At 46.3% G+C, this 576,716-nt stretch overlaps 4 protein-coding genes across 37 annotated transcripts; 2 read left to right on the forward strand and 2 right to left on the reverse strand.

Moving 5' to 3' along the window:
* Window positions 1-4,632: 4,632 nt before the first annotated feature.
* On the forward strand, window positions 4,633-50,730 carry VWA2 (von Willebrand factor A domain containing 2). The gene is made up of 14 exons (XM_043597606.1): window positions 4,633-5,097; window positions 13,254-13,315; window positions 16,976-17,050; window positions 18,374-18,507; window positions 23,908-24,017; window positions 33,340-33,534; window positions 37,802-37,935; window positions 38,537-38,669; window positions 41,010-41,065; window positions 43,828-43,935; window positions 45,222-45,794; window positions 46,989-47,540; window positions 48,249-48,374; window positions 49,209-50,730. The coding sequence occupies exons 2-14, from the start codon at window positions 13,264-13,266 to the stop codon at window positions 49,295-49,297; spliced, it is 2,337 nt and encodes a 778-aa protein (XP_043453541.1). The 5' UTR covers window positions 4,633-5,097; window positions 13,254-13,263; the 3' UTR covers window positions 49,298-50,730.
* A 672-nt stretch (window positions 50,731-51,402) lies between these two features.
* AFAP1L2 (actin filament associated protein 1 like 2) lies at window positions 51,403-149,215 on the reverse strand. 8 transcript variants are annotated; one of them, XM_043597609.1, is made up of 20 exons: window positions 149,110-149,215; window positions 90,854-90,982; window positions 84,464-84,538; window positions 82,806-82,900; window positions 76,290-76,380; window positions 73,351-73,434; window positions 70,342-70,547; window positions 69,027-69,206; window positions 66,050-66,139; window positions 64,290-64,374; window positions 63,644-63,748; window positions 61,200-61,411; window positions 59,468-59,613; window positions 58,764-58,875; window positions 57,898-58,134; window positions 57,641-57,815; window positions 57,227-57,382; window positions 54,777-54,958; window positions 54,528-54,650; window positions 51,403-53,656 (listed from the first exon to the last, which is right to left on the reverse strand). In XM_043597609.1, the coding sequence occupies exons 1-20, from the start codon at window positions 149,123-149,125 to the stop codon at window positions 53,630-53,632; spliced, it is 2,526 nt and encodes an 841-aa protein (XP_043453544.1). In that variant the 5' UTR covers window positions 149,126-149,215; the 3' UTR covers window positions 51,403-53,629. The 8 variants fall into 8 exon arrangements, with proteins under 8 accessions (XP_043453544.1, XP_043453542.1, XP_043453543.1 ...); XM_043597607.1 differs by having other exon boundaries at window positions 54,765-54,958; XM_043597608.1 differs by having other exon boundaries at window positions 54,765-54,958; window positions 57,641-57,812; window positions 149,110-149,214.
* Window positions 149,216-172,865: 23,650 nt separating this feature from the next.
* On the reverse strand, window positions 172,866-473,364 carry ABLIM1 (actin binding LIM protein 1). 27 transcript variants are annotated; one of them, XM_043597630.1, is made up of 25 exons: window positions 473,113-473,319; window positions 312,022-312,156; window positions 294,258-294,441; window positions 290,237-290,346; window positions 271,110-271,236; window positions 269,348-269,441; window positions 225,067-225,154; window positions 221,614-221,672; window positions 219,074-219,157; window positions 209,332-209,409; window positions 208,452-208,607; window positions 205,180-205,215; window positions 204,146-204,275; window positions 201,804-201,911; window positions 193,662-193,766; window positions 191,859-191,906; window positions 188,809-188,955; window positions 186,584-186,675; window positions 185,254-185,359; window positions 182,807-182,871; window positions 182,122-182,182; window positions 181,035-181,042; window positions 179,939-180,013; window positions 178,937-179,017; window positions 172,866-177,843 (listed from the first exon to the last, which is right to left on the reverse strand). In XM_043597630.1, the coding sequence occupies exons 1-25, from the start codon at window positions 473,123-473,125 to the stop codon at window positions 177,730-177,732; spliced, it is 2,304 nt and encodes a 767-aa protein (XP_043453565.1). In that variant the 5' UTR covers window positions 473,126-473,319; the 3' UTR covers window positions 172,866-177,729. The 27 variants fall into 27 exon arrangements, with proteins under 27 accessions (XP_043453565.1, XP_043453557.1, XP_043453577.1 ...); XM_043597622.1 differs by lacking the exon at window positions 473,113-473,319 and adding an exon at window positions 388,984-389,685; XM_043597642.1 differs by lacking the exon at window positions 473,113-473,319 and adding an exon at window positions 388,166-388,243.
* A 54,054-nt stretch (window positions 473,365-527,418) lies between these two features.
* FHIP2A (FHF complex subunit HOOK interacting protein 2A) lies at window positions 527,419-565,739 on the forward strand. The gene is made up of 17 exons (XM_043597645.1): window positions 527,419-527,805; window positions 534,656-534,734; window positions 540,014-540,183; window positions 541,911-542,015; window positions 542,458-542,580; window positions 548,154-548,453; window positions 548,666-548,862; window positions 550,144-550,258; window positions 550,821-550,897; window positions 550,984-551,176; window positions 551,647-551,816; window positions 552,211-552,354; window positions 553,224-553,314; window positions 556,555-556,698; window positions 561,182-561,322; window positions 562,221-562,324; window positions 562,422-565,739. Exons 1-17 carry the CDS (start codon window positions 527,761-527,763, stop codon window positions 562,525-562,527), a joined length of 2,304 nt encoding a protein of 767 aa, XP_043453580.1. The 5' UTR covers window positions 527,419-527,760; the 3' UTR covers window positions 562,528-565,739.
* The last annotated feature ends 10,977 nt before the right edge of the window (window positions 565,740-576,716 follow it).

The raw sequence follows: 576,716 nt of genomic DNA on the forward strand, positions 1-576,716 counted from the left end.
ACTTATTTTGCTTAGCATTATACACTCTAGTTCCATCCACGTTGTTGCAAATGGCAGGATTGCATTCTTTTTGATCAGCGAGTAATATTCCTGTGTGTGTGTGTGTGTGTAATCTATATACCACATCTTCTTTATCCATTCATCAGTCTATGGACATTTGGGCTCTTGCCATAATTTGGCTATCGCTGATAGTGCTGTGTAAACATTGGAGTGAATTTGCCCCTTTGAATCAGCATTCGTGTATCCTTTGGATAAATTCCTAGTGCAATTGCTGGGTCTAGCAATAGCTAGCAATAGCAATAGCTCTATCTTTAATTGACCTACTTTAACATTATTAATTCACATTCAAGTATATACTGACCTCCATTTACATTCCTGAGATTGAAATAAATGCTGTGTTTATTATTCATCAGCACCATGTGCAATCTATCACATTTGGTGTTCAGTTTCCCTCAAAATATGTACTTCAGTTAGATAAGCACAACATTGCTGAAACCATGTAACCAAACAAATTATTCCTTGGCAGAGGACGTGTAAATACTGTGATGAAAGTGTGTCTGTGGAGGTACATTCGATACACCTTTTCTTTTGGTAGAATTCTTTTGTTGGGGCAACTAGAAATGTAAAAGTCTCAAAACTGAGTGAAGGTGATTACTTTTCTGAACTTGAGCTCTCTTATTAGATAGTAAATGCTCCAGAAAACCAATAGGCGAGGATCCTTATCTGTAGGGCCCTAAATAGCCAGATTCCAGGAGAGGAATTAAGTAAATGTGAGGCTTAGTGCTGGGAGGCTGCTAGCCCGGAGCAGTAGACCCTTAGTGTAACCGGTGGGCTCACCACTGACACAACTCCCACCCGGACTTGGTAAATTGAGCCCTTTGGGGGTGGCCAGAGAGGAACGCCTGGGCTATTCACCAGCTGCCGGTGGACCTGTAGCTGGCCATGTGCCCAAGCAGTGTGTACTCATTAAGCACACAGGATTCTCAAGGATGTTTTTGCTTTGTTTTTCCAGATAAAAGGAATTGGAGGGCAGCCTGTGGTTCCACACAGACAGTTAAGAGTTGTAGGTTGATTTTGCTTGCTGGATTAAAGTGAAGTTCAGTTACAAGTAAGACTACTGCCCACCTGCACAGGCTGGGAGCGGTAGAGGCTCACCCAGAGAACGGACACGTTTTTCTGCAGCCCTGAACGTTTGTTGGTCAAGTTCCTGTTTAGACACTGCAGTCCATCTTCCCTGGGAAGCTTCTCTAACCTTGGCAGTAGCTTTCAGATAACCCAGAATTGGTTTCATTGAAGGCTTTAGCTGCCCAGCCTTGGCCATTTTCCTGTGCTTCCCTTTTTACCTTGAGACTCTGAGGTGATGCCATTTTTAAAACCTAGTAGTGATAGGAAGCCTTCCAGGAAGTGAGACAGACCGTGGGGCTAATTCTAAGAAGCCCATCCCCAAGGGTGTGCCCAGATTCCTCTCGAAATGCATTCAGTGAACACATAAGGCATTCGTGTGTGAAACGGGAGATACAAAATTTGGAAGTCCTGGCAGTTTTAAGGAGGAGAGTGCTTACACAGTCTTGGGTGTGGGTCGCATGACTGACGTTACCCAGGCCCTTGCCTTTGGAGACATAATGTGTTTCCTTGATTGAGCCAGAAAGCATCACATTTCCCAGAAACAAATCCAGTAACCTTGTGTGTAATTCTCACTGTCTTAATGGAGTTGGGTTGTATGTTTTAAACCTTAGAGCCATTGGTGTCTACCCCAAGCCCAAGGGTCTCTAGCTTTGAGATGCAGTATTTCTGTTCCTCATGTCCTGCCACCACTACTTTGTTCTCTCTTCTTGCCCTCTGTGCCATGGTTTTGCTGCCTGTGGAGCCCTGCAGAATCAGGCCCTTAATTTCTTCTAGGATGATTTCTTGGCCATTGAATACGCACTGTTTCCTGATCTTTCACTTCTCGAGAGGGTTTTGGGAAGTCCATGTTGGCGGCTCTGTAACCTATTTTCCTTTGGGGCTTTTCATGCGTGTTTCACCTTGCTTTCATCATTTGGGGGTCCAAATAATGGGAGTGGGTGCAAAAAACTGGGGGCTTCCCCAGATCTGAGAACGGTTGTACTCCTGAGCCTTTCATTTCATAGGCCAGAAAACTGAGCAGTCAAAAATTAAGCATCTTTTCTCTGTCACAAGTCCAGTAGGTAGGGGAGCTGAATGGGGAATCCCAGATTTCCCTCATTTCCAAAGCAGTGGTCATTCCACACTGGGTGTCTCCCACTCTGTATCACTGAGTGCTCAGGTCCCCTGTTGTCTCTGCGTGAAATGCACAGTCGCCTCCATGCCTTGTGTGTTCACCACCGAGACCCGCTGTACGGGGCAATTCACATTTTCAAGGGGCACTTACTGTGTAGAGTTAGCAAGCATCGGGGCTGCAATGATGAGCAAGGCAAGTCCTTGGAAGCAAGGGGCTCACAGAGTCTTTGGGATGATGGTCCTTCAAAGTGACTTGAAATTTTCCACAGATCTTCATAAAGGAGGAGTTGCCCAGCTTTTTGTGTAAAAAACCTCCAGCCCTGCTAGTCTCCCACTCACCACTCTCCGTAGCCTGGGCCACTTGCATTTGCCTCCCTCCCCCCGGCCGCCATGCACATCTGATAGATCTGATAGGCATCTGGGACAGACTGACTTATACTTTGATTTGAAGGAGTTTGAAAGAACTTGTATCTCCACCAGTATTTATAGTTGTAGCCTTTTACTTCTTGATCGTGGAATGAACATGTGAACTCCCCCCCTCCCCCAACCCCCCAGTTAAAGCCGCCAAACTGTCAGGAACATCCAGAATTGAAATTTGACTTCTCACAGGTAAACTGATTAGCCAAAGGTGTGCTGGTAGATGCCAGCTTAGCAACGAATCACAAGTCGGGGAGAGGGCCGTCAGCTGTTAAATTTCCACTTTTGCCAGGACATAGTCTGCCCTTCTCAAACCTCTTCTGTCTGGAGAGACACAGGCCACTCACCACAGGTGGCTACTGGACACTTAAAATGTGGCCAGACCAAATTGAGATGTGCCATAAATGTATAATACACAATTTTGAAGACAGCATAAAATATCTCTATTTTACATTGATTACACAAGATATTTGGGATCTACTGGGCTAATACTAAGCTCACCTGTTTCTTTCCACTTTTTAAATGTGGTAACTGGAACGTTTAAAATGACCTATTTGGCTTGCATTACATGTTTTTGAGACAATTCCCCTCCCCACCCCTCCTTCCGCCAAGCATTTAGACCTGTGGCCAGTTTCCCCTGCATGGGTGCTCCTGCATGGCTTATCCTGCTCTGGTGTGGCTCCGTTTTAATGTAAAACAGGCAACCAAAAAAAGGTGCTCAATAAATGTTATTGGAAGGAGTTAAGTGAGAAACGGGTCCTTCTTTTCCCCACTTCTGTGAAGTTTGCAACATTTACTGACCATGGGTCCCTTTCACTAGAAGCTACAGATTTTGAGAGGGTTGGAAACCAACTGAGAACCAAAGGGCAATGCTTTAAAAAATTTGTTAGAAAGGAAAAGCGTTAAAAAAAAAAGTTATTAGTCTATCAGACTGACATTTACAAGAATAATGGGAAGAGGGGCATGGAAAAGAGGAAACAGGTTGATCTTCCTGGAGGTCAGTTTGACAATACACATCAAAAGCCTTAACCTGCCTATACCCAAGAGTCTAGAAATTTGCCTTCTTGCAGTTTACTCCAAGGAAGTGATTGGGCCAAAGCACAAATACCTAATTTCATGATTAACAGTTAATGTTTACAACAGCAGGTTAACTACATTGGAATATTAAGTAGTGGCTAAAAACATGTTCAAGAAGAGAAATAGAAAAGCTGGGTATGTCACAGTATGTAGGGACCGAACTAAAAAGAATGTAAATTTTTATGTAAGTGGAAGGATGTTGAAAGAACGTAACACCATAACGTTAACAGTGATTATCTCTGGATGGTGGGACAGGTGTTTTTCTGCAAGGTCCTTACTGGCATTTTCTTATTTTGCAACGAGCACACGTTGGGCAATGACACTTTATTGATGCCTTATGAAAACCATAGATGATACAGTAATAGTCAACATCTATTGAGTGTTACTATGTGTAGGCATTATGCCATTTTGCTTTCTGGCATCCGAGTTTTAAAAATCAGGCACCTTCTAGACTTAATCGAGGACGCTGGCCAAAAAGGCCCGCTTATTACCTCCCAGCCGCAGTAACTGCAGACAGGTAAATGGCAACTGCCATGCCAAATAGAAGCGATGCCAAAGTCAACATCTTCGCGCGGGTCTGAGCACTAAACCCTGCGGAGTCGGCAGCGGATGGCACAGCCCTGCTACACCGATCAGAGGCTGGGAGACCCGCGCAGAAGTAAGTACTTCTGTTGACTTGCCGCTTCTTGGCCGACGCCGTGTTAAAAAACGCGAGAAGCGATGCGGGCCCAGGTCCCAGAAGCGTCCGATGCACCTCCCTGGGCCCGCGCCGCGCTCGCCGCCTCCCGTCGGCGAGAACTACAGGTGCCCCACGTGGCTCCCACCCAGGGCGCCCTCCCGCGGGCCTGCAGCGCCCCCTGGCCCGAGCCGAGCCCGCGGGCCCTCTCGGCAGCCTCGGCGCGCGCGTCCCGCCGTGCGCTCCCGCCGCCCTCGTCCCGGTGAGTCAGAGCCGGAGCTGTCTCCGCGCCCCGGGCCCCCGCCAGCGGCCTCGGGAGGGGAGCAGGTTACTTGTCCGCGCTCCGGGGGTGGGGACGCTCGGCCCCCAGCCGTCCCTCCCAGCGGCACGGATCCCGTGCGGTCCCGCGTGGACGCGGCGGCCGAGCGGCGTTGCGGGCTTTGTTCGGCTTTGTCTGAGCCGCACCTGAACTCGGCCGCGAGGCCCGCGCGCTTCTCGGGGAAGCCGGAGTCACCTGGCGCACCTGGACGAGCGCACCTGGCGCACGCTTCCCCCGGGCTCCCTGCAGACGGCCCGGCCCGGGGAGACCCAGCCAGCGCATCGGGACGGGGAGCGTGGCGGGCCCGGGAGGGGCCTCTCTTTTGGGACTCCGGCACGGGGTCGCAGAGCCAAGGGGGCGCGGAGCACAGGTAAGGGGACAGGGGCTAGGTGGCAGTGGGTGGAGAAGGGAACCGTGTATTAAACTCGACCTGTTGGTTGGCACAGGCACAGTCTGTTAATCTGGAGACTGCGGAAGGGGACTTGCCTTTTGAGTAAACGTTTGGGGGATGTGCCCAAGCCCCCCTTCCCGCGCCCCTCTTTTTCAGGGCCTACGCGGTGTTAAGGTGACTCCTGTGCAGTTTTCCCAGCAGCGAGAGTGCCACGGCGAAGCCTCTGCAGGCAGAGCCCTAGCAGGGCCCTTGGCCCAGAGACTGGCCCCTGGGCGATGGGAAGGCTAGGGGATTTGTCCTTGTGACTTCTCATACTGGGATTTCTCCCCGGCCGCCCCCCCCCCTCCGCCCCCCTTTCCTGCATTTCTCCTTCCTGGGGCTGCGCCCTTGGCCACCTGCTGGGAGAGTAAATGGAGGGTCTCGGAACTGCACCTTTGAAACTTGCCAGGTGGCCTCGGTTTAGGAGCAGGGTGGGCACCCTGGCAGAGAAGAAGGGAGGAGGGCACCTGGCCCCCCGTGGAATCTATGGCTCTCCAGCCAAGAGCGGCCGTTGGGTGGGAGCACCTGCTGTGTGTCTGGTGTCTTGGAACTGAATAATCAGAACCTGTACAATTGGCAAATTATGAGGTTCTTTAACACACAAAAACCCCAGAACCTTTCAATGTTTTATAATTTCAGGTGTAAAAATTCAATGTCTGTTTGGCTTCCATTGTGACATTATATTAAGAAATGTGCATTTGTTGAGAAGAGAAAAGATCCTTCCTTCCTTCCTTCCTTCCTTCCTTCCTTCCTTCCTTCCTTCCTTTCTTTCTTTCCTCCGTCCGTCTGTCTCTCCGTCCTAGAGGTACCACTGCAATTGGCAAAGGCCTGGGGAGTTAATTTGTAAATGCTGCTGGCTTTCAGCAACCTGCAGCCATTCCCTTCTTGCTGCTGATGGGGGTGCAAGGCTCTGCGGGCTGCTCTTCACCGAGGGTGCAGCCCTTGCTGTTTGTAGAAATTCGACCCCAAACTGTCTCTTGATGGTGTAAGAATTTTCCAGACTAGGTCCCCCGACAAACCCTGGGGAAGAGAGCGGGGCTCCTTTCCTTTATCACATCTGTCTGATTGACTGAAAACCATCAGTGACATATTTCCCCTTACATTTAGTTTTTGGTTTACCCTCCAGAGCTTGCAATAGCTGTTTCCTTCCCCTCAGTTTGCTCAGATGTCCAGGTTCTTACAGATAAGGAAACCGAGACCTAGAGAGGTGAAAGACGACCCGAGAGCGAATGGGAGAGCCCCCCAGGAACCCAGACTGCTAGGCTTTTGATGAGCTGCATAAATGGGCCAGTCATTAATTGGCAAGTGCTGACATCAGGGATAAACTGGTGAGATTACAAAGCCTTTTGTCCCATCTTGTGTGTACCTTACAGAGTCTTTTCATTGTATCCCCAACACCTGACAGGGTGCTGGACACAGGGCAGATGCTTGAATAAATGAAATTGCGTGTAATTATAACATTGGAGGGGTCAGCATCATTGTGAGGTGTTTTAGAACAGTGGTCCGTAGATTTTGTACTTTTGCCCTTCACAGATCAGTTTTTTTTAGTTTTCATCAGGAGCAATGCAGCAAAATTATCAACTTTTAATCTCATCCCACAAGGGTTTTTTTTGTTGTTTTGTTTGTTTGTTTGTTTGCAAATAACACAAAACCCTGCCATTATCCACAAGGCTAATGGTATCAGCATCACCCCAGGCCAGCTCCCTGGGCCAGTGGAATGCGCTTGGAGTCCCTTCCTTAAGTTTACCCTTTCATCATGTAAACAGCTCCAGACTGCTTCCTCTCCCACCCACAGAATTGCCTGCTGGCCTGCCCTCAATATGATTCCTGTCCTGGATCCCTCATTTCCTTTCCTGGTCCTGAGTCCCTTCTCTTCAACCGGGTCTCCCTGCTCTCCATTTAAGAGACATTGCCTTGGGGCCCCTGGGTGGCGCAGTCGGTTAAGCGTCGGACTTCAGCCAGGTCACGATCTCGTGGTCCGTGAGTTCAAGCCCTGCAACGGGCTCTGGGCTGATGGCTCAGAGCCTGGAGCCTGTTTCCGATTCTGTGTCTCCCTCTCTCTCTGCCCCTCCCCCGTTCATGCTCTGTCTCTCTCTGTCCCAAAAATAAATAAACGTTGAAAAAAAAATTAAAAAAAAAAAAGACGTTGCCTTCACCCAGGGCACTTTTGCATTGTGATCCCATGTGATCCCGGCATCTACCTTTTTAGGTAAATAGGCTGGGTGATGCCACCCCCATTTTTGAGGGAAGGAAATTGAAAGACTGAACTGAAGGAAGTTACTGAAAGGCTCAAGGCTCAGGCTTCCCGGCGTCTGACTGTGCTCGTTCTGTATTACTTCACTCTTCTTGTCACGGCCCAGCTGTCCTCATCAGAAGACCTGGGCTTGACTCCACTCTTGTTGGAGCTCTTTGACTTTGGGTCCCAGCTTCTGCAAGACCACTTTCTCATGTAGAAAAATGGAAATGATCATGTCTACCCTACGGCATTATGGGTGTTATATGAAATTAACCTATGAAATGTAATGACAACCTTTAACGTTGTACATTTAGGGACGATCACACACGATTCCCCTGGATCTTTACAACGCTGGCCTGAGTTCGTGAAACTAAGATTCACCCCAATTGGACGAATGAATGACCCTGAGACAGGGAACGTCACCCAGGTGGTTAGAAGCAGAACTAGCATGGAATTCTGTCTCTGGACTTCTGGTCCTATGTGCATTCTCTTATGCCTCTGCTTCCCAGAGTCCAATGAACTTGGGTCCTGTACAGATTAAATGAAGGATTTTCAAATAACCATCAAAGCAAACATCTCTTGGCTGTAAGTGTCTCTTCGCAGGTGCGGCGAGAGTGGGAAGCCTTGAGATCCATGCCCATCTGATCAGGGAATCTGTACAGCACATTGTTCATCCCTTGGTGCTGACTTCAGCTTCTCAGACCTTCGGGTTCTAACGATCTGCGATTCTTTGAGAGGGAGCGTGACTTTCCCCCAGCAGTGTTTAAAATGGTCTCTCTGCTGTGTCAAACTAGAAGCATGTGGCCCACTTCTCTGGACCCCCTGAGCCTGACAAAATGTTGTATCAAAAGAACAAGGAAGGCAACTGCTACGGTGGAAGACAGCGAGGGCTTTCTGGCTCGACACTTTTACCTCCGGTTTTAAAGTCTTCCTGTTCAGGTGCTGCCCGTTCTTGTAAAGGGCTCAGATTTCCATCCCACTGATGGAGAGGAGGCTGCCAAGGGCTAACCTAATATTTGGGGTGGGAAGTGCGTTTTGTGAGGAGGCAGAAGTGGTTTCCTTTTTCACCCCGAACTCATTTCATTTCCCATCCTAGAGGAGAAGGCAGAGCATTGTCCTGCAAAACTGCCCTCAGCCATCGCCAGCCTGGTCCTTCTTTTCCCAAAGTAGCCTTGTTTTGGCCTTCGTTTCTTCCCGCGGCATGGAAAGTGTAATCCCTGGTTTGTGCTGAGTTTTGCGGAGCCCTGCGACAAACTGCACTTACCCACTGTCCTTTTAGCGGTGCCAGTGCTGCGTGGAACCAGGATTTGAACGCAGCAGTCAGATGGGAAGATGGGGGCGGGGGGAGGTGGTGGTGGTGAAGAGTGGATGTGTGAGAGCCCCAGGAGCCAGGAATGACGTGGGATTAGCGTGGGTAATGGAACAGAAAAAGAACAAATGACGAGTGGGGCGTTTTGCAACGGAAAGGGCTTGACGAGGCATACCTGGGTACCTGCACGCGATGATCTGTTTCTGCCCCTGGGACGCAAACCACTCCTGACTGCTTTGCACAAGAATGCAGAGAGTTCTGGAAATCTCCTCACGTGTGCCGAAGGTGGGAGCTGCTGGCAGGTGGTAGCTTGTGGAAAACTGCCAAAGGGCAGGATTCAGCTGGCAGATTTTTAATTATGCCTCTCTTCCCCTACCTTACTCCCCCAGGATCAGGAAGGGGATGGGTTGAGCAGATCGCTGGGAGGCCAGAAGGGAGTCTGATCCCCTTATTAGCTGTGTAACCTGCGGCAAAAACAACTTCTCTGTGCCTCAGTTTTCTCATCTGTCAAATGGGGACAATGCTCTCGGTGACTGGCTGCAAGGCTTAGGGGGAGAGAAGATACAGAAGGATGGCCCCCGGTGCCAGGCACCCAGCAGATGCTCACTGGATGGTAGCAGCTGCTGGGTTTTTACTATGCAATTCATCCTTTCTTAAAAAGATTTTAGGTGTTGGGCTGTACTTAGAATTCGAATTAGTACTGCAAGCAGTTGTGATGGGGGCAGGGGGGCGGGAAACTGAACGTTTGAGATGACGGGTGGGAGACAGCAGGGTGCTGTTAATAACCGCACCCACACCCAAGCAGCGTTTATTTCGTTTATCTTGGCATAAGAAGGAATGCAGCGAGTGTAGTGAGCGCAAAGATCCTTCCAGAAGTAGGCGTAGCGGTGCTTACTGACCCGGCAGGCACGCATCTCGCCTACTGTGTGCCAGACAAGTGCAGGCGGCTGGGGCTCCGGCAGAGACGAAGCCGGAGTCCCTGCGGCCTTTGCCACCGGGCAGGTGAGTCGATCACACCAGCGGGCAGTTTGAGTGCGGGCTGTGCCGCGGGCGCAGGGGAGGGAGGTGCCGCTGGGGTCCCAGAGCCAGCACCTTCTGGTCCAGATGCCTCTCAGGAGGCATTTGACTTCTTGCCTTGATTTGCAGATCGCCAACGTAAATTTTGCCCGAATGAGCAGAAGCTTGGGAGACTCTGAAAAGCATTCACCGGGGCATGTAGAGGCACAGAAGGAAGAGAGCGGGAGGAGGTTGCTTGGGTCTGTCTCCTGGCAGCGGGAGGGGCCCCGTGTTTCCTGAGTGCCTTTCTGTGCGCGCGGGAACCTTCTGTATGTACTTCCTTCCCCCAGGTCCTCGCGGCAGCCTGGGGAGGCCGCTGGAATCCTGGTTTGGGAAAGACATCAACAGGCCCGAGCCTCAGAGTCCTGCACGTGCCCAGGGTCGGAAGCCGTGACCCTGGAAAATCAGCCTGAGCCTGACTGGTTTGCATCCCAGGGGCAGCTCTGCCCTGGCCCTGGTCCACTTGGCCTGGCCTGGCTCCCAGGCGGCAGGCGAGAACTTGCCCTTCGTCTGTCGTCGGGAGTGAGAGGAAAGGAAGGCCTGTCTTGTTGGCAGGTGCCAGGCTGGAAGCCAGTGGGGATGGCCTTGGCCGCGCTGGCCTGCACCCTCTCTGTCCGTCTCTCCCTCCTCTGTGTGTCCAGGAAGGTCCTGACCCTCTCACTCTTGTAAGATTCGCTCTCCGCTGGCCACTTGGATTAGGTGCAGACGTGAGCCTCACGGTCATCTGAGGCACAAAGACTCTCAGCTGGTTGGGACACTTGATCCCCTTTGTTTCAGACGTGTTTGAAATCCGAGGAGCTGAATATTCAGTAGAGTAAGGTCTGACCATCACGGGTCCGTGACAGAGAGATTTAAAACCAAAAGACACCTTAGCAGCATCTGGTCCAGCCTCCTTGTTTTGTAGACGAGGGACCATGGCATCGGATGAGAAGTGGGGCTCCTGGACTCACGATGCGGGCTGTGTGCCACCAGGGGGCAGGTGTAGCCCCTACCTGCCCTAGTCACCCGCCTCTATGCCATCTCAGCTTGTGCGGTGGCTCGAGGGCCCTGACTCACCTCCGCTCCAGAAGCAGCCTGGTTAGATGCAAGCATCTAACTGGATTAGGGGCCAGAGACCTGAACTGTGCGGCTGTCTGGGACGGCCCCCTCCCCGCTTCTGAGCTTCTGTGACCCCTTCCTTCATCTCTCAGGTGTGTCCGGCTCATTCACTGTGAGTTTCCCCTTTCACAAGTTGTGTCCCTCTTGTTCGCTGGAGTCTGCTCTTCAAGAGTAGGAACGCAGACCTGAGCCATAGGTGCTGTCCCCTAAAGCAGTCCCCGCTGTTTGTTCAGATTCCCTACAGTTCCAAGTAAGGTCCGGCAGTAGCACCTATAGGAACGTGAGTTGGGTTACATTTAAACTTAAATATGAAAAATTATCTTTCTTGGGGAGCTTCAGTTTTCAAGGCAGCCCTTGCTCTCGGCCCCCTCAAACTCCTCTGACAGTCAAGTCAAGTCAAGTCGTTTTGTTGCCTCAGCTGGGAGATGTGTCTTTTTCTTTTTTTTTAATGTTTATTTTGGAGAGACTGTGGGCAGGGGAGGGGCAGAGAGTGAGGGAGACACAGAATCCGAAGCAGGCTCCAGGCCCTGAGCTGTCAGCACAGAGCCCAGTGCGGGGCTCGAACTCACGAGCCACGAGATGGTCACCTGAGCCAAAACCAAGAGTCAGATGCTTAACCGACCAAGCGTCCCAAGGGGATGTGTTTGTAATGCCCCAGTAGAGACAGTGGAGTGCCTCTGACAGGAGAATTCATTGTCGCGTGCGTTAAGTTACAGGCATTTTGGTGAGCAGCTAAACATAACCGGGAAGCTTCTGCCATGCGTTTTGGAGAACTGACATCTGCCAGTGGAGATGTGGATGTCCGAGGACCCAAGATACATACACAAAAACTTGGCGCTCCTGCCTTGTTCTCCACGTTCTTAGACGCGGGAGAGCAGTGTTTGCCCAAGAGATCACAGGGACATTCTGAGTTGGGTGCACCAGGTGGAAATGAGTTTCTCCACCCTCGGCTGCACCCCTGCGTACCGCACACGGTGACCGGCCACCTCTCCCTCCGCTCTCTTCTCTAGAACCCGGGGGGACCCTGCCGTGCTTCCCTTCCTGTATCTCTGCCTGGGATTTTCTCTTTGGAATGGTCTCCTGAGTGAGAGTCCAGGATTGTTTGTTTAACAGGAGGAAACTTCGGGAAGGCCTACGTGTGGTCCCACTCTTTCATGTCTTCTTTTTATTTTATTTATTTTATTTTTATTTTTATTTTTTTAATAATTTTTTTAACGTTTATTTATTTTTTGAGACAGAGAGAGACAGAGCATGAACGGGTGAGGGTCAGAGAGAGAGGGAGACACAGAATCTGAAACAGGCTCCAGGCTCTGAGCAGTCAGCACAGAGCCCGACGCGGGGCTCGAACTCACGGACCGTGAGATCGTGACCTGAGCCGAAGTCGGACGCTCAACTGACTGAGCCACCCAGGCGCCCCTCATGTCTTCTTTTTAAATAGGCAGGTTTGAGGCTGAGAAACCGTAGGGTGAGACCTTGGTTGTATTGGATCCCAAAAGGCAAGAAAACAGAATTTCTGGAGCTTATTGTTCAGATGTTCTTAGATTTTTGCCCGCTAAATTATACTGGGGGTGGAGGGGAGTCTAAATTTCATTCTGTATGATCCCTTTCAGTACAGTGGCTAAAATGTAAGACTGTGTAGATTTTACATCGTTATCTTTGTGGTTAAAAAGGATAAGGATCCATTTCTTGGGCCCCACAGCTAAAATCAGAAGTCTACCTCATGTATGTGCTTTTATAGCAGCAGAGTTATAGTCTATCGTTCTTATTAAAAGCTCTCACTTCCCACCCTTTCCTCCCTTAAAGATCGTTGTCAAGCCCCATGGAACCGAATGTTACCTGTACTCTAAGCATTACTAGGCATTTTTTGAAAAACCCTTTTGTGACTTCTTCAGCCATGTTACTTTTTATGGAGTAGGAAGTGCAGACGTTGTGATCTTGCTAGAAGGCTTCAGGACATTAGGACGTTGGAAATCCTATCTTGAGTCTCTGAGTCTAACTCGTCATGAGAAATGGGGGCAATGAGATGGAGGGGACTTTACTCAAGGTCACGTGGCGGGACAGGGGCCAGGCCAAGCTGGGACCCGGGACTCTTATTTGTGGACAGAGCATGCCTTCCCGGAGTCTGTGAAGGAGCGGGGGAGCGAGGGGGGGGTTGGGGGCAGGCGTCTGGGGAAGATGCTAGCCTGTCCTTTGAAAGCAAAGTCATTGGAGTAGTCTCGCGTGACTTTTGAGGAAATTTGGGTCTTTTTTTTGACTAATACAGTCATCGTGGCGAGGAAGAGCCTCAAGGTCATAGTTGTACCTGGAAAAGGCTGAGCAGCTGTCGTCTTGTTTCAGGATGACTTGGGGGGTGCACAGAGCTAACTGCTGATACCTTTTTCTTACCCTGCCCCATAGTTACATCAACATGCCTTCCTTCCCGTTGCTGGAGGCCATCTTCATTTTCCTGCTTTCTGGAGGTAAGCTTTTTGGTCAGGGGTGAGGTGTGGAGGGGTTTGATTTGCCTCATATCCTGTCAATTTTAACTTCGGGAGGTCTCTCGAAGGCAACTGAGTCTGTCCACTCCACGGCCACCTGCCTAGCATGAGCCCTATTATCTTGTGCTTGGACCACTGTTCTAACCAAAGCAGCCCAGCCTGTGTGCGGTCACCCTGGGTCCACCTGGTTCTGCTCCAGCCGATGCAAATCTGACTGCCTGGACCCCTCTCCACTCCTCCCCACCTTCTCTCTGCCTAAAATTAAACAAACAACTTTTTAAAGATTTATTTATTTTTGAGTGAGAGAGAGACAGAGCATGAGCAGGGGAGGGGCAGAGAGAGAGAGAGAGGGAGACACAGAATCTGAAGCAGGCTCCAGGCTCTGAGCTGCCAGCACAGAGCCTGACGTGGGGCTTGAACTCATGAACCGCGAGATCAAAGTCGGATGCTCAAGCGACTGAGCCACCCAGGTGCCCCAGTCTGCCTAAAATTTCTCAATGATACCCCGTTGCTCTTCAGAGACCCTGCTTGATCTGACCGCATGCCACTTCCAGTCCCCTCTTGTACCTTCTCCCTCCTTGCCACAGCCCTTCCAATCCTGCCCAGCACCCTTGCTCCCTCCCTGCCTACGCGCGCTCAGTGATAGTGGCCCCTCTGGCTAGATCACCCCCTCACCGAGCACTGCCACCCTGGCAAACTCCTACTCGTCTTTCAGCACCCGGCACAATTCCTCCGGGGCCCCCAGATCAGGTCTGTTCCCCCTGGAAAACCTGTAGCCATGGGTACGTCTGCTCTGTAGCACGGAACACCGAGACGAGTTTACTTCCGGGTGAATTTTTAAAACCTTAGAGCCCACCTTCTGTACCAGAGATCTGCTCCATCAGAGAGAGGTTCTGCGTGTTGTTTATTTACCACTGTGTCATCTGGATGCCCAGCACCGGGCTTGGCACATACAGGTGCCCCAGAAGTGGATTCAGGAGTGAATAACGGAGCAAATCAACTTTATTTTTACTTCCCACTTTGTCCCTCCAAGTTCTAGCCTCATTACTAAGAGGTGGTAGAAAGGTGTCAGAACGTCTTACTTGTCCTTCAAGTAAGGACAAATGGGCAGGGTGTCCAGCCATCCGAGTCTAGCTTGGGATCCCCTCGTGGCCTCTGAGATTCTGTCTGGCAGTCCCCCCCCATGCCTGTGTTTTGGGGTGTGTGTTGATTGCTGGCACGAGCCACCTGTTGGCCCGGAGTCTGGGGAGGTAAGAGAGGCTGGAAGAAGGCGGGTGGTTGCTCAGCTCCCCCAGCCCCCCTTCTCCAAGCCACATGGGTTTTCGGTGTAACTAGTGGCTTCAAGGTCGAGGGACTGGGCAGCAATGAGATGCGTTTGGGTTCAGGGTGGGAATAAGGTCCGTGGAGGCTCAGGGTCCAGGTTCGGCTCTAGCTCATTGCAGAGCTGCGCTTCCTGTGGCCCTGTCCAGTTGACAGAGAACTCGATCTGACCTTCCCCGGGTTGTACAGACGAGGTGGGGGAGGCCCCATGATCCTCGTGACTTGCCCGGGGTCACACAGCCGTTGCCCAGGGACAAACACCCGTCCCTTGACTCCTGGGCCGGCCACACCGCTCTGGGCTCCTCTGGGGGAGCGGAACGCACAGGAATCATCTCTGTAAGCCTCGGCTGTCTTATTTGAAAGGTGAAGGGGTTTGACGGGACCAGTGATTCTCAATCCTGCCCACTCCTTGGCTGGAGATTAAAGTTCTGGAGCCCGGGCGGGTGGCCGGCAGAGGCCGGGCCGCTTTGGTCCAAACGGGAAGCCACAGTCACACATTCATTGGCTCCCTGTTCCAGGGGGAGACTCTGCACGGAGTCCCGAGGTGACTTCCCCGGGGAGCAATGGGGAGGTCACCCGAGGCACGAGGAGGGCTCACTTGATGCCTGGCACCTGCCGTGACAGCTGAGCACACGGTACAGAAAGACACATCGGCTGAGTGACATCTGTAGTGACTAGTCTCTGGTCGTGGAGCTCTTCCTCCTTCCCCTCAGGGGGAGGCTGCTGGCCTGTCTCCAGCTGGAGAATTTGCTGGTGAGACTTTTACAAAGGAACAGTATTTTTCGGTTCTTTGTAGGGCCTTGGAGGTTCCTTGGCTCCCGGGCCCTTGGCAGTAATTCATAGACTTACTCGGGAAACCTGAGTGCGAACCCACTGTGTGCAGAGAGCCGGGCTAGGCTTTGTGGAGGATGGATGGGAAAGTTCCCGCCCTCGGGGGGGGGGGGCTTCCAGGGGAGCTGGGCCGATGGGAGCAACACTGCGTTATGGGGAAGGGGGCAGTGAGTTGGCAGTTGGCAAGATTTTGGCGAGAGCTCTGTCAACAAGACTGTCTTTGTAGTTTGTCTTGTTTCCGCTCCTGGTGGCAAAACTGTCCTAGACCTCATCAGAGGTACTTGCGTGACGGCTCTTGACTACGGAGGAACTGCTGGTCCAGCATTCTGGCCCAGAACCAGCCTCCTTGTGAGTAGAGATTGAGGGACGGGCGTGTCAGGTGAGCAGAGACCCTCTGCTGGAAGGTTAGGTGGGGAGAGCTAGGAACTACGTTAGAGAGAGAGAAAATCCCAAGCAGACTCCTTGCTGTCAGCGCAGAGCCCAACATGGGGCTTGAACTCCCATACCGTGAGGTCATGACCTGAGCTGAAATCAAGAGTTGGACGTTTAACCGACCGAGCCACCCAGGTGCCCCAAAGTTTGTTTTAAATTGCTATTGATTGCTTATATACCATCATTCCAATTTTACTAGATATCGTACAAAAGAACGAAAGACGTATTCATGAACTTCCTACCCCAAAACTTCTTGGCTCTTTTTCATGTGAATTGCATTGAACAAATTTATCAGTTTACTCCCAGCCCTGTCCCTATGGATATGTGTTCTCTCCAGCCTTCCTCTCCATCACAACCGTGAAAGGAGAGCCTTGATGTACCTTTTCCCTTGTCTAAAAGTGGTTTTCCTTTGGATCCCTTCCCAGGTGCGATACCATAGGGGCAAAGGCTGTAAGCAGGTTGACGACTCTTCATTCATTTGGCCAAGTTGTTTTCTAAAAGGGTTGGACCAGTTTCCAGGAACACCCCTGGAAGAGTGTTTCCTGATTGGGTCTTTCCCCAGTTACATTTAAATTTAGAGGCTGATCATTTAAATTGCACCGTTGAACGGGTATCTCATTATTTGGGTTAAAACATTTCGTCACCTGTTTAAACATTTTCCCTTGTGCTTGTCCACGAATCGAATTGTATTTCTTCTGTGAATTGTGTGTTTATATCCAGGGTTAATTTTTATGGCAAGGCGTTGTGCCCCAGAGGGGCACCCAGTTATTATACCTAACTAAGGGGCAAAACTCATCAGATTCACAGGCTCTCTGTATCCCCCTCTATGTACATTTTTAATTTTTGTCTTCGGGATACCCAAATTTAAATACAAAGGTTCCTGATTGGAGTATTTGGAGGGGTTTCTTTATGTTGTCCCTCTGGTAATTTTTTGAGATACAACATCATTGATTTCCTCCACATTCCAGTTTTCTCTCTTATTACCTCTCATTTCTGGTCACATATGTGGACTCTAAGACTCCTCCCCGTAATGGCTCTTTCTGGTGTCTTCTTTCCTAGTACGCCCATCTCATCCTCTTCAGGAAGTCCACGTAAGCAGGGAGACCATTGGGAAGATTTCAGCCGCCAGCAAAAGTAAGCCTTTGTGTCATTCAACCCTCCAGGCCCCCCATTTCATCCTCTGCGTGATGGACCCAAGGGAAACTATGTTATTCTAGAATGCTCCTGTCCCATTCCCATCTTCCTTTCACGCTGTAGCCAGGGCCATTTTCCCCAAACAGGCCTGAGCAGGTCTCCCACGGGGGTGAACACCCTTGGTTAATCCTTGTGGCTGAATTCCTTGGTCTTGCCTGGAAGTCCCACGTGACCACCATCCCCCCAGCAACCTCACCTCCCGCCATGTTCCTTCCTCTTCCACCCTTTCCAGCATTCGCTCCACGTGCTCACGCCCCACCAGCCCACTCCCAGAGGCCCCGAATGCCCCTTCCCTCCCTCTCTGGTGAAGTCCCCTGCAGTCGCCACCTTCTGGGTGGCGCCTTCTCGCCGGTGCTTCTCTGACCGCCACTGTCCTGCATCCTCGAGCTGAGGTGGAGGGATGCGGCCTCTGCAAGCTAGACAGCCTGCGTTTGCTTCCCAGCCCCCTCACTTGCTGGTACTTTGGCCTTCGGGAAGTTACTGAATCGTCCTGTGCCTTTCTCTCCTCATCTCTCCACTGGGAGTAAAAACCGCGCATCTGTTTAGGGGTGGGGTGTGGAGCTAGGGAGCTGAGAGCTAGAGGCCACGGGGTTTCTTTTTTGAGGTGATGGAAAAGGTGCTAAATTCGACTGTGGCAACGATGGGACGTATCTGTGAATATACTAAAAGCCACTGGATTATAAACTTTCAGCGGGTGAATTGAATGGTTTGTGAATAGTGCCTCAGTTAAACTGTTAAGTAAAAAAAATAGCAATCTATCTTAGGGTGGTTATAAGAATTAAATAAGTTAGCACATGTGAAGCGTTGGAGGCAGTGGATGGGTGGTGTACAGGAAAGACACTGTCAGTGCTGTTCTCACTTGAACTCTGGGGTAATGTGACCTCATGTGCCAGGGTCTGAACTAGGTTGTGGCCCCCGAGGGCCGGGGCCGAGGCTCTTCAGTATCCCTCGCTGGCCCTGCGGGCCCTCCCCTCCTATGGCTCAGTTAGTGTTGTTGAATTAGACATTTCCAGTTATTACGAAGACTGTGGGCTTCGTGCTCGTGGGCGAGGCCTGGGTGGGGGAGCAGACTTCCTGCTCCAGAGGAGGGCTGCCTCTGGCCGGGACCTTCTCCTGCGTCGTTTCTGCCCAGGTGCTGACAGGAGCAGCCTGATCCACCCCAAGGTTGTTTCTGCCTCTGCTCTGGTTCAGGAGGGAGACCCTCTTGGGACCAGATGGCGGGGAAGCCAGTTGTCACACATCATGTCCTGCTCTCCCCCCCAGTGATACGGTGCTCAGCTGCTGTGGACGTCCTATTTCTGATAGATGGCTCCTACAGTGTCGGGAAGGGGAGCTTTGAAAGGTCCAAACACTTTGCCGTCACGGTCTGCGACGCTCTGGACATCGGTCCCGAGAGGGTGAGTGCAGGTCTCGTCATCTCTGTATTTCGACATCTTTGGTGGCAAGTGACCGAGATCCAGTTCTAAGCAGAAGGGCACATGTACCCGCTAGTGGAACAGGAAGACCAAGGGGAGGGGGGTGGCTCCTCGTTCTAGGCATGGTAGAATTTTGTGTTCCTTGGTTGGCTTCCTTCCCAAGCAAGCTTTCCTTATGTGGCGGACTCGCCCTACCTTGTCCTTCAAGATAGGGAACCCAGTAAAAAGAAGGTGGTTTTCTTTCCCTGGACACCTGGCGGGATGGCTCCCATCAGGCAGGCGTGGATCACGTAACAATCCCTTGACCGATCCCAGTAGTCAGAGGGGAGAGATTCTCTGGCCCCCTGTGAGTCACGTGCCGATTCGCCTTGTTGGCTTCCCACTCACGAGAGAGGTGTCTGTAGAACAGTGGGAAAGGGACAGCGTGCTGGCAGACAAAAGCTATGCCTCAGAAGACGAGCGTCTCAATAGGAAGTGCAGTACCCTCTCTGTTCACTTGCGAGGAACTGCTCCTGCCTGAGTGAATCCAGCCAGTTTCTTCATTCCTGGTCCTCCCTGGCTCCGGAGAGCAGCTCTGAAATAGCAGCAGGGTGCACTGGCCACGGCTCTTGCTGCTAAAAGGGGCATCTTGGGACAACCCAACGGAGAAATGGGCAACGAACACAGACAGCCCTTAGGCATAGGAAAAGGCGCCCCGCCTCACTCACGGTAACAGCAAATGTCCCGCTGAAATACCATTTTCACTTACTGGCTTAGCAAAAATGCGGTTCGGTGACATGCCCCATTGGCAGATCCGTAGAAACGGGTGCGCGCACTGATGGTGGGAGCGTAACCCGGCGCAGCCTCTCGGAAGGGCATCTGACAGCATCTGTCGGAATGACAGGACCTGGACCCTTTGACCCAGGAATTCTACTCCATGAGATTTATTCCACAGATACTCCCACAAATGCAAAGTAATGCACACACACAGTGATTCCCTGCAGTGTTGTTTACGTTCGTGAAAGATTTCAGGTAATCCACATACCCACTCACAGGGGACGGGTAAATCCAATATGGCGCATTCCTAAAGGACACGCTGGGCAGCTGCAGAAAGTGAATGGGGAAGGTCTCTTAGACGGAAGGGCACCAAAACAGACGCGAGTAAAAAGTAAGGTGCGAATGGTATGTATAGTGTGTTACTTTTTATGAAAAATAAAGGGAGGTAAATAGAGTAGGTTTGTACTTGGAGAGATTTGTAAAGAGGCTGAGGGCAGTGGTGTGCCGTTGAGGGGGAGGGTGGGAACTGAACCGATGGGGTGCCTCCACGGGGAGACTCATCGATACAGATTTTTTTTTTTATGCATGATGGATTTTGAACCATGGGAACCTACTCAAAAATCAAAATTTAACAAGGGCATTTTGGTCTGAAAAGCGATACTTAACTTGAACTAGAGACTACTTACAAACAGGTTACAGAAGGAAGTGGTTTTCCAAGATGACATTCCTGGGTTAATCCTAGAAAAACCTCTGGGATTTAAGAGCAAAAGTGGCTTTTAATGAAAGCCAGATTTTCTCCAGAATGGCAGGTACTTTTGAGAGGGGGCGCACATTGTCCTGGACCACAGGCAGCCTTGCAGGGCGGTCTGGAGACACCGTGACAGACACCATTCCATCCGGGCACGAGCAGTCCAGAAGTTGCAACCACTGGGTCAACCCATCGCGGGTCCTCCGAGGGCCAGGACCACGGGCTGCTGAGTCTCCGCTCTCCTCCACACAGGGCCCTCCTTTTCAAAGGAAGGGATTCCCCATGAAGTTTCATTAGTTATTCGTGGAGAGAGAACCGTCAACAGCGAACCCTTGTTGACGTTGGCACTGATGTAGAGTGTCCAAACTTTCTCATAGCAAGACTCGCTGAGCTAAGGGGTTGGGGGGGGGGGGCGGTCTGTTTCAGCGAGCAAGGGGGCATCAGGACCTCAAGCCGCTCAGACTTGTTGGAATGGTGCCACCGGGGATTGGCATGAAGGGCCATTTCAGGTGGCTCCGTCTCCGTCTGGTTTGTGCTTCAGGTTTTGTGCTTTGGCTGCTGCATTTCTGTGACTCCTTGTATCTCTGCGCTCGGGGGATTTGATTGGCACCATATTCTACTTTTCTGCAACTTAAGTTTTCTTTCTTTCTTTTTTTTTTTTTAATGTTTGTTTATTTTTGAGACAGAGACAGAGCATGAGCAGGGGAGGGTCAGAGAGAGAGGGAGACACAGAGTCTGAAACAGGCCCCAGGCTCTGAGCTGTCAGCACAGAGCCCGATGCGGGGCTTGAACTCACGGACCATGAGATCGTGACCTGAGGCGAAGTGGGACGCTTAACCGACTGAGCCACCCAGGCGCCCCTGCAACTTAAGTTTTCAAGTTGCTATAAATTAAGTTGCTTTCTGTGCGCGCTCTGTGGGGTGAGGTGGATTGAAAGTGTCTGAAGTCTTTCTCCCGACAATTAGAAGCTGAGAAGTTCACTTCCTGGCTCTGATACAATGATTGCAGCAGGGTGATTACGGTGCGGTGAGAAATGTGGGCAGGCTCGCTTCGGAGCACACAGTAAACCGAAGATAAAAGGCAACTCCTTTGCTCCCAAACCGCCAATTAAATTAAATGCCTTAACCACTGACTCAAGCTGTTTCCATCCTGTTTTGTTTTGAAGTTATGTCCTTCCTGTTTAATTCAAGCAAATACGCTCAGCTGTTGGTCTCAAGGGAATTGTTGTTTTTTAAGTAACCCTTTCGCAGCGTTCAAGGAGAACACATTCAATGCCTAGTGTCCCTCCTGCTCACATGTTTTCCATCTGCCCGGTTTCCCTACCTGTTTTCTCAAGCATCCTTCCAGAATCCCCTCACGCAAACACAAGCGGTATGAAGCCTACCATGCATGTGGTATACGCTGTTCTATCCCTTGCCTTTTTTCTTCATATTGTCTTGGAAGTCTTTTTGTATCTAGGTAGATAGGTAACATAGGCGTTAATACAGGTATATATTATATTTTATGGCTTATTAATGTTCCATTGTGAGGATATACTGAGGTTTAATTAACCAATCCCCTATTGATGGACATTTGATATTACAAACATACCGGGCCACCTGGGTGGCTCAGTTGGTGGAGCGTCCGACTTCGGCTCGGGTCATGATTTATTTCATGGTTCGTGGGTTCGAGCCCCGCGTCTGTGCTGACACCTCAGAGCCTGGAGCCTGCTGTGGATTCTATGTCTCCCTCTCTGTCTGCTCCTCCCCTGCTCGTGCTGTCTGTCTTTCAAAAAAAATAAATGTTAAAAAAATACATATATATGTATACTGTTAAATATATATATATATACACATATACTGTTATATACATATATGTATACTGTTATATATGTATGTATACTGTGAGCTTGTAAATACATCATTTCACACATATGGAAGTATGTCTGTAGGATATATTCCCAGGAGCCCTATGCAACCGTATTTTCACTAAATATTGATAAATTGGTCTCCATAGGTGCTGTAGCACCTACATTCTTACCAGCGGTGTTTGAGAACTTGGTAGTTTCCCTTGCAAACATTGCATTTAGATTTCTGCTACATTTCAGTGTGGTACAGTGAAGCATCTTTTCTCATATTAAAGAGCCCTTTGTGTTTCCTGTGTGATATCTGTTCATACCCTTTGCCAGTTTTTCTATTGTATTGTTGGTCTTTTATGCATCAGTTCCTAGGTCAGTTCCCTACATATTGGGAAAACTGACCTCGTGCCTCTGACTTGAGTTGCAAACAACTTTTCCGTTTGTCTGCATTTTTTTATTGCGTTGTGGTATGTTTTGCCCTGTAGACGTTTTCTTTATGTGGCCAGATTTATCACCCTTTCCCTTTATGGTTTCTGGGTTTCAAGGCAAAGTAAGGTCGTTTTCCACTTGGAAGTTATGAAGAAATTCTTTCCAGGTTTCTTCTAGAACTTCCACGGTTACATTTTTTCACGTGTAAATCTTGAATCCATTTGTGATCGATCCTTTTCTCATTTGTAGGTGGCTGTTCAGTGGTCTCAATGTCACTTACTAGACCAGCTTTTCCCCACTAGCTGGAGGTGCCACCTTGATCACACGCTGACCTCAAGGGAGATTTCGAAAGGGTTGTTCCTCAGAATCTCAAGCTTCTCTTCTGCCCCATTTTCCAGGGTCCCTCTCCCACACATGCTCACCCAAGACCTAAATCTCTTCCTACTGAAGATGCTCATCCTCAGAACCTCCTGTTGAGGGAAAGTCCATTGGGCTCTGGTCATCGGGAGCAGGTGCCACTGGGCTGGTGGGGCCGAGCCCTTTGATGGTCTCCAAAGCACTGAGCCTGTTAAGGGATCAGCGGTGCAGGAATTCAAGTAGTGAGTAAAAGAGCGGTCTCATCGCGTCAATATGAATCACATGGCCTATTTGCAATCTTGGCCGGAATTGGGGTTGGTTGATAGTGACTGGGAATGCAGGTTTGGAGAGCCAGTGATTATGTACAGGGCTTGGGCTTTCAGGAGGAAACCCAAATGTTTATAGCCTTTTCTGCTCGAGACAAGCTAGGGTCCAAAGGGCCCGGAAAGTGACTTGATTCAGTTTCCCTTCTCCAGTTTTGCAAGGCGTTGGGTCTTCTCATGTGGCCTCTGAATTCGGATGATGCAGCGTCTGTTTGGAATCACCCGCGGCCCCGACCCCTTCCGCCGTGGGGGAACGTCATCTCAGGTTAAGATGCTGATTGTCCCCCCGGCGTGACCCTGGTGTGGAGAGCCGGCCTTCCCCGCGCTTGGCAAGAGCAGGCCCGGAAGGACTGACCCGCGCCAACCAAGGATGCGCGGGTGGTGGCTGTGGTTGGGGGTGAGCCGCCCGTGCAGGCGGCCGTGCTTGCCTTCCGCGGCTCCCCTGCTCTCGCCGGCAGCATCCTGCTCAAGGTCCGTGCTGGCTGCTGAGAAGGCCGGCAGTGCCGCTGAGGCTTAGTGAGGGTCCTGGCACGAAGTGCAGTGGCCCCGCTCTCTTTTTCACTAGCCCCGGGCCGGATCTGTGTCTCTCTACGTTTTAAACGGTACCTGGGAGGCCGTTGGAAGTGTGACCAGAGACCCTACCCTCAAGGTGCTCACAGCCCAGCCGGGAGGGCTGGCCAGAATGTGGGGCGAGAAGGTGCCGTTGGTGGTTGTCAGTGCCGCGCATAGGCACTTGGTTTTCTCCAGGCCCTCCTCCTGGTCTTTGGGCCTTTCTCTGAGGGACACTGGAGGGAGCCCCGGCTCTGGTATTTGTTGCGTGGGCAGGAGGCAGGGTCATTAACCTTTCTCGTCCCTTCGTTTCCCTTAGGAATGTTTGTGACTTGACCTCGCTCTCAGCACCCTCCCCCCGGGCCCTCTGTCTCCTACTGCAGGTCAGAGTGGGAGCACTGCAGTTCGGTTCCGTCCCTCGTCTGGAATTCCCCTTGGATTCGTTTTCGTCCCCACGGGAAGTGAAGGCAAACATGAAGAGCATGGTTTTCAAGTACGTATGATCCAATTACCGCCGTGCTTCGGATGGAGCCAGCTGCTCTCAAGATCGCTCCCTTGAAGGGCGTGATTGGCCTGAGAGAGGGCTGCGGTCCGGCTTCCGGACCCCCAGCTGCATCCGGTGGGTAGTGAGAATTCCCTTCTCAAGACCGCTCCTCTTATTACGTAACCGCGTCTCCAGTGGGAGCTCACGCCGACTTACGGTATCTTTGCCGCCGTAGCATGGAGCTGTCCGTTACCTGGGACAGAGAGGGCTAGTGACGGTTGAGGTGGGTCAGGAGCGTGAGGGGTGGGGGTGGGGGTGGGGGAAGAACACTGGGTCTTTTTCCCAGTTCTGTCCCTGCAGCCGGGATGGCTCCCCACACGTCTTGGAGCCTCGTTTGTGTCTCCTAGAAAGTGTCCCCCTGTTACTAAGAATGCTTTAGAAAGGACGAATAGCTGTTTGTGTGCTCATATACACCCTATAAATGTATGTGGTAGGGTCACATCTTTACTCACATTACGAGTCAGCTGACGTGTGTGTATACGCATATAGGTATATGTAAATACACACGTATACTGTGTATCAGTATTTTAAACGTCCGTGTGTTATATACACGTGCAAGTGCACGCACCCACACGTTTACAAACACTCACAGAAGAGCACCTTTACTTGCCGCTTGCCACTCTGCTGTCTGTTGTCTGCCGCCCCTTGAGCAGGTGTCCACTGAAGTCCTGCCGGGGTCCTTGGTCCCAGCCGCTGACAGCCACCAACTCCGGTTGCCAGGGAGGGCCCCGGACTCTGCAGTCTTTCCCAGTCACAGGCCTCCGTGCCTCCGGTGCCCTCCAGAAGCCCGTGTCCCGCGCACTGGGCACAGCAGGACCTCTGGGGGCCCTACGGCCCCCAAGCACCCCCAGTGACTTCTTCTCAGGCTGTTTGTCCCGGTCCAGGGATACCCCGACCAGAGTGAGAGGCAAGTCAGATACAAGAAGGCACAGAGGGAAGCCGAGCACCTTGAAGTGTTTGTTAAACACGACAGTAGTGTGCGCTGGCCTTGCCTCGTTCCCTCGGACCGTCCACCCTTGAGGCCTCCGAGAATGGTTTCCTAGAGAGGACAGTCGCAGCCTCTCACTCCCGTGTCTGCGGCCCAGACGCCCAGAGCAGCACTTGTCAAAGTGAGCTCTTTGGTCAGAAGGCCTGGGTCGGAGTTGCCTGTAAGGAGTGTGTCGTCAATGCTGGTGCCTCAGTTCCCTCCCAGACCTGCTGAATCCCTCTGTGGGCTTAGGGCACGTAGATACTAGATACTAAGGATTTGCACTTTTGAAAGGTCTCTCCCACTGCCCTGGGATGATGATGATTGCTTTTTTTATTTCATATTTTTAAAATTTATTTTGAGAGAGAGTGAGCACGAGCAGGGGAGGAATATATATATATACGTGTTATATATATGTGTGTATATATATATACGTGTTATATATATATGTGTATATATATACACACGTGTCATATATATATGTATATATATGTGTGTTATATATATGTATATACATACATATACATACACATATATATACACATCTATATATGTATACATGTGTATGTATATATATATGTATATATATATATATAGAGAGAGAGAGAGAGAGAGAGAGAGAATATTCTAAGCAGGCTCCACACTGTCAGCACAGAGCCCAGTGAGGGGTTTGAACTCACAAACTGTGAGATCATGATCCGATCTGAAATCAAGAGTCTGACGCTTAACTGACTGAGCCACTCAGGTGCCCCCCCCTCTCTTTTTGAGAGAACAAGTGTGCAAGCAGGGGAGGGGCAGAGAGAGAGGGAGAGAGAAGCTTAAGCAGGCTCCATGCCCAGCTGGGAGACTGATGCAGGGATCTGTCTCATGACTGTGAGATCATGACCTGAGCTGAAATCAAGAGTCAGATGCTTAACCGACTGAGCCACCCAGACACCCCCTGCCATGTGCTTATTCTACACACTAAGTTTTTTTTTTTTTTTTAAAAAACACCTTTATTGACATATAATTTTTTTTTAATTTTTTTTTTAACGTTTATTTATTTTTGAGACAGAGAGAGACAGAGCATGAACGGGGGAAGGTCAGAGAGAGAGGGAGACACAGAATCTGAAACAGGGTCCAGGCTCTGAGCGGTCAGCACAGAGCCCGACGCGGGGCTCGAACTCACATACCGCGAGATCGTGACCTGAGCTGAAGTCGGACGCTTAACCGACTGAGCCACCCAGGCGCCCCTATTGACATGTAATTTAAATGCCATGAAGTTCACACATTCAGCGTGTGCAATTCAGTGACTTCGAGTGTATTTTCCAGAGTTAGGCCACTATTACTATAATTTTAGAACGTTTTCGTCACCCCAGCAAGAAACCTTGTAAATAGACATCTCTCCAGAGAAGAGGTATAAATGGCCCTCAAACACTTGGAAAGATGCTCAGTGTCATTAGTCACTAAGGAAATGCAAATCAGAACCGTAATGAGCTGCCACTTTACATTCACCAGGAAGGCTAAAATAGACGACACCCAGTAGCAAGTGTCGGCAGGGGCACGAAGACATTGGACCCCTCGTGCGCTGCTGGTAGGATTGTGAAATGGTGCAGCGCCTTTGGGAACAATCTGGCAGCTAAACACGGGTTTACCACGTGACCCAGTGACTTGGACAGAATTGAAAATGTATGCCTCCAGAAACACGTGGACATTAATGTTCATGGCGGCATTATTTGTAGCAGCCCCGAAATGGAAACAACACAAAAGCCCCGTGAATGAATAGCTGAACCAAAGGCGGTATATCCGAACCGTGGAAGATTATTCCTTTTCAGTCAGGAAAAGGAAGGATGATGTGATTCATGCTACAACATGGATGAACCTTGAAAACGTGATAAGCCAGACACAGAAGGCCACATGTTGTAGGATTCCTCCATTTATGTGAACTGTCTGGAATAGGCAAATCTGTGGAGACAAAAAGCAGATCAGTCCCTGCCGGGGGCTGTGGGCAGAAGGAATAGGGAGGGACTCCTAATGGGTGTAGGGCTTCTTTTGGGGGCGATGAAATGTTTTGAGCTTAGTGGGGATGGTTGCACAATTCTGTGAATATCCTGAACACCAGGGTGATTTTACTTTAAGAGGGTGATTTTGGGGGCGCCTTATTGGCTCAGTTAAGCATCCAACTTCAGCTCAGGTCATGATCCCATGGGTCACGGGTTCAAGCCCCGCATCCAGCTCTGTGCTGACAGCTCAGAGCCTGGAGCCTGCTTCGGATTCTATGTTTCCCTTTCTTTCTGCCCTTCCCTCACTCATGCTCTGTTTGTCCCTTTCTCTCTCTCTCTCTCTCTCTCAAAAATAAACGTTAAACACTTTTTTCTTAAGTTAAACAAAATAAATAAAAGGGTGATTTTGGGGGAGCCTGGGTGGGTGGCTCAGTTGACTGACTCTTACGCATCTGACTCTCGATTTCAGCTCAGGACATGTTCTTGCAGTTTAGTGAGTTTGAGCCCTACATTGGGCTCCACACTGACAGTACAGAACCTGCTTGGGATTCTCTCTCCCTCCCTCCCTCTCTGCGCCAACCCCCCACCAACTCACCCCTGCTCTTTCTCTCTCAAATAGATAAACTTAAAAAATATTAAAAATTTTTTTTCAACGTTTTTTATTTATTTTTGGGACAGAGAGAGACAGAGCATGAACGGGGGAGGGGCAGAGAGAGGGAGACACAGAATCGGAAACAGGCTCCGGGCTTCGAGCCATCAGCCCAGAGCCCGATGCGGGGCTCGAGCTCACGGACCGCGAGATCATGACCTGAGCTGAAGTCGGACGCTTAACCGACTGTGCCACCCAGGCGCCCCTAAAAAATATTTGAAAAGGGAGAATTATATGGTATAAGAATTCATATACCATAAAATTACCATATCATTATTGATAAAACATTTTATTCCCAAAACATCTTTGTACCCATTAGATGCATGCTAACGTTTGCAGAAGAAAAACTGGCCTCTTGGTTTCAGTTCAGGACTGAATGTCAGCAATTGTTTGGGTAACTCTGCCTTGACGATTTGGTCCCGCTCTGTTCTGAAAACACTGAGCAAATTGCAGCAGACTGGCTCAAAAAGGCACTCTGGGGATCATCTAGTATCTATTTCAACCCCTCACTTTACGGAGGAGACCACTGAGGCTGAGAAGGAGCAGGGGACTTGGCCAGGACCGCAGAGTCCTGCTACTTGTCCAGTAGGCAACCCCCGCCACCGCCCAGCTGTCCTTCTCCACCTCTTTCCACCCTCCCCTCCCCACCCCCCAAAGTGTTTGTTGAGCCTCTCCTCAGCTGTGTTGGAAGGCATGACTAAGGGCTTGGGAGGATTAGTCACAACGTAGGAAGTCCAGAGACTCCGTAAGGATATGCCAGATGAGGACACTGCGGGTGGAGAAAGAAGCCTCTTTATGTGTCTGATCTTCTTAGCCGTGTGTGGTTAGCATCGTGTGTCCTAGGATGACTACAAGAGGCGGCAAACAAGGCAAGGAGGCACTAAGTAATTTTTTGGCCGCAGTTGCAGGGTCACTGAGGACGCTAAACATTAAGACGTTATTATTAATCAGTACGGAGGAATGTTGGCCCGAGTGGGAGTGATAACCTCCCGAGGGCTCTCTACCCTTTTTCTGCAGTGAAATTTTAAGTGCTGGGCTGATTGGGACAGCTCTACCCAGAACTCCAAATGCTTGCCTTTTCAGACCGAGGCGATCGGTCCCCTCTAAGTGTGTTTTGAGGTGGCCAGGGAACTGCCCTTGCTGCCACTTTGCATTAAGAAGTTAAAAAAAAAACGATACAGTTAAGAACCTTCCAGTTTTGCACCCCATGATAGCATAAAATCAGATGAAGCATGGCCAGCAAAATCTGTTCCAAATGCGCAGAGCTCCTGGCCAGCTGGCTGTGCAGGCTCCCGCGGTCATTTCATTAATCTCACGGTCACGCGACTCTTGAGTTTTCTGATTGCTTTGGACCCCATCTGTAGCTTTATCAGAGTTTTACTGTATTTAGATTGCTCTCCAGAAATAGCACTCACCGCTCACTGTACCTTAGCACAATGCTAGCTGTGGCATCTTTCAAACCACATTAACATTTCAACATCGCTTTTAGAATAGTTGTAATTACGAAGCATTTTGCTCTTTTTTAACTTAACTTGGTGAGCATTTTTGCATAAAGCTGCATTATTTTTCATGCGGATCCTTTCTAATGGCTCTATGATAACTCAATGAATCGAACTATCATAGTATATTAAATCACTCCTTTAAAGGGACACATTTACATTGATTCCAAGGTTTTTGTCTATTGGTTTAAAAAAAAGAAAGAAACCTCTGTAATCAACATTCCTCTACCTACAGTGAGTTTTCTTTTTTTAATGTTTATTTATTTATTTTGAGCAAGAGCGTGTGTGCATGCAAGAGAAGGAGGGGCAGAGAGAGGGAGAGAGAATCCCAAGCAGGCTCCATGCTATCAGCTCAGAGCCCGGCGTGGGGCTTGATCCCTCGAACCGTGGGACCGTGACCTGAGCCAAAAATCAAGAGTTGGGCGCTTAACCTACTGAGCCCCCCAGGTGCCCCTACAGTGAGTTTTCTGATAAATTACTTTTCAGAATCTGTTTCGTGGGCCACCTGCTTCAGAATCACTGGGGCAGGGGAGGCTGGCTTAAAATGCAGATTCTCGGCCTGGTCGCACACCCACCAGTTTGGAGTCTCTGGATGATGGGATCTGAGAATCTCCATTTTCCCACCTCCCAAGGGATTTTTATGCTCATTGGAATTTGAGACTAACTCAAAAGAAAAACTTCTTGGAACAGACTGCTAGTTAATCATGGTAACTACCACTGATGGGGTGCTCACTGGCTCCTAGGAGGCACTGGGTTTAGCATTTACTAATACTGTTACTTCCCCTACTTTAACAAGGAAGGAAAGTGAGTCTCATTACCTTTTCCAATTTACTTGGCTAATAAATTTCAGGACTATATTTGAGCCCCACCGACTCTGGAGCCCACGTTCCTTATCCACTTGAGTATTCCAATGGCCAAATGTTTAGATTCCAGACCCGCCCCCACCAAAAAAAGTCCAAGCATTGCAGTCACAGCCCCCCTAAGACCGTAGTCAGTCTGCGAACCTTCACTTGCAACCTGGGTTAGTCCTGTTTGAGAGAAATTAGAAGAATCTTGGTGAGACTCTGGCCTCCGACCTCCCTTGTCTAGAGCCAGACCCTGAGCTCAGGACAGACTCTCAGATAGAAATGCTCCACAGAGTGAGGAACATGGAGGTGGTGGGGTTTTTCCTCATTTCCCGGAGTCCAGAAGTCTTTGGGAATCTCACCTGACTGGTAGAGTATTCCAGTGGGAAAAGTGGGTTAGGGAGCAAAAGTGGAGAGGACAGACAGCACAGGCATTTGTGTGTTGAGGGACAGGAAGGACAGACACCCCACAGGCCAGGGGAGTTGGGAGCCCAGACTCCCACGTCTTGGACATTTGATTTATCTCTAACCACAGCCATGGGCATACTGCCAGGGGCATGAAAGCCCAGGGAGTTTCATGGTCAGTGGGGCACCTTGGCTTTTGGTGAGCAGAAGGGTATTGTGACCATTTAGGTAGAACGGTATACTGCAGGGATCAGCAGACTTTTTCAGTGAAGATCTATAGAGGCCAGGCTTTGCTGGCCATAGGGTCTTTGCATAGATAGTACATAAACGAATGGGCATGGCTGTTTCCCACTATAACTTTATCTACAAAAAATTACAGGCTGTAATTTGCCAACCCCTGGAGAAGGAAGACCATTGGCTTTGGAATCAGCCTGACTGGGTTTAAACTCCAGTTCTGACCCCCCACTAGCTGGTTGAGAGGCAGGTGACTTGGATGGCTGTATAACATTTTGGCTAAGAACTTGGCCTCTGGAAGTGGAGGGTCCAGGGTTCAGGTCCTGCCTCCACTACTCCTGAGCTGTGTAACCTTAGATAGGGCCTTTCCCTGAACTCCCCTATCTCAGCTGTGGTGAGAATTATTTGAGCTTAGTACCTTTACACACACATACACACACACACACACACACACACACACACACACACACAGAGCACAGTGGTGCTTGGCAGATAGGTGCTCTGGAAATCTTAGCAGTTAGTATTACTATTCTCTGGGCTGGAGTTTCCCCATCTAATAAATGAGGATAATATTAGCACCTTTTATCATAGTTGTAGGGATTATATTTAGTAACGGGTAGGGGAAGTATTGGCATGAAGTGAAAACTCTGTACTAATATCATCCTTTAGGAATGGGAAGTCATTTGCCCTTCTAGGAGCCTTAGAGGATGGCTCTTTGTAGACGGAAGAGCTTTGGCAAAGGTAGGAGTCTTCTCAGAAATCAAAATCCTCTTGGTTATCTTCAGTATCTGATAATGTGACCCAGCACAGTGTGAGAAGAGTGGGGGGCACTCGGTGTTCATTGATGTTCTGCTCCCTTTGGATAAGCCCCTTGCCCAAGCCAGGCTCTGCTCGCCAGCCCAGGACGTGGCTGGTGGTGTTCCCCAGTGCCTTTGCTTACACTTCTTCCCCTGATTGGAGTGGTCTCTTCTTTTCCTAATCCACTGACTCACTAAGACCCCATCAGATGCTTGCCATGCTGAAGCCTGTCCCTGACGGCTCCTCCCCACAATGAACCCCTCCTCAGAACTCTTGCTATTGTCATCCTTTCGTTGGCAATTGTTATTGCTTATAGGTCCTGTTTCTTCAGCTAGACTGACAGTTCTTGGGGGACGGGATCATGTTATGCTTCCTGGTCTCACTCTCATTTTCTTCCACTTAGAGTGCCCATAAGAAACACCAGTGGGCTGAAAACAGTAGCTTTTTAATTGATGCAGATGCTGATTATGGAAGACCAGGAGTCTTAATTCTAGGAGTCTTAATTCTAGGAGTTATGCACTCTTGTTGACATTCGTTAACTTAATGGAGCCTCATAGAATTGCCCTTCAAGAGCTCTCTTAGGACAGAAAGCAGTAAAAGTGAAGAATATTCTGGGCCTGGTCCATAAATCCTTCCAAGCACACTCCTCCTTGCTCTTCCCTCACCTCTCTGCTGAGTGGAGAGGTCCTTGAGGACAGAGAGGAAGGGGAGCACAAAAGGAAAGGAGCCCGGATCTCTGAGTAGCTGCTTGGAGGAGAGCAAACCAGGAGAGATGCTTGGGCAGGAGGGCCATGTCAGGCTTGCATGAGAAGTGAGCGTTTTGAGTGGCGAGTTAAAGAAGTGTGTACGCATTCACCCACGCAGATACGTGGGCACACACACACAGAGTGCCCGAGCCTCTTGCCAGTTGGGTGTTTGCACCTTAGGAGAGTCACTGTAGGGCCCTCTGAGAGACAGGTATGGTTGCCTTAATTGACACTGTAACGTAAGAATAAATGTGCCCCCCCCCCCAATCTACAGGGCTTTCTCTGTGTGTGCGGTTAATAACCGTGGTGATTCCATCAGGCTCGACATTGTGGCTCATGTCCGATGTGTTGCTACCCACTGAAAGGTTTGGCCTAAGACCCATTACAGGGAATCGTTGTCTGCCTGTTTGACTCTGAAGGCTGACAGCCCTCCCTCTGAGGACGCTTGCATGAGCCTCCTATTGTAGGATTTAATAGAGATTCTGTGCTGGGATTCCAAGCGCAGCAGACAGTGTCTGTAACTAGGCTGTGACGAGATGGGACCACCGTAACGTCCCCCGATCTGGAAGCAGTCCCACAGTTCAGCCTTCCGGCACCTAACCCTGGACTGGAAGTGAGCCAGGAAGGCCTGATCACAGACCCGACCATCATTAGACCCTTGGACCAAAGACCTGTCCTTCACAGTTAGAGAGTCACACGATTTTCCGAAGCTCAGTTATCTGCTTGCCCACCCCTACGGGATGCTGAGCCATAACAAGAAGAGAATGATACAGATGGGGAGAGGTGGGAGGTGGGTGTTAGACACACAGAAAGTGAAGGTCATCGGCCCCTGAGCTGTCACTGGAGGCAGAGGGGTACGGGAAGAGAGTCCAGAAACCTACACAAAGAATGACATTATTGCATAATACGGCAGAGACGTCCAGGGTGAAACTTCCGTCCGCAGGAAGAGTTAATTACTACTCTTTGTTGTGGTTCGGATGGTGAGAAGGTGCATGTCCCATGCTGGACTTGTCACTCTGAGCTACTGCTGGGAGAAAGCGGCTGTCACTAAGCACAGAGGAGCCCGTTGTTTCAGGTCGTCATTCCCAATTCATGCAGGCAGATGACTGACTGTCGTCTTTGTCTCCTCCTCCTGTGTGCACCCAGAGGAGGACGCACAGAGACAGGCCTCGCTCTGAAATACCTTCTGCGCAAAGGGTTCCCTGGGGGCAGAAATGCCTCTGTGCCCCAGATCCTCATCGTCGTCACTGACGGGAGGTCCCAAGGGCACGTGGTGCCGCCAGCCAAGCAGCTCAAGGAAAGAGGTGTCACCGTATTTGCCGTCGGGGTCCGGTTTCCCAGGTAAGAGCCTCGGTCGCTCTGGGTCACCCTGGAGACTGTGGAGACACAGTAAGAGAGGGGATTTGGCCAAACCACTCTGGTCCTTCCAGGCTCGCTCTCCTCCTCGCTTTGTATGTGGTGCCAGAACGCACGGAGCTCCAAGTCTGGGAGCGTGCGTTGTCTTTAGCTGAGTCTGAGTCCTTGGTTGTAAGCGCCAGAAACTTGACCCCAGTTGACTTGGGCAGAAATGGAAATTCACAGACTCATCTGATTGTACTGGGTGGGTCAGGGGTCCCTTGGGGTGAGCAGGAGCCAGGCACTTGAACGCCATGAAGATTCTTTCTTTCCTCTCGCCTCTGCTCTTCTCTGAGCCTGGTCCTCAAAGGAACCCGGGACTGTGGCTGCAGGTGGCGCCCAGCTCCACCCTGGGGAGAGAAGACTCATGTTCCCGGTTTCAAGTGGAATAATCCAAGAAAGGGTTCTCCTTAGCCTGAGTCACAGACCCACTCCTGAGGCCAGGAAGTGGGGGTCTCTGAGGGGCCGCTCCCTCCTCAGACACTGGAATGTGCTTTCCTGGAAAAGAGAGGAGCACAGGTCTTCCCTGCTCAACCCTAAAATTGGGGGTGCCCTTGCGGGCCCCTCGTTATTGTGGGTAGTAAGTGAAAGGACTCTCTGGGTACCATGCCTGTACACAGAAATCCCATTTTCTATTATTTTTTAAGTATATGTATTCACATTTTGAGAGAGCGCGAGAGAGGCACGCACACGTCAGTGGGGGAGGGGCAGAGGGAGCAAGGGAATCGCAAGCAGGCTTCACACCGAGAGCACAGAGCCCGACTCAGGGCTCAGTCCCATGAACTATGAGACCGTGACTTGGGCCAAAATCAAGAGTTGGACACTCAGCCGACTGAGCCACCCAGGAGCCCCTCTATTAAGTTTTAGTACAGGTGTTATTCTAAGTTCTCCGAATAGAGAGACGGTACAAAGCGCCTGCCTTCACGGAGCTTCCGTTCTAGGAGAGGCACTAGGCAATAAACAAGTGAGTGAATGAATAAGTAATGCTGTTTCGGGTGGAAATAAAACGCAGAGAAGGAAAAGGAAGGTGGTAGGAGGTGAACAAGAGTGATGAGGCGCAGGGGACCCAGCTGTTTTAGATCAGGGGGGTCTGTTGGGAGTTGATTTTTGAGCAGAAACTTGAGGGAAGCAAGTAAGCCTTCCAAATAGCAGGGAAAAGAGTAGGCAAGACAGATGCCGAGCACAGAGGGCCTGAGCCAGCTTAGTGTGCTATAGAACGGAAAGACAGCCTGGCGGTGTGTGTGGAACCCAGCAAACAAGGGGTGAATTACAAGAAATGGGGTAGAAGAGGCAGGTAGGAGTCAGGTCTCTAGACCTGCGGGTCACAGTAAAGCCTTCAGAGAGTATTGTGAGTAGCTTGGGAAGGTTTGGTGGCTTTGAGCCGGGAAATGCCACGTGTTGACTAGCTGTTTTAGAAGACCACACTGGCTGCCAGGTAGAGAAGAGACTGGGGGGTTGAGGTGCAAGGAGAAGGGGTAGGGCAGGGCAGGGAATCTAGTTAGGTGACCTTTGGAGTGCTCACAAGAGAGAGGGAGGGAGGGAGGGAGAGAGAGCCTGGTGGCTTATAGCGGGTAAGTGCTGGGACCTCGCTAAGGGATGGGTAGTTCTGAAGGCAGGGCAGTGGAGTGGCTGGTGAGCTGCGCATGGGAACAACCCAGGATTTTGGCCTGAGCCCCAGAGCGAAAGGCGGGGCTACTTACCGAGGTGGGGAAGGCTGGGGAGGAGCAAGGGGAGCGGAGTCCTCTTTCAGATCAAGTTTGGGGCGCATATTGGACCTCTGAGCAGAGAAGCTGAGCCAGCGGCGGGACGTAGGAGTCTGGGCCACAGGAGAGAGGACGGACAGAGATTGAACTCCAGGGTGGCATTTATAGCCTGAAGATCACCTAGCGAGTGGGTGCGGCGAGGGAAGAGCACCGAGGACCAGCGTGCGCAGTACCAGGGGCGGGGGGGGGGGGGCGGGGGCGGGTGCTATCCCGGGCCGGGCTGCCACCAGCAGCATCCCGTTGTGGTTGTCATTGCCAGTGAGTGAGTATTTAACACACACCGCCTCACCGGGGGCTCTTTTTGTGTCCTCACGCATGAGAGAGGAGACAAGGGTGTTGCTTCCTGGCCCGCTGCCCGCCCTCCTCCCGCACGGTGCCGAATCCAGTACCTTGCATGTCTCACTTGCCCAAAGGTTTGCCAGTGAGGATGCTGCCTACCAGGTGGTGGCAATACATAGCCCGTTCCGGGACTTTCTTCTCCAGCTGCCAGCTGGAGCAGTGCTTCTCAGACTGTCCGTGGTGGGGGTCCAGTCTGTTTTGTTTTGCTTTGAATCCATCATGGACGGATACTTCAGAGGAAGACAAAAAAAAAAAAAAAAAGAAAGAAAAGAATTACTTGCAAAGTGAAATAAAAAGCAAAGACAGAATAGAAGCCCAAAAGTTTATTACTTGATCCAGCAGGCATAAATGACACTGTCAGGTTCCTGTATAATAGCTTCTAGGTGTTTATTGTCAGTGTCTATGCTTGTCTGGTTCTGGATGAGGGTGGAACGGTTTGGGGGCCTACACCAGCCCCCGCACTTTAAGCACCCCTCACTTAGAGGGATCAAGAGGTCATTGGTCAGGAGAGGAGACATTGCTCCGCCCCGCATGTCCTGGGCTGCAGCCACAGGAACCCTCTGAGGACGCCCGTGGGTTCCCAGGCCCTTCTGACCCCTCCTCTCGCTGCTGGTAAAAGGCCAGGTCACTACTGACCGGTGGTTCTCAAAGTGTGCTCCCTGGACCAGCGGTATCAGCATCACATGAGAGCTTGTGAGGAATGCACACATTCGGGCCCACCCCGATGAACCCAGAACTCTGGGGTGAGGCACCTTGGCCAGTGGTTTTCCGTGGCCCCCGGGTGATTCTGATGTCTACTGACGTTGGAGAACCGCCACCGTGGGCAGTGTGAGGCTCTGAGTGCGATGAAAAAGCTGATGCCGGTTCCGACTCCTTCCTCTTCTTAGTATTCACTGGGCCCCTTCTCTGCTGGTTCTCGGCCCTGGCTTTTGTGAAAATCTGCTGCTGGGCTGGGAGAGTGGAGGGAGGGGCCCGGCCTCGCTGCCCTCTGAATGCTACTGTTGAGGCCCCAACTCGGAAGCCCCCTTGTGTGTGTCAGGTGCTGTCCGAGGTACTGGGCGGAATGTCTAGTTTACACGGTTCCAGAGGAGAATGGAGAGTTTTATACCCGTGAACTTGGGAGATAAATGAAGTTGTTGCCATACTGCCAGACCTTGGTCTGTCTTGATGAATTTTTTGATGGGAAATATTCTAAATACATTCCTGACTACCCCGTCTCCTTAAAAAGGTTTCTCGGGGCACCTGGGTGGCTCAGTCAGTTAAGCGTCCGACTTCGGCTCAGGTCACGGTCTCACGGTTCCTGGGTTCGAGCCCGGCATTGGATTCGGTGCTGACAGCTCAGAGCCTGGAGCCTGCTTCAGATTCTGTTTCTCCCTCTCTGTCTCTGCCCTTCCCCTGCTCGCACTCTGTCTCTCTCTCTCTCTGTCTCAAAAAATAAAAAAGTAAAAAAAAAAAAAAAAAAGGCTTCTCAACATCGTTTAACGCTTTCTTCATCCCACATAACATTTTGGGGCTGGGCCCTAACCGCAGTGCCCCCTGGCTGCTGACGTGTGCTGGCCCCTTCCTCTGCATAACCTCACGTTGCTGACCCTTGAGTTCTTATGTCCACTGTTTATCATCCTTCAGTGTTTTCTTTCTACCGCTAGCTTCCCTTGCTCGTTCTTCTCTTGCCATCACCCAGAATCACTTTCCCTCATTTCCTTTCTGGTTAAATGTTTCTCATCAGCTGTGGGGGATAACACCAGACAACCAAGTCTGTTAAGACCATGTCTCAAATGAGAGCCGATGGTTCTGCGGGTTTGGCTTGCCTTGGAGAAGTTTGTGAATCCTGGCACGCGTGCCCGAACGCCCTTGGGGCCTTTCTGCGCTTCACTTCTGGACCTTACCTCACCCACCGGGGATGCAGGTGAGGTCCAGAAGTGAACCACAGAAAGAACCTGCATCCCCGGTGGGTGAGGTTGCAGCTAGGTGGCCTTTGGAGCAGTGCGGTCGTACTGCTTGTCCACAGGGAGCCCCTGGTGTAGGAGATGGGTGGACAGGAAGGTGGTGGAGGGGGGTGGGGCAGTCAGCTGCTTGTAACTTCTCTGCTGGGGGCTGGGGACGGGGGACAGGTGGGAGGAGCTGCACGCACTGGCCAGCGAGCCGAGGGAGCAGCACGTGCTGATGGCTGAGCAGGTGGAGGACGCCACCAATGGCCTTTTAAGCACCCTCAGCAAGTCTGACATCTGCACCGTCGTCTCTCCAGGTAAGGCCTTCCAGGCTGAGAAGGTGTGGCCCCGCCCAGGTAGAAGCAGGGTGGGGACGGTTCCCCGAGGCAAGAGGTCAGGAGGCTCCCCAGGGAGAGGGGAGGGCAAGAGGAGCGGGGTCTCGCAGCTTCAGCTCTGGGGTGCTCTGCTCGGGCTACCTCCCTGCGTCGAGCCCTGTGGTTTCTCAGCTCGGAACCCCGAGCTTGTCGCTGAGGGGTAGAGGGGCCCCAGGTATGGGCCCCAGACCTGGTGGGGCCCCCTGTGCCTGTCCCCTCCTCAGGAGGAAGAGCCAAGTGAGCTCCCCAGGCACGGTCAGCACGGGGCCACTTCAGCTGGGGTGAGGTCTCTGCATTGCTAGTTGTCATCATCAGGCTCCACCCGGGAGCCAGAATAAAAGGCGCGCATGTGCACAAGATGCGAGAGCTGTGGGCAGGGGGGATGCTCAGAGACTGGCTGCCCGGCCAGCAGGTAGAGCAGGGCCCCTCCCCTGACGTGCTCGGCTGGGTAAGAGGCAGAAGTAGCAGGGCTGAGGGTGGTGGGACCGCAGGCGGGGGAGGGAGATAACCCTGTCTTCTCCGTCACTGTGCCCTGTGGACACAGACTGCCAGGTCCAGCCTCATCCCTGTGAGCGCAAGACGCTGGAGACGGTCAGGGAGCTTATGGGCAGTGCCCTGTGCTGGAGAGGATCGCGGGGGACCGATGCCGTGCTGGTGGCACTCTGTCCCTTCTCCAGGTTTGTCCACGTGGTCTGGGGTCAGCGCCCGAGGGCCTGCCTGGGTAGAGACGGAGACCCCCACAGCTGGGTGCACACGTGCTCCAGGGAGAACAGCTGTTTGGAAGGGCCTTGGCCACGGAGCATGACAGGGATCAGAGGAGACCTGGGAGGGAGACAGGGACAGAGCTGTGGGGTCACAGGAAAGGTCACAGCTACACAGCGTCAGAATCTTGTAGACCCACGGCCCAGTCGTGCGTGGTGAGTGAGGGTGACAGGGCCACAGCCATTCTGGAAGGCTAATAAGGGAGCCAAAGCCAGTCCTCTAGGGCAGTGGTCTGGACTTGGGGTGGCGGTCTGGTAATTTGATTCCTCTGAATACCAGTCTCTGTCCTTACGGGGCCGAGTGGGGTGGGAGGCTTAAGGTCTTAGATAAATTCCAGTTGTGGAGGCCGTGGGGGATGATGCAGTGTTCGTCAGAACTGGAGCTCAGGTGTTCTAGAATACCTGCTGCCTGGAGGTCAACCATTCTTTCGAAGATTCCTAGGCTAGGCTACCTGCGGTACAGCATCTGGTCGGCAGCTGGTGATCCCGTCCTCTTGCCTTCTCTGGAAAGCCAGGGGTCATATTTGAACCAGCTGCGTCTTTGGCCTTGGCCTGCCCCTCAGTGATGAGCTCAGAAGACACCCAGCAGTGAAATGGACCGGCTGCGAAGCCGTGAGCCATCACGCTGGGCTGGGGGCGAGTCCAAAGACCGTGTAGGCAGGGAAGGGCTGTGGCCTGCACGTGGGTCAGAGAAAAGAGGGCCTCATGCCTTGGCAGAGGCCACTAGAGGCCCTCTTCAGAACCCGAGCTTTCGAGTGAAAGAAGGCAGTTCTTTGTTTCCCCACTGGACTCGTTCTAAAAGCTCACTCTGAACCGAGCGGGGTGCAGTGCGGAGAGAGGCATGGCCGCCACCTCCAGGAAGCTCGTGGTCCAGAGGAGGCATTGGACAGTGACCACCGGCAGGTGTCTCAGGTGCCAGGACGGGGCCTGTCCTCCCTGGGATGTCATGGAGAAGGGGCTGCTGGACCAGTCTTGAAAGAAACGGGAACCCAGTGATGCCACACAGAGGCATTCAGAGCTGGGAGCCCCAGGAGAAGCTGGTGGGTAGAGGACACCCCGTGGCTTTGTGCTCAGATCCTGGAGTCAGGCTGCTGGGCTGTTAATTCCCAAGTGACCACTGGTGAGCTCGGAACCTCCCCCTCCCTTTTCCTACATGTGAAAGGGGGAGGATAATAATACCCACCCCATAGGGCTGTGGAGAGTCGGCAATGAGTTGATATGTGGAGTGCACTAATCCTGGAGGCTTTTAGAATTGTCTGCGCGTGTAGTAAGCTCTTCGCCAATTCCCCGATTCAAGAAACCCGGAGGGCCTCCTCTGTGCCTAGCACTGTCCCAGGTCCTGGGCAATCAGCGTGAGTGTCTCAGAAACCAGTCTGCCCTCACGAGCAGTGGCAGAAGTGCCTCCGGTGGCAGGAGGCAATAGTAGATGAAACGAATGCATAGAATAAACTGATAGGTAGCGATTAGTGCTACAGAGAAAGGAACGACAGGACGGGTGGGCGTGGGGAGGTGGTGGTTGGGGCAGCGTTGGCAGAGTGGGCAGGAAGGGCCTTGCATAGAGTCCAGGCCCGAGGGAGCTCAGGAAGGAGCCGTGAGCGATGTGCAGATCCAGGCAAAGCCCTGTGGCCAGTCTCTGCTCCAACGACACGGGATTCCCAGCTCGGGCTGGGAGGAGTCCACAGAACTTTCTGGGCTAGGAATTGTGGTCTTAGGAAGTCACTAGGAGTACATGTGGACAGGGAGGAGATTTCTCTTTAATGAGCTGGCGGCTTGGCGAACTTTTGATTTCAGCAACTCCTTGTGTTTTGCTCCAGGGAAGGCTGTGCCCTAGAGGTGAGCCCAATTAGCCTGCCCCTGTGGTGGGAGGCCTGGGGGAATCACACAGCCAGAATCCGGTTGCCCAATTCCCGCTGTTTCCCCGCCCTCCCCTCCAGCGCTGCATTGTGCCGGCCCCAGAAAGTAACCCGTAATAGAAAGCTCTGCCGATAGTTCAGAGTTCTGAGCACAGATGTTTCCAAATTCTGACATGATCGCCAACTTACATTTTTTAAAAACTATTTCCGGGTAGCTTGGAACTTTCCCTATCCTATCCATATGCAGATAAAAGTTGGGGTAGAATCAAGACAGAAAGACGTCTTTCTTGACCCGTATCTGCATTGGAATCTCATACCGGCTTTTAGCGGTTCAAATTACCTTCCAGGTTTCTGCTTTCGTGTTAAACTTTTGCTCTCTGCCATTTGTTCCCTTGGGTGACAGCTGGAAGAGAGTGGTCCTAACCCACCCTGCCACCTGCTACAGGACAACCTGCCCAGGTACAGTCTGCGTCTTGGATTTTCTAGCTCTTTCTGGGCCCTGGGACTAGGCTGGCATCTAAAGATGTGTTTGCACGCCTGGGGCAGAGGGTGGGGTTGGAACCAGCTCCCAGGCAGGGCGACCGGCATTTCAGAGGTGGAGGCGGATGCTCATGCTGGACTCATTCCTCCTTTGCTCAGTGGCGTTTTTTCACTAAGAATGAAGACTTTGGAGTTACCTTCCTTAACCCGTGCCCCTTGCAGGACAAGAGGCAGAGAAGGGCGTGCCTTGAGCACCGGCTTTGCAGAGAGGGAAGCTCACGTCCAGCACCAAACTCCAGGCCAGACACTTAAGCCTCAGTTTCCTCCTCTACAAAACAGATTGTCCCACGTCTGGAATCCCTGTCTCCCTGCTCTGTATGATAGGGGGTATCATAAACGGGTTTCTAGTGAAGACTCGGTAGATAAATGCCCACGGAAGTGCTTCGTCAGCCACAAGGCCCCAAAGCAAACAGGCGGACTCACTAATACCATTAGGCATTGTTCAGCCTGGCTCCCCAGTGGGTCTTCCTGCTCCTTCCCCGGGGGTCTAGCGCACCCCACTGACCTGGGAGCATAGAAATGGCATTCATGTGTTGGCATCAGTCATTTATGGGTTTGCTACCCCTGACTGAGGCAAGGAGCCCGTCTCCTGGAGGCAGAGCTAGCTGCACTTTCTGCCCTGAGTTTGGCGACCCCCTTGACATCCTGTTTTAAAGTTCCCAAGTTGCATACTTGTGAAACACAGAAGAGGCTGAAAGTAGGGTGGTTTCTTCCTCAGACATTAAGGTTTGAGGGGTGCCTGGGTGGCTCAGTCGGTTAAGCTCAGTCTTGATTTCGGCTCAGGTCATGATCTCACGGTTCTTGAGATCAAGTCTCGCGTCGAGTCCTGCTTGGGATTCTCTGTCCCCCTCTCTCTTTGCCTGTCCCCCGCTCACGCGTGCGCGCGCACACGCACGTGCTCGCTGTCTTTCTGCACCCCCCTCCAAAAACAAAAAAGGAAATTGAAGTTTGAGCCTAAAGCTTTGGAAAGAGAGTGACCCAGGTTTGAGTCCCAGCTCTACCCCTTTCCAGCTATCTGAACTGCACGTGACCTCTAGTCATTGAACTTCAGTTTCCCCATCTGAAATGAGGGGACCTTGACAAAACCTACCTCATCGGGGGGTGTCCGTGAAGCGAGATCATGCACGCGTGGTGCTTAACACAGTACCTGGCACATAGCAGCTGCTCCATTAAAGGCCCCATGTTCATGCGCCCCCAGTTGTTCCCATGATACACAGGCTGACAGAATAGCAGGCCTGGGTGCCCGGAGTTGGCCTCAAAAAATTCTACCTCCAATAAGCATACGCTTTAATTATAGTGATGTGACCACCACATTTCCTACATTTTTATGTAGAAAGGACAGAAATCACCAATTCCCATGGTAACCACACTCAGCTGCTTAGTAAGTCCTTTGCATATCATGATACGTGAATTCATAAAGATCTTGTCTGTTCTAACTCTGGGAGGGAGGTCGTGTGGTATCATCTGCATTTTACAGTAATTGATAAGGGAATTGAAAGGAGCTCAGATATTGACCATAGGGTATCATAGGTAGGACACTTCAGAGCGGGCCCCATTCTGTCACGGGCTGTGGTTTCCTGTATAAAGTAGCCCCTTTGGAAGAGACACTGCCCCTAATTTGGACCTGACCTCCCAAAGCCAATGCTGTGTTAACATGTTATGGAGCGTTGGCTTCACGCCAGGCTTTGTGCCAAGACTTTGCGTGGATTAGTTTGCGTGATCGTCACAATAACTCTGTGGAGGGGCTAATTAAGGTGCCCATGCAGGTGGAGGAGGCCACATTCATGGGCCCCAGGCACCAAAGGCTCACCATCTTGCAGTGGCAGCCCGGAGAGGCCGTTAAGAACAGCCCCATAGAACTTCAGGAAATGGCACGCCACGGTGCCGCCTGAGTCTTACGGACACCCGCATGGCTGCCATGATGCTACTGAGATTTCCATCCTCGCCGAGCTCCGATCCAACACCAGTTAATCACTGCAGCCCCCGGGAGCTCCTCCAGGTCTCCTCGGCAGGCGGGGGCTATGAAGCCATGTTGTGCAGTCGGCTAAGGCTGCCATGAACAAATATCACAGACCGGATGCCTGAAGCAACAGAAATGCACTTGCTCGTGGTTCTGGAGACTGGGAGTCCAAGATGAAGGGGGCGGCAGGTTCTGTTTCTTCTGGGGTCTCTCTGCTCCGTTTGCAGATGGCTGTCTCCTCATTGTCCTCACGTGGCCTCCCTCTGCGCGAGGCTGGTGTCTCTTCCTCCTCCTATGCGCCAGACTGGATTAGGGCCCACCCTATGACCTCATTTGGCCTTAATTTCCTCTTTAAAGGCCCTTTCCAAATACAGTCACATCCTAAGGACCTGAGGGCTGGGACTTGCGCATATGAATTTGGAGGAAGACAATTCAGTCCCTAACAGTCCAGGGTTGAGCCTGTAATTCACACAGGGCCTCAGGGAGCCCATCACTGAGTGCCCTTGACATCGGCCACCCGGCCCCTGCTTTACGTGCCTCACTCGCTTTCTGTCCCCTCTTTGCCACAGACTTCGTGGCTAGTTTCCTAGTGGTCCCAAGGGAAGAAGGGAGCTGGGCCCTGGTGGGGTGCAGGGTGGTCTGCCAGATTCACACCTCTGGCCAAACCCCTTCAAGCCTCTGAGCTGACGTGCTAGGCTCTTAATGGGCCTCTCTCCGATAGGCGCCTGTGACTCGCAGCCCTGCCAGAATGGAGGCACGTGTGTTCCAGAAGGACTGGACAGGTACCACTGCCTCTGCCCACCAGCCTTCGGAGGGGAGGCTAACTGCGGTACGTATGCATGGGACTTCTGAGACTGACCGTTGGGGAGCCGTGGAACCTGGGCTCCCCCTACCAACCTCCCACCCCGCTAGCTACTAGGTAGAAACTGGCCCTTGAGTTTTAGAGCCACCTACTTTGCAGGCACACCGCCGATCTGTTGTTTCGTGTGATACAGCCTCTGAGTGCTCCACGAATAAATAACTCAGGTGGTGATACCCTGGGTAGGACAGCGGCCCCTGGCATATTATCTTTAGAATGGCCACTGCTTGCTCTTTGAGCATTGCTGAGTTCAGGTGCAGGCTGACGCCAGTCCGACTCTCAGTCCTGGTTGTGGGCAGTCTCTTCTCCCTTCTCATAGGAACAGGAGCAAAGGGCCTAACCCCTGGTATGAGATGAAAATTATAGTAGGCTTTACCCTGCAGGGTTGCTGGGCATTTTAAATGAGGTAGATGGAAAGTGCCTTGTAACAAGGCTTGACACACAGTAGGAGCTTATTAAACAAAAACTTTAAAAATATATATATATATTTATTATATATAAAAAATATATATTATATATTATAATAATATATTGATAATATATTTATTATATAGTATATTATTATTAATTATACAAATATAATATATAATTATATATCAATTATATTAATATATTTATATATTATATATTGATATATATTGTATATTATATAATGTTATATAATATATAATGTTATATAATATATATTATATAGTGTTGTTATATAATATATATTATATAATGTTATTATATATGTATTATATATATATTTTATTTATTGTAAAAAATAATAACTTAAAAAACGTAGTGTTGGGTCAACTGGAGATCTCTATGGAAGAACACAATCTTGACCCCCTACCTTCTAAGAGACACAGAAATCAGTTCCGGATGGATCGTAGATCTAAACGTAAAAGACAAAGCAGTGAAGTTTCTGGAAGAAAACGTGGCATATCTTCCTGATTTGAGGTAGACAAAGATTTCTCACAGGGACACAAGAAGCACTAACCATAATGGAAGAAAGTTCTAAGTTACAGTTTAAGTTTTAAAAAGTGGCCAGACGGAGACCCGTAGTGAGAGCCAGGAGGGAGAGCCGTGTCCGGGCCGGTGTAACTCTGTGCCATGCGCCCCAGCCCGTGTCGCCTGCTTCTCTGCCCCGTCTCCCTCCTGGGAGGGAGGTGTCTCCTGCCTGGTGTAGTGGCTGGGCATCTCGGGTGGGACAGCGACCTCCATGCTCCAGGGGGTCATAGCGTGACTGATGGCTGCTGTGATCCCGGCAGCCCCGAAGCTGAGCCCGGAATGCAGAATCGACGTCCTCTTCCTGCTGGCCAGCTCAGCGGGCACCACCCTGGAGGGCTTCCTGCGGGCCAAGGCCTTCGTGAAGCGGTTTGTGCAGGCCTCACTGGGCGAGGACTCCCGGGCCCGCGTGGGTGTGGCCCGCTACAGCGGGGAGCTGATGGTGGCCGTGCCCGTGGGCGAGTACCAGGACGTGCCGGACCTGCTCAGGAGCCTGGATGGCATCCCCTTCGGCGGAGGCGCCACCCTAACGGGCGGTGCCTTGCGGCAGGCGGCTGAGCGCGGCTTCGGGAGCGCCGCCAGGACGGGCCAGGACCGTCCCCGCAGAGTGGTGGTCCTGCTCACCGAGTCACCCTCCCAGGATGACGTGGCCGGCCCGGCGCGTCGTGCGAGGGCCCGAGAGCTGCTCCTGCTGGGAGTGGGCACCGAGGCCGTGCGGGCAGAGCTGGAGGAGATCACAGGCAGCCCAGAGCGCGTCCTGGTCTACGCCGGCCCACATGACCTGCTCCGCCAAACCCGTGAGCTGCAGGGGAAGCTGTGCAGCCGGCCGCCGCCAGGTGAGGTCCCAGGACTCCACGGTGCTTCCTCTTACGAGGCGTTAAAACAGGGTGCATTTGTCATAGTTAATGAATCCACAAATATATTATTATTTACTAAGGTCTATACTTTGTTCAGATCTTAGTCTCTACCTAGTGGCCTTTTTTTGTTCCAAGGATTCTGTCCAGGACCCTGCGTTGTAGTTGCCCATCATGCCTTCCTAGGCTTCCCCGGGCCGCCAGTTTCTCAGATATTCCTTGTGCTGGCGTGGTGTTTAAAAACCGATAAATTCGATCCACTGGCTCCCCTCTGCACTTGGCAGAAAACCCAGACTCCTTCCGCTGGCTTCTGAGAGCTCCCTGTGTCTGGTTCCTGAGATCTGTCTGCAGCCCCAGCACGGTGCGGGGTGGGGGTGGGGGGGTCCAGCCACTCGGGGCCTCCCCCTGCCTCAGGACCCCACCCACCCCTCAGCTCACACTTACTCCTCACAGAGAGGCCCTGACGTCTCCCGATCTGCTTTTGTGCTCCTGCTGGTCCCTCTCACAGTACCCTGGCTTGGGCCCCCAAGCCTGCTCACGTAATTTGTAATTCTGTGTGGGTCTCCTGTCTGTCACCCCACAGACAGCCCCTTGAGGCGGGGCGTGGGCCCATCTTGTCCACTTGGTACAGTCAGCGCCTCGAGTCCAGTTCATGGCACACGGAGGGTGCCCAGGAAGGGAATGGATGAGGGTGCGGGCGAGTTGCTGTCCCAGAGGGTCCCCGGAGCCCAGTGGCTTACAGCCGATTTAGACATTTCTTCCCCTCACAGTTAGGAGGTGAGTGTGGCCTCAGCCAGCAGGGTGGCTTGGCTCTCTTGTGCCACCTCTGGGCCTGAGGTCCTTGTGTCTCAGCCAGCAGGAGGTGGGGAGAAGGGAAGTAGGAGGGAAGCAGCTTCCTCTCGAGGACAGGGTTTGGAGACCGCACGGTCGTTTCCGACCACATCCCATGAGACAGGAGTGGCCGTCTGCCTCAGCTCTCTCTGCCGGGGAGTCTGGGAATGCGGTCTAGCCTGGCATTCGTGTGTCCTCACGTTCGAGGAGTGAGCGGAGGGTGGCGGCTGCAGCGGGCCGACTGGCTGGCCCAACCCAGGGCGGCCCCCCTTTCTGGCCTGGTGCCGAGGAGGGGGCTCCGCTGGGCAGGGCCTGGCCGGGGGCTCACGCTGCTTGTCCCCGCAGGCTGCCAGGCACGGTCCCTGGACCTGGTCTTCGCGTTGGATGCCTCGGCCTCCGTGGGGCCCGAGAACTTCGCCCGGATGCAGAGTTTCGTGAGGAGTTGCGCGCTCCGGTTTGACGTGAACCCCGACGTGACGCAGGTCGGCCTGGTGGTTTACGGCGGCCAGGTCCGCGTGGCCTTCGGGCTGGACACCCACGCCACCCGCGCCGCGGTGCTGCGGGCCGTGAGCCAGGCCCCCTACCTGGGCGGGGTGGGCTCGGCGGGCACAGCCTTGCTGCACATCCATGACAGGGTGATGACGGTCCAGAGGGGCGCCCGGCCTGGTGTCCCCAAGGCTGTGGTGGTGCTCACAGGCGGGCTGGGGGCGGAGGACGCGGCTGTCCCCGTCCGGAAGCTGAGGAACAATGGCGTCTCTGTCCTGGTGGTGGGCGTGGGGCCCGTGCTGAGGGAGGCGCTGCGGAGGCTCGCGGGTCCCCGGGACTCCCTGCTCCACGTGGCAACCTACGCAGACCTGAGGCACCACCAGGACGCGCTCATCCAGTGGATATGTGGAGGTGAGCGGGGGAGTCCACACCCTTCATTGTTGCTTCCGGGGTGGGGCTGGGGGCACTCAGCCTGCGCCCTTGGGTGCGTCATCGCCAGGATGGCAGCGCCCCCCAGCTGCCCCCGCGCGTTCCGTGCGCTGGCTTCTCTGCTAAATCCCCGCTCGCGTGAAACCCTGCCCCAGGCGCAGCTGACCCAATCTGACATTTAAGGTGCAGAGAATTTGAGTAACAAAAAAAAAAATCCCTCTCTCCCGACTTGAGAGGTTTTGTACCTCGTTTGAACAGAAGGCATCCCTAGGATACCCGCAGACGCCCCCAGGAATCTGAGGGCCCGGGTTGACACCGACCTCGGTAGTGAATGACAGAGCTGGGAACAAACGTGGCCAGGCCAGCCTGACCCCAGGGCCTCCTTTTGCCAGTGACCTCCTTCCTGCTGTTTTAAAAGTGTGTCCGTGATAATAATGATAAACACTGCTATGTGCACAGCATGTTTGAGAGAGAGAGAGAGAGAGTGTCAGTCTCCATATGCAGCAGGGAAGGAAGGCTGTGTGGATGCCGGGTCTGTGACCTAGCCAAGCAGTGTGGGGCACCAACCACGTGCCAACCTCCAAGCTGCTGCTCTACTCCAGGGGCCTCACCTCTGTTCTGGGCTTCCTTGGAGTCGAGGGCCTTGGGGCTGACCTGGGCTGGGCCTGCTGGGCACGTTCTCCCTTCTAGAAGCCAAGCGGCCCGTCAACCTCTGCAAACCCAGCCCGTGCATGCACGAGGGCACCTGCATCCTGCAGAACGGGAGCTACCGTTGTGAGTGCCAGGACGGCTGGCAGGGCCCCCACTGTGGGAAACGTAAGTGGGGCTCTCGCTCTGCACGTGGGAGCTGGGGGTGGCCCTCAGACCTGCTGAGCCCCAGGGACTCCGCCGAAGGCAGGTTCTAGGGCGTGCGCTCAACAGAAGGACTCCCGCAGCCGTTTGTCGTTCCCGCGCGAGACATTGAGCGGGGCCGCCTGCACCCTGGGCGCGGTTCTAGGTGCGGGGAATATGGCAGTAAACAAGCAGTCCTGTCCTGCCGGAGCGCCCATGCCAGCGGGGGAGACGGACAGGGAGCAGGTGCAACATGCAGCGTGTGGGTGCTGAGCATATCCTGGGAGGGAGGTCTCCCCGGGGGGCCTGGGCCGGGAGCGCAGTGGAGGCAGGGTGTCTGGGAGACAGAGGACGCAGGCACAGATGCGGGTTGGTGGGGACAGGGTGGGGGGTGGAGGCTCCCATTCTCAGCGAAATGGGAGGAACAGCCGTCAGCAGAGAGGACAGGAGGGGGCACTGGCAGTTTGAGGAGAGCTCGGTAACTGTCCAGGAGAGAAGGCCTCAACCAGACGGAGAGTAATGTTGGGCAGCCTTACGGGCCCACTGTGGCTCCTGCTCTTGAATTTCAAGTTAGGGGAGCCAGCGACCAGAAGATGCCCCTGGGAGCTTTGGGTTTTCGGCCACCGGCCGAGCAAGGCTGTCTGAGGCCGGGGAGTGGACCTGAAGGGCGCCGACAGGGCCTCTGATCTGGCACATGGGCTTGGGCTCGGGCTCGGGCTCTGGAGGAAGGGAGAGCCTCGCAGGGCCCCACAGGCTGCCATTTGGCTGAAAAGATGACTCAGACACTCCTCCTGTTCTCAAGGTTCATTTCTCTCCCAGGGTCCTTGAGAGGAGATGCCCCCAAGGCCCGTGGCTCCCACCGAGACCCCTCCCAGCAACTGCCCAGGTCTGAGCACCCCGGACGCTGAAACTGCCGTGGCATCCGTGGAGCATCCTGCCTCCGGCTCCACGCAGATCCCTCCCGCCCACGTGCCTCCGCCACAAAGAGCTGTCCCGGCTGCAGACCGTGCTGCTTGGGGACACAGCGACACCTGACTCCACCACTAATGCTGATGTTGAGAAGTCTTCACATGTAAGTATTTGCTTGCTGTGCCTGGCTGTGCCCCGGTGAGCTCGTGTCGTCGGCCGCCTTTCCCCTGAGGAGAAACAAAGGAGCGTGGAGACTCCTGATGGCCTGTTTGAAGCAACCTTGGCCCTCACCTTGGCCCTCACCAGATGCTAAATAGGATGTCGTTGGGAACAGTAATAGGAGGAGGCGCGGACTAGAGTGGTGTTTGGACCACTGAAGCCACGGCATTTCGAGATGGAAAAAGTGTGGACCTTTTCACACCTCTTTTCCCAAAGATTTCCTAGTGCGTTTGCTTTCGGTTCGACAAGGGGCTTGTGTGGCATTTGTGACTTCTTCTGGTTTCTGGATCTGTGTGTGGCAAAGACCTAAAAAAGGCTCGGGACTGGAATGTGACCACTAACCAACTTGTTTGACTATGGGGGAGGGGCCAGGTGAAGATGTCCCAGGTCCTGGGCTACATTCCCTTTGGGGGGGGCTTCCTCGAGAGATTACGTAGGGGGGCTACTTGGGGGGTGTTTATTGCTTGCTTTTTTTTTCTTAGGACAAAGAGGATTGGAATTCTTAAACAAATACAGCATAAAGAAACCTAGAGGGTGTTGGCGTTTTTTAAGCATCGATCTTATGTTATCTAAGTGGCTTTGCTTCTCGCTAAAGGAATGTCTCAAGATATGATGTTGGTTACTTAACAGGACCCGTGTGGCAAAAAGGCTTTTTAGTTGGAGTGTTTTCTGGCAAACCAGGTACTTACCCCTGCAGTGTTTAGGAATCAGTCCTTCCCCTTGGTTGTGGTCCTTTCGCTTTGGGTTTTCAGTAGAAACCTTTGTGGAGCTGTGACCTACATCCAGATATCCAGATACTTCGTCTTTTCTTTTTAATGTAAATAATGTAAATGTTTTACATGCAAATATTCAAGGCTGCTTTGACCTAAAGTACTTGAAGAGGCCACCTGAGGGTATCCTTAGACATTTCAAATGAAAGGTCCAGCGTACCAAGCACCTTCATGACAGTCATTTGTGTTCAAGGATATTTTCACTCCTGTTACTACTTTAGCCTGGGCAGGTGACATCAGAGCAGGGATGTCCACCTGGCAGGTGCTGATGGGTGATGTCTGAGAACTTACATGAACCCACAGTCTTTAACAGCAAGTTTAATCATTTTACAGTGTAGGTTCTTTGGGTCAGGGCTGATATTTGGACATCCCATTTGAATTGCTTTGACTTAAAAAAAAAAAACAACCCAGACTTACACATTAAAACACTGCTTCTATTTTTAGATCCCAGACCTTGAGCCTTTTTTTTTTTATTCCTTTTCTAGGGAAGGTACCACTGAATAGTTCAACCCTCTCAGCATCCCAATAGTGGCAGAGAGAATTCCTATCTTATTGCCTAACCAGCCAAGACTTTTTCTTTCTTTTAAAAGAAACTGGCCTTTTTTAACTAGATTTTTTTTTTAATTTAATGTTTATTCATTTTGAGAGACAGACAGACACACACACACACACACACACACACACACACACACAGTGAGCAGGGGAGGGGAAGAGAGGGAGACACAGAATCTGAAGCAGGCTCCAGGCTCTGAGCTGCCAGCACAGAGCCCGACGTGGGGCTTGAACTCACAAGCTGTGAGATCATGATGTGAGCTGAAGTCAGACACTTAACCTCCTGAGCCACTCAGGCATCCCTAACTAACTAGAATTTAAATAAAAACTTGAAACTAGTGGCTCAGTTGGTTAAATGTCCGACTTTAGCTCAGGTCATGACCTTGCAGTTCCTGGGTTCGAACCCTGCATTGGGCTCTGTGCTGACAGCTCAGAGCCTGGCTCACTGCCTCAGATTCTGTGTCTCCCTCCCTCTCTGCCCCTCCCCCTGCTCACCCTCTGTCTCTTAAAAATAGAACATTAAAAAAGAAAAATCTTCTCCTTGGAAAAATTAAAACAGTGCAAATAGGTCATAAATTATTTTCTGAATGATCCTCATTGCAGCCACCTTGCTAGATGCTCTACCCCTGTTGTTAATTTGCTTTTCTAGAAAGGTATTTGTAAGTAATCAGTCTTATTTCTTCCTTTTGATATTTGTGCTAGTACTTTCTCATGTCATTTTGCATTGTCTAGGGACCTCCAGAATAATGTTTTAAAAAGTAGTGGTATCTGTTTCTGGACCCGAAGCGATCTCCCATCATGATATGTTATTTTTGTGGATTACTTTATCAGGTTAGGAATACTTCTTTCTATTCCTGGATTACGAAGAGTGTTTATTAGGAGTATTGAGATTTGTGGTATACTCTTCTGTTTCCTTTGAGATGATGTTCGTTTTCACATTTAATCTGTTCATATCATAAATGGCCCATTAGTATAGTTTTAATCGTTGAATCACTGTTGCTTCCGTGGATAAACATGACCAGGTCACGCTGCATGATTCTTTAAACACTGTTGAATTTCACTTGCCAATATTCGGGTTTTTTTTCATTTTTGTCCCCAAAAATGAGATTTGGTTTTTCTTTGGTGATTTGTGTTGGATTTTTGGTATCAGAACTACGCTAAAACTTTATAAAACGGAAAAGACATACTCCTGAAACTTAAGGGCCTTTTACGTTGTCTTTTTATTAGTGATTTCAACGAGCCAGATTTTGTCCTTTTTGAAATAAGCGCATTCACGCATGGAACTTTTCGCTCCTTAGGCAACCTTCCAAGTATCGGCCCGTTTCTTTGCCCCAAGAATGATTTAGGAGTGTGTTTAACTTCCGGGCGTATTGATTTTCAGTCATGTATCTGCAGAAACCGATCACACAGGTTTCCTTTGCGTTCTGTACAGTTACACTGTGAAAATCCTTTTCAGCCTTACTGACGCTGGGATCACACTGCCACCAGTTTTTACTGGACGTATTTTCAAGTCTAGTAGGTAAATAACCAAGACGTTGCCCCCTTGAGGCAGAAGTCACCAGGCACTGCCCCAAATAATTCCGTGAAATAACAAGGAAAAACCCAAAATACAATTAACATTTTATTAAAAAAAAAAAAAATCGAACTCATCACTTGGTAAAGGGCACCAAGCGTATATAGCACAAAGAAAATAAATGCCCTGGGATTAGAAAGACCGTAGAAATCAAAAGAATTTTAGTTCTCAGGAACCAGTGTTAGAGAACTCTGATTGATAACCGCCCCCCACCCCGCCCCCAAAACGAGGCAGAAACGACAGATGAAATGTTTCAATCGGTGTTAACAACAGACACATCAGAAGAGAAGACACAGAAGAACAGCACTGCCAATTTTAAGAGGAGAGAGAATCACCCCGAAACAAAATTCGCCACCTTCTTCACGGAAGGGGCCTGGACATTACGCAGAACTTAAATAACTTTTCCCTTAAAAATGGCCTGGCCACAGGACGGAATCTGTAAACGCTGGGTCATCTTTTCTCCTATGGTAACGTAAAAAGTCCGATCTCAAAAAGATACTTTCAAATCTCAAAAAGACACTTTTCGCTGTTCTAAATTACAGGATTTTAAACATTTTTCCCCCTATATAATACAGCATCACTTAAAATTTTATTTAAAAGCAATTGATTCAGGCCTGCTTGAGGCTGGAAAAAAAAAAAGTCCTGAACTTAGTGGGGACCTCACCTCCGCTTGGTCCCAAGTATTCTCCCCTGTTCCTGTCTTTTCAAAACATGTCATGGATGGCTTTACACAGGTGATATCGAGGCTGTTTTAAAACCATGGAAGACTGAGTAGGACTTGCTAATGTTGAAGAGCCTTGGATGAGAGGTGACAGTCCAGAGTGCAGGTCTTCTCGGTCACCAAAGCCACACGACCAGTGGGTCAGGGTCCTGCTACCTTGATTTCTTTCCCACCAAAGTCTCACCATCAGAAGCTTTTCGCTACTTACAAAGCTTGATACAGCAGTTGATGAAAACTTCAAAGAAGAGACACAGAATACACCTGAATACAACAATGGATTGTTTCCACCCAGTAGACTTAGGTCTCCAGAGAAGCTCTCTTTTTGTTGTTATATATTATTTCCTTTGGCTCTGAAGACGGACAGAGCCTCCTCTTAGCCAGTGCTCTCCACCTGTAGTACCATAGTCCTTTTTTCTTCTGAACAAAGACTTTAATGAAGCAGGATTGTCACCAAGGTCCACGATGGCAGGAAAAGTCTTTAGATGAAACTTGTTTCCTAACTTGTTCCTTTCTTCTCCCATTCCTAGGGTGGCAAATACCAGCACCACCACCCGCCCCCCCGCCAAAGAAGAGAGTTAGCTAACATTGTTCTGTGTATATGGAGGTTGCTACGGAGGGTAAGAAGTATTTTTTTTGAAGCTTAGAGGCATTGGAGACGGTAATTGTCTGTTCACAGTTTGGGGCACACGTTAAGAGATTCGGAGACTGTGGCACAGCGGAGCATGCTGGGAGTGAGGGAGCAGAGCCTCACATGCTCATGTGGATTTAGGAGTTAGTCATCGGTGCATGTGCCCCCGAATCTCTCTGGTAGGTAATCAGGACAGAAATAAGGAACTGAGTTTGCCACCAACAAAGGCAGCTCGGGGCATGGTCTTTGGTAGGCGGAAGAGACTGCTAACACTTTAGCCCTCAGGGAGAAACCCAGCAAGGGCACTCTGTCCTTGCTTACACCTTACCAAGCCCTTGGCCACCAGCTGGCTGGGGGGCTTTAGGCAAATCCTACCACCTGTCCCTTCAGTTTTAGTGGCAGAAGGCCTTTAAGAATCACTGACTTTCTGACTTGGAAACTCGCCCGTCACAGCTTGTCTCTGAACTCAGGCTATCACCCTGGCATCTACTGGGTAACCAACGGGTGGACAGTTGCAGGATCAAGGGTCCTCAGGCTGTGACCGGTAAGAGCGTTTGGACCAAGTGCCCACGCCTTTCTGGTTGCTCAGGGCCGAAGACGGAGCCAAAGGCACAAGGAAGCCTCAGCCCCTGCGTGAGAGCCGAGGGCTCAGAGCTGGCGCCCAAAGCGGGGACGTGCTACCCTAGGCAGACGAGGGACCCCGCCTTAGTGACAGTTCTGCCGTCCACAGTGGCCCCGCAGGAGGCTGGGTGTGACCGCCGCTTACCTTCGCTTTCTGGAGGACGGTGCCTTTGCCCGTGACCATGACCGAAAGAGGCCTGTTCTTGAGCGCGGTGGCAGAGTTGACCGGGGTGCAGTCTGGGGCAGGGGTGGGGGTGGCAGCCTTGGGCTGTGGTGGCGAGAGGAGAGCGAGGCCTGAGCCAAGGGCGGGGCACGTGACCCGCCTCCCCCAGCCCCGGCCCCGGAGGTCGTGCAGGCGGCCAAGAGGAACCCTGCCGCTCACCCGGGGGCTCACGTTCTCCAGGTGGGTGGTGTCCACAGTGGTGCCCAGTGTCACGGGCCCGGCCTCTGCCTTCTTCAGGTTGTCCTTCACCTCCACGATGTTGAGCTCGAGGTCCACACGCCTGCTCTCCTCGACCCTGCACTCCTCGTCGATTTCCTTCAGCTTCTGCTCCAGGCTGGCCAGGACTCCCTTGTCTGCAGAGAATTTATCCGGCTTCAGGGGACAGAACCCCGGTGGATGTGGCCCACAGTTCTGGCTCCACCGCTCAGGGTCGGGGCCTGCGTGAGCATTCCGCAGAGGCTGGGGAAAGCTCTGGGGGGCAGAGAGCTCTGCCTTCATAACAGGGCATAAGTCAGAGGCCAAGGTCCCTTCTGGTAGGTTCTTAGCAGGTATCAAAACTGAGGGCCCCTATTGTTATAGCAACTGCCCAGGGAGGGAGAGAGCAGCTTTATTACTGACTCTTGGAGGATGCCTGTGCTGTTCCCACCTGCCCCACGCAGTCCCCTCAATCCTGCTGGCACTCAGGGCTTCTCTAAGCCGAACGGAGTGGTGGTCCTCAGCCCTGCTACTTTCTCAATCCTGTTTTATTGTCACCCTAGAGTTCTCAGATTGGTGCGGTAGCACCAAGAAATGCTGGCCTAGGAGCTCACCGCCAGGGGGAACAATGGTGCCATGTGTGTTCAATAGAGAGTCCTGAGCCAGCAGCCACTGGAATAACTTGGCCCTGTTTCCAAGTCTAGGGTAAGCGGCCACCTGTCAGCCCTTGTCAGAGGACAAGCAGGGCCCACTTGTTTAAGGAAAAATTCACGGGGAAAAAGCTGACAAAATGTTAAAGATGTTTTTGGAACCGGAGTCCTTGTTAGCAGTCAGTATCGCTACTTTGAGAATTACTTTCTTCAGGTCTGTGACTTACTAGCCTAAGATCTTCAGGGCTTACTTGCCAGGAGAATACAGTAAAAGTTTTCTCCCACCCAGAAAATCCCCCTAGAAGAGAAAGGGCGGGGGATCCCCGGTTCTGCACCCCCAGCCCGGCTTGCTCTCCAGATTTACAGGGACTGTGGCCGGTGTGCCTCTGGTCACGCTTGTTAGCGCACGTCCCAGCTCCGTAGGAAAGCCAGCTGTCTCCTTACCCCTGTGCGCTGGCAGCCAAGACCACTGGACCTTTGAAACCAGTAGTGCAAATTGATAGATTAGGGGCTGCCTAGGGATGGGAGGGTTGGGGGGAGATAGGGAGTGACTGCTAATGGGTGTGGGTGGTAAAAATGTACAGATCTGTACAGATACTAAAAATCACTGACTTGTACACTGTAAATGGGTCCACTGTATGATCTGCGAATTGTAGCTCAGTAACGCTATTCTAGAACAAAGACAGTGGATGACTTTGGTGGAGGAGGGTCATGGGGGCACAATCACATGCTAAGCTTCCCGGGAGTCTCTGGGTTTGTCCCCAGACCTGCTCAGGCCAGTTGTGTTGGTTGGTGCAAGTCTGCAATTTAAATAGCAGATAAGCACAAAGATAGACTCTATGAAAATGACGTAAGTGCTTTGGAAAGGTCCTATAAAAGGCAAGTTTCTAGGAAATGACTGGTGGGAGGAGGATCTAGAAAATCATCTACAAGGAGATTTCCTGGCAAGTGTCTTAAGTGTGTGTTCACTGTAAGGAAACGAAGTCTGGGGCGCCTGGGTGGCTAAGCGTCTGACTCAGGTAACGATCTCACGGTTTCTGAGTTCACGCCCCACATCGGGTTCCGCCCGCTCAGCCCAGCGCCTGCTTCCCAATCCTCTGTCTCCTTCCCCTGCTCGCCGGCTCTTTCTCTCAAAAAATGGAATAAAGAACTAAAGAGATCAAGCCTGGACATGATGGATGCCGCGGTGCAGCTGTGGTTAACACAGGAAAGGTGACCCGGGACTCCCGTTGGCTGGCCTACACCTCAGCCAGAGGCTTTGGCACTCCATTACAAGAGGGAACTTTTTTAAAAGGCTATTCCTGAGAGCGAGACGGAGCACAAGCGGGGAGGGGCAGAGAGAGAGGGAGACACAGAATCCGAAACAGGCTCCAGGCTCTGAGCTGTCAGCACAGAGCCCGACGCGGGGCTCGAACTCAAAAACTGTGAGATCATGACATAGAGCCGGTCACTTAACTGACTGATCCACCTGGGCACCCCAAGACAGAATGTGCTTTCAGTGAAAATAAAACATGGCGGCCTAAATATGTACTTTTAGAGATTTCCTCCTCCCACCGGTTTTTTTTCCACTACCTCCTGGTCCTGTTGACGGCAGATCAGAGGGTCTCTGTACAGCATAGCAACATTTCAGACAGGATGGGGGAAGGACCTGGCAGGGGAGCACCCACCTGCACCAAACACCGATGCGGCGAAGGCTCACGGGCCCGCAGGCCCGGTGCACAGATCCAGATTCTTCCCCCGGGAAGCCCACACCCCTCCACCTGGGAGGCCCCTTACCTGTGCATTTTAACAGGGTCTCTCTCAGCTCCCGTTTCTCTTTCCGGAGCTGAGCCAGGTGCCCCCGGATTTCTTCCTTCTTCTTCTCGAGCCTCTCCTTCTCCTCTGTGTACCGCTTCACCTCGGCTTCTGTCCTATTCTTGCCCAGTTTGATCTCTACAGACCCACAGAGGAGAACCCCCAGGTCAGCCAGGCTGGGACACAAGGGCCAGCCCAACCCACTGTGCAGGCTCAGACACAACCCGGCCTGGCAGGGACAGACAAGAAAATTGGGCCCACGCTTTCTTTGCTGTGTGACTTTGGGCAAGTCCCTTCACCTCTCTGAACCTCTGCTTCCTCGTGTGAAAGGGAAGGAACTGGACTAACTTCTGCAAGCCACTTCCAGAACATTCCACACTAATCTAGCACAGGCACCTGCAGTGGTCACCCTCAGCCTGTCCTTCACAGGCGGGCTGGCCCCCGCCGGGGGGACGGCCGTAGTGTCGGGGCAGCTCGATGGGAAGGAGATCTTCTGCTGTTCGGTCTGGATTTTGACTGTCGTGAGTCTCCCGGAAGGCTCTTCAGACTCCGGACTCTCCTGCCGCGTCTGCTTTGGGAGAAGGCGAACACGGCTCAGCCGGCCCAGGGGCCGCGAAGGCGAGGCCGGCCCACCTGCTAGAGGACAGCCTTACCTGCAGCTTGGGGTTCTCTGGGGGCTCTACGAGGGGCTCATCTGGGGCAGGGCCCGGGTCTGCAGGGAGAGCCTCGGCTGGGGGGTCCAGGTGGGATGGCACTGGGGAGTGGGCCCGGGTCTGTGCACTGCTGGGGCTGTGCAGAAAGGACTTGACAGGCGTGAGGTCCAGGTATACTCGGTCCGGCGGGGGCTCGCTCAGAGCGTCTGTCACAGGGGCGGCTTCGAGCGTTTCCACCTGCAGAGGAGAGACAGGTGGCTTTCACCACGGCCTCTGCTCCCCGGGCTGCGGAGGGGGCACCGGACCCGCCTCCTGTCCCTGCCCCGCGCTGAGTTCACAGAGACCAGCCTCCTGGGGAAGTTTCCACTGAGCTGGACTTATAAGGCCAGGGTTTGAGCCCTGGATTTGCTGTTCAGGAGGTGGGAGACCCAGGACATAGTACTTACTGCTCCTGAATCTCCTTTCTGTAGAGAAAGGGACTAGCGGTGCCTCTGACCAGGCGGTTAGGATTCAGTGAGAGAATCCGCAGAAGCCCTTAGCACAGCACAGAGTTCAATGCCCAGGAACTGGAACCTGCTGTCACTATGACTGTTCACCATCAGTGTGGGCCTCGGTGGTTAATGGTGTCGCTGCTCCTGATCCCGACGCCACACCTCCCACCCCTCATACTGACCGGCGTGGTTGACCAGCTATGTTCGCTGGACCAGTCCCCAAGCCAGGTACGCTGCACAAAAGATGGCCTTATTGCACTAGGTTCCTGCACACTGCAGGTGACTGGGAACCTGCCAGTCTTAGGGACAACCTGCCGATCTCTGGCACTGAGGTTTGGTGGGAGGAGGAGGGGAGAGCCCAGCCTGTGTCCTTACCATGGCCGTCAGCTCCGACACTTCCACGTCGTCATACAGCATCTCCTGGCGGTCCTGGCTGGGCAGGCCATCGATGTAAGTGTTTGGCTCTGAGAACTTCCTCTGCATCAGTCTGGGAGAGCCGGCAAGATACAGCAAGGGGGAGATCAGGGCAGGGTGGCCCAAAGCCACCCGTCTCAAAGGTCCTACGACAGCAGCCCAGGCCAGCTACGTCCCCCTCTCGGTACCCAGGAAAACGGATCCCGTTGCAGCGGCTGGGCCGGCTCCCGCCAGAGCCACCTCGGCATCCTGACCCGGGACCGCTTCTCCCTGAGCCCAGTCTGCTTGTCTGGAAAGCAGAAGAACGAACCCTGCTTATTGCGGAGCGAGCCTATCCCAGCAGGGGAGCCAGGACGAAGTGCTGAATCCACAACAAGGAAAGGGGACGGTCAGGAGAGGCTCCGACTCTGCCCCGAGGAGCTGGAGAGCGTCCATCCAGGCCGAGGGCACGTGGCTGCCCCCGGCCCAAGGCCTGGCTCAGCTCCTAGCTCTCAGCTGCTCCCGGGGCCCGGGGCTTCCTGCTACTGGACAGAACGGGGCTGACCCTGAGTCCTCAGCTGCCGCCCTGCGCGGCGGAACGGGCCACCGGAGGCCAGTCTGGGCCCCAGTCTTGAAGCGTGGCTGGGAATGGGAGAGCGTGAAGCAGAAGACCCCTTAATACTCACAGCAGAGAGGTTTTGGCCGCACTCACGATACAGGACACCCTGTCGGCATCCACGTAGTCGTAGGTGAATTCCTCCGGGTCTGTCTTGGAGCCTGACTCAGAGAGCAGGAGGCCTAGCCAGTGGCCCATTTCCTCGGAAGACTTGGCCTGGTGGGAGGCCGAGAGGCACGTGAGCAGCGCTGGAGTGTGTCGTCCGGTGCCCAGCCCTCCCGGCCCCGATGCCCGGCCGGGCAGGGCCCCGGAGAGAGCCTGGGGCCATGCTCCCTCACTGCCACTAGCTTCTCTCATCTCGGTGAGTCCAAATAACATTTCCTGCCACTGGGGATAATGCCACCTCAGTGACGCCGTGGACATTTGTCCCGAGTATCAGATGTGATTCACACACGTGTATTTCTAGAAGGCCAAGGAGCCCGGAGAGGACGATTAACACCATATGCATTTAAGGTCGACACCTCTATTTTATCAACAATCACAGGGCAGTTTGTCAACCTAATCCACACATACAAGACTGAATCCCTAAGACATAACAAAATTCGAATTTCATTTCCAGTTTTACTACAGTCTTCCAAGAAAGGTTCTCTTAAATACCTTTCTTTATACCAGGTCAGCTGGCTCTAATAAATAACTAAATAAATCCCGGTGAAGTTGGAGCCTGTTTTTTTTTTTTTTTCCCCCCCAGGGGACAATGCATTCTAATCAAATATGTACACTGGGTATCTTTTAAAATGCCAACATTGCTTCCTGCCTTCCCCTTCCGTCCTTCCCCGACCCAGAAGCTGGAGGGGGCATCTTGAAATCCGAATCTGAGCCCGCCACCCTCCCTTGAACCCTTTTGTTCAGGGCCTCCCTTTGTATGCCAGTGGTTGTACCTCTGAGGGTCAACCGTCCCTCCCTCCCAGCCTCCCAACCCCGGCCTCCCCCCCACATGCAGGCTTCTGCACACATCACAGTACCCCCCACCACGGCTTTCCAGCAACTGTAAGTAATCCACTGGGTAATTCGTTGAATAACACCCCAGTCTCACGCTAGAATCCAAGTTCTGTGACAGCCTGTCTTGTTCACGATATAACTGTACTGAGTAGATAATCGTCAACAGGACAGACGGGTGGATACAGACACGCTTGTCCCTGGGAAACAACCTGCGGAGGTTTTAGCCACCAGAGGGCAGTATTGGAGCACAATCGGGATGAAGACCCCGGCGTAAAGGACTAGGTGACCAGGGGTGAACCACGGGATGTTTCTTTGCGTGTTAAGAAGTCTGGCTGGACCTGCCCCTGCTCAGTGCAAGGCATGAGGTCACCTCTTATTTTTGTAAATGTACAGCACATCACACAGAGGGTGGGGAGTGGAAGAAAAGGTATCACAAACCTCATTCTCGCCCCAGATAAGCCCTAACAATCGTCCCCTCTATGCACGGGGCCCCATCTGGTGATACACAAACCAAACCCACTGCGAATCCCCAGAAGGTTTTTCAAGCAGCTCAGGGAGTTATAAATACTCCTCCTGCCCTCAGGGCAGGAAGTAACTCATTGTCCCTTTCCTATAACACAACCACTCTGAGGTCAGAAAGGGAGTAGACAATTTTTTTTTTTAAGCGCAAAGAAGTAAAATGCAAGGGAGTAAAAATAACACAGGGCTAGGCTGCATCTCCGAACAGGATGACGGTCCGCAGAGCGCAGCGAACAGCCCGGAGCCCCGCGCCCCGTCGCCCGCCCCCCGCAGGCCAGTGGTACCTCGAGCTTGGCCAGCTCCTCGCCGTGGTGCAGGATGCGGAAGCAGTAGAGGTGGTCGGGGCTCGGGTCTGGGACCACCTCACAGCCCAGCAGGCTGACGGGCTGCTGGGCCACCTTGCTCCGGTTCCGGTCCAGGTAGAAGTGCAGGTGACTGTCCCTGACGGAGCACCAGCGGGACTTCCACTGGCTGTTGACCAGCACGTTCAGGTAGCCTGCCGGAGGGGACAAGGGTGTCCGTAGCTGCCACCACCTCTGGGCCTCCTAGAAGCTCCCCCAGAATCTCAGTTCCAAGACCTGTCGTGCTTCGCAATAGGTCTGTCCCGAGGGCAGCGAGCTGTGTCGTTGACTAGAGCAGGCGGGCGGTGCGGGTGTACAGGACGAGGCCCCCTCACCCTCCTACCCCCACTGGCAGCCGCCTTCTTCACCACCTCTGGTCACTTAGGCCACGTGCAGGAAGGTCCCCGGCCAGGGCCGCCTCGCTGCAGGTGCCGTCACGCGCTGACCTCCACAGCCCCGGTTCCGTCACCATCCCCGACGGACAACCTTTCCATCACTGGGCCTCGGCTGCCAAGTCCTCCTCCCTTCTGCCGGCGCCCTCTCATCCTCCCCAGTGCGGCTGGCCTTGCTGGGCCCTGCCCCGGTCCTGCACTCCCTGCGAGGCCTTCCTTCAGAACCCCTGGATCCCAGAGCAGTGAAACCTGTTTCCGCGTCAGCCTCCCCAAGCGGACCCTGGGCTTCTCAAGGGCACAAACTCTGCCACCTTCACCTCCAGCGCCCAGGGCGCGTGCCCTGTGGCCTCCCCACCAGGGAGCCCCTCTCTCCGTGGGCCAGCAGAGGTGGCCAGCGCTGGGGTGCATCGGTCATGCAATCCTTTATTATTCTCAAATGGTTGCAAGTATTGGGTTCCGCTTCCCGAGGACACGCCTTCCCCTGCCTTCCACTTGGACATATACGGAGCTGACACCATGGGCCAAGCACGGCCTTGTCCCCGGGGCTACAGAGATGAGTAAAATCCAGTCCTCAGGACCCCCTGCACAGCCCGTGGACCTCTCTCTGGGCTGCTCACCTTCCCAGAGGGACTGGCTTACAAAGCGGATGCCTCCTCCATTCTAGAGGATGGGAAGCTGTTGTGAGCCCTAACTGGGCTGAACTAAGCCACGCAGCAGGTCACGGAGCCTGGCCACCTTCTGGCCCACCCAGTGCGGGGCATACAGTGGGGATCATGAGTCCCTCAAGGCCATGCGGACATAGCCACAAGGACAACTGCAAAGTAGAGGAATCCAAGGCCAAGCCCTAGGAATTCTGGCTCATCCAGGCGGTGCCCCCACTTGTCTGTCACAGTTCTCTGGACCACAGAGAACTCTGGGTCAAGAGAGCAGGGAGCCCAGATGCCACATCTTGAGGAAGAGAACAGCTATGTGCTCTGGCACCCTTCCCTAGCCACAGGGGACAGGGGCATGCTTCCCTGCTGAAGGGACTTCCAGCAATAATCCAGTCACATCTCCCAGTGGCTCAGTGACACCAGGCTTTTGTGCCAAACACTGTGCCCCCTGAGGCTGCAGGGGCTGGCAGAGCTGGGCCACTACCCGGTGCCCTGGCCAGAGAAACAAGAGGCTCCAAAGGTGAGGGCCCCTCTGCTGATTTCCTGCCCCACCCGTCTACTCCGCCAGCCTCAAAAACCACAACTCAACTGGGACTCAGGAAAGGAGCCCAGGGCCGGGACATGGGTTCCAGGAGGAAGAAGAAAAGGCCTAAAGGCGGATCATAATGGCCTTCAGGCTCCGGAGTGATCGCAAGGAGTCCCAGGTTGGGAGCCAGGACAGAGGCTCACCCAGGATGTTTTCTGGGACAGGCCTCAGTTTCCTCAAGGCTGAGAGGGGAGGAGAGATGACGTCTATGACCCTAGCAGCGCCCATAACATCCTCTGTACCTTTCTGTCTCTCCCTTAATGGGTCTCACTGTCCCCATCTCAGAATCCTTGCTCGTGCCCAAGGATGCCACCTCACCCTGTTTAGCTCCTGCCCGACCTTCAGGGCTCGGGCCTGATCTTGGAGTGGGAGAGGTTCTTTCCCTGAGTCCTTACAGCTATGACAAGGACACAGCGTGTGGTTTAGGGGTACGAAGCCACCATCACTCCTGCGCCGTGAGTCGTCAGGGCTGTGTCCTCCCCCTGCCTGGTCCCCTTCCCCTAGCCCTGCTTGGCACGCTCCTTCAATACTGATCAAATAAAAAGAGCACTGGGGAGACAGCAATCAATTACCAGCACTTCTGCAAAGGACCCAGCACTGCAGCAAAGACAGAGTCTGGTCAGGCATAAGGAACGGCCTGCAGCAAAGGTAAACAGAAGCCAGGAGCGACAGGTTCGCCATCGCCCAGAAACGTTTAAAGCAAGACCGAAAATCTCTGCCTGTGCCGTGACAGTGGTCTTCGGCTACGGTTCTTACTGGATGTCTCGAGGGACCTGTCCGGAGGCTCCAGCGAGGTAGACTTCTTCCGGCCCAGATTCATTAGGTTGCTCAGTTTGAGGCCAGTAGAACATTTCTTCTTGACTGTCAAGATGAGAGAGAAACCCATCAGCACGGCACACAGCCCACCGAGGCGTCCCGATGAAAGACAGAAAGAAGACCAGACCCGTTCCCACTCCCTCTGCCCCTCCCTGCGCTCGGGCACACACGTGTTTGCACGCACACGCGCGCCTGCCCCCCAAACCAGGATGCACGGCCCAAAGTCAGGTGCCCCTAGAATCACACATTCACGAGGGTCCCCCCCCAGCTCCTCTCACAGAACGTGTCAGCCCTCGAGAATCTCCATGGACTCTTGGCTCAGAGAGATTGGGTCCGGGGTTAGCAAACGAGAAGAGATACAAGAATATTCTAACCCCAGCAAATTCATAAAACGTGACCTCAACGAGGTCATCTCTCTCTTTTTCCTGGATTTGTCAGCTGTGTTATTTCCAGGCAGTGTATAAGTTGGAGGCACGTTGGCAGCAGCTGTCCAAACCCGTTAGGGTTGAGCCACACAGCCACGTCTCACGGCGTGGGGTCCCATCCCCCCTCCCAGGCCTCAGCTGAGGGCCACAAGCATTGGTACCATCTTTGGCCTCTGGGACCTCAGGGTGGCCATCTACGGAGCTCCCATATTCCGGGGCCGACCCGTACTTCTCCGTTACATCTGGCTGTGGAAAAGAGGGAGACAGGTGAGCCATCTTGTCTGGGAACGGTTACCTCAGGGATCACGGTTTAAGGGAAACTAATAGATAGCTTTTGGGTGTCGCCTAGAGGTTCCTGTGGAGTCTGGGTCACCGATGGGACACTGGCCACACTTCCCTTGGGCCTTCTGGGGGACATGCCTTCACCTTCCCTTTCGCTGCCCCATCCCAGAGACCCTCCTCTACTTCAAGGCCACCACACATTCAAGTTTACAAGTTCTCAAAATGCTATTCGACCTGATGCAACAGCGGCCCCGTAGCCAGCGTGAAGGGCAGGTGGCCAGCTCTGGGGCATCAGAGTTGACGTCCCAGCAGAAGCCTGCTGTCAGGCTGGGAACTATCCAGACAGGAGCGTGAGCAAGGCTTTTAAGAACTGACTGTGCAGGGGCGTCCGGGTGCCTCAGTCCGTTGAGCGTCCGACTTCGGCTCAGGTCATGATCTCGTGGTTCGTGAGTTCAAGCCCCACATCGGGCCCTGTGCTGACAGTGTGGAGCCTGCTTGGGATTCTCTCTCTCTCTCTCTCTCTCTCTCCCCCTCCCTCCCTCCCTCCCTCCCTCCCTCCCTCCCTCTCTGCTCTTCCCCTACTCACTCTCTCACTCTCAAAAAAACTAAAAAAAAAAAAAAAAAGAAGAAGGGACTGTGCCACTAACACATCACTAACACATCAGGCTTCAGGGAAGGGCCAGCTTGCCTGCACAAGTTCAGACCATGATTTGAACCCTGGCTGGAACGCTCTCCATCCAGGCCTGGTGCTTGACTTACAAGCCTCTCTGGGCCCTGCGGTGCACGTGTTTCAAGAGGGATAACATCCCCATCTACAGCCCTGGGGCTGCTAGGGGACTAGAGACTTTCCAGAAGGGTGTGCTGGCCGCCGCTGCTGTTAGAATGTGAAGCACTCAGAATATTCCAACCAAGCTTCTCCCAGAGAACCACTTCCTCCAGACCCCTGGGTAACAAGCTGAGGGTCTCCCAACCAAGGGGACTGGCCTCAGGCGGTGGCTCGAGGACTGACATGCGTGACCGGGTTACTCCATGAGGAATGGCCGGTGCCTTCCCGATGAACGGAGCGCCTCCTCCCTACTCGAGCCATCCGCATACCCTCTGCCCTCTCCCCTGCCGGGGCAGGGCTGCCCAGGGTGAGACCCAACGACGCCGCTCTGTGCACACCCGGGCTCCGGGGCACCTACCTGCAGATTCTTGGGGACATGTAATGGGAAGCCTCAGGCGACGGCCCTCCCCTCGGCCAGCGCTTGGCCCTTAAACTGGGGCCCCACCGCTCCATGCGAATGAGCAACAGAGCCCCTCTGGCTGGAATCAACCCAGGACGGTTCTCCCAGCCCGGAAGCTCTGCTGAAAGTAAGTGCAAAACAAGGGCCTCATACCACGAATTTCCCTGATTAAGAATGGAGGGCACGCTGACCTTTGTTCCAGTCGGCTTCCTGCGCCCAAGCAAGAAAACATTTCGGGTTTGTATCAACTTCCTCAGTTTTCCTGCCAACCTGGGAACCACTGCCCTTATCCCAGCATCGTACGTTTCCCACTCATGGGGCTGAGGTGCGAAAGCAAAGGTCTGTTTCATGCTTGTAACGTTCGCGGAGGAGAAACAGGACGGCACTCTCCTCCAGGCAGGACAGAGGCTTACTTTCGGGCCGCTCAGGCGCTGGGCGTCTGGGGTGTACTGATTTCCCTCGGGCGCTCCTTCTGCAGGCAGGCCACTCACCTCCTGGATGACCTGAAGGAAGAGAAAGCCGTCAGCGGAGTCGCCCGCTGGCCGGTCCTCACAGCCAGACGGCAGCTGGAGCCCCTGGAGGGGGAGCGGCTGGAGGCGACAGGCGACGCACAATTTCCAAGGGACGGAGACCCTGCCTCTCACCCCTGGCACCTGGCCCGTGACCGGGCAGCCTGCGGTGGGGGCGGCCCGTTCCATGGGCCCGCTCCCCTGCAGACACCCCCCCACCCATGTTCCGCTGGTGGCCGCTTTACCGCAAAGCCTAAAGATGGCCCAAGCCACCAGCTCTCAGCTCTGCCAGCCCCCTCCCTGCCCTCATCCTGGGCAGGATGGGCCGTTCGGCCGCGGGTCTGATGAAGAAGTGCACTTGTCAGCCGCCCCCCACCCCCGGCTTTTCGGGAGCCACGGAGCTTGCTGCGGAGAGCCTCCACGCTGCTCAGGAAGCAGGCCTGCCAACGGCCTTGGTCCGGCACTGGCTGTCCATCGAGACTCACCTGTCACAGTCCACCCCCCCGGAAGGAGCCTTTTAACTGGGGACGAGGGGGGGTGCTGGGCTGGGGGCACCAGGGTCAGAGGCGGCTCTGGCCACTCTCAGAACCGCTGTTCTGAGCCCGGAGCCACCTGGGGGATTTCCAGAGGGTCAGAGCCCCGGGCAGCCACCAACAGCCCTCTGGGCTCAGCAAGAGTACGTTCAGAGACCCTCCCTTTTCGGTGGCCGCTTAGAGCAGTTTATAGAGACAAGTTCAAAATGCGAAAAGCCGAAGAACAAAAGGAAGAAGGGCGGTGGGGACGGGGGAATACACAGCACTTCTCGCCTCTCCCATGGACGCCAGTTCGGGCCGCTGGTCCACACGGCGGACCAAACGTGCAACGTGGTGTCGTGGGAAGAGGGCAGCACCGGAATCGGCCCGCCAGCTGCGTGATCACGGGCCGAAGCTTCAGTCACCACGTCTGTGGGATGGGACGACACCGACACCACCGGGCGGCTGTGAGGACTCGGTAAAGGACTCGGCACAGGCCAGGCACGTTCATTACCATCCTCATTAGCTGGGGGCTGGATATGCGGACCCCTTCGCAGGGGAAGCACGCTAAGCCTGGAGTCCAGGCTCGAGGGCTTCTCTGGGGGAGCCCTGCCTTGTGCTTTCCTTTTCTGGGGTTCTCATCCCATATCCGCATTTCCCGTTCACCGCCACCTACTGTCCCTACAGCCAGGCCCATCTCTGTGCTCACCTGACCAGGGAGGAGAAGGGCCTCTGTGAAGGCCCACAGAGAGGCTGTGCCTTCTGAAAGTATTCTTGTCTTTGAAACCACCGGCAGGGGTCTCAAGATGAGGGCATGAGAGTTGGGAAGGGAGGCTGGGGTCAGAGGAAGAGCAGGTGAGTGTGAGCAGTCAGAGGAATAGCACTGGGAGCAGGAGTAGCGTGTGTGTGTGTGTGTGTGTGTGTGCACGCGCGCATGTGTGTACATGCATGCAAGTGTGTGTGTGTGTGTGTATCTGCAAGTGTGTGTGCATGTAAGTATTTGTATGTACATGTGTGGATGGGGTAGAGGGCAGCTATGGTGAGTGCCCCTACACTGGACATGCATCAGTGTGGCCGTGATAGAGGAGGTGGGGAGGGAAGGAAAGAGGAAGGGAGGGAGGGAGGAAGGGGAGAAGGGGGGAAGGAGGGAAAGATGGAAGGAAGAAAGGAAGGAAGGGGAGAAGAAGGGAAAGGAAGGGGGAGGAAGGGGTGAGTAAGGGGGGAAGGAGGGAAAGAGGGAGGGAAGGAAGGAGAGGGAAAGGGTAAGGAGGGAGGTAGGGGGAAGAGGGGAAGGAAGGAAGGGGGAAAGGAGGGGGAAGGAGGGAAGGAAGTGGTGAAGGAAGGGGGAAGGAAGGGAGGGAGGAAGGAAGTTTGGAAGGAGGGGGGAAGAAGGGAAGGGAAGGGGGAAGGAGGGAAGGAAAGAAGGAGGGAAGGGGGAAGGAGGGAAGGAGGGAAGGAAGGAAGGAGGGAAGGGGGAAGGAGGGAAGGAGGGAAGGAAGGAAGGAGGAAGGAAGGAAGGAAGGAAGGAAGGAAGGAGGAAGGGAAGGGGGAAGGAAGGGAAGGGAAGGGAAGGGAAGGGAAGGGAAGGGAAGGGAGGAAGGGAGGAAGGAAGGAGGGAAGGGAGGGAGGGAGGGAGGGACAGACCTCTCTGGCTCTGGTCTCACCAGGGGTCCTGCTGGGTCTGGAGATCCCTCTGCAGCTGTGGGCCCCTTCTTGGTGCAAACCTCATACCTTCTGGAATTGTCATGCTTATTTTTCATATGGGGCAAACCAGGTTTCATCATCACTGGGAGCTGTACCGTGTATCTGTAGGCAGAACTGACCAAGGCCATTTGTGATGGTAGAATACAGGGCTGCGGTCACACAGCACCAGGTTTGAGACCAAATCCTGCCACTCACTGGCCAGGTGACCTCGACTGGTCATCTCCTCCCTCTGAGCCTTAATCACCACCCCTGCAAAATGGCAGTATTAACATCGCCCAGCGCCCCCCGCCCCCCACCCCCAGTGTGGTTAGGTGGGTTAAGTTTGCCAAGAGCACATGGCCCATGGTAAGTGCTTTACACGTGGTTGTGCTGTCGATTCTTCCTTAATAAGGAGGCTCGTGGTGCCTCTCTACAGGCCAAAAGGCAAACGAGTGTCCCCAGGGGCCCAGCTCCAGGCCCGGCAGCAGGGTGCCGTGATCCCTTCATTCTGAATGATGGCTACCACCTGGAACACGGAAGCCCTGGGAGTTTGAAGGACTGTAGATCCTTTACCCTTGACAATGGCCATCCCTTGTAGAAAAAGTCAGGGAGGCAGAACTGAGGAGCCCCCGGGGAGCCCGCAGGGGAGCAGGCCCGTGTCCCCCCCAGCCCAGTGCCACCCTCACCCTGAGCCACTGCTCTGCTTGGTCCCTGCTCTGCAGGCCGAGCACGATCACGTCGGCGTTCATGGGCGTGATCTTTAGCTTGTGCTCCTTCTTCCGCACTTGCTTCTCCTTGTGGATGACGCTGCTGCCCACCAAGTTCACATCCAGCTGCGGGCTGTGGTCCTTGGAGGATTTGTAGCACTAGAAGGGAAGAGAGACGCTCGGAGGCTTTGCCAGGCCTGGCGGGGTTCCACAGTGGAGGGGCCGCGGGCACAGCAGGACCCCCGGGACCTGGGCGCTCCCCAGCAAAACCAAAGGTGCGGACCCGTGGCCTCGAATGTCAGCAGCTCTTGTTCTCGGCACCAGAGCGACCAGGCTGATTGTCTCCCCTCCCGCACCCCTCCTCCTCGCCAGTCTCGCCCAGGGATGCCCCAGACCCCGCTTATCCATGCTGCTCGAAGGTCCCGGTAGGCCTCAGGTTGCTCCTAAAAACATCCTCTGTAGCCAACTCTCAGACTTCTGGCTGGACTCACTCACTTCCCCGCCTGTCTACATTTCTTGCTTAGCGCCCTCAGGAAGGGGGCCGTAGGGAACCGGGACTAAGCTTCGTATCTGCTTAGTTCAGAAAATGGTGTGTTTAGTGAAAAAACACGGGGACTTGCTTCCCCTCCCAAAATACTTGGCCCCTCAATTTGTCACAGGTATAAAGGGAGTCCTCACGGGGCTGCTGGACAGGCTTACCAGAAAGAACATCTGCACAGAATCGGGCATGTTGTGAGTGGTGAATTAAGGGCACTTATAATGATTCCAAGGAACTGCCAATTAGGACATAAAACTGTGAATTTTAATTTGGAATCACAGGAAACAGGGCTGTGGTCAGAGTAACAGCTTCTGATTTCTTTAGGGGTTTTGTCTTATAATCAGTACTTCAAAATACCGTGACTTCTGAGACGATGCCTCTCATCCTAGTGCTGCACAGGCGAGTGCAGTAGCCAGAACTGGGGCTGGGGGAGTCCTGACCGTGCAGCAGGGTGGGGTCAGGATGTGAGGAAGGAGCCCTCAGGCCGAGGGGACAAGATTCCTGGAAACCGTCTACGGGATGGGACTGGGGGCAGGGAGTGGTAACCCCAGCCCCCTCTGAATGACAGATGAAGGCTACTAGACCCTTTTAGTTGAGATAAGGCACTTGCGTTCACGCAAAGTTCTGCACACGATTTTGGGTCAGGAAGCGGAGAAAGCCTCCAGACATAAAAGGCTCTGACCGCCTAGTGCCGGGGTCCATCTCCCCAACTCCCCCAAAGAGAAAAGACCGGAACACAATGAGAGACCCACTGACCAGGAGCCTGGTGTCCTTGACGACGCACAGCTGCTTGGCCCACTGTCCCAGCCACTTCTTGCGCCACAGGAAGGCACAGATGCGGGCGTCGCGCATCAGCTCGATGCCGGCCTCAGGCGACGGCCACTGATAGGGGGCCGACTTGCCCTTGCTGTTTTCCTCTTCGTCGTAGGACTCGTAGGAGCTGCTCACTGCCTCTCCGTCCTCTGCAAGGAAGAGCCACGGGGTCACGGACCCATCGGGCAGGGGCCATTCCAAACGTGCTCCGTCCAGGAGGGAGGGCAGCAGGCAGGGGCGGCCAGCAGCCTCCAGGCCGCAATGCACCTGCCTCTCTGTGCCCTTGAACCAGCCTGACAGCCACCAACCACAGACCTGGGCAGGCCTGGCCCCCAGATGTCTTCAGTGAAGCTTCCTGGATGCTGCTTCTGGCCACAGACACGTAACTAAAACCAGGAGTCTCTCCCTTTTCCTCCTCAAATCTGTCACCCCAGGCTCCGCAGAAACCTCCGACAAGACACTGCCCACAGGCGACTGTTCATGCTTCACAAGGCCAGTGCCCCCCCCCCTCCGCCCCCCGGGGCCTGTTTCTTCACCTAAAGGAAGAAGCAGGGGGTGAGTCTAGCAACAGGCATTCTATGGGCCGCAGGAAGGGCTCACCATCTGAGCCCAGGCTGGGCACGTGCTGAGCCTCCCACAGCCGCCTGCCCAGCAGGGCCTGCTCTGTCCCTGGTCTTGTCCTGGGAGTGGGGGGCTGGGGGAGGTGGGCTATAGCTTGTTAGGGTGAAAGAAACCGCAGTCGGAAATGGCCCTGTGGGGAAGGCCGGCCGGCCCCCTCAGTCACAGCCCTTTCCCAAACCCACTTCCGGCCTCCCCTGACTCTGCTCGCTCTCCCGCGCCCACTGCACACCTCCCTGCACAGACGGCCCCTTCTGCTGGCTTCCATTCCTACCCCTCCTCCGCCTCTGGCGACCGGCCCACCTCACGCGTGTGTTCCGTTCAAGAGAATCCCCAAGCTCACCAAGCACAAACTGTTCAATTCTGTACATGCTCCACGTGCCTCAGTTTCTGTCCTCCCCCCGGACCCTGCGAGAGTTGCTCCGTTCTCTAGGCCTCGCTGCGCCATTCAAGATCAACAAACACTAGGTGAAGGACAAAGTCAGTAAAACCCCAAAAAGCAGGACACGGAGGAAAGAGAATCTCAGGATCTCTGGTGCACTCCCTGCCTCGGCACGCAAATCCTGTCTGTTGGAATCTCGGTGCTGCGCTGGCCTCTGCTTGATTTCCCCCCTGGATGGGGAGCTCACTATCTTATGAGCACTGGATACCTCGTTCTATTACTGGGTAGCGATAACAGAAAGTCAGGCCGCTATCTACTCCCCCGGGACTTCTCCAGACATGCTCTGGCCCTTTGAGTCGCAGTGAATACACCTCCTCTACCCTCCCCCTGATCCCCTTTGGAAAAAAGTCGGCCTGTGGGCCCATAGCCTTCCCTTCTGCAGAAGCCGCTTCTACCATCTGCATAGCCGGGGTCCTACGTACTAGGAAAACAGCACCACCTCTGAATTAAATCATAGAAAAACGGAATGAGGCCACGGCCAGAGTTATTCCAGCTCCAATGCCAATGAAAATGTGCTTTACTATTCCTAAAAACAACGCCGTCGGTATTTTAACACCAGCTTTCTTTAAAAGCAGCGTGGTACTACTCCCTTTCACATCGTCATAAAAACGTGGCACAGTTCACAATTTCACACCTATTAAAGAAGCAAAGAGTGAAAGCCGTGGCGCAGCCAACGGGAGAGCCGAACTCTCCCACTGCCGGTAGGAACGTACAGGAACGCGGGCCTCTCCGAAGACTACCCGGCAGCTTGTTGTTTTGTTTCGAGAGCCGTGAAAACACCCGTGCCCTTTGACCCCCACAATCCCAGTCCTGGGAGTTGATCCTAGGAAACTAGTTTTTTTTTTTTTTAAATAAAGAAGTGGAGGGTAGGGGAGGCTACGTGCATCAGATATTAAATCCAGGACCATTTACAGTCAGCAGAAGGAGAGCAGGGAGGTGGGGAAGCATGACTGCATCCACTCTGGAGCATGCTCTGTGACAATCATCAAGGAGAACTCTGAAGGCAGTCCCTAGCCCAGTAAATAGGATCTAAGTAAGAAGGCCCAATTAAACTGATATGTCCGAGCTTTTATACCCACAGCTCGGTACTGAAAGGCAACAGGGAGAACTCAAGATAGCTGATTTCACCAGGTGGGAGGAGCAGGGTGATTTTACTTGAAAAAAAAAAAATGTCCTCATGGTCACTGCGGTATTATCTGTACAATAAGTGAAGTAAGAACGATACGATGTCACTGGGATGCCTCTTTCAGTAGCAAAACTTAATAGAGGGAGGCCACCGAGTTTAGCACGAAGAAGTGGGCCGAACCCCCTCACTGGTTGTGCTTCTGGGGTCCCCCAGGTGTTCCGTAGAAAATTCTAACACCTGTCCATCCACTCCGGGGCGGTCTGCGGGAGCTGAGAACAAACAGCAAATCGCAGTAGCTCAAACTACCTGCAGCCGCACCGGGGGAGCTTGGGGCAAATGCACTGTAACTTCATTTATCTCTAAGAGCGATCATAACACGGCCGTGAACGTGGGGCAGTCTTAAAGCAGGTACTTGGCTTCCAGGGGTCACGGGACGAACAGGAGTGACAGGCAGGATGCTCGGACGATTCCATCCCATTTCTGCACCCCTGGGTGGACTGCACCCCAGCATGTGCTGCTGGAGGTTTTGGGGAACGGAGGGCAGAACCACCACGCGGCGTTCTGGTCCTTCGCCCACGCATGCGGATGCCAGCTGTGGAAGGCCGAGTAAGTCTCTCCTTCCGGAAGGACGACACATGCCGTGCACATGCAGGACCCACGCACAAGGCCCATGCGCAGGGCCACCCTCGGGGCATGCATCCTATTCCCTGAGAGCCAGGCAGCAGGCACCAAGTCACTGGCATTCAGCTCTGGGGACAGGCAGTACCCAAGGTGATCGTGGCGTAAATGACTCCGTCGGGCACCTGGACCCATCTGGGGATTCCAGTGGGCGAGAATCCACCACAGTGACCTGTATGAGATCCAGAAGCACAGAGAAAGGCAAGGTGGAGAGACACAAGCTGAAGAGAGGGACAGACCCAAGCGCGGAGGGTGACACAGAGAGACCCAGTTGTCCACCACAAGCCAGTACTTCCCCACTGGAGGGGTGGGTTCTCAGGAGAGGCCCTAGCCCGACCCAGGACATCTTTCCTCAGCACCTTCTCATCCAGAGATGACCACGTAAGTACTCGTCACCAGTGGGAGGTGCGTAGAAGGCCCCTCTGGCTGGTACTTTTAAGAAGCACGTAGGAATCCTCTGCTGTCTCTTTGCAGAGGATTCTGTGGCCTTAGAGGGTGGCTCAGCCCACACTGGAAGGCGGCTAAACTACCTGGTGAGCAGTGATCCCCACATAGGACGGTTCACGAGAAACAGACGTGTACTGTGTCACCATAACCTGGAAGGGAGGTTATCTGCTCCAGCAGCTGCCAGGTCCCCCACACGAGACATTACAGGCCAAGTAGCTGATGTCTCGGGCAAGGAGGCCTGACCCTCGTATCTCCTGCACAGGCCATCAGGGCGCTTACTAAGCTGTTACTCGGAGAGAGGGACCTGCCCCATCAGAGCCGGGTGGGGACAGTGCTGATGAAGCAGGACAAGAGCCCAAGCAACCGCTCTCTCGAAGGAAGTCTGCAAAATGGCTGGTGGCCAATGAACCAGGGCAGGGGGCAGGGGGCAGGGGGCCAGAGGTCGCTCCTCCCGGTGTGACCAGCACGTGTCACCGCTCAAACAGGTGCAGGGGACAACAAGCAGGAAGTGAGGGCAGACCGGCTTTCATATGCCGGTGACGCCCTCCCTTCGCGGCCCGTGTGACCAGTTCTCCCCAGGTCATCCCGGTCCTTGTCCCGGCACGAGAGGACAGGCCGTCGGCATTCTTCCTGCGCACCTTGCTGTGTTCACGCCGTCCCCACAGGGACGCCCCGGTCCCGGCTAAGACCAACCTGAATTCACAGTCGAGAGACAAACCCCGACAAGCTTGAGCCCACTTGTTGATGACGAGGTGTGTGTCTGCCCCACAGACAGGCCCGCGGGAGCGTCTGGGAGGCAGGCCCCGGCTGGCACGGGCCACACCCCGGAGAGCCAGGCTTGCGAGGCTCAGAGGTGCTCGTCACGGTGAGTCACAGCTTCCTCCTTCCACACGCATGAGGATGGCCGCGCCGCACCGTCGGCTTTCCTCTGGAATCACAGCCCCGCCGGAGACGTGGCAACACCCCACACGCTCAGCGGGTTCAAGCTAAGTGATGCCCGCCCACAAACCAGGAGAATAAAATAACCTCCATCCAAACAGGCCCTCACCTCCCACACAGTTCCTGGGACCGGAGGCAGTAGGTAAAGTGTGGAGAAGGATCCGACGCGGCTCCAAGGGACCCGTCCCATGTGATCTCTGGTCCTGTTCCTTACGGAGCCGACAACACCCCTCTCCAGCCAAGTTCATTCCCACCACCAGGGACCCTTGCCTCTTGCATCTGCAAACTGCTTTGTGCTCTCAAAGACCTTTCACTTATCAAGGAAAGGAGCAGATTGAAGAGGGGGGAGCGAGAGGGCCAGAGTCCAGCTGCTCAAGTGAGTAGGCCCGTGATACTCTTCCTTCTGGAACTTTTGGGACCTTTCTGTGCTAGCGAATCCCTACGCCAAAGCACTTTTTTTTTAAAGTGTATTTATTTATTTTAAGAGAGTGAAAGAGAGCATAAGCAGGGGAGAGGCAGAGAGAGAGAGGGGGGGGGGACAGAGAATCCCAAACAGGCTCTGCACTGTCAGCGTGCAGCCCTACGTGGGGCCTGAACTCACAAAACCATGAGATCAGACCCGAGCCAAAACCAAGAGTTGGACACTTAACCAACTGAGCCACCCGGGCGCCTACCCCCTCCAGAGCACTTCTGATCTGAATCTCCCAGGCTGAGAACCACTGGCCAAGGCCAGAGGGCTCCAGTGTGAGTCCTGCCCCTATGGCACAGGTCACCTTAACTCCTAAGTTAGGTCAGTCACTAAGTAACCCTCCAAAGGCTTACAGTCTCATCAGAGAGAAGCCAAAGTCCTCACCATGACTGGCTGACTTCTTTACCCTTGCTCCAGCCACACAGGCCTCCTTGCTATTCCTTAAACATGCTGAGAGCCCCCCCTGCCTCAGGGCCTTTGCATGTGCTACATGGTCTGGAAAGTTCTTCCTGGAGGTCTCTGCCTTCCCCACATTCCATCTCATTCAGGAATCAGCTCCAGGTCATGCTGTCAGAGAGGCCTTCCCTGTTTAAAATAACACCTTCTCCTGCCCCAACCCAGCCCCTATGCTTTCCATCCTAACACTGTATTGTCACCTGACATGTCCCATGTTTATTTGTTGTCTGCCTTCCCTCACAGAATCTAAGGGCTGTGACTCTGGACTGTCCTGAGCTCTGCTGAGCTCCTGACTCCCAAAAGCATGCTTGGCACACATTGTGAGCACAGCTAACTATCAGGCCAACGGAGAGCCCCAGAAACAGCTCTGGCTCGGCCGGACCACATCCCCGTTGCTTACACGTGTCCCTGGACCGACCCACCTCTCCTCCATCACATTTCTGTGCCAAAGCCAGCACCGTCCAGATGGGAACGGCATCAGACACAGGAAACCAGCTCACCGTGGACCATCCCACGCCTCCTCGCAGGCGGCCTGGGTCTGCTGGGAGCTCTCAGCTCCCCACCAGAGCAGAGGCCCAATGCTCTGTGGCCAGTTCTCAATTCGGGCCACGCTCTCTGGGAACAGCAGCCCAGGCTGCCCGCGGCTTCCAGCACTGGCATCTGTGCAGGAAGTGACTGGACCCCCTCCGAGTCCCAGCCCTGGCCCCGGGCTGTACCGTTGAGTGATGTGTCGTATGGCTCAGCCTCTTCATAGTAACCCTCTGGAGACTCAATCTTGGGGACGGAGAGTTGCTTCCGCTCTGGAATCTGTGGTATGAACAAACAAAATAAACATACTCAGATATGATACACTGAGAACAACTTGGAATTAACCCTCTGGGTGGAAGGAGGGGATTCCAGAAGAAGAAGAAAACCGTCTGGTTGGACTTCAAGTCGGGTGGGAGGGAGAACGTGCAATGCCGTGGCTCCCGACAGCCACCACGTCCGCTGGTCTGCTCCCAGAGAAGGGCTGTGGGCGCGTTGCTGAACCCCGCGGAGCCTCAGCTTTCTCCTCTGCAAAATGAGGCTCAAATCCGCCCCGGCCCCAACACACACACAAAACGGCCTTGTGTACGTGACATGGAATGCATACAGACATCCAGATCGTGTCAGGCCGCTGTGGCTTCTAAATAGCATCTACTTTCGAAAACGACAAGGGCTGATCAAGTACACACGGAGGAAGGTGACCCGGGTTCTAAATCCTGAACTTTCACCATAACAAGTCCGACCACTCGGATGGATACGGGGTGGCTCCTGTGTCCAAGCTGCAAGGGAGGCGTCTGGATGTCCCGGAGTCAGTCCTGACAAAGACTTCACCAGGTGGTGGATGCTCAGGGCTCCCGCTCACGTGTACGGTGAGTCATGTCCTCTTAGACGAGGTCAAAGTTCTGTGGGGACCCGGAGGGCGTGAGGAGCGTTTACCACCACCGGGAGGACACGAGCTTTGAGTGGAGTCTCAAAGATGACCCTGAGCTTCTTACGTGGCATGAGGACAACTGGAGAGGAATAAAGAATATACCCAAACGTGCAGAAACGTGGAGCGTGCAACTCTGTACTCCTCCATTATTCTGTACTGTAAATGGTTGGGGAAAGCCCTTGTGCTGGGCATTTGGGGAACTTCGAATGAAAGCAGTAGAAAGGGGTGGGGGGAGACGGAAGGAGGGCGGCCAACGGAAAGACCCCACACGGCCCTGGGAGATGGGCCTCTGGACCTCGGAGGGACTCCCTGTCCTGCCGGCAGGAGAAGGGGGAGATCTAGAAACCCCTGCCTCTGAAACGAGCTGATGAAAACGAGGGACTTATCACAGAGATGGCTCCCCAAGTCTTGGCCCAGGAGATGGTGGGAGAGCGGTCAGCCTGGGCCGGGATCCCCACGGTACGGGACTCGGCATGGGCTGCGAGAGCGTCCGCCCCCCGCCTCCTCCAGGGCAGAGCAATGATCCTGCGGCTGCTTCACCAAAAGCAGCATTCCAGAGCCAGGTCCGGTGTGGCCTGGCACCTCATATGGACTCTGGAGTGAATGTAACTTGGTTGCAGTCAGGGCTTTAGGACTCTGTAGATTCAACTGACGGGATGTGACGGCCTCTCCCTCACCTTCCCTCCCGATAAACGAGAATAAACCCAGAGTTGTCTTGAGACGAAACGTGACGGTGTTTCCACAATGCCTGGCCCGTATCAAACATGAGGAGGCTGTCACCATCATTGTCTCGGGGCCATCCATGCCCTGGGGTGGGGGGGGCTGCAGGAAGCTGGGTCACCGAACCACCGTCCGACAAGCTGAGGCAGGTCTACACGCAGAGGGTGGGCGAGGCCAGGCCAGAGTGTGGGTCCAACTCTGAATCCTTCTAAATTCACCTGGCCTCACATCAAGAGAGCGGATACAAGATCCAGAGGTAGGCCTCGAGCAGCTTCCAGCACCCGCACAGGTGCAAGAGGCAGAAAGGTACAGAGCATGAAAAGAACAGAACGTGCTCTTTTCTGAAGCAGATCGGCTGCTGCCCTGGGCCCGCAGATGCGGCTGTGAGTGGCACCGGGTCAGGCTCCTTCCCGAGGGCAGGCCAGGCACGCTGCACACGGTAGCTGCCAGCGGATGACCTTTCGGGTCTGCTGCCACAGCCTGGTGAGTTGTCTCTGCTCGTCTCGGCCATTCCCGGCCCCTTGGTCAGTTTGAGAAAGGGCTGCCCGAGACCCAGCCGTGGTCCTCGAGAGCCAGCTTCCTGGGGTCCGAGGGGAGAGCATCGCCTCCCCTGAGAAGCAGCAAGGTCCCTGCAGATGGGTCCTGGAGCTCATGTTTCCTAAGCTGGCCTGGCCCCCGGCTCCAGCCTCCAAGAAGCCCCATCCCCATCAGGTGGTGCTGGGACCCTTCGCTCAGGGAGGGGATGGGTCCCATTTAGAGAGGAGCTCCAAGCGTCCAAGATCCAGCTGCAGCCCAGACTCCTGCAATCAGAACAGGACAATGGGGGGGGGGGGAGGGGGACGAACCTTTCTTCAGAAGCCCCTCAGGGGTCATTCTCACCACGTGGGTCCTACTGTCCTATCTGGGGGCGGAGTACTAGGGAGTGTCTTCTGAGAGTCTCCCAAGCCTCTCCCTGTAAAATCCCCTGTAAATGGGTCTATGGGGAGAGGCAGGAGAGGGAGGTGGTAGAAATTCAACCTCCAGGGCTAGGGTTTGAAACCTGACATGGCGCACCCCAGCTGTGTGTCCCTGGGCAACTTACTTGACCTCTCTGTGCCTCAGTTCCTCCACTGCAAAATGGGGAGAGCAGAAGTACCTGTCACATGGGGCCACTGTAAGGATTAAACTGTGCCCAGCACTATTATCCAATACATATGCATTTTTACCAACCTAAAAAATACAAACGTATCAGTGAGGAGAGAAAAGTTGTCAGCATACACGTTCGACAGAGGAAGAACGGCCGTATCCTAAGGAGACAGAGGAGACGTCTGGGGTTGCCCAGGCTTATGCCCAAGCTCAGCCCTCATTAAAGAAGATGGTCCCTGGGGCGCCTGGGTGGCGCAGTCGGCTAAGCGTCCGACTTCAGCCAGGTCACGATCTCGCGGTCCGTGGGTTCGAGCCCCGCGTCGGGCTCTGGGCTGATGGCTCAGAGCCTGGAGCCTGTTTCCGATTCTGTGTCTCCCTCTCTCTCTGCCCCTCCCCCGTTCATGCTCTGTCTCTCTCTGTCCCAAAAATAAATAAAAAACGTTGAAAAAAAATTAAAAAAAAAAAAAAAAAAGAAGATGGTCCCTGCCCTCAAGGCTGCTGGGGCAAAACATAAGCCCTTGAGTCAAGTTACAGGTTAAAATGATTTGCACAAAAATGCAGAAGAGAGTCACATAATGACACAAGTATAATGACCCGTTTTCTGAAGTCAGAGGAGCAAGGGAGGCTGATTTCTCAGGGAAAGAATAGAGAATGAGAATAAAGGGATAAAGATAAGGGACCGTTCAAGTTCATCATCATCATCATTGTGATGGTGCAGGTTTTAGACACTAAACGCAGGTGCAGAAGAGAGATGACTTCACAACCTTCAGAAGGCTCTGAGAATTCACAGGAAGGGACAGGAAAGAAAGCCACGTGGCTCAGCGGGATTTGCCAGAGGTCTACAAACTTCTCTGTAAAAGGCCAATAATACATTCCTAACGGATCGGCAGGTCATTTGAGGGTCGCTGATCTCAGCTGTTCAACTCCGCCGTCGCAGAGCGAAAGCATCCATAGATAATACGTAACTGAGAAGCGTGGCTATGTTCCAATAAAACTTTATTTACAGTAGCAGGTGCCTGTGGATTTGGCCTGGGGGCTAGGGTCTGCCAGTCCTTATTTAGAGTAGACATGAGAGCTGAACATGGGCAGTGGCCCGGATGAGCTGAGGCGTCGGTCTCTGTGCTGATGAGCAACCTGCCCCAGCGGGCACTGTGGAACATTCCCGGGACAGGACTAGCAGATCCGGCCAGCCCCGGCTCCCCAGACCGACTGTGGCAACGTACTTGTGTGGAGTAAGCTGCTTCCCCCGTAGGGAAACCCACTTAAGACCAGCGCCAATGCATGCTCAGGCCTCAAAGGGTGGCTGGGGCAGGGATGGCTGTGCTGGCCGGGAGCATCAACGAGGCCAGCACACGTTTCTCCTACGGTGACCGCAGCACCTGGCTGGGCGCACAGCAGCGGGAAGTGCCACGGCTGCCTGAGTCACTGGTCGCACCCACGAGGTGGCCCCGGACCCCTGGCTGCCTTTTCCCTTGCTATCCACGGACTCTGCGGGGGTGGAGGGGGGACCCAGGCCACCAGAGAGGGAATCAGGGCGTCCTGAGCCTGCGACAGAGGCCACGCTCCCGGCCCAGCCACAGGCACTGAGGACCACAGGCAGACGTCCCGCCTCTGTCTCGGCCATCGGCAAGCCTGCGGGACTCGCCGCAGCTGTTGGGACGAGTGCGGCCTGACTAGTTTCTCCCAACAACCTGGTCCCAGACCCTGCGTCTCCCGGCCCACCGCGTGTCTGCAAGGCACAGATTTCCAGAACAAGGCAGCACCACCCAGTACTTGCCTGAGAGGCTCTGACTGCTGACAGCCTCTCCCACCCGGTGCTGGGCCACAAACTGCTGCCCCAAGAATGGCAGAGCCCAAGGCCCTGGCCAGGGTCGGGCGCTGAATTCCGGAGAGGAAAGTTCCAGCGCCAAGCAGCCACCTCCCCTCCCCCCACCCGGCAAGCAGTGCCTGGAGCACCCCAGAAAACCACCGCATCTCCCACTGGTTAGACTGGCGACAGCCGGTCAGGAGCAGAGGCCCCCCTTCTCCCGAGCACTGTGGCGGAAAGTGAGGAGAGCCCGCAGCTGGAAGGACCAGAGACTACAGCCTCACTCTGCTGGAAAGACGAGCTTAAGTCAGGCGGGCCTGCAGAGTGGCCTGGAAACCAAGAACCCGCATTCAGGTCTTGGCCCCGCTACCTCCCAGAGGTGGGCCCTTGGCCGATTACTTTAACTGAGCCTCTGTTTCTTCATAGGAAAACAGTGACCAAAAATACGCATCTGTAGATGGATGGCGGGGAGGCCCCAGTTTGTGTCCATCAGGGCGCCAACGGCCCAGGTGTGGCAGTCACCCGCTTCGCAGCATAGTGGGGACAGCAGGGACTCAGGCTCAGGCCATCAAGTCTCACTCAGCCTGAGATGAAGAGTCGCCGCCAGTTGGTGATGGGGGGGCGAGGGCAGGGGGGGTGCTTCATGTACAGGGAGACTGACCCAAGTATTCCGGACATCCTCAGGAAGGCACGAGTGGAGAGGGCCAGGCTGGGGTCCGGACACCCTTAGCGGTGACCTGGGCCCACAGATCTGTCCCTGGATAGCACCCTGGGAGCTCAGTGACCATGGGAGTCACACAGCTTCCTGCTGGCACTGAACCCAGGACCCCACTGTCCCCCAAACCCTTCCCACTTCTTGACCCCAGGACACTGCTATGCATAGAAATCCTTCCCGTTTCTCACCTCACACCTCTCTAGAAAGCCTCCCTGACCAGGCCCTAGACAGGGAAGAACTTGGGTTCAAATTCTGGCTCCACCATTTCTGTGTGTGGGATGTTCAGACGCTATTAACCTGCAAATTCTTGGTTTCCTCACCCATACGATATGAACACCGCTACTTACCTCCCTGAATACCAACTCAGTGTGCCACGCATAGCCTTAACCCATCAAATAAGACAATCTCAGGAGACAGAGATTCACATCCTTTTAAACACCGGGAAACAGAGGGCCAGAGACCTTAAACAACTTGCTCAAGACCAAAGAGCCAGTACCTGGTACAGCTGGGATCTGAACCCAGGTCTGTAGGATTCCATGATTCATTCCACTCATTCACGTGGCCTACTGTGTGCATATGCCGGGCAGGAAGCAATAAATGAGAGACACTGTCCCTGTCCTACGAAGCTTACGTCTGGTCGGGGAGGCAAATAGTACAAAGATCACTTCAGTGGTGGCAAGGACCACGGAGGGGTAATTGGCCCTGGGGTAGACGGTGACTGGGGTGGGGACAGAGTTGGGGTGCCTCATGCAGCAGGTCGGGGCAAGTCTGTCTGTGAATGTCTGGGAGATGAGAAAGCAGCCACTGGACAGCCAGGATCCAGACAGTACAAAGTCCCTGAGGCAGCACTGAGCCTGTGGTATAATCCAACGGCAGAAGGGAGGCCAGTGAACAGCAGGTGCAACGGGGCTGGAGATGCAGCTGGGCCAGGCTGTGTAGACCGTGTAGGCCATGGGGCCGGGCTAAGGAACACGGATGTTTTTTGCCTAAGCTCAATGAGAGCGTTTGGCTGGTCTGAGGCAGGAAGTGCAAGGCGATATGATTTACATTTCCAAAAGTTCGCTGTGGCCTGAGCCGGTGACCACAGCTCTACAGGGCCCCACTCACACGGTGCTGGGCAGAGCCCGGTGGAGCCTCAAACACTTGGTGGCATCCAATAAAGGCAACCCCCCTGCATCTCCCACTCCCATTACCCTTAGCGTCCTGAGTACCGTGGCCCTGGGCAAATGATGCCACCCGCAGGCAGGCGTGCTTTTGTTCTGTCTCTCTCTCCCAGTGCCTCGCCCCATGTCCTGCACACAGTAGGCGCTCAGAAAACACCAGATGTTTGGTGAACTGACCCCTGTGAGAGCAAGTGGAAGTTCATGGGGCCCCAGTCAGGAAATCAGGGGTGTTGGACAAACACTTACGATCTTGGGTGGCGGGAGGTCTGGAAGGCTCTTCTGAGGGGCCAGGGAGTGCTGGCCAGGCTCCCCGTTGGGCAGTGGGTTCTGCTCCTCAGGTGCTGTGGGCGGCAAGCAGGGGGAGGCTTCAGTGAGGGGTGCCCAGTGTCATAGCAGGTGCGTTATCCGGGAATGTCTGGTCACATGTGCCATGAGATCTATTTGAGCAGGTGCTAATTACCCACGAGGAGGTCCCAGCAGCCAATGTTGTTGTTTTCCTTCAAGAATAGGGTGCAGTGGTGTCCCAGCCATGGGCAGATTCCTCAGAAGGAACTGGTTTGGGGCTCCTGGAAGCCTCCACACCCTCTCTACTACCTGCCCTGTGCCAAAAATGGCCTAGCCACAGAGATTTAGTGAGTCGAGAAGCTGCCCTGTGGTCATTATACGGAGCAGCTCTCAGCACCAACCCTGTGATTATGGCTCTTTCCACCCCAGTTTCCCCAGAAGGCAAATGACCCTGGGCACTGTGGCAGCCTGCGTGTGGATAATTTCTGCTGAGCCCCAGGCTTGGCGGTGAAAACATGAGGCGGAAAAGCCACAGTGGAGAACTTGGCCACCAACTGTGTGTGCTTTTAAGGGCCCTTCTGAGCCTGGCCATTTCAGCCAGGGGCCCAGCCAAGTCCAGGACAGGCAGGCTCAGGCAGATCTGACCTCGGGGCTTTGGTGGCTGGCACCTTGAAGCCAAATCTTTAACCGGACTGAATGCTTTGGAGCACTGCGTCCGACCTCTTGCTAAGCCTCTGCATTTCAGTCACAGGCTTGGGAGTTGGGGGATGGGGCTTTTAATCTCCTCTCCTCTGCAACGAGGCAGCTCTACAAACCTCTGGACCTCCCTAGGGTCCTGCCAGACCCACTCCTCAAGGTTTTTCAGAGCAAAGGAGAGAGCAGAAGAGTAAGATACCATGGGAGACCTACTATGGCCTTCCAACATAAGATATAAAGTTCTGCCAAGAGAGCACCTTTGAGCAAAACTTTTGAATATTAAGGCAGCTGCAGACATCAGCATTTCCATCCTCTACCATCCCCCCCCCCCCCCCCATCAAGTCCAGACTGCGGGGCACCTGGGTGGTTGAGTCGATTAAGCGACCAACTCTTGGTTTCGGCTCAAGTCATGATCTCACGACTCATGAGTTCGAGCCCCGCATCGGGCTCCATGCTGATGGCACCTGCCTGGGATTCTCTGTCTCCCTCTCTCTCTGCCCCTCCCCCCCACTCACTCTCTCTGTCTCTCTCAAAAAGGAATAAACAAACATTAAAACCAATCCGGACTTCTATCAAAGATATAAAGCTGGAGTGTGGAATCAGCACCAAGGCTGCTTTCCTAGAGCATCGGACTGTGACTTCCTATTTCTTGGGATGCTGTTGGGGAAAAGCTGAGAGACTTCAGGGGCCAGATTCCTTGTCCACGAATGGGACATGGGACCTTTAAGATTCAAGGAGGTGGCCTGATGAAATATCCCAAAATACCATCAACCCAAAATACCATCAACTAAAATGTGACTGCCAGAAATAACTCCACTGGGCTGTCTGGTGCTGGCTGGGAGGAAGGAGGGGTGGGACGGGACCACAGCTTGTGCGCCCCCTTCCCGGAAGCTGGCCGCACCACCAGTGGGCTTAGCCTGTACCTTTGTCTTGGGACTCCGCATTCTGTGGCCTGTTGACGGTCACTTTGTTCATATAAATGTACTCCTCATCGGAACCTGCAGCAGGAGGGTAGAAGACAAAGGTTTCATGTGATTCCACGATGGGAAATGGCTTCTGGAGAGAAAGAGCGTCCCCCGAGAGACACTGTCATTAGCCTGGGTTCCAGGAAAAGCATACAACATTCCGAGTTGATTGAAAGAGTCCATTATAGAGTTGACAGGTTTCCAAAAACAGAAAGGCCAAGTTGCTGACTGTTAGGTTTTCAGCCTGGGGGTGGGGTGGTGGGGGTGGGGGAGGGAAAAGATGGGTCCAGAAAGATAGCTTCAGGAATAAAAGTCTGAAGTGCAAAGATCTGCCCCGTATTTCACCAAGCAGATTTCTCTGGGTTTCCTAGCATTTCATTTAAACTAAAAAATACTTCATATCCATCATTCTCACTCTAGTCTGGGTAACTCGTATGGGCTCATCAGAGTGATGTCTTTGTAAGACAGGGCACATTGAGGATCTGAACATTTAGCTCGCAGGCCTCTAGGTGGGGTGCCAATGTGGGGCCCTGAGACCCCCCAAATCGCGAGCTCTGGGTTTGGAGGGGTGGGTGTGCTGGGAATTGAAAGTGGAGCCCTGCCAGGCACCTGCCCTACCCTGTAGATTGTACCCTGCAACAGCTCGGCCCTTCCCTCTTTTAAAATCACTTCTGTGTAGGCGACCTTCCCAGTGCCTGTCTGGACAGAGAAATGTCGGTCTCCTGACACCTGCTTAGTTTCTTGTGCCCCGAAGACCCTTTCTTCAGAAGACTGCACAGGGAGCTCATTCTAGTGCTTCTCCTCTTAGAATTCCACCTGCATTTCTCTTTTGCCCCTTAATTTGCATTTCCTAGAAACCCGTGGCTCCGGTAGTTGGAGACGGCGTTACCCAGCCAAGGGACCCAATTCAAACCCCTGGCGAAGGAGGCAGTTCCGTGTCAGATCCGCCCAGCCTCCAGCCAAGAGGCCTGTGAAAACCCAGAGGAACGTGGGGAGGATACAGCCAGCGGGGTCTTTTGCCATCAGCCTGCCGGGTCTCCATCCTGGTGCCCAGCCCTGCCAGGACCCGTCAGCAACATCACCCCCCACCGCGGCAGGTTATGGGAGGGCACTATGAGATCTAAAAGTAGTCAGCCACAACCAGTATACTTCCACTGACTGCGACCCAGAGGGGCCGGGTCAGGACCTTTTCCAGAGAAAAGCACCCAAGAAGAGTGTTCTGCAGGGGCAGGCGGCAACGCTCTGCCATGAATGGTGTCATTCTGAGCAACGTAGCTAACGCGTGTGCCTTGGTTTTCTTGTCTGCTTGGGATACTATGGAAAACGACTGTGATAAATATCACTTGTTTTTACCTAATTCTGAACGCTTCCAAGAGTACAAAACTCTAATATTAGGGAACTTGAAAAAGTGAGCCCTATAACTAACAAAGATTACACATGACAAGCCTAGGGGCACCCGGGTGGCTTGGTTGGTTACGAATCCGGCTTCGGCTCAGGTCATGATCTCGCAGTTTGTGAGTTCGAGCCCCGTGTCGGGCTCGGCGCTGACAGCATAGAGCCTGCTTGGAATTCTCTCTCTGCCCCTCTCCCACTCACATGGATTTATCCACTCTCTCTCTCTCAAGATGGATCAATAAACTTAAAAAAAAATCAAAATAAATGAATTACTAGAGAGTGTGTAAATTGGCACAGCCGTTTTGGAAGCGATTTTAGAGGATAATTTAAAGTGTTTGTATTCTTGGGGCACTTGGGTGGCTCTGTCGGTTAAGCATCCAACTCTTGGTTTCAGCTCAGGTCGTGATCTCACAGTTCATAAGTTTGAGCCCTGAGTTGGGCTCTGTACTGAACAGTGCAGAGCTTGCTTGGGATTCTCTCTTTCTCTCCTCTCTCTCTCTCTCTCAAAATAAATAAACTTAAAAAAAATAGTGTTCACTGCAATATTGTAGAAGTGTTTGTTTTTTGTTTTTTTTTTAATTACGAAACTTAAATGTCACTAATGGGAGGCTGGTTGAACATCACTGTTCATCTATCAGTGGACACCTACCCAACTGTGAAAAATGACAAAGCAGCTCTATGTCTGCTGTTTACAAAGATATCCAAGACTTACAGTTAAAGGATCATGTTTCAGAATAGCAAAAAGAAAAAAAGTATGTGAACTGTCAGCACATGGAAATGTGCACAGGCAACGATTCTAAGTATAAAAATAACGTAAAGCAGAATACAGAGGCAAACCACAACTACATAAAAATATTCAGATGACGCTGATAATGATCAAAATAGGAATCGAAAGAATGTAAATAGCTTAATGTTCATTTTATGTTCATTCCTTTTTTCTTACTGTTGACTAAGCCCACACTCCTGTAAAAAAAAAAAAAGGCAAGATATTGCTGTCATTGTTTTAAGTGTTAGATTCTGGGCAGGTGCTTTCTCCACAAGATCGTGACTTGTGCACTGCAGAGAAAACTCGCACTGGCCTCTTCCTGAGGCCGCGTCTCCTCCCCTGGGCACTCTGCTGCGAGCCATGGTTGGCTATGGTTTGATGTTCCAGGGTTGCCAATCCAGGACCATCCAGGTAGGTAAGTAAGAGGCTCCCAGGACTGTCTGCAATCCTAGGAAACGCCCAGTGAACTTGGCCCTGGAACGGGAGACTGCTGAGCTGTCCCATGTCTGGGAGGCAGTAGCCTTGGGTTGGAGCCTATCATTCCCTCATTCATTTGCAGAAGTGCGCTGAGCACCCGCACCGTGCTAAGTGCTGGGGACACAGCACAGAATGAAATAGAAGACACTGTCTCTTTATGAGCCCAACAATGGAGAAGGGAATAGATCCTAATGGGATAGTCAACACAAGCATGTGGAAAATGACATCAGCATAGGTAGGGCTGGAAAGGACAGCTGACCGTGCTCTGAGGAAGTGTGTAACTTGTGGGAAATGACCCCTGTGGCAGGGGGTAGTCTCTCCCAGAGAACTGGGTGGGGGTAGAGGGGAGGCACACGGACCCTCTTTGCTACCGTTGGACAGACAGAACATTGGCAGCTCTTCCTATCAGAGGAGCAGCCCCCGAACTCTCCCAGAGTCTCCGAGGAGGGCACTGAGGGACCCATGACACTCTCAGGTGAAGGCAGGAATGAACAGCAGGCTCCTGATAAACAAACTTCATTCCCGGCCGTGACCTCACCATCCAGATAAAAGGCAAAGAGAGTAGAAAATTGTTGTTACAGTCATACAGTAAAAGATCAGAAAACCCAAATAGACAACTTGAAAAGTGTAAACACTCTCTCTCTCTCTCACACTCCGTCCAAAATGTGTGGGAGTAAACAACAGCTCAGCCAGTGTAGACCACAGACTATCTCAAAATGATCAGCCTGCCTCCACCTACAAGTCTCATCAAGCTGAGCTCATTTTCTGGAACATACACAGCAAGACATGCCCGGGAGGCTGAGAAGGGAGACAAATGCTTTGATTTCAGGGGGGCTTTGGATTCTGTCCTGCGTAGCACAATTACTGTGGTGCAGATGAATCTGGAACGTGGGACAAGGACGGGAGTAGAGCGGTTTGGTCCCTCTGCCCGGTCCCAAGCCCTGGCTCGGCCACTCACAGCCATGTGCCTTGAAGAAGTGACTCTCCGAGCCTCGGTTCCCTTGTTGAGAAGATGAGGACAACAACTCTCTCCCTGACCCGGGATGGGGACTGGGTGGCACAATCCGTGTCATTTCATACATTAAGCACCGTGGTGGGGCAGAGTACGTGCACGGCAGACGTCAGCGGCTGTTATAATCACTCTGCTAGCCGAGAGAGTGCACAGACGACCAGAATGGATCTCAGCCTCGAGAGCAGGAGTGGGGAGTGGCGGCCACAGGTCCCGGTAAGGCCGTGCGCACGCTTCCGGTGGTCTGAGCGGTGCTCTGTGGGCAATTCACACTGGGCGCCTCCTGACCGGTCTCAGCAGCCCCGGCGGCCCTGCGAGCTGCAGAGACCAAGGGTAGGGGGAAGGTCTGACTCTATCAGAGCAGAGCACACAAACACCTGGGGTGAAACAAAGGTCAACCTAGAGGAAGCTACACAGCACATTAAGCCACAAAGGGACCCCACCCAGGGGGCCCTGACAGAGCGATGAGAACCAAGAACCACTTGGTTCTTGGGACCAAGAAGAGGACCAGGATGATGGTGAGAGCCCGTCACAGAGGCGTCTTCCCATTCCCAACGGGGGTATCGTCTATCATTAGACACGCTCAGGTCAGAGCACATCTCGACAGTCTGGGCAGTGTGCTTCTTCAAGGTTTGCATCGACGGCTCCTGCCGTGGGGTGACTCATCTCTAACTCGCCGGCTTTGTAATGTGGATTTCCCACCTACCACCTTTGATGTGCCGCTCGCCAGCACTCACGCAGGCCAGCCGACACTAGCCACGGAGCCAGGAGGAGCCTGGGGACCAAGGGTGGCCTGGAGAGTGGCAAAGGCCACACATGGGGCTCCGGGAAAACACCTCTCCTGGAAGGCCAAGAGAGCTGGGGCATGCCGGCAAAAGAGAAGGCTGCCGGGCCTACAGCCACATGCCTCAGTTTTATGACTTCTCTCCCATTCAGAGCATAAAAGCCAGTTTCCACAGGGAACAAAGAAAAGGAAAAGCAACCCTGAAACGTAACCTGGCGGATCCAGGTTGGACATATGGGAGAACTTCCTGACGGTGATGGCTGTAGAGGGTGCACTTCCCTTCTCGGGGGGGTGGGGTGTGGATTTGGGCTGCTTCCTGCCCCGAGGCAGATGGTCCCTTACTGTCCCAAAATATCACTCCCAATTCTCAAACATCCGATATAGAAATAGACTCAACTAAGCTGTTAGGACTTCACAAGAAGGCGTTTCCTGTTAAAAAAGAAAATCTCAATGTACTAGAAATGAAACCACCATGACCATTCTTGTGCAAGAATGTTAGAGCAGCCTTACTATTTGCAATAGCCCAGGACCAACAACACAAAAGTCCAGCAACAAGTGAATGGACAAGAAGATCGTGGTACATTCACGGACTGGAGCACTACTGAGTAATGGAAGCAACAAACTATGGACGCAGCTCATAGCACGGACGAATCCCCTGAGCGCAAGAGGCCAAACAGAGTACACACCCTACGATTCCATTTATATGAAGCTCTAGGATGGGCAATGCGAATCTGTGGTGGGAGAAATCAGAACAATGGTTGCCTTGGGGTGGGGGTTCAGGAATTCACCGAAAGGGGGCAAGAAAGAACTTTCTGGAATGATAGAAATGTCCGATGACTTACTGTGGGTGGCAGGTACACAGGTGTATACGATTGCCAAAATTCACTGAATTGAAGGCTTAACTGAGATCTATGTATTTGATTATGTATAAAATGTACCTCAGTAAAAAAGAAAAAAAAACAACTATGTACTCAAGGTCAAGGTTCTGTGATCTATAGCCTTAAAACTATATTTTCCTCTGGGCCATATGATGCAGGGAAGGGATTTAACCTCTCTAAGCCTCAGTTTCCTCACCTGTAATAACAGCACCCACCTCAGAGGAGTGTCTTAAAGATGAAACAAGTTGATGTGCGTGCAGGTGGGTAATGTTCAACGAAGCGCTGGCTATTATTATCACAGTTTACTATCCCTTCTCTACTTTGAATGAGTAAGGAAAAGTGCTTTGAAAACACTTTGTTTAAAACCTCACGCAGGGCCGCTGTGCTGGGTGTCCGGAGATTTCTGGGCTCTCGTTCACGTCACATCACTCCTATGCTATTGCTAATGGGCTGAATTACGCACCCCCCCCTTCATATATTAAGTCCTAGCCCCCAATACCTCAGAATGTAGGAGGAGAAAGTGTCGTCAAAGAGGTAACTAACATTAGGGTGCCCGGATGGCTCAGTAGGTTAAGTGTCTGACTTCAGCTCGGGTCATGATCTCGCAGCTTGTGAGTTCGGGCCCCGCGTCAGGCTCTCTGCTGTCAGCTCGGAGCCCGCTTCAGATCCTCTGTTTCCCTCTCTCTCTCCCCTCCCACCCCCCACCCCCTCTCTCAAAAATAAATAAATATATATAAAAAAAGAGGTAATTAACATTAAATGAGGTCACTAGGACGGGCCCGAAACCAATATAACTGGTATTCTTTCTTGTATGAAGAAATTTGGACACGGCCACGCACACAGAGGGAAGATGGTGTGACGGCCCAGAGAGAAGACGGCCGTCTGCAAGGAAGAGAGGGAGGCCTCGGAAGGAACCGACCCGTCCCGACACCTTGAGCTCAGATTCCTGGCCTCCCGAACTCTGAGAAAATATTTCTGTTGCTTAAGCCACACAGTTGGTGGCTTAGGCCCAACTCCAAGGCCCCCGGGCCACACTTACTGCTGCTTTTGTTGTAAAGCCGGAGAAGCTCAGCCAGGCCACTCTTCTTGACCACAGCGGTGCTGCTCAGGTTCTCTTGGTCGAGAATCTTGAGGAAGTCATCCAGCTCTGTCAACAACTGCTCCAGGGCTAGAGACAGGAAAGAGAAGAATCCGTTACAGCAGTTGGCTTCTCTCCAAAGGCCCAGCTCAGAGGGGCACCTCCTGATCCTGCATCACCTCAACATGCGCCCTGTGGTCCTGAGGGGGAGGGGCTTGGGGTAAGGCCTGGAAGCACCTGGCGTGGGGGGGCGGGGGTGGCAGCCAAAAGGTGGTCCTGGGGAGAGGAAAACAGGCCCTTGGCTTTGAGATGGATAACCTTGGCTGAAGCTGCAGGTCTACCGTTTGCTGGATTGACAGCGGCCAAGACGGCCCAGACAAGCCCATCGGGCCATGTGAGTCTGGAAACAGGATTTGCTTCCTTGAGAAAAGTTCAATCAGGACGGTTCAGGGCCTGGGGAACTTGAATGCAGGTCAAAGCCATAACCATCAAAAGAAATGCTGTGGTTGGCCCAGTTGTTGATCCCTTCCCCAAGGACAGGGAAGCAGAGTCATTCCAAGGAGATGAAACCGTGAGTACGCTGTCCCCACAGAATTATGGATGATCCCTCAAAAGCCACGGTTGTTGGGCAAACAGAAAAACAAAACCTTCCTGAGTTTCTTCAGTAACTAAGCCACCTCAGCCTGAAATGGAGTCCAGCATCACTCCCAAGCTGGCTGAGGGCTCTGGTCCCACAGATCAAGGTATCAAATAGGCTCCCACAAGGACCACCAGGGTAGAGACACTTGTCATTTCTAGCTGGAACCACCTTGCAGACATGATAGTGCAGAGGACAACAGTGTAGGAACAGGGCATTCACCGTTGTTGCTATTATTACTATTTGTGATCTAATTTCCATTAAGAATAGGATGCTGCATTTGCTGATGGGGTCGTCACCTTGGCTCTCCTGCCCGGCTGGCTCTCCAGAACATGCTCAGGAATGACAGCCAGCTCCTTTCTTTTTTTTTTAATCTTTATTTATTTTTGAGAGAGAGACAGCATGTGAGCAGGGGAAGAGCAGAGAGAGAGGGAGACACAGAATCTGAAGCAGGCTCCAGGCTCCGAGCTGTCAGCACAGAGCCTGACGTGGGGCTCGAACTCACAAACTGTGAGATCATGACCTGAGCCGAAGTCAGACGCTCAACCGACTGAGCCGCCCAGGCGCCCCGACAGCCAGCTCCTTAAGGCTCTACTCTCTGCTTTCCAAACCTGGCTGCATTGGGCCCCGTGGAGGGCTTTAAACAGTCCTGATACCTGGGGTAGCTGGGTGGCTCAGTCGGTTGAGCGTCTGACTCTTGATTTTGGCCCAGGTCATGGATCTCACAGTTCGTGAGTTCAAGACCCAAGTTGGCTCTGTGTGGACAGCGTGGAGCCTGCTTGGGATTCACCCCTCCCCTGCTTTCTCTTTCTCTCTCTCCAAAATAAATAAACATTTTTAAAAAGTTTTAAAAATCCTGATACTTAAGGCACACCTCAGATTGATGATATCAGAATCTCTGGGAGTAGCACCCAGGGGTCAGCAGTTCTAAAACTTGCTAAGGTGATCCCAATGTGCAGCCGACGTGGAGAACCGCGGGTCTACTGGCAGTGACAGGGGCTCCACCTGAGGGCCCTGCTCCCAAACACAGAAGCCAAGAAGCCCGACTTGTCTTTTGTCACCTGCTGTGGGAACTCCGAGCAGTCACGCAATCTCTCCCAGCTCCTGTCCTCATCTGGAAAGTGGAGAAGACCACACAGGCCCTATCCATTTCACAGAGTTGTTGGAAGTGACAAAACCTGTGAGCTCAATGAGAGGACTACATCTGTCTTACGTCTTTGGCACCTAGTACTGTTGTAACTGTTGAATGAATGTTTATGGAATGAATGAATGAATGAATGAATGAATGAGTTCACTAGGTACCTACTAGTTCACAACAAGTTGAAGAGATAAGCATCATTATGCCCATGTTTTACAGGTGGGCCCGAGGGCCCAGAGAAGGCCCATAAGGTCCCACATGGCCCATGGCAGAGAGCTCGTTTGCTGTCTGACTCTTAAGACCGAGCTATTGGCAACGCTCGACTGGATGTTTCTATCCACGTAGTGCGTTCTTCCAGCATCCCCCAAAGGCCTAGCTCCCCAGAACTGAACAAGAGCCGAAGATTATCCCCTCACCCCTTTCATTAGAAAAAGAAGCCGTCGTGCTCTCCCGGTTCTAAGGGAGAGACACGCAGTCTCTTTCTGGTCCGACACCCCCACGGATCTCAGTGGGGTAGTAGCCTCTGAAACCCATCCCTGCAAAACCAAATTCCCTGGAATGAATGTTGCTATTGCTCGTGGGAGAGCCGGAGGAAGGGAAGGGGGGTGAGGATTTGCTTGTTTCACGGAACGGCAGTGACAGCAGTGCCGGCGTGTGTGACTGTCACATCAAACACGGGGGTCAGCCAGCTCGCCCACACGGGTGTGCACTGCCTGGCAAAATCAGAGCCCTCTCTTCCTGGCGGGGTACTCACAAAGGAAACTCCACTTTGCCAAAGCCGGAGGAGAAGAAGCAGAGAAACCTTCACTCTCCCTCTCAGGGTCCTGGTAAAGGATGAAGAACCGAGCAAGCGCCACAGAGGTCCCCGTGTCCACTCCCCTCTGGCTTGTCAAGAGCCGAGTGAAGGTAAAACACAGCCAGCAGCCCCGATGCCGCATGTAGTCGATGATGGCTCAGCTCATATGCTTAGAGGCGAGCTGGAAGGTGGCCCTCATCTCTGCCAGTGGCGACGTGGGTACCTGGTGAGCGCCAAGATGAGGCAAGAGGGAAGCCATGTTTGGGTGGTCCTGTCTGGGAAGGAGCCCTCGGCCAACAGCAGAATCTCTTGCCCCATTCCTGGGTATTGGGAAGACCACCACAGCGGGTCTCCAAGAGGCCAGTGGCTTTTGCCCGGGTCACTTAAAACCGATTAGACTCTCAGCGGAGCAGAATTCGAAAGGGCAGCAGCAAGAGCCCCCAGAGTCCACCAATCAGTAAGGATCAGGTGAGACCCCAGGGTGAGCCCAGCACTGAGCTGGGCCCTTGGCCTAAACTACCCAGGAAATTAAGATGGAGGCCAGGACAGTGTGGTTCTTGCCTTCTGCAAGCTCACAGGCAGAACAAGGCCAGCCCCAAGATTTCCAGACCAAGGGACACCACCAAAACTCCTCGCCAAAAAGTGCGAGAGCAGGTCAGACAAGAGTCCTAGGCCTGGAAGGCTTCTGGGAAGATGTACAGTAGGGTAAGGCCTTAGGTTGTTTTTTGTTTGGTTTTGAGTGTTTTCTGAACAGCTATTCATGACTTTCCTGTTGGCTGCAGGAACTCAACAGGCCAAAAAGCAGTGAATTTGAAGAAGTCCAGACCGAGAGAACAAAGGGCAAATCTGAGGAAATGACACCGAGCCTTGAACTCAGCTACAGCGGCTGTGGAAAAGCCAAGGGGCCATGCAAGGCAGTCAGCATCTCGAGTTGTGCTTTTCCTGACCTTCTGAACCCTTCCAGCCTGTGCCTGCCACTGCTTCCGCTACAGAAAAGAAAAAGGCACTAAAACTCAAGCATGTCTTTGGTTTCACATCCTCAGCTATTCCCCAAAGCTGCCCGATTCCTGGAAAACAGCTTTAGTTTGTTTCCAAGCAAGCAAACATGTACGGGGCCAAAGGGTAAGAAGGTCGTGCCTGCTTCTGAGGAGACAGAGTTGACTTGAAAGGGGTCCCAGCCTTTCCAGGAGCTCCATGTCTGCAGAGGGGGTGCCCAGGGGGTATACCGGGGGAGAAGAGTATACCGGGGGAGTATACCAGGGGAGTATACCGGGGGAGAAGAGAAGAGACTCGGGAGAGTCCCCGAGGATCAAGACACAGACTCTAGGGTTATCTGCAGGAAGAATATAGAAGCGGGTCACTGAGGATGCATAGGAGTTCACGGGGAAGAGGCAGAGGCATTTTAGGAAAAGGGAAAGAACTGCTCAGAAGACCCAAGTGCTGCGGGCGCCTGGGTGGCTCAGTTGTTTAAGTGTCTGACTTCAGCTCAGGTCATGATCTCCCAGTTCGTGAGGTCGAGCCCCGGGATGGGCTCTGTGCTGCTGACATCTCAGAGCCTGGAGCCTGCTTTGGATTCTGTGTCTCCCTCTCTCTCTGTCCCTCCCTCACTCATGCGCGCTCTCTCTTTCTCTCTCTCTCTCAAAAATAAAGATTAAAAAAGAAGAAGACCCAAGCGCTGAAAGCATATGGAGTAGTTGAGAAAGCACAAGTCTGTCTGTACACCAGGGCACACGGAGCACGGGAGCAGGGGGCGATGGCGGGCTCCGAGGCCAGAACTGCCCGCGTTCGATCATGCATGCACACCATAAAGGCTTGATCTGCTTCCCTAAGGAGTCAGTGCCTTACCCCGCAGGGCCTCTGGAAAATGCAGCGGGAAGGCCATGCACATTGTTCTTCCAACAGGCCAGAGACAGAATAACCCCGCAGACAGCGGGGAGGACAGGGGGACCGCGGGCAGCACATTAGCACAGATGAGAACGACAAGGGTGTGACCGAATGACAGCATCCAGGGGCCATGCAGGACACCGCACCCCACCACCTCCAATTCTCCCAGCTACCCCACGAGTGCACAGCATGGGCTCCTGAGGCCCGTATCTATAGTTAGAGGTGGCACGGGGGCTCAAATTCAAGTACGTCTTAAGCCCAAAGCGCATGCTGTCTGTCGTCCCTTGGCTGTAGCCATTCCTAAGTCAGGGAGGTTTATCTAGGTCATGACCTCTGCATCCTGTTCCATCATAGTGGGCAAAGGGGACGGGGGGAGGGGGCAGGAGACTCTAGATAGTATGTGGAGGCAATGGGACTTGGTGATAATTCCATTAGATGAGGGAATTAAGAGGCCCTGAGTGACTGAGAGTCAGACACACAGAATGCCATCAGACACACAGACTTGGGGACACTGTAGTGAGACACGCCGTGTGGTCTCTGCCACAGGAGAACACACAGGCACGGCTGGTGGGTGGTGGGGCACCAAGAAAGCATTCTCCTCGAAAATGGCTATGCTAGGTGAAGGGCAAGCACCAGGGTTGAAGAAACGCAGGACCAGGAACCTGAGACACAAAGCCCGGGATGTCATTTCTGTCTCTCTCTCTGCATCAGCCTTCAAGGTCCATCCAGGTCCCTTCTCTACACAGCAGCCCGTGACCAAGAGCAATCAGCTTCTGCCTCCTTGGACTCCTCACCATCAAAGCCAGTTGTTCATGGTCGTCTCCTTGTATGCCCAGTCAGTATCCCAGGCGACGCACGAGCTCTTCCTGGTTGAGGGTCAGCCTTTGCAGGTTCAGGGCTCTGAAGAGGTGCTAAGCACAGCAGAGGCCAGGGATTCTCCTGTGATCATACCCTTTCAGGCCCAGCTCCTGGCTCTTAGAAATAACAATCAACAAAAGCAGGGCCCTAATTTGTGCCAACCCTGCTGACATTTTTCAGCCCTCAGAGCTGGGAGGAATGTGGCCATTTCATTGAGGCTCTGGAAGGCACCCATCCCATTTCCCTCCCCGTCCCCCCGCCCCCCCCCCCCCCCCCCCCCCCCCCCCACTCCTCAACACTTCTCACTTTGGTCTCTCTCGTCCTCCAGCAGAGGGAGGGGAAAAAATAAGTGTGTTGTTCATTCTGGAAACTGTAGGCCCTTGTGCAGGCTTTCCATCCTGGCTCTGTTAAAGTTCAGAGTTGTCTGCTCAGGGTCTGACAAATCATCAATAAGATTCTTGTTCAGGGCTTCGAAGGCCCACGCAGAGCTGGGAGGTTCAACTGCTCGATTCATTGTCCTCGGCCATGGCCAAGCTCTGCCTCCAGATGACCTCCTCCCCCAGTTTTTCTCATCTTGAGGCAGTCTTGCCTTTTGGTCACTAGGTTCCCAACCATAAATATCTTCCCAACATGCCGAAAGAGCTGTTCCTCATGGTTCCCCTGCTGTTTCATGCACACATTTTTATTTATTCAGCTGCATTTGCTGAAGACCCATGATTGAGCACGATTTTCCTTCCAAACATGAAACGAAACAAACCTATTCTTTAAATAAAAAGACATGCATCCCACTCTCTACCCCGAACAGTTCCCAAGATGAAGCCACTGGGCATATTATCTGCATGAACCCAACTGCTAAGAACGTGGAAGACGTTTCTGTGATGAGAGAGAACACCGTGTCATTGCAGCAGAGGGCAGACAATGGCAGGTCGGTTCCTCCTGATCACAGAGAATCCTCAAGTTCTCAAGAAGGAGGTTTTGGAAAATGTTCCCTTTCGTCCCACCTAAGAAGGGACACATCAGGCCAACGTCTCCTGTCTTCAGAAGAGCCAAATGCCAAGCCAGCCTTTTCCAAGTACCTGCTGTGTTTTTCTTTTTTATGGTGGCAAGAGACCCATGACATAAAATTGACCATTTTAATCACTCTGAAGTGTACAAATTAGTGGCATTAGGTACATTGACAATGCTATCCCTATGGATTTGCCGATTCTAGACATTTCAAATATACACGGAGTCAAGGAACATGTGGTCTTTTGTTGAATGGCTTCTTTCACTGTGCACGAACAATTTCAAGGTTCATCCGTGTCGTAGCCTCTGTCAGTATTTCATTCCTTCTTATCCCCGGAAACCTGCGTAGCCTTTGAGGTCTGAGTCCTTTTCCTTAACGGAAGGCATTTGAGATTTGTCTATGTTGTTGCACGTGTGAGAAGCTTGCCCCTTTTGATTGCCGTGTGATATTCCACTTTATAGATGTCGGAAGCCCGAATATCTCCCTCCATGTGTCCATAGGTTTCCTCTGCTGCGTGCTTCTGCACAGACACGGCAAGTTCCTGTCTCCTGACACCAATGTGTGCTCTTGAAAGCACCTTCCTGCTGGCTTGAAAGGGTACTCTGGGCCCCAGGAGTTTTTAAAGCTTCCCAGGAGATTCTAATGTGCAGCTAAGGTGATAAACCACTGAGATGAAAAAAAAATGTGATTAATGCTTCATAAAAAGTCTTTTTACTTTATATGTTTGGATAAAAACACACTTCAATAGTGTTTCTATAGGACTCGATTCTGATTTTACATGTAGAACTTTGCAGAACTTTCTAGGTTGATTCCTGGTATATAGTCAGAGATGTTTGAAAATACCTTCCCCCCCACAAAAGTCTTTTCCCTCCTGGACAGTAAGGATATGGAAGGCAAGGACCACCATGTCTATGTGTTTACCCATTGTTGAACTCAGTTGTTTATCACTGAGGACCAGCACCCAAAAGATTCACAGGCCACCCCTGTCATGGACCAGCGTCATGGACCACAGTTTCTCCAGAGTAAGAAATACTCCAGGAGTTCTTATCTCCATCTTTAAGAAACGGTGGGGGGGGCAGGCACCTGGGTGACTCAGTCAGTTAAGCACCAACTCCGGCTTGGGTCACGATCTTGCAGTTCGTGGGTTTGGGCCCCATGTCGGGCTCTGTGCTGACGGCTCGGAGCCTGGAGCCTGCTTCGGATTCTGTGTCTCCTCCCTCTCTGCCCCTCCCCCGCTCACACTCTGTCTCTCTCTCTCTCTCTCAAAAATAAACATTAAAAAAAATTTTTTTTTTAAAGAAACGGCAAGGAGGAGAGAATTTTGCTTCGTTTACTAGCAGTGTGCAAGAGCTGCCCCTTGCTGGGCCTGACGTTCCAGGTCAGCTTGTCACCATTTTTGTACGATCTGCTTTTTCTCGCCTATCTTGGAGTCTCATCACTTAGAACACTTTCCCCGAGAAGAGGCCGCCCTCTGCGTTCCCGGGTTAGTTGGGCGGGCTGGAGACACGGGACACATGGTCTGCTGCAGCTTGCGTTACTGGAAAAACAACGCGAGTTGCTTGCTCACCGGTGACCTCTCAAATGGAACGAGCCTCCCCAAGAGCAGAATTCCAGCCCCAGCCCTGGAGCCAGCTGGAACCAGAGCTGCTTAGTTAGGGCCCTTCAGAAATGCACACAGTAACAGCCGAAGACATCAAACAGGGCAGAGCGAAGCAGAGAGGCCCGGGGCCTGCTGAGGGCCACCCCCCACCCCCAGCTCTGCCTCAGCCTACCCCAAGCACCACCTGTCCCGTGAGCCCGGCAGCACATGGCCGGTTGGCCATTGTCCTTTCTTATTTTTCTGTTTGTCCCATGAAGGCAAGTCCTCTGTCTCCAGTGAAAATGAAAGCCCTCTGTAGTAGCAGCTACCGGGCTTGGTAATGCTTTACTCAAAGTCAGTGCTTGGGAAACATCAGCTGAGCACAAGGAAAGACAGACACAGACAGACGTACACACGCGCGCACACGCAAGCTAATGAAAACTCCTAAGTTGCCTCCTGCAAAAGGGTCTGGGCTGGTCTGTCCAGGAGGCCAGGGCAGGGGGCTCTCCGATCCCTGGCCGTAACTGCAGTCCCTGCCCTGGGTCACATAACATCTCTGGAATGACCACCCAGAGGCGGCCCCTGGCAGGTGAATGGGTTGGGAGCATATAAGGTGTCTCAGTCCCAGATGGCGCCGTGGTGGGAACACTTCCTCAAGGGTGCGGGTAGGAAGGACATGGAGGCATCCGGGCGCCCCCGGGGACCAGGAACCCGGAGCCCGAGCTGGGTCCCCGGGGCACTGCAGCAGCTCAAGGGGCACACGAGGGCAGGGGTGAGACTCGCCAGGTTCTAGCAGCCACCAGGGTCCGGGCCAGACAAAGAGGCTTTGGGGCCTGGGGAGGCCTTTGTTCCCCAACCCAGTCAGGACATTCCTTAAATGCAATCTGCCAGAAGAGTGGCTTCATTCAGACTTGGCGGAGGCCCGTTGTGTGGGTGGGGCGCAAAGGTTCAGGGGGGGTGGCTCTCTGCGTGGCAGGTCCCACAGCTGGTACAAACCACTCCAGTCTCTGAACAAGAGGCTGTCAGGGGTCACCCAAGGTCACACTGGAAGTTTGGGAAGTACTGTCTGACAGAAAAAGAAGAAGGCTGGAAAGGAACAGTGGTTATCTGTCAGTGGAGGAGTTATGGGAAGGTTCGCGTTCTTCCTTTCCATCCCCCTGTTCGGCAAAGCCGAAGAGGGAGTTGTCGCCCGGAGAGAAGCCACGGCTACGGCAGCTGCCGTGCTTTTGGTTCACTTGCTATTTGTATTAGAGAAAAAGGACACAAACTAAACACGTAGAGAGAGAAAAAAAAGATTATCCTCCATCCCGATTTCCTGTTTCTTTCCAGCATTTGGCAGAAGCAATCAAACACCATTGGACTGATGTGTTGAGAAGAAGCTGTATCCTGTTCAGGCCTCTGCCTCCAAGGAGGTCAAAATCAGCCCCAGCAACCCAAAACCACCACCATCCCGGCCTTGGACTTGGCAGGAGGCTGCTCCCCACCCCCCCCACCCCCCCACCCCCCCACCCCCCCCACCCCCCGAGCCGATTCAGGCCCATCGGCCCACACAGACATGAGCCCTGCCTCGAGCTCCAGGCAGCTGGGCTGGGGAACAAAGGCCTCCCAGCCCCTCAAGCTTCTTTGTCTGGTGGCTCCCAGAATCTGGAGTGTCTCACCCCTGGCCTCATGCTCCTGTGGGTTCTCTGGGCTCCTTCCTGGTCCAGAGGCAAGCAAGTCCTTCTGGCCCCTCCCACCCAAACCATGTTCCAGATTCAAACTGCCCAAGTCTTAGTTCCAAATCTGGGTTCATTCCTGGCTTCACTATACACTGGCTCTGTGGCCTTGGGGGGCTTAATTAACTTCTTTGGGCCTCAGTTTCCTCATTTATAAAGTGGGGTTAATAATAGTACCTGCTTTAACAGGATTTGTGTAAAGATCACAAGTAATCCCATCAAGTGTGTATACTAAGTTCAACGTCAGCTGCTAAATAAAATCTAAATTCCTCCAATAAGATGGATACAGAAAGCCTCCATAAACATATCCCCCCAAACCCCCTACACGGACATACACACATGTTATAATTTTAGTAGGGCAGCTTCAAAAAGGTGATTGGAAATGTCCCTGATTTTGCAGGACTACTAAGCCATGTCCTCACAGAAGGTCAGCAGGGGCTTCCAGAAGGTGGAATTTGGGTTAAGCCCCTCTGGAGAATGACCTCCCTCAAAACACACACTGCTGAAAATAAACAAGTGAATGTTTTCAAAGCTCCTATGGCTGCCCAGCCCAGGTCTCAACAAGTTCAAATTGATCCCAGTAGTATACAGGGAGGAGAGTCAGTGCCAGGCTGTGATTTGAGAGGTAGCTGTCAGGTCCTTCCTTCCACTCTCGGTCTGTTTTCTAACCCCTCCCCGACCCCCCCACGGGCTGCCATCTGCATGCCTGGACAGCCAACCCAGTTTCCTTTGGGCAAAGGAAAACAAAAACACTGCCTGGGGAGGGATAAACCATGAGCCTGTGAGGTGCGTATCTATTGCATTCCCCCCTTCCCTAGCATCCACCTGCCCTTCTTATTTGTACCCAGTTCTCCTTTCGGGAACCCCCTCACCCAACTGTATTTGTGGCTTGGGTAAGACCAGAACCCCCACCTCTACTGCATGGGTAGCCATATGACCCTGGACCCAGCCAATCAAAGCACTTCCTGCCCCCAGCCAGTGACTGACTTCAGGATGGCCTCATGACCAGAGACAAGCCAATGGGCATCAGCCTTGGGGCTCTCCCTAGGCAGTGCCCATCTCCCTCCTCAGGCTCCCTGATCTGCTAGAATGTCAACCCCAGGCCGCAGTGGCCACCTCTGGGAACAAGCTACCTGAGAAGGAAAACAGGGAAGACTCAAACTAACCTTCCCCTTGTAACACTCGGTTATGTGTGGCAAGGACATCCCATTTCTTCATTAAGCCAGATCAAGCGGGGGGGGGGGGGGGGGGGGGGGGGGGGGGGGGGGGGGGGGGGGGGGGGGGGGGGGGGGGGGGGGGGGGGGGGGTGGTCTCCTTTGCTGGCAAATGGAGAGCAGACTACCACAGCCCATGTCTGGATGCTGGAACCTGGGCCAGGCAGGGGAGATCTCAGGCCAAAGCAGGGTCACACAGTAAATACCAGAGCTCAGAATCAACAGGTCCTTCTGGCCCCAAGCCTGGAGTTTATCCGGAGTCATCTGAATCTACTTCGCATTGGTAAAGATTTGCTTATTAAAGCAGACTGTCCAGAAAGTGAAATTCAAAAACATTCTAATGAAAGCAAAGCATGGAGAAAGACCCAGGAAAAACAAAAAAAACAAACACCTGGAGAAACCTGAGATAAAGTGTCACCAAGGCCTAGGGGGAGGGCAGAGGGCAGTGAACACAGCTTCTGATGGCCTTAGGAACAAGCTGGAGTGGAAACCTCCACGCCTTACTCCCCAGTGCCAGGGGCCAGACCCAGAGGATCAAACAGCTGATGAAATGGGTGTGGTGCGATTAAGTTATGAGAGAGCCAGGAAAAAAGAGTCTGCCTAAAATGGTCCTTAATATTAGGAAGAATGGAAAAGCAAAAGTTCCACACAAAGGAGCAACTTTCACAAAGCCAGCAGATCTGAATGGCTGTCTAGCTAGGCTAACATCTCCAATGGACAAGAACTGATAATCATACAGAGAGCTGTACGTAATACGTGAACCCCGTCGACTTGGAATCAGTCCCTTGCAGGGGTTAGGAATCAATAAGGAAGGAAAACTAATTCTTTTGGCCCACTTAATATTCTTCCTCCCTTCTTTTGGTAATGGGAGGACCTATTCCATACGGTTCAGATTTGGCTGACCCCACCTTAGCCACAGGGGGTAGGCATGTGCCTGAGGACTGGCCATCCTTCGGGCCACTGTGATGGATTCAAGCAAGGCCAGAATTATCCTCAGGATTTGCTCTACGGGCTTTGAGAGCAGGAGGCCTTTCTTTTCTTTGGATTACAAGCCATGAGGATATATACTGGGAACTGTAGGAGACCACTCCCCTTTCCAGTCTGAGGATAAAGCCAGTGTCCAGAAGGGAACAAAGCCGATCACCAGAGAAAGACACAGGGCCCTACCCACTTTGCTAGAGTCCTTAGGTCCAGCCATGCCCGAAGCTAACTTTGCACCTGCCGACTACAACTACATGAACCAATAAATTCCCTTTTCCACCTAGGCTGGTGTTTAGTCATTGCTGACCAAAAGGTCCTCATTTATATGGAAGTGAAGTTTGAACAAATGGTGGCTCCATGTAAACCACCCCTTTTATAAGGCACACCTCAATTCCCCAAAGCCGTAATTGTATGGCTCCCTTTGAAAGATCCAAGCACAAAGCCTACTGGGCCAGGTAATTTTCTTGCATGACCCACATGATGCCCAAACCACCAGAAAAACTGCTGACAATGACCAACAGACACTGAGGGCATGGCTGTGACGATCCTGGTAAAACCACAGAGGAGAACAGCCAACAGTGAGGATAGAGGGTGGGAGGGGGGTGCTGCCTCCCCGCCAGGAGCCCATCTCCCCTCTCTTTTCTGACTGGCACTTATGTCCTTGTGCTGGTCTCCACGGTCCCCGGTACGGGGCCCACAGTGGTGCTTTTCAAACTGTAGGCATGACACTTCAGCGGACTTTGCTGTCAACTCAGTGATTTAGGACATATAGCTTAAAAAAAAAAGTAGTATAAAATATCAAAATGCATTGCATCAAGGAGTGAAATCTTTCCTAAAACCTTTGATTTAGGGGTGTGTGTGTGTGTGTGTGTGTGTGTGTGTGTGTGTGTGTGTATTCTGGGATACACATTTCTTACCATGGTCACAATAAAAAGGTTTGAAAAACACGACTACAGACCCACGATCTCTTACCTGAAACCTGCAAAGCTAGAGGTGTTTTGAAATTCGGTGTATTTCAGGGGCACGTGGGTGGCTCAGTCGGTTAAGCAGCCAACTTAGGCTCAGGTCATGATCTCATGGTTTGTAGGTTTGAGCCCCGCATGGGGCTCTGTGCTGATAGCTCAGAGCCTGGAGCCTGCTGTGGATTCTATCTCCTTCTCTCTGCCCCTCCCTGGCTCATGCTCTGTCTCTGTCTCTTAAAAGGGAATAAAGCATTAAAAAAGAAAAAGAAAGAAAGAAAGGAAGAAAGAAAGGAAGGAAGGAAGGAAGGAAGGAAGGAAGGAAGAAAGAAAGAAAGAAAAAAAGAAAGAAATTAATTCAGTGTATTTCAGACTCTAGAAAAGGAACATGCCACATATGCCCCAGCAGGGTCCAGACAAACACTCAGGAATAAAACACATTGATATTTCTATGGCAAAATGCACAAATACTCATGCTAAGTGGGCTTGATAGATTATAAATCGTCTCACATCATTTTGGATCCCTCCAAATTAGTTTGTGTCAACCTCACACACAAAAAAAATTCTGCCTTTCCAAGTTTGGGGATTTGGGAATTGAGGAGAAATGGTGGAACTTTCTTGGGATTCCTAGGATCTTTTTCCTTCTGTGGCCTCAAAACTGGCTTTTAATTGTCTGGGGTTTTGTGTGTGTGTGTGTGTGTGTGTGTGTGTGTGTGTGTGTGTGTGTTTTTAAAAAGACCTCACGGACGGTGGCAAACCCACACTAGCCGTTTAATGAATTAATGCAAAGCTGCAGGGTCTAAGAAACCACAGGGCTGTGGGCAGGTAGGTCTTTTAACCAAATTAACTGTGCTTCTACATAGAACTCACTGACTTTTGGTCTAAAATGGTACTGCTCATTCTTTGCTACAAGCCATATGTGGCTACAGAGCATGTGAGATGTGGTTAGTCTGAACTGAGATGTGCTCTAAGTGACCGAGTGTTACTTCCCCCCACCCACCAAAAAGAATGTAAAATATCTCAAGAGTGTTTCTTCTTTAAATATTGACTGCATGTTGAAATGATGGTATTTTGGATGTACTGGGTTAAAAAATATTCTGGAAATTAACTTCACCTGTTTTTTTGTGTTTAAAACTTTAAAAATGTAGTTTAAAATTATGTATGCACCTTGCTTTCTATTTCCTTCTTTTTTTTAATAAGTTTTTTAAAATGTTTATTTATCATTTACTTTTGAGAGAGAGAGGGAGCATGAGCAGGGGAAGGGTAGAGAGAAGGGAGGGAGGGAAGGAGGGAGAGAGAGAGAGAGAGCGAGCGTGAATCCCAAGCAGGCTCTACGCCGTCAGCACAGAGCCCAACGCGGAGCTCGAACCCATGAACTGTGAGACCAGACCTGAGCTGAAATCAAGAATCAGACACTTAACTGACTAAGCCACCCAGGTGCCCCTTGCTTTCTATTTCTGTTGGACAGCACTGGTCTGACCCATCTATCACAGACTCAGAGCTTATAAACTCATGAAACAACTCGTCCTCTGGATGGACACAAAATTGGCCCAAGTCACACAGTGAGTTTGTGGAAGGCTCGATTTCCTGTGTCTGCCCAAGGCTTTCTGAAACCTAAATTGAAGCGGTTTTGTGTCCTGAAGAACACAGGAAGGAATACAGGTCACTCTTTAATGAGAGTTCCAGGGAGCTGTGGCAAAGGGCTTGGAAAAGGTGGAGCCCTTCTCCGTGTGCTGGTTGTGACTGATTAAGGTGAGAGGGGCAGCGAGAGAGAAGTCCTCTCTCAGGAAAACAGTCATGACCTGGACGAAACAGATTGGGATACTCGGTGCAGGCTGTCCTGTGTTTACCCGAACAAGGGCCAGTTATTCATCACACAAATGTTCTAAATGGAACCCCTGAAGCTCTGTTCCACAAACAACGTAAAGGCATCACCGAGTGTTGAGGTGGATCACTCTTCTCACGTAATATTTCAGCCAACATTTGTCAAAAGAAACTGCTGATGTATGATTTCCGACCCTTCCAGGGCATTTCAGTTTTTGAGAACATTGTAAGTTTGCATTTGGCTCCTTACTCCAATCTCCCTCCCCGCCCCCCCCCCCCCCCCCCCACCAAGCCGATCTCAAAGGGACTCCCTCAGCTCCTCTCCTCCCCGCCCCACCTCCTCTCCCTACACCAACTTCTCCAACATTGTGGCCCCTGTCCTGAACACTCCGGAAACTATCTTCAGCCACTTTTTCTCTGGCACGACCAAGTTCTCTAATGCAAGAACCATGCACACCACTGTCTCTCCCTGAACTAGTATCCCCTTGACCCTCACACCAGGCTTTCAGGGCACCCCAGTCATGGTCACTATTTCAGCCCATCAATGCGCCCTGCCTCATCCCACCACGACCCTGGCTCTGTCTACCCATAACAACTATTCAAAAGTATTTTCCCGGTGCTAGCTAGACATCTATCCTCTTTTTAAAGATGTACTGAGCACCGACTCTGCTAGGGTCATGCTAGGCAATGCAGTGCGGAAGACAAGCAGCTAGATCCCTATTTCCAATTTGACTGTATCCCCCGAACTCATAAAATAAGAATGCATGTTGCAACTGTTTGCAAGTTAATGCGGAAGCATTTCTTTTTTTTCCCCTCAGCTATGGTGTTCCTAATTGAGGATGCTTCTTATAACCCACGGCATCTCAGAATCAACCTCCTTCCAATCATGGTGATGTTTACATCTCCTCATAGGGAGGGGGCTGTTTGCACCACGTTATGTTTCTTTGGACGACGGATTACTCATTTTTCAAGTCCCTTGCATGCTAAAATTCCAGCTGTTCAAACCTCATACCAGATTTCTAAGAGCACAAGCATTGCATCTTGGAGTTCACTCTGGGCACCCCCTCCTGTACCTGGTAAGGCACCCAGCCTGGCGCAGGGGCTCACAGATTTGACCAATGCACACGGGGTTGGGGTGCGGGGGGACGGGTAAAGAACTCCCCTCTTCCAGCCCACGGTTCTGAAAATCTCTGCCCTTTCCATTCAGAATTGGTTGTTGGGATCCCATTTGGAATCTCCAGAACAATCCCAGCTCTGAATCCCAAACTTGGTTCAGGAGTTGCTCACCTAGAAGTGAGGCTTAATTAGAAAAAGCTGGAAATAAAGGAGTTTTGCCTTCCCATTGTTCTGAATGCCATTTGGCATAAAGTAAAGCAAAAGTACAATGAACTCTAAATTCAGCAACAAGGATTAATAAATATTAGGATGGGTCATTTTCTACTGAAACTTAAAACTATGAAGATAGAATTACAGTTCAATAAAGAACACAAAAGGCTATTAATAATAAACCAGTAAAAGAGAAAGAATACACACCAAAAGAGGGAAACTGCTTTTATTACGAATAAAGTCAGCCAGATGACTGACAAAGTTTATCGTGGTGAGCTCTTATAACAAGCCTATAGGGTAGATACAATCATCTCTTAGATGAAGAAACAGACCCAGGGAAGTTAAATAACTTGGCCAAAGTCACACAGCTAGTAAATTCAAATCTGAATTCAAATCACTCTGACCCTCCCCCCGAATACCTTGCTTGGCCTCTCTTACAATTTCTTCTTTCACGTCTGAAAGTTTTTAAGTAAAAACTTAAGTAGTTTAAAGAGTTTTTAAGTCAAACTTTAAAAAAAAGGAAAAATCCAGTCATTTGGCAACAGAGCCTAGCAGAGAGAAGACTTATCCAAAACAGTACTATTTGCCTAGTTTTATATATGAATACGGAAAACTCTGCGAGCCCATTTCCACCCTGATTGTTATCAATACAAGTTGCCAGTGACCAAATCATATCCTAGGAGAACAGTAACACAGTAAAAGAGAACAGTAAGAGACGCAGGAAATACATTTAACTTACAGCAGGTACGGAGAGCACTATGTTAAAGTCTCTGGTGTGTGACACTTAGTTGTTCGACGCTTGACAAGTTCACCAGTAAATCCTGCACAAGTAATTATTTTGCTATTGCAATCAGGCATGGGTGGCCAAATTGCAAAATGCACCAGCTTTATTACTGGGTCTCCCGTGACTTTTGGTTTTACAAAGACTAAATGCTTTGGAATAAAGTTAGGCGATAGAAAATCATCTGCCGCTCGAATGTATTTTATGTATCCTGTGTATAAACATGCCGCACATAGCTCATCACAACAGCCGGGAAATGAACGGTGGCAGAAAAGGGACCAAATGGACATCTGTGGGCCAGCACCTCGGAGGGTGGTCACAAGTCCTCTAGAAATGAATCCACTTTCCTGGTCCCCTGCACAGCAGGGGAACTCAGGGTTCATGGGGAGAGTTACACCTGTTAATGGAAGGGTCAAGGAAGGGGTTTGGCTGGCAAATGATGTTTTAATCAAAGCCTTCCTCTGGCTATCCGAAGTAAGTTTCAAACAAGTAATCTGTTGGCTGAGTGTGGACTTGGTCAAAGAAACCCAAACAGCTCTCCCTGCACTGTAATGAAGTACTTTCCCCATCCTTTCTTTCGTTCATTTTTTTAAAAAAGGTACTGGCATGCTCAGGACAAGAGGCAAAGGTAGCCAACTGAAATTCAGAAACAGAAAACAACCGTCTCACCCGTCTCTTTCTGGTTTTCATCCTTGGACTTTTCACTCCGTTTCCACTGAGAATGCCTTTGCCAAGGATACCAAAAAGGATCATATATGTGACACCTGCTACCTTACTGAGCTAGGAATGAGCAAATGCCAAAGAGATTATACAATGGTTAGTTTTAGATGTCAACCTGATGGGCACATCAGATGATCCTTTCTAATAAATCTCTTCCTATGGATATGGACAGACAGACAGACACATATCCTATTTGTTTTGTTTCTTGGGAGAATGCAGACGAGGACACAGAGCTTTTGCAAAACCAGGGAGATATCCTGCTCCATTTGAAAGACATTTAGAAAAGGGCAAGAAAAATGTTATGTGTTTGGGAATTAAAACATTTAACACTGCTGTCCTGAAACCTAAAACCTCCTAGGTACTTTCCTAACCCAAACTTATTCCAACAAACAGAGTTCAAAACCCCACAGATCTGGACAGTCTCATCGGTGTTGAGGCTCAAAACTCCTCAGAACTTTGTACGTGCATTTTCTTTTCCAAGCCAAATTTCTCCAACAGTAAACATTTCTTCCATTTACACATATTTCTATTCCTGTAAAATCACAGGACCAAGTGTCAGGAAATGAACCCAGACAGAAAATGGTACTGATCCCAGTCCAGAAAGATCAGTGAGACAATTGAGATTATCCCCAAGCTCCTGATACCTGACGTTTAATACAGATGCCTACCCGCAAGGAATTCTGCCAAACATTCAGCTGAAGGCCCACGGACAGCAGCCACCCGAGAAAAGCACTCCCCTCTGACACATGATATCTGAACACAGAGACTAGGACAGCTCTGGTGCAGAGTCTGCAGACTAATGGGGCCACCTTGACCTCCCTCCGGCTCCTAAGAGGTCACATCCTAGGGTGGGGTGTTGCCTCAAGCCGACCCTGGCACCGTGCCTCCCATCTGCCTTTCTTTACCAAATATTTACGGAGCACCTTCTTTACCTTAGACCCTTAGACCTGACCACTAAATAAAATGGGAAAAATGGGTACCACTAAATAAAATGGCCCTCTTAGAATACAGATCAACACGCTTCACTGTAAGTTTATAGTGATGTTAGTTTTTCTGTACCTTTTAGATGAACCAAAACAAAATTCTTGGTATTCTTTTTTTTTTTTTTTTCATGTTTACTTATTTATTTTGATAGAGAGAGAGAAAGAGAGAATGAGAGAGCATGAGCAGGGGAAGGGCAGAGACAGAGGGAGAGGGAGAATCCCAAGCAGGGCTCCACACTGTCAGCACAGAGCCTGACATGGGGCTGGAACCCACAAACCCTTAGATCATGACCTGAGCTGAAATCAACAGCTGAAATCAACAGCTGAAATCAACTTAACTGACTGGGTCACCCAGTGACCCAGGTGAATACCAAATTCCTGGTATTCTTAATGTTCTAGTATACTGTGGTTCTCCACGTATGAATGGATGGGAAAACAAAAATAACCCTATATGCTTTTCTACAGCTGTTTTCTTATAACATTTTTCTTCCCCTTATGATGGCGGGAAGGGGAGCAGACTAGGCTACCTCAAAACAAGCCACTTTGGCATATGGATGATTTTCAGTTAAAGTTACTTAAGAAAATGGCAGGTGCAAGGAGGACACTCTGACCTCCTTTGTCCCCCGCCTCCCCCCAAACGGGAAATAAATCTCCTGTGTGAAGGCACCTTCCCTCTGCCATGAGGGTATAAAGCATCCTTATCGAAAAAGATAGGGGAATTCAAGGCCGAGAAGGCTGCATAAACAAACTTTGTTACTTCTTCATTAATTTGCTGCCCCAAGCCCAGCCCCTTTGTCTTGTCACAGGCTCACAAGTAACCGCTTCTTTGTCTACAAGGTAGGAGAGCTGCCTGCTCACTTCTTTGAGCCTCCTATTTCTATAGGCTCCTGTTCATATGACATTAGGTTTGTTTGTCCTAACCCCTGGTTCCTGTGAATTGACCTTCTTTGGAACTGGATCTCTGAAGATGCAATTAAAGACCTTGAGATGAAATTATACTGGATGTAGGGTGGGCTGTAAATGCAATGATTGGTATCCTTCTAGGAGAAAGGAGGGGGAGCTGTGAGATACAGAAACACAGGGGAAAGGGTCGTGTGGGGACAGACAGAGGCTGCAGTTCATGCTGTCACAGCCAGGGAAAGCCAAGCGCTACCAGGAGCTGGAAGAGGCAAGGACACTTCTCCCCTAGAGTCATTAGAGGGAGTGCCCGCCTTGCCGACACCTTGATTTTGGAACTTCTGACCTCCAGAACAGTGAGGGAATAAGTTTCTGTTGTCTTTTTTTTTTTTTTAATTTTTTTTTAACGTTTATTTATTTTTGAGACAGAGAGAGACAGAGATGAACGGGGGAGGGTCAGAGAGAGGGAGACACAGAATCTGAAACAGGCTCCAGGCTCTGAGCCGTCAGCACAGAGCCCGACGCAGGACTCGAACTCACAGGCCGCGAGATCGTGACCTGGCTGAAGTCGGACGCTTAACCGACTGCGCCACCCAGGCGCCCCTCTGTTGTCTTAAACCATCTAGCTGGTAGTAATTTGTTACGGCAACCCTAGGAAGCTAAGACAGCCCCCCAAAACTCACGGATCGAGAGAATATTTGTACACGGCTTTAGGAAAAAAAACCAAAGAGCCAGGAAGGAACAGACTTCTAAAAGATTAACCTGGTTGGAAAAAGTTTGATTTTTCCACCGGACTGCAAGAATCTGATTAGATTTAAAATCAGTCAGGATAAAAACGTCTTCATTTAAGAACATTCATTCTGGCAAAAGAGAGAGAGCCTTCCTTTTTGCCATAAATAATTATGAACAACTTTCACAAAAAGCTGAGCAGATTGTGGGTCCAGGGCCCAGGGCTTCTAGGCGGGGACCAGACAGGTGCAGCGAGGACAGCTGCACAGAGCCCATGGGAGGGGAACACGCCCAGGCTGCCCTCTGCCAGGCTCCGCCCCCCTCACCTGGTGACAGTGGCACCTGAGCCTCTCACACACTGGGAGCTGTCTTGCAGGAGTAGGTTCTAGACACAGGAGCAGCAAATTGGGAAAACGGGTTTCTGGGAGTCAGGGCGAGGCAACCCTGGGAACACACACCAGACACAGAAAATTCCAAGTTGCCTCTCTTGGAAGGTCCCTTGGGCCCACCAGCTTCCACCCCACGTACAGCCTGATGCAGATACACCACACACGTCCCAGAGGCCAGTCAGGCCTGCTGTCTACTGCGCCACTTTATGGGAGGCAGCGCCCCGGCCACCAGCGGCCCCACGCCACACACACGAGGCTGACTTCCTGTTCGTTCTGAGTCCTGGCCCTTCCGGACCCGTACTCGCCACATGAGCCTCCGACCAGCACCACTAAGCGCAAGGCACGAGTGGGGCCCTTGCCGAACTTCGCTGCGTTTCACTGAAGCCTCCACCATCTTACCAAAAGAGATGTCATTAACCGATATGTGAAGTGAAGTCACTTTACGAAGCTTACAGAAAGAACCAGAAGCAGCATGAAACCAAAGCCCAGCGCTTGGGCCTGGCGTCCAGTGCTTTCCTCCCCACAGCAGGGAGGCCTTCCGTGCTTCGTCCAGAGCGGGGTCTAGGCCTCCGGGGCTCAGCCGGTGCCGCTCACACGCTGAACTGACAGGGCTGTCCCGTGCTGGCCTGCTACTCAAGGCATTCTACCCATGCCCTTTCTCCAAGCAGAACCCAGGCCATGCCACTGACTTGATAATGAAGCCCTTTCTGAGCAGCAGCTGTAGCTGTGGGCCTAATTAAAGCTTAGGGAGTGAGAACCAAGCTGTCAACTTCCATTCCGTTCTTTGAGACCCTCTCCCCTCGCTGACATCTCCCGTGCAGGCTGCTGCTTTGTGAAACGCTCAGTCAGGTCACAGCTGTGACAGCTGCTGAGGGTTTGCCTCGGGGCTCCTGCTGGTGCCCAAGTCGGGGCCTGGGGGAGATCCTGGCATCACCGTTCATGTGGCCAAGACCCTTGGGGCCTGTATTAGTGTCCTAGAGAGGCCATAACAAAACACCATGGACTGAGGGGCTTAAATCAACAGGAATGGAGTCTCTTCCAGTCCTGGAGGCTAGAAGGCTGAAATCAGGTGTCAACGGGGCCATGCTTCCTGGCCTCTTCCTGGTTTCAGTGGCCACCTGTAATCCCTGGCCTTCCTGGTTTGCAGCTACATCACTTCGGTCTCTGCCTCTGTCGTCACAGGCATCATCCCTGTGTGTCTCCGTATTCAAACTGCCCTCTTCTGATGAGGACCCCCTACCTTTACTGGCTGATAGCCCACCTTAATCCAGTAGGACCTCATCTTAACCAGATGACGATCCGCAAAGACCCGATTTCCAAATAAAGTCGCAGTCGGGGGATTAGGACTTGACCGTATCTTTTTAGGGGCCACAGTTCAACCCCAAAGAGGGCACATGGCAGGCCACACAAATAAATCCTCTTCTCTGAGCCCTCACACCTGTGGCCCCAGCACTGAACAAGACCCTCGCTCCGCCAGTGCAAGGGGTTGAGCTGACCTACCAGGCCGCCTACAGAGCGGCGGGGTGGGGGGTGTCCCTCTGGGTCCCCCGGCTCGCGCGTGGGTCGTGAGTTTTGTTATCTATTCCCCAGACCAAATAAATCAGACCGTCTCTTGGGTGAGGCAGGGGGTCCAAATTCATGGAGGTTCTGCAGCTGATTCAAATGAGCAGGCAGGATTAAGAGCTGGAGTCCTGGAGTGCAAACTAATCGAGTCATTGGTGCAAGAGAGGTGATGAGTCCCATATAACCAATGGCTGACACTTCTCTGCAGTGTGTGTCCTAAGGTTCCCTGACTCTTCTCCTGGCAGTCCTGAGCCATCAAGACTTGTTTGAGACCTTCCTCTCCTTCCCCCCAACTTCTCCCTATCTCCCCAGTCCAGAAGGTTCATGAGGAATATTCCTTTGTGTCTGTCTTGATCACCATTTCCTCAACGTGCTGAGTCCTGCCAGCACACAACAGGTGCTCAACACGGGTTTGTTAAATGGAGGAGCGAGTGAATGAACGGACGTAGGCACCGAGAAGTACATTTTGGAAGGAGACAAAGCCACATCAGGAGGGTAAGTTGAATCCTGCCATCTACCCATGAGTTCATAGTCCAGAAGGTGGGACAGGCTCCTCCAACTCACCACCCCACAACTCAAGTGACAGCACATTAAGTCTACATGATGCCATTGTTTGGGGGCAGAAAGGGGAGTGACAAGTGACCGGGGTAATTAGAGAAGGCAAGATGGTATCTGGACTGGACTTCGGAGGGTCTGGAAACAAGGAGATGGGACAAAGACAGTGTCCCAGGGGGATGTGAGAGCCGGGAGGCCGCCAAGAGGGAGGGGGGGCTAGGGCACAAGCTGCAGCAGCAAACACCCAGGATGTGACTCCTCCAGGGTGAGCTGGGCAGGCCTGAGAGAGCCCTGCCAACCAGGGGAAGAATCCGCAGGTGAAGTCATCCAGTTGGCACTAGGGAGTCATGGACGGCTTAGAGCAGGAGTGATGACAAAAACAGAATTACAGAAAAGTTAGCTGCCTGGGGTGTGTGTGATGACCCAGAAGGAGGGAGACCAGCCATGTGAGCCCAACGGTTCCAGCCCAGACACACATTCAAGTTCACAGCTCTGACACAGAGGCTGGGCATTGGGGATTGTCTGGTGAGCCCTGAGTACTATCCAGAAACTCCTAACAACGTATTTTACAAGGCTAATGGCCTCAAATCATGACTTCAACACTGTGGGCTCTCAACAGGAAGGAATTCCCTCCTCCCTTTTTCGGTACAGATACCTATTAAATCACTGACCATTTTGGCCAAGAAAGCTACTGACTTCGAGCCCTGCTTGACTCTCAGTAACCTAACAAGGCAATGTCATACAAGTAAAATACAAGTACAGAAGTATCTAGGCATATATATTGTTCTCTTCCATTCCCAAGCTAACATACAATCCAGGAACCTCCCCCCACCCCACCCCCCGGCCACCAGCATAGCCATGTAGAACTGCCAAGGAGTGTAGCTGGCATTGGTATTTTTGTTATCCCTGGGCACCAATCTAATAGCGAATATAAATGAGGCAACAAACGCAGAGTCATAAGGTAGCCATCTAGACGATTCAGGATAGGCTCAAAATAGTTTTAAAAACTAATACTAAAATGAAAATATAAAATGTAAAATCCTCATCGGGAAACAAATGATATCTAGGGCCCAGTCTGCGGAACATAACCCTCACGTGTGATTTAGAAAAGCCTCTACAATAGGCTTCCAAGGAAATGGTCTCCATCACCTGCCACGCTCCCCGCAGAGCTTAGGACCCTCACAAATGCTTTCCAACCAGGTCCGTCCAAACCCAGCTACCATGATCAGCATAAGGGGAAACCTGTCCTTGAGCATCCTCAGTTTTCTGGATGCTGACCTCTATCTATGGGGCTGAAACTGATGAGACAGGTGAGCGGGTTCCCGGCAGGAATGTTAAGTGAGCAGATTCGTGAATTACCATGAAGAGCCGAGGGTCTCAATTCCCAGTAAGAAGACACAATCTGTTAGCAAAAAGGGAAGGTACTCAGATGCTTGTGAAAAACACAAACGGAGACGTCTGGGTGAGGATTCTGTCGAGAGGAAGCGCACAGTCCTCGAGTGGGGAGGACTGTACGGGGTCCTCAACTCCCAAGGACAGAGTGACCAGCAGTGGAAAGGCAGTGCAGCCTTTGAACAGGTCACTTCTTGGTGCCCTGTATATCACCTACAGGATTTCTGAAAATGTTCACAGAAAACCAAAACCCAAGCGGAGAGAAGGGGAAAGAAAATACACCCCCCCCCCCCATCCAGGCTAACATTGTAAAGGATGTGAAATATGAGCTCTGCCTTTCAAGGGAGTCCAAAAAAGGGAAGGGAGCAGGTGGGGGAGGGGAGAGGCACTTCTTCTTATCTGATCAAAGGGAAGATATCAGTTCTTCAGGAGGGACAAGCCCTTTCCAGATATTAACCTGTAAGAGGAATCCCTCACATGTGACAGATCAAGGCTGCTTCGGCGTTCTTTCACACGAACGTTTATCAGCGCGGCTACGTAGGCCAGCTTAGATGGTCAGGCCACACCGTGCCCGTGAACACCCGTGAACACGGTGTGTGAGGTGACGGCCCACACATCACTTTCTGGCTGAGCCAAAAGGGAAACAGAGCTTTGGGTGACTTCCCATCTGTAACAGGAGTCCTCTTGACAAAAGGCAAGAAGGCAGGACGCCCGGTCTGTGCCAGGGTAGGACACCGTCAGCTGTTTGCAGACAGACACTTGGGGATTTAGACTCGTCTCGCGCCAACCTCGTGTTCTCTGGGAACATGTTACAGAGAGCAAATTTCGGAGTCCGTTCCGTCTCCAAAACGCCAGGAGAAAAATTACCCCGTGATTCGATCCATCTGTCTATGGCGGCTGTCTACACGGCACAGCCCTCCCCGACTTGAGTATGGGCCGCCCATACAGTACTAAAGGGACAGGATGTGGCTGTGGGCAAGAGCTAAATGTGAAAGGGGTTGTTTGCAGGACAGCCAGGAACCGACCAATAAAGAGGCCAGTCCCTGAAGCAGCTGATAACAGAAGGGCAGAGGCCACGCTAGAATGTAACCTCCAGTAAATCACTGTTAATTGCCAGGGAGAGCGGAATGAAGGCTCTGCTTGAACTTGCAAGTTTATTTCAGGTTATTCCAAAGCCTTCCCAGCTCCTTGGCAAGGAGGCGGAGACAGGCAGAGGGGGTGGAAGAAAGACTGCTCTCCACCCTTGTCTAACTGTGGGATAATGTTTTGCAACATCCAAGACAGCAGCGGACGGCTATGGGAATGCACACACGCTTAATGCAAACAGTAAGTTAACTCCATCTTCCCTCCCTTGCAGGCCAGGCCCAAGCACGGCGTGTGGGATAATCAACTACAGGGCCACGTAAATGTACTCCCGCGTGGGATAATCAACTACAGGGCCACGTAAATGTACTCCCGCGTGGGATAATCAACTACAGGGCCACGTAAATGTACTCCCGCGTGCAGATGTGGAGCAGGGATGATAAGAAGTGAGTCACCAGGAGGAGATTCTGCGAATGGCTGCTGAGAGGTGGGATCGCTGATAAGAGGACCGGGAGGCTTCACCTGCCCCGAGGGGTCCACTGCTGGGTCACTGATACCAAGATTTCCTGACCAGCCCCGACGGAACAGGGACAAAATCCTATCTTTCATGAAACTGATTACGGCGGCTGGCAACTGTAGGCGGGCAACTAAAGGCATTTCTTGGCTGGGTGTGAAAAATCACTCTGATTTTTTTAAAAACTTCTTGTGAAAAACTTTAAAGGGAAAATTGCAAACGTAAAAAGTAGAGAAGAGTAAAAAGAAATCGCCCCCCCCATGAACCTATTGCAGAGCACCATTGGTTATGAGATGGCCTGCCATTCTCTTTCATCTCTGCACCCCCCCCCTTCTGAAGTACTAAAAACAAATCCATTGGAAATACAGTAAGTTTATATACTGCAATATTCATAAATGCCTCAAAGTGTCTCTGATAAAACCTTTTCACACTAATGCAAAACCGAAGATCATACCCAACAGAATTAACACCCCAAACCACACTGTCCGCTTATTTGGGGGAGCCTCCTGCCTCGTTGTAGTAAGAGGGGGTGGTAAGAGGAACAGGAAATACTGTCTTCTTTTGCTGCCACCAAGCAGGGTGACCCCGGGCAAGCTGATCAACCTCCCTGGCCCTTAGCCTTCTCACTACTAATAGAAAATCAGAGATGTCAGTTTCTCAAGTTTTATCTAAACTCCAAACACTTCTATTCTCAGGTCTCCGAGAGTCTATGCAGGCTAGCTATAATATCGCCTATAAGTCACTTTAGTGCTCTTCTTTGAATAGTGTTAAGAGATATGTGCACGTAGGTTAATTTAAATCCACACTCCAGGGTGGGAGCTAATGTTTAAAGTAATCAGATTCTGGGGCGCCTGGGTGGCTCGGTCGGTTAAGCGTCCAACTTCAGCTCAGGTCACGATCTCGCGGTCCGTGAGTTCGAGCCCCGTGTCGGGCTCTGTGCTGACACCTCGGAGCCTGGAGCCTGTTTCGGATTCTGTGTCTCCCTCTCTCTATGAGCCTCCCCCGTTCATGCTCTGTCTCTCTCTGTCTCAAAAATAAATAAGCGTTCAGAAAAAAAATTTAAAGTAATCAGATTCTATACACCACAGGCTGCTGGTTAGTTGAAAGACTCCAATCAGAAGTCCACACCCCAGAGGCAGCGACTGCCAGGCTTCGGATACGTTTTTGGATGCTAAAACAATTTCACTGCTGAAATCAGTGGTGTTCAGGACAAATGGAGTGGCTGGAAATCTTCTTCCAGCACCTGTACCCTGGCATGGGGATGTGAGAATCTAGGTAAACCCAGAAGCCTCTATTACCATCGAGAGTCATACCCCGAGCCTGGAAATGCAGCATAGTGCTCACACACGTTACTGGAAAATTCTGTGGCCTGACCCACTATGGTAGCTAAACACTGCCACTGGTATTCTCTTGTGCCTGCCTTCAGTCAGGTGCCCGCTGGGGCAGGACACCTGAACGCCAGAGAGCTGCGGCATCATCAGGCCCAGGAAACAGACGGTAAGATTGTCCTTGTGTCTGCTTGCTCACAGATGTCTGGGGTGCCGCTGAATTCAGTCAGAGACTTGCTTTCACTTTAACATGAAAATGGGGAGGAAACTGCGGGGAAGAGGCCTGTGGCCACTTCTGTATCTTATCATTGGAAGCCTCCAAGTTTGCAAAAGCACCCTTGGGGTGGGTATCTTCCCACTGCAAAACTTTTACCTGCACTATTTCCCTCCATCTAGAACTCCCTTTTTGTCCCCCCCCCTCCCCCTTCACTGTAAATCCTTTCCATCTCTGAAAGCCAGGTTCAAGTCCTGCTTCCTTCAAAGAGCCTCCTCCAAAGAGCCTCCTCTAGCCACAGAGACTTAGGTGGCAGTGGGTGATATTGAACTAGTCTTCACATTTCCCAGGACCATGAAATATATTTTGGAATATATTTGGAATATTCAGGAATACTGGGAGTATTCCTGTGGTGGGCTGGTGTCTCCTCCAGGGAGAGGATACTCTAAGTACATGGCCACTAGCCATTGGCTGGTTCTCCCTCATCTTTCCCCATTTGCTACTGGGCAGAGTAGCCAGAATAATGCTAAAAACTTTTCTCAGTCTGGCTGTCAACACACTCAGTTCTCAAAGAAGAAAGCCAGGTGGGTTTGTGCTGAGGAAGGAAAGGGAAGAAAAAGGGCAAGGATTTGGCCACCATCTTGGAAAGAAGCAATTCAGCTCCGTGGGGAATAAGCAGATGGCAGGATAAAAGGGCTTCTGGTGTGGGCAGTTGTAAATGCTGATTCTGGAGAAAGCAGACCGGCAGGGCAAGACCCTTCATCAATCAGGGGAAAACAAACAAAAAAATACGATTTACCAAGGTCAGAATTTGGGCCACGGAAAATTCTCGTGTTTACTTCATTTTTTTTTTTTTTTAACAGCACAAGAACAGAGGGAAGATGGTTTTTGGGGGGTGGGGGGAGGCCCTATTATAGCTCATAAACCTGGTGAATTAAACAGAATGCCAGCATGAGAGTAATATTGGTGAGTTCTACTATATTTAATCGGGGGGGGGGGGGGGAGAAAGATAAGATGGAATGCCTCTCCCCATGAGAACCACTACATTAACTTCTCCCCAGCAAGTCACATCCTGTAGAGAAAGTTACAGCAAAGATTTCTTGCCTTTAATTAGGATGAAACAACAAAATTCTTGACTAATTTGTTCCAAATTGAAGTTTCTCCTTGGGCTCAAGGAATGATGTTTTAAGAGTGTATAAAAGCCGTTCTGTGGAGAACCTCAGGACAGCTGGAGAGTTAAACCCTCAGAATGACCACTGGGCTTCTCCTTACGAGGCTGGACAGTCACATGGGCAGGCCCCAGCGCCTCCTGTGACCCTCCCTCCCAGCCCAGAAGCCTCGGGCGCCATTTTTCATTCCAGTGGGTTCCCAGATTTTCCCTCTGTAAACACCAAGCCCAGCCCCGGGCTGACTTGCCATTGTTTGCCCCAGAATTTATGGCTCAGATAAGGGAAGCCGCACAGGGCTGGGTGGGGTGGGAGGGGCAGGGGTTGCCATAAGTGAAATACCCCAGTATTTTCTTTTGCTTTACTCTCCATATCTCCACGTCCAGAACAGGCCGAGGGTGACCAGCTCCGGAAGCTTTCACGATGCCAAATACCTTCTCAATGACTTCTTTTGTGCATTTCCTTCTATTTTTATTAACTTAAACTTTTACTGGGAAAATAGCATGCGTGCACATGGTAAAAATATACCTATATGCGGGTATATGTATCAATCAATCAAACAGCAGTACAAGCAGGCAATGAAAAATTTCCCTCCTGGGACGCCTGGGTAGCTCAGTCAGTAAGCGTCCAACTCTTGATCTCCACTCAGGTCATGATCTCACCATTCGTGAGAATGGGCCCTGGGTAAGGCTCTGGGCTGACGGCGTGGAGCCTGCTCGGGATTCTCTCTTTTGCTCTCTTTCTGCCCCTCTCTTGCTTGTACACGCATGTGCTCACTCTCTCTCAAAATAAATAAATAAGCATTAAAAATATAAAAACAAAAGTTTCCCTCCCATCTCAGAACCCCCAGCATCAGCCCCTTCCTCCTACTGTCAATGGATTGTGTAGCCTTCCAGGAATTTCCTATGCATAATATTCTGTATAAAAATAGAGAGAGAAAAACACAGATTAAATCTTACACAAGTAAGTTCATGTGCCATATAGCCTTCTGAACCTTGTTATTTTCACTTGTCCCTTGGAGATACACTTTGGGCACCATATGGATGTGCCACATTCTTTTTGCCAGCTACCTAGTGTTCCACTGAATGGACGCAATAGACCTTTAAAAAGATATCTTGTTTATAAGATGTGACATAGTCCTTATTTTGCAAAACTACATTACAGGAAAGGCATAGTAATGAGGAAAGCCTCATTAACTCTCCCTCCCCACCCCCCCTCTTAAACTTTCAATCCTAGCATACTTCGAAGTCTCCCTGCCCCACAGGCTGCCCGAAAGGACAATGCTGGGACATTCACTCTGGCGGAGACATCAGAAACTGGAAAGGTAAAGGCCAGGCTCACAGAGCTCTGCCTCCACTCCCCAGTCTCCCTCTTAGAAGGCTCCAGGCCTTAGGGGCACCTGGGTGGCTCAGTCGGTTGAGCATCTGACTTCGGCTCAGGTCATGATCTCACGGTCTGTGAGTTCAAGCCCCACGTCGGGCTCTGTGCTGACAGCTCGGAGCCTGAATCCTGCTTCGGATTCTGTGTCTCCCTCTCTCTCTGCCCCTCCCCTGCTCATGCTCTGACTCTCTCTGTCAAAAATAAATAAACATTAAAAAAAAAAAAAAGAAGGCTCCAGGCCTTTGTTACCATGGTTACCTGCCGACAACATGCCCCCCCCACCCCCGTGGCCAAGAGGCGAGATGATCTGGCCCCTTCTCTGCTGATCACGCAAGACTTGGGTCCACAATAGGCAGAGATGCTGACTGGGACCCAAGACCACACCTGCTTAGTGTTGTAGAAGATTCAAAAGGCAGGAGCCCCTGCCCTCATGGCGATCACCTATCGTGTCCAAGAGTAACCCAACACAGTCCCATCGATGAGGACCAGGTCGCACAAACGCCGCATCCGCAATCCCCTCTCGCCGGCCTCTCTGTTGCCTCAGCATTCCGGGCTCCAGAGGACATTTTGTTGGCTATTTCACAGACCTTAACATGCCCTCCCCTAAATCTCCCAGGCAACATGACCCTAAACATCCCAGCTAACGTTACAGATTTGAAACGGCTGCACATTATCATTGGATTTTTCTGAAACTTGGTCATTTGAGCAGAAAGGGAAAAAGTGTTTCTGGAAACTTTCGCCATGAGACAACAGCACAGCTGGCTGACCCTCTAGCACGAGCCATGATGCCGCTGGCAAACAGGACTGACAGTCGGGACAGTGGTCTCGTTCGGGGAGCTGCAGATGTGCTTGCTTCCCCAGGGGGGTCTCCACAGACACCCAGCTGAGCGAGGGAGAGTCCTAGTGGGTCTCACGAGACCCTGTGTGAGGCTCCCTTTCCCCAGCCCTGGCCTCGAAATAAAGGCGGATGCTGCAAGCCTTGGCTTTGGTGAGGCCGCTCTCCCTGTTTTAGGAGCAGCAGGATTTGCTCCAGATTTGTTCCCAGATTTGTCTTCAACTGCTCAGCATTTACACGGGAGCTGCCAGAGTCCTGAACTCACCCCCTCACTGGATGATTCTAGAAGAAAAAAAAAATCCTGCAGCTGTTTCAGCTTCTCTATCCTCGGAAAGACCTTCCAAATAGGAGCTGGAAGGGGCCCAGGGCTGACATTGCATCCTGAAGGAACTCTTTCCTAGACAGATTTTAAAGAACTAGGTCTGTGGGATGGAGGGTGGGGGGGGTGGAAGGGGGTTTGAGCAGGGGTGTAGGGTGGGTGGAGGCAGGGTTGAGGGGAGGCGGGTGGGTTTAAATCCCTCAGACCCAAGGTGTGGCACGTGGGGAACAGGAGCATGCCTCGTGCTGCGGTTACATGGGAGTCTGTCACGAGACCAGGCATTACTTTGTCTGGTGGTATTTCAGGTTCACTAGAGTCTCTGAGTTAACCTAGTCACTCCAGGCATTACTGGAGGCTGCTGTCTCATCCTCTAGGACAGGAGTCAGCAAAGTGAGCCACTGGCCACACTGAACCCACCACCTGTTCGTAGACGGTTCTCGAGCTAAGAATGGCGTTTACGTTTTTAAGTGGCCGAAAGAAAAGCCAAAGAATAACATTTCACGACGCGTGAACATTCTATGGGATTCAAATTTCAGTGTCCATAAATAAAGTTTTACTGGAACACAGCCAGGCCCGTTTGTTTACATACCGTCTATGGCTGCTTACACGCTACAGTAGCAAAGGTGAGTCACTGCCACACAGACCATATGGCCACAAACCCTAAAATATTTACTATTTGCTCCTGACAAGTTTTCTGGCCCTCATGCTAGAGCAGACCAATAGGCAAACGTGAGGGTATAATGTACCGAGGGTACTATGGTAACAAGAGAAAACACACACGTCCACAAATTTTCTTTTGACAAAATTCAATAGGATTAAGAATAAGCTGGAAAGTTTTAGAGGCGAATAACATCTTTGCTTCACCGGGGTTCAAAGTGAGTGTTCCCTGTCATCCAATCACTTGCAAATGTCCATCTATTAAAAACCATTCTTAGCTTGAAGGTCACTGGCCTGTACAAAAAGGGAGGGGACTTCAACTTTCTGATGTCATATTTCAGTCCCATAAGAGTTTAACTGGGGACAAATAGAAAATGCTTAAGTTGGGTTTGGGAGCACGAAATGTCACATGGCCAAACGTATGGCTCCTCCCCACACCCCTACGAAAGTCCCCCTCTTAAAGGAGGGCCCCACACGAAACCCTCTGAAAGGCTGTGAGATTGTCTAGAGGAAGGCTCGTGTGTTCACTGCATCACAAGCACCCTCTGACTTGTGAAAGCAACCAACTCACAGAGAGCATCAACCGCGAACCAGGCCTGCGCTCAGATCTGGTGAAGTGGGGTAAGGGTGGCGAGTGCCATACAAAGACATGTGAAAGCTCGTCTACGCTTACGGACTTTCAGCTTAGAGCGTCTGACAAGCATCTCAACGATCTTCACTGGATCCCACAGATGCAAATTTCTTTCAATGTAGGGTAGAGCCGGTTCAGTTTCTCTTACTCAGAACCGAAGAACCTCTATGATCATTGCTCCTCTTGGAAGAGGATTACAACAATTACCTAACCCAAAAACCGCAAGGACGAACATTGTGAAACAACCACACAGGCTAAAACAACACCGCACATTCAGACCGATAAGGCGGTTGCCGGCCTTGTTATACCCAGAACTGTCGACACTCGATTAAAAACACACACAACAACTTCAATACTATCCAAGGGGGTAGAAATACTGAGGACTTAAGAACAGAGAAGCATGGGAAGAATAAAAGACCACCCAGAGAGAATTAGCCAGGGACTGAGAAACCAGTGGAGCTTTCAGGCCTCCCCAGAAGTCACCACCCACACAGCCAGGAGCAGTGGGAAGGAGATGGTGGGGAGTCCCCAGGGGACTGGGCTTGGCACATCCTTCACCTGCTTTCCCAATGCAGGGAAGGCAGAGGGCCGTGTAGTACTTTGTTGTCTCAAATCCAGCTGAAAACTTGGTGTTTTCAAATATCACTAGGGGGCATTCTACAAGTCAAGGTCATAAAACACGTATAAAACATGTCCTTTGGCCTGCAGTTTACTAATTCACACTTACCTCCCTCCATCCTACCCTCAGACTTTCCAAATCAAAAAACATCTCCAAACAACCAAATGTGAAATGTTGGGAACTCCATCTTAACTAGTACATAAAGAACTATCACACCAGTTTAGCAGATAGAATACTTTACCAGGTTATGAAAAACCTAGCAGAGACACTCCCTTTTCTAAGACTCTTCAAAGAGACCAGCATCAAGGCAAAGATCAAATGGGGCTGTCAGTGCAAAGCCTCACGGTTTGTGAGATCATGACCTGAGCCGAAATCAAGAATTGGGCGCTTAACCAATGGAGCCACCCAGGCACGCCACAAAGCACAATTTGTAAACTAGATTACCCTGGGTGAAGTCCAACCAAGGACAAGGACATGCTTTTCAGAAAGAAGCCATCACTGGGGCGCCTGGGTGGCTCAGTCGGTTGAGTGTCTGACTTCAGCTCAGGTCACGATCTCACGGTTCGTGAGTTCGAGCCCCACGTCGGGCTCTGGGCTGATGGCTCAGAGCCTGGAGCCTGCTTCCGATTCTGTGTCTCCCTCTCTCTCTGCTCCTCCCCCGTTCATGCTCTGTCTCTCTCTCTGTCTCAAAAATAAATAAACTTTAAAAAATAAAAATAAATAAAAATAAATAAATAAATAAAATAAGACCAAGTCTCAACCATTTAAAAAAAAAAAAAAAAAAGAAAGAAAGAAGCCATCACTATGCCCATCAAGGTGTGGCAGATGGGAAAGACACAAACATCTACTGGTTGCTGTATCAGACACTGTAACATACACTACAGGTAGTTAATCAAGAGAATACAACTTCTACATCAGTGACCCATGCGGTCTACGGAACCAACGTGTTGGCAAAATAACAGTTAATGGATCGAATGGTGATTGGTATCACTTCTCGGCCTTTTGGCTTAGATCAAGTGTAGAATGGTGATTGGTTCTCCCCCATGTGATGGTGGGATTATTCAGTAATTAGTGAGCTCCCATAGTCCTCTGATACAAAAGCGAATAATGTGCATTTCTTCCCTCAAATGCCTTAATTTCAATTCTGTGAGACAGCGATGAACCAAGGGCTGGAAGAGCACAGAGAAAGGTGCACCTCTCAGCCGAAGAGGCTTAAAGGCACAGCTGGACGGAATACCGGAAAAGACCGGAACACCTACGAAAATCAGAGCCCTTTCCAGGGGAAGCTGAGAAGGCTTCTATGAATAAATATTAGAAGTGTTGTCACTGTCTTCACTGTATCCCTAGAGCTCAGGGGATTTAGGATGTAAATGAATGCCTTCTGATACAGTAGACTATAATTTCTACACGAGAAACAGTCTCTCTCACAAAGCAGTGTTGTCTTGCTTTTCCTGAAAATGTACCATCTTCCGGACTGTCAGAGACCTCTGCTTCTAAGATGATGCCTGAAATTAAATTAGCCCCCAAAGACCAAAGCTCAGGGCCTGTGGGAGAAGGAGAAGTCATGGCTCCATCCATTTCCTAGCTTCCCTAGACCCTACCACTCAAGAAGTCCCTAAAAGGACCGATGGAGTAAAAAGTTTGGTCTCCAGGCCTTGCCTGAAACATTGAGGGTGTCTGGACCAAAGAGCCCCAGACACAGCGACCATGAAGATGCACCTGACCCTGGCGTGTCCTGGGCCAAGATACGCACCAGATGGAGAAGGACTACCCCAGCGCCTCTGCAACGGTGATGCCTGAAACAATACCCGCAAAACCAGAATCTCCAAAAACAGGTCATACTGACCCAGTCTAAACATCCTATTTTCCCCCATTAAAAAGTGAAGAACAACCACCCACCTACCCACTGGAAATAGTTACAATTTTACAAAGGGATTCCCATAAAACGAATGTCTTTGGGAGATGACAGAAGGAAGAAGAGACAGACAGACATTTTCTCCTCTGGTGGAAGTTTTGAGATATTGAGGCAACTTTGCATTTTGATTGCCATTTCCAGGCAAAATCCTTTTGAGATTTCTTGTTCCTCAGGGGTTTACTCCACATTCCTACAAGCCAACACTTCCAGGGTATCGCATCATGCTCTCTTAATCCCATAACCCCCAAACCCCAAGTGTTTGATGAAATCTGACAAAGTGAAAGTTAAGGAGGTCTCTTCCTTGAGTAAATCAGTTCCCTTGGAGCCTTACAACTCCCTGGAGGGTGGCAATCAGCCAAGGTCAGGAGAGTGAGTCTGCCTGAGAAAAGATGATGATTTCATTGGTTGAGACTTTATGAGGCTTTGCATGTTTTATGTGGCAAAAACTTTTGCTATCCTTTTGCAACGGGGGGAAAACAAAGCAAAACAAAACTCCATCCCTGGCAGGGCTCTTGAGTCACACAATCTGGGAAGAGAACACAGCCAAAGTCCAACTCCATTTCCCCACTGTCTGGATTCTCAATGGCAAGTTAATGCTGGGGGATGACCACATTTATGTGCAAGAGGCTTCCATTCCCAAGTGTGGGGCTCTCCTCAGAGGGCTCACTGATCATGGTCATTCTACTGTGAGGGAGCAGACACCGGCTGTAGGGGAGACCCTAGGCGGACTTTCCCACCACACTGCCTTGGACACTCTGTCCACTGACAGACGCCCAAAAGCACCTGACCCAGAACTTTCTGAAAGACAAGCTTGTCTGTCTTCTTTCTGTCTCAGGGTTGTCTATCTCAGAGACTTGGTTTCCTCGTGTCTACAATGGGGATGAAATACTCCATTTACCCTCACAGAATTAAGAATGAGGTAACATGTCACAAAACTACAAACATTAAAGCAGGGTGGCAATGTCATGTGAGTGGGCAAGTAGATCAACAGAAAAGACTATATAGAATAGGACCTAGCATATACAATGATTATGATAAAGACATCGAGAAGAAAAGATTGAAAAACACTGTTGTTATAATGGTATAGCCATCTGGAGAAATACACATTTAATCCCAACGTCATACCTTATGAAGAATTACAGATTGTTCAAAAACTGAAAACATGAAAAACACGATCACAAAAGCACTAGACGAAAATACAGCTGATGGGAATGTAACAGGATGCAGTTGCTTTGGAAAACAGTCTGGCAGGACTTCAAATCATTAAATATCAAGTTACCACGTGACGCAGAAATTCTACACCTCAGTATATACCCAAGAGAAACAAAAACACGTCCACACAAAAATTTGTATACAAATGTTTATGGTAGCATTATTTGTAACAGCCAAAAAGTAAAACAACACAAACGTCCATCCACAGATAAATGGATAAACAAGTTGGGAATGCAAGCTGGTGCAGCCACTCTGGAAAACAGTATGGAGGTTCCTCAAAAAACTAAAAATGGAACTACCCTAAGACCCAGCAATTGCCCTACTAGGCATTTATCCACGGGATACAGGTGTGCCGTTTCGAAGGGACACATGCACCCCCATGTTTATAGCAACACTATCGACAATAGCCAAAGTATGGAAAGAGCCCAAATGCCTCTCGATGGATGAATGGATAAAGATGTGGTATATATATGCAATGGAGTATTACTCGGCAATCAAAAAGAATGAAATCTTGCCATTTGCAACTATGTGGATGGAACTGGAGGGTATTATGCTAAGTGAAATTAGTCAGAGAAAGACAAAAATCATATGACTTCACTCATATGAGGACTTTAAGGGACAAAACAGATGAACATAAGGGAAGGGAAACAAAAAGAATATAAAAACAGGGAGGGAGACAAAACAGAAGAGACTCATAAATATGGAGAACAAACTGAGGGTTACCGGAGGGGTTGTGGGAGGGGGGATGGGCTAAATGGGGAAGGGGCACTAAGGAATCTACTCCTGAGAACATTGTTGCACGATATGCTAACTAATTTGGATGTAAATTTTTAAAAATAAAAAATAAAAATTTAAAAAAATGGATAAACAAGATATGTTATAGCTATACCTATACATACAATCAGATATTATTTGGCCAACTTAGAACCTTGAACATATTATGTCAAGTTAAAGAAGCCAATCACAAGAGTCTGCATATTATGGGATTCCACCACAGGAAAGTCCAGAAGAGAGAAATCTATAGAAACAGAAAGTAGTTTAGTGTTTGCTCAGGGTTGAGGGGAGGGGAGCTCTAAAATTAACTGTGGTGACAGTTGCACATATCTGTGAATACACTAGAAACCAATGAATTGCCCACTTTAAATGGTGACCTGTATGGTATGTGAATGAGATCTCAGCAAAGCTGTTTTTTTCAGAAAAAGGAAAAAGATTTTTAAAGTATAATTTTAGAGAGAGGCTTTCTAAGCCAAAATTTAGGGCCATAAAAGGAGATAAATTTGACCACACACGTACAAAAATTCTACTTTGGAAAAGTAAACATAAAAGCAATTCAAAAGACAAGAAGCCGGAGGGGGTGGGGTGGCATTTGCAACTCATATCCAAAGGGTTAATTTCCTTAACACAGAAAAAGACCAACAACCCAACAGAAAAAAAAAATGCATTATCGTATGAACACAGATGGCTTTTAAACATACGAAAGGATGTCCAACTTCATTTATAGTCCGAGTGACAGAGAGAGAGAGAGAGAGAGAGAGAGAGAGAGAGAGAGAGAGAAAACTTTGCAAAGATACCTTCGCCCATTCTGATGGGCAAAGATGACAAGGTATAATCACATTATATTGATGAGGGGGGAGGGAAACAGACACCCTGAAACTCTGCTAATAAGGGTAAAAAGAACACAACTTTTGGGGGGACATTTTGGCACTACCTAATCAGACTGTAAATGCACGTGCCCCTTCAACCCAGAGATTCTACGTGCAGAGATTTTATGCCGCAGACCTCCTTCGTGTGTCTGAAATGAGCTCCGTGTAAGGAAATTCGTGGTGGCATGGTCTGTTACGGCAAAGGCCTGGGAAAAACGGAATGTTCGGCGATGATACAAGTCGCGCCAGCTCCACACACAGGAAATGCTAAGCAGCATCATGGAGAAGGCAGCAGGTCTATCAGGAATGAGCTCCAAGAAACATCCTGAGCTTAAATAAGAAGGTTATCAGTGACTGTATTGCGTCTGGGGAAAGGGGGGGGGGAATGGCAGACACACACGGCGGCTTGCAAATGGGCTCTTTCTGAAGGCTACTTGATCAACTGGGGCTTTTCGTCCCCCTAAAACTTGATGCCATTGGGGCTGGAAAGGAGGAGAGGGAAAGGAACAGGAGGGGAGGGGAGGGGAGAGGAAGAAGGAACGGAAGGAATGGAAGGAAGGGAGGGAAGGACAGGAGAGAGGAAGAAAAATATTTGGATGAATAGATCTTTGACAGATATTATCACCAAAGATGGAATGCTAGGGATTTTCACATTCCAGGTTATAAATTTCTGCCACAGATGCGTATTTTATAATAAGCATGTATGGCTTTCGCCATAAAAAATACACATAAAATTACTACACTGAACTCCTTACAGGGTGAAATCGCAACGCGTAGCTGTTGTTTACGCTATTTTAAAGGATTTAAAGGAACTCCCCTGGGAGAAACCAAAAATAGCCAAAAGGAGAGAGAAAAACACTTTGCCCAGTTGACCCAGGCCAGCTTGGAATGTTGACCTTTTTTTTATCTTTGTCCTTAGAAAGTCAGCAGGGACACAGAGAGGGAGAACGGACGCGCGCGGGACTTGGTGGAAAGAGGGGCTTGCGGCTGCTCAGCCTGAGGCCAACGGCACAGAGACACCTCTCCCAGTTGTAGCCTGGCCCTGGGGCCAGAAGTCCTCACCGGCTCTCCCGACCACCCCCGCTCACCTTCTCTTTTTCTCCATCGGTCCCTCATCTCCCTGAGCCATTCAACAACACAGGTGTGGCAACCGTGCTCCTATAATGACGGCAGAGGGTTTTGCAAATGTATCAAGAAGAAGGGCCGTCATGCCGTAAGTCAACTTCTAGAAGATGGTATCTGAAAGGTGGACTCATTCACTCTGCTTACTCAAGGCCTGTCCCGGCAGCCGTGAATCCCATCCTTACCGCTGCTTCTTGCTGCCTTCAGCCTCTCTAACTCCACGGCCATTTAGGGCCTTCCTTGCTGAATCAATGACATCTTGTCTATGATCTTGACTCAGCTCCAAGTGATGAACCAACTTCACTGGGAGCGTCTGCTGAGAGCTCTCTGAGAAGGGCCATTGTTCCCTTTGCACTTGTCCAAAGCCTCCATTTAGGGACGGCCGTGACTGTGGACGGAGGACATTCATCACTGGGAACATTTGCCAGCAAATGAGAGACAGCTGTTGGGCACGAACGGCGTGTGGCCGAATGTTGCCCGCGGTGAGATGTATTTCCCAAGGGAGGACCCCGTCACTTATCTTTTCTTCCAGGCTGTGAGAAATGGGGAAGACGCTCACCTTCCCCCTCCCACCCGAGAGCCCACACTCGTGCCACTGCTCGCGCGGTGCGGCGCGCACGGTGGCACGGGGGGCACACGGCAAACAAGGCCCCCCGTTTGCTGGGGAAGCGCCGGTCTCCGGGCCCGCGGAGAGGAGCGCTGGTCATGCAAGCCACGCCCGTGTGGCTGGGGACTGGGCCTCGCCTCTCTCGAGCCTCCACGTGGCCCCCCAGCAGCCGTGGGTCCACACTCCCCGCGGAGACTTCTGGACGCTCAAGGCCCGGTGGAAAGGAGGCAGCTGCGAAACCGGGCAGAAACTCCTGGGGATCGCCAGGAACGAAGTGAAGGGCCACCCGCGTGGCAGACGCCGCCCCGCCGTGCACTTTGGGAGCTGTGAAACCAGCCGTGGGGACGAGACAGAAATAGGGGAAACAGAGACCCTTGCGTCCCGCATGGAGGACGAACGGCTGGGGCCAGATGTGATCAATGAACGCGGGCTTCCGGGATGAGGTGGCTGTGACCGGAAGGGCAGAGGGAAAGAGCGCCCGTTCCCCGTCATAAGGAACAGCGTGAGCAAAGGCCTGGCCGGCCCAGCAGGGAACACGCTAGGGAGGCAGAACACCTGCAGCCCAGGCACCCAGAAAAGCTCCCTTTCAGGGAAGTCTGTTTCATCAGGCTGGGGCTCCGAGACAGCCGAGCATCAGCCGTGAGCAAGGCCGGGGAACCTTCCTCGCCGTTCCAAAGGGGTACGCCAAGACAGCCGGACTGCAGCCCGCAGACTCACACTGCACTTAACATTAGATTAGGCATGGCTGCGGGTCCGATCGGAAGCCATCTGAGGATGGCGATCATGGCTACTGCCATCGGGCTAGACCGGGCAGCAGAATGGGCTCTAGAGTCCGGCGGAGCTGGGTTTGCATCCCACCGCATTGGCGGTGAACTTGTGCTTGGGCTGCCTCTGGCCTCGAAGTCTGGCTTCCATTTCCTCCATCCACAGAATGAGGAGAATAATATTTACTGCTGGATTCCTGCCTCCCCGCCCCCACACCCAGTGCTGGTTCTGCAGGCCTGGAATAAGATGAAAGTGTCTGATGGAAAAGCTCCGGGAAGCCTTTTATTAACATTCTTAGCTCAGCCTAGCTCAGGGGAACGAGTCCCTGCATTCCAGGGGACTTCTCCCCCGGGGAAGCAATGCCAAGAATGTCACTGCAAGATTCTAAGAGGGTTTTCCAGTCAGAACCCCCCCCAGGTATTCAGCCACCCCAGGGAGGCTACAGGTGCCTGGTGGAGGGTGAGAGCTGGTACCCACAAGTTCTTTAGGGATTAAGAAGTCTTCAGGGACCCCGGAGTCTCTAGGGATTGAGTCGGATGGTGAGAATAAAATGCCCAGGGAGGGATGCTGCAGCTGGGCCCAGAACACAGTCACTATTAAACATGGCAGCAAAGCTTACCCTTGGCTCAGAGTCTGAAAGCCCACCTTCTGGGAGAAACAACTTCCTACTCGGTGGCTGTGTGACAGTTACATTCATAGGCTCAGGCCCTCAGTCACCCCAGGAGGAGAAGGGCTGTCACAACGCTTCTGGAAACACAACTCTCCGGGATATTTGCAAAGGTAAAAGAATGGCACATATGTTGAAATAAAAAGTAAAAGGTAGCAGCATTACTGTTGTTAATAATCACTCTTGATTCATGATGATGCACGTAATATCAGGCAGACAGCAGCTCAGGGCAGGGAAGACGAAGAGAGTCAGGGTATGTGAGTTGTGGGGGGCGAGGCGGGGGGTGGGTCTCTTCCCCAAACAGAGGTAGTGCAGGAAGCCGGGAGAGGGAAGACAAGTATGGCCCAAGCAGCCCAGCCCTTGCCAGGCAGCAGCTGCCCAGAGGCCAGGACTTCCTTGGGCCCACGGGGACCCCACTGTATTGGGGCGTAGCAGCCTGGGATGATTCAGCTAAATACACCTAGCAGCGAGTGTCTCTGAATAGATGTTCTACAGGCCGTGTAGGCACTAGTCCTGGGACACAGAGGGCTCACCATCCTCTGCATGTTGGGGTGGGCACTCTGGAGGGGAAGGGTCCACCGCCTGCAGGGGTGAAATGAACTTCACCAGCCCGACCGAATCTCTTCCTGGGACTTCAGTTGACTGCGACCCTGCATCTAATTGCTCACCTCATCAGCTACGTTCAGACACGATTCCACCCAACTCTGGGCTCCCATGGCCGACAGAGCCTGCCTTCCGGCCATGAGTACCTCTGCATTGAAAATTAAGAACAGCAACGACGAGGGGAGCACTGTGGCCTTCCCTTCATCTGCGATGCGATTCCCAACCCAACACGGAAACAATCACCTTTTACCCATGTCCACTTGTTTGCCTAGCTTTTCACTGATTCTCCCAACAAGCGGGGGACGTGCGTAGAGCAGGGACTATTCTAGATGCGGACGGCTGAGGTGACCGAGGACTCATGAGGCACGGTGTTCTCACACTAACGGGTTCGGAAACAGGAAACAGCCCTTCACGAATTGGCTTCCCCTCCCCACACAGCCTTCGTGGCGGTATGAACGAAAGTGAAGGTTTAAGGCCTCAGAAATCAACATGGCAGACCGCGGGCAAACTCAATGTCTTGTCTCACGACTACCTACCACCAATCACTAGCCCTGAGGCTGTGTGTGCTGCTACTGAGAAACGAGATTTCCCTCGACCCTTACAAACCTCCCAGGAAGAGGGTAATGAGCCCCTTTCAGATGAAGAAACAGATACCCGGAAGCAGCGATTGCCCAAGGTCACAGGTATCCAAGCCTGATATGAACCGGTTCTTCGTAAACCCTACAACTTTCACCATTATATTCCTTATAGTCCGAACAGTGCGGGAGCAAAATACTCAGTCCCTCTTGAAGGAAGAAGCAATTCAGAGACACCGGGTGGTTCAAAAGTCCTTCCCTGCCTTTGCCCGGTGGGAAAGAGGTGGGACCATCATTTGGGATCCTCAGGCTATTATCCTACCCCTTCCCCTCCATGAGCTATGGGTCTGCGGGCTTGCCCCATGCCCAATCCCACCCTCAGAACCCTGTAAAGTGTGGAAAACTCCAGTAGGCCTGTACCTTCAACCTCTTCAGAGAAGTGCAAGGGAGAATAGTCTTTTAGGATGTGTTTGGTTTTTTCCTATGGACAAGAGACTGGAACCCAAAGTAGTCCACGTGGTGGTAAACCATTCATCTGGAAGAGGCTGTGGTCACTTGGCCGGGTCCCTGGGAAGCAAGATGTCCCTGCGTGTGAAGTGCTCAGGGAATGAGACCCAAACTCCCAGGCACAACCCAGGTCTCCCACCCCATCTCTCCCCACCCCTCCCATCTCTGGCTTCACCTTTGCACTTGCTGGTGCCTTGGCCTGGAGCTCCCAACCCCGGTTCTCCACCCTACGGGCTCCTTCTCTTCATTAGGGTCTCAACTCCAATATCATCTCCTCAGACTCTTCATGAGCACCTGGCTAATACGGGGACCACACCCACCTCTGAATTACTCTCACAACATCCTGTGTGTGTTTTTCATGTTACTTACAACTACCTGAAATTATCCTTTTTTTTTTTTTTTTTTTTTTTTAGAACTATCATTGCTTACTTGTGGTCTGCTTCCCTCCTCTGGAATGGGAGATCCATTAGGACAGCAGTCGCAGGAATGGTGCACCCAGCTTGATCTCAACACCTAGGCAATACCTAACACATAGCGAAGCTGAAGAAAGGGCTTATTGTGTGAGTATTTGGAAATTCTCCCATGCCGAGGGGCTATTGAAGGATGTGAGCAAGTTCACTGCAAAATCACAAATCCTTTGAACTGGAAAGGACCCTGGGGGTGACGCTTGAACTTCACAGAAATGAAGATCTTTATTGTTCCATCACCCAGGCGTCAACATTCCAGTGGACCCAGGAATTGAGAAGGCAGGTCTGGAGATGTGGGGCAGAAACTGACCAGTCAGTACACAGACAGGTGGGATAAAGAAAGAGAGGTCAGTAACTGAGTCTAAGCATGAGAAACAACAGTGAGAAAATAGTCAAGACCAGCCGAGCCAACCTCAGGGTTTTTTCCATTTTCTGAAAACCTTTAGTTCTTGGCTTTACACACAGTCGGATTTGCTGCCCACCCGCTGAGCCACGAGGGAAAGAGGTCGCCCTTCTGCCCACGCTGACAAGACCCCGGGCAGCTCTGGGTCCTGCCTCGTGGCCCAGCAGCTTCACAGAACATACCACTGGGCAAAGCGAAAACAGGTGGTGCGCTATTCCTGGTCCAAACGGCTCTTTACCGCATAAACCCTTGAATCTCAAAAAGACAAACAAACAAACAACAACCACAACCATTATTTCAAGCAGAAATAGAGATGGAACAAACAATGTTAGAGGCCAACTCTACCCAGATCAAACGGACCCAGGGTGGGACAGGCACTTTATCGTCTTCGGATGCACCTATTTGGAGTGAATATTCCCATCTCCTGGGTGGAGAGGAGCAAAACTGAACTGCTGCACAGATCTAGTAACTTCATTTCCAACCAATCAGGTCCTAGATGGAAAAACCCAATTCCAAAGCATTCTACTCAATCTGATAAACCTCTGGCCAGAAGCTCTTGGCCGTGACCTGTACTCAGCAGCAAGGACCCAAAGGTGACTCCAGATGTGTTCAGTCGCTGGAGACGACTAAAAAACTACTCAACTATCAGAAGCCAGCTCTACTGCCCCACGCTTATGTGGGGGTGGGTTACAAGCATCCCCGCCCCTCATGACAATGGCAAGTTGCTAATTACCACGACAGTTCTGATCAAAGGTAAGCTTTGGAGCCAAACGTAAGGGTGGCTGTTATAACAACCTCGGGGGCAAAGGATCTTGAACAACCCAACAATCAATAAGGAAAATGACTTCCCCATTGACTCCTCCACATGGGGTGGGTATGGCGGAGAGAAGTTCCTGTCCCCTCTTTCCAGAGGACACCGACTGACATGCCGGTGTTGCCCTGGCAATGCCACGTTCTGCTCCAACTCAGATTTGTAGGCTTCTGGTATCAATAACACGCCAGAAGCAAACTGTTACAAATTCCCTTTCATGCCGATATCCCATTCTTCACTCCCCAAGATGAACTTTCTCGTATGTATCTTTCTGCTTGTATGTGTTCCTGCTTAATGCGTACGGCTGTGTGAATGTTTACTGGCTGTCAATGCGACTGTCAGATGACCTATTCTGCTTCTTACCTTTCACTTAGCGCTAGGTCTTAAAGATACATCTACGGTGCCGGATCGACATCTAATCCACTGCTTCTACCGCTGGGTAATTTCTCTAGGGTTCCTGCCCTCATCATTCGCCTGTTCATTCTCCCCAGAGACACTGAGACTGCTTCCCATTCTCCACCGGCACAAATAAGGCTGCAAAGATCACCTTCAGACCCTCCCTGTGTGGACCCGCTCGGAAATTCCTGCGTGTTCTGAGAACCCTAGGCAGCCTCACACTCCTGCCAGTTTCCCGGGTGGTCATGCGAATTGTCCCTGACGACTAAAGGAGCCCAAGCACTCCTTCAGATGCGCGTTTGCTTTGTGGAGGCTCCTTCACCCGCAACCTGCCATTCGTAGCCTTTACTTGTCTTTATTTCCATTGCAGTGTCTGCCTTTTTCCGGTTGACCTGCAGGAGTTCGTTGTATGTTCTAAATGTTAGCCCCTGGCAGGTTTTAGACACTGTCCGTCTCTCTCTCCTCTTTGCCAGCTGCATTAACTTTGTCCAGGATGTCCACTAAGGAACAGAAGCCCTTAACCTCGATGTAATCAAAACTCTCACAGGGGCGCCTGGGGGGGGCTCAGCCGGTTAAGCGTCCGACTTCAGCTCAGGTCATGATCTCACAGTTTGTGAGTTCGAGCCCCGCATCGGGCTCTGTGCTGACAGCTCGGAGCCTGGATCCTGCTTCGGATTCTGTGTCTCCCTCTCTCTCTCCGCCCCACCCCCACTCTCTCTCCTTCAAGAATAAACATCAAACAAAAATCTTAAAACAAAAAAAAAAAAAAGAGGGGGGAAAAAAACTCTCCGAAAACTTGAGGACAGCAGCCATTTCTCAATCGCACAATTCCAGTTTCTTGAACACTCACAGTATATATACCACCCATGGGGTGAGGTGCTGTGGACACAAAGAGGAACAATGGCTTTGACCCTTATAGAGTGTACAGCCTCCTGGGAATATAGACTTCCCGTCAACTATAGCATGGACACAAGGACGATGGCAGGGGTACAGGTACAGTGAGCAGTTAAAGTCTTCAGGGGGTAAAGGCTGAACGAGCCTTGACAGATAAGCTTGGCAGGCAGCGCTGAGGGGAGGACATCCAGGCCAACAGAACAGCAAAAGCACGAGTCCAATTTGGAAAACCACAAGGCATTCAGGAAGGGGTGAGGGGCGGCGGGGGGGGGGGGGGCACACGACAAAGTGAGAATGGCCACAGAGGCTAGACAAACAGGAAGAGCCATGAAAGGAAGGAGCTCGGATTCTCTCCAGGGCAGTACAGGGGACAGCACCTCTCTCTCTCCCCGCAGCCGGTGATAGAGTGCCTTAGACACCATCTGCACTCAAAAGAGCAGAGTTCAGGGGCCTTAAGAAATCTGGGTCCACCTTCGCTACAGCAGCAATGTACTGAAATCTCAGAGAAACCGAAAGGCGGAATATTCTAGAAAGAAAAGGGTTCGTGAGCACCCAAGTTAAACTACCAAGGCGGACAAGAGACATCCACAGGACAGGTCCGGACCGTCCCGGATGGACTGAGGCCTTCCCTCCCTGGCCTCAGTTGGAAGCTGTTCCCGCTGCTGTTCTTGCCTTGACGAAAGTTCTCAGCCACGAGATTCCCCAACTGCCAAGTGTCCTTGTGCCGGAAATGTACCGCGTAAAGTCATTAGTGACACAGCGGAATCTTACCCAAGACCCCACCAGGACCTCTGCCAGCCAGCTGTTTCCTCTTGAATCTAAACCATTTTCACACTCAGTGATGGTAAAATTTTTAAGGGGGAAAAAAAAAGCCATTTGTGGGGAATATTTTGTTCCAAGCTATGTAACTGCCCTTATTTTTTCCAGCCGGGGGAGAAATCTATACGCACAGACACATGGCAGCCGAGTACGAAGGCAGAGAAGGGTTGCTGTGTGAGGTACAGTGAGGGAAGGGGTTAAAGGCATGGGGGCGGGGGGGAGCAAGGTCAAGGTGTCAGGGCTGAATGAGCCTTGACAGATAAGCTTGGAGTCTAGAAATCACTCCACCCTAACAGTCTCTTGGCACTCTTGCTTTCTCTCTCCTGGCTGCCTCAGCCTCCCCAGGGCAGAAAAATACATCCTATTGGAAACCAGCAATCTTACCCTTGGAGGGCTTTAATAGCTTTAGGAAATGACAAGAAAATGGGGCTGACTGTCACTTGACATCCCCTCTCTGCTGATACACACACGCACGTCCCTCTCACGTCTGCTGTGTGTGAAGGGAAGGCACTTATTAGCTTCCTCCCCCTTCACCATGGCCCTACCAGCTACATATATCTCGGGCCATAAGGATGTAAGGGGCGGAGGAAGCCAGACCCCAAGATCAGGGTCTCCTGTCTTCCTCCAACCCACCAAAGGGGTCCTCCAACACCACCCGTGAGACCACTTTTGCTCTGAGACAACTCCCAACCCTGTTGTTACGGAAAGATAATCAAGTGCCTAAAGGCATCTACACACTCTAGAGGTCTGCTGCTTAGGACAAGAGGCCCCTGCCTGCCAGCTGCTATGCCCGTGTCAGGAGTCCAGCCACACTGGAGAACTGAGGCAGAGAGTGACCTGTGCACAGACTCGCGCCTGATCCCCACAGAGTGTGGGCTGCTGGGGTGCTGTCACAGTCAACATCTGGGTACCTCTCTGCAAACTTGAATGCACCGGGGCCCTTACATTGGGGTGAGAAGAGAAAAAAACCCGCACACCAAGAGATCCACCAATCAACCAGAGTCCCACCCCCAAAGACTCTTTCAGCCCGAGTGGAGACGTGGAGGGTGAGGGCACGGGAGGGAGTTGTGCTTCAGAGGTATCTGATCTCAACCACCGTAGATTAAATTCTCTGAGAACAAGACGGCCTTTCCCCACTCTCAAGGGAACCAGTGCGTGGCCAGCCGGGAGCGACACCTGGATCCCATAACCCTTGGGGATGTGCTCCCAGCCTGAACTGTTTACAATTACACACACCAAACCAACATCAGCTGGGCGGGGAATGGACGCCTGCCCACGGAGAAGCCAGGAGGTCAATGGGAAAAAATGATTGTAGTCAATGCTGAGCCTTCATGTTTGGACCCTTTATCCAAACTGCCGCGATGTTCTCATGCCCCCGCCCTGTACAGACACCAGGGCCTCCTCTGATCCTCATTTCCAGGGAGCTTGGGGTGGCAGTGGGAGGAGCCCCCACCCCTTGGAGGTTAGCCGAACACAGGGCTATTTAAGGACCCACAGAGGGAGGATAAGAATGTTCTTTCCCGGGAATCCTAGTCACCATGACGCTAACGTGCACTCGGCCAGGTGGGATGGCTGGCAAGATCCCAGGGTTAGCAAATGGCTTGGAGAAGGTGGCCTTCTTTGCATTAGGCCATATGGAATGACACTTCCTAGGGCCTGATGAAACACCAGGGGCTATGCTGAACAGATTTTCACTTTGGCTTCCTCGTCCAGGAAGGAATGAGATGCTCTTTGGCAGAGAGCAAGCCCCACTTTCCCTACCCTGACTCTGAGGTCATCAGCTCCCCCTGGGGAAGCCCAGGATTCTAGCCACGGCTACTTGAAATGAAAGCCCGACACTACTAGAGACCTGGGGTCAAGGGGAGGCTCGTTCGTTCTGGGTCTTTCTGGCCTCAGGTTCTCAGGGGGAATCCCTTTTCTAAACTCAAGACTCAGGAGACCTGAATGGAATCGTCAGGAAAAAAAGAAAGAAAGTGGCAGAAAGTCAAGAGGAGAGAATGCGGGTATGAAAGAAGATGGCGGGGCGGGGGGGGGGGGGGGGAGGCGGAAAGAGAGAGAGAGAGAGAGAGAGAGAGAGAGAGAGAAGGCTGCATGTCCAGGTGCAGGAGCAAGCCTGAGTGCAGCACCCAAGAGGGGTCTCGGAGCACCAAACACTCACACTTGCCCTTGATGGTTCTGTCATTAACCCGACCCACTCTGTCACAGGCTGACTTCCAGGGCATCTGGGATACACGGACCTGAACTTCAACGGGCTTCCATGGTCGCCAGTGGCACACGCGCCTCACCTAGCTCAAGGGCCTGCAGTGGCTCTCTCGGGAGATCCTCGAGAGCTCCAGACACCAGGAGATGTCACAGTCCAGCTATACTGCAGACAACTGTACTCGACCCTCGCATACGCCATGATCCTCAGCCGCAATCCCAGAGGTACCGACTACAGGGACCCCACCTCCAAAACCCGCTAGAAGACGCACAATCCCACCCTACCATGACTATCATGGACTGGCCGCACCGCATTAGGCATCTGAGCAGCAGGGGTGAGGTTGTCGGGTGCTTGCCATTTCAACCCAAGATCTGGCACGTCAACACCCTTTAGTCCCTCCTACTTGTACTAGAGAGGATGCCATAAAAGGCCGGACAATACAAAGGGCAGTAGGGTGGTGACCATCTCAAGCTCATAAGGAGCCTGGGACTGTAACTGAGAACATTCACCCCTTGTGGACCCAACACCATAGAGATGAAGAGTTGTCCCTTACTAACTACCACCCAATAGGTCTAACTTACCACCTAATAGGTCCCAACCCCGATATCAAGGATCCCAAGCACCCCAGCAGAGTTCCTTCCAAAAGGACCATATTTGAATTTCAGTAAATCAGCTCAGTATGTTCCAGGACTGTGGGTATTAAATAAGTCAGTGAAATCTCCAAACAATAAGCTCATTCAACACAATCTCTTTTTCTCCCCCCATCTGGGGACTTGAATATAGTCAACATGAATAAATCCTGTTGTGTAAAAACTGGGGGAGAAAAAAAAAAAACAACAACGAGGGTGGAGGATGGAAGGAAATGGCAGGATTCCCACTTGCTGGTCTAACAGGGAGGCTAAGAGAGTCCCCACAACCCAAAAGGATGCTAGCGTGCCGGGGGAGCCCTGGGGAGATGGCAGTTAACAGTCTGCAGTCCAGGTAAGGAAGTTATCTGGGATTTCCCCACCCATGCATTCCCAGGTTCTCCTCTGCAGCCTTCCCATTCGTGTACTCAAACTAGAAGTGAGCCCTTCGGCTGCCCCAAATCTAGCCCCTTCCTAGACGGACCGGCCATAAGCCAGGCCTGACCCTGTATCAGGGATGTTTCACTTCAAATATGTACAAAACTTATTTCCTGCCTCTTCCCCTCCCCCTCCAGTGTCCTCCAACAAAGTCAAGACAATTAGAACTAAGGACTGCCCCCCAAAATCTTCCTGAATACCCCAAGAACAGGTGGAACAGAACTCCCTTTGCACAGGCCGAGTGGCTTGGATAGACTTGTGAGAAAGAGTTGCATGTGTGAAGTTCTCCTGTGTAATTCATGGTTGAAAGTGATCTACGCCCATATGGTCCTTGCGGATGGAAGTTCTACAGCCTTTCAACACACTGCACTTAAGAAAGATGAGAAGACACGGGTTCAGTTACCCAAGTCCTAGATCCAGACACAGTTCACCTGAAGAACAAGCCAATTCACATTTTTGATTAAAAAAAAAAAAAAAAGGCAACCACCACAATCTTCAGATTCCATTAGGACCCCCAGAGTAATAGTCTTCCATTGTTGTGGTATTCCACACCCCATCTCGTGGACTGGGGCAGGAAGGGCTGGTGACACCTGCTCTTCCTACAGGAGGCTTTCCCCCGTCTGGAATCATCTGGGACTAGGTGCCTTATTTTGCTAAATCGTGGGTTCTCCCTGCCTCAAAATCATCCCTCGCTAGCACGGGCAAGCAGGACTTCCAAAATCAAAAAGTCAGCCAGGAAGTAATTATGGTGCAGACTTGGGTACTCCAATTCCAATTCAATAACTTTATTGGTGAGGGACAGGAAGGAAAAAAAAAAAAAAAAAAAAAAAAAAAGACTTTCAGAAAGGGTGCCCAATTCAATACATTAGATCCATGTGTGTGTAGCAACAGAGTTCCCAGGGTGGAAGCCTGGAGCTAATGCTTCACTATTCCATGACCCTCTTGGGCTCGTCTGCTGCCTGGGTTTTAGGAAAACTGCTTTTCCTCTTCGCTAACTAGAGGGAGATCCCCCACCCTCGCGCCGTCTGCGCCTGATGGAAAAGTCTCGTGCATTTAGGATGCTGTCAAGCAGTCCATCCTTACCTCGGATTCTGTTTACCACCCGTGATGGCCCAGGGGGCACTCAACAGAGCCTCTGTCTCGTACCACAGCATCGTGAAGCACTAGGGTTTGTTTTAAAGTCGGCTTCCTGAAGGTGTCATTTACACACGGGGGAAAAAAAAAATTGTCCCGCTAACTGCACAGGTCTGAGTTTTCACAAACGCCTGGAGCTGTGGGCTCTCTACCACCGTAAAGATTTGAAACGTAAAGATCTCTACCATTCCAAAAATTTCCCACATACCCCTTTGCGGTCAACCCCTCCCCCCTCCCGCAGCCACGACGGACGGGTTTTCTTTCCCGGCAATTTTGCCTTTTCCAGAAAGTCACGTACATGGGATCATACAGCACGCAAGACTTTTGAGCCTGGCTTCTTTCACTTAGCACACGGGTATGTACCTTAGGTACGAACTGCTGGGTTTTTAAGCTTTGGACTTTCGCTTTCTTGGCAAAGACATAGAATGATTGGCTGCAGCTTATCTTTGCCATGGAGGAACCAAATTCTGGATTCAGGGCCTTTTAATAAAGCAGAGGCCTGGGAACAGGGTGACCTCCCAGCTCCATCCACCCAGAACGGAGGGGTTTCCTGGGACTTGGGGCTTTCAGCGGCAAAACCAGGCAAGTCCCACGCGAACCAGGAGAGTTGGTCCCTCTCCTTGGGACAGCCACCGCCGAAGGCAGGGCCACACACACGCCCCGCTCAGAGGCCTCGGCCAGCAGGTTGGTCTCTCTGCCGTGACAGCTGACCGACTGTCCTTCTTGGGTTTAATTCAAGCAGAAGGCCAATTTGCAATCTGCTGGGCTGAGCCCCTGCACAGGGCTCCCGCTCCCACAGGCCTGCAGCTGTCTTTGAAGTCTCCGCAAGGGCTCAAGGATGTGGGAAGAGAACTCAGGGGTCTGTTCAGAGGACAGCAGAGCCTCGTGGCTGTTGGTGCTGCACCCTCCCCACGCCTCCCTGGAATGTGTGACGCTCACAGAGAGATGGGACGTGAAGGTGCTCTGGGCTCATTCTCCTTCTGCTCCGGGCCAGTGCAATGTGCCCAGGGTAACGCCGGCTCCTACCTTTTCTACACATTCTCCCTGCTCCTCCCTCGCAGCGGGGTTTTTTTGTTCGTTGTGAGACTAACCAGGGAGGAGGTGAGAGAGCCACGGCATAGAAAACTAGTATAAAAAAGCTTGAAGTATCTAAAGGTTTCTTCTACGTAAACTGAGACATCAGAGGAAAGTCAGGCACGGCCTCGATGTGGCTCCACGCACGAAGCTTAAGGAGGCGCAATTCCGTGCCCACCGCCTTTCCAGCCGGTTCGAGACAAATACACAGATGGTCCTCTCGAAGCAGCTAGGCTCCCTGGGCACCGGTTGAGCATCCCCAACTCAGAGCTCCCAGTAGCTCGGGCAGAGCCGGCTGTGAGGAACGCCCGACACATGCACAAGAAGGCAGGAATCGGTGGGGTCACAACCACGCCACAGAGGTCTTCGGGTGGCTGCTCCCCCAGACTTATTTAACGTTGCCTCTTCTCAAAACGCTTCCCAGCAGCTCTTACAATTCATCCCACCAAGCAGCCTGTGAGGCAGGTTAGTGATCATTATCCTCACTCGTACAGGCGAGGGAACAAGGCCCAGAGAGAGGGATTAAGTGACTTGCCCAAGGTCACGCAGCGAGTTAGTGGCAAAGGCCGGGTTAGAATCCCGAGCCCCAGAGCGCCCAGGCCAGAGCTCAGCTCCACAAGACCCCTCGGCCATCGGTCCAGAGCATGGGCAAAGCTAGGTCTGTGCCCTCGGGAGCCCTGGAGGCCAGGTGAGCGGCTGCAGCGGGCACAGGCAGACTCATACTCACAAGCAGAAACCTGCAGGATCCTTCTCTGTACCACCAGACAGCAACACCCCTGTGCTGGAACAGACAGAAATAAGGCTCAAGTCGGGAAAGCCAAGGGCCACCAGGGTGGGCTTATGTCTCCGCTGCTGGAATGCGGCTTTGAGATCTTGCTTCGTAACATGGAAGAATGCGTGTTCCTGTTGCCTGGAATTCATTCATTCACCCACTCCCCAGTTATGCCCCAGGCACCTGTGCGCTGGCCCTGCACCAGGGGCTGGGGGGAGGGACGCTGGGAGGGGAAAGATAAGATCCCTGTCTTGAAGGTGTTCAGTCTAATAGACGAAACAGGCATATAAGACAACATGACATTAATTCATCAAATATTTGCTGGGTGCCTATGATGTACCAGGTGCTAATACGGCTATCCCTCAAGTCATTCAGGAACACAGAGGGAATCAAGGGAGGCTTCCGGGAAGAGGAGGCATGTGGATGAGGTCCCGAAGACTGAGGAGAGTTTCACTGAGCAACTCGTCCCTTCCGGGCTAAAGGGACACAGATAAGGAAGGGGTCTGAAATGGCTTTGAGTACTTTCTTTTTGTTTTCTGCCAAGACTTTATTTAAACTTAAGTTAGTTAACATATAGTGTAGTCTTGGTCTCGGGAGGAGAATTTAGTGATTCATCACTTACACATAACACCCAGTGCTCATCCCAACAAGTGCCCTCCTTCATGCCCACCACCCACTTAGCCCATCCCCCCACCCGTCTCCCCTCCGGAGTACTTCTAGATAAACTCTTGCTGTTCGTAGAACAGGAGTCCCACCCTTTCGAAACTCCGTTCCCAGGGATGTTGTATCCTGCTTGACTTTGAATTGTTGCTTAATCTCTTTAGACCTCAGTTGACCTGTCAAATGGGAGTGAAGAATCCTCCGTTTGAGAGGGTGGCCCCGGCCTTCCCTAACAATCTCTGGCGAAGCGTTCGCACAAAAGTCCTTGAGAAACAAATTCCTCACGTGGCCAATGGCATTCTCTTTCCCACTGTCTGCTGCTCTCGGCTCTTGCCAGGAAATTGATTTTATTTATAAGAATCACAACCCTACGCTGACCTTTGTTGGGCTACCCACAGTCCCTCCCTCATTTCCATCTCCTAAAGACACATCCTCCCTCCAAAGATTCCTCAGTGACCACAGAGCAACTAGGACTGAAGAGCGCTCGGAAAGGCAGATGGACAAACACTGGACCCTATTTTCTAGGTGGGGAAACTGAGGCCTGGAGAGCTCAGTGACTCATCCAAGGAACCAGAATGCATGGGTCTCCCCATTCCCAAGCCACTGCTTTCTACATGGCACCATGACCACTTCCTGCCTCTGCCTGGGCAGACACGCCACCCTGCCTCAGCTCGAGGGGTGGGGGGTGGGGGGGAAGTCTCCCTTCTCTGAATGGCAGAAGCCTTTAGAGAAACATTTCCCGTCATTAAAGGGATTTGCAAGAAAACTGGCACAGCTTCCTTAGCTTTGAAGCTTCTTGGCCCCTCCTGGCCCTTTAATTGTGCTTGGATCCAGCCCAGTTCCCAGAGCTCCCACCCCTTCAGGAGAGGGGAAGGGCCCACAGCAGAATTCCCGCCACCCAGCCTGGCCCGTCAGCACCACAGGTGACCCCTCAGTATTTCTGTTTCAGACCATTTCATTGCCAAAGCATCAAGGGCTCCCGCACAAAGAGCTTCAAAGTCACAAGGGCTCAGGGTCAAGTGCAACCACGAGCAAACCCCAAGCTTAGGACTGTGCGGTATCACTTGTGAGACTGTTTTGAAGCAGGGTTCCCACCGCCTTTCGAGCCTATAATAGCTTAAGGTGAATTACGTTAGATTTCTGGAGGCATCACAGATTTGGCGAAAGCACATCACATGAGTATGGAGGGTGTATCAGTCTTATTCCCCTACGTGCTTTTAATTTTCCAGGTGAAGAAGGGCTACGTATACAATGTATGTATAACTACTTATCTTTTTTCAGTGATTCTCAATTTTGGCTGCACGTCAGAATCCCCTGACGACCTGAGCTGCACGCCTAGATCAACTGAATCAGAATATCTTGAGTGGGGCCTACATATCCCTTTTTTTTTTTTTAAGGTCCCCTGATTGTTCCTAAGGTTAAGAACCACTGCTTTATGCAAAGCTTCAATAGGGAAAAACCTGAGTTCCTAGGCATAAAAAAAAAAAAAAAGAAAAGAAAAAAGAAAAAAAAAGACATCCAGATGATTCCTCTGAAAGTGACATGAATATTATCAATCCGTCCATCTCTCTTAACTGATTTTTCTTTCTCAGACCTTCCCTGACCACAGATCCCAGTTTAAGCTTTCATGTGTTTTTATTTTTTCTTTAATGTTTTTATTTATTTTTGAGACAGAGAGAGACAGAGCATGAGCAGGGGAGGGGCAGAGAGAGGGGGAAGACACAGAATCTGAAGCGGGCTCCAGGAGCTGAGCTGTCAGCACAGAGCCTGACATGGGGCTCGAACTCATGGAGTGTGAGATCATGACCTGAGCTGAAGTCAGACGCTTAACCGACTGAGCCACCCAGGCGCCCCAAGCTTTTGTGTGGTTTTACTGGCTTGACTCCTCGCTGCTCATCTCTACCTTGCGGTACCTTAGGAAACACACATGCCCTCTCCTGGGAATCAGGTGATCTGACTCAGAAGCAAACAAACAAAAACAGAAAAAGAGCGATTACACCTTCAACCAATGACTGTGATCCAAATTAAAGTGAATAGCTCAAGCGTGACAGCTTGGATCCAAGTATGATGCAAATTCAGGAAGCTTCCTCGGGACGGTTCCAAGTGCAATCCACAGATAGTAGGTCAGTCACATTTGGCCCTGGACACGCTCACCAGCTGGAAGAGCAGTAGAAACCAGAATTCTTGACCACATGCTGTGAGTTCAGCCAATGCCCTCCCCCCCCCCCCCCAGCACAGTGATCCAAGGGTGTCCTTATGAGAGTCATAAATATGGAAATATCCAAGGATGGGAGCCTTTTCAAGGGACCCTGTGGATGCTGGCACTGCTTACACAACACCAAAGAGATTCATATACAAGAAACAGCAACTCTACCAACATTTTTTATGAGAACTCTTATAAAACTCCATCTCTGGGAGACACCCCTGCAGAGTCTTCTCACAATCCCTGCCCTTTGCTTTTGCTGGAGAGAGCCATGGCTATCTAAACAAAATGGCTCAGATGGGATGGGGGAAAAGTTTGGAAATGTTTCTGTAAGAGAGGCTGACATTCCAACGACTCTTCAGCTCCAGACCTCCCTTTACATCCTACAAAACAATGGAAAATCAGCCCCGAGTCTAAAAATGACAGGCTAGGGTTGGAGGATGTACAACAGGTAACACACACGCTAGGGAACGTGGAGAACAATTTCTCCCAAGTCAACTGCTTTGTAAGACTTAACAAATGAAAGAAAACACTTTGAGAATCTGGCCACAGCAACGAGGCATTGTGCCTGTTTGGGAGAGCTCAAAATTGGGACGTTAGAAACACAGAATGAGGCATTTCAGTGACAAAATTTGAAAGTGTCGTGAGAATTCTTCTTTATAATGTTTAGATATTTCAAGAATCCACGTAAATCTTGCTTTTCCATTTAACTTTGTTGTTAAGAAGATACCTAGTCATCCCACAATGATTCAATCTTACCTTAAAGACAAAAACTGCCCTCAATGTCTGATGAACATGAGACAACTATGGATTCCCCTTAGAGTTGCCCTGGTTAATCTGAGATTTGGCCCACACACGTCATTTTTCAATAAGAGTTCAAAGCACAGGTTAAAAGAACGGTGATTTCTACATCCCTGGGCGGGGGGGGGGGGGGGGGGGAATCCCTAAATTCTGCAACTGAAACGTGTAGTTAGTAAACATATCCGCATTCACTGGTGAGGCCTGAAGACTTTCTCCAGAGTGGAACACTAAAAGATGAGTTGGATTAGCCTATGCAATCCAGATAATTCTCAAATGTTTCCATCCACTTATCACTCTCTGAGTTACTGCAAAATAAGGCAGACACATGTGTTACCAAAAACATAAACACTCTGAACTGGAAACTAAGTGTCCTTCAGTTGGCAAAAACCCCTGATACTCCAGGGTGGGAGCTCCAGGATTTTAAGCTCCCAAGAGAAAGAAGTAACTAAGAAGACTTTCTTAGGTCAAGGGCCAAGTCAAAAGCTATTAAGGCAAAAAGCTTCTGATAATAACGGGGCATTTAGAAAGAAGACCCCAAATGTTATAATATGCCCTAACTTAGGTTCCTATGGTAATTTGAGGAAGCAGCTTTCTCCAGGGACCTTCATCCTGCAGCTGGCAACCCTTCATTTCACAATTCAGATACGGCACGTGCTGAAGTAAGAGGGACCTCAGAGGCCCGACACTTCCAACTCAAGCCCTGAATTCTCTGTGAGGGTCCCTCCCAAAGGGCCGAGGGGAGGGGGGAGGCAGAGTGGGAGAGGGAGTAGCAAACTTCCATTTTACAAAGAGAGGGGCCGTGGCTTCAAGTGTTCTGAGAGTGCATAAGGACGCATTCAGTCATCTCGGCATAAAACTGACGTGATCTCAGCAGAATTTGGGAGAAAAAAAAAAAAAACCCAAAAAACCAAAAAACCCCACCAGCCCGTTAGAAATGTGATAGAGGCTCCAGGGAGGGTTCACAGACAGAAACCAAAGGTTGCCCATTAATTTAACCCTGTCCCCCCACCCCCCCCCAGCCGGCTTCCCGTGGCCTTGGCAAAGACCCTTTCTTTCTGCGTGAGGTGCAGCCTAGAATATAAATCTTTTACCCCCACCTGTAACCAGGTGACCCAGATTGAGAAAAAAGCAGTGGGAAAAATCAAAAGCTAGGCACGACTAGCTGAGGGAACTAAAGCCGGTCCCAGAAGGTTCCTTTATGTCATGTCAGAAATGAGAAACCACTGGGAATGAGATTCCTTGGGAATCTGAGCATTTTCCTTTATTACCCTTTCCCAGGGGGAAATAAATATAGAAACAGTATTTCCTCTCGCAGGTTTGGCAGGGACGAGTCCAGGGCTGGGAGGTCCAAGAGGCTGAAAGGCGGGGGGTGTAAGGGGCGTCCGCGGCGTCCCGCTTAAGGGGTAACTCTTTAAGAAAAGCTCTTTAATCCTTGGCTTCTAGACTCCAGCCTCGGGGCTCCGAGCACTGGTGCGAGCCGGGCTGCGGGCACGACCCGGGCCGTCCCGCCCATCAGGGTTTGGCCAAGATCCCCGCCCTCGGCCAAACCCAAAACATGCCCAGCTGCGCGCTGGGCTAAACCCTCTCAGGCCCGGACGCCTCCGCGCGCTCCACCTGCCGGGCATCCCGTGCGCCCCCCACCCCCAGCCCCGCACTTCCCCCGACCCCTGGCTGGGGATGGAAACGGCTCGGAGACAGACGGTTACCTGGGCGGCCGAAGGACGGGGAGGGAGTGGAGCTGCGAGCCCACCCCACCGCCCAAGCGCATCCCCGCTCAGGCTCCTGGCTGGGGTCCGCGGGCAGCCCTCCACTCCGGCAGGCGCCCGGGCGAGACGACCCAACGACTTGCTCCTCTGCCCCCAAGCCGCGCGGCGCCGTTGCCAATTCACTCGGGGCCTCCTTGGCCCCGGCATCTTTCCCGGGCGGCCGGGACTTGAGAGGTGGGTCGCCAAGCGCACCCTCGCTCCTCCAACAGGTGAAAGGCCTCGCCACGCCGACCCCGCCCTCCGCGCCTGGGAGGGTCCGAGAGCCCTCTCGGGGCCCGCGGCGCCGCCGTCGCCCGGGTCTCCGGCCCAGGTTCGGGCTGGACGGGCGCAGCCGGCTCTGCCCACCTGAGTCCCGGCGGGAAGCGAGGCGCCAGCGGCGCAGCCCCACCACCGCCCCCCCCCCCAGCCCTCCTCGCGGCGCGACAGTGGACTGCGTGCGCGCCGCGCCGGGACCCGCGCCCTCACCTTTGTACCGCTCCATCGGGGCCCCGGCGTGCGCTCCCGGCTGCTGGGCTCCGGCGCTGCGCTGTCGGCGCTCGGCTCCGCGCCCGGGCCGCCGCGCTGGCCCCTCCCCGTGAGGTCACGCTCGCCGCCGGACCTCCTGGCGCTCGGACCCCGTCCCCGCCCGGCGCGCCGCCCCCGTGGGGGAACTCCGCCGCCGAGGCCCCGCAGCGCCCAGGTCCGTGCGCGCCCCGGGCCCTGCTCCCCGCCCGCGGCCGCCCGGCAGTTCCTTCTCGTCCGGGACCCGGGGGCGGCGGCAGGGCGCAAGACTCGGCTGTGCCCAAACCCTGGGAGAGGTTCTGGCGAGCCCGAGGGGCGGGCTGGGGCGGGCCTACGAGAGCTGTTCTTCCAACCGCGGGGCTGCAAACCCACTGCCCGGAGGAGGAGACCGAGGTCGAAGCCCGGAGGCAGAGGCGTGCCTAGAGCGCCTCGCTCTTGACCGCGGGGCCGGCGCGCTAAAGCCTCGGCTTCCTCGAGGGGCGACCGGCGCATGGGGGTGGGGACACCCGAGCCCTGTCCCCGCGCCTGTCCCCCCGCCCCGGTTCTTGGAGAATCGTTTCAACCCTCTAGCAACCTCCCCGGGCAGCCGCTGCCGGTCGCGCACACAGGAGGACGTCTGAAAATGCCTACTTGCCGCCTTCTACCCGGGGCCCAGGTTTCCCCGGAGCAGTTGTTCCAGACTCTCGTGAGGACTAGAATTCCTAGAGCCGCCTGGACAAGTCCGGGAACACCTGACCGCCCGGGAGGGATGGTATCTGTTGCACAGGCGCTCGTCCACCCGTGGCTCTAACCACCCTGCGCTGCTGCCACCGGGCGCCACACCGCTATCCCTCCAGTCTCTCAACCTCATCTGCACCCAAAGGAGAGCCATGTTCTTTAAACTTCTCGATTTTCTCTTTAAAGTCTCAATCACAGTATACGCAGGATGCCTGGAGTTTCAACCTGTCTCCCCCCACTTTCCTGAAGGAACATTAAAAACTATTTGTTGTGGGGGCGCCTGGGTGGCTCAGTTGGTTAAGTGTCCAACTTTTGCTCAGGTCATGATCTCACGGTTAGTGGGTTCGAGCCCTGCATCCGCTTCACTGTTGTCAGTGCAGAGCCTGCTTCGGATCCTTTGCCCCCCACCTTTCTCTCTCTGCCCCTCCCCTGCTCATGCTCTCTCTCTCTCTCTCTCTCTCTCTCTCTCAAAAATAAATAAATAAATGTTAAAAATAATTTTTATTATTTTCGAAAAGATTCCTTAAATCTCAGAACAGATTTTTGGAGACCTTTTGTCCCCAGCAGTCTTAGAAATATTTTTCTTAGTTGCATTAGCTGCTAACATCCACGGAACCTTCCCCATAAGCCCGGCATGCCCCTTGGGGCTGTACAGGCACTGCCTTTAATTTTCCCAATAATTCTGTGATGTGGGGATTATTATTATTTATATCATGTAGTTGAGGAAACTGAAGTTTACAGAGGTTAAACAACTTGCCCAAGGTCACACAGTTAGAACAAACAAAAAAATAACAGAGCAGGATTTAAACCCGGGTCTGCTGCTTCCAGATGGTTGTTCACCAAGCTTTCCTGGCACTCATAGGAAGGGCCAGGCCGTCTTTACCAGCTTGTGGAGCACACAGCCAGGTGAACAGGGTCCATACCGGGCCAGGTAGATGCTCTGATAAGGCACAAGGGATTCTGGGAACCCTAGTGGAGGGAGCTGAACCAGCCTGGAGAAGCCTTGCAGGTCCTAGGAGGGGGACAGCCTAGTGAGGTGACAGGAGAGGCAGAGTGAGTGCAGCCTTCCAGGCAGAAGGGACAGTGAGGACAAAGGCAGGGAAGTGAGCCACTTCAGGACCACAGTTCTCTGTCGCTGAAGCCACAAAGGCGAAGCCAGGAGTGGAAACTGGAGAGGTGGGCACAGACCTGCTTGAGGGCCCCAAAGACAGAGTAATCTGAAAACCAAAGGCCTGGGCAGCACTGACAAGTGACGGTGCCCCAGGGGCCGTGGGAGGCTGAGTGGAAAGTGGCGTGCAGGAGGCGGTTGCACCAGCCCGCTGCTAACCCGGGACGCTGCTAACACCAGCCCGCTGCTAAGCCGGGACGCTGCAAACCCGGCTGAGGAGGAGAGGACCAAGGGCAGAAATATGCAGGAAGTGTGATGCCAGGGCTCTGGGCCTGAGCACAGGGTGTGAGGGAGAAGGAAGCACCAATATGGACCAGGGTTTCCGGGCGGGTGGACAGTGTCAGCACTCAGGCACTCGGCCAGTCCTCAGACACCACCCGAGGCCCTGTTAGGCGCCAGGTGCCGCCAGGCCCTGCACAGAGCCTGAGCAAGGTGGGCCAGGGACTCTCAACGGACTGGGGGTGGGAGGACAACGAGCAGGACAAAAGATGAGTGTCCCTCAGTTGGACACAGAAATAGCAGCAGGTTGGGGTGTTGGGGCAGAAAGTGAAGGACCCCTGGGGCCCGCAGGGGAGTTAGAGCCCGGGGTCTGAGCTCTCAGATTCATCCATTAGTTTACTCAGTTCTCTCAGCCACTCTTCCCCGTGGGCTGGGCCCTTGGGGAGTCAAGAGATAGAAAAAGGGGAGGTGGAGGCAAGAATTTGGACATCGCAGGGCATCACAGGCCAGACGATAGTGCTCAGCGGGCCACCTGCAAGCTGGAAATGCATCTGTCTCAGGATGGGAGGATGGGAGGGGCTCTTACCTTTTTGTGTTCTCTTTTTCCCTCTCTCCCTTCCTCCCTCCCTTTTCTCCTCTTGCTAAGGGCCCTACGTGGTGCCCACCCTCCAGTCTCCAGTGTCTCCAGACACTGTCACGGGGTATCCGGTTTCCTTTCTGATGCTCAGAGAGAATCTGATTGTGTAGCTCCTCCTTCTGAAACTAGCCAGTCACTCTCGGCCGGATTCCAGCTCTAAACGGTCAGCAGGGGCTTTTGTCAGGGGTGACCCTCTCAGAGGGGCTGAGGTCCAGTCTGGCTCTGGCTGAGGTCACTAAGAACAAAAGACAGGGATTAAACTCTCTGCATCCTACGAATGAGGCCACAAATTAGGGGCCTGGCCCTAAGTCACAAAGTCAAGTCACAAAGCCAAGTAATCTCTCTCGTTCCGAAGCAGGACTCAAAAATCAGGTTTCCCCATTCCAAACCCTGTGTTTTGTCACACCCTTGAGTCAGGGCTCTAACCGGACAGGACTCTACCCCAGCAGGTCCTTTGGTGGCCATTTCTGCAGCCCCTTCCCTTAACTGCACCTGCTCTCTGCAGGCTGGGGCCGGGGGTGGGGGTGGGGGTGGCAGCGGGCAGCTTGGTATCTCCATCATGCACATTCCCCCTCCCTTTCCCCCTACTGGCTCCAGCCCTTTAATTACTTCTTCCAAAGTCCATTCTAGTTTATCGATGGAGACTTGGCAAATCCCAGAGCCTCTAGACAAACACAAATCAATCAGAGACATATGCAGAGTGAATTTAAAATGGGAATGCACTGCCATTTCCAAGAACGAAACCGAAACACTACTTAAAACCATCAATAGAAATCTTAGGCACCGCTTCCCCCTCTCTCCGAAACCTGGGTGCCATTCAACCCCTCAGCATTAGTGGCTTTGCACCTTCCCCACATGGGCCGCTCACATTCATACCCCGAGTCATTGAGCTTCTGGTCTCCAGGATCCAACTCAGTCTCAACCCTCTAGGAGCTACAACTGACCCCAGCCCAGACCCAGAGGGTCTGAAATGGGCTGTTCTGATGCAGACAGCCCCGAAACCAAATCGAGTGCCCTACCCTGGAGTCTAGAAGGTGGGTGTTCCCACAGAGCTCAGTTGGGGTGGGGGTGAGTAGGGCCCTCTTGGACGTGTGGCCGAAGGTATCAGGGACACACAACCCAACAGCAGGCTTTACTCTCTGGCAATTCCTAAACAAATTCTCAGCAGCAGAGAGCTTTCTTCAACCACAAGGGGGCTTCTCCTGCTGACGCAGTGAGTGAGGCAGGGGGGTGAAGTCTTGCTTTGCCACATTTATCCTGTTTAATTCTCACAATGGTCCAGGCAGAAACTCTTGTCCCTCACTTCACACATGGAGACCTTAAGTAATTGCCCAAGGTCACTGCTGGGCAGGGCCCGAGCCAGATGAGTTTGAGTGACATCTCTGACCCAGCTTCCCCACCCAGGCTCTCTTTTGTAATCCTGTGGGGTCACCAGCCAGGGCAGCAACTATTCTTTACTTCGTCCCTTGTCACTCTTCAATAGCCAGCTCAAAAGCCACCCGCTCTGAGGACGGCCCCCTCCCCCATCAGCCTCCATCCCGTCCTCAGCATAGTCCTGTCCCTACTCCTACCAGAGCCCTCTGAGTTGTACTGTGTCAATCCTCTGTCCCTGAGCTTGACATAGCACCCCCCACAGCACGTGCTCCATCATGCCTGTTGAATGAATTAATGAACGACTTTTCCTTTTTTTTCCCCTCTTGGGGCTTTTGCGAAAAGGACACACACACACACACACACACACACACACACGTCTTCTCTGGTTCAGTTTGATGAAACAAATCATCACCAAATATTAGACGTGTTTGGGCATGGGGTGGGATGGAGCCAGAGGAAGGTACCATTTGAATCAAGCCTTGAAGAGTTGAATTAATTCTTTTTTGTTGTCGTTGCAGTAAAATATACAGAAAATTTACCATTTAGACCACTTTTAAGTGTTCAGTTCAGCAGCATGAAGTCCATACACGTTATGCAACCATCGGAACCATCTACCTCCAGAACACTTTTATCGTTCCAATCTGAAACTCTACCCATTAAATGATAACTCCCCGTCCCCCCACCCCAGCCCGTGGTAACCCCTAATCCACTTTCTGTCTGTATGGATTTGGCTATTCCCGGTGCCTCTCATATAAATGGAATTATATACAATATGTGACCTTTCATCTGGTTTATTTCACTTCCTGTAATGTCCAAGACTCAGGCATGGTGTAGCATGTATCAGAATCTCTTCCTTCTTAAGGGCGAATAATATTTCCTTGTATGGATATACCACATGTTGTTTACCTACTCATCTATCAATGGACATTTGTGCTCTTTCGATCTTTGGGCTGCTGGGAATAATGCTGTTATGAGCACTGATGTATAAATATCTGTTCAGGTCCCCACTTTCAAGTCCTTTGGGTGTATAGCGGGGAGAATTGCTGAGTCATGTGGTAATTGTGTTTAACTTTTTGCGCAGTCACCATCCTGGTTTTCCACAATGGCCGCACCCTTTTACATTCCCACCAGGAGTGCACAAAGGTTCCAATTTCTCCCCATTCTCTCCAACATTTGTTGTTTGCCAGTTTTTATTCCCATCTTAGTGGGTTCTTTCCCATTGAAGACTCTGAAGTCAATACAGCATAAAGTTAACACTTCTTAAATCTGCGTGGTCGCTACACGCGTGTGTTTGATATTATATAGTGAGGACCCCTGGTGGGGGTCTGATCCTTTCCGAGTGTCCACTTGAGGAAACAGAGGCCCGGGATCTCGAAGATGGAAGTGTTCATTAAATACCCAGGTGATGCCCCCCCCCCCAGCATGTTTGAAAAACTCCAGAAAAACACCAATAAATATTTGGCTTAAAGAAAGAAAGCAAAGGCTGGCAGGAAGGGGAGTAGATAGATGGAGGAGAGGAGGACAAGGAGGCCGGAGGAGGGGGCTCCTGGGCGACCCTCCGAGTTGGGCTCTGCACCAGAGCCCACAGTGGGGGACAACAGGGAAAAGAAACATGGGCACCGTTGTCACCCCTCCCGGCATCTTCACCTGCACATGTCCCCAGGTCTAGCTGGCACAGCCGAAGGTTAGAAGTCTACAAATAATCGCTTTTAGCTGCATCTCTAGAGAAACCAGTGTAGAAAAACACCCCTAGTCTATTCTGGTCACTATTCTATAATGATTGAGTTTATGTAAAGGGGCTATTTATCTTATACATTTCCTTTTTTTTAAATGCTTATTTTTGAGACAGAGAAGAGAGAGCATAAGCAGAGGAGGAGCATAGAGAGAAGGAGACAGAATCTGAAGCAGACTCCATGCTCTGAGCTGTCAGCACAGAACCCAATGAGGGGCTCGAACACACAAACTGTGAGATCCTGACCTGAGCTAAAGTTGGATGCTTAACCAACTGAGTCACCCAGGTGCCCCTCTTATACATTTCCTTAAAATACTCCTATGAGGTAAAGTAAATGAAAAGTGATGCTCTAAAGAGCTACATAATTGAATCAAAGCATCCAAGGATGTCGGTTTGGGGAGTGGTGGACACGGGATGCCCCATTTCCTACGGGGACGACAGCAATTCCAGGAATGAGCATGCTTGTCCGGGCTACAGTGGGGCAGGCGCTCACAGCCCAGAGTCAAAGTCTCCAGCGGGTTCCCCTCCTGTGGCCTGAGTGTCCTGTCCCCTCCTTGGTCCCCAGGACCATGGATGGGCAGGGCTCCTGGGTTTCCTAACTCTGTGTACAAAGGCTGTGCTCTCTTCTCAAAGCTCTGCGCTGCTAACTAGCTCCCACCTTTTCTCTCCCACTCTAGAAAATCCCACCAATGTTACTGCTGCTCCCACCACCCTCCAGATGCTGATGTGTCTCCCCCACTCTCCGGGAGGGACCAAGGATCGGCTCCCTCATCACCTTTCTCACCTTCCTCCCCAAATCACACATCTTAGTTAACAGGTAGGAGTCTGCAGTGCTCTGTCGGGGCTTCTCTCCAGTCAGCTGGGGTCAGGGAGAGCAAAAGCACCGGTTCCCCGGTCATCTTCTCACCCGGATCAGAGGCTCTGTAACTCCATGGACAAACGCATCTCTGTTCTTTGTCTTGGCCCATTTCCCTTTTGTCTCTGCCTAACACTTCCCCAGCCTACCTCCAGGCTCTTTGCCTCCCATTTTCTGCCATGATCCTGAATCCATCCATGTAGAAGATTTCAGAGCTGTTTGGAAACTTGGGACCAATAGCGAATCCAACCGTGTGACCTGATGTTAAGGATGCAGCGACCCAGAGAGATGCCAGCGCCTGCCCAAGGGTCCCCGCAGCGGGTGGGTGCCATCAGAGCCCAAACACAGTCTCCAGCAAGAGCTGTTCTTCCAAATGCTTCTCCCCAGGGCTCAGCTGCCTGTGCTCCCTGGGGGAGTACAAGCCGGTGTCATCCTGAGTGAGTCATACAGTGCTCCTGCAGTTTGCCAGCATTCTAGCCTCTGGGCGGTTGCCAGGGTCTGAATCTTCCTTGATTGTCTTTGCTGACTTTTCTTGAGATTGCTCAGATCACCACTTCCCCGAGGAGGCTCAGGCAGAAATGCAGCTGGACCAGATCTGGCAGCCCCACCGGCTCCACGGACCCCCAGACAAGACCTTGGAGAGGAATCATTCATTCATGCCCGGAAGCAGAAAGCGCTTCCTGTTTTCCCCTTCCGGAATGCCCTTCCCTACCTGGGCAGAGTCCCAGCGGGTCCTTCTGGGCCCAACCCAGACATCTCTCTCCTCCATCAAGGCTTCCCAGAACGTCTTGAAAGGATCAGAGAATTGAAAGGATCCTCACAGTCCTGCAACACTTTCCCCTAAGAGTCGTTTCTCATTTAATAACAGAAAATAATGGCCATCGTTTTAGGTCTTATCTCTCCAAATAGACTCTAGGATCACGTGAGCAGGAACTCAGTAAAGGCCCCTTGGTAGCCAGTCAGGGCTGGCAAGCCTCGGGTGTTTTGGTTTATAGGTTTGTGGTGGGTCCGTGGACCCCCGCTGCCAGCTGGCAGCCGCTCACACTGAGCCATGGGCCTCTCTGCCCTGGGTGCCTCCCCGGCGCTGAGCTGACAGCCAGGTTGGCTCCCCCCCCCTCCCCCCCGGGTCTCTGGAGGCTGCCTGGGTGCCTCAACAGGCCAGAGCAGCCCAGTCTTAGTCCTTGTCCATCCGGCATGGCTGGGCTTCCTCCAACCCTCATTCTGAGGGTCAGAACCACCACTGCCTCCTGTTTGCCATGCCCGGCTGCTACCTCTCCCAGCTCCTTGACACGCTCCTCTTGGGTCCCTTTCGGGTGGTTGGATGGATGGAGTGGAAACTGATGTCTCTTCCCCAAAGTCATTGACTGGGAGAAGGGGGTAGAAAGGGGAAGAATTATTTAGGGATTGACCCAGTCTTGCAGGAACAAGATTTTAAAAAATGGAAATATAGTTGACAAACAATGTTATATTAGCCTCAGGTGTACAGCTTAGTGAGTCAACGATTCTACACATTACTCATGCTCCCCACGAGAAGTGGAGTCACCACCTGTCACCGTACAACATTATTACAATATTACCGACTATGTTCCAAACAAGATTTTATTAGTATCCAAGGAAAATCGAGGTTCCTGGCCAAGCAGCCCCTGGGGCAGGCGGGGGTGAGGTGGAAAGCTCTGGAAGGCATGGGGTGATGGGAAAACATAGGTCCTGTGTGCTATTTCCAGCTCACGGATCTGCCTCCCCTTGGAGTCACGGCATGATTTTTCTTTCAAAGTGCCAATTCAGTCCAAACCCCTCAGTTTCAAGTCTGGAAACAGAGATGGAAAGACGGACCCAGAGGCACGGGAACAGGTAGTGGCAGAACTGGGGCAGGACTTCCGGTCTCCTGATTCACCCAGTCCGGGGCTCTTCCTGTGGCAGTCACTGTGCTCAGGGTAAACCCAGGCTCTCCATGCCGGGAGATGTTACTGCATCTGGCCAAGACCCCTAACCCTGTTCTTTTGCTCAAAACCAGCCTTTCTAGGGCCCCAAAGACTACACACCTACTATGAGGACAGCTTAGCACATAGTAAGTGCCCGCAAGTTATTCATAAAAAATGGAAGCAAGGGGCATCTGGGTGGCTCAGTCGGTTAAGCCTCCGACTTCGGCTCAGGTCATGATCTCGCGGTTCGTGAGTTCGAGCCCCGCGTCGGGCTCTGGGCTGACAGCTCAGAGCCTGGAGCCTGCTTTGGATTCTGTGTCTCCCTCTCTTTCTGCCCCTCCCCAGCTCGCACAGTCTCTGTCTCTCTCAAAAATAAATAAATGTTTAAAAAAAAAAAATGGAAGCATTTTCCACGGGAGTGATCGTATCCCCAAGGGGACAAAAGTTGGTTCTTCAGGGAGAGTGAAAAAAAAAACCAACAACGTACATAAACACACACACAGGGAGAATATAACCAATACAGTATGTCCATGGCATTAAAATCTCTTGGAGGAGTAAGATCCTGGCCACCAATTACAATGTGTATGGGGTGAGGGGGGTTCCCAGCCCCACCAAGTGATTCTCAGATACCAGCTGGGGGTCCTACAATTCACCTCCATTCTGACAATATCTCTCCGGAGACAGCATCAGATCCCACAGGTTAAGGGCTCAGGCCTGCAAGACTGTCCGAGCCCTAGTCCCCCTTCAGATGCCAAACCCAAGACCAGGCTGTCACCTGTGCTTCTGACCAACCTCCTCAGGTCTGATTACTTTGCTAGAGCAGCTCACAGAGCTTAGAGATACATTTTGCTTACTAGATTACTGCTTTATCATAAAAGGACGTAATTCAGGAGCAACCATAAGGAAGAGATACACAGGGCACGGTTTGGGAAAGGAAGGCATGGGAGCTCCATGCCCCCCTCCGGCCACTCTCCCCAAGTCTTCACTGACCTGGAAGCTCGGAGAAATCGCTCCTTTGGGGTTTTTATGGAGACCTCGTTCCGTAGGCAAAGTTGATTAAATCACCGGTCGCTGGTGATTGATTCCACGTCCAGCCCCGCTTCTCTCCTCAGAGTTCAGGAGGGTGGGACTGAAAGTTCCGAGCCTCCAATCACCGGTTGGTTTCCTTGGCAACCAGCCCATCCTCAGGTGCTTTCCCAAAGTCACTAAGTTAACGTGAACTCAGGTGTGGTTGAAAGAGGCCTATTATGGATCTGGACACCTTGATTGCTCTTATCACGTAGGAGATTCCAAGGGTTTTAGGAGATTGCTGCCAGAAACGGGATCCAGACCAAAGATCTATTTCTTTTTTTTTTTAATTTTTTTTTCCCAACGTTTATTTATTTTTGGGACAGAGAGAGACAGAGCATGAACGGGGGAGAGGCAGAGAGAGAGGGAGACACAGAATCGGAAACAGGCTCCAGGCTCTGAGCCATCAGCCCAGAGCCTGATGCGGGGCTCGAACTCCCGGACCGCGAGATCGTGACCTGGCTGAAGTCAGACGCTCAACCGACTGCGCCACCCAGGCGCCCCCCCAAAGATCTATTTCTTATTATGAATCACAACGTCACTGGCAGCAATTAGGACAAAATGCTTAAAAAAGGCTCCTGGAGGGAGGTGATAATAAACGTGGTGAGAAACACCAGACTATAGGTTCTGGCCAGACTCTCCCCTCCATCTTGTTCTAGCTGGGTGACCTTGTGCCCCTTACTTAACCTTTCTGGACCCCACTTTCCTCTCAGTCAAGTGGGAACAAAAATCATATTCACCTCAAACAGGGCTATCGTTGTTCCTGCAATCACTCTACATGCAGAAGGGCCCTAGTCGGTGCCAAGGATCGGAATTGATGTTATGATTTCAACCACCTACCCTCTACAGGCTCACCCACTCAGGGCTCCACTCCCCAGTGAGCTGGTACCAGGTGCTTTGTTGGATAATAAAGTGCACAAAGCCCTTAAGGGCCCTCGAAGGGGAAACCAAAGCCTCCGCCGTTCCTGGCAAAAGAGCCTCATCTACCGTTAAACAAAAAAATTCAACTGAATAATTTAAAGGATTAAATTGGCTTTATTGAACCATTCGCGAATCGGGCAGCGTCCCATCTAGCAAACAGAAAGGAGGTCTGCTGAGCTGTAGAAAAAGAAAGGTCTTAAAGGCAGAGAGGGAGTGAAAAAAAGGGAATTATTAGCAAAGAACGTATTGTTTTAGGCAAGGTCGCCCTCCTAAGGGGAGAGGAAGGGGTCTGTCAGTAAATTTCCTAATGCTGACCAGGAAATTCCATGCTGATTGGTTAAAGGTTACATTCCTGGGGGAGGGGGGTGATGGTGAAACTGCAGTTAGGTTAGTTATCGAGTCTCGGTTTGCCGATGTGAGGCCTTAACGTCAGCGAGTCCGGTTTTGGATCTGTGGTTTTCTTTATACTACTAAGCCTGTGCTTTCAAACATTAACATAGGGCTCACCTGGGGATCCTGTTAACATTCATATTCTGATTCAGCAAGTCTGGGGTGGGACCAGAAATTCTGCAGTTCTCTTTTTTTTTTCACTTTCAAATTTAAATCTTTGTTTGTTTTCCAGCTGTCCGCATTTCCACCAAGCTCCCGGGTGCCCCGAAGCCACTGGGCCAGGACCACAAATCCACAAATGGAAGAGCCACGTATTAAAGAAGCTGCTCTTTTCTTTCCCACAGCCAGCTGAACTGAGGAAATGGTGTTTCCCTTTCTCTACTGATGGCTGCACCTTGCTTCGACGTCTTATGGGGCCCACAATAAAGGGTGTCGACGCGCTTACGCTGGTAAATCCTGGAAAATCGTCAAGGCGGGTTCATCTTGCAACCCTGGGGTCACGGCCGGTCTCTGAGTATTTTGAACGCCGTGTTACAAGGAGTTCGCTTCAGTGCTCCTGCTGGATCACACAGAGGTAACTTGTTTTTCTTTCATGATCAAAATACTTAAGGGAGAGGGAGGGGGAAAAGACAAAGAGGCCAGGAGAGAGAAGAGGATCATTGTAATGCAGCTTCCCGACATCCTTTTGGAAACAGCCTCAGGTAGCCACAATTTCTCCTGGCAGAAACAACTGAGAGAATGTAAATGGGAATCCTTTGTAGAGGAACCTCGGGCAGGACACTTGAAATCAGGCCACTACAATCATGCAGTGTCTGGGGATCTCGCCCCGTCACTCGATTAGAATTTTAAGTGTAACTCAAGTAATGTTTATGGAAAGTCCCAGAGCAGAAGGGATTGTGGTGTGGAGTTCGGAGCCAAGAACAGACAAGTCCTAGATGGCAAAGAACAGCGATCTTTTATTATTAATCATTATTGTTATTACTAATGCATTTGAAGAGCAGTTTCCTCAGAAAAAAAGAGGAACCTGGTTAACACATAAAGATGTGGCCACGTGGAGCTTACAGAGAACGAAGTTGCAAGTGTGTTTGACTCGTGGATTGAGGGCTATGGGTAGCATCCCAATCCTACCGCACACAACTATTATTGCTTGGTCCCTCGAATCAAACTGGAAACACCAAGCCTGCCCTAGAATCCCTGGTCTGGTCAACACGTGGGCATCCTCCAGAGGGTGCTGTACAGGTGGGACAGCTTGGGAAGCTATGAGAGAGGTTTTCCCGAGCAGGGTCCTGTCTTGATTCAAACATGTCTTAAGGGTGCTTAGCTGGCCCAGTTGGTAGAGCTTGAGACTCATGATCATGGGATTGTGAGTTCAAGCCCCACACTGGGCGTGGAGACTACCTGAAACAAAACACATGTCCTTCCGGCTGAAGACTGGAGTGTCTGGGTTCGAGTCCCAGCGCCATCGTTTATGATCTGGACACCACTGGGCGTGGTTCTTCATGTGTAAGATGGGAATGATAATACCTACTTCATACACACGTTGTAAGGATGCTACAGGATGAAGCGCACAACATACTTGGCATTGAGTGAGTGCTCAAAGAACGGTAGTGGGTGCCTTCAGAAGTGCTCAGTTCTTGAGGGTGGTGGTGAAGGAACAGGTGGAAGAAAGAGCTGAGAACTTAGAAATCTGCTTTTCTGACACCTTCCTCCGTGCGCAGAGGATCAAATTCAGCACCCCTCACCCTAAGCCATATATGTACCTGCCACCTGCCTGAGCTTCTTGCCCATTCTCCGTCAGGGAAAAAGCCAACACAGCCACTCCTGAGCCTCTCATGTCAGAGCTCTGGACACGCACTGGCCTTGCTCCTGGTTTCCACCTTTGCCAATATCCTCCCCTTTGTTCATCTCTGGCTGACACGTGGCTGGATCTCGATCTCCTCCAAATCGATTGCACCTTTCTCCACTGCATAGATTTTGTTGTTTACAATAAACTTTATTTACATCTTTCCAAATTAATTGCCCTTCTTTGTCATTGGATGTGTTTTTGATTGTTTTGTCCATTACATCTTGAGATGTCATAATTTCTATAACCATTCTTCCGTGAAGGGATGTTTCTAGATTTCAAGATTCTAAATAGAGCATCTAACATATCTTTACATGAGTTATCTTTCTTCCTTTTTAAAGGACAGTTTTATTGAGCTATAATTGTCATGCCATACAAGTCACTCAATTAAAGTATACAACTTAGTGGTTTTGAAAATATTAACAGAGTTATGGGGTGCCCGGGTGGCTCAGTCAGTTAAGTGCCCGACTTCGGCCCAGGTCATGATCTCGCGGTTTGTGAATTTGAAACCCGCGTCGGCTCTGTGCTGACAGCTCGCAGCCTAGAGCCTGCTTCAGATTCTGTGTCTCCCCCTCTCTCTGCCCCTCCCATGCTCATGCTCTCTCTCTGTTTCTCAATAATAAATAAGCGTTAAAAAAATTAAAAAAATGTATTAACAGAGTTGTGCAACCATCACTACAATTAATCATTCAAAAGTCTTCATCGCTCTGAAAAGAACGCTCATATCCATTAGCAGTCCCTGTATTCTCCCCGTGTCCCCAGCCTTAGGCAACCTCTAATCTATTTCCTGACTCAATAGATTTGCCTATCCTGGAAATGTCATATAATACAATATTCCTAAAGACCATTCCATTCCATGGTCTTTCGTGTCTGGCTTCTTTCACTTAGCATTATGTTTTCAAGTTCACCCACGTGGTGAAATGTATCAGTACTCCATTCCTTTACGTTGCCAAATAATACTCCATTGTATGGATAGCTCGCATTTTATTTATCCATTCATCAGTTGATGGACATCTGAGTTGTTTCCACTTTTTGTCTATTATGAATAATGCCGTTATAAACATTGATGTACAAGTGTTTCTGTGGACGCATGTTTTCATTTCTATTGGGTCCACTGCATAGTTTTGCTCTTAATCAGGTGTTTCCTGCAGCCTCTTGTTCATACGCTGAATTCGTGGTCTTCCTCCCTGCCCCAAATCTGCTCCTCCAAAGTACACGACCCGTTCCGCCATCTATCTTGTTGCGCAATCCAGAAACTTACCAGCCATCCTTTGCACCGCCCTCAGCTCCCCCAGCCTCCACCCCACTGCCGCCTCTGTCCAGTTCAAGCAACCCAGAGAGAAGCGTTCCCCAGAGAAGCCTTTGCTGACCTAGAATCAATCGGAATTAATCAGTTATTCACGCATTTGTACCCCTCCACTTACATTTGTGGGATTATTAGATCAATATCTGTTTGCTCACTATTTTATTTCAAGAGCTTAGCATAATGCCTACTTTAGAGCAAGGCTCTCAGCCTCTCACGATTGGATGTGGATCACATCTCTTTTATAACATCTCCCAGATCCCAAGACAATATTATTGTCAATGAACACTTGTTGACTTGAACTGCTTTTCCGTCTTTTTTTTTTTAATTAAAAAAATTAAGTTATCATTTATATACGGCAAAGTTCACCCTTTTTGGGGTACAGTTCTGTGAGGATTGATTTTTTTTTTATTAAATTTTTTTTTCAACGTTTATTTATTTTTGGAACAGAGAGAGACAGAGCATGAACGGGTGAGGGGCAGAGAGAGAGGGAGACACAGAATCGGAAACAGGCTCCAGGCTCTGAGCCATCAGCCCAGAGCCCGACGCGGGGCTTGAACCCACGGACCGCGAGATCGGGACCTGGCTGAAGTCGGACGCTTAACCGACTGCGCCACCCAGGCGCCCCGAGGATTGATTTTAAGTAGGCTCCACGCCCAATATGGGGCTTGAACTCACGACCCTGAGATTGAGTCACATGCTCTACCGACTGAGCTAACGAGGTGCCCCCTGTTCTGTGAATTTTGACAAATGTCTACAGTCAGGTAACCACCACCACGGTTAAGATGCAGAACATTTTACCACTCCCCAAATTTCCATGTGCCCCTTTGTAGTCAACCCTTCCCCTCCCCCGTTTCCTGAAAATGTCTGATTTGTGGGGTTTTGGGGGTTTTTTTTTTGTTCTTACAGCTTTGCCTTTTCCAGAGTATCATACCGATCTAATATGTTATGCAGCTTTTGTGATTCTGGCTTTTCTTTCTTTTACATCCCTGCCAGCAGTGTGTGAGTGTATCCCCACCAGTGCATGGTATTGAGAATTCTCAATTCCAGTCTGGATTCCAGTCCTTTATCAGATATGTGATTTGCAAGTGTTTTTTGTTGTTGTTGTTGTTGTTGTTGTTTGTTTTTTTCCCACCTGAGGCTTGTAATTTCATTCTCTTTAGGACATCTTTCCAAGAGCACAAGTTCTTGAATTTTTTTTTTTCCCCACACACATTGGTTCTTCCTTGGAAAAGGTGGCTCGGACTCATTGCTATATGCAAAAGGGTAGGAGGGCAAAATATGCGATGGGCCAGAAGTTCCTAATTTTGATTAGGACCAATTTATTACTTTTTAAGCTTTTACGCATCATGCTTTTGATGTCACATCTAAGAGGTTTTTTTTGGCTTAACTCAGGGTCGCGAAAATTTTCTCCCAGAAATTTTATAGGTTCAGGTCTTTGGTCAATTTTTTTTCTTTTTTTGTATCTTGTGAACGTTTCATCCGCTCTAGGTCCCAAATCTAAGCTACAGTTTACTCCTCTATGTTGCTCTCCAGCTTTAAGCTTATGGAGGGGAGGGATTGAGTCTTCTCGGGTGGCCGGTGCATGACCCTGAGAGGAAGCCCTTCTTAAGCTGTGAGTCCGGCTGCTCAAGTGACTCACCCTCGTCCCGCCCCTGATTTTATTCAAGTTCGTATTTTCCACAACACCAAGCATTGTATCTCTCACTTTAGATAATAGATGTCACTGAAATTTTATATATATATATATATATATATATTTGGAGCGCAAATATATATATATATATATATATTTGGAGCGCAAGTGGTGGAGAGAGGGAGAGGGAGAGAGAATCCTAATCGAGCTCCATGCTCAGCAGGGACCCCAAGGCGAGGTTCGATCTCATCCTGGGATCATGACATGAGACGAAATCAAGAGTCAGATGCTTAACCCACTGAGCCACCTAGGCACCCCAATGTTACTGAAATTTTATTTTATTATATATTTAAATTAAAAAAAATTTTTTTTTAATTTTTGAGAGAGAGAGAGACAGAGCATGAGCAGGGGAGGGGCAGAGAGAGGGGGAGACACAGAATCTGAAACGGGCTCCAGGCTCTGAGCCGTCAGCACAGAGCCTGACGCAGGGCTCGAACTCGTGAACTGGGAGATCATGACCTGAGCCGAAGTCGGACGCGTAACCGACTGAGCCACCCAGGCGCCCCTGTTATTGAAATTTTAAAATGAGATATTAGGATGGCTTTAGGGCTGTTCATGCCATTGAGAATTCAGGAAAATTAACACAACTAGTAAAATCATTTCTAGTCCTTCAACAAGCACTGACTGCATTGGGCACCTACTATGTGCCAGAGACTTGAACACCTCCCGGTGGCTCAGACCTCCAGGAAGTTATTTCATCCTAGGTGACCTTCTTTTCTTTTTTTTTTTTAATTTATTAAAAAAAATTTTTTTTTTTCAACGTTTATTTATTTTTTGGGGGACAGAGAGAGACAGAGCATGAACGGGGGAGGGGCAGAGAGAGAGGGAGACACAGAATCGGAAACAGGCTCCAGGCTCCGAGCCGTCAGCCCAGAGCCCGACGCGGGGCTCGAACTCCCGGACCGCGAGATCGTGACCTGGCTGAAGTCGGACGCTCAACGAAGTTGTACGACCAACCAAAGTGCCCTGATAGGACGTTTTTAAACTCTGAAATACTTACAAGTAGCAATGGATACGGAAATAATGTGTGGGCCCTAAAAATGGAGCGATAAGGGCCCGGCTTTCAGGGCCACTTCTCACCAGTTTTCCCTCTATCGCCCCACTCATTGTACTTTTATCCCCCCAACACGAAAGAGTTTTCACGTACCATCCACTTTTTGGCTACATGGGGAAGAGGGAAGGAAACTTCTCCGGTCAAGGGTCGCAGATCCACATTTATTCTCTTACGTGGTTCTAGAGTCCAAAAGTCCGAAATCAAGGTGTAGGCAGGGCTGTGCTCCCCCTAAATCCTTTGGAAGATTCTTCTTGCCTCTTCCAGCTTCTGGTGGCTCCTGGATTCCTCAGCGTGTGGCCACACAGCTGGAATCTAGGCCTCTGTCCTCACATGGGCTTCTTCTCTGCATGTCCCTGTGTCTTCTTTTCAGTCTTATAAGGATCCTCATCGTCAGAGTTAGGGCTCACCTGAATCTAGAATGATCTCATCTCCAGATCCTCTTCATTACGTCTGCAAAGACCTTTATTCCAAATAAGGGCATATTCTGAGGTTCTGGGTGGACATACCTTCTGGGGGTAGGGGTCACTATTTCAACCCACGATAAATGCTCTCATATGTTAGGGTTCAAAAATAAAAACAACTGGGGGCACCTGGCGGGCTCAGTTGGTAGAACATGTAACTCTTGATATCGGGGTCATGAGTTCAAGCCTCATGCTGGGCATAGAGATGACTTGAAATATAGACCATACATATACACACACACACTTACAAGTGCTTTCATGTAAAAGAAGAATCTGTAATCACAACTCCTGGCTTCCTGGTTCTTATTTCCACTCCAGCCAGGCCCTGAAGAGAGTTATGAAATTTCTCGAAGTGACTATCTCGATAGCAAATTTAAGAGTGGAGTTCTATCCACTCTCTCCCTAGCACACAATAGGCTGAAGAAACAGTGAGCACACTGGGGGGAAAAATACGTCTTCTGGTTACAGCAACGGGATTTCTAGGTCATTTTTTCAACATTCAGAGGTTTCTTAAAGTTGTGAGTGGAGAAAGGAGAATGGATGACAGTGGATTGCTTTCCCTTTGAGCACAAGTGAGCCTGACTGCTTCCCTCCCATCTCATGCTTTGTTCAGTCTTCTTTCAGCCTCCTTAATCTCCTTGCAAATGAGGCAACATCTGAGCCGGTTCTGATGTAATCTGTTCAGAGGACTGGGATGTGGGTGACTTGGTGACTCTGTGGGAGGCCACCAGGGACTGCCTGCCTCTCTGTAAGGGCAAACTTCCAGGCCTGGTCTGACTGCTGGTTCCATGAATTAGGGTGACAATGAGTAACAAAGACCGGTGATAGATGTTCGTTTAGTCACAGACCAGCTCCCGGATCTTGACCTGAGACTATGCCGCCGTGTGAGGCAGGGTGTTCCCAAAGCTGGTTGATCATCAGAGTCATATGGGGGACGCCTGGGTGGCTCAGTTGGTTAAGCATCTGACTTCGGCTCAGGTCATGATCCCACGGTTTGTGGGTTCAAGCCCCGTGTTGGGCTCTGGGCTGACAGCTCGGAGCCTGCTTCGGATTCTGTGTCTCTTTCTCTATGCCCCCCCCCCCCCCACTCACGCTCTGTTTCTCTCTTACAAAAATAAATAAATAAACATTAAAAACAAATTGCACAGAAGCTTTTCAATTTGGTTTAAAGATACAGCTTCCCAGCTCCCACCCTAGAACTAGGGAATCAGAATCTCCTTGTGGACTGAAGCATGAGCTTTGCAGTTAGACCTGGGTCCAACCTTCTTGGCTCCTCCCCCAGCCCGAGAGCCTGGGCAAACCAGGCAACCTCTGATCTGTGTATCCAAGGTTAACCCTTACCCGGATTGCTGGTGGGGAATCACTGGAAATGCATGTAAAAGTGTGCATCTGGTGGCAGGCATCTGATTATGATTAAGACACGCCAGCGTTTTACTCTGAGTTGCCTGAAACACCTTGTTTTTGTGGGAAGAAGTAATTGTTCTATTGGAACAAAAATGAAAACAACAACACAAAAAATCCCCAGGAGAATCCAGCTGATTTTTGCTCCTATCTGATGGGAAGTCACTGCCACGAATATTTTCTCGCTTTCATTAAGAAAAGTATGTTCCGAGACAATAGCGGGAGTGGAAGGACGCATACTCTTTTCTGTGCCAACATCTGTCCAGTGTAGAACAAAATGTTGTTCATGGCCAGGCTCTACTTTGCTGAGAGAGGCTGGTGTCTGTCTTTGCAAAGATGGTCGTTTTGACAAATCGTCAGAGAATCGCGTGTGCCAACATGGAGACCCCAGAGAAGGAAGGCAGCCTTCAGAGGAATGTAGCTTTTGGACTTGATGGGAGGGGTGAGAAGCCTACCCACCTGCCAGAGTCTCGGGTTTACCTCCGCAGATTAAGTGAAATACTCTACACAAAGTACTCAGGAGTTCTAGAGGCCTTCACCAAATGTCTGCTGCTGCCACCATCTGTCCTTTCCTCATCATCTGGACTCACGTGCACTTGAGCTAGATTCCCCAGGTCTGCGTCTGGAAGCCACCCAAGTCTTTGCCCTTTGGGATGTTCCGGGAGGTCCCGCCACTAAAACATGCTGTGGGCAAAGCAGAGACTGCCTCTGCTTTGGAGGAGAGGTTTTCCCAAGCCAACTTTTCTTTTTAGCCGAGGGGAAGGGGTGAGGTAAGAGACAGCCACAGGGGGACAGCACAAATAAATACGGAAAACCCTCTCCAGGGGCTGCCATTGTGCTTAGTACAATGGTGGGCCCCGGAGAGCATTTTTATCCAGTTGAGATGAGAATGTAAAATAAACGTAGACATATTACACCCTCCTCCAGAGGCCTGACTCATTACAGCCCACCCCTGAAGGCTGTAGAAGTGAAAAGGGAGAACGCTCTGAGTTTTTGTGAGAGTCCTGGCCTACCATGGGGGAGAAGGAAATCTAGGGTGTGGAGGTAGGTTCTCAAGCCTGGGGTTGGGATTCCCAGAAGCTTTGGGCACCGGTCCTCTGACCACCCTGGGCTTTCTCAAAAGCTGCCAGCACCAAGTCTCCACCCTTCCCAGGGCTTTCCGGCCAACAATGAGCACGTCCAACAGGGCAGGGCTGGAGGCACACCCAGGCAAGGCTGGCCTGTAGGGAGGAGACCCCCCCCCTCCCTTCCAGTGATGGGCAGGAGGGGCCGAGGAGGACCGGTGGCTTTCTGGAACTGAGGAAGTATGCCCAAACACTGGAAGGACTGGCAGCTCAGCCTTTGCCGCCTTGGTTGTTTTGAAGCAAAACAGAAAGATCTTTCCGGAAACAAAGCCATCTTTCATGAAAACGAGTCTCCGCTCTTCTGCAGGTGGCGTTTCTAAGCATCCCTCAGGTAGCTGAAGAGAATTCTCCTGACCGAGGAAACACTGGGGCCCAACAGCTATGAAGCCCCTCGGGAGGAACTGAGTCCTGAGCTGACATCTTTGGATGCTTCTATGTTGGGCACCTACCACCCTGGCTGGCCACGGTGCCTGTGGGGGCCCCTGAGCCTTTCTCTGCAGGACACTTGCCTACACGCTGAACTTGAAACTGGGGAGCTGGGGAGCGAGGGTGGCAGGGGAAGGTAAAGAGCAGCCTGGAATAAACCACATAATACACTTAGCTTGGGACTGGGCACATAAAGGTCTTTATTACACGGCAGCAACTTTATTAATAAAAGCTTATGTTTGGGCACTCCATCTTGCATTTATGCCAGGTCCGGCTCTCCCTGAGGCTCACAATAACCCTTGGAGGTAGCTATTATTATTCCTATTTTCTAGACGTGGAAATCGAAGCTGAGAGAAGTTAAGCAAATTGCCAGTAGTTACACAACCGATTATTGGTGGAGCTGGAACTCAAACCCAGACAGTTTGACCCCATAGCCTGCACTTAACTGCCGTGTAATCCTTTCTGTTGTTACGATGCCTTGGCACATCTTCAGAGGATCTCAATCTTAGACTATCATTGGACAAAGAGAGGGCCGTTTTTGAAGCGTATAAAAAAAGTTGCGGGCTTGCTTTCATGCTGCAGTATTCATATAAAGGCTGGGGGAGAAAAAGCCCAGAACAAAAACTAAACTTCTTGAACGACTGAACTATTTAAAGTAGTACCTAGAAACTCTCCATAGCCAATATCACCTATCGACACAATGCTTTCCTGTGCCTGAGCCTAACGAGCCCAGAACGTAGCCAGAGAGCAAGTATTCACTCCTAATGTATTGATGAGGAAACTGAGGCTCAGAGTGTATGGGGGTCTTGAAATCGAAGTGGGTGACTGCTCTTAACAAAGACCACTGATGTTTTTGAGTAATTACTACGTCCTGAGTGCTGTGCAGCGCTCGACGTGCGTTATAATGTAGCAATGATCTTCTGATGGGTACTAGTATTCGGTCCATTTTACAGATGAACAAGTTGAGGCCTAGGGAGTCTAAATAATTGGCTTTAAGATACAGAGCTAGTGAGCACCTCCCAACCGTTGCTCATAACAGCACCTTGGCGGGCGGTGCTGGGGCTCACAGCCTACTGGAGGGAACTGGCTGGTCTCACAGGGAGACCCTCCTCCGTGCAACGTGCCCCAGGGGATTTAGAATGTGGGAGACGCAGTCCTTGCCTTTGGGAGGTCATGAAGATGGAAGCAAACAGTGTGGGATTTGAAGACAGGCCTCAGGAATCCCAGTTTTGCTCCTTACTGGCTGGTGATCAAGGTTTCATTAGCCACTGACTGAGTTTGCTCTCCTCACCTGTAGGGTAGAGCCACAGTGATCTGTCTTATAGGCCCGACATGAGAAATTCAGTTAACTTAAACCCTGGCACTCAATAGAGGCCTCATTACAGTTGACCTGAAGAGCGGAGACACATGCGAAGCTCATAGTACTAGGCAGCGTTCGAACAGCGTCACACATGATGTTCAACCATAGGCCTGCAAAGAATTTTCTGGGGCAGGTTGGACTGGGCCCATCAAGGAGGTTCTTAGGGTGTGAACTCAGGCTTGTCTTTGATTCAGGGCAAACGGAGCCCCTGGGAAATTCCCACGGGCAACTCCAAGGAGCTATGGACGACTGATCTCAAATAGTTAATGTTGCCATTACCTCTCGTTCCTGGGGCCAGATCCTCCTGCTCTCTACCTCCTTGAAGAATTGGACGTTGTACAGGAGGAAAGCCATTGTCAAGGCTGCAGAGGAAGGAGAGAGCATGGTGTGTTCAGGGAACCTGCAGAGGTTTGGGAGAGCCGGAGGGCAAGATTCGAAGGCGGGGCATCGTGGGAGGAAAAGCTGAGCAGTGGGCGGGGCGAGGCAAGTGCCATTACGAGAGGCCCTGGACTCCCGGCATAGGCTGTGAACTTGGCTGGCAGCGTGTGAGGGCTAACCGCTGACGCGACACAGGGAGTCAGTCTTCAATGCAATGGTGATCACAGCGGCAAAAGCCACAGAGAGCTCAAGATAAGGGCTGCAGGTAAACGCTGGCTGTGGTAATCAGCCCAGAGAGGTGATGCTGGTGCAGGTGGAAACAGAAGCGACCAGAACACAGACCTCAAGCTGGACCTCCTGACCTGTTTTCTACACTAGTACACTCAAGGTACCAACTGTCTGGAGCACAGTCTCGGTTTCCAGCTTGGTGATGAGGGTCCGCGTGAATGCTAGGGTGACTGGCCCCTGCACAGGTGTTACCGGTGGCACGTTTGTGTCCCCCCCCCCCCCCCCCCCCCGTGGCTCTCCACGAATTTATACACTGAAATCCTAATCCCCGATGGCATGGCCTCAGGAGGCGGGGCCTTGGGTAATTAGATCACGAGCACAGAGCCCTCATGATAGGATTAGCATTCTTATTATTTTTTTAAATGTTTTTATTTTTGAGAGAGAGAGAGACAGAGCACAAGTGGGGGAGGGGCAGAGAGAGAGACGCAGAATCCAAAGCAAGCTCCAGGCTCTGAGCTGTCAGCACAGAGCCCTACTCGGGGCTCAAACTCGTGAACTTCGAGATCATGACCCAAGCTGAAGTCGACGCTCAACTGACCGAGCCACCCAGGTGTCCTGGATTGGCACCCTTATAAGAAGGGACATGAGAGCTTGCTTCCTCTCTCCCTGCCATGTGGGGACACAACCAGAGATGGCTATCTACAGACCTAAGCAGATTCTCACCAGACACCAGATCTGCCTGGATCTTGGACTTCCCAGCCTCCAGAACTGTACGAAATGAATGTTTGCTGTTCCAGCCACCCAGTCTATGGAACTCTGTTAATAGCAGCCTGAGTTGACTACGACAACCGGCTTGACAGACCCACAGTAGAATGGCTCTGGTCAGAATAGGGCATCTCGAGTCTACATACACCCTTGTATTTTCCAGCGAGCCCAAAATTGTGGCAGTGAAAACAAGTAAATCAAAATCTAGAAGACTTTCTTCACTTAAAGTCGGTGCTTTGAAAGATGGGTTTCTACCAATGCACTGCAGTTTCTTAGTAAATGGTGAACCACTCACGCTAGTTCAGAAGCTCTTGTCCTCAAGGTTCATCAATCCCCCTTCTTGTCCAGATGATGAGACTGTCACTGTTCTGTGTCACAAAACCAAATACCAGGTAGACCAGCACAGCCCCAAAGCTCTTTTCAATATTTTTCCTTTAGTCAACTTGGCCAATCCGGTCTGGATTCCTGGACTGTCCTGGAACACACCATTGCTATTTGTTGCATTCCCCCCCACCCCCCACCCCCCAACGGCCTTCCTATGTGACAAAAATGCATTCCTAAAGCTTTGGTATTCTGATTTTGTTCTGGTCATAAGTCAGGCTGGTACTTGTTCAAATGGGACAGACCTTTCAAGGGAGCAGGGAAGCAAGAAAGGCAACACGGCATGGAGGCATTTATGAACAGAATAAAGCACACACTTTATTCACTGAGTGGCGAGTGCACAACAGTGACACAGAGTATGGGGCAGGGAAGCGGCAAGTGCTGCTTGCGACAGGAGCGTGGGGCAGGTCGGGGCCATAAAGCACAGCGACGTGGGGCCAGCTGGCCGCCCCTGCCTCTGCATACTAGTATGTGGTATTCGGGGCACAGACGGACACCCACTCACTTTCACGGGGGACACGACACATCTTTCCAACAGCAGCTCTTCCAAATATTCACTTTCATATTTCTGAAAGGGAGGGAAGAACTGGACGTCTTTTGACACTTGCAAAAAAAAAAAAAACTCCATTAAACCAAACTCAAAAGGAAAGGATGGTAAGAGATTTGTCGGCCACTCACAGAAACCACACGCATTTGTTACCGGACGGGTCTGTACACAGAACCCAAGAGGAACATCGATATCGTGGACAACCGTTTTCTCTTCCACAGGATAAAGAAACATGGGCATAGACCATCATCAAGTGGCTCACCGCCTTTCTGGATGTTGGCGTAAATAGTATTGTCTCCTGCTACCTTTGGTGAATAGGTTCCAAAAGTGACTCACGGGATCTTCACTCTTGAGAAAGACACTTTGGGGAAGAATTTTATTTAATGATAACAATTGCCAGTCGATTACATCAAGCGTCAGAAAATGTTGGATTCGATTTTGTTGTGTCTGCATACATTGTTTCGAAAGTTTCTTTCAGCTTAAACGGACCACCTCCCCCTTTCTGAGTTTGCCATAAGTTACATTTGCCCAAATGAAAACACAAAAATCCACATGCAAAGCATATCCATCGCCATCTCCTCATTGCTTCCTGGGCAACAAATGGAAAGCGATTTTTTTTTTTTTTAAAGGCCAAAGTCAACGTTTCGCTTTCTTTCATTACGACACAGTCGGGTAGTTTCCTTAATGTACATTATACTCTAAGGTGGCGTCAACTGTAAATCTCAAGCCTGAAATCATCTTTTTTTAAGAGAACATTCTTCAAAAGGGAGTACTAATGAGTGAGTTGTAGGGGCTTACTCACAAACACTTGGTTTATCAAAAGAAAACAATTTCAAAGATCAAGAAGGTCAAGGCTGGCCGAGGAAGTGTAGACTGAACAGTGACCAGGAATGCAGAAGACGTGATCTAAAAATCGAGCTTGCCTCAGAGGACACAGAAGGGGGGACGACACGGAGTTCCTTTCCTTCCACCATCTTTCCTGACAGTCAGAGAGAGGGCTCACCTGCCCCTTCGACGCGCAGGACGCTAACACCAAGCTTTTTGAAAGAATTTTTAGAAAGACCTACCTAGTCAAAAGTAGTGAGTTTGAATTTTTTTTTTTTAACTTGCAAAAGCGTATATATTTGATATAATCATCTGAGAAGCAATTCTTTAGAAAAAGGTGTTTGCTTTCAAGTGTAAAGAAATTAGGTGAAAGTTTTATAAACATTTCCAGCAAGGCTTCTCTAGGTAGAGTTGACGGGCACAACCAGACTGAGAACGTGAGCTGCACGGGGAGTGCGGGCCACAGTGCCCATGAACTCTGGCTCTTCTGCGTGAGGTTGCACAGAACAGGCAGTTTACTGCTAGTTATTGAACGAGTCACATGAAGAACATTTCCTAACTAACCCAAACCAAAATGTGGGTGCACGGCGGGCTGTACAAGTTCCCAAATGATCTTCACGTCTCCTTTTACACCACACAGGAAGACTAAATGGTATCCTGGCTCTCCTGGGAGAAACCGGAAAGGAAGCCCTGACTTTCATGTTGCCAGAGGCCTCTTTTGCTTCATGCAATCGGTGTGTGCTTAAGGAATTGCAAGTAGGCCCAACCCTCAAAAATGGAGCCCTTGGGGGACGTGCCAGGAAAGTTTGCCAGCTGTGGGAGTCCTTCCCTAGAGGGAACAATCTCTGTTCCTTTGGCTGCGTTAACAAGTGGAATTTTTATGTGCGGTGCAGAGTGGGGTTCAAGCAGAGAACGCGGATGTCCTGCACGGTGGCCTGGACGTGCCGAGGACAAGCATGCCGAGCCCGGTTTTTAAAAAAAACAGAGAGGCCATTGTAGCCTATAGAATAGATTTGGCAGTTAGGAGAACCAGGTTGCCCCACGGCCCATCCCTCCAGCTGGAGTCTTCTGCCGGGAGTGGAGTCGGGGAACCCGCCTCACGATATGGTTGTCTACAACCCCTCCCCAGAGCACAGCGCTGCTCTGCCCGCAGACGGGAGGCTACTGACGTTTTCTGGTAATGCATTTTTGCATGGTGCAGTTTAAATGAGCTAGTACGCTCAATACGGAAAGAAGCTTCCCACCCCCGATCCCCCAGTTGGATGCAGAATTGAATTCAGAAGATACAACAGAAGTAGAGTTTCACTGGTGGGAGGTTTTGGTTCGGATCTTTAACTACCACTGCGATTTTTCTTCCACTGACATTTGATCTATGTGCACATGGGTCATAATTCATTAACCAATGAAAACATGGAGAGCCCTTTCTTATCCCCGTAATGAAAAACTTCTCTCCACCAGCCTAGCACGGACACCCATTTGGCCGTGCTTGTGACTGATTACTGGGAATACCCTCTGGTCTCCACTCCTCCCACTGGGCCAGGGCAAAGCAAGGACTAGGATACGCGGGCCTGAGGCGGCAGGTGCAGGAGAGGTCGGAGGGAAGTCGGGGCGGCAGAAATACTGAACGAGGCAAGAGGCACTAAACTGCGAGCTGCGGTCTGGAGGCTTCAGACCCAGGAGGAGCCGGTCTTCTTTCGTCCACTCCATCAGAGCCACTTGCAAAACGCGTTAGTAGGTCCAATGCGCGCGCGCGCGCACACACACACACACACACACACACACTCCTATTTGTGAGAACAGTCCTCAAACATTCAGTGTCTAGCACTGAAAGGACAGGCGGCTTTTGATCCCCTTGGGGAGGGTGCAGGACAGTGCTACTGAGCAGGCCCAGAGCTCAGCACAGCACCCGGGCGATGGAGTGCGTCACAAGTTAGAGGTTCGCAGTACAGGCCCTGGAACAAGTTTCCTTGCTTTTTACCACTGGAGTCAGTTACCAACTAGTTCAAATACTTGGTGCCAGCAGGAAGAACTTCTGAGCCTTTATTATCGGAGGCATAGGAAGAGAATTCGCATGATTTCTCCTTTGGCTTTAAAACAGAGTTTCAATTCCTAGGCAGAGCCCCCAGTGCACATGAATAAATGTGAAAGCCTCCTGTGTGTGGAGCTGGAGAGACCCTCCCTCATCCGACTCACAGGTCATTTGAGCCACGGCCGGAAGCTGCCGGGAACCGTGATGCGGTCTTACACGCGCGTTTTGGTGAAATCCCAGGCCCCGCTTTAAATCTCGTGTTGCCAAATTGGTGAACTCTGGTGCGATGCTCCGAGCTCCACACACAGCCCGATCGGAGGTCTGTTTCCTCCTCGGCGTGCTGCTGACCTGAGCTCCATCAATCACGGAGGATGCTGGCTTCTGACCCCAACACCCTTCCACGAAGGATGCCTTGTTGGGTGCGGTGTAGCCTCACTCTCGCCCTTTGAGTCAGCTGCACGTGTGCAAATGTTCCTTGGAAAAGCTGCCGCCTGGCCGGACAAACGTTCAAGCAGAAGTGAGATGTAAAAGTACACGCAGACTCCCCAAACTACCCTGGGTGCGTCCACGTACGCGCACGCGCGCGCACACACACACACACACACACACACACACACACCATGAAGTCAACAGAGCTAGGCAAAGAAGGAAAGCTGAAAAGGCCAAATTAAATCAGTCTGAAGCAATGTACCCTGGAGTTGCAGAGATTGCAGAGAGAAAAGCGTGCCCTTTCCTTAGCCGACTACTGAAAAGACCTCAAAAACCCCCCCAAAACGCCGGTGGGCTTGATCGGATTCAGAGGATGCTGGGTGGAAGAAGGACTAGCGTGGGCGGGACACATTTCTTTGTGTTTTTTTGTTTTTTTTGTTTTTTTTCTTTTTGCCAAGAGTGCCGCGGCCCCCCTGGGCAAAAGTCATCCAACAGCACACAACCGGAGAGAACCTCTCCCTTTCCTTTCTGGGCGGTGGGGCCGGGGGACAGCTGCTGTCCGTGGTGGGGAGGCTGAATGAAGCACACAGTCTGAAGCAGGAAAAGAATGAAGGGAGATATTCCTTTCGTGCCATTTCCCTCTCTTTCTCTTAAAAAAAAAATTTTTTTTTTTGTTTTTAAATAATAGCTAAGTAATTTGCCAACCAGGTCCTAGCAAACAGTAGAGAAAAAGGAGCGTGTTAAAAGTGACTCTGGCTGCTATTCAGCCCCCTCAGAGCAGAGCTTGCCCGGTGGCCCGACGCTGATCTCCATCCTGCTGGGGGGCGCAGGTCGGGCTTCGCGAGGCCAGTGAGGACACGGGTGCGCAAAGTGGTGTGCCCGCATGGATATGTCCCTCAGGCTCTTCCTTCTTAGCCACAGTGCTACATAATAAATATATTCCTACCTCGGAATTACTACAGCTGCCTTTTCTCCATGCGGCGTCCTAAGGGCACTTGCTGGCTCTTACCCATACGGTCAGCACTATTGTGAGACAACAGTTATAGGAACTGTTGCGTACATAAGGTGATGGAAAAAGGTCACGAGTGTGGGGAACACAGAAATTTCTATCCTGTTGCTTCTTGGCAAGTGTTGCCGGTGGTGGGTCCGAAGTGTGGCTCGTGGGCGTTTTCACCAGGTTTCCCCTTTCGTCGTTGCTGAGGGACAGTAGCTTGAAAGTTCTCCAATCAAGTTTGGGCCTTAACACAACATCTTATGTGTCACCGCCACGTTAGTCCTTTTTCTACCTGCTGTCTACGCGGGGCGGGGGCGGGCAGGGGGTGGGGGAGGCCTAGAAGAGTCTCGCTTTCTTCTTCATGTCGTTGCGTCTCCAAAGAGGTAACTTGTCAAATTCCTGTATGGACATTCCAAAGATTTCCCGAAACACTTCTGGGGCTAAGTGGCGCTGAGAAGGGAGAAAAGATCAGTGGTTAAGTTCCGGTGGCCACCCGAATGGCCTTGAGCCTTGAGAGTTGCTCTCAAGTCTACAGGGGATCATTGTGAAGAGCAAGACAGAATGATGGCAGAGGAGCTTACTTCTTGAGCTTGTTAGCAGGCCCTGGCCTCACTGGATCCTGACCTGGTTGGCCCAGGGGAGGCACCCCCGCCAGGAGACAAAAGAGCTCATAGAGTATTGATGGTTATTGAATATACTTAATGGTGATGGGACATAGGAAGGTGACCCATCACCCCAGAGGCAACTCCATTTCAGGTCGCTGGGATGTTGAGGAGATGCAGGGAACATGGACCATAGTAATAAGAAAGCCAGAGAGAGACTTCCAGAATGGTCTCCGGGGAGCCCAGGGGCTCCCTCCTGGCTCAGCGGCAGGAGTTTTGGTGGATGCCTGGGCTGTGAGGAGGACAGACTCCATCTGTTGTCTCTCCTAAAAAGTTCCCTCAGGATAGTAGAGCCTTTATTCTCTGTGCCAGACTGACTTCACATACACAGGTACTGCCTTTTGTCAGGGAGAAGTAATGATGCTTTTTAAGACTGGCAGCCAGAGGTTTTCTTAATTAAAATCACTCAGATGGAAAAGTATAAAGATCAGCATTCCATGTCTGAGGAGGTCTCGGGTGTGTGCACCCAGAGAACCCTTCAACAAGGCATGTGGGAACAGCCAAGAGAGACACTCTTCGTCCAGCACTCCCTTCCCTCTCGCGACGAGCTGGGCCCAGGCTCAGGGAAAGGTCAGGCTCTGGGGTATCTGAAGAAGGATGCATTCCACTCTACAACCCCGGCCATCAGGATGACGACATCGTTCCCACAGAAAATGACTAAAATCATACTGTGCCTCCTGGGTCATCTTTGGGGTTTCACCACACATTTAGGCTGATCTCTAAAGTGTATATTTGGGTTTTCATCCCAAGTTATTGTAGTTCTACCTAACATATGAGGTTGATTCTTTTCTTTTTTTTTGCCTGGGGAAAGTTGGGGGAAGTGCACAGGTATCTGCAGTTGGGACTAGTTATTTATGTATTTAGTTAGTTAGTTAGTTTACCTCCAGCCTGGTTCTGTCCACGTCTCTTAGGATTTTGTTGCGCCCTCTGTTGGTCACCATCAGCATTTCATATGGAAATATCTGAGAAGCAAAGAAAAATACCTCTTCTAGAGCACCGTTGTCCATTTTATGAACAAGCAGAATCTACCTAAAATCTAGCACTCCCAAGATAGAGCTTCTAAGACATTGTAATTATAGAATCTGAATGATGGGTGTTCCTCAAATATCCAATGGACAGGGACCAGTTCTCATACATTCTCAACTCACCATGTCTCATGTGACCCTGCGCCTTTGGAGGGCTTTGTAGAGTGAAAGAATACAAACCTATTATGTCTTGGGGGTAAAGGTAAAAATTAGAAGTGAAATGACAGGAATGTGGTTTATATGACAGGGTACCCTTGCAGGGTTCAACGGTCTTGTTCCATGACCGGCTCATGATTCCATGCAGCCAGGCAGGCCCAGAAGCCCTCCGGTGGAGGCCACTGAAATAAGTCCCAGTTATGGTCACCAGGGAGCATAGCCTTGGACACCTCTGGAGTTTCAGGATGGTCTGGAGCTAGGGTAACCAATCATCCCAGTTTGCTCGGCACGGAGGAGGTTCCTGGAATGCCAGACTTTCAGGGCTCAGGCTGGGAGCGTCCTGGGCAAGCGGGATGTGTTGGTCACCCCATCTGGGGCGGTCTGTGGGTGCCCCACTTTGCACTGGGCGTGCCTCGCAGTGCTTGTACCAGGGGCCAAGTACAGAGCTCGTAGGAGAGGTGTGCTGTATTTCACTGTGGATACATCATACCGCACCCAGTGAGGGCTTAAACCTGTTGACTCAGTGTGACAAAACCAGGGGAGAGTCAGGGTACTCTGTGATGTGGCTTGTGTGATGTAGCAGCCTGGAAGCAAGTGGACCTCAACACCGAGTGTGATGGAACGGCAGAAGACCAAATCTCTTCAGGGTGATGTCCCGGTGTGCTATTCCCGTATGAGAGCCGGGAGAATGGCTCCACTTGCCTTTGGTTCCAACATGTTGGGCATGGACACCCCCCGGTCCATTCTTGTCCCGGACATGTGGCCGTCTGGGAGAGTCTGCAACAGAAAAGCCGCTTTAAGGAGCACATGACAGCGTGGGGAGCTGAGGGGGGAACCGTGTGGCCTCCCCAAACTCCCGGTTTCTGTCTCAAATCCTGTTTTACAGATGTGCCACTGTGATCACCATAAATATTTCAAAAATGAAAGCCTTGCTGCATAAGAGCAGGGATACTGGGAATACTGTTCTTCTGTCATTAAGTGGGGAAAGACCCTGGCTTAATAACTATTGAGGGGCCCCTGGGTGGTTCAGTCGGTTAAGCATCCGACTCTTGATTTCGGCTCAGGTCAGGATCTCCTGGTTCTTGAGATCAAGTCCCAGGTCCAGCTCTGCACTGACAATGCGGAGCTTGTTTGGGATTCTCTCCTTCTCCCTCTCCACCCCTCCCCTGCTCATGCTCTCTCTTTCCAAATAAGGAAATAAACTTTAAAAACAACAACTATTAATTCCTAATTTAGGCTCCACACACGAAAGTATACAGTATATTAAAAAATTTCCAAGTCTGTGATTATTTTCTTACTTTACTCTGAGTTTTCTTTGTATCCGCCCCCCTCCCCGCCCCCATCCTCCATCATGATTTTATAAGGCTAGGGTCTAGGAAAAAAGAAATGGTACCAGACAGGACAGGAATTTCTTTTCATTTGGGACCATGGGAAGGAGGGGAGGACCCAAAGCTCGGAGTGGTTAAAACTGAAAGGGAAAACTGTATGTGGGCAGACCCTTGATGTTGGTCCACTTCTGCCACAGAGAGGATGCTCTGAGGCCAGAGCAAGAGTCCTCGGACACCTGGCCTGGTTCATGCCACGTCCCCAAGGCCAGCGGGGTCAGCTTGACGTGGGCATCGGGCATTCCTGATCCTTACGGCTCCTCACATCTCCGGGCTAATGAATCAGACCCGTCAACCCAAGTTAAGAATCTTCTCGACAGAAACCCTTCCCTCGAGCCGCCACACGAGTCTGGACTGGTAAATGGCTGTTTTGCTGGCGTGGCCAACAACTTGAGAAAGACAGTGTTCCATACCTGGTAGTCTAGAAAGGAAAGAAAAAGAAAATTTCAGGAGAGAAAGATCCGAGAAAAACACGGCACATTAATATACAATATTCTACTGCAATTCCGCAGACATTCTACAAGGCACCGTGTTCTTCTCTCTGCTGGGGTCTCTGGACACGCTGTCTCCCTGAAGCTAGGAGATGCTACTCCTGTTTCAGTTATCAGTTAAAACACCCTTTTTTTTCACTGAGGCTTTCCCCGACACCCTGAAGGTATTTCCGCCTTCTCTGCTTACAGCATGAATCTCTGGAAGCTTCTCTCTCGTCACCTCAACCTGTCCCTGTGTCTCACTCGGTCATGTGCATTTTTTTTTTAATAATTTTTTTTAATGTTGATTTATTTTTCGGAGATAGACAGAGTGGGGGAGGGGGATAGAAAGAGGGAGACACAGAATCCGAAGCAGGCTCCAGGCTCTGAGCTGTCAGCACAGAGCCCGACGCGGGACTCGAACCCACAAAGTGCGGGATCATGACCTTGGGCTGAAGTCAGACACTCAACCGACTGAGCCACCCAGGTGCCCCACTCATGTGCATTTTTTTTTAATGTTTATTTAGTTTTGAGAGAGAGAGAGAGAGAGAGAGAGAGAGAGAGAGAGGCAGAGCGTGAGCAGGGAAGGGGCAGAGAGAGAGGGAGACACAGAATCTGAAGCAGGCTCCAGGCTCCGAACCGTCAGCACAGAGCCCGACGCGGGGCTCGAACTCGTGAACTGTGAGATCATGACCTGAGCCGGAGTCGGACGCTCAACCGACTGAGCCACCCAGGCGCCCCTCATGTGCATTTTTGACAGGAGGGCCGTGTCTTGCTTAGAGTGTGCCGTAACTCCAGAGATCTATGTGGTGGAGTGCTCGGCACACGGCAGGAGCAATGAATGCATTCTTACAAACTCTGCTTCTCTGGTCTCATTTCAGGGGTGACGCTTTGCGATTTTAATACATGCTCCGTGAGCTCCCACAGGCTAGCTGCGATCCGACTTTCGGAGGGCAGACTGCACGAACAGAGACCATGTATTTGTGACTGCACAGCCAGTCAGTCAGCAGTGTGACCGCGATGGCCTTACCTCGGACTCCGCCGCTGACGTCCCCATAGCTGTTGTACTGAGCAAAGTCTGTGGAAACAGGCTGAGATGAGGAAGAACAACACATCGTTAGAAAATCCACTCCACCGTGACGGTTTTAGAGCCAGGCGAAAAGAAAGAAAGGATTTACAGAATCCTAAGAGTTCTTCCCGAGCTGAATTCCTGGGCCCTTGTTATTTTTCTTCTACTATTATGGAATCTCTTTGTCTTTCGTGATGCCTCTGATGGCAGCAGGACCTGGATAAGCAGGTTATCTTTTGCCAATAAATAAAAATACGTTTCTTCACACAGCTACGCAATTACATTTGTCCTATGCTTTGGGGGGCGGGCGATTGCAAGGAACTTTCCTGTATCTTTTCACAGCAGAGACAAGGGCTCAAGTTATTACTTTTAGCTTGAAATATTTGCCACACGATCAATTAATGTAGTCTTCCCACGAGCTTATAGAGGTTATTTTTCCATCTACAGTCAATTTCTCTTTCTCTCAATAGAACTATTTTATTCTGCCTGTAACTCAAAGTGATTTGCCGCGATATCAGAGATTATAATTTTCTTCATATCCTAGGACTGAGACCATATTATCAGACATACTCAGACAGTATGTCAGCACTTCGTACCAGGTCTGAAGAAGGAATAAACTCAGGAACAATTCATTGAGAAATCTTACCCGGTGAAGCCCATTTTTTCCATAGCCTGGGAGAGATGAGGTTTTAGATGATAGAGCATGTGAAGCTGAATGAGAAAAGGTAAAAAAAGAAAAAAAAGAGGAAATCAGAAGTCCAATTCTTAAAAGCTTCTTTCTTTTAAAAGTAAACTCTATCCCTAATGGGGGCTTGAACTCACGACCCCAAGATCAAGAGTCGCATGCTATGCCGACTCAGCCAGCCAGGTGCCCCCAGAAGTCCAGTTCTGTAACGAAACTGACAATTTATCTTCTACCTTACAGAAGAGAAGATCCATAGAAAAATGGAAAAAAATAACCCAGATAATGTTGGGCTCTAATGTTCCTGAAAGGCCACCACATTTGGGTCATGCAGGGAATGGACGGAGAAGGACAGAGTTCCCTGATGCTGCTTTATCTCCGAATCCTCAATACAACCTAATGATACCATTATTATTTCCATTTCATAGGAGAAATAGGGGCTAAGAGAAGTTAAGTATCTTGCCCAAGGTCACTCGTCTTATAAACCGCGAAGCGATGATCTGAACCCAGGGCTACCTGGATGCATACGTTCATGCCCCATTGGTCTGGCAGCAATAAGTGACCTGAAAGCCAACCGTGTAAACGTCATGCTCTCCTGGCCCACCAGGAGAGGCGAGGGATAAGCCACCCCATTCATGGAGTCTCTCCATTAATATCCCATTAATCAACAGCCTCGCACTACATCAACTATGGGGCTTTCGGGGCAGCAGACCTGGGTTTGAGTTCTGGCTCTGCAACTTGGCACCTCTCGGGATTTCATCTCTGTTAGTCTTTGTTTCTTGACTCATGTAGATATAGTGCTATATATTCTTATAGAACAGGGCTATAGAGTTAGACGGAGCTCTGAAGATTAGCAAACCACTCAGTGCAAGATGGATGCCAGTGAGGCATCTTGGAGAGGCAGCTGGGCATTCCCGTGCACTCCGGGGTTATAACACTTGGACTCCTGAATCCTAGTTTTGCTAGTTACTAATAATGTGACATTGGGTAAGTTACCTAAATTTCCTGCTCCCGTCTTCTGATCTATGAAATGGGGATGATAATAATAACATCATCGACTTCAATGGCATGTTGTGAGAATAAATGAAATAATGTTTAACACAAGGGCTTGAATGTAGTGAGCATTAAACATACTGTTAAAGAGACTTTAAGAGGGACAAGTACACACTAGTTGAGAACACGGGAGAAGAAATATTGTGGGTTAAGAGGGCACTGACTTACGACAAATATAAGCAGGGGGAAATATACTGATCAACTATTCCAGCCCAGTGTGTAAGTAATCTCCTTCAAAAGTATCAAAAACAACTCTGCTTGTCTTCAGCTCTTTCAGTGAATATCTGAATATAAAATCACAATGTCTTCAAAATGTTGTTCAAGGTCTCTATAATCAAAAAGCATTCTATTCTCTCCCTCCCTTTCTTTTTTTTTAAAGTTTGTTTATTTTGACAGAGAGAGAGACAGAACAAGCTGTAGAGAGACAGAGAGAGGGGGACAGAGGATCCAAAGTAGGCTCTGTGCTGATAGCAGAGAGCCCGATGCAGGGCTTGAACTTAGGAACTGGGAGATCATGACCTGAGCCGAAGTTGGACGCTTAACCAACTGAGCCATCCAGGTGCCCTGCCTTTCTCTTTTTTTTAAAGAGTAGAATAGTCAAAATGAAATGAACTATAAGGGCTTGATTCACATTGTCATACAGTGTTCCAGATTAAAAGGGTAAAGCAATTTCATCAAATGTTAAGAAGTCTCTTGCAAAATCAAGTTCCCTTGAGCCAAAAATCATAGTTCTTCTCTAACGGAAATAAGGTAAGAGGAGTTGAAAGTACATGGGTTTAGAAAGTCTGAGACCCTTTCTAGGGTAAGAGAATATCAGTGGCTACTTCTGTGTATGTGGATGTCCTCCTCTCCCAGCAGGGGGCATAAAACCCAGAAAGACAGAAGATCCTGATTATGTACTTTCTTCCTTCCCTGCCTGATCTAGACCTCTCAGTGATTGAGCTTTTCCTTTATGTTTACTTCTAATTGTGTGTGTGTGTGTGTGTGTGTGTGTGTGTGTGTGTGTATTCCATACATTACAGATATACGTGATACACCCGTGTCTCTAAATGCTCCAAAAGCATCTGTTCTCTGTAAGGATTTCCTTTCATGGATTCCCTCTAAGATGAATATTCTGAAAAGACCCTCAGAAAATCCTCCCAGGCCCCCCCCGCCACTTCCGTCATGAAGAAGATACACGTTTAAGGAAGAACTACAGCATCCTCGTAAGCTAAGCTGACACGCAGTGGGTTTCCTGTACTTCCTTTCACCGAGAACACACCAGAAGTGTCCCTGCCTCTCCTGGAACAGGCCAGGCAGGCTCCCTGCAGGCAGGGGTCTGGCTCCTGCTGGGAGAAGGCAGTGGGTCCGCTGCTCACCTGAGTTGATGGGAGAATCGTAGCGACTGGCTGACAGGGACGACCTCTCCCGGCTCTCCTTCTCCATCTCCTCTTTCAATATCAACTGCCCCAGGCCTGAGTTGAGCTATTCACAGAGAAAAGACACATAAAAGAGGAGTCCACAATTATGGTCACAGATGGCAGTTTCTGTTTGAGAAGGTCCTGCAAGAAGTTTCTGACTCTAGAGTGAACCACCCAGAGGCCGGTGGTTCCCCAGCGGGTAGGCCAGGTTTTGAACCTTGAACCCCTCTTCGCCTTTTTTAATGTCAAGATACCATTCCCCTCGGCCATGTCAGAAGAATGTTCTCTCTCCTCCGCCCTGCCCAGCGTGCCCTGAGGTGACCTCAGGAGGCATGTGCGGATGCCGATTTTTGAAGCACAGAGGGGAGTTTGGGGAGAGTATCTTTAAAAAAAGAAATTACGCTGATTTGTTTAAAAACAAGAAAACACAAGTAGTGTATGCTCGTTGCACAGACTTTAGAAAATCTCGAAGGAGAGAAGAGTAGCCCATAGTCCACCACTCAGAGATAACCACCATTTACATTTTGATTTTTATCCATCCTGTATTTTTCCATGCGCATATTATACAAAACTGGGCTCATGCTATAAGTGCAACTTTGTATCCTTTCCCTCCATACAACTAGTATCTTGTGCGTTTCCCATATGCTTAAGTGTCTCTGGAAAATGTCATTGGAGCGGATTCATTAGTTTCTTATTGGCGGGAGGGTATATAATTTCCTGGCTCCCTCTACCCCAGGCTATAATGGACTATCCTTCTTTTGGTCTTCTGGGATGTTGTGGGAGGGGTAGAATGCGGGTTTCTTGGTGGCAGTCCATTTTGTCCCTTCCCTCCTGGCCCACATCAACATATTAGGTCCTACAAGGCCCGAGGAAAGACTTGGACAAATACTCAGTCCCAAGGGAATTCCTTCAGCAGAAGCTGCCCTGGGGGAAGGAAGGCAGGTGTTGCACCACATGGGTGACAGCGTGGCTCCACCCGGCCCTTCGGCACCCTTTCAACGCGTGCACTGCACACACACGCCCCACGCGGTCACGCTCTCCTCACAGAAGCTCGAACATTCCACGTCCCCCTGACCTCCAGCTTCCGGGCCATCGCTTCCGGAACCCACTAAGTACCCTGTCTTATAGTCACCTGAGGCCGGTCTTCGGTCGCCTACCGGATTTCGGGCCCTTTGAGGGCCGGGACCACCTCTCACTCCCTTGGTGGCTCACCCATCGCATTCACTGAAACTTCCGGGTCTATGGAACTGAATTGGAGACTTTGCAGCAAAGTAGCTTAAGGACAAACCTTCATCAGTTGCTCTTCCTGCAGCTGCCGGCGCCTCAGAAGCTCCTCGTCATCTTCCTCTCTGCCACTAGGTCTGCGTCTCATGTCGGCTCCTAATTCCACAGCAAAGACAACTTCTCACATGAGCCCCATGGCAAGGGGATCTTAAGGCACTAGTCCACCTGCGCTCAACTTGTCCCGATGGCAAAATCGGCAGCAGTCTTTAACGTTCACGAACAACACAAGGAAAAGGGGGCCCACCGCCGACTGAGCCCTGCGGGTGGGTTTCTCGCGACGGGGGCCTCCTTTGACAGGCCAGCTCAACGCGTGATCTGGTAAGGCATGACCTTTGGCCTCCCGACAACTGATCTGCTCAGTTAGAACTTGGCGTGCCCTTACGGCTGGGGCTCAGTCATCCCATCAGCCACTGGCCGCAGCCCTCTGTCATAGGTGGGAAGGCATCTAGAGTTATTATTTGGATCTCTCGGAGGTCAAGTTTCAAAGAGGGGAACCCAAGGTCACGTACATACCGCCCAATAGGTAAGATCGTCACTCTCTCGTGTTCTCTTTTTCTGAACAGACTTGTCATACAATCACCCTCCCTCTGCCCTTAAATTCACTAAAGAGCATGCTTTTATTTTCCTTTTAAGGGATGAGTCTCCAATGTTTTCCTTCCCTCAATCCTTGGCAAAAATGGTCACGAGAGAGTTTTATGCTAATAGGTCAATAAAAGAGCATTAATACAGCTCAAAAGTGACTTATTTCATTCCAATCTAGCAAATCACTTACAATTTTTAAGCTTCTTGGAAAAGGGGAGCCAGGGAGTGAAAGGGAGGAATCTGTCCGAATGGTTGTAAAATTAAGATAATTATTGTTTTTCCTAAATTGCTTGGATTAATCTGGCTGTGGGAGGAAACAGGCAAGCTTGCTAATCTAATCAAAATAAACTTTAACCTATAGTCTCAGTTTTTACCCTTTTGATTAATGGGCCAGAAATTTGCTTCACTTTGGAACCCAAAAACTATTTAGTGGTGATGATTTTAATCACAAAACATTCTTCTTCCTCTGCCCCAAATTTAGCTGTATGTGTCCCCACAAAGCAACATGACTGAACCGAACCTCAAAGGCCACAAGAAGTGCCTGCAGGGCACAAACTGGCAGGGACAAGCTGAGGACTGATTGATTCTTAGTTCCTAAAATCATCAATGTCAATGTGAATTTACTCTCTTTAATCTATGCTAATAAAAATGAAAAGACACAAGTTTGCAAGAATTAAATAAATCTTAAGTCAGCATAATATACAGAGTACTTGGGAATAATGAACTAAGGAGGGAGATTTTCCCTCAAGTATTTCTGTGAATATAGATTGCTTTAAAGTCCACTTATACTGTTTGCAAAAATTATTCCGGAAAATGGCTTGATGAGAAAAAGCATGATGAAGAAAATTTGGAACACTGAAGGCCTTTTAAAAAAGGTTGTCAACAGACATGTGAGAAGATAGCTCTATCTTTGCAAAACTGACTCACTAAATCTTCAGTATTAGCTTCTGTGTTTGCTAAATACCCCTCTTTAGGCCAAGTGATTTTGCAACTTGCAAAACAGGAAAGACACAGACATGGTTCTAAAGCATAAATTTGTGGTTCAAAGCAAAGAATGAAGCAGCTCGAACATGACATTTTAGCGCAGAATTCATGGAAATGAGATGGAAAATCACACAACTTCATACGAGTGGTTATTCCAGAACACCTACTACTCGGTGACAGCCTTTCTTAGTAAAGGAGAACGTGATCTCACGAGTAAGGTAGAAGTGCTTCAGTGTTAGGACTGGCTGTTAAGAGAACTGTAACTTCAACCCAGAAATAACCTAAAACAAATGTCACTGAAAGAAGTCACACCTCTGTGGACACTTGGTAAAGTCACCCACTAGACTCTACTTATAAACGGTGTTCTTGGCGGGAGGCTTTGGTTCAACTAGTTCAAAAGTTACTGGTTCTGCAGTAACTCTGAGAGTCCCTGCAGATCATCTGTTTTAGACCAGTTCTGGCTGTCTCTCAGCGGGTTGGTGAGTGCAAGGCTCTCGTGATTGGGTTTTTGTAATTTTGAAGCATTTGGCACCCGAATGCTCTGGTCATACTTTTCCTAAATGTCTTTAAGATAGGACACATTTTCTTGCATAGTTTTAAGCATTTCGTTTTGTGATCTCCTACCAATTTGTCCATTTTGGCTTAGCCACAGCAGTTGCATACCTACGGCGGCAAGTGAGGGGGGCCCAGGCCAGTGATCCGTCTCAATCTTTGGTATCTCGCTGGGATCTGGAGCTTGGGCTGCTGGGAACTTGGAAAACTTGATGATGTCTTCTGAAGACTTGCTCTGGGCTGCTAAGGCAGCTGCATCTAGGCGGGAATCGGGGATGGGGGGGGGTGGAGCTTAGCTATCGGTCTGCAAGGCCGTGGTGGTACAACCCACTTCCATAGTTGTCTTGTTTTCTGGCAAAAGTTTCAACTGCAGAAAGCTGTTTATGGCTCTTAGCAATTGCCCAGTCACTCAGTGGCACCTAGTGACAAGTGATTTTCCTTATGTTCCGTTGGATGCAAAATTTCATTCTACATCTGAAATACCTCATTGTAGAGCTGGGCCATCCGATACTAGCTCTAGCTACGCATGGCTACTTCAATTAACAAAATTAAATGAAACCAGAAAATGAATAAAATTAAAATCCAGTTCCTCAGTTGCACGAGCTACATTTTAAGCGCTCAATAGCCACGTGTAATGAGTGGCCACCATATTGGAAGCGCCATCGTAGAACAAACATTTCTGTCATCACAGAAAGTTCCATCAGATGATACTCTTCTAGAGCAATCAGAAATTTGAATTAGTAGTTTGAAATTAAAGAGCTAAGTTAAAAGCATGACGCCGTCCATTGACTGTAGCTGTTAACCATAAGAGGGCTGGCTTTGTATGTTTGTGTATTTGTATCTGTTCATTTTAGCGATCATCTGTCCAGTTCATTCTACTCCTTACATATTATATATGTGTCTGGAGTCCTAGGAGAAACGGCAGTGGGAAAATCCACGCTTAGCTTCTAGGAATTTAGCATTGTGCCTTGTAGGAATTTAGCATTGTGCCTTTCGTATGTTGACTTATGAATGTTTGCAAAACACCCCTTATTTCCCTCAAGGGTCTGCACGCCTAAGTGAGCCTTCCAACTTCAAGACAACAAAAGCCAGACTAACAATGGCCTCAGTTCACAGGGTTCTCAATGGCTCTGCTTAGAGTTGTCTCTGGCTTAGAACTCCAAATCTAATCCCAGAGCTGCAACAAAACAAACCAGGCTAAATGGTCAGACCCTGATTCTGGCTAATTTGGCAGACTGGCCTGGGATGCTACTAAACATTTAAAATATAGTTATAATGCTTTAAATAAAAACTATCCCCCCCTCTCTGGGCTCACCTCTTTTAAAATCTGGAAATAATTTTTTGAACCCTTAGCTCAAATTCCCCATTCTTTTAGTAACCCTCTGGGTCTCGTTTTCCTTAAGTGACTTGACCACGGTCACCCTATATGCTCCTAAGGGGTGAAGTGTTGGCCAAGTACGGGGTAGCGCTTCTGAGTCTCTAACCTCTTGAGAAAAAATAAAAAATTCAGCTGGGAAAACACTGCCTACTACATCACCTTCTTAAAGATGTGTTAGCATATTAAGGACTGAGATGTTCTGCATTACAAACCAAAAACACAGTGACTGTATTTAAATCTAGCATTTTCCAAATGCACTGGGGCCCAGACACCAGGTTTGATGTACCTTCTATTTCTATCACATGGAACTGCTCTTTTGCAGAATGTTCTTTGGGAACTGCCACTCTGGCTGTGCTATTCTCAATTACAACAAACTGAGAGTCAAGTCAGAGTACATTTCATTAAAAAAAAAAAAAAAAGCCAATCTCTTTTAAATAAATAAGCCAACCCTATCCAATCTCTTTAAATCTTAATCATTTGATTATTTTTGTTTAGAGAGGCAGGGCCTTAGAGATTTTAGTAATAAAAACAGTTTCTACATTGATAAATCAAACTCTTGGAGTCTCATTTGTAAATTTAGAAAAAAAAAAAGCATGACTTCAAACAGTAAGTACTTACGCATTAGAATTGGTGAAGTCAGTAAACATTCACATGTTAATGAGTGGGTGAGAAGGGTGAGAAGACATTAAACCATAAAAAAACAAACAAAAACAATGTTAACAAACTTAAAAAAGCGAGCACACGGTGTAAAATCTTAAAAAAAAAAAAGAGAAAAAAAATCACAGTGGTAGGACCATTACAATATGTACAATCTTTTTTTTTTTTCCCCCTAGAATGTTGGCCTCAATTTTTTCCTGTTTGCATTTTCAACTTTCTTTGCTTTTCAGGTCATCCTAATCCTTAACGACTCATTAATGTCAACTAGATTTTAATGGCAGCCTTCAACTTTCCAGGCATGTTATGTGTATGATTTTCTGACGTCACCTGAAGACCAGTCTTGGCTTTCTATCCATTCACAAAGATTTATGGCATCTAATCTATAGAGACCTAATAACCGTGGAGGGAAATGTGATCTACCTATGGTAATATGATTTCCTGGGTTTAAAAATTCTTTATTTCCAGAAAAGGAAAACACAGTTATAAATCCGTATTAGGGATTTTCGTTTGCAGGAATTTCAGAGAGTGGCTGGCCTAACTTACTGGTTTTTGTCTAAAAGAAAACTGAGGGGCAGAGAAATCATGCCCGTGATATCATAGAGCCATTGAGGGGAAGGGCTGGGGCCCAGGGCCTTGGTCTTGGGTGTGTCCTATCCATTCCACTGCAAGGTGCAGACATCTGGGGAATTGGACAGTCAAGTTAATGTAGACTTAGTCCAGCTAAGTTTTCTAGGTTGCTGGCCTTCACTATTTTAATTACTTAAACTAATCAGAAGCTCAACAAAATTACTATAGAGGCTGGTTACATTATTTGATGGCACATACAAAAAAACGGTATTTGTGAATTATTGTGTGAGCAGTACCTTCCCTTCTTTAGGAATGCAACGATACACGGTTTCATGGGCTCAAAGATTGCCTAGGAGTTTCCTAACCAAACTAAGCGTTCTCCATCTAGGAAAACCAATCTCACAACATTTGCGTGTTAGGGAACCATAAAGGCATAACACGCTGGGTGCCCCAGTTTGATTCTCAAAAGCAGCAGCAGGGAAGCCTTTCAGAGGACAGACAGCAGAGAGTTCAGCTGATATCACTACTTAAAAGCTACGCGGAGGAAAGAGGGTTTTACCATGCTGTTTGTAGATGGGTGGTTTTCGGTAAATGTTGATCCCTTGATCTGTGGAAATGAAAAGCAAAGGTGTGTGATTATGGGAACCGGTTCAGCGGTGGGGAAAAATAGATCAACCAAGAGGCAAACCAAACTGAAGACTCTTGAACAAAATCAACCCAGAAGGTTAACTTTTGTATTACAAAGATTGAGGTTACTAGAAGAAGAGGTCACAGGAATGAGTGAATCGCTATAGACAAGTGATATGGAATCCTTTGTAATACATCTTAGGATAGATAGAGATGCAATTCATTCATGAGCCATTTATTGCAAATACACACTTCACTAAAAGTGAGATTAAAACAGGAAGAAACGCAAGCAGTGGAAGGGAGTCTAGTGGTGAGGAAGACATAACCAGTTTGGGGAAGATCCCCAAATTGCTACTGTCTAGAAATTGAGCTCCCAGTAGATACCAGGGGCTCAATTTACTTTTTAGCTAATGAGTGGAACAGTGGAAAGCAATGTCATATAGTTAAGAGTAGTCATTTTATAACATAGAAATAGTTCTTATGTGCAAGGCTAGTCTGATGTCCTGACAGGATGAACGTCTGAGAAAATACCAACTTGTAGAGGGCAAATTTTAAAAAGAAAGAAAGAAAGAAAGAAAGAAAGAAAGAAAGAAAGAAAGAAAGAAAGAAGCCAAATATTATTCATTTGTTATACAGGTGCATCTGATTATGCTACCATTTCACTTTGACTGCAAATGCTCAGGAAATTTCAAAAGGTTTGCTTCCTCAGAATCATGGCCACTGTATCTTGGTGGGGGCATTCTTCATGCAAAAAAAGTTGCAAATGTACACAACACTGATTTTAAAGTTCAGTGAAGCTTTATTTTAAAAGGCAGCTCTAGCTTAGTGGTATGAATCTCGTTGAGCTTTCCTCTGTTTTATCGGGTAAGTTTGGAATGCAAAAGAAAAAAAAAACGATTATAGATTCTGAATATGTTACCCCTAATGGGTAAGGTATTGAACCACTTTCAGTAGCTAAAGAAGTAAAACAATGTACTTCCCACGGAAAAATAACATCGTGACCTTGGATGGCCAATCTTGCCCTTACAAATTGAGCTGACCCTAAACATTAAGAGAATGATGGGTCCTGAGATTCCCAGTTCTTGATGGCAAATTACCATTTGTACCGTGACAGCAGATGCTTATGACTTCAGCAAAGCTTACAGCACCAAGCCTAAATTGCAAGATATCATTGTGGGCTAAGGAGGTAGTCAGTTGGTTACGTACTGCAGAAGGGCCATCCAACTAACTGATCCAAATTTACACCTCTCTGAAAAGTCCATAGAAAGATTCTCCGCATGGGAGACAAACAGGAGAAAAAAACAAAAGTATTCTCGAGATGTTGTGGTTCACCTAAAGGTTCACCTTTAGGATGAGAAGGTAACTAGGTTGCCATTGCGAGAATTGTCAATGACACCAAACCACAGAGTGATATCTCAGGAGGCACTAATATAAAGGTAAAATTAAAATCTTAGTCCAAAAAAAAAAAAACCCAAAGCAACTCAACCCTTCCTCCTTCACCCTCTGCCTCCGACCTCCCTTCAAAAAATTTTGAGAAAACGTAAACCTTCCATACAATCCTGGCATTTCGCATCCAAAACTCCTGAAAGGCCCTCTAGGTCAGATCGTGCAATTTAGGGTTTGTCGACTGTGTGCATCCCAATGACGAGAGCATGAGAAATGAGACGAGACAGGTAACAGGGCTACGTTCTACACCGTGACAGGACACCCCAACAAAGACCGTGTCAGCTCCTACCTGGAACATGGAAATGTTTAGGGGCCTGAGCGTAAGTTGGAGTGACAGGGCGGCTGTCTGGCCGGGAAGGGAGAGGGGAGTTCCGGCCGCTGGACGGCTCATTGCCTCCAATGAGAAGAATGGAGAAAACAAAATGAGGGAAGGGACAGCAATAAAGAAAACAGAGCAAGCATAATCAAACTTCAACACGACAGACCGGGAGGAGGTATACCAAAAAGGAGAAACAAAAGAAACAAACTCAGTTTATCAACTCGGCTCACAAGGTGATAGAAGGTTACGTTTGGGGGCAGGAGAGACTTGAGCTCACGTGGGACTGGGTTAGAAGCAGCTAGCGGTAGGGGGCGTCATTCCGATGGCATGCGGTTGAAGGCCGTGAGCTAGCAGCAAACTGATTAGATGGAAAGTACATGAAGAGTCATGGAAGGTCACTTGCTAATGATTCAGGATCAGTTGTCGGACGACGAAATCCCAAGCACGTGAAGGGGCAGGATAGGCAAACCCAAACACGATCACTTCCAGGCATGATGGCAGAGGCTGGCAATTGCAATATATTTCTCCAAACGGAAGGCCACGTCTGGGAGCCCGCGTGGCCACCCAGTCCCTCCCCTCAGCAATGCAAAGTGCCTGCACTACAGCCAACGTTTCTGTTGCCCCACTTTGAAATACACACCACGGAGACAGAGCCCTTTCTTTTAGGAACTTCAGGACCGCTTATAGCACTCTCCGCCTTTCTCTTTAAAGGCTCCGCTCCACTCAGATGCCACTCAGTCCAGCAATTCCCTCTGCGAATGGACAGCTACCGTGGCTGGGCACTGAGCTATATGACTGGGGACACGCAGGTGAATGAGACGTCACTGTGGTGGGGAGTGGGGCTCAGAATCTACCTAAGGAGACAGACTGTGACACGTAAATGCATACCTAGGGGAAGGGGCCCTGAGTTCTTTCAGAAAGCTGAGATATTAGACGGAGTGGGGCATCAAAAGTAAGCACACCAGGTGGGTGGGTGGATGGATGGGTCAAGGGATAACCAGACCCAGATTCCAGAGGGCTTGAACATCATGAGGAAGGAAGGGCCATGGTGTGTGGGAGCAACACTGTGGCTGGACAGCAGGCTGCTCTTGGATGGGAGAATAGCGAAGGGGCTAGAAAAGATTGCTGGCAGGTGGCTGCAAAGCCTTGAGTGCCACCAAAGCCACCATCGCTCCCTTGTGACCAGGATGAACTGAGACCTGGGCTCAACTGGCCAGAGATCAGCTACTGCCCTAAATTGTCCTCCCACCTCGTGTCTGAGTAAACATCGGCCCCGAGAACACACCAGAAGATGTACTAGCAAAAATTAACGGATTAAAATGCAACTGCTTTTGTTACTGAGTTATAGGACTTCTTTACATATTCTGGATGTAAGTCCCTTGTCAGATGTTATGATTTGCAAACATTTCCTCCCATTCTGCGGGTTGTCTTTCACTGTCTCGATAGGGTCCGTTGAAGCAAAAAAGTTGTACGTTTTGATAATGTGTAATTTATCTATCAGTTAAGGCTAACAGTTTGAAATAACTCTAGATCTTTACAAAACAGAGCACGAGCCGATTTCTTTAAATAAGCCACGCCGTTCTAAATCTGGCCCGCAAAGTATGAAAGATGTCAATTGCTGGAGTTTTAAAATGACGTGCTTACCAGGGTTTTAATTTTTTAACACGTGTATTTTGAGGTAACCGGAGCACATATCTGGACTGAATGGGCAGTGCGATCTTTCCAATACGATCTGAATTTGTCCCTGGCTTAAATGTAGATGCCAGGTTTTTAGTTGTTATGGTCTGAAGCCTTTCTCTTTTTTTCCTCAAGAGTCACTTTCACATCTAGCTCCCGATACATTATAATGTAGACTTTATTTAAGTTAGATATCAGCTTCCAAAAATGATGATGCTTCACCCCAAACTTCTGATCTATTATGGTTAATTTTTTTAAGTTATTTTTTCTTTTTCTTTTTCTTTTATTTTTAATTTTATATCTGTTTTATTTTTTTAAAGTTTCATTTACTATCACTCTCCTAACGAGAAATAACCAGCTCGTGTCTGAAAAAAAAAATGAGTATAAAAGACACAGGTAGAGGCAAGGAGGGGAAGGAAGAATGTGGTTTTACATTTAGGAGTAAATCCTGTTTTCAATCGCAGAGTGAATTAGAACTAGGTCTCATTCATCTTCGTGAGCTGAGTCTAGTGCGCAGCCTAGAAGTGGGTCCTAATCAATGTCTGCAAATGAATGACTGAAGTTGCCTGCTAGAGAATTCTATAGCTATTAATGGCCTAATTTAGTCAGGCACCACTGCAGGATTAACCATCATGCTGCTCTTGATTAAAGGCAGCCAAATGTTTGTATAGAACCATGGGGTCACAACAGCACCCCCTTTTTATAACTTTCCCACTAGATCCTCGATAACCCCCATGTAACCATTTCACTGCAGAGGAATTATTTACTCCTGTAAACATCAGAAATCATTCACAAGAGTAATCCAGAATTGAAAACCAGAATACTTCTTGTGAGCTGTTCTCAAAAGAAGGTCTAGAAAAACGGTTTTCTCGCCTAATTTGAGGTTGCCTTTTTTTTTTTAATTTTTAGTGTTTATTTATTTCTGAGACAGAGAGAGACAGAGCATGAGTGGGGGAGGGGCAGAGAGAGAGGGAGACACAGAATCCGAAGCAGGCTCCAGGCTCCGAGCTGCCAGCAGAGAGCCCGATGTGGGGCTCGAACTCACGAACTGCGAGATCATGACCCGAGCCGAAGTCAGACGCTCAACCGACTGAGCCACCCAGGCGCCCCGAGGTTGCCTTTTGAAGACTCTTTTTGCATATCCTGAGCACTGGCTGCTATGGCTTCTGAACCACCCTGCTTCCTGCCCGTCAACTCTAACCTTCCTGTACTTGTAGAAGAATGTCAGATACCTCAGGGAAATGTTCTCACAGATTTGGGTTACAATACCCAATCGGATGAGACGCCATTACATTTGTTTTGACAATTATTAGCCGGTGTCATGCACACACAAAAATATCTGCATATGTGGGGTGCAAAGGTTGAAGGGTATCAGAATCAGCATTTGCCCAAGCATTAAATTCTCTCATGTGGAGGCTGTGATGAGTGGTTGTCTGAGCTCCGGATGGGGGAATTCGGGCCGAATGCTGTCTCTTGTTGGGCATAGTTCTTTATTTGGCTGCATATTTCAGTAACTAGTAACCTTTCTAGTTGCTTAAAAAAAAAACAACAAACCCTTACTCCTATGTTCAAGTCCTTGTAAATAGATTTAATGCTAAAATCACTTAAAACCTCCCACAAAACATTTTCAAACACTAGGTGAAGAGAGACTCAGCAACACATCCATTTAAGTGATTCTGTGGAGTATGATTTCCACATGTCACCATGGCTCATTAGGGACAAGGTCTCAGAATACTCTTGCTAGATACCAAATTCTTAGCCCTTGAAATACCAAAGGCATTAAACATTTTTTTGGTGTTTTTTAAAAAAGCAAAACCCTCAAGATGAGCCCTCTTTCCTTATTCTAACTTAAACACCCTATCTTGAAGTGGTAAAACTTTATTCTAGAAGGAAATAACTGATAAGGGCCCTAAAACAGTTACTTGGACGCTTAGTTCATTACTTAGGCAAAGTAATACATGAGGTGTTAGATGAAAGAGGATATACGGAAGGTATTTCCACCATCAACATTATCATCACCATTAGCTTGGAATGGAGACACTGTTTAAAAATTATATAATAGCGTATCTGTCGTAGAATATTGCTGTGTATCACATTCATAGCCATTTTGTTCCTTAAATAAGTCCTTCCTTGTACTGGATTGTTCTTAGTTGTGAGTGATCTTAGCTACTATGATGAGAATCTACCACGTGGGTCACCTGGGTGGCTCAGTCGGTTGAGCGTCCGACTTTGGCTCAGGTCGGGATCTCGTGGTTTCGGAGTTCGAGCCCCACGTCGGGCTCAGTGCTGTCAGACTGTCCGCCTGTTAGCATGGAGCCCGCTTTGGATCCTCTGTCCCTCGCTCTCTGTCCCTCCCACACTTGCACTCACCCAAAAATCAATACTGAAAAAGAAGCTACCGTGTATTTATATTTCTTAGCCTTCATTTTTAGCTCCTTCCATATCAGCCTACTAAGCCAATTTTTCAGTCCTTGAGAGATCAATCACTTACAGGATTCTCACTGTCCTTAACACATTCAAGTGCTCTGTCCTTATTTTCAATCTTCTTTTTGGTACCTGAGAGCCCAAGTGACAAATCCTAAGACAAGTAGATCAAAATGGCCATGCATGTGTCTGCTAGGGGAACATGCTAGAATGCTGCCTAATGTTCTGGACTCTAAGTGCTTATATTCCAAAATATAAATGAGTCCTTTGAGGGGACCTTAAAGTTGGCAGCATCTAGAATTTCGTGACAGAGTTTCAGGATTGCTGGTTCTTGTCTAAAGTTTCAATAAGCATCATGGTTTTCTTGAGCAAGTGTCAGGTATTTGCATCACAGTAAGTCACTTCTATGGTGAAACAGAAAAGATTCCTTTCAAAGAGACTGAATATATGTAGCCCTCCTGTTCACAAATCTGATTTATACTTTGTGAACACAGAACATAATGTCTAAGAGTATTTCAAAGGGGAGGGAAGAGGAACTCAGCAAACATAGCACAGACCAAGCCCAAAACAAAGTGAAAATCTTTCCAAATCTCTAAGCATGCACTTGTCCAAATGGCCCGACAATGACAGACCAATACAGAATGCGGCTGCAGGGAAGGTTAGAGAAGAGAAACAAAGACACACCGGAAAACAAGATGGACATTACAGAAAATGGATGGAGAAGCCAATGAAATAGAAAGACAGCCTGTGATGTGCATCTCAGCTTTCCAACATGCAGCATCCCCGGTGCCATGAACCCTGGGGGCCGGGGCCCGTGCATCAGCAATAAGGACCAGGAAGTGGACTTGGGAAATGGGGGGGCTGAACTTCTGGTTGCCAGAGTGGTGCTTCTAGTGCTTTGAGATACACATTCCTGCAGTGGACATCCTATCCTGGCATCCTCAGACTGCCCAGATTACATTGGCTTTATAAGTAACTGCCCCGAGATCATAAGGCGAGCTCCACGATAAAAAGTGAACGTTCCCATGAAGGGCCTTGGAGGACTTGGTTCCATTTTAAAGATGCCTTAGATGTGCTTCTCAAGTGGTCATACGTTCCCTCTGTGCTAAATTTTCCAAGTGCTGGAGAGGCCTTCCTGGTCTAATAGATGGATACGTGCTTTTCAGAATCACTAAGAAGTCATTCCTTAAAGAATCAGTATTTAGCCAATCGACTATATTAAGCTCTTAGAGAAGTATCTTTAATGTACAAATTCTCCATGATTGATTTTGTAGTTTAGCAAAAAGCTCATCTGATTTTGAAACTAAGCATTGTACTGTTATGTACATTACATTTCGCATCTGATGTATGTAGACTATTTTATAGGAACGGACTATAGACATATGGAAATGGACCATTAGGTGTCTTTTAAGTGTGAGGTCAAGCTCAACCTAATGCTTCTTGGCCTAATGCTCTCTACAACTTAAACCTAGAAAATTTGTGTCAAAAAGTTCAAATTCAGTCTGAAGACAGAAAAGAATGGACCTCTGACCCTTGAACGATCCAGGTTTGAATGGCATGGGTCCACATATGCGTGGATGTGTCTTGACTATAAGTTATCTTCCTTTTCTCTAGCTTACTTTACTATAAGAATATAGCATATAATACATATAACATATGTGTTATATGTGTATGTGTTAATATGCGTTCATTGTGTTAACTGTGTTCAACGCGTTAATTGACTGTGTTATTGGTAAGTGTTCCAGTCAACGGTAGGCGATTTGTAGTTAAGTTTTTGGGGAGTCAAAAGTTATACCAAGATTTTTCCACTACGCGGGGTGGGGGGTGGGGTTGGTACCTCTAACCTCCACGTTGTTCAAAGGCCGACAACATATCTACATTTTTAATAAGGTGCCATTTAGGCACACAAAGGTACTGTTGAGAAATAAAAATTTAAGTGGCTGAAAGCAGCTGTTTGCCTTAGGCTCAATAAGAATGCAATTTGCTAGTTAAATAGAATGGGAAAAAAAGTTTGCTTTCAAAATGATATTTCATGTATATTTATACTGAAACAGACGCCCCTAATATGAGTGAGGGATGGGGGGGCCCTGTCACTCCATCGGTGTGACCCTTGACCAGGGCCCCTTCACCAGAGAATGGAGTGAAACAGCGCAGTCAAAGGTGCTTTAAGGGCACGAAGCCGAGGGGGAAACCATCACAGACAAGGTGAGCCCAGTGCTTGTTACACACTAGGGCACTTGACCTCACGTACCCCCAGTGACCTAGGAGAGGTGTCGTAGGTGAGGTAGCAAGTGACACCCCAAAGGTTAAGTTGACAATCCAAGGTGCCACCGCAGGCACAGGACACAGATAATATTTGAACCTAGGACTCCGGCGTTCATTTGCGTCTTCCAACTCTCCATAAAGCTGCTCACAGACACAAGATTTTGTGTCCCGATAGCTCGTGATGTGTGTATGTGTACAGACTTTGTGTAACTTTACAGGGCGCGTGGCGTTTTTCTTCCTACGGGAAGCATCTCTTGAAAGGTAAAACATGTAATAACCAAGCAAGGCAGTTTACCTCTTTGAATCAAAAATCTCTTTCCTCTGTCATATTCGAAGCAAACAAATCTTAGTTTGGCCAAGGGTTTCTATATTAAAGTCTCTTTAAAATACATCTCTGAAGTTTTTCAGTAATTTCTTATGGCTTTATAAACATCCTCTAAAGTATTTTGGTATCTAGAGAACAAAAGGCCCCCCAAATACTAATTAGCAATAATAATTTTAAGTAATCTGTCAAGAATTTTAGAAAGTGCTGCTCCAACTGGAAAATGCTCATCTCTTTGCTAACGACAAAGCGTGTGTGACTTCGACAAGCATGTGAGCAACATTATTTTTACAGCACAGAGAATGCTAAAGTGACACACATAGGATAACTGCGTGCGGATTAAGGGCAGTGCATCTATATTTTAGGACTCGGTGGCTCAAAAATCCAAGTGAGCCATAAGAAAATAGCTTGGGTAGACGGTAAATGAACGCTCGGTCAGCTGGAACAGCATTTTGCGTACTCAGTAGCCGCGCTCGTGATCTGAGCACTTTGGAACACCGAGTTGGGATCTGGTTAGGTCTGCCTCAAGCCTTCTACCAAGACACTTAATATAACAGTCCGGTTATAACAATGTACTGGCCTGGCACTCCCTCCTTCAGCTACTGTCATTGGTTACTTTGGTTCAATTCAAGACTATGGAAAAAGTTAGCATCCTTCTGGGAGCTCATACTTATTTTAAATGATGGCCCCTTTGAAGCCCCTTCAAGGCTCTCGGCTCCCCCAACATACGGAGGGGAACAAGGGCCCCAGTTGAGGGCTGCTTCAGAAGCATAACGGGCAATGAGGAAAACGATGGGAATGCCATAAAGGGAATGGGCAGGAATGTGGGGGCAGAAACAGAAAACAGAAGGCACGGCTTCTCTTCAATGTCACGCAGAAATCAGGACCAGTCAAAAGAGGATTACCCTTAGGGTTGGCTCAAGGAGAGACATTTAAGTCACACTGCCATCGATCTTTTTATACTCTCCAAGTGTTTCAATACCACCGAGTGGTTAAATGGCTTCTTACCATTAAGACAAGTTTTGGAGATTTGTTGCTAAACAGTGGTACGTTTTGCTGAGCCACGTCACGCATCAAAACCAGGAGCATACCCCAGCTATATATTATATTTTGTTTTTGACACACGGAAAAACAAAATGATAATATATGGGGTTTTTTTCCCCCCTAAGCAGTAGATAATGAATCTTCTGGTCTTAAACATACTTCCTGTTTCTTCATCTAAGAGCCCTTAGAAATGACATATTTCTCCTACTGAGAGATGCCATGCCAGTTCTAAGACACTGGGTGTAGTTACGACACACGCAGGCATGCGGAGAGGTCGAAAGCTGGGAGCTAACTCTTGGAGATCCACCTTATTAGCCTTCCCAGGGTGCTAATAAATCTCCACTATGCGGGGTGCCGCCTGGGGAAGCCTGCCTCCTTACCTTTGATATGGGGAATGAAGTGGTGTCGGAAGGGGGAGTTGGGGCGGGAGTCGCTGTGGGTGGAGCTGAGGCTGCTGGTGCGCAGGCGCACACCAGGAGACAGCAGCTCTGTGCGGCAAGGAGTCAGGGGCAGGGCAAGGTGGAAACAGAAAAGAAGAACAGAAATTAACACAGGAGCAGGGACAGCATCCTCGTTCCAAGGGAGGGGGCGGGGCGGGAAATAAAGAACGTTAATCAGGAGTCTGAAAAAGGAGGAAGGAAAAAGGGTTAAGAACGCACCTGCTAAGGGTCAGGCAAAGTGGGGAGAATGTGCAAATAGGTTCAGGTCGGTAGAGAGTCACTCTCTGAGAATAAATGGCTTTATGAGAAGGAATGGCCACCGGGACATTCTCTGTCAGGATGACACCAGCTACTGTTGAGCCAGTACCGGTGCATCATCTAGATTCAGAAATAGCTGCTTTTAAAAAAAGACACCTGGCCAAACAGAACCCCCCTGACGCACATGTGAAAAAAAAAAAAAAGACAATTATTTCAAGAACCTTGAAAAGAAGTACTTATCTGTAAGGGTCAGATTCTTTTTGTTTGTTTGTTTGTTTTTAAGCTGCAAACTTCTCCCATTAGAAGTTTAATTTTATTCTGCCTGCGGAGAAGGAGGGACCTGTTGGTGCTCCCCCGGTGGCGGAGAGCTACTTAGGATCCTGCGAATGGCGTGGTGGCGGCACTGGGGGACCAGCGGCTTCCTGATCTTGGAAGGAGAATGGGCCATTAAAACCAAACCCGGCCCTGGGGGGGTGCGCACCACTACCCGGCATCTAGGACCCACGGAGTGGATAATCAGAGGTATCCGATACCGACCATAACTCTGCTGTCAGAACCCTGCCGACTCCACGTGACAAGGACAGATCTTGAAAAAATAACCGTAAGCCCTAATAATCAGATGTCCATAATATACCGTGGAGAGGGGGAAGTGCACTCAGAATGGGGAACGTCCTAAAGGCTGCTAACATCAGAACCACGGCTGGAACAGACAAATCTTTCAGTGCTCAACAATGACATGATCTTTTAGGGAAATAATTTCCCTGGCTGACCACCCCCTCGCTAATCGGGGGCCTATAGAACAATAATTTCCCTGTAGCCCCACGTCATCCTGACAAGGTCATGGCCATGGCCTCAGTGACCTCAACATATGCCCTATAAGGACAGGCAGTCACATAGAGGATTTCTTGTCCCCCACGTAGACAAGGGCTTATTAAATCTAGACCCAGGTCTGGGACGTGAATAAAATCAACATAGCTGCATACCAAAAAAAAAAAAAAAAAAAAAAAAAGAATCCATTTCCTGAAAAATTCTCATGTAACATAACTCAACAAATACCAAGTACTTATGATCTAGGGGGAACTATACATTACTGAAGAATCATATACTAAAAATTCGGTCCTCTCTGAGTATTAAATCTATAGCCTTAAGGAAAAGACTGCAGCCTTTTTATATTCTGTTCATTTCCTCTGGTTTTATTTTATAAAATAAGTTAGCACATGTTCTGTTCTCATCAGCCTGTGCAGAACAAGAAGCTTAACATGAAGTCTTCGAAGATGTACACGGCCACCAAGTTTGTCTAGAAGGCCAGAATCTCCTTGTGGGAATCTACTTCCCAGAGAACCCTGAATCCGTGCTGGGATCTCCATTCTTCTGTTCCACACATGAGACACCCACCAATAGTCATAGGGACTACACTGTGCATAGTCACCTGAAGTCCACAACTATTTGATACTCTCTATCATAATATGTCTCTGTTGTTTTTCTGTTTTCCAAGTCTGGCTAAAAATCTAAGGGTAGAATGGATCTGAAAAGTTATCAAATACAACCCTGAGGTTGTATATAATACTTCCTTCTAGAAGGTGCTTACCCCAGCATGCTTAGTAACACCGTGTGCCTGGACCAGGGAAACACAATAAACACACCAGCAAATGGCTAATGCTGGATTTTAGATGATGCTGATGTGCCTAAAGGGTGCATTGAATTATTTTCTTTGGAGATCTTCATTCTAAGTCTCCAAGTGATGGGATTTTCTTCAAGTCTAAAAATATTTTTTTAAAAAGGCTCCCTTGATTCTTGTTGTTCACTGTCAAAATGTAATTATTTAATAAATCATAATGAATAGAACCATAAAATAACACAAATTGTAGTTGGATTTAAGTGTTGTGTTTTTTTTTTTTCTGGGAAAAGAAGAGATCTATTTGGCAGCTAGATTCTTAACACACTGTCAGTGGTGGGGAAAAGAAAAATCACACAGCCAACACAGACTATCATATAGAGTGAATCTCGGGAACAGGTGCCCTTACCAGGTCTGTGAAAATGCTGGGGAGAGCGAGACGTGGTTGGAGTGTAGCTATGGCGGCTGTAGACGGGGGAGTTGATGGAGCCCTGGCTGGTGGACCGGTGGATCACCCGGTCCCGAGCATCCTGGTAGCCCTGGAAAGAGAGTACGAGAAAGCAGGAGCGTAAGACACTCATTCACGCTATCATCAGGTCCAAGGAAGTCAAGTTCTACAAAGGCTGCCCCGGAACTATCACGCCTGCCTGTTCATGTGCACATTTGAGGGCCATATCCTTAAATACGTATGCAGAGGAGCATTCTGTGGTTAAAGCACTTTGTTTGAAACCAGTAGTACCCGCATTCGGCCAACTTTTAAGAAGGAAAATGATAAATCCCAGTGTCGACAGAGCTCTGGGGAAAGTAACTCCGACGGTCACGTTTATACTGTGCTTTTCGGTTTTACAAAGTGTGTTCACATACGTCATTTCATCTGATTTGTGTAACAAGGAAGGTAGAACACAAGGGCTGACCTCCCTTGTCCACAAAAGCAGAATGTTTCAGAGCAGGCAGGAGACCCCTGTGTAGGCGTGTAGCTCATGAAGGCAGAGCCCGCTTCAGGACCAGCCTCCCGGCTCTCATCTTACTCCTTGTTCTGACTGCCAGCCCACACTGTCCCTAACATTGATCTGGTGACACTTTAAGTTGATTTGCCTGGAGAACAAGCCGGTAGTGGCCTCAGACCCAGGAAATTCTACTTCCCACTTTGTGAAACATCTCCCCAGGAAAAACAAAAAGGGATCTTCAAATGGAAAAATGCGCTCAAAGATATCTACCATACCACCACTTACAAGGATAAAACTTCCTCAACAAATCGGGGAATAATTAAGTGAATCAGTCATATCAATTCAACGGAATAATATACCACCACTAGCGTTTTACAGACTAGTGGTATTTCTGTTGTGGTTTCGTTGAATGTCCTCCTTCAAAAATTCCAGTCTAGGAAAGGTCCAAGTTATTCCCCAAATCCCACCCGTTACAATTTTCAAAAACGGTACTTACTTCTGCTGATGGAGTCGGAGATAAAGTCCTTGGAGACTGGAAGAGGAAAAGAGAATTTAAAGTCACAGCGCGTGTTAATTCGTTTTCGGTTTCCTTAGCTGTTTATCAGACTCACCTGGAAACAGTATTCAAACTCCAATGCCAGCTCCCTTTGCCCATCCCCTCTTCTGGTTCAGTGAGTTGAGAATGGGGCTCAGACAGGGACACGGAAACCAAGATTCCGGGAGGCTGGCGCACATCCCTGCCTGAGGACGGTGAGTCCTGATAAATAGGTTATCGTGCTTGAGATGCTTAAGCTACACAGATTGGAACTACTCTCCCCTCTAGGCTCAAACTATGCTCAATTTACTAGTATGAGTCACCGTGTCTGCCCGAACACAGACTTCTATAAACGTGGCTGTTGACTGAGGTACCACCACGGCAATCATGTAAAATTGTTTGCTAACCGGCTAGTAATAACCAGGTCTGTGGCATCGAGCCCTTTTTCATTGGGACACCTGTAGGACTCACTCCCCTTCCTCGTGAGGTCTCGACTCACATGTGGTGCCACACAGTGCTTTCTGTGACTCCTATTTAAAGGAGCGAGCCGGCCCCACCTGCTTGTTCCTCACTCTATTTCATTTTTCGTCTAGCACGATACCCTGTACGCCTGTATTAGGTATCGTTTGTTGTCTGTCTCCCACATTCCGCTGCAGGCTCCAGGAGGGCAAGAACTCTGCCCCTTTACGACGCAGTATTCCCAGTGACTAGAGAGGCTCCTGGCACGTGTGAGGTGCTCAACAAATATTTCCTAAATGAATGAATGAAATGTTTACAATTAAAATGCCAAAAGTATTCAGATAGAATGAAATGTAAACGAAGCACCTGGCCAGTGGTGGACGTCTCAGCTTCAGAATTTGCCTCTTACGCCCAGTTCGCAAAAAGCACTTGGGCTCTCTTGCGCTGTAGATTCTTCGAGACCCGCGGTCTCGGCTGCAGCGACAGCCTATCCCTGGGGCGTCTTAGCCGGGTGAGGATGGGCCCCGTGAGGGCAGGAGCCAGGCCTGACCCTGCTGACAGAGGCTTCTGGATCTTCCCTACTCATGCCTTCTGAAGGCACAAATGGCTACACAGAATGTCAAGTTCATTCCTCCGGTGCTTCTAAATTGGCACCATAGGGATTCTTTGGGAAACGTGTTAATAACAACTAAAGGAATAAATAATCACATAGCTTGTAAAGTTTTCTAAGTCGCAAGATTTCATGTGTTGGGGAAGAGTTCCCAAATATGTCTGATTTCTGATCCGGGGCCATCCTCCCACCGAGATTCGGTCCTCAGAGAAACGCACAGGTCACCACACCGGGTAAGGACGGTATCGATGCTGAGATCCCCGCTATGAGAGAAGCCAGCATTTCTGTCGAGCACGTACGTGCCGGGTACTGTTCTAATCGAAATATTTCACTTAATCCTCACAGAAGTCTCTGAGGCAGGCATTAATTACTATCTTGAGTTTACACATGACACTGAAACACGTACTTTTCCCAAAGTCGTACGGTTAGTGAATATCGGAGTCTGACTTGAAACCCTAAAATGTGCGCTTCAAAGCCCTAACTTTTGGCGCTTGATGTTTTATTGCTCAAAACGGAACCGCTGGGAAACACACACACATACCCCCAAAACCTAAAACGCCGTATTACAACTCACCTCCCCCCACTTATCTGACTTGAATATTAGCAAATTCTCATCCACTTGCTCCAGGACCAGCTCCTGCGCACTCTGTTCAGGAACTTTCCTTTTTCCTTTATCCCCCTATGCAACTCTCCAGGGGCCAGTGGGAACTGAACAACGCAGGCCAATCAACCTGCATTTGAACAGCTGTAGATGCAGTTACAGACATGTGACCACTAGGGGGAACTACACGGAAATGGATACCCCTCCTGCCCCGGGGGCCATTTCAAGGCCGAGCTATGCTCTGGAATGAAACCCAAACTGAAACATAAGTAAATAAAAAGAACAAGATATATTACAGTTATGAATAAATATAAGCATCGGTATAAAACAAATACTCTATGTGGATATGATTGAGGACAAATTAAACAGAATCACCGTGCTTTCACGGCTTTTTTTTCATCTAAAATCTCAAAGCGCCGTGTGCTGTTCAATAGTTTACAGTCTGTTTTAACCTTGGTTGAACAGCTAATTTCAGTTCGGTACTCGGGCAACATCTCTCTGATTGGACTCAAAAGAGTCTACAGATGATTCCAATTTTCAAAATAAAAAGGGAAACAAGTTTAGATCAAGTTGAAAATGCCAGAGGAAACAGACCAGAGCCCACATGACTCAGGCAGGAGGTGAGAGCTGGGAGCCCCCAACCCTGGGAAGGGATGGGAAGGACCCTAAGGGGCTGAGAGGCTGTGCTCCAGCCTCTGGACCATTGATGTTGGGAGAGCATGAATAAGCCCCAAGGCCACAGGTAACGACTTCAGTTGTAGCTGTCACTTGCTGAACATTTACCAGGAGTCTGGCTCGGCCAAGTGCTTTAATAGATGAGTTTATATGGATTAGTTTTAACAGATACTAAATTATCTAGTTATTATATAGATATTAACCTTTAACAGTTTATTTAATCCTTACTAACATCCTATGAGGTGAATTCTGTCATCCTGTTTTATAGATGAACAAACTAGGGGTCAGAATAGTGGTTACACGGCCAAAGTCATACAAGCAGCATGTGGGAGTTCCCAGGTTGATCCCAGGTAATTTGATTCCAGAACCCTGGCTCACATCACTGTGCCATATCGCGGTCTCCCCCTCTCTACTCTTCCTGTTCTTGCACATTCTAACTGTCTTAAGGTGCTGCAGACTGTAGCTGTCATAATTTAGGGTGTGTGTTCTCTTTCCTCATGATCCCCGTGAAGAGACTTCAGTTTGTCCCCAGATCGAGACCCCAGAAGACTCTCCCTCCATTATTCCGTCTGCCCAGCTCACAGATTCTCCCCTGACAACCTTGACTTCCTTCCCAGCCTGCCCGTTCTGCTATCCCACAACCTAGTACTAACGCTTATTCAACCTTCACTGTTTTCTCTGGCTGGCCCACTCTTTCACTCCTCTGTCACCTCCTGAGCCCAGGGATGGTGTGATAGGTTTTTGGGTACCTCAAAGCTGGTAGGGAAGTCTGTACATAATGGGCAGTCCAAAGGACCCTCTGGCCTTATTTTGATTCCAATCAGTTTTTCTTACACACGTCATAAAAGAGAGGTTGTTGTATAACTCACAGCTTCTAGAATTTATTACCTCTCCCAGGCTCTGCCTCTCCTGTTTGTCCTCATAGCCCGAAGTGTAGAAAGGCTCATAGGTAATAAGATCTGGACGTTCGATATCATATATTGCCTTGACCTTGGGAATGGCTGCTAAATCCTTATAATCCAGGATTTCATTGTCCACCTTTGCCTGGCAAAGTTAAACAGAAAGAAAAATTCTTCTTCAGTCTCATTTCTTTGGGGAACTATTGTTAGTACATTTCACATCCTGCTCAAAAGGTGAAGACCTTAAAAATAAACAAAACCCGAAACATTTTGCTTAGTTTTAAAAACAAAAGCATTCTGCTTTAGAAAGTTGCCAATTTATACCATATATTAATCATTTTTTTTTTTAAGTCATCAGAAGCTTAGGAAAAAGTCTATGCAGAATAAACCAAGTAGAAAAGCCTAAAAACCTTCAGGATAATTTTCCTAAATTTATTACAGACATGGAAAAGCTCAAACAGATGGTCAAAACAAATCCTCCCAGATGGCTAAAAACAAGAACTGCATATTTGATCAACTAAATATTTAAATACCTTTGCGGCAGAATTTAAGAATACTCAGTATCAGCATTCTGGAAGGTATAATTAATCCCCAAGTATCTATACCCACTTAGGCACAGCAATTTTTAAACTCCTGCATAGCATTATTGCATTTTATGGGTCACTGACATTGATGGCCACATTCGCATATCAATTTAATTACCCGAAGGAAAACATGATTGAGAAGGCTGATCTTCAAAAATGAAAACTGGATCTCATAACAGAAACAGAAGTCATTTCCAATTATTCTATTTTGGATTACCCCCTCCACTATCACAATCTGCTACTTTACCTGCCCCGGAAGCATCTTTTCCAGAAGCAAATACTTACATAGATAGTATGACCTGGGGAGCCAGGGATACTGGAACCTGGTCTAGAATAAATGCTTTCAGAGGAAGTCCTGGTAGGCTGTAAAGTAAATGGCACCTTGTAAGATTTCACACCATGGCTTCAGAATCAAGACTGGCCTGCATCCCTAGCATTTACTGAACACTAAGCTGGCTAAAAAAAAGATTTGTGACTATTCCGAAGAAGGGAAAATATAACCTAGAAAGACAGAAAAAGGAGAAGTGGCTGTGCAATCAGCCTTGAAAATGCATTTGGGGACTTTTCCTTTTACCGTCTCTTCCTGGTCCCCTCCAATGCCTTCTGGCTCTACCGTCAGGCACACACGTTTCCCTCCACTTCTGTTGCCACAACCCCAGCCCCAGTCACCACCTCCGCTCATCTGGACGATTCCAATGACCTTCTCTGCAGGTTTCCTGCCTTTGTTCTTGCCCTCTTCAAATCCCCTGGAGCCCAAGGGCCAGAGAACTCTTTTAAAAACAGGGTTTAGATGGTTACTACCCTGTTTTTGGCTTCAGCAACCATTTAGAATGAAGCCTCAGGGTTTTGCTTCTGCCTTCCTCTCCCCTTTCTCACTCACTACCCACCATCACTCATGGAACATGGTGCACGTCCCTGCTTCAGGGTTCTTATCTCAGCTCTTCCCTCTGCCTGAAATGCTCTGAGCCCCAGTTTTACTGGATTTTTTTTTTCCTCCTTCAGTCTTGGCTTTAAATATCACCTCCTCAAAGAAGCCCTCCCTGATCTCTCAATCCAGAATGGTTACCCTTATCTTCTCTCAGTGTTGCTCTTAGTTTTCCCTCATGAATACAATTTATAATTCCCATGTTTTTTGCTGGTGGGTTGGTTGGTTTTCTGGATCATGTGTATTTTCCTTACGAACTTTAGTTACCACCTCTGACCTCACAGGACATGCCTAATGTTTCATGCAGGTAAGTAGAAGGCGTAAATATTAGTTGAGGGAATGAGCCAGAATTTGTCGTCTGTAAACACTCGGTTTGTGGATACTTGACTCACGTTAATTCCGTGACTCCAGCCTATCCCCACAGTCACTGAGTCACTGAGGTAAGGTTAGTGGCTGGCCACTCAGAAAGAGAAAAGAAACCAGACTTTATAATATATGCCTCGAGGACCCTGAGAGTGAGGGGTGGTGACGGTAGTGGGCTGGAAACGTATAAAGTAGGGTTAACTGCCTCCCACCCTGCCCAGCACATTCTGGAAAGCTCTGCAAAGAAAACCCAAGGACTAGTCTTGAAAGACTTGCTGCCCTCTGTACAGATACTTCTTGGAGATGAAAATTTGCAGTTCTACATTAGAAATGGGATTTTTCCTCTTCGGTACTGTTTCTACTGATATTTGTCACCTTGAACATGAGTGTAACTGAGCCAAAAACCTCCTCGAAAAATAAGGATGTTGCATCACTACGTAATTCACGTCTGAAGTAATGAGAGCAAACCCAGCCGGCCAAGTCAAGTCAGGCAGTGATTAGACTCTAATAAAATTCACTCGAGGGGTGTGAAGTATCGTTCTCATGTCTTTGAGATACTCAGGGTGGAGAGGGGTTGGAGAAATCACATTGTGCACGCTGGCCCACTGCTTCTGGTCCCCTTCCCCCAAACCTGCCACGTACAACTACCTTCCTCCTAGACTTCAATTTTCAAATCACGTGCCTATCTCGATTTGAGGAAATTCTCAATTCTAAGTATACAGAGAAAGGAAGGATTCACATAACAACGCTACTCAAGAAGCCCAGTTCCTCCATCTGCTTCCCAATGAAAGGTAAGGGTGACTCAACCAAAGCGTCGCCCTTCTTTAAAAAGAGAGGCCACCCCTTAATAAAGCTGAGCCAGGACGCCTCTCTGTGGGGGAACTGTTCACTACAGGTAGCCCTTCAGCTTCAAGTGGCCAGGAGCGAAGACGTGCCAACTCAATATCAGAATGAAACCTTGGTAAGTAACCACCCAAGAATATTAACAGGAGCTAACGTGGGTCGTCTGCTTACTATGTGGCAGGGTCCGTGCAGACCATCTCCCAGGCTTGATCTCACTTCAGTCTCCTCCATAACCCCTTGAGGAAGACATCTGTTTTACAGATGAGGAAGCAGGACGCGGGCCCCAGGCTCCACAAGTCCTCAAGTGTCCGGATATGAAGCCAGACACCCTAGAGACGGAGCCCAAGCTCTTAGCCCCTGCACTACAATCTCCCCCCTATTGGAAGGTAAATGCCGCCATTTATTTCTCATTAACACAGCTATGGGACAGATGAGAAAAAAAAAACAGAAAAAAACTGGAGATCAACTACCAGAAGAGTCTGCCAACTGAAAATGTTTTCATTGCCATTAACGCCAGAGGAACCCTGCTGTGGCTCACCGTGTCGGGGTGCGACAGGAGAGGGTGCAGTATGGGACAGCCAGACGTCTTCAGTCTACTGGCGTTGCTATGACAAAGTATTGTTTTCATTAACAATTAGGACATTGTGTGAACAGCCAAGGAACATGCTGAGCTTTGGGGTCTCGCCCATGTCAGTCACCCTATCTCTGCCAAACATGGGTCAGGGGACACTTTCTGCCTTTCCCGTAGTGATGCACCTGGGGATGGCTCTGAGGTATCTTGCTCCCTCGTGTACTGCACATACGGAGAGGAATGTCGCTGGAGAGCCACATGAACACATGCCCCGGACGGGGTCTGTAATGCTCTCTTCCAGGATGAGGAACTCCATGGAAGAGAAAGGTCCCTTGGCCGAACCAGCCTGTTTCCGTTCAGGCTCTCTTTCTGTCCTTCTTCACCAGATTAGGGAACCTGAGTTGTGCAGGTTCCCTCTGAAGCATTCGGCTGGTTCATTTGCACCATTAATATGGCGGAGCTCAAGGTTTGAAGGGTTGTCGGTCGATCTGAATTCCCGTCAAGTCCCATTTCATTCTTCGGGGTTTTCAGATCTGAACCACCTCCATCTGGCATACACCTGCCCTGGGTTCTCTGATTCTAAAATACATATTTTAGATTTTTATAGGCAGACAGGGTTCAAAATCAGTTCGGCTATTCGCCAAATCCAATGATGTTCTGGCTCTTGTGGAGATACCAATCTTCCGTGAGTACCTTCAGACCATGTAGCACTGGGAAATGCTCAAGACGTCTCCTGGAGGTTCAGAAACTTCTCCTTGTTTCATTGCATTTACTGTTGCTGCTTTTGTTTCGTTCTGGTCTCCTAACCTTCCTGTAAACTCTATTTCCATAGGAATCCTGCTTATGGGTTGAGTTACATCCTTCTTTTCTTACAATGGCCCTTCTTCCTTCTGTTTTCCTGTCTAAAATGAAATAATGGGAGAAAACACAACTGTGTAGTATAGGACAGGGGGGTGAAAAGGCTGGTTTTGGGTCAAGAAATTTGGTTCAAATCCTGGCTTCCCTACTTGTGTGACATCAGAGGAGTTTTCCTCTTTCTTTCCTTTCTCGCGTTCTCTCCGTTTTTCTTTGGACTTTCTTGAGCTTCAGCTTCTCATTTATAGAATGGAGGAGAGGGTACTAACGCCTAATAGAGGGACAAAGGAACCAATAGCTACAAAGCTTCAAACACCCTGCCCAGCATATGGCAAGTACCCACTTTCAGCATTTTCCAGACATTGGACATTAGACTGGATTTCCTAAGTCTGTTCATCTCACATAGTTTAGGAGAGCACTGCCTGTTTTGCTCTTCACGATAGAATAGTCCTTTCAAATGTGAGCTACATGGACTAGATGTCTCTAGAGCTGTCTACGGCTACTGCACTTGCATACTTTCCCATCAGAACTCCGATGTGTCAAGTATGTCGGACGAACAAACTGACAAATGCCCTTCCCCTTTTCGGAGAGCTCTGTGAAGTGACTGTACATCCTTCGGCGATGGTGACTTCCTGCTTAGGTCTCAGCTTTACCGATCAATGCCCTTTCCATGCCTGATGGCAAAGACCTTGCACAGGCCTGTCTTATCTGCCAGAACGGTTCTTGGTTTGCGGCTTCTTCAACTATGCTCAAGGCTTAAACAGCACACGTGAATTCTTGCCTGTTCGCCACAGTTCCTCACGGCTCCTGAAGCGTACGTACGTGCTCCACCAGTGGAGGTTAGAGGTCCCTCCTTTACGAAGATAATAAGATTAGCTTTTAAAACTGAACTATTGTTTTGGGTGTTTTTACAGGGGGTCTTTTAATCTTAAAATATTTGGAGTTCTACATTTCAATGCTAAATGTCTCGAGTTTGAAACAGGTTGAACTTTTTAAATGAACATCTTTATTTTTAAAAGAAACCCTTTTGGGGTGCTTGTGTGGCTCAGTTAAGTGTCCGATTTTGGCTCACGTCATGATCTCACAGTGAGTGAGTTCTAATCCCACGTCGGGCTCTGTGCTGACAGCTCGGAGCCTGGAGCCTGCTTCCGATTCTGTGTCTCCCTCTCTCTCTCTCTCTCTGCCTCTCCCCGACTTGCACTCTCAAAAATAAATAAATGTTAAAAAAAGAAAAAAAAAAAGAAACCCTTCAATTCTTTCAGCTGTATTTTGCCCCCTGATTAACCGATAAATAACTTGCTGGGCGTCTCTGAGGGCCGAGACAGGTTCAAAAGGCACACAGCTATCTTCTAATAGAGCAGCCCAAATCTACTCCAATTGAAACTCATTTCACTTGAACAGCGACACCTTAACCACCACGCTTTCCCTCTCTCAAATCCCGCTGACGGTTTCTTCTTTACCTGGAACAGAACCCTAGTCTCACCGTGCTGGGCTACAGCAAAGTTTTACAAGAGGATCCCCATGTCCACAGATGATCCGTATATGCAATTATTTAACCTACGTTACTATTTCAACCTGTTCTGGTATCCAGGTCAACAACAGTGACCCAGCAATTACTAAACAATAGCCCGATGGGTCAGCAGGCTTTGGAAGCCTCTAGGAGAGTTATGAGGAACTGAAGTACTCTCTTGCCTACACTGCTCTCCCTTGAACAGTGCCCAGGTTCACAGCATCGACCCACTGTGCGGGGGGAAATCCACGTGTAGCTTTTGACTCCTCCAAAACTTAATTATCAATAGCCCACTGTTGAGCAGGAAGCCTTACTGAGAACATCAACAGTTGAATGCGACATGTTTTGTATGTCATATGTGTCACATACTATATTCATACAAGAAAGTAAGCTAAAGAAACGTAATTAAGAAAATCCCAAAGAAGAGAAAATGCATTTACAGTGCTGCAGCATATCTGTGCATTAAAAAAGTGTATGAGTGTGCCCATGCAGTTCAAACCTATGCTCTTCCAGAGTCAGCTGTATTATATAGGAAGGTAATTTCAAATGTGTATCCTCAAAGGTATGCCCATTTCTGTCCTACAGAGGAAGGAAGCAGGATCTGTGATTAAGCTATTAGAAGCTGATGCAATTTACTTATTTTCCTTTAAGCACCTTTTCCTTCATGCCTTATGGAAAAACCCAATTTGAAAGCACAGTGGGAGAGTTCGGTTCTTTTTTTTTTAATGCCATCTTTGGAAAAAAAAAAAGGCGAGAGTGGAGAAGGGACAGTAGATAGAGAAAGGATTATAGACTGGCTGTGATGTCTCAAAGGATTTTTCTTTTTTTTTTTTTTTAATTTTTTTTCAATGTTTATTTATTTTTGGGACAGAGAGAGACAGAGCATGAACGGGGAAGTGGCAGAGAGAGAGAGGGAGACACAGAATCGGAAACAGGCTCCAGGCTCCGAGCCATCAGCCCAGAGCCTGACGCAGGGCTCGAACTCACGGACCGCGAGATCGTGACCTGGCTGAAGTCGGACGCTTAACCGACTGCGCCACCCAGGTGCCCCACAAAGGATTTTTCTAATAAAATTAGGCAAATAATTGAATCTTTATTTTGGCTACAGAAGGAAGGGAACTTCACTGAGAACCTTCTATTGTACGTGGTTGTCCACACTCATACTCAGCAAGCAAAGGGTCCATATGACCTACGTTTATTTCCCCAGCACATGTTCAGGGACTCACTTTTGATTTCAAAATCGTTTTTCATTTTTCTCAAAAACAAAAACAAAAAAATCAACCAAGAGAAGTCTCACCAGAAGACTAGTAGTGGCTCATTCCAATGGGGAAGAGAAAAACCCCACGGCCTTTGATCACTTATAGTAAACACCCGTCTTTTGAAAACACCCGTCTTTTTGTTTTCTGCATGAAATCTTTTTTAAAAGCCCTCTAACTACCTTGCAGCTGACTTTTCCTCTAAGCCTTGACTTGGTCCATCTGTCCTACCATTAAAAGGCACAGTCACAAAGTGAAAATCACCCTGAAGGCATCTTTTTATGTTCCCATCCAGCTCTCATCATTCTACTGACCATGAAACACTTACCAGAGCTCTGCCTGGTGAAGAAGCAGAGAAATTATATTTTCCATTTGCTTTCATTACGGGCCACCACAATGTCTGGTCCCCTCTCAGTCGGGGGGTGCTGGAAAAGCTCTCTGCTTCCCTGCCCTCCCCCCCCCCTCTTTCAGCAGGAGCAGGGGTGCAACGACTACCCATCTACTTTGCATTCCCCCGAAGCCATGCTCTAAGAAGGGAGAGAACTACAGGCAACTGGCAGCCACAAGGGAAAGAGTTTATGAACGCCTAGGGGACAACTAATGATATAAGGTGACTGCCACCTTATACGAAGTGCTGCTGTGATTGACAGTACCTGCCTTGGGTTTTTGTCCCAGTTCACTAGACAAGGTGGTGATAACAGCTGCAGAAGAAGGAATACTTTTAAAATCTACACACACTGAGCGTTCAGTGCTAAGTCCAGAAAGGGTGAAATTAACTCCTTTGGAGAAAGGAACTTTATGTTTCAGAGGAAGCAGGAAGGACCGGGGGCACACATTCCCTTCTCTGCGGTGTGACAAATGCCATCAGCCTTTACTATGGCCAAGAGCCTCAATGTCTTTTTGCTATAAGTCATAGCCCCTAAACATACTCCTGAATTATAAAAACACACCAAAGAAGAATGAAATATTCGAATAAAGTGAAAGCCTGGAACGAGGCGGTATGTTATTGTAGTGATGCTAATAAGACAAAAACCAACATTGTCCCTTTGAGATGTATGTACAGATTCTAATTAGCTCTTTTTAAAAAAATATACACACACGGTACATGTTTGGTATATTATAGGTTTGCAGGTGCATACGTTATGCTAGGGAATGTTAGTTTCAAAAGACAAAAATCTCATGCCCATTTTGTACGGCAGTCCGTTCATGCTTTAGTCTCCAAAGGCACATCAGAGAAGCTCCTTTTAAGAATATAGCAAATGATCCACTCCAGATTATTACAAACTGAGTCCTGGGAATATCATGTGCTTTGTCTATAATGAATTACAGCAGACATTACAAAGGTTAGTACTGAGTTTTACCTATAGACAAAATTTGCTATATAAAACTTTTCCAAGTAAATAAGACTGGAACATGTCTTCCTTAGGTAATTTTCTTTTCATCATTTTCTTTTGCCTATACCTCAGCATGAGGAAAGAAGGAACGATAATGAATATAACAATTCATTATTATATAAATAATGAAATGTCTTTCCTCCTACACATTTCCTCCCGGGGCACAGGGTGCTGACTATCCTGTAGGAGTACAGTTGGTTTACCTAATAACTAAAAAGGTTTGATATTACTTGGTGAAATGAGCCGCTTGTATGAGGCATCTGAAAGATCAACATATCTGTGTGACTTGAGTTTCCAGGCTTCTTCAAAGTGCTGGTGAGCTGTTCCTCAGTGGCCAATGGGTGAAGGGAGACCTTGTCAAATGGCCTATTTCTTTGCCAGGTCCCAAGCTGTTTACAACTTTCTGTGATGGAGCTCAAGCTGACTTCATTGAGATTTATGGCTGGATAATGGGAATCAGATGTCCCTTTTGAACAGGATAGGAAGAGAGTGGTTATTAAAAACAGAGCTCTCTCTCTCTCCTCTAACTCACCACTGCTTATGATGCACCCCATCTTTAAAATTTAAGGGTCTGGAGCAAACCAAGAATTTCACACTTGATGATGGTATTTTTGTTCAAGTCGTGAAAATGCATCATTTGGCTATAGCCTTAGGCTAACAAAATAGAATCCTATTTGAGTTATCATGTATACTTTTGGGAAAAAGACCCCAAAACCGTTGAAAAAGCAACTTCTTGCCAAACGGAGGTACTATTTGCAGTGGGGGGCAATCTTTGGCTGTTGTGCTAGATTCATGAGACTAGAACTTCATTGCGTGTGAAAACCCTGCTACTGGAGCTGAAGCTTTAAGACAGAATGAAGATCACGTGACAAATGCAAGTTGGAGAGCAAGCTGCTATCATGGGCCAACACCACGTAGCCGAGGCCTGGAATCTGCAGTTAAATCTTGCCCGCTGATGCCCGGGGAGCCTTGGGCTGACCTCCTGCTATAGATGAGGAAACTGAGGGGGTTGATGTCTAAAAGGTTTCTTTCCACTCTAAAAATATATGCTTCTAACTATCTTCCAAACCGTTTAATAAAAGAAGGTAAACTTTTAATAAAAGTAGACTGAGCAACACCTCTCAGCCTTAGTGCCGTTCTGGCAGGCATACACGGAGCCCAGGCTAAAATGCTCTAGTGTAACCTTGAACTGCTAGCAGAGCTAAAAACTGGGTTTCATCTGGGCAGAGAGAGGATTGTGGAAAGTTATTATCATTTCACAGCTTTCAGTGGGTTCTCAAGACCCCCACGGAAGATATTGTGTGTGTGTGTGCAGGAAGCACAGTCTCCTGCCTCACTGCTCATCTGGAGGGCTGGCTGAGCTCTCGCCTTGCTTCTGCGTCGTCCTGCGGGGCATGCTGCTCTCCTTCTTACCCCAGCGGACTTAGTCCGTGTGTAATGCTCCTCTCCTTCTGCTTTCCTGACTTCCTCTCTGATGTCCGGTGGTGTGCTGGAAAGAGCATGAGTTATGGGCTCAGAGACCCGGCTTCCAATCTCAGCTCTACTCCTGACCGGTGGTGTACCTCTGGGGAAAGTACCTAACTGTGATCGGTCTCAGCCTCTCCATCTGTAAAATGGGAGTGAGGATAGCTACCTCCCAGGGATTCTTAGGGAGAGCAAATAGAGTACATTTAAATCCTTTGGCCTCTGCAGAGTAGGTGCCTGGTCTCTCGTTTCCTTTCTCCACTTCCCTGCTGCTTTCTTGAGATGAACCACTCCCTACCCAAGCATTGCGTTCCCCCAGTTCCATGCTGCTGCGATCCCCCTCAGCAGCCCCACCCCTTTCTCATCATGTCCGTCCAGGCTCCACAATTCAACTCAAGGACCACTGTTCCCAGGGAGTGCCCCTTGGGACCCTTTCTCTCACCTGACACGCCTTGGTCTGGGTGATGTGCTTCTGTACCATTTTATAACGACGTGTCTGTCTTCCCTGCTATTCACCAGCATCCAGCCCAGCACTAACTATACCTGGGTGCCTGGCAAACATTTGTTCAACGAACAAATGTGTGAACCCGGGACCCAAAGGGGAGCTTCTAATGTGCTCGCTTTAAGGAAGGTGACGCTTTAGCCAGTACTCTAAATGAAAACAATACTGAGAGAAGAAAACAGCCAGAATCGGAATGTGAGATGCACTCTGTGGGGTGAGAAAAAGCATCTGCCTCTGCAGGAGCCGGAGAAGTTATGTGGGACTAGCAGCACGGGGACGGAAAGCCACAGAAGCCTGGGGCCAGGACAGCGGCTCTAAGCCTCAGCCTTAGACACAGTGCCAACCTGCAGAGACGGAGACCGTCCTGTGCGTCGAACCAGACTTTTGGGATAAGAGAAATCGGATGAAGAACGATGAATGTTTGGCGGCTGCCACAAAACATGAGACAAGGAAAGAATGAACAAAGAAATACCCTCCATTTAGAAACACTGCACAAAAAACAACACAACACAAAACCTTTGGGAAAACAAATTTGATACTAAACATCAAGTGGCATCACTTTAGAGTTGGGGTGTGTGTGTGTGTGTGTGTGTGTGTGTGTTGGGGGGGCATGTTTAAAAGCATATTAACTGGCCTTCAAGTTACAGTTTATTTACCCACATTCTAACTTCCCATGATTTCTTTCCATTTATTTTGGCTGAGACATTTTTATATATGAAGAGTAAGAAACCAGTGGAGCCATTGACAGATATCTTTTAGACTCTGTCATTACAAACGCCCTGTGAGTTCTTAAATACCAAGAATGTGGATTACTCAGTGGGGTGGCAGAAAGAGTCTTAAAACATTTTCATTTTGCTATGGTAACTGCACTGATGTGACACCCTGTGAAAGGCTTGGAGATCTTGGCTCAAGGTCTGTGATTTGTAGACACACCCTTAAGAGAGCACAACGTTTACTCCCTTATTCAAAAACTGATTCCCCTTTCAGCCCCAAGAGCGTCAGTCAGCAAGTGCCCCACTCCGGGCACACAGGGACCTCCTCCCCTCTGGAATGCTCCATCCTTCGCACTACTGAGCTTCCCAAAGGTGAGCGAGCTGAGGGCTGGCCTGACCGCCCAAGTGGTTGAATGTTGGCTTTAGGAGAAACGTTTTGGAATTTTCTGGAAAACTTTACTAAAGGAAGAAAAACTAATAGCTCTTCTTGGCCAGAACGAGTAGAAATATTTCACCAGTTGTTTTCATAAGCTTATACAGAGAGTTCTATCAAGATGCAATCAAGAGTGTTTTTTTCTTTTTCTTTCTTTTTTTTTTTTAATATTATTTTAGCAACACTATCTGCAAACTCAAGCAATCCTTACAGGGAAAAGACGCACATTCCATGTACTCTGGTCTCATTAACATTCTTCTCCTCATGTCCCAAAAGAGTTCATCAGGGATGAAGTGAAAATGATTATTCAAAAAACTGAAAATAACACTGTAGAGATGGCATAAAGTCACTAGCTACTTGGGTGGTTTCTGGGCAGCAGCCCCAAGCTACACTATGAATTTTACATTCTTACGATAAAAGTGACAATAACTATCTTTCACGGTCTAGGATTTTATAAAGATAACCCATTTCCAAAGCATCCATGGTTCCTCCAAACTCGCAGACTCTGGTGCCCAACATGGGTGACCATTCCAGCGGGCATCAGCCTGGTCGATGGACTTGAGGGTTACACCCACGTGTTCAAGCTGGAGTTGTTTTGTAGAAACAGAGACCAAAGCCATCCTGGTATTGGTGGACAAATTCCTTTTCAGTTTGTCTGGGTTTTACTCAGTTATTCTGAGAAAAGGTGGGGTTTTTTTTTTGTTCTCCTCCATAAAAGTATGATGCTGATGGGATTACAATACATAGCTGCTGATGCCTACCAATGGCAATTCAAGAAGACGTGACACCACACGCTAGAGTTTGGCTTCCAAAAGCAATTCAGACCATTATTTTCCCTGAGATGCCAAGTGGAGCAGAAACTAGTTTTTCCAAGGGTTGGCTAAACCAGGAGGCTGTGGACTGGGATCCAGTGTGATTATTACTCAGGAAATATTTCACAGTCCAGGGGAAAAAACTAGGGGCCTCCGAACAGGATACAGATAATGATGATGCCTTACACGTGTGCACAGCTCTTTGCTTCTGAAACAGATAAAATAGTGTCACCTAGAGGTGTTGTCAGGCTTGAGCAAGGCCGGGAAAAGGTTTTAGAAGGGAGAGATGAAGAGCGTCTACCCTTTTGCCCGTGTGCTCAGTGTTCAGGGATAGTTACTAAACCATTCTGATGTCCCCTAAGAGTTAAGTTACAAAACCATCCAGGATGCTTATTCACATTGACCCTTCTGGGCTCATCATTATTTCCCCAAAGATTTTATCCGACAAGCCGTCAGCTTCTGGAGACAGAGGCCCCTCGGTGAATTTGGATTTAAGAGGTCAGTAAAATGCACCAGGAGCTAAGCACGGATGCAGAATTTGGGTTGAGGTGGTACATTATGGACCGAAGTACAAAAAAGTCAGGTGAGGTCACCAGATGTTGGGCCTAGAACTGGATGAATCATTTTTTCACGTGCGTATGGTTTGATTTTTCCCTTGAATGCTTTCCTACGAACCGGACTAGTGAGGCAAGGCTTACTTTCTCCCCAACACGAGCGTTTGGAATAAAAACCACAATCGATTTAACGAAGGAGGGAAGGGAACTTCCTTCTCTGGCTAAATGGTCTTTCAGCTTGGTTTGTTAATGAGAGAAAAAAAAAGATCATGAGAAAGTAATTTCCCCCAAATTCCAGCCCTGAAAACTAGTGACTGTGACACTGACGGCCAATAAACGCAGCTGGCATTACAGCTCTAATTGTCTCCTTACCCGCAACTTTTCCTCCGTCTTGGTAGATTGCTTACAGTCGGGATGCCAAACGGTGGAACCTGGAAAGACACAGTGCCCCGCAAAGAGTTAAGAGAAATGGAAAGAAGCCATAGTCATATTAGATAGAACTTCAGAGAATGGCTCAGATCCTTCTCTCCCTAACACAGGGGAGTGTTAAAGCCCTGTGCCCAAGTGAATTATGACAACTCCAACCTCCAGGTGAGTCTTCCTCATCCAGTCTGAGCTTGCTCTATAAAGGTCATAATTCTAGACCACTATGGTCTAGACCATAATTCTAGACCACTACCTGGGCACACGTGTTTTGATGGGAGAGATGTTTAGTTCTTGACTGAGTGCTGTTCTTGTTTTGGGCCATACTATTATCCTTTCAAAGTCATGTCTGTGTGCTTCCCATAAGCTGCGTTGAATTTGAGTCTAAGTTACAAGCCATGTTTCTAGAACATCCAAACAACTAAGCAATTTAGAGGGGAATAAAGCCAAACCATATCCAGAAGCAAAACTCACTGAATTTTTTGTTGATCCAATGATACTTGGTCATCTACAAAGATAGGGAAAATCAAGCCGACTAGTAGAAAGGTTGAAAGTTATGGTACAAATGCAGAAGTTTCCTTTAACTTTTAGCCCTTTAATTAACCAAAAAAAGCCTTCGCTCTGAAACGAGTGGAAATACTACCTGTCATTTTCTGTTTCGGTGTCAATGCCTCATGTTCCCAGAGGACGAAGCTCTTCCGTGGATGGTACAAGTATCACAGAACTAAGCAAAAACACTTATATCCACTAGAAAACTCTAGTAAGAATCCACGCCCGCCTACATGATTTTGTATACCTAGATATATATGTCATTTATCCGGTTGTGGCAAAGACCTGTATGTAAATCCTATGTTTACACAAGGCTACGGGCAGAACTGAAGGACTTAAAAAGACTTGAGCAGGGGTGCCTGGGTGGCTCAGTCGGTTGAGCGTCCGACTTCGGCTCAGGTCATGATCTCACAGTTTGTGGGTTCAAGCCCCACATCAGGCTCTGTGCTGACTGCTTGCTCAGAGCCTGGAGCCTGCTTCAGATTCTGTCTCCTTCTCTCTCTGCCCCTCCCCCACTCACACTTTGTCTCACTCTGTTTCTCAAAAATAAATAAAATGTAAAAAAAATAAATAAATAAAAATAAAAAGACGAGCAAATGAAGTTACTAAGGTGACAGCAGAGAGTAAATGATACGAATCTGTTCAGTCTTGGTATGAATATTAGACTTCCCACATTTCACTGTTAAATCTTTCTCTCTTCAAGCAACAAACTGTGTGTCCTCGAAAAGTCACTAAAGTACCTCTTGAGTCATTTTATACCACTGAGCTAAAATAGCTAAGATAATATTAATGCCAAGGATAATACCCTTTATTACCAGAGGACTACTTTAATCCCTCTTTAACAATCATTTCTATCTTGCTTTACCCAGAGCCAAAAAATAAACACTAAAATAAAATAAAAAGAAGAAAATGAAACAAGCCAGATTCATAGTCCCGTCAGCATTAACATTTACTCGGAGGCTGGCCACAAAGCGCAGGAAACCCGCCCAGTGTGGAGAGCTAAGGGGCAGGGGTGGGCTCACGGACAGCATTCGCTGTGAAGGTTCTACCAAGCGGGAGTTGTTGGCCAGAACACTGGGTTTGCACACAGCGTCACATTGTTCTCCAGGGGTCAGACACACAAGGAATGTGACTCAGGGAGAATATGAGATACTGAGGAAGACGAACTACTCATTCGCCAAGGATGTGTCGAGAGGGCAGGCAAAGAGTGCCGAAGCCCAGCTCCAGAAGATGTTCAGGACAACCGCTGGAGTTCTGAACACAGCCCATCTGGACGGGTAGTTGTTTATTTGTAGCACGAACGTGCTGTATTTGTGCACAGCTTGAACCCACTCCCTATTCAGGTCCCAGAACCATGTGCACGTGCAGAGCTGTGCCCAGAGCCTTTCAGTCTCAGGGTCTCGCGGACACGGGGTTGACACGCACTCGGTGTCTTTGTGTTTGCGGGCTGCAATCGACACACTAAAATCTAAAACAAAGCCTGGACACCAAATGGAGAATAAATCTGCTCCATGCTGAAAATGCAAAGCGACACCTGCCTATCGCTACACAGATTCACAGCCTGCCCCCGGGGAAATGTGTCATATAAAGTCCACATGAGACCACGGATTTGAGAGCTTGTCACTTGCTTTCATCGGGCCCTTTAAAATTGAGTGGCGTCTTAAGTCAAGATTTTCCAGAGTGATCATTAAAACGAAGGGATGTTTGGGTTGTCCAGTTCTCCTACCGTGAGCACTTTTTAGAGGACGGTAGCTAAGGCTTTGCTTTAATACTCAAGAATCTTTTCTGTAGACTTTTCTTAGTTGTATAAGAACAAGACAGAGAGCAAAGCAAACCATTCATTAAAAATACACATAATGGTACGTGCAGAGAAACAAAGAAATGAATGTGAAGGCAGATGAGACCCAGTAATTACCAAACCGAATGAGTACCAGCTCTCATGGTTCTTGCTAATTTTACTGATAAGCCCTTGTCTATTTAACGGCTCTTTTTCCAGCTAAAAATAGAAAAATGTTTGTGCAGATGGTGCCGTTTGACTGGAAGAGAATCCTTCCCTAAGCTTCTCTCTGAGAAGTTTCAGCATTTTAGGGGAGATAAAAACTAGTCATGGTTGAACACTGGCAATGTTTCTCAGAATGATTTTCGATGAAAAAAAAAACATCTAATGGCCCTCTGGTAATAAAAAAATTTCTTCGCCACCAGAAATCTCTCCATTTCTCTTTCAGGGACTCTGGGTATGTTCTCTCTCCTTCTTTTGCCATCTCTCTTTCTTTCAGGATGAGAGCTATGCTATCTTAATGGGATGAAATACTTCTGTGATGCAATTCACCAAATATTGCACCAAATTTCTTCTTCCTGAAAGTGTGCATAAGAAAGAGCCGCCTGCAAGGGGCGCCTGGGTGGCTCAGTCGGTTAAGAAAGAGCCGCCTGGAGCTTGCAAAAAAAAATAAAATCCTTCTCGCAGGACAGTGAAAGAAGCAAAGACCAAGTAGCATTTAGAAATGCTTTCTTTTTGCCTTTTTTCCCAAGCCTATTCCTGGGGGGAGGGGGCTGGAAGGAGGTGTTGCTGATTTTCATCCTTGCCTCACCTCCACGGCACCAAACATCAAGTCCTATTTGTTCATTCCAGAAGCATCGCATTCCTTTGTTCAACAGACTCAGGGGCTCACTGCCAGCATGCCCACTGCTTGGCTGATGAATACTAATTGCTGAGGTAACTTTTGGCCACGTTCATTTTGGATCTGGGGAGCCTTGCGGCTAATGAAAGGCCTCCTTCTCTGAAAATGAGCAGACAAAGCAAGGTTTTCTTTCCTCCGGTGGGGAGAACTTACTGGCTTCTCGAGCCCATCTTACCTTGAAGATACATTTCCTCTCCTTCTGTGAACATCTGGTTGCACCTGCTGCATCGTGCACAGCTGGGGTGGTAATGTTTGTCACCTGCCTGCAAGAGAAGAGGTAGGGGCTCTTAGTTTACACCCTGTCACAGCTCTCAGCCTCTTTTCTGGACTCGGGATTTGGAGGAAAAAAAGAAACAGCTGAGGCGGGAAAAGTAAGTGCCCAGTTGACCAACGCCTCCTACGTCAACAGCCCTGGAAGCTGAGGCCGCCCCATTAGAACAGGAAGGGGCTCACAGACCAGCTACTTGTGCCTGGATGATGGGGCAGCTTTGCTTCTCGGGGTTTCTGGAGCCCGTTTGTCCCCTGGCCTGGGTACCCATGGATGGTTGCCAGTGACTCGCCATGTGCCTGTGATAAGCCCACTCCATCTCCAAAAAACCCTACCCCCACAAAACAACACCCAAATGGAGGCGAAGACTAATATTGGTTTGTATTAAAGCAATAAAAAGACAGGATTCCCATATTTAGCAGGTTTTTTTGCTTCCTTAGCTAAACTGTCTAAAAATAATAAAATCTAGCTTGCATCAAGAGGAGAAAAACCATGGTAAGAGGCATCATCCACAACTTTTACCTCAGAAGGACCCCAAAGTCTCTTCTGTGTTGCTTACAACGATCTTTTATCAAAGTCTTACATTAAGTGGTTTCTGAAGAAGGCACTTTACTGAGGTTGGCCCTGCATTATTCATGAGCATTTCACATTCCTGAATATGACAGATGCCAGCACAGCAGGTGTTGACTTCCCCAAAGCAAAATGTCACTGGACACAGGGACAATTCTCCAGACAGGTGCCAAGTCACATTAGAGTCACGCTCCAAATGCATGCCTGACAAAATGAAATCTTTTTTATCACTTAGCAAAAATCCTTACCCCCTAAAAATTACCAAAGGTACTCTGCGATGAAATCATTTTCTCAACCAACCGTGCAACACTTCTTTCGCATGGGCCACATGCAAGGCAGGGCTGAGAGCACAGAGTCAGAAGTAGCTGCAACCCTGCGCCTGCATGAAATCTCAACAGGAAACCAGAGGTCAGGTAGTGATTCCTTTCTCACACCCTCCAGTAGAAACTGCAAAAGCCACTTAGCAACCAGAGTGTGAGATGCTGGTTGGTTGCTTAAGACAATCAAGTGGGAAAAAAAAAAAGGAAGTTATTTCAAAATAGAAGCCAGGAATGAAATCTGGCCAATGGTGCCCAGTCAGAAAATTCTAGAAGAGGCATTCTTGTTTTGGTTCACACTTACTTACTTACTTACTTATTTTTCCCTCAGGGGATGAAGGAAGCATAGGAAATGTCGCACCAAGTAGCTCCTTCCCTTAGACCATCCAGGGTCAAATGTGAGTGAAAGAAGGCACCTTGACGGGAATCTTGGGCGGTCTCTAGTGAAAAGCACACTCCTCAGTAAGCTGGGAGTGGGAAGAAAGTTCTCCAAACTGATATGGTGTATCTATCCTAGTTAGTGGTGCAACATTAGGTGCATTCTCAACAAAGATAACACCAAGACAATGACTTACACTTTCACCAAAGGTTTTCTACCTTGGTCTAGTCCTAGCCAACGTGATAAGAGACGTATAAAGATTACTAATGAAAGAGTTCCAATAGCTAGATTAAAAATTAACACAGAAAACCCAATAGCTTTCCTACTGACTAGCAATACAAATTCGGTCAGCATAATGGGAAAATGGGACTCCGTTTCTAAATCACAACACACAAAGCCTTCAACGTGAGACTGACATAAAGAAAATGGTAGAACCTAGTTGACGGACATAAAAGGCTAAAAAACATGCAATATTTCTGGATGAGAAAACCAAATATTTAAAGTTGTCAATTTATCTAAAATTATCTAAAATAAATCTATTATTGCAATGCATTCCCAATTAAAATGCTCACAGGGGTTTTGTCTATAGACAAGCTGATTCTGTAAGTTCATATGGAAAAAAAATACACAAATATACAGACATTTTTTGAAAGACAGAGCATCAATAAAGATTTTCCTTTCCTGACATAAAAAGTTACTCTTAAAAAAATTTTTTTTAATGTTTGTTTATTTTGAGAGGGGGCCGGGCAGAGAGAGAGGGAGACACAGAATCCGAGGTAGGCTCCAGGCTCTGAGCTGTCAGCACAGAGCCCGACACTGGGCTCAAACTCATAGACCGTGAGTTGAAACTGAGCTAAAGTCGGATGCTTAACTGACGGAGCCACCCAGGTGCCCCATGAAAAGTATTCTAAAGGCGCAAATAATTAAAGTGCTTCAATGTTGGTACAGGAATAGAAAATAAATTGGCGAAACAGATAAGTCAGTATTGCACACTATACACAAGAGAATTTAGTCTATGATTATGGTGGCATTTCAAATGAGTTACAGAATGGATTATTCCATTAATGGTGAGAACAATGGACTCTCCATGTAAAGAAAGGTAAATCTAGATTCCTGACTCATAACTTATCCAAAAAAGAATTCTAGAGAGTTACAGAGCTAAACAGAAACAAAAATGTAGAAATATTAGAAGGATATATAGGAGGTAATTTAGGAAACTTGGGGTAGGAATGGCTTCCTGAACAAGGCAAAATAACACAAATAACGACAGCGTACACACAGAAAAATGTCTGGACATAAAGTTAAAAGAGAAGTAACAGGGAGAAAAATACTTGGCACACATTTCAGATACAAGATTATTACCCATAATATATAAAGAGTGTCTCTAATAAAAAATAAGTGGCAATAAGGGCAAAAGGCAATTTCCAGAAGACATGTAGATGACCCCTCAAATAAAAATTAGCTCAGCTCCACCAGGAATCAGGGAAACACAATTTAGAAAAAAAAATTTTTTTTTCTTCACCAAACTGGCAATGACAAAAAGACTAATGTCAGGAAATAGGCTTCTCACACACTGTCGGTGAGCAAAATTCTTTTTGGAAGGAAACTCTGGCAATATTTATTAACATTTAATATGCACAAACTCTCTGACACACAATTCCATTTCTAGGAAGCCATCCTACAGAAATTCTCATACCTGTGCTTAACGGCGTTTGTATGGACGGTCTTCAAGACTATTTACAACAGGAAAGAACAAAGAAACAGAAAGCAACCTAAATCAGAAAGTAGTCAGACAAAACATTCAATCCTACGTGGCCATTAAAAGAATGAAATAAACTTACATGGAAAGAGTTCAAAACTAACGTTACCAAGGGAAAAAATCATGCAGAAAAGGAATGCCTATAATGTAGACGCATAAACCACTAGTTGAAAGTGTGGATTCAAATCCAGTTTTGGCACTGGGGGGTCTTGTGAAGGTTGCAGCCTCTCTAACCATACAGCACCACACTGCTAGAACCACCTCGGAGTGACGTTGTGAGGGTGAGCGATGATGTAGTATTTTGAAAACGGTGTGGCACACTATCATCATAAATCATAGGAACAACAGCAGTAATCCTCAGCACAGAGGTGGTCTCAGGGCCATTCACAAAAAAGGCTTCTTAGTGCAGTTTGGGATGCTGGTAAAAGGCCTTCTCGGTGCCTGTTCTTGCCCAAGGACAAGCACAGAAGAGTAATGGTGCCACCTGAGCTGTCACACAAGGTGGATGGAAGATATGCCAAGGCCCCATGTGCCAGGCTGTGGTCTATGAATTACTGGCAGAAAGCACTGCTAAGAAACAATACTATCGTAATGCCAGGGACATTGGTCTTGACTCATGTACCTGCTTCGTCTCCCAACGCTGAACATGTCAAGTAATGCGGTCGGCCAGACTCAAGGGCCATTTCACGGCCATTGAAAAGTCTGTTTTTGTGGCAGTGCATCCTAGGGGACCACGGGGCCAGGGGCTCAAGGCCAAGGGAGCCTCTGCTTTGCATGTGTGAGCCACCTCTTCTCTTTCATTTCTTCTTATACCGGCACCGTGACGGTTCACAGTCAAGCCCTGCGCACAGGGCCAGGAAAAGGATCAGAGCTGAACAAAGACGTGGGCTCATATGCAAACTAACTCCCCAAACGGACACAGTTGAATCCAAATCGTTTACACTGCAGTCGTTTGTAGAAGGAAAAGTATTTCGGATCATGAGTAAAATGGAAGAGTATATAGTGCCTACGTTAGAACAGATAGTAAACGTACGATTCATTGTGGAGAGGCGGCTATTGATCATCAAGTTTTACAGCACAGTGTGGGCTTTGTTATGACAGGTGACTTCCTAAGTGACAGTTAACCAGGTACCTGGCCTCAAGCCCACACCCTGCAACTCTAGCTGTGCCTGAGCCTGTGGGACCAGATGTGCCGTGGGGCTCACCAGAGCTCTGCAATCACTGTTCTCCGCCCGTCTCTGTATCCTGCTGTGTAAAAAAACTTCTAACCTATTTTCTTCTTTTTCACATATTCAAAGTGCACATGTTAAGCATCTACATTCTGGCTGGCATTAAACTCTCTGGAAAATAGACAACTTGCTTATGTAGCTGAGTTTTATAAAGCACCTGCCTGCACATTCAAAGTGCAAAAAACTGCTTGCCTTTCACAGTGCTGATTATGTCAGACTTCTGTGGTAATTATTACTATTTGGTTAAACTCTAAATTGGAGTAGGAACTTTAGCATACAGACTAGAATACCATCTGGAGTAATACTATCTACTGTAAGGCAGGATTTAATTGAAGGCACCAAGCTTTTGATAAAATCCATCGTCTAGCAGAGCAGATAGTTCTGAACTCCTTGTGGATGAGGGGGTCCCCTGGGAAAGGGTTACCATGTTTGGAGTCAAGAGAGTGGGTGTCATTCGTTAATGTGTTACCCATAAGACCTCAAGGATGCCACTACATACCCTCTCCAAGCCCCAGGCCCCTCATCTGTAAAAAGCGAAGGGCTGAACTAAACAACTGCAAGTCCCATGCAGCCATAAAATTCTGTGATTCTGCGTGAAACCCCATAGCTCTACGAGCTCACACAACAGTGTTAACAGAAAAGCAATTTGGGTAGAGAGAGGAAATTCTTGATGGTAGGGAATGGAGTTTAAGCAATGACTCCATAGTGCCTTATACCCAGGAGGATTTCTGGATGCCCTACGCCCTGTGCTGACTGTAACAGCCCTCTGGGAGTGGCGAAAGGGAACTGTAATTACAGAACCCATCCTTGGACAGATAATCTGCTTGCCTGATAATCTGCTTAGCTCCTGGATGACCAACTGTCCTTTTTAGTTTTTCTTTACCCTCTTTCCCTCAGAGTGTCCTACTCCCGACACGAGCCTAGGCGATGTGAATGATGGCTCCTGAAGTCAACCTTCAGCCATTTATAACTTATGCCCTACCTTCTTCCAAAAAGGACTTGCAGATTCTTATCAGAGAAGGTCATGATCTGTGAACAACTGGACAAAAACCTTAGGGGAAAAGAAAATATCAAGGCTCCACACTCAGACAAACCTACTGTGATCTGAGTTTCTCACTAGATGAAGACAAAAGGGAAAATGAGCCACAAAAGTCTCACTGTGTGAAAAAAATGGCCACATACAACTGTGACTAGAGAGGTGAGGTTTCCTATTCTAAATAAACGAACAGTCATTGTAGGCTGAACTGCCATTGGGTCTTACTCTGTGCAAGGCATTGCATCAAGGACTTTAAGGGACCGGTCTCACTACACTCCCGTGATGTCGGTGCTATTTTATTGTCTTATACCGGTAAGCAAAGAAACTAACGCTCAAAGTGGACAATGTCCAACACTCAAAGTCCCTGGTGCTTCCAAAAAGTAGAGCTCGGCTTTGTGTCCAGGCCTGCCCTCTAAAAGCACCAAGAAAATTCTTATGGAGGACCTTGGCTCTGGAATGGAAAATCATCTTCCACGCTAATTTCGCCGATGGTTGGAAACGTTCAGGTAGTTTCTTATATAGACCCCTGAGAAAAACCAATGGTGTGGTACTGAAAGATAACTGAATGTAGTCATTTCCATATGGGGAAGTTAAACTATCAAGGTCTAGGTTGCCGTTGTTTCTAAAAGATCTAACTTGATTTACAGATGATTTGCTTAGAATACCCAAAGGAATAAACAAATTGCTTTTCTGTCCCCAAGACTCTTGCAAATACAGCTCTGATTGACAGTGACTTTAGATGAAGGACACATAAACACGTGAGGTAAGTATGTTGGCCTAGATCAGGAGTTTTCTAATGGTACTGTGCATAAGCAACACCCAAGATTCTTTCAAAAATGGGTTCAATGGCTTTAAGGCGGGGGATTTAAGAAATCAGCTTCTTTTTTTTTTTGTTTTATAAGCACTGAGATGAGTATACAAATCATCAAGAACTGAGGAAACACCCGTCTGGGTGGTCCCCAAACCCTCAACCTGATGGTAGATGAAGAAGCCAAAGGTGTAACAAGGATTTGTTGCTTACATGGCAGGTGCATGGGTGGGGAGGGAGAGGCAGAAACACGCAAGTTCCCTGTTTTACTCCTGCAGAAGGGCAGTGTGGGGGCTGACTCAGCCGTCTTTAAGTCTGCTGGTTTTTTCTCTTGAAATGGGAGAGGTTTCCAATGTGACTGGACTGGCTTGATCTCCAAGTTGAACACTCACCTGTTCCAGGAGGGTGTTTCCCATAATGCAGCACCCCGAACAGGCAGGATAATGAGGGTGTGCCCTGGCCCAAATTTTGTATCCTGGGCAAAGGTGAACAAATCAGTTTGCCCAGGCAGCTCTCCCAAAGCCCGGAGGGTTCTACACAAGTCTGTGCAAAGCCAACCTGCACAGATGAGAACATCCTGCAGCCAGACGGCCTTAGCCACCCAACTACGGCTGCAACCTGGAGTGTTTGCTCCAAGCACGTGTGCTGTGTCAGAGGGAGGGGTCACAGCTCATCTACTCCAGTGAAGATGCACAAAACAGAGCGGAGACAAATACACCACCGCCTCCCAATGATCTGGTTCCCTTTGACCAGCTGCTCAAAATATAAAAGACAGAACACCAACTCCCTTCTTTTAATGAGGGGTAAAGAATGAAAAAAGTGGCAACATCTCAGTGTAAATGCATATTGGATTTTTGCAGATGGTTAGTGCTTTCTCATCTCCTTCCAGGGAATCAAGTGCAAAAACTTTAAAGCAGTCTTTACAATTTAACAGTGTTAGATACATGTTATCTGTAAATGTGTGCATTCCCACGGGACATAACCAGTCTCTTTAAATCGACCTATACGTTCAGTGCAATCTCTACAAAATCCAAGCCGGATTATTTGTAGAGATTGAAAAGCTGACCTACGACTTATGTGGCAATGCAGAGGACCCAAGAGAGTAAAAAAAAAAAAAATTTTTAAAGAATAGGATAAAGTCAGAAGACTTAAACTATATGATTTCAAAAGTTACTATAAAGCTAGAAGTTGTCAAGATAGCATGGACTGGTATTGGGATAGACTTATAGGTCAACGGAATAGAAGAGAGAATTCCAAAATAAATTGCCACATTCATGGTTAATTAATTTTAAGTAAAATGCCAAGGCAATTGGATGGGGAAGGCGTAGTCTTTCCAAAAAATGATGAGGGGACAATTAGATCTATATATTCAAGCAAACCCTACCTCACACCATAAACAAAAAATTAACTTAAAATGAATCACAGACCTAAATATACAAGCTAAAACTATAATGCTTCTAGACAAAAACATCAAAGAAGAATTTTGTGACCTTGGTTTAATATTTCTTAGTCTACAAAAACATAATTCATAAAAGAAAAAGATTGATAAGCTGAATGTCGTCATGATTAAAATCTTTTTCTCTTCAAAAGGTATCGTGATACCTCTGAGTCACAGATTGGAAGACATCGTGGCAAATCGCATTTCTAAAAAAAAGACTGGTATCTAGAATATACAAAGAACGATGACAATGCAAAATAAGTGGCCAAGCAACTCAATTGAAAAAAATGAGCAAAGATTTAAATAAACACTTCACAAAAGGAGATATATGCATGCTGAATAAGCACATGCACACTGGTTACAATGGCTATAATTAAAAAGACTGACCATACCAAGTGCTGAGGAGGATGTGGGGAAAGTGATACACTCATCCACTGCTGATGAGAATGTAAAATGGTACAGCTAGTTTGGAAACTTCTGGAAGTTTCTCAAAAGGTTGGACATAAATATACCTTGCAACCCAGCATACTACCAGGTTTTAAACTAAGAGAAATGATAACATATGTCCACACAAAGGCTTCTGTGCAAAAGTTCACAGCAGGGTTATTCCTAATAACCCCAAATTGGAAACAATCCAAATGGCTCTCAGCTGGTGAACAAACAAAATGTGGAGTAATGGAATACTGCAAAGCTGTTGTTCTTATTGAAAGGAACAAACTATCGATCTATGCAACAAACAGATGAACCTCAATGACATTATGTGACATGAACGGAGCCAGACTCAAAGGACTGTGGATTGTATGGTTCCATTTATGTGAAGTTTCTAGGAACGGCAAGATGAAGGCAATATAAAGTAGGTGAGTGGTTGCTGGAAATGGGATTGGGGTAGGACGGGAGTAGGATGGACTGCAGATAGCAGTCGAGATGGGGTGGCTGAAAAGTCCTAACATTGCATTATAGTGACAGCTGCACAACTGTATATGTGTAATAAAAATAATCAGACCACACACTTACAATGAGTGAATTTTATGGTATGTAAACTATTCCTTGATAAAGAGACATGCCAACAGAAATAAAGAAGGGAAGGGAAGGGAAGGGAAGGGAAGGGAAGGGAAGGGAAGGGAAGGGAAGGGAAGGGAAGGGAAGGGAAGAAGGAAAACAGTGAACAGTGGGAACAGTGGGATGGTGTGCAAGGGACCTGACTGGGAAGATAGGAGGAATTGCTCTACTCACTGTCTGCAATGACACATGCCTTCGTTCCTTTTGGGGTGGGGGTGGGGAGTTCAGATTCTTCTGGAGAGTCGTTGAAAGGAATGGATTCTTTCTCCAGAATCAAATGTGCCTTTATATATAGAAAGCTAGGTATGCATATATAATATTGCATTGTTAGCAATTATCTGAAGATTTGAATGTTTACAAAGGGCTTACAAGAAAGTAGTTCACTAATCTCATTATTATTTCTCTGTCTTCAGAAGAAGTACCATTCTTTTCGTATAAGAAGAGAAAGCAGACTACAGACAGATGAAGTAATTTTCCCAGAACCACATGAGAAGTAGAAATGAAAACCTGGGTGACTCCCCTTAGCGTAGCTCCTGGGACTCTCCTGGGTTGGCTCTTTGGCTGTGTGCTTTCACACACAATATCTAATTGGATTCTTTTCTGACCCTTTGAAATAGACGACATCATTCTTTTTGTTTTATGCTGGTTAAACAGGCTCAGACAACAGATGATGTGCTGCACCAAGGTCACACGGCTAAGTGTCAGAACTGGGAAATATCCCAGATCTTAGGATACAAATTCAACTCTCTTGGATCGATACCATCACAACACCTGCGTTGTTTCTTTTTCAGAAATCTTAGGCAACTAGAAAAGTGATTCCTGTATGACGCAAAAAGATGGTTAAGATGAGTGGTAAGAGACACCTTACTAACATAACATCTATCTTGGCTATTTTGCCAAACCGAAGGCAGAGCAAATAACTACGTTGACGACAAAACGCAAATCTGAAACTAATCAAGGGGAGTGTCTACATCTGAACCTCACCTCTCCCTGACGTTCCCACGGCCCTGTGCTTCCACTGTCAGACGTATTTAATTTTGCCACTAGCTATTATGGCTGGACTGTCTGCCCCACCCCACTGTGCAACACGGAAGGGAAAGAGATGGGCTTTGGCATCAAGAGAACCCGGAGGTCTGCCTGCTGGTCTTGCAAACACTGTGGCCTTGGGTTCTCCTCTGGAATCATTTCTTTATCTGTACCAACTGGCATTAGAAAACCGGCCAGGTAGGATTATTATGAAAATGAAACAACCAAAGGCATGTTGATCACCGAGTACCTGGTACCAGTCGACGCAAGGTGAGATTTTTCTTTTTCTTTCATGTTGGATTATGCATGCCTTTGAAGACATCGGTCCCACCGCTATCTCCGTAAGTCTAGGATCGCTCTTGCTTTCCGCACAGCAAGTGCTCTCGCAACGTCTGGCGAGTTAGGATCAGAAACCCTTATCAGAAAACCTCTACGTTGATGAGCCTACTATTCCCCGCACCATTACGGCCGCCCAAAGAGAAGTGATGGATGCACTTCAGTGCTTCAGCTATAATTTCATTATTTACTTGTTTCCAGACACTGTGCTGAGCACCCCATAAGCCATATCCCTTCTGACCCTTCCTGCAGCACTGTGAGGTCGGCGCTACACCCAGTTTAACAGGGGAGGAAATCAAACATTAGCAAGACCAAGAAATTGTCCGAGGTTACTTGGTTAGCAAGGGATAGATCTGTCATCTGAATTCAGGTCTGTCCAACTCCAAGCTGTGTAGAACCCCCAGGTCCTGCAGCTTTCCTAGCCCTCGGTTGTTCAGGTTACAAGGGAGGCCCCTGCTGAGGTCCACCCTGGCTCTTAGGATCATCTTTCAACTTCTTTTCCTTTCTCTAAGAATACAAATAATAGTGCATCATACAAAATTAAGGCCTTCGCATTTTACAATTTGCTAATGCTAAAGAAAGACTAGATAATTTAAGTTCTTAACAAAAACTTTACTTCCACTGTCCCTCCTGCTCCCAGCCATCAACAGTGTGATCGAGTGTTATCTATTTATTTTTTCTTTCTTTCTTTTTTCACTTTTTAAAAAAATATATATATAATTTATTGTCAAATTGGTTTCTATACAACATCCAGGGCTCATCCCAACAAGTGCCCTCTTCAATGCCCATCACCCACTCAAATGTTATTTAAAAAAAACACCATAAATGGGGGCACCTAAGTGGCTCAGTTGGTTAAGCAACTGACTCTTGATTTAAGCTCAGGTCAGGATCTCACGGTTCATGAAATTGAGCCCTGTGTCGGGCTCTGTGCTGAGAGCGTGGAGCCTGTTTGGGTTTCTCTCCCTCCACTCTCTCTACCCCCCCTCCCAAATATATTTTTAAAAAACTTAAAAAAAAGCACTGTAAATAATACCAAGGCCTTTAAGGCCAACTATCCTAAATGTTATTTCCTGACATAGGCGATCTTCACGGTACGGGACAGTGTGACCCTAAACCCTTACAAAGCAGGCCTGGTAGTTCCAGCCTGCTTGTCGTTTTCAGATTCAATAATAGCAAGGTCATGTCTCCCAGGTGCCAAACTTCCTTGAAACTGATTAAATAGCATGGAACTGACTAAATAGCATGGAAAACATCATCCCATTATTCTCTTCTGGTAAGTAAGTTATTAAGAAATACAGCATAGTTTAGAGGGTAACCAGTGACCTGAGGATCTGGTGTTGAATTTCCTTGGGTGTTAGCTGAATTTGGCATTCCCCGACCAGGTGCTTTGTCAGCAGTTGGTGCAATCTAGTCTATGCTTCGTTTTTCTTAGCTATCAAAAATCCCATTTTATGTATCATATCAGATTGTTCTCCCTTACAAGGTAGGTAGGAAGTCTTGAATATACTTTCCCGCCTCTTCTTTGGAGTAGGAAGGAGGAATGCCTTTATTTTTTCATTTAGGTAGACTTCTTTGTTGAGGTATAACAGGCGCTCAGACAAATGCACAAATTGTGTACATTTGAGTGAATTTTCATGAATGCATCCAAAGCAAGAAAGAGAACGTCATCTGCACGCAGAAGCCCCCCTCATGCCCTCTCCTGGTCCCATGACTCCTATTCACTATGCTGACTTCTAACTCCATATGCTAGTTTTACCTGGTTTCGAAGTTTACATAAATGGGAGCAAATACGTCTGGCCTCTTTTACTTGATTTGCTGCGAGAATTATCCATGATGCTGTATGTAGTTGTACCTCCCGACATCTCATGATTGCACAGTACTCCCTTATGTCAACATGCTACATTTATTTACCCATTCCGCTCCTGATGGACATTTGGGTGGTTTGAAAGCGTTGGCTGTTTTAAACACTGTTGCTGTGAAAATTCCTGCCCACGTCTTTCGCTGAATTATACACGAGTTCCAGTTGTGCTTATACGTAGGAGCAGACGGCATATGGCAAGGTCACCGGGCATGTTTATGCTGAACTTCGGCAGCCACTGCCAAACAGTTGTCCAGAGTGGTTTTCCTTTTATTACATTTTTAATCTGAGAGGAATTTGAAGGAATTAAATAAGAAGAATCAAATTAAGAGCTCTCTGCCAAATGGATTCCCAAAGTGTTTTTCTAACCTCTGTGAAGTGAATGATTTTTTTTTTTTTTTTTACATAAAATGGCCTCTCAGTCGAAGCTCTGAAGCTCTGTAGCTTAATCCCCTCAGGTCGCCATTATTGCAGGCCCTCCAGAGTGCCACTGAGCCATTTTCAATCCTTCTTTCCTCCTTGTCCTTCTGTCTGCTGTATCCTTTCAACTGATGGGGACATGTGGATGGAATGCAAATAATGCTTATATCTCAATCCTAAACTGACTCAAAATCAGCAGACAATGGCCGGTGTTGCCTGGACCGTTTTGCAGAAGGCTTTACCTTAAAGCCTCCAGAGTGGCTTCTAGTTCGGGCCAAGGCACAGTGGAAAGAGTAAGCAGAAATTGAGTTTGGAAGGTTGGGGGCTTCAGTGGCTACTAAAAGATCTAAGTTTTCCTCTCATGAGTTCAAATATTTCTTATCCATTATTTTTACTGTTAATAATACCCTTTACATCTGTTCCATAGCAGAACATTTAGAAAGCATGTTCCCATTTAATTCACCCAGTGCTTTGGAGGGTATCACTTTTATGCCTAATTACGGGCTCAGAAAAGTCTTCAAGTGACAGAGCTAGTATTCAAATCTACGTTTTTTTGGTTTTGTTTGTTTGTTTGTTTTATTAAGTCTACTCTTCCCTCCTCTCCCCGTCCCCCCCCCCCCCCCCCCCAACACACACATCCTGCTATATTTCAAGCGTCAGAAACACTGAAAATTACTTTGGTAGCTTGGACAGCTTAAAAATAAGAAGCTTCTATCCTCCCTCCTTTTCACAAATTACCATGAAGCCATCCAGAAGCTAACCACCCAGGTAAAAATCAGTGGAACTTCGTAAGTCTATCCTTCACACAAATAGCAACTCACTTGAGGATGCTAATTTGAGATCATTGACAAGAAAGGGATCTTGGTTCCTATAGACTCGGTAGGAGCAAGTCAATAGGCCTGTTTTAGACATATTATTAGGCTGCCTCAGTTGCTATGTGTGCAATGTCAGGAAAGATTAAAAAGGTGGATGTCTGAGAAATCTGTTACGTTGAGCTTTCAGAATGAATGGATACACTGGGACCCAAATGCTCATGTCCCTCAATCCTGTGTACTTTCTGAAAAGATTTGTATGTTCTAGAGTGTTAAAAAAGGTGTCAGAGGCTGGTTCTACCCAGCTTGCAAGACTGCTGTGTAGGTAAAGAAATGTTAATTATACATAAATTCACTTTGAGCAATATGACACAGGGAAGGGATGGACAAGGTTCCAAAACACTGGATGACTCTGGGCCATTTTCTTTCCAAACACTATACCCTGAAGGGAATTTTAAAGGGGTCTCTTCAGGAAGCTGAACCCCAGAGGGAGAGACTCTTGGAATCCGATGGAATGTTACTGGACATATGTAGTAGGATAGCAAAGTCAGGTGCCGCTCTACATGTGGTAAAAACTATTAGCATAGTTCCTGGGAAGGAACAGTGAAAAATACATCATGCTTCCGGCTCAATACGATTCACTTTCCAAACTCAGACACCACCCTACAGTCAAGGTCAGAGGTTTTACATCCTTTCCTTTCTTAACACCAGAAGATAAATATTTGCCTCCAAGTTCAACACTCCTGAAGCCTACTCCCAACTGGATAATTTTTTGTGTCTTGCGCAAGGGCAAACACTTAAGGTTCCTTATTACTCATGATCTCATTCCTGGTCTCCTTTCCAACACCAGAGCATGTTGGAGTCAGGAATGTACAATAATAGCAATCCAAAGGGTCTCTTCCATGAGAGCTGCTCCAAGGGAATCAGTGATCAATATACATGTCCTGGTGGCCAAATGGCACAATCAAATGCATGGAAGGTGGGTGGGAAGAAGTATGGCAGTATCAGATTACAGGACTGGTACCCTTTATTTAATGTCTTGGTAATGACTTTATGACCCGTAGGAAACATACAGAAGGCAGGAGGTTTTTTTTTTAATTATTATTATTATTATTATTAAAACTTTTAAGTTTGTTATATAGTGCACAGCAAATGTGTTATCCCAACTCAGCAAGATTCCAGTTTGTCAACTGCTTTTCTTAGCCAAGTTGCTATCTCTAAAATACATTCCGGGGGCGCCTGGGTGGCTCAGTCGGTTAAGCGGCCGACTTCAGCTCAGGTCACGATCTCGCGGTCCGGGAGCTCGAGCCCCGCGTCGGGCTCTGGGCTGACGGCTCAGAGCCTGGAGCCTGTTTCCGATTCTGTGTCTCCCTCTCTCTGACCCTCCCCCCTTCATGCTCTGTCTCTCTCTGTCTCAAAAATAAATAAACGTTAAAAAAAAAAAATAAAATAAAATACATTCTGGTTCTGTCATTTCTTTCTCCAGGAATTACAACGGATGCCCCATCCCACCCCTCTCTTTTTCCTTCCTCAGTATTTCTATTCTAAAACAATTCTTAAAGTACTTTGTAGAAGTTAGGGTTAGACACAGAGCGTTGTACGTGGCCCGTGCCTCAATTTGGAGTCCTGGGTGATCCCTTACATGTTATTTCCACTAAAACCATTGCTCTGAGTTATCAACTCCTGTGCAGATGGTTCAGCTCTTGGGCTGCCGAAAGCACACTATCAGACTAAAAATATTTTTTCCTCCCCAGGGTTAGAGGAGCCTTCAGGGTGGAAACCAATACTGGAGCAGTCAGAAAAACACAGCTTGCTTTGAAAAACATCCTTGTCTGATTTCTTATCCCGTTGTGGCTGGACTTCACCCCCTTTAATAAACAACTCCGCCTTCCAGCCCCGAATCTACAGAGCCCAGGCTCTGTCATTTCGCTGGGAACAGTAGGGGTGCTTCTACCCCTCACCCCATCACTGGGTGTCAGTTCTAATTGCCAGGAGGAAGAAAAAACAGGGTGAGAAGTAAATTCTAAGAGGGGAGGCATATGAAAGAATTCAGGACCCCCGGGTTTGGAAATACCACAAATCAGAGCCCACTGAAGGCAAGGCTCATACCTCTGGATGACCACTACGGCATTTCTGCATCCCGCAAAGAAACAGACACGCGGGTCTACGTTCCAGACTCTACACGCCGGCTGCGTGCCTTCCCTGTGCTGAGTCCTCTGGATTCCTCTGGAAGGGCAGGCCTCAGGGAGTGGAGCCAGGATAAGTGGTGAGTGCTGTGCAGCCAGGTTGCCCCCCAAAAGTACCCACCACACCTCAACCAGTTGTGGTCAGGTGACAAGGGACCTGCCAGGAGGAACCAGTGACCGTGCCGTGGCTGGATGCTGGGACCCAGATGACAGCCGGAGCCGTATACATCACCCAGTGATTTTGTGCACTCGGGGTTCCACTCTGTGTAGTCCACACAGCTCTGTAACACTCTAAGTATCAGACTGCACAGCCAGAGCTGATGTAAGCCTGCATTTTGGCCGCAGGGCAGCAGACCAGCCTGAGTTCTTCGGTGCAGCTCTCTAAGTGCTCCTTAGCAAAGTCTACCAAACATAAAAGTCAGAGCCGGCCAGCTCCTCTGATGACAGACAGACAGACAGGAAAAGCCCTGCCACCCAGGTGTGCCGCTTGGGTCAGTCCTCTCTCCCCACTGCTAATTGACATAGACTCAGAGGCCTTTTACTGAGCTAGGGACATTTAAACACCAGGTTAACTTTTATTAAACATCCCATGGATCACAATACACAGTTCTTAACTCTAGGTAAGAAGTCTTTAACATTGTCCATTGCCTATGGTCAGGGTTAAACATCCTAACTCTGGCATTCAACACCCTCTGCAATCTGGTCTCAGCTACCTGTCCCGCTGTCAAAAGTTACAGGGAGCCCTGGAGACAGATGGAGTAGGTCTGGGGAAAGGCTTGGCCATCAGCACCTTTAAAAAGCTCCCCAGGAAGTCAGATTCTGTCCCCGTCCCTCTCTGTCCCTCCCCTGCTCATGCTCTCTCGAATATAAAATAAAATATTTAAAAAAAAATTTTAAAAAGGGGCACCTGGGTGGCTCAGTCAGGTGAACGTCCATCTTTGGCTCAGGTCACGATTTCACTGCTCATAGGTTTGAACCCCGCATCGGGGCCTACTTCAGATTCTGTCTTCGTCTCTCTCTGCCCTCCCCTGCTCATGCTCTCTCTCTCAAATATAAAATAAAACATTAAAAAATATTAAAAAAAAAAAAAAAGCTCCCCAAGGGGCGCCTGCATGGTTCAGTTAACCATCTGACTTCACCTCAGGTCATGATCTCACAGTTCATGGGTTCAAGCCCCACGTGGGGCTCTGTGCTGACAGCTCAGAGCCTGGAGCCTACTTTGGATTCTGTGTCTCCCCTCTCTCTCTGCCCCTCCCTGCTCACACTTGGTCTCTCTCTCTCTCTCAAAAAATAAATAAACATTAAAAAAATTTTTTTAAAAAGCTTCCTGCAGTGCCTGGATGGCTCAGTCAGTTGAGTGTCTGACTTTGGCTCAGGTCATGATCTCACGGTTCGTGGGTTCGAGCCCTGCATCAGGCTCTGTGCTGCCAGCTCAGAGGCTGGAGCCTGCTTCAGATTCTGTGTCTCCCTCTCTCTCTGTCCTTCCCCTGCTTGTGCTCCCTTTCTCTCTCTCTCTTTGAAAAATAAATAAGGATTAAAAAATTTAAAGAAAAATAATAAAAAATAAAAATCTCCCCAAGTGATTCCTAGGTGTGCCAAGGTTGAACACTTACAGGTTAGAATGACCCTTCCCCAGCTTCCTCAACTTAGGCACTCCCTTCTATTTGCATTTTTTCTTGTTCCAAATATATACTTTTTAATACATTACTATGAAGTAGACACACATTTATCTAATACAATAAATTATACCGTAACTTCTGGTTATGTAACAGGTTTTCCTACTAGACTTTAACTTCTCAAAAGCAAGGACACTGTAGGGTGCCTGACTGGCTAAGTCGGTAGAGCGTGACTCTTGATCTCGGGGTTGTGAGTCTGAGCCCCATGTTGGGTGTAGCGATTACTTAAAAAAATAAAATGTTCCAAAAAAAAGCAAGAACATCACCATGTTCAATTTTGTATTTCCAGAGTCCAATAGATGTTGAGCACCTATTAGGTATTTTTCGTAAAAACAGTGTATTTTATATGATAGAATACCAGTGTTCCAAGCTTGCTTTGAATGCTGCCTTTTCTAGGGACTCTTTCTCATCGGTCTCATCTGGAGATGATCCCTCCCTCCTCTATACTCTGATGGCATTTATTTATTCCACTCAAATGGCCTTGAGCTTGTAGATATTTATGTGTTAGGCAGTGACTGTGTCTTTTATAATTGCATATTATAACTACAATTATGCAATCAGCTAGCATAGTACAAGTATGAAATGTTAAGTTCTTGTTTAAAGAACGCATTATACATCAAACTAGTAGACCAAAAATATGTCATCTAAGTATAGTGTGGGGAAAAACTATAGCACTAAAGAGTAATCGCAGAGTAAATTTTTGAGAGCGGGTTATTCTGGCGAAGCCACGTTAGGATTTTGTTCTATTCTAAGCTGTTTTCCTTTTAAAAACTCTCTTTAGACCTCCTCACCTCTTTCTAGAATAATCCTACCTCCTGTAAATTTTCTCCTCCTGCCCTTCCTGGAAAAGAGTAATTCTCATTCTTCTAGTAAGCAACAACTAGGTCACCTGCACAAAATACTCACAACTCGCAGCGGAAAAAACCGCCGTCTGTAGTCTCCAATATTCCCCTCCCGCTGCCCGGAACATCATAAAATTTAACGGCCTCCCTTTCATATCGGACCAAGCAGGTCTCCCTCTGCCACTCTCTCAAACTTGACCACGGCGGCATCACTTTTTAGCGACACGCTATCCTAGGTGGACAGATGCTCTCTCAGTGTCTTTCTGGAGCAGAAAAGCCAGCTCAGGCGATCCTCATCCAAGACAAGTCAGTTGCCTTCTGTCCAATTAGGACAGTACAGCTGTCCCACTTCCTTGCTGCAGGCCGGCCGTGATGAGCCTGAGATGACTCAGATGAACATTGCAGGGAGGCGGGGAATGCTTATATCAAAAGCGATCAGGCTATTAGAGGCAGGAGTGTGGACAAAAGGCCGTTTTCTCTTGTGCGTAAAGAGGGCCAGTGTTCGCGAGCTGAGGAAAGAAAATGCACTGCAACCCAACGCAGCGCACCCATGCTGAATACCTTATGTCATGCTACCTCCTCTCGGGCCAGAGGCCTGTCCGCAGGAGGCCAAAAGCCTTTAGGCAGGAGCCTAATTCGTCTTTGCCCCCCTAACTCGTGCAAACAAGAAGTGCTCAATAAGCATTCACTGAATGGAGGACTCTGCCGGTGGGTCAAGAGGAGGGGACAGTGGCTCATTACGACTCAAGAGGTCAGAGCAGGCTTCATGGAAAGTGGACCTTTACACGGAGATTAGAAAGAGAAGCAGACTCTCCCTTTCATTCTGTATGTACCGAAACACTGCAATTTTTTTTCCTATCACTTGTGCGGTAGTCAAGAAAATATCACCTGTAAAAAGAAAAAGAAAATATCACGCGTACTGTGGTGGGGTCCCCTCCCTAAGGAGAGAGAAAAAAAGGGAGAGAAAACTTCAAGGTAACCTGGCTATGCGCCTACGTGACAATATCCCTCGTGACCTTGTAAACTGAGACTGCTTAATCAGACTACATGTTTGTGTGTGTGTTACCATATATGGGAGACAAAGAAATAGAAAATGTATAAAAAACTAGGCCACGTGACGTTCGGTGCTCAGTTCTTCGGGTACGAACCCCACTGAGCAGTGCCGGCACGAATAAAGTTGCTTCCTGGAAATTAAAAAGCCTCCGTGTCTCGACTCTCTGTGTGGGAATCCTGCTACATTGCTATCCCATTCACCCTCTGTTTCCCCAACCAACAAAAGTGGACCCAGAAAGCCAGACATTTCTTCACCTAAAGTTACTTTTCTATGGAATTTCCATGGACAACGATCACCTGAAAGTTCATTTCTTACCCCTTGTACCTTTAACTGATAAACGGGATGATTTACAAAACAAAAAATTAAAGAAGGGATAGGAAGAGAAGACAGAAGAACACTGGTTCTTTATTGCAGAAAAGCAGCTATCTTAGGAGGACACTGTATTTCCAATGTCACTACCAGACAATATAATGCCTGAGAACAAGAAGAAATTAGCTTTAGTAGCTAGTAATAGCCTGTTTTCTACTGCTTCTTAAATCAAGCAAAAGCAATTCTCTCTCTCTCTCTCTCTCTCTCTCTCTCTCTCTCTCTCTCTCACACACACACACACACACACACACGCACACACACACAGCCCACTGGCAGGCAACATCTGACAGTAATGGTTTCACACTCAATTTATCCTGAGCTGGTTTATACCACCTCACAGCAATTTCGTCAGGTCAACACACTTCAGTTTACAACCCCCCCCCCGCCCCAACCTACCGTAAAGGACCAATAGTAAAAGTCCAGCCCAGCCTGTGGCACCTGTGTGCTTACAGTCAAGGTGAATTGAAAGCCCTTCCCTAATTCCGGTGGCTGGCGAGAGCAAAGGGTGACCTTCATCAAACAGGAATGAGAAAACCACTGAACAGTTCTTAGCAATTCCTGCCTAGTCCAGAGCTCGTAGGTATGAGCAACCGGTTTTTCCCTGCGAGGTGATGAACTTGATAGTACCAAGAAATATATCCCTTACCAAAGAGACAGTAAGGATTAGTGCCCTGGTGGAGTCTACTTAGTTACGGGGATGGTCACGTTGGGGTCATGTTTTAAATTTAAATTTAAACTCCTGAAAATGTCATCACAAGCCTGAAAAGTTTTCAAATGATGCCATCCCTCAAATGATGATACCCAAGAAGTTGCTATGTCTGGCCTTTAGGCTGTATGGACGTTTCTGGGATTGCCTACCGATTGTTTATCTCAGGTGGCTTTCTCTACGCTGATCACAGGAGACTCGGAATAAAAGTTATTTTCCAATATCAGCTAGAGGCAAACATAATTAAGAAGTGAAATCAGCTTTCTGAATTACGAGCTATTTTGATAATTTATGCAGTCATTCCTCTGAATTAATTTTAACAGTTGAAACGGAACAGTACCTTTTCTTCCCACAGGCCATTTAGCAGAGTTTAAAATGGTTGCTGCACTAGTGTGATCCTATTGAGAAGTTTAAAAACTAAAGAGACATGAAGTGCCTGTTGTGGGTACCTCACACCGTCGAGTCCTTAGGGATTAAAGATGAAATTACTAGTCTCGGTGTGCTTTCTGCTTGAATGCAAATGAACTGACCTTTTAGAGAAATTAAAAATCTAATAATAAATCTGAGGACATCTCCCAGAACCCGAAAGTGGGTTAGTCTAGGTTAATGCACAGGGGATGAAAAAGAACAAATCCATGCACAAGATCACATTAACAGCAAGACAAGGGTCATTATAAAGTAACACGTGACTACAGCTACACCAAGCTCACAATCCCCCTGTGGTCACATCGAGGCTACCCTGCTTTTTGAGGGGAGCCTCATTCCTCCCCCAGCTCCCGACACAGGAGCTGCCATTTTCTCCATGACGGCCTCCGGCCATGATGAATGGTCAGGGCTGGACAGGTGACCACACTGCAGTGGCATCTTCCCCAGGGCTTCCCGATGGGAGCAGGGGAGAGAGGTGCCACCACCACAGAAGTAGCACAGCTCTGAGCTGCTGCAGCCTTGCTCTTTCCACACAGGGGGCACGAATGCACACTCAAGACACAAGCTGGCAAAGCTGAGGGCATGCCCATGGCGCCTCAGGCCCCGGCTTTGGTCCTTTCTGTCCCCCACAGCTTGGTGATGTTAGTCCCTTCCTGCTCTAACTGATGTTACGGGTTGAACCGTGTTTCCTGGAAAGATAATTTTGAAATTCTAACCCCCAATACCTCAGGATGGGACCTTATTTGGAAAGTGGGTTGTTGCAGATGTAATCAGTTAAGAAGAGGATGTTCTAGAGGAGGCCCTGATCCAATACGACTGATGTCCTCATAAGAGGAGGGAGGAGAGCTCGACAAGGAGAGGATGCCAAGTGACAAGGAGGCAGAGACCGGAGCTATGTTGGCAGAAGCCAACCAACGCCTGGGGCTATCAGAAGTTGGAGAAAGCAAGAGGGATCCTCCCCGGGAGGCCTCCGACAGCCTGGCCCTACCCAAACCTTGATTTCAGACCTCCGGCCCCCGGAATGGTGAAAGAATACACTTCTGCTGCTTTAGGGCCACCCGCTTTGCAGTACTTTCCTACGGCAGCCCCAGGACACTAATTCAGCTGCCCGGAGAGGGAGTTTCTGTCACTTGTGACCAAAGGTGCCGTCGCCCGGCCTGAGGTGCGAAGGCATTCCTCGCTGTTACAAACGAAAATGTTTTTGTATCCAAGTGCCTTGGGCCACCCGAGTAACAGCTGTTTCTTCAAACTCTCAAAGGCAGATCCCACACCCAGGCACGGTCTTTTATTTCCTCATTAATATAACTTTCTCCTGAGAAGTTACACACATAAAATGTATGCACAAACGAGCGGATTGGTTATCCAGGCCCCACGCTGGATTCAGACTTCAGAACCCAACAATTAGTGCTGGTGACTTCCAGGGAAAGGCTGGCACCCACCGAACTAAGAACCCCTGGGGATTACAAAAGACAGTTTCCTTCTGCTTCCTTTTCAGTTAAGCTAGCAGGCACGCAAACACTTTTCTCATTAGCTTCTCATTTTGCTAAAGTCTGTAAGAAAATTCCTAGAAGCCTTGCAATTCTGCCTGGTGGTGTTTTGCAACTGGGTTGAGATTTGTAAATGACTGACAGCAGATGCCATCCCCTGGACTCCCAGGGCTGCTTACGAGGAAGAGAATAAGGCGTTTGCCCTTTTCCTCGCAAACTGGAGGAAGAGCCTGAGGGGGGAAGAACCCCAGTTTTCAGATAGAGGGCATGCAGCGGGTAGAATCGTGGTCCTCACAAAATACGTCTACCTGGAACTTCAGAAGGTAATCTTGCTTGGAATAAGGGATTGTGCAGATGTCATTAAGGGAAGGATCTTGAGATGAGGTCATCCTGGATTCAGGTGGGCCCTAAATCCAGTGGCAAGAGAAGGGGAGACAGATGCAGAGATGCAGAGAGGAAGGCCAAAGACTGGAACGATGTGTCCGCAAGCCAAGGAACGCCCAGGATCGTTGGAGGCCATCAGGGGCTAGGAGAGAGCTGGGGATCGGTTTCCCATCAGAGCTTCCAGAAGGAACCAACACCTGCCTACACCTTAATCTCAGCTGTCTGGCTCCCAGAACTGTGAGATAATAAGGTTTCTGGTTGTTCTGTTTACATTTTTTTTAATGTTTATTTCTTTTTGAGGAAGAGAGAGACAGAGTGTGAGCAGGGGAGGGGCAGAGAGAGAGGGAGACAGAGAATCCGAAGCAGGCTCCAGGCTCCGAGCTGTCAGCACAGAGCCCGACGCGGGGCTTGACCCACAAACCGCTAGTTCATGACATGAGCAGAAGTCAGACGCTTAACCGACTGAACCACCCAGGCGCCCCAAAGTTTCTGTTGTTTTAAGCCACCAGGTTTATGGCGCTCTGTTGCGGCAGCTCTGGGAAACAAACACAGGGCATCTCTAAATGCTCAGGCCTTGGGGCGCCTGGGTGGCTCAGTCAGTTAAGCGGCTGACTTCGGCTCCGGTCATGATCTCGCAGTTCATGAGTTCAAGCCCCGCGTCGGGCTCTGTGCTGATGGCTCAGAGCCTGGAGCCTGTTTCAGATTCTGTGTCTCCCTCTCTCTCTGACCCTCCCCCGTTCATGCTCTGTCTCTCTCTGTCTCAAAAATAAATAAACGTTAAAAAAAATTTTTTTTAAAAATGCGCAGGCCTTAAAGGGAGAGCACAATGTGTGCTATGGGTTTCTCCTGCTCACCACGACCCACAGTCTACAGCATTACAAAACCCTTGGAATTTTCAAGATTTCACAGAAATCTCTCCATATTCAACGATGATGCCAGCCCCCAAACTTGCTCTGAACCCTTCACAGTCATGCAAAATCACTTATTAACACACCACATGGATAGGGCACTGGGCTGGGGGTAACTCGAGCTAAAGCCATCCGTCCCCCCTTCAGAAAGGCCACCGTGGAGTGTCACCAAACACATGGGACAATGTGAAGCAAACAAGGCATCATCTTTGACCATCGGCCAGTCATTATTTTCATATACGGCTATTCTTTCGTACTTCTCGGCAGAAGATAAAGATTGAGGCCACGATGTACCCCTTAAAAAGGAGTCACAAACCAGTAAGCACGGACTCTGAGTCACTGCCAAGAGAAGAAAAGGAGACTGCAGGAAAATATGCACAACGTGGTCATATTTGTGTACAAAAGAATATATGCCCTCCCCTGTTGACAGCAGCAAAGCAAGATACAGAACTACATATCCTGTGGGACCGAATTTATGTGACAAAACCCCATATCTGTAAACACCGTGATGCATGCCAGGGAGAACAGACTGGACGCTCGACAACAGCCACTTCTGGGGAGCGGGGTTGGGGAGTGAATGGAGGATGTTTACTTTTACCTTAGACCAGGGTCAGCAAACTGTAGCCTGCGGGCCAAATCTGGCTCACAGCCTGCTTTTATAAATGAAGCTTCGTTGGAACACGGTCACGTGCATCTATTTACCTGGTGTCCCCGGCTGCTCTGGCCTTACCCAGCAGACTGGAGTAGCTGAGACAGAAACGGTATGGTCCACGAAGATGAAAATCTTTACCATCTGGCCCACTACAGAGTGAGTTTGCTGCCCTCTGCTTTTTTGGGTACAGTAAGCAGAGAAGTTGAAGCGTGTCGTCCAGGTTGGGGGAGCACTGAACTGCTCTGAGGTCTACTCTTGGCTCTCTCGCCAAGGAGCTCCGCCTTCTCGTGTTTCTTAGGTTTCAGCATCCTCAGTTTTAAGAAGGACGGACCGGATTAAATCTATGGGACTTCTTCTGCCATCAGAGTTCGGTCTTGAGCAGGTTTTACCTTTAATACAGAGAAGCGGTTCGAGAAGAGATCTTTCTCGCTGGTGCAAGACCAAGTCTGGGAACCAGCCAACTGAGCTGCAGCTCATATCGGTGTGAGTTCAGATTAGGCAAGGCCCCAATTACCAAGGGGCTCTGGTCTGGGCGTGGCATGAGTGAACAATTAACCAGTCAGAAACTGCTTCCTAATACTCTCATCGCCCAGTAAGTTAAATTGCAAATCACAAGACATTTACTAGGGAGCGTATCCAAGGCCATTAAGCCACTTGAGAAGCTGTGCTAAAAGTCAAAGTCTCCCCCATCTCCCGCTCCCCCCCGCCCCCCGGCCCCTGCCTTGCTCAGGGATGGTTAAAGGGCCAGTAAGTGGCTGTTTTCTTTGGGATGGATAGAGAAGCTGGATGACCCATTGGGGTTCACCCACAGATGCCACCCATGCCACAGCTGAGCACTCAGCGGTCCTATCCCAGTGCTAGAGGGCCTCTGGAGTTTTGTCCCATCCACGAATTGCATGTGGCACCACCTTCCTGCTTACCATGCCTCCCACTGAGGGAAATGGGAACCAGCTGGGTTGGCCCAAACCTGGGTGAAACCTGGTCATGTGCCAAGGAAAGCGTTGACGGACCAGCCTGACAAGGCTGCGGACTCTGAGCTCCTAGAGCTGTCATCAGGACTTGTCCCGTGCCGGGAACTTCAGCCATCAGACAATGAGGGACCCGCACCCGACACGCCAGCACAGGCTACCCGTGTGCCAGCTGGAGACTCGCGCCACAGATGTGGAAACTTCTGGGCGTCAGCTCTGTGGAGAGACCACAGTTTTACCAGCTGAGAATGCGCTTAGAGAATTACATCTCTAGGTCAGCAAAGGCTTCTGATCTTGGCTTTCTACTTCAGCAGCGGAACTTCCTAGGGCCAACCCAACTCATAAGGACTGTCCAGACCGGTGTTGAGGAAAACCAGACAATTGGAAGCACTTGGAGACGTGAAAAATACAGAAGAAATGCTGATACTTTAAAAACTTTTAGGCTTTTTCCCAGTCACTTCCCCCCAAATTTCTAGCTGTGGTGTTTTTCTCAGTATAAGCTTTATGTTTTAAAGCTAAGGGAAATCAGGGTGATGTTGAGAGCCAAAGGGAGGAAAGCCGGTTCCCAGGGCTGCTCAGTGGAACCCCTCAGTTCGAGTACACACGTGTGACTCAATGGCAGCCGGCATTTTTACAAATAGATTTGCTCACATGAGAAAAATCAGATTTTAAACAACCAATTAAGTTGTCAGTTAAAAGGAAGTGACATGATCCACAAACTAGCTCCTTAGAGACAACTAAGCTCACATTTATAATGTTTATATGATATTACAGATATTGTAAATGATATTTATAAGCTCAAACAATAAGGAAGGGAGGGAGAAGGTGAAGCCTTAGGTTTCCTTCATTGGGCAAATATGACGGACCCGTGAGCCAGATGCCTGATGAGGAGAAAAAGACCATAGAATCCGGGCTTTGAAGGCAGACATCTTGGATTCAAACTCTGACCCTGCCAGTAATCACCTATATGCCATCAGGCAGCTGCTCTGAGCCTCAGTTTTGTCCTTTGCAAAACAGAGAGGAGGGTGAAACTCATGGAGTCCCACGCACCGAGTTGGTAAAAGGGACTCGTATGAGACAGGTTGATAAAGTACCAAAGGCAGTAAGGTTTACAACAGTAACTCCAGCCGTAACCACCCTTCATTAGAAACTCCTGTCCTCAAGGAGCTCACCCTGCAGAGGGGTAGCTGAGCCGGAAACAAGTGCCTACCACAGGGTCAGACTGTTAAGTTATGCACCAAGTGAGGTGGGCGTCAGAGAGAAAGTTGTCCAAGACTACTGTGAAGGGGAGTCAGGGAGACATCACAGAAGCGTGGCACCTAGACTTAAAGAGGAGTTAGGCATCTACTAGGCAGAAAGCTCTTCCTCCCACTATCCCGTCCCATCCATCCATCCATCCATCCACCCACCCATTTATGGAGCACCTGCCTTCTGTCAGATCGTGTTTTAGGTGCCGGGGATATGGCTGCACCTGTCATGAAGTTAACTACAGTAGAGCAACAGGTGACAGAGAGTAGACATGTATGCAAACACAGAAGAGTTTCAGATCGTTGGGGGGGGGGGGGGGAAGTGCCATGAAGAAAATAAGGCAGGTCCAGGGGTAGAAAGGGACCTGGAGGTTGGAGGTGGAGGCAGCTGCGGACAGGGTGGTCAGGGGAGGCTTCTCTAAGGAATGGCAGGCAGGTTGAATAATGGGGACACCAAGACTTGGCGGAAGGATGTTCCAGGCGGAGGGACAGGGAGCGCAAAGACCCCGAGATGGAGACCGCAAGTGCTTGGGGCACAGAAAGAAGGCCAGTGGGGCTGGTGGGAATGCGGAGGACAGATGTAAGTGACCAGGAGCTTACTCACAGAGGGCTGTGTAAGCCGAGATAAGATTTTTCAATATAATTCTGAGGTTAAAGTCAAAACAAAACACCCAGTCGATAGCATTTTTTTTTAATGCTTTCAAACTCTTTAAAAAAACACAAAGGAAGCCTGGAAATCTACCCTCCCCCCCCCCCCCGACAGTCCTTAGGCCCCCAACTTTGTTATGTAAGAACCAACACCTTCTTTAATCTATTGCCAGAACCAGATACACTTTGCATCCTAAACAAGCTGCCAAAACAAAGCAGAAAGCTGGGCTTAAACTCTCTGTTAGAGGATGTTCTAAACTCTGCAAAACACATTGCTTTATCTTTCAAGTATGTTTATTTGGACAAGGTATACGGATATAAGCACGGATGCAAGGAGCCAGCTGCAGAGAAGCAAGACAAACTAACAAAATGATTACTTAGCAGGAGGAAAAGATAAAAGCAGTCTTAAGCATAAGCAAACGTTTCTGCCTCCTCTAACGTTTCTGAGCAAAACACGACCCCGATGTGACGCAGCGCCGAGGAGGACACAGACACGTATTTGCCCCAACCATTCGGGGCTTGACGGACAGGAAGAGTGGCGGGGTATGCTTCCTTTTTTACTGGGGCCCTCTCTCCCCCAAGGCCACACCTTAAGCTGCTGACAAGACTCGTCCTTACTCATTCATATGGGCTCATACCAGGGGCTTCTCTTGGGAAAGCGGAGCCGGGGTCAATACACCCATTACAGCACGAAGACTACCTTCCGCTTCTTTATCTCCCCCATTTCAAGCCACCTGCCTCATCTGGACACCCCAGGTCCTGACATCTGGTTCAGGAAACGGGGGCTCTTTGAGCAAAACCTGTCCAATGTCTTAGGAGACACACCCAATCCTCAAAGATGTCATGTTAGGATACGAAGAGTAAAGCAGGTAGATTCTTCTCGTTTGTGACCTACAAGTTCTTTCTTTGGACTGGATAGTTTTCAACAAAGAGGCTGAGAATACCACGCCTTTGGGTCAAACCTCAGGGGTGGTCATGCTTTTTAGGCTGTTAAATCCACGTGGCAGCTTTCGCAGGTGGGATTTTAAATAATAGCAGAAGTTTAATTTCCAGGCCTCATGCAGAAAAATTTATAAGGCTCCCCCGTTCCATATCCTGCAATACGTAGACCTGCTTTTGCGGTATTCTTAAAAGATTCCGCTGGTAGTCCCTCAAACGCTAAAAGCTGCTTTCACGGGGATTCGATTTGTCCTTTTGAAAAAAAATACAGACAGACTATATGAACACGGCATGCGAGCTTCTCACAGATAAGCTCCTGGGTGGTCTTTCTATCGAAATCATTGACATTCACTTGTGTATTCATCAACTACTGAGCAACCAATATGGGTAGAGACTGTGCCATATCTTGGGGATAAAGTGGACCTAAATTACTAGCATTCTCTGTGCTCATGGATCTCAGGTCTAGTAAGTGGGGCAGGGGGAGGGCGGGGAGGAAGTGAATTTTAACAATGAGAAAATGTTTCCAAGAGAGTACATGAATATGATACACTGGCACCCCTAGGTAGAGGGAAAAGAAAGGTTTTGGAGATAAAAGGAAGGTTTGCTTTGGAATCGAAAAGCAGAAAACATAATTCGTTGATAACGCCATGGGCCAGTCCAACCATATCACCGAGAATGGACTCCGACTAGCAGAGGCATTTCCTGATATTTTCAGCCAATGTCAAGTGCTGCCCCCTACCCCAGCTGGGCTTGAGGGGAGTGCTCCCCAGAGTAACCTGTCTCATCCTGTTTGGGTAGTAGCTCCTGGAAGTCATGGTGCTGAGTGCAATGTATCATGTTCTTGGAGAAACGCCCTGAAAATATAACACATATAAATAACTTAATTATTTTGTGAGGTTATGAAGGTACACTTATGAAATTGAACATGGGTCCACCAAAAGAAGTAAAGGGGAACTATGGGAAATTCGCTGTTCTACATGTCTTATATCAGTATTTGTTTGCAACAGCTTCATTCATTTGGAAATCTGTTAACCTTTGGGAGCGAACAAGCAGCAGCTTACGCTAAAGTTTTAAGAAAAATTTTAAATGAACGGGCACCTGGGGGCTCAGTCCATTAAGCGTCCAGCTCTTGATTTTGGCTCAGGTCATGATTTTAAAGTTTGTGAGTTTGAGCCCAGCATTGGGCTCCATGCTGACAATGTGGAGCCTGCTTAGGATTCCTCTCTCCCTCTCTCTCTGCCCCTGCTCATTCATATTCTCCGCCCCCCCCCCCCCCGCTCTCAAAAATAAATAAATAAACTTAAAAAAATGTTTTTAATGAAGAGAAAATTCTAGCTATGGACTTTACTATTATCTTTGAAAGGGGAAAAGGCTGTGACTATTCTATTTCATCGACAAAAGAAACCTAATTTCTAGAAGGTTTGAGACCCATTGGAACAGAAGGGGAAAGGAAAGAGAAACAAAAGCACTCAGCTGCAGGTTCCAAAAGAAAAACCCAAATAGGCGTGCCCAGATTTACTCAAAGCCCACATATCAAAAAACCCATATTTGCAGACTTGATAAGTTACGGGTAATTATTTGCTTTATAAAGTGGGCGATTACACGGGATTCTTTCTTAAAAAATAGTACATTCCTGGGATGCACTTAAGATGCAATTCACTTTAGAGAAGTCTGACTACTATGCCAGCAAGGCAGTGTATCAAACAAGGGCCATAAGGGATCACAAGGCAGGCGGCCAGGAGCAGAAGAATGTATATCCAGAACAGTGTTTAACCCCTGCTTCCCCACCCAGCGCAGGATGTGGCTTCAAACAAAAGCAGAACAAAATAAAAACCAACATGATCAGGGTAAAGTATCTGTCTTGTCATTCTTTGTTTGACTCAACCACCCTCCCTTGGGGTCTGCCCTTCCTCTTCAAAGCCCTCTCTTCCTCTCTGTGATAGTTGGCCTCGAAAGTGGTTTCTTTACAGCAGTGGTTCAACTGGCGGGCAATTTTGCCCTGTGGGGAATGCTTGGCAACGTCTGGAGACATTTTTGGTTGTCACAACTGGGGAGGAAGTGCTATGGCCAATAGTGGGTAGAGGCCAGGGATGCTGCTAACCATTCCATAGGACCGTCCTCTGCAACAAAGAATCATTCCGTCCAAAATGTCAATGGTGCTGAGGCTGAGAAACTCTGGTCTACAGGAGGCAAGATCATGATGGTCCCTCTATAGAGGTGGGATGCAGGTACTAAGTAGTTCGGACTTTGCTCTCCTTTTAAGTGAGCTATTATTTAGCTGGAGGGGAAAACCTGCAGAGCTGTTGTCTTGATACAATATGCCCTGAGTCCCCTGGATAAGGCACTGATGTAAGAGTTAGACTCAGGGACACATTAAAATGGCTAAGCACCCACTTGAAAACATTTGGTCAAAACATGCATTCAAAGAGCAACAATGAGAGGCTTGGCAAAGCCACATACTTGGTCTTAAAAAGCCTTCTCGAAAGTAATTTATACCAATGAGCCGTGGCAAATTCACCTATTCTCTAAGTACATCGTGACTCAACAAGCCTTTTGATCCATTATAGAACGGCAACAATTATAGTTTAATGAGTTATTTTCACTTACTTGTCAGAACCTGTTTGGATAATCTAAATAACTTCACATCCTCTTAACATTCCTTGGGAGGCAGTCTTAGGCAAAAGAGGCTCAGTTTTCTTTTCGATCCCCAATCCTGGTTAAGTGACAGATGTAGCTGCTATGGCAACCAGTCTCCTGTTGGGGTTGAAACCTACTCTTTCCCCCCACCTTTTCCAAAATCATAACTCTGTTTCTTTCACAGTTGAGATTTTTCTTGCCTCCTTCCTTCCTTAGAGCTAGCATAGCATACTTTAAAACTTTTTTTTTTAATTTTTTTTAATGTTTTATTTATTTTTGAGACAGAGAGAGACAGAGCATGAGCAGGGGAGGGTGAGAGAGAGAGGGAGACACAGAATCTGAAACAGGCTCCAGGCTCTGAGCTGTCAGCACAGAGCCCGATGCGGGGCTCGAACTCACGGACCGCGAGATCATGACCTGAGCCGAAATTGGACGCTTAACCGACCGAGCCACCCAGGTGCCCCTAAAACTTTTTTTTTTCCTAAAAAATAAATTTCAGAGCATGGTTTAATAAACAGGAATACTGTTTTCACCCTAAGGGCAAGAAGCTCTAGGCAGCTTGCACTTCATGTTCAAAGATGGTGGGACAGGTCACCATAGAGCTTTTTCCATCTGTAGCCACAACAAAATAGGAATAATCCCCCAACCATTTTGCTTCCTCATTTTCATTCATGGGGAACTTCTTAAAGAAAAAAAAATACCCACACATTTATAGTAACAGATACATCTACTCAATTCTCCATGCCACTAAATCCTCAAACAGGACTCCAAAACCCTTTTCATCTCAAATATAAATCCCACAGAGCTCCACAAGCCACAGACCAAACACACACACACACACACACACAAACTCTGGAAGCCACGCTCTCCTTTCAATCATGGGGGGAGTAGCCTGAAAAAACACACACACTGTTAAAAGGTCAATATACCAGAACTCTCAAATAACCTGCCTTTCCTGCTCTTTACTCCAGCACTGTACCAATGAAAAAAAGCTCTGTAGCTCATTTCGTATCCTAAGAAAAACAAGAAGTTTAAGTAAAATGTATCTCGGGCCAATGCAAAGTGGCTTCCGTCGCCAGCATCAAGCCGAGCACGTCTGCGGGCCCCTCGGGGTCTCTGGTCACCGAGGAAGCCAGGAATTCCACGTGTGTCCTGCAAAGCCAAGGACCCCTCGCGCACTGCCTGCTTTACCTGATGCCAGGGTTCCTTTTCTTCTATTTCTGCTCCTTGGCTGTGCTGAGCTGGGAACGCCTTCGGGCTTCAAACTCAGAACACGGGCGAGAGGCTTGCAAACGCCAGACCTCGGCTCCGACAGACCCGGGCGGGGGGGGGGGGGGGGGTCCCTGCCTGCCTGGGTCACCTAAGCAGGCTTCTCTCGGAAGCTAGGCGAAGGCAGCCCGCATCTCCCTAGGGGCACACGCCGGAAAACAGAACAGAATGGGGCTGGCGTTCTCACGCCTCCCTCCCCGCGCTGTCCTCACTAGTTACACACACACCAGTAAACCACTACGGGCCAGTCCAAGTTCCCACGGAAAGGAGGGGGGGAGCTTTTCTTAGTTTGGAGGCAGGTTGGGGGAAAGTACCATTCCTTCACAGCCGCTGAACAACTGCCTGCACCACAAATCTGACAGTAATTGTCCCCAAGGCAGAGGCTTGCGCCGAAACCAGGTTCGTGGGCTTTGGAAGTTTCTTTCTTGGGGTCGGGAGGACAGAAAGGTGTTCAGCTGAACACAGCGATCAAACAGCTGGCAACCTGCTCCCTCAAGTCACTGCTCTGGAGGCCCATATTATGGAATCCTTTATGCGGTAAAACAGCAACTTGGTTTGGGTTCCCATTAGTGATTCAGAATTTTCTCATTTTCAGGTTCACATATTTTTCAGGGAAGCGTGACCAAAAAACAACTGTGCTTATCAAGCTTCCCTGAGACATATTTTTGGTACATTTTGCATTGTGCTCTTTCTACGGCAGACCAAAAAACCCAAAATCAATAGATACCTTCTATATTCCAGGCACCCTATACACACAACCTCACGGCCAACTAAACCATTCTGCAGAAATCCTGGGTGAGCCAGTGACAGAAGGTGAAGCCACAGGCTTTTCATATACGTGAACAGAGAGAAGGAGCCAGAAACCGTCTCCTGTGATAGCACAGCACTTTTCATGTACCCCTTCCTCGGGACGAGGGCAGAATTCTGTTACAACTCTTGTCATTTTCAATGTGACTGAAATGATTTAGGGAAAATTTTCCTGGAGATTATTTGCCCACAAAATCAGCTAGTAGAAAGACCCCTTGTGTATGTGTGGAATCTCTCTAAGCTGGTTTGGAGGCAATTCCTAACATTGCTCAAGGAATGTATGGTGTTTAGCAACAAAACAGTGCTTCTAAATGAAGAGGAAGCTACTGGATTGCACACCATAATAATTAGCATTTTTTAGTGCATTCTTCTTTCAAGAAGTCAAAAGCATCCATGATTGTGCCTTCACCGCACCCTTGCAGGGCCAGTTTCTCCCAGTGGGATCTGTTGCTGCCCTCCCACATGCTGCCCCCCCTACCCCCTGCCCCCAAGTCACCCAGAGCAGGGCAGATTCCCGGGCCTGGGGCCTGGACTCCGGGAATCAGAATTTCTGGGTGAGGCCTGGGGATCCACACTTTATACCAGGTATCCAGGGGATTCTTATGCACAGAGGTTTTAGGATCCCAGCCTTAAAACCTTGGCAGTCAGGGACTATACCTTTTACTTCTGTGCCCCAGAACTTTGTCCCGTGTTTGGGACATCAGCAGGCAGTCAACTGCCTGAGGAGTGAAGGAGTCCCTCCTTACAAAGGCAAAGGGGAAACTTAATTGGGCTCTCAGTCATGACTAGAAGCACTGGAACATCAGAACTGGGATCACTGATCCCCAGATTTTATCTTTCTACTCTCCTGTATTCAGAGTATTGGTCCCTCTTTCAGATTTTATTTAACTACCTCTATATCTTCCGGGATGGGGAAAGAGAAGATGGTTCATCTGCAAATTCACCAAGCAAATTTCCAAACTGGTGAGTTTCCAAGTAACAGGGGCCCAAGATAATCACCAGGCAGAGTCAAGAGGTCTGAGAAGTCTGCCTGGTTGGACAGCCATTGTGGAGCGATAATGAGAAGGCTTTCCTGTTGACCTGCCTCTTGTCCATACACATGGATGTGATTTGGGAAAGAAAATAAAGAATCAAGTATCAAAGGAAGGGCACAGGGATCTGTTGGAGGTGATTCCAGAATCCATCCACGTTTCCACGATGCCTCCAGTTTTGAGTTTTGCGGCAGAGCCATGGAATAGGTAGTTTATAAATCGTTTTCGTTGGAAGGCCACTCCAAAGTGCCCTTTTGGGGGAGGAGTAACTGTACCAGTTCATTTCCGCTGGGCTGTATGGGCCCCAGCCCTCACCCTCACTCTTCCTGACTAGCTGGCAAACCTAAGCAGGTCCATCTGCTGGAACTGGCATCACATCCCTCACAAGGTGGGAAGCCGTGAGGTTCAGGAAGCAAGCACATTCACGTGGAAAGCAGAAGAGAAGGAAGCCTGTTCCCAATAGGACAGGGAGGAGGGCAGCATTGCCGCTTGGGGTCAAGCGGACCAAATGCTCCCATGTCCCCTGGAGCATTCATCTCCTGGGCTTCACGGCAAATTTCACATCCTTACTTAGAGAAAGCTATGCCCAGCATGGAAGTTGTCCTGGTGACCTTTGGGTGGCGCCATTTTTCAGTGTACGCCCCTAAGTTCAATGCTCACTGCAAGAGGCTTTGTGGACAAAAGCACTAGGACCGAATAGAGCAGAGGTAGCTTGAGACGCCACCTTTTGTCTGAGTTGTCATGAATCCGGAAGCTAGAGAAGATGGCTTGAGACCCAAAGGACTGCCATAATGCCCACCAGAGGCACAACCCAGACTCCAGGACAAAGGAGGTGGAGAGCCACTGGGCTCTTTTGCCATCCACTATTGGACAGGTAGGCAAATCCAAGTGATGGCAAGCACTTTCTAATAGGGATGACCTTTCAGGTGGACAGTGGGTCCAGGCGAGCCTACAAAAGCCAGTTTTCATCGTAATCAAACTCAAATAATGCTAGGCTGTAATGGAAAGTATTTTTTTTTAATTTTTTAAAATTTGTAACCTGAGTACATACAAACATGATTTGAAGTAGAAAACAGCATATTAAACCAAACGGTAAAATCAAATCATACGTTTAAACCAAAGAAATAAAGCTGCAAAAAATGACCTAAGACTTCAATAACAACAGCAAATGGGCATGAGCTCCCCACTTGCACCTGTCTGTAACTACCCATGCCTCAAAATCCAAAGCTGACTGCTTTTCTAGTAGTTGACAAGAATTTCTTTTAAACCCAGGGCATTTACCGTGTGTCCCTCTTACTTGGCCCTCACACTACTGTGGGTCCCCGCTTATCTCTTGTGTGCTGATATACATTGCCCAAGATGAAGCTCTTTTTCTGCTCCACCAAGAAAAGGTCGTGGAAATTACCTTGGAATTCACTGCATGTCACCTGCGTAGGGCGGGTGAGGCACGTTGGAATCGATCACTTAGAAGAAGGAGTATGACAATCCTTGAGGTGAAGAGCGGTAAAAGAAGTCGTGAACAGGGTGGGGAGTGGGGGCAGGTGAGCACCAGCTGAAGCTCTGGGTCTGTGAGAAAGCAGACGCGTGAGCCCTTCTGAGGCCCAGGAAGGGTCCTGGAGAGTAGAAAGGACAACTCTGAGGAGTCATCACTTCTGTACCCAGAACACTGGCCACACCAGGAGACTCATCGCCTCACTGTGCTGGGCGGCAACCTATCTAGGAAAGCGGTCTCTCTGCTGTTGGATCCTAATCATTTCTCAAGTTCAAAACCACCGCTGACAGTCATCCTCAGACTCTGAAGATGCTGTGATGGCCGTTGTCACTTGAGTGCTGGAGGGTTGCCGGGACACTACAGGGGGTATGGTTTTAGACTTGAACACCCTATTACTTTTAGAAATGCACATTTCATCTAAGAACAAGTCCTAGGGGCACCTGGGTGGCTCAGTCGGTTGAGCTTCTTGACTTTGGCTCAGGTCATGATCTCCCCACATCGGGCTCTGTGCTGACAGCTCAGAGCCTGGAGCCTGCTTTGGATTCTGTGTCTCCCTCTCTCTCTGCCCCTCCCCCACTCATGCTCTGTCTCTGCCTCAGAAATAAATAAACATTAAAAAAAAAAATTAAAAACAAAGAACAAGTCCTAAATCTTACATTTTCTTCTGCGGCTCCCAATGTTGGGCCACCAGCATAACCTCAATACTATTTGTCCACTTCTCTGCAAGAGTTACATTCTGCCTCTTGGTTCAGCTGTCACTCCCTCCCACCCCCACCCCCATTTCACCAGCAATAAGCTAAACTCTCTGAAGTTAACGCTGCAACACAGAACATTGTTTGAACTCAAAGTACAAATTCTTTTCAAAATGTCATTTCCGGGTAAGGAAGCCCTTCTATTTGTGCTGACAGGAAATGGGGTGATTTTTTTTTCGTAACTATCGAAACTTCACTGCCTGTGAACATAGTCGTCTGTCACCCTAGCAAAACATTTCCTTTTGTCATTAATGTAGGAGAAGGAGGATAACTTTGGGCGAATCAGATAGATTTTCCTCAAATCATTTGTTGTGTCAATGTGTCGTCTATGCCCTCCTGGGTCCATTCCAAATCTGTTAACGACGGAGGGGACAACATATTAGCACCAGAGTTATTCTTTGCAAATAAGCAGAAACCATTCGATGAATTTAAACTTGAGGTCTCTCTCCTGCACCAGGAAGATTTTATATTAACCAACTCATACTTTGTCATCAAGGGCACATTTCTGCGCGATGGCGGCCTGTGGCCATGCAAGAGAACAAGTCCCAGTGCTCAGGAAGGGGAAAGACCTGGAGTACGACGTTGCGGGAAGACAGGTATTGACTGAATCCCCAATTCTTGTCCTTTACCCGCAGTTCTTCTATATAGTAAGTTAAACTGTCAAAGACTGGAAGGAAGGAGGAGAGAGAGGGAAGAGAGGGAGCTTCCCCGACTATGCCAGTGGTTTCGCCTGCTTTCTTTTTTCCAAATCCTGCACCCCGAAGAGGCAGTGATTAGTGTTCTCATTTCACGGAGAAGGAAACCGAGTAACAGGATTCCAGCTCCCTATCACCTTGGATGTCTCTGCATAGACAGACAGATGTACATGTATATATGCATGTATGTTTACATTGGGGCATTATCCACATACTTTAAAATTCATCCTTTTAAAGTCTATAATTCAATGGTTTTGAGTCTATTCAGAGTTTTCCAACCATCACCACTATCTACTTCTGGAATGTCTTCGTCAACCCCCACAAAGACACCCTGTACCCATTAGCAGCCATTCTAGTCTCCCCGTTCCCCCAGCAACCACTAATCTACTGTTTCTGTGGGTTTGCCTATTCTAGATGTTTCATATGGATGGGATCATATAAATGAAGTCTTCTGTGCTTGGCTCCTTTCACTTGGCATCATGTGTCCAAGGCTCATCCCTGTGGTAGCACGCCATTGGCACTTTTTACTGCTGAGTAATATTCTGTTGTGTGGCTGGATGTACCACATTTTCCTTAATTCATATATGAAATGAGGCCATTTTTATAAATGTATTAAGTTTATGTGTATTGTTAAGTTTTAAATTCGGAAAGATGACTGGTGTCCCTATATTGGTCCTGCTTCCCAGGACCTTCTTGTCTACCTACTGAGCTCTGGAGAGTTCTAGGCTAGAGCTCTTTGAGGAGCTAACCTGAGACAGCTTCATCCATCTATACTATTCTCCAAGGGCCATGCCAGGTGCCCTCGGGGAGCCAATGGTTGATTAAAGAAGACAAGACACTATGAGGTATGACTGCATAGATGAGACCCTGGGACCCATGACTCCATAGACAGAGACACTGGGAGCTATGACTGCCCAGAAGTACCACAGACTCCATGACAGGGGTCGCTGACTTTCAGTGACATTTTATACTGGTAAAAAAGTAAACCAAACAAACAGCAAATGTTTATCATCCTGAAAATAGGTATAACAGGGCTGCTAGTGAAACAGACTTTCTCCATTTCACCAGGAATGATAAATTTTGGTCATTCGGCATGTTATTTTGGGAAGCAAATTACTCGTGTTCTGCAATGATTACTGCCAGGTGGTTCATGAAGCAGTTCCTGTCTTCTGAGAACCGCCAGACCTGGCTTTTCATCGTGGTCTGTTACTAATTAGCCCCAAGTTGCTGGCACTCAGTAGCCTCATCTATAAATGAAGGTCAGTAGTAACTGCCTTGACCACTTTATAGGCCTGTTGTGAGAATTAAGTATTTATGAGATCATTTGCAAGTGTTAAAAATATTACGCAAGGGGTGCCTGGGTGGCTCAGTCGGTTAGGCGTCCGACTTCGGCTCAGGGCACGATCTCACGGTTCGTGGGTTTGAGCCCCGCGTTGGGCTCTGTGCTGACAGCTCGGAGCCTGGAGCCTGCTTCACTTTCTGTGTCTCCCTCTGTCTCTCTGCCTCTCCCCCACTCGCCCTCTGTCTCTCTCTCAAAAATAAAATTAACATTAAAAAAAATTTTTTAATATTATGTAAAAGCAAGATACCGTGGTGTTTCACTGTCCCCCCGGGACATGGACCATCTCAACCAAAACTACTAAGATTCCCTGATTCTTTTCCTCTCCCTAATCCTCAAAAACATTTGGGTTCAGCGTTAAGTGGAAGAGAGTACGAATTCCTTTGAGCACAGTGGGAATGAAAAGGGTGCGTTCAGTTTTCGGTGGTCGTGGGTCACTGCACCTGCTTTGCATGTATATGACATACCCCGAGTAAGGAAGGGGGAGTTGGCATTTCAGCCTCTCTTTTGCAAGTTAGATCTCTGGTGGTTACAAACAGACCACCGACCATGCAAGTGCCATGGAGTAACTGCATTTCTGCTCACTAGAAACCAGGTTAGCCCAGAACAAGACCGACCCCCCTGCTTGTGGCTAACACAGCATAACATGCTTAGAATACTTGCACCAAAAGTTAAGAAGGGGCCGAAGGCCTTCAGTTTATAACATGAATTCGTTTCACAGGAATATTATAAGCATTTGTCCCTGGGCTTTATGAAAAAGCAGTCAGAAAGTTAAACAAAAAAGCCACTTGTGTTTAATCCCTCCGAGAATCAAGAAAAAGGATTTGGCCGAATCATGTTGTGATTCCATTTCCTCCACTGCAGGAGTTCAGCAGGAGGGGTCTAAAGCAAGTCTAAGTCCTGTCCTTTTGTGTGTCCATCGTTCCCAAGCTAACAGAAAAGACGGGAGAGCGTCACCCAGGAGGTAGAAGTGGAAGGGCATTAAAGGGACAGAAGAGCCACTCAGGTCGCATGCGAGGGCCTCTCTCTTACAGTACAAGGGTCTCTGCAGTATGCAGGCTGCACCATCACGCGCTTGTCCCCAGAGGGCCCCAGTAGCACCGTAAAGACCACGCCACATAAAGACATGTGCCACCAGCCTTTCTGGAAAGAAAGACACCCAGGGCGGAGAACGGATTTCCCGGGTGTGTGACATGGGGAAGAAGGGAAAGGCAAAGGATAGGAGACCCGAGCAAGAAAAGCAGAGCTCCGCCCTCCTCCTGTAAGAACGCAGACAACACAACTTTGCTTTGTCCCCGAGAGAAGAGTTGCAAGAGGAAGGCTCCGGGGTGGGGTGGCTTGTGGTCTAGCAGGTGTCTGCTCGGGGAGGCACCATCTGCAGAGGGAGCCGAGCTCCCTGGGGATGCAAGCATTTGTCTTGAAAGGATCAGTGGAGTGCTGGGTAAACATGGAGCCCCTGGGGGGAGGGAATTGTGCAAGAGAGCTGAGAGAGTCAAGCTCACCCTTGGTTTGCTGATAGAACAGCCCAAGACCAAGGGGAGGGACCTGGGACAAACCCTTTCCTTTACCTTCCACACTTCTGTCTCCAGTCTGACATTTACTTTTCTTTCTTTCTTTCTTTCTTTTCTTTCTTTCTTTTTCTTTTTTCCCAGGGCTGCCTTCATTTTGCAACTATTTTGCTGTTTTCTTTCTTTATGAAGATGGCAGGTAAAAACGCTCCCATACCCAGGAAAGGGATTTTGCTAGAGTCAAAGATCTCTGAGGGCCATTCGGCAAAGATGGAAGGAAATTTACACCAAAGGGAAGCCCGATGTCTACTGACATCTGTAACCTACATCCAAGGTCTCGTGTGGCTTCCTGTACCATTAGTCTGCTAAAGCACGAGCAGGGGAGGGGCGTGGTCAGGGGTGGGAAGTAAAAGGAGGAAGAAGGTTGCTCCAGAGGAGAGGTTAGAGGTACAGATGGAGCTAGCAGGCTATTGGCAGACTCGAGTATTTCACACTAATTTGATTCCGGACTTAATTAGGAGGCAGGTGGCAAACATCTTCAGAATGCTCCTGAATTTATAGGTTAATTAGCATAAGCTTTTAAAGATGGGCCATTTACAGCAAGACCTCTCAAAAGAGAGACTCTCGTTGCTGAAAACAAAATTGAAAGCCAGCCGATGATAAATAAAGCTACACTTTGAGTGCATGCTGCATGCCGGCTTCCAGGAAAATCTCTCCAGGAGAAAGAACTGCTAACTCTGACTCCTTAGTAGACCGAAGACACGAGAATTACGGAACTTGGGTCCTAAGAGCCAGAGAAACTTGGTGTCAAGCAGTCCAGGCTTGGATTTACGTACACATTTTTAATGCTTGTCTTGGAAAACTGAGGCTCGAAGAAGTTGAGAGATTGGCCTGAGGTCCCACAGCTGAGAGTTCCAGAGCCAAGAGTAGATCCCTAATTCCCTGTCACGTGGAGCCCTTTGCACTAAAACACACGAAGGCTCTCTACCCAGCCTGTCAAGCCAATGTGATCGGTGGGGTTTATGGCTATTACATTAGAAATGAGTGACATAGCTGAGCCCGGACCTTCTCGATCATTCCCCAGTGACCTCGCTCCTTCTCAAAACTTCCTCGGGTGTGTGGTGACATCTCAGGCGAAACCACCCAGACAAGAGGCTGTATAGCACCTGATACTTCGTGACAGTCCCTGGAGGACACTTGTATAAGTTCCCAGCTTTACTGGAGTGGGTTCGAAGAGTGGCCCCAAAAATCTCTGGAGCCTGTGAACGTTTGGGAAAAGGGTCTTTGCCGATATAATAATTAAGCTAAGGATCTTGAGACAAGATCATCCTGGATTATCTGGGTGAGCCCTAAATCCAATGACAAGTGTCCTCCTAACAGCAAAGCAGAGGGAGGGGCGATACAGAGAGAAGACACAGAGGGAAGGTCATGTGAAGATAAAGGCAGGGATCAGGGTCACAATGCTACAGGCCACCACAAGCTGGAAGGGGCAAGGAAGAGCTCCCCGCGAGAGCCTGGAGGGAGCATGGCCCTGCCGCACCTCAATTTTGGACTTCTAGCCTCTAGCACACTGTGAGAGAATAAATTTCTGCGTTTTTAAGCCCTTGCTGTTGGAGATGTAGGAAATGAATACATTTACAATCTTTATGAATAACATCAATCAGAAAAAAACATTAACAACAAAAATAAGCATCACGGATGGACAAGTGAAACGCGGTATATCCATATAACGGAATACCACTCAGAAAGGAAGGAAATTCTGGCACGTGCTACAACACGGATGAATCTTGAGGACATTGTGCAAAATAACATAAGCCAGTCACACACACAAAACCCCAAATACCGTATGATTCCACCTGTACGGCATGCCTAAAGCAGTCAAATTCATAGAGACAGAAAATAGGATGGTGGTGGTCAGGGCACGAGGGGGAGAGGGGAGTTGAGATTTAGTGTTACGTATAGGGTTTCAAGGTTACAAGATGCAAAGCATCATGGAGGTGAGTGGCCGTCATGGTTGCACGAAATTACGGATACATTTCATACCGCCGAAATGTACACTTAAAAAGGATTAAGATGGTAAATTTCATGCTACGTGCGTTTTACCGCATTTTTAAAACTGAGGGGAAAGAATCCCAAAAGGCAAGGATCACAGCATTTACAAATTCACAGTCACCATGTTGCAACAATGGGGTCTGAGAACAAAGGCACAGGAGGAGGGCGGAGGGTTGAGACCCGTCCTGTTTTATATTGGTAACCAAGCCAAGCTGACTCAGAGGCGGTCCCATGTCAGGGTGCTACACAGGCATTACATTTTTCTAGATCACACCCATCAGCGGTCAGTACGCCCACTGGGTGGGTCTTGATTCTGCTATGAAGCCAGTGCAAATGACTCCCAGAAGTCCCAAATCCGAAGGCACCGTGTGGAAAGCCTCCACGACTTGCACCTTCCAGAAGGCTCTCGCCGAAACCCGAGGCCAATCTGGCGAGAGGCTCCAGCAGCCACAGCCAACACCCGCTCCGGGGAGGAACTTGACTAAGCAGATGTTTCTTCAAAATGGCATGTTCCTGGATCGAGTTTATTTTACATATCCCTTCTCACAGCTGTTGAACTAAACCGGAGGTCATCGACAGCGCCCCCGCCCTGCCTACTGCCTGCTCAACTCTTGTTGGGGAACACGGTTGCATACGTGGACTGAGACAGCGGTTTCGCTCCGCGCCTTCCGTAAACGTGGCTCAAATCTGGGGGCTATGCTCGGGATCCTCCCACCGTTTTCCTACAGCTGAACATCCGCGAGATGGTTCTGATGTTTTATTATTACTCTTTCGAAATGCAATTTCCCAATTGCTCCCAACTCAACAGGTTTATTTCAGCCCTGCACAGATCACACTTGGGAACCCCTATGGAAATGCCGTGGGCCTCTCCCCCTGGGCTCCGGGGAGGAACAAGGGACATGTTCAGGGGACAGGTGGGGAGCACACGCCCGCTGCACTTTGACTCTTGTGATCTGACCACCTGGACTTCATGCTGCACCTCGGATAAGCCACGACCAACTTCCCCAATAGCTTTCCTGCGACGTACTTCACGGAGGGCCAAAAACTCAGCACCGACCACACTTGGGCTGACAATGAAAACTATTGTTGGAAAGGCCACGGAAACTCCTCTTGAGCCCCCAACTACGTGGGAGAGTGGGCCCTCCTCTCAGGTCTCCCTGCCGCCAGTGCTCCCATTGCTTTGCGCCCTGAGTCCTACCGTCGTCTCCAAACTGGCCTCCCTGACTGCGGCATTTAGGACAGGTACGATGCTGTGCATCTGCCGCCTCTGACTTGTTCCAGAACACCTCATACCTCCAGTTGGGTACCAACAAGCTACTCTTATTCCCCCCTCCCCCAACCCCAGGCAACCATTAATCTGCTTTCTGTCTCTATGGATTTACCTGTTCTGGGTATTTCACGTACATGCAAGCAAACCACGGGTAGCCTTTTGTGTCTGGCTTCCCTCACTTAGCATGACGTTTTCAAGGTTCATCCATGCTGTAGCAGGTATCATAACCCCTTCCGTTTTAAGGCTGAGTATTATTCCTTGTCTGTATATACTACGTGTTGTTGGTCCGTTCATCCGTGCGTGGACACTGGGTCGTTTCCACCTGCTGGCTGTTGTGAACAGAGCTGCTATGGGCGTGGTTTTACGTGCATCTGAGGACTCCCGCGCATTCTTTATACAGCGATGTAATCCAGTCGCTTTCAGCTCCAGCCATCAGGGCTTCAATGGCTTCCCAGCATTCTTAGGATAAAGCCCAAATTCCTGAATAGGACTCTGGAGGTCCTCTTGCTCTAACCCCTCCCCACTCCTCTAGCATCATCTCTCACACCTGCGCTCCTGCCCATCTGGCTTTTTGTTTCACGCTCTGCTGTGCCTGTCCTCGCCTCTGGGCCTCTAGGGAGGCTGTTCCCTCTTCCTGGAACACCCTTCCCCTGGGTAAGAGGCAAGTGCGAGTTAACAGTCACTTCCTTATCACCTGAATCCAATTAGCTACCCTGGGCCCTGGTGCAGAGCCAACGCCGGCCCCTCCGTGTTTCCTGGAAAGAAAGGCACCCCAGAGCTTGCTGTGGGATGAGGAAAACTAAGCTAGACCTTGCTGTGCAATCCCACGGAGGCTGCCCAGAGACACTTGGGGGCCTCTCAGATTTAGGTCTCGGAAACGCCCCGCTGGGGGGGTTTGAATGTGGTCATGTGGACTCGGTGGCCTGTGTCTGTCAAAGCTGCAGGACCAGTTGGTGGCCTTCCCAAGCTGCTAGGCGTCCTGACTCACCTCTGCCCAGGACACATTCTCCACCCTGAAATGTGTGATGGGTATGAGGCAATCTTTTCTTTCGTATCAGAGCAGGTTAACACCCCACAGGCCTGTAAGAAGCCGGGGGGGGGGGGTGGCGAGCAGTGACTCCCTCTGCCTCTGAACTCCGGCCCCTAATTCCACAGCACGGGCTCCGCTCAGCCCAGAGGCGGCAGCTGGTGGGGCTGCTGCGGAGAAAGCAGGAAGCAGGCTCTGTGGCACAAGGCAGTCACACCTGAACCCGCCAGGCTCTGGTTCGGCCCGAGCCGCAGGGAGTTCTGGGTCACGCAGGATGTGGTTTTCTTAAGGGTGGCGAGGTGTAGGCCTTCACTTTCCACCTGCCCTTTCTTTTCCTCACTTCGATTCTGAGCCCTTGCCCCCCGAGTCCGTGCACTCTCACGTGCACACGCGCACCCCCCCCCCCCACAAGCCCACACACGTGCGCTCCCACACAGGCGGCTCGAACGCGCTTTGTTTCCCATTTTCTGACTCCTAAAAACAGTCTAATATACCTCTTCCTTCTACATAGTTCCTAACAGTCCCCTTATCTCTTTGGATAAATTGTCCCTCACTCCAATGTCCACATGAACAGTTGGCAGCAACCGCCTGTGAAGACAATACACGTTAAATCGCGAAGAGATCAGTCAGCTCCCAGTACTTTCTTTCCTCCGCGGGTAAAGATGAAAGAAAAAACCAAAACAAAACGGTGGAAGAGCCTCTTTTGTGGTTCTGCCGACCTCTGGGGAAGACGATGGTAGCTTCGAAGGCATCCCGTGTGTGTCACTTACCTCCAGGACTTTCCCTGTGATAAACTGGTGACAGGCTTCACATTTCACCCCAAAGAGCCCCTGGTAGTCCTTTTCACAGTAGGGAGCGCCGTCCCTGCAACACAAGAGTTTTCAGGTCCTGAGAGGGCCGAGGGGGGCCTGGAAGACGCCAGACCCACACTTCCCGGGGCCCTTTGCCACAGAAGGTGGTAGGGCGTGATGCTCTCCCACCCAGCATTCACAGGCCGGGAGATCTGGTCAGGCGTGATCAAAGTGCACGAAGCCACACGACGTGGAGGGACGGCTGTGGTTCTCCGGGCTCCACAGAAAGAACAGCCAAATCGCCACCGGATGACCACGGCTGCTTCTCAGCCGTGTCTCGGACCCAACGAGCAAAACACGGGCGCCATTCTCTTTCACCACCAGGCCAGACGGGCTTCAGACGTGGTGTCAGCGTGCACCCGCCCCCCACCACCTCCTGGAGCTCACAGGCCAGAGCCTGGGACGCCAAGTCCTCAGCCCTCAGGAGGCCCCAGGGGCACAGGGCCTTCTCACTCAGCCTCTCCAACCCTCCTTATTTATTTACCTCTGAGCACAGAAAAAATACTGTTTTCTATGCGTGCCCTTGAGTGCAAAAGTTCAGAAGCACCACGGCAGACATCCCAATGGCCTACCCCCGCACAGCCTTCTGCGTTCGCTTAATAGCTGGGCCTCTTTCTCTTTCCTCTTACCCTGGCTGTGTGTCAGAATCACCCGTGAAGCTTTTTCCTTCTGATACAGGCGTTTCAGCTTCACCCAGGACTACAGAATTAGATTTCTAGGCGGTGGGGCCCCCGCTACTTTTTTGTTTGTTTTTTGTTTCACTGTATTCTTAAATTGCTTTTTGAAGAGCGGATATGTATTTACCTGGTTGGAGAATATTTTTTAAGCATAGAGAGGTTTAGTGACGAAAATAAATTTTCCCTCATTGCCTTTGGACGCCCCCCCCCCCTCATTCTTCCCTCCTTCAATCAAAAGGGAGCCACTGTAGGGGCGCCTGGGTGGCTCCTGTCAGTTGAGCGTCCCACTCTTGGTTTCTGCTCAGGTCGCGATCTCGTGGTTTGTGGGATCGAGCCCCGTGCCGAGCTCCACGCTGACGGTGTGGAGCCTGCTTGGGATTCTTCCTCTCCCTCTGCCCCTCTCCCGCTGTCTCTCTCAAAATAAATTTTACAAACTTAAAAAAGAAAGGTAACCGCTGTAACTAGTTTCTCCAAGCTACGTTATAAAAACAAAACAAAATAAAACTTCACTTTAGCTGTTACACCAGCTCTGACTCTAACACGAACCCGGTCCCTGGTGGGTTGGATTATGCATTGGTCCCAATGGGCTCAGTGCTTAGACCCTGCGTGTGTGTTTTTTTTAGGGCAGGGCGGGGTGGGGGGAGGTGTCAAACACATTCAAGACCTAAAGGAGGAGCAAGGTCTACTAGTTCCAAAGAGGAAAAGAAAAAAGGTTAGGGAAAGTAAAATTACTGAAGAATTGATTATAACATACAGTGTAACATTATGTCAGTTTTGTTCGTTAAATTAGGCAGTGACTGACGTCTCATTAAATTCATCGTAGGCAAACTATAGGGACAGCGGAAGAATAAAATTCCTTTTATAAAAACAAAAACGTAGCACAGTGAAAGTTCATATTGATTATGGGGTGTGAATGCCTTTATGTCCAATGGGGTGGGGTGGGGGTTCCCCTCCCCAGAGCAGGCCCCACTGGAAGGATCCCGCGGCCTGTGCCCCGATCTTACTTGCTGATGTACTCCCCGGTGAGAACCTTCCCACAGGACTTGCATTTAAAGCACCCCAAGTGCCACTGCTTCTCCAGGGCCAGCAGCGCCTGCCCGTTCTTGATGTCCCTTCCACAGCCAGCACAATCTGGAAAAGAGCAGAAGCCAGCAGTGACTCCCACGTTTGTTCAGCTAAGTCCACGCACGTGGGCCAGCTCTGAAGCCCGGCCCGCGCCCGTCCCACACTCAACAGATATTTACCGAGGCACCACGTCCTTCCCCTCTTTCCTGCACCGAGTCCTTGCCATCCTCACATAGCACGGAACCTTCACGAACCTCAGTGGATCCACGGGGAGGGATGTCCTTCATCCGTTTATTTCCTTGGGGATTATTTAAATACCCTCTGAGCTCCAGCTGGCCCAGAGGATATTTAATTACGTGGTCTTGGCTGTGATTTTTCAGGAAGCTCTCGTAGGCCTTTATTAATTGAGGGCACATGTGAGAAGCTAAAGAACTCAGGCAGGATGCCTCACTTCACAATATATATGTGATTCCTGGAAAGGAGCCCATGAATCTCATTCTTGTAAATGGGCCTCTCGACTTCCTTATCATCCTAAACCAGACTTTGGAAGATTTGCGATCATCAGTTTAACAGCTCTTAATGCCCTAGCTTTAAATTCTCCATGGCAGGCTCCCGTGAAGCAGAGGAAGGAGAAAGTGTTTCTTTGTGGGAAAGGGCGTGGGCTCTGGAAGGAGCAAGGTCTGGTTCTGAACCCAGCTCAGCAACTTGCTGGCCAGCCACGTGACCGGGCCGGTTCTCCCCCTCTCTAAGCCTTGGTTTCCTCGGATGGAAGCTGGGATGCCACTAACACGTGTCTCAAGCCTCCAATGAGGATTCGATGAAATAATGGAGTTAACGCAGTGGCTGGCACATGGGAAGTGGCCCTATAAACGTTTCCCAGTGTTGTGATTACCATTATTCTGATTATTAAATACTTCATTGTTAGAGAAGTTGAGCATTTAAAAGAACCCAGGAGAATGTCAACTAATGCAACCTTTTTGAAAAGCAACATAAACGTCCACAGACATTTAAAGTCAATGTATCTGAGCAAATGAAACGGCGCAGTGCTGGGAGACTGGCCAGCACGTCCCCAGCTGATCGTAGGAAACACCCATGGAATGAAGCGATGCCCAGACAAGGCCACTCGGGCACACAAAACGATGAAACACCCCCCTCTTCCGACCACACGTGTGACTGCTGCTTCTTTGCTGGTGACACTCCTGACCCTACTTTAACTCTCCCTCCTCCCAGAAAAACTTACAGAGATGCCCAGGGACCTGCCTCGGCATCTTGCCGGTACACGGCCCAGAACTGCTCCCGCGGCCCTGACTCCTCCCTGCTACCACTCAGCAAGAGCTCGAACCCTAGGACAGTCCTCCGGGGATGGCTCACCATTCCCCTGTGCTCTCCCTTGGAGCAGTTTCAGTTAACTGGGCTTCTCCTCCTCCTGGTCCTCGTCCTCGTCCTCCTCCTCTCCTCTCCTCCTTTATCTTTGTGACTACAGGCATGTTTCTGGTGATCTTGGCCAGTGGGTATTAACACACCTTTGGATCCGGCAAGTTCACGTCTAATACTTCAGTCTACAAATATGCTTGCAAATGAGCGTGCGTGCGTGTGTGCCTGGCGTGTATGTTTTCCCTGAAGAAAATAAACGTATTCCCTGCGGCACTTTTATAACAACAAAACCAAAAATAGCCTATATGGATGTTAATGACGAACTGGTGAAATTAATTATAGTACAGTCCGTAACGGAATACTATATCCTATTGAAAAGAATGAAGTTGATTTGTGTCTGACATGGAAACATGTCCATAACAGACGAAGTTGAAAAAGGCAACCTGTGGAACAGTATGCGTAACAGAAGCTCCTTTATAAAAAATTAGCAAACTGTACGTGTTTGTACACATGCCTGTATATGAAATAAAACATTTCTTGGAAAAAAAAAAAAAAGAAATTCCTAAGATAGTTCCTTCTGTGGAGAAGGACTTTTTTACTTCACATCCTCTGTGTTGTTTGAATTATTATTTTTTTGTTACCCTGAGAATGTAAAAAAGAAAAAAAAAGTTAAGCAAATATTTATAAAGTTAAAAACATAATTGCTATACAAGTTCTAAATATTTCAGATTAGAACTTCTGTAAGTATAGCCCATTATTAGCTGAGTGTGTATTATATGATCACAAAGCATTATTATTATTATTTTTTAAAGCAGGAGGAGTTTATAGGTTTCCCGGAAACTCCTGGTAGTTTACTGCAAGGATAAAAATGGAAGGCCATGATATTTGTCCATAAATACAATTTTTAAAGGTTAGGAGCACAGGATGAGTTTAAGATGAATTGACAGTTTTTAATCCAAGTTGAACTGAATTTTTCATTCCTCTGATTAGATACGTCCACTAGGTGGCAGTAAAGATTTAGAGTAACAAGGAAGCTGCTGGTTGGTAGATTTTTTTTTTTAAGTCAGAAAATAAATTTTAGAGATGGCTTTCAATTCTACAAACTGAAGACAGTTGGGCTCGGGGGGGGGGGTTGGTGGAGCCATATGGGGTCTCCTCTTGCGCAGCGCTGAGATCTTGGGAGATGGGAGGCCTGGAATGGTAAGAGTCCAGGCTTTGGAGTTGGCATCGACGTTAACTCGACGTTAACTTGGGAAAGTGACAGTCTCTGAACACTCCCTTCTTCATCTGTGAAATGCTGGCCCTCTTCCTAGGTTGCAATGAGGACAAAGACCCTGCACTGGGATGTGCTTTGCACGACACTTGGAACCCTCGGTTCATGTTAGCTTCTCAACGTGGCTCCACCTTTCCTTGGTAGGAGCAGAGCTGGGACTAGAAACCACGTTTCTGGGTTCTAAGTCTTGTTCTCTGTGCAAACGCATTAATGCCTAGATGTCTCGGAGCTCTGAAAGCAGATGAGACACAATTCAAGAGCAACAGCGACATCTCTGATCATTCTGCATGGAGGGCTTTGGATGAACCAGGCACCATGTGAGGGCTACGGAGACCTGGTACCATTTATTATTCAATCAATTTAGTCCAAGTACCTTGCAGTCTGGAAGCCTCTGACCTCACAGGTGGTGTCCCATACTTCTCAGATCCTCTGTGCCCTGCAGTGTCCCATGGAAGGCAGATGTTCCGGAACTGATTTTGATAATGGTCTGTAGAAAAGCATTCACCGAATGCCGAATGCCTAGAGCCAGGCAGCTGGTAAAGCTGGGCTGGAAAGAGAGGCTGGGGATGAGCCTCCTTCATCCCAAACCTTAAGTCATAAATCAAGCAAATCAAAGACCACCTTCTAAGAAAGTAGAATACTGGTTCATATCATCTGGTTCAAAGGATTCTGGTACATGTCACAGAGGCTACCCATTCATTCCTCTCTGGGCAAACCATAAATTCTCCACTTAAGCCTGATGTCACACACGGCCTGATGGGCAAAGTGGGAAAGATGCAGGGACAAAATGATTCGTGCTGGATTGTTCCCTTCTCCCATGCTCATCCCAACTAAGCTCTTTTATAAAGAACAAAATGTCCTACTCTGTATCTTCATGTTTTTCAGCTGTTGAGAAAATTGTTTCCACATCACTGAAGCAGCTGCCGATAAATATAGAAAGCTGGTGATTGGTGCTGGAATTATTGCCAAAGTCAGAAATAGGTGAATGTGAAGCAGCATCAAGGAATTCAAATCCTCTAGCAACTCGCCAATATCCCAGCAAAAACAACTAATGACCAAACGTGTCAATAGAAAAAAAAAAAAAAAACAACTGTAAATATTCTGCCCCAAGCCTTTCATTCTTGGCAATAAGAGCCAAGAGAAGAGCAAGAATTTGGCTACTTATGTCCATGTTAAACTAACATCCAACTACACACCTGCTTCGATATTTGTATCATTTTGTTCAAAGGCAATAAATATCCTTGAGAACAGGGGTCCTGTCTCTCTCTCTCTCTATTTTTTTTTTTTTTTTTGGCATAGGGTCATGGACACCTGGGCTTCAAAAGTTTTGAAGTCGGAGAAGGTGACAAATGGCTCTCAGAAAATAAACTTGCATTCCCAAGCTGAAAAAGATGTCATCACTTGGGCAGCACTTAAGGTCCTATCAGATTGGGTACCTCTGATCTCCTTGAGAACTATTTCTGTCTTCTCAGAATTCCTCACTTGGGAAAAGGGCGGGCCCAAAAGACGTCTTACTCTGTGAAGATGCCTCTCTGGAGATGGCGGTTGAGGACACGGAGGTCTAGGAAAGAAAACCATGTGGTAACGAAATCCCCACCCCCACCTTCCTAGGCCTGCCGGCTTCAGTCATGCCCAGAACCATTGACGAAGCTGGACACTGCCATTCATAGTAGCTACGCAGCTGGGATCAAAACTTTTAGAAGACAGAATGGGAATTTTCCTAGTGTCTTGGCATTTGGGGCCACGGTCTCAGAGCTGAAGACGATGGTGATAAATATTCCATCTCCCACGGAAGGGTGCCCGGAATCCCTACAGGACTTTCCAAAAGACAGTAGGATCCATCTGATGACTACCAACCCCTATTACCCACCTACCTCTGAAATCAGAGATTTGGAAAGGCACAGAGGAGTCAGCGGGGAGCTGTCCACACAGCAGGAGTGTGGTGGTGTTCTCTCCCCTCTGCTGTGACAGGGATTTAGAGGCCCCGGGGAGAAGGACCTAGATGTTTACTGAGTGGGAAAGCTCAGGCTCTAGTGCTGCTGTGGGTCCGAGAGAAGCTTGATGTTAGAGTTCTTAGAACAAACCGATTGGGGTGTCCCGGAGCCTGGAAGCATTCATAAACAAAAAACCTAGAGCCTGATGAATTTGGAAGAGTTGGAAAGCAGGAAGCTGGTTGGAGCCCCCCCGAATGGCAGGCTAAGGAGAGGCTGGAGTGGGAATGGCATACATTTCCACCATTTGGCTCCCTGGGGATGCACTTGTGTCCTGTGGCTGGTGCCTACACCCAAGCATCTGGAATGAACCCACAGGAGAAAACTGTCTGCGGAGGGTGTGGGACTTCATTAGTAAGAGGCTAGGAGACCACGAGGCAGCAGGACCTGAGTTCGTTGCAAGAGGTTAACCAGAAATTGCATGCTTTTGTTCAAGAACTCAAATTGCACCCCATAGAAAAAGGTCTCCAGCCGTGTTAGCGGAGACAGAAGCATGACAATACCAGATTTCTAACACCTTGTCCCTTCTACCTCCAAATCCCTGCCCCTGCCTGGTCCCCAAAGAGCCACAGGATAGGAAGGAGGTATAGAAGGAGGTAAAGAAGAGCTTATGCCCACTGTAGGTCCCTGGTTTGGGTCGGATCTGAGCTGGGAAAAGGTGTGGCTCTGGGATGAATGAGAGAATCGAGTTTCCAATAGGCGAGGACCTTCTAGGAGCCGAAGGTGAGCAGAAAGCTATGGGATCTAAGACATGATCAAGGGTGGGAAAGGGAATTCTGGATAATAAAAGTAATGATAGGGAAAAAGAAGGCTGTTCACTGTTGTGTCCAATGTGTGCTTTGGCCTGTTCTACACACAAATTGTGCCTGTCCCAGCGGTCAAGGGCTTTGGAGGCAGAGAGACCTGGAGTGGAAGTCCAGCTCGGACACTGAGCCAAGGGACCTTGGGCAGGCTAGGTAACCACTGGCCATCAGTTTCTTCAGCTGGAAAATGGGTAGGCTGGCAGCACCCGCCTTCCTGGGCCGCTGTGAAGACTGGAGAGAGTGTGGGCACACGTAAACACTCAGCGTCTATTCTCAAAGGTGCAATAGTCTCACAAAACCTGCATTTCATCTCCCCCTTAACAAACAGGCAAGGCCCACTGTCAGCCTCTGGGGGAGGCATTTTGGTTTCTCTGGATCCATCATCATCATCATATTAACATTACTATCATTATAGTTATTGTTCAGCTTGTAACTTTTGAAAGGTCTTGTGCGTCTGTTCTCTCAACCCCCTCTCAGGGCTCACGCTCACCTAGAAGGGCGGTGATTATCTGGATTTTACAGATCACAGAGCATTTGAGAGCCCGAGGGACCTTCAAGCCCATGTGATGCAAACGCTTCGCTTTACACACAGCCAATGAAGGCCCAGGGTGAGCCTTGGCTTTGCACGCAGCCACACAGCTCAACAGTGTCCAATTAACTGCACAGTGGGAATCTTCTATTTGCAAATGCACATGAACCCAGGACTTTACAGTGGGCGGGGCTTCTCAGAACCTAGACGTCCAATCACAGGTTTGTTTTCCTGATTCTAGTCTCTTGTGCTATCAGTGGGCAAAACCAGCCAGGGGGGAACTGGAATACGAAGTGTTCACCGGAGGGGAAAGCCTGTGTAAGTGGAGAATTATTGTGAAAATGACGTAAATCATAAAAGGGACCAGAAAAAGACTTTCCCAATTTAACTGATGCTTGCTGAGATCTTGTGAGGTTATAAAAAGTCCACAGAGGGGCGCCTGGGTGGCTCAGCCGATTCAGCGTCCAACTCTTGATTTCAGCTCAGGTCACCATCTCACAGTTCCTGAGTTCGAGCCCTGCTTCAGGCTCTGTGCTGACGGTGCGGAGACTGCTTGGGATTCTCTGTCTACTTCTCCGCTCCTCTGCCCCTTGAGCTCACTCTCTCTCTCTCAAAATAAATAAAGAAACTTAAAAAAATAATAAATAAAACGTCCGCAAGTATTTTGAGTCAGTTCCAAGTATCTCTTTCCTTTACTGAAAAAAAAATTTTTTTAATTAAGAACGAAAGGAAATCACCTTTAAGTATTTAAACTGCTGCCCATGTAAGTTCCAGAAAATTCAAGCTTTCCCTGGAATCCTTTTTTAAAAATAATACTGGAAAAGAAACTCGATTTGTCATCACCGAAGATTAGCACACAAGTTCATGGCTATACACGGGGAGGAAAAATAAACAGAAGCAAAATCATTTCAGATTTAGATTGTTATTATTAGAAAGTAGAGTAAGGCTTTGGAGACCCTATAAAATATTCAAGTGGTGTCCTTTTAATAGACTGCTAACTAGAGGCACTTCATCCCTGGGCCAGGACTCAAGAGCTCCGGGAAAAAGAAAACAAAAACCAAATTTAAGTTCCAGAGTTTGGCTAACTTCAGATCCTGAATTTTGATGACACTGGATCTTGTCATTCAACTGTTCCTACAGGACACGGATTTCTCATTATCTGTGTGATAACATGGTAACAGCAGAAAGCTAGAGAGCAGCTGTTCTATCCAAAACAGAGGAAAAGGGGGGACGCAATAGAAGAGTGACCTGATTCTCTTAGGTTAACAAGCTGCCTTCTACACAAGCCTTTAACACATGTCGGGTCAGCCTCTGACACGTGGGTTCCTTCACGGGAATAACACTTTGGAGGTCTGTGGTGGCTGCTCACTTTGCTAGGGTTTCCATCCCTCCACAGAGTCTAAATGTCAATTGCCACCTGTTGTCACTTTTGAACTGACACTGACTGAATCTGTGTTAATAGCCTGGCCTTTTTTTTTTTTTTAATAGACCCTTCAGTTTGCAACCCATAGATTACAAAACGAAAACATCCAGATTCTCCTGAAGTTATTTTTAAAACTAAAAGTTGGCCTAGGGTTTAACATCTTTAAGATATAGAAGATTTGGGTATTTGAAAACACTTCTCCTTGACCAAAAAGGGCACATTATACTGAGTAGTGACAGGAATGTCAATCGAACACATGGATAGGGTGGAATGTTGATTTCCTTTCATCGTCTAGGCTGTTCAGTGTGGTCACGTTCCAGACCAGACCTCTCTGAGTAGACGGATGTTGACTGTCCACAGGCCAGTTTTGGAAAAACAACCAAGTCACAGAAATGAGCCCACAATTGACTTTTCTAGCATGTCATGGCAGATACCATGGGTGTGGGGTCACCGTAAGAAAGGACAGGGAGAGGCCCAAACACAAAGTGAAACTGTGAGCATGTTAGGCTAAGCACTTCTCAAGAATTGGTTTTAAAAAGCACTTTCTGGGGGCGCCTGGGTGGCTCAGTCGGTTAAGCGGCCGACTTCGGCTCAGGTCATGATCTCGCGGTCCGTGAGTTCGAGCCCCACGTCGGGCTCTGTGCTGACAGCTCAGAGCCTGGAGCCTGTTTCAGATTCTGTGTCTCCCTCTCTCTGACCCTCCCCCGTTCACGCTCTGTCTCTGTCTCAAAAATAAACGTTAAAAAAAAAATTTTTTTTTAAATAAAAAAATAAAAAGCACTTTCTGACTTCTGAAATTCTATGCTGCCAGTAACCAAAAAGCAGTATGAGGTCATAAGATAAATACTGGCGGGGGCAGGGGGTATGTGGGAAAGTTCAGGAAGGTACAACATACTTGCCACTCTGTGGCCAAAGGGGTCTCAATGCCATAAGTAATGTACATCTCAAATCACTAAAAATGAATTATTTTAAGAGGTGATGTGCTGCCTAAATATGTCACCTTGAACCGGACTTTTCCGTAATCTCTCATGTCCCTGCTTAGGTCAGCTGTTCCCTTTGCGGTCTCGATGGCCACGGTGGAAACATCACAAGCCAGAGCAGCCTCGGACCTGCTATTTTAAGTGAAGGTTCTTGTTGTCTTTGGAAAACAATACCGCGCAACAAAACACGTTTTCATGGGCCATAATAGCAACGCTTTGTCAGCCTTCCTCAGGAAAGCTGAAGGCAGGCCTGGCAAGCCATTTTCCAAGTCCTATAAATCCTGTCTTTCATTCTTTTAAACGGAGTATCATATATGCTCAAGGAATTTCAGTTACTTGGCCCATAATCTTCATAAATACATACCATTTACCCATTGAAAACTTCCAGTTCTGATCCCTAGGCCAGCACTCACAGAATTCTGCGGGGAGTTATTATGGATTCTCAGGGTTAGGAAGCCCTCTCCTCTACCTAGTACCGTGTGTGTGTTTTTCCCATGTTCATGACCAGGATCTGAACAGGAAATTCAAAGGAGCCAGACCGTTTGCCTTTCTTCTCCATGGATTTGGTACCAGCCCAGACCTGCACCCCGAAAGCATCAGACTGGGGAGTCTGAGAATCTCTGCTAGTTGCCTTTGGATGATGGCTTCGAACGGCCCATAGACATGCCATGGCCCTCGGCACCGGACTCAGCACTGGTTCCAACGGGCCTTATATCCCACTGTGCTTCCCGTGGCCTGCTTGCCATGGGTGAGCGTTCCGGGTGCCTTACGTACAGGGAGAATGCCAGATATTTGAGACCATGCATATTTGAGACTGAGCACGTACTTCGGAAAGGGTATCGAAAGCTGGTTAGAACTGGTTAGGACGTTAACATCCTCTGCCTTGCGTAACAATCTCCTGAACAGCCCCTCTGCCATTCTCCAAGCTACGAATAAAAAGTATCACATGCTTGTACTTTCCAGAGATGGGATGAGATTCTTTGAGGGGAAATAAAAAACATGAGCATAAAACATTAGTTCTGTTTGTCATCTACTCTAATTTTTAGGTTAAGCTCCTCTGAAAGAGAACTCGGTGTGTCTGCATGTTCCCATGCCCGTCTTCAGAACTCTAACTAAAAAATGGAGGGGGAGGGCTACGTTCATGGAGTAAACCATCACCCTGTTCGATACATTCACAACTTCAAAATTCCTAGCTAACAATTTCAAAAGCCCAGCGCGTGGAGGACAGGCCCGAAGGCTCACTGCTTTTCGGGCCCGTCCCCTCCACTGTCAGCCTCCATCTGTCTCCTGTGGTCGCTCCGCGTCGTTTCTGATGATGCAAACATCACCGGGATTCACGAGTAGGATTCTCTTTTGACTGCAAATGCCACCAGGACGGCCAGAGGAAATTGGGGCATCATGGAAACAGAGCCGAACACTACCCGATCATGGGAGGCTCCTGGAAAAGGTTACGGTCACATGGCGGCCTCAAGGATACCGATTTCCAACCTGCGCGGGTGAAGAGTTCAGGCCGTGGCTTCAGTGGAGTGGGCATCCTTGCCACGGGGCCTCCCTCGGGAGAGAGTAAATGACTGCTCCCCCAGCCCTCGGCTCCGTGGGCTTGCGGCAGTTCTTTCTGCCTACAGTGAATAATCCAGACAGGCCTTGTGAACACTGCTCGATCCCTGAGCCACCCCTCAAACGGGGAACGGTGAGACGGATGCGTGCAGGAAGACAGAACTGACGTGTCTGAAGTTCAAAACCTGAGTCCTCGGCACCGCTGATACTCTGCTAGACAGGGTTCAGAAAACTAGGGGTCAGACTTCCACCAGCAGGACGAAGTAGTCCTCTGCTCAAGTCACGGCCAGCAATGGAGGAAGAAAACGAGTGGGAAAGAAGAAGAAAGACTAGGAGAGGGAACAAACAAGGTGCCCCAGACGAAGGCTGCCCCCTGCGGCCATTCAGCGGTGGTCACGCCTCAGCCTGCCACACTGTGAAACATTAGCGGACACCAGCCCAACACTCTCCAGGGGGAGATTCACTGTTTTTGACATTTGGGACAGTGCTCAGCCAACCCCTCTTAAAACTGTACAAGGAGCCACGTGAGTTAAAAAGAGGAGCTCAAATAATCATCCATGTATGTTCACAGCAGCACGATTCATAACAGCCAAAAAAGATGAATCTGACCTAAATGCTGGTTAACAGATGCACACATACACAAATCATGTTCTAGCCACATGATGGAATATTATTCGGCCACGACAAGGAACGTAGTACTGATAAATGCTACAACCTGTAGGAACCTTGAATACATTAAGCTAAGTGGGAGAAGACAGAAACAAAAGGCCACTTAGGTATTCCATTTATACGAAATATTGAGAATCCATAAATATCCAGAAATAGAAGATCGGTGGTTGGCAGGGGCTGGGAGGAGGAAATGGGACTGCTTTATGGATATGGGGTTTTCTTTTGGGGTTGATAACAATGTTTTGGAACTAGATAGAGGTTGTGGTTGTATAACATTGTAAATGTTTACTAAAATGTTCACAGGAAAATGGTGAATTTTGTTATGTGAACTGCACTTCAATTAAAAATGTACCAAGAAGGGTTGTTTTTGTACTGATTCCCCTAATTTAGTTGTAAACTTTAACTTGGTCAAGAGTTTTGTGTTTTTTTTTTTTAATGTTTATTTATTTTTGAGAGAGAGAGAGAGGTGAGGGGTAGAGAGAGAGAGGGAGACACAGAATCCGAAGCAAGCTCCAGGCTCCAAGCTGTCAGCACAGAGCCTGACGCGGGGCTCGAACTCATGAACTGAGAGATCATGACCTGAGCTGAAGTCGGACGCTTCACTGACTGAGCCACCTAGGCGCCCCAACCTGGTGAAGAGTTTTATGATAAATCTTTAACTGGCTACGGTCACTCAGTCCACTGGAGCTCTTGCCAAAGAGGAAATCACACTTGAGTTCCACGTCAGTTTCTAAGGTTCAATACTCATTAGCAAACATCAGCTCATTCACTCCCTCCCAGAGACGGGAAGAAAAAAAGAAGGGGTAGGATGTCTGTTTCAGGACTTTCATTATGTGACCAATCACTTAATACAGACACACTGAAGGTCACAGCAAGGGCAAAATGCACTGAGACTTTAGTCTGGACTAGGTCTTTCATTTTACTTTATAAAATTAGCATTATTTTATTTTTTAATCTATTTTGGTTTTAAATAGATAAGATATACACATGGTTACAATTTTTGTTTTCATATAGTAAAAATAATTTCCTTCCCTCCCTCCCTGCTGGAGACAAGTACTAATAGCCATTTCTCAAATATCCTTCTGGGACAATCTATAGGGACATACAACTCTAAGTACACACAGCTAGATTTTTACTGCTACTAAAAAATTAAAAAGAATCTGAAGAATGACTGCTGGTCCAATCATTAAAATCCTAGTTTTACTGACACATTGTTAGAAGGTGTGGATCTTATTATGTAAGAGGCATAGCTATTGAAACAAAGCGGATAACAAAATGTCATTGACTTTCCATTTGCTAAGATGCTTTTGGTATTCACTTTCACTTTCTTCCATGTAAGGTATACCCATTCCCTAATAAGCAGAGACTTCTCCTCCTTTCTTACAACTAAGATGATCGAGGCTCTGGTTAAGTGAAAAGATGTGTCACTCTGGGATCTTTATGTCTGACTCATAATCATTATAGATTTCAGTCTGAAAAAAGTCTGAATATTAATGTTCCTTTTTGCAACGTACTTTGCCTCTCTGCAATGACCCTCTGGCTACCACGTACATTCCAAACTCTCTCAACACCCTCCTCCATAGCCAGTACAGCAATACGGGAACTGACACACGAGGTTAGACCCCTGCCCCTCGGGCCAGAACCCAAGACTGTCATCACCAAATTTATCTGAAGCAATAACCACATCCCCTTTTATTAAACAAGGGAGAAAGCTTGTAAATAAGAACGTGAAGGTGAGTTTAAACATGCCATTATCCCTTACTGCCCAATGCACCCAAGCTGTACCTATATGATTTCACCACATCACAAAAGTCATCTCCAGTCTTCAATTTCACTTATTCATTCAAACAGTCGTCAGAACTCAACATTCCAGACCTGGGAGCTGAGATTTACTCTCTCAAAGCCCCCCCAGGGAAGGCATGGATTCACTCACTAAATGAACATTCATGCATTTACTGTGAACCCAGTGAGATTCATAAGGACCAAAAACCAAAAAAACAAACAAAACAAAACAAAACAAAACAAAACAAAACAACCGTCCTTGTTATTAAGTAGCTCACAGTCTGGTGGGAGAGATAAACATACAAAGAACTAGCAGGAATATACAGTAATAACGGCCATAATAGAGAGGCAAAGCATCTTTGCCCAGGACACATGCATGCTAGTCCTGTTGCCAAGGGGCCTAAGCAAATGCAAGGCTTTCAGTCTTTTGTGTGACAATCAAAATAATAAATGGTTTTTGAAAAGAAGACACGTGAACAAAATGCTATGGGACAAATTTATGTACAATTGCACACATCTGGAGGACTTAGCAAAATCCATGCGTGGAGATGATCTGTAGGTGATCGGATTTCAGGTGATTTCTATCTCCTTCTTTGCACTTTTCTGTAAGATTTTTATTATTTTACGAGGAACACCTAAACCCCTTAAAAAAGGGAAGATTGTCATTAGCCCATTTAGAGAAAGAGATGGCTGTGATTCAGTTTCCAGGATGCTTATACAGGGCTTGACATGCTAGACCTTGTCGAAGACAGAGAAAATAGGGTCCTTGTATTAATGAGTTCATTATCTTGGTGCTGGAGGTGGGTGGGCACACGTCTAAATAACTAAAATGCAATAGGTTTTGTCCCAATGTTGGTTTCTCAGGCGGGACAACTGTCTTACAGTAATATGTTAACTATATAATAAAGAATTTGCCTGGTGGAACATTGCTGGTACTCAAAGAAATGTTTGTTGAATGAGTGACAACCTGTATCGTTCTTTGACATTTACATTCATCATCTTTGTTCCCTGCTATTACCTCCACCCACAATCAATGGGTAGATCACTGATCCCCAGGCATTGATTTTGCATACCAAAATCATAATTTTGCACTGACTTTGCACTGATTTTGCACTACCACCATTACCATACTGATCTTTCTAGAACATTGTTTTCATCTGGTCGTCCTCTAGATCAAAAACTATTCTCAGAAGTTCCACCTTGCCAAACCCCTCAAGGCCTCCCGAGACCTGGCCCTGTCACTCCATCTTTCCAGTTTCATGTCTCGGGACACGGAACAACAAGGCCTTTGGGGTTTGGGGTTCCCCCTGCACTGCTTTTACAAGAACCCTCTCCATATTTAGACTGTCCTCTCTTGCAGCATTTCATTCAACTCTCATAATAACCCTTGGAAGTAGTTATTTTCCAATTTTTAGATGAGGGTGGTAAGGTTCTAAAATGTCAATAACTTGTCCAAGGCTCCCTGGCCAGGCAGAAGGAGGAGGAAGATTCCAACCCAGGCTTTCTGAAGTGGAGAGGCCATATTCTTAACCATTATGCTGTGCCCTCTTCTTTGGTTCCTTTCTGGCTCTAAATATCTCTAAAGCTCAAGTTCTAGTCTTGTAACTTCCGTAAAGAATAATGGTTAGCATACAGATGAGCTTATTAAATGTCATGAATCTTTCAGACATGTTATTTATATGAATCTGCACAGTCCACTGAAAAAGGAACTATTATTGTTTCCTGTTTTGTAGGCAAACAAACGGAGGCAGAGACTGAACTCTCAAGGCTACACAGCCTGTGCGTGGTTGAAAGGGGTTAGAACCAGCCACCACATGTCCAGAACCCATACATCCTCTCGACAGGCAGTGTCTAAAGCAGATCTGATTTTGGAGACCCTGCCCTAAACTACATCACCAAGAGTCAAACTCCAAGAATCCAGGGGCTATCTGTGTTCCTACCTTCACTGGTTTTTAAACTGGGGCAAAGTATCAAATGAGCACATAAAGACATATCATGAACACCAGAGTGAAAAAAGCAGGGTCACAAAAAGTAGTGATGGTCTGACACAAATATTCAAAAATAAATGCCCGAACAGTAGGTTATTGTCTTATAACTAAACGGCACTTTCATATATGTATCCGTTTAATCCTATAAGGTAGGTAACTATTACCATCCCATTTTACAGATAAGGCAGTGGAGGCTGGAGAAGTAAAGAGACTGCTAGCAAGTGGCAGAGCTAGGCTGTGACCCAGGCAGTCTGACGGCAGCGTCAGATTATCACTACCGACCTATTCTTAGGTGTCTCAGCAGACAAGTCCCACTCAACCTGCAGATGATCTGGGGGAGAGAATTTAAGATAAAATAAAAATTACCTTGCAACTATCAAAAGCTATTGCACCGCACAGAAATGTAAACTAATGGAAAAGTTCTTCCTCCCCTTTGAAAACATGCAGGTGATTCTTTATCTGAAATGACTTAAATTCGGGCCGACTAGAGCATTTGCCCCAATACCTGTAGAAGTCTCTACTGCAGTTGGAATCGTGACAATGCTGTGCAGAGGGGAGAGAGAGGAAGATGGGCTGGCATGCCTTTGCGTGGGGGTGGTCGCCCCGTCAACCCACCAAACCCACACACAATCAGATGCTAGTCAGACACCCTTGGAAATGGAAAAGGTCATTGCAGACAACAGCCACTCCTGCTCAGGTGCCTGAAATAGACAGAAGCTGTGTGGGAAACGAAGGTCCAAACCCGATTCCCTACACTCTAGGATGCCACACATGTACGTCCCCCCTACCCCAGGCTCCTTAACCCGTGTGAATCCAGTTCCCCAACTGCTGGCAAATACGTGAAGGCTGGAGAAAAATTAAGCCTCAGTGGAGTGCATGTGACCTTCTGGGAGGACTTAACGTCTCCTGGACGTCACTTTTTATTTTTAAAGTGTGGATCCGCTAGACATGGGCAATTTATTTTTTTTAAGTAGGAAAAACAACTTAATTAACATTCATCACAACCCTCTGAGGTAATTTTGACCATCGCTCCAGGGTACGGAAGGTTTACTGCTTATTGAATTCAAATTGCAGCAGACCGGATGCCGCAAGAGTTTTAGCTAATTCAGGGGCGATCATGTTTAAGGGAAGTAGTTTGCTTCTGCAGAAAACTTCCTGGTGGCTTCCAGTCATCAAACCTGGCTACAAAAGCAAGGCAGCTGTGCCGTGTAGAAAGCGCACAGCCCCTGGAGGCAGGACACTCAGGTAAACACACGGACGAGTCAGGCCATCGTGTGAGGCTCAGCAGAGAGTGAAGCCCATGCTGTGGAATATCATCAGGCACGCGGTATGGCATCTGGAGCCAGGCAGCCCAGGTCTGTAAACCCAGCCCCACTGCTTACTGTCTGCGATCCTGGGTAAATTCACCTCCATGGCCCTTCGTCTCTTCCTCTGCGTAAAGGGGCTAGTTTTAGTGCCAACCCAGTGGGTGGTTCTGAGAATTACATGAGTTAAAATTCGTGGACCAGGTACACAGTACCGGATCCACAGTGAGTACCAGGAGAGTGTGTGATGAAGTAGACAAAACACATATAAAGGTTAAAAGAACGTAAGGTGGACGGGAGCACCGTGACGTCACGGGCATGCCACCGGGAGTCCTCTCTAAACCAGAGCAGTGCAGACAAGGTCTCCTCATCGGTTGTAGCAGAAACCGTACCTCTATCCAGGAAGCTCAAGCAGAAATTGCTCTGCGTGAATTCTCATCGCATCATTGATGTCGCTTCTGTTGACTACCCTTCACTTCTCTTCCTCTCCCACTGTCTTTCCCCTCCTGTTCAGTGATGATGGGAAACCAGCTACCGATCATGAAATAAAAATTGCAGTTCAGAAGAGCAGATTCGTTTTTGAAAGAACATTTCGAAGGGGAAAGAGGACCTTGGCTCTCTGATCTACTTCATTGGCTCTGTGAACAGTATCAAAGAGGCGTTTCATTTTTTGCTTTGATGTAGGGGAGATTGGCCCAGTTTAAGATTTTTTTTTTTTTAAGTAGGCTCCACGCCCAGCACGGAGGCCAGTGTGGAGCCCAACACGGGGCTTGAACTCACGGCTCTGAGATCAAGACCTGAGCCGAGATCAAGAGTCAGAGGCTGAACCGACTGAGACACCCAGGTGCTCCAAATTTAAGAATTTTTTCAAAATAAGAATTAAAGTCACACCAGGATCGTTTAACGTACACGACAATTCTTAAAAGAATTACAAAGAGTAAGCAAGTGTTTTCCAAGCATGCTCCAGTGAATTTCAGCAACTTGCTGAAAATTCCCTTGCCATAGTATTTGTGTGCCCGCCCAGCTTGGGTACTTTGCATGTGTGTATCCATATATAAGAACTCTTTTTTTAACAGACACCCACATGCCCCATAAATGTTATCTGAGTACTGATCTAAATAGACCAGTACTTGTTGAAAATAAAACTGTTCTGACCAAGGCAGTTGCATAGAAAAGAGATTTCATCCTTTGAGAGCAAAGGAGAAAATATGATTTTGTCCAACAATTTGCACACAAGCAATTGTTATTACATCTAGCATTAAGGATATAATGAATTTGAGTATGATACATTTTTACACTTAGAATTTTTATTTCTTTATTGTGTGCATAACATGTACGTCATATAAGATAGAAAATACAGGTAAAGCAAAAACATGTTTGATAAAAATTGGAATAACCATTTTGGTAGCACTCTGATGAGGAAACCCATTCCCAAATTGCATGGGCAAAGAGGACGGGGGCCTTGAAAAATATCTATTTCTGTTTCTTTCTCTTTTTTAAGGTTTGTTTATTTTTGAGACAGAGAGAGCATGAGCAGGGGAGGGGCAGAGAGAGAGGGGGACACAGAGGATCCAAAGCGGGCTCTGTGCTGACAGCAGCAAGCATGATGTGGGGCTCGAACTCATGAACCATGAGATCATGACCTAAGCTGAAGTCAGATGCTGAACCAACTGAGCCACCCAGGCGCCCCAAATCCTTTGCTTCTTAGCTAGACTGAAGAACTCCTCCAAAGTTTTTAGTAGTGCACTTTCAAAGCAGGCCTTCCCAGATAACGGGGTGATAACCTTCCCAGTGACCTTCCCAGATAACCTTCCCAGTGACCTGCTTCGGGCAGGGTAGATATGAAAAGTGAAGCACTACAAACTCCCCTAGGTGTCAAAGACTGGGGTCTACTTTATAGCTCTTGTGCTATTCAGGCTGCTAATATTTATCAGCAGGACATATAAATTCATGCTAAGGATCCGGTTGTGTTGAATCAGACACCCAATGGTCAAATCCAATTTCTATGCAAATGCTTTGGTCAGAACATTCTCTCTCTCTCTCTTTCTCTAAGTATAAGGATTATTCTTTAACAAAAAGATTTAGAATCCCTGCTATAGATTGCATAGAATTCCTCCAGACCAGAAGTGGCTGAGTTCATTCTTATGTACTGAGACTGGGGGGACTTAGTGGAATAATTTATTCCAACCTCCCAAAGACTGGCAAAATCCCCAGAAACTAAGGCAAACCTCTGGTCTACTTCCTAATGTCCCAGGGAGGAGACCGAGGTAGAGGTTCATTGATTGTAAGTAAGTTAACTGACTTACCCAATGTTATTTATCAGAAGAAATAGTGTGACCGGACTATCAGGGAAGTTAGTTGGGGGAAGGATTGGGGGCAAGTTAGTTTTCTCCAGATTCCCACAGGTCAGACAAGACCTCGTCACGAAGAATGATAAATCCCATGACACATATGTATCTCGTTCCCACACTTTCTTCAGATGCTCCTTAGGTTTTTAAGAGAGGTCTCCCCCAACTACCCCCTATGAATGCAGCCCCTTTACCCTGCTTTTTCTTCCTACTTTCTTTTTCTTCACATATTAAGTATTTTTGTGTATGCATTTATGGTCTGCTCTTTCCTGCTGGCAAGTAAGCTTCCCAAGGATGCTGAGTCTTTGTTCACAGCCTGTATCTCCAGTGGGAACAACACTACACACTGTAGGTGCTCAACAAACTATCTGTTCAGGGACGCCTGGGTGGCTCAGTCGGTTAAGCGTCCGGCTCAGGTCATGATCTCACAGTTCATGAGTTCGAGCCCCGTGTCTGGCTCTGTGCTGACAGCTCAGAGCCTGGAGCCTGCTTCGGATTCTGTCTCTCTCTCTCTCTCTCTCTCTCTCTCTGCCCCTCTACCACTCACACTCTGTCTCTCAAAAATGAACAAAGGTGAAGAAATATTTAAAAAAACCCTATCTGTTCAATGAGTGTCAGAAACCCTCTAAGTGAATACATATTTAAAGATAACAAATATAAAGAATTAAGGGTAAGGATAAATCACCGCTGGGGACAGCTTCTTTAACACACAGAGCTATCGATCGCTTTGCCACCAGATGTCCGCACATCTCAACCTCTGAGACTAAGGGAATGGGCATTTCTCACGTAAAGTTTTATCATTCTTTTTCCTTTATTTACCCTCAAAATGCACAATTTGACATCCAGTTCTATTTATGTCTTTGAAATAAGGGAGATGCTTCTCACTCATGGGTTTTAGCAAAGGCTTCACGTTTTACGATTGCCAATGCTTTAGACACGACTATGCTTGTCTCCAGCTATAGCAGCTTCAGAAAAAGGAAGGCACTTGCCTAAGCTACCTTTGAGCTACGAGGAGCTCAGGTCAACAGGTGGCCAGGGCACTTACTGCTGGGGCAGGAGGCTTCTTTAGGGCTGGACGACATTGGCTGCGCACACAGTTGACAGAGGCAGTCTCTCCCATTGAACGTGACTCGGTCTCCGGGTGGAAACGGGCGCCTGGAGACAGAAAGACATTGCCCTCAAGGTTATTCCAGCAATTTAATTTCCTTCCCTGCTCCTTCGGCTTGCTGCCCTCCGGTGCCAATCCATTTCTTTGAGGAGCACCAGCCAAAATGTCTGAAATGCGGTCCTAACCGAGCCAGCCAGCTGGATATAGTCCAAACAAATAAACGCGCCTCGTTTTGAGAAGAAGCGGGAACATATTGCTTCTACCGGCAACCAGACAGTAAAATGGAATAATTTACCTCTGCTCATTAGTGGAGGGATGTTCCAGCAAGTCACCTAGCCAGGTAAACACACAAAAATTTTCCATTTTCCAAATGGAAAATCCTTCAAGAAGAAATATTTTAAATGCCATAAATTCCTATTCAAGCTTAAGGCCCCTCCCCAGGAGAACTGGTTACAGGTCAAACATTAACTCCTTCAGTTCCCTAGAGCTACGGGGCCACGGTGCCCAACTAGACTTTGTCCTAGACATCTGAGTGGGTGAACTGGATGTTTCCCTCCAGAGCTGGAGTGCTGGAGACCCAGTGCCTCGTGGAGAAACACAACAGTGCTGTAAATACTTGTTTAAAAACCGTTAGCTTCTAAAAATTAAAAAAAAAAAAAAAAATCTGTTAGCTTCTTTCCAGAGAGAGAATTTCCTTTTGCTTTAGACATTTATCAGTAACAGACATTTTCCAAACATGTTGCCTCTCCATGTATGTTACCAGTCTGTTCTCCTGCCAGTTCAGCCCGCAGCTAGCTTTTCAAAAACAAAAGTCATTAACAAATAGGTATATGACAGTTTCCACACCTGCTTACTTGTAATTGGCAATTTGCCGATACTCTTCATTAACAGGAGTTTTCAAATGTGTGATTCTGTCAGCTAGGGAATGCAAAACTCCCAAGCAAAACGTCCCCCCACGTGTGAGTCAGGAGCAATTACTTAAGAACAAACTCCAGCTCCTTGACAGGAATATTACTTTCACAGCTGCGATCGCTCCTTAAAGTGGCCCTTCGGCTGCCTCACACTTGGTAATGAACCGTCATGCACACACAGGGCAGTAAATCTGGACTCAAAACCACGCCACAGAGGTGCGTGGTGGAGAGCTGTAAGTTCTTACGCTCCCCACCCCCCCACCTCATTTTACAAGTGCTGAGCTGAGGCAGTCTCCTCCCCTCTCATGGTGCTGTGTTACTTTCCATTGTTCAGATAAGGCCCAGAGAGGTTAAGTGACTTCCCTGGATTGACCAGCTCGGGAGACTGGGCCACCCGCAGGTACAGGTGCCATCCAACTCAGGACTTCTCTATCTTTAACAATCAAAACTGCACTCTGGTAGATGCCAGTGGGCCTATTGCGTCATTAATGAAACCTGAACAGGCCCCCAGTCGGCTCTGTGGGCGAGGCACCGGGAGTTGGGGAGCCAGATCAAAGCAAGCACAGGTTCTTTGCCTCTGATGAGGGCCAGGACTAGGGTGAGGCCAGTGAGGCGCCTGGGGCACAGGCTTTAAGGAGGTACAGGCCTCGCAATGCACGGCCCTGAGCGTGAGCACCCCCTCAAACTGTGCCCCCTAAGCCGCCTCTCTAGCCTCTGAGCCAAGCTTGTATTTTCAGACTTGAATCCCACCTGGATCCACGAGGGGATACATCCGAGTCCAGGTCTCAACATGAGGCCGGGTCTTTTAAATTTGGGGCTTTGTAATTTTATAAATGATCCGCATACCGCCCCCTTCTGCCCACTGGGTCCTCTGCCCACATGGGTTCACTTCCTTCTGTGTAAACACAAAGAGAACTGGATTTGGAGTCAGGAAACCTGAGTTCAAATCTTGCAGTGTTACCTTGGGAACGTCCGTTAAGCTCCGACACTCAGCGGCACTCATAATCAGGGACACTAATTCCTGGCTGACTTCACAGAATTGCTACGTGGGTTAAAGTTTGTAACCCATAAAGGAGGCCTCTCCACTTCAGGTAGAATGTTGTCGGGTCAGCGGTAGCAGCATTGAGTAGCTGTTCACTGGCTCAAACGTCCAGAGATGGGACTAACACTAATAGATGTTTTTCCTTCATCACCAAATTTAAAACAATGATCTCTCAAGGCCAGGATCGGGAGGGCTCTTAGAGTGTATCTCGGCCAGGGCCTTCCAACCTGGTGAGTTGGATGAATACATCATACTTGGGAATCCTCCAGAAAGCACTAAGTCAGCAGGAGAGTTTGGGGGGGGGGGGGTGGGCGGGGGAAGCTAGAAACAGATATTTGTAAAGAGACCTTCCCCACAGAAGAAGTCCAACGCTCATCCTAGCTTGGGGGATCACCCGGATCACGGCCTCCTATTTTATAGATGAAGCAATTGCCTTGGGAAAGTTAATTCACATACGTCTCAAATCAGCCCAGGAAGCTGGACCAGAACTTGGGACTCAAACGCCAGTCAAGGGCTTTTAACCAGGCTGTGGGCTACAGTCTGAAAAGGGACAGGTCAAGAGGAAACTTTACTTTGGATTAAATGCAGAACAATTTTCAGCCCAATAATTCAGAATTTTAAAATTAGGATTTAAAAAAATATAATTGAGAAATGGACTGATGGCTATAAAAAGTTACAATAATAATTTCACCATGACTATTGCATCTGAATCTTAGGATTTGTCTCTGAGTATTACCTTGTTGGTTAATTATATAAAATTAAGTTTACCTTTTTTAGAGTTTACATCTCTCTGGCCTAGAAACCTGAAATGTTGAAAAACAAAGCAAATTCACCTCCTCTGAACTGTAGCTTTTAACAAAGCCATAGAACTGGACCACACAGCAGTCAACACCACACTAAAAGGAATGGGGCTGCCCGACTAGGATCGATCCATAAAGTAGCCGACCCTTGTTGGTGACTCTCCTCGCACAGGAATCAAAGTCATCTTAAGTTCAATTATGTGTAGCATTCAACACAACACAACGATGAAACCACATTTCCCCACTCACACTTCACATACTTGCCTTCTTCTCTCTGACTGATCATTGTAACCAAGCTGGTTTGGGCAATTAAGATTTAACCTTGCCAGGTGATAGAAGCCTAGAGAACAGGGGTTGGTATACGTTTCCGCCTGAAAGTTCAGATTGCAAATAATTTTTTAGACTCTGCAGATCCTATGGAGTCTGTCACAACTGCCCAGCTCTGACCCTGTAGCCAAACACAGCCCATCAGCAGCCATCTGGAAACAAACGGGGGTGGCTGTGTCCCAATAAAACTTTATTTACAGAGACAGGTATTGGGTCTCATTTGGGACACGGGACAGAGTTTGCCTCGCTCCGCTATAAGGGAGATTATTTCAAACACACACACCCATATGAACTTCTTCTTCCAAATCAGCTTTATCTTTCCGAGCAGTTATGCTATTTCCTCCTAATGTTTTCACTGCTTAAAAAGTTTCAAGACCTAGGGGTGCCTGGGTGGCTCAGTAGGTCGAGCGTCCGACTTCGGCTCAGGTCATGATCTCACAGTTCGTGGGTTCGAGTCCCGCATCAGGCTCTGTGCTGACCGCTTGCCCAGAGCCTGGAGCCTGCCTCAGATTCTGTGTCTCCTTCTCTCTCTGCCCCTCCCCCGCTCACGCTTTGTCTCACTCTGTTTCTCAAAAAAAAAAAATAATAATAATAATAAATGTAAAAAAGTTTCAAGACCTAGAGCCACTTTCCAGCTGCCTTCAAGCCCCTTAAAATCAGTCCTATTATTTAGCAGAGGACATCATGGGTAAAGTTTCCCAACTAAATTACTTTTTTGACTAAGACTGATAAAATAATAGGAAGATTTTTTAAAAAAAACTTTAAGGATACATCAGAAAAAGAGTATGTCAAGACAGTACAACTCCAGACAAGAGGCGTATATCCCAGGCCTGAAGAGCAGAACCCAGCACTTCTCCGTTAGGGGAGCCCCCACTTACTTGCAGATAGTACACGCAAAGCAGTTGGGATGATAGGTCTTGCCCAGGGCAGTGACCACCTCTCCTTCCACGAACTCCCCACAGCCATGGCAGCGTGTCCCATACATCCTCTGGTAGTCCAGGGTGCAGAGATACTCGCCGTTCTTTATGAAGAAGCCCCCTTGTGCCAGGTCACAGCCGCACACTGTGGAAAGACAAGTTCACATTTGGTCATCGTCTGCCACGCTGCCGGGCAGCAAATGCCTTCCACTGCGTGCTGCGAACTTACTCCATGATCTCAGTGGGCTGGGGTGAGGGGAGGGGACTGGTACAAAGAGCTATTTATTGTGGGGCTCTGAGTTCTCTCTTGCCTCCTTCCCATTTCGTATCCCTCCTTTCGGGAGGGATGGAATATCTCATACGAGTAAAATTCATTGGCTGGGTCTCAACGACTTGTGCGGTATGTCTAAGATTCAGAGATAATCCGTCTCTGATGGAAAGATGCTGTTGGTTCACGCTGTCTCGAATAGGAACAAAGGTATCTCTGGCAGAGCGATTTAGGAAAGGGACCCACTGCTGGCCCACACAACTGTTTGCTTTGGGCCAAGACGATTACTGGGCTGAGTAATAAATTCCCACCATACCAAAAGCAGCAGCAGAAATGTCTGAGTCCATTTTTTTCACACTCTGGAAATACTTTGCCACAGCTATGAATAATTTGGACGTTTAATTTTCTCTTTGTGCGGTAAATAGGATAAGTCGATTGTTTATATATTATAGGGAGAGATAAAAATGAACAGGCAAAAGGGGGAAGAAACGGGAACATGTCCAAGATAAAACCATCGTTCAGGACCTCAGTACACGCAAAAGGGAATGCTTTACTGCGTCCGGATTTTGGTGTCTCTTGCGCAGCTGTGGACCATGGACACGGTGCAGAGAAGCAGGTCCCCGGGTGCCAGGGGCTTGGGCGTGGCCTACGTGTTGAGACAAGACCAGAAGAGGGCACGGCCACTTGTCCAAAAATAAAGCCCAAGGCTGACCCGCGGAGTAAAGAGTTTGCACTGTCAAAGGCCTGGGAAGCAGCAGCCATGGCCGGGAACCTCCAGTCTCAACCTCTCGATGCCCAGGGTTGGGTGACTCCATACAGTTAAGGGCCTTAGGCAAAGAATCCCGGATTCTTCCTGATTCTTCCTGCAAGCAGCTGGAACAGGCACCCAGTGGGCAGGGAGAAGGGGAGCTCGACCACTAAACTTGCTTTCCTAAGAATCCTGCTGGAACACCTGCAGTGTTCCTCTAATTAGTTCCCGTGACTCATCAATGCCTCCGGACGACCTAGTGCTGAGCACAGTGAGGTTCTGCCAGAATATGGTGCCTACTCTCCCACCCCTCCGGTAGCAATCTTTCCTGCTCCGAGCCATTAGAGATTTTCAAGGTGACACAGAAGCCACAAAGAAGCTTTCCGCTGTGGAATCATCAGCCTTTGTTTACATCAACACTCCACAGCTACGACCTCTTTCTTTGCAATTTATAATCAAGTAACCCAAGATGATGGCCTGAGTCCATCATGCCTGAAAATGACCACCCCTATAAATATGACTCTGATCACATTACCTGGAAAACAGCTCGTTCACCACCTGCTGCCTCCTCTAACCTGCCAGTGCCCCCACTGTTCACACACCTGCTTCTTCCTTAACAAACGGGTCCCCCGGGTGGGAGGAGCTCAGGGATGGACTGACTGCACTCTGACCGCCCATTCCTTCAGTGGCAACAAACACAATCCTGGGATTCACAGAACGCCCCAGAGAGGTTTCTTCAATATTGCTCTACGTACATATCTTTTTTTCCCCCAAGATGACAGAGCATTTTATGGTAAGAGTCCTCATCTTCACTCCTTTTGATTCTTCTTCAGGAATCTTCAACCGTGGTATCTAAGGTATTACTAGGAACACAGTGAATTAACTTGAATCCGGCATCAAACTTGGCAAGCTCCCCGCGATGTCACTCCTCCGTGGCATCAGCAGTTTTGAGGACTCTCTTGCTCTTGCAAACATGGGTATTTCTTAAAGCCATGAGAAGTGACAAAATAATGATTTTGACTACTGGTAACTCTCTTTATTTTCCCCTCCAATCACCTTGGGTAAGTTTAAAAATTCACAGGGGCACCTGGGTGGCTCAGTTGGTTAAGCGTCCGACTTCGGCTCAGGTCATGATCTCGCCGTCTGTGAGTTCGAGCCCCGCGTTGGGCTCTGTGCTGACAGCTCAGAGCCTGGAGCCTGCTTCTGATTCTGTGTCTTCTTCTCTCTCTGCCCCTCCCCAATTTGTGCTCTGTCTCTGTGTCTCTCAAAAAATAAATAAATGTAAAAAAAAATTTTTTTTAATAAAATAAAATAAAAATTCACAGATCCTTTATAAAAAGAAAGATCCGGTGGCAACAGGGTGATCTTTATGCCAATCCAGATTGTGAGATAGCTTCAGAGCTACTTGTAAATGTTGTAGAAATTCACTGTATTTGGTGCAGCCTTTCTACGTCACATGGCCTTGTGAAACTGACGCGGACCCTCCTTTAAAGGTCCTAGTCGATATAATCCTAATGTAGTCTTAAAAAATGACTTTGTAACTTCTGTTGAGAGTTGGCCAAATTACAATTGAACTCTGAATCCCTTTGAGATTTGATATGGCCTAGTTCTTAAATTCAAAGCAGTGGCCCAAACTGGCTTATCAAATCGTGTCATTGGTTTTGGTGGTTTATACACAAGGAAACCAGCATTTGAAGAAAGGCTCACAGGCAGGGGTCATCAAAGGTCTTTACTCGCTATTCCTCCTCTGACACAGCTTCTCAGTCCCCTTAGCCAGGCCCTTAGACGCAGGTAACTGCCATGAATGCTACTTCCTTCCTCTAGAAGAAGGCCACCCTGGGAACAGATCTCATCTACTCTCATAGGCTTCAACAACGACTTTGTGCAAAGGACCAATGTCTCTATCTCTGATGTCTTCCCTAAGCCTGTAGACACTTATTTTTCGCTGCCCAGTGGGCATGGACAGCATGCCTATCTCAAGCCTGGCATTTTAAAAGCATACTCTATGGGGCGCCTGGGTGGCTCAGTCAGCTAAGCATCCAACTTTGGCTCAGGTTATGATACCACGGTTCGTGAGTTCAAGCCCTGTGTCGGGCTCTGTGCTGACAGCCCAGAGCCTGGAACCTGTTTCAGATTCTGTGTCTCCCTCTCTCTCTGCCCCTCGCCTGCTCATTATCTACCTCAAAAATAAATAAACATTAAAAAAAATAAAATAAAGTCCATCCTCTTGCTTCTATGTCATCTCTCTATAACCTTCTGTTCTTCTTCTAGCCCTTCTTTCAATAACATGCCAGCACTGTTCATTCTCCACTCTTAATACCAAAATGTTCAACTACCCCCCCCGAAATCCGATTTGTTTTCCCAACAAAATGTTCCTTTGAACCATTCCCTCCTCTGCCTTCTTGCTGTCACTACTGAGATTCTGGCCTTCACCAATTATAAATAATTTTATAATACAGTGTGCTAGCAAACACAACACAACACAACAGGAAACAACCAGTAAGAAAATAGTTGGTTCCACGTTAGTCAGGTTCCGCTACGCGTGGAGCCTGCTTCTCTTTCTCTTTCTCTCTGCTCCTCTCCCCTGCTCACGCTCTCTCTAAAATAACAATTAAAAAATTAAGTTAAAAAAGGAAAGAAAATAACACTTTGACAGAGGGATTCCTCTCTTTAGCCAAAAATATCCAGGGCTCGCTTCCACAGCATAAATACTAACCAAAAATATCCAAAGCTTTAAGAACCCTTCGGTGTGTTTCACACTAACAGCTTAGCAAATACTTCTAACTGATGGCACAAAGCAAAACTTTCCCACCGACATGATCACAAAGTCTCCATTAGGAAGGTCAAACTTCAGTAGGATATATTTAGATCTTTAGCGTTGGGTGCTCGATTTGTCTTTGTTCTAGTTGACAGTTAACAGCGGCCCAGGGAAATGCACAGATTCGTTTCATTAAAAAGGAGGAGCCGCCAGTGAAAGAGATTAACTGTTTTCTCAATGATCAATTACTTAAAACACGCCCCAGTCGAGGCCCCACTAACCCTGCCGGCTTTGCCATCGCATGGCATGGCCACCATCGGCCATGCACCTTGTCGATCGTCCGCTCTTGAATTCACTGTCTGCAACCCCATGAACTGGGTAAGAATATGTATGTCCAAGAAATTTCATATAAAAGCCGTGAAATTAGTAACGGGCATGTTTTAAGCTCTTAAATCTTAAAAAAAAAAAAAAAAAAAAAAAAACGAGAGCTGCCTGGTTTGTAAACATCCCATGGAATAGGAGGGGAACAGGGGCGCCTGGGTGGGGCAGTCGGTTGAGCGTCCGACTTCAGCCAGGTCACGATCTCGCGGTCCGGGAGTTCGAGCCCCGCGTCAGGCTCTGGGCTGATGGCTCAGAGCCTGGAGCCAGTTTCCGATTCTGTGTCTCCCTCTCTCTCTGCCCCTCCCCCGTTCATGCTCTGTCTCTCTCTGTCCCAAAAATAAATAAACGTTGAAAAAAAAAAAATTAAAAGGAATAGGAGGGGAACAAAGTACGGAGGTGCCAGAAAAGGGGAAAAACAGAACAGTAGTTTAGAGGCATGAACGGGGCTGTGGTACCAACGACTACTTCAACTTTCTAAAAACAGCAGTTAACATTTTATGTTACAACAGACTCATTGCGGTCACATTCCAACTGCCTGCCAAGCAGCTCACGTTGCCAAGAACTTAGAATAGGTAATACTTAAAACTCTACCCAAAGGTGGGCTTGGGGGTAAAATGCAAATGTTTTCTTCTTTTATATCAGCAGACGGAGCATCTCTGCTGGGCTACTGCTCACATGGGGGCTTTAATCAAGTCATACCAGCAAGAGAGGGAGGGTTGTTAAGCAAACGGGACCAGTGTCTTCAATGTGGTGACACAAGAATTTTACTTGGGGGCCAGGAGCCATGGGGGTGGGGTCCTTTCTTCTCTTTTTTTTAGGGTAGGCATGGGGTTTTGGTCTGGCACTCTGCCAGCGGTCTGCCCATCACAGGCTGTGAGGGGCCCCTCTGAACTTGCCAGCATGGCTGCTGGGCCATGGCCGTGGCCGTTCATTTCTGGTGATCAAGACCACGTGCTCCAGAAGTGCTGCTTTACCAGTAGCACTCAAAACCCTGTCCTCAAAACCCCTCAAAACCCTGTCCTATCCTGTGTGGGCCAGCACCGCTCCTGACTCCTCCTAGGGCGCCATGCACTAGAGCTGGGGGTGGGATGGAGGCGGGGTGTAGACCTCCCCAGCTCTTCATGGTGGATTAGTGGTGTGAATACCAAATACTTCCCGTTCTCTGCCTCTATCCTCTACTCCAACTACATGTTAAAAGAATCTTTTTCATCCAAGATGTTATTCTATTCATTTCCATTTCCTCAAATCCTTTCTTCATTGAAAATATAAAAGTAGACTTCAACATAGAGTCTTCCCAAACCACAAAAATTCCATTACAGTGTGGGGTCGCATTGAGTCTGCTTTTGCTCCGAAACGGAGAGCTATGTGTTTGAAAATACCATACCCTGAAGCTCAGAAGTACTATCTGCTGTAACCCAGAGCTCAAAATAGCAGAACAGAGACTCAAACAATAATGTGAGGGGGCAGATTCTCACCAGAAATAACTATTTGCTAATGCACCATCGTGGAAGCAAATACCAAGCCTCAAAAAACATAATTAAATAGTTTTTTTACGTTAATTTCTAAATGATCTTGGATTTTTTTTTTTTTTTTTGAGAGAGAGAGAGAGAGAGAGAGCAAGCAGAGAGAGAATGCAAGCAGGGGAGGAGCAGAGGGAGAAAGGGAGAGGGAGACAGTCCTGGGCTCCATCCAGGGCAGAGCCCGATGTGGGGCTTGATCCTACAACCCTGGGATCATGACCTGAGCAGAAATCAAGAGTTGGACACTCAACCAACCGAGCCACCCAGGCACCCCTGCATCATATCTGAGAAAGAAGATAGTCACAGGTCGATCCAGATAGCCGAATGAGTCCCCAAAGCAAGACACTTGAGGGCTTGTATTGAATTCAGAGTCTGAACTTATAATAATAAGCCAAGAGCTTTAGATGGAAAGAAATGACTTTGGAACCTCTTTATTAATAAAATTTTTGACCATACGTTTTTTTAAACGTTTATTTATTGTTGAGAGACAGAGAGAGACAGAGCATGAGCAGGGGCAGAGAGGGAGGGAGACACAGAATCCGAAGCAGGCTCCAGGCTCTGAGCGGTCAGCACAGAGTCCAACGCGGGGCTCGAACTCACGAACCGCGAGATCATGCCCTGAGCCGAAGTCGGACGCTTAACCGACTCAGCCACCCAGGCGCCCCAGTTCACTATCCCTACTTCTGAAAGCACCTAACTGGCATCATGACAGTGGTGCCGAGACAGCAACCCCGCCCTCCCCAACTTCTCAAGTGTTTTAAGACTCTGAACGTTCTTAGCAACTAATATTAACTGCAACCCAACAATCAAGAGACCTTCCAATGCACATGTGCTCTATACAGGACCAGACCCTGCCCCACTTTGCATTTAGCAGTACCAGGAAGGACCCGATGACACACAGTAAGACGGTGACTGGCTAAGCACTCCACCATCTCAGGCGCACGAGAAGGAACTGGAATGGGTTCACAGGGTGGCCAGAGGAACAATTGAAGGGCGGGGAGAGAACGCTTAAGAAAAAAACAAAGCAGATGAAACTGGAATTAGTCTAAAGAAAAAGAGGTCAGGGCAATAATGGTCTTTACGTGTACAGTGAGTTACTTTAAGCCAATGAATAATCAGCTCTTTTCCAGCTAAGGAGGACAACACGGGGGGAAAGTTTGTTTTATATGTACCAAGAGATGGAGGTTAGATAAACTCACGGCTCTCGCCACAGAGGTGATTACAGCTATAGTAACAGCTGAAGGAGGCTGTACTGACTCTACGGCTGGGAAATTTTTATGATGGAATGAATGGCCTCTCTATCCAGGATGGCAAACGCCCTTATTCTTTCGGATATGGACAATGTGATAGTATCACTTTCTCGGCCCTTTTTGCTAGGTCCAATCACGGGGATTACACCGGAACGGAAAGAGAACCGAATTCATAATTTCACCACTTCCTAAAGTTCCACTTTGGAAATGAGATATAAACCTAAAGAGTTAGTTCTTACAGCATATAAATTAGCTGATACAATTTTCCTTGTGACAAACGAAATACAGAAAATCCCGAATCTGTACATTCAACTCCCCACCTTACAACTTTCATCCATCTTACTCCATAAAGATCCTTGCATTATATAAACGCACATATTCAACGTGGAATGATCCTGACCTGGTAAACATCTCCAAATCCTAAGATGGCAAATATGGAAGGTGCTATTAGAGATGGGATGTTTATCCCAAGACCCTTTACAAAACCCAGGCTTTAAAGAGTAATTCCTAAAAAAATTTATTGCAATTCGTTGACATTAGTAAGAGTTGTAGCCTGAATTTTCTAACAGTTCTACATAAACTTTTTAAAAATAGTTTGATGTTGGGGAGCCTGGGTGGCTCAGTCGGTTAAATGTCTGACTCTCGACTTCGGCTCAAGTCATGATCTCAAGGTTCATGAGATCGAGCCCTGAGTCGGGCTCTGCACTGACAGCATGCAGCCTGCTGGGGGATTCTCTCTCTCCGCTCCCCTCTCTCTTTCTTTCTCTCCCTCTCTCTCAATATATAAATAAATAAACAAAAATAAGTTTGATGTTTACAGGCTCTCTTGGTGAACTGAACATTATAGGGGCCAAAGGGTTTTTAAAAGCCATCAGAAGGCCGCATTTTCCATATCCTCTAACACAGAGCCGAGACTCATATTGCTATGCGGTAACGGTCTCTATTAAAACATAATCCGATATGACAATTTCTGCAATGCTACCTTGAGGGAAGGGTTTACATGATCAGAGTTTAAAAATTTTCCACAGACACCCAATGTTCAGAAGTCTTTTTAAAGCTATGTGGCTATAAATAACATTAACAGTAATTCCATTTTTGAAAAGGAATAGCTACTATAATTAATGTTTAAAAATGCCATCTTTCAAATGGCAATGGGAACATCGTGGTCCCGTTTGCTTTTGTAGGCAGGTGTTCACCTGAACGAAGGCCAGTGTCACCTCTCGCTGCACCCTCTGTCTTCACCATCCGCTGCCTTGAATAATGCAGCCCCTACCCCTGAACCAAACTAGCACGTGCCCCACTTCCAGTCCTGGGAAGGTTATTAAGTTTTCTGGAGGGTCCGTGCTTTATTAGATGCTGTTTCCTCCCTGGCAACATCCAGACCGCTGAGCTCTGGGTGGCCTCTGCAGCCCCCGACTCAGTACGCCTGGACCCTGGACCACTCGCTTGCACCTGTCTGTGGCCAGTGACGGTCCCACTAGTAGGCACAGAGCTTGCCACGAGATCACAGGTTCTTTAGCGGTAGGTACCGTGTCATATATACCTCTCAACCCTCTACAGAATGGCACGCCAAATGGGTATGTGATAGATGCTCTATAAACATTTCACATGGTAAAGATCTGAAGGCCTCAAGCGTCAACATTCCTGGGTTGATTTACACAAAGATCAAGGGACTTTTAGTAAGAAAAGAATGCTATTCTTTGGAATAATGAAGTCCATTTAGTTGACTTTTATTACTCGGAGGAATTAAGTGGTGGCTGGATTTTTAGCCATTATCTGTTGGCTCAAACTGCTCTTTTTCGAGAGGTGGGGGTGGGGGTGGGGTCGTTCCTGACCACCTGCCCCCTCCCCCCACCACCAACACACCAAGATCGTCCTGCCGCAGGCTCGCGGTCTTTGTTCATGCAGCTTTTTATTTTCCCTTTGTTGGACTGATCACAGTTGGTAAGTCACATTTGTATGATTATTTGAATGTCTGATTAACGTCCTGTCTTCGTCCATTCAGGTTGCTATTGCAAAATACTGTAGACTGGGTGCTTTATGAACAACAGTTTTGCAGGCTGGGAAGTCCAAGGAAGCAGACAGACAAACAGGTGAGGCCTGAGCATGAGGCGCTCTAAGGGTTCAGTGTCAGGAGATGAAAAGAACCACCATATAACTGGCTCAGGGCTTGCTTTAAAAATGCCTGAGGAGGGGGACCTAGCAGGGCCCAGTCAGTTGAGCATCCGACTCTGGATTTCAGCTCAGGTCACGATCTCATGGTTTGTGAGTTGGAGCCCTGAGTCAGGCTCTATGCTGTCAGTATAGAGCCTGCTTGGGATTCTCTCTCTCCCTCTCTCTCTCTCTTTCTCTGCCCCTCCCCTGTTCATTCTCTCTCTCTCTCTCTAATGTTTAACAGACATTAAAAAAATGTCTACGCAAAGTCTCAGTTTTCCTCCCTCCTCTATAAGCACTCCCATAACCTCTGTTGTACAAATCATTTTCTTAGAAATAATCTACTTTTTCAATCAAGCTGGGTCAACTTCAGCCTACCCTGTCTCAAGAAATAAGTTTTCGGGGCGCCTGGGTGGCACAGTCGGTTAAGTGTCCGACTTCAGCCAGGTCACGATCTCGCGGTCCGTGAGTTCGAGCCCCGCGTCAGGCTCTGGGCTGATGGCTCAGAGCCTGGAGCCTGTTTCTGATTCTGTGTCTCCCTCTCTCTCTGCCCCTCCCCCGTTCATGCTCTGTCTCTCTCTGTCCCAAAAATAAACGTCGAAAAAAAAAATTTAAAAAAAAAAAAAAAAAGAAATAAGTTTTCAAGGGGCGCCAGGGTGTCTCCGTCGGTTAGGCATCCGACTTCGGCCCAGGTCATGATCTTGCGGTTCGCGAGTTCGAGCCCTGCGTCGGGCTCTGCGCTGACAGCTCAGAGCCTGGAGCCTGCCTCAGATTCTGTGTCTCCCCCTCTCCCTCTGCCCCTCCCCCGCTCACTCTCGGTTTCATTCTCTCTTTCAAAAATAAATAAAAACATTTAAAAAATTAAAAAAAAAAAGTAAGTTTTCAAGGACATGAACTGAGAGTTGTCAAGAACCGTAAAGAACATGAGATTTGCCTTAGAGGCTAACAAATGAGCCTGCCCTAGTTTTATGGGTGCCGGCAGAAGACATCGACCCCTGGGTCAGAAGTGAAAGTCTTCAGTACTTACAGCAGTCAGTGTAAGCTCCGTGTCCCTTACTGGTTTTCCAAGCCCGGTAAGTTCCCAGAAGCAAGAGAAGTAGATGCGTGTGCGACGAGTGTGTGTCACAGCTGAAGAATTGTGAGCTTTAGGAAATCCCAATCTTTTATAATGAGCTACAAGCAAACCTGTCCAACCTTTGCTCCAGGTGCAGATATGATCTCTACGACACGAGGCAGCAAACAAATCTACCCTCTGCTCCAGGCGGAGACCCTATCTCTATCTTCCAAGGCTGTTGGCTGTACAAACAACCTTGAAAAGAAAATTCAGAACAAACGGCTTACTGGCACCCCTGCTCACAAGAGGCCCCTGGATAATTCCGTCCCAGTAAGAGTCAGTTAAGCAGCGTATTTTGGAGAACTTAGGAGCGCTCATTCTGTTCCAGCTTGGAATTCAAAACCTCAACTCTTTAAAAAAATCCACCTTGTATTTACTTCATGGGTAACGCTTTCAGATGGTACAAAATTCAAAAGGATTGTCCTTTATAGACAAAAGATGGCATACAAGTGGTTTCTCGTTTGCTGTGAGAAGGGACCATATTTGTAAAAGAATCGTTTTCCCTGCATGCTGGTTAATTCTGCCTTTTAATCAATTTCTGAATGACTAATATTCTCTAAATAGGTATTAAAAGCCCAACCTCGGCTCTTAGGAGATACAAGAAACTGCTTCCATTGTACTCACTGGGGTTTCATCGGCTTTCTACCTGGGCCTGAAAATAACCCATATCCGGTCTGCCCAGGCAAACCCGGAGGGGAAAGCATAGGGTCTAGAGCAGTGTAAAAAAAAAAAACTCAGCAGCAGCAACACCCACCCCAAAAGCTGCCTGGCTGGAGCCTTCGGCACAGTCTCTTAGCTGCCCTACCTGTCAGCGGACACGCGGCTCTGTCGTCGATGACAGAAAGCTGTGCTCACACCCCTTCTTGTATTGTATTTTATTGCATTATTTATTTAATTTACATCCAAGTTAGTTCGCACACACTGCACTAATGATGTCAGGAGTAGATTCCCGTGATTTATCCCCTATGTGCGCACACCCAGTGCTCATCCCAACAAGTGTCTTCCTTAATGCCCCTCGCCCATTTAGCCCAACCCCCACCCCTGCAACCCCGCCAGCAGCCCTCAGTTTATGCTTTGTATTTAAGAGTCTTTTTATATTATTTTTACTTCCCTTCCCTTAAGTTCATCTGTTTTGTATCTTAAATTCCACATGAGTGAAGTCATACGATATTTGTCTTTCTCTAATTTCCCTTAGCATAATGCACTCTGGTTCCATCCACATTGTTGCAAATGGCAAGATTTCATTCTTTGTTACTGCTGAGTCATACTCCGTTGTGTGTGTGTGTGTGTGTGTGTGTGTGTGTGTGTGTGTGTGTGTATACACCACGTCTTCTTTATCCATTCATCCGTCGATGGACATTTGGGCTCTTTTCCATACTTTGGCTTTTGTCGATAATGCTGCTATAAACATTGGGGTCACACCCCTTCTTTTTGGAAGATGATGTTATTGTCTAATAACCAGGTGAGGACATTTATCACGTTAAGCACTTGATCAGTCTCGTTGACTAGCTATGCCATTGGAAACACTTACGAATACTCATCCAAAGAAATACATGGTCATCGTTCTTCCGTTCACTCACTCAGTCATTCATTCCCCTTATTGAGCATCTACCATGTTGGGCATTGTGCGAGGCTCCGGGTATACGGCAGTGAACAAACAGACCAAAATCTCTGCCCTCTAGGAGCTTACTCTCTAGTAGAGGGTGAAGATAAATGAGTAATATATGTTACATAATGATAAATGTTCAGAGAGAAATGTGATACAGGGAATAGTTAAAATCTCATATAGGACAGTAGAGGAAAGGCACACTGAAAACAAAAGATTTGCCCAATGGCCCCTCTTGATCCCCTGGTCCTCCATCTTTTCTAAATGCTCTAGAACTTTGGGGCAGAAAAAAATGAATTCAGGGCATTACTTTAAACAAATGCTTGAGATAAATAATGAAAATTATAGCAAACAATGTAATGTATCAATATGATGAACTGTATATATAATTATAATTAAATATTGCATATAAAATTCATTACATATATAGTTAACTAAATATTACCTATATAATATTTAAATGGATTTCTTATTCTCTCGTTGAGCATTATTACAACTATGATGAAGACAATGTGATAATTAAAAAAACCTATCATGTCACTGGATCAGTATCAGAATGAGCATTGAGGAAAAAAATCTCTAAGTTGGTGAGATGATCGCTGCTAATTGGAAAAGACGAGACACACAACTACTGAGTACTGAAGACAGAGCACAGCACCGCCCAGAACCCTGCAGCTGTATTTTACTCCCATCGGGTTGTTACGAAGAATAACAGAAGCTTTGGGGATCTCCTTTTCTTTTAATTATAGAAACTATCTGTTAATTGAAACATTTTCCTCATCTCGTTAGCAGGTGGGTATGTTTCCCAAGGTTACAAATGGAAACTGGTTCTACTTCCTTCAGATGCTGGCATTCTTTATTGCCCTTTCTGAGGGCAATGCCACTCGCAATCATCTAGCTTCAGCCACTACCTAGATGCCAAAACGCTGTCAAATCCTTCTTCCAGAGGAGCCTGGCTGGCTTGGTCAGTAGGGCATGTGACTCTGGATCTCAGGGTCATGAGTTTGAACCCCACGTTGTGGGTAGAGTTTACTTTTTTTATATACAAGGAAGAAACTTTTATTTATTTAAGTTGATTTATTTATTTGGGGGAGTGGAGTGGCAGAGAGAGAGAGAGAGAGACAGACAGACAGACAGACAGACAGAATCCCAAGCAGCCTCCACACTGTCAGCACAGAGCCATATGCAGGGCTCGGACTCAAGAACCTGTGACATCCTGACCTGAGCAGAAACCAAGAGTCAGATGCTTAACCACCTGGTCCACCCAGGCACCCTGGGGGTAGAGTTTACTTAATAAAAAGAAATAATTAAAAAAAAAAAACAACCACCTTCTTCTCAACACAAACCATGATCTACCTCTTGAGTGCTAAACCTACTGGACTCCGAATGCACCATGTGTCCTCAACCTCAGTGTAGCCCAGAGAGGCTGAACTCTCTGCCTTGAACTGCCCTGTCCAGTGGTCCTGTACTTCTTTAGTGGGCAGCAGCCATCTGTCCACACAGGCAGTCCAACTGGAACCCTGGGTCCTTCTTCATTCCTCACATACGGTCACCAAATCCTATCAACCTTAACTTTCAGTGTCTCTTAAATCCCCCCCCCATTCTCCTGCTGCTACCCTACACTATTTCCAAATCAACTACTATCCTCTCACCCCCGAGTCTCTCTGCCTCTTATCTATTTCTCCATCTCAGCACTTATTACCCAGTATCATAAATGTTGCTTATTTGTATGTCTCTCCAAATACCCTATGAGATCTTCGAGGACAAACATGGTATGCTGTCTCTTCCTATTTTTAGCACTTAGCATAATATCCCACAAGGAGTATGTGTCCAGTTAACATTTTCTAATCGGATAAATAACTCCTACACCATCAGATCCCAAGATGTCAGACATTTTAGGGAGTCAGATGGGTTCACCAACAAAATTCTGGCTCACCAACCTTGATTCTGTTAGAGTTAACCCTGCGAACTCATGGACTGATCACTGGCTTAAGTCTGTGCTCTGAACTCTAGTTCCTCCAAAGTAACACTTTCCTACCTTCATACACATCTGGCTCTCATGTAAGATGTTTGGTGTCCTCTTTCTCTGTCTCCTTGCAAAACCCAATCCTAGGAAAGAGTTCATTTCTGCTTTTTATTCCCATAGGTATCTGCATTTTAGGACGTTCTTTCTAATTGTGGAAGGCTACTTCTGGTCCCATTCAAGAACTATGAGGCTTTGGCAGCAAGGTATGTGAGTGAAGGAGAGTAGGGCGTGAGGGAGGGGGGAGAACTTGAGGGAGAAACTCTGCCTGGCCTCCAAATCACAGTCAGAACCTGAATGTTCTTCCTCCGCACTTGGCCAGCTCTCGCTCAAAAGCCCAGGCTGGTTTTAGCAACTTCTCTCTCCCCCAAATCCTCTGGCCTGGGATATTAGCTCACTATCCGGACATGGCATTTTTGCTTTAGATGTAATGGGAAGAGAGAAAAAAACTTGTTTTAAGACTTAGCTGCAGTCTGGGCCATGGGGGTTAAGAGGAAGACCACATTCCTTAAGGAGAAGACTTCTGTTTCTTCTGGGAAACCATCCTAATGGATTCATAAGAAGTAGAAACTCTAAGACAATGTGGAGTCAGGAGGGCGAGGGAGAAGGAAATGGGGGTCCCAGGGACGGAGGGCAGAAGGGTCTTTGTAGAGAGAGGAAGACCTACCAAGATAGTGGCAGGTGGAAGTTCTGAGTAAGTATGAGAAATGGCCCCGGTCTGTACTTCCTGTTCACTTTTTATGTAAACCTAAAACTACCCTAAAAATAAAAGTCTAGGGGCGCCTGGGTGGCTCAGTCGGTTAAGCATCTGACTTCAGCTCAGGTCACGATCTCACGGTCCGTGAGTTCGAGCCCCGCGTCAGGCTCTGGGCTGATGGCTCAGAGCCTGGAGCCTGCTTCCGATTCTGTGTCTCCCTCTCTCTCTGACCCTCCCCCGTTCATGCTCTGTCTCTCTCTTTCCCAAAAATAAATAAACGTTAAAAAAAAAATTAAAAAAAATCAAAGTCTATTAATAGATAGATAGATAGATAGATAGACAGACAGACAGACAGACAGATAGGAGGGGCACCCGCTAATGAGAAACTTCTTGTTTTGGACATGGTCTGAGAATATAAGGACAGTCTTGCCTGTTCTGGGCTATAACTTCCTTCCATTATCCCAAACCTTCAGTAAAGTCTGCCGAAAACAGCTGCCTTATGTTAGTGGGATCTTGGGAAATAAAGAGACATGGTGGCCAGTGTGAGGTGAAGAAATGCCCAAGGAGCAGCATTCAAAAAGGGAGACGAAGAATTTGGTATTGGCAAGAAGTGGGAGCAAGAGAGGACCACAAGAATGCAAATCTCAAGGGCTCTCTAGAGCTGGGCTTCCCATACTGGAGCCACTAACTACAAAGGGCTACTGAGCACTTGAAACGTGACCAGTCCAAACTGAGATGTGCGATTAAGCACGTATGAAAAAAAAAAGTCAAATATTTCAATAATTTTTATATTAATTACATGTTGAAATAACATTTTGCGTATGTAGAGATAAATAAAAGACGCTATGAAGGTTCATTGCACCCATCCCTTTATGCCTTTTTAACACAGCTATTCAAAAACTTACAATCCCGTACATGGCTCGCAGAGTATTTCTATTTGGGCAACATCACTCTAGAATCTTGGGGAAAAAGAATGGACTTGCTAGGGTATAAGGAATGAGGTGCATACACCATTTTCTTTGGGTATTAAAGAAAAGGGTAACCCCAGGAATTGGGGACATAGGAAAATAGACATTGACAGATCAAGTGTGAGAAAACAGAAATTTATAGGAATAGAAGACATTTATTTTAGTAAAGTTTTGTTAAACTAAAAATAGTTCCTACAAATAGCAAGTTCTCCTAAAATATGATTCAATTTATATAAACACTCGACTTTTCAGGAACACATTTGTAGTATGAAATAAAGTATATGGGAAAACGTCCCAACATAAGTAACTTACATTCAGCCCTTAGGTTTAAACTAGGAAAGAAAAAAAAGCAAGGAAGCTTCCCATGGGGGATAAACAAACATGTCTTCTAATACCTTAGTGTGCTGAACAGTGACAACCCAGACCTGAGACTAACGCTTGGTACTTTCCGTTAGAAATACAGAGGGCACCTGGATGGCTCAGTTGGTGAAGTGTCCGACTCTTCGTTTTGGCTCATGTCATGATCTCACAGCGCACGAGTCTGAGCCCCACGTTGGGCACTGTGCTGACAGCTTGGTGCCTGCTTGGGATTCTCTCTCACCTTCTCTTTCTGCCCCTCCCCCACACTCTTTCTCTCAAACATAAAAAAAAAAAAAAAGAAATACAGAATACATGCAAAGCCACCATTGTTTGTGGACCATATTTATTTCAAACCAAATCTAAATCTACTCCTTGAGCCATGTCTCAGGCAATTTATGAGCAAAAAATGAAACAGAATATAATGCCTGGCTCTCAGTTAACCAATCTGGATGTAACCAGAAAACACCTCTTCTCTGACATGGTAGGAGGCTCTAATTCAGTACCTCTGGGTTCTCTATTGTACACATTGTTATGTGTATACGGAATCGGCAAACCTCGGACCTAGGATGACTTAAATATCCCATGGTCTAGTCTCTTTATTGTACAGATAAGGACATGGGGCCACGGAGAGACGTAAGTTGCCTGAGATCACAGAGCTGCTCGGGGGCAATGGTGAGACTCAAGCCACGCAGAGTGGCAGCACGGTCAGCACCCTGGGTGAGACCGTGATGTTTCTGGATGGCCAACTTGAGTCATCTGAAAATGATATGTCTGGTACTTACTCCTAGGTGTTTGCGGAAGGACTAAAGAATCCTTCTCTATAGAATGCGCATTGCAGCCCTTTGTCATGCTCGATGGGAGCTAAACTGATGTCCTCCCCTCCCCTTCCATCTTCTCACCCAGCCATTTGTCAGTGCTCTTTCTCCTGAAAAGTTTACCCACCGTGAAACAATCAGCTGTGGACTCCAGATAAGGCCCTGCCCCTCCTGTTTTCATGTATTTCATAGTCACTCGGTAGCCTGGAGTCCACCTACCAAGACGGCCAAGGATGGATGGCTTAAGATGACAATGCTGAGTTCATACCGTGAGAAGACACCAAGAAGGAAATGCTCATCCAGGGAGGAGAGAGGCCAGCGTGTGCAGAGGGCAGGGTGAGCTACAGAGAAGGCTCATGGTCTTGTCCCTCCTCCTGTACCCCTCAACCCAGCCTGAGCTCCCCACCTGCCCTCAGCTCAAACAAACACACAAAGCCACTCTCCTCTTCCTCTCTTTTCCCGCTCAGTCCTGCCCTGGCTCCAGAATAACAGGGCAGCGTATTTCATCCCAAGACGCCAACAGTTAGAAACCCCAAAAGGGAGACTTGTTAATGGAAATCAGTCTCAACTTGCTAGCTTCTTGGAGGCCCTCCAAGTGTTGTTGATTAATTCTCACTTCTCAATACACACACACACACACACACACATGCTCATGCACACACACATGCTCCCCGCTTACCCCACAGGATCCAGTGAGTTAGAACCCTAATCTTACAAGCTTACCAGCCCTTCTGTAAATAATGGCTGTCGGGACAAGGTGACTTTGGGGTAAGAGTTTCCCATTTCAGGGGAAAAACACAAAACTGTTTTTACTGTTCTCCCTCTTCCCAGGATCAGGGCCCTCAGTAAACATTCAAAGGCCTGTGTACCATTAGTCTTTGGGGGACTTAGCCTCCCCCATGTGTCGGCTCCAAGCAAATTAGAGAAAATAAGTGACGCCAGGGCTTTTGAGCACTCACGTATCACCTGGTGGCCTGGCATGGGGTTAAAGGGAAGGGACAGATCCTGAGGTTGAGCACAGATTGTGACATGCCTTTAGACCAGGAAGCTGGAGGCACCATACCTTTGCAGGTGAAACATTTTATGTGGAAATGTTTGGTCTGGACCCGAAGCACTTCACCCTTGCATGGCTCCCCACATTTATGGCAGTGAATGACAGGCTTCTCCGATGGGTGGTGAGGGTCCTGAGGGTGCGCCACTGGAAAAAACCGACAAGAGACCCATGTGAGTAGAAAGCATTCCTACAAAAGGGGTCAATTACGGGCGTACATAAATATCCGCATAATTGGGGCGCCTGGGTGGCTCAGTCGGTTAAGCGTCCGACTTCAGCTCAGGTCACGATCTCGCGGTCCGTGAGTTCGAGCCCCGCGTCGGGCTCTGGGCTGACGGCTCAGAGCCTGGAGCCTGTTTCCGATTCTGTGTCTCCCTCTCTCTCTGACCCTCCCCCATTCATGCTCTGTCTCTCTCTGTCCCAAAAATAAATAAACGTTAAAAAAAAAAATTTAAAAAAAATAAAAAAAAAATATCCGCATAATTATGTTACCCAATGAGCCACACGTTGATTCAAGAAGGATGAACTGAGCCCCTTCCCTGTGCCATCATCATGAGGATACACTGAAAAATAAGAGAGCTGTGGCTTTAACAGTCCAGGGGGGAAAACACTTGACTTGTCCCTCTGGGAACCAGCAACCCTCTTTCTTCCTCCCAAACCTCTGTAGGACTACATAACTGGGCCATTAAATATATGATCTTGTATGGTTTAATATTTTGTAATATGTATTTGTCATATGTCTTTATTTTGGTCTAGAAACACCTTTCAGTAAGGAGTTCACTATTGACTGTAAGCTCCTCAAGGATGGGGACAATTTCTTACAGTTCGTATTTTCCCCCCATTTTGTATTCTTCTTCCTTCCCCCAGCTGGTCAGAGCACAGCAGAATGCTCATGCCCCAAAGGAGCTCAGCAAAGGTTTATTGACTCATTAGATAGCACGTGCTGGCTAGTTTCTCATCTGGTCTACCAGAGTCACCCCTGACCTTCCTCTGGCAGCTCATTTCACCCGCTGGAGGCCTATGAGGAGCCTCCTGCCGTGTGCACATGACCTGATACACACAGTGTGGGCGCTAACTTTTAAAAAAAGAAGTTACCAATAACTATGGGGGTCTCTCCGAACCTCAGTTTCGTTTCCTGTAAACCAAAAGGGATCGGTTGGACCAAGGGACTGCCAAGGTCTTTTCAGGCTCTAAAGTCATATGCTGCGTCTCACTGGCATTGTTCTCCCCATTTCCAGAGTTTAGCCTTCAGAACGTGGAAGTTATTGAGACTGTCCTGGCCCATAAAAGGCAGAGAGATGACACTGTGGCCTGGAGCTGACCAAGGGTCTTCATGTAACCCGCAATTTCTCCAGCCAAAGAATGCAGAGAGGCACTTTTTGCTAGTTTTTTTTTTTTCCCCCTGATTTGAGTCCTCGGGAGGAAGAACCATGTGATATAGAGAAATGTAGGACGTAAGTATCCACAAACGCAGGAGATGGGATAAGAACAGCGAACCTAAAAATTAATCAGCCAACACAAAGAACAAAGATGACTTCTTTTCCTGCAACGGCAAAGCCAGGTAGGACAGGGGAGAGCTGTGGGCAGATATGCTGACACTTGATTTAGAGAGCCCGTTACAGCAAGGAGCTCACAGGACACCACAAGTATAATGCTGCATTGTTTCTCTCAGACCACTCTCACGTTGTCATTTCACCTGGAAAGAGGAAGAACGACCCAGTCCAAATAATCCATTGCTAGCTGAGTTCTGAGCAACAAGGTGGTCCTTGGGAGATTTTGACCAGGAGCAGGTGTGGTTTCAGGTTAAACACCTGATCCGAATTCTCTGCCCCGGACCTGGGGAGCGTCAGCAAAGGTACCACCATTGTGACACGCCTGCGTGGCCTTCTCTGCCCCCTGGGATCGCTCTTGGAAATGTGTATTTACACCAGAAGTCAGCGTTACCAAAGGCAATTAAGGAGGGGCATCCTCTCCAGATTGCTAAAAAACAAAACAAAACAAAACAAACCACTGACTTTTAAAGTGATGTGTAACAAGGCCCCGAATCTATTTACCTGGGCATTAAAAAAAAAAAAAGGTTCGCTTGGGGCGCCTGGGTGGCTCAGTCAGTTAAGCATCCAACTCAGGCTCAGGTCATGATCTCCCGGTTCATGAGTTTGAGCCCCCCATGAGGCTCTCTGTTGTCAGCACAGAGCCTGCTTTGGATCCTTTGTCTGTCTGTCTCTCTCCGCCCCCTCCCCAGAATAAATAAATAAACTCAAAAAAAAAAAAAAGATTCTCTAGCAATATTTGCTTTAAGTACTGGTGGAAAATATGACTATGAATTTTTGTTTTGTTTCTTAATCCTGCTTCCAGTGAGAATGGAGGAAAGGGGTATTTATTGAGCATCTATCCACTAAATGGCAGGCATGGTGCTGAGTGCTGATGCACAAGTCATTCTCTCCCATCGTCACCACCGCCCCCGCCTCTCGGTGATGTGAGTAATACGGTTCCCATTTGACAGATAAGCAAATGGAACAAGTTCTTGAGCAACCTGCTCAGGGAACAATAAGTAGAAGCTGGAAGCTCGACACTCAGGCCTTTCTGCCTCCCAAACTTACGCTTCTCCCGTACTATTTGTCTGAGTTGCAAACTGTTATGAGTCAGGCAAGGATTTATTTATCCAAGCTCCAGGGCGGTTCTGAAAGCAGCAACTAGGACTTGGCTTATGAAGGGAACAAACAGTGTGTGTGATAAAGTATCACTAGTGGGCGTGGCACCCGGTGAGAATCTGCAAAGCAGCTCTGCGGACCCCCTGAATCAGAACCCCCGGGGCCATATATCCAAAAATTCCTCAGCCCCACTGAACGAGGGGTGGGAATTAGGGATCTATCATTTTAGTCAGCTCCTCAGGTGATTCTTACCCACATTCTAGTTTCAGAACGATTTTCCTCTAGAATTGAAACAATACGGATAAGCAAGTTACAGGAAAGTTAACTGAAAAAAGCAATCCATAAGACCATCCTCCTCAGAAACAATACTGGAGCAGAGCGGATCTCTTGGACATAAGGGAGAATGCATTTTTTGGATACTGTTGTGCAGTTTCTCTTGATGCTTGAATTCCTTATAGCTAAGCAAGCAAGCCGTGCTGAGTAATGATGAGGGAAGGAAAATATCATTTCACTTCTTGGCTTTCCCCTTTGTCTCAACGAAGGTGCCAGACCGACTGCCGGCACCAGCCACAAAGGTCAGAATTGGGATCGGCATCTGTATTTTGCAAGCATTTCCCTCTGGAAATATATATTACACCATGTCCTCCTGCCCAGAGGTGACCTTTGTGCTCACCCAGAGATGAGCACAGCCTATATCGTGTCTACTCGCCTTTCCATCACACATCAGCCTCGGTAGGCAGACACATATCAGAACAACGCCCTGGTGAAGAAATGGGCTTTCCTTATTAGAGAATGCAGAATCCAAAGACCAAAAGAAGAGTGTTCATTTCACCCCAACAACATCGACAAAAGAATCTCGCTCCTTTTTAAAGAAGAATAAAGAAGTTCGTTTTACCCAAGTGCCTTTGGCAGTTTGGCTAACACCACATGTATGTTCGTTGGCTCAAGTCTACACGTTTTGAAATAACGCCGAGTCAGTCGCGATATGGCAATGACAGTAACTCCACCCTCCTCTTAACGCCTGCTGGCTCTGTTGCTAATTTTTACGCCACTGAGCCATCTTTCAGAGCCTGGCTGGTCCCTTGTTCTACTGATAGGGAGACTGGGGGGCAAAGAGCTTACATCCCTTGCCCAAAGTTACTAGCAAGTTACTGGCAGAGTCACATCTAACGAGCTTCCTGACTCTTTCTACTGTACCAAGTCAATGATTTACCCTGGAACTTGCATGGACATGCTTAAAATCTTTCATGGCTCATCAGTTCGTTGCTAAAATAAGAATAGTACAGGGGCGCCTGGGTGGCTCAGTCGGTTAAGCGGCCGACTTCGGCTCAGGTCATGATCTCGCGGTCCGCGAGTTCGAGCCCCGCGTCGGGCTCTGGGCTGACAGCTCAGAGCCTGGAGCCTGTTTCAGATTCTGTGTCTCCCTCTCTCTGACCCTCCCCTGTTCATGCTCTGTCTTTCCCTGTCTCAAAAATAAATAAAATGTTAAAAAAAAATTTTAAATAAGAATAGTACAATGAAATACCAAAAGCATGGTCGCATACTTTCTGAACAGTGAGGAAATATATATGAAGAGCCACGAGTCCATTTGCCCATAAAGGTAAAGGGGTTCCTCCACTATGTGATATCCAGTTTGGAGGGATTCTGGCTACTCAGATAAATAGCCCACTGCAAGCTGAAAAGTTTCACGCTGCCTGTCACAGGCAGACAAGGCAAGTCAGTCACATCTCTGAAACTCCATTAAGGACAGAAACCAAAGTGCCATTTTGGATGCATTACTTGTGAAAATGCCTATGAGATATTGCAGGTGGTGAGGCTGGGGGACTGAGATCCGTAAGGCAATCCCAGTAACCTTCAGTGTCCCCAAGCAGAGGCCACTACAGGTATTAAGAAGGCCACAAAGACTAGGCGAAGTCCTTCCTTTTAATCTACAACCAGCCTCGTCTTGCCCAACAGACCAAGGTAGTAGACCCCCAGAAACAGAACATCTGAGAAAGCGTATCTGAAATAGAAATCTCCTCAGCAGGTGACAATCACAAACCCATGACAGAGTACGCAGCGTGAATCATGACTTGTCCCGGATCATCTAAGACATTCAGAATCCTCTCCTGGGTGCCCTCCTCTCCCAAAGGCCCCAGCACTCCCTTAGCCGCCTTTGAAACTACAACGCTTTGTGCCTGATGGCTTTCTGAGCGCTCACATCTGCATTTTGTCATTTCACTCTCAAAGAGCACTAGGAGGCAGGAAGGACAGGAACGGTCAACCCCGGTTAACAAATGGGCAGACAGAGACTCAGAGGGATGAAGTGACTCCGCCACGGTGACACAGCCAAGAAATGGAGTTGGCCGCCAATGAATGCAGTGCTCTCTACACCCAAACAGTCCCCTGATCACTGCCACTCGGAACCCTGTAATCATCCTTGATTCCAGCCTCTTTTCATGTCCCCACTAAATTCTCTCCGCTGTCTGAGAGACAGTGCCTGAGCACCCCCTTCCTCTTGCCACCCAGATCCTGCCCTTCACCCCTTTTTCTCAGCGTGTGGAGAGTTTTCTACTCCCTGGTTCTTCTCCAATGTGACCTGCAAAGAGGTGGCACATAAATCCCCACTAAGTGTGGGCTGTGCTTGGTGACTTCTTCCAACGAGGGCAGTAGGGACAGGAGGGAAAGAGGAACTCTGCAGTGGGAAAATCTGGTGGGCACTACCTCAGCCAGGTGCTCAAGGTCAACATCAACAGTGACAGCCACAGTGATAGTCTGTACCAGTGAGATGATGTGGTAAAAATGGGCACTTTGCCTCTGTGATCTTCTTTCCAAAAAAACCCGATAACCCTAGTCTAAGCATGAGAAAATTCCCAGATTGACATTCTGCAAAGACCTGACCAGTACTCTTCAAAATTGTCCAAATCACCAAAGACAAGGAGGCAAGTCCTCTTGTCACAGCCACAAGAAGCCTGAGATGATGTGGTAACTAAACCTAATGTGGCCCCCTGAGGAGATCCCAGAACAGAAAAAGGACGTTGGAGAAAAACCAAGAAAATACGGATAAAATATTGACTTTGGTTAATAATGCATCAATATTGGTTAATTATAATGCACGGATTATATTAATGTAAAACGTTACTGACCTGGGAAATTTCAGGTATACAGAAATTCTCTGTACTAACTTCTCACGTTTTCTACAAATTGAAAAGTGTTCTACAAAATAAAGTTCCTTAAAGTAAAAACAAAATACTTCTGATGGACTCAGTCCCAGTCCATCAAGCCTAAAGTGCTCTGAGTAGCTTCAGAGATCTTCAATAACACGGTCCCCACCAGCTATTTAGATATCTAAGCTATTTAGTATTTGCAGAGTACTGAGCACTGTGAAAAGTGGTTCTGAACCAACCGCAAAGAATGCACACAGTACTCTATGACTTGTTTATATAAATATGCCAATCCCCTTTTGGTTGGGCCCTCTGACCACTCCCTGGTCTACGATCTTCAGCATCCCCAGAGCCTTCACACATGGCTCTGTGCCTCACCTAGAACCCTTTCTTCTTTTCCTGCTTGTCCAAATCCAACCTGACCCATGGGGCCGAGCCCAGCTCCTGGCTCTTCTCTGAAGTTCTCCCTCTGGTCTGTGTTGATCCAATACTCCATTCTCCCCCACGTCCTCCCGCACTTAATACCTGTATTGTCACCCAGCATCTGACTTTGTCTTGTTTTGTGCTTATTTTGCTTTTGTGTCACAATGCGTCAACCCTGGCCTTATGCAACCGCAAGCTCCACAGCCAATTACTCCAAATTTCTGGTTACTTCTCGCTTCACGCAGCAAATAATCCGGGTTGCCATCTCTGGACTTCTCAGTTCAATTTCTGGATCAGGGAAAATATGGTTGCCACCCAATACCGTTACTGGAGCATCTCCCACGTGAAGCTACGGAGTTCTGAATTCACGGCATCTCAGTAGATAACTCCACTCTATTATTACAGCAGGTACTATTTATTGAGGACTTACTATGTTCCGGGCATTAAGAGGACTAATTTATCCTTGTGATCACAGATCATTCTCACAGATGCCTTATGGGGGTGCTGTCTTCTTATTCCTATAGTGCTGAGGAGGGTACCTCCGCTGAACTGGATCCCTTGTTCAAGATCACACAGCTAAGAAGTAGTCTGACTCCAAAGCCCGTGCTCGGGAGCACTGCACAGGGGATTTCCACAGGAAAGCCGTATCCAGCACAGAAGGAAATGAGACCAGTGCAACGTACTAGCTAAATTCTGATTACACAGCTCACAGGCGGGGAACACCCAGCTGCATCATAATCCCAAAGGTAACACCTGCTAGTAAATAAGCAGATGGGAAATAGCACTTCAAATATAAAAGGAAATTAGTCCAGGCTGCAGCAATTTATGGGAAAAGAACACTCACAGGGTGAGGGTGATACAGGGAGGAAACGCAGCCTGCCACCAGGACGGCCGTCCCTGTGGCCTCCGCCTTGAGCACGGGCCTGGATTGGAAAAGGGTCTCTTGTGAGGATTCGTCTGCATCTGCAATCACAGAATGATATTCTGCTGGTAAGGTTGGCTGCCGCTTAAAGGTGGGCTTCCTATTCTCCTAGGAGTCTACGTTGCCGAGACTGTTGGATTACCTAAAATATTTCCTGAGCTTCTACCCCATTAGTTCCCATTTAATGGTAAACACACATCACAGAGATGCTCCGGCTTCTCTCCACTCCTACTCCCCTTCTTTGTGCTAGAAGGGCACTGCTATTGAGCCCAGGAAACAAGAAACTCAAGAGTTTACGTAAGTGCACAGAGTGCTTAATTTGCAGTTTACCTAAAAGTCAATTTCCTGCTGTGCCAAGTGGTAGTTCCTTGGAGCTACACACCGTAACCCTGTCATTAGCTGCTCAAAATGATCTTCCTCTTTAATTGGCTTCCACGACCTAATTTTTTTTTATACCACGTTAGTTTGTTAATCAGGATTATTATGTGGGCACAAAACGCAGGGCTGCCTTGGCACTGACACTCCCGGCAGGCGGGCAGCAGGACGGCTGAGTTCTGGCTTCCCTGCCACCTGTCACCCTCCACTTGTAAGATGTCCGCACACTCAGTTCGCCTTTCTGACGCGGCGCCAACAGGTCTTCGCTATTCCTCTCAACTAAAAGGCACAGTCAGCAACCGGTCAGCCGGGCTCCTGCTTATAGAAACGTCCCAGGCTCAAATCCAGTTAATCTGATTCTCGCAAGGCAAAGAGGTCCTAGGATTATGATGATTCAGCCAGGAAGTTTCCTCCTTGTAAATTACATGACCCTTTGGCCCGGATGTGCTACACCTGCCTTCTGTAGAGGAAGGCAAGTCTCAGAAAGGGACCTAAAAGTCACCTTGGTGCCCTCGCCGCCTCCTAAAAGAGTGAGTCCTCAGACACACCTCTAGGCTGAGATAACTCACTGAGGCAACACCCTTCTGTGACCTCCGCTAGCCTTTCTTTGACGCACTCAGTAATGTTACTTTGGGGTGCAGTCATTTGCTTAGAGTCCCGCCTCCCCTCCCTCACAGTAATTGGAAAGGACTTTGGATCAGGAGGCCGGATCCCTGCCTCTCGGGCCTGCGTTCCCGCCATGTGCTTCTCTTCCCCCCGAGACGGTAAAGAGGGTCTAAGAATACAGGTCTCGCCTCCCAGGTGACCACATGACGTCATCCCCTCCAGTACTACCCTAGCGCACAGAGGTCCACATCAGCAGAAACTGTCACCAGCCTGCATGAGCAGGCATGTCTCACGTATGACAAAAATCCCTTCTGAAATTTGATAGAGCCTTTTAAGGCCAGCCGGGAATCTCACATTGTCCCTTCCCCGGAAAGCCCATTTAGAAATGGATCGAGTCGGGGGGCACGTGGGTGGCTCCGTCGCTTAAGCATCCAACTCTTGATTTCGGCTCAGGCCATGATCTCACGGTTCGTGAGTTCCAGCCCCGCATCGGGTTCTGCACTGACAGTGCACAGCCTGCTTGGGATTCTCTGTCTCCCTCTCTCTGCCCCTCCCTGCTTGCTCTCTATCTCTCTGTCTCTCAAAATAAGTAAACATTTAACGACATTAAAAAAAGCAAAAAAAAGAAATGGATCAAGTCAAACCAAGTGGGCAGTGGCTTCAGTCGGAACCGGGCTGGCAAAACCCTACATCTTTACAGGCTGCTAGAGAGTGACCTCCTTGCTGACCTAGAGACTGGGACAGACCGTGGTCCCCCTGGAGCCATTCTGGGAACACGAGTTTAGAGACAGGATCACGGTCTATTAGCATCCGGGCCTACGGTCACGGGACAGGGTTTAGCTTAGGCACGATACCAATATTGGCTTCCAACTCCAGACACCTTAGAGGGGTTAAAATAGAAAGAACCAAGACATAGGTCCAGGCATCCCTGTGAGGTACGAACTGAAGTCTGACAACAGCACAGGAAGCTCCCGGCTGTCTTTGCCTTTTGTTTTGGCTGCTTTTACTCACGGCTCAGGATACTACGGGAATGACCGATTAGTTAAAAATAGCATTTTAGACAAACTAATGAAAATGACGGATATGTGCATTCGTACTTCACGATTTATAAAAGGGGTCCAAGTATATTATCTCCCTTGATCCCATCAACTTCAAATTCGCCTCATTCTACAGCCATGAAAAGTGACCTTCAGAGACACTAAGGGACTTGCCCCACGAGTGGGAAGCCGGAGCTGGTTTTGCTGTGGAGAGCCGGCCGTGCACTGCCCGCCCAACTGTGCGGCCAGTGACTTCACCTTGTAGTTTGAGATAGGCCGTGGGGGGAGAGTCGGCGGGGGGGGGGGGGGGGGGGGGGGGATTTACACTATGGTTATTGGCAGCCTTTACACATCCAGGCTTTCTCCTGCCCCCCCTCCCAGAGCGTTTACCAGCACACCATGGTGTCCAGGCTATAATGCTAGTAAGCAGCAAGATGAGCCTTTTGGTTCAGGTAAATTCCAAATTCTCGAAATCAGAATTTGAACCCTTTCTGAAAAGGCACTCCCACTCGCACTTTGTGAACAAACACAGCAGCTCACCTTGCCCTGGTTCTCTCTGGTGTCTGCACCCACGGCGAGGCGGGGAGGGGGAGACAAACGCAAATAGTTCGTGTTCCCAGCGTCCAACACGCAAAATCAGACACGATTTTACAAATGCTAGAACTGCTCTCTGGGTACGGAGAAGAGATTCTCTTCCCGGAGTTTAAGAGAGCAGAGACTTCGCAAAGTCTATCACCGGGAAAGAAAAAATATGTTTGAAGTCCTACGCAGGACTGGGGGACAGGGAACAGAGAGACATTAAAAATATGCCTCCATGAAAACGAAATGCAACCTTACCATCCTCGGGAAATGATCTCTCATCAACAGAGTCAACAAATGTTGACCGAGTGATTGCTGCTGCGTGTGCTGTGTTGTGCCGGCACTGTGGGGACTCCAGAGACAGACTCCAAGCTATCCCTGCCTCTGAAGGCGGGGATCCCAGACATGTGCACAGCCCGCAGCAAGTCCTACCTGGAGAGCCGATCAGAGCAGAGAGAAAACCACTCGGGGGCTTTCCTGGGAGATGAAGGGTATAGGACGGGCACAGACAATATGTAAGGACTTCTGAAGAGACGAGCAAGCACTAGGCTGGGACAAATGGGTGGAGAAAGTTCCGCTAGAGAGGAGAGAGTGTGATTTGACCCTGGGGGGTGGGCTGCAGGTGACAGGGTGATGGGGAGGACAGTTCAGAGAGCAGGGGCGCCATGAGCCCTTCGGGCCTGAAGAGGGGAGAGCCCGGAGCATGCTGGGGGCATGATAAGTCAGGCCTGGCCATCTTCTGAAATAGAGGCTTCATGGCCAAGAGCAACAGAAGGAGAAAGGGGCAACGTTTCTTTTTTTTAATTTTTTTTTCAACGTTTATTTATTTTTGGGACAGAGAGAGACAGAGCATGGACGGGGGAGGGGCAGAGAGAGAGGGAGACACAGAATCGGAAACAGGCTCCAGGCTCCGAGCCATCAGCCCAGAGCCTGACGCGGGGCTCGAACTCACGGACCGCGAGATCGTGACCTGGCTGAAGTCGGACGCTCAACCGACTGCGCCACCCAGGCGCCCCCTTTTTTTTAAAAATTTTTTTTTCAACGTTTATTTGAAAGGGGCAACGTTTCTAAGCCCTTGACATTCCTATAAACTCTAGATCCTTACAGCTTAGTAGGGTAGATAGAGGGAGATGGAAGGAAGAGGGTGGGGAGAGAGAGAGAGAGAAAATGCATGAGAATGAATGCATACGAATACAAGGTAGCGAATAAATCGTGTGCCAGAAGAAAATTATAAGAGGAGGAAAGAGAAACCAGAAAAATGCTTCAAGAAGGAAGCACTCCTATGGCTGTGCGTCAAAGGAAGGGAGGGACTTAAATGAGTGGGAAGGAACAGGAAGGCATCTTAGACAACGAAGGGTGGGACAGGGTGTGTTTGGGGGAACATCTGGAAATCTGGTTTAGCTGGAGCACAGAGCGAAGGGCATCGTGGAATACAGGACAGTGAAAGACGTTTGCCCCTGTGCCTCCTTGGAGGGCAGGTTAAGGAACAAACTTTACCGTTCCTTAATTCTCTCTGGGTGGAGGTCTTGAGTGGAGTGATAGAATCAGAGAATAGTCTAGCTTATCTCTGACGAGCTGTGGTAGGACTGTTTTTCAGCCCACAGTGTAGGCAAACTGGGAGCCCCCTGCCCTCACAGGATGGCGTGCAGGGAGAGGTCACCCCAGTGGGCGAGCCAGTCACCGCACAGGTTCTGGTCAGAGAGATTTGGTGTGAATCCTGGCCGCACCCCTCTCAGCAATGTGATCTCAAAACAAGTTACCTTTCTTCCCGAAGCCTCAATTTCCCCTCCTGTGAAATGAGGATAAATCCTACTTTTGATACTTGGGAGGATACATGAGTTAATGTATGTAAAGTGCTCAGCACTCTTCCTGACAGCTCGTGAGTGTTCAAGAAACGGAAGCCATCGTTGTTTCCGTGGAGTTTCTTTTTTTAAATTTTTTTTAATATATATATATTTTAAGTTTATTTATTTTTGAGACAGAGAGAGACAGAGCATGAATGGGGGAGGGTGAGAGAGAGAGGGAGACACAGAATCAGAAACAGGCTCCAGGCTCTGAGCCATCAGCCCAGAGCCTGACGCGGGGCTCGAACTCCCGGACCGCGAGATCGTGACCTGAGCTGAAGTCGGACGCTCAACCGACTGAGCCACCCAGGCGCCCCTCCGTGGAGTTTCAATGCAGCAACATGGTGGGTCACACCTTAAGGTCCTTGATCATAAATACCCACGCACTCCACCTCAAAGTCAAATATGCTGAATTTCCTGTCCTGCTCTCTTCTGTGACTATTGGCAATGACACTTGCTTTTCTGCTGTGCGATACCCAGCGAATGGTCAATTCACCCAAGGAACCTTACAGCTTCCAATGTATCCATTCCAGTTTATCCCATCGGGCTGTAAACAGTAGGATTGGCCTTATCAAATTCACATTTCATACAATTCACACAAGTCACCTGTTTAAAGCGCACGATTCGACGGCTTGGGGTATATTCACAGGGCTGTGTGACCAGCGTATCAATCTAATTTTGGAACGTTTATCATCACCCCCAAAAGAAATCTCATACCCCTTAGCAGGTACTCCCAGATCCTGCCCCTGTTCAGTCCTTGGCAACCCCCAATCCATTTTCTGTCTCTGTAGATGTCAACCAGCAGGTTTGACTAGTGTGTGTTAGTCTCAGCTTTTCCACACTTGCTCAGCCATCAAAGGGAACGACTGTAGATACATAAGCAGCTAGGATCCACCCAAACCCTCTACACATCTCATACCTCATTGAGGCACGAAATCCTCCCCAGTCCCCAGCACATCCCCACCCTAAAAAAAAAAAAAAGCCCTCATTATCATTTCATCTCCGCTGCCCTCTTGGGAAAGACCCCATGAAAAGAAAAAAAATATATGAGCAAGATACCATCAGACCCAGTTCATGACTCATGTGGGAATTTTCACACTCACCGCTTGCCCAGAGGGATGTCAACACCAGTGTCGGCACCAGAGATGGGTCAGAAAATTAGACACAATGAGATATGCCTAGGAGTGATTGATGCCCTCACCAAGCAGGGTGTCTGGGGGGCTTACTGAACAGTTAGGGGAATGTGTCTTCACTGTGGGTCCGTGACTCATTTGCGCAATCCCTGTGTCACACAGCAACCACAATGATAGTTTAGGACAAAATCTGAGCGCATCGTTCCACTGACCAAGCCCTCCAAGTGCTTTCATCACACTGCTCAGGATGCCTCCCTGTGGCCCCGGAGCCCTGCCCACCTCTTCAGCCTCCTCAGGAGTCTCCAGCTCCCAGGCTCCAGTTCCCACAGCTTCAGGATCTCCAGATGCCCCTATCCCGCCCCCAAAAGGCTCGTCCCCTAGCTGCTTCCTTCTTCTGGTCTCATCCTAAAGCAGCTTACAGCTCTCAGAGGGCTTTCCCCAAACTATCTACATAAAGGCAGTCTCCTGGCTTCCCCACTTACCCTATCTCCTTCCTTGCTTTATTCTCATAATCTAAACATTCTGTGTATTTTCCGTGCTCTCCACCACAAGGCAACTGCCACTGTGTCCCCAGGGTCTCGCACAGTCCTGGCATAAGGTCCATGCTCCCTAAATGTGTGTTCAATCCATTCATTCATTGAACATGAGTCTCGTTCTCTTTCTTCACAACAGCCTCCAGGGGAAACTGCAAGCAAGTTGAATACCTTGGGTTCACGACAGTGTCTATCCTTTAGGTAATTCTGGTGATGTCAATACACTCAACTAATGACATAAGATACAATGCTTGCTTAAGTCTCAGGCTCAGAAAAAAACCAAAAGCTGAAGGGATGAGCTTACTGACGGACCAGTCTCAAATCAAGTCTGGCTAAGTTTCGGAGAACCACACAGCAAAGCACGATGGCCAACCGAACGGACCTTTGAGGAAGAACTGAGGTGGCCCTAGAACCTTGGAAATGTTCCCTACGGTGTCCCCAGGGCATGACATGAGGCTGTGGAAGAGTTGGCAGGACCCCTGCAGGTGGGTGGTCCACTTCCTCCAGGAAGAATCCGGAAGAACTTTAAAACCACGGCTTTTACCGGGTCCACAGGGACCTGAAACCAAGTCATTATTAGATACCTCATTTCATTCCACGGCAGAAAGACAGGGTAGAGTCATCAGTTTGCTTGCCCAGGGCATGTGGGCATCACAAACCCAGCTGAAGAATTCCTTGGTGAAGTTCTATCACAGGACAGGAGGTCAGTGGCCACAGGAAGCCACTCGTGTGGTCCTGGAGCAGCTTGGCATGACAAAGGTTTACAGTGTTGCTCTGCTTGAGGCAAACTGCAAAGAGATTGCCCAGCAGAAATGGGAGGGGGGGGGGCTTCCCTAGTTCCTTAATTTATCTATCTCAGTTCTGTTTATTTACCTGAGTCCTGAAACCAATCTGATGACTTAACTCCACCACAACGAACGCAGTGCCCCTGATTTTACTCAGCCAAGAGGAATGATAACAGTAATAGCAAGAACAGACCATCGCGGGGCTCTTGCCATGTGCCAGGCATTGTTGTAAATGCTTCACACATATCAATGGATTCAATTCTCACCATAGCCCTATGAAGTTGGTGCTTACAATATCTTTATTTTTTGATGAGGAAATCAAGGCACAGGGAAGCTAAATGCCTTGTCCAGGGTCACATAATCAGTAAACGGTAGAGCTGGGATGTGACCCCGGGCGGTCTGGCTGCAAATCTCCCACTCGTAAACACAACTTGTTTCTCACGTAAACCTCTCAAATCCTGAAGGCTCAGGGGATAATTCTACAAAGCCACAAAGGCGAATGGCAGGATAGTTATACCACAAGCAACAAATGAGAAAGAAACGGACATACACGGGGAAGCGTGCTGGAAGTTCAGGCTCTGAACCTCGTCTCTCCTGGAAATCCTATCCGAAGGCGGTGTGGCACTGCCCTCCATCCCTTGCAAATTTCATTCTTCTAACCACCCACGTGTTACTCTCATTTTCTCTGCAAGGGATCTTGGGCCATTCCCTTTCGCTCTGGACTGTGCACCTACCCTGCTACTTAAAAAAACAACTCTCCAGGTCAACTGACCTTCATTCACTTTATTGAGCACCTACTGCAAGATCCATGTTTGAAGCCTTTGCAGATATCATCTCATTTAAATTAATCCTGACAATAAAATGTGGAGATGGTCGAATGGTTTTTCTCCAGTGTTTTTATTGTTTTATCAAAGTTTAAGAGACTAGATACGCCTATATTCATAAAAAACCAAATATGTTTCCAATGCATGACAGCAACACTCTACTCCTCCTCCTGCCCCACAGGCAGATGTGTTCAACGTTTGGTGTTTTTCTGGCCTTCAACACTACATTTCTTTTTTTCTCTTTTTTCTTTTTTTGAGAGAGAGACAGATTGTGAGCAGGGGAGGGGCAGAGAGAGAGGGAGGCACAAAATCCGAAGCAGGCTCCAAGCTCCAAGCTGTCAGCACAGAGCCCGATGTGGGGCTCGAACTCACAAACTGTGAGATCGTGACCTGAGCCGAAGTCGGACACTTAACCGACTGAGCCACCCAGGCATCCCTATTATTATTTTTTTAAGCGGGTTTTTTGTTGCAGACACAGTAATAAGGCTTTCCAATGCTTAAACCCATCAGTTGGCTTACCAAACCTCCCCCACCTGGAGAGAAAAGGGGGCATTCTCAGTACCGTTGTTCACCGAAGAAAAAATGGAATCTTCGGCAGGGTAAGAGTTTGGCTCCCTGTCCTCTGGGAAGTAAGCAGCGGAGACGTGTTCATGTGATACTATTTGCCAGCGTTCACCCCTGGGCAGCGCGCCGCCTCCAGGTAAATAAGATGTACCGCCTATGGGCTGCACAACCCCAGAGGGTCCTGCTCCACTACAGGAGGATCAGAACAGCACCCTGGAGGGAAGCGATGCACAGGCTGTGTAACAAAAGGGCCTTCCCACCTCTCCAAATGCCCCCAGATTGCTTGCACGGTACCGGCCCCCTACCTAATAGTTTGTATCGGTTTCCCTCTGTGCTAGCAAGCTGCAGCTCTCTGTCTGGCCTTGTTGGCTTGATTCATGTTTCGGCTCTGCCTTCTCTGCCCACTTATTATGCAAACCCACAATATTAGCGCCGCCGCCCTGCGGTCCTGTGGCTTTCGCGGTGGGTGTGGCCTTTCCCTGAGGGCGTCTCCAGTCACACCAGCTCCCTCCGAGGGCAAGAGGCCACTCTTGGCCTCTTGTTTCGAAAGTCCCAGTGCACTGAGAGTCCTGTTGCACACTGCAGGGGTGCCTCTCACTCAAGATGGGAGTGATGGCAGACGTGTCCTGAACCGGAAGAAGGACCACGACTTTCCTGCTATGCTGAAGGCTTGCTATCACAACTCAGCTCTCAGACGTTCCTGAGTGAGGGGTGACTTCTCTCCAAAGCCCCCAAACTACGGTATTTCTGGAAGCACTCGGAATGCTATGTATATAGCACACGGTGCCCCACAGACAAGCAGAAGAGCGGCTGCACTGATGGTGGGTGAGACGATGCCCGACAGGCTGTGCCAGCCCTGAACTTGCCCTTCTCTCCTTGGCTGAGATGCAAAACCAAGGAAACCCAGTGAGCAAGGTGACAGGAAGTGGTGATGTAGAAACATAGGGAAAAATGCTCCTAAATGAAAAAGCAGTTCCAGAAATACCAGGCTTAGAAGCTGATGAGGCCTAAACAGGGGTTTCCTTTGGCTTTGCTGCTAAACTTGAGCCAAGTAGCATTTTACTCGGCATTTAGCAGCGGGGTCAAGTCTTAATTGTTTCAAGAGCCCAAAAAGAGGACACCAAATTCTGGCCAACATCTGTTGAGGATAAAACGATCGCTAAAAGATTCTACGGTTATTTTGTCAAAACTTTTCCAGCTGCAAGGGAAGAAACCCAACTTCACCAAAGCACACCCATCGTACGAGTATCCAAGATAGTAATGGGGGTATCCAAGATAGAATGGGGTGCCCAGGAAAGTACCTGATTCTGTCTTCATCCAACAAAACTTTAGGTTTTCAAACTTCACTTTGACCTAATGAAACATGAAATCAGTTCAACGGATCATGACCAGCGTATTTTAAAACTAGAAGAGAATAAGGTGCCTGGGTGGCTCAGTTGGGTAAGCATCCAAGTCTTGGTTTTGGCTCAGGTCAGGATCTCACGGTTGTGAGATCCAGCCGGGCACTGGGTTCTACACGGACAGTGTGGAGTCTGCGTGGGATTCTTCCTCTCTTTCTCTGCCCCTCCCCTCCTCATGCACACTGGCTCACGCGTTCTCTCTCTCTCTCTCTCTCTCTCTCAAGATAAACGTGAAAAAAAGTAAATAAAAAAGATAGAATATAGAGTAAATGTATCGTTTCACGTGACTTTTATTTTAGTCATTGCTATGCATATGCACAGGAGTCCTGGGTCCTGATGTGTGCAAACACACTCCCTGCTGTGGTTAGATTTGGTGAGTGGTGTTTTAAACCCCAGACCACAACCTGGAGGCCCTGAGGTGGAGTCCTGCCCACAGACGTGTTTCGTTTGGCCCACACAAAGATTTTTTTGTCGCTGTTGTGTTTGAAGAGAAAGTTGCATCATTTGCCAACGTTTAAACATCCGGAGATTTTACAGAAAAATGCCTATTTCTGGTCAGTCTTGAAAATTGGAAGCTCTGGCCACTTGGTGGACGTCTCCCCCTGAGAAGTGGGTGGGAGCAACAGAGTAGTTTCTCTCTTTCAAGGGCCACGCGGTCTGGTTTGCCCCAGTCTCCACTCAGTTAGGTCACCTGCCTAACTGGAGGCATCTGCCTGTACAATCTCTGGTTTGAACCAGATCCTGGACTCCTTCTTTTTTTGTTTAATTCTTAAAAAATATTTATTTATTCTTGAGAGAGAGAGACAGAGCACGAAGTGGGGAAGGGGCAGAGAGAGAGGGAGATACAGAATCCAAAGCAGGCTCCTGGCTCTGAGCCGTCAGCACAGAACCTGACGTGGAACTTGAACTCGCGCACTGTGAGATCATGACTCGAATCAAAGTCGGATGCTTAACCGACTGAGCCACCCAGGCGCCCAGCCCTCAACTTATTCTGACCCACAAAGCCCTCTGTTCCCCCTTGCTTGTGTCCATCACTGTACTAAGTGACCGATTAGATGCTCCTGCCAGACCCAGCTGGCTGTCTTTCCTCAGACAGAGGTTGTGCTTCATTGTTTCTGTTTTTGCCAATTCGACCACCTCTCATTTCCTCTTCATCTACTAGTTGTACTGTTATTCGTCCTTCAAAGCCTAGCCTGCTATGACCTCTCAGTGGAATTAATCACTCCCTGCACTGGGGTCCCATGCTACTTTAATAGTTCTCTGTCAAATATATTTCACATTGCATCATAACTATCTCTTTCCTTGTCTATGTTCCTTGCTAGAATACGAGTGCGTTCAGGTCAAGAACTGTATTTTGTTTGTTTGTATTCTTGATGGCGTACCTCTTTTTGGGTTCTACACATTTAAAAAAAATTTTATTATTATTTATTATTTTTTTAATTAAAAAAAATTTTTTAGCGTTTATTTTTGAGAAGAGAGAGACAGAGCATGAGTGGGGGAGGAGAGAGACAGCGGGAGACACAGAATCCGAAACAGGCTCCAGGCTGCAAGCTCTCAGCACAGAGCCCGAGGCAGGGCTCGAACTCACAGACCGCGAGATCACGACCTGAGCCGAAGTCGGATGCTTAACCGACTGAGCCACCCAGGCGCCCCCCAAATTTTTTATTTTTTAAAGTTTATTTATTTTGAGGGAGAGAGTGTGAGCAGGGGAGAGGGGTGGAGGGAGAGAGAATCCCAAGCAGACTCCACTGTCAGCACAGAGCCTGACACGGGGCTTGATCCCACAACTGTGAGATCACGACCTGCGCCGATATCAAGAGTCAGAGGCTTAACCGACTGAGCCACCCAGGCATCCCAGGTTCCAGACATACATTTAAATAAATATAACCATCTCCCCCACCTATACATACCATTCATTCATGTATTAGTTCATTCAACATCAGTGAGCACTTACTATGGAGAAGACACCGTGTTGTGGATACAAATTGAATTAAATGCCATCCCTAACCATAAGAAATATACAGAACCCCTCAAGGCCAATCTTAAATACTCCCTTTCCTAGACTGCTTTTTTTTTTATTCCTTCGAAACACAACTCTTGCTTTGAACCCCCAAAGAATATTGTTTATACCCATCCTACTGCCTTATTTCCCCTTGATTTGCATTCTCAGTCAGCACCCCTTCCAGCACCGGCTAATTCATTAACCTACTGAAGGTAGGAACTTTTCAGCGTATCAGGCAACTCCCAAAACGCCTTGCAGAGTGTAGGCCTTCGAAAGTCTATGATGTGATCAATAAGCCCATGGCTACGGTTCATCGTTTCAGGTGGGGACCTTTGCAGATGGCAGAACTAGTTGTATCTTCCACATGAGCAGGTACAGCATAACTGGACTTCAGTCCAGCAGAAACCGCTCTCGCCATTGCCCCCAAAACTCTCTTCTTTGGTGGCTGTCCAGACAGGGTTCCCGTGAATGGCGCATAGACAGCAGTCCAGTGGACACTCATACATCCCATGGGTTACTTACCGGACCCTCCATGGACCTGGGAACCCACAGCCCCCGCCATTTTTCTGAGGGGTACTCTCCCACCAGCCACTCCACTGTGATTGCTACCAACTTCCGGTCGTTCTTAATTTTTCTCAAGCGTCTTTCTTCACAATGTTTCACGTAACGGACAACAACAGAAAGAATACAGACAGCTAGAATACAGAGGAGCTAGAGTGGGGGTGAGTAAAACACTCCGCGCCTCAATAATAGATTTTAGCTCCTCGAAGACCAAACAGGAAGCTGTAGCCTTTGTGAGCCAAGACACGTCTACTGAAGCCATCTTTTACCAAAGGTCTCCAAAGAGCTCTAAAACCCCAGTGAAAAGGCTCACCTGGCCCTTTGGGGATTAGGATTAATGCCTGCGGAGGGGCACTCCTGTGCCTGACTGCAAATCAGTGCCGCCTTCTCCGAGCCAGGCTGAGCCCCAGTCACTCCTGGGAAGAGGTGCTTTGGTTACCTTCGTCCCACACCCACCCCGCCCACCCTCTGCCCAACCAGTGTCCTAGGCTGACAGCAGTATCTGGCCACCCGAATCTCACAGGAGGCCCGGTTTATTACGCACTACACAGCCTCACTCTACACTGTAGGAGAGGCGGCGAGAATAACAGTCTTGTTTCTCTTTGACTTCTGTGCACGGTTAGCGAAATGGAATGGAGAGGCTACTTGCAGAAGAGTTCTCACTTACCTGCTTGCAAGGCTGATCCTTTTACCCACAGAAACGGTGGATTAGCTAGACCATGTCCAAGTGTGGTTCCTGGACCAAGAGCATCAACACCGCCTGGGAACTGCTAGAACTGCAAAACCTCAAGCCGTTCTCCAGACCTACTGAATCAAAAACTCTGGGGGCGGGGCGCAGAAATCCGTGTTTTCACAATCTCTCCGGGTGGTTCTGACGCCTGCTGATGTTTGTGGATCACTGGCCTAGGCAGTAATTTGCCGGAAGTATTAAGAAAGCCAGGATCTTCACGGTTAAGTCCAAATAGTCAAACAAATCAGGCTGTTTGATTGCATTAGGGCATAGAAACTAGCTCCTTGTGCCCCCTAGGGCACACTGGGCCATAATAGCATTAATCATGTCAATGTGAACACAAATACAATGTTTCAAAGAAAAGAGGTCAGGCATACAAATATTCACCCTCCCCAGTGTTAACAAAATTTGCCCTTGAATACACAGCTCCTGCCAATTTGGGATAAACATACCTCTCAGTATGAGTCACCATCGGGCCAACACACAATGAAATAGGAAGCTGGCTGGTTTCTACTGTGGTGTGCCCAGATCAGGCTCAACCACAATGGGAGAAATCTGCACCACTCACCGATCACTGAACCTTCTGAAAAGTTCTCTGGCTCTCTAATGCTGGCTCAGGAAAACACTCGGCATTTTGACCTTGGCACACTAGAGGCAATATCAGGACTCTCCTTCTTGCCCCCCAAGGGCCGTGAATATGAGGTCACACAGAGGGTCGCCTCCTCAAAGTGAATCAGATGAGATTTGCATCTTGGTCGGGTGAGTCTACCTTAGGAGGTCGTTGCTGTGGGAATTTGGAAAAGTCCATTTGTTGTTCTGTAAAGGAAGGTGTTTGTGATGGAGTACAAGCTGTTTTATCCTTTCTAGCCACCTGACTGGGTAATTACAGAGGCAAGAGGCAGGGCCACCCAAAGTCTGGGAGTGGCTGGCTCAACCTGCAGCTTAGATGCTCACTGTCTTCATGTTCTTAAGTCCACTCCCTCATCAAAAATCGTTCTCAAGAGCTCCAGGTAAATTTAAGTCACTGTGTTCCTCCTCTTAGATTTACTTATATGTGCAGCCTTAACTCTAATTATAGAAATGAAGTCTTCTTGAGTTTCTGGGTAAACATCTTTTAGACATCTGTGAGTAGATGGCACAGGGAAATGGGTTTATTATTTTTTTAATGTGAAATTCTTTTCCGTAGCTTTGGAAGTCCCAGTATCTGGACAGGCCTACTGTAGTGAAGGTAGGCTGGGCAGAGTCTGCTTCCGATGAGAGTAGCACTTTCATTTAGATCATAGTAAGAGCAGTTCACACTTGGATTTTTTTCCTCTAAGGTGGAATATGACTGGAGCTTCCTTCCTTCCAAAGACGCAAAGTTCAAAACCGAGTTGCGTGCATAAGTCACCCATCAAGACCATTTATTCCAAAACCTGTAACATCAGGTTGTCTCCCCTAATAGACAGCTTCTCTTTAGACCTTGTTTAGGAAGTGTCGTTGTCATTGGTGAAAAGCTTGGGGCTTTTCAAGTTAAGGAAACAGTGAAGAAGCTAGACAAGCCCAGGAGTGGGGAGGGGAGGGGCATTAAGCATTAATCTGGGAAGCCGAGTTGGAAAACTGAACCGAAAAGAGGCTGTTAAACACCAAAAAGAGGCCTGAGGGGCAACTCGGACATGAGGAATAGCTACACCACAGAGAAAGATCTACTGTTCTCAGACCTCCCCAGAGATGGAACAGAAACGGATTTCAATTACATCAGGCAGTGTGCACACACCTGAGTGGGTAGTGGCTGTGTGTTTCGGGGAGGGGTGGGGGGGACAGATACCACTAGAGGCAGCAACACTAGATGCCTGTAAAGGTTTTTTACAAGACTGTATACGAAGTCAACAAATACTTGAGGAGACAGCACTTTCTTAAGTCGCACAGGTGATTCAGCTGTTGTTTCATTTTCCCGGTGTTTACTTAGGTGTACAGAGTAATTCTAGAAGAATTTACAGAAGGGATGGGCCCTTGAGAAGCATTAGAAGGAAGCTGTACTGGAATTAGGTCTTTGACAAATACAGAAAAGGAGAATATAAGTATTTCCCGCAAGGGCCAAAGGGGCAGCGTGACACAGGCTGGAGGGAGGAAATGGCCTCCATGATGACTCAAATAGGACCAATGTGGGGAGAAGGGGAGCAGAAGTACAATTAGCAGAGGTTTGGGAGCCAGATAGGACTGGGTAGAAAATCAGTTTCTCTACGTTCCAGCTAAGTGATCTCCGGCAGGTTTCTAAACTCCTGCGAGCCTTCCCTTCCTCATATATTAAAGGGGAGGAATACCACTGACCTTGACGGTTGAGAGATTAGAGACCATGTATTTAAAGCTCTCAACACAAAGCCTGCCATTTAGTATGTGTTCAATAACCAGTGGCTATAATAACATTAAAAATAAGAATAAAACAAGGTGGGCTTGGTCAGGAGTGTGCAGGAGGTAATTTAAGGACTTGAGGAATCCTCAAGGATCAGTAGGAAGCTCTGAATCTTACCTTGTCACTCATTTAGGTTTTTGAGCCGGAAATATGAGGACATCGGTGCCCTGAGAGGATTACTTTGGTGCCAGTCTATAGGACACATTGGAGACACAAACACCACTGTTCTCCGAAGCTACCAAGAAACAAGACTGCCGTGTGTGTGTGTGTGTGTGTGTGTGTGTGTGTGTCTCCCATTCACCTGAATGTCAGGTGGAGAATACACATTTCTCCCTCGAGGGTGGACTGAAAGGAGTTTCACTGGGGCCCACTCTACCTTAAGAGCAGGTTGAGCCACCCAACATTCTCAGAAACCAAACAAAAAATGGTGTGCCCAAATGTAAAACTCTATTTACCTTGATGTGTCTCCCTCACTGCTAAATTCTTATTCTCTCACATGGTTTCCAAACCATAAGCCTCCCTTATTATTTAAATCAGATGAGTGTTCACATAACTCAATCTCTAGGGTTTATTCTTGTTTTCTCTGACAAAAATCATAAATCCCTCTCGTACTTTTAAAGCGGGCACTAGAACACACACAGAAGCTAGACGATTAGAGCTTTTAAATGAGGAGAGTGGGCCTCTGGAGTTTAGGTCGATGAGAGCGTATTCAGGAAGGCACATATTGACTGATAAACCCGCCAAACTCTCTCCTGCTCATCTGTCACAGGATGCAGCAAGGGTAAGGCGTCCTTGAACACATCAGAGAAATAACCATTTCATCAAGATTCCGGGATCAATAAGCCTCTACAACTGGAGGTGGATGGGCGACCGGTTAGCAGAAGAAAAGATAGCGAGGGTCCAAATGTATCAGCAAATGCTATTCCACACTAGGAGAGGTGTTATCTACAAGCAACCTTTGTCTCCCGTCAGGGTCAACCCCAAACCAGATACATGCAAACTTTACCCAGGAGAGAAAATAAGGGCTCTCGAACCAATGCGAGCTAAGCCATCCTAAGTGGTGAGCACAACGCAGCATCCACTATCACTCCTTCACAAGGGCCCCCGCGTTCCTCAGGACGGACGTGCCATGAACTAAACCTGCTCAGGGGAGACCTGTGTCGGCTCCGGGAGGAAGAAGCGAGGCGTCTCTGGGAGCAAGAGGAAACGGAGAGGACTAGAAGAGTCCGGGGATGGAGAAGACAAAGGTTCGGGTCCCACCTCTGAGCACGAGCCAGTCTGTTTCAACTGGTGAGAATCTAGGATGGGCGGATACTAGGTAAGCTGCGCACGAGAAAATTACAGATGGAGACGCGGTGCTGCTTCAGAGGGGCTCGCCATCTAGTGAGAGCGCCAGCGGACGTCCACACACTGTCCTAAGTGCAGTCATCGCTCCACGCACGCCATCTGATGGAACACAGAGGATGAACCCTTGGTCCAACCACCCGCTGTGTGACCTTGAACAATTTCCTGACCCTTTCTGAACCCCCGTTTTCTCCTCTCCAGGATGAATGCCTGGACCACGTGCTCCCCTGTGCCCGTCCCACTTTAAAAGCTACGGTGGTGGCTTTCTTTCCACAGAATCTCTCGTGTACCTGCCCCACATCCTGCCTTCCTCCGTTGTTGGCTGAGGCTGGTGCAATCGGAGAGCTGGGAGGTGGCAGCACGGACTGGCACAGACCTCAAAATAAAAAAGGAACAGCCTTTAATCGGTGGCTAAGGGCAAAGATAGTACTCGTATGTGACCTCTCAGTGGCCCATCCCCACGTTCCAGTTAGAAAGTGGCTACTCACTTGTAAAGTGAGCGTGAGCCCAACCGATCAATCTGAGTTTGGGGACACCTGCAATGACTCAGAAAAGGAGTTGCTCTTTGGAGATCCCTGATCCGTGGTTTAGAGCAGGTCTGGGGCTTTCCTGGGCTCCGTGGGAATGGAATCAAGAAGCGGCTTTTGTAATCCTCTTTCCCATCACCCACAAATTACTTATATGGGAGAAACAAACTCCAATCCGTGAGCAACAGAGATCAGGGCTGGGGTTATTCTAGTCGGGTGGAAGGTACAAACGGAGAACCCCGGCCTTTATGAAATGTCAGCATCTGTTTATGCTACTCTGAAAGTTCCTGAAAACATCCCCCAAAGAGAGGGAACACCATTAGAAGCATCTTTGTTCACACCAAAACATTTCACTCGATTACCACCTCCTCAGTGAAAGACCAAAGCTAATTCAAGGGATTATTCAAGACACACAGGAGCAGAATGGATAGAGCAGAACCACGTTTCTCTTTGTCCCAAGGTGCAGCCTTAGCACGGTTAGCTGTCATGATCCCATTTCTCCAGCCATCCGTTAGTATAACAAAACCGAACCGAGTTTCCAGCAACAAGAATCCATTTGCGTTTGGCGTGTTTACCTCAAAGTTACTCCGTGTAGGGGCTCTCAGTGAAAACGGATGCAGATACATCATTGAAATGGTTCAAGGAAGCCCCAAAAGAACAGACATCCGTGTTGACGGAGAAAGTCATGTCCCACAGCAAGAAAGCGTGGCAGAATAAATCCAAGCTTACCAAAGAGCAAAATTAAAGGGTGGTTACTCACATTTAAAAATCATGTGTTTAAGGTCCCTAAGACATATTGTTAAGAGGGGGAAAAAAATCAAGTCACAGAAAAACGACAGAATGGTCCCGTTTTTATACTCCTTCTGACTATCTCTCTCCCTCTCTCTCTCTTAACCTCTCTAGAAGGATACACAATATTGACGAATGATAAGGGGGAATTGAGGTGGACAGGGTAGGGGCAAGACGCTTCCACTTTTCGCTCTCTATTCTCCTGTAGCATTTCACTTTCTTAAGATATATTTTAGGTATTAGTTGGATCATTAAAACCAAGGATTGCTGTGTTCTTTTTACATTTTTCAGATAAGCTAATAATTTAAACTAGAATTCAATTCTGAAAAATTTACAATTCAGGACCACACCCAGTTCAAAAAATAACGCACACCTGCGCGGAGTGCCCCGCCTTCTCCCTTTTGACATTCTCCTCGCCACCTGATTTGCCACCTTTGAGAGCGCATCCTTCACAAAGGTGTCTGGAGGGGTGATCAGGGATACCGTGGGAAGGCCAGGGGATTAAAACAGCACACCTGAGACCCTCCAAACAGCCCGCTTCTCTGCTCAGCCGGTCCCAGCTAGGCCGGGTCACGGCCCAACACGGCACAAATCTGGCAAAAGGACCCCTTCGTTACACATCGTCAGTAACTTATTGATTTGAGGGGGGCGGGTGGTGAGGAAGAGAATGAAGGCTCGCTAGGCTGGGGGGGGGGGGGCAGGAAGGCAACTCTCAAACACAGCGAAACATTCAAGATGCAATTCCAAATCAAAAGAGACACACATTAAGGAGCTCAGCTGTACAAACACTCCAGAAATAGGATGCGCTTCAGACGCCGCGGCTAAATTAAAGGTTCTTAATGACTTCACAATACAGAGGGTCTCGCCCCAAGAATATGTCTGCCTGGCTTTCGACTGATCGTCCCCCATGAGGTGGCCGAGCCCCGCAGCACCATTGCAACTCCTGCAAGCATGCACAGGGATCGATATTTATAATTACCTTTCTCCTTCACCATGGCAACCGGGTCCTCTGGCGAGCAGCGCCGAAAGAAACAGCAGTAAAGTCTGGGAGCGGGAGCGCTCCTGGGCGGACAGATCCGCGGTGCAGACGCTGCGAGGAAAAGCCCCCCGCATCCACTCGCGGGGTCTGGGGCTTCTTTCTAAAATCCCGCCCCCATCCCGGGGGGCCGAGCTCCCGCGCCCGCCCCGCGATCGCCGCCGAGTGGCGGCCGCGCCCAGCTCGGGGACTCTGCCCTTGAGCCGAAACCTCTCGCTACAGCAGCTGCTGCCGTAACAAATGCAAAATTCCACTGTCCTAATCTCTGGTCACTGACACCACTTTGCATTCCTCGCGCCCAGGCCCGGGAGAACGGGCAACAAAACGCTCCCTTCCCGGAGCCTGATAAATCATTGCCAGAAGAGGGGGGCCGAGGAACGGCCAAGGGACTGTTTCAATAAAACTAGTCAATTGTTAGCTCATTAGTTTCCTATCACCGCTGCTCCCTATTCTTATTCCGGCTTCGTTCGGACACACGGAATAAATAAAATTAACCGTAGTAGAAAAATCGAGAAATAATGCTAGTGACTCCAAGCTCATTTTCTTCAACTTTGGAGGCTCAACTATAATGAGTGAAGATTGGCCCTGGCTCTTCCACCCCCTCCCCCGCCCCCACCCCCGGCGCGCCCCCCCCCCCCCGCCCGGCTCCCCGCCCCCACCCCCCTCCTTGGTTTTCCTGAATGGGGGACAGAAGCCGGAGGGGATCGAGACAATGAGAGCCAGCCCGGGAAGAGGATCTTTCAGGATTCAGTTCCTTCCAGGATCATATTCAGGATCGAAGCAAAAATCTGACTTATCCAGTTAGGTAGGATTCCGACTTCCACCTTCTCTCTGCTTCATTAGCGTTTTCTAGACCAGCCCCTCGGATATGTGTATGCGAGCCGGAGGGACACTATCCGCAAAGTCGGAGGCAAACAGCCACACCCGCGCCCCTCAAGCCCCTGAGCCCGGCGCGCAGCCGCACTGGCTGCTGACAAGGCTTTGGATTTCTGACCCACGGGGTCACAGGTCAGTCTCCGAAGAGCAGGGGGCTTCTGGGTTCCCAAAGTCCACGCCCACCCCAATCCAGCACCTGTCTCCCGAACCCAGATCCTCCGGCCCCACCCCCAGCCGGGCCCCACGTTACACATCTCCACCATGTGGGAGAAACGTGACGAGCAAGAGACAAAAAGGCAGACGCAGCCCCACTCGGGGAGAACAGCAGATGGCCAACACATCTTTCCGAACTGGAATGCACAGCCAGTATTAGACTGTATTTACTGCAAATATTGTAACGTGTTGGGTCTAAGAGAGCCAGGGTAACAGAAAGGAATGAAGTCAAGCAACCTGCCTGGGAGGTTGTTTATAGCCGACGTGAGGTTTAGTGGGGTGGGGAGGCCCTTTCCTGCTGGTTTTCTGATGGGTAACAGTAGCAGATCTCGAGCAGCTGTGACATTCCTACATCTGTGACTCAGGGCTTTACTATTAATAGCTTGAGTGTCTCAGCCGGGAAGGGCTAAGTCCCCTCCAACCCCTGAATCGTCTTTTCTACAAAACGTACTTTGCTCCCACTGCTCCCTGCCCCCGCTGCAGCCCCACGGGTCATGTTTTTCCTAAGTCAGCAGCCAGCTGGAGTCTAAGTGCTCCTTGAAGCAGCTTTACCAACCTCCATTCATACACAGGAGCCAAGCATTAGAGCAACGCCCCGCAAGTCCAGGGAGATGGGCGGGGCTCAAGAGCGGTGCAGGGAGCAGGGAAAGAGTCGTTGAGAGTCCCCAGTTTTCATGCACTAAAACTTCACCTGTCTGCTCCTGCCCCTCTCCCCCCCGGTCACCCCCAGAGCTCGTAAAGAGACGCTGCAAGCAAAATTAACCTCAGAGAAGTGGAGTTAGTTTGGTGCTGTGAGCCTAGCAGGTGAATTTATTTTATTGTATTTTTGCTGCATAGGCACCGAGGCACTTCTCTCCGAGGCTTTCATGTTATTCAGCTCAAAGCTAAGGGAACAGGGCTCTCTCATCCTTCTCCTTCCTTCTGCCGCTCACTCTGTCCCTCTCTCCCGATTGGAATGAGACAGAAAAACACCACTGGGTTTCTAGTCCAAATCCAATCCTACCTCAATGTTCCCGATATTGTAAATGCAATTAGTTCAACTTCTCTCTTACTCGGGATGACCATTTTTAATACTGAGATTTACTAACCAAACTGGCCCCTAGTACAGTTCTGAACCTTCCTGTATACCTCGGTGGATAAAGTGCACAGAAAACCTGATTTAGAAAGGCTCTCTGGCAGCTTTAGAGACTAAGCTAACAGAGTGACGGTGCCTATTCATTTTCAGAGAAGCCTTTCCTAAAGGAAAATACTACATAGTGGTTCAGAGAGATTCCCTCCCTCCTGTGTTTTCCATGGAAAGAATTTTCCTGCACCACAAAGTGAATGAGTCACCGGGCATTCAGTTGCTAAATAGCAGTCATAAGTTCCCCCCAACAATCAGGCACTGCTACTTTAGGATAAAAGCACCCACTGGGTACTTTTAAGATAACCAAAGAGGGTATTACTAAAGTTATTTTTGGAATGTGGGAGAGTAAAACTAAATTGTTTTTGTCTCCTTGCCTCTGGCCGACTGGTTAAGAGCTTAGAGAACAGAACCAAAGCCTGGATATTTTCTCCTTTACCAGTTGAAGCTACAAGCGGTGCAGCAAAATAAAATGCAAGAAAACTATGAAAAATGTAAGGTTCACAAGATGGCAGGCCCTCTTATTCTTATTTTTAGAGATGGTTTCCAGAGAACTTATCTCAATCTCATTCCACTCAAATGAGATAAGACTTCCTAATAACTGACACCAACCCAAGGTTTTATTTGTTGTTTTATTCACCCAAACTCACTCAGCGCTGTCTTCCTTTTTCATTCACTCACAAAATGAAGCAAGCGTTGTCTACAAGCGACCAAAGGGCAGCAACCATTTTGTGGGAGAGAAAAGCTATGCTAGCACACAGCCACTCTTGGCAAAAATACAAGAGTGCATCATTTCAATAGAAGCCACGCCAATCGAAAGGGAAATGTTGCAACCAGAAAACAGACAACCTGGCGGAGCCCTCTTCCTCGTTGTCCTCTCCCTTCAACAGAGCCACCGATTGCCTATTGCTTGGGCACCTGTACGGCGGGAATTTCAGGACCCCTCTGTGACTCCTGGACCCCAGGCTTCTAGGTATCGCACATCCCTCAACACATTAGGACCCACTGGCACAAGAGTGTGCAGACTCCTTTCTAGCAGAATCCAGCTGAAAGAAAACTCAAGATGGAGTTCCTTATTTGCTTTCTGTTTGATGTTGACATCGATCAACCTCACTGCAGACATTTATGGAGCACCGCCTGTGTGCCAGGTACAATGGGGCTGGCAGGTCAAACACAAGAGGAGAGAAACCACTGCTCTGGGGTTGCTTAACATCTAGTGGAGGAAATGCACACACACTAATATTCTCAATAAAATAAGGAAGGTGTTAAAGATAGAAGTAGGGTGCAATGGCTTCCAGGCAGTGCTGAGCACCAACTGGGAGCCGGGAGAAGCTTCCAGAGAGAGTGAGAAGGCAAGCAAAAGCTGCCAAGTGAAGAAAGGGGGTAAGATCATTCATTCCAGGCAGAGGTAGCGGGGAGCAAGAAGACGTCAAGTAGCTCACTGCTCATGGAGAAGAGGAAAAGGCTCAAGCTAGGGCTGGGGTGGTAGTTCACAGAGGGCTCTGAATGCTGCACTAAGCAGGCTGGACCCTAGAATCGATGTGGTTAGAGTCTCAAACCTGGGCTACCTGTTTCTTTCCAAATTAAGTTCAAAACACTTTCGCTTCATCTCAAAGTCTGCTGCGGTCTGTTTCCAACAACATTGCCCCCTTCCTCCAAATTAGGTGTGCGGGTGTATGCATATCCAGGGAATGTCTATGTTTACTAGTTTATTTAAATATTTCCCTGATAGAAATACAAATCAAAGCCACACTGAGATACCACCTCACACCGGTCAGAGTGGTTAAAATGAACAAATCGGGAGACTATAGATGCCGGAGAGGATGTGGAGAAACGGGAACCCTCTTGCACTGTTGGTGGGAAGGAAACTGGTGCAGCCGCTCTGGAAAACAGTGTGGAGTTTCTTCAAAAAATTGAAAACAGATCTACCCTATGACCCAGCAATAGCACTGCTAGGAATTTACCCAAGGGATACAGGAGTGCTGATGTATAGGGGTACATGTACCCCAGTGTTTATAGCAGCACTTTCAACAACAGCCAAATGATGGAAAGAGCCTAAATGTCCATCAACTGATGAATGGATAAAGAAGCTGTGGTTTATATACACAACGGAATACTACGTGGCAATGAGAAAGAATGAAATAATGGCCTTTTGTAGCAACGTGGATGGAACTGGAAAGTGTCATGCTAAGTGAAATAAGCCATACAGAGAAAGACAGATACCATATGTTTTCATTCCTATGTGGATCTTGAGAAACTTAACAGAAGACCATGGGGGAGGGGAAGGAGAAAAAAGTTACAAACAGAGAGGGAGGGAGGCAAACCATAAGAGACTCTTAAATACAGGGAACAAACTGAGGGTTGATGGGGGGTGAGGGAGAGGGGAAAGTGGGCGATGGGCATTGAGGAGGGCACCAGTTGGGATGAGCACTGGGTGTTGTATGGAAGCCAATTTGACAATAAACTATACTAGAAATATATTTCCCTGATAAATAGAAGGAAACGGTAGCCATGTACATCTCACACACAGCATTTTAAGTAACTCGGACCATATGGGATTGTAGTGATGGCTTCATGTCCATGGCTTCATGTCACAGCCATGTAGGCTGTGAGCTCCATGAAGGCAAGTAGGGTTTCACATTTTTCTCCCTTCCCAAGGGTACACGCTGCAGGCCTCCGGGGATAGAAATACTAGGGGTGCTTTGAATGTAAACACCAAGACATCTTGGTCCCCACCCAAGATCTGATGATTCAGATTCTCTGCAGAGGAGGCTGGAGCTATAGCCAGTTCTCTAAGTGACCAAGAATCACCGCCCTAGCACGCTGGCCTGTAAAGCAGGCGGATGTGAGATGCACAAACACATCTCCACACCCTGCTGCCGCATCTAAAGAGCAACAGCCCAGTTGGTTAAGCGTCCGACTTCGGCTCAGGTCACGATCTCACGGTTCGTGAGTTCGAGCCCCGCGTCGGGCTCTGTGCTGACAGCTCGGAGCCTGGAGCCTGCTTCGGATTCCGTGTCTCCCTCTCTCTCTGCCCACCCCCTTCCCCCTGGAGCTCTGTCTCTCTCTTTCTCTCAAAAATAAATAAACGTTAAAAACTAAATAAATAGCAACAGCGCAGTCAGTTAAGCATCAGACTCTTAATTTCAGCTCATGTCATGATCTTGTGGTTGGTGAGTTCGAGGCCCGCATTAGGCTCTGCACTGACAGTGAGGAGCCTACTTGGGATCCTCTCTCTCCCTCTCTCCCCCTACCCCCCCAACCCCCTGTGCTCTCTCTCTCAAAATAAATAAATAAAATAAACTTTAAAAAAATAAGTAAAAAATAAAAAGCAATGCCTCTTGGTTAGCTAAAATAACAATCATCCGGACATTCACTGCGAACTTAATGGAAATTTATTGGAAGTGAGGATTCCAGAGTTTCTTATGGCCCGAGACAAATTCCTAAATGTCCAGGCCCTCTTGATCTTACTCTCATGTCCTCAACAGAGAATTCCTAGGATTTTTTCCATATGAATCTCACTGACTCGAGGCCCAGCAAAGTTCTTTTCCATGAATTCTTCAAGTCGAATTATTTCACATTTGTATGCAAAACTCCCCCCACCGTCCTTCTCAGAAGCCAATGTTGAATTTGGATCTGAGCAATAGTTTGCAGCTTAAGAAAAACTACTAAGGTATAAAGCTCCCTATAAATAATCCACTAAAGATATAAACTGCAGAGTGAGCTAAAACAAGCCATTTTCCTAGGTGTGTCCTAGAACCTATTACCAGAATTCACGGGATCTCTTGATAGTAAAAGCGTTTCGCGGAGGAGTTTAGCCTAATGGAGGCATGTGACAAGTTCACAAGAAATACAGAAATAGGTCTGAATTACTTGGGAAAAGACCCCTCAAAAAAAAAAAAGGCAGTTTGTTTTTAGCTTTATCTTCTTTCCTTAATAGTTTCTAGGTAGAAATACAATGAGTGGGCAAGAACAATCCAGATGCTACATCATCTAGAAATCCAATGGCTTCCCGAGCAACGTTCTCTTTTTTCTGGTACTTAGTGCCGCCAGCGCCCTGAGCTTGACTACATTGCAGTGAAGGATTTACATGTCTATTTTTGCAAAAGGCTCTGGGCTTTCTGAGGGAAGGGGTCACCTGTGAGTATCTGTATTCACGCAGTGACAGGAGCAAAGTAGGAACGCAATATTTGATGAATATTAAGAATAAATGGCCCTAGCTTATCATAGTAAGTCAAAGTAAGTATTCATTTTATTTTTTTTCAGTTTGATAATCAAATAGACCGATTTAAAAAATCTAACTGAAATACAATAAAAGTAAATTCAGTCTCATAGGTAAGTCAACCTAGCAGTTGCGTGAAAGATGCAAAGCCATAATTCACCTTGGAGAGAAAGCAAGCTGAAAAGAAATGTAACCAGGCAGTCGTCTTACCGAGTCCCGTTAGTAACTAGCCCTCGATATCACTTTTGTCACCATTTACAGAATGTTTGCAATGCGTCAGCCACCATTCTATCACCTCATTTAATCCTTGTAACAACTGGATGAGATAATGTTAGTACAGCCTCGCACATGAGGGAAGAGATCTGTCAGAATCCAAAGCTTTGTCGGGCCTTCCCTTCCACAGAGGTGGTGAAAGAGCCTTTCCTTCCCCGACCCAACCACACACACACACATTTTTCCGAGTCAAGATGCTCTCAATGTACATTGACTTCTTTGGCATTTCCTTCAAACTTGGCACAATAGAAATGACGTTGCATTTTTGCCTTCTTTGTACAGAACAGTCTTCTCTTGATAGCTTATCCTTTGTTAGCTGGACTTCTTATGAGACGACCTGCTAGGTGAACAGCATCCTAACCTTGGCCCGGTGAGCTCATCCTTGGCTGGCCAGGGGAGCACGGTGGACCCAGATCCACATATCACGTCTTTATTTAAAAATTTTTTTAGGGGCGCCTGGGTGGCTCAGTCGGTTGAACGGCCGACTTCGGCTCAGGTCACGACCTCGCGGTCCGTGAGTTCGAGCCCCGCGTCGGGCTCTGTGCTGACAGCTTGGAGCCTGGAGCCTGTTTCAGGTTCTGTGTCTCCCTCTCTGTGACCCTCCCCCGTTCATGCTCTGTTCTCTGTCTGCCTCAAAAATGAATAAACGTTAAAAAAAATGTTTTAATGTTTATTTTTGAGAGACACAGAGCATGGGCGGGGGAGGGGCAGAGAGAGAGGGAGACACAGAATTCAAAGCAGGCTCCGGGCTCTGAGCTGTCAGCACAGAACCTGATGTGGGGCTGAAACCCACGAGCCGTGAGATCTTGACCTGAGCCGAAGTCAGATGTTTAACCAACTGAGCCACTCAGGTGCCCCAACAGATCACGCCTTTAAGGTATAATTCACTCACCCTGTGGAATCATTCTCAAGGACTAGCATTCCTATGGTTTCCGTAGAAAGAGAATTTTACAAGGTGGGGGGGGGGTGGATCAGAGAATTTTTGCAGGGTTTACAAAGCCTACGTTTGCCCCCCACCCTTTGTTTCACCTTGCAACTCTTAATTACTCCCTGGCACGCTCCCGGAAAACAACTTCTCTCTCATTCTCCCCAGACATCTCCGCCATCATCTGTGGGACAGGCCAAAGAAGGCACGCAAAGTGCACAGCCATTAGCGCATTTGCTGCCACCAAAAAGGGTGGCATTGTCACCCAACACACATCTCAGTGGGTGTCTCCAGTTCTTGGTGCAAGGAGAGAAGGGGCCATGGGAACTACGGTGTAGGCAACACTAGAACACGTACGAAAACATAGGCATTAGTTTCACGCACATGTAAGGGAAAACAAAGTCCTGAGGCAAACCTGCCCAAGGTTACACGGTTATTTAGAAATGGGTCAAGACTCCTGATGTCTTACCTCTCTCTACCCAGCGGTTAGTCTGCTTTGTCACACTGGCCACATGGGCGGCCTGATCAGACACAGCCAGGGTTTGAATTCCAGCTCCGCCAGAGGCAGAGTAACCTTGGGCACAGGATTTTCTGTCTCCGGGTTTCAGCAGTCTCATCCGGGAATGGTAGTAATACGCTCCACTTGTAAGGAGGTGAGAACAGGGCTGCTTCGAGGGCACGCGGCCTGTGCAATTACACAGGGCCCGGGCTCAGAAGGGCCCTCCATTTGGTGTGATGCTTTGATCGCATCACACTGATGTCTGTAATAATTTTATCTCTGAACTTGTGTTTTACAGGTGACATCCACTGGGAGAGTGGAGCATGTGTGTGAGCAGAGGAGACAGACGCAGAATGGTAATGCCATTCCTTTGCATGTGGTATTTGCAGGGCTCCATGAGTACAGAACTCCAGGGGACCAAGGTTCATGCTGGGAGCTCACGGAGACTCCAGGCGATGGCAAGGCAACGGTGTTACACCCACCACCGAATAACCAGGGGTGCTGAGAGGTCGGTCTCCATTCAGATCGGAACACTCACTTCAAGTGCGGAAAGAAGGCAACGGTGAATGGTCTTCTGGAAAACAATCAACCAAGGAACCCTATCTTATCCTTTCCGACTCCTGTTACCTGTGTTAGCCAACCATTTACTGAACATGATGACATCAAACAAAGGGAAAGGCAGGACGACCCATTTCCTCCTTCCCTCCATCAACAAGCCAAAGACAGAGAGCGCTGGGACGTGCATGCATCACGAAGCAAAAGAAAAAACAGCTGAGTTAGTTGTGTGCAGAATTCCCGCTCTTCTTTAAAGAATGAAATGCATATGTGTCTACGACCTACGAGATATAAATTGTGTATCTTCGGTGATTCTACCTCATATTTGATGCTCTCCTACTTGCATTTAAAACGGGCACTGCACAATACGAACATGAAAGGTCCAATTCATGTTAATACTATACAATTTCACTCGGGACATTAACTAGCAAAGGAAAACACTATGCCAAGGTGAGAGAGAGGGTGTGAAATAAGGGAAAAGGCTTTATATTTTGGTCCCTTTAACGGGACTTTATTCCTGCACTTTACACAAGGGGCCCCACGTTTTCCTTTTGCACCGGGCTCTGCAAATTCTGTGCTGGGCTCGGGGTGAGGATTAGGGACACGAGACAGAAGAGCCCTGCGCTGAGACCCACAATGAGAAAAGGCAGTAACGAATGTTATTGTTTAGTTTCTCATTGCCTCCTCGATTGACAACAAAATAGGATAGGCTTGAAAACTGTAAAAGTCCAGTTTTCAAAACCATTTTAGGATATCAGGAGCCTTTTGAAAACATCGAATCTGGGGGATTTAACTTACAACGCCCTGAAGGATTTTAGTACCTCCTGATCCCTCGGTATATGACCTTTGCTGCCAAATGAGACAAGGCATGTGATGCCAACCATTAAAGAAAGAATGGGCATCGATGTGAGGAATCCTCCCAGGAAGACAAAATTATTCTCCTCAGCCCACGTACTCATTCAGCAAGTATTTATTGAACGCTTCCTAAGGGTCAGTGCCTGTTCTAGGAGCTGGGATATCACAGTGAACAAACCAGAAATCTTTGCTGGATGGAGTTTACATTCTAGTTGAGGAGGGGGAGGGGGGCTGATATAATAAAATATATACGCAAAAAATATATATAGGATATAAATGATAAGAACTATGGGAAAAAATCAAGACTAGGGGATAACGTGTTGGGGAAAGGAATTGGGGTTCCGAGTGGGTGGCCTAGGAAAGCCTCTTTGAGAAAGTACCATTTGAATAAGCTGACGTAGGTAGGAGCGTAAGCAAAGTGTCATCTGAGGAAAGAGCATCTCAGACAGAGTGAACAATAAGCCCAAAGGCCATAAAGTCGAGCTCACCTGGTATGTTCAAGGCACTGAGGAGGCCAGCGAGGCTGGAGGCAGGGACCTTGCAAGGAACTTGGGCTTTAAATGTGAGTGAGGTGGAAAGACCTGGAGGGTTTGGGCAGAGAAAGTCGTACTGTCGACTGGTCATTTCCTGGCCAGGATGCTCCCGGCTTCTGTGTGGCAACCAGAGTAAAGCAGAGTGGGCACAGATGTAGAGTGTTGAATTTGTGTGTGAGATTAAAAAAATAGCTTAAGAGTGAGAGGGTGATACGATACAATGAGATGAAGGAAAGGATAATAGAAATAAGGAATGAAAACTGAGGACCAAGAGAGTATCAATAGCAATGAATGAAACACTAAAGAACAGAACAGACACTGATAAAATATCTAATTCCTAGCCTAGGAAAAAGCTTGAAAAGATCTCAACGGATGCAGAACAAAGCATCTAAAACCAAGAGAGAAAACCAATAGATGTTCGAAATAAAGGAAGACTTAAAAAGGAAACCAAAACTTTATGTCCTAGATGTGCACATAAGAAGCAGAGGCTATATTCAAAGATGAACCCACCAGGACTTCCTGGAAATGAAAATAGGTATGAAATGGCAGACTTAAAGAGTATAGACATAATATTTTGGCAAAATTTGATACAGAATGTGAAGTCCAAGTCCTAGCCCAAGCTTCTGAACTTCCAAGGGTATCATTCTCCATTTATCCAGGCAGAAAGAAACCTATAGAAAAGAGAAAAGGTTGGGCTCACCTCAGACGTCTCAACGGCAACAGGGATGTGTAGAAGACCAGGGGGCAATACCTGGAAATCTTCAAGAAAGAAGGTGTGTATCCCAAGTACCTTCCACGCAGCCAAAATGTTCAGACAGAAAGGCAATGGGTAAAACCATCACAGACACAGAGGTGCTCAGGAGATACAACACCACACAACCTTCTTGAGCAAACAGCTTGACCACAACACCTAGCCAATTGAGAGATGAGTCCAAATAAACTCAGGGGTGCAGATATTTTAGTAAAAGGATTGGCAGTGAGAAGGAAGTTCTAAGGGAGGTGACAAGGGCGCCCAGGTGGTTCGGTCGGTTGAGCATCCGTCCGACCTCCGCTCAGGTCATGCTCTTCTGCTTCGTGGGTTCCAACCCTGAGTCGGTGGGCTTTGCGCTGACAGCTCAGAGCCTGGAGCCTGCGTCGGGTTCTGTGCCTCCAACTCTCTCTGCCCCTCCCCCACTTGCTCTGTCTCTCTCTCTCTCTCTCTCTCAAAAATAAATAAATGTTTAAAAAGAAAAAGAAAAGAAAAGAGAGATGGCATGACTTTTGCCTCTTTACGGATTTTTCCCCCCAGATTATTAGCCCAAGAACCGAAATTATTGCTAATTTCTTTATATCTAGGATGTCCATAGCATCTTTCCTCCAGAAAGATGACAAAGGAGAGCCACGTGGGGTTTTATTTTATCTTTCTAGTTATTTAGCCTACAAATTCATGAAAATGCCATGAAATTCCTCATGACAAGACTTTTATTTGTCAACATATGTCCAGGTGTTAATGCTATGCCTTGGGGGACCTTGCTCCATCCATTCCCCTTCTGTTCCCATTCTCCCCCTCTTTTGAATAGGCACTGAGCCATATGACTTGTCGCCTTGGCCATGGCTGACTGGATTATTAGTAGACTCTGGATGGGCAGGGGCGGGGGAGGGGAGTGGGATTGGGAAACCCATATATCAGCCGGCCAAACACTTACAATTTACATTCTGTCTGGAAAAAGATGAGCCGGGGGACACCCGGGTGGCTCAGCTGGTTAAGCATCCGACTCTTGATTTCAGCTCAGGTCATGATCTCACAGATCTATGCTCAGCCTGGAGCCTGCTTTGGAGTCTCTCTCTCTGCCCCTCCCCCACTCACACATGCACTCTCTCGCTCTCTCAAAATAAATAAACCTTAAAAAAAAAAAGAAAAGAAAAAGATGAGCTGGGCCAACTGGGTTTTCACTCTTGGGAATCTGAACTAAGAGATATATAGAAAAGTTCCAATTAGAGGTGGGTACTTGCATTGAAAGGTCAAGTGAGGCCAGGCCAAGGGTACACATCGCAGAACCATGTGAATACCAAAATTCTGAGGGGTAGAGCATCAGAGGAAGCCGACTGGGAGGGAGGAGAAAAGGACATATCCCAAAACTCAGCTGCTGGTCCTGGAGGGGACTGGAACTTTATACTCCCGAGACCTGGCTGTTCAGCTTTCCCGGGTTCCTATGAAACTTCTTTCTGTTCTTAGACATATACATTCTCTCCTTTTTTGTTTTCCTCATTTCTCTTTGGCATTCACTTCTACAATTCAAACCCAGTTACTAGAAACATCTCAGTGATTTAATGCCCCTGGAAGCAGCTTTCAACAGATGACACATGGGGATAGTCAGCGGGACTGTCTCTGAGGTACGTTCTGCACTTATCTCCCCAAGTTCCCAAGTAGTTCAGCTTTGGCTGCCCACACTGGTTAGTAGTTTGATAATTCACCTTTTATTACCTTTACTCCCCTATGAGTGTTTCCTGAGATCACCTTCTTTTTTTTTAATGCTTATTTATTTACTGTGTGTATATATATATATATATATATAGAGAGAGAGAGAGAGAGAGAGAGAGAGAGAGAGAGAGAGAGGGCGGGGGGAGAGGGAACACGAAGGGGGGCGAAAAGACAGAGAGTGAGGGAGACAGAGAATCCCAAGCAGGGCTCATGACTGATGCAGGGCTCAAACTCATGAACCATGAGCTCATGACCTGAGCCAAAATCAGGAGTCAGACACTTAACTGACTGAGCCACCCAGGCGCCCCTCTTGGGATCACCTTCTAAATAGATAACTTGTCCTCAAATTCTTGTCTCAGGGTCTGCTTTTAGTGGAGCTCAAAACAAAAGAGAATTTAAGTTATCCATTTCATCTTTTATGGTTAATAAAAAAAAATTGTCTCGATCCTCCGATCATTTTCAACTAGTCCTTTACTTTAAATCAGAGACAACTTCTAAATAAAACAATACCCTGAAGTAACCAGATATGCCCATCAGGCAGAACATATTTTTTTTTTCTTAAGAGAATCAATGATGAATTGGGTCATTTTGTTGTACAGACATAATGGAATTTGTATGCCCACACACTGTGCTAATGCGTCTCTTCCTTTAAAATAGTAAATGAACCTACTCGGATGAACTCTGGTAACAACTGCCTCATAAACAAATATGACCCCAAATTTCCGTTAAGCCTGCAATTGTGTTTTAGGGGGAAGGATGTGATTTATAACCTTTATCAAGTTCTACAGAAATGAGTCATTTCATAATGATGTCCTATTATATTTACATATATCCATGAGCTCTCTTTAAAAATTTCTAAACAGGGGCGCCTGGGTGGCGCAGTCGGTTAAGCGGCCGACTTCAGCCAGGTCACGATCTCGCGGTCTGTGAGTTCGAGCCCCGCGTCGGGCTCTGGGCTGATGGCTCAGAGCCTGGAGCCTGTTTCCGATTCTGTGTCTCCCTCTCTCTCTGCCCCTCCCCCGTTCATGCTCTGTCTCTCTCTGTCCCAAAAATAAATAAACGTTGAAAAAAAGATTTAAAAAAAAAAATAAAATAAAAATTTCTAAACAGCTGCACATTTCTACAATCCAACCAAAGTTTGTGCTAGTATTATATGCCATGTGTCAAGTTGGCTGTGTTTCTGAAAGAGGTATACAAAGTCGTTTTATTCCCTTCCTCCCTTCTCACTGCTCCCCAGCTAGACAGAAAACACTCTGCGTGTATATTGGATTTCTTAGGGTTTGAGAAGACTAGAAGGGAGGACAGGAAGAGAAACATTTAGAACCTAAATTCTTCTTGCTTTTGGATCTGGATTACACAATACAGTTTTTCCCTTCCTAAATAAAATATACTAAGAGTGCTGAACATTTACCAGTATGCTTCACTGGCTATTGCATTTGTACCCAGAAAAAAGCAGTAAGCCTCACGAGTAGCATTAAACCATAGCATCCTGCGATTGAAAGCAAAGCGAGCAAAAATTGGGGAATAATGAGGAGAAATAAGTTAGAGTTGACTTATTAATTATGCTAACAAATATTTACCGAGCATCTGTAATATGCGTAACATCACCTCTGAGGGACTGAAAGAGGTGTACAGATCAAGGATGCCTAGATTAAGCCCTCAGTGAGCTCACATTCTACTAGGCAAATAGCACAAGTACATAAATAACTCTAAAAAGAGGTTCGCAAGGGGCTGGAATCAGAAAGACTGAGAAAATGCTACAAATGCCGCATTGAGCTCAACATCTCACCAGCTGCTACACACAGAAAATCAATTAGACCACTCTCGGTACCTAGATAAAGAAGCTAACCAAAAATGTGTTGGAACCAGCTGCTGATATCCTCTTGAAACTCTTAAAATAGACCAACTGAACCATGATCTATGCTAGATCATGTTCAGCTGATAGTATTACTAAACAAATTAACAGCACCTAGTATTTCTGTCAAGGATAATACTGGACCAATTGATGACCTCAACAATTAGGCAGTTATTTATTAAGCAGCCTGTACCTCTGCAGTAGCTGGCTACCAAGTGATTTACAGAGATTGACTGTACCCTTCAAGGACAAGTCTGGCCCGAGGAAAAGATAACAGATGAATGTACCCAGCTACATACTAGAATCACATGATAGCACTTCAGGGAAAATGGTGATAGGAAACAGAACTGGGGATTGTCCCACAAGAGGAGCAAATGTTAAACGCCCTGGAATATTCTGGTGATGTCAAAAATGACCTTAGAAAATGATCTGGGTTGTGATGGACAGAAAGGGAGGAGGAAGGGTGCTGGCAGTGGCCCCAAGTACTTGGCGTTTCTTCCCAAGCTTATCTTTTTCCCATAGGGACTCATTCTATGTCATGAGAATTCTCCCTCTCCACTTGGCCGTACGCAGACCTTTGTGAGCTGGATTTTTCTGGGCACTGTGAGTCAGACCATCTCTGACGTCCTCTGATCCATTTCAGTTGCTATCTATGGCTACAGAACTTAGATGAGGAAAGCTCTCTACTCTAAACAGCAACCAAACAAAACTTGGGGGCACCTGCAGAATAAAGAAACCAGAGAAATAATGTCTCAGAACAAAGATCCTACCTACCTCTGCGTCATGTGTCTGTAGACCCTTAAGTGGTAGGGATATAAGGGGTTTTGAAGGTCAAGACATGGGATGTAAACAGACATGAATGTCCATATGAGATTTTTTTATTGTAGTGAAAACTGGTTATTCCACTTTTGGGGAAGAGCTTTGACTTCATTTAGAATTGTATTAAGTGGAATGTTAATGCAAAACAGTGCAGTCACGGGGGAAAGTGGTTTGACAGGTCCTCAAAAAGTTAAACATATAGTGCCCATATGACCCAACAATCCCACTATTAGAGACATACCCAAGAGAATTGAAAGCATATGTCCAGGGGTGCCTGGGTGGCTCAATCAGTTAAGCATCCAGCCCTTGGTTTTGGCTCAGATCATGATCTCACAGTTTGTGGGTTCGAGCCCCACGTGAGGTTACTTGCTGACAGTGCAGAGCCTGCTTGGGATTCTCTCTACCTCTCTCTCTCTGCCCCTCCCCCACTCGCACGTGTGTGTGTGTGTGTGTGTGTGTGTGTGTGTGTGTGTGTGTACGTGCTCTCTCCCTCAAAATAAATATTAAAAAAAAATGTCCATATAAAAACTTGTACTTATGTGTTCACAGCAGATTCAAAATACCCAAAAAGCAGAAACTCAAATGTCCATCATCTGATAAATACATAAGCAACATGTGTGGTATATCCATACAATGAAATATTATTTGGCCACAAAAAGGAATGAAGTACTGACACCTGCCACAACATGGATCAACCGTGGACACATGATGCTGAGTGAAAGAAGCCAGACACAGGAGGCCACAGGCTGTGTGATTCCAATTATATGAAATTCCAGAAGAGGCAAGTCCACAGAGACAGAAAGTAGATCGGTAACCGCCGGGGTCTGGAGAGTGCTGACAACAGGGTGTGACTGCTAATGGATACAGAGTTGTTTTAGGGGGGATAAAAATGTCCTGGGATTAGGCAGGAGTAATGGTTACACGACGCTCCGAATATCCTAAACAAGCCACAGAATTGTCCGTGTTAAAATGGTCTGTTTTCATGGTGTGCGAATTATACCTGAATTTTTAAAATGTATGAAATGTACTAAGCACTGTGTTATACGCTGGAGAAATGAGGCCATGTTCCTGCCTTTAAGAGCCTTACTACCTGGTAGGGAGAGAGATACGTACACACATAACCATCTGTGTGGTACAGGAAGTGCCCCCAAAGAGGGGAGGTCTTATATGACAGACCTGGGAAAGTCGTTTCACTTCTCTGAGCCTCAATCTCCCAGGCCCTTAAGAGGGTGTTGATATCAGAGTTTTATTTCTACCTGTAAGAGGCACCTGGGTGGCTCAATCGGTTAAGCGTCTGACTCTTGATTTCAGCTCAGGTCATGATCCCGGGGTCGTGGGTTTTGGGCCCTGTGACTGGCTTCACGCTGAGTGTGGAACCTGCTTAAAATTCTCTCTCTCTTTGGGGCGCCTGGGTGGCTTGGTCGGTTAGGCGTCCGACTTCGGCTTAGGTCATGATCTCACGGTCCGTGAGTTCAAGCCCCACGACGGGCTCTGTGCTGACTGCTCAGAGCATGGAGCCTGTTTCAGATTCTGTGTCTCCCTCTCTCTCTGCCCCTCCCCTGTTCATGCTCTGTCTCTCTCTGTCTCAAAAATAAATAAATGTAAAAAAAAAAAATTCTCTCTCTCTCTCTCCCCACTCTCGGTCCCCCCACTCGTGTGGCCATGCTCACTCTCTCTCTCAAAAAAAAAAAGCATCTAGAATTCTAAGGCACACCAGAGTCCATCTAGAATTCTAACATATTTAAATTTGAAGGTCCCATGAATTCTGATTTTGCAAAGGATTCCTCTACTGCATTCTGTGTGGTGTCTTCCCAAGGCTGACAAAGGAGGCCTCGCTCTCCTGGCTATCTCTGCCTCCTAACAGCACACAACTATGCTACCTTCGCACTGGCAGCCTTCATCATGCATTCCAAGGACAGAGTCACTCCTGGGTTTGTCTACCTGTCTACTCTAATGAATAACACATCATCTCCCATTGCTTTCCCATTGGCAGCCTTCGTCTTGCATCCCGGGGCCATTCCAGACTCATGTCTGACTCACTAAGTTAACAGGAGTCTACAATCCTAAGCACTGGGCTATACCCCACAATCATTAGGATCGAATGATGCTAACTCAGGGGTTTCTGTGAAGGTAGGCCACTCTTAGTAAGAACCTTCTTAAAAAGTTTTTTGAAGCCAGGATAAAAACAAATTTTTTTAAAGTCAGTATAAAAACAATGCCAGACAATAAATTTAAACAGACTGCCTTATCCTCTGACTTTAAATAAGACTCATTTTTAAGTACATATAATTAAAACCAATGGAGCATTTCAGCATACTTAGTGACTCAAGGAAGTAAATTAGATGGGAACATCTCCTGTGAAAATAGTTACTTGTTCACATTCCTGAACATGAATGAATGAATGAATGAATGAACGACAAAGAAACAAAAAACAAAAAGGCTGGACCAAGCAGCGTCAGGCAGGGTGACTACGTGAAAGATGTCCTCGATTTTTTTTCTTAGCACTTTCATACTACTGAGATGTTTCCCTTCTGTTCATATTTTGGGTATATCTTTTCTATCTTCCAGCTCAAGTCCTATCTCCTCTTGCCCAGGCCACCCCAGGCCCGAGTTACTTTTCCTTCCTTTGACAACGAGTGGTATGTATTACCTTGCCATTTATTTGGCTTCTCGCACTTTTGGGGTTGAGAGCCACAGAAAAGGGGGCGACACTGATTGAGAACCTGCTGGTATATTTTCTTCTTCTATGTTTACATCTTCTTTTAGTCTTCATAGTATTACTGTCATGTAGGCAGGATCATCACATTTGCCACGTGATACAGCCAAGGCTCAGAGATGTTAAATAACATGCGGTCACACATCTCATGAGGAGCAGTGCTGGACTTTGAACTTGGCCGGGCAGTCTGACCCCGCAGCCCCTGCACCACGGAGCCTCACCCAACCTCAGCTACTGGAAGGCAGGGAGACAATTTTATGCCCCTTGTGTTCGAACGTGGTGATCTGATTTCGGCAAACGTTCATTCATTCGTTTACTTGTACGCTTACGGGCTCTTCCATGCCAGGTACTATAATAAAATAAAAATAGGAATGTGGATCTCTCCCCACCCTCGGTGAGGAACTCACAGCGCATTAGAAGAGAGGCTTGTAAATAGGCAACGCTAGCAGAAATCCACACAGGATGCCATGGCAGCGCAGAGGGCGATGAGGCCAGAAGGGAGACAAACCTGCCCAGAGGAGGAAAAGCTTAAGCCCAATCTTGCTGGAGATTCCGAGGTACCAGGAAAGTTACGCCAGGCAGCAGAGCAGCATGTGCAGAGAGAGGCCGACGGGGAAAGGGGCCTTCAAACATCTGTGGCAAGGATGTCTGATGTGGGCGTTTGGGGGTTAATGGTTGCACGCGATAGAAAGGCAGGGCCTGACCGTCAAGAGCGTAAAACTATGATCCTGGGAAATAGAATTAAACTACTGCAATACGAAGCCTTGAGAACTGTAGCTCAAAGAAAGCTTTACCATACAGTAAAGACTGGAAATCTCCAGTCTCCTTCGGTGCCTTCCCGAGACAGAAGAAACTGTCCACCATCCATCATTTCCATCTCCAAAAGAATAAAAGTCAAAGACTGCTGTTGTAAGGGAACCACATCCCATCATCAAACTGGACGTGGCCCTGGTGGCCCGGGGTGCCAGGGGAATTGAGGCCAGCTCCTGGAGAGCACCAGATTCCTGTTAGTACTTTGTGTTCGGGACAGCCCCTTGTCAAAGCCGCCAGTCAGGAGAGCAGGGCTGAAGGGAGGAAGGAGATGCGCTTTCTTGCAGTATGTCTCGGGATACATATTTTTCATGGCCAGGTCAAACACTTCTCTCAAATTGAAGGGAGGGTCTTTACAAATGAGTCTGAGGTTTGCAAAGTATTTAAAAAAAACACATTTTCCCAACATGGTGCCTCAGTATCACCAGGAAGATACAACTGAAAAGCTCTATAGAGTCTCGCGGGATATCTCCTTGAACTAGACAACAAAGTCCCTCAATACCTAAGCCCTTCCCCTGGTCATTTGACATACATGTCTGACCTATGGGGTTGGGATTAGTGACAGGAAATGGAGGGAGAAAGGGACACAAAAAGAAATGTTACAGAATCATAGTATTCTATGTCATGGTCAGTTTGAAAACAGGTTGATATCACTTTAAGAAACAAGAGTGTGCAAACACCCAGGAGGTTCTCTCAGTCATGTGAGTGTTTGAGTCTTGGGGAGACCATCCCAAGTGAAGACAGCCCCTAGGGCTCTAGTAAACATAATGAGGAGAACACAGCAGGTGCTTGAACCAAAGCAAAAACACCTTTCTATCTTCAGGGATACGAATTATTTTTCTGGGGAGAGGACTGCCAAGTCTACTTTGGTCCCTGGTCTCCAGTCCAGAACATTCTGCTTTGGGATTTGGACTCAGCTGACAACATAATCACTGAACCCTTTCCAGATATCCTTAGGGCTTTTGAAAACAGTGCCAGTCTCTTCCTGTTTGTCAAGAAGATACTTGCCCTAAATATGCTCCTTCATTTTTACCAGACGCGGTAGCTCAGAGAGACAGAAAGAAACACAGGTTTGGGGCGCCCGGGTGGCTCAGTTGGTTGAGCGTCCGACTTCGGCTCAGGTCATGATCTCAAGGTTCGTGGGTTGCAACCCCGCCTCGGGCTCTGCGCTGACAGCTCAGAGCCTGGAACTGGCTCCGGATTCTGTGTCTCCCTCTCTCTCTCTGCCCCTCCCCCACTCACGCTCTGTCTCTCAAAATTAAATAAATGTTAAAAAAATTTTTTTTCAAGAAAGAAACACAGTTTCAAAAACTACTCTAAGTTCCTACCGGAAAAGAAAGAGAAAAACCCACACAGATAGCTTGTATTCGTGAACCAGGGAAAAGAAATATTTCCTAATTTTCCTGCGAAAAACAATTTATTTTATAAGAAAGTCATCACATTTGAGTTGCTACAGTACTTAGTCGGCCCTACCAGAAACAAATTTTAAGAGCGCCGAAACTCACCAGATCTCATGGATGATCTGTCCTCAGGCTCATAGGGGCTGAGGCCACGCAGTAAAATGGGTAAGACCCCAAACTTGGGTATCAAGTCCAAGTCTAGCTCTTCCACTCACTACCTCTGTGACTTTCAGCAGGTTTCTTTTCACATCAGATGCCTTGGTTTCCCCACTGATAAAGTGAGGATAAAAGCAGTACTCCCTTTGTTGCGTTATTATGAATACTTAATGAGGAAACATTATAAAGCGATTGGCACAGTGCCTGAGATCTAGCAGGCCCTCAGTGAAGGATAGCTTCCTTCATTCTTCTAGAATCCTCGTTGATGATCAGAGAGAGAGAGTCATATCCACATGCAGAAGCTATTTTGCACATTCACTTGTATGTTTGTTTTGTTGCCGTGTCTCATCTTTGGACCAATTCCCTCCCTGCTCTTAAATGGACAAAACAGTTCCTTGCCTATTGACTTCCAAGGTTTGTTTTGAGCGCGACAAAGGCAAGATATACGTAGGGACACTTTGAAGAGCATGGAGCCCTGTACAACTCAAAGTAGGAGTTGAGGGGCACTCGGGTGGCTCAGTCGGTTAAGCGCTCGACTTCGGCTCAGGTCATGATCTCGCCGTGTGTTCGTGAGTTCGAGCCCTGCGTCGGGCCCTGTGCTGACAGCTTGGAGCCAGGAGCCTGCTTCAGATTCTGTGTCTCCCTCTCTCTGCCCCTCCCCCACTTGAGCTCTGTCTCTTTCTCTGTGTCTCTCAAAAATAAATAATAGTTGAGCACCAGACAACAACAGGATGCTGTAGCATCTTGAGGTCTTTCTGGCAGCTGCAGGAGGCCTTTGCCAAATACCCCGAGCATCCTGCCGGTTGCTGCTTGCTTCTGAGCACTTGGCTTTGCTAATACTGCTAATACATGGCTGCGGGAGGGGGCACTTCCTCCAAGCACCTGTCTTAGACGGGATATTCTGAGCACACATGGTGGCTTCTTGGGAATCTCACCTCATGTACTGCCCTGGGCCCCACCAGCACGAAGTCTGGGCCTTTATTCCTTCACAGCAGTGGAAGACAAACAATAGCAATTATTTTTTAAATAATAAACTATTTTATCGTATTATTATCGTAGCTAAAATTTAGTGGATGCTTCTATGCGCCACGATACCACACAGCTGGGAGATGCATGTGCTCATTGAATCCCCATAATCAACACTGCCCTTTGATCCGGCCCCTGGTCCCAAACCTCACCTCCCTCAAAAATGTCTAAGTCCCCTTCTGGTGCCTGGGATCAGCTAGGGCCAGCAGTGATGTCCGGGTGGGGCATCCCAGCCTGCTCTGCTCTTTGGAGCTCTCGCTGATGATCCTCTCTGTCTCTCCCATGCTGTGCAAGGGGGAGGGGGGGGAGAGGTTGACCAGATGCCCTGGGGGCATCTGGAGGAGCTCCTGGAGGAGCTCTAGGACTCCTGTCAATGGGATTATCATAGGGGCCTGGAGCTGACTTGATTCCAGGAAGGGATTTTGATGAGTGATCACTCCTTCAGGCTGGCATGATATTACTTTCCCATGATTGAACAAGATCAGGCTGTTGACACACAGATTTGTGGTGACTCAGAGTGTTCATGTACACAGGGGCTCCACAAAACACTATTTGCCCAGGGACTCATATACCCTAGAGGTGGACCTACTCACAGCATTCAGAAGGTATGCATTCTTCCTTCTAAAATAGAGAAACTGTGACTTAGAGACACTAATTTCCCCAAATAACACATTTAGTAAGTTGAAGAGCTGGGATTGAAATTCTGGAAGGTCCAACTCCAAAGCCACATACTAAACCGATCCCCCAGATTTCCTTATCTGACTTCACTAAGATATGGATATCCCAATGATGGTTATTCTTTCCTCTACCCAGGGCTCTCTCTAATACGGTTTGTTCTCTTGTTCCCATGTCATCGAACCTGCTGACAAGCAATTGTCCAGCACGCTCTCACTCAACCACAGTTTACTGGTCTCCCCTTGACTTCCTGCCTTCTCCCACCAGCAGACCTTATCTCTTTCATGGGCATCAACAGCTCATTCCAAATTCCGATTCCAATCTCTTTCAGGGGAGGCATTCAGTAGAAGCACCAAACAACGTTCACAATAAAGTATTAGCTCCGAGAGAAACCTACATGTTTAGTTTTTATCCTTGGCTGTAGAATAGACTGGGTTTTTCCCTCAGTAAAGGGATTTGGGCATCTGCCAGCATGGAGGTGTGATATCTTGCCGTTCAGGGCACCTCTCTCAGCCTGAACTGCAAGAGGTGTGGTCCGCTGGTTCTGAATAAAGTCCTTCTAGGGTAGCTAATGAGGTGGCTGGGAGCAGAGGTCATGGTTTCTCCACCCCCGCTTAGGCTCCCCTGAAAAGGATGAAGTGGAGAATGAGAGAACCAAGGAACCATCCCGTCAGCATCTGTCAGGTCCCCACACGGTCCTGCCTTAGCGCTGATCTGCTGGCCACTCCTCCCCGTCCCAGCCAACACTCAGTATAGCCACCGTGAAATGCCACTGCATCCCCACTAGGATGGGTAGAATCACAAGTCAGATAATTACAAGTGCTGGCAAGGATGGGGAGAAGTTGCAGCCATCATATGCTGCCGGTAAGAATGTAAAGTGGTGTAGCTGCTTTGGAAAACAGCCCGGAAGTTCCTCAGAAGGTTAAACATGGTTATCACGGGACCCACGCGTCTCCCTCCTGTCTATACACCCAAGAGAAATGAAAACATCTACACATCTACACAAAAACTTGTACATGAGTGTTCATAGCGGCATTATTCACAAAAGCCAAAATGGCGGAAACCACCCAGATGTCCATCGACTGATGAATGGATAAACCAAAGGTGGCTTCACCGTGCAGTGCAATAATATTTAGCCACCACTATTGGCACAAAGCAGTGATATATGACACAACATGGATGGGTCTTGAAAACATGCTGAGTGAAAGAAGCCAGGCACAAAAGACCACATGTCATATGGTTCCACTCATACGAAATGTCCAGAATAGGGAAATCTATAGAGACAGAAAGTAGATTACTGGTTGCCTAAGCCTAAGGGAGGGTGGTGGGATAATACCGAAAGGTCCAGTGTTTCTTTCTGAGACAACACAAATATTCCAAAATTCACCGTGACGATGGTGGCCCATGTCAGTGTGTATCGGTGAATATACTAAAATCGTGTATACTTCAAATGGGGGAAATTGCATGGTGTATGAATTACATCTCAGAAAAGCTGTTAAAAATTAATTGTGAAAAGCAAAATAAAACACCCCAATATAGGTTGACTCACCTACCTCACCTCGCCTTAATCCAATGCTGCCTTCCTCTTAGCTGTCCAAGAATCACCAGGTGTGTATTTGACTTTCTGGCTCCTTTGGCTCATGTCCTCATGTTTGCAGGGACCGTGTCTAATAGCCTTTGCCTCCCGTACTGATTCTAGCCTGATTTTGACCAGGAGCGAGCAACTAGGTACCATCTTCATCAATCACACATTCCAAGTGTGCCAAGTCCCTGGTGCGGAAACCCTTGCCCATAGGCTACGTCTGCTCCATCTCTGGAGGTGGATGAGTGGCCCCGTTCTAACGCGCTTCCCTGAAAAGAAGCCTCCACGCGTTCTCCAAATATTACAGATCTTTGTTTCTAAACATTGCACAAGAGGAGCACACCCTGGGCGGTAACACAACTGCGATCTCGCCTTCACGTAGGTCATTCTTTCCCATGGTCGATTGGCTGCCTCGGATGTATCCTTCCGATCCACGCCTTAACATATGACAGAACAGCGTGCGTGGATAGAGAGCTTTCCTTTTCCTCACGCTTCCTATTATAGACGAATGCGAGTACCAAGTTTGGAAAGAGACACCCTGGTTACTGAGATTATAAAATCATAGACAAAAATATCCTCAGAACTTAGCTCTGCAGCTGTACTTTTGTCACAGTCTCCTTTCCTCCCACCCTCACCCCATCAATTATATACAAGGGATAGTGTTTCTTTTGAGGAACACAGTACCGAACGGCTCTACACAGTACTTCCTTACGGAAGCCAATCATGAAACACAACGCCGTGAGCAGAGTGGGCTCCTTCACTTACCGGAAGGATCCAAGTTGCTAATCAAGTGCTCCAGCGTGCAGTAGGCCTCGGGGTGCAGGTACAACAAGTGAGTGATGGTGGCACGCCTGTGCGCAGGCTGGGGGGTGCTGGTGACACGCACATCCTCGACAACCCGCGTCCTTCTGCACGAGCCCGTGGTGCTGGCTCTCTCGGAGGAGGACAGGCCGCTCTTCTCAGAGCTGCACAGTTTCCCCAGACACTTTAGACCGAGGAAGGAGGGCATCTCGGCACGGATTACAAATGAGAAAACGAGGGGTGCCTGGGTGGCTCAGTCGGTTGAACGACCGACTTCGGCTCAGGTCACGATCCCACGGTTCTTGGGTTCGAGCCCCCGCGTCGGGCTCTGTGCCGTCAGCTCAGAGCCTGGAGCCTGCTTCCGATTCTGTGTCTCCCTCTCTCTCTGCCCCTCTACCGCTCATGCTCTGAAATAAATAAACTCTCTCTCTCTCAGAAATAAACATAAAAAAAAATTTTTAAAAGAAAAAAAAAAAAAAAGAAAATGGACACCAGGAGCCCAAGAAGCTGTGCTTGCCCTTCAACTCTTCTGACTCCTGGTTTTGTCTCGTTTTGTTTTTCAAACCTCACTGCCCGGTAAGGAAGATTAGGGGAGATGGATTTAAGTGATTACCCTCGAGAGCTTAGGGCTGATCAGGTATAAAAACAGTCGCCACCGGGAACTCGAACCTAGGTCAGTCTGCGACGTGACTGCGTATTCAAAAACCAGAGCAAAATGCAGAGCAAGAGAAAGGACAGTTGCAATATCTAGAAGAATTCACCTGTAACTATTCCTAGTACAGTAATATCACCTGGCATTACTGTGCCATTACCGCAGGTACTGTGAACAGGTCTAAGCATATATGCACCTCTTGTATGTAATCTAAAAATGCACGGCAGAAAAAACTCAGAAAAGAATTCCAGATTCTTCAGTCTTTCAGATCTCACGGAAGAGAGACCTCAAGGGAGATCTTCACGTTCAACTAGCAGCAAATCTAGCTCCTGGCCATAGAAAACAATCCTTTCCATTGTCTTTTTTTTTTTTTTTTAATTTAATTTTGAGAATGAGAGAGAGAAAGAGAGAGAGACAAAGGGAGGGAGAGAATCTTAAGCAGCCCCCACACTCAGTCAGTGTGGAGCCTGACACAGGGCTCGATCCCACGACCCTGGGATCATGACCTGAGCTCAACCGACTTAGCCACCCCGGTGCCCCACAATCCTTTCCATCTGCTACAGTGCCATGAAAATCTTTTTGCCTTGTTCCATTAATGCAATGCTAATAATATGCTTAATGTTGCTTCTTTGGTTGCCTGCTGTTGCCGAATCTCTAGCTGAATCACATGACGGAGGCAGAATTACCATGGAGGTAGCTGTGTGTTTTCACAAAGTGACAAGCGAGCTGGACTCTCACTCAACTGGGGTGCTGATATATACGGGCAACCCTAGTAAGGAGCATTTGCCCTCTGACATCCACTCAGGAATATTAAGCGCAATGCATGACAGTCTTAAACCCCACACATCAGAGTGTCATTGGGCCACTGTGTTCTAATATCATTTTCTTTTCATTAAAACCCTTACACACTCTAAACAGAATTATAGAGCTGGAAAGGCCTTCAGAGATGATCTAGTCCAGTGCTTCTCAAATGTCATTGTGCCTAAGAATCTTCCGTTGAGCTTTTGAAAAACAAAGTCTGGAGCACTAGCCCAAGACCTGTGCATGAGATGCTGCAGGGGTGAGGCCCGGGAACTTTATTCCTCAAAGTTCCCCAGACTAGGACCAGCATTCAGGAAACACTGATCTACTTCAGCCCTTTGACTTTAAAATGAGGAAGGTAAGTCTCAGAGATGCTAAGTGACTTGCCCACGACAATACAGCCAGCCCATGGTGGATCTAGGTCTCCTGACTCCCAGGTTATGATCGTTCCTACCAGGCATCACGTCCTTCCACAAAAGCTATAGATAGATGAAGCACAGAAAGGGCACTGGTTTTTGATCTTTAATGCAAGATTTGGCAACAGAACTCAAGAACCAGAGAATCCAAATTTGCTTAGAATGACTCTAGCCCAATGGAAGGCACAGTAGGAAGGGAGGGGTAGACTCAATCCCAGAGGTCTTCCAGATTTAGGACGGAGTTGGGAGGGTGGAAATACGGGAACCGTCTACGATCACAGTCATGTAGTGAAATTTCTGTTCTCAAATTTGGGGAATGAAGCCCTAGACCAACAATGCCCCCCAGAAAATAAATCCTTCCAAGGTCTCCCTCTAAAAACAGTTTACAGAGCAGGTACAATCATCTGTAGGTATTCTGTTTCTTGCTTGTCTATTTCAAAATCCTTAGGATATACAATGTAAGGTATTTTAGCAATGTTTCCCTAAGTGTGGTTACTCAACCAATTTGTTTAAAACACAGGTGTCTGATGCCCATCTCAGACCTAGGTTCTTCTAGAATGTTTCTCTAATAAACATCATAGAGTGGGAACCTCTGCCCTATACCATTAATTGCTTCTTCCTATGGTTAGTTTTCTATAGCCCTGCTCTTTGCAAACTGAGAATCCAAGCACCTCTATCTGTTTAGGTATGTTCACATGGCTTGTTTGTGGTCTGTGTATGTGTGTGTGTGTGTGTGTGTGTGTGCATGTGTGTGTGTGTTTATAGAGAGAGTCTAGATGTAGCCACTTTAAACACAGGCTCTAGTATACATTAACAATGTACCAACATAGACTTTGGACTGATATGATGATTGCTTTCTTCAAATCCAGCGTCTTCCTGACCAGGCTAACGTGTAACCGTGGAATTCTTATTCCACGGCAAAGCTGTTGTGCCTTCTTGGTCCCTAAACTTGTCAAGCACTGCCCCCTAAAACAAATTCTATAATATGGCCTCTACCTCAACACCTATCTGTTGTATCAGCAGAACATATTTCAGGCCACCCCTACAGTTCAAGAAGCAACTGTGTTCCAATAGATTATATGGAGGAAAGCATTGAGTTCTTCTTCAATGAAAGGACTATATGTAAGAAGCTTGATCTATTTTACGAATCTTAGATCAGGGTGGAAAGTGAGCCATATGTGGCTGATGAAAATAACAGAGGCTTGTTTGCTTTTAAATGTTTATTTATTTATTTTGAGAAAGAGAGAAAGCACAAGTGGGGGAGGGCAGAGAGAGAGAGAGAGAGAGAGAGAGAGAGAGGATCCCAAGCAGGCTCTGCACTGTCAGCACAAAGCCCGATGCAGGGTTCAATCCCATGAACCATGATATCATGACCTGAGCCTAAACCGAGAGTCAGATGCTAAACTGACTAAGCCACCCAGGCGCCCCAAGGTTTGTTTGTGTTTGACGATAGTCTGACTACGTGTAGATGACAGGGTGGCTCCTTTCTCGGGTGGTGGAGAAGGTAAAGCTCAGATGATGGGTGGTTGGGACTCAGTCAGTGCTGACATTGGACACTCACAAACTAATTTCCACTCACCAGGATGTCCGGAGCTCTTAATCTAACCTCATTTACATGGTTCAGGGTAAATGACCAATAGAGGCCAAGTCTCCCGTTTTTTTTTTTAAACAAAGACCTACACATTTTTTTAAATTAAAGTATAGTTGACATACAATATTATGTTAGTTTCAGGAGTACAACATGGTGATTCAATATTTACATATATGATGAAGGAATCACAATAAATCTAGCTAACATCCATCACCATGCACAGTGGTTGCGATATTAACTATATTCCCTATGCTGTACTGTATCCTGTCTCTTATAACTGGAAGCTCGTACCTTTTAATCCTTTCCCCCCATGTTACCCAGCCCCCTGCCCCGCTCCCCTCAGCCAAGCCTCCAAACTTAAAGATATGCTGGCAGGGGTATCTGCCTGATGGCAATGCCTTCAGCCATGAGAGCACAGTATGGAGAAGATCCCTGAAGAAACATCAGTGGATCCCTTTCTTCCACTGCTGCATGAATATCAGCCTCTTGCCACAGCCCATGGAAAATTACAGTCAGAGCATTTACGAAGAGGTGCGGTGCGTTTGGGGACAGTTGCTGTGGTTGTACGACAAAGTATCACAGGGCGTTACACGGCAAAGCTAGTGTTAATTACAAACGCTTAACGTTCGCCCAAGATCGGGTGGCCTGCATGTCTCATTGGGTGGGACGTTTCTAATTCCTCTGGTAACAGTTCCACGGCACCTGCACAAGCCCTTCTTCTAAGATAAACTATGAAAAGAAACCATCAGTGGGCAAATTCTCCCAGTGGCTCCGCCCCGCACCGAGAGGCCCTGAGCTGTCTGCGTGCTACCGTTGCTCAACCACGAGGCGGACCCCAACCCCAGAGCCAGGCGTTTTGAGGCCACACAGCGTTCAGGGGACGGATGCCTTCATTACTGCTCTTAATGCGCCAGTCACAGGTCAATTCCCGCAGCCATGTTTTTCACAAATGAACCCTGACCTTCCTTTTGCTCTGTTATGGTTTAAGTCTTTCCCACACGCCACCCCCCCACCGGCTCCCAGACAAATGCCTACCTCTCCCTTGAAAATATCTGCTGAGATCCACCTGCTTCTTGCTAAGAAAGACAACTTTTTAAGAGAGGAAAATCACCACCTTATAGTGTGACTATTTAGGGGATTTCGTTCTCTAAAGGAATGGTCTGAATTGGCAGCCTGTGGCTTCATCAGTGGTAAGAGGGTCCCTTGCTTTTCAGTTTTTTGTTTTGCTTTTCATCAGAAACGAGCAAACAAACGAGCTCAGCAAGCACACTGAAAACACCTGCAGTAGCTTCCAATAATCAGGTTGATCTTTGCTGCTGGACGGAACAGAAGAAGTGGAGAAACAGCTTTACAAGTGGGAAAGGTCCGCCGAGGGGGCACAGTGGGACCTCGAGATACGCCTCGACCCACCTCCCCCTGCTACCGGCCGGCCTCAAGTTTCTTCCTTCTCTTCATCTGCATTGTCAGCCCTGGGCATCTCTTGTGCGAAGCCCACTGTTGAAGGGGTCTTACCCTTTCCTCCAAAGCAGGCTGTGATTTTCTGAGCATACTGGCCCAGGCTCCCGCCTGGGGAGGGCTCCTCGGGAAGGCCTGCTTCTTCCCTCACTCTGCAAGTGGCTGCCTCTCTTCCCGTAATGCCACCCGCCCAGGACCTGCTCAGAACAGAACCAGCAGCCCAGCCCCCTCTCCCATATCATCTCCATTAATAATTCAAATACTACACAAAATCTGCTGAGCATTCAGGATTGAGAGCACTGAGGCACTCTGAGGACTGAAGCATAATTAGTTGAACAGACAGCAAGCCTCTCAGATCACTCTCTGACAATACCCCCCACAGGCAAGATTTCCAAACGGCAATGAGAGCCAGGCTTGGAGGGCCTTCAAGGAAGAAGCCGCAGATGGGGATCCGCTCTGGGAGGGTCACACGCATCCCGGAGCTCAAGGCCCGTATGTTAGACCGGGCTGCGCCATGAATCTGTTCCATAGGGTCAGAGCACCAAATTTCTGACCACTGTGGAATTTATTACACCCTGCACTGTCATATGGTTATCTGTAGCCTGTTATTTCCTGCTAAGCTTCTAGAGGGCAGGAGTCTTGTCTTGTCACCCTGCATCCGACCTGTATGCCCCCCACACTAGGTGTTCAAAGCCTTGTAAAGAGAATTTGACCATTCTCGGTAAGAACTCCGAGTGAAACGTGAATATCCAATACTTGGGTCGAAGGCAAGTATCAAAGACAAAACACACTTCGGCCATTATTAACTGCTTAAATAGGGGTGGACAATAAAAACATTTTATACCGATTGGCCTAAGAACTCCTATTCCTACACAGGCAGGATGTGATTACCTTCCCGCAGATCACAGCTTATCAAAGTGCCACTGAACTGGAAGGCAGTAAGTGACGGGCGCAAGCCCGGGAGGCCCAAGCCAGCTGTGGCCACAAGAAGCTGTCCCAGTGGTTGGTTATTAGGAGACAAGCTGTCCTTGCTGGTGGGATAAATAGATGAACGTGGACCCAGAAGCCCCAGCGTCAGCGTTTCTTGGGACCTCCTCTGCCGGAGGTGCTGGCCCTGGAGCAGGTGCACGGAGCCTGCCTGATCCTGCTTCCCCCTCCACGGCCCTCCCAGAGGAAAATGCAGAGGGGACCGTTTCCAGTGACACAGTTTGAGGTATTTATAATTCATCTATCTCAACACAGAATAGCTCCAGCTCACCCTGGCAAACCTCATGTTCACTGTCGGCTTACTAGAAAACGTCAACCATCTCCCAATAATCTATTTCCTGACTATGCTGCCATCAGGGCCTCTTGCTCCCCAGGGCCTTTTCTTGCAATCATTCACCTCTGGACCTAAACTTGGACTTCAAAGAGGAACTGCTTGTAGTTTATGGTCATAAGAAATATGCAAGACAGATGAGGAAGAGAATAGGAGACCTGATTAAAATCAGTGCCAGGTTTTTCTCCATCCATCGCGTAAAGGAGGTATCTTCATTCTACAAATACTTACTCAGCACCTATAATATGACAGGTCAGGCGTTAGCTGCCTTAGTGAATAAGACCGGGGCACTCAAAGAGCACGTAAATTAGTGGGCGATTCAGGAGATACAGGCCCAACTGTAATGCAACATAGTAAACACCACCACAGTGTAGACTTAATAGCAATAAAAAATAGCAATAGTTCGGGGTTGGCTTAGAGATTTTCGGATACGGTGAGTGGTGCCTCTTAATTTTGTGTCTTAAAGAAAACGTGTTTCAGAAAGACAAGTGGTTTGTCTTCCACATCTTTTTTTTTTTTAATGTTTGTTTATTTTTGAGAGAGAGAGTGTGCTAGCAGGGGATGGGCAGAGAGAGAAGGAGACACAGAATCCAAAGTAGGCTCCAGGCTCTAAGCTGTCAGCACAGAGCCCCACACAGAGCTCGAACTCACAAACCATGAGCTCGTGACCTGAGCCGAAGTCGAACGTTTAACTGGCTGAGCCACCAGGCGCCCCTTGGGTTTCACATCTTACATGGACCATTTTTATGTATTTCAATTACATTCCCAGCAACAGCACACAAAACGTGTTTCCCTTGGGGAGTCTGCAGGGGGTATGTGTCCAATGTGTTCCTTCAACCACGCTCTCAATGCCATGCTCTGACATTATAAAAACGCATGGGAGGGAAAGACTGAGTCAGCCTGGTACTGGTGGGATTATGGAAAATATGAAGTGCGATCTGAACCTTGAAGAAAAAACTTATTAAGAAAATAAGTGGATTGGGGGAAGGCAGAAAAGAACAATTCAAAGAGAGGATGCTCTTGAAGAAAGCTTTATTCAGATCACAACTGACGATGGGAAGGAAGCTCAGGAAACTGGGAAGGTCTTAGAAGGAAGAACCTATCCATCCACATATGAACAACTCTATTGAGAGAAATGACATGGCATTGCCTTTGAGCGAGCACAAAAAAAAAAAAAAGCCTCCCAACAACCTGCTCACTGCCATTCTTTCGTTAGAATGTCAGAACTCTGGGAAAACCTGGCACACATCCACAGATGCATTTCACCCTGATTCATTATCAACTGCGTCTCTCAGTACTTGTTTTTGTCCAAGTACATTATCACCATGAATGTGTTAATCACAGCAGCAGTCCTGACAGATGAAGGGTGGAGCTCGCCACACGAAGCCCCCACATCTCAGACTGAGAAACTGAGACCCGGGGGTTACTGCTCCCTTTGAAACTAAACCCGCTGTGATGGGCATTGAGGAGGGCACTTGTTGGGATGAGCACTGGGTGTTGTATGTAAGCCAATTTGACAATAAATTATATTAAAAAAGAGAGAGAGAGAGAGAGAAAGAAAGAAAGAAAGAAAGAAAGAAAGAAAGATACTAAACCCACTGTCAGAATCAGATGTTTGCAGAGTAGCTACATTCCCCAAAGGCAAATCCGAGACCTTAATATGAATAAAGGATGCCTCTGGCTATTTGGAATTTCAGGATTTAGAACACAGTGTTTTAAGTGTGGCTCCAGACCGACAACTACTTTTCTAACAAAGGGGAATTTACGCTTCTCGTCTCCATAGTGTGACCAGCTCTGGTGACTTTCGACCCCACCCTCGATCTGGAAGGGATGATTTCACTGGATACAAAATTGGGAGTTTCTGATGTGAAAGATGCTTTCAGGAAGAATCATCATCCAGGCGTCATTTTATATTTTATATATTGTTTGCCAAAACAGGCAATGGCTAAAAGATAACTTATCACGATATAGAAAGAAAATTGTGTGTATATATATATACACACACACACATATATATGTATATAATCTTTTTAACATTTTTAAATGTGCATGCCTCTGAATGTACACAACATTAATATAGTCAAGTGTATTATTTATCAGTAAATAACATACATAAATATGTGGGGGGTTTTCTTTTTTAATGCTAGGGATGCAATCAAGAGACTTTGGAGACCAGGTATTATTCTATCAAAATAAACTGTAAGGAAACTTACAAGAATTTGACTAACCAGAGGTAAGTACGAAATAGTGGATGAATTAAAAATACATGAAAAAGGGGCGCCTGGGTGGCTCAATTGGTTGTGCGGCTGACTACAGCTCAGGTCATGATCTCATGGATTATGAGTTTGAGCCCCGCATCGGGCTCTGTGCTGACCACCCAGAGCCTGGAGCCTGCTTCCGATTCTGTGTCTCCCTCTCTCTCTGCCCCTCCCCTGCTGGCTCTCTCTGCCTCAAAAATATTAAACATTAAAAATTTTTTTAAAAAATACATGAAGAAGGAGGGCCTGGGTGGCTTGTTAAGCGTCTGACTTTGGCTCAGGTCATGATCTCGTGGTTTGTGAGTTCAAGCCGCACATTGGGCTCTCTGCTGTCAGTGGGGAGCCGACTTTGGATCCTCTTCTGTCCCTATCTCCCTCTGCCCCTCCCCCACTCTCTCTCTCTCTCTCAAAGAAATAAGCATTTTTTTTTTTTTAATACATAAAGAAGAACAATGTGGTGGGTAAACGCCTGGGCTCTGGAGTAAGAAAACCTCATTTAGACGCTGACTTCGCTCCTTACTGCTGGGCAACCTCAGGTGAGTGTTTCACTTATTACCTTGATTACCTTGTCTGTAAAATGGATGTAATAATAGTATCTCCCTTTTGTATCTACTAAAGCCCTTAGCACTTCCTAGTACATAGGAGGGACTCTATACATATTAGGGCAAAGGCTGCAAATTCAAAGACTCATGGGGCTAAAAATAGAAATGAAAACAACGACTGAGGCTGTAGGTTGGTTCTGAGATACTTGAGTGGTAGGATATGTGTAAAGTACGTCCCCTACTCAGATCCAGGCAATCATTGCTATTTTGGGAATGCAGCCCAAGAATTGCCAGCTGTTCAGATTTTTATGTGAAATCTCCCCAAATTTCAAACATTTGCAACTAAGTTTAAAAAAAAAAAACCAAAACCTGTCTACATCCATCCCCACGTCCCCCCACACACAAAGAAAGAAAAGAAAACATGCTTACAGGCCTACCGTGGCCTGTGGGCTACCGATGTGGAACGTGTAAGTTATGGATACCTGTGGTGTAAACCCTCCCACCCACCAAGCTTAGCCCAACAGCTGTGATTTATTTCAGGTACTGGAGGAAGGCAGTGGGGTGCAAGGTTTTGAGAAATATTGGAAATTTTCACAGAAGAGATTCATACCTTCTCGCTTGTAAAATCAGACATCTCTGCTGTGAACCACTCATAAGGGTCCACGTACTCCCCAACAGCTAAGAATATGATCCTAGCTGGACTTTCAGAGCAAAGTTTATCTATCGCACTTTCTTCCTTGCCACAAATGTAAGAACATGTCCCTTCTCCATGATATTATTTTGTTTATCTCCACATTATATAGCCCTTTCTCTTGCATCACTAGTAGGATACTAGTATACATATTAATTTTTTGTTTCTTTTATAAAATTAAGGTCTAACTCACACACAGTGAAAAGCATAGATCTTAGGTATACAAGTCAATGAGGTTTGCCAAATGCATTCACCCTTGTAACCCACATCTCTGTCAAGATACAGAATACTTTCGTCACTCCGGAAAGTTCCTTTTGCTCCTTCCCGGTTATGCCCACCTCCACACCAGAGACAACCACCGTTCTGATTTCTAACACCATTTCTGCAGTTCTTAGAACTTCATAAACATAGATTATCCAGTTTGTACCCCTTTGCCTCTAGCTTCTTCTGCTCAGCACGTGTTTGAAATTCATCCATGTTTCCCTGTGATGTTTTACCTCTAATATTTCTCTTGATGCAAAAACCATAGCTTCTCTCCAGTATGCCATAAATCATAATCTGGTGTTATTACCCCATGGTAAACACCCATTCCATGAACTTTTGGAACTGCTGACAAATGCAATGCCTACTTTTGGCATCCCAAAGCATACTGGTATCGGTACCATGTCACTGTTTGGGGCAGGCCATGACTTGGGAGGGCTGCCTGGATGGGCAGTATTTGGGGATAGGAAGACTTCAGACTGTGCCAAATTAGAAGGGGCAGTTCTTGGGGGAGGAAGAGCTGTCTGTCTCTGGAAATATTGAATCTAAAAGGAAGGTGGAAATGGGGAAGTAGTCAGTGATGTGTCAGCACGTGGGAGAAGGAAGATGAGGGGTAGTGCCGGGCTCAGGTTGAGATGGGAAGAGAGACAGATGAGCTTTGACAACCATGGGGCAAGTGGGTTAAGACAAAGTGATTAGTAGCTAAGGAACACAAGATAGCTCTAACAACTTCCCACAAATATAGAGTACCCAATGGAGCCATCCCCTTCTTGCGTGGATTCCTACCCCCAGTCACACTGAGGATGGGCAGTGTTTATTTACAGGAGTTGACTCCAGTGGACAGATGGCCACAATACAAAGATATGGATACTTACAAAGGAGGAAATAAATCTGAGATAGAAGGGGTTTGGTTAGAGCTCCAAAGAATAGAGCCTGAGTGACTGGGAAAAAAAATAGAGCTGTTGAGACAAGAAACACAGGAAAGAGGCTGAATTTTGTTGACGATGAACTAAGTTCAGATATAATAATGAGCTCGAGATGTCACCAGAATATCTCTGGAGTGGTCTCCTGCAGGAAATAGGACTGCTCCTCTGAGTCTCAGGGGAAAGGTCGAAGCTGGGGCTGTATCTTTGGCAATGTCCATCAAAGTGAAGACTGGAGCCATAGGAATAGATGAAAGGGGGGGGGGAATATCACTGGACCATGAACTTCTTGAAGGCAAAGGTAGCCTTCCATCTCTGTGTCTGCTTCTGCGGAGCTGCTTCACAAATATTTATGAACATTGGACCTGAAGATGAATCTTCATGGAGGTTATCTGGGAAAAATATTAGAATTGCCCATCTAGACTCGAGTTACTCAAATTGACCCTCTGTGCAGAAACGCTTGACCTTCTCAGCTCATCGCATTAACAAAATGATCCAACTCGGCAGCACTTCCTAGCCTTCTAATTAAAGACACATGCATTTTATTGATTAAAATTTCCAGTAACATAGCATAATGCTATTACTTATCTTGCCAAGAAAAGGAGAAAAGCAGTTAAAAAAAAAAAAGCCCCACTCAGAGAAGGCTTCAGTTCATCCTTCAACTCATCACAGATCATTTGAAAACGTAGTAATTAAACTCACCTAAGAGGATATAGGTTTGCAGAGAACAGATGAGGAAAAATACTGGATTCTAAAAAATAGTACCCTTCCCACAATTCACTTCGTAATTATAAATGTGCACCCATCGGTGAAGCTGTGCCTGGGAAAATCCGAATGTAGCATAAACCGTGATGTGTATAATGGCAATTCGATCAGCATTTATTGAACATCTCTTTGTGCACAGCCCTGCAATAGGTATAAAATAGAAAAACAAAGTGCTTTGCTTTCCATTTTCTGGTGGACACCAAAGTCCTCTATAAAGGCTTCCAATATAGGAGCTCTCAAGACAGAGCAAACAAAAATAGCCTGCACCAGGATGAAGTGGGTGGTGAATATCTTCAACAGGACAGATGGATCATTTGGAGCTCCGTGTGTGTCTCTGTATGTGTGTGAGTGTGTGTGTGCGTTTCCGTGGGTCTTTTATTTATTGATTTTTTTTCAGGAGGAGAGAATGGCTTGGCACAATTTTTAAACTCACATTGGCATATGGAGAAGCAGAGTGGGGGGTGTGGGGAAGGAGCCTCAAAATAGAGAACAGAGCAAATGGTAATGCCTAAGGATGTAAAAGGATAGAAAAAGAGCTTTTTAAGAATATGAATTACAAATGGTTTAAAAGATCATCACGTTAGAGTTGTAGAAAAAGCAATTACATACTTGAAGGTCCACAGAGTCCACCAAGTGGATAGAAACAAAGTCAGACCAGGGTGAAAGAAACATCACACAAGGTTAACTGACCAACCACCATCCCTGATTTCAACCATACCCCTCCCTCAAAGCTGTTCCTCCTCTGTGGGCTTACTCCATGGCGAAGCCCTCTGTAACTCCACGACCCTATGAATTCACCCATCTCTGAATTGTTCATTCACCCCTAAAATTGCAAACTTCATTTATAATTGAGGGACAAGTTATGTCAAATATCTTCTTTAAAAAAATTTTTTTTAATGTTTATTTTATTTATTTTTTTTTTAATTTTTTTTTTTCAACGTTTATTTTATTTTTGGGACAGAGAGAGACAGAGCAGGAACGGGGGAGGGGCAGAGAGAGAGGGAGACACAGAATCGGAAACAGGCTCCAGGCTCCGAGCCATCAGCCCAGAGCCCGACGCGGGGCTCGAACTCACGGACCGCGAGATCGTGACCTGGCTGAAGTCGGACGCTTAACCGACTGCGCCACCCAGGCGCCCCTTAATGTTTATTTTTGAGAGAAAGAGAGAGAGACAGCATGAGTAGGGGAGGTGCCGGAGGGGGGCCAGTAACGGGGGGACAGAGGATCCAAAGCAGGCTATGTGCTGTATGTCAAATATCTTCCCGGCTATAGTTCCTTCCGTTTCATTTTCTGATATTGAAGTAATATACTTCATTAGAGAAAGTTTGAGAAACACTGAAAACTATAAAGAAATGGAACTAACATGAACCCACCATCCAGAAACCACTGTTAATACGTCGGTATATTTTCTTTCAGTTTTTTCCCATTAATTTTTTACGTAGTTCAAATCACATTACATGTGCAACTTACAACTATTATCAAAAATGTCTCCCATGTCATTCAAACCTTTTGTGATCATTTCCAATGTTAAATTTTTCATTGAAATACTTCTTATGGTAACGTTCATTAACTCTCAAGTACACAGCTCGGTGAATTTTTACATGTGTTCAACCATGCAACTACCTCCCAGATCAACATCTAGAACATTCCTAACACCCCGGAAGGTCCTTTGTGCCTCGAAAATATGCATTGTAATACTGCCATACTCCCTCCAGGTAACCACTATTATCATACGAGATCCGTTTTGGTTGCATTTGAACCTCAAGATAATTCACACAGTGTGTTCCCTTCCATGTACCCTTTTGTTCAGCATAATACCTGTTCATTCATCCATGTGTAATCAACAGTTCTTCCCCCCGGGTAATCTTCCACCCAAATAGTACACCATAACCACAACTAATTTATCCATTCTCCTGTTTGGGGATGTTTGGGTTTTTCCAGTTTGGGACTATTATTATGAATATTACTGGACGTGTCCATTTGTGGACATTCATGCTCATTTCTCTTGAGGATACACCTAGGGTATGGTCGGTGTGGATTAGCTTTTGAAGGTATTGGCAAACGCTTTTCCAAAGTGATTGCTTCAGTGCATACTCCCATCAACATTGCAGAAGAATTCCAGTTGTCCCAGACCCTCGCCAAGACTTAGTGTTATCAGTCTTTCTAATTTTAGCCATTCTGGTAGATGAATAATGGTACCTCATTGGGGCTTTAACTTACATTTTGAAGACTCACAATGGTGAGACTTTTTCCATATGCTTATCAGCCATTTTGGATATCCTCTTTTGTGAAGTATATGCCTTTAAAAAATTTTTTTTAAATGTTTATTTTTTGAGAGACACAGCACGAGCAGGGGAGGAGCAGAGAGAGGGGAAGACACAGAATCGGAAGCAGGCTCTAGGCTCTGAGCTGGCCTCACACAGCTCGACATGGGGCTCAAGCTCACCAACCATGAGATCATGACCTGAGCCGAAATCAGACACTTAACCGACTGAGCTAGCTAGGTGCCCCTGACATATATGCCTTTGTAAAGTATGGATTATCTGCTTTTTCTTTACTGATTTGTAGGAGTTCCTTATACACATCAGATATGAGTACTTTTTCAGGTAAACCTAATGCAACTACTTTCTCCTAGATGGTGGCTTGCCCATTCATTTTCTTCCTGATGGCTTTTGATGAACAGTTCCTAATTTTAAGAAAATTCAATTAAACAACGTTTGCCTTTTATGGCTAGTGCTTGCTTTTGGTTCTTTAAAAAAAAAAAGAAAGCAGCGTTAAGTGATGGTTACAAAGATATCCCATGTTTTATCCCAGAAGTTGATTGTTTTAGTTTTTATGTTCTATCTCAAATGAATTTTTACAAATGGCGTGAGATAGGGATCAAGGTTCATTTCCCCCCCACATGAATACCCAGCGGCTCCAGCACCATTTATTGAATCGCAGCGGCCCCTTCGTTGTAAATCAAATGACCACGTGCGTTGGGGACTATTTCTAGAATCCATTCTCTCCCATTTTCAAAGATCTTTCCACCAACATCACAATGCCTCTCAATTAACTTTTAATCACTTTCAAAATTAAAAAAAAAATAAAAAAAAAAAACCCAAAACGTTACCACATTAACTTGTACAACAACCCTTCAACAGCTGGTCATTGCACAATGCAATCCAAAGCTCTTACTGTGGCATGCACTATGAAGTGTCCCTGCCTTCATCTCTTCATCCTTTCTCACTGTGCTACGGTCATGGAGGTTATCTTTCAGTTCTTTGAACAAGCCACACTTTGTTTCCACATCAGAGACCTCACGCATGCTCTTCCCTCTTCCAGGCAATCCGTATGGTTCCCACCGCCGCCATGCTCACTCCTATTTATCAGTTAGGCCTCAGCTTAAATGCCACCTCCTCTGTGAGGCCTTCCAGGCGTGCCCAATCTAACATTGTTTTTCAATGGTTATTTATTTTTGAGAGAGACAGAGTGTGAGTGAGGGAGGAGCAGAGAGAGAGAGAGGGAGACGCAGGATCTGAGACAGGCTCCAGGCTCCGAGCGGTCAGCACAGAGCCTGACGTGGGGCTAGAACTCAAGACCAGTGAGATCATGACCTAGGCTGAAGTCAGATGCCCAACTGACTGAGCCACCCAGGCATCCCAATTAAATTCTATTATACTATATATTTTCCCGCAAAGGTCACCACTAGAGTAGGGACCACATCTATTGTATCTCCAGTTACCTAGCCACTGTAGTCTACAGCAGGTGTTCAACAGTTATTTAAGTCTATTTTTATTTTCATTAAAGATGAAATCCCTAGGGTTGTTTTTTTTTAAATTTATTGAAAAACAGGCATCGTGGACAAAAGTTCCCACAAATGTATTCAGAGGAAAAAAAAATTTAAAGGTGAAGCAGCTTAGCTGGTTAGCAGATGTTGGTTTAGGAGGGGCATTCTATATGCCCCTTTGGCCGAAAAAGTAAGTTGAATAGTTACCATTTAAAATGTACACTGTAGCTATGAAAATCTTATACTCCTAACCATTTCATATTTAGGGATCTGAGAGTTAATGAGAGAATAAACTTTACAATTAAACTTGGGTTCAAGGTCTGGGTCTGCCACTCACCGTGGTGTCGGACAAGATATTTCTGGAAGCGACAGTTTCCTCGTCTATAAAATGGGGATAATACTAGTGTGTCCATCCCAGAGTTGTTGAGACAATTAAATGAGATGATACGATATATAACCACTTGGCAATGCGTGTGCCACACAAGAGGCACTCAAAACATTTTAGCTATCTTAATTCTCGTTACTCTAAACGTGAATATGGGTGTGAATGGTGCAGAAAAGCAACAAACAGAAAACTTTAAAGCCAGAAATTTATTAAAATGCTCTGAGGTTCATAAAGAGACAAAAACCAAATATTCCTTCTTCATAAAGACAGAACATCTGCGGGGCGCCTGGGTGGCGCAGTCGGTTAAGCGTCCGGCTTCAGCCAGGTCACGATCTTGCGGTCCGTGAGTTCGAGCCCCGCGTCAGGCTCTGGGCTGATGGCTCAGAGCCTGGAGCCTGTTTCCAATTCTGTGTCTCCCTCTCTCTCTGCCCCTCCCCCATTCATGCTCTGTCTCTCTCTGTCCCAAAAATAAATAAACGTTCAAAAAAAAAATAAAAAAAAAAAAAGACAGACAGAACATCTGCAAGTTTATTGGAAGGCTGGATCCTAGGAAGTTTCTTGGCATATCCTTGTCCTAATCCTTCTTGTAACCTCTCTGTGGCTCTCCTGTTCTCTGAACACACAGCTCCCTCCACGTATCTCACATGATGGCAGCGAATCCTCTTTATCTGCTTGGTGATAACCAGAGGTCCCCTGTGTCCCAGGGGGACCTAGGTATCCACAGTCATTGGAGAGCTGTCATCATTGGGTCGACGGCCCCATGTTGGTGCCACCCAGGCTGAAACCCACAGTGTCATAAAATAATACTGTGTGACAGCCACTTTTGTGCACATTTATTTACATACATTAGCTCTGGAATGCTTACCACGACACTATGCATTAAGTAAAGGTTTTCGCTTCCTGGGGCTGCCTTAAGAAAGTAGCACAAATTGAATTGCTTAAATGACAGAAATGTATTGTCTCACGCTTCTGGAGGCTACAAGTCTGAGCTCAGGGTGTCAGCAGGGCTGGTTTCTTCTGAGAACTGAGAGGGAGAATCTGTACCCAGCCTGGCCCTTGGTTCACGGTGGCCTCAGGTGTTCCTTGGCTTGTAAATGGTTTTTTCCTCCCTGAGGCTTCACATTGTTTAACCTCACTGTCTGTCTCTGTGTCCACATTTCCCATTTTTAGAAGCTCATCACACTGAATTAGGGCCCACCCTAATGACCTCATCTGATCTGGACTATCTGCAAAGACCCTACAGCCAAATAGGGTTACATTCCCAGGTGGTAGGGGTTAGAACTCAACATCTTTTTTTTTTTTTAAGGTGTATCTTTGAGAGAGAGAGCATGAGCTGGGGAGGGGCAGACAGAGAGGGAGACAGAATCTGAAGCAGGCTCCAGGATCCGAGCTGTCAGCACAGAGCCCGACGCGGGGCTTGAACGCATGAACTGCGAGATCATGACGCGAGCCAAAGTCAGATGCTTAGCTGACTGAGCCACTGAGGCACCCCGAGAACTCAAAAACTTTTATAGGGTGACAATTCAACGCATAACACTAGGAAAGTGGCTGACGTAGTGGAAAGAGAACTCCCCAAGAAAAGAAGAAAAACATGTATATAAATGTGTCTTACATAAAGATGTAAGATAATAATCAGTAACAGAGTAGACTTACATGATTGCGTTACCCTAGAAAATGGTGTTTTTCCAAGAAACTCACGGGATTTCAAATTATTGTGCCCTCGAAACCTCCCGAGGTATTTCTTTTTAATTTTATCACCAACTTCAGGTATAAAGACTAGGAATGGAAAATTCTAAATCCTTTTTAAGGTGCAGTTTTATTTCAATCCTCTGTATGTAAAATCAGGAGGGAGTTTATTTACCTGGGAAAAATCCCTCTTATTTCTTTTTTTTTTTTTTAATTTTTTTTTTTAACATTTATTTATTTTTGGGACAGAGAGAGACAGCACGAATGGGGGAGGGGCAGAGAGAGAGGGAGACACAGAATCGGAAGCAGGCTCCGGGCTCTGAGCCATCAGCCCAGAGCCCGACGCGGGGCTCGAACTCACGGACCGTGAGATCGTGACCTGAGCTGAAGTCGGACGCTTAACCGACTGAGCCACCCAGGCGCCCCAAATCCCTCTTATTTCTGAAGGAGACCGGTTGCGTCCCCCTGGGACCCACAGGCACATCTGACATGCTGTGGTCCACTTGTCTACAGCTACTGCTGTCCTGTGAGCACCACAAAGGTTGGGGGTCGCTTAAGCTTTTTCCTTGTGATGACTCCACGTCCTAGGACAGTGACTGCCAGGAAGCGAGGGCTCAAAAATAAGTACAAAATGACTGAAATCGAACAATACGGTCCGGTCCGTGTCTTCCTTGTATATTTTGACATCTTCCACGGGGAAAGAAAAACCAAGAAGCACCCAAGAAAAATATGAAGCTTTGGGAAACACTTAACGGAATTAAGACTCTTATCCAGGGGGCATTTCTTCTTCCCACCTTTCCAAAAGCTACACTCCAAGTTTCTGTATCTGGATTTAATGAGCGGAAACCTACCCAAGTACAGGCTACTGACAAGCTGAATGTAAATGAATAAACAGGTATTGAAGATTTTGAGAGAGGAAAAAAAAAAACACGCAAAACAAAACACAAAACCCTTTATTTCCCACAATATTCTGAGATTTTTTTCTATCTTCAAATACGGGAGAAAACATGACTATTGCTAAGTAAATGCTAAGTGAAGTACAACCGTGGTGGGAAAATGCCCACTTGACTCCTGCATATTCTTAACAGTTAAAAATAAATCATCTCTATTAATCCCCTTAGTTGCCTTCTACAAATCTAGGTCACATCGGTCAAATAAAATTTTCAAAATGGCATAAAGCCAAATCATTTTAATTAGGTATTCCTGTTACTTTCTTTCTAAACCTTTCCCCCCCCTCATTCTCCAGCTAAAACAAAAACATTAACATTCTTGATAAGCGTGTTTTCAAACGGGCTTTTAAAAGCAGAAATGATTTGTCACAAGCGGTAACACTGTTGAAAAGGGTGGCCTTTTCACTCCGACTGGACCACATTAACCTGTTGGAAAATTTATCTATGGAACGACCAGACAGGTTTCACTGGCTTCTGTAAAGCATATCTTGCTAAGTTAAATTAATCTTCACGGCCTTTAAAATAGTTGTTCCTGGGGCGCCTGGGTGGCTCAGTCGGTTGAGCGTCCGACTTCAGCTCATGATCTCACAGTTCGTGAGTTCGAGCCCCGCATCGGGCTCTGTGCCGACAGCTCAGAGCCTGGAGCCTGCTTCACATTCTGTGTCTCCCTCTCTCTGCCCCTTCCCTGTTCATGCTCTGGCTCTCTCTGTCTCAAAAGTAAATAAACATTAAAAAAAAATTTAAATAAAATAGTTGTGCCTTTTTCAAAAAGCCTTCCCCTAGCTGACGTTTTCTCATTTCCTTCATTATTCTAGGTCAACAGGCTATGAAGCTAACGCCTGCGGTCTGTTTTTGCAAATAGTTTTACTGGAACACAATTGTGTCCATTCATTTCGGTGTCTTCCGTGGCTGCTTCCGTGGTGTAATCACAGTCGGGGAGTTGCGACGAAGGCTAAAATAGTTTCTACCTTGTCGTTTCCAAAGAGTTTTCTTAGCCTGGCCACACAAGATGCTCAAACTTCTATGTCTTCGCTTTTTGCTCAACAAACATCTTATTCATTGGCTTCATCTGTAGATCCTTTTCCTCAAGTATGGTAGGTAAGGTCTCTGGGGGCTAAAATTATCTTTCTTTTCTTAGAAGCCAAAAATAAAGGCACTGTCAGGGTAACTGGGTGTCATAGCGCTCGTTTGTACCAATGCCACCGCTACGGCATCGAAGGTAGGACATTGCATTAGTGACTCCAATGCATCCCTCCTTGTGGCCAAGTCTTTTGCCACGTCGGTTTCCGACGCCCGCTCACTTTGAGACGGGGCTCGCCCACGTGACTTGCTGGGGCGGGAAGAGGAAGGAGAATGTGCCCCCGCGCCAGTTCTGAACTTAGGCCGTAAGACATCATGCGTGTCTGTGCTTGCTCTCTTGTCCTTCTCCGTCACTGAGATGCGGACATGACTGGGATAACCTGCTGATCCCAAGAGGAGGGGGAGGGACGCACGGAGCGGAGCCAGCTCCAAACGTGCAAGTCGGCCAAACTGCCCACTAATTCCACCGAGAGCAGCTGGTCCTCGGCCTGCAGGCTCGCGCGCGCGCGAAACATAACATATGATCGTTGCTTTAAGTTTTTGAATTTTGGAATGATTCTGAAACAGCAATATGTAACTGATAGCAGTTTACCCTGTCTGAAAATCCTTGCTGCTAACACTGATGTTTCCTTGGAATCTTAAAGGCAAAAATGAGAAAGTTGCAATTTTCTTGGTGACCTGGTTTTTATGTGACTCTACTGTTAAAGGTAGGGTACATCAATGTCTCTTGCCAGCCCAATAACTGAAGATCAATAACCAGTCAATAAGATTTGGTGAGCTCCCACCATGTGCTCAGTACTGAGATTTCTGAAAGACATAAACATCACAGTTTCTCATATCCATGACCTTACGATTCTGCTGTAGGAAAGACCATTAAATGTGAGGTAGTTAGAGCATCAGACAGGAACTGAGTGCCCAAATCTACACAATCTACATGGTTCAACATGGTGCTTTGATCATGTGTTTATCTCTGCATCTTCACGAAGCCCCAAAAAGAACAAGAGAGGAGGAACTGCAGACAAGATCTCAATGCAGTTCTGGACGCTAGAAACTGAATGAATGATAAATGCGAAGACGGGGAGGCTGTCGCTTAAGCTGAGGGGAGCGATGTCAACTAGGGGCAAACCAGGAAGGGCCTAGATTGGGGGCACCAGACAACCGCGGAAGGCAGGGATGAAGGATAAGACGGAGCAGACTTGACCGTCTTTGTGGGAAGGAGTTGAGCCCCCCTTTCCCCTCCTCACCTTCTTTCTGCCTGGAGACTAATCCTCACAGGCAGCAGCCGAAGAGGACGTGAGATGCTGCGACGGGCAGGAAAGTCCTTTTCCCTGCGTGTGCAAATGGGGTAAGAGAGAGGGGGCTGCCTATCTGAACTCTTTTTCGCTATTTCGCCTGGTACTTAAGTCCATCTCTCTAAATAAGATGTTTGCATGGCCGTCTCTTGATACTGTTTTTTCATTGTCGACATTATCCGTTGATTTACTACAAACGCGAGGTTAGGAGTAACTCTTCTCTACTCTTAACAATTGACAACGTCTGAAACACAAAGGCAAGAAATGGCACCCCCAACTTTTAAAAACCACAGTGTGTCCTGTGTCCAAAGAAACTACTGAAATCGATACACAAAGAGCTGAACTTAGGAACAGGGAGGGATGCGTCATCCCAGGAAGTCAGGCCAGAAACACGCTGGAATCCTTGGCTGTCATTCCTCTGTCTTCCGTTCATGGGAGAAGACACTATTTCATTTTTAAAACTAGGAGCATGAATTACTTTGATGAAAATAAAATAAATAAATATAACCAATAATCCTAGTTATCCCCTTGGTTTGGATGGTGGTCAAGGGAAGCTTTTGCCTTTCCTACACTGAGATGTTTACAGCAAAAGCTTCTGCTCGATTTGCATAATTAAAAGTAAATAAAATAAAACGCACACATAAAAATAAAACCAGACTAGAACCAAGGGCTTGGATTCCAAAGCACTCTTCAACAAAATAAACAATTTGGAAGCACCTACATTTCTCAGGTGAAACTACAATCGGTAACCGTAGAAGTCAGTCATTATTATTATTTTTTTTACATTTATTTATTTTTGATAGAGACAGAGCACAAGTGGGGGAGGGGCAGAGAGAGAGAGGGAGACACAGAATCCAAAGCAGGCTCCAGGCTCCGAGCTGTCAGCACAGAGCCCGACGCGGGGCCCAAATTCACCAACCTCGAGACCATGACCTGAGCCGAAGTCGGGCACTCTACTGACTGAGCCACCCAGGCACTCCATAAGTCATTCATTATTACATGCAGGGCATTGTATTGTGGGTTTTATGAACATAAACATCCTCATTTAATGCCCACAATCTTATAAAGCAGGTAGTACTATTGGCTCCATTTTATAGAGGTGGAGACTGAGGCTTGGAGAAACTAAGGCTTTGCTCAAGATAGTAGGTATCCAAGCCATGATGGGAACCAAATCTCTCTGTCCCTAGAGCTCAAGAGCTTGACACTGTGTCCAGAAGTAACCTGCTTTCCTTCTGCAACTCCAAAATTATAGGTTTACGCTAGAAAAAATAACCTGGAAATTCAAAGAATACCACTTTTTAGGAAGGGGAAAATAAGTCCCCAATCCTTGAGGCACTGGCAGTAATGATGGGCACAGATGGTCCCTGAGAGCAAGAGGCAAACTCCCCCCGTGCTAGAGCCATGGTGAGAAGAGATCTGTGGTCAGGTTGTGGCCCTTAAAACCACTGGACTCATCTCTATCCCAGAGAACCCCTGGGCCTTCCCAGGATCCGAATCTCCTTAGGTGACTCCCTCCCCTTTCGCCTTATATTCCAACACTTGCATTCTTCACCCGAATCAGGCACTTGTTAATTTATCATGTAGGTTAGGTGCCCCGCTCATCTCTGGCTCATGATGCCAGTGGTCCTTCCAAGGGTATAGATTCTGAATGACCGAGATTTATCCTGCACAGTACCTAGCTCCTAGCACAGTACCTGCCACCTGCTGAGAGATGCTTAGTAAATTAATGATAACACAGAGAACGTTAAAGACCTGCTTTCCTGCCAAGGCCAGGGAGGGCTCAATGACACATCAGTAGACCCTCCTGGAGAAGGAAGAGCTACCAATTAGAGAGAAACTATTACAGCAAGAGTGCCTTTAAAGTTGAAAAAAAAAAAAAAGAAAGGAGACATGGGTGGGGCCAAGAGCCTCAAAAGTTAAATGGCTAATTACATTCATGAATCTGTACACGCATTTCAGGGTTCACATAGCCAACAACACCTTATATAGGAAAAATAGGGAAAACAGACCATTTAAGTCACTTAAAAATAGTCCAGAGATGTGCCTTCCACAAAATAATACACCCCACTAACACAGTGACCTTTTTTCTAAGAACACGGTGCAGCCCAGTTCACCTTCTAGCTCTCTCTACACTTTAATCCATGTGTCAGCATGAGGTATGATTCCCGTGAAAAGTATTATAAAGAAGAGTAATACCAGGCTCAGGGAGTTTCTATTCTATTAAGATCTTCAAGATACGTGGCCTTCAAGGGCGGTCAAGGTAATGTGGTGCAGTCAGAAGCTAGGGAGCCTGCAAGCATCGAGTGCAGGGGGGGAGGAGAGACAGGGACAAGACCTCTCAAGGCCCATTCTGTTGTCGACTGTTCCATGAAAACCCAATCGCCAGTGTTCCTGAAGCCCGCTCCCACTGCTGGGGCACGTCCCTGGCAATGTCATGCTCTAACTGACCCACTGGTCACCGACCTTGGCAGAGCTCATTTGCTGTGGCAGCTGTAACTGCCTCTTAAAGCAGAAAAACCTGTCCAGCATTCCACCCTCTCAGATGAAATCTAAGAGGCGTGTTCATCAGCACGTTCCCCTTTCCCCCCTTTTTGGAAAGGAATGGCATTTAGAGACAGGCCCTGCAAAATCCCAATGTTCTGAATTGATATCCTGACTCTCACCCCAACCTTTAAAATACGTTACGATGGAGAGGTACATGTCGACAAACAGATCTTTTAAAAGATTTCATTTCTAAGTCATCGCTAACCCAACATGGAGCTCAAGCCAAACCCACAACCCCCCAAATCAAGAATCACATGCTCCCCTGGCTGAGCCAGCCAAGTGCCCCAATGGTTAGATTTTAATATAAAAGAGAAGGCTGGGTGTCTCCAATGCCTAAAGTACTATTAATTGTATGCAAACACCAGCTGTAAGCATATCGTTTGGAGCAGAAGGTAGTAAATCAAGTCATCTAACTAGCTAATGCTTTTAAGGTGTGCCAGGAGAGAAAGGACAGGATGATGTACTCTTATTAAAGAGGGATGGGTGGGCAGGGAAAGCTTTGTTAAAACTTTAAAGCACCAGGGAGGGATCCAGCTACAAGAATAAGAGACAAAATTTAAGCATGGTTAAACTTGTTCATTACATAGCCATTCAGAACATCCTTCTCTTTAAAAAATAGGTACTTAAAATATATTATCAATTTTCCCAATGGAGAACGCTTTTAAAACAATGCAGAGTAGTGAAACTCCTTCTGTTTCAAACATAAGGTGTGCCTGTTTTTGAGTCTCAGAATAATCTGCCAACCTTCCAAGTTAATTATGACCGAGATTCAAGTCAACTGTTGAGTGTTCTAGAGATACACACTTTCTGTAAATTCCAGCTGGCAGCAAGTGGAAAGACTCCAAATCCCTTAAAAATATGCCATGGAGTGGAAAGAGAGTAGTCAAGAAAAGGAAAAAAGAAATGAAATTCTTTTGAAGAAATTTCTTCCCCCCACCCCTCCCGCCAGTTTGACCTCAAAAAATATAATCAGATACATGGCTCACTCTGTTTACTTATAATCTCTCTATCACGTAAGATTTTCTAAAACCTGCCCTATCTTTCCTGGAAATCAAAACTAACAATCACTCTTCTTACAGTCCAGGGAAAACAGAGGGCTTCAAGTTCATTCAAATAGAGACATGCAGACATCTTGAGATCTTCTAATTTTATCCCTTTCGCTTAGGAGAAGGGATAGAACCCTAGTTTCCAACTCTGAATACAAGTAATACATTAATACTCATTAATATGCACGGTATCATCATTAGCATTTAGAGTCTATCTTTGAGGAGAGCCCAGAGATTACCCAAGAATTTAGGGGCCTTTTGTGACATCAGGTGATGTTACCCTAGGGGGAACTAGTTTGGGCACAGCTGGCTTACCGCCCGCTGTCAGCTTTAAACGTTCTTATTCTGATGTGTGTCCACTTTTGTCTTCCCAGGAAAGGTCTAAGGCAGGTCAATAAAGAATATGAAACATTTCCAGATTTTTAAGTCAGCGCCGTCTTTCGAAATAATGTTCATTTGCCGGAGAAAGTTTCGCGGCACAAGAAGCCAGCACGAACACTTCATCACGTATAGAGTGTGCCAACCTGCGGTCCCTGTGTGTGTCTCAACAAGCGTGTACTTGTGAAGTGCAACGTGGCCGGGCTCCCCGGTCCCACCTGTCCCGGGTAGGAAGGCAAACCCGAGCTCACTGGAGGGCCTGGTAAACCGAGAAGAGCAGCGTGATCACAAGCGAAGGTGGGAGGGTCCAGGGCGTATCTGCCTTCCACGGATTTACCCACCAGCCTATTCGCCAGAAGCCAAAATAAGTCACCATCCCTTATCTTAAGGGGTCCAGCCTCAAAAGAAGCATCAAATGAATCGACACAGTCTGGTGGTTTCGATGGAGCAGCCCAAAAGATTGTGTCGGGCCGCCTCTGAAGTTGGGGAGTTGTCTGCCAGTCCCTGGCGACGCTGATCAGGATAAGCTGGGTCACTCCTGAAGCCAGCCTCACCGGGGAACAAACTCCCACAAAACACAACTGTAAGGGGAAGCTTTCTAGAGATGGCCTCCAAAATCAAAGCACCTACGTGCCTCAGGCAGGGGCAGAAAAACTGCTTCATAAAAAGGAAAGAATTCATCTCAAAGTTAAGTTAACACAGAAGTATTGTCATGGAAATGGGTTATAAAAGAAAAAGAGAGTACGGGAGCAGAAAGGGGAATCACAGATTTACTCACAGTCACTAAGGGCTCTTTTTAAAGTGCTCCGGGCACCTGGGTTGGCTCAGTCTTCAAGCGTTCTATCAGGTCGTGATCTCGAGCCCTGTGCTGACAGCTTGGAGCCTGGAGCCTGCTTCAGATTCTATGTCTCCCTCCTCCTCTGCCCCTCCCCTCCTCACGCTCTGTCACTCTCTTCTCTCTCTCTCTCTCTCTCTCTCTCTCAAAATTAAATAAACATAAAAAAATTTTTTTTAATAAAAAAATGCGCTTCAACAAACCAATCTAAAGTTAATTTAATTTAGCTGGATTCCTGCTACAAAATGCTCATGTTGGTTGTAAAACCCCATTATATTAATATGCTGATATATATGTATTTTATACAAAAACATATTATGCACATAAACAGAGTATTAACGTATTATAATAAGCATAAAACTATTTTAACCAATGGAAATGTCCCTGAATCTCTCCCTTTTTTTTTTTTTACTTTTCTTTTAATATTTATTTATTTAGAGAGAGAGGGAGAGACAGAGTGTGCGTGCGCGCACGCGCGCACACACACACACACACACACACACACACACACACATACACGAGTGAGCGGGGGATGGGGCAGAGAGGGAGGGCAAGAGAATCCCAAGCAGGCTCTGTGCTGCCAGCAGAGTTCAAAGCGGGGCTCGATCCCACAAACCTGTGAGATCATGACCTGAGCCAAACCAAGAGTGGGACACTTCACTGACTAAGCCACCCAGACGCCCCTGTCCCCATCTCTAAAGACGTGGTCTACCCCAGGCGGCACATGTGGCCAGGTTTACAAAATGAACAGTCAAACAAACCTTGGTTGTCTTCGACCTTTTGATGAGGATCCATGAACTCAGTCTGCTCCCAGGTCATTTACATGCACAAACCTTAGAGCTAAGATTTCAGCTTTTCTTCGCGAGGTGGCTGGGCACACGGAAGGACTACATCCACTCCTCAAAGGAAAGGCTGGCGCCCTGGCGTTCCTCCCAGGAGTTCGTGGGCTGAGCTGGACTCCAGAGAGGGGTGTGCCATCCAGAGGGTGTGCCGCAGCCAGCTCAGGAAGAACGAGAAGTTTCCTGCAGGATCCGAGCTCCTTCCTCCCATACAGAATCCTCACCCCCTTCTCCCTGCTCTGTCTCCTACCAATTCTAAAGACCAGTCTTAAGAACACATCCTTTCACCTGCAGAAAACCATCCTTCCTGGGAAGCCACCATTAAAACACGCCCGGAAGAGTCCTCGGATTTTCCTCCATTCTGCACAATCCAGAATCCAGATTTTGGTCCCCATCATTTCACAATAACTCAAACACATGAGGCCAGGAGAGAAAAGATTGATCTTCCCAAGCCTTCTGCCTTCTTTTTTCACTTAATGAATTATTATCTCACCAGATGGGCTCTTACTGCTTTTTTTTAAAAATACAAGGATTTCACAAAAATACTCCAACTCCGGGGGGTTCCTTTTACTAGCAGCCTGACTATTCCTCGTGGCTTTGGATGTTGTTCCCTGACAAAACACTGGTATGAGGCAAGCCATGGACTTTGAGCCCGTTTATATTAGGTACAGGCTGTCTGAAAACAATGACCTCATCCGGAAAGGCTCAGGAAAGAGGCATTTTTCCCTTTAGTCCAGAATGCCCTGATGCTGGGTTGGATTACCTGCCACCCACGGTCCAGCCTTTTTTGAACACCAGGGCTTTTGCAAAATGGAAACGTTATGAGGAGCCAGTTTAAATGTTAAAAGACACTTCGGATAAATATCCCCAGCGTCGGATACATTTACGGGGCCACGAGGAAGGAAACTGGTCTAATTGTTTTAAGCGTGAGGGTAAACATTTAATAACGGTCATAAAGACACAGGCACCAGCACCCATTCTGAGATATCAGGTTAATCGAAAGCCCATAATCTATCCACTGGAAGGAAAGACCACAGGATCACTTGTTTCAATGCAAAGTTTGATTAACTGCACGTCCCCGGCTTATTTTCTTCCTTGTGTAGGTGGCTTTTTGGTTTTGTTTTGAAATGGCTCTGGAGATAGCCATGCTCCCGGATTACCCCATCGGCCCTCCTCCTAGTCCAGGCCACTGCCTGGAACTCTGTGCCTTTGATAATGTCCTCCTGACTTGGCCGAAGCACCAGGCGCCAGACACGGTATCACAACTGGACCACTCATCGATAAAATGCTTGGCATCTGCAGAGCTGACTTTTGTCAGCTGCTGCCGAAAGGCCAGTCACATTGATTGAAATCTTCTGATTATGCCTAATGCCTAACATTCTCATGACTGTGATTTCATGCTTCACCCGAATGTTTTTTTGCTGAGTGTCTTGGGATTTTACCAAATGATGGAACAAAAGTCTTTCATGACTGCATAAAATAAATTTTGTTTAATGTTTATTTTTGAGAGAGAGAGAGAGAGAGAGAGAGAGAGACCAAGGGAGGGGCAGAGAGAGGGAGGCACAGAATCCGAAGCAGGCTCCAGGCTCCGAGCTGTCGGCACAGAGCCAGATGCGGGGCTCGAACTCACAGACCACGAGATCATGACCTGAGCCGAAGTTGGACGCTTAACGGACTGAGCCACCCAGGTGCCCCACGACTACATTTTTTTTTTAAATAAGCTTTGTTTCAAATGTAATGGAAGCTGGTTTTTTCTACTCCCTTGAAATCTCAGATTCTGATTCCTACTGGATTTTAAAGGAAAGGGGGGAGGAGAAACCATGTGTAGTGCGCGACCTATTTTCTGGGGCCAAACCGGGACTCTAGTTGAAAGCAACTTGCATGGATTCTTTCCTTTTTGCAACGGAAGGCTGCCAGGGGCAATCCAGTATTGAAACTTTGGCGTTTTGAACAGTTAGCCCATAAAGTAGTTCCTTCCAAGCCATGAACCCCCCAGATTTGGCTTCCGATACTTGTGATTTATTAGAACCCAGAAACCAACTGCTTAAAGACTGTTTAAAATGTTCAACAACAGGGGAGCCTGGGTGACTCAGTTGATTAAGCGTCTGACTTTTGGTTTCAGCTTAGGTACTGATTTTGCAGTTTCGTGGGTCCGAGCCCCACATCGAGCCCTGTGCTGGCAGCCCGGAGCCTGCTTGGGATTCTCTCTCTCACTCCCTCTCTGCCCCTCCCCCACTCGCACTTGTCTCTGTCTCTCTCAAAGTAAACAAACTGAAAACATAGTAAGAAACTAAAACGCACAATGATTTTCTAATTAACATGGCAACAGTACTTCTACAAGGTCATTTCAAGATCAGGGATACTGCTGTGTGTTCTTTTCCTTGTATCAGTCATTTAGGAACCTGGAGTACAAGTGTCTCCCTCAGAACCCCTCGAAACTCTTCCCAGGAAAGCGGTCATCAGTCAGCAAAATTAATAAGTAAAAAACGCTTTCATTTGCGTGTTCACCTACAGTCAAGAAATGCTTGATTGTGCATCGTTAGACAGGTTTCTTAACCACAGGACTTCTCAGAGACATTAATAGGCATGTGTGCCTTGTTAACTCTGTAAGAGAAGAATAGGGTAAGAAGCATTTCCTAAATTTATTTGGCCAGAGAACCTTAGCCCCGGCACAAATCATAACTTAGCACAACACGCCGTTCATAGGAAGAATGCTAGATGGGATTTTTGAGATCACTCACTTCATAGCATCAGAGATGAAAAATCTGAAAGCCAGAGGCATTTAGGGACTTTCTCAAGGCTGTAGAGAATGTACAAGCGGGTCAATTCTGCCTGGGAATGTTCAGTTCTGCTGTTTGGGGGGCTTCAACGGGCCACAGTGCCTGGCTCCAACTGCAGGGAAGGTGCGGTCCCCAGCATGCTACCACACTCTGGTGACAGAGATGCCCATGTTCTCTTGGCAAACAGGACATCTGACAACAGATCACGTTAAAAGACCTGGCCAAGGAGATGAGGCCTACCATAATACAATTTACGACGAGAGCTGAGAGAGAAAAATAGCAGGTTATCGGGAGCAAAACATTCACGGGGCACTGACCTCACCTTTCAAACTCAGCAGAAGAGAAAGAAACATACAGCAAATTGAATTCCATGCGAAAGCTGATTCCGTTGGGAAAGACGCAAACTACATTTCTTCAAAGGTCATATTCAATAAGGAAGAAGGCCCTTCCAGACCCTAACTAGAAAGGCATAGGGAAAAAAAGTTAAGAACTCACTTGTCATTTCCCTTAGCTTGGATTCTGATGATAACTCTGTTAGCAGCCCGGATCGCTGGCGCCATTCCAAGCTCAGCGATGTGACTCCGTTGGAAGGATCAACTTTAAGAACTAAAAGAAGCCGCTGTTCGCTCAGCTCTTAAACACAAAGCGCTCTTGCTGGTGGCTGAATCTAGAAACGGTCTTGACATCACACGACTGTCTCTGTGCTATCAAGCCTAGTTTCTGCTTATGATCTCCAGGTGGATCCCATGTAATGATCGTTACGACGGGAAATGAAATTTTACGGGCTTTACTAAAATAATATCAACGCAGATTACATATGGTCATGTCTATCAGCTTTGTAAATTGCAGATAGAACAGCCTCATCACTAGTCATAGCTCACATTTACTGAGCTCACTCTCTGCAGGCACTGAACAGAGACTCCCTCACGGATTTCTTCTAACTCTCTGAGGCAGGGCCCCGTTACCATCTCCATCTCAAAGATGAGGCAACTGAAGCCGAGAGAAGTTAAAGAAATTGTCCAAGGTCACTTCCCCCCGCCCCACCATGAGAGACACAGCTGGGGCTTGGGCACAAGGATTCTGAATCAGAGGCCACACTCTGGATGCTAAAAGTTTCCTCACAAATCCTAAAACAGCTCAGGGAGGGATCGTTACATCAGAGAAAATGCCAAGCCATCTCCACACCTGAAATTATGAAGGGTTGATCCAAAACACGAGTTTAGCACTAGAAGAGTTAGCATATACCCAACGGCTGCTAATGCTTGTTGGCAAAAAGTCTAAATACGGAAAAACGTGTGTGGTGGGGAACGGGGGACAGGGAGGAGGGGCATTCTTATTATTGATGTTGAAAGAATCATTTTTCTGAGCCATCTTCTGTTTTCATGAGATTCTCCTGAACTAATCTCATTCACAAAGAGACCCAGCCGATGGCTAGCGCTGGTCTCCGCTAGGGCTGTGGTGAGGGGAGAACCAACATGGCAGACTGCTCCCCACACCTTATGCCCATTAGCCTTCCATGTTCAGGTTGGAGTTGCCAACCAACACTCACTAGACCAGGGGGAGGCAGAAGACCCAAATGCTTGGCCTGGCTCTATTGCTAACTCACCAACGATCCTGGGCAAATCACCAAGCTGTCTTCTAAATCTAGAAAGCGGGCCACTAATAACCTGGTCTATCTCCTGGTCTATCTACATCAGAAGACGTGAGAGCTGACAGAGTTTGCCCATATTTTCTGTCAGCTTTTTCTTCTCTCCTTTCTCTCTCCTCCTTCCTCCCTCTCTTTCTTTTTCTCTTTTTATTTTCCCTTTCCTTATTCCTTTTTTTTTGGGGGGGCCACTATTTGTCAAAAAGGATTTGAGACAAAATCTCCAGCACACAGACACTGGAGTCCCCACATGAAACAATACGCTGGATGGGACAGGGTAGTTAGTACGTGGGGCTCCGTCACCTGACCTTCTGCTTATCCCAATCACTGCGTGACGATGCCTCCTGACATCTGCTGCCACAACCCCGAAATGGGGCCGCTATCTTCCTAATGGTTATTCTGTCCCAGGGACTATGATAAGCATTTCTCACGTGCCTCTCTCAGTTTTTTCCTCACAGCAACCTTAGAAGGTAAGGACGTAGAAGACGGGTGTTACTAATTCCTCTTTCACAGATGAGAAAATGAAGCCGAGAGAGAAAGTAATTTTTCTCAAGACCGCGTGTAGGCAGAAGATCAGGGACTATAGTGAGATGTGATGCAATGACTCAGTCTGAACTTCTCTCAGCCTTCGCCCCGTTGTCCTGCTGAAAAAACCCACAATTACCACCTAACCAATATCAGGGATGTTGTTCATGCAAACCTTTTCTTTTTTTTTTTTCTTGATAAAGAAATATTCACTTTATTAAGGTTACAAATATTTCAATGGAGTTCTTCCTTTTTTATTGTATTTTATTTTTTACTTTTTAAAATTTACATCCAAATTAGCGTATCGTGCAACAATGATTTCAGGAGTAGATTCCTTAGTGCCTCTGACCCATTTAGCCCATCCCCCCTCCCACAACCCCTCCGGTAACCCTCAGTTTGTTCTCCATATTTATGAGTCTCTTCTGTTTTGTCCCCCTCCCTGTTTTTATATTATTTTTGTTTCCCTTCCCTTATGTTCATCTGTTTTGTCCCTTAAAGTCCTCATATGAGTTAAGTCCTATGATTTTTGTCTTTCTCTGACTAATTCACTTAGCATAATACCCTCTAGTTCCATCCACGTAGTTGCAAATGGCAAGATTTCACTCTTTTTGATTGCCGAGTAATACTCCATTGTATCTATATACCACATCTTCTTTATCCATTCATCCATCAGGAGACATTTGGGCTCCTTCCATACTTTGGCTATTGTTGCTAGTGCTGCTATAAACGTGGGGGTGCATGTGTCCCTTCGAAACAGCACACCTGTATCCTGTGGATAAATGCCTAGTAGTGCAATTGCTGGGTCGTCGGGTGGTTCTATTTTTAGTTTTTTGAGGAACCTCCATACTGTTTTCCAGAGTGGCTGCACCAGCTGGCATTGCCACCAACAACGCAAAAGAGATCCTCTTTCTCCGCATCCTCGCCAACATCTGTTGTTGCATGCAAACCTTTTCAAACAAAGAGGCAAGAAGTAGGAACAGAATTCTCTGTTGTCCACCCAGAGCTAAGGAGCTGACAGCAAGGGACTTGTTATCTCCTCACCCCCTTATCATTTCGTCTGCGTTGACTCTCACACCCACCTGCCTAGCTGGGAAACAGGGGATTAAAAGGTATTCTGTATCCCCTACAAAAGCAACAGGCATTTCTCTTCAGTGACTCATTTGATATAAATAAGCTGTAGGAAGTGGGGAATGCCGATCTTTCTGTGCCTTTGAAAAAGTGGTGAAGATAAAGTCTGAATGGAAGAAAATTACTGCAGAATGAAGAGATTCTACCCTGCTTTCGTGGTAAGAGGATCAAAGATTAGGTTAAATCATAATGATTTACTAGAGTCTGGATTTTTTTTTTTAATTTTTTTAATGTTTGTTTATTTTTGAGAGGCAGAGACAGAGCGCAAGCAGGGGAGGGGCAGAGAAAGAGGGAGACGGAATCCAAACCAGGCTCCAGGCTCTGAACTGTCAGCCCAGAGCCCGACTCAGGGCTCGAACCCACGAACCGCGACATCATGACCTGAGCCGAAGTCGGTCGCTTAACTGACTGAGCCTCCCAGGCGCCCTGCGAGAGTCTGGATTTTTATAATTTCTACACTAATTACCACTTGGCCCACAAGTGATATATGAGCAGAGTAAGCGCAAAGTATTCATTCACACGTAGCTTCACCCCTAGGGGATGAAGGAGGACATTTAATGACTGCGCTATACACGGAAGGCAGCATTTTTTGTTGTTGGAGCATAAGAAAACAGAATAAACACCCAAAAGACACATACCTGCCCTGGCAATGCTACTACATCGCTCCATCTCACCTATACCTTCCACCGTGTGTATGACTCCCGTGCTGGTCCTCCACCTCTTTGGAAGCTACATTCAAAGTTAGTGGGAAGAGAAAATACGCCACATTTCAATAAGGATGAGAACGCCTCTTCAAACCACTGGCTCTGATTCAACTTCGCAGCTTAGTGTGGGGAACTGTAAATTTCATTTAACATTCTGTATGATCCCACCGACTTCACAGTTTACTGACAGTAAAACATTCATACTTAGTCTCTAATGCAAGCAACCATTTACTTATGGTCTCATGCAGACTGATTATTCCAAAGACTTTCCTTGAGAGTCAAAGTCGTTGACTTTTGAAAGTCTTAATGGTTTGTCTCTGCCTACTTTCAACTTTCCTTTGAAAATCCAAAGGGAGTTGGACAAGTCTCTAACTACAGATATGACAATTTTACACATACAATCGAAAGTCAAAACAAAAATCTTTCCACCCTGTTCCAAACTCAAGAGTTAAGTCTAGTTTAGGCATTTTAAGGATGCAGCAAAAACAACGGCATGCATTAAGCCTTTCAAAATAAGCCAACACTGCGGATGCCTTGCTAAATGTTTTTAGGCTTCCTAAAATCCAACCTCTGGGGTCAAGACAAAATTGCCTTTAGCAGTCAAACATCCCTTGCAAACAGAAGCTTCTGGACACCCCGTGTTCCCTTCCTTTAAGCACACAGACCAAGAGGGTGTGGAACTTGGGGGGCCTTTAGATCATCTAGTCTGGGTGTTTTGAAGCTCATATATGCATAATCAGGCTTTTCAGGGTTTGGTGAGGGACTGGAATCAACCCAAGTTGATTCTGGGTTCCACCCCAACTTGCACCGAAGAAACTGCCCCTCGTCTGCTTCATTTTCTGAGCTTCCAGATGAGCCTTTCTTGGGAGAAAGGGTTCCACAGCTAAAAACAAAACATACTCTTTGAAAAATGCACATCCTGTCAATTCTTTCCATTTTGGAAAGGAGGAGAAGGAAGGTCGGTGAGTTAGTGACTCGTCCCAGGTCCCAGGATGAGTGAGCGGTTCAGGCAGGGGTTACAACAGCCACAGACTCTCGGCAGCATTCTCCGCTGCACGTGCTATCCCCGAACCGCCAAGTGCACAGCCCCCAACTGACAGGCCCCCTGTCCTTGTCCATGAATGCGCTCAGGGCTGCCCGCTGCGGCTCTTGCCGGAACCGCCCACGGCCCTACAGTGCAGGCTTGCAGGTGTGCTGGTGGTCTTACTCTTGTTCTTATTCTAATATTTATCTGTATTCTTATTCTTACTTTGGCATTTTTAGAATACGAGGTGGGGGCAGGACAGTGGCAAGAGTCCTGCCAATGTAAAGTGAAAAATGAAAACTTTCTGAAGTTTAATGGAAATCAATAAAAAATAATATTGGGGAGGGGGCACCTGGGTGGTTCAGTCGGTTGAGCATCCGACTTCGGGTCAGGGCATGACCTCATGGTTCCTGATTTCCAGCCTGGCATCGGACTTTCTGCTGTCAGGGCAGAGCCTGCTTTGACTCCTCCTCTGTCTCCCTCTCTCTGCCCTTCCCCTGCTCGCATGCACACTCCCTCTCGCTCTCTCTCCCTCCCTCAAAAATAAGTGAACATTAAAAAAAAAAGAAGTCATATTTGGTTGATAAAAGTTGAATTTACACTCACATTAGGTGAAAGCAGGATCTGTCCTGCTTACTGTGACCTTCACGCTCAAAGTTTTTGTTACTGGGCAAACCACAGCTGAGCTGACGGTGTGGGGTCTAGCCCCAGGTGCCCTCCACAATTCCAGGCCTCTGCAGGTAGTCTGGGATTGCCTTTCCAATAAACGCCACAGTCACTGGCTTTAGCAGGGTGGACGTGCATTTTGTAAAATGTGAGGAAACCAAAGTGGGAGTCACAAAAACTGATAAATTAGAGTGAACCATTCCAGCTATTCCTAAGGGCTCTCATTTACACCGGGCTCCTTTACATAAACTCACAAAATGATCCTGGTTGCCATGCACCAGGTGAGTGCTCTGAGCAAGTTATTTTATCTATGTGTGCCTCAGTTTTCTTACCTGTAAGACGGGGGATAACTATGGCACCTACTTTATGGGGTGTTCTGAGAATCGAAATAAACAGTTCCTGGTACATAGTGACCTCTGTATAAATACTAGTTATTATCATAGTTATTCTTTTTTTTTTTTTTTTTTTTTAAGTACTAGACAGAGAGGCCAGGGCAAGGAAGTAGCAAGACCCCTGCCAATTTAAAAAGAGAAATGAAAACAAAATTGTTCTGAAGTTTAAGGTAAATCAACAGGAAATAACCATTGGTTGATAATAGTGGAGTTTACAAACCAACTGGGATCCTAGTCAGCCTTACCGTCTACTCTAGGGCCCTACTGTTCCAAGACCCCTGGGGCAACAGCATGGCCGTCACCTGGGAACTCTCGAGAACTGTACAACCTCAGCACCAGCCCCTACTCCCACCTACCAAATCAGAACCTGCCTTTTAACGAGGTCTCCAGGCAATTTACATGCGTGTAAAAGCTGGCGAAAGGCTGCTTTGTGGCATCTACTGTGATTTCACCGTTTGTAGGTGAAAGGTAGAAGACCTCATTCTATAGTTACATTTCCATACATTATCCTAAATCCTACACCTCTGTCCATTAGCCCTCATGTTACCTAGTTTCACTAACCTGAGTCTCAAGGCAGATGTTCCTCTTATGGGACAGAATGATAGTTCAGGACAGCATCCAGAGCCACAAGGTCACCGCTTGTTAATCATGTCCATGATTTAAAAATGTCATTATCATGATCATCCGTCGATGGCTAACGCTTACCGAGCTCTTACGTACGCGAGGACTAACACAAGGTGCTTTCCATATGTTCTTGCTGGGTTACTCGCATTGCCCTTCCAAGTGGGCATGACTATCCCCATTTCACAGATGAGGGAACCCAGGCTCAGGGAGGCAACATCACACTTTCTCAAGGCCAAGTTCGATGGGGGAAAAGGGCCTTTCTGAAGTCCACTCTCTTATTACAAATCAATGCCTACAACATCCAAATCACATCTCTGTGACATGGGGAGTAGCAAGTATCTCCCTTTTTCTGTAAGGAAAACTGAGAGCACGGGGTGCAAGTGCTATGTAGAATCAACAGCCGGAGACTGAGGTCGGAACTAGGTCCACGAGGGTTCAGGTTTTTCAAATTAAAGAATTCCGCTGCGAGAAATGCCAACGATAATGCAACGGCACTGAAGACACGGGGAGGGAAACCCCATATGAAGTGAAAAGGACAGTTTCCATTCAGGAAGCTTTGCACAACCAAACCAAAGGGCTTCCGATTTTCATCTCGGCGGTCAGTAGCCCACTGGGGTGTCGGAGTCTTTGGCAAACCAGAACATCCAGATTTTCACTGCCATGATTTTTTAAAAAAATTTAACATTTAGTCGTTATTGAGAGACAGGGACAGAGTGCGAGTGGGGGACGGGCGGAGAGAAGGAGACACAGAATCAGAAGCAGGCCCCAGGCTCCGAGCCGTCAGCACAGAGCCCGACGTGGGGCTCGAACCCACGGACCGTGAGATCACGACCTGAGCTGAAGTCGGACGCTCAACCGACCGAGCCACCCAGGCGCCCCGTATCGCCATCATTTGTGGCAACTGGTCGCATTTCTCAGTTGACACCCCGCACAATTATTCTCGCGCACCCGTGAAATTCTAATTACGGTCTCTCTTGATTTCCCTCGCTACGGCTCTATACATCTTTGACCCCAAATCGCTGAGGACTCGGCGAGATTTGTCCGAATCTTTCCCTGATAGCGCCAGCATCGGAAAGACAAAGACACCGGTTTTATTTATTTATTTATTATTTTGTTTAATGTTTTTATTTATTTTTGAGACAGAGAGAGACAGAGCATGAGCAGGGAAGGGGCAGAGAGAGAGGAAGACACAGAATCGGAAGCAGGCTCCAGGCTCTGAGCCATCAGCCCAGAGCCTGACGCGGGGCTCGAACTCCAGACCGCGAGATCGTGACCTGAGCCGAAGTCGGACGCTTAACCGACTGAGCCACCCAGGTGCCCCAAAGACACCGGTTTTAGAATCAAGAGGTCGGGGCTACCGTCCAGGCCCCCCCAGACTTTCCATCTTCATCCCTGAGGGCAGCAGGGAAAGGAGTCAGGATTCGTTGGCTTAGGATTCTGTACCAGTGTGTGAGGGTCACGACCACCACCTACCACACGCTGGGGCTCTTAAGCAACAGAAATGCCTTTCCTCACGGTTCCGGAGGCCAGAGGTCCAGCGTCAAGGTGTCGGCCGGCGGGTTTGGCTTCAGAGGCCTCTCTCCTGGGCTTGCAGACTCGAGTCTTCTCTGGGCTCCTCACACGCCCGTTGCTCTGCCAGGGCACGTATTTGCTGTCTCTCCCTGTGTCCGAATTTCCTCTTCTTACAGGGACACCGGTCATGGGAGACGAGAGACCACCCTAATGACCCCACTTTAACAATTGCATCTTTAAGGACCCAATTTCCCCAAACGGCCACATTCTGAGGTACTGGGGTGGGGGAAGGGCTTCGGTATGTGAATTTGGGGAGGACGCAATCCAGCTTATAACACACGCCGACGGGACCTTGTCGTCCATTCTCACCAAACCCTAGTGCTGCGCTGAGGCCGACTCCCCCAGTCTGGGTTCAGTCAGAACACGAATTCCTAGTGATCTGAACCTCTCAGGCCCACGACTCGGAGCACTCCGCAGGAGGAAAGAAGAGAACAGGGTTCCAGGCCAGACCTTTGCTTTTCCGGTCTGTGTTATCAGAGACCAACAATCCCTGGCCTCACTGTTTACCATGTGGCCTATCTTCTTCCCCACCCCCTCTCCTCACATGCTTATGGAAGGTCACGCTGACGGGGGTTTTTAAACGGTGTGAGCGCTGCTCCTAAAACAGTCTGGGTCAGAGATGAACGGTTGCTCCGGAGTACGTATCGGTACACGCTGGAATGAAGGGCTGGGATCTGGCAGCCCGCGAGGCCTCTCGTGCCCCAGGGAGCAGGGGGTGTGTGAGTCCTGGGGGGCCAGCGCCCCCACCTTGGGCTTCCTGGACAGCTGTCCCGCACAGCAGGACAGCCAAGCGGCCAGAGTCAGCCCCAGGCTGGCCCACTCGCACCAGCAAATGCCAGCCAGTAGGAGGGAGGAAAAAAATCAACCCAGTGCGAGCACGGCAGGAGGTTCTGGGTTCATGCAGGGCGTGTGCAAACGGCTTCTAACAACGGATTGGACATTATGTGTTCGTGGGCACCTAAATCACGACGCAATAGGAACAGAGCAAGACAAAAGCGAGAGTGGCACTTGCTGTGAAAAAAGAAAACCCACATGCATCATTTAATCTAATAAACCTTAACTTAGATTGCTCTAAATTTCAATTTTAGTAATTCAGCTTTTTTTTTTTCCTAGAGAGAGAGTGGATATGCGAGTGGGGACAGGGGCAGAAGGAGAGAGAGAGAGAGAGAGAGAGAGAGAGAGAGAGAGAGAGAGAGAAACTCAAGCAGGCTCCACGCTCAGCACAGAGACAAACACAGGGCTCAATCCCAAGACTCTGGGATTTCAGGATTTCTGGGATTTTCAGATCATGATCTGAGCTGAAATCAAGAGTCAGTGGCTCAACAGACTGAGCCACCCAGGGGCCCAGTAATCCAGCCATTCTTTACATCATCAATTTTTAACGTTGGTTCTCAAAACCCGTTCATATTAATATAAAATTCTATAATCTTCCTTAGGGTTTTAAAAGATCATTTTGGGGGCGCCCGGGTGGCTCAGTCGCTTAAGCGTCCAACTTCAGCTCAGGTCATGATCTTGCAGTTTGTGAGTTCGAGCCCCATGTCAGGCTCTGGGCTGACAACTCAGAGCCTGGAACCTGCTTCAGATTCTGTGTCTCCCTCTCTCTCTGCCCCTCCCCTGCTCCTGTTCTGTCTCGCTCTCTCACTCTCTCTCTCAAAAATAAAAATAAACATTAAAAAAATTAAAGTAAAAATTATTTTAGATTAATATATTAAATGTATTAAAGATTACATTTTAGAAACCTCTTGTACATGCAGACCCACACAACTATAGGGGAAAATAACACCAGTGAGGAAACAAAAAAATTAATCCCCCAAATAGAAATTTCCTTATTAATTCATTAACACAGATGAAGAAACGACTAAGAATTACTAGATGTGTCAGGAAAACAAACAGCACAAAGTGGGACCAAGATGAAAATACAACCACAGGATTCTAGAGAAAACATACAATTTATGCAACATGAGAGGACCTAAGTACAAATTCACACTCAAGTCATACCTCTAAGGTATTTGAGAACACATTGCATCCATGGAATTAAAATGGGGAAAAATTTAAAGGGGCCTGAGATAAACAGAGTTTTGGGAAATTAAAAATCATTATGAAAATAAAAAGAGGGGCGCCTGGGTGGCGCAGTCGGTTAAGCGTCCGACTTCAGCCAGGTCACGATCTCGCGGTCTGTGAGTTCGAGCCCCGCGTCAGGCTCTGGGCTGATGGCTCAGAGCCTGGAGCCTGTTTCTGATTCTGTGTCTCCCTCTCTCTCTGCCCCTCCCCCGTTCATGCTCTGTCTCTCTCTGTCCCAAAAATAAAAAAAAAAAAAAAAAAAAAAAAAAGAAATGAAAATAAAAAGAAATTCAATGGACAGGCTAGAAATAAAATGTCACGATCTCCAACAAGGTAGAGCAAAATATAAAAGGCATTGCCAATATGAAAGAAGAATTAAGAGAGATGAGCAGTGTCTATAGCATCCATTTATTAGGAGTCTCAGAAAAAAAGAACAAAGCAGAGGGGAGAAAATAATAAAAGAAAATTCCCCACTCCTGGAGACATTGGTCTTCACGTAGAATTGGAGAAGCCAGGTGCCAAATAAGATGAAGAAAAAAGATAAACTACAAGACAGGTCCTGGTGGAATTTCAAAATTCTGAAGGTACAGAGAATATCTACAAAGAGATCAAGAGTATCTATCAGAGACCAAATCAGGTTACCAAGAAAGAAAGGGATTCAAGCCGCCACCAGACTTGGCCGACTCTCTGGATGTCAGAAGACAGTTAGAACAAAAAGCCTTTCAGGTTTTAAGGAAAACACAGCCTTGCATCTGGATATCTTTACCAGGTCCATCAAGCATGTGGGCAAAGTAAGACATTTTCAGACATGCAAGGATTCGAGGGACCTCTCATGCACCCTTACTGAAAAAATTAGCTGAAGCTTAACTCAAACAGAAGGAAAAATTAATCTTCAAACATAAAGCTACTAATTCCAAGAAAACGTAGAATTAGGTTAAGAGTCAAATGGGGAGGGGTGGGAATCCCATAATGGCTTTTCTGCAATAGATCTAGAAGCCAGTGAGTCCAAATTAGAACATGGTCAGAGGGCTCCAAGAAAGCATCTTTAAGAAAGTATATATTCCATTCAACAAGTTACTATGATTAAGAGGGTGGAGGATCCTGGTGATGTTATTGACACATACATTTTGCTTACAAAAAGAAACAAGAGCTGGAATTAAAAGCTGTATGTAAATTGAAAATCTGAAGAAGAAAATCACAGTCCAAATATGAAGCAAACTAAAAGATAACGTAATTTTGAGCAAAAAAAAAAAAAAAAAAAGAATTTTGGAAAAGGGCACTTTGATGATGATGCTTTGATAATAATGCCAGAACATTCCCTCACAGTAAAACAGACTGAGTGCACAAAATTATAATTCCTTCTCGACAGGTCCAATCACATACCCCTTCTGAAGTTAAGAACATTTACAAAATTTCAATATTACAAACGCTTTCTGCTGGTTTTCAGAGCTAAAAAATCAACTTATAATGAATAAGAAAGCATAAAAGTTAGAAGATTTCGAATATTATAAACCTTGACAGGGTAAGCAGACAGCAGTGGGAAGGCAGGGCAAATGGGGGTTGGAGGAAAAAGAGATAGGGAGTGGGGCTAACTCGCTCATTTTATATCCCAGGGAGTCGAGGGGTATTGTCTAAAGTCAGAAGAAAACCAGCACGTCATTTAGAGGTATAAAGACAACCAATCGTAAATTTAAAACTAATGAAACTCTGGACATGAGTATTAAATCTAGTTAAGAAATATTGTTGAAAGAAGCGTCAGAGTTACTTAGAATATTATTACAATTACAGTGGTGCCCACTGAGAGTAAAAACTAAACTTGTCCAAGAGAGTTACATATGTTATAAAAGGGCAAACACAAGGATCCTTGCGGTGGTGGAGCTGTTCTGTGTCTGGACTGAATCAAGGTCAATATACTGGTTGTGATATTTTACTACACTGTTGCAAGGTGCTGTCCAATTCCAAGACAGAATGAAGCAAAAAAGTTACTTAAGTGACTATATCCTTTTTTTAAAATATTTTTTTAACATTTATTTATTATTAAGAGATAGAGTGAGAGCAGGGGAGGGGCAGAGAGAGCGGAAGACACAGAATCCCGAGCGGGCTCCAGGCTCCGAGCTGTCAGCACAGAGACCAACACGGGGCTTGAACCCATGAACTACGAGATCATGACCTGAGGTGAAGTCGGAAGCTTAACCAACTGAGCCACTCAGGCGCCCCTGAGTGATCATATTCTTAATTCTACCAGAGGATTCTACCAAGCTAATCTATTCTTTTCTTTTTCCAGCTTCACTGAGATAATCATTGACAAATAAAATTGTAAGGTATTTAAAGTATACACCGGGATGGCATGGTGTATAAAAGATTCCCACCCTCAAGTTCATTAATACATCACATAGCTACCTTTTTTTCCCCCAGTGAGAATGTTTAAGATCCACTCTGTTAGCAAATTTCAGTTATACATTACAGCAGTACCAGCTACGGTCATCACACTATATGTTTGATCCTCAGAACTTATTAAACTTACAGTTGAAAGTTTGTGCTCTTTTACCAATCTCTCCCTATTTCTCCCACCCCCCGGGAACCAACAATGTACTTTTTGTTTTGATGAGTTGGATTTTTTTTTTTAGATTCCACATATAAGTGATTCCCTAATACATTTCCAGATTGTATAAGCAATAAGTTAATTCATTGCATATCATATGATCAATTGACTTTTCACAAAGGCCCCAGTGCGATTTAATGAAGGAAGGGGTCTTTTTAATAAATGATGCTGAAGCAATTGGCATCCACATGGGGGGAAAATGAGCCTCAATCCCTACCTCACAGCACACACAACATTATTCTAAGCTGGATCATAGATGGAAACCTAAAACCTAAACCTGTAAACCTTTTAGAAGAAAAGAGAATGCCTGTGTTACCTGGGGCTAAGCAAAGTTTTATCAGACAGGATACAAACAACACAAGTCATAAAAAGTTGATAAATCAAACTTCATCAAAATGAAGACTTCTTTGTATCAAAAGACACTCTTAAGAAAATAAATAGGCAAACAGGAGGCTACCAGGAAAAAAATTTGTAAAGCATAACGTGGACAAAGAACTTCTATCCAGAATGCTTTTTAAAAATCCTACAAAGCGAGAAGACAAACAACATAATCAAAAAAGTGCGGGGGGGGGGGGGGGGAAGAGCTGAACAGGCACTTCAAAAGACAGATAAGCAAATGCATGGGTGGCTCAGTCAGTTAAGCATCCAACTTCCGCTCAGGTCATGATCTCATGGTTTGTGGGTTCAAGCCCCACATTGGGCTCTCTGCTGTCAGCACAGAGCCCGCTTCGGATCCTTTGTCCCCCTCTCTCTCTGCCCCTCCCCCACTGGTTCATGTGCATGTGCGTGCTCTCTCTCACTCTCTCTTAATAAATAAATAAACCCCCAAAAAAAGGATAGATGAGCAAATGACCATTGAGTACATGAAAAAGTTCACAAATAATTAGCCACCAGTAAAATGCAAATTGAAATCACAATAAGATGCCACTATACCCAATGAAAGTACTGAATGTTAGTGAGGATATAAAACAACCAGAACACTAATACAATGCTAATGAGAATATATCATGATAATTTGGGGAAAAAAAAGGTTTGGAATTTTCTTATAAAGTTAAATGTACACCTACCCTTTGACCTAGTAATTCTACATCTGTATGGTTATCTAAGAGAAATGAAAACACAAATCCACAAAAAGACATTGAGAATGTTCATAGCAGCTTTACTCACGTTAGCCACAAAATTAAACAAGTCAACCGTCTATGAATAGTATGGATAAACAAACTGTGGCATAGCTTTACAGTGGAATACTACGCAGCAATATAAAGGGATAAACTATTTCTATATGCAACAATGTTGATGAATCACACAGTCCTTATGCTGAACCCTACAAAAAAGGGTACATAATGTATGAATCCATTTATATGAAATTCTAAGACAAGCAAATGTAACTAGAACCGTAGTTGTCTGGGAATAAGAGACTTCTCTGCCAAGGGACATAGGGACTATCTAGAGATACGGAACTATTCAATATTGTGATAAAAGTATGGGTTACATGATGTATCCATTTGTAAAAATTGTGTAGGCAAGATCTGTACATTTCAATGTCCATCAATTATACCTTTAAAAAGTAACAATAGAGGGGGGCTCCTGAATGGTTAAGCATCTGACTCGTGGTTTCCCTTAGGTCATGATCTCATGGTTCCTGAGTTCGAGCCCTGTATCGAGCTCTGAGCGAACAGTGCAGAGCCTGCTTAGAATTGATTCTCTGTCTCCCTCTCTCTGCTCCTCCCCTGCTCTCTCTCTCTCAAAAATAAATAAACATCAAAAAAAGTCTAAAAAAAGAATAAGGGGAGTAGAAGTTTAGATAAAACAAGAACAGTATAATATTAATGACTGTTGAAACTAAACGATGGCTATGTGAGGGTCATTATATACTATTTTGTTTATTTTTATGAGAGAAATCTTCAAACATATACAGAGTAAAAAATGTTCACCGAATTTTAACTTTATATTACAGCAACGTGATCAGATGTTTAGAACTCTAACATTTTGAGCTTAAAAAATTCAACTGGCTGATTTTTATTCTTTTTATGCTTTCTTGTTTGAATGACAAGCTAAAAACTAAGATTTCAGTCTTCTATTTTCAAGCTTTCTCTCTCAACACCACATTGTAAATGAAGGAAGTCTTTATTGCTAGTAATCAAAAAGAGAAATTGCAGACAATCACTAATATATTACCTTTCTAAAACACTGGCTTTTGAAATACCATAGATATTTCAATGAGTTATAGGAGACTTTAATTAGATGAGTACAACTTATACTACTTGAGAATAGAGTTTGCAGAATTACAAATTTGAATGATAAAAATGACCTGCTTGTATTTTAACCTCAATGTTTTCTATATTTCTTGTCTTTAACTGATGATCTGTCATGACTGTACATTGAAGAGTACGTAAGAAAAAGTAAAAACACTTTAAACTTGCATAACACTCAGTATCACTAAAAGTGTTCACATAAATAGTAAGTCAACCTCACCAATTAAAATGCAGAAGCTCTCAAACCATTCATTCTTAAGAATAATAGTATTTAAATGATTACTTCATTTGTTAATTTCTTAAATAGAAATTATATCAGATACCATTATTGCTTTTAAATACATGAATTTGAGGGGCGCCCTGGGTGGCTCAGTCGGTTGAGCGCCGACTTCGACTCAGGTCACCATCTCACGGTCCAGGAGTTCGAGCCCTGCATCAGGCCCCTGTGCTGACGGCTCAGAGCCCGGAGCCTGTTTCGGATTCTGTGTCTCCCTCTCTCTGACCCTCCCCCGTTCATGCTCTGTCTCTCTCTGTCTCAAAAATAAATAAACGTTAAAAAAAATTTAAATACATGAATTTGAATTTTTTTTCAACGTTTTTATTTATTTTTGGGACAGAGAGAGACAGAGCATGAACGGGGGAGGGGCAGAGAGAGAGGGAGACACAGAATCGGAAGCAGGCTCCAGGCTCCGAGCCATCCGCCCAGAGCCTGACGCGGGGCTCGAACTCGCGGACCGTGAGATCGTGACCTGGCTGAAGTCGGACGCTTAACCGACTGCGCCACCCAGGCGCCCCACGAATTTGAGGAGTATCTAGATAAACTAATTCAGACATTTGTAAACGGTAATAGGGAAATTCTCCCACATATAATTTGTGCTGAGTAAAACTTGTTAGTTACCATGTATGGAACCGCCTTTGTGAAACACTATGATTCCGACGATCTTAGATATCAACAAAATAAAATCATCTATGTGCCTCCAGCCTGGAATGCCCTTCAACTCCCTTCACAGACATACTCTTTACCTACTGATCCAAAGGATTTTACTCACCTTCAACACAAAGCTCAATGACCACTTCTTCCTTGAAGCTGTCCCTTTGGATCCTACTCTAATTCGTCACTCTACCTCTGTCACTACGGCGGTTTATCTAACCTCAATTGTAGCACATTTACGTTATAGGATCACTTGTCTCTGTGTGTGTCTTCCAACGGATGTATATTTTCAGGAATGGTGGAAGAAGCGGTAGGCATGATTGTACCCATTCTACAGACGAGAAACCAAAGACTGAGAAAGATGAAACAACTTTTCCTAAGGTCCCACAGCCTTCAGTGGCAGCACCAGGATCCCAGCACAAGCTGTGTCCCAAGCCCGCGCTCTTAAAGACCACAGGAAGACTGCCCTCTGAGCTGCCTCAGCAGCTCAGAGTTCATTCTTCATTGCCTCCCAAGTACCTGACCTGTGCTTTACACATTACACGTTCTATATGTTGAATTTGGTCTTCGTTCACATCAAGTGCCTTGAGAATAAGATGTTTAATTAAAATAGCTTCTCAGTTCACTCGTTTAAGCAGAGCGCAGAAGGCTCCCAAACCAGGGCTGGGGGCATGGTCCACTACCACCCTCTACTGGAGGATCAGCTTGTCACATGACACTTGCAAGCCTTCTCCCCAGAGTGAGCTGGACTCCTTTTTAGAGTCAATGTACTCACTCAGTCTTTATCCCCAGAGAAATCTGTGGATTCTCTTTGTAGAACTAGTGTGTGAAGTGTATACTCCCGTGTCCAGGAATGCCAGAAGACAAAAGCTACTAGACTTATGCTCCCATGAAACATGAACCACTTCTCAACAGTGTGGTTGGATCAGCAAGGACCGACTTTTGAAGAATAGGGACACTCTATGCCTGTGAGACTCTGTGTCTAAATTCAGGCTGCTACCTGTGATTCACCGGGCATTTCTGTGGTTTGACTTTTCTAGGTACTCAATGACTCGAACAGTTTCTCTCTCTCTCTCTCTCTCTCTCTCTCTCTCTCTCTCTCTCTCTCCCTCTTCTTCCTTCCCTCTCTCCCTCTGTCTCCCTCTGCCACACACGCTCTCTCTCACAACATTACATCTCTAAGGTACCTTGGAGTAACGAGAGCTTAAATTGTTACCATACAACCTATGAAAAATTAAGCGGATAGTGCTTCTCAGTAGAATATTTTCAAAAAGGAGATTATCTATAAGGCTGCTGTAGCCGGCTACTAAATGAGAAGCTAGGATATGCATTACATATTGGCAGAGATTTCCTAACGCCCAATTTCAAGCTTTCCTTAAATTGATTATAGCCCATTTATTTTTCATATCATTTTCAATAAAGTGACTCACCGGCAAAGCCTGCCTTTGCTCATTCTGAGGGGGAAAAAGATTAACTTAATGGCAGGGCAAATCAGTCTCCCCCATCCTGAGCGGCAGTGGGGTCCAATGTCTTTTTTCTGGCATGCCCGGAAAAGTGAAAGTACACTTCGTTATAGGCTATTTCTACAAAGAGAATCCACAGATTGTTTCCAAGGATAAATATTTAGTGGATCACTGACTCTAATAAGGAGTCAAGTCCAACTTCAGTGAGTTCTGATTCTCAAAGACAAACTCATGAAGAGTTCATAAGCCAAAACAGAAAAGCTGCTTTATAATTCCTTTCATGTATACTAGTCTTAAGACTTTTTCAAAGGATTGGGTAATTGTGCCAAACCTTTCTGAGCTCACTGAAGTATCTGAAACGTACCAGCCTGAGCCATGTTTTAAAGCAGCAATTTATTGACAAACGCTTAAGATTAGGCTATGAAGTCAACAAGTGTGCTTGCTGGCCATCATCCTATAGCCCAAAGTCAACTGTGGGTGCCCATGAGGATCTTGCTATGATTCGCCAGGCGACAGGTCCCTCGTGGGCAGGATGCAAACTAGGAGGGAAAGGCAAAGACCTGGAATAGTGGAAACTGGAGGGAAGGTTCCCCAAAACACTGTTTACAGAGGTTGAACCTGATGAATAAGGATGAAGGAAAAAGGAGCTGGGGGTGGTTTGGGGATAAGCAAACACAGACACCAACATGATGACGCCTGAGGCTAAAGACATCCAAGGCAACTGCTCAATTAGGATCGGCAGAAGAAAGGTCATAAGAGATGACCTTCAGGGGAAATATTTTCAGAACAAGGTCTCTTGCGTGACCTGCTACATCCCCCAAGGAGTTTCATTATCCTAAGTCTATATAAAGAGAATGGCCTGCTACTCTGATTTGTTAAATGTTTCAGAATTTTGTCCAACAGTAAAAAAAAAAAAAAAAAAAAAAAAAAAAAAAAGATTGAAAACCCTGCCTAGTCCCATGGAAAACCAGAACATCATCTCCCTTGACTTCCAGGAAGCCTATACACTTTCACACATACAGAATGGCACATGGGAGGCCAGCTCTGCTGATAGAAAATTAACGCGAGCCACTGATGTCATTTAAGTTTTCCTCATAGCCGCATTTAAAAAGAAAAACACAAGTGAGATTAATTACAACAACCGCTTCATCTAAGCCAACATATCAAAATATACTGTCTCTTCAACAAATACTCAATAGCCACGTATGGCTAACTGCAACTCTATGGCCACTGCAGTCAGAGGCCACGATACCTCAGTGTTCTCCAGTTGTTAGGATTTGGTTTTGGTTTCGAGGACAAATCTTCCCGAATACCAGTCACTTACTGCCAACTGATCACCAACAGAGGTTTCAACGGGTCTCACTACGATCTTTTGCTCATCGCTAGTCTGCAAAGCCTGTTTGGATGGCGGGTCGTGTTATCGGTCCACCTGTGGTGGTGCAGACAAAACTTGGACAACTCCACTGTGTTGGTGACGGGAAACCGTATTAAAAGCTTCTTTAGCCACCAGGAAAAAAGGCGTCTTCAAAAGGAAGGACGAAGAGAAGGATGGCAAGGGTGAAAATCATGCTGAGGTATCTCAGAAGTGACCCAGCCGCGGGCACGCTCCGCGGCAAAACCATGTCAACGGGCAGCGTCCCAAGGCCATCGTGTGACGGGGTGGCAGCCTCACCCTCCGAAGCTGGCACAAAAACTCTTGGCCTAAAAAACAGCAGATGCTTCCCCGAAAATGTTTCCGCCCACCTGTCAAGTCCTCTCCCGGACTCTCTCTGCCGCAAACATCTTGCCAAGCCTAAGGCAAGAGTGAGGGACCCTCCTTTCATGGGACCCCGAACCATATGGGACTGGTAAGTAGAGGCAGAAGTGACACACAGGAAAATGGCGTATTTCTGGTGAAAGAAGAGGTCAAGCGAGGGGAGAAGGAAAAGTGGAAAAAATGCAAAAAAAAAAAAAAAGTGAAGGAAAGCATAGCAGATGCATCAATTTTAAAAAGAAACACTTATTCTCTCCCCTATATTTGGGGAAGAAGGAGAGGAAGGAAGGGAGAGAGGGAAGGAGTGAGGGAAGAGGGTGGGAGGGAAGAGGGAACGGAAGCCATAAAATCTACCTATCCTAAAAGTCAACTCAAGGTAATAATAAAAATCTAGGGTCAGTTTCTTCACGGTTGAGTGAGGGAGCACACAAGCTTTCTAATATAATTAACAGAAGTGCTTTTACCATGAGGCTAATGATGCTTAAGCTTCAGAGACTCTCCCTTGCAAGGACACCTTTCAAAGTCCTAGGAGGAGCCCTAATATTTTTCATATGGTCACATGTTCGTCAAATTTGTGCGTGTGCATGCACGCGCGCGCACACACACACACACACACACACAGATATTTTAATCGGGATCCTTAAAAAAAACTCTTTTAAGACGGTCATCTCTTTGCACATTGACCCCCGTGCACACCCCTTCTGTAGGTGTGTACTGACGCGGCACAGGCCATGTTTGAAGAATCTGGCTGTGGAGAAGCCGAGTCAGAAACGTTTAGTTCAGGGTTTCATGGGATATATCTCTGGGGTTCACGGTCACTTCTGGGTTTGGTCACACGATTGCTGGCTATTATTGCAAAGTGTAAGAAGGACTTTCAGGAACACTCCCACCACCTGTGACGCTGACTCACCTCCTGTCATGACATGATGATGTGAGACCCGTGGTCATATGATACAAATGTGTCCCAGTGGCCCGTGGCATCCAGCACAAGAATGACACGGGTACTAGGAGGGAAACAAAGGTTGAATCGTTCAAAGGAGAAAAACGGTCTATGGAAAAGAATCTTCCAGCAATCAGACATGTAAAGTCAGAAGCAGAGGGGTTCTCTCCTATCATGAATATACTTGGTAATGAAACAGATAGAATTAGAAATCTAGCAGATATTTTTAAGCGAGCACTGTGTGAAATAGAATTGACCAAAATTCTGGGTTTTGTAGACCCCAAACTGTAGCGGTGATACTGCTCGTTTTATGTATTCCAGCTAGCAGTAACACAAATGCTGACACACTATGTTAGCAGGAGGACAAACGTACTTTTCTTTTCTCCACACAGAAAATATTAGAAAACCATTGTCACGTGAAGAGGTGATCAAAGAGTATGCACTGAAAATGGAGGGGGAGAGTTATTATAAAGGTACGTCATCATATGATTATTCACTGTCTGTTATTCTATGCTTTCTGATCCTTGATCATTGGCCTTTAAAAATATTTGGTATTTCCTGTGATTTGTTTTTCCTCATCCTGAACAAACATTCCCTTTTATGCCTCCTTTTGTATTCATAATTTGCCATTCTTTTACCTAAAGGAGGCTCCTCAAATTATATAAGCTTCAGGCTTCATAAAACCTGGATCTGCCCCTAATTAGCAAAAATAACGACATATAGCATCATCCCCACCACGCCCATGCATATGGAGACACATGAACACACACACACGCACAAGACACGCACACGTCTACTTGGGCAAGAAAAACCATGTAACTAAAATCTGTGACTCTCTGAAGCAAATGGTTTACCCAGGTCAAGGATATCCACTAGACTTCCTATCCACTCCTTTCACAGATTCAATGGCCCAACTGATCCAGAGTTAAGTGAGTCAGTAGGGCTTTGGAAACTATCAGAATTGTATTAAAGAAAATGCAATCTTGACAAAACACACACTTTAGCTTTGCAGAAGGAAATACATGGGTCCATTACTTGCATCCTGTTTGAGTTCCATCATCTCTGTAGAAAAGGTGAAGTTCTGGAACATTTGCTTGTCCCTCACCCACTCCTTAACAGTCCAAAGACATTCTGATGTGTCCTACTCAAAGATGGCCTACAAGCTCATAACTATCATGCAAGCCCAAAAAGGCCAGTCGGTGATTATAATGATAATATTCAGGCAATTCTTCTTCCGTTTTGGAGTCTCTAGTCCCTATAAGGTGTCTCTGCCCCAAGGCATCATATATTCACCTGTCACAAGTGGATTTTTACCCGTCACAAGAACAAGAGTAACATAAATCATCTTATTTCTAGTTGTTATAAGGCAATGGATGTAGGGCAAGTGTGAATCTGCTCAACAAAACTATCAGTGATTTTATAGTTTGTCCTTACTTATTACCAATCAAACCCTAGGGCAATGAAGTGCCTCCCTTGCCAACAGTTCCATCCACTAAGGAAATACTACACATCTTCTCTCCCGCTTATTTTCATAAGCTGACTGGACAGAGCATTTTGGCACATGACTCAGGATTTAATAAGGAGGAGAAGAGTAGCTGAGGATACATTCTCCTGGTATAAGAAACTGCCTGGGAAGGAAGAAGCCAGTTTCTCCTATGGCGGCCTCTTCCTGGGACACACGGGTTACTTGCCAAGGATGGCCAAAGAACAGGAGTGAGCTCTCTGCTCTGGAACTAGTATGAAACAACCGCCTTCAGATGGAATGCCCAAGACTGCCCACTAAAAACCTCTACACGTTGCGGGGTGTTATAAAACTCTGAATCGGTCATGAAGAAACAAGGGACCATGTCCCCAAGGGACCATGTTTTTTAAGTACCCAAAATAAGATCTGGCAATACACTACATGTCTCAAAGAAATCAAACTCAAGGGCAAGATGAAGAGAAAGGGAAGGTTAAAAAAAAGAGATGGTCAAGAAAGCACCCCTCAGTTCTTCTCTTACCTCGTAGAGGGAAAGACATCTCTGTCTGTCTTTTTTTAGTAATGCTAAAGAACTCTCAGGGAGTCATAACTTGTTTCCTGTTCCAACCAGTCAGCTTCGTTCAACAGGATCGTTTCCCCTCAATGGGCAGCTTTGAAGAAAATTATACTCCTCCAGCAAAAGTAATAAAAACAGTGAGTAATTCACATACATCTTTCTCTAAGTGCAAACAATAGTCGTTGATAAGTATCACTATTGCACAGAACACCATGTCTCCCTGCTTTAAAAAAATGCACTTGGGGCGCCTGGGTGGCACAGTCGGTTGGGCATCTGGCTTCAGCTCGGGTCAGGATCTCACAGTTCACTAGTTTGAGCCCCGCGTCAGGCTCTGGGCTGACAGCTCAGAGCCTGGAGCCTGCTTCAGATTCTGTATCTCCCTCTCTCTCTCTGCCCCTCCCCTGCTCATGCTCTGTCTCTCTCTCTGTCTCTCTCTCATTAATAAATAAACGTTAAACATTTTTTTTTCAATGCACACAATGGATTGAGTGACAACTAGAAGGGACTCAAATGGGACAAAAATGGGACGCTGCCTTCCCCCTACGCTGTGCTAAATGCACTCTGTGCCGTAAGGTGCTGCATTTACTTGGTCAACACACCAAGATGGACCTGAAACTCCTCTCCCAGAAATGCCTCAGAGTAACGTCAATAAATATACCATAATCAGGCCTCACAAACATTTTATTTTTCCGGAACATTCTTCCCAAAAGAACATTCTTTGAATGGCCCTCCTGTTACGTTTAGCCTGCGATCGAGTGCCTTCTCTTCCTGTTTATTAATCACAGGATTGGAGCTGGTTTTTTAATTAACTTCATTTAGATCATGAAATCATCCATTTGGGAGCATGGACTTTACATCTCATTTGACAGATGAGAAAACCAAAGTTCACTGCGGTTAAGGGACTCGCTGCAGATCAGACAGCCGATGAGAGTAAGCCTGGAACACAGGTCTTTGGACATGGACTCAAGCGCTTTTTTCTGATGTAATACTTCTGGGTCCCTAGCCAAACACAGCCATTCAAAAAGAGGCCGTCAACAACCAGCCTTGAAAGGAGCCGGCAATCCTGGCGTTAGAAGTTGAAAGCTGCACTTGGCAAAGATTTGGGGACTCTGGAGGTCTGACATCCTTGTGACTAATGTTACCCAAAGATCCCAGAGTCGGAGCTGGATGTGTCCAACAACTACTGACACTGTGCCGCTCTCCAACCCAAGGAGGCAGACCCACGGAATGTAAAACACTCCTTCCGTTTATCTTGGAATTTCACATCCACTAGGAGGAGTTTGTTTTGGTTTGTTTCAATGCAGCCTGCACAGAAGTCAATAGTAGATGACTTTACGTAAACTATTTACAGATTCTGAAAACGAAGGGAAAGCCTGAAGGCAATTATCCATCTGCCATAATAAGAAGTAAATAAATTGACTCGTTATACTTTTACAATAAATAGAAAAAAAGATTGTTATTTAAAACAATTTAAGGGGCGCCTGGGTGGCACAGTCGGTTAAGCGTCCGACTTCAGCCAGGTCACGATCTCGCGGTCCGTGAGTTCGAGCCCCGCGTCAGGCTCTGGGCTGATGGCTCGGAGCCTGGAGCCTGTTTCCGATTCTGTGTCTCCCTCTCTCTCTGCCCCTCCCCCGTTCATGCTCTGTCTCTCTCTGTCCCCAAAATAAATAAACGTTGAAAAAAAATAAATAAATAAAACAATTTAAAACATTGGACTTTCTCTTTCTCTCTCCTTCCTCTCTCTCCCTCCCTCTCTCTACTTCCCTATTCTGAAGGCAAAAGTATTCTAACGTAGACCTTTGAGTATTCCTAAAGAAAGACAGAAAGGAGGAAAGAAAGAAAGGAAAAGGAAAGAAAACACCCACAAAAGCCAAAGCTGAAACTACCTCTAAAATTTCAATACTATGAGGGGCCTCAGGGCGGCTCAGTTGGTTAAGCGTCCAACTCTTGGTTTTGGCTCAGATCATGATCTCACGGTTCATGAGTTCAAGCCCTACATCGGGCTCTGCCCTGATGGCAAGGGTCATGCTTGGGATTTCTCTCTCTCTCTCTTTCTCTGCCCCTCCCTGGCTTGCTCTCTCTTTCTCTCTTTCTCACTCTCTCAAAAAAAAAAAAAAAAAAAAAAAAGAAAAAATATATATATATAAACAAATCTAATTTCAATACTTTGAAAAGTTACCCATGTTTAAAATAATATTGTTCTTAATAAACTTACTAACTTTCATGGAAGCACAGACTTTTCTTACGGGATGCAAGGGAAAAAGGCAAAAAGATTTCCCAGACAGGCTGAAGGCCAAGGGAACTGAAAGAGAGAGCCAAGAATGAAAATTCCAGTCATCTTTGCAGCTGCAATTACAGAGCATTGCCCTTTGCTCCTAATTAGCTAGCCAAACACCATTAATTTTTACAAACACACCTAGGATAAGTATCTAACTCTCTTCCTTGAATTCTTTCCTAGTAAAATCAGTTGCTAGAAAAGGACAAGCCTGGGAATTTGGGAATCTTCTGCTCTTTCCCCAGTAAGAACACATTTAGAAAAACAAAACAAAAAACAAATTACATTCCTTCAAAGACACGTATTTCCTAATGATGCCTCCTCCCTGATAAGCGATCGGGGCTAACAGCGTGGTTAACCTGCCGACGCTCGGCCACTCAGCCCAGTGGGGAGCACTGCCCAGCTAGTCACACACAGTCAGTTCTCCCAGGAAGACACAGTGCAGAGGGGACCGCATTCTTCTTGACCTCCACCTTCACTCTGACCTTCCCTTTCCATGATAAACATATTTAATACTTAGAATTTGGGGGCTGGTTAGGCTTAAAATTCAAGTACATTCATCTAAAACACTCTTCTGAACACTAATTTTCAATTTTCAACCAAATATGATACTTCTGAATTCCTTTTTTTCTTTTATGTTTATTTATTTATTTATTTATTTATTTATTTTAATATGAAATTTATTATCAAATTGGTTTCCATACAACACCCAGTGCTCATCCCAACGGGTGCCCTCCTCAATACCCATCACCCACCCTCCCCTCCCTCCCACCCCCCATCAACCCCTCAGATTGTTCACAGTTTTTAAGAGTCTCTTATAGTTTGGCTCCTTCCCTCTCTAACTTTTTTTTTTCCTTCCCCTCCGCCATGGTCTTCTGTTAAGTTTCTCAGGATCCACACAAGAGTGAAAATGTATAGTATCTGTCTTTCTCTGTATGACTTATTCCACTTAGCATCACACTCTCCAGTTCCATCCACGTTGCTACAAAGGGCCATATTTTATTCTTTCTCATTGCCACGTAGTATTCCATTGTGTATATGAACCACAGCTTCTTTATCCATTCATCAGTTGATGGACATTTGGGCTCTTTCCATCATTTGGCTATTGTTGAAAGTGCTGCTATAAACATTGGGGTACAAGTGCCCCTATGCATCAGCACTCCTGTATCCCTTGGGTAAATTCCTAGCAGTACTATTTATTTTTGAGAGACAGAGAGACGGAGCAGGAAAGGGGCAGAGAAAGAGGGAGACACAGAATCCGAAGCAGGCTCCAGGCTCTGAGCTGTCAGCACAGAACCCGACGCGGGGCTCGGGGTTCTAACTCACAAACTGCGAGATCATGACCTGAGCTGAAATCAGACACCCAACCGACTGAGCTACCCAGGTGCCCCACTTCTGAATTCTTTCATCGACATACCAAGGATAAGGAAATGTTAACAGAAGTATAATATGGAAAGAAACATAAATAAAATGAACACGTTATAGACTACCTTTAAAATTAGTCCTAAGAGTTAGGTACACAGGTCAGAGCAATCAAATTCTACTATATCACCATCTGGAGCCAGGTCATAGAAGTTCTATCTGTCCCTCGTCCCTCCGTTTACCAACCCGATCAATCACGTGTTTCCACACACAGATAGTGTGAAGATAATGCAGAAAATCTCCCTGGTGCCATTGGTAGTGCATTTTCTGCCTACCCCAAGAGTCACTATATTCTCTCTTAGACTCTCTTCTAGGGTCCTCTAGGCCAGGGGGGTAGCTATCCAACGAGAAGTGGAGAAAACACAGAACATTTCATCATTATCCAGCATGTCCTTCAATGTAAAGACAATTTGATCCTGCTATCTTTTATGGCCATATGGTGTTCAAATTGTTTGTTGCTCTAGCTCTGGTTGTCATTCTTCAGCTACAGTAACTAAGGGTGGTAGGTAGATGTATGCAAATTCACAGATAGGGTCTAAAATTAGTAGAAAGAGAGAAGAACAAACAAACAGACAAACAAAAAGTCCCCAGAGTCTCAAAAAGAAAAAAAGAAATGATGCCAAGGCAAACGTGTCCTTCTGATTTTCTTACGCAGGGACCCCCACCTCCTGGATTTATATTATCTTAAGGATAATCCCTTTTCTTCTGGTTGACGGACTTCATCTGGAACACATATGCTAACTGTTAAGATCATGTAAATCGTCCAAGTTAGAATCCTCCTGTTTAAATGATATCGACGATTTGGGAATCCAAGGGAAAGTTGAATCCTTTAAACCTCCAAGAATAAATGATCTTCTTCCTGAGTGGTTTTTATGCAAGTCTTCAACAACAAGTTCATCATGTGTTAGTTACTTTTGCAGGTGCCAGTTATGTATACGTTTCCTCTGTCATTGCTTGCACTTGTTTGGAATTGTTAATCACCAGGAACAGCAGGAAAATAAAGGAGAAATGGTCACCTCCATTAACGGAAACTACCAGATGAACAGAGAGCTGTCATGGGAGTCACAGTCACCATGAAGCCAAGCGTATGCAGGTGCCAAATGTCTACTCAGGTCAGTGCCTCCAGCCCATCAGCTGATGCCAAAGCATCTACTACTGAGACCCTAGTAGGATCTGGCACTGGGGACATTACAGCAGATGAGAAGCCTCATCCATGATCGATTCACCGGTAGGGTAATTCTTTCCATCGATGTTTGTTAGGAGCAAGTGAAGTGCTCTGCCTTAAGGTCTATATCTACTGATACGAAGAGATTCTGAGAATCTTACACCTGGAGGGAATGTTTGCGGTCCGAAGGTATACGCAAAAACAACAAAAGTGATTCTGCACAGCAAAGCAAACCACCAACAAAGTGAAAAGGTGACCTCTGAGTGGGAGAAAATATTTGCAAATTACATACCTGATATGGGGTTAACGGCCGCAATACATAACGAATTCATACAACTCAACAGCAAGAAAAACAATCCAATTAAAAATGGGCAGAAGATCTAAATAATCATTTTTCCAAAGGAGACATACAGATGCCCAACAGGTATATGAAACAATACTTAACGTGACTAATCATCAGGGAAATGCAAATCAAAATCACAATGAGATATAATTTCACACCTGTTAGAATGGCTATTATTAAAAAGACAAGAAACCATGAGGGTTGCTGAGGATGTAGAGAAAAGGGAACCTTTATGCACTGTCAGTGGGAATGTAAATTTTTTTTTTTTATTTGAGAGAGAGAGAGAAAGCAGGGGAGAGAGGCAGAGGGAGACAGAGAGAATCTTAAGCAGGCTCCACACTCAGCGCAGAGCCCAATGCAGGGCTCAATCCCACAACCCTGGGATCATGACCTGAGCCGAAATCAAGAGTCAGACTCTCAATCAGTTGAGCCACCCATGTGCCCCAATGGAAATGTAAATTTGTGTAGCCACTATAGAAGACAGGACGGAGGTTCCTCAAATAATTAAAAACAGAATTACCATATGACCCAGCAACTTCACTTCTGGGACTTTATCCAAACAAAATGAAAACACTAATTTGTGAAGATACACGCACCCTCATGTTCACTGCAGCATTATTTTCAATACAAGATATGGAAACAATCTACGTGTCCATTGATCGATCAATGCATAATGGGGCACTCTTCTGCCGTAAAAAAAAGAATGAAATCTTGCCATTTGTGACAACATAGATGGACCTTGAGGGCACTACGCTAAATGAAATAAGTCAGATAGAGAAAGATGAATACCTTATGATCTCACTTATATGTGGAATTTAAAAACAACAACAAAACAAGAGATAGATACCGATACAGAGAACAGATTGGTGGTTGACAGAGGTGGGGGCTGAGGGTGGGAGAAATGGGTGAAGGGGATTAAAAGGTACAAACTTCCAGTTATGAGCCAAATAAGTCATGAAGATGTAATCTGTGGCATGGTGAGTACAGTTAATAATACCATAAGAAAGTAGGTCTTCAAAGCCTTCATCATAAGAAAAAAATTCTATAATTAGCTATGATGACAGATATTAACTAGAATTGCTGTCGTGATCACTTTGCAATATATACAAATAGCGAATCGTTATGTTACACACCTGAAACTAATGTAATGTTTTATGTCAGTTCCACCCCAATTAAAAAAAAAAAGAAAAGAAAAAACTCCAGAACAACAAATTTGAAATCATGCAAAGAGAGCGCTGAACTGGATCGATCAACTAGGAGTCTTCACTCTTAGCACCTTTGACACTTTGGACCAGATAATCTTTTGTTGTGGGGGATGTCTGCACATCGAAGGACATGAAGCTACATCCCTGGCCTCTGCCTACGAGATGCACCCTTACCCTAGTTGTGAAAGCACATAATGTCTTCAGACATTGTCATATGTCACCTGGAGGACAAAATTGCCTCCAGTTGAGTACCATTGAAACAGATAATCACCAACATCTCTTGAAATAGGGATTTTGTGATATTTTAAAAGGCAGGAGGCTGGAAAGAGGGAAAATGCAGACAGTGTCCCATCGAATAAGACTTCCAAATTATCAGTAGATGATCCCAGTGAGTTACCTTACCCCACACACTTTTTATTCTCTATTTTATGATAGGAAGCCCAATATGGAAACACCTTTATTATGAACTGCTGCATATTCTAAAAAGAATCATATGTGGTTCCATTTTGTAAGAAAAGTTTCCTTCTCCAAAAACTATTGGTAATGAGGGCAAAGAATGGAGCATTCTCTCCTGATTCAGGCTGGATGATTAATTACTTCTGTGGAACAGCAAAGCAGCAGCTGTGTCTGCCAAGTGTCCCTGGGACCCATAATTAACCAGAAGGTCTTCCAGAGGGAATCAGACTAGAAGCCAAAGGAATATAATTAAATCCCTTGCAGTTTTAAAGGTGCTCAAGTCCTAGATTCTCAACAATATTTATCTTTGCCTTGAACCTTCCGTTCTCTTCCCATTTTTCCCAAGATTTTCCAAACAATCTAGTTTTGTGTTACACAATATTCAAGTACTGTAAAGTTAAAAACAAAAAAAAAAAAGCAAAGGTGGAGGAGGGAGTGTTTGTGCTGCTCTCATTTTTATAAAGAACGAGGCCCATATGTGCACAAGGGAAAAAATGTTTGGAAGGAAACAAGGAACTGTTAACATGGCTACCTCCAAGAAATAGAAGTGGGGTCATAGGAAGCTCATTTCACCCACCACACAGCCTTTCATGCTGTTTGAACTTTTGTTCCCATGCAAATTCTATTAGATAATAATGACCAACCATCATGGGGCAAACTTGGCAACAATGGCCTGGGATATAATAAAAAGTAGGAAAGATAATAGAAAACCAATGGATTCCATGCTGTCCCACCCCCTGCAAAGGCCATTGATTTCCATGCTTTAAATTTTTTTTTAATGTTTTATTTATTTTTGAGAGAGAGAGACAGACAGACAGAGTGCGAGTAGGGAAGGGGGAAGAGAGAGAGGGAGACACAGAATCTGAAACAGGCCCCAGGCTCTGAGCTGTCAGCACAGAGCCCAACGCGGGGCTCAAACTCATGAACTGTGAGATCATGACCAGAGCCGAAGTCGGCCACTTAATGAATTGAGCCACCCAGGCGCCCTGATCACCATGCTTTGAATGACAGAATTTCTGTTGGCTATAGTTCCACAGTGTCTGAAAATTAAATATCTACGCATTCTCCATAAAAAGCATAATAAACAATTTTAGACAATCTGCTATGTCCACGATATGATATTAGGCAGTTCACACAAATGAGCTCAGTTTAACCTTAACCCTGGGAAGCAGAATCTCTGTTCTCATGTGAGCCGCAGGACTTTGCCCAAGGTCACTTAGTTGGTTAAATGGCCACAGTGAGCCTTGAGCTTGATGCCAAATCCTGTCCTTTTACTTCACCGCACATCTTCAGAGTGGCTGGGTGAACATAAGCTATCAAAGCCATTGACCTCACTGCTCCTTAGAATATATTTGACAGATCAGTGGCCTTCCCATGGCTGGAATCAGGCTCCCAATCTAATTCTAGGTGCTGCAGTTACGAGGGCGTCCACCTTTGCATCAAAGTTTGTATGTGGTAGGACAGGCCGCAGGAAATAGAAAGTCTTATGTTTGTGCTCATCATATTCCCATCGTCGGCAGGACAATCCCAGCTGCTCTTTGCTGGCTGTTCCGCCTGAAGTCTGGGGCCCCCTGCTTTGGCATTCTCGTGGCCTCTGTGAACGATCTTATTTCCCGATGGTTAGCATTTTCAGAATCTCCATTTTTTAAACAGATATACCTGCCTTTTCTTCCATTCCTTCAGAGGAATTCCCAATAATTTATCCTATAAACTAAGCCACGAAGAAGTGTCTATGAGGAGCATCTGGGTGGCTCAGTCAGTTAAATGTCCAATTCTTGAATTCGGCTCAGGTCGTGATCTCACAGTTCCTGAGATGAAGCCCCTCGGTAGGCTCTGTACTGACAGAGTGGAGCCTGCTTGAGAGTCTCTGTCTCCTTCTCTCTCTGCCCCTCCCCCCTCTCTCAAAATAAAGAAACTTAAACAAAAAAAAAAGAGCCTGTGAAAAATCCACACATGTCCAACTAGACCCTTCTTCAGTAATATATGGTTACAGGACTTCTAGGAGACTCAAAGGCCACTCCGGTCAATGGGTAAATACAGGGAGACGTCTTTAGGAAAGAACAGCTTCTAGTACTCTCTGAATCACAATGCTCACTCATCCTGAAACCTCTTTGTTGACCACTCTTCCCAGTCCCTTAAGGAGGTGGCAAGGCCAGGGAGTTGCATTCAGGTCAACAACAACAAGCATGAAAACTTTGATCTGACAATAAGACAACCAAGTCCACTTTCCACACAACATGAACCATAAAACGTAGTCCTTCCCATTCTCTATTGGGCATTTGCCCGTCATTTACCTTCAGTCTTCGGTTCCCACTGTGCAAAGAAACAAACAAGGGTAACAAACAGTGTGTCTAAACGAAAACCTTTTCCCATCATGGCTTAAAACCAAACACAGAATGTCCGAGTCCCCAGTCCCTCCTCTGCTCCTCCAGAGTCCTGAGCCAGGGTCAGCCCACCTGATAAATCTGGTCACACCACAAGTCAATTACCCTCCGAGAGGCTGTTTGGGGAATTAATTGGAAATTGTGCTCAGTTAAGATAAGGAGGGATGCCACACTGTTTATTAATAGGTCAAGTAGCTTTTCAAAATCTGCTTTGGTGGCAACAGGGATTAACTGTTTCTTCTCCAAGCACATTACTGGCCTGATCCCTTTTTGGGGCAACTTCCTCTCAGGAAATCTGGGCATCAGGAATAAGCACTGCTACAGTTCCGGGAACGTTGGCTGGTGGGCCCTGCCGGGTCCGAGGACTGACTCCACTGAGCACTGACGTCTACCGAGGTGTCTAAGCAATGTCTCCCCACTAGATGCAGACAAGTCAGTGTGGAGGGTCATTCTCAGTGAATGCGCCAGCAGGCCCTGAGAATAACTACCTGCACTTAGAAGAGACTTTTCAAGTCTTGTAATCAGATCTCAATGTCCAGTCACATTTTTTTTTTTCTGATACAATTGCAGAGATCTCAACTCTGGAGATAAAATTTCAGAGATCTAACTTCTAAATGAATCAATTAGCCTTAATTAAGAAATAAAAAATGGGGCACCCGGGTGGTTCAGTCGGTTAAGCATCTGACTTTGGCTCAGGCCATGGTCCCACGGTTGGTGAGTTCGAGCCCCGCGTCGGGCTCTGTGCTGACAGCTCAGAGCCTGGAGCCTGCTTGGGATTCTGTGTCTCCCTCTCCCCCTCCCCTGCTCACATGTCTATCTGTCTCTCTCTCTCTCTCTCTCTCTCTCTCTCTCAAAAATAAATAAACATTAAAAAAATAGGTTAAAATTTAACATAAATAAATAAAAAATACTTGTCATTTACTCACAGCCTCCATCTCATATTACACGCGCACACACACACACACACACACGCACTTCACAGGACAAGGGGAGGAAGAAAATTTGTTTTCCTGGGATTTCTTTTATCTCCATATCATTTTGCTTACAGGAATCCCACTGGTGCCCCAAGAGGCCTCTCTACGCAGGGATGCTCTGTCTTTGCCTGGACAGATGGCTGCAGAACTGAGGGAGTGGCCGGCTGCCTGTCACTGGCAGGCTAGGAGGGCCGTCAGCTCAGCACCTGGAGCTCCTTTTCTGACCAGCAAAATTCCACTCATGCTTGAAGACTAGTTCAGGCTGAGCCCACCCCTCCCTCTTCTGTAATCATGGCTTGAGGTGTATATACCGAGGAGCACCCTGTCCTGTAATGATTATTTACATGGCTGTAAATAATCCATGTCCAGCAGACCATGAATCCCTGCCCTAGCTTTTGTTCCTCCAGCACCTTGGACGGTGCACGGCCACAGCGCGGCAGAACCCCTCTCCGTTGACTAAATGGATGCTTACCTAATACGGTTTGCTTACTCAGTATTTCCAAGTGTCTGACTTAGATTTTGGCAAGGAAGAGAAAGTGACAGATCCAAAGGACAGGAATTCCCAGGGGAGGCAAGCTCAGGAGGGGACCAGGGCTACAGCAGGCCCAGGACTTCTGTGGTGCCAGGAGGGACAGGCAATGAGTTGGGGACAGGCCCCTACTGAAAACACTCAGGTTCTATCGAAGAGCAAGCTGTACGCTGGCCGAAAGCTGGGGTCTCTGGAAATGGAATGCGGAGCCGGCAAATGTTAACGGCTGAAAAGAGGAATAAATGAAAACACAGGCCACCAGCCGGGAGGGCACGTTTGGACGGAATGACACTGTAGGGCCGAAGCAGACAAGCATGAAAGGCCTGGAGGAAAGGTCGGCGTGCATCTTGACCTTTTCAGAGCCTTGAAGAGCATCATCAATCTACCTGGGGCCGAGTCTTGCCCATCACCCTCCTTACTGCCAATCTAGCAGGGAGGTGGCCACTCTGCTTTTTCAGCCTGTCTGACGTGCCTACAGAAATTGTAGTGTTTCCTGGAAAACTGAGGCACTGGCTACATACATCACGAGCAAGAGGCCTATTCGATTCCAGCCTTTTGCACGGTCTTTGAGTCCTTCTGAACTTTTTTGCGTTACAGCTGACCAAGAGACACACAATCTCTTGGGCTGTTTGGCAGAGATTGAAGTGTCCTCCCTCCGGCCCTGGTGGAAACCTCGGTCCGCCTCTGTTAACATACTCGTTTCGATATTCCCGAATCCAGAGACGTATCTGGTTTTCAACTCTCTTTTAGACTGGTTATAACATCTGCACGCTTCCGTCACTGATTAATGAGTAAAATAAACCCTGTGACATGTATTTGTTGTGATATCTGTAGGAGGGTCACGATTTTACCCTTTCCTGAAAACGATCTTTTAACAGTTGTTATGGCCTCTGCTCAAAATTTCAGTTGCTTTTGAACCGGAAGACACCCCCCCCCCCATTTCACATCTGGAGGGTTCCTGATGATAGGTAGATGGGGCATTCTTTATTACCGCACAGTGGAAGGAGTCCTCGGTAAGAGATTCCTGCCAGTTCTGCCACTTATTGTTGTGTGTCCTTGACTAAGTCAGTTGACGTCTTTGGGCCCCTGTTTCTTCATCGTAAAACAGAGTCAGTGGGAGGATGCGAGGAAAATGTGTATGGAAGCGTGAGCCAGTCTGCAGAGTACCTCAAACAGGAGTCGTGACCTGTGGCATCATCTTCATCTTTATGCAAGTCAGGAAGTCTTAAAACTGGAAAAACTCCACCCCCCTTCTGTTTCTGCCCAAGGACAAAGGAGGCATATTGCCTTTGGCAACACACTCCCTAGCATCAAGCCTGGCCTTCTTTCTCCCAGGTCCCTTCTCCTTCCCTTCCTTGCCTGGAAACTACACTGAAAGGTATCTATTTTGTACTTAACTCATTCAAGGCCTTCCAAGGTGAAGAGTATTCCCACCCAATGAACGGAATAGAGCCCAGGAAGCCTTGAGAAGTCCCACCTTCCTCCAAGAGCGCAGCAGGAACATCTGACAAAGACCTTCTAGGGCTAGGCCCTCACCTGCATCGTCCAACCCTAAGGAGAGGCTGGGCGGGCTGGGGGGTAGTGAGGGTGATTGCCTCACCAGGGGAGAGGCAGCTGGGCCTCAGTGAGCTCCTGAGCCACGCAAGAAACCAGCCACCAGCTACTCAATGCCTGCGATGCTTCTGCTGGGAAACGAGCCTGCGCACTCTTACTGCAAAGTGAAGCACATTAAGTGAAAATATGCTTCACGTTTTCATATATTTAGATTCTCCATGAGTAAAATTATGTTTCTCTTTTCTCTTCTCTCCCTACACCCCTAACCACACAAAATAACTCAATGTTTTGTTTTTTTAAAAAAAGAAGAAAGCTTCCTCAATGAGCATCAGGCCTTCGATCCAAAATTAACATTTGGGAATGTATTTTTTTTCAATCTCCAGCATTAAAACTGAAAAATTTCAAAAGCACATCGCTGGAGAATTCAAAAATCCCACCGCTAGCAACTGACGTACAGATATACCAGAAAAGATGGGTCGAAGATACATGTACAACGATGTTTCCTGAAGCATGACACGGAAAAAGCAAAACTCAAACAGAAACAAAATGAAAAATCCTAGAAACACCTAAATATCCATCAATAGGGACTACAAAAGTAGTTTTTAAAAAATTATTTTTGAGAGAGAGAGAGAGACAGAGAGACAGAGAGACAGAGCATGAGCAGGGGAGGGCCAGAGAGAAAGGGAGACACAGAATCCAAAGCAGGCTCCAGGCTCAGAGCCCGACGCGGGGAAAGAACTCACAAGCCATGAGATCATGACCTGAGCCGAAGTCGGACGCTTAACCGACTGAGCCACCCAGGCATCCCCAGAACTACTTTTTAGAATACAAAGAAAACTCTCTCGGTGGAAATACAGTGGATGTCAGGAAAGGAAGAAGTCTGTTCAGATGTAAGTCATACATGTCTATCACGTTTCTTGTTTTTAAACATCCGTAGGCATTATCTGGACTGGGAGACTTGAGTTCATTTTCTCTTCTGTGCCCTTCCATATTTAATTGCTATTTTTTCATACCTCTAAAGAATATCAGTGTGTGGTTTGTACAGAGTTTTAAGGAACAGGCTTAGAGATTTGTTGTGCTGGTTACAAAACAAAACAGCTGTTACAAGTATGTGGGAAAGCTATTTTCTGCAGTTTTTACAAAAACGCTTCATTTTGCCAGTGGGCAAAAGGTTTTTGTGAGCTCTAGCAAATCAACTCTGTCTACCTTGCAGAAACAATGTTAAATGTGAATTCATACAGATAATAGCGATAAAGCAACACCCCAAATTCTAAAGAATCTCAAAATGTCATCATCAAAGATATTTATGTCCCTTTGGGAGGCTGACATGTCCCAGGGCATAAACAAATCAACAGGCCCATTTCACTGCTTTGCCGTCTTTTCCAGTGTGATAGCCTACTAAGATAAAAGTATGGTGTCACCCCATCAAAACAGATGAATAGTTTAAAAGCTCTCACCAGGAAAGAATAGCTTCACCCCAGGAACGAGATAAAATTTCAAGTGACAATTCAAAAGTTTCCGTTTGTGTTTTGATATGATATCAAAAAAGTAGAATATGGGACTTCAGAATATGTGGGGGAGGAAAAACACCTTTGTTCTATTCATCTGGGTTGAGTCTCTATAACAAAAGACAGATGAACCAGAGGAAAGTGAACAAATTCATTTGACATAAATTCTACGTGACAAAGGAACCTTCAATAAGGAAATGAAGACCTCCCCGCAAAGCGGTTAAACCTGAGTGTTTTTTACAGCAGGTTTTCTTTTTAATTGAGGTGTAACTGACGTATAACATTATGTTAGTTTCAGGCGTACAACATAATGAATCGGTATTTGCATGCGTTGTGAAATGACCCATACAATGAGTCTAGTTAAAGTCCATAGTTACAAATTTTTTTTTGTGATAAGACCATTTAAGATTTACTCTCTTAGCAACCTTCAAATATACAATACAGTATTATTAACTATTGTTACCATTACATCTCTAGGACTTACTATTTTATAACTGAAAGTTGGTACCTTTTGACCCCCTTCACCTACTTCATCCGCCCACCACTCCCTGCCCCTGGCAACCACCTATCTGCTCTCTGTATTTATGACTTCCGTGTTTTTGCTAGGTTTGAAGAAGAGTGGAAAGCTGTGGGAAAATAGAACAGAGGATATGAGCTAACTGTAGGAAATGAGGAAACAGCAAGATTTGTTCGTTCAGATTACTCTCAGCATCCCTGGTCTCGGAAACAGGTAGGTACCTCCGGGCAGAGGAAGACACCTCTCACAAGAAGGTCTTGTGACCTGCTCCAAGGGAAGGTCAGAAAGTCCTTCCTGCACCTGCATTTCTCAAATTTTTTCAGCTTAAAATAGTCAATATGTCAAGGTGCCATATTTTGGGGTAGCATGTCCTGAACCTTGTCAAATACCTAAAACAAATGCAGAGAAGTATTACTATCTGCCATCCACAAACTGAGAACTTCCTCAACGTTCAATAAAGCGGTCTCCTGTCAGTTGGTTTATGCCCACCCAAAGGGAAAAAAGCCAGATGCCTACGTTATATATATACACAAGTAAATCCCCCAAATGGATTAAAAATCCTAATAATAAAAGCAAAACTGTAAAGCTTTTACAAGAGAATATGGTTTTAATGAGCTTGGGGTTAGAAAGGACTTCTTAAGTAGGGGTCCAAGAGCGCAGGTCATAAAGGAAAAGCTTAAAAAACATTAAAATTTAAGGGTGTCTGAGTGGCCCAGTTGGTTAAGCATCCGACTTTGGCTGGGGCCATGATCTCATGGTTTGTGAGTTCAAGCCCCGCCTCAGGCTCTGTGTTGATAGCTCAGAGCCTGGAGCCTGCTTCGGATTCTGTGTCTCCCTCTCTTTCTGCCCCTCTCCTGCTTACACTCTATTTCTCTCTCTCTCTCTCTCTCAAAAATAAACATTTAAAAATTAAATTAAATTAAAATTAAATTAAATTAAATTAAAAAACATTAACATTTAAACTTTCTGTTCAAAACCAGACACCATAAATAAAAACAAATTGAGAGATTTGTAAAAATATGATAAAGACTAGTACCCAGAACTTATAAACAACACCTACAAATTAATAATAATAATAAAAAGACATAGTAATCCACAGAAAAAATGGATACATATATTTACAGGTAATTCACAATGGAGGGAAAACAAATGATCTTATATGAATGTATGAAAAATGTTCAGATTCATCACTAATCAGGAAAATGCAAGTTAAAACTAACATGAGTTATTTCACACTCAGCCTGACAATGACAAGTGTTGGCAAATTTGTGAAGAACTAAGAATGTTCTTACACTGCTGGTAATATAAACCCAGACGAGCATTGAGGAGAGCATTTCTTTAATATCTATTGAAATTGAAGATACACACGCCCAAAGCCCTGGTGGTTCCTCTTCTGTTTATGCACCCTGCATCAGGACACATATAAGAATGTTTATTGCAATGTTATGATAGCAAGAAATTGGGGAGAAGGGAGCCTAACCATCCAGCAACAGCAAAAGTAGATAAATTGATATAATCATAAAATACTATAAAGCAGTTTTAAAAAAAAGAATGAACTATAGTAACCTATATCAACATGAATTAATTTCAAAGACCTAATGGTAAGCCAAAAAAAAAAAAAATCAAGCTACAGAATAGTACATAATGCTTTTATATTAACAGTGAAATATGCAAAGCTGTGTTCTATGTTGTTCATTTACATACATACGCGGGAACTCTGTAAAAGCATGATGGCAACAATAACACATTTGTGATAGCACTTATCTCTGGGGAGAGAGGATTAAAGAGGTCTGAGAGGGGTGCCTAGGGGAACTCACCTGTATTTGTGCCATTTGATTTCTTAAAAAAAAAAAATCTGAAGTATAGCCAAGTTCTATAGCTCCATACATCAGTGTGCATATTAGGTTTTTCTTTCTTTTTTGTATGTGCCAAATACTTTCTAAAGTGTTCATGTTTCCCAATCAGTAGTTAGGACTCCATTCAGCCACTCACGCCTTCACTCAACACTTACTCACTGAGCATGTGCAAACCCCGGTTCTAGGTACAGCAACAGCATCATCCACTCTGTGTAACGTGTGCCGGGCATTGTACTCAATACCTTTCATGTTTAACCCTTGACTCATCACTTCACTCCCATGCTGTTATTTACCTTATTTTGCTAGTGAGGAAACTGAGGCTTAGGGGAAGTACTTGACCGAGTCCTTAGAGCTAGCAAGTAGTGGAGTCAAGAACTTAGGGCGACTCCAAAGCCAGTGCTCTCCCCAAGGCACTCCCTGTCTGCCTCCAGAGGTTTCAAGATATGGATAGACTCCGAACTCCCAAACAGGCAAGGGTTTTCTGTTCAACACGGTGCCACCTGCCTTGCTCCCAAAGCTGACCGCCCCATCAAGCTCTGGGGTGATATCAATGCCTCAGGGAAAAGGGGATCCTTTTTTAAAAAGATTAAAAACTTCTGTTCTGTCATGGCCAGAGCTAATTATCTCTGGTATAAAAATAGACCAAAGGAGAAAGTCTTGAAGTCCTCTGCAGGGTCTGATTCTCAAATCGAAACAAGAAAGAGCTGAAGGAGTTTTTAAGTCCTCTGTGAATGTCCATAGCTGCTCTCAGAACATAGAGCATAGGAAACTATGTGGCATGCCTAAGGAATAGAATCCAAACATAAATGTAGGGTGGTTCTTTTTTTCCCAAATGTTTACTTATTTTTGAGAGAGAAAGAGAGAGAGAGAGAGAGAGAGAGAGAGAGAGAGAGAGAGAGAGAGAGAGAATGCAAGCAGGGGAGGGCTAGAGAGAGAGGGAGACAGAGAACGCAAAACAGGCTCCGAGCTGTCAGCCCAGAGCCCAACGCGGGCTCAAACTCACAAGCCCTGAGATCATGACCTGAGCCAAAGTTGGATGCTTAACCAACTGAGGCACCCAGGTGTCCCAAATCTAGGGTGTTTCTTAAATCCAGGCCTGAGAAAATGAGACTGTAGTACAGTGTTATTGGAAATAGGGAAAAGACACCAGTTGATGGAACAGAGGTCTGCTCTGCAGAACTCTTTTCTGATCTGATTGTTTTGCTTCAGGTTCTACTGTTGTTCTAGTTAAAAGCCATGCCGGTTGGCTCCGTCAGCACCATTACTGTGTAAAACTATCAGCCAATTAAAAAGTAACAGTGTCCTCTCTTTCAGCCACTTCACTAAAATATAAACATTTTCAGAACACAGGTATTATTCTATCAGTAAACTTTCGTGCACACAAATCAGCCTAATTCAGTAGCTTTTCATTCTTCATTCAAAAACTGCACTGCTGTTCATACTGCTGGGTTATGTTTCTTTCCTAAAATACCATGTAAACAAAAAATGTATTCCTTGACGAAAAATGTGGAAAATAAATAGCTGCAGTGCTGTTTCCTCTGGCGAAGTACAGAATTCCACTTAGAGTGGAATGGCTGATTGGTCACCATGATAAAATACTGAGCCACTGGACTAATGACACTATGGATTATGTATCTGATCCATAATTTACACAAATTAAAGCTAAGCTCGTAGCCAACCAGTTGTAAGTATATGAACCTTTAGAGGATAATACCGGTTTTATTCCCTGATCCAACTGATGTCTGTATGCTTGTTTCAATACTCTCACCTACTTTGTTTTGAGATGTAATACACACACTGTATGTAATTCACTCTTTTAAAGTGTATAAATCAGTGGGTTTTAGGATAGTCAAAAAGCTGTACACCCATCACGTGTAATTTCAGAACATTTTCATCATCCCAAAAACACCCCTGAAAAAAAAAACCCCAAACAAAAAATACCCCTGTGTCTATTATAGTCCCTCCCCCATTTCTCCCTCACCCCAGCTCCTGGCAATTAATTACTGGTCTGCTGTCTGTCTCTATGGATTTACCTATTCTGAATATTTCATATAAATGGAATTACACACTATGTCACCTCTTATGTCTGGCTTCTTTCGCTGAGCATGTTTTCAAGCTTCCTGCATGCTCTAGCATGTATCAGTGCTTCATTCTTTTTTTTTTTTTTTTTTTTTTTATTGCTGAAAAATATCTCGTGGTACAGATAGGCCATATTTTCTTTCTCCACTCATCAGTTGATGTCTGTTTTGGCTGTTTGCACTTTGGGACCAGTATGATAATGCTGCTATGAATATTCCTGTACAGGTTTTTGGGTGAACATACATTTTCAGCCCTCTTGGCTAGACAGCTTGGAGAGGCGTCGCTGTCTCCTATGGTAATTCTGTATTTGACTTTTTGAGAAACTGCCAAACAGTTCTCCAAAGTGGCGGCACCATTTCACGTTTCTGCTAGCAATGTACTAGGGTTCCAACTTTTCCATATCCTCACCAACACTTTTCTGTCTTTTCTATTATAGCCATCCTAGTGGGTGTGAAGTAGAATCTTGCTGTTTTGATTTGCATTTCCCTAATGCCTACGATGTGGAGCATCTCTTCATGTATTTATTGGCCACTTGTATATCTTCTTTGGAAAAAGGCCTATTCAAACCCTTTGCGCATTTTAAAATGAGGTTACTTGTGGGTTTTTTGGTTGAATTTTAAGAGTTCTTTATATATTCTGACAGATAGACTCATATCAGATATATGATTTGCGTATATTTCCTCCCACTTTGTGGGTTGTGTTTTCACTTTCTGGATAATGTGCTTTGAAACACAAATGATTTTAATTTTGATACGGTCCGTTTTATTTATTTTTCCTCGGATGCTTAGGCTTTTGGTGTCATATCTAAAAAATTGTTGCCCAATCTAAGGTCGTGAAGATTTATGCCTGTATGTTCTATCTCACCTACTTTAAATTATGCTATGTGGGTATATTTTGTGTATCCTTACAAACCACCTTAAATTACTTCGAGAAAAAAGCAAGCTGTTAATGAATTAAATTTTTAAGAAGGTACAGTCACTGAAAGAGATAACTATGTTAATTACTTTAACATATGGAAAATATCTGTGACAAATACTTAGACTAAAAAAGTCTAAAACTAAATACGAAAGTGAATTTTTTTTTAATTTTTTTTTTCAACGTTTATTTATTTTTTGGGGGGAGACAGAGAGAGACAGAGCATGAACGGGGGAGGGGCAGAGAGAGAGGGAGACACAGAATCGGAAACAGGCTCCAGGCTCCGAGCCATCAGCCCAGAGCCCGACGCGGGGCTCGAACTCACGGACCGCGAGATCGTGACCTGGCTGAAGTCGGACGCTCAACCGACTGCGCCACCCAGGCGCCTCGAAAGTGAATTTTTAACATTGACCTTGGGCTCCAGTTGAACTTCAGGTGATATACACCTCGTTTAATGTTCAGATTCTCTAGTCTATATTATTGTGTTCGTTTAGTATAAGCGTAATAATTAAGAGTACGCAGGCAACATTGATCTCATGTTGTAAATCCTAAGAGTGGATGAGGACCATGTTGCAGAGGGCCATCAGTGTGAGGTTACAGACTTGGGACTTTGCTGTGCAAACGAAACCATTTGGAAGGTTTCCGCGCGAGGGAGGGAGGGACACATTCTCTGTGGTGTTTTAGGAAGAGCTGGTGGGCTGCCAGGCACAGGGTGTGTTAGTTGGGTGTGGAGCTAGGTGGGGAACACAGGGAAGACAGCCCTAAATAAGAGCTGCAGGGAAAACCGCAAACTGTTCTGAACCCTTTGGCTGAGTTGTCTAACAATGCAAAGCCGGTCAAACGAATTGCCCTTTGGCACAAAAATATTGTAACCCGTTGCTCACGCGGCTTGATCGCACGTAACTCGGCCACCGCAATGATGCACCCCAAGCGAAAACATGCTCTTTGAAGATCTAAAGTTTAGTCTCTGGGATTAACTTAATCAGCCATACTAAACAATCTAGAAGTCAGCCTTCTTGTAGCATGCTGGGCTGAAGTTACTTATTTATGTACTGAACTGGAGCCTGCTGAGATAAATCCTTAGAGATGTCTCACCCCATTTTCTTCAGGACCCAAGGAACACAAGCGGTGCATGGGAAAGCTGATTTACAACACCCAAATCCAGTCTCCTTAGAATTAGATAAAGGACTCGTTTGCTCCCAGTAAGTAGGAGACCAGGTATTTCTGCCAAATACTACCCGTATCAGAAACACACTCCTGCTGTGTCATGTTCTAGTAAATGGTTTTGGCATCCCGTTCTTCCTTTGTATTCTTCACCACTAACTCCCTGTTCCCCGGGCATTGGGACTTTACGAGGTGGGTGCAGTGACCCTCACTGGTCTTCCCACCTCTGATCCTTCCCACCTCTGCCACCTGATTTAAATTGCCCTGTTTCTGGCTCCCCACCAGATCTTCCCAAAACACCACTTTGCTTGTCAATCTTTTGTTCAAAAACCTTCAAAATGGTCATCGGTCTACACGGCAAAGTCCAAACAGCATAACCTTATACTCGTGGACCTCCATAACTCTTGACTCACTTTTCCAATCTTCTACCATGATTCCCTCTCTGAAAGTCTCCACTCTGGTCAAATTGGTCTTCAGGTTCTCCTCAACAGTTTGTCTATTCACCCGCAACTACCACACTTTGCTCCCTTCATCTTCCTTTTCTGGAAGGCCCTCCTCACATCTGCATCTTGCAAATCCATCCAACCCATTGACACCCAGCTCGGCTCCCTGAGGGAGGAAGCCTTCCCTGACCACTGGGCACATCATACAGTTATGTGCTTTCCTGTCTATGACTTGACTTATCATGGCAGCAAATTCTCAACAAGTCATTTTACATGGATTCTTTCATTTTCAAAAGGGTTAAGTCTTCTCTTTACAACAAAATGGTAAGTTTCCTGAGGGCAAAGTCCCTTTAGTATGCCTTTCATCTAGTAAAAACTTAGTAAATATCTAAGAAGTAAATTTACTCAAGAAGTTAAGAAAGTTCCCGGGGCGCCTGGGTGGCACAGTCGGTTAAGCGTCCGACTTCAGCCAGGTCACGATCTCGCGGTCCGTGAGTTCGAGCCCCGCGTCGGGCTCTGGGCTGATGGCTCAGAGCCTGGAGCCTGTTTCTGATTCTGTGTCTCCCTCTCTCTCTGCCCTTCCCCCGTTCATGCTCTGTCTCTCTCTGTCCCAAAAATAAATAAACGTTGAAAAAAAAAAAATTTTTTTTGAAAAAAAAAAAAAAAAAAAAAGAAGTTAAGAAAGTTCTTGCCTGGAATAGTTGTTAAGTGAGGACATGCTATTTACATGGGGATTAAATCCCTGGAAGGGATTTAAAGCAGCTCACGGGACTGCATAAAATATGGCAAGTTAGCAAGTACAGCTTTGGAACTCTTTTTTCTTTTTAATGTTTTATTTATTTTTGAGAGAGAGAGCATGAGCAGGGGAGCGGCAGAGAGAGAGGGGGACAGAGGATCCGAAGCGAGCTCTGTGCTGACAGCAGAGAGCCCGATGTGGGGCTGGAACTCACAGACCGTGATATCATGGCCTGAGCCTAAGTCGGACACTCAACTGACTGAGCCACCCAGGCACCCATGGGATTCTTTTTGTTTTTCTCCCCGCTGATGCAACTGTAAACTGCAAAGGTTTACAAAGCTAAGGTAGGTCCTTGAGTCCCTGACCTCAAGAAGTTTGAAATCTAGTAAGCTTGCTCAAGCCCCCACTTAATTCCCGTATAGAATATGTTCCAGGTAAAGGGAATGGCAGGAAGGGAGACAGTCAGGCTCCTTAGAGTAGTACTGGATGGTCTCAGCCTGAATAGCAATGATTTTGCCAGGAATCTAAGAGTATTTATTTTGTTATCTGTAGAGCCCATCAAGTCCTGTCCTTAATTTCCTTTGGACACAGATAAACAAAAAAAATTTCCATTTTCAATATGTTCCAAGGATTCAGGAGCCAATTGGAGCCCCATATATTTTTTTTTCATTTATAGTTTTTACTATATTAATAAATATATGTAATTGGCCTTGGGACAAAAAAACATATTAGTAAAACTGCTATGTGGCCAAGTCCAAGTTGTGCTTGCAAAGCTGAAACAGGAACCCAATAGTCCAATATTACAACATAATGTGTGTGTCTCTGTCGCTAAGAAGACTAGGTGAAGAAATATGGACAGGTAATCACAAATCTCTTCATAACCCTCAAAATATCAAACCACACATCCTTTACCAACAGAGGGCCAGAGAGCTTCCTGCCTGACCATCCGTGGAGCAGTGTAGCCAGCAAAGGAATGTTTTTACATAATACGCCCACAAAGAGAGTGTGAGTTTCTGCAAAAGAGATTTTGACAGGTGGTGGTGTTTTTCTAGAACCATTTCTGTAAGCCTAAGATGACCCCCCGAGGAACCAGCAGAAGACATGGGTTTTGAAGTCCACTATTATACTCTCTGTCCTCTGTAAAGAATAGCCTGGCCCTAGGACATTAGGTAAAACAAAGATAGTGCTTGCAGTTAAGCAAAGACCTCATAAATAAGAATGTAATGAATGGGTCATAGTGATTTAATCCTCATTGCCATTCGGGGTTTGATATCAAGCCGAGCCAAACAAAGAATTAGATGAGGGTGTGTTGGCTGACTGGGTTGTACATTAACAAAAACAAAAACAAAAACAAAAAAACAGCCATAAGGTCACCATTTTAGTCCCTGCTTAAAAAGCAATAAAACTGACAATTATACACTTTCATTAACCACTGTTTATAAATAATAAAGGAGACATTTATGCTGGGACATATGTAAATGGTACCTCCAGTGGCGGCTATCTGAACACAAATTCAGGGACAATCGTGAGATTAACAGTACAATGGACAGGGTAGACTATAAAAATATACAATGCCCTTAAATCTACTGACCGACACGTAGACAGACCTATCATTTTACTGCTTTGTGCTTTTTTCAAAAGCCAATTTAATGCCGTGATGCTTACACTATAGGTATCTGAGATCAGTTTCAGACTATACGTTGCTGAACATCTAGTAACTCCAGAAAAAGAAGACACCCTGGCACGTCCCAGATCCATCTGTGGGACAGTGGCAGCTACCATCCACACGAAGTGAAAAGGCGGAAAGTGGACAGTCCCTGATTAGTTTGGGAGAGCCACTTTTTCTGACCTCTTGAACTCCAGGCACTCTTCACCTTGATCTTTGCGACTTGCATCATCCTCCGCGCTTCCTGACTTCCCCACAATGGCAGTTCTAAATCCAAACCCCTCCTAACCTGAACCTTACTCACCCCAGGGCTCTGAATCCTAACCCTGTAAATGGGCTTACTGCTAGCCTGCTGAATCCTTACCCTAAATGAAGAAAGATTCTACCCTTGTATGATCAACACATACAAATACAAATATCACTTAAAATTTTATTCTAAGAATTTTATCTCACATTTGAAGATGAGGTGTTAAAGACACACACAAAAAATAGAGTTCAAAGCCACCCAGTTGGGGGGGGGGGATCTCTAAGCTTGTTGCTACACAAGGCAGAGAACACTCAAACAGATCTGAATGATTATAGTCTTAGGAGACAGTGGCCAAAAATGGAGTGATTTCACACTTACATATCCACACAATAAAATACTCTGCATTCTTAAAAGAAATGCAGTTCTCAAAAGCTAATGGTTCGCAACAGTAGTTCAGCCTTTGGGGCGTCTGGGTGGAGCAGTCATTTAAGCTTCTCTCTCTTGATTTCAACTCAGATCATGATCTCACGGTTGTGAGATGGAGACTGAGCCCCTTGGTTAGGCTCTGTACTGACCATGCAGCCTGCTTCAGATTCTCTCTCTCCCTCTGTCCCTTTCCCCTACTCACTCTCTCTCTCTTTCCAAAAAATTTACTAGCCTCAGAACTAGTAAAAAAAAAAAAAAAGATACTATTATAGCTGTTCATCCCTGGATAATGGATACATATTCACACTACTCCTGTATCCACTTTGGTGGATATTAAAATATTTTACTAAAAAAATTAAGTCACATAATCTTGTGACTTTACCAAAAATAACTACACTGTATACTTTAAAAGGGTGAATTTTAAGTGCAAATTAGATCCCAATAAGAAAAAAAAAATAATAAAGCATTTTGCTTTCCAGACTGGAGATGGGAGAAAATTTGAAGCATATGGAGAAATAAAGTCATCTGTTTAAAGCCAAATAGGGCATCCAGGGGAAAATGTGCAAATGTGGACAAAATCTAATGCAGCACTTTGTCCCCTCCAGGCTTTCAATTAAAGAGAAAGAATAATTACAAAATCCTCTCATTCTCCGGGTTTGGTGCACAGTCTCCTCCAAAAAGTTCAGAAGACGGCCACCAGCCCTCGGTGACTTGTCATGAATAGACAGGGTCTTCCGTAGGCCCTTCCCCTTGACTAGTGGGAAACCGAAAAGGAAGAAAAGAGAACAACTTCATGAATAAACTCCTACTTGGCTGTATAAGAAATAGAAACTAAAGCACAGTAAGGAAAATTGGGACAGCCAGACGACAAAGGAAGGGAAGACAGACTTGCTGGTTTTGTAAGGATGTTCCAGAACATACTCTGTGTAAGACAAATAGGGGAAGCAACTCTCTTGCAATGAGAATAGGATTAAGAAACCAAATCTTAGGGGTATGGGGAAAACACAACATGTCTTCTCTAATCACAAAATAAGAAAGGCACCTAAAACCTTCGGAAGAGGCAGAGAAAGTACAAGAAAGCCCCTCTCTGAATAGAAACCAATAAAAAAGGTGATGTGATTTTGAGTAATTGTGGAATGCAAGGAAAGGAAATCTGTTTGAGCTTAACACTTTGAACATTCTTTAAGAAGGACAGGTTTGGGGGCGCCTGGGTGGCTCAGTCAGTTAAGCATCTGACCTCAGCTGAGGTCACGATCACCCGGTTTGTGAGTTTGAGCCCCGTGTCAGGCTCTGTGCTGACAGCTTAGAGCCTGGATCCTGCTTCGGATTCCGTGTCTCCCTCTCTCTCTGCACCGCACCCCCCCCCCCCCCACACACACACACTCTCACTCTGTCTCTGTCTCTCTCTCTCAAAAATAAATAAACATTAAAAAAAAATTTTTAATAAAATAAAAAAAGAAGGACAGGTTTGGTTACATGGAATTGCATTTCCTTCTCCGGGTTCCAATGTGTAGAACGAGCCTATAGACAAAACAAGGTAAGTTGAATAACATCAGAATGTAAATGTTAAATTTTGATAATGTAAAAATAGTGATAGAGTTGACAGATTTCAGGAGTTGAGTGAAAAAGTTGAGAGTGATTTAGAAACAGGGGCGCCTGGGTGGCTCAGTCGGTTAAGCCGCCGACTTCGGCTCAGGTCATGATCTCGCGGTCCGTGGGTTCAAGCCCCGCGTCGGGCTCTGTGCTGACAGCTCAGAGCCTGGAGCCTGTTTCAGATTCTGTGTCTCCCTCTCTCTGACCCTCCCCCGTTCATGCTCTGTCTCTCTCTGTCTCAAAAATAAATAAACGTTAAAAAAAAAATTAAAAAAAAAAAAAGAAACACTAGTTCTCCCACTTACAACCTAGTGAGTCTGCACAGTTTAGAGTTGATAGCACAGGAAGTTGGGATTAACATATAATTGTTAAAATTAAAAATAATGTATGTTATAAAAATAATAAAATACCACGTAGGGCAAAGAGAGGTAGACATATAAGAGGCATACTAAATCTTTTGTTGTTGTTGTTTATTTTATTTTTGAGAGAGAGAGAGAAAATCAGAGTGCAAACAGGGGAGGGGCAGAGGGAGAGGGAGACACGGAATCCGAAGCGGGCTCCAGGCTCTGAGCTGTCGGCACAGAGCCCAATGCGGGGCTCGAACCCACAGGTCATGTGAGATCATGACGTGAGCTGAAGTCAGATGCTTCACCGACCGAGCCACCCAGGCACCCAAAGCATACTAAATCTTTACTTTTCTTAATGAGGAGTCTAAAGTTAACGAACGAAAAAAAGAGCAACGTGGTTTTTAGATGTTACGCTCCAGAACGACACATTGTTTTTAAAGAGTTAACTTCTGATGTGCAGAGCAATGGGGCTGGGATATTTTTTCTTTTTACCTAATACCACTCAGTATTGCTTGATTTTTTTTTTCTGCTTATACATACATTGTTTTTATAATACTTACTTGATTCTTAACTCACAGAATCAAGGGAAAAAAACGATCTACATAACAACTAGCACAGTGAAGGCATTTTTGCCATCAAAAACACGAATCCTCTGGATATGGCAATTTCCTATGTCAATGCAGACGGTCAAATGCCAACGGGGCTGTTGCTTCGACACTACAAAATAAACGGAATGCAGGCTAACAGGCTCAGAGGAAGTTCAAGCAAGATATTTTCTTGGTAAGGCCTATTTCTATGGGTAAAAAATAAAGTAAAAAGAAAGAAGCAATAAATGCAGTGGCCTTGAGTATAATGGACAGACTCCCGATTTTCAGCGAGGATAAGGACAGCTGTTTCTAAAATAACAGCAAATCTGGTAGCACCAGTGTTTTAAAGTCCTGATCAGAGCAGACAGAATGCGGTTATGGCACACACCGAAAGAATTGTCACCAAAATGATTTAACCGTGCTTCTGGCAATAAATGGAGAGCCCCTGATGATGTAGTAGTTTAATAAACACTTACATGATTCTTCACTAAACCTGGCAAATGCGAGGATGTGCCTCAAATTTTTAAAAATACCCATTTTGGGGCACCTGGGTGGCTTAGTCGGTTGAGCAGCCGACTTCGGCTCAGGTCATGATCTCGCGGTCCATGAGTTTGAGCCCTGCGTCGGGCTCTGTGCTGACAGCTCAGAGCCTGGAGCCTGTTTTGGATTCTGTGTCTCCCTCTCTCTGACCCTCCCCTGTTCATGCTGTGTCTCTCCCTGTCTCAAAAATAAATTTAGGGGCGCCTGGGTGGCGCAGTCCGTTAAGCGTCCGACTTCAGCCAGGTCACGGTCTCGCGGTCCGTGAGTTCGAGCCCCGCGTCGGGCTCTGGGCTGATGGCTCAGAGCCTGGAGCCTGTTTCCGATTCTGTGTCTCCCTCTCTCTCTGCCCCTCCCCCGTTCATGCTCTGTCTCTCTCTGTCCCAAAAATAAATAAACGTTGAAAAAAAAATTTAAAAAAAAAATAAATAAATTTAAAAAAACGTTAAAAAAATTTTTTTTAAATAAAAATACCCATTTTGTATAGTTATTCATAAGAGTTCCTTTTAAGAGTGGATATTTTAGGCTTTTCATCCATGTAGCTTATACTGCATGGAAGAAAAAAGCTGGCACGCTGACAGAAATGGACAGTCCCAGGTTTTAGCAGAAGCTTTACCCCTTCTCTACATTCTCTCAGGGAAATCTGTTGTTGCTTTGCTTGGGACTGTGTAGAAATAAGCGATCCTCGGGGACTGCCATCACTTCCCCTGGAAATCCTTCTTATTCTACCCAGGAGGAAATCTACCCGGGCATGATTAAATCTCAATTCCTACATAGCCTCCTGGGGGACTTGTTAAAATGGAAAACTGTGGGTACGGAAAGGAAGTGACTATAGCCTCAACTTCAAATTTACGAGAAAATTAGTACTATACCGATTAGAAGTGGATCGTCTCTTGGACAGAGCTGATATGGAAACAGACTTTTGAAATAAGGAAAAGTTCTGCTTTCTGAGGTGATGTGCAGATGGCAAATCAGGGAAGATGCTGTCTCAGCCATCTGGAAACCGCTTCACGACAGCGGTGCACTCCTTTCGAGTCACCCTCATGAGTCCTAGGAGACAACTCCATAGGCTTATTCTTAATATGAATCCTTTAAAAGAATGAAAGAGCCTTAGACTTAAAATCAAAAGACCTGCCGATAAATGGGAAGGTATAGGTACCATGTATACCAGAAAAAAAGGTAATATATTTTTTTTATTTTAGATACTTATTAAAAGCTTATTTATTTATTTTGAGAGCGAGAAAGAAAGAGAGTGAGTGGGAGGTGGGCAGAGATACAGAGAGAGAGAATTCTAAGCAGGCTCCAAGAGCTCGACACGGGGCTCAGTCTTACAAACTGTGAGCCGAAATCAAGAGTTGGATACCTAACGGACTGAGCCACCCAGGTGCCCCCAAAATGAATAATATCTTTGGGAAGAGAAATGGAGAGACATCCCCAGTCTCCACCCCCATCCTCTGCGAACTGCCCCCCCCATAAAAAAAAAAAAGCAGCCAATTCACTAAATAGAGTATATGGGAAAAGGTCAGAATCATTCCTAATCGAAATCATGTAAATTCGAGTAAGATTGTTTTCGTTCCCTTCCAAGTAACTGACAGAGATTATTGTAAGTTAAAAGCCAGAAACTGGGAGGGTGCTATTACACACTGTTGGCATAAGTCTAAAATGACACAGCCTTTCATATTGCAAGATGGCAATATGTCTTCAAATTACGGTACATTCGTTCACTGCAATACTATGCAGTCGTGAAAAGAATCCTGTGGAAATTTTCATACACATGTACACTTGTGTGTGGAAAACTATTAAAAAAATGTTAAGTACGGGAGAATTACCTTTTTGTCAAATACACGAAACACAACCGATTCATAACTTGTGGACATTCTACACTTAATAACAATGGTCCGGGTTACTATTAGGACAAAGCAGATTGCTTCTACCCATCATTCTCATAGATTTGGGTAGAAAGCTTGCTCATCTCAAGCTGATTCCCTTCTTATGAAATAGGAATGCTCTAAGACAAGACAGTACTCAATTTTTATTTTTCTCATTATAAAACAAATGCTGGAAGTATGCTGTGAAAGTCCTTGAATATTTTTATTTGGTGTGTTTGTTTTATTTTAGACATTCTCAGATCAATTAATTGCAAAATATGTAAGTATCTCTAATGATTAACAATTGCCAAAAGTACAATTGGGCTCCACACCAAAAAAAAAAAATATGTGGAGAGGTACAATTTTTTCTTATTTTTTTTTAATGTTTATTTATTATTGAGAGAGAGAGAGAGAGCACATGCCAGCGGGGGAGGAGCAGAGAGAGGGGGACAGAGGGTCTGAAGCGGGCCCGTGCTGACGGCAGAGAGCCCAATGTGGGTCTCAAACTCACAAGCCCTGAGATCATGACCTGAGCTGAAGTCAGACGCTTAACCAACTGAGCCACCCAGGTGCCCCAAGGTACAATTTGTCTTTGTGTCCCATCACTGCACTTTTTATTTCCAGCATTAGCAAGCAAAACAAAACAAAAAATGCCATCATTTGCACTCTACATATGACCTACTTCCAACAGTAAAACATCCAGACCAGCAAAGCAAAGTGAATATGGGAAAAAACCTCCTCCTGACTCAGTGACTTTGAGCCAGTTAGTTAACTTTGCAATGCTTCAGATTCCTGGGCTAATGGGGCCATAATAGTATCTACCTTGTCAAGGTATACACGCTTGTATCTGGCCCCCAAATTCATATGTTAAAATGCTAACCCCCCAAAGGTGATGGTGTTAGTAGGTGGGACTTTTGGTAGCTGATTAGGTCACGTGGGTGGAATTCTCACGATGGGATTAGTGCCCTGATAAAACAGGCCACAAACAACTCCTTTCCACCTTATGATGGCACAGCAAGAAAAGGGCTGGCTGTAAATCAGAAAGAGGCCTTTTATCAAAACGTGGCCATGCTGGCATCCTGATCTTGGACTTCCCAGCCTCCGGTACTACGGGCAATAAATTTCAGTTGTCTATAAGCCACCCCATCCGTAGTATTTTGTGACAGCAGCTCAAACAGACTAAGACGTACCTCAAGGATTGTAAATTAACCCATGTAAAAAATCTTCCAACCTTGCTTGGCACCTGGCATTTCAATAAATGTTAGTTTTCAGAATAAATAAGTAAATAGATAAACGTTCGTTTGCATAATTATTTTTTAATTGAAACGTAGTTGACATCAGTGTTTGCAATTATTACCATTACTGCAACTACTAAGATCCAGCATGCTTCTAAAGTTATTATTACTGTTATTATATGTGAGGATATAAGTAATCGAAGTCATGTGGTAAAAGCACATGGAAAGCAACTAGAAAAAGGAACATCAAGGTAATTTTGCCTAAAAACGAAGCTCGAGAATCGTTTCTAGAATTAAGGATTTACATTCCATTGGAGTTGACTTAGGAGCAAGAAAGCCTACATAGTATTCAGGTTGTAGACAACATGTCCTAGACATCTGTAAGGAAGGACTCTCAGAGTAAGTGACTCAATTAGCCACTAAATTGCCATATTTTAGAACTCAGGAACACTAAAAAGCCAATAGTTAGAACCACTTGTACTTTTTTAAGTTCAAATTGCCAAACTCAGACACCCTGCCAGATTTCTTGCATAAATTAGACAAAATCATCTTGGATCTTTCTGTGAAATAATAATGGTCTTAAACTCAAATTTTTAATCACTGCAAGTGATAAGATAGTACACTTTTTCGTGCTTCTCTTTATTTTTTCTTTTTCCAAAGCATGAGAAAATCTTAAACCTCTAAAAACCAAATCTGTCCGTGTCACAACTATTTCAGGGAAGTAACTGCGTTAGCCAATAATACGTTTAGAAAACAAAACCCCGGGGCACGTGGGTGGCTCAGTCCGTTAAGCGTCCAGTTCTTTCTTGACTTCAGCTCAGGTCGTGATCTCACGGTTTGTGAGTTCAAGCCCTGCCTCAAGCTCTGCGCTGACAGTGCGGAACCTGCTTGGAATTCTCTCTCTCCCCCTCTCTCCGCCCCTCCCCCGCTTGTGTGCTCTGTGTCTCTCAAAATAAATAAATAAACATAAACCAACAAACAGACAAACAAACCCTAGAGTTTGTATTAAAGATCAGGCCAGGCTGATCGAGGCTGCCAGCTGCCCCTGCCTCCTGTTCCCGATCACGGACCTCATGTGCATGGGCTGATATGCAGGAGAGAGAGAGAACGAGTCCTGGGGAAAGGAGACAGGATGCCCTGTTGCTCAGCTCTGCTATAATGACAGGGTCTGACCCCTATAAACACAAGTGCTGATGTAAGAGAAGAAAAAGGCTGCTTTCTTCAGGGACTTTATAAAATATTTTAAAAACCCTAAAGTTTAAATAGGGTTTCTCTGGTGACTCACATGACAAAGCGGGGACAAGAAGGTGGGGAGAAGGACCAGCGTGGACACCAAGAGACATCACCTGGACATGGACTCAGAGCTCACAGCTCTGTTGTTGTGTCATGGGCCTCGTTTCGGCCCCTGCCTGGGAAAGAAGGCAGTACAAAATTGCAGTGAAAGGTGGCTCAGTCGGTTAAGCAGCTGACTTCAGCTCAGGTCATAATCTTGCAGTTTGTGAGTTCGAACCCCACATCAGGCTCTGCGCTGACATCTCAGAGCCTGGAGCCTGCTTCACATTCTGTATCTCCCTCTCTCTCTGCCCCTCCACTGCTTGCACTCTGTCTCTCTGTTTCTCGCAAAAATAAATACACATTAAAAAAAAATTGCAGACACCCTGCAGACAGACAGATTGGGTTCAAATCAAAGGAGAATCAGTTTTCCTTCTGCCTCACTGGCCTTCGATTCTCTGGCTCTGCTTCTGTGTTTCCCTTCTCTGCTCAACTTCTAAATTTCTGAGCACTGTCCTTCAACTGCCTGGGGAGACGGGCCGGGTGTTTTTTTGTTTCAATTTCCAATCCACAGCAGGCTGACGCTGTTGTAAAATGTGATAAAAACAGATTACCAAAACAGTGAAACCAAGAGTCATGCGGAATACAAGCCACTGACCAGGCCTTTGCTGCAACTGCTATAAAAGTCCCCCAAATTTACTCTTCCTTCTGTTTTTATCCCACTGGGGACCACAAACAGGGTGTGGGCAGGCACCGGGCGGTGGGCCACCTTTCAGTAGTGTCGCTCTGGAGAACGTAGTTCTCCATCCACGTGCCCTTCCTAGGTATAGTCCCCAAACTTTACGCTGATAAATCCCCAGTTGAAAGCTCTCCCCTCAACCCGTCTCTACAATGGAGACTCCGATGTCCTGCCACCTGCCTGACCGTGGAAATCGGGGCATCTCAAATGAACGTGCTGCCAGAACTCGCGATATTGTCCCCACCCGGAAACCTGTTCTCTCCTCTCCCTGAACAGAACCCTCCTTCCTCCAGGTGCCCTCTCCCTCACTAGACGGTAACCCCCTCCGTCGGTAATTCCCGTCTCCAAAATTCCACCCATCTGTCCGCTTGACCTCCCTTCACCGCCCCCGCCTCCACACTGCCATCCTTTCTCGCCTACATCACTGAAGAGGCATCGCAGCTCTTCTCTCCGATTTCTCTCCTGCCTACCTGAAACTGACAATCCACAAAGGGAAGTTTTAAGACGCTAGTCGTGAACCGGATCCCAAAACCCTCCAGTGGGTTTTCATTACTGGCCGAATAAAATCAAAGTCTGTTCAACCACGGCACACGAGACCCGACCTGGCCTGGGCTCTGCTTCCCTCCAGCTTTCTCTCTGATTTCATTCCCCTGGGCAACAATGTTCTGGCTACACACACCTTTCTGTTCCTGAAACACACCAGGCTCCTTTCTGCATCAGGACCTTGACATTCGTCGCTCCCATGGCCTCTCGCACGGTTCTCCAGATCTCGAGGTGGCGAGCTCCTCTTCTCGTTCTGATCTCAGCTCAAAGCCTCCTTCTCAAAACGGCTTCCCCGGGGCGCCTGGGTGGCGCAGTCGGTTGAGCATCCGACTTCAGCCAGGTCACGATCTCGCAGTCCGTGAGTTCAAGCCCCGTGTCGGGCTCTGGGCTGATGGCTCAGGGTCTGGAGCCTGTTTCCGATTCTGTGTCTCCCTCTCTCTCTGCCCCTCCCCCATTCATGCTCTGTCTCTCTCTGTCCCAAAAATAAATAAACGTTGAAAAAAAAAATTCAAAAAAAAAAATTAAACAAAAACAAAAACAAAAACGGCTTCCCCGACACCTCCAGAGAGGCCCAATCCACTGACAAATGATACTGTTGTAAAAGGCAGTAAGATGACCTCCCGCTCCCTCTCCCGCCTGCACCCTCATCACAGTCTGAAACTCCACGTTTTGTTTCACACCCCCTAACGGTTACAAACCTGAGAACAGGGGACCCCCCCCACCTGCACTGTTCACTGCTACGGCCCGACGCGTGAACGGTTGGTTTCCCCCCCAAAATATCTGTTGCGTCAGTAAATGAGTGATTCTGACCAATGCCACTTTAAGAACCCTGTAAAAGTCTTTAATCTCGGTGCCTGTTTCTTCATCTGTAAAACAGAAATGCTAATGCCTACCCTGCCAGGCGGCTGTGAGAATTCATTCATTCATGAACAAAATAATGCGTGCCGGGCACGGGGCCTGGCGGGAACATTCTGTCGATGGTGCCTAAAAAGTGGTCAGTGGTCAGTGCCTACACTGTGTGCAGTGGTCAGCAATACGGAGCTTACACTAGAAGAGAGTAAGCTCATTCACAGCACAGGGGAGACACCCCCTTGCTCGGACAGGAAAAGTGGAGACAGAGATTCAGGGTGGAAAATAAGGCTGGATTCGTAGGCTGGTGGACCCTGGGGGAACTTGGAATGCATCTGCATTTATACATCTTTCTTTTTTTTTTTTTTTAATTTTTTTCAACGTTTTTATTTATTTTTGGGACAGAGAGAGACAGAGCATGAACGGGGGAGGGGCAGAGAGAGAGGGAGACACAGAATCGGAAGCAGGCTCCAGGCTCTGAGCCACCAGCCCAGAGCCCGACGCGGGGCTCGAACTCACGGGCTGCGGGATCGTGACCTGGCTGAAGTCGGACGCTTAACCGACTGCGCCACCCAGGCGCCCCATATACATCTTTCATACTAAAATCCTAGGTTTGCAGACATCTGGACAGAACCCGGAGATTTCATTTAGTTTTATATTTAGAAGGAACCTTACTTGACAACCTCCTGTTTTTCTCCAATGTGCCAATATAGAAATAGGACTCCGATTTTAGAATCTTTCTTCGCGGGGAAACAGGTGATAAACAATCATGCCCTTTTCTGCAACATCTAAATTATACGAAAAGCAGCAGGGAAAATAGAACACGTGTACTCTACGGTTTCCTCAATTCATCCTTTCATAAAATTCAAAGTGCTTTCGCATTGCATCACTACATCCAGCCAGGAGTAATAGTGTCACTCCAGCAACGTCAGGAACTCATGCCTTCCCTCCTCAACCCGCCTGATCCCGCCCACCCTCCAGAACAGATCTGACCGAGGGCCAGCTTACTTCATTCAGTGACACCTCGCCCTTAAAATGACCTATCCTTCCTTTGCCCTTTGGTATATTTTTATTATACTTTTATAAATCTGTGTTTATCACTAATTTTACTTGAGTGAATTTTAGCGAATTAGACAAGATTAGAAGTCCCCAGCTAATGCGGTACACAGGGATACATCAAGCATATTAGAGAAGGGACGACGGTCACAATTCAAAAATTCCCTGGGGTGCTGACGCCTTTCTGAGTTGTCCCCTTGCTGGTTACAGCAGACAAGGCACAGGCGTGCATCTGTGCAAACTGGCTGATTTTTTTTCGTGCCTAAAGAAGAGAGAATGGTAAATTAGGAGCATTTGCGAAAACCGTGACTGCAGGACTCAGTATTTCAACAAATCGCATTTCGGCCTCCCAGTCCTGGCATTGCAACGTGATTGATGCAACTCGATTAGACACTCAGAGAGCCGGGCCCAGGATCTCCTTCTTCAACCCACAGGCACATCAGACGGAGGGAAACACGCACCTGTCGGTTCGTAAAAGGTCAGCGCTTGACACGTTAAATCAGAAGACACCATATGAAATGTGAAGATGAGTAGAATAACAGCAGCATTGTTACAAAATGGGCGGATTCCAAGAAGGACGAAGATGACAACCAAACTCTCCACTGCTCTTTTTTAGGTGAGAGAAAAATCAAAGTGAAGTCTAGACTTCATCGACTTCATGTTGCTACAAATGTTTAGCGAGACGCATATTTTACTCACGAATACTTGAAGGCCCTATTACAGGGAGGAGCTATTTTTTTTTTTAACATTTATTTATTATTGAGAGACAGAGAGAGACAGAGCACGAGTAGGGGAGGGGCCGAGAGACAGGGAGACAGAATGGGAAGCAGGCTCCGGGCTCTGAGCTGTCAGCACACAGCCCGACGCGGGGTTCGAACTCACAAACTGTGAGATCATGACCTGAGTCAACGTTGGACACTCAACCGACTGAGCCACCCAGGTGCCCCGGGGAGGAGCTATTTCTGTTAGATGGATGTGTCCCATGGGATCAGGTGGAAAAGGGAGCTCGGTATTGCGGTCAAATGTTATGTAAGGGTTAATGGTCCAATTGCAGGGTTACTCTGGCTGTAAATTCTCTCTCATCCCTCACCCCTCACATCCCTCCTTTAGTTCCTGTGTAGGTTTCTCCTTGTAACTTAAAAACTCGGTTTCCCTCTTGCTTCCTCCTCCAAACTAAAGCTCATTTCTCCTCAGCGCTGGCTGCTTTAAACTAAGTCAAAAGAAGAACAAGCAGATGAAAGGAACTTTCCGTGTCACTGCATTTTGAAAGAGGATATTGGCCAGCCCAACCCCAAACTTCTAAATCGTGCTCCCTAACAGAAGACTTCCCCCCTCATGTTGCATGGCCATCACTAAAACAACAATGACCAGCATTTCTTTTTTCTGAAAGATTGATGAGTCTTATTGGAATTATGTCTCTCGTGGTATTTCAACTTGACTAACACAGTGACAATAATTTAATAATAACAGTAATAATAATAATGGAAGTGAGGGCAGGAACTACAGGGAAGTCAAACAAACCAAGGTCTGAATCTTGGCTCGGCCTCGTATTAGCTGTATCTTTACACTCACTTATTTTTTTTTTTTTTAATTTTTTTTCAACGTTTATTTATTTTTGGGACAGAGAGAGACAGAGCATGAACGGGGGAGGGGCAGAGAGAGAGGGAGACACGGAATCAGAAACAGGCTCCAGGCTCTGAGCCATCAGCCCAGAGCCCGACGCGGGGCTCGAACTCACAGAGTGCGAGATCGTGACCTGGCTGAAGTCGGACGCTTAACCGACTGCGCCACCCAGGCGCCCCTACACTCACTTATTTTTAAAATGGGGATACTATAGGGGCGACTGGGTGACTCAGTTGATTGGGCGTCTGACTTTGGCTCAGGTCATGACATCACAGTTCATGGGTTTGAGCCCCGTGTCAGGCTCCAAGCTGACAGCTTGGAGCCTAGAGCCCACTTCAGATTCTGTGTCCCGCCCCTCCCCTGATCACAATCTGTTTCTCTCTCTCAAAAATAAACATTAAAAAAAAAAGATTTTTTTAAATAAATAAAACGGGGATACTATAAACCTCATAGAGTTTTTGTTAGGATGAAATATTATGACGTTTGCAAACACTAATATTAATGGAGTGTTTACCGTGCGCTAAGCACTGTCCTAAATGGGCTTTCGGGTGTGAATTCATGTAATTCTCTCAACAATCCTATGAGACACTTGCTATTTGTAAGGAAACAGGCACTTATGAGGTGATGGCACTTGTCCAGGGTCACCCCGCTGTAAGCATCAGTGCTGGGATTTGAACCCAGGCAATCTGGCTCTAGACTTGTTTTAACTCTAGTGCTATAATGCCTCTCACAGCCTGGCACACAGTGAGGACTCAATAACTAGTAACAATGTTTCCTTTCTAAATACAAGGAATACAATTAAAACCAGCACACAAATCTTCACGATGCAAAGGAGATTGTTACTCAGGAGATGAAAAAAAGCAGAAGAGATCTCTCTCAGAAGAAAAGACTTCATAGCATATTAAATGGACCTTAAAAGCTAGTCACCGTTTTGTCAGAAACTGGTGAAAAAAGGGCATTCCAGGTGGAAACAGTCAACAGCTTAGTCGTGTATGGAAAAGGATGAACAGTCTAGCTTTACCTAAGCAAAGGTTTCAAAGACAGAAAAGTGAAGTGGGCTATCCAGGCCACAAAGAGCCTTGAATGCCATGTGAGAGGAATCTAAAGGCAGTTCAAGAGGCAACTGGGGTCATGAAAGCTTTTGCTGGGGGAGCCATGCAATCAAGGCCAAGTTGTAAGAAATTCATAACCATGATACCTATAATGAAATAGAAAGAGACTATGAATGATATTGATAGCAGCGGTCTGGATGTTCCAATTGCTTTCTTTACACATTCTCAAAATTTAGGAAGAGCGATTACCTGAAATTAATCACTCAGTAGGTTTTACTAGACTGAAAACCACGACGTGATAGCACTCGAACTACTGAACTGCCAAAACAATGAGAAAAACCATGGGAAATCCTGTGCTTGAATAACTTTCATTTTCATGGGAATCACGAACTAAGTTTGGCGAGCTGGGCTGATTTTATGTTTAGCTATCATTCATCTGTTATTTCTTCAGTTCTTAAAAAACACACATAATAGGAAACAGACACGGAATTAGCTACTGTCTCTGGCCGGCCAGCTTACAATGTATACGAAAGTGATCTGGAGGGAAAAAGGTAGTTCAATTCTGAAGTCATGCTTCAACTGTCAGATATGCAGAGACAGATGCAAAGACAGATGCAAAGACAACAACGTCAATGTTATCCGAGCATGTTTTAATATAGCCCCAGGCCGTCGGAAGTCCTATCTGCTGTGTGTGCCCAGCTCTAGCTCCGTTCAATGTGTATGCATGTCCGATAAATTCACCTCTTCCCTCCGTTTTGTTTGCTTTCAAAAAAAAAAAAAATTGGAACGTCCTGGTACATATCAGGAAAGACTAGGCAAGGACGGCAGCTGAGAGGTTTGACAGCAGTCACACCTGTATGTAATCTCTGTCCCAGGGGATTAGTCTCTAGCTCACATCACATGCTAGAATTAAGACCGCCTAGTAATTTCATCGATGTATAGCATTCCAAAATCCATGGGTACATTGAGAATATAATGATTTATCGTCACACATCTTGATTTCTAAGCTTGGTCACACCCTTCACAGCATGGTTATCTTGTTTTACAGCTTTTCCTTTCTGAAACCACAGAAGGAAGGGGTTTGCCTTCCTCCCCTAGCTATTCTTCTGGACTATAGCAAGCACTCTCGGCCAAATGTTAGGCAATGGCTACCCATTATCCATTGGCTACATTTGCTTTTTTCTTGCTCCCACAATGGAAGTGATTTGCAATACAGGATATATGCTTTGTTCGCTAGCTACAAATTGTAACAGTAGCCGGAGCTAAATTTTATTCACACAGGTATTCACAAATTAAAACAACACACACATACGCGCGCACACACACACAGGCAGGCAGAGTAGGATGAGGGGAGGGGAATTAGAGGTCTAGAGTACGAAAGATAAGAAAGCATCATTCTCAGAGTCATGGCTCACTCCCCTCACCCTCGTCCTGGCTCTGGGCGCATGCATATTCACACACCACAAAAACCAAAGATGACCGAACACAAGCCTAAAGCCACAGATCCGGGTTTCTCATGTGCTCTCACAAGGAACGTTCAGTTCAGGTCAATGCTTAACTGAGTGTGTTCATCCACTCAACATCTTCCAATGGTTCACATCTCACTCAGAGTAAAAGCCAAAGTCCTTACGGTGGGTCACAAGACAGCACATGCCCAGTCCCCCAAGCCCCCACCACCTCTCTGACCACCCCTCCTACCGGCCTCACTGTGCCTGCACATTTCCTGCTTGGGGCTATAGTCGCTGTTCCCTCCACCTAGAACACCCTTACTGCACATACTCACATGGCTTGCGCTCTCCCCTTCTCTTTGCTTAAATGCCACCTTCTCGACAAAACCATCCATGATCTCCCCTGTCCTGCCCCCTCCGGCCCCCATCACCACCCCTGCTACATTTTCTCCAGAGCACTTCTCACCAGATGACACGCTACCCATCTTACCTACGTATATTCCATGTAGTTTTTACATAAATGAAATAACACAACTCAAAACGTAATGCTCCCTTGTAAGTTCTCATTGGTAAGGATTTCTTAAATCTCTTTTGTGCATTGCTGCCTCTACTGCTCCAGAATAGCAGGTGCTTAATAAATATTTGCGGAGTGAATGTACTAGGTGCTGGGCAGACAGGTTTAATTAAGATATTATTTCTACTATCCAGGTGGCAACAGTATCCACAGATATCGCTCCCCAAATAAAGTCAAGCCTGTCAAATTATCTGCACTCGGGTCTCCATCAGCCTGGTGATGTCAACCTTATTAAATCAATATCAAAGCTTCTTTAAAGAAGCGAATATAAACACTCTCCATAGTCAGTGCACACATATGCATAATCTAGTTTAAGCAGAACACAAAACCCAAAGAGTGATTAGGAACGAAATGTGAAAAGAGACAGTTTAGGCAAGTAAAAATGTTGTTGCTGATATTCTCAACAAAGCGGAAGGCGGAGTACGTCCCTTCAGCCATAGTTCGTATCATCAATATTCATAAGCTCCAGAAACATTCTACTGAATTTTAAAAGTATATTACATGTGACAACAATTTCCCATGAAACATCTTTCTTCGGGCATTCTATTAATGAAATATATTTCCCCTAAATGTCATCCCTTTTTTATGACCTAGTCAATAAGATAGTAAAAATAGTTTTTCAAAATAAATGCGTCTTCACAGGCATTAACGTCATATTTTACAGGTTACATTTAGCATCCCAGCATCAAGTTCACGAGGAATATTTTCTCCTGCCATGGCTAATACCAAGGTAGAAATCGTGGTGTTTACTATAAAACAGTCAACAAGTGTACAGGAGCCTTCTTCCCCTCACCTATCTATTAATGCTTCCTTTTCTTAATTGAGAAATTTGCTGTATAATTTGACTACCACGATCCTGAAGACTGCAGTGCTGATGGAGAACCTCTCTTTACTAATAAATTCATCAAAGGAAGAGAAAGAAACATGTTCAGTCACTGACGCTTTACTGCAAAGTCAAAGGGCTGTATACGGTAGACTAGTGCTGCTCTGAACGGACGCTCAACCAGGTGACCCTCACCTCCCAAATGTGCATTTCCTCTTTGCCAAATAAAATTTTGGTCTTTTGTTTGTTTGTTTGTGTGATTTGTACCAAAAACAGCAGGGGGAGGCATGTAAAAAAACAAACAAACAAACAAAAAATGGAAAAAATACAGAAGGGGCGCCTGGGTGGCTCAGTTGGTTAAGCGTCCTCATGATCTCACCTTTCGTGAGTTCGAGCCCTATGTCAGGCTCTGAGCCGACAGCTCGGAGCCTGGAGCCTGCTTCGGATTCTGTGTCTCCCTCTCTCTCTGCCCCTCCCCCGTTCACACTCTGTCTCTCAAAACTGAATAAAAGTTTAAAAAAATTAAAAAAGAAACACAAAGAAGATAATGACATTTTGCTGGTTCTATTCCATACAAAGGTTGACATTCAAAGTCTTTTATAAGTTAGATATGATATTCTTATATTAAGTCTTATCAGTCAATGCTCCCAATTGAATGCATCCAGCAAGCCTAATGAACATTACACGACCCTTTCTAAGATCAAAGTAGGCTCTCTGTTAGTTTAATATTTGGGCTCCTTGACCAGACTATGTCATGGGCATCATTTCAAATGGTGCACAACAACCAAACTCAAGAAGGATGCTCTCATTTCCCTTACATTTCATTTTCATTTTTGTTGGGTTGACAGCATCGAACACATCCCAGACTTCTCGGGAATTCTATCAGCTCTCCTGGTAAACTAGGAGTCACCTCTTGCAAAAGCAAAAGTGACGAACAGCCTAAAACTTTAGTGCTGTGACTCAAGATGACAGTCAGGCCCTTCCCCAACCCCTTTGCCCAAGTAGCATTCCACAAGATGCTGCCAGTCTTGGCCCCTGTTTGCTGAAACTCCAGCTGAGAGTTAAGCATCACAGGAATGTGGTCAACGTAATATAGAGTCATCTGATCTGGAAATTCATTTTCGGTTTCAGGACTTGCCAAGTGGGAGGTTATCTAGGAAACACATGGCAAGAGGAGATGGGGCTCTAAGAGCGGGTCTGTCCTATGCTGTGCCTGTGATCGCATCACATCGCAGGAGAACAGAGCTCAAGGCAGAACTCAGGTCTCCCACTTCACCGTCCAATCTTTCCACACCTGCTGTGGAGTGCCTGACATTTTGATTCTTTTAAGGGGACACATTTGGAGTCATCCTTAAAAAGAATTAATTTTCGGGTTTTTTTTTTTTTAACTGAATGTAATAAGAGACCGTGAATAAGAATAAAGGACCCAGCCGTTGAGAAATACATCAGCACCAGGCTATTTTGTGATTATCTTGTCCTGAAAGCAATGGATCTCTTGCTGTCAATCGCTCTGGGGAAATTAATCCCATAACAGGCCACGAGGCTGGCTTTCGATGAAGTGAGGAGTCATAAATATCCTTTCTTTTCCTCAGGGCTACAAGTGGTCTGTGCCTTGGTATAAATGAAGGAAGTGTCTGTAACATTTTCTAGTGCGAAGAAATAAGGTCCTCCTCGCTGGGCAGACACTGAGTCGAGGGAAGGCAGGAAGCAGCATAGGAAAGAGTGTAGGGCAAGTCAACCACAGAGGAGTATTTGAGGTATTCTCTGGACATGCTCTCTTTCCAGTTTCTCCGAACCATCAGCAAAGCCTCATTAAAAGTTACAGTCTAATACCTCTGGCTGTGTTCTTAAAATCTCAACAAGATATACGCACAAAGATGTTCCGTGTCGCACGGTCTATTAAAGCAAACAAGCAAAGTGTATCTGTCAAGAGAGGACTATTAAATCAGGTATGGTGCACCCATATGCTTGAACACGCAATCATAAAAAATGAGCTATTTCTGTATGTACTGGTATGGAAAAATCTCAAGATATATTATGTAAAAAGGCAAAGTGGGTTTTTTTTAAGGAAGCTGGTAGGCAGATCATAGTTTTATAGGTAATGGATGGATTGACTTTAGTGTCCTAGTATATACATAACTTTTCTCTAGAAGAGACTCTCCAGAGAATGTTAACAGTGGTTACTTCAGGGGATGGGAACCTGTCACTTCTCATTTATGTTATTCAAATATTTCTGTTTGGACTTAAGTATATGTGTATATTCCTTTTTTACATCAGAAAGAGTTTCCCCGGGGCACCTGAGTGGCTTAGCTGGTTGAGCGTCCCGCATCAGCTCAGGTCATGATCTCAGTTTGTTCGTGAATTTGACCCCACATCGGATTCGTGGATTCGCACTGTCAGCCTCTCAGTGCAGAACCCACTTCAGATCCTCTGCCCTCCACCCCCCTGCCCGTCCCCTGCTTGTACTCTCCCCAAAATAAATAAATGTTAAAAAAAAAAAAAGTTTCCCTGGATGGTTAAGATTATACCTTGTAGGATTAAAACAACCTTTTCCTTTCCTAAGTTATACCTTAGTCTTGGTTATGCTACAGGGAAGAGATTTGGGCCATGCTTGGCTCAAACCAGTTCAGGGAGACTAGTGGCCAGACTGGTGGGGAGTGACCAGAGGCCCCCGCAAACCAGCAGTTCCCAAGAAAGTGGTATACACCAATGCAGCGGGGTTTCTGCTAAGCTGGAAGTCTGAACATAGCTCGTTCCCAGACATATGGGAGACGGTGCCTCAGGGATCTTTTAGAAAGAGCTGAGGGACACTAGCAAGGGGCTACTCTCCAGCTGCAATGCAGTGGGTCCCAACCACAACAACAGAACAAATGCATACCCCAGTATCACGGACACATCCTGGACCCTGCGGATGGGTGGGAATGGGGAGCGTGGGGGTAAGCAGGGGCAAGGGGAGAGGTTCAGGATGCCAGGAGTACCCGTAACATAGCGAGGTGAAATGCAGGATCGTCAGACAACCACATCTCCGTGCCCAGCCTCACCCCTTGTAGGACGCAGCCCACTCAAGAACCTAACTGGCCAGGCTGGAATCTGCGTGTCATCGCTCCTCACTCAAGTAGGAAAAACACAACTGTGTCCTCGGTCAGGTATAAGGGCAGAGGCACACGAGCAAACGAACTTCCAAATCACATCCAACTTAGAAGAATTCAGCTCAAAGGACTAAGAAATTTCTAGAATGAAACCTCCTCTGCCCATTCCCTTCATGTGTCTATCCCGACAGGCTGTGGGTTGTGTGCACAGCAACCCTTTTCCTCTCAGTTCCCTCAAGGACGGCTCATCAAACGTCTACTCAGGTTCAGGTTCTTGGGAAGGCCAGGATCTGGAAAAACGCAGGTGCCACTCGGTTCCTGGCTCTTTGGAATTCACAGTCACAGAGGGTGCAGCCACCTAGAGAACTCTGTATACGTGTCAGCATAATAGACACAAAAACGTAAGAGTCCTGGGCGGGGAGGAAGTGCAGCTGTCAGAAAATAAGCCATGATACCACCGAGTTCAAGTTATGTGTATTAGCAGAGAAATCAGGGCAAAAGGGTGTGTCCGCAGCAAGGCCCTGATTTAATCAAGGGCATTCAGGGAACCAGGGCAGGCTAATCTTCAAGAGACACTAATAAGATGCTCACTCACTTAAAGCAAATGAACAAATATCCTTTACCCCTTCAGACAGCTTGGCTGTGGCAGGAGAAAAGGCTGAGCTAAATGATTTCCTTAGGCTGCCACTTCTAGCCGGTCCTCCCCACCTCTCCAATGCCACCCGCCCCCCCTTTTGTCACCTTTCTTAGGAGTCGACGTTCCAGGAGTAGAGCATACCCACCTTGCTACCTCTCTTTCTATGACATAGGCGTGCTAGGGTCACAGGGAAGCCTGATATTGACCTTAAAGTAGACAACCCCTAGGGTTCCTTCCTACAACTGCCTGGAAAAGGATTAAGGCCTCAGACCGCACTAGCCTAAAGAGAGTGAATGTTCCGGAAGTCAGGACAGAGTGGAAGTGACCATAATCTTCCATTCACGGACATCAATCCCTGGTCCAATGTGGCCTCTTGAGGCAACGACTGTGCCTTTGTCGCTGCTGTACCCCTTGCTATCCCCTTTAATGCTACAAACTCTCCCTCCGTGTTTGTGGAATGAATAAGTGAAGGCCATCCTTACGAGTCTTGTGCAGCCTGCTTTGGGCAGACAGTAAAACTTCAGTCAAGCCCTCAGGTGATCCCTAAGACTAATAACGCTGTCAAAGCATTTGCCAAGCTTTCAAAAAGGCCCTCAGTGGTACCTGTGGCTGTCTCTGCCTCTTTCCCTGCTCCCCGCTGGCTGGACTTTTCTGGTACAGGAGGCCCGGTTCAAGCCAGCTCTGCTGGGGTCTTGTGAGAACTGCAAGCCAGAAGGAAGAATGTGGTATTTTTAACCACACAACAGTCTTTTATTCTTATGTAGCTAAATTTATCTCCCTCTTCTTTTATGACTTTAAGGCTTGGTATCCCGTAGAAAAGGTCAGGAACCTTCTAACGCTCTCAGGTCATAAATTCACCTGTGTTTTCTTCCAGGGCTTCTGTCGCTTCATTTATTTTACACTTAATTATTTAATACATTAGGAATTTTGCGTGCGCGGGCGATAAGAAACGGGTCCAGGTTGATTTTTTTCTAAACAGCCAGCTGTACCAACATTAAGGGAATAATCTCTCTTCTCACAGAGATCTTAAAATGCCCCTTCACTCTAACCAAATTCCACATCCATGAATTCACTAATCTTTTTTCCACTGCTCGAATTTTTCTCCAAAATAAATTGTTTTAATTATTGCAGTGTCCTATCGTTTTAATATTCAGTTAGGCTCATCTCTCTTAATTACACTTCTGTCTCAGAATTTCACACACTTCATCGTGCGAAATGCCATATCTCTAAAAAAAAGATTCTGTTGGTATTTTACTCAGGATTTCACTTCTTTCATAGGGAGATTTAGAGGAAATGAACATTTTTACAATATGGCGGCTTGGTGCCCAGGAGCAAGGTGGCTCTCTCCAATGGCTTAACCATTGCATATTCCCAAAGGTAGTTTTTCAACTTTCCTCATGGCATTCCCGTATGCTACATTTCACTTCAAACATGTTCTTAATGTTTAATACACTTCATTAGCATTTTAAAAATTCTAATAACACACTGTTTCCCGTTTGGGGAACGCTTTTCTACCATTTCTCCATTTCGCAAATGCCACTCATTTTTCAAGGCCCTATTCCAATGTGACCCGCTTGTAAAGTTTTCCTTGGCCGAATACCCATCAGGAGGGACCGCTGCCCTTCCTCGGTGCTCCTACGACCTCTCGCGTGTACCACCATCACACCACTGGTCCCAGTGGGTTGCAACTTCTGTACACAGGTCTCTCCCCTTGCTTTGTCTGGGAGCTCTGCAAGTGAAGGAGCTTGAAATCGCCCTCCACCCCCAAGCCTGGCTCCTAGCAAGCGCTCAGTGATTCCCTCGGGCAAATGAGTGAATGAATGAATGAATGAATGCCATATGCTTTCACATGTTTCAGTAGCAATTCTGCAGTGACAACAATAATATTGATAAATGGAGAATTTGCAATAATGGGATATGAGGTTTCTTTTCCTGAAATAGAAGCCATGCTTGAAAATGCAAAAACATTAGCTCATAATGACAAGTCATAAATAATTAAGAAATAAAAGTTAGACACATCATTTTCCTGGCATGTATTTCAGCCTAATATAAAGAGGCAGCGTTGTGGTGGGTACAGCACTCTCCGGCATTAACAAGACCTGAATTTAAATCTTAGATCAACCCCTTATGCTAGGTGAACTCAGGCAAGTTACTTCTTCTCTGCCTCATTTCCTCTGTCTCTAAAATGGGCACAATAAATACCTTCATGATAGAATGTCTAAGAAGCGCCTCCAACTTAAATGTCCAAACAAGGTGCTTGATTCCCCGCTCCCCAAACCTGCTCCTCCTCCTACACTCTTCCCCATCCCAGGAAATTACATGTTGTTCTCCCAGGTGCTAGGATAGGGAAGGGAAGGGAAGGGGAGGGGAGGGGAGGGGAGGGGAGGGGAGGGGAGGGGAGGGGAGGAAAGGGGAGGGGAGGGAAGGGCAGGGCAGGGCAGGGGAGGGGAGGGAAGGGCAGGGCAGGGCAGGGGAGGGGAGGGGAGGGCAGGGCAGGGCAGGGCAGGGGAGGGGAGGGCAGGGGAGGGGAGGGGAGGGAAGGGAAGGGAAGGGAGGGAAGAGAAGGGAAGGGAAGGGAGGGAAGAGAAGAGAAGAGAAGAGAAGGGAGAAGGGAAGGGAAGGGAAGGAAAGGGAAGCAGAGGGGAGGGCAGGGAGGCGAGGGGAGACGAGGGGAGGTAAGGGGAGTGGAGGGAAGGGGAGAGGAGAAGAGAAGAGAAGAGAAAAAAGGAGGAAGCATCCTCAATTTTCTCCCTTTTCCTCCATGCTTCCAATCCACCAAGTGCTATAAGCACCTCCTTTGAGATATTTCCAGAACCCAGTGACTTCTCACCAGTTGCTCTCCTACCATCTGGTCTAAATCACCACTTTCTCTTGTTCTGATCATTATAATAGCCTCCTAACCAATCTTTCCGCTCACTACAGTCTATTCTCCACGTTGTTGACCAAGGGATCCTTTCACACTACGTCAAATAAAGTCACAACGCTGCTCAGAACTATCCCAGGGATGTCCTATCTCTGTCAGTCTCACTTAGATGCAAACCTCACAGTAACCTGCAAGGATCAATATGACAGCCCCGCCCCCCCCCCCCCCCCCCCCATCTCTCCGATTTCATCTTCAACCCTCTCGCCTGTCCTCTCTGATCCAACCACACTGGCCTCCCTGGGAGTCCTCATGATAGACCTCAAGGTCTTTGCATTGTTTACCTCACTGTCTAGAAAACCCTCCACCCGAGGCTGCATGGCCCTCCTCACTTCCACTGGGTCCCTGCTCAAATGTCAGTTTATCAAAGAGGCCTTCCACTATCATCCCATGTAAAATAGCCCCTTCCTGTCCCCCACCTGCCCAGCATCCTCTCTTCTACTTGTTCTTCTGTATTTTTATTTACAGCACTTCCTCACCACCTGTCCCATTATATATTTATTTGGTAAGTGGCTGTCTTACCCCAATACCTGGCACAAACTGAGCACTTAGTGGATGTTCAACTAACACTTACTGAATGACTGGATACACGAAAACATCATCTACAACTACAATCCTACAATGTATCTGAATCTACAGAATAGACTCTCCTAAGAAGCTGGTGAGAGAACCGAACCATCATGGATGCTCACGCTCATTACTTAACCCAATTGCTTAAATGAATCAAAATAAAGCTGCCCTTGTTTTACACAGAACAACAACAACAAAAGTCTCCCAGGAGTCCATTAGAGATTGCCAACCTACATCTCTTTTCAACATTTTTGGTAACATTTAAAGCTTATGGCTTTCCCCCTCTCCCCTCCTCCCCCCCAGACTCTGGGACTCCCCTCCTTCTGTTCATTCCCACTCGGAGCTGAAAGCCAGGAATAGCTGTTTACTTCATTGTCTTCATTTCCTTTCATTGTTACCACAAAGTTCTCTGGTGGCTACCCTGGTGTGGATGTGTTTTGTAAATGAATTCTCAATAAGTTGGAGAAGAAAAGCATGAGTAAAGACCTTGGACCCAGTCTTAAAGGCAAAACCCATTACAGGATATTTTCTTTAGGAAAAACTATAAACTGACTCGAACAGTTTCAGAGATAACCATCAAATATTATTTTCACAGGTAATGATAGTCTAGAGCCGGAGAAGGAACACTCTGTATAGGAACAAGAATTTATTAAAATGTGAATAAAAATAATTTTATAGGTAGAGTGCTTCCTCTTATAAGCCTGAAAAAAATTACCTAACAAAGGACCAAAGTCGTATCATCTCTAGTCAATCAGCAAGTAATTTTTGAGTGCTTGACCCACAACTCCTGCTTTCTTTTTTATTCTAATGGAGGGCTCAGTAAGACAAAGGATTTTATTTTATTATTTTTTTTAATGTTTGTTTACTTTTGAGAGAGAGAGACAGAGGATGAGTGGGGAAGGGGCAAAAAAAAAAAAAAAGGGAGACCCAGAATCTGAAGCAGGTTCCAGGCTCTGAGCTGTCAGCACAGAGCCCGATGCGGGGTTTGAACCCACAAACCATGAGATCATGACCTGAGCCAAAGTCGGACGCTTAACTGACTGAGCCACCCAGGTGTCCCAAGACAAAGGATTTTATATGTACATTTACTGAATAAGAACTTGCCCATCCTATAATCATAAAACAAAATATGGACAAATTCCTTTAAGTGGTAAATGCACATTACATAATTTTCCCAATAAAATAATGCAGTGTGCTGGGGAAATACATCTCCAATACACTGGACAGAGTCATCAAGTCATCATCTAGTGAGCCCAAGAATAACCACAAGTAAATTGAACATTTTAAAGCTGCTTCAAAACTGCATTAACTGGAGGAAACAGAGCCATTCATTTAACATGACTACGAACTAAACATTTCCATTCCACGACAGCTTTGCAGTAGATAGTTTAACCGATATAAGGTGAATTCTACTTTAGAATGTGAATTATCATTCCCCTCCCCCCAAAAAACCCACAAACGCTCCAAAAATTCATTTGGGTTTGACTCTGTACTAAATGTTATTGTTTGTCTATAGTAGTAAGTATATCTGAACATACATACCAAGTTCCCATGAGAGGAAATAACCCGGAAAAGTGCTGTATTGAAGGGCAGGAAATAGCCAGCCTAGGATTTAATTTAAATGTTGATGATGATAATACACAATGTAGCTAATACTACAAATAGATATTCAGAAATTGACCAAAATTCTACCTTTTGAGACAAAGGGATACATTTCCACCAAAGCATGTTCTGGCCAGAAACTATTAGTTAGGAAAGCCACAGTTCCAACTTGCCTGGGATAATTCCACTATTAATCTATTGTCCCAGTATCCCATCAGGTTTAGCATTTGTCCTAGACAGAAATATTCCATTTGGAGGCACCTGGGTGGCTCACTCGGTTAATTGGCCCACTCCGGCTCAGGTCATAATCTCATGGTTCGTGGGTTCGAGCCCCGCGATGGGCTCGGTGCTGACAGCTCAGAGCCTGGAGCCTGCTTCAGATTCTGTGTATGTCTCTCTCTGCCCCTCCCCTGCTTGCTCTCTCTCTCTCTCAAAAAAGTGAATAAATATTTTTTTTTAATTTTTTTTTCAACGTTTATTTATTTTTGGGACAGAGAGAGACAGAGCATGAACGGGCGAGGGGCAGAGGGAGAGGGAGACACAGAATCGGAAACAGGCTCCAGGCTCTGAGCCATCAGCCCAGAGCCCGACGCGGGGCTTGAACTCCCGGACCGCGAGATCGTGACCTGGCTGAAGTCGGGCGCTTAACCGACTGCGCCACCCAGGCGCCCCAAATAAATTTTTTTAATTAAAAAAAAAAGAAATACCCTCTTTGGATGACCTATATGGTACATGCAAAATATACTATATATTTAAATGTAAGCAATATACATTGATCAGCCCCTAATTGCCCAAGCCTCATTCAATCACAAATTCTAACATCCTTTAATATTTTTCCACCTCCAAATCATGACAATCCTCACCCCAGAGTGTTCAATAAATATTTGCTATAATACTTCATTAATTAATATATTAGTATCATTGGTGCAGAAATAGATGAGAATTGGAATAAATTTGGCTACTTTAGGAAAAAGGTTCAATGAACATTATCTGATTGAGTATCCGTGGAAAAGGTCAAAAGATCAAAAGATTAACTACTGTCCATCACAATTGTCTTGCTTGCTCTGAAAAAATTTACAGATAAATGGTTGACATTTCTGTTCTTAGTGGAAGAGAAAAGAAAGCATATATTTTCTGAATTGTGGCATCCTTTTTATAACGAACATAAATTACAACTCCATGGGCTTCTATTCCCTTCTCAATAAAGAACAAAGGTAACAATTAACTTATACTAGCAAACACTTTTTTACTCCTATCCAATCTATTTTCAATTTTTAATAATCTCGTTTGAGCGACATTAATCCCTCTGTCGGTCTCATATCTTCTCCTTCTCTCTCTTCCTCCCTCATTCTCTGTCTCTGTCTCTCTCTCTCTTGTTAACCCTTAAAACAGCTTCTTCTCCAGTTTGTACATGGGTTGGTTTGGGCCTCCGGCTGTTGTCTGTGACAGAATGATGACATTTGTGCTCTAGACCACGAGGCACTCACAAAGGCAGCAAAGAGCATACCCTACCCTGCATGGGAGAAAACAAGAGGTAAGAATGGGAGTGCCTCAGGTGAGCCTGCAGGAAACAGAGGATTGCTCTTTCCATAGGGTAGAGTCACAGGTACCCATGTAGACTTGCCATGCTGTCTCCAAGATGGGTAGACAAGATAGGCTACAGGAGAAGACCACCAAGCTTCAAAATGCTTCTCAAAAAGCCCTTGAGAGAACTGAACAAAGCAGGTGCTTTGGGCACAAGCTGCACATTCTGAGAGAGAACAATCCCAAATACCAGTAGAGGGAAAGCAACATGTCAACTCCTCGTGACAATATAAAATACAATGAGTACAGACAGCTGGATTTTCAATGATGTGTTTGAATGTGAACTCTAGGAAGGCTCAATAGATGTCTATGGGATGGATGGATGGATGGATGGATGGATGGATGGATGGATAGATGGATGGACAGGTGGATGATATTCCTAGAGACTGCTACTTGAACCAGGGTGAAACGCTAACCACTCACAACCTTTTCCCTTTCTCTACCCAAGTACACTGGAAACCAGTGATTAAGCAGAAAATGGCAGCCCCAAGTGAAGTACACTTGAGGTCTCAACAAGCAGCATCTTGTGAACGGAGCAAGAAAACATCAAACTGTATCAAGTGATTAGTACTACTTTTATCAGTGAATACTAATAGAGACCAAGATAGAGAAGAACCTGAAACTACAGGCTCATGAAAAAGAAATACCTCTCCCATAAAAGGAGATAAAGATGAATTTACCATCTCAGAGGAAATATTCCATAAATTCTACAAAATTTCATCTTTGATTTTAACAGTCTCTATTAATTAGTGCTGTGTTGTTCTTCCCTAGAACTGAGGGAACTAGTAATGTGCATATAAAAATAGGATCAAGTTAAGAACACACACTTCTCTGGGGGGATGGCCTCACTCCTTCCTCTTGCTATAGTCAAACATGTTGCTTGGCTATTCTGTATTCAGCCTTCCCAGGTGCCGGCATCCTCAGTTCTGGGATGATGTGGTGCTAAAGATAAGGCTCAGATAGCCTAATCTGCCATATGAAAGGAAACACAAGAGCAGGCTTTCGGCAAGATTTCTACCTCCATGAGAACGCTGGTCAGGATGAAACGTAACTCACTGCAGCATTATTTGGCAATAAAATACCATCTCTAATATGTATTGTGGGCAGTTGCTCAACCAGGGATGAGTTACTCTTAGTGTCACCAAGAACAGACCTCCCACTTCCCTTCTCTGCCTTTGTGTTTCTCTGTTTAGGAAAAGACTTTGATGTAAAGGCTTACTAGGTTCACACGTCTCCCCTTGTCTTCCTGTTCTTCCTCTCCCCACGCAAATCTTGGCCCCCTCATATATCCCAGACTTCTTCCTCCCCACACACCCTGCACTTCCACCCCTCCCCTGCACTGTCCCTTCTGAAAGAAAAGCACATCTCTCCGCATTCCACCTGCTGTATTCCCACTCATCCTTCAAGGTCCAACTCAAAGTCCACCTCTTTCCTGAAGTGAAAGTGCCCTTGTTATCAGCAGCCACAATTAGTTTATCAGTATGATCATTCCTAGATGATCATCTTTACCACTTTGTCACATTCTATTCTGTCAGCTGGGTGCATAACTTTATACACACACACACACACACACACACACACACACACACACGCACGCACCTAACTCAGTTTACATTCCTCTGAGGTGAGGCCTAAGATGATGAGATAAGGGTCTGATGAACTGAAGAGAAGAGGGAGCTATAAGCTAAGAAATATGATTAACTCAGGGCACCTGGGGGGCCTCAGTGGGTTAAGCATCCGACTTAGGCTCGGGTCATGATCTCACAGCCCGTGAGTTCAAGCCCCGCGTCAGGCTCTGTGCTGACAGCTCGGAGCCTGGACCCTGTTTCAGATTCTGTGTCTCCCTCTCTCTCTGCTCCTCCCCTGCTCACACTCTGTCTCTCAAAAATGAATAAATCTTAAGAAAAAAAAAAAAGAAATACGATTAAATCAAACTTTTCCACCTGAAGAATCAAAACTAAAAAATGGTAATGTTGTTTATAGATAGAATGTGGGAACAATTTAACCTTCTGAAACATAATTCTTGATTTTGATGTCAAAAATTATTTCTCTCAGGTAAAAAAAAATCTATTTATTGAATTACAACCCATTTATTTTAAAGGCAAAAAAAAAAAAACAAAACAAAACAGACTTCCAGGAAGTGAAATGTGTTGCTCTTTTGAATTTTTTTTTCATATCGAAGTTATTAATGGCTAAACTTGGCTTTCACAGATATCTCACTTGTCTGCAGTTGGATAAACTCCTTGAGGCTCTGTAACTCAAAGAGAAGAAAAACCGTAGCTAATACAGGCCAGAGAAATGGGCCCCATAGAACACTAAATAAGAACCCCCCGTGCGTTAATCTGTGTAGCATCACCATGAGAGAAAACGATCAAGTTTGAGTAATGCAGCGGGTAGTATAACAGCCAGAGCCATCCAGTTCCAGGAAGAAGTCAGAGAGAGAAAGCAGAAAAAATGGAAGTGGCCCCTTCACCAACTAACAGATGCAAGTTTGCTGAGCCCCACTGTAAACCGCGCCGTAAGCACGGAAGCCGAAGAAGTCAGCGAAAACGAGTGTAGCTCTGATTCTCATAGTCCCTCTGCACCCCACCCCTGCAGAAGAACCATTGTCCAGCACAGGGCTTTGCTGCTACCCTAGAAAGCTGACAACAGCCCTCACCGCCCGCTGCCTTCAGCAGGTGCTGCCCACGACTCAGCACGGTCTGCAACCGAAGTCCCTAATGCCAAAGTGGGGACACTTGAGGCCAATCATGCCCAACCGTCTCCCTCATTCCTGCAGTCCGCCTCCTGGAAATTATGAAGAGCCCTCGTCCCTGCTCATTTCCTCTCCCTTCTAATCTCTCTCTGCCTTGTGCTTCTTCCCTCTGGCTGCCCATCTCCCACCACTCACAAGCTTCCACTGTGCTGTCTAGAACTACAGCTCCTTGTACACAAAATTCCCTGCCTCGTCGGCCTTTCCCCAAAGTGCCCTCTGCACCTCCTGACTCAGCTCAGATTTGGCTCTCCTTTCCCTGGCAAGCCTGCCGTCCGGCACCAATATGCTTTCCAGGTCAACACACATTGTACTGTTTCTTTTCTGTGCCCCTTTCCCTAAAAAACCCATTCCTCAATCCCATCTTCTGTCAGCTGGCTCATCCAAGAATCCAACTCATTCTCCAAGAAAACAATCCCCCCCCTTTTTTTTCAAGATCCCATGGTTCTTACCCCAACAGCTGCGTTCAGGGCCACTTTTGTATCACCATAAGACTCTCTCTACATATCCCGTGTTATCCCCTCTTTCCCTCTGCACTCAGTATATCCTATTATAAGAATGTATGTATTTGTTTCTTCCACAAAACTGTGAGCTCCCTGAGGGTATATACTGGGTCCTATTTTCACCAATTGCTGGTACATAACAGGTGTTCAATAAGTTGTGTTGAATGATTGAATAAAAACCTATGTCCCTGACTTAAATAAATGAACAAATGGGGAGGCACTATGCATTTTTTAAAACTTTTTAAAAATGTTTATTTATTTTGAGAGAAAGAAGAGAAAGAGAGAGAGAGAGAGAGAGAGAGCATGCATGAACAGGGGAGGGGCAGAGAGAAAGGGAGAGAGAATCCCAAGCAGGCTCCATGCTGTCAGTGCAGAGCCCGCTGTGGGGCTCAATCTCATGAACCGTGAGATCATGACCCGAGCCAAAGACCAAGAGTCCACGCTTAACCATCTGAGCTACCCAAGTGCCCCAATACATTTTTTCTTTACTGGATTTTTCTCTCAGTCTATTAAAGCTATGTCTACCTGCTAGCAAACAACACAAAGATAATATTCATAGAAAATTCAGCTGTCTCCTCTCCTCACCCTTGCCTTTGCGGTAACCTTGGTGTATACTGTTTCTATGATATTCTCTATGCCCACAGAGCCCACACATTTGCACACATATGGATTTTTCTGTTTACAAAATTGGGATTCTGTATTATATACACTTTATTCTAAAACTTACCCTTTTTCATTTGACAGTGTATCATGACCATCCCTCCAGACCAAACACATTATGGATCTAACTCATTCTTTCTAATAGTTACAAAACAGTCCATGGTATGAATGTACCATAACTTAGTCACTCATTCCCCAATGGATGGACATTCATATTTCTTCCAGTTTTATGGAAGTTCTGAAAACAAAGATAATGATCTAGCATTTCTACAGCACACATAGGTTGAGGTATTTCCCTGCCCAGTGCAATGGACTCTATCCACACATACCTGCATCTTTTTTTTCAAGACTCAAGCTTCTGAAAAGCCAGTGGGCTCATGAGTGATCTCTTATGTTACACTGCCACGTGTCTTGTACATACTACGTATTTAATATTTATTATATTTAACCAAATCTAATTAGAGAGAAACTTCCAGACAGTATGCACAGTATGTAATGCTTGCCATGCTTAATTCTGAGGATTTGGTAGGAAGAGAGTAAAAATAGGGAATTTTCATTTTTAACCTTATATATTTCTGTTTGAGTTTATATTACTTTATAACTTAAACATTTAGTATATCCATTAATTTGCTAATAGGAGGTATTTTGACGATATTAATATGTCACTAGTGAATCCTAATATATTGCTTTCATAATTCATAAGCAGCTTTTTTCAAAACTTGCTGGATAATACAGAACCCTGACTTAGAGGAAACAAGCTCTAATTTAATAGCTGCCAACTCTGCCTATACATAAGAATTAACTGGGGGCTTATGAACCATTCAGATTCCCAGGCCCGGCCCTGAATATTCTGACTCAGTAGATCTGAAAAAGAGCCCTCATATCACGGTTAAGTATTCCAGGTGATTCCTATGATCCTGCTGTATTGTAATGGTTTTTAGAATTACCTGAGGAGCTTTTCACATACATGGATCTGGGTGCTCTGCCTTCAGAGTTTTTGAGCCATTAGATCTGGAATGAATCCTGGGAAACAACATTTTTAAATGGTTGCCTAGACTATTCTCCCCAGTTTTGGAAATTCTACTCTAAGTGTTATAATTTCCTCTAGCCGTCAATCCAAAAATCAAAGATATGGAAGCTCCATTTCGGCCTGTAGTAGTAAAAATACAACACCAGATTAAAAATCTTTGATGAAAATATTCTAAAAGACTACAAGATGGGAATGTCTTAACTTGCTGTATCATGGAATTAAAGAATACTTTTTATTGTTAGTTTGAAAAGTGAATTAAATTTTAGGACTCTGTTTATGTTTTTTTTTGCTTAAGTTTATGTATTTTGAGAGAGATAGAACATGAACAGGGAGCGGGCAGAGAGAGAAGGAGAGAAAGAATCCCAAGCGGGCTCCACACTGTCAGCACAGAGCACGATGGAGGGCTTGATCTCAGGAACCAGGAGATCATGACCTGAGCTGAAACCGAGTCTGACGCTTAACTGATTGAGCCACCCAGGTGCCCCTAGGACTCCGTTTATATCTTAAAGACCAGATGAATTAAATAATGGTAATTTTCTCCCTAAAATTTTTTAATAAATTCGCTTTTTTAATGAAATGCAACAGTTTTCAATGTTCAAAAAATATTCCCACCCCTACCATAACCTACAAGCCTAGATATTAGCAATAAGCAGATCGTTTCTTAGATTAATGAAATTTATCTTTCCAAATATCTAACGACCTTCCTATTTATAAATTAGGTATTTAAATAAAGACATTAACCTTCTGACCCTGAAGCTTTAGCGCTCCTTTCAGGAGTACAGGTGAAAGTAGTTACTGAATTAGAAAACCATAGCAAAGCTCACAGTTTTGACATCTCTTGCAAAAAATAAATGGCAAACAGACATTTTTCCACACCGGCTCAATTCAAAGTACTCTACTAGGTACTTTGCTAATCACTTAGAATTGCTTTTATTGTTGCTGTTGTTTTAGAAATTCACAAACACAAAAGTGTTTCATAAAAACATTAGAAAAGTCCTCAGTTATTGGCAATACGTAAGAAGTTCTGGTCCTCACAACTGAAGTAGGAGGAAACAGACTGGGAACAGCAAGTTAACAAGAGCAAGGATCAAGTGGCCTTGTCTCCTTCACTTCGTCATTACCAAACGCCCATGACAATGTTTCCAGATGCACTGGGAGTTCCAAGTTACTTACAAAGGCCATTTCCTTTAACTCTCAAGTACAAGGCATTTTCTCGCTTGGCAAATCAATGACTGGGATGTTTACTATAACATTCAAAGGACTAATAATGAAAAGGCAGTAAAACAAAGCGATGTGACCAGAAGTCAGGCAGACCTGGACTGGAAATCAGGATCTGCCACTTACCAACCGTTTGGGCTCAGGCAAGTTACAGACTCTTTCAAAACCTCAGTTCCTTCATCTGTGAAATGGGGAGGTAATAACAGTATCGACTTGATCTTGTTATTATGAAGCTTACATGATTTAATACACGCAAAGTATTTGGCACATGGTAAGAATGCAATAACTGATATTAATTATCATGCGGTTTTGCCCCTGCAGTATTCTTAAGACTTTAAACTGTTTTCTTTTTTGTTTTGTTCTGAAATGTTTATTTATTTTTGAGAGAGCAAGAGTGGGGAAGGGTGATGGGGGGGGGCGGGGACAGAGGCTCTGGTGCAGGCTCTTCGCTGACAGCAGTGAGCCCCATGTGGAGCTCAAACTCACGAGCCATGAAATCATGACCTGAATGGAAGTCGGACGCTCAACCAGCTGAGCCACCTGGGCGCCCCAGCCTGTAAACTGTTAAATACAAAATTATCAACACAGCTTGAAAAGGAAACAAGACAACTGAGTGACATGTCTACGACTACAAATCATCCTGCGTGAAACCAGGTTCAAGAAGAAATATTTGAGAAACATTGAGAAATATTTGAGCCCAACCCAGGGCTCTAGCCCTCTGAATCCCTGGGGCCATCCTCATTCATATCCTCAGATAAAGCGCAGAGATCCTGAAATAGAAGGGCCAGAGACAAGGTAAAACTTCCACATGTGTGTGTTTGGGGTGGGGGGTGGGGGGGGCGGTACTTAATGAACTTCACGGTCCCTAGAACGTAGCAGGTTCCCGGTAGTCACGTGGCACCTACAGTGTGCAAGGTACTATACTAAGGGGTTTGGGTGATGTAAAGCTGGATCAGAAGTGGACTCTGACCACAGAGAGCTTTTACACCTATGAGAGATATTCCTCACATGTTCCTTGTGGTACCGAAGACAGAGATCAGGACCAAAAGCCTCAGTGTTAGAACACCGTTCAGAGATTGTACAGCTGGAGTCACTTGAAACATCCCATCTACACGCCCAGCCCCCTAATAATCATATCAGTTCCACCCTCTTTTTTTTCCTTTAATCACAAATCATTAAGCAGGTAGTAACTCAGGGCCTCCTGTCACCCCGGTAGCCCAGTATTTACAGATGTAAATTCTGTCATTACCACCAGGTATGGAACCAGCCAACCTTACTGCCAGATCGACAAAGACCAGTCTCCTTAAAAAGGAATTTAAGCGTTAGAAATTAGTCTATTCATTACATGCCCCAGAATGAACCCTCAAAAGCAACGCGAACTTATCCAACAGATGTTACTGAATTCCTAAACTGTCCCCCTCCAAAAGCAGCGTTTTAACCCTTCAGAGTTGAAAAGAAAAGAAAAGAAACAGACACAAAAGCAAGTGTGCAATTCCTCTTATAAGCTTTAGGGCATCAAAAGGGGGTGGTCCTCATTGCTTTGCAAATACGCTATCGAAAGATAATCAATATTTTCCTTAAGCGCTTATGGCAAAACCACCAAGTCCCTTCATTTTAATTGCTGGCAAAGTGCACAATGACTTGATCTCTTTAATATTTCACTCATAGTAGCAGCCACTGAGCTATGACTAACCCACTCTCCCCAGCATCACCACTGGCTCCAGATGGCAAGAAATACATTCCCTTCACTCCTGCCTGGAAAGCGATTGGGATTTTTTTTTTTTTTTACTTTCACCCAGTTTTACCTGCAGTGATTGTTTCACCCCCGAAAGAAAAATGGGGGGCGGACGAAGATTAATGCTAAGAGAAGTACAGGTAGGGAATTTACTTTTTTTTTTTTTTTTAATGGGGTATAAGCACTGCAGCTTTAAATCATACTGCATCAAACCCTGGATTCCTTCCATAACCGAGCTGCAAAATGGTAACAAGAAAGGAGGAAAAAAAATACCTCTTCCTCTCCCCTGGACAGCCCTTCAGGCGGCTCCCCAGCAGGACGGGCAACGGGAAGCCCATCCCCCACGCCCTCCCAGCCCCGCCTTACAGCTGGTACAGGTGAGCCAGGCACCGACCTCGGCCCTCAGGCTTTGCCCGCATCCGGGGATCAAGGTCAAGGGCGAGGGCTTCCTTCCACCCTCCCGCCCCCAGCCACCCAGAGCCCACGGATCCGCTGCCAAAGTTTCAGGCCGGGTCGGGGCCGGCGCGGCTCCCGCAGCCCCCTCGCCCTTCCGCACCTGCCCGGCCCGCCCCGGTCCGCGCCCTGCCCCGCCGGGCCTGGCGCGGGGTCCGGAGACGGTGCCCACCTGGTCCCCACTCACCCCTTGCGGACATGGTTCAGGCGGCAGGAGCCGAAGCAGGGAGGGCAGAGGCGAGAGCCCGGCAGGGCGTGGGGAGGAAAATATCCTCGAGACGCACACCAGCGCGCCCTCGCCCGCCGCCCGCCGTGGGGAGGCGGCTGGCAGCGCGGGGACGCCGCCCGCAGGACACCTGGCCGCCCGCTGGGCGCAGCGCGGCGGGCGGGCGGGGACGCGGCGATCGCGGGGACCCGCCGCCGGGCGCGGCAACGCTGACAGCCAGCGGCCCGAGCTGGGCGGGGCCCGCCGCTCCGGCCTCCCCCGCCTCCCCCGCCTCCCGGCCGGGCCCACCCGGTCCAGCGGCTGCGGCGCCGGGCGGGGCTTTTGTCCCCGGACGAGGTGGGGCGTGCAGTAAGGGTCTGCGTCTTCCCTCTCCCCGGCTGGAATTCTTAATTTAAAATAATTAGTAATAATATTGTTGCTATTATTAGTGACTTTCCAGCCTTCTGCTTTGGTCCCAGAGAAAGAAAGTGTTCTGCTCCCTCTCCTAAGTGATGCCCTTGACCGGAGGGGTAGGCCACGACTGCCCCCAGGGGGCTTGGCCCTCAGTGGGAAGAAGGCCTTGGGCAGTTCACGGGAGGGGGGGGTGGGGCTGGGGGTGTCAATGCCAAATTAGCGACCAAGGAGCTCCTTCAAAGTCGTCTGGGTGGGCTGGGCGGGACTTTTCTTCAGCAACCTTAGAGGTAAGCCCTGCAGAAAAGGGCTGAGCCCCCTTGGCATCTGAGGTCAGCAGGCCCTCAGCTAAGGTCAGTAGACACATTTGATTCATGGTTTCTACCCTGAAGCGTCAGGGCTGGGCTGGGTTGGAGAGTAGGGAGAACGCTCCAAACCAATACACGTTTCCTATATACCAGGGTGAAAAACAAAAAACGAGAAAAACACTAAGTCCCCTACTGTTCTGAGATAAACCTCAATGATAGAGCTTGGTGGTAGTAAGCAACCTAACAACCACCACCAGATCCACAAGCTATAAACCGAAGAGGTGGGATTGTAAGCTTTGAGAACACTCAAACCTGTAAGACTGGTGGAAGAATTCCTAGTTTCAGGAATTCACACTCCCTTCTCTGGCAACTGTTCCTCTGTATACTCTCACAGCAGATATTCTAGTTATTTCCTGTGTAGGCACTTCCCAAATCTATCCTGATACGATAGACTTCGTATAATACGTCCGGCAACCGAGAAGTATTCAAAGAACGGGTGAACATAATAGCTCTAGAAAAGTAATGAATTGGTGGATAATTGAGCATCATCAAAGAATGCCCAACCAAATGATCATGTGGAGAAGGAAATACTAGGAAAAGAGAAGTAACGAGAATAGAAGTTCTCGAATGCAACTGCCAACTACAAAATTTAACTCACTTATCTACCTTGACAGCATCTTTGTCCCTGTCTTCTAGGTGAGAAATTTGCCAGTAAATCACAATCCAGTTGGTTCAGTCTCAAAATAACTCTTCTTTCCTGCTATCCTCAGTCCACTATTAACCCTTCTCACCCAAAGGCTGAGTACATGAGTAGCCTAGCTTCTCTCCCTACATCCAGCCTCCACCTCCTTCTCGTCATTCTGCTTATTGCCCTGAGAATAGTTTTCCTAAAACACTATTTATACTCTGACATCTTCGTAGTCTAAAACCGCCAGGGAATTTCTGCTGATCTCCGGATAAAGCCTCAACATTGCAGTGTTTTCATCTATGCGTTGAATCCATTCAATAGAATGTAATTGAACATCTACTATATACCATTCACTATGGTAAGTACTAGAGCTACGATGGTGAACAAGATAGAAATGTCTATATGAAGTTTAAGGACTACAGAGATTTTTAAAGTCTTCCGTAATCTGTGCTCTTCTACCTGTCCAACACCATTTCTAGCTAATCCCCTAAATAAACACTGTCACAGACAGAATACTATCCCTTCTGTTTCTCAATATCATAATATCCTGTCTCCCTCATTCCCATTACTCATTCTTATTGCTCTTCCCAAATTCCCTTCTTCCCCAAATTAACTTGTAGATTGTCTCCTCATGAAATGTTCTCCAGCTACCTTAACCACACTGATCTCCTGATTCTCTTAACTTCTGCAGCCTGCATTACTTAATGCAATGCTGTGCGTCGCTACTTAATGGTTTTGTTATATGTGTTTCCTATCTCCCCAACTGTTGTAAGTTTCTGGAGAGTCTTGTTGAATTGAATTTGTCCTGGAAGTCTATTACAGGCCATATTTTAGAGCAGACACCATACTAGTAAGATAGGGAGGTCCAGGACTGTGTGCTTTTCTACCTTCATCCTTTAGTTAATATCCAGTCCTTTTATCAAACTGCCACAATAGTTCTGGCCCTTATAACCTCACACTCAAAATACAGGTACAGTGCAAAAGCCTCATAATGAACAGATCCTACTCTTATCCTTAAGGGGCTTATATTAGACTACACAGATGCCTGTAAAACATACTCCAATGTAGGGGCGCCTGGGTGGCGCAGTCGGTTAAGCGTCCGACTTCAGCCAGGTCACGATCTCGCGGTCCGGGAGTTTGAGCCCCGCGTCGGGCTCTGGGCTGATGGCTCAGAGCCTGGAGCCTGTTTCTGATTCTGTGTCTCCCTCTCTCTCTGCCCCTCCCCCGTTCATGCTCTGTCTCTCTCTGTCCCAAAAAAAAAAAAAAAAAAAACATACTCCAATGTATATAACTATAAGTCTGAAATAAGACACCTTACACAATACTTTTAGGCACACCGCTGGAATTCAATACCTGATTGACTGCCAGGTTAGAAAACTAAGTCTATTATCAAAGAGCATCTTTGACTAAATAAAGTTTTCCCTATGAATTTAGCTTTAACCTTCAGGTTATGTATCAGTTCAGATTTTAAATTATGTATTATTTGATTATATTTTAGAGTTATGATACTTTGAAATACCTTTTAGGGTCAGTCATGGTTTCTTCTCTTCTTAGAGAATCTTAGAAATCTGAAACTAGTTCTTCCAACCATACAGCAACCAAGTTCCTGTTAGTAGCTTAACATTCCAACAAATTCCTCATCTAAAATAACTGATAATACTTTAGAGATCATTGTAAAAACAAGCTGTAAGTTGCAAGGAATTTTAAGAGAAATTCTAAGCGCCACTTTTTAAGATCAGAAAATACAGTATATGCTGCTGGTTGAAATTATAAAAAAGGAGTTTACATAGACCAAAGGGAAAACACACATTTCTGTCTGTGTTTGAAAAAAGGTGTTACTATTAGACTCTTGCCCAAAAATACCCTCTCAACTTCTAAAGGAAGGAATGTTAGTGTACATTATCGGCAATTTCTATTCTTTATTGATTTTTTAAAGTTTAGAATTTAATTCCAGTATAGTTAACATACAGTGTTATGTTAGTGTCAGATGTACAATATGGTGATTCAACAGTTCTATACATTACTTTGTGCTCATCATGATAAGTGTACTCTTTAATCCCCATCACTTAGTTCACTGATCCCCCCACCTGGTAACCGTCTTCCTTATTGATTTTTTGAAATGATTGAGTATGGATTTTCACTCCCACAGCTTTTCAATTGCTGACTCACCATCGTTTCTCATTCTGAACCTACATGTCTCATGAGTAGCATGAGAATAACTTTGCATTTTGCATAACTTCAAGTAAAAAACAAAAGGCAGGCTGAGCTACTCAATGATTTTTTTAGCAAATACCTTTGTAAAATCTGCCATGTACAAGCCAGTGGGGAAGGTATGCCAAACAAGTTAGATAAAGTCCCTGTCCTCATGACATTTACATTCTAGTAGGAAAGCCAAATATACAGACAAATATACAAGCTGGAGAAGCTAAACCTGAGACTCTTCATTACACCAGGCCACTAAAGGGCAGGAGCATCCCTGGCTCTCAAAAGAAGTAAGCAAACATCCTATTTTGATAACAGTATTCCGATTTAGGCCCCCTGGCTTCCACAGATGATCAACTAAAAATGAGGTCAGAATAAAAAATTACAAAATACACAAGGAAACAAGCCACTCTGAGTGAGAGTCAGCAGAAACAGCAAATAGCCGCTATAGATACTAAGTACTTCTGATATTGTAGTTCCCAGAGAACAAATGTAAAATAAGAAATGAAATATATAAGGTAATACAATAAAATAATAAAAGATATGCCACAAAAATGAGCCCATAAGAGACTATCAAAAATGATCAAGTAAATTTCAAAAAGAGCCAAATCGAAATTTAACATATCAATTTAGATTTTTTTGAAAAGAATCAGTGGATAGGGAAAACAGAAAGTTAGTTGGAATGAAAGGAAGAATTACTGAAATGGAAAGTAGATATTTAAAAATTAGTAAGACTACAGCTCTGAAATAAAAGGAGATGGATAATACAAGAAAGGTTAAGATATATGGAGAATAGGATGAGAAGATCTAATGTATAATTAATACTTGTTTATAATTAAGAGGAGTCTTACAAGAGAATAGAAAACCTGGAGGAGACACACCATTTGAACAAATAACAGCTGAGAACTTTATAAAAAGACATAATCCCATAGATTAAGGGAATACAACATATATCAAGCAGGATGAATAAAAATCAATCCAGACCTAGACACATTGTCTTGAAACTGAACAACACTAAAGACAAAGAGAAGATCTGAAAAGAAGACGAAGAGAAAAGACATAGCCTACAAAGAAATAACAGACTGACAATTGACTTCTTACTGGGAATGATGAAAACCAGAGGACAATGAAATTCTGATTAGACTATCACTAGCCATTTAAAATTGCACAAACAACTGGGGCATCTGGGTGGCTCAGTCAGTTGAGTGTCCGACTTCAGCTCGGGTCATGATCTCACAGTTCGTGAGTTCGAGCCCCGCGTCAGGCTCTGTACTGATAGCTCAGAGCCTGGAGCCTGCTTCGGATTCTGTGTCTCCCTCTCTCTCTACTCCTTCCCTGCTCACAAGCTGTCTCTCTCTCAAAAATAAATAAAGATTAAATTTTTTTTCATAAAAAATTAAAAAAATAAAATTGCACAAACAACAATAATACCTTTCAAAAATGAGGGCAAAATAAAGATATGTTGAGATTAAACAAATAATGATTTTTCCACTAAAGTAATTTCTACGTTATATATATAATGTAAGTATATACATACAGAAAGAAATTATATATTTATTATATATATAATGTAAGTATATACATACATAAATTCTTATATATACATATATACATAAATTATTATATATACATACATACATAAATTATTATATATACATACATAAGTTATTATATATATAATGTAAGTACATACATACAGAAAGAAATGACCCCGGTTAATAGGTATGAGATAGAATGAGAGGAAAATATTTGTTTACATGTAGACAAATTTAACTGTTAACACATTTTACAGAAAAAATTAGGATAGAAAATTAAAAGATAAAGTTTTTTAAAAGATAAAGAAAATGTAGAATATTTAGTGAAAATGATTAATATAAAAAAGCAGGCATAAATAAGCAATATTAGAAATAGAAAGAGGTAATTAACTACAGGCAGATAAGATGTTCAAAAGAGGCTATGGACCAGGGGTGCCTGGCTAGCTCAGTCAGAAGAGGATGTGACTCTTGCTTGTAGAAGAGAGAACAATCTTAAAGGAAGATAACAAAATCCAGCACTCAACAAAGTAATTGTTACCATGTTCAACATCCAGTCAATGGTTACTAAGCATGCCAAGAGACAGGAAAATGTAGCCCATAACTCAAAGTAAAGCCAATCATTAAAGCAGACTCAGAATGACAGAGATGATGGAATTAACAAAGATGTTAAAATATCTATATTAACTACATTCCAGTATTTAAAGGAAGACAAGAAGAAGGCAAGAGGGAAAATGAAAGATTAAAGAACAAATGAATTGAGGCTTTAGAAATGAAAATACAGTATCTTAAAAAAGTTCACCAAATGGAGTAAATAGCAAATAAGACTCTTCAGAAGGAACCATCAGTGAGCATGTAGTCAATAAAATCCATTTGAAGTGAAACACAGAAAAAAAAAAAAAACACTGAAAAAATAATCAACAGACTTTCAGTGACTCATGAGACAATAACAAATGGTCTAACATATGTATGCTTGAATCCTAGAAGGGAGAGGAGCAGAAAATATATATGAAGAGATAATGGCAGGTAACATCTCAAATTTGAAGAAAATAATAAACCCACAATTACAAGGAACTCAAGGATTTCCTAGCAGGATAAACATAAACCTACATACAAAACAAAATACACCCAGACATATCGTAATCAAATTGCTGAACACCAGTAATAAAGAGAAAATCAAATAAGTGGCTAGAGTAAAAAGATAAACTATATGCAAAGCAACAAGGATAAGAAGCAGAACAGACTACATAACGGAACTAAGCAACACACAAGACAATGGAAAGAATCTTGTAAGTGCTGAAAGAAAAAAAACCCCTCATACCAGACTTCCGTGTCCAGCAAAAGTATTCTTCAATAACATTAAAAACTTTCTTCAACAAACAAAAGCTGAGAAAATGCATTACCAGCAGACCAGTACTCTAAGAATGTTGAAGTTCTTTAGGAAGAAAGAAAATACCAAATAGAATCAATAGAACCGGATTGAGACAGAACCCAAGTTTTGGAATGACCAGACAAGGGCCTTAAAATAACTATGAATCTGAATCCGGTGGAAAAGAAGGACAGACAACATGTACAAAGAGATGGGGAATTTCTGCAACAAGATGGAAACAATAAGAAAAGTCAAATGGAAATGCTAGATACATCTGAGATGAGAATTTCTTCAGTGAGCTCATCAGTAGATTGGACACATCTGAAGAATCAGCCAATGTGAAGATATGTAAAACAAGGTATGGTTCAGTCACATCTTGGAATAGTATACATTTATGATAATGAATGTACCACAGCTGTACCCAACAACATGGTTGGATCATAGAAACATAATGTTAAAAACAAGCCAAACTAGAAAACGTATCATCCAGGGGCCCCTGGGTGGCTCAGTGGGTTGAGCATCCAACTCTTGATTTTGGCTCAGGTCTTGATTCCAGGGTCACGGGATGGAGTTCCACGTCAGGTTCCATGCTGAGTGTGGAGTCTGCTTAAAATTCTCTTTCTTCCTCTGCCCCTTTCCCCTCTGCTCATGTTCTATCTCTCTAAAAAAAAAAAAAAAAAAAGAAAGAAAGAAAAAGAAAATGTATCGTATCATTAGGAATACATACTTGTATGGTAAATACTTTTTTAAACAAGAGAATTCTTTAAACCACACTATAACTCAGTGATGTAGCAGTGTCTGCTTGATAATAGCTGACTGGACTGGCGTGAAGACTTGACCCAGGCTGGGCCAATCCAGTTCTCTCTCTAGAGAGTTTAGATTGATTGGGAGAGGGGACACATTATTCTACTGTTTGGCCTCTGACCTGAGAAGTGAGGTGTTGTGGACTGAATTGTGTCCCCCCAAATTAGATGTTAAAGTCCTAGTCTCCGGCGTGATGGTATTTGGACAGGGGCCGTTTGGGAGATAATTCGGTTTAGACAAGGTCATGAGGGTAGGATCCTCATGCTAGGACTAGTACTCTTATAAAAAGAAACACCAGAGAGTTTGCCCTCTCTTTCCTCCAACCAAGAGGAAAACTGCCATCCGTCACCCAGGAAGAGAGCTCCCAGCAGAAATAAACCATACTGGTACTTGACCTTGGACTTTGGTCTCCAGACCTGTGAGAAAATTAATTTCTTTGGTATGAGCCACCCAGTCTGTGGTATTTTGTTATGGCAGCCTGAGCTAACTCAAAACGGATACACAACTCTGTGAATATACAAAAAGACAATGAATTTTACATTTTAAATAGGTGAATTGTATGGTATGTGAGTAAAGCCGTTTTGAAATAAATCACCAGAAGCCCTGGGCTCAATTCCAGTCTTAAGCTTCCTGGCTGGGAGACCTTGGGTAAATCCTTGAACTTCCAAACTTAATGATTAATTGCTTAGGATCTTTAAATTCTGGCTCTCTCTCACTTGCCACCTCCTTAGGCACAACCTCTGTAAGCCTCAGGTTTCCTCATTGGAAAACTAGGTGCTTCCTCTCTGGGATTTTTAATGGATTAAATGAGGTAACATTGTTAAGTATATTGCCATAATCTGGTATATGGTAAATACTCCATAAAATTAGCTGTTATTTGCTGGGTTCAAAATGCACATAATAGGGGCGCCTGGGTGGCGCAGTCGGTTAAGCATCCGACTTCAGCCAGGTCACGATCTCACGGTCCGTGAGTTCGAGCCCCGCGTCAGGCTCTGGGCTGATGGCTCAGAGCCTGGAGCCTGCTTCCGATTCTGTGTCTCCCTCTCTCTGCCCCTCCCCCGTTCATGCTCTGTCTCTCTCTGTCCCAAAAATAAATAAATGTTGAAAAAAAAATTCAAAATGCACATAATAAAAATAATATCCACCTCGCAAGGTTATCGGGAACCGAAATTGCAATAATGTATTTGAAACAGCTTTTTCATATCAACCATTGGACAGATGGTAATTATTTGCTTGGTTAATAATGGGCACTTTTTGTGCATCTTACCCCTCTATACCCTCAGCAGAGTCCTATTTTTCACCCAGGGAGCTTCTGCACTAATGCATGAAGACATCAACCTAAGTGTCTACTTAGGTAGACTCCATTCTGGAATCTCTGTTCAGTTCATCTCAGCCTCTAACTGCCCACGTTTCAGAAACTTAAGTGATCTCATGCTTAAAATGGCTGGATGCGAAGCCTATCGCTGTGTCTGAGATCAGCCAATTTCTTGGGAATTATGTTCTGAATGGGCTCTGTTCTATTCAGTAAAATAGTAAATGCTTTACTTCTGATTATGTGGGGGGCCTACCATAACGACACTGTTAGTTTGAAGCAGACAACTGGAGGCTGGTCACGCAGCATGCTGAAAAAGTTACACATAAGTTGGCAGTCACTGGGGGGAAATTGAGAGAGAAATTGGACCAAAAACGGGGAGAGAAAGTCAAAACAGAGGAAGGACTAATTGAGTCCAGATCCAAGCCAGAACGTGAAACTTGAAGGGCCTTTAATTTAGGCAGGAGGGCCAGCGACAGGGTTTATTTAGCAGGGTGGGGATTTAACTGTTTCAGATGTAGGCTCTGTCATTGAAGGAAATCAGCACAAGGGAATCAAGGTAGAAGTAAGAAAAAGTTTATCCTTTAGCAGGAGACCGGCAAAAAAGTATTAGCTGTCCAAAGGCACCCACCCCAGGCACTAGTGTCCTTAAAGAAAAAAGCCAAAAAGCCCACAACAAGAAACAAGGTATTCACACAGCCCAAGAAGGGATCTGGATGCTGAATGGGACATTTGAGGGGTGGGGAGTGGTGACTGGCTAATTCAAACCATCAGGGGCTACACATCTGCGGACTAGTATCCCCTAGCTAGTTCCAGAAAAGAGAGGAGGCACCCAAACAGTCTGTAACTGGAGGCTCGTTCCTAACACCATAGATAGGCCAGAAAGGGTACATTAGCCACAGGAAGCTCTCACTGTTCTGCTTCACTTACAACACATCTATAGGAGTTTTAAAGACACGCATTTTACACACCCTCTCAGTCAGTGTTTAGACTCATTAAATCTTTTCCTAAAGCCTACAGCCCAACGATGGCTTTGCTGCTCATAACACTGCAAGTGTAGGAAGTTAAGAAACATGAAAGGGGTGCCTGAGTGGCGCAGTCGGTTAAGCGGCCGACTTCAGCCAGGTCACGATCTCGCAGTCCGTGAGTTCGAGCCCCGCGTCAGGCTCTGGGTGGATGGCTCAGAGCCTGGAGCCTGTTTCCAATTCTGTGTCTCCCTCTCTCTCTCTGCCCCTCCCCCGTTCATGCTCTGTCTCTCTCTGTCCCAAAAAAAATAAACGTTAAAAAAAATTTTTTTTAAAGAAACATGAAAAAAAATGATTTTTTTTTGGTTTTAATGGCCTAAAAAAAATGTTCCTAATCACTAAAAATCAACGTTCTATGTTACAAAAATCAGAATAAACGCTTCCAAGATAAGTAATATTCCTGATATCTAGGCAGAAAGGTCTGGCTAGTTGGGTCGAAGCAATGTCACCCCTGCTGAGAGCACACTGATGCTATGATGTGATTGTGGAGTCAAGCCCGTGAACTTCAAGAGTAAAGGAGCATAGAGCTCCAGTCTGCATAACCTGCTGTAGGTGATCTTTGTGCCACGCATTTGCAAAAGGCCAAGTTACGTAATATTCAGAGGGTGGGACCCCAAGTAACTCAGTTTCAGGGGACCTATAACCGGTCCTACGTATGAGATGGTGGACAAGAAACAAATCCATAGTTAGTGCAGGTAAGATCATTCGAGACACCCTATAAAACATCCTTCGACCAGTTTAAGGATGCCATTCCAGGGGCGCCCTGGTGGCTCAGTCAGGTAAGAGTCTGACTTCGGCTCAGGTCATGATCTCGTGGTCTGTGGGTTTGAGCCCCACGTTGGGCTCAGTGCTGTCAGTTCAGAGCCTGGAACCTGCTTTGGATTCTGTGTCTCCCTCTCTCGCTCTCTGCCCCTCCCCCACTCACTCATGCTCTGTCTCTCTCTGTCTCTCAAAAAATGAATAAACGTTAAAAAAAATTAAAAAAAAAAAAAAGAGAAGCCATTCCACTATCTTTCCCCATAGTTTCTGTTGAGAAGATTTCTTTTTTTTTTTTTTTTTTTTTTTTTCTTTTTCAACGTTTTTATTTATTTTTGGGACAGAGAGAGACAGAGCATGAGCGGGGGAGGGTCAGAGAGAGAGGGAGACACAGAATCAGAAACAGGCTCCAGGCTCTGAGCCGGCAGCCCAGAGCCCGATGCGGGGCTCGAACTCACGGACCGCGAGATCGTGACCTGGCTGAAGTCGGACGCTTAACCGACTGCGCCACCCAGGCGCCCCGTTGAGAAGATTTCAATTAGTCTTCCTGTTGTTTTCTTTGAAGGGGAATATATTTTTTTTCCTATTTTTAAGATTTGTCTTTATCTTTCTTGGTTAGCATCAGGTTGGCTATGACATGTCTCTGTGTGATTTTCTTTTCTTTTACCCTATTGAGGTTCAGTAACCTTTCTTGTTAATCTTTGGGTTAATGTTTTTACAAATTTATTCTGCCCCATTCTCTATTCTCTCTCTCTCAAGTAATAAATAAGCTAGACCGTTTTCAGACCATTTGTGTTCCACATGTCTCATACGCCCTGCTCTTTTTCTTTTATAACTTTTCCTTTATATATTTCAGATGATTTCTGTCAACCTGTCTTCAAATTCACAAACTCTGCTTTCTTCTGTCCTATCAAACTCATCCAAAGTGTTTTGAACTTCGTGTAGTGTATTTTTCATTTCTAGAAGGTGCCCTTGATTCTTTCTTACAGAGTCCAATTTTCTGTTGGACTTCTCCATCTTTGTATTCATTTTCCCATATTTTTGCTAACTTGTTAATCATTATTCTATTTCATGTCCTTGTCGGTTAACCATAATACATAAACATCTGTGGCTTTGCTTGTATTTTTTCTCTTGGTTATTGACCATATTTTCCTGTCTTTCCATACGTTTGCTAATTTTTATTGTATGCCAGATTCTGTATACAGGAATCCAGAGGCTTCAGATTGTCCTCCTCGATTAAGCAGGTAGATCACCTCACCCAAAATAGGGATATCTTTGTCCTTATTCCTCAGGTGTGGCTCTCCTGGATTTTGATTGAGAGCCTACTTACTGGGTCTCTGTCTCATCAGTTCTTCAGAATCAGTTCTGCCATTTAGAGGTTTGGAGTTTAGCTTTTTGCCTTCTGACCCCTTGCACCTTCAATATTTAGCAAATGTTTTAAGGGGGTAACTTGACTGTATATTTATAGGACGATGTCTCCTGCTGGTGGGACTTTGTCTCCCAAGTTCTATGAAACCAGGATATTTCATTGTCCTTTTTATTTATTTATTTTTTAATTTTGTTTAATGTTTTATTTATTTTTGAGAGAGAGAGAGAGAGAGAGAGAGACAGAGTGCGAGTGGGGGAAGGGCAGAGAGAGAGGGAGACACAGAATCCGAAGCAAGCTCCAGGCTCTGAGCTGACAGCACAGAGCCCGATACGGGGCTCGAACTCACGAACCATGAATCATGACCTGAGCCGAAGTCGATGCTTAACCGACTGAGCCACCCAGGCTCCCCTCAGTCTGCCTTTTAGAAGCTCCCAGCCAAGTCCTGCAGTATCGAGGAATAAGCAAATGCTCCATTAGTTTACTGTCCGTCAAGCCAGCCCCACGCAACCACCAAAAGCTCCACTGCCTTCTCTTTTCTCTGGAGGGGTCATGCCTGATTCTTACTCCTCACCTAGAACTGGCCAATATCCCGGAGGAGTAAAATGGCCAGAGATTGTCAGCTCACCTAAGAAGGGCTCTTCCCTCTCTGCAATTTTAGTTCACGTAGTCTTATTGTATCCATAGCTCTCTGATGTCTTTTAAACCGTGAATTTTGTAACATCCTTTCCCCCTCCCCAGCTATTGCAGCAAGGGCCCTGACCTGTAATGCCATATTTTATTCTATCTAGACGCAAAAGTCAGAAATCGGCCTATAATACTTCTTCTAAAGTTTGTCAAAATTGAGACCTCTTACACAGAGTCCCTTGATCTGTCTGAATAGGCAGGTTGTTTTCAACAATCCTTCCACTGCAATCTTTCTGCTCTTGTTTCACACTGGTATTACATATTTAAGATCACCTTTCGTCGTCACCATCTTTCTAAATATGTTACTCTTCACTTCTTCCAACCATTCGTTCCCCCCCCCAATCCATTTGCTACTCAAACACACATACTACATTTTAGCAAAACCAAACCACTGTAGTTCTCTCAGATAAATCATGGCGTTTCCTTTGCCTAGAATGCCCATTTCTTCCTTATTTTCAAAGGTAACTCTTCTTCATCCTTCTCGAAGCTTCGCCTCTTACTGGAAGCTTTCCTTGTTTCCAGCCATTCCTTCCTTCTGTAACTCCTATCACAGCACTACACTGTGTTGAAATGATCTGTTTACTGATTGATTCTTCCCTCCACCACACCCCCCATCACAGAAGGTGGGATCCTTAAGAGGAGGACATTTGTCTCATTGGTCGTTTTGTCTCCAACGCCCAGTGGAACAGGTTGGTGTGAATGTCGATTGGGCTATAATGCATTTTGTTCCAGGATGACTAGACAAAAGCAAAGCCATTAGAAGCCTGATCTCCAAGGCCGTTTGACATTGATTTTTTAAAGGCACATTTCCTGAGGTCTCAGCAGTGCCCAAAGATGAAGAAAGGAATAATTTCTCTCTGACTCAAGTGGGATAACTAATGACTTATTCTTTACCTAATCAATAACACTAGCTAACACTTACATCACTCATACAAGGTGCCAAGCATTTTACATATAGCATCTTATTTCATTCTTTACAGCCACTTTCTGAGGTTGGCACTCTTGTTACTGCCATTTTTCAAAGGAAAAATCTGAAGCACAGAGAGGTTAAGTAAGTGGCAGGCTACTACCTGGACGTAGGTTATCTGGTTCCAGGGACCATAAAATTAACCACTGCATGTTTTGTTGTCTTCCTTTCCCTCTTGCCTCTTTCTTTTAAATGTTAATTATGTAAATAGGATGGGGTCGCCTGGGCGGCTCAGTCGGTTGAGCCTCCGACTCCGGCTCAGGTCATGATCTCCCGTGTCATGGGTTCGAGCCCCGCGTCGGGCTCTGTGCTGACAGCTCGGAGCCTGGAGCCTGCTTCGGATTCTGTGTCTCCCTCTCTCTCTGCCCCTCCCCTGCTCATGCTCTCTCTCTCTCAAAAATAAATAAACATTAAAAAATTTTTTAAAAATTGTATAAATAGTACATTAGTACATTCATTGTGTGAAAAATTCAAAAACAAAGCCCCCTTTTATCTAGCTTCTACTGAAGTCCAGATTTCTTCTGCAGAGGTACTCACTGCTGTTTGTTTGATGGGTGTCCTTCTAGAGCCATTTTTCTTTGTTTACATACAAATATACATCGTGTATATGTGTTACATAAACACAGAGAAATATTTCTCTACAGATTGCTACAATTTGTCTTCAGGATCTTTCCTTGTCAGTATCTGTAGATCTATCTCATTCTTTGAATGCTGCATAGTGTGGACATCTTCTTTAGTATGGATGTATTATAGTACAATTAACCATTTTTCTTTTGTTTCTTTTTTTAAATTTTTTAATGTTTATTTATTTTTGAGAGAGAGAGACAGAGCACAAGCCAGAGAGGGGCAGAGAGAGAGAGAGGGAGTCATAGAATCTGAAGCAGACTCCAGGTTCTGAGCTGTCAGCACAGAGCTGGACGTGGGGCTCGAAATCATGAACTGGGAGATCATGACCTGAGCCAAATCAGACGCTTAACCAACTGAGCCATCCAGGCACCCCAACCATTTCTCCTTTGTTTCTAATTTCACTGCTACAAACTGTGCTGCAGCTGAATACCCTTGAACACGTTTCTTGACAATTGTTTAAAAGTGTATGTCTAGAAAAAACACTTAAAAAATAAAATTGCTAGGGAGGAAGGTTGTGTCAACATTTTTTTAATGGCCACTCACAAGCAGCCCTCCAGTGAGAATGTAACTGTTATTCTTTGTCATTCACAGATAAAAAGAGTTGAGGCTGCTGTGTTTCCAGGAAATCAATTCTGTATATAAACATTGTCAGTCTCTAATACATGAAAGAAAGCCCAGGTCTTCTCTCAACAACTTCATCTTCAGGAAGGGTTTTGATCTAGGTTGTAGAACAAATGGGGTCCTTGAGAACACACAATGGGATTCCCAAAAAAAGGAGGCGGCAGGCCAGAAGGAAGTGAATTTTCTGTGGGGAAACAAATGAAGTAGGTCAAAGCTTTCTTTTTCCTCTTGAGTCTCTCTTTTCTATATTTTGTGACCTGTGTGGTGAGACCAAGCAAAAAGCGTGTCCCTTTACCCTTGAAAGGTCACACTGGATGGTGCAAGGTGCAGGGTGAAGAGAGCACAGGGTGAGCAGTTCAGGAAAATTCTACTCCAATCCCTTAAGGAAGATGATGGCAAGAGACAAGAGACGAAGAGGACTGAGGACTTGGCTAGAAATAGTGTGCAATTGCCTGGAGGGTCCACCACTCTAGGAAAGTCACAGAGGTAGTGGCTAGTGATTCTTGGTGGCATCAGAACCACCTCTCACGAGACACAACCAACAAATACTTAAATAAACATCTTTCCTTAAATGGCTTTAAAACGTGATGCAAGTATTGGTATTATTTTAGAGGTCATTTATGTTATTTTAAACATTATTTACAATGCTATTTTTAATTTTATCTTACTTGAATTTACTCTGAGTATAGTGAGTTGATATTACTCTCTGAGGCCCTTTTTTTAAAAAAAAATTATAAATACAGCAAGAGTTTGCTGCATGCTCTAAGGTTAAACATGCTGCATTTTAAATATAAGACTAAAGCTGCAGAACTCTCTGACAAAACTAAATGACTAATTTAGTAATCATATAACTAAAGCATATCATCATCACTGTCTAACCTATCACATTGCCAAAATCCAAATATGCACTTTCCATATGTGTTTGATCAGGGAAAAACAAAAGGTATTTATGGCCTAATTCTTTAATTGGTGTTTTTTTTTCCCCTCTTATCCTATTTGGGTTACCATAAATATTTCAATTCCTATCAGCAATTCTAGCTCTCTGTTTCATAAGTACACATTAGTGATTCAAAGCAGAAATGCTAGGGATGTTCTGTTTAAGGAAGGTTACCCATCCGTGCAACTGGGAAGCAAGAACATCCTGAGACTTAATACTGCCACCTTCAGGACATGAATCTTTATTCAGAACTCTGAAATGCTGAAAATTAAATTAAATTTTAAAACAGTTGTCCCCCTCTAAAAAAAAAAAAAAAAAAGTTGCCATTTACTTAACCCATACTCTGTACCAGGCCTTATGCTAAGAACTTAATATTTCTTTCACTATTTATATCTGTAAGAGGAATCCTTATTTATATAAGTAGATTCCTTCATTCATTCAACCAAGAAATAAATAGGGCAGCACCTGGGTGGTTCAGTCAATTAAACACCTGACTCTTGGTTTTGGCTCAGGTCATGATCTCACGGTTCACGAGTTCGAATTCTACCTTGAGCTCTGCACTGAGAGTGCAGAACATGCTCGGGGATCTCTCTCTTACTTTCTCTATGCCCTCCCCCACTTTTGCTTGAGAGCATTCTCTCTCCTTCAATATAAATAAACTTAAAATGGAAAAAATAAGGGGCTGAGATAAAGATAAGGAACAATGAAAAGATAGATTTAAATTGATTTGTAATTAAAGAAACAGAGTTAACCACAAAGAGAGTAAGGAAAAGATCGTTTTATGGTTTTTAAAGTTTATTTATTTATTTTGAGGTGGGGGGTGGGAGCACAAGCTGGGGAGGCACAGAGAGAGAAGGAGAAAGAGAATCTGAAGCAGGTTCCATACTGTCAGTGCAGAGCCTGAATCGGGGCTCGAACTCGTGAACCATGAGATCATGACCTGAGCCAAAACCGAGAGTCAGATGCTTAATTGACTGAGCCACCCAGGAGGCCCAGGAAAATATCATTTTAGACAGGGGGTACATATACAAAAGCGGTGTATGGGGGTGGGAGGGGTACTTGGCCCATTCAAGGACTAGAAAAGTAACCACTGTGAGCTTGAGCAGAACATAATGAACTTGAATGATCACACTTCAAGTCGGACAGGTAAGCAGGGACCAGTTCAAAAACCTGAAAGCAGATTTTTATTTTTTTTATTTATTTATTTTTCAATATATGAAGTTTATTGTCAAATTGGTTTCCATACAACACCCAGTGCTCATCCCAAAAGGTGACCTCCTCAATACCCACCACCCACCCTCCCCTCCCTCCCACCCCCCATCAACCCTCAGTTTGTTCTCAGGTTTTTTTTTTGTTTTTTTTTTTATAAATTTTTATTTTTTTAAAAATTTTTTTTTTCAACGTTTATTTATTTTTGGGACAGAGAGAGACAGAGCATGAACGGGGGAAGGGCAGAGAGAGAGGGAGACACAGAATCGGAAACAGGCTCCAGGCTCTGAGCCATCAGCCCAGAGCCCGACGCGGGGCTCAAACTCACAGACCGCAAGATCGTGACCTGGCTGAAGTCGGACGCTTAACCGACTGCGCCACCCAGGCGCCCCTGTTCTCAGTTTTTAAGAGTCTCTTATGCTTTGGCTCTCTCCCACTCTAACCTCTTTTTTTTTTTTTTTTTCCTTTCCCTCCCCCATGGGTTTCTGTTAAGTTTCTCAGGATCCACATAAGAGTGAAACCATATGGTATCTGTCTTTCTCTGTATGGCTTATTTCACTTAGCATAACACTCTCCAGTTCCATCCACGTTGCTACAAAGGGCCATATTTCATTCTTTCTCATTGCCACGTAGTACTCCATTGTGTATATAAACCACAATTTCTTTATCCATTCATCAGTTGATGGACAATTTAGGCTCTTTCCATAATTTGGCTATTGTTGAGAGTGCTCTGAAAGCAGATTTTTAAACTAAATGTAATTGAAGACCACTTAAAAGATTTTAAGCAGGGAAATGGTCATCTGATTTACCTCTTATGCTCATTTTTTGCTATGTGGAGATCAACTGAGGGGAGGGGAGAGAATTGAAGTTCAGAGATCAGTTTGGAGGCCATTACAGGCATTGAGTTGAGAGATAATGGCAGCCCAAAATGTGATGGCAATAGAAATGAGGGATAAAAACAAGAGTCAAAAATAAAGAACTCACCAAACTCCACACCCAAAAAAAACAAATAATCCAGTGAAGAAATGGGCAGAGACATGAATAGACACTTCTCTAAAGAAGTCATCCAGATGGCCAAAAGACACATGACAAGATGCTCAACGTCACTCCTCATCAGGGAAATACAAATCAAAACCACACTCAGATATCACCTCATGCCAGTCAGAGTGGCTAAAATGAACAAATCAGGAGACTACAGATGCTGGAGAGGATGTGGAGAAATGGGAACTCTCTTGCACTGTTGGTGGGAATGCAAACTGGTGCAGCTGCTCTGGAAAACAGTGTGGAGGTTCCTCAAAAAATGAAAAATAGATCTACCCTATGACCCAGCAATAGCACTGCTAGGAATTTACCCACGGGATACAGGAGTGCTGATACATGGGGGCACTTGTACCCCAATATTTATACCAGCACTTTCAACGATAGCCAAATTATGGAAAGAGCCTAAATGTCCATCAACTGATGAATGGATAAAGAAGATGTGGTTTATACATACAATGGAATACTACTTGGCAACGAGAAAGAATGAAATCTGGCCATTTGTAGCAATGTGGGTGGAACTGGAGGGTATTATGCTAAATGAAATAAGTCAGGCAGAGAAAGACAGTTACCATACGTTTTCACACATATGTGGATCCTGAGAAACTTAACAGAGAACCATGGGGGAGAGGAAGGGGGGGGAGTTACAGAGAGGGAGGGAGGCAAACTATAAGAGACTTAATTACTGAGAACAAACTGAGTGGTGATGGGGGGTGGGGGAGAGGGGAAAGTGGGTGATGGGCATTGAGGAGGGCACCTATTGGGATGAGCACTGGGTTTTGTATGGAAACCAATCTGACAATAAATTATATTTAATATAAAAAAAGTCAGAAGATATTTTGGAATTAGAATTGACAGAATTGACAGATACAAGAATGGATGTGGAAGAACCATAGTTGATGTTGGAGTAATCAAGTAGATGGTGGATCCACTTACTGAAATGGAGAATGTTGGGATGGAGAAGAGAAGAAAGGGAAGGGTGTGTGGAATTCAATCCGGAACTTCGTTTTGGTCATGAGTTTGAGATGTCTGTGAGACATCCGGCACAAATTTAAATAAGTAGCATGACATTTGCATTCGAACCTTAGACGGGAGGTCTGGGCTGCAGATACAAATCTGAAACTGATCAGCATAATGGTAGTATTGAAATACATGGAAATTAGAGAGATTATTTTTTGAGGCTAGTGTATGAAAGGAAGAAGAGAGGGTCCAGGACTGACTCGCCAGGAATGCTAACATGTAGTCATGAGACAGAGGAAGGGCCAGCAAAGGAGAAGATAGAAAAGCTAAAATGGGAGGAAACCAGGAAGACGTGGTACTGAGTAGACAAGAAAAAAGGGAGTCCCATGAAAGGGAAAATGGTCACGTATATGCAGCAGCATGAGGGTGAATGTTAAACAGATGGAGGAAAGGCTCTGATTTGTGACATTTGCTGATTTCTGTGATGTGAACACACTCATCTTGGCGAATTTCATACTACCAACGTGTCTTCCGCTGAGCTTGGAACTGGAAAAAGCCACACAGAATTAGCTGTCAGGTACCGTTACTACTGGGCTCCAGGACAACACTGCCGCTGAGCAGGAGCAAGAGACGCCGTCAGGAAAGTGTGCCTTGAACTTGACAAAATGCAGGTCATTAGTGACTTTAATAAGGGGCGTTTTCAGATTCCGGGGATAGAAGTCAGTTTGAAGTGGGTAGAGGAGCACGATGAAGGTAAGAAAGGAAAGACAGTGCATCACTTTCCTAAAGAAATGGATGGAAACTAAAGGAAGAAGAGGAGTCAAGATAACAAAATAAATTTAACTCAATGAGATTAAGAGTTTTGCCTTAAATTATTTATTTTTTAGTATTATAGGGGCCCCTAGGTGGCCCAGTCGGTTAAGTGTCCGACTTCAGCTCAGGTCATGATATCACAGTTTGCGGGTCTGAGCCCTACATTGGACTCTGTGCTGACAGCTCAGAGCCTGGAGTCTGCTTCGGATTCTGTGTCTCCCACTCTCTCTGCCCCTCCCCTGCTCGTGCTGTATCTCTCTCTGTCTGTCAAAAATAAACATCAAAAAAATTTTTTAATGATTTTTGCCTTAAAATGCATCAAATAGGCATAAGCGAAGGGGATAGGATTTGAACCCAGCTTTGTTTGACTCTAGAGCTTATGCCTTATTTGGAGATTCCTGGACCTTAGAGAAAAAAGTTGTGCGTAAGCTATCTAACCATAGAATTATAGATGATTTTTAAAATCCTTTTCTGCGTTTTCCAATTTTTCATTAACAGAATAAATTACTTTTTAAAAAAAAAATTTTTTTTTTCAACGTTTATTTATTTTTGGGACAGAGAGAGACAGAGCATGAACGGGGGAGGGGCAGAGAGAGAGGGAGACACAGAATCAGAAACAGGCTCCAGGCTCTGAGCCATCAGCCCAGAGCCCGATGCGGGGCTCGAACTCACGGACCGCGAGATCGTGACCTGGCTGAAGTCGGACGCTCAACCGACTGCGCCACCCAGGCGCCCCCAGAATAAATTACTTTTATAATCATAAAAATTCTTATAAAACGATAGTGGATTTTATATTTGCAGAGTAACTACTGAGATACAGCAAAGTATATGAAAACCATTAGTTAGTCAAGTTAAACATAAACAGCATATTAGCAAACAATGCCACCTAGTGCAAAGCTTACTTCTCAGATAAATATTTAAACTTTGATTCCGTTTTATGGCTTATAAATCAACACATTAAACTCTCTGTGAACTAAAATACCTAAGGGTGCGACCTTCAAAACTCATGATTTCATAGATTCTAATTCTTAGGTGGTTTCACAACATTAGATATGGGAAAGGACTGTGTCCTGTGTTTTGTGTAGTGCTAAGTACACTGTCACAGCTGAAAAAGGTAATGAATAATGGTAGGAACCAGAAAGTGATGTAGCTCTTCTGTAAAAAAAATTGAAGTCTCTTGCATTGAAATTCAAAATAAATTATAATTATTTCTCTCTAGAATTAGTTACTTGGGGACTTGGATTTCATGAGGATGTTTTTCCTTTGGCTTTGCAATCAGATGGATTTCTGTGATCAGGGTAAGCATTCTTAGACCAGGTTGGGAGTTGGGACAAGGATGTAGATACAAGGAACAATTGCAGTTGCATTTTATAATTGTATATTGTATCATTCATGGCTAAATACAAACTTTCAGGTTATGCTGTATCCAAGAGTATTTACCCTAAATCCAAGAGTATTTACCCTAATAGTACTTGAACTATAGAGTATGGTTTAAAACAAAAATAAACATATAGAAGTCAATACCTATCTTACACATCAGAGGTAGTGTGTTAGAAGATATAAGGGAAAAAGATCCTATTTATGGTGTCATGAGAAACTACAAATTTCTCAAAATATCATTAGAAGTGTTAAAGGCTCTGTCACCCACTAGGATTAGACCACCTGTGCATTTGAATCTGTTTGATGGTGAGTTGTGGGAAAGTTGGGTGAGGACTGGCTTATCTTTAGGACTGGTTTATCTTTGCAACTTCAAAATTTATCTTTCTTTTAGGAAAACTTACTTTGTATGAAAAGCAAATGCTGTTTTGTTTTGTTTTGTTTTGTTTTGTTTTGTTTACTTAAAAAACAACCTTATTAATAGATGGACAAACAATACAGTGTTACACTTGGATTGGCCAAACGGGTCCCATGAAATGACTTGATCAGACTGCCACCTACAGGTGGCAGGAAAAGCACAGTCTCCCGGAAATATCACCTACCATGTATCAGGAATGGTATTAATCATAAGGTTGCCAGATAAAATACAGGACTCTCACTTAAAATTGCTTTCAGTTAATTATCAGTACTTCTGTAGTAGAAGTGTGTCCCAAATATTGCCTATAACATATCTATACTGGAAAATTATTCACGGTTTATCTGAAATTCAAATTTAACTGGGCATCTGTAGTTTTATTTGCAAAATCTGGCAACCTTTGAAAATAAAGATAATAACGTTGACTACACTCTGCCTGCTGCATAAAACGTTTCATTGGCCTCAGGGGAGGGTTGGAGCATCTTAACGTAAGAACATTCCTGTCTCTGCTCCCATTTTTGCTCCTCTATCCCTAGTACAAGCTTCGCATCAACATCAGAATCTTTCTTTTCCTTAGGTACCTTGTGTGGCTTAGAATACAAAGGTTCCTCGTTTGTCTTTTAATATTGCTTGTGATAATTTTATTATGTAGTCACATCTTACCTCAGGACTTCTTAAGTGAATGTCAAAATTATCATAGCAGATTACGATTGAACGATACTCCGAGATAAAAACTAATATTTTCCAGCGTGACTTTCCAAAGTCATGTTTTTCTGTATCTTTGGAAAGACATGCTGGAAAATATTTTATCTCCAGAGAATTTCATGTCCTTATTTAAATGTTAATGAAAGAAAAGTCCTATTGAACTTACAGTGCATGTTTGTATGTATCTGGCTCTGTAACTTGCAGAGCCCTGTGCAATATTAAAATGTGGAATCTTTTGTTCAAAAATGATTAAGAATTTCAGCATGGTGATGGCTCAGCATTAACTCAAGCATGGGACCCTTCTAAGAGCAGGGTCCTGACTAGTCAGGTCACCTGCTCTATATATGCATTTTCCCCCCAACTGAATGTATTTAGAATGGAAATTTCTCTAAAGGAAGTTCCTTTTTGCTTAAACTAGAAGTATAGGAGTAACGTAAAGTTTGTGATGTTTTGAGATCTTTCTAAATGGAGACAATTAAGAAGAAAATTAAGCTTATAACAATGTGGACTTTGCAGTCAATTCAAGGCCTGGTTTCATGGCATCCTGGAGGACTCATTGGTTGGCTTTAGGGATCCACAGACTCCCTGTAATTATAATCAAAATTGTGTGTGTGTGTGTGTGTGTGTGTGTACATGTGCATTCTTCAGGAAAGAGCTTTCATCTAATTTTCAAAGGGATAAATAACCCAAAAGGACATAGGAACCACTGTTCTTTGAAATTATTTCTCTTTATTTTGGCTTTATCTCTATGGCCAGCCATGTTCTGCTTAAAGAAAACTCTGCTGGTAACTGGTTTAAAGTTTTTGAAATGAAAGGGATTGGTGCAGATTTTTAAAACTGCATTTATTTCAAAATATAGAAAAGAAATAGAAAAGAGAAATATAAGGAATAAACAGGCATATCAGGGTCCCCATCAGAGAAATGAAGTCTGAAAGGATCTACATTAAACCCTTACATCTTAGCTGCTGCCATCAGAAAGCTTGAGATAGTAAAATTGATCTTTAATTGCAATATTTCTCGTGTTATAATATACAACATTTACCATGTATTGGGCACTGTCCCAATAATCATTTACAACCCTAACTCACTCAATCCTCTTAACAACCCTATAGTCTCCATTGTAGAAATGAGGAATCAGAAGCAAACATGTTAAGAAACTTGCCCAGTTACACATAGTGAATGGTGGACCACTGGCCACAAAGTCAATATTCCTTATAAGCTTTTTTCCCCCTCATTATTTAGTAGGTCCACTTAGATATCAATAGTTCATAGAGCTTCCAATTAGGCAGTATGAAGATTAAAGAATTAGAACACTGAAAATGTATCCTTCCAGAAAACATTTTTCACTCGGCTCCCAGGATACCACTCCTCGGTGGGTTTCCTCCTGTCTCTGCCTGGCTGAGTCTTCTCAGTCTTTGTGTGGGAATCTCCCCTTCTCCCCGTCAGCCCTTGAACCTATTCTCTCCAACTATATACACTATATATACTCCTTAGGCAAACTAATCCAGTCCCATGACTCTAAATGCTGTCCATATGTTGATGATTTTCAAATGTGTATTTCCAGGTTGGGACACTTCCTTGAACTCTAGATTCATGCATTCAGCTGCCTTCTAAACCTCTCCATCTGGGGTCTATTCAACATCTCAAACTAAACATGGCCAAAACAAATGCTACTCCCCACCCCCATCAAGACTCCCACAGTCTTCCCCATTCAGAAAATGGCAACCCCATTCTTCAGTTAGAGCAAAAACGTTTGGAGCCATCGGTATCTCTTCTCCCTCTCTCATACCCCATGCCAAATCTATTGGCAAATGAGGTCAATTTAACCTTCAAAATATGTCCAGATGAATAGAAAGCCAAAATCCATCTACCTTTCTTAACCCGAGTCACCATTATCTCTCTTACCTGGATTATGGCAAAGCCTGTGTGATCATGAGAATATGCTTCTCGGAGCTCCCAGTGTGGAAGGATACTTGATTGGTGGTCCCATCCATCAGTGAGTTCACATGGAGGCCGCACTTCCCACAGACTGTTTCCAGCTTCTGGCCAGTCAGGAGCACTGGGGCTGGCCCATTCCTGGGAGATGGGGGGTTTCCCTGATGGGTGACTTTAACTCAAGGACTCTCTGTTGGCCTTGCCAACTTTTCATAGATTTGCACTATAGTTTCAGACTGCCCCATCTAACCTTCCTGCCCTGTTCTGTCCCTGACCTGGGTCAGACCTACATTGTAGTCTGGAGGCTCTTAATGCCTATTCTGGCCCCTCTCCATGTGCCCTTCCAGGTGTCCCTCTTAATGAATCTCTCACACACCTAATCCCAACAGGCCTTCTCACAGGCCTTCTCACAGGCTGTTCATTGGTCTTCCTGCTTCCACAATTACACTCCGACAGTCTCTTCACATAGTAGCCAGAAGGGATCACATGAAAACCAAACTCTTCGCCTCAGGCTCTAGGCTCTACAAGATCTGGCCCTTGATTCCCCCATGGATCTCATCTCCTCTTTGCTGACTCTGCTTTGGCCCCACAAATCTCCTGGCTATTCTTAACCCTTTATGTATAGTTTGCTTCCCTTTGCACTTGTCTTTCCCTCTAGAATGCTTGTGTCCCAGACATATACATAGCTTGATCCTTCTCATCATTCAGGTCTGTCACTCTCTATCATCTTATCCTGCTTTATTTTTCCTTCATAGTATTTAATCACCATTTGATATATGATATATCTATTTTGATTATTTATTTGCTTGCTGACTCTCTCTCCCCACTACAATACAAGTGCCATGAAAACAGAGACTTGGTATTCACTCCCATACCCCTAACACGAATAGAAGTGCCTGGCATATAAGTACTTAATAAATTCTATTGAATGAATAATAAACTTATTAAAAATCATGTAGGGTCATAAAAACCAAAGGAATTTACAAACATAAGTTTGATTAGGAACATCTGAGTTTTCTTTATTATCATTATTATTATTATTTTTAAGTTTCTATTTATTGGGGTGCCTGGGTGGCTCAGTTGGTTGAGCGACCAACTTCGGCTCAGGTCATGATCTCACAGCTCATGAGTTCAAGCCCCGCATCGGGCTCCGTGCTGACAGCTTGGAACCTGGAGCCTGCTTTGGATTCTGTGTCTCCCTCTCTCTCTGCCCCTAACCCACTTGCTTTCTGTCTCTGTGTCTCTCAAAAATTAATAAACATTAAAAACAATTTTTTTAAGTTTCTGTTTATTTACTTTGAGAGAGAGAGAGAGAGAGAGAGAAAGTTGGGGAGGGGCAGAAAGAGAGGAAAAGAGAGAGAGCGAGAGCAAGAGAGAGAGAGAGAGAGAGAGAGAGAGAGAATCCCAAGCAGGCTCCACCTGTCAGCACAGAGCCCGATATGGGCTCGAACTCACGAACCGTGAGATCATGACCTGAGCCAAAATCCAGAGTTGGACATTTAACCTGCTGAGTCACCCAGGCACCCCAGGAACATCTGAATTTTCTGAAGAATGAGAACACAACTAGAAAAATTAGTACCATAAGTAATTAAGGACACACATTTTTCTTTTCTTTTCTTTTCTTTTCTTGCTGATTATAAAAAACAATGCTATTTTTTCAAAACAAAATTCAAACTTCACATTTATCACTAACCTACTTAATGTAAAACATGAAATAGTATTTTATCTCAAGCAAGCTCAAGCCATACTTAATTACCTGGATTATAACCAGGGAAGTGCTAAAATGTCAAGGGAGTAGACATTGTCTTTCTATGATTTTTGAGAGAATAAGTGATACCATGGAATATTTAGCAAATCTATTTTTTTTCAAGCCTAGAGAGAAAAATATATAGGAAAACATTCAAAAATCTCCCTAATGCTGGGAATATATGACAGCAAATTAACTTACTAACTGTAATGAGAAGTAATTGGAAATATATCTGAATTTTTGTGAGATTTAATGAAATTGGAGTCTTGAACACACTTGAGGTTAATTTTTCAAAGGGTCTGTGTTCTCATGACACCCAAACCTATTTTTCTACTTTTCCCCTACTTTTCTTCTTTTCCTCTCCTTTTCTTTTTTTAACATTTTACTTTTCTAACTATAGTCTTAAGGAAGGAGAAGTAAAATCAAAATGTTACCTAATCACACTTGGAAAATCTGAGTCCCAAACTGTAAGTCAATGGGTCACACAACATTTCTCTGACATAATAGTCATGTGCATCCAAATGGCAGACTCCATGGCATGGAAATAGAAGCCACAAAGTGCCTTTCTGGCAATCTGCCCTTTTCTGAATATCACATTTAGAGACAACAGACAGAAATGCAGACTCTAGGTCCTGTCATTGATTCACTGCACAGGAAGGTCAGAATTACTGAAGTATTTCAGTGATGTAACTACTACTGGGAGTCTATGCTATTTTTTCAAGTGATTCAAAGAAGCCAAGTAGAAATTGCATTTCTGGTTTTATCGCCAAGCTATTGCACACATCTGAATTCGTCCTCTCAATCCTTCCAAAAATGATGGCAAAAAAGATGTGAGTATGCTTTAGAAATGCTTAAGTATTATTATATGCTGGAGGCGAAGAAAATATTTACCTCACTGAATTTTATTCTGCATTCCAGGAGGAAGCATCGTCCAGTTTTCATTTGATTTTCAAAACTATGATCCATTGAGGTTTTTTTTTAGTTCCTAGCAACTCCTCAGTGTGTTCAGTGTGTGTTCAGTGCAAAAGAAGTCCAAGATATATCAGAATACAGCATGATCTAACCGAATATTGAGTTGAGAGTCTGGAGCCCTCTGTTCCCATTTCAGACTGGACGCTAACTAGCTTTCTGACTTCGAGGAAGTCACAAAAACTCTCAGTATTATTTATCTGTTGTTAACAAATCATCCCAAATCTAGTGTCCTAAAACAACAGCGAGTGTGTATTATCTCCGAGTTTCTGGGAGGGATTCTGGAGTTCCTTCACTGGTTCTGGCTCAGGGATTCACATGACTTTGCAGTCAAGATGTCAGCTAGAGCAGCAGTCATTTGACGGCTCGCCTGGGGCTCGAGGCTTTGCTGCTAGACTTAGATGTCCGATGGAAGAGGCTTCAGTTCCCCACCGTGTGGGCTTCTCCATAGGGTTGTTCATTATATGGCAGCTGGCTTCCCTCAAAGTGAGTGACCCCAAGAGTGAAAAAGTAGGCAGGTGCTGTGATACCCTTTGTCACCTAACCTCAGAAACAACTACGACCAATTCTGCTGTATTCTGCCGCTCACGTAAGCTAACCCTGGTGCACTCTGGGAGGACTATATGAGGGTGTGAACAACAAAAGATGGGAATCTTGAAAGCTGTCTACCACATTCTCTGATCTCATTTTCTTCATCTATAGAGTGAGGTCTTCTAACTAGATGATTTTTTAAGGTTTATTTATTTATTTTGAAAGAGAGAGAGGGAGAGCATGAGCAGGGGAGGGGCAGAGAGAGAGGGAGAGAGAGAATCCCAAGCAGGCTCTGCACTGTCAGCACGGAGCCTGTTGTGGGGCTCAAACTCATGAACTATGACATCATGGCCTGAACTGAAATCAAGAAATCGCCTGAGCCACCCAGGCGCCCCTAACTAGATGATCTTGAAGGTTAGTGACTTCCTCTCTCCCCAGTGCCACTCCCAGACCTTGATTTTCACTCTCACATAGAAAATGCTAAGCCTCTTAGCTTTAAGCCATATGGCTGTACCAACCTCCACCTGTCCATGTTGCTGTCATTTATAGACTTCCTGGTCACTCTCCTTCATCTCGGGAACTTAGCACCTGCCCTACAGTTGTCCTTCTCACTCCAAGTCCTAACATTATCCTAAGACTGCCACATCCTCATGGATGGCCCATCCTTGATGACCCATGGCCTTCCATGAACCACTTTCTGGATAGATACCTCACACCCTTTGTCTCACAGTCTTTCTTTCACATCTGCCTGGAAGAGCCTTCGTTCTGATTGATTTCAACAGATTATCTTACGTCTTCTCTATCACCGACAACCAGGTCACTGAAGGCTTCTGGAGAAGATCGCATGCTAGCGTGGACGGGATAGATGGTTCTCATATTCACACAGGCTTCCAAAGTTGTCCGCCAGTTTCATAGTCAAAGTCCTCTAGTCAGCTCTCTCTTTCTGGTCTCCATACAGGCTCTTTCAGATACTCTCCACTTTCCTCAAAACTCCGTATCTGCTTCTGCCACCTCTCCCATCATCCTCATGTGCATTTTGACTTTCCAAAGAAAAGAGCATCCATGAGCTGAGACTCTTTGTGTCCAGACCTACTCTTAGTTTATTCTGCTGACTTCCTCTTTTGTCTAAAACTACTGTCCGTTATGGTACCACTAGCCACAAGTAGCTAGTCCCGAATGGTAAATCCTCACCAGGTTTCAAAAACTTAGCATTAAAAAAAAAAAAAAAAAAAAGAATGTGCATGATCTCTTTAGTCACTTTCTATATTGATTATATATAATCACTTTCTGGGGAGGTGGGAGGAGTCGAGCGGGACAGGAGAGCTAGACTGGCGAATTCCTAAATATTCTATTCTTTGATCTGGCATTATGAAGTCATCTGGTCTACTTTATCTGAATGACACAACACTTTTTTTCTGTATATATACAGAAATATATTATATATATGTATATATATATATACACACAAAGATAAATTCCTCACACAGTTGAACCCATCATAAAATACGCTATCTTTATTCATGAAGAAAAAAATTAGTGGGGTGCCTGGGTGGCTCAGTCAGTTAAGTGTCTTACTTCGGGTCAGGTCATGATCTTGCGGTCCAGTCCATGGGTTTGAGCCCCGCATCGGGCTCTGTGCTGACAGCTCAGAGCCTGGAGCCTGCTTCAAATTCTGTCTCTCTCTCTCTCTCTCTCTCTGTCCCTCCCCTATTCTCACTCTGTCTCTCTCTCTCAAAAATAAACATTAAAAAATATTAAAAAATTAGTTATCTGTTATATTAACTGTGTTCATAAAGTAAATAACTACGTAATGACTATTTTTTCCAGCAGACTGAAGTGACTATTTTATCCTTTATCTCGCTTATATCATATACTATGATACGCCATATTATATACAGTGCATAGTATGGCACACTATTCTATGTGCAATATTTATATGTGAGATTAATAATGCTGCAGATGCTACTGGTATTTGAACATAGGGCTTTTTTGAATTTTAGCCCAATGGAGCCCCTTCCAGACCTTTGACCTCCCGAACAATAAGATAATAATTTTTTGTTCCTTTAAGCTACTGAGTGTGTAGTAAACTGTTAAAGCAGCAATAGGAAACTAACATACTAATTTTAGATTCTGAAGTCTTTTTCTTTTTTATTTAACAACATGCATTTATTATTACAAAGTTTCCGTGGGCCAGGAGGTGGCCTAGTTTAGACTGATCTTCTGCTCAGGGTCTTGCAGACTGCACTCAGGCATTGGCCTCGCCATGCTTTCTTGCTGGTTTTCATTCAGGGGCTGCTCTCAGCTCCCAGAGGCCCCCAAAGTTCCTTGTCGTGGGACCCTCTCACAACATGGCTATCTGATTCTTCCAGGCTAGCATGAGAATCACTCTGACCTCTAGATGCAGATTTCTTTTAAATTTTTTCATCATGATAAGTGTACTCTTTAATCCTCATCACCTATTTTACTCAACACCCCCCCGCCCCGGCCACATACATGCCCCACACAAACTATTTCCTATAGTTTGTTCTCTATAGTTAACAGTCTGTTTCTTGGCTTGTCTCTCTCTTTTTTCCCCCTTTCCTTGTTGTTTTATTTCTTAAATTCCACATATGAGTGAGATCACATGGTATTTGTCTTTTTCTGACTTATTTCACTTGGCATTATACACCCTAGCTCTATCCATGTTGGTGCAAATAGCAAGATTTCATTCTTTTTTCTGGCTGAATAATATTCCATTATATATATACCACATCTTACATATCCATTCATCCATTGATGGATACTTGGGCTGCATCCATAATTTGGCTATTGTAAATATAAGGGTACATGTGTCCCGTTGATTTAGTGTTTTTGTATTTTTTGGGTAAATACTCAGTAGTTTGATCACTGGGTCATAGGATAGTTCTATTTTTATTCCATACTATTTTCCTCAGTGGCTGCACCAGTTTGCATTCCTTTGAACAGTGGAAGAGGGTTCCTTCTTATCCACATCCTCGCCAACACTGGTTGTTTCTTGTGTTTTTTATTTTAGCCATCCTGACAGGTGTGAAGTGATATCTCCTTGTGGTTTTGATTTGCATTTCCCTCGTGATCAGTGATGTTGAGCATCTTTTGATGTGTCTGTTGGCCATCTGTATGTCTTCTTTGGGGAAATGTCTATTCATGTCTTCTGCCCATTTTTTAAATTGGGATTATGTGATTTTGAGGTACTGAGTTGTATCATTTCTTTACATATTTTGGATGCTAACCCTTTATTAGATGTGTCCCTTGCAAATACCTTCTCCCATTCAGTAGGTTGCCTTTTAGTTTTGTGGACTGTTTCCTTTGCTGAAACTTATTATTTTGATGTAGTCCCAATAGGTCACTTTTGCCTTTTTTAAAGTTTGTTTGTTTGTTTGTTTAATCTCTAGACTCAATGTGGGGCTCGTGCTCATGACCCTGAGATCTAGAGTCACATACTCCTCTGACTGAGCCAGCCAGGTGCCCCTATTTTTGCTTTTATCTCCCTCGCCTCAGGAGACATATCTAGAAAAACATTGCTATGGCCAATGTCAGAGAAATTACTGCCTGTGCTCTCTTCCAAGGATTTTTATTGGTTTAGGTCTCATATTTAGGTCTTTAATCCATTTTGAGTTTATTTTGTGTATGGTGTAAGAAAGTGGTTAGGTTTCATTCTTTTGCATGTAGCTGCCCAGTTTCCCCAACACCTTTGTTGAAGAGACTATATATTCATTCCTCCTTTGTCAAAGATTAATTGACCATGTAATTGGGTTTTGTATCCTATGTGTCCATTTTTACGCCAGTACAATACTGTTTTGATTACTACTGCTTTCTAATATAACTTGAAATCTAGAATTGTGATATCTCCAGTTTTGTTTTTCTTTTTTCGAGATTACTTTGGCTATTCTAGATCTTTTATGGTTCTGTACAAATTATAGGATTGTTTGTTTTAGCTCTGTGAAAAATGCTGTTGGTATTTTCGTAGGGATTACGTTAAAAGTGTAGATTGCTTTGGGTGGTATAGACATTTTAACAATAAATTTGTTCTTCCAGTTCATGAGCATGGAACGTCTTTCCATGTGTCATCTTGAATTTCTTCCATCAGTGTTCTACAGGTCTTTCACCTCTTAAGTTTATTCCTCGATGTTTTATTGTCTTTGGTGCAGTTGTAAAAGGGATTTTCTTAATTGCACTTTCTTCTGCTTCATTATGAGTATATAGGAAGGCAAGAGATTCCTGCACATTGATTTTGTATACTTTGACTTTACTGAATTCCTTTATCGGTTCTAATAGTGGAGTCCTTAGGATTTTCTATGTATAGAATCATGGCACCCACAAATAGTGAGTTTTACTTCTTCCTTACCAATTTGGATGCCTCTTGTTTCTTTCTGTTGTCTAATTGCTATGGCTAGGCCTTCCGGTACTCTGTTGAATAAAAGTGGTGACAGTGGACATCCTTGTCTTGTTCCTGACCTTAGGAGAAAAGCTTTCAATTTTTCACCATTGAGTATGATGTTGGCTGTGGGTTTTTCATATAAGATCTTTATTATGTTGAGGTATATTCCCTCTAGACCTACTTTGCAGAGGTGTTTTTTGTTTTTTGTTTTTTGTTTTGTTCTGTTCTTTTTAATCGTTAATGGTTCTGTTTTTTTTGTGGTGTCTTTACCTGGTTTGGGTAGCAGGACGATACTGCCCTCATAGAAGGAATTTGGAACTTTTCCTTCATCTTCTACTTTCTGGAATAGTTTGAGAAGAATTAGGACTAACTCTTCTTTAAATGTTTCGTAGAATTTGCCTGTGAAGTCATCTGGCCCTGGACTTTTGTTTTGGGGGCATTTTTTGATTACTGATTCCATTTCACTGCTGGTAATTGGCCTGTTCAAATTTTCCATTTTTTCCTGCCATTGTTTTGGCAAGTTATATGTTTCTAGGAATTTGTCCATTTCTTCTAAGTTGCCCAATTTGTTGGCATATAGGTTTTCATAATACTCTGTTACAACTGCTTGTATTTCTGTGGTGTTGGTTGTTATTTCTCCTTTTTCATTAGTGATTTTGTTTATTAGGGTCCTCTCCGTTTTAAAAAAAATTAAAAAAAATTTTTTTTTGATGTTTATTTATGAGAGAGAAAGAGAGAGAGCGTGAGTGGGGGAGGGGCAGAGGGAGATGGAGACAGAATCTGAAGCAGGCTCCAGGCTCTAAGCCGTCAGCACAGAACCCAAAGTGGGGCTCAAACCCATGAACCACGAGATCATGATCTGAGCCAAAGTCGGATTTAAAGAACTAGCCCCTGGTTTCATTGATCTGTTCTATTGTTTTTTTTTAAAGTTTCTATATCATTTGGTTCTGTTCTAATCTTTATTATCTCCTTCCTTTTGCCGGGTTTGAGTTTCGTTTGCTCTTTTTTCTAGCTCCTTTAGGTGTAAGGTTAGGTTGTTGGTTTGAGATTTTTCGTGCTTCTTGAGGTAGACTCTAAATAGTCTTTTGACAGTTGTTACCTATCCAATAGTTTGTACATTATGTCTATTGCCGAACAGAGAGAGTTAATTTTGATCTGGTAAAATCCCTCAATGTTCCTCTTTATGTCGACTTTTGGGGTCTTGTTGAAGAAAATCTTCCCATTGTATAGTCCCCTACATTTTCTTTCATTTGTTTATACAGATTTTCCTTTCATGTCTATGCCTTTAAACCATTTGGTGTTTGTTTATATATACGTTGTGATAAAGAGATTTAGCACAATTTTGTTCCTTACAGCCATACAGATTTTTTTAATGGTCTGCATTGTTATATTGGTTTATCGGGCCCTTCTCCATTATAACTACGCAATCTTGTTGCTTTGGCTTTACAGTTCGTTTTTTTAAATTGAGGCAAAATTCACACAACAGAAAATCAAACATTTTAAAGTGAGGGGCACCTGGCTGGTTCAGTCAGTTAAGTGTCTGACTTCAACTCAGGTCACGATCTTGCAGTTCATGAGTTTGAGCCCCGCGTCAGGCTCTGTGCTGACAGCTCCGAACCTGGAGTCTGCAGGGATTCTGTGTCTCCCTCTCTCTGCCCCTTCCCTGCTCTCACTCTATTTCTCTTTCTCTCTCAAAAATAAATAAACATTAAAAAAAAGTTTTTTAAGTGAACAATTCAGTGGCTTTCAGTACATTCACAGTGTTATGCAACCACTACCCCTATGTATACAGTTGCTTTTTTTTCTTTTTAATTTTTTTTTTCAACGTTTATTTATTTTTGGGACAGAGAGAGACAGAGCATGAACGGGGGAGGGGCAGAGAGAGAGGGAGACACAGAATCGGAAACAGGCTCCAGGCTCTGAGCCATCAGCCCAGAGCCCGACGCGGGGCTCGAACTCACGGACCGCGAGATCGTGACCTGGCTGAAGTCGGACGCTTAACCGACTGCGCCACCCAGGCGCCCCAACAGTTGCTTTTAATATCTGGTAGGATATGTTCAACTTTGCCTCAGTCTCCTCATCCTTAAACAAAGACAATGACATAACCTAACTCATAGAGTGGCTATTAATATTTTTTAAAAGCAGTATATATTAAGTGCTTAGAATTGGGCTTGGTATTAGTTATTATAATATTATTATATCATATTATTGCAATATGGTAAAAAAACAGTACAAGATGAGTGATATTATTATCTTTGTTTTTTTAATGTTTATTCTCATTTTGAGAGCAATAGAGTATGAGCGGGGCAAGGGCAGAGAGAGAGGGAGACATAGAATCAGAAGCAGGCTTCAGGCTCTGAGCAGTCAGCACAGAGCCCGATGCGGGGCTCGAACACACGAACCGCAAGATCATGACCTGGGCCGGGGTCAGACGCTCAACCGACTGAGCCACCCAGGTACCCCATGATGTTACTATCTTTTGTCAGCACCTCTGCCTCTTCCAGACTCTGTATCTTGTAGTAGCTCTGGTCTTGTTTCTTCAACCTCTTCTCTTCCCTATCTACATACATCCCCTTGGTGACTGCATCCAGATTCATGTATTCAAATTTTCATGGAAGCCTTGACCTCCCCACTGAGCTCTAGACTGACATTTCCAACTGCTTATGCAGCATCTTCACTGGGAGGCCTACTAGAGAGCTCGCAGTCCGAAAACAGAACTCTTTATTCCCCTCCTGTGAGAGTCCACTTCTCCCTCAGTATTTCCATATTTAAAAACGATCACATTATTACGGTCATTCAGGCCAACACTTTGGTGCCCTCCCTTGATCTTGCTTTTCCCCCCATCCATATCCAATTTTTTAGCAAATCTTGTCTGCCGTACCCTTGAAATGTATCCAAAGTCCAACTACTCAACACTTCCTCTACCACTCAAGCCACATTGCCTCCTACTGGAATAACGTGAGCCTCCCATCTGGACTCCCTGCTTCTATTTTTGCTTTCCCCACAGTCTATTTTCCACATAGCAGCAATCAGAGAGATCTTTTTAAAAACATAAGTTAAACATTTCTGTTCAAAACCCTTCAATAGTTTCCAGTTTCACTCAAAATAAAATTCCAAATCCCTATGCCTTTGCCCTGTGCTAAGATACTCTGGCAGTTGGTCCAATTGAGAGGTGTTACCATAACTGAGCAGGTGTTTTGGAAATTCATGGAGGACTATGGTGGGGAACAGTATTAGACATCCTGCAATATACAGGATATTCCCATAAAAGAAAGAATTGTCTCTTGTCCTATAGAATTCTTGAATTTCTGGCTGGATATTCATGCAGGTGAAAAACTTATTTACTATTACTTGAGTACTTAATATGTAATAAGATGTCCAGGCATGCACGGCTCTGTAAATTAAGGGGAAGTGGCACATTATTTTGTTTGGAACATTACCAACAATTTTGCTCACCACTTTGCAGAATCACATTATTCTTGGCGACACCGTGTGCTATTTGCGTCCTTTGTATAACATACCCGAACAAATTTATAGCTATCATCTTCACGCTGATTTACATGTAGATATAAACATCTTTTATCATGTTCTCTATTGTAATTCAGTCTCTGCATTTATGTGTTAGGACCCACATAATCCTCTTAAATTTGGTCCAAACCCACTCTCCTCAATTCCACTTTCTGGTATAGGTGTAGGTCTTTGCAAACTGCATTTCCCTTTTCCAGGTAACGCTGTCTTCACTTCTACCAGCAGGGGATGCTAGAGGCAGAAGAAGAAAAGAGACTGCCTCTTCCTGTCCTGAGCAGTTCCTGCCATTGCGACTTCAACGACACTGCTTCCCTCTGGTGGCAGCCCTCGGCTACAGTCTTTCGCTTCCTTGGCACTTCCGAAGTGAACCTTAAGGCGTTCCCCTGTACTGGTTATGAGCAGAAAAGCACCTCTTTCTCAGGGATCTAAGCCCTAGCTGTATGGGGCTTCTCTTCCAAGCCTCTAGTCTCTGAAAACACCAGTGTCTTCTCTTTGTTCCTCTGACAGGTTATTATATCTGGGCCTCAATGCTTGCTTTTTTTTTTAGTTCTCTAAGCTCCATTGCAACACATGTCTTATATCAAATTCTCTCTGCTGAACTGACTGGTGTAGTCTCTGTTTTCCTAACTGCATTCTCATGAATACTTGATGCCAGAGTGGTTCCAGGAAACAGACCCTCAAAGATGGCATTTGGGATTGTTTGGTTATGTTCATAGCTTTGCAATCAGTGCTGAGCTCTTTGCTGATAAAAAGTGGGGATCTGGTTATCTGTGGTCATACAAGGCATCATGATTACCTAACGTGTCACCTATAGTTGACTGTGAAAAAGTGCCCACTGAAACAAGTGGCCTGGAGGACCAAGTGGTGGTTGCACGTGACTGCTATGGTAATAATGATGACTACAAGAACTGTGGGCTCAATGGCTGCTTCTAACCATGCTGGAGAGCTTATGGAAAGGAAATACAAGATCAGGGTTTTAAATTTTCATCTCAGATCACAGCCAAGGAACTAGAGTATCTATGGTGGCCCTAAGATAATCTATTTCTTATAGCTGCAGGGTCAAAAATCATATCCAAAATTTAGTTGTCTGGGTTGTAAAACAATAATTTGAGCTGAATTCACAGACTATGCATGCCTCTTATGTTAAACTGATGGCATTAAGAAGGAGCAGACCTGATGCTTGAAATGGGTACCTTGGATGGAATCGAACAAAGATGAGAATTTGAACTTCCAAGTCCCTCTGAGTCCCTCTTGCCAGCACAGCAGTCCCTCTTGCCGGCTCTCCTGTGTCTGACGAGAGGTGATTTGCTCAAAGATCTTGTGCAACCTCACCTTAGGGAAGTTGCCTCGCAAAGACATGCCTATCATTCTCAAGACACCCTGACCAGCCCTGAATGACTCTAGACTCCAAAGTAGAGTCAGATCTCAGCATACTCCAAGGACATGAATACAAAGCTTGGCCTAGGATGACATAGCTTATATTCTCCAAGAATTTCCAGATTTTTCTAACATACAGAGAGATAAAAAGTAATGCATGTAAAGACTAAAACTAATATGTATTGGAAATGGATTTGAAGAGTGCTACTCCAAAGAGGAAAGAATACAAAATAGGATTAGGGCAATGTACTGATACAAATGCCCTTGCAAGAGATTCTGGAGATAATGTATAAACTAGCAAACCTATCAGCTTCCCACCACACTGCTGGAACTGCTTGACTGCTTGATGATTACAAGGCAGAAAACTCAAACCCCTAATCACAGATTAAGCCAAATGCAGGACTAAGTTTGTTACCTGGCAGATACCGCTCAATAGTGACAAACTTCAGGATGAGGTCCTTATCTTATTTATTGTTTAATGTTTATTTATTTTTGAGAGAGAGAGGAGGTGCGTGCGCAGGGGAGGGGAGACAGAGGATCCGAAGTGGGCTTTGCACTGACAGCAGGGAGCCCGATGCGGGACGTGAACTCACAAACTGCGAGAGCACAACCTGAGCCAAAGTTGGATGCTTAACTGACTGAGCCACCCAGGCACCCTGAGGTCCTTACCTTAAAAGGGACTTTTCCTAGGAAGACTAGTTTCTGCTAAAGGTCAGTGTTGTTAGTAGCAGACCCACTGCTTCTGTTTCCCTACCATGGCTCCTTAAACAGTGTCAGTGTCAAGGTGCACAGTGTAGATCCCACTTTCTCGGTTCACAGCTGTCAAGTCAGTTCTTGCAACAACTACAGGTCTGATTAATCCACAAATACGGGGACCCAAAACAGCCTCATCACTGCTAACTCGGCTTCATTTTCTCAAGTTGTACCTTAGAAAACTTTAACGAAATTGCAAAAACCTATAAAAATGGTTCTTAGAGCAGGAGTGAGAAAAATAGGAGGACAATAGGGGAAGGAAAAAATAACACTTCCTTAAATAGCATTTTCTGTAGGTCTGAATCAGTCAGGATTCGATCAGAAGTCCAGAACCATTAGGATGCCACACACACACACACACACATACCCACAGATTTATTTCAGGGACTGGACCTTATGCTGTAGTGGGAGCTGATAAAACAGTCTGTAAGGCTGTCTTCATATCTGATGCTAGAGCTTGAAATCTGCAGGGCAGGCAGTTGAGAAAAAGGATGTCAAGCAGGGACAAACTGAAACCCATGAACATGAATGGGAACTCATGAGGACTGACGGGGACCTGTGTCAGTCACGGTCTCCAATTCCAATGGTGGGGGTACCCTGCTATCGTCCTGTGTCAAAGAGATAGAAAGCACACCTGGAGGAGGAGCCAGCTGAGGGGAGATCCAGGTGAGGTGACACAGCCGTGGCCTGGCTGCCCACACCCTGGAGGTGAGTCAGCAGGTAAACAACAATGTGCATGAGCTACAGAAGCACCCCCAGAGACCCTTCCCCAACCCTCTGAGCATAAACAATTACATGGCTGCTGCAGTGCGTTTGCCCTGCAAATCTCACACAAAAATGTCTCTCGTGGCACACCGTAGCTGGAAACATAGAAGGGAGGGAATTATGGGAGATGTAGTTCAGCCACCGATTCCCCACACTACAAAGCCTCCAGCAGTCAATGGATTCCTTGTCACCTTAGCACACATACACATCTCTTTAAATTACAATTTCCAAATGCAGACAGTTAAAACATCGAGTTTCTACCTAACATGTACAATTATCCCATATATAACTAAAACCACATAAACCATATTTCCCAGAGAAGCTACGGGTGATGTTCATTCTTCTTTGAGCTAATTTATGCTCTCTCTATTATATATATGCTATAATTTAAATACTGAGATGATAGGGGAATAAGAGGGGGGGAGAAAACTTCTTGGTACCCACACACATGCACCAATATATATAAAAATAAGGAAGAATTACTCATCACTGCTTTAGCCCTTATTTCTGCAACTGGTCATATGGTTGTAACTTGTGTACACCACCTGCTACTACTAATTTCATATTTTCCTTACCCTCATCAAGTGCCTCAGGCCGGCTGTGGTTTCTTTTGACTCAAACCTTTGTTCCAGAAGAGACTGGGCCATTGGCAATACAGCCTGAATTGATTGTTGTAATTTTCCACTGACTGTTATCATAGGACATGGAAGCAGCCCAGGGGATATCCTGCGTTCTAGACATATTTCTCCTTGCTCCTACTGAGTAGTAGCAACCCAACTCTCCTTTTAGAGTCAGGATAAATGACCCCAGCCAGTGCAATCCCCTCCTTGTTTGCTTGTTAACTCATTGGCAAGAAACCCAGAGTGGGCAGGTCGCAATCCTAACTTCCAGGTCAATGGAATTGCTATTGTGTCTCCTTTTTGGAAACATTCCTCTCTTTACAGCTAAGACTTTTAAGCCAGCAGAGTCTAAAGTTATGCAGATGAAAAACAAATTTTACACACCCATTTCCACCCTTAATTTCCAGACCCATAAATCGTGTTCCAGGAGAAACAGCTCCAAATATTGCTGATTTATTGGCGCATACACTGCATCCTAGAACACGCTGCCTCAACACTGCATGACACCGTCACTTCACTGTCACCGAGCTTTTAAAATGTGATACCACTGTTTAGCAAGCCAGCTGCCTCAGGATTATAAGAAATATGGTAAGCTCCGGGAATTGCATGAGCAGCGTGGACCAATTGCCACATTTCATTTGCTGTAAAATAAGTTATTTGATCAGAAGCAATGCTGTATGCAACACAATAACAGTAAATAGATTTTTAAGTCCATAAATTATGGTTCTTGCCAAAGCACTGAGGGATGAAAAGCAAATCCATATCCAGAGCAAGTGTCCATTCCAGTGGGCACAAAATGCTGCCCCTTCCATGATGAAAATAGCGCAGTTGAATCAAGCTGCCACAGGAAATTGACTTATGCTCACAGGGAATGGGTTTATATCAGGGGCTCAGTGTTGGTCTCTGCTATTGGCAGGTTGGACACGCTACGGTGGCTTTGCTATATTGGTCTTGGTGAATGGAAGTCCACGTTTCTTATCCTATGTTAACCTCCCATCCTTGCTGAGGTGGCCACCTTGTAAACCCACTGGGAAACGATAGGAGTGGTTGGAGACATAGGCTGACTGATGTCCACAAAATGGATCACCTTCTCCAGCTGATTAAAACTCTGTACAGCTACTTCTGAAGAGCATTTACATGGGATGCAAATATATTTATACTCTGCTCCCCTTTCGAGAGCTCTCTCTGCATATTTCTTGTCTAGTCCTCCTTGTCACCAGTCTTTCAGTCGTGTTCTTTCCAAGTTTCTGACCATGCAGCCAAACCCAGGAATCAGTGGAGACCCACCCACTGGCCACCTCTACTTTCAGGAAGTATCTCTGGCCACCTCTACTTTCAGGAAAAGCAAACGACCTGGTGTCCTGTTCTAGGTTGTGCTCTCCGGGAGGCTTCCCTTCACTGTTTTGCAGGCTCATCTTGGAGTGGGGCTGTAGTGCTATAGCCGTCCACTGTCAGGTGGTATCATGTAAAACCATCTGTAAACCAAACCAGAATTTCTTCTTCCTTGGCAAACTGGTCAGAGAATTCTTCATGAGGCCATAAGTAATAAATGGGAAAAAATACTGTCGTTGAAGTCAGTCCGTGGTCATCTGGGCCACTCCCTCATGCAACTTAACTTGCATCTTCAGAATCTTCTTGAGCCCTGTCTTGTATATATGGAGTGCTGCTACGCATGCCCAAATTAATGGCTGACTTCATGCATCACACAACACGCAGGTCATAAAGCAGAGCTCAGATCTCATGGTAATTTAGTGGTCCACTGCCAAGCATTCAGTCTATACTAAGGCCTCATAGTAAGCAAGAAGTTGCTTAAAAAGAAAAAAAAAAGCATAGTTATATATAGAATGTTTTATGGTTTTGCTCCAAAATCCTGAGAGTCTGTACTGCAGTTCATGTATAAGAGCCTTCCAAATGCTCCATACAGTCAAAAATCTTCTGCTGACATTTCATACACCATTGAATCTGTTGGGTCTTATGGCCCATGTGGCAAAGCAGCTTATACCGCAGCCTGAACCAGTTACAAACCTTCTGTTGTTTGAGGACCAACTCAAAATTGGCAGCTTTTTGGGTCATTTAGTAAATGGGTCAGAGTAGTGGGCAAAAATGAGGTGTATATTGTTTCCAGACTCCAAAGAGGCCTACTAGGCATTCTACATCTTTATCGCTGGTAGCATGGGGCCAGATGTCGCAACTTGTTCTTCACATGGAAAGATATCGTGATGTGCCCCAGACCTCTGATTCCTTAGTAATGTCACCAAGGTGGCAAACCTCTCCACTTTGGGGGGCTTTATTTCCCATGTATCCTAATAACATGCATGAAGTTGTTATTACTGGCTGTTCGGCAGTCAGCAGAATATCATCAATGTATTAAAGTAGCATGATGTGCTATGGAATGGAGGGGTAATCAAAGTCTCTGCACACCAGATTATGACAGAGAGGTAGAGAGTTTATATATCTTTCAGCTAGAACAGTGAAGGTGTATTGTTGGCTCTATCTGCTGAAAACAGATCGTACTTTGATCTTTACAAAAGGTCAGCAAACCGTGGCCCAAAGACAAAATCTGGCCCACCACCTGTTTTTGTTAATAAAGTTTTATTGGAACACAACCATGCCCGTTTATTTATATATCATCTATAGATGCTTTTTGCACTACAATGCAGATTTGAGTATCTGTGACACAGATCTATGGCCCATAAATCCTAAAATATTTTCCATCTGGCCATTTACAGAAAAGTTGCTGATCTCTGCTATAGAGGAAAATACATTTGCCTTATTAATAGCTGTGAGCCAGGTGCAAGAGGATCTACTGATTTGCTTTAGCGATGAAAGCACATCTGGAACAACAGCTGCAATCAGAGTTACCACCTGATTAAGTTTACAAAAATCCACTGTGGTTGTATAAGTTTCATCTGCTTTCTGTAAGGTAAATAGGCAAGTTGAATGGAGACATGGTTGGAATCACCATCACCGCATCCTTTCAATCCTTAATAGTGGCACTAATCTCCGGCACTCTAGAGGCAGTTCTGGTAGCTTCTACCTGGTCTCTTCTGCCATAATAGCACTCACTCCATGAATCAGGGAATCAGTGTGGATTCTGCCAGTTGCTGAGTGCGTCTACTCCAGTTATGCATTGTAAAACTGAGCAAATACCCACAGGGTAGATCCAGACACCCACTGGGTTCACTACGAAAAGAACCTGAGCCAAAAATCCATTGATCACATGACAATGATTTTTTTTAAGGCCCTACTCTGACTGTTGGGCTACAGTCTGTTGGGTGTCTAAGAATTAGTGTTAGTTCAGAGCTAGGATCTAGTAATCCCTTTAAGTCTTACTTTTTCTCTTTCCCCAGCACATAGTCACCCTGCTAGAAAGAAAACACATCCCTTGGAGGAAGGTTAGAAAGAATACCAACAATATAAATATTTGGCAGCATGGCATGGTCCTTTCTCAAGACTGCCTGGCTTCTCCCCCGCCACCTTCATTTAAGTGACTTCAGATCAGTAAAATGACTCAAGTCTGGGAAATGACTCAGATCTGTGAAACAACTGAGGAGATGAGGCTCTCTGTCTTGATGATTCAAGTCAGACTTCTGTTCATTAGACTTTGAGTAAGAGATCAAGTAAGACTTAGTAGGGGTACCCATCTGCCTTAACTGTAGGGACACCATAATTAACTAGCTAATGCCAAACATCTCTTCAGATTAGGCTACTGTAATTACTGCTTTCCCTCTGTTGCCCATTATGGTAGCTACATCTACCTTGACTTTGGTAATTAAATGCTGCACTTGGTCCCTGCCAACCTAGATCCCATCATCCCCATTTCATTCAGGGGATGCTAGTAGTTCCCAACTGCAGTTACTGGCCTAGAGAAGAACCACCACAGAACCCTTCAAGGATGTGGGTCTCCCCTCATGACTCTATTTCTCACTGCTTTGGTAAAGATTGTGTCCTGTGGGTCCTCTTGGATATAATGGGAGGGTGGGTGAGCAGCTTTGACATGATTAATCCACTAGTATTCCAATTTCCTTCAACCTTCCAATTTCCTGAATAGCTTCCTCTACAATATATGAAAGAAATTTGACATTTCTATTTCATTTAATGGAAGGTACCTTTGGGTCCAGATTTTGAGTCAACCAACCAACCAACAAACCAAATAATCAGATCTATTCCATGCTTATCCAACACACTGAATCCGGAATCTCTCATTAATGGCCCAATATTTGGCCTCATCCAACTTTATATTCCTTCCATCCTGACCTTGCATCCTTAAGATCTATTTCCATACATAACAATGGGATACTACTTGGCAATGAGAAAGAATAAAATCATGCCATTTGCAGCAATGTGGATGAAACTGGAAGGTATTACGTTGAGTGAAATAAGTCAGTCAGAGAAGGACAGATATCATATGTTTTCACTCATACGAGTGAAAGTTTCTCATCTTGAGAAACTTAACAGAAGACCATGGGGGAAGGGAAGGGGAACAAATAGTTACAAACAGAGAGGGAGGGAGGCAAATCATAAGAGACTCTTAAATACAGAGAACAAACTGAGGGTAGATGGAGGGGTGGAGGAAAGGGGGAAACAGGTGTTGGGCATTGAGGAGGGCACCTGTTGGGATGAACACTGGGTGTTGTATGTAAACCAATTTGACAATATATTATATTTAAAACATAAATAAATAAAAATAAAAATATTCCCATATTCTCTAGGTTTCCTTATAAATTGGCAAAATCATGCTGCGGGATACATTACCTTCAATAAAGCAATAGTAAAACTGACATCTGACTTCTCAAAAAAAGGAATGGAAGTCAAAAAAATGGAATAACATCTTTAGGATGCTAAAATAAAAAACTATGTACCAATCAAAAATCTCAGCAAAATATTATTCAGCATTGAAAGTGAAATAAGTGAATAAATGGATAAAGACAAAATAATACATAACGGTAACAATATCCTTCAAAATAAAGGTGAAATAAGGATGTTTTCAAGCAAAAAAAGAAAAAAAAACCCAAAAAACAAAACTCAAGGAATTTCTTTAGGGTAGAAAGAAAATAACCTAGAGAGAAATCAGGAATTGAAGGGAAGAATGAGGAGCAAATAAATACATAGTAAATATAAGTGGATATTCACTGCTCATAATAATGATAGTAATGTCTTATGGTTTAAACTATATATATTTGTATACAATGTCTGACAACGATCCAAAGACAATTCCAGAAGGTAATTGGTGAAATTACAGTATTCTAAGGTCCTAGCATTATCATAGAAGTGACAAAGGTAATAATTTATATTAAAATATGTCAAAGATATATCTTATAATCTCTAAGCTAACTATTAAAAGAAAAAGAGTAAGCACTTGGGTGGCTCAGTCGGTTAAGCAACCAACTTTGGCTCAGATCATGATCTCAAGGATCATGAGTTTGAGCCCTGCGTCGCGCTCTGTGCTGACAGCTCAGAGCCTGGCGCCTGCTTCAGATTCTGTGTTTCCCTGTCTCTCTGCTCCTCCCCTGCTTGTGCTCTGTCTCTCTGTCTCTCTCTTTCAAAAATAAATAAACATAAAAAAAATACATAAAGTTCGGGGCACCTGGGTGGCTCAGTCAATTGAGCGTCCGACTTCAGCTCAGGTCACAATCTCATGGTTCATGGGTTTGAGCCCCATGTTGGGCTCTGTGCTGACAGCTCAGAACCTAGTGACTGCTTTGGATTCTTTGTCTCCCCTCTCTCTGCCCCTCCCCTGCTCACACTTGTCTCTCACTCTCTTTCAAAAATAAATAAACATTTTAAAAAAAAGAACAAAAAAAAAATAAAAGAAAAAGAAAAAAGTATAAGTAACAAATTTTGTTAATTTGTTACATAAACATCACAATATTAAAATATTAATATTAAATAATTATAACTAACAAATTACAAACAAAAAGAAAAAATGGAAATAAAAAAAGGTCTTGATTAATCCAAGGAAGGTAAGACATGAATGAAAAGGAAACAAAAAACAGATAACAGAGAAAACAGATGATAGACAAAAATCCCAAATAGATCAGCAATTACATTAAAAGGATTAAATGTTCCAAGTAAAGAACTAAGACTGTCATACTGGGTGGAAAAAAAAAACGTAATATGTTGTTAACAGACCCATCTTATTTTTTAAGCACACAGAGTTTGAAAGTAATGAAATGGGGAAACACACAATGCAAACAGTAACCAACTATACTTACATGAAACACAGAGTTTAAGGCAAGAAGCATTATTCTCATAAAAGGGACATGCATAAGGATAAAGGAGTCAATCCATCAATAAGTTACCAAAAGTCAAAATCTGAATATACATATAACATAGCTTTAAAATATATAGAACAAAAATTGTCATGACAGTTAAAAAAAAAAAAAAGCTACAATCATAGTGGATGACTTCATCACATCTCTCAAAAGCTGACACAACAAGCAACCACTAAGGATATAGATCAGAACCATAAACTTGACTTTTAGAACACTACACCCAACAATGACAGAATATATCTTACATTATTTCGTGTATGTAAAGTTCAAACTGAGGCAAAACTAACATATGGTGTTAGAAGTCAGAATAGTGATAGCTCATGGCAAGCGTTAATGGTTGGAAATGGGCATTAAGAGGCTTCTGAAGCAAGGGGCTCCCGGGAGGCTCAGTTAAGTGACTAACTTCAGCTCAGGTCATGATCTCGTGGTCCAGGAGGTCGAGTCCTTCGTTGGGCTCTGTGCTGACAGCTTAGAGCCTGAAGCCTGCTTCGGATTCCGTGTCTCCCTCTCTCCCTGCACCTCTCTGCTCACACTCTCTCTCAAAAATAAACATTAAAAGGAAAAAAAAAAAAAAGAGGCTTCTGAAGTGCAGGCAGTGCTCTCTCTTTGATGTGGGTGCCGACGGTTCTGGATGTTCACTTTGTGATTATTCATTGTGTTTTACACATCTGAGTTTTCTGTGTTTGTTATACTTCTATTAACATTTTTGCATGAAGAAAGGGGGGAACCTTTGGATTTGACAGCATTGAGAATCACTGCTCTACTCTACTGTTCTGACTCCCTGCCACCTCCCTAATTGCATATTCAACTATTTTCCTCTCCTCAATCACCTACGGACTCCAGCCACCCTGCCTTCCTCACATATGCCACAAAGTCTTTCCCATCATAAGGCATTTGCTGTTCTCTCCACCAGAAATGTTCTCTCTCCTATTCACAAAGCTAATTCCCTTGCTTCATTCATATGGCACCTCCTCAGAGAAGACTTCTTTGGCCACTTTATGTAAGGTAAGACTTCCCCTGAGGCACCTGGGTGACTCAGTTGGTTATGCGTCCAACTTTTTGGCTCAGGTCATGATCTCATGGTTTGTGAATTTGACTGAGCCCGCATCTGGTTCTCTGCTGTTAGTGCAGAAGTCACTTTGGAGCTTCTGTCTCCCTCTGTCTCTGCCCCTCCCCCACTCGTAGGGCTCTCTCTCTCTCTCTCTCTCTCTCTCTCTCAAAAATAAATTCACGTTTAAAAAATAAAAGAAAGACTTCCCCAAATCATCTCTCCCCTTACTCTAGCTTATTCTCTTTGTAGTTCAGTCAGTTACTGCTTTATATATTTTGTGTCTATATCAAGTATACTTACGAACATAAGCATTGTGTCTTCTTGATCCATTATTATTTTATCAATACGTTATATCTGTTTTTACCTTTGTGATGATTTTCATCTTCAATTCTGTCTATAGTTGTTACCCTAGTTTTTCTTTGATTCATATTTCTATGGTATATCTTTTTCTATTCCTTTATTGCAGCCTTTCTCTTCCCTTTTTAAACATATCTCTTCTAGGGCGGCTGGGTGGCTCAGTCGGTTAAGCGGCTGACTTCGGCCCAGGTCATGATCTCACGGTACGTGAGTTCAAGCCCTGCGTCGGGCTCTGTGCTGACAGCTCAGAGTCCAGAGTCTGTTTCAGATTCTGCGTCTCCCTGTCTCTGACCCTCCCCCGTTCATGCTCTGTCTCTGTCTCAAAAATAAGTAAACGTTAAAAAAAATTTTTTTAAACATACCTCTTCTAGAAAACATAGTACTAGATATTTTCAAAAATCCAATCTATATTCTCTGGCTTTCAACTGGTGAGTTTAGTCCATTTATGTTTATTATAATTAATACAAAAGCCCATTTTATGTTTTCTCTTTTTCATGCTTTTATATAGATTTTTTTCTTTTTTCCCATATTGAGCATTGGATTGAGCAAAATTTTTTGTACTGAATCCAAAAGTTATGCTTTGCATCTTTATTTTTCTGGTGGTTACTCAGAATTAAACACTACATTTCCCAACTACCAGGTGTGGTTACATAAATTCTGGCCGATGAAATATAAGCAGAAGTGTGGAACTTCCAGAAAGAATTTGTTAAAAGGGAAGAGGTTCCCCTTTCCCCCTTGCTTCCTCCTGCTACTTTCCCCCAAACTGGAAACTGGAACACCTACATGGGACCCTGAAGTGATCATGAGTGTGGCAGTGCTGAGTGGTACGCAGACAGTTGAGTGTGTCTCTCCATGATAATGTCCTGATACTAGTCCTGGCTACCTACCAGGCAAAATTCTTTCACCTGAACGAGAAAGAAACTTCTTTAAAAGTCGCTATTATTTGGGATTTTTTTTCTTAATCACGTGCCACTGGACCTAATAGGGCACTGCTCAATTCCAGGAATTGTTGCCTTTACTGTAATTAATTTTCTAGCCTATGGGATGAAGGTGTATCTTCCTTGGTCCTTACCCAATTTATGGCACTTGGCCTTCTCCTCTGGACTTCTGCTACTCTAATTCCCACACACGGTGGGTTTCCTCAAAAGCAGAGCCCGAGACGAAGACCTGACTGTAAGTAGTTGACTTCAGAGCTTGGGAAATGAGGGTGAGACAGAATAAGAAGGAAGGAAGAAAGGCATAAGAAGGCTACTGAGGTCACTACTGTGGGGTACTTGATTTCACTGGGACCTCCTGAAAAGTGCTCAGAACACCTCTTAAAATTGCTTCTCACCAGATAGACAGGGCACTGGAGTATTTATCTACTAGACCCCATCCCCTGTCGGCTAAGAGTTGTCGGCTAAGAACCTCATGGGTTCTCCAACATGCATTTGGAAGAAGCAAGCTCCCCATGCAGAATTTTCGGTGGCAGAAATTCTAAAGAGGGTATCATGAGACCGAGATGAGATGCTGTCCCCGCGAGGTGAGTCTGAGCTTGTTGCACAGAACTGCCCACTGCAGCTACAACTACAATGAGAAATGGGCGAAGGGAATGTGGCACCAGATACCAGAGCTCTCTGCTCTACTGACCAAGGAGTTTTCACAGCTGCTATGTGATTTTCTGAGCTCTATTGGCTTCCCTTTTGTTTCTATGGCAGCTATAGGGTTGAGTTCAGGAAATGAAACCTATAGCCTAGGCAAATTCACCATTTTATCTTGAACCAAATTCCCAGTTTTAGAAGATCACTTCTCCCTGAACTTTTTCACGACATGTTTCCTCATCTCTTTGCTCTTTTCCAATGAATTCCTCCTCTATATTGCAACCCTTAAATTGCAAGGAGTCCTCAAGTTTGTATTGATTCTTTTTTTCTTTCACTGTACCATCTCACTGAAATATCTCACTTATTTCTCTATCTCATTTACCACCTATAAAGAGAACTTAACCAATCTTTATTTCCAGTCCAGAGCTCCTGACTTCCTAACCCAAATTCATCATCCTGTACTAGATGTGGTCACCTAGATTCACCATATAGGTAAGCAAATCTAACATGTCTAAAAAAAAAAAACCAAAACTCATTATCTTTCTATATCTCAATTAATGGCATCTTCACCTAACTCATCCAAGCTAGAAACTCCAAGCTAGCAACATCTCTGCTTTCTTCTTCCTTCACTCCTATTTAATCACTTGCAAAAATTTGGTTGCTCTTACATCTTTCAAGTGTACCCTCTTCTTTATTCGTATAGTAATTAACCTTTATAATTTTGTACGAGCTTTTTTAAAGGACGAAAAATGGTCTCTTGCCTCTCCTTTCTCCCCTTGCCAAACAAAGAGGAGATCAGTCACACCAGGATATGGTTTAGTCAAGAAACTTCACATGGTTTGTTTTGAAAGCCCCTATCCTTCCTCCAAAATTCCCAATTTCCTGCTCCAGAGAGGCAATCTATTTCAACACCTTGAGTAGACTCTTATTATTTACTTACTTTCTTTAAATAATATGCCTGTAATTTCACTTCATGATATTTCAGTTTTAAGCAATATCTAATGTTTCCTCCCTACAGATGATGAGGATTTAGCTTCCCTCTCTCTCTCCCCTCCCCACCTCTTTCTCACACACATTACCCACCCCCCCACTTCAACACATATCCATTCTTTCATCTTCCAAATATAGCAGCAACACCATAAATTTAGTGTTTACATTACTATGTTTATACAGATGTATTTACAGTTAAGCCATGTATCTACTATGATTACTTATTCCAATAGAGTATTTTATTTTTCTTGGTGTTCATAATGATCTAGTTTTTTTCTCTGCTTGGTTCTCGTTGTATTTATCACTAATTCAACACTCTCCTATTTTGTAAATTTCCTCAAACACATAGACAATTCATCTATCAGTTTCACCTTCAGACCTGCTCCAATCTGGACTGGTTGGTTAGCTGTCCCAATCTGATGCATAGTTGTCATGCTGGAATTCTGCTTCACCATCATCCTAGGAATTTCCTTCGCCTCCCTTTTATGATGGGCTCTGTTATCTGATTCCTTTATCTTTTTTTCCCTTAGGTTTACTCCCTGAGTTTTGATGGAACACATCTTCTGATAGCTTCCTGAGAAAAACTGCAAGGTAGAAGAAATTTTCAATAACTTGTATGTCCGAAAAGATATTTTTTATCCTCATACTTCACTGACCGTTTCTTGGTATAGAATTCTGGATTGAAATTATTTTACCTCAGAAATATACATATATATGTATGTATGTGTGTGTATATATATATATTTATATATACATTATATATATATATATATATATATATATATATATATATATATAATTTATTTAGAGAGAGAGAGAAAGAGAGCAGGAGGGGGAGAAAGAGAGAGGGAGAGAAAGAAAATCCAAAGCAGACTCCTCACTACCAGCACAGAGTCCAATGTGGGGTTCAAACTCTGAACCATGTGATCAAGACCTGACCCGAAATCAAAAGTTGGATGCTTAACTGACTGAGCCACCCAGGTGCCCCTACCTCAGAATTTTAAAGGCATTGCCCCAATGCCTTCCCATTTCTCATGATGTTGTTGAAAAGTGTCATGCCATTGTAATTCTTAACTCTTTGTAGGGACTTCTTTTTTTCTGTCACTGGAAATCGTGTAGGATGTTTCTATGAACTCAGTGTTCTGAATTTCACAATAACAACCACTGGAGTGAGTCCATTTTCATTCATCGTTCTGGTATTTAATTGAAAATTCATGTCTTTTGGGGCGCCTGGGTGGCGCAGTCGGTTAAGCGTCCGACTTCAGCCAGGTCATGATCTCGCGGTCCGTGAGTTCGAGCCCCGCATCGGGCTCTGGGCTGATGGCTCAGAGCCTGGAGCCTGTTTCCGATTCTGTGTCTCCCTCTCTCTCTGCCCCTCCCCCGTTCATGCTCTGTCTCTCTCTGTCCCAAAAATAAATAAACGTTGAAAAAAAATTAAAAAAAAAAAGAAAATTCATGTCTTTCCGATCTATAAAATTATACTGAATTATTAGTTCAATGATTTTCTCTCTTGACTACAATTATTCAGATGTTGGATCCTTTAAACTAGCAGTCTGACTTTTGAAAAAATTTCCCATTTTTCATCTCCATATCATTTTTGCTCTAGTCTTGGAGAAAAATTTTCAAGTTTATTTTCTATCCTTTTGATGTTATTTTTCATTTCTGTTATCATATTCTTGATCTCTAAGATTTCCTTTTTTTGTATTCTAAATGCTGCTTTTAAAAAATAGCAATGCCCTTCTTGTTTTACAGATGCTGTATCTTTTATCTGAGAATATTAATGATCGTATGTATTTTTTTTTTAAGTTTTCTTTTCCATCTCTATCTATTGAGTGTAATCAATTCTGTTTCTTCCGAGTTTTTTCCTTGTCCTACCTTTTCTTTGTTCTCTATCATTAACTTTCCTCAAACTGTTGAGGACCCCAGACTCTCTGATTGCATTTAAGAGAAGTGCATGAAAAAACTCAGTGTGAGCTCCAAGCATGCATACGGAGCTTGTCAACTGGAAACTGTACTGTAGAATTATCTGGGTTCTCTTCAGACTCTAGGTCTTTTCCCTTAGACAAATCAGATTCTCCAGAGAAGACTCTCCCTATCTTCTTCCGGTGGGGGGATCAGCCTGATGCCTTTATTCTGGGGGCCAAAAAGAAGATGAGGGTTGGGGATGTGTGCTCAATATATACAATTTCGACCTTCACTTCACCCTCTTCTTCCCTCCCACCTGGTCAACATGGAGCCTCTGATCTTTCCTGGAATTGGTCTCAAATCTAAAACTAGGGTTAAAAGGGGGCAATCTTGTGCAGTGGTAATGGATCGATCTACTTCCAAACAAACTTTCAGTCCATCCTGCTATATTCAGTCTCACTTTTACCTCTGTTTCCAGAGATTCTTACTGCTACGAATTTCAGAGCTATTGGGAGGTTCTGTGAATATGTTAATATATCATTTTGGGTCTTAGTTTTCTTAATTGTTGCCGTAGGATTCAGCTTTCTTAAGGTACCCTGTCAATTATTCCCTTTACCATAAATTTCCAATTTTCAATTTTTTGTTACCATTTCCTGTCTTAATTTGTGTGTTCTTCGTCTGGCTCATACTCTGAGAAGTCCCTTTATGGTAGCTGTAGTGGCACTTTGGAAAGAAATGTTGTTAAATTCAACTGAACCAGAAGTCTGCCAAACTTTGGAAGTAGGTATCATCTGACTCTCCTTCCTCTTTTTTCAACTTCAGCCTGCATTTCAATTTTGTGGATTTTTCTGTGTCCTCACTGATCATTCAGAAAAAAACTTCACAAGTTCATTCATCCTGAAGTGTAAGGAATGATAGGATTTGATGTGTTCTCTCTCCCAAGAGTATTTTAATTTTTAGCACGGACTAAATTTCTTATCTGGCTTAAGCCAAAGGAATAAAGAAATACAGTTCTAATTAAGAAACGTTAAGTTCCCATTTCTAAGTGTTTTGGAAGCCAGGGAAGCCTGTATGCTTCCCTGAAATCACACTTTGTTGAAGGAGGTCCAGCTGTGCCCATGCATAAGGCAGGTGATAATGTTGGCATCACTATAGGCTTTCTAGGATGAGAAGAAGTAAGGGATGCTGCTCAATGACAATTCTAGTCCCAACCTGTGTGTCTTGGAACTGAGATAATCAGGTAGAGACATCATCATCCCAAATATTGATATTAATCTGGAACAAAACATTTTTTATTACGTTTATAATAAGTATAGAAAGACGGGCATCATCAAATCCAAACAACTCTAAGTAAGCCTGTGTTAAACAGACCCCTTTATACAATTAGTGGTTGTGAGGCATTATGAAAATACAAGACACCACATAACTGTATGACAATTAGGTCAGGAAAATAATTATGGCTAATAATATGACTAACCACCTTAAGCTGTATGCATAATAAAAAAAGATATGCGCTCTTGGTTGAAGCAGACACAATTAGCCAAAATTTGGTAGGGAGCACATTTTCATTTTTAGCAAACGACAGAGGATGCCTCCAGCACTCTGGAGACCTGTACACAGAAAATTAAAGTCAGATTTATCTGCAAGGATACAAGCAACAGAAACAGAGGAGAAAAGAAGACAAAACTACAGATAGTCCCTTGTTTACAACAGTTAGACTTAAGATCTTTTGACTTTTTGATGGTGTGAGAGTGATACGCATTCAGTAGAAACCATACTTCGAATCTTATGTGGCTCTGTTCCCAGGCTAGTGACGTGCTGTAGGATATTCTCGGGACGCTGGGCAGCAGCTCCCAGTCAGCCACTAGATCACAAGAGTAAACAAAGGATGCACTTAAAATCATTCTGCTTTTCCCTTTCAGTACAGTTTTCAATAAATTACATGAGGTATCCAAACACTATTATAAAACAGGCTTTGCGTTAGATGATTTTGACCAAGGGTAGTTAATGTAGGTGTAGGCGTAGGTGTTCTGAGCGCATTTAGGTAGGCAGGTAGGTAGGCAGACTGATGTTCAGTAGGTTAAGTGTATTAAATGCATTTTGACTTCAGACCTTTTCAACTTAGGATGTAATTATGGGGACATAACCCCACCGAAGGTCAGGGGAGATCTGTAGTTAAACCTCCTCCTTAACCTTGATTTCTGGTCATATTATTTTGTTAAATACTACTATTACTACTACTAATAATGGTAATAGCAAATGCCAATGTATTGCTTTGCTATTTACTGGACATGTCTACGTAAAGCATCCTACATATGTTAACAAATCCCACACAACCTCCTGTGATAGGTGCTCTTCTCCCCAATTCTTCAGGTGAAGAAACTAAAGTGCATAGAGATAAAGTAATTTGCCATGGTGAGTGGCAGAGCCGGGATTTAAATTTAGGCTACTCGCCTCCAGAGACTGGCTCTTAACACCACTCCACACTGCTGCCACTTTTCTGCTTGTGTTTCCTATTCAACTAATTCAATTACAAATACACAGTTTCATCACCGGTTATGCAAAACTTACTCCACCCTCACCTTATCGAGAACTTAACGGTCCTTTTGATAAAATACCAATACTAGCAAAAACAAACAGGAAGTTCTCCAGGATCTGAACATTTTCATAACTTGTATCAACCCAACCTAAAATTTACCAGCCCGAATTGTGTTTTTCAGAGCTTGACTAATACCCTGTCACATGGTAGTTTTAAGAAACCTCCAGCCTAGTGCTTACATCGTAGCCCCTCTTACCTGTTCTAGGCATTTAGCAGACAGAAGCCCTTCAGATTCTTTCCCTGTTTTCCAGTTTCATCTGATAAACAGAATAGAAGATGCAATACTGAATGCCCTGCACCAATCAAACATGTTACCAACTATTAACTGAACCACCTTACTATAGGTCCATTTGGGGCTTCCTGTCTTAATGTTGAATAATCAACAATTAACAATAATGTAATTTCCAATCAGCAGAGCCATTTCACCAACATGAGTTGATTTGTTCTCCTTCTTAGCATTTAAATGCACGGTCCATTTTTGCCTTAGGAATACTTTGCTGTTTCTTACCAGTCTCCCAAATCTGCCCTTAAAAGACGAACCTCGGAATATTACGTACGGGTATGGCTACGTTTCCCTACAAAATACACCTGCCACTTCCCCTGGAGAAACAAAACGGAGGCTGGCTGAATTTTTCAAACGTGAGGACGACCGTGTCCGCTCGCCCGGCTCCCGCCCCCAGCCGGCCGCGGCCTCCCGCGCCTCCCCCGCCCCCGCGGTGTCCGGCCGCCCCGCCGCTGGTCAGGCCCGGTCCGGGCCTCCCCGGGCCGCGGCGGCGCCCCCTGCAGGCCGCGGCGGGCAGAGCGGGCGGAAGGAACCCGAGCCGGGCTGCCACCGTGTCCGAGCCGGAGCCGCAACCGCCGCCGGAGCGTCGCGGGACCCCCGAGTCCGTGCCGAACGCCCTCCTCGCCGCCCGCCGCGTCCCAGCGCCCGCCGGAGCCGCCGCGCCGCCCGCACACCCCGGAAGCGGCCGGGCCCGGGCCCGCCTCGGCCCTCTGCTCGTCCTCTCCGCCCGCACCGGCCTTCACTCTGGAGCGGCCCCGGCAGCCGCAGCAGGGGCGGCGGCGGCGGATCGAGGAGCTCTCCAGGTCGTCCCGGGAGAGGCTGCTGCAGTCCCGGGACAAGATGTTCTCCAAGTTCACCTCCATCCTGCAGCACGCCGTGGAGGCGGTAAGGCCGCGGGGCAGCGGGCGCACGACAGGCCGGGGATGGCGGCGGCCTACGCTCCCTGCGGCCTCGGCCCGGGGCCTCGGCGGCCCGGTTTCCGCGGAGGGGCGAGGCCGGGGCTGGCGCTCCGGGGCACGGCGGGGCCGTCGGGGCGCCCGGGCCGAGCGGCCTGGCTCGGAGCAGGCCCCCTCCTCGCCGTCCTGCCCCGCGCCGGCGCGGGTCCCTGTGCGTCCACGGGGGAGGGGGTGGGCGGGTGCCCCGGCCGGAGCGGGGTCGCCTGATTCCTTGATGGGCCGGGGGATCGGGAGCACCTGGCGGGGCCGTAGGGCGCACCCCGGGACTCCCGGACCGTTAACCTGCTCTGGAAAAAAGTGATCACCGTGGAACAGGACAAAAGAAACGGCCAGACACGGCTCGGGCTTGGGTTTGGCTTGCTGTCGTGTTGACTTTGGAAGGTGGGGTGGGGAGGAAGGTGTGCCCCTGCCGGGGGCGTGGGGGAGGGAGCGGGGGGGCGACTCTGCGAGGAGGCCGCCCGCGGACCCGGTTTCCTAATCCTGCCGGCCTTGCCTTCGATGGCCTCGCGGCCCAACTCAGCTGCATCGTATTGATTGTTGTGAAATGGGAGTTTGGAGGGTCTGGTCGAGTACGTGGTCTAGACCGCTTCCAAGCCTTCGCAGAGCAGCGAGGCCATCTGTTTCCTTTCTTGTTCTCTCTTCCTGGACGCTCTCCTTTGAGGATTTTAGACACCAGCGTAGACAGACATTCAGATACCCTAACAGCCTAACCCAAGAGTAGTAACTAAAGAGGAAATGAATGTCTCGCTGCCTTTTTAATAATAAGAGGTCCAGTTTGCTCTACTTTGGTTGTTTCTCTTTCCTCAGGGAGAGTTGCCCAAACTGAAAAATGCATCCTGTGGGAGAAACCAGTACTTTGCTAATTTAAAAAAATGTCATTCTCTTTCTGTGTTTAGAGTGTGTGATATAGCACACTAAAATTCACCCAACTTAAAAAACAAAAACAATAAACTAACTGCAATAGAATAGTTTTTATGGTCAGATAAAAATCAAGTGGGTTTTTTAAATTAAGTATGAGAACAAAAACAAATTTAGTACAGTTGTTATTTTAAGTGATATGTGGGAAATGTTTAAAAATCATTTAAGCTCTACTACAAGCTCTTGGGAAAACGTGTATCAAATCAAGAAAGCGTTTTCTTGAATGAAGAGCAGTTATTACACTGAGGGAGATGACGGTTTTAGACTTGAGGACAGCTTTTAATTTTCCTTTCTTATACACAGTCTGCAGCACCTTTATGTTAGAAGAACGTAACCGAAATTTCTGAAAACGGTGACATTTACATTTTATATTATTTTTTAACTTAAAATGCCAAGAATCCTTTAATTTTAACATTGAATACAGGTTAATATTGAATTAAAAAATGGGAATTGGAATTAAAAAATGTATTTCATTATTTACATCCTTTACCTATCAGGCTGATCCTGCCTTATTACAGAAATAAGTAGTTAGAAAAAGAAAGATGGTTTTCGTATTCTCCCAGTAAAGAGTCATTTTTATCCCGAGGCCTGTGTTTTCTGTCCTTGTTTTCTTTTTGTAACTATATGCTAGCATCTACCAAATTATGCATGTCAGTTGTCTGACTGGCTCTGTAATATCCAGCTCCCCTACTTTGCTGAAGTGAGAAAAAGTTAAGAGTGGATTATAATCATCTAGTCCTAGTAACTGATACATTGCATTTAGAAAACTAATGTTTTTATTTTCTTAGAGTTAATGGTTTTAGCTGTGATACCTTCCAGTTTACCTTGATAGGAGGTTAAATCTGAAAACATTTTGGCCGTACTAACTTTTCTTTTTCCTTTTTACATTCCCTCTTGGGAATGAACTCATACATAATGATAAGTAAGCCATCTTTGTGGTATTTGAAGAATGTTTTTTCCTAGCCGAAGATTGGTTTCCATTTTTTCAGTTCTATTTTATTTGCCGGGCGTTTTCTTCTATAAACTACTTTTACCACTCATCAGTTCATTTCACTAGCTTTTCTCTGTACTCCTTTTAATTTGTACGCCCAATTAGCATGTTCTTTTCTGTCCGATGAGTATTTTCTGATAACAGTTTTGCAATTAACATAATTATCCCTGTTTTTCAGAGGTGGGACATTATCCTCTGTGCAGATGCTGACATGACCTTTTTTTCAATTGTGTTGCTGTTTTCAACCATTTTGATATTATTACTTTATAGGTTTCTTTGTTCAATTGGATCAGCCTTCAAATGGTTTTTTAGGGTTGACCAGATTAACATTTAAATGAGGTTTACAGGCAGAGTTTTCCTTTTTGTTTACTTAATGGTTTCTCCTCGCTTCCTGTTAACATTGTAAGGAAAAAATATATGAGGTATTTTCAAGATTAATATTTGAAAATGAGTTGTTAAGTGGATAGACTGCATTTTGAGTTTAGGAGACAAATTCATACCTTGATCAAAAACAAGAACTGTAACATACCTCTTGCTTCCCTTTTCAGAAATGAATCTTCCCTCAAAGTAAAAATGATCGGCCAGTACGTTTTGCAGTGAATCCATTTTGTTTAGCCTGTTGCCACATGTCACAAGGGTGAAATCAGGCCTCTCTGGTAGTTAGTTCCGAGGTTGGACAGGATCATGCTAGTCCAATTTCTCCAAAGTACAAGTAAAACACTTTCCATTTAGTACAATTCAATGTTTGTTGAGGGCCTAGTCTGTCCTAGGTAATCTGCCAGGGGCTGGTTCTTTTTAAATTTCAGCCAGTTTCACCCTTTCGGGGGCAGATTTATTCCAAGAGGATAAGGGAAGGAAGTTTTATCAACTTTAGCTAATTAATTCAATGGAAGTCATTTTTCAGGATGTGTATCTTTTCAAAGTAGAGTGAAGAGTTGATGATTGTTGAAACCAGTAATTTTTGAAAAACTATTCTGCCCTGGCAATTAAAACTTCAAATCAAACATCTGTAGTGTTTTCTTAGGCGTATTCTTTTCTGACAGGATCTCTAACTTTAGTTGTTCAGCAGATGTTTTATGAGCCTACCATGAAAGCGTGGCACAGCGCAGAGGAAAGAAGGTATACCTGCGTCCTTGCTCACAATGCTTACAGTCTAATTTAGCAGACAAAACAAATACACAAATTAAAGATCAAACAGTGCACAAGAGTGCGGCCTAGCCCCTAGAGCTGTATAGAACAGGGTCTCAGTTCTACGGCCGACCCTTTCCTCCCTTGCAGGACAAGTTACTTAATCCTTGTACATTTCAACTTCCTCATTGTAAAGTGGAAATAATGATACCTATCTCATGGGATTATTGTGAAATTTAAACGAGACAATATATATGAAATGCCTAGTGCGGTACCTGGTACATTGTACGTGCTTCATAAATGTGAACCATTATTATTAATTTTTGGATGATTGTTCAGCCAAGGAGTTCTGTGGGGGCACACAGGATCGCAGGGCTTGGAGAAGGCTCTCTGGAGGAAGGGAGGCTGGGGCTGGCCTTGGGAAAGGCAGGGAAGGTAGGAGAGGCCTTAGGGAAGAGGTTAGGAGGAAGAAGCACTTAGACGATTAGGGCGTGGAGTGTTCACGATGCACGTGGGAGAGTGAGCAGATGGGGCTTTGGTGGCAGATGGGGAGCTCTCCTCTGGGTTACCGCTGTGGGTCTTTCTGTGTGCTCCGGCTTTTGGAAAAAGATGGTCTGAGTGTCTGGTTACAAGCAGTGTTTCCCTTGGGTGAGGCAGTGAACTGGCTTTGGATCTTGATAGGGGTTTGGAAAAAATCGGAGTTTATTGTAAGATAATTTAAGACCATCTAGGAAGTGTAAACTTTGCAGCACTGTGCCCGGCACATAACTGCTCATTAAATGGGAACAACTGCTGTGTCATTTGCTTCTTCACTCTGTAAATACTATGGAGTGCCTACTCTGTGCCACGAGTCGGAAACCGGGAATTCAGTGATGAAAAAGATGTCATAAGCGGTCCCAGCCCTTGTAGAGTTGACAATGCAGTGGAAGTCAGCAATGACAGATGTGGGATCAGGGCTAAGAGAGAGCGAGCCTCAGAGAGGGTGCCACAGAGCATGTGCAGAGAACTGTATCCTTGGCCAGAAGTCTGGCAAGGCTTCCCCGGGAAAGCCATGTCCAAGGTAGGCCTTCGTGTCAAGTTTTGGTCGAGAGTGTTACTGCATGAATTTTCAAAAATTTGATCTCTGTTTTGTAAAAAGTTAATGCAAATTAGAATCCCCTCATGCTGATTCTAAATTTTAAAATTTTTACCCATTGCATAAATGTTTATTTTACATAGTGGTAAAACAGGTGATTTGCATGTTAGAATTAGTAGTGAAAGACAATTTTAGTAGGAAGTTTTACATATATAAGGAAATTTATTCATGTTGTAACAAGATTGTTATTAAACTAAGTTATTAGCAGTTTGGAACTGTCTCACCGGCTACTTAAATATAAATAGGTTTCTTATTTAAATCAAACTCCTGGGAGAGAGAGAGTCACAGGTAAGCAACACTAGCCTGCTTTGAATTTGACTAGAACAACAAAGGTGGCAACATCAATCCTGTAAGATCCTCTGATTTAGTGACTTGGAAATGGAGTTAAGTCCCACAGGTAAAATAATCTGGAACAAGGATGCTGTAATTACTTATATACCAAGGAGATGCCCTTGGAAAAATTTAACAGATCGCAATATTTACACTTAAGAAATTAAGTACGTTTTTTCTTTCTTTTTTTTTTTTTGAAACACCAGATTTCATTTGAGTTTGTCCCAACTGTTAATACATTTAACTATATAAAAGGTGGTGAATAAAAAACCAGGTCCCCCAAAACAAGAGAGTGTTGATATCTTTGAAGACGATCCTAAAAACAAGTAGCTGATTAAAACAGATTTTTTTTTTAAATCTAAAAGTTTCAGGAACGTTATTCTGTTTTCCAAAGGTCACACTTTCTAATTTTCTTTCTAATTTTTTTCTCAATGTCTCCCAAATACTGTCCCTCCCCATGTTCTTCTTCAGGGATAATAATCCCAAAGGTTTAAATTCCTTTTGTTAAAGATCTGAAAGCCTTTTTAAGAATTTCACAGCTCTCCATTTGGAAATGAGGTGCATCTCTTAACCCAGCGCGATTCAGAATGGTGCACACAGGCAAGCATGAAAGCGAGCGTGAAAACGTTGGCGATGGCGAGAAATGTTCTTTCCTAAAGACATTTCATCTTCTGGGTTGACACGCTGAAGGTGTCCAGGACCAATGTGTATAACTTGCCCAATAGTTCTGAGGTTGTTTTGACAGGATTTCGAACTTGAAGAGAATTTAAGGTCTCTCTGCTTGAGGCCACCAAGAAATCAAAATGGAACAGGTAGGACAGGAGTAACATGTAGGAGTAACATGACCTCTTAGGTCATCGGTTTAGATGAAGTAGATGGAAATGAAAGATAGTCGGCTGTGCCATGTTTTAGGTTCCCAGAATAGAAACCCATTTGTTTTTAAATTTTTTTTTTTCAACGTTTGTTTATTTATTTTTGGGACAGAGAGAGACAGAGCATGAACGGGGGAGGGGCAGAGACAGGGAGACACAGAATCTGAAACAGACTCCGGACTCTGAGCTGTCAGCACAGAGCCCGACGCAGGGCTCGAACTCACGTACCGTGAGATCATGACCTGGGCCGAAGTCAGCCGCTTAACCGACTGCGCCACCCAGGCGCCCCGAAACCCATTTGTTTTTAAATAAGCCGGGGCAACTGTGAACATTCTGACCAAAATTTGTGGGCGATAGTAGGACTGGGGTGGTGGGTGGGGGAGCATTCTCTCTATTTTAGGAAAAGACAATGTTGTGGAAGGTGCATCCAGGTCTTTTTCCATCTGTTTAACACACATTTGAAATACTTGGCAGGTTTGCAGTGAAACGGCCAAAGGGATATAATTTTGGTCTTAAAAACATTTGAAGTAAATTTTATTTAAAAAAAATTTTTTTTTCCAACGATTTATTTAGTTTTGAGAGATAGAGCATGAGCAGGGGAGGGGCAGAGAGAGAGGGAGACACAGAATCCGAAGCAGGCTCCAGGCTCCGAGCTGTCAGCACAGAGCCCGACGCGGGCCTCGAACCCACGCACCGTGAGATCATGATCTGAGCCGAAGTCGGACGCTCAATCGACTGAGCCACCCGGGTGCCCCTGAAGTAAATTTTAAAGCCAAAATGTAAAACATTTATGGCTCTGTGGAATTTAAATTGGTAGTGTCTTGTTCACATAGGTATTTTGCTAAAAATATGCGCTGCCTAATCCAGGCTTGAAAAGATTCACATCTGTGTGTCACTGAACGTAGGGAACAGTTTTAATCTGATTACAGGGTTGACTTTGGCATATGTGTTCGTAATGGTGACGTGTAACTAATTACACAGCAGCTTGTACAGTTTTGCATTTCAAAGTCCTGGGTACGAAGATCCCTGGTTATTGATCATTTCATTTTACTGATAATTTAAATAGGATATTGCATCTTTTCATTTCACACTGTTACTTTTGAAGCCGTACGTAGTTACTAGTTTCAGGGAGGAAAAAAGAATCCCACTTCTTGTAGTTTAATAATAATAATGATAAATGTGATAAATGTGTTTTTCCTCATTCTTAATAAGTCATTGTTACTTTCTTGACTGTGTTTCTCTTTGATATCTGACATATAGAATTGAATTAAAGCTCATCCTTTATTTTTATGCTGCTTTGGTATTATTAGTAGACAAATACAGAGTTATACTGTACAGGAAACGTTTCATGCCATTTTCTTAATCGTTGTGGTCTTTTTGTGTGTGTGTGTGTGTGTTTGTGCAGCTTGCACCTTCTCTTCCTTTGCAAGAAGATTTTGTTTATCACTGGAAGGCAATTACCCATTACTACATAGAGACTTCGGGTAAGAAACAGAGCTAATGTTAATTGAACGGAAAATTTATGAAATACTAAAATATGTTTCAAATTAGTTTTCAAAGTTGTTTTATATGTAAAGTTATAGCCAAGTTATTGTACTTCTAATTCCTCTTTTAGATTCATTTAAAAAATGTGTCTGTTGAGCACCTGCTATGCATAGGCATTGTTCTAGGCACTGGGTGATAGAATGAACAGTAGATCAAACAGGCAAAATCCCTGTCCTAATAGAGTTTGTATATTGACTACGTAGAAGCGAACAATAACTCGACCAATACACATAGTGTGTCAGATGGTAGGTACTAAGGGGAAAATGAAGCAGGCTGAGAGGATAGAAGTGTATACATGGGAGGAAAGGGTACAGCTGGCTATTGTAGGTTAGAGAAAGCCTCATTGCCCAAGCCGACCTCTCAGTTGGAATCAGAAGGAGAGAGAGAGCAAATCTGGGGGGTTGGTTTCAGGAGGAGGACCTAATGCAAAAACCCTGAGGCTGGAGCATGCAGCATGCTTGGCATAGTCTAGGAACCTCAAGGAAGCCAGTGTGGCTAGAGCAACGTGAACAAGGAAAAAAGTGTGAGGGGGTGACATCAGACAGGAGCCGGGTGCCGTTGCGAAGGGCCTTGTAAGCTGTTATAAGGGCTTTAGCTTTTACTCCAAGGTGGGAAGCTTGGGTTAGAGGGTTTTGAGTGGCGGTGTAACGTAATCTATCGTAAAGGGACCACTTTGGCTTCTGTGAAAAAAATGAGATCGAAAGGATGCAGAGGTGAAACTGTAGAACCCTTAGGGGACTTTTGGAATGCTGTAAGCAATGGTGGTGGCTGAAGCCAGGGCGGAGCTGGTAAGAAGTGATGGTATTCTGGATCTGTTTTGCAGAAAGCTTTGTTGATGGATTGAATGTTGGGTATGAGAGACTGAGTGAAGGAAACTCCAAATTTTTGGACTGGGGCAGTTGGAAAATAGACCACTTAGAACAGGCCGACTGTAGGAGGAGCAGGTTTGTGAGAATGTTTTGGACGTGTTAAATTTGAGATGCCAATTACAGATCCAGTTGGATGTGTCAGGTAGACAGTTGGAAGTAGGAATTTGGAATTTAAGGTGGGGGTCTAAACCAGAGATGTGAAACTGAAATCATCACCTTTAAGTAGGGTTTGAAGCCTTGGGATTGGATGAGATGTTGTAGGGAGTAAGGATAGGTGGAAGAGAGAAAGGGTTCAGAAATGGAGCCCTGGGGCTCAATGTTCAGAGGTGAGGATGATGAGAATAATAGCAAAAGGTACTGCGTTTGCCCATGGGGTAGAAGACACCCAAGGTAGAATGGTGTCCTGGGATTTAGAAGAGAGAGATTAATTATGTCAATTGACGGTGATGTCAGGGTAATGAAGTCTAAGAAAGGATCTTTGGACTCAGCCACGAGGAGCTCATTAGTGGACTTGATAAGAGGCATTTTGATAGCAAGGAGGAGAGAGAAGACCTGATTGCAGTAGGTTTAAAAGAAAATGGGCAGAGAACCTGTGTAGACAATGTGTGTGGACTGCTCTGTTACGTCAGTGGAAAGGGGGGCTGAGAAGCAGAGCAGTAGCCGGAGGGAGATGTGATATCAAGAGACGGATTTATGTATGTGTGTATGTATGTAATCTCTACACCCAATGTGGGGCTTGAACCCACAATCCAGAGATCAAGAGTCACATGCTCTTCCAACAGAGCCAGCCAGATGCCCTTCAAGAGAGGGCTTAAAATATGTTTTTAAAGATGGAAGATAGTGCAATTTATACATTGTTGGAATGATGTAGCAGGGAGGGAAAGGTGGACAACAAGAGTTAGATGCGATCATTTCTGAGCAATACCCTTAACTAGGCAAGGGGATGGGGTCTAGGGCACACGTGCAGGCTTAGCCTTAATAGGCATGTGGACAGGCCATCCATTAAATAAGGTAGAAAGCAGAACATATAGGTATAGATTCAGAAAGGGTGGATGTGGTTGATGTACGAAGTCTTCAAAAGTTATTTTCTGGTTGCTTCTGTCTTTCTTAGTGAATAGGAAGGATGGAGATTAAGGGGAATATGAAATAAATTAGGTCAAAGGTGGACAAATTTTCCGGTAAAGGGCCAGATGGTAACTATTTTAGGCTTTGTGGGCCCTGTGGCCTCTGTTGCAACGACTCAGTTCTGTTGTTGTAATGCAAAGGTAGCCATCAACAATATATAAAACAATAGCTTTCCTTTGTTCCGATACACCTTAAACACATGGCAAGACTGGATTTGTCCCATAGGCCAAAGTCTGGCAACTCCTGCGATAGAGTATTCAGGCAAGCCAATGGGGTCACAGGTAATTCTTCTTTAAAGGAAAAAATCCTTTACATGTGTGTAATAAGTAAAAATTAGACAAAAAATATGTATACCTTTCCATGTAAAATGGGATTTCTACCTTAATTTGGATATTTAGACAGCAGACCTATAGGAAAGTTTTTTTGAGAGGAGCTGCCTTTTCAAATGACTATTCTTGCCCAAGTTTTCATCCCTCCATAGCTTTAAAGGAAATACTTTAAAGGAAGGACCTTAAGTTCTTGCTTTATTTATTTATTTTTTTAATGTTTTTTTAATTTATTTTTGAGACAGAGCATGAACAGGGGAGGGTCAGAGAGAGGGAGACACAGAATCTGAAACAGGCTCCAGGCTCTGAGCTGTCAGCCCAGAGCCCGACGCGGGGCTCGAACTCACGGACCGCGAGATCATGACCCGAGCCGAAGTCAGCCGCTTAACCGACTGAGCCACCCAGGCGCCCCTTAAGTTCTTGCTTTAAATGATTTTTTTTACACTGCAGGAGCAGAAATAAGTATGTACTTTATAATAAAGTATGGGACAAGCGCGTCTGCATCAGGCACAGAGAGAAAACAAAGAAGGGAGAAATGGGAAGAGGCAGAGTCTAGAACCTGGATTTTATTTTTTAATTTTTATTTATTTATTTTGAGAGGGAGAGGACCTCAAACAGGCTCTGCACCGTCAGCGCAGAGCCCAGGGTGGAGCTCCTGCTCCCACGATCCTGGGATCATGACCTGAGCTGAAATCAAGAGTCAGACGCTCGGCTGACTGAGCCAGCCAGGCGCCCCTCTAACCTGGATCTTAAAGGATGAGTAGGAGGTTCCAAGATAGATAAGGAGGACAAAGGCATTTCAGGTGGAAGGAATAGGAAATGCGGCACACGGAGACCTACATACAGCTTCGGAGGGATGAGGGTAGACGGCAGAAACTATGTGTTGCCTTCTAGGGAGCAAAGATTTTAATTTGTCAAGTCAAATTTACAATTTATTTGCTTCTCGATTTAAACAGTCTTTCTGGTCATTTTTCTCCCTTAATGACTGTAAACAGACGATGCTTGAACATTCATTCTTCCCTGGAATGTTTATATCAAGTCAGCAATTAAAGGAGAAAAATCATTAAAAAAAATAGATTTCAAATAAACTTACTTCTCGTCTATTAGCGCCAGACTACTCATTTTAGAAGAATACAAAATGAGACACCGTAAGTTCACATTTCTTGAATTCTTACTGTGTGCTAAGGCATGGAACTGTACACACGTCATTTCATTGAAATCATTCAAAAACACTTACTGGTGTTGATTAGCCCCATTTTACAGGTGTTGGTGACTGAGGCTTGAATAGTTTGCCAAGGTCATCCAACTACAAGTGACTGAGCCAAGATTTGAATGCAAGTTGTCTAATTCCAGGCCCCATGCTTTTTTTGTTTCTTTTGTTTAAATTTTTTTTTTTACATTTAATTTTTGAGAGAGAGAGAGAGAGACAGACAGAGAGAGAGAGAGAGAGAGACAGAGCACAAGTGGGGGAGGGGCAGAGACAATGAGACACAGAATCTGAAGCAGGCTCCAGGCTCTGAGCTATCAGCCCAGAGCCCAACACAGGCCTTGAACTCACAAACCGGGAGATCATGACCTGAGCCGAGGTCGGACGCTGAACTGACTGAGCCACCCAGGTATCCCTCCAGGTGCCATGCTTTTAATACCTGCCAGATATTATATCAAACGTGGTACATATGTCCTCCTTGGAAACAAGGGTGACTCTTGTCTTTCCATTGTTTTCTCTGTAGGGCTTAGTGTTATGGTTTAAACTGTGTGTTTACAAAAATGTGCACACATACAGACAAAGCAACATGTCATCAAATAAATATATAGCATACTAGGATTGTGTTGTACATACTATGACGGTAGTAAGTAAATGACAATAGAAATGTAAGTAAGAACTTGGCATTTCCAAGTATATTTTGATGTTTATTTATTTTTATTTATTTTGAGAGAGAGAGAGAGAGAGCGTGCATGCAAGCAGAGGAGGGGCAGAGAGAATCCCAAGCAGGCTCCACAGGACCCGATCTCACAAACTGTGAGATGACCTGAGCTGAAATCAAGAGTTGGACGCTTAGCTAACTGAGCCACCCATGCCCCCCTCCAAGTATATTTTGCATTTCAATATTCTAGAAAACTTCACATTTTATTAAGAGTAATTTAACCCCTTTATTAAGAGTAATTTTAACCATAAGGACAGGTTGATAAAACCATGTGATTTTCAAGTTGAACTGTGAACTCTGAAAAGTATCGATGAAATTTTATCTTAAAAAATCAATAGGGTTTATAAGAACTCTCCTGAGGAGAAGCTTTAGCTTTGTGAATAGTTGTCTGTTAATGAGAGATGTCCAAAATTTTTCTTTGAGCTCCTCATGCGTTCACAAATGGAGATTAATTAGGGGCTATAAATGTCTGACTTGCCAGTGTTACGGTGTGATTCAGTAGCAGTCCAAAACAGAACCTACCTTTTCTACACATCCTGCCTGATTCGGCTCAGTGTTTAAAGGCCAACCTGTTTCTATATAGACTTAAAATTCAGATCTTCTGCAGTGGCTGATTGAAAAAAAAAACAACTTTAATTGCAAGTGCATACAAAATACTGATTTACATGTATTTTTTCTTGGTCAAGTTCCCATTTCCATATAAATGGCTCTTATTTTGAATTCTCGTGCATGGACGTTAGCTAATAGAATATATTTCAGAATATTGATTCAGTTTTTTTGTAAGAATATGGCAAAAAGAATCATCTGAATCCCGGCAAAGATAATTATACCATGAATATAAACTTAAGTGTGGAGTTGAGATTTTTCTCAGTTTGAATTAGAATAGGGGAAATATCAAGAGTATTTGGGTACAAATATGCAGTTTTACAATGTTTGAATGTTTGATGAATTTTTTTTTTTTATTATTATTTAGATGATAAAGCCCCAGTGACAGATACAAATATCCCTTCTCATCTGGACCAGATGTTAGGTATTTTGCTACAAGAAGAACGTGAGCGAGAATTCGGAGTGACAGGGCCATGCATGGAATATTTGCTTCATCACAAGATCTTGGAAACGTTATATACCTTAGGGAAAGCTGACGTAAGTTCCTAATCCACATCGTGTTCTTGGGCATGTAATACATGCATTAATGTCTTAGAGACAGAGAAGCTGCCAAGTACTAAATTTAATTATAGAGGTACTTATTAAGCATGGCGGGATTCAAGTCAGGATTGTGAAAAACAGAAAGCATGCAGGCTGTACGAATGTGACTCTCCGTAGAGCTAGCAAAGCCTCCAAATGCTCTAGACAACAACGGGTACTTAGGCTGCTTAGAATTACAGTGTAAACATTTGTGAAAATAAAGTCAAGTGCACACACTCAGAGCCATAGGACACGAGAAGGAACCCAGTGAACGTTGTGTTATGACAATAGGAATTCTTTTTCACGGTCCTGAAAGAGAATGTCACTGATTGTTCTGACATGACCTCTACTGATGAGTGGAGCCAGGTTAACTTTTTAGGCCTCGTGAATCTTGAGAAATCTTTGCAAAACTGATGTTATGGTATAAATAATATTCTTTACCAAGAAACTTTCAAATTGTGTATGAAGGCAAGTTTCAAAGCCTGTGGGTTTTGTTCTGTGAATTTCTGTAATATGTGTGAAAATCCAACTGACGAAAAAATTAATAGACATCTTGAAACACCAGACAGAGTCACGAACAGTGGTGTTAAGGACAGTTTGCTTTTAACCGAGTCTGTAATACTCGCAATTCATTTTAAGTTAAATTCATGTAATTTATATTTTAGAGACAGGACATCTGCTTCCAGTGCCCTGCAATTCATTTCCTTCCTCCCTTCTTTCTCCTGTCATGTGGAGAGAGGGGCTTTGCAACACTAACTTGAATATAGATTAATTGGTTTTTGAGTGAATGTTAATAATTGTACCACTGGCAAATTAATTTTTATATTGGTGATTGAAACATTATTCATGTTTTATCTGAATAATGCAAGGTATTTGCTATCAAAAAAAATACTGTGCTTAAGATTATAGTTTATACTGTTTCCAGATAGCGTGTCTGTGATGATGCTGTGGAAATATATTCATTTTGTGACTGTTTTCATTGCGAGGCAGCATAAGCAGGTCAATCATAGAACATAGAACCTTGTTAGTTCGTGCTCTCTTAACCCACCAAGTAAGTAATCATTTACCTCCTTTTCAGCAAAGATCGAAAACAGCTGGCATGTCATAAACACTTCTTCCTTGTTTATAATAATCTAATGTAAATAATTTTGCAACTAATGTAAAGCAGCATTGTTAGAATGAATCACAGCATTTTATACCAGAGGGTTCCTTTTATTTACATATACATGTTGGAAGGCTTTGTTTACTCCTGCATCTCTATGATGGAGGGTTATTGATCACCCATCACTAGTGTAAGTAACAAGATTCTGCTTTTGCTTTAGCCGTGGATTTGACCATAGTAGTTTCATGTTTCTGTAGTATTTAGAACATAAACAGGTTGATGTTGCCCGAACCAGCTCTGATCTCAACAACGTGTTACTATCACGCTGCTTGTAATTACATTAGCCTGTGGTTCCATAAACTATATTATAGTCCCAGATGTAATTTTATTTCCAGAATACCAGTCATTAATATTGGGTTGAGAATTTGATTCTGACGAACTCATTAGTTGGCCGATTGCCTTGGCTTTTGAGGGTGAAATATATTCACGTGTGTATTTCTCCTCGTCTTTAATTTAAAGGCTTTTGAGTGTGTCTGTATTGCCTGTTTTCTTCTTGTTCGTGTTTCTTTTTTCGCATACCCAGTGTCCTCCAGGAATGAGACAGCAGGTGTTGGTATTCTACACTAAACTTCTGGGAAGAATCCAGCAGCCACTACTCCCACACATTAATGTACACAGGCCAGTGCAGGTATTTTCTCCCCCTTAAATTTGATTGGATTTCTTTGAGCGTATAAATTATTTAATACAATTTTTCTGAGAGTAAAAATCATGAAGTTATTCTCAAAATAACATGTAAATGAGCAAATCCTTGAGCTTTTTGTCTACCCGACATGGTATTATATATGCTCTTGATGTTTTTCTCTTAAAAATTTATACATCAATTTTTCCTTTAACTTACCTCTGTGATACCTCAAGGAGAGTTTCTTGTGCGCCTTATTGCTTTCTTAGGGCAATTGAAAAATTAGTAAATCTGTTTTGTTATAGGTGATTTTAAATAGCGTTCTGTCTGAAAAATGCAAGGTATTTGCATTATTTGAAAAATTTAAATACACTTAAGGCAAACAGACGACTGTTTACATACTTGTAAAAAGTAACCCAAGTTTCAAAATTTGTTTTAAATTTTTTGACAGAAATTAATTCGACTGTGCGGTGAAGTCCTTGCAACACCAACGGAAAATGAAGAAATCCAGTTTCTCTGTATCGTGTGTGCAAAGCTGAAACAAAATCCCTACTTGGTTAATTTTTTTCTGGAGGTACGGTACGCTTCTTGTCAACCTTCAAAGCATACTTACATTAAAATTATTTTGAGAATTGAATTCTGTAAGTAATATTAGAAGGAATTACATTTGTGGGTATCATATGGCTTGTTTTACCTCCTAGAATTATTTTTCACTTAAGATCACTGTTTTAACTTGAATCTTCTGAGGAGAACAATTTTCAGAGAAAATAGTTGAGCCAGATACATAGGGCAGCACAGGGTCTCGACACATAGAATCAAGGCTTAGCAGGAATGCAGCTTGAAGGGGGAAATCAGGGAGAGAGAAGTCACAGAAGTTTATAAGCTATCATGTTTTCAGCCAGGCAAGCTCTAGTGTGGAGCATGGGTGACCCGGACTGGGGCAGGGATGGTGTGTGCAGATTTGGACAGATGTACAAAGTCACGAGTTACCTCTCCAGCCTGGGATCATAGTTGGGATTGCTTTCATGTTCCGTACTATCTTTTCTTAGCCATAGTCATTGAATCATACTTTACTTATTACATCAACTGATATTTTGGGTTTTACTTCTAGTTTTAAATTAGACGATTTTTTTTAAGTTAATTTATTTTGAGAGAGAACGAGCACGCGTGTGCATATGAGCAGGGGTGGGGCAGAGCGAGAGAGAGAGAGAGAGAGAGAGAGAGAGAGAGAGAGAGAATTCCAAGCAGGCTCCATGCTGTCAGCACGGAGCCCAATGTGGGGCTTGAACCCACAAACTGTAATAGCATGACGGGAGCTGAAGTTAAGAGTCAGATGCTTAACTGACTGAGTCATCCAGGTGCCCCTAAATCAGACAATTTTTGTGTACTTTCTTCTTTCATTAACTTTTTTTTTGTTTTCAGCAGTGAAATTATTAGGAATATGGTAGAAAAAACAGTTTTGATTTTTTAGTTTTTTAAAAAATCTTTTTCTCTCTTTTCTTTTTTTTCCCCTAGATTAGGTATAAATTACATACAGTGCAGTTTCCCCTCTTTGGGTCTACAGTTCTCTGAGTTTGACACACAGTCACGTGGCCACCACCACAGTCGAGCTACACAACAGTCGCGCCGCCCTCCGGCACGTCCCTTCTTGTAGCCATCCTGTCTCCACCCCTGTCCCCGGCAATCACTGATGTCTCCGTCCCAGGTTTCCTCTTGTACAGAAAGTCACAGAAATGTAATCAGCCTTTGGGGTCTGGCTGTTTTTCCTTGGCAGAAGGCATTGGAGGTTCGTGGATGAGTTTGGTCCTTGATATTGTTGAGTAGTATTCCATCGTATGGATGCATCACCGTTGTTCATGCATTCAACCAGTTGAGGGACTTGGGGTTGTTTCCCGTGTGGGGCAGTTATGAATAAAGCCCGTCTGAACATTCACACCCAGTTTTTTTGGTGCGTGGATTTAGGTTTTCACACACTTGGGTCACTACCCGAGAGTAGGTTTGCGGGATCGTGTGGCAAGTGTATTCTGATTTTCGTAAGAAACTGCCGCACCGTTTTACTACATGGGCTTATCATTTTGCGTCCCGTCAACAACGTATGAGAGTAGTTCCCGTTTTCCACAGCCTTGTCAGAGTGAGTGTTGTCAGGGTTTGGTTTTGTCTTTAAAAGCTTGAGCCAGTCTAGTGGGCGGGTCTGTTTTCTATCTCACTTTACGGAGTTAAGCCACCCGAGATCCGCTTCTGCGCTCCTGATGAAGACGGACAGGCAGCCGAGCTGCACCATTGCATGAATTTAAGTTTCTGGTTGAAGATGAGGATTGTGAATGCCAGTTTCTCGTGATGCGCCTCATGTTTTGAAAGTTTGCTTCAAAACGGCTGGAATACATTTATGAGTTCAGATTTCAAGGACTTATTCATTAGAATGATATTACAGTCCTTTAGTTTTCGATATAAATATATCAAGGATCTCAGTCTGGCCAAGTCAGATGTTTTTCTCAAAGTGCACTTTTACTAAAGTTTTCTTAGATACCCTAGTTACTTAAATGCATGGATTTTTGCCCGACCTTAAGCTTTAAAAAGGACTTTTTATCAGAATCTCTGCAACTTACTCAGAAGTACACAGCCTTAGATCAGAAGCAGAGAAAATTTGTGGGCATATGTAAGGTGATGGTGAGATACCCTTTATTTACCTGTCCTCAGAGAAATGTTTATATTTTTTTATAAAAATTTTTTTTGATGTTTTTATTTATTTTTGAGACAGAGAGAGACAGAGTATGAACAGGGGAGGGGCAGAGAGAGGGAGACACAGAATCTGAAGCAGGCTCCAGGCTCTGAGCTGTCAGCACAGAGCCCGACGCGGGGCTCGAACTCACGGACCGTGAGATCATGACCTGAGCCAAGTCGGACACGTAACCGACTGAGCCACCCAGGCGCCCCGAGAAATGTTTATATTTAGACCTCTCTCCAAAGAACCCCCTTCGGAATCAGTGACATGTCTGCTGTAATATGCCAGTCTTATAGCACATACCTCTCCACAGCCCGAGGTGGTAGGTATCTTCATTTTCTCAAGACTGTTCATGAGCTTTTAATGTAATTTTTACAGTCTCCCTGGCATTAGCGTTATTTAAGTGCATTTTCTTTTCTCCTGCTGGCCAATAAGTTCCTTGAGGACAAGGACCCTGTCTCATTAATCTTTGGGTTCCCACAGCTTCTCTAATATCCGGGATAATGTATAATAACTGCTTAAATAACACTATTGAATGAATGACTCTTCAGAACAATGCAGCTATATTACTCGTAAGTGTAGAGGATAACAAAAGTACTTTGCAATTCTCATGCATGTGTCCCCTGAAGTGTAATCTCTCTTTTCATTTATATCGGCCACAGTTTACATCTCCTGTGATTTAAATGCATATGGTAAATGAGTTAGAAACAGTCTTTGTCCTAAAGGAGCGTATAGTCTGGTGACAAGGGTAAGGCTCATACTCAGACTATAATCTGAGGTAAAGTGAGTATCCTAAGGGTACAAAGTAAAAGTACCTTAAGCCTCGATAGGCTGAAAGGGTTACATCTGCTCTCGGTGGTCAGGAAAGACTTCGTAGAAGAAACTACCTTTGATGTGAGCCTTGAGAGCTGTTTAGAGAAGAACAGATGAACATAAGTAAGGGAAGGAAGGTACAGAAGTGTGTGGTGTGGTCAAGAAACAGTACACTTAGGATATGTGATAAGCGAAGGGCCTGAAGGGATAGACAAGGAGTTGGTCAAAGGCTTTGAATGGCAGGACGAGGAATGAGAGTACCTGCAGTCACTGGGGAGCCATTGAAGATTTTGGAGCAGGGATGTTATTACACGGTGGTATCTGTGCCTGAAGTTCAGTTGGCGGCAGCATCTTGTACAGTGGGTTCCTTTGAGTGGAGGAGGAAAAGCAGGGGAATTAACTCGGCAGCTGGGGGAGTAACCCCAACGAAAAGTAACATGGACTGTAAGCGGGAAGCAGTGGGTTGGAATGAAGTGAATATGTTGAGGAGACGCCAGAGGTAGGTTCGGTGGGGTCTCGTGCAGGAAGAAGAGAAAGGATGACGAATGTGTGAACTCCCGAACCAGCAAGGCTGCCGCTGACAGAAAGAACGGAGCCCTGGGGGAGCTCATGTTGAGGGGAAAGATGGTGATTACGGTTCTGGAGGTTCCGAGTCCTCCTGGTGTCCTGTTGGAGAGAATTGGCAGGTATCTGGTCTCGCAAACCTGCGATTTGGGAGAGAAGTCTGTGTTCAGGAGATCTGGGGGTTGTGTGTATAAATGTGCTTTGGCTGTCGTTAAGATCCCTAGAGCAGAAAGTTTCGGGAAGAACCAAAGTGCAAGAGAAGGCAGCATTTCCTCATCGCCTACGGAACTTTTAAGAGACGCGGATTCCACCACACTGTTGGACACTGACACGAATCTAACGTTGTCAACCATACTCAGTAACGCAAACAAACAAATAAAAATGCGGCTTCGTTGGCTCCTCCTCCGAATATTCCCATTCGGCAGGTCTGGGTCTGACGCAGGAGTCTGCGATTTTCTGTAGCCCCACAGAAGACCGTGACCCTGACAGTCTTGAGTCCTACTTTGAGAAACGCTGGTTTAAGGACTGAATGCAGTCCTAAGAGTATTCTGCCCTTTGCCATTCTTATCTGAGATACCACTTCCAACAATATTAGTAGAATTTTAGATGGAATCGAATGTTTTACATTCACAAAGATTGTGATACGCAGTTTTCTAGGAAACGGGACGGTGGTTCTGTCGTTCTGCAGAAGCGTTTTCTTTTAACATGCGCTGCGGGCTCGATTTCTCAAGAAGATTGGTCCAAACTATGTTGTTAACTGTAATAAAAGTGATTTATCATAGCTATCATCTAACTTTGGAAATAGAACTTTGAATTCATTCAGCATTTAATGCACCTCTGTGCTAGGTGAAATATGGTGATCGGGCCGGTGGAGAAGCTGGTTTATGATGACGTCTAACCTGTGTGTGTGATTTGATTTTTGTTCTTGTGTTCGAATGGAAAACAAAATACTCTTTGCCTCGAAACGAATGGTTAGCTTCGGTTGAGATTCTCTTTGTGTCTGGGTGTGTGTGTCGGGGGGGTGGGGCCGACATGTCCAGTAAATCTGTTTCCATCAAGAACACTAATAAAAAGGTTCTAAGAGGGGCACCTGGGTGGCTCAGTCAGTTAAGCGCCTGACTCTTGACTTCAGCTCAGGTCAGGATCTCACAGCCCATGGGATCGAGTTCTGGTGTCGGGCTCCATGCTGACAGCACAGAGCCTGCTTGAGATTCTCTCTGTCTCCCTCTCTCTCTCTCTCTCTCTCTCTCTCAAAACAAATAAATGTTAAAAAAAAAAAAAAAGTCCTGAGAATATTGAGTCCTTTTTCTAAAGTAAACATAGGAAACAAAGGAAAACATAGAAAAATCATCTTAGAAAACCAGTCCTAAAAGAATCGATGTGAAGGCTATGTATTTTCAGTAACCCAGTGAGGAGGAAACATTTAATTGCAATTGAAAACTCCTGAATCTTCTCCCCCCCCCCGCCCCCCACTAACATGAGTTGTTTGTAGCAGTAGTCAAATAGTAATCACTAATACTGTTCATTGCTGTGGTCATGGTACATTCTGCAGTTAGTGTGAAAAGTGTTCTAGATGCCTCTGCAATTTAAAAATATTTAGGGGTGCTTGGGTGGTGCAGTCAGTTGGGCGTCCAACTTCGGCTCAGGTCATGATCTCACAGCTGCTGGGTTCGAGCCTCATGTCCGGCTCTGTGCTGACAGCTCGGAGCCTGGAGCCTGCTTCAGATTCTGTGTCTCCCTTTCTCTCTGCCCCCGCCCAGCTCGCCCTCTGTCTCTCTCTCTCTCTCGTAAATAAATAAACATTAAAAAAAATCTAAAATAAGTAAGTAAAATAAAATATTTAAAACACAGTTTGTTGAAGTCCGAATATTTTCATTTGTTCTAACACTTCTTCTATCTGTTGCTACGTTGGCTAGACTTTATGTTAATTATGGAATTGTAATTCTATAGAATTATAGAATGTTAATTACAGAAAAACCAATAAAAATGTGACTTCTGTTTTATAAGTGTTTTGAAAGGAATCTTACAGAACATGTATTCTCTTTCAGAATAAGTTGAAATCACTGGCTTCCAAAGGAACACCAGATGTAATTTCAGAAGACACATCGAAAGGTCAAGGTCAGGATTCCTTGTCAACAGACACGGGACAGTCGTGTCAGCCAGAGGAACTGTCTGGTGCCACGGGGCTGGAGCACGCAGAGTTAGATGATGAGCCTCCTCACCAGCTAGATGACCTGTCCACGAGCCTGGATAATCTCACCGTCACCTCACTGCCGGAGGCCACCGTCATTCGTCCCAACCAGGATTACAACTTAGTGAATTCCCTGTTAAATCTTACTAGAAGTCCCGTGAGTCTCCTTTACTCTTCCCCCCCCACCCCCCGCCCCACATCCTGATCACAGTTACATGCATTTGAAATAGAAAAAATATATATATACATATATATAGATCCTTATTTTCGTGTAAAACATTAAATCTATTTAAGTTGAATTTTTTCCAGGCAACTTGCTTCACATATATCTAATTCAAAAATTGAAAGGGTGTGTGTTCTTCCCATCAGGATGGCCGAATAGCTGTGAAAGCCTGCGAGGGCTTGATGTTGTTAGTAAGTCTGCCGGAGCCTGCGGCCGCCAGGTGCCTCACACAGAGCACTTGCTTGTGCGAACTGCTGACCGACAGACTCGCCTCGCTGTACAAGGCCCTACCTCAGTCAGTGGATCCGCTAGATATCGAGACCGTGGAGGCAATTAACTGGGGGTGAGCACCGTTACTTGTGTTTTCCCCTAGACGTGGCTTCTTCCACCTACACTTTTAAGTTCACTTCTGTTTGCAGTGACATAAACGTTTAGTTTTGGAAAGAGGGACGTTACTTGTGATCATTAAATGGGATTATGTTCGGAGACCCATTTTAAATTTGTTACCAATCAGGAATGAGTTGGTATGGAAACAATACAGCTGCTGCGTAGTTATTTTTCCGTTATACTGATCAATTAAGACCTTAATGACATTAAAACCAATAACGGTATCTAATTTTTTTTTTTCCCTCCCAAAGACAGAACACCCTTTTATAAATACTTTCTGCAGCCTCTAGGGGAGTCTCATGTTTGGTGGCCTGTGTATATGGACTCTCTCCTCCTCCCTTATTTTTTTACCCCCTTTACCCATCTTTTGGGGCTCCCCCTGATTCTCATTGTTAGATGTGATTATCACAGAACATTTGTAAGTTTATAAAGCAGCATGAGGAAAATTGCCCCTAATCCCATCATCTATAAGCAGCCTAATATTTTAGTTTAATAACCTGTTATAATTTTTCTGTGTATTTTTAACTCTTCCTTGGTTTTTACCTGTCTTTTTTTTTCACTTTTTAAAATATTTATTTGAGAGAGAGAGAGAGAGAGAGAGCAAGTGTGAGCCAGGTAGGGGCAGAGGGAGAGGGCAAGAGAATCCCAAGTAGGCTCCATACTCAGCTGACCCCCACGTGGGCCTCCATCCTGTGACCCTGGGGCCATGACCAAAGCCGAAATCAAGAATTGGGACGCTCCATAAACTGAGCTATCCAGACCCCCCTACTTGTCTTTTCCCCCTGATATTCTGCCAACATCCTTAGGGCAGACCCATGGGTTTACTTTACTACTGTGTTGCAAGGCAGGAAGAGAAGCAGGCTGCTTGTTTCTTTTTGCACACCTTCCTTCACCTTCCTTTTCTTCCATCCCAGCGGCTGAGAACCTCAGACACTTCATTCCTGCCACTTGGTCATATTTATGGCAGAAGCATGAGGAGCTGTCTGTGTGTTTTTTTCCTCCACAGCTGCGTTCTTGTTAGTCTCTCTGTTTCCACTTAATGAGTGAAATTATTTACAACTTTTGATTTAAAAGGTTTTCTTTTCCCCTTGGCTTTCTTTAGTCATCCGGCGTTGCCTGTGTAAATATATCTTACTGTGTAAGTTCATTCACATACCTTCATCTTTCCGTATGTACTGAACTGGATGAATGCTTTCAGATAACTTTGGACTAAACATTTCTCTCCCATGTCCTACAGCTTGGACTCATACAGTCATAAAGAAGATGCTTCAGCATTTCCAGGAAAACGAGCCTTAATTTCATTTCTTTCCTGGTTTGATTATTGTGATCAACTCATAAAGGAAGCACAAAAGGTGTGAATTTTTTTTGTTATTTATTGATAATTTTTAAATGTGAATGTCTATTAAGTCAAATTTCCTCAGTTTCTATCCCCAAATAATATCTTAATTATCTTAGGATAGCACAGTAAAATAAATACAAATAAACAAAAAAACGTGTGCGTGCGTGTGTGTGTGTGTGTGTGTGTGTGTGTGTGTGTGTGTGTTGCAACTCTGGAATAAATGACAGCTCAAGCTCTGACCTTATATGTCTTTAAGTATTACAATGGAAAGCTTCATAAGGTGACATCGACCTCCCACCATTTCACCTCCTTGGGGAGATGTTAATACTGTAATGTGATTGGGATAATATTTTTGTCCTGTCTGTCTTGTTCTTGGAAATTTAGATGAAATGTAAAGGACCAAGTAGCTAACATCTAACCCAGGCTTATGTGCCATCAACAAGATGGTCAATAGGCAAGTTTGTTTTTCCACATTAATTCAGATGGAGGGTGCAGACTGGCTTGTCGATGTTACAGATTAATCTCTCTTTTCCATGAAAACAAAAGAAGATAATGATGCTCCTCCTATATTCTAGACTGCTGCTGTTGCTCTTGCCAAAGCTGTTCATGAAAGATTTTTTATTGGCGTTATGGAACCTCAGTTGATGCAAACGTGAGTGGCCCTTTTCCATTAAAAAAAGAAAACGTTGCTATGTTCATGTTATTTTTGCCCACTAATTACCTGTTTGTTATGCCCAGTTCTGAGATGGGTATTCTGACATCAACTGCCCTGCTCCATCGCATTGTTCGGCAAGTAACCTCTGACGTTTTGCTTCAAGAAATGGTGTTTTTTATCCTTGGAGAACAGAGGGAACCAGAAACTCTGGCCGAAATTAGCAGACACCCTTTAAGACATAGGTTAATAGAACATTGTGATCACATATCTGATGAGGTATGTATGTAATGATTTAGAATTGGACTTCCATTCTTGGAAATATGACTTTAATGTACTTGTGATGCTTTGAGTGCAGCCTCTTCACGTGGCTTTAAAAATTGAAAGCATGCGGGGCGCCTGGGTGGCTCAGTGGGTTAATCTTGGTTTTGGCTCAGGTCACTATCTCACGGTTTGTGAGTTTGAGCTCTGCATCAGGCTCTGTGCTAACAGTGCAGAGCCTGCTTTATATTCTCTCTCTCTCTCTGTCTCTCTCTCTGTCTCTGTCTCTCTGTCTCTGTCTCTCTCTCTCCCTCTGCCCTTCCCTGGCTCGTGTGCTCTCGCTCTCTCTCAAAATAAATACATAAACTTCAAAAAATGATTTAAAAATACACCAGTAAATGAAAATTGAAAGCATGACTCACAGGATGGCAAGAAGAATAACGTATTTAGACATACTTCTCAGCCTTTATTATCATTTTTGGTTTCAGATAAGCATAATGACATTAAGAATGTTCGAACATCTCTTACAAAAACCCAATGAGCACATTCTTTACAACTTGGTCCTAAGAAACCTAGAAGAAAGAAATTATACTGAATATAAGCCTGTGTGTCCAGAAGATAAAGATGTGGTGGAAAACGGATTGATAGCAGGAGCCGTGTAAGTTCCCATCTAACTCTGCAAGTTCAGCATCTTATATTGAATCGCAATTTTCTCTCTCCTCCTCCTTCTCTCCCTTATTCATAAAAAAACAAAAAAAAAACACCTCTTACCGTTTACAAGATTTTCAAAAATAAAGTTTAGATGCCATGATAGCACCATCCCTTTAAGTCACAAGTGGTATTCATTAAACTTAACAAAATCAACGCATTCTTGAGTTTGATGTTCATGTAAGATACTCACATCCCTATAAAATGTAATTGTTTTACTGGTAAAGTTATGTAATGTTTTCTAAGACATTAGAAAAGAGAATGGTAGACAATCTTCTGGTTTAGAAAATGTACTAAAATTTCGTCTTTTTTTTTTTTTTAATACATCATTAAATTAAACGTAGAGATCTCGAAGAAGACCCGTTATTTACTGACATTTCACCAGATAACACTCTTTCAAATCAAGAGTGGCTTAGTTCTTCACCTCCTGCTACTCCAGACCACCCCAAAAATGATGGGAAAACCGAAGTCCATAAAATTGTAAATAGGTGAGTTGCCATGTAAATGTGACTTACATCTCTTTTGCTTGTTTTTATAACCTATGATAGCTCTGTTCTTAGGTTGTTCTAGTGATATATTGTGAATTCAGTTTTCCCTGCTTTTATCTAAAGATTATATCAGCTTTTTGTCATGTTTATGTAGCAAGTGACAGCCTAGGGGCAACAGTCAATAGCAGAAGAGAAGAGCTGTCTGAATATAGAAACAAAAACAATAGTGGTTAAGTAAACCTTCAGAGTACCCTACTTTGTTTTAATAACAATCATTGCAAGTAATTCCCAGTTGGAACAACAGGGGGAATTTCCGGTTTGACAGATTGTACTTAGTACACGTGTACTGACCTACACTAAGCCTAGGACTCCACCTTTTTGATACTGTGGTTTTTACCTTTTTTTTTTTTAAGCGCGCTTTCTGTGGCGATGTTCTCTTTCTGCCTTTGCAGTGCTGTCACTGCATGCCTGGTTCTGGCAGGTGACTTTAGAGAGATTGCCTGTGGCTCAAGATGTAAAATTAGGGTGCATAAAAATCTTCGGTTCAATTACTTCGAAGCCGGTTTCCTGAGATGAGCAGATGACAACGGTCTCTCATTGTGCTGTAATGGAGAAAGAAGTTGTCGTCTTAGGCTTCCTTCTACTTTAAGTGAAATGAGTGATTTTTAAATAAAACCTTTGAGATAATGAAAGCGTAATCAGTAAAACCGATTCAAGATTAAGTACTTATGCCTATGTCATTTTGTTTTTCGGGTTTGCATTTGCATCAGTGTTTGGCTAAACTGAAGATATCACTCGATAGTTTAAGACATAAAGATATTGAATTGTCAGAGTATTTATGTTACTGCTTGTGGCTTTTTTTGTTGAAGTTTTCTCTGTCTGGTACCCGATGAAGCAAAATCATCCTACCATGTCGAGGGCACTGGATATGACACCTACCTCCGAGATGCTCATAGGCAGGTAAGTGAGGTAGTTATTTTTGGACATGAAATCTAGTAAGAGTGTATATACACACCTTGTCCTGTTACCCACGGTCATTTCTCCAGAGGTTTCCCTTTCTCTGCAAGACCTGAACTCCCTCTGCGACATTACTTCCGGCAGGTGACCTTACTATGCCTTTTACTCACTGTGTCTCTGTCCCAAGATTTCTTTCTTTCTTTTTTTTTTTTTTTCCCAACGTTTTATTTTACTTTTGGGACAGAGAGAGACAGAGCATGAACGGGGGAGGGGCAGAGAGAGAGGGAGACACAGAATCGGAAACAGGCTCCAGGCTCTGAGCCATCAGCCCAGAGCCCGACGCGGGGCTCGAACTCACGGACCGCGAGATCGTGACCTGGCTGAAGTCGGACGCTTAACCGACTGCGCCACCCAGGCGCCCCCAAGATTTCTTTCTTTATGTTTGCTTCCCTCCCCCCATCCCTCTGCCTTTCCCCCTTTCTCCCTTTCCTGTGTCTCCCTACCCCTCTGTCCCCACCCTTCTCTTTCTCTCCCCCCCCCCGTTCCCACCCTTCTCTTCCCCCCTTTCCCCTTCCCCTATGTCTTCCTCCCCCCACTTTCCCCTTCTCCTGTGTCTTTCTCTCCCCCCCCACTTTCCCCTTCCCCTCTATCTCTCACCCCTCCTTCCTTTTCTTTCTTTCTATACTTCAAATTGTATCTCCCCCCAATCCTCTTCCCTGCTGATCCAAAACATAACTTTTAAACATTTCTATCTACCACCCACCCTTGCTCTCAATCCACAGGCACTGCCCTGACCCCCTCTCCACCTCTGTTCTCACCCACACCGTTATTTATTTACAAGTGCCCGCCCCCTCATGCCCTGCCCCTGCGCAGGATTTCTCTGCCTGTCTGGAAGGACCCTCTCAGAGGTCATCTGTGAAGAAGTGAACTAAACAGCCTTCTGTCAGTCTTCTTCCCTCTCTAGCATTTCACAGAATTCCCGGTTTTGAGAAGTCTCAAGTCAGAACAATGCACATTTAATTTTCATTTAAATCCTTGAGATTGAAGTGTGCTGTTATGTACAATTAATTTGCATGCACCTATAGTTAATTCACAGTACTTTAAGCCTGAATGCAAGTCCACATTACTGCTTGAGTAACTAGAGTAATTCTGTAGCCAGTGATGTGGAGAACAAAGGCAAAAGAAATACAGAAAAAAAAGTAAACTCCCTTACTAGCCCATCGGCAGGTCCTTGAGACAGGCAGAGTGACCTTCCTCTAGGAACCCAGCTGCCTCGGTGTTGACCCTTTGCTAGGGGCAAAAGGCAGTCTCAGCTTAACCTCATCCCAACCTCCAGGATCCTGTAAGTCTTCTATAAAAATCCTTGTACAAATTTCCTTCATCTCTGCCCCCAAGAATATATGTTAGCAACCATCCTCCAAACATATGGCCCGCTAATATATATCTGAAGGGTCTCGTGACTAAACTTTTACTCTTAGACAGTAGTAAATGACCCTTTCCTGACAACAGCTAGCCCCCTCAAGGTCCTGGAAACCTTGCTTCCAAATTCCTTAGAGACTTAACGCTGTCCCTGACCCCCTCCCAACTTGAAAGTATAGAATCAGTCACTCCTCACAACCCCAGTGCAGCCTTTCTGCCCACAGGTCCTGTCCCCATGCGTTAATAAAACCACCTCTTTGTACCAAAGATGTCTCAAGAATTCTTCTTGACTGTTTGCTCCTGAACCCCGATATTTCACATCAAGCTAGCACTTTCATGAACGAGAAAGTGAAGACAATACAATAGTGGTCCCAATCTCAGTAGTATCCTCTGGAAGTTTAAACTGCTTTTATTCTTTCTGTGAAGTTTCATTTCCATTTTCTACAAATGTGCTTATTAGGATTATTTCAGAAGTGCTAGAAAACAGACAAGAGAGATAAACAATTTTTAAACTATTGCTGTCTAGGTCAGAATTTCAGATATGTTAATGGAAAAATGCTTAATTAAATGTTGGTGAGTGGTTAAGGATAGAAAATGGTCTGTTGAAAGCCAAATCAGTTAAAACTCACAATATACTGAAGAAGCTGGCTTTTTGGTGGTTTTAAATATGTTTTTCTTTTAAAAATCAAAGTTAGTGCTTCATGGTGAGGACATGTTTTGTTTCAAATTCAGGTAATTTCCAAACCAGAGAGGTCAAAGTAATGTCGCTTTATTGAATAAGGAGAATCTGAAAAGTGAAAGAATGGGGAAGAAAACTATGCTCTAAATGTCTTTTGTTCAAACTTAAGTTAATTGTATATTGGGGAAGACTTTTCAAATTTATTTTTATTATGTGAGATCTTATGCTTATGAAAATCCATGTTGTTTATCCCAGTGGTAAACTGAGGAGTGAAGGGCCAGTTCCTTATTATTTCCAGCCTATTTACCAACACTTTGGTAAAAAGGTGAAAAGAAAAAACATAAACTACCAGCCCTGATTATTTTATGTTCAACAGACATAACAGTTACTCAGTTAAATGCAATAAAGGTTTTTGTTTTTTTTTTTAATTTTTCTTAATGTTTATTTATTTTTGAGAGAGAGACAGACACAGAACGTGAGGGGGGGAGGGGCAGAGAGAGAGGGAGACACAGAATCAGAAGCAGGTTCCAGGCTCTGAGCTGTCCACCCGACGCCGGGCTCTAACCCACGAGCTGGGAGATAATGACCTTAGCTGAAGTCAGATGCATAACCGACTGAGCCACCCAGGCGCCCCCAATAAAGGTGTCTAAATGCTTACTCTGGGTTTTCAGCTCCTTTTCACTGTGAGGGTAGCAAACCATTTGCGGAGCACGCTCCACGCAGCACTGATGTGTCCTGTGACAGCGCGCCCCCTGTAGGTGCGCCATGGGAAAGCCAAGCCTGCCTTCTCCGATAACGTACATCTGTTCATCCGTTTGCATGCAACGTTTCCAGATCAATTTGAAAATGTGGCTAGGACTTACTTTGCTTTTTAAATATTCTCTAAATCTGTGATTAAAAATAAGTAAAGAGTTACGTTCCTCTAAAGGAAAACACATGCTATTTATTCATCAGCATATGTTGGTACAGGTGTTATAGTCTTACCTGTGCTTCTAGTGAGAGTGTTGTTACCCTCTCCCACGGGCGCCTCACAGGGAACGCTGGGCACGCAGGTGGATATTTACATGCCTCTATGAGGAAATACTTTCTGTTTAATCTCCATTTGTTTCGGTTTGTTCTTTAATGATGCAAATGCTTTTCCCTAGTTCCGGGACTACTGTGCTATCTGCTTAAGATGGGAGTGGCCTGGGTCTCCAAAAGCATTGGAAAAGTGCAATTTAGAAGCTACGTTCTTTGAAGGTCATTTTTTGAAAGTTTTATTTGACAGAATGGGAAGAATTCTCGATCAGGTAATAAGCTTTAAAATATTAATTGTCATATTGTTTTGTTACTATTCACCGTGGATTCATCTCTAGTCTTAGTTTAGATCTTTAATAAAGTAGTTCTGTTTTTGTGAAGCTCAGCTGGCAACAACCAGTGCGTTTCTGATGCATTTGTTATGTTCAAAGCCTTCATTTGGCCTGACGGCTGTTGTCAAATTCTATATTTCCCTTCTCATTATAGGCTGTTGTCTTAATATCCTTAACACATTTTGGAGGTGATTAGAGTGCTTTCCTTTTACGATGAACTTAGAAAGCCTTTTAGTATAGTTAGTACAGATACAGATTGAGTCAACCTTCAATTCAGAAGACCTTAAATGTCATTTCAAATTGAATCTCCAGCACTCTGGTCTCATTAAAATTACGGAACAATATTAGATGAATCCGCTTCTTCAGACAAAGGACTTAGGAATAAGACTCATTTTCAGAAGGGGGAGGTGAAATAAAAAGGGTAAATTTACTTATTCCAAGGTAGATAAAAAACTAGCATCCTCTGGTCTGTTGCTCTGTCTCGCTGACGGCCAGGAGAAATGAATTTGGGATTACGGAACCCCTCCCTCCCTCCCTCTATCCCTCCCTCCCTCCGTCCCTCCCTCCTTGAAAAATGAACAAAGTGAGGATGCAGCTTTGAAATGCCTTACACTCTGGGATGTTCGCTTGAAATAAAACCACCTGGCATGGTACTTGCCTTAACACAGAAATTGACTTCACCAATTTGGAACTAATTTAAAATTGTATATTAAAGTAGTTGTTCTTTTTCAGCATTTTAGTTAAATATTTATGTGAGTAGAGGGAGTTAATAAAAGAAATTTACTCCATAGGCAGGCTGTCCTCAATAACCAGAAAGCCAAATAAAGAAATTATAATTTAAGAAGTATTTCACTGGGTTCCACTTCAGACAGGACTGTTTCTGGTAGTAATCAGTAAAGAGATAGAGTAAGTCCTTTTTTCTTTTAACCTTTTAATAGCAAGTGCTGTATTTCTTGGGTTTGGTGGGTCGGTTGTTCAGTCCAGATCTGGTGGGTGTGCTGTTTGCATGATGGCTGCGTAAGCCTCCTGGTTTGCAAGCGGGGTTTATCGTTCGTTGTGGTGTTTGAGCTGGTTTGCTAGGCTTTCTCTGGATCTTGGATATTTTTCCCTTTAGTTTGCAGAGTGCCGATATAAAAGGGTATTCGGAGACAAAATATCCTGAAATGCTGCAGAGTTTTTCTTATTTCAGCGGGTCGCATGTCACGGTGCAGAACCGGTTCATCCACCCTGTCTCCACCATTCTTCCGGAACCCTGAATGATAGGCAGGACAGACTTCTGCTTGAATTTTGTCAGGGAGGAATCCCTAGTTTCAGTTCGTGTGACTTAAGCTCGTAAGCTGCGGGGCACAGCCTCAAGCCTTTTGTCTTTAAACGCGTGGTTTTTCCAAGCCTTTTTTGGTAAGAACCTGATGCAGTCAGATCTCAGAGATAATCATGAGCCCCGGCGTGCCAAGCGTGCTTGGTTTCGTTTCATTTTCTTTCTTTTTTGAATGTGTTTTCGCTGAGGGTGACGTTTGCTTGTAATTTTCTTAGTGTACATCTCTGCTAGGGCGGGGCTCACCAGTCTGGGATTAAACATTGACTGCAGCTAATTCGTAAAGTAGCTAGTTTCTGCATGTTCAATTACACTCAAGTATTGTTGGTACTGTTGTGTTGTCACAATGTTAATTTTTAAAAAGTACTCTGTAACACATTTAGTATCGTTTGTGATGATTTTATAAAGATAGCAAAATGCCGAGGTCCATGAGCGGAACGTAAAGAACACCCGAATGTAGGGAGGCTCAGCTTCTCTCTGCCCTGACAGGGAAGGGTTTCGTCTTGGGTAACTGAGCCACGTGTCACACTTCCTTCTTCAAAGGCGAAGCTGGTGTTATTTGCCATCACCTCCTACTTAGATTTGCTTATAAAAACTGAATGAAAAAAACAATTTAATACTTTAAAAAATACAAAGCCTTGTTAAATACACGAGTTTTTAGAAGTGTCAGAAGCTATTAAATTATTGAGATAGAGGCTGCCTGGGTGGCTCAGTCGGCTGAGTGTCCGACTCTTGATTTCAGCTCAGATCATGATCTCACGGTTCTAAAGATTGGACCCAAGCTCAGGCTCAGGGCAGAACCTGCTTGCAATTCTCTCTCCCTCTCTCTGTGCCACTGCCCCACTCATGCCCTCTCCTTCATGCTCGCTCTCTCAAAATAAATAAGTAAACTTTAAAAATAAAGAGAAGTAAAAATTTAAATAAGAAAACTTTAAACTTGACTAAACAGTATTGTTTTGGTTGTCGGTAAATTTAGCCTTTTATTTTTTTAATTTTATTTAATTTAAAATTATTTAATTTTAATTTTTAAAAGTTTATTTATTTATTTTGAAGGAGAGAGTGTGAGCAGAGGTGGGGCAGAGAGAGAGAGGGAGAGAGAGAATCCCAAGCAGACTCCACACTCCACGCAGAGCCCCACGTACGGCCCGACTTGGGGCTTGATCTCCCGACCTCAGCCAATATCAGGAATTGGATGCTTAACCGACTGACCCACCTAGGCGCCCCAGTTTATCCTTTTAGTAGAAGGGTTGAGACTCAGTTTGCTGGTAACTTCAGTATGCCGCCTTTCTTTCTTTTTTTCTTTTTTTGTCATCAGTATGCTTTTAAGTCCACAGTGTATTGTCCTAAAATTCCAGCTTTGTATGTAACGTGAGCGCAAAGATGCACCAAGCCCATTTGACCTGTCAGAAAAATCTGGCCAGCTTTCATTTCAGGTGAATGCTGTACAAAGTAGAAAAGAGGTCCAAAATAGGTATAAACACTTCTACTAACCCCAAAAAGGGATATTTGTATTAAAGAAAAAAGACCAACTTGTTTTAAAGTTATTACCATTGTGAAGTAGAGACCATTTCAGAGGTAAGTTTCTATGTAGCTGAGATTTGTTTTCATTTTCACGTTAAAATATAATCTCAGTCAGCCTTAAACGGCTTAAACAACGTAGGACATAGGTTCTTGTTCAAACAAAGCTAAAAACCAAAGTAACACCTTCTGAAGAAAATACAAAGTTTAAGTGGCAATTTCTATCCTTGCCGAAAGCCAAATTTTGACTTATTTATTTAAGCTCCTATAAATGGAAGAATTTGTGACCTAAAAACCTGAACTACCTGAAACAAGTCACATCCGAAACTGTACTTAAGTTGTATTTTAAAGGATTTTGTTCACATGCTTTACAAATGCATTCTTCTAAGGATTTGCAAAAATGTTTCCTTTGTGCCTCAAACACAATTTAATGGGAGTTCATTGTTCCTTATGAATTGAGTCCTGGAGGCTGTTCTGTTGCAGATATTATCAAGTCGGAGAATATGCTTTCCAAACTCCCCTTCCGTAGGAATTGTATCTCCCTTCATTTATCTTGCTTGAGGCCCAATTGTGAATAAGAGAGACTTAGGGATAGTTTTCTGCCTTTTCAGAAAATCCATGTTCGTGGATCTCGTGTTTAAAAACAAAAATGGTGCAGTTGGACTCACAACACAGGACTTGAGGTCTTTTTTCACGTGATGGCACCTTGCTGTCTTCTGGCACTATGCCCTCACACTTGTCCTCCGAATGCCAGACGTTCCCTTCTCAGTTGGTGTTCGTTGTGTCAGGCGCTTAGCGTCCGCTCAGTGAATGGGAGCGAAACAGGCAGAGTCCATGGTTAACATTCACTCGTCCTGAATCCCTTTTCCTTTCCCCGGGCTTGGCGTGTGTCCCTCGCTCGCCCCCAGCCCTCCCACGGAAGCCAGTTTTGTCTCAGCCACTCCGTTTCCTTTGGCTGCCTAGAAGGAAACTTTCTGTTGAAAGTTCTAGAGACGGTAACAGCAACCGTTTTGTACAGTGTGCCCTTTTCTTTGATTTTGATGCACTTTGTAAAGCACCTCCAAGCCATTTTCTATGAGGAGGAAACATTAAACATTTTAAAAAATCGAATTCAAGTAAAATTGTGATACTACATATAAAAATTGGATGAGGAACTGTACACAGATGTATAATTATTTGGGGAGAGTTAATGCTCTTGTGATAAAGGAGATGGTCCTTGTCTGTAATCACTGTTTTGAACCTTCTCATTCGCTGTGAGGCTTCTGGTGGTCATTTCTGTCCCCAAATACTTCCCTTCTGCCCAGAAGGTTCTGGGCTGGTGATGCATATGGCTTTATTTTTTTGTGTACAGGCTCTTGATCATGGGTGGTAGTTGAGTAATCTAAAAGATGAAGAGTATCGCTTCTAAAATGAGCCTACCGTATTTTAAAAGATCTTAATGACTGTTTTCATTGGAGGGAGGAATAAGATGGGATATTTTCCTTTCTTGAAAAGACCAATTGAAATGGTGAATGAAGTGCTCAGGTATATATACATGTATAAACAATGTCAAATGTCTTTGTTTTTTTTTTTTTTTTTACCTCTCCACAGCCATATGATGTAAATTTACAAGTCACTTCCGTGTTATCTAGACTTTCTCTCTTCCCTCATCCACACATACACGAGTACCTTTTGGATCCTTATGTAAACCTTGCTTCTGGCTGTAGATCCCTCTTCTCCGTAATCGTCAGGGTGAGTTCTTAGTTTTGTTATATTCTCTAGGATTGGCAACCCTGTCCACTTAACATGTGGATGATTAATAGACGTGGTCAACATGTCCATTAACATTACTTATCATTGTATGTCATTAGTGTCACGTGATGGAAAAGATTTTACATCTGCCGTCTAGAAATTGTTGTACGATGGTGTGTGGAGGAAAAAAGACAGTTTATTCTTTTCAATAATACATGTAACTTTTAAAAAATTTTTAATTAATTAATTAATTAATTTATTTTTATTTTTATTTTTTTCCAACGTTTTTATTTTTATTTTTGGGACAGAGAGAGACAGAGCATGAACGGGGGAGGGGCAGAGAGAGAGGGAGAGAGAGAGAGAGGGAGAGAATCGGAAACAGGCTCCAGGCTCTGAGCCATCAGCCCAGAGCCTGACGCGGGGCTCGAACTCCCGGACAGTGAGATCGTGACCTGGCTGAAGTCGGACGCTTAACCGACTGCGCCACCCAGGCGCCCCTGATTTTTTTTTTTTTAAAGTTTGTTTATTTTGAGAGAGCGAGAGAGAGCATGAGCCAGGGAGGGGCAGAGAGAGAGAGAATGGGAGAATCCCTAGCGGACTCTGTGCTCTCAGTGCAGAGCCCGACGACGTAGGGCTCAGTCTCACGAACTGAGAGATCATGACCTGAGCCAAAATCAAGAGTCGGATGCTCAACCGACTGAGCCACCCAGGGGCCCCATATGTAACTTTTATATTTTAGGGAACAGATAGGACTCCTTTGCCAAAGACGGTTATGTGAATAGTGAGAGGTGACGTTTTTTATTTAGTAATAGGAAATCGAGTAATAGGCAGTTTTTTAATCCTGAAAAACCCTAGGTAGTTGACCTCAAGAACCCAGTTCATTTTGTCTCTGATGCAGGTTGTTGGAGACCTCATGGTTAGAATCCAGCGTATTCAAGACTTTACTCCCAAGCTTCTGTTAGTCAGAAAGCGATTGCTTGGTTTGGAACCTGAAGGCCCTATGTAAGCCAGTGTTTTACATGTTTTTATCTAAAAATTTCACCAAAACTTCATCATCTGCCGATACGATTTGATTGCTTGCTTGCTTTCCTTTCCCCAGTATTGACCACATCACATTGCTGGAGGGTGTGATCGTGCTAGAGGAGTTCTGTAAGGAGCTGGCAGCCATCGCGTTTGTGAAATACCACGCTTCCTCCACCCCGTAAATAGCATCCTCCAAAGAACAGAGGGAGCAGAACTGCAGTACACGTTTCATCAAAAAAAGACTCAGCTGCACCCAGCCGAGAGGATAAAAAAGCCTTTTTAAATGAAGCACTGCTATAAGTTGGACAGAACCTTTAAGAACACATGGAGTGGACATTCTTAGTAAAATGTTGTATAATGTTGTTTTCATTGGCGTTACCGTGATGGTTCTCTATATAAGATGGCACATCCTTGAATCCAGGATACAATCAAAGGAACTTCAGGAAATAAGCATCTCTGATGCCTGTGTGAAAAGCTGCAAAATTTCTGATGTCACGACTTTGAAGATATTTCTGTTATTTTAATATCCTTTTAGGTAGCAAGGCATTTTGACTCTGGGACTCAAATGCTTCTGTTCTTTTGAATTAATAAGTAGCAACAAAACAAAACAAAACAAAACTGATTTTATAACTTTTTAAGGTCAGAATTCTTATCAAACAAAATATGAAAAATAAAAAAACTGTAGATGAGAAAAAATACAATTCAGGAACCATCGAGTGAGTTGAGTTAATATTAGGAGATAAAAATGTGTAGAGCACCATTAACTTTCCTCAGCTTTTCTAAGAATAACAATTTAATATGATGAAGAAATTCTTGATTAATATAATATATATATTTTTTAAAGAAACGTTCTTTTACTCTTTTGTGCACATAGCCATGTTAGCGATTGATTTTCACGTATGGGTCCCAGTGTGTTCAAACCGTGTCATTTTTGCAACAATGTCGAATTTGTGCTCACCATTGGTAATGTTTGCTAAAATAGTATTTTTTAGGCTAATTAACATACATGGGGTTGAGAACTTTTTTTTTTTCCTTCTATCTATCCCTCTCTGAAAGTTGCTTTATAAAATTGCTTTGTAATTTGATTTCTTATTGAACTACATAGGTGGGAACTGACTGATAACTCTTAGGCAGCAATCAAAATGCCAGTGGCCTCCTCAGTGTTTACATTTATTTTTTTCATTGTGTTCAGTCTTTCGCTTTCAATGATTCTACAGAGATTTCAAAAGAAAACCAGCGTGTCCTGTTTACATGTTAAAGAATTTGGGCAAATTGGGGATATATGAAGGACCAGTTCAGTAAGGCTGCGCTGTGCACAGCGTGCTTAAACTTGATGTACAAAATGGTGTTTGCTAATCCGCTTTCTGTGCTTTTAAGTGATGCTTATCACTCAAATACGGCTTTTAATTTCCTCTTCTTGCTCTCCTCCTCCTCTTCCTGAAACGTTAAGCAGCAGCACTTTGCTCTTTATCTTTCTGTTTACTGATACTTTGAGGGAGTGGACTGTCCGGCTTCCCAGCCTGGAAGGAGCCCTCGCTGCTCCTTGTAGCAAGCTGTTTTATGGAGCACGTTCGCATACACAACATCACGTGGCATGTGCATCCAAGCCTGTTTTACCCCTCCTGCTAATTTTGTTGTATTTGTGTTTCTGATTTATTTTCTAGTTAGTTTTGGCTATTTATTAAAGAGCAGAATATCAAAAGATTACGAATATTCTTGGCTCTAGAATGCTTACCCCTGTTAAACCGAGACGACGACATTTCTAATTTAATGCAGATCTTTGTTAGCTCAGGCTAAGCACATTTATTAAGCAAAACAAGGAAAAGCAAAAGTGGGAGATAGTCACTTTGTGCATGATTTTCTTCAAATGATTTTTTAATGATGGGAAAGCGTTGTTCAGTTCCCTGTGTTTATTGATCAGCCCCCGCGAAGGAACACTGCAGCATCTCTGTTTTTAGACATAGTTGTAGTCTACTTTGATGTAGGTGTATTGAAAATAAGGCATGAAGAGATACTAGATATTTCTTGATGTTTTCATAGTGTTCAGTGGATGTAATAGCGATGCTATTACCTCTAAAGCCAAATACTACTTTATTCTTGATTTCACAATGGGACCTTATAGCGAATATATGACACCAAGCTCAGAAAAGCTTTAACTCGTGTGTGTGTGTTGCTTCTTAAAACATAATTGTTTTCCTAAGTTATTGTAATGATTTTGATCTGTAGTCAGCTAAAGCTTAAGGTGTAAGTTGTCTCTCTCCTAAGTTTCTTTTCCTTCTTTCTTCTTGGTATTTAGTTCAGACAGACCTCGAGCCAGCCAGTTCTCCCAGGGAGCTGGATTTGTCAGTGAAACAATGTGCTACGTTCCTAGTCTTTTTCGTACTGTCTTGTGGAAGCCAAATATCTCTGTTACTCAGTGCTTGCAAACCAGTGACTCAAACACACTGTGCTGGGTGGAAAGTACCACCTTCACAGCCGATCGCCGTAGCAGGTTCCAAGCCGAACATTAGCCTTGCTTCATATCAATAGAAGTGGGTGTGCACGTTTTCTTTTAACCTTCTAACAGGAGAGTCTTTGATTTCATTTTTAGTAATGAGCCACGTTCTTTACTTGATAGAACTCAGATTTGTCCTTAGGCAGTTATCACGTAGTACTCCCATTATAACTCTGTAACGTTTTCATAATGTATCTGTCTGTGCAATATGGAAGCTATGAGAGGGTTCATAGCACTTTGGTTTAATTGTACATTATGTGTGTGTACATGTGTACATATATATATATGTGTGTGTGTATATATATATGTGTATATATATATATAAAAGGACCAAAATCCTTAGCTTGCTTACACTGTTGCTAGTGTAAAGATTGTTACACTTCATTTTACAGGGCACAAATTATGGAATTACTTTGTAATTCAGGGTGACATATTTTCATAAATTATTGCATTAATATATAACTACCATTTAATTATGAAGTTCACAGGCATTGACAAGTTGCAGTGAAGTGAAAAAACAAGTTATATGGTAGTTATATTTTGGGTTTTACAATTAAAATATGCATGTCATTGAGACACTCGATGTGTTAAAACATGATAATCATATTTCTGGGCCCTGTAAAAATAGTGTTACTGTAATGCTCTGTTTGGCCTCCTGCCTTGTTTACATTAAACAAAGGATATTTGGTAAATTTTTCTATCAAACATTGTGTAGGTTACTGACAGTGTTACCATGGCCTGGAATTCTTGGGCCACCTATGAAGAAAAAGTCTTCAGATGGTGATCGTGTACCTACTATCTCTTCAAAAGGAAGTTGTGATCAAGTTCAACTTTTTGTGCTGATGATGCATGCAGGACTAAGAGGGATAATCTAAAAATAAATAATGTAATTTAAGCAAAGTGTCTTATATTTTTATAGAATTCTAATTGAAAACATTTTATTCACTGATAAGTCTGAAACAATCGCTCGTAACACACAAAAGGATATGACACATCTTGGGGCGCCTGGCTGGCTAAATCAGTGGAGGATGTGACTCTCGATCTCAAGGTGATGAGTTCAAGCCCCACACTGGGCGTAGAGCTCTCTTGCGCACGCGCGTGCGCGCACACACACACACCAGTTAATGGGTCACTATAGCATTGATTCCTAGGAGAGAACAAGAAGGGATAGAATCAGAATGTTTGAGGAGGGGGAATGTATAGCTTGAAAAATCCCCCCCCCCAAGTGTATATCCTCCACCCATCTCCTTGATAATAACGTCTGCAAAGGAAGGGATGTTTATACAAGTCTTAGAGAAACAATTCATTATAAGTAATCTTTCTTAATATATTTGTACCACATATAAAAACTTTTTCCCTGACATCTGAGACCATTAGACTCTAGGCTTCTTCCATCCGTTTGAATTTTTGCCAAATTGCTGTAGTTGGAAACTGAAAGAAACGTACTACACGGCACAGCCAGCGAGAGAAAAAGGGGATTATTAATCCCACCTACCCAGGATTCTTTGTAGCCAATGTTACTGAAAACAGTTTTAGAAGGACACAGAGAGGATAGCAGGTTGAGAGGATGTAGTGAGGTAAGTTTAGGCATTGAAGACTTGAAACTACCCTCCTTGCTTTGAGCTGCTTTAAAGGAAAACTGCATTGGAGGAATGCACAATCCAATCCCTAGACCAAAAACCTGGTTCAGACTGCCATTCATTAGGAAATTTGCAGTGTTTCATCTGGAAAACTAATCTCAAGGGACTTTAAAGAATTCATGTAAAATTGTTTAAGTTGAAATTTTATAGGAGTGACTCAAACTCTTTATCAGGAAAAAAATGAGCAGGTAGAAGCAGCCAATGCGTGAAAGTTTGATGCCGAAGGAGCCATGGATGGAAGAAATGGAAGAACTTGTAGTTGCGGGGACGTTGTTTCTCATGGCCCTCGCTCTTAGGAAGCTGGCTTTTGATTTTACTTGATCTATACCCCACTATCCATATCAGGGACACTCACCTAAGTCTGTTTTACCTACACTTCTCGTACGGTTTGACTGTTGTGTGCGCTGGAGGTTTTTTATAACAGCATTTCTAAACAGGTATCAGAAATGTGATGTCATCAAGACCAAAACGATAATTTGGTTTATTCGGCACATATTTGTTGAGAGCGTGTCATGAGCCAGGTTGTAAGGTGCCAGGAAAACAAGAAGAAGCAATTTCTGCCCTTAGGAAGTCACAGTCACAGACGAGGGCTCGTTGTGCTTCAACAAATAAATTCCAACACACATGGGTGAAGGTCGTCAGAGAAATAGTACCCAACTCTTGTGAGAGCACGGGGAGAAGGATGTAGTGTTAACTCTTGAACAACACCAGAGTGTTAGGGATGCTGATCTCCACCACCACCCCCGCCCCCACCCAACACACAAAGTCAAAACTTTGTATATGTTTGACTCCCCCCCAAAACTTAACTACTAATAGCCTACTGTTGACTGGAAGGCCTTACCAATAACGAAAATTGTCAATAACACGTATTTTGTATGTTATGTGTGTGATATACTGTATTGTCACAATAAAGTAGGCTAGAGAAAAGAAAATTACTGAGAAAATCATAAAGAAGAGAGAGTATGTTTTCAGTGCTGCACTATATAAAAAAAAAAAAAAAAACCCGCATGTAAGTGAACGTTGTGCTGTTCAAGCCTGTGTTGTTCAAGGGTCCACTGTAGTGTTGCAGATCATCTAAAGGGAAAATCTAAAACTCAAGTCTTGACCGAATTATATTCTTACTTGGACCTAGAGATGTGCTGGATATTCTGAGAACTCATGACCATAAAGTCAAGTCAGCAAGAAATGAAACATGGGTCGGTTTCCTGTGATGTTTACCGCCATTGTTTCGCCTTACCTTTCTTATTTTGAGATTGGTATACAGCACCAGCCCACACAATTGTGCTTTCGGGCCCATAATTTCTCAGGTGATGACCAGTAATAAACTGTTCTGATTTAAATGATCTCTTTCCAGAACTATTCTAGACGGAGAAGGCAAAAAGTCCATTGAAATATTAAAACCAAAAGATTTAAGTAGGCTTAAAAAAATGACCCAAACATGAGGCGTAAGATTTGGTTGAGTAAAAAAACCACACTCTTCTCCTTGCTTGAACACACTGCTCCCTTGATCCCCATTCTTTACTGGGCACAAGGTGGCTACATATCCCATTGAGAAGCAGTTGGGGTTGATGGGCACAGGAGAGGTGAATTCAGAAGCCACATGCTGGATATGTGTGAAGAGACAGAATGTGTAAACCCTCACTGGTTCCCAGTTCAATACTCCCTTCCAATCCTGACATTCAAGCCTGAGGTCAGGCTGCAAGGCAGGACAACCTAGGGGTCGTGCCTGCCAGGGAGCAACATGAAGAGCCCTGACCTGTTGCCGTTCCCATCTCAGTCTTCATGAGGTAGCCTGATCTCCCAAGGGTGAATCTGAGGAATTGAAGGAAATACAGCATGCTTCATAGTTTTATAGTATGATCTTATTCTTCACTCTAGCTAGACTAGTCAGTGTATCAAGGAACCCACAGAAATTCTCTTTTAAAAAAGGTGGGGGAGGGGCCATTAGGTAATAATTCTCTTGACTCTTGATGACTAACAAGATCCTGACATGAAAGTAGGACCCAGGGGGACTGCCAGAAACTCAAGCACCACCATGGGGTACTTTGCTCTCAGTTGAGGAGATGAAGGCAAGGAAAGAAGGAAGACATCCTTGGACATCTGTAGCTGTTAGTTTCATCACGGTACCCATGTTGTTAGGTGCGTTCATTCGCATGGCAGGGTGGTCATTCCATTAATTCTTAAGAAAAGGTTTAATTCCAATAAGGTGCCAAAGCCTTCAGGGATACCATTTAGGTTAGAGGATCCAAACAAGGCAAGAACACATTCTGGGTCTAGCAGACCACTGTTTCTCGAAACACATTTTTAAGGTTGAGAACTCTAACCTGAATTGCAAGATGGAAGAGTTTTAGATGTAGTTCAGAAAAAAAGCAAGTGACACGCCCAGCCTGTGAGACTAGGAAAGACAAAGCAAAGGCATTTCCAAGTCTGTGACTGCCTTAGGCCTGTAATTTATGAGTAAGGAATCATAAAATCAATTTCACTGTAATGCAGACAGATGAGATGGCATACAAATTCACTACGGTCTGGATGAAGTTGTATTTCAAAGCCCTGAAGATGAGATTCATTTATGTAATAACACGAGAAATGTATTTCTCATGCCCCTCACAAATGGAATAGCATGTTGGGTTTTAATTGATTAGACTTCCCCAGAGAACCATGTACTGAAGATTTCTAGAGGGAAACAAATTAGCCATTCCTTAAACATTATTCTTCCGTGTTTAAAATATGCTTTCCTTCTTAAATCTCTTTTTCCTGTTCCTCCTATCAACAAGGTAGCAAGTCACAGAGCATTTTATGGCTCTGAAATCTTTGTTGCCTGCTTCAATTATTTGAGTGCCCTACAATCTTTATTTCCGTTCTGTTTTAGAAACTATTAGACAATAGATCATCTTTTATTTCAGTTGAATCGGTAGTGGGCTCCAACAGAAATGGCAGTTGAGGAGAGACCATCTACTTTTAGGATATAAATATTAACCCAATAGTCCAGGTACCTTTGGGCTCCTTGACAACAAAGAGCTTCCATTTTATAAAGACTTGCATTTTCCCTAAAATGATCCAATGTGGTGCAGCTCTAAGTATATCTTTCCCTGAGAATACTGTTCACAAAAGCACATGACTCATTGGAACTTGGGTTCAAAACCACATCCTAAAAATAATAAGAGCTGTAAATGCAAATGTGCATAGGAATTTCGGGATATTCTTCTTGGGAATTTGACATTGAAATAAAAATAATTTTGCAGTTCTTAATGGCTGGAGTCTTTTCATGCATAGCGTATAACATAATTGATATTCATTGAGTTGAGTATTTCAAAGAAAAAGCTGATATATATCTTGCCAAGTAGTGTTGCTCATTTATTATCATTTTTTATTTCAATAGAAAGAAAAAGATGAGGGAAATGTAATTAATTTGACACAGATAATTCTGGGCTGAGCATTTCACTATCAACACCATTTTGAGGCCATTCTTTGTCCTCATACAGTGTGCCACTGCTATGCTTTCTGATATAAGAACATTGTATTTTGGTCTTTCTTCCAGTGAACTATGTGATCACGCATTCGGTTAAAGCCATTACCTCCTTAGAACAGAGATCCTCACTATTCGCCTTTTTTTGGTTAAGAAAGATGTTGGACAGCTGTAAATGCTGACTTTTTCTACCGGTTTCCAGATTATATTTGGAAAGACCTTCCAAGTTTCTCAGATTCTGTACTATATTTTTATCTGCAAACGCTTCAGAAATCCCCACATCACCATGGAAGCTGATCCCTGCCTGTTACCATGATTAAAAAAGAAGAAAGTATTTCACAGGCATTACTCATATTCATCAGGCCACGGACAGCAAGAACTACTCCACTTACACAAACACAGAGCTCTGCCCTCCTGACTTTCCCAAACGATCCTGCTTCGAGTGGAAAAAACTTTCTAGCTAGACACAGAAAACATTCATCGAGTACTATGTTCATAAATGTTGAGGTCTGAGGTCCAAAATGGATTGTTTGTCCCAGGATTACAGTAACACCATCCGTGAAACTCAACCGGTGTTTACTAAAATCCTGTCTGGCTACGGCAAGAGGGGGGAATTTCAAGAAAGCACCTCTCTTTGAGAGGATTGCTTTTTAAAGTAGAGGGGATAAGGCAACTTCTGTGCAGGTTATCGAGCCATCGCCCCCCAGTTCCAAATCGACTCTTCTAAATTCTGTTTTATGATGCTGGGCTAGGATCCATCAAGCCAGATTTCTCCTTTACTAGCTGGCTTTCTACTCGGTTTCGTTGCTAGGAGTTTCTATAGTGAGAAGGGGACACAGGAGGAGGGGAGGAGGAATTTCTTTGAGTTGGCTTGCTGCTTTTCACCTGTCTCCTCAGCACTAGGTTTGGAGCAGCTGGTCTCAGCCTCTGTATTCTTTTTTATTTTTTTAAGTTAAAAAAATTTTTTTTTAATATTTATTTTTGACAGAGAGACAGACAGAGCATGAATGAGGGAGGGGCAGAGAGGGAGGGAGACACAGAATCCGAAGCAGGCTCCAGGCTCCGAGCTGTCAGCACAGATCCCAGTGTGGGGCTTGAACTCACAGACTGAGAGATCATGACCTGAGCCGAAGTCAGATGCTCAACCGACTAAGCTACCCAGGCGCCCCTTTTTTAAGTTTTTTAAAGTGTATTTATTTATTTTGAGAGAGAGCATGCACAAGCAGGGAAGAGGCAGAGAGAAGAAGAGACAGAATCCCAAGCAGGCTCTGTGTCATCAACTCAGAGCCCAATGTGGGACTCGAACCCATGAACTGTGAGATCAAGACCTGAGCTGAGATCAAGAGTCAGACGCTTAACCGGTTGTGCCACCCAGGCACCCCCCAGGCGCCCCCAAGCCTGTGTAGTCCTTAAGCGCTCCCAGAGGCAGCATGGCAACCCTCTGGTGAGGGGCCTGGGCCCCAGCTTGCCAGAGCTTCCTTCACACTTTCAGATCTGTAACCCCTGATTCTTCCTTTTGCTATCTCAGCCCCGGGTTCCTGCTTCGTGGGTTAGTATTTCTGGGTGAACTCAGTAAATGACCCTGGGCCTGGGTGGCTCAGTCTGTTAAGCATCTGAATTCAGCCTCAGGTCATGATCTCACGGTTTGTGAGTTCCAACCCTGTGTAGGGCTCTGTGCTGAGAGCTCAGAGCCTGGAGCCCGCTTCAGATTCTGTGTCTCCCTCTCTCTCTGCCCCTTCCCCCTCTCACACTCTATCTCTGTCTCTGTCTCTCTCTCAAAAAATAAACATTAGAGAAAATAAATAAATAAATTCCCTCTGATGAAATGCCTATGACATAGTTTCTATTTTCCTGACAGGACCCATCTCAGTGGAAGCTTCTTCCATTATTAACCCCAGCCTAGGGAGGATAGTCTCCACAGAACTTTCAAGGATCCCTCATTAATATCTTTCTTAATCCTTTGGTGAGGACATTGTGACCTGGACCCTATCAGGAGATATGGTTGGGTATTCATGCCCCACATAAATCCACATTCGTATCTCCCTACATCTTTGTAGTCGTTCTCTTCATTACACCAGGAAACTATGGCATCTCAACTCATTGGCTGTAGGCCACTCATGAGTATATATTTCATTGAATCAACCAAGAAAACCCCCAGGGCCACTTCCAACCAGGTGAACTAACACATTAAATCCAAATTCAGATAAGTATATCCAAGTCCGTACATTTGGTCTGATTGAATGTTCTATTTTATCTTCGTTGGACTCCCAGTAAAGTTCCCAGTAAAGTTACACCCCACCTCATCCCATACTGTCCTCTTTGGAAGCAAGTCACTATGCAGAGCCCATACTTTTCTTTTTTAAAGTAAATTCTACCCCCCAGTGTAGGGCTCAAACTCATGACCCCGAGATCAAGAGTGCTGTGTTCCACTGATTGAGCCAGCCAGGTACCCCTAGAGCCCATACTTAAGAACTAGGGAGTTATACTCTATCTTCTTGAGGCTGGAGAGGCTGTTATAAATGATTTGGAATTCTTCCCTAAGGAAAATTTGTATCCCCATCTTCCATTTATTTATTCAAGTGTCTATACCAACATCAACTCTTGGATATTTAGTTTATACTTTGGGTTATAATCCAATACAGCTTCATTGGTTTTGTGGCCTAAATTGTTCCAGACTGGCCATTGGGAGCTTTTTCAGTTGGCTTCTATGCCCCTTTGACATATCCCAACAAGGAAAGGGCTTCTGTTTGTTTGGTTTTTTTTTTTTGTTTGTTTGTTTCTTTTTAAAAGAGAGAGAGAGAGAGAGAGAGAGAGAGAGCGCGCACATGAGTAGAGGAGGGACAGAGAGAGAAAGAAAGAGAGAATCCCAAGCAGGCTCCGTGCTCAGCCCAGAGACTGACACTGGGCTGAATCCCACGACCCAGAGATCATAAACTGGCAGAAATCAAGAATCAGAGACTCAACTGACTGAGCCACTCAGGCATCCCTCTGTTTGTTTGTTTTAATGTTTATTTATTTTTGAGAGAGAGAGAGAGTGACCGAGAACGAGCAGGGGAGGAGCAGAGAGAGAGGGGAGACAGAGGATCCCAAGCAGGCTCTGCACTGACAACAGCCAGCCCCGTGTGAGGCTCGGACTCTTGAACCGTGAGATCATGACCCGAGCTGAAGTCAGATGCTCAACCCACGGAGCCACCCAGGCGCCCCTCCTCTGTTTGTCTTTGAACATGTCCTTACTTCCTGGCACTGCAAGGGGCCCCAAGCTCATCTCATGCGTTTCCTGCCCCAATCTTGGAATCAGCAGTTTCTTCAAGGAGCACCAGGGCCATTAAAAAAATTGAGTTCTACAGCAATTGCCCTGACGCGCCATGGTGCCCTGGGGCCAAATAGCCTAAGAAAGTCTGTGGGACTGGTTGTGTGGTATTTGCAAAGCCCTTCCAACCCGAACATTCTTAAGACAGGCTAGAGGACATTGATATACTGACAGAACTGTTCAGAATGGGTGACACGGTGAGAAGAGCAGAATTTTCGGGGACGAGAGTGTTTATGTTAAGCGCACAGACACCCCCACAGTCACCGACATTATCAGCGCAAACATGGCTGCGACAAATGATTTCGATTTTAGACTTAGGTTGTTTCCAAAGGAATCCTAAACTGACAGGAGCAAAAGAAGTTTTTCAAAATACAACTTTACACCTGTATCCCATTTCCTGTGGCGCACTATGAATTATTACTTCATACAAATCCTGCAAGTGGCCTGTAACCACGACAGTTAGATTACCTGATATCTTTTGTGTTAAAACCATTAAACTGCTAATGATAATCGTTCACAGCCCACTACAATTTTTACGACCTTCTCTTGGCATTCCTTCATTTTAAAACTTCTGGGAGACAGAAAAACGGAAGCGACCGCGGCCTCTCTAGGCCACAGGGGCTCATGTGTCTATGGATTTTTTTCCATTGTTCTGACAGAACCGGTTTGCTTAAATCTGTACAGATGAGAACACAATTATTGTAAAATAGGAAAACCCACCTCGGTTTGTATACTTGTGTTTGTTCGGGAAAGGGCAGCATTTATGTATCTTAAACTGTATCTTGAAAGCTTTTCTGTCTCAGAAGCTCCCTTGCATTAAACATGAGACACTGATAAGTGCTGTTGCCGCAGGGAATTGTAGGCAGCTCTTGGAGGCCACGATGACCTCAGCTCTGGGGGGAGGGCGCCGCCTGAGGGGGCCTGGGGCCAGGCCGAGGCTGGGCGCACCAGGGGAAGGAAGGCAGGTGCAGGCTTTGAATGCAGACAGCACTGATTTTGATGTTTTTCTTTACTTAAACGATTGATTGTTCTCCCCTTACATCCTGTGAGGACACGCTGTGCGGACATGCCTTGGGTCTGTGAGGGAAGATAAAACCCCTCCTCTGTGGGGAAGAGAAGAAACAAGAAGAAAGGATGTGGGAGAAGAAAGGAACATGAAAAGATCCGGAAGAAAGAAGGGAGCTGAGGAGCTGGAGGAGAGAGGACTGCGGGAGAAGGCAGGGGAGACCCCAGGCCCCCTCCTCTCAGCTTGCCAGAGCTTGGTCTCCCCAGGTTATTTCTGCAGTACCTGGTTTCTGGGCCCTGCCTCCTCCCCTTCCTCTCTACCTTCTGCTCCTCCGTCCCCCATCCCCAACTCAACCCCAGCTTTTTCTTCCCCACCAACCTAGGGGTGGCCTCACCCCAGGCCTCAGGCCTGTCCTCAAGGAAAGTAGAAAGTCCCCAAGGAGTTCTGTGGCCCCAGCTTGCAGGTCGCACCTTGGTCCTGCGCTAACATTTGGCAGTTAGGGATTTGGCTTTTTCTTGTGACTCCTTCCTGTAATCTGCTTCCTCCCCCTCCCAACCCTGTCCTGGCTTGCTTCATCGCTGCCCCAGCTAGGAGGCTTCAGGTACCTAATGCCACCTCCCTGGGCCTCCCTAAAGCCTCCGAGGGTTGTTGTAAGGACTCAGTGAGGGAGTAACATTGTGGCACCAGGCCTGGAACCCTCTACTGCTTCTCAAAGTCCCCTTAGATCCCTAGGCCAATGGAGTCATAACTGGAGGCATGGACCTTTCAGAAGCCTTCTGGACAAGCTTCCTGGGTGATTCTAGTAATAAAGTTTTTGTCACACAGGTTAATCTCCGCCCCCCCCCCCCCCCCCCCCCCCCCCCCCCCCCCGCCCCATGCTAGCTTCGGGACCCAGGTGTGCAACCTGGACCATTATCCTTGTCCATCGTGGTGACACTTCCTCTCCTCAGCTGTCCCCTCCCTCCAGTGCACCCCAACAACCTCGCATTTCCAGCCCACGCTAGGGAAAGAACTAAACTGAACATTCTAAAGAGTTCGCTTTGTTAAATATTTACATTTTTCCTCCTTCCCATGCCCTACAACTGTTGATGTGATTTTTTTTCCTACAAAGTTACAGGAATAGTTCTAGTTCAGCTCTGCATAGAGCAACTCTGCAGCTTTCTTCTGCAACTGCTAATCCCGACCCTTAAGGACCAGTCTGGAAATTTTGTCTCAGGTTTTACGGTTCCAAGTCTGGTGCCGACATGTCAGAAAGAGGAAAACATATTACTAACTCAAGGGAGCTGGCAAAAGGCAGGCCCCCACCCCGCCAGTCATGGGCTGAAAGGGACGTAGACCTGATGGGAGGCTGTGCCAGGCAAGGTTCAGAGCCACCTTTGGGCCTGTTCCTGGAGATAGAATCAATGGGAAGGAAGGGTGAACCCAGGCCTGGCTAAACAGTTCCAAGTGCTGCCACTGGAGGGCGATGTCTCCAAACAGTCTCTCACCACCAGGAAAGGCGCAGCCCAGGGGGTGGGTTCCAGCCTGAGTTCCCAATTCATTCAGTTAGTAGGGCGTTTGAAAACCATGAAGCTTCTTCTGACACCCTAACAAATATGGATATATGAAGTTTCAGACAGCGAAACAATTGAATATAGAATTTTGCATTCAACTAGATATTCAGTTAGCGGTTCCCAAACCTGCCTGACGATTAGAATCTCCTAAAAAGGTTTTAAAACATAGCTATCTGGAGCCCACAAAAGGCCAATTAAATCAGAATCTCTCAAAGATGGAGCAAGGGCATTTGCATATTTTAAATCCTCAGTCACTCTCCTGTTCGTTCTAAGAGATTCTGGTTGAGACATTGGTAGTAGGCATCGCGGGAAACTCTATGGGAAAAAATGTTAACTTTAGAAAATTGTCATGTTTCCTTCCACACATTAGGAAATCACTACTGATATTTGACTTTAGAGGTAGACCTGCTTAGCCGAGCCCTGGAAGGAACCGGTGGTTGAGAACTTCTGTATGAAGTCCTCTTGCCTCTGGAAGCCCATTTTCTTTTTCTTTTTTTAATACAAGTTTATTCATTTTTTGACAGAGAGCGAGCAAGCATGAGTCAGAGAGGGGCAGAGAGAGGAGGACAAAGGATCCAAAATAGGCTCTGTGCTGACACCAGTGATCCCAACGTGGGGCTGGAACTCAAGAACCATGAGATCATGACCTGAGCTGAATGAAGTCAAGACTCTCAACCGACTGAGTCACCCGGGTACCCCCTGGAAGGCCATTTTCAATAGCACCCTTAGAGAGCTAATAAGTTATTAACACCTATGTGCAAATTAGTTTACCAGATACCACAAAAGCTAGGATTCTGATAGAAATGAGGCCAGAAGAGCGTAAGTTTTTTAAAGAGAAAGGGGAAGAAGAATTGACATTCGCTCTTCCCCTCTATGATGTAGACTTAACCTGAAACGTCAGA

This window comes from Prionailurus bengalensis, chromosome D2 (assembly GCF_016509475.1).
Source record: "Prionailurus bengalensis isolate Pbe53 chromosome D2, Fcat_Pben_1.1_paternal_pri, whole genome shotgun sequence".
NCBI classification, from domain to species: domain Eukaryota; kingdom Metazoa; phylum Chordata; class Mammalia; order Carnivora; family Felidae; genus Prionailurus; species Prionailurus bengalensis.

Coding starts and splice junctions, on each gene's coding strand:
- VWA2 (XM_043597606.1), top strand. CDS start 13,264: ATGCCTTCCTTCCCGTTGCTGGAGGCCATCTTCATTTTCCTGCTTTCT. Junction 13,316..16,975: donor CATTTTCCTGCTTTCTGGAG/GTAAGCTTTTTG, acceptor CTTCTTTCCTAG/TACGCCCATCTCATCCTCTT. Junction 38,670..41,009: donor GCACTCTGTCCCTTCTCCAG/GTTTGTCCACGT, acceptor CTTGGGTGACAG/CTGGAAGAGAGTGGTCCTAA.
- ABLIM1 (XM_043597615.1), bottom strand. CDS start 362,792: ATGCCCTCCTTCCTCGGTCTAAAGTGTCTGGGGAAACTGTGCAGCTCT. Junction 269,442..271,109: donor ACCGGGGAGTACATCAGCAA/GTAAGATCGGGG, acceptor CTTGTGTTGCAG/GGACGGCGCTCCCTACTGTG. Junction 177,844..178,936: donor TGGACAGAACCAGGCTGGAG/GTAAACTAACTA, acceptor CTCCCTTCTCAG/CGCCACTTAGCCCCAGAAGT.
- FHIP2A (XM_043597645.1), top strand. CDS start 527,761: ATGTTCTCCAAGTTCACCTCCATCCTGCAGCACGCCGTGGAGGCG. Junction 550,259..550,820: donor TCATAAAGGAAGCACAAAAG/GTGTGAATTTTT, acceptor CCTATATTCTAG/ACTGCTGCTGTTGCTCTTGC. Junction 551,817..552,210: donor GGATTGATAGCAGGAGCCGT/GTAAGTTCCCAT, acceptor AATTAAACGTAG/AGATCTCGAAGAAGACCCGT.
- AFAP1L2 (XM_043597607.1), bottom strand. Junction 54,959..57,226: donor GACCCTGTTAAAATGCACAG/GTAAGGGGCCTC, acceptor AATTCTCTGCAG/ACAAGGGAGTCCTGGCCAGC. Junction 53,657..54,527: donor CCGTCCTCCAGAAAGCGAAG/GTAAGCGGCGGT, acceptor TTGCCACCCTAG/GAATGGGAGAAGAAAGGAAC.